General features: G+C 48.9%; 3 protein-coding genes across 10 annotated transcripts; 1 reads left to right on the forward strand and 2 right to left on the reverse strand.

Moving 5' to 3' along the window:
* Positions 1–12,552: 12,552 nt before the first annotated feature.
* HIVEP3 (HIVEP zinc finger 3) lies at positions 12,553–469,343 on the reverse strand. Of its 7 annotated transcripts, none has more exons than XM_082687130.1 (10): positions 469,169–469,343; positions 375,049–375,160; positions 169,462–169,542; positions 103,464–103,660; positions 68,137–73,748; positions 63,899–64,044; positions 30,188–30,363; positions 23,802–23,888; positions 18,443–19,356; positions 12,553–17,422 (listed from the first exon to the last, which is right to left on the reverse strand). In XM_082687130.1, exons 5-10 carry the CDS (start codon positions 73,213–73,215, stop codon positions 16,613–16,615), a joined length of 7,212 nt encoding a protein of 2,403 aa, XP_082543256.1. In that variant the 5' UTR covers positions 73,216–73,748; positions 103,464–103,660; positions 169,462–169,542; positions 375,049–375,160; positions 469,169–469,343; the 3' UTR covers positions 12,553–16,612. The 7 variants fall into 7 exon arrangements, with proteins under 7 accessions (XP_082543256.1, XP_082543254.1, XP_082543250.1 ...); XM_082687128.1 differs by having other exon boundaries at positions 12,553–17,425; positions 68,137–73,745; positions 469,169–469,342; XM_082687124.1 differs by having other exon boundaries at positions 12,553–17,425; positions 469,169–469,342.
* A 69,175-nt stretch (positions 469,344–538,518) lies between these two features.
* Positions 538,519–541,665, forward strand: GUCA2B (guanylate cyclase activator 2B). Its single transcript, XM_082688039.1, has 3 exons — positions 538,519–538,638; positions 539,700–539,898; positions 540,637–541,665. Exons 1-3 carry the CDS (start codon positions 538,528–538,530, stop codon positions 540,696–540,698), a joined length of 372 nt encoding a protein of 123 aa, XP_082544165.1. The 5' UTR covers positions 538,519–538,527; the 3' UTR covers positions 540,699–541,665.
* Positions 541,666–544,323: 2,658 nt separating this feature from the next.
* On the reverse strand, positions 544,324–548,522 carry GUCA2A (guanylate cyclase activator 2A). 2 transcript variants are annotated; one of them, XM_082687145.1, is made up of 6 exons: positions 548,477–548,522; positions 547,348–547,428; positions 545,969–546,193; positions 545,609–545,691; positions 544,942–545,128; positions 544,324–544,568 (listed from the first exon to the last, which is right to left on the reverse strand). In XM_082687145.1, the coding sequence occupies exons 4-6, from the start codon at positions 545,681–545,683 to the stop codon at positions 544,504–544,506; spliced, it is 327 nt and encodes a 108-aa protein (XP_082543271.1). In that variant the 5' UTR covers positions 545,684–545,691; positions 545,969–546,193; positions 547,348–547,428; positions 548,477–548,522; the 3' UTR covers positions 544,324–544,503. The 2 variants fall into 2 exon arrangements, with proteins under 2 accessions (XP_082543271.1, XP_082543272.1); XM_082687146.1 differs by lacking the exon at positions 548,477–548,522 and having other exon boundaries at positions 547,348–547,503.
* Between the last annotated feature and the right edge of the window lie 6,474 nt (positions 548,523–554,996).

Genomic DNA, 554,996 nt, shown 5'->3' on the forward strand with positions numbered 1-554,996 from the left:
TGGGAGGTGGCTGGGAAGAGGGGCATGGAGTGGTAGGCTCGGGTTCAACTTTCAGCTGGGCGGCTGCAGGCAGGCCCCTCCTTTGGTTTAAGGAGGTCTAAGGTCCTCCAGGAAATGAAGTGTTTTGTGGTTACCCCAGAAGCTGCAGAGTGTGAGGTCACCTGTGGCCTCTTCACATAGCCTTCTGGAACCACCTAGGGAAGTATGGTGCCCAGCCTGCAAAGGGAAGTCTTGAAGCTTCAGTGTCCACAGAATCTTTCCCTGGAGTGGCTTCAAAAACTGTGTACTGTCTCCCCACCAGCCACCGAAACCCTCCTGGGCTTATTAAGCAGCTGGCACTTGAAGAATGAACCCTAGGCTCTGCTCAACCACTTTCCAGATGGGGAAATTGAGGTGTCTTGTCCAAGGTCACCCATTCTGATGGCGGAAGAGCTGAGATTTGAATCCAGGTCAGTCTGAGGCCTTGATCTGAGCTCTTTACCTCAATTCCAGTTTTTGCTGTCAGGGCCAGAGAGGCCTCAGAAGCGGGTTCTGGGGGTCATCCTCGGGGCCCGAGTCTAAGGACAGTAGGAAAAGTCCCCCCATCCCTCAGCCTGACTGGTGGGCCTTTAGCAGTGGGAACTCTGGGAGCTTGGGTGAGAGGAGTAGGCTGTTTCTGCTGTGAGCCACGTGCTGGGTGGTGAGGTGAGCGGTGACTCAGGGTGGGAGGCCCCGAGCAGGCAGGCAGGGAGTGGGGGCAGCCCAGGCCATGGCTGGGGTCCCCTGAAGGAGGAGGTCTGGGTATGGCAGGGCTGAGTCACAGCAGCGAGATGGGACAGGGAGCTGGGATGGCCAATGACCTCACGCTTTCATGTGAGTCTGGCAAGGAGCCTCGGGCCCAGGCAGGCCTGGTGGGCCCACCCTGGCAGGATGGGCACACGCCCTCTTTGGCCACCCATAGCCATGGGGTGTCTGTGAGACCGCAGGGTCCCCCTGCAGGCTCCCCGAGGCCTGGTATTGGCAGAGCCCTGAAGCCCTGACCGACTGGGGACCAAATCTCTGCCTCTTTTGTCGTGTGATCTGGGCCAAGCAATACCGGCTCTCTGAGCTCTGATGACCTCTTCTGTCCCAGGGATTCATGTGAGGATTCATAAGTAGATTCTTGTCCAAGCCCTGGCACACAGCTGGTGTCCTGGCGGGTGGAGAGGGAAGGAGGCAGCCAGCACCGGCCAGGAGCCCACAGAAAATGGAGGGCTACAGCGTATGGGCTCTGACTAGGCTGACAGACCCACAATGCCACCGGCCCAGCTGTTGGCTGCGTGGCTTGGGGTAAAGGCTTTCCCATCTCTGCACCTCAGTTTCCCTAAGTGGCATGTAAAAATAACCACCCCAGGCTCTCAGAAGGATGATGTCATGGGGTTGTTGGAAACTCCTACCCACCACCTTGGGCCAGACACTGAGGAGCAAGAGAGCAGGACCTCTTCCTCAGGGGCCCAGAAGCCGTGAGGGAGCCCCTCTCGCCCCAACCCTGCCTGCCTGGAAGGCATGCCCACGAGCTTTGTGAAGCCACTGCCTGGCCCCAGTCAGGACTTCCCCAGGCTGGCCCGGAGAGGGTGAGGGGTGCCAAGGTCACACGGAAGCCAGCTGAATAGCTCTGTCCTCCAGGGGGAGGGGACCTTTATCTCCCCCGATAAGAGGACCAGAATGGCCTCGGATTTGGGCAAATCCTGGGGTGGGGAGTAGAGGGCCAGGGCTGGGTTGGCTCAGGCTGACCAGAAAGCAGTGCTTCTCCCGGGGCCTTCTCAGCCTGAGTCAGCCAGGGGCTGGGGCTGCTGCTGAGTTCATCAGCCGCCTGCCGCCCAGCCTCAGCACCCAAGCCTCCGGCACAAGGCAGGTCCGTCATAATGACCCGGTGATAATGACAGCTGTGTGGGGTGCTGTGCCCACGTGCCAAGGATTCTCTCTGCTTTCCTTCAAACAATCTTGCAAACAGGCCTAGGAAGCAGGCAGGGCAGGGCCTACCTCAGCCGCCCAAGGTCCCACAGCCAGAGGACAGGGGTCCCCAGGCCCCAGGGGCTGTGCCTTCTACTGTCGCGCAGCGAGCGTGCTGAGCCAGTTTTGCATCAGATGCGGGCTGGGTCACCTGAGATCCTGGGAAAGAGACCCAGTACCTGCCTGGGATAGGGTCTTAGGAGCCTGGAGGACCGGGGATCAAGGCTCTGGGCCCAAGGACCACTGAGCTCTGTGTCACGCTCTGGGCTGGTCGAAAGGGAGGGAGAGAGATGGAGCCCCAGGAACACCAAGGAGTGAGTGCCTGCCTCTATCTACAGGGTCAGGAGGGCTTCCTGGCAGAAGAGACATTGGAGCAAGGCTCTGAAGGCAGAGAAAGCATTCCGGGTAGTAGAGGAAGCGGCATGGGTGCCAGCTGGTGGGCCTGAAAAGGCGTGGCTTGTCCTAGGAGCTGCAGTGAACGGTGAGAGAGACTCAGTGATGGGAGAGGAGCTTGGAGGCCAGCCCAGAGGCCTTGTGTGTCCGGCTGGGAGTGGACCTTCCCCTGAGCTCAAAGTCGAGTCTCAGCTGTGCTGGCTGGGGTTCCTTGGGATTTCCTTCCAGGGCCTTCCCTGACTTTCAGATGAACCCCAGGTGGGTGACACCACAGCCTAGGGAGAGCAAGGCCACCTGCTGGCCATTTTGCTCCTGTCAACTCGGGACAGGCCTCTGGCCCAGACACTCCAGGGTTGCACAGAGCTCCACCTTCTCTGAAATCAGGCTGCAATAGGTAAAGCTGCCAGGCTGGAAGAGGGACCAGGGCGAAGACCCTCCCCCCGTCTCAAATATTCTCCCACGGGGCACAGGCAGCTTCAGTGCTCTCTAGCCTCCTGGCTGCCCTTTGGAGGCCACCCCAGTGTGTCCGTGCCTGACAGGTGTCCCCAGGCTTAGCATGGCTCCTCTCCGTACTCTGCTGTTTGCCCAGCCCACCGCCTGGCCCCGCGGAGGAACACTGGTAGAATCTTCCTCCCACCAACCCCACTTGGATCCTCACTTGTAATTCCCCAGACCGCCCCTGGAGGGCGCCCTTCCACAGGCACTCACTTAATAGGCTAGGGAATGGAGGTTTATTGAAGTGAGGGGCCTGGCGGCAACACCAAGAAGGGCAGCAGCCAGGGACGACACCCCTCGCGCTGCGCCAGATGCTTCGCTGCATCCTTCAGCCTCAGGGGGGTGGGGGTGTACATGAAGATTCCGGAAGCTTACAACCGGGGTTCGAACCCTAGCTCTGCCACTCACTCGTACGGGACCTTAAGCTAATCAGTGCCCTGGCCTCCGCTTCCCTCTTCGTAAAACGGCGATAATAATACACGTTTCTCCTGAGGTTGGTGTAAGAACTAGTTGAGGCGGCTCATTCCAAGTGCTTACGACCGTGCCCTACGCATCCCCATTCGGCAGATGCGGAAACAGAGGCTCCAAGACAGGTGCTCCTGGCCCTCCGCCGGAGCCTTGCTCACCCTCCCACCTCGCGGTGGCCCCCTGCCTGACCCTCCCGGGCCGTCGCTGGCACCGCGGGCGTCCCCGCCGCCGCTCCCTCTCTTGCCTGTTTTGGGAAATCCTCGGCTGGGCGGGCGGGGTGGGGGGTGGCGGCCCGCGCACCGCTCGCTCCCCGCCCCGCGCTCCCAGCCGCCGCGCCGCGCTCGGCCCGCCCTCGCTCGCGACCAATTTTGGGCAAAGCGGCGGCGGCGGCGGCGCGCTACGTGCGGGCGGTGAGTCAGAGCGCAGGAATGCGCAGGACGCTTTGTTCCCCGCTTGGCGGCGGAACGTGCTGGGACCGGGGCGCGGCGGGGTCTGACATCACCGCGGTGCAGCGCCTCCACGTGTCACCCCCCCCCCCCCAAGCCAACCGCGGCTCCCCCCGCGGGACTGTAGGACACACCGTGGAGGCTGCCCCTTCCTCCTGCCTCTGGGACTCTGGCTCTGCGTGGTCCCTGCGTGGGGCACAGGGAAACAGCAACTGGGGGAACGGGGAGGGAAGGGTTGCCCAGAAGGAGGAAGGCCTGTGCCCTGGAAGGGCCAGAGGGTGGCACCGAGAGCTCGAGAAGCCACAGCAAGACCCCAGGGCTATGGCCTCTGAAAAACAATCTGAGGGGTTTGAAGTGGCAGGGGGGTGGGAGGTTGGGGTACCAGGTGGTGGGTATTATAGAGGACACGGATTGCATGGAGGACTGGGTGTGGTGAAAAAATAATGAATACTGTTATGCTGAAAATAAATAAATTAAAAAAAAAAAAAAAAAGACCCCAGGGCTACCCCGAGGACACTGCCGGGAGCCCGTGGTCTCCTCTCCTCTTGAGGCTGCCGTGGGAGAGAAAGCTGGCCGTGAGTCCTGTGGGTCCTGCCTGTTTGTTTCCCCGAATCACTCCCCCTCTCTGAGCCTGGGTCTGGGAAGCTGAGAAGTGGGGTGGCACTGGCTGTCTTGCTCTGCTCCAGAGTCCTGTGCTGGGTAGCGTCTCTAGCTTAGGAGTGCTTTGGAAAGGAGTGCAGGGGCCTTGAGAAGTCTGGAAACTGCAGATGGCCCCGGTGAGAGCTTTTGTGTAGGAGGCTGTGCCTGGCTCTTTCAGAATGGGAAGGCAGCTAAGGGTCAGAACAACCCTGAGTGGTGGGCAGTGCTGCTGTTCAGGGAGACTGGGACCCAGAGAAGCGGAGTCACCTGTCTCCTCTACTCCTGGTGCTGGCAGAGCAGGTGGGAGCCTGGGGCAGTGAGACTGCCCCCCACTTTTTGAAAAGGGCTGGACAGGCAGGCTGGGGACCCCAGGCTGCTGCTGCTGACCTGACCAGCCCGGAGGCTCCACTTCAGGCTCTCCTCAAGGAGCCGTGGCTGCTGGAACTACAGTCCTTCCGACCCTGGATGGCTTTGGCATGTCACTAGCTTGCTGGGTCCTCCCTTGACTCCACTGTCATCTTCCCCAGGAATAAGACAGCCCAGCCTGTGGGGGGAGCCTGCCAGGGGCACGCAGGGGTACCCATCCAGCTGGGGTTCTCTGGATGGGATTTTGGTTATTCACTCTCTCCTTCCCCCTCCCTTCCTCCACAGGGTCCTAGACACCACCGCATAATGCCCCTTGTCCCATGGGGCTGGAACATGGGGGACCCAGTTGACTTGGGGACCTTTCACAGGGGCCTATGAGCATCAGGTCTGGTCTCAGGGACTCTGACATCAGGTGGGTCCTCACTGGGGTCCTCACCAGTCCCTCCCCCTGCTCAGTCTATTCTGGAACTCATCGGCTCCTGTTCCTCGGAAGCCATATGTTCTTTATGGGGGGAGATAGGGGGTGGCCTCCCCCACCCTGGGGCTGATGATACAGAAGACTTGTTCCCATCTCAGGGCCTGCTCTCTCTTGGACCACCAGCATGGCCCCCATGCAGCCTCAGCTGGTCCCCCGTGCTGGGTGCTCGCAGAAGAGCCTGATGCCCCCAAGTGGCTCTCAGCCTCCCCCCCACCCCTCCCCCCCCACACCCCCCCCACACCCCCATGTGGTCCCACCTGTGGGTAGCACAGCTGTGATCTGCCGAGGGTAGATGTGGCAAGGTGCCACCTGGGACCAGGGATCCTTGCCTCTGGGAAACGTGCTTTTCATGCTGCCTGCCATGTGCAGGCCTCACCTGCAGACCCCTTCACCTGCTGTATGCAACGTGCCCAGTGGCAGAGGCCGCACACACGCGCCCTGAGTGGAGACTGGGCTCGGGAGTCGGTCAGCTCTGGGACCCAGGAAGGTCACAGACTCAGACTCCATGTCTGTAAATGAGAGTAGGGTCTGTTTTGTGAGCATCCAGGGAGCTGGTAAATGCAAGTGCCTTAGCACACAGTGGCTGTTGGATCAGCATGAGCCCTACCCAAGGAGTTCTAGAGACTTCCACATCCTGTCCGTCCCTTGAGTTGAGTCAATGACTGCAGTCCTCCTGTAGATCTTTGTGGTCCTAGGTTCTCTTGGTTCCCCCATGAAGAAGACCAGCTGGTGTGGCCCCTCACAGCTCAGACCAGCCACTGCTGGCCAGAGAGAGACAGGGCCCTGCCACACAGCAGGGCTGGGCAGTCAGAACCTGCTCGCTCCCTCCGGGGGAGGACGATGGTCTGTGAGACCCTTTGGCCTTGAAGTCCCAGAGGCTCCGAGGACACTGGGTGATGGGAGAGACGAGAGTACGAAAGTATCTGCACATGTCCCCCCTCCCAGCACAATTTCTGGCACCCGAGGGCCCCGCCTCAGCCTGGCATGCCTGCCTGGATGCCTGCCTGTGTGGTTTCCCCGGGGCCTTTCCCTCACGTCCGCTGGCAGAGTGTCCCCAGCTGTCTGCATTCCTCTGCTGTGAAGACGGTCACCTCAGGGCCGGGCCCGGCCGGGACACCCCTGAGTCTGAGAGCGTGCGTGCTGGTGAGGGTGTATGGGGACACACCTGCAGGCACCCGCCTCTCTGTGCCCATACATGGGTGTACATTTGTGTGCACGGCCGTGCCCTGGGTGCCCGTTTGTTCATGGACGTGTGTGTGTGCAGGTACTCATGCGGGGGTCACAGACATCCGGGTGGACATTCACAAGCACGAGGGGTGCAGGGGGGCTGCTGCAGAGGCCACAGCACAGCAGGGACCTGAACGTGGCGCGGCCCAGGGCCAGGCTGTTCCCTTGGCGGGCAAGAGCCTCAGAGCTGCCCTCCCAGGCTCCAGCCTCACAGCCCCCATCTGCTGGGCTAGGTGATCGCAATAAACATGCACGAGCTGTTGCTCTGTGCCAAGCCCGGGTGTCAATGCTTGGCATGTAGTAACTCATCTAAACCTCCCTGGCACTCTTGGAGGCTGGCGCCCTTATGGGCTCTTGTTATTGTATGTATGCAATATATATTACATGTAATATTTATATTATATCATAGCATGTAATAAGAACTACCATTGTTATTCTCATTTTAGAGATGAGGAAACTGAGGCACAAATATATCCAGTAACTTGCCTGAAGTCCCACAGCTGACAAAGGGACAGCTGGGATTTGAGCCCATGCGATCTGGTTCCAGAGTCCGAGTGCCAGAGTGGAGCTGTACACATCCTGCTTGGGCCAGCGTCTCCTCGCGCACAAGGTCCCAGCCTCATCCCCTTTCTGCTGGGAGGTCTCCAGTTCCATGGTACCTGCAGCAGGCCCAAGGCAATGGAGGGCTAGTTGCGCCAGGCCCCCGTCTCCCAGATGGGGAAACTGAGTCCAGATGGATGGAGGGCCTGGGCCTGAGAAGGTGATCTGTAAGGCCAGGTGCAACCCTGGCTTTGTCCGCACCTGACCTGCTGGAGGACTTGAGGCAAGCGCCCTCCTCCCTCTTGGGCCTTGGTTTCTGTCCCGCCCCCAGAGAGCAGGTAGGAAGGGCTGTCCCAGAGTTCCCAGGTGGGGAGTCCTGGGAGGAGGCGGGGCGGGCCTGGCAGCGGGCACAGAGTGGGCAGGCAGGTAAAGGTGAGACTGGTCCGGGGCTGAAGTCAAGGCGTGGAGCCGGTTTTCCCAGGCTGTGTCTGAGTAATCCTGGGTCTATATTTATCTCCTTTCTTGGGTGAGCCAGCAGGGCCCAGTGGCAGCCTGGCCCACCACCCCCCATGCCGGCACGTTTCCCTCACCTCCAGGTGGCCCCGGAGAGTACCGCAATCTTGGCTCCAAGCTCAGCTCGGTCCACGTAGAACCCATAATGATACTCAAACCCGGTGGCTTCCATGATGAATCTGATAGTCAGGGAAGCTCCATGTGGGCCTCTGAACATGGGGGCAGCCATGGCCGTGGCCTGGGCAATGGCACTCAGGGGTCTGGGAAAGCCCACCCCACACAGGAGCAAGGTCCTCTCATCTCGGGCAGCCATTTTCCTTCCTGCATATGCACTTAGGTCCAAGTGGCCGCCCCTGTCCCTTCAAGATCTAAAATTCCCAGAGGAGGAAGTCTGCATGCACGGTGGTCCAGAGTCAGACTGCTCTGGGTTTGAATCCTGGCACCCTGACCTTGAGCAAATAATCTGTGACTCAGTCTCCTTGCTTGTCAAATGGGGCCAAACCTTCCTATCTCCCAGGGATCTTGTGAGCATTAGTTTGAGGGCACTCGGAGCTGACAGGGGGGATGAGCTGTCTGTCTGTCCTTACCCGCTCCCACCCTTCCAGGCCCAGGCCCTCAGCAGTGAGCAGGAACCCCACAAATTCCATCAGGGGACATATATGTCTATGACTTTCACTACATGCACACACTCACAGACACCCCTAATTCTGAAAGGCGCATAGAGCTTACACTCAGGATGGATTAGCTGAGTTAAGGATTGGACCCTGGGAAGACCCCGGAAAGAACCAGATACTAACTCTGCCGAGACCCTTCCCAGAGAGGACAGGACAGGTGGCCAGTGAGGCCAAAGGGGTGATGGGAACAGAAGGGCATCTTCTGCCGTCAAGAGACGACTCAGCCTGGACCGGCCCCGGCTCTATCTGGCTGGGATCCCTATGGCTAGCTAGGCCCCTGTCCCAGTTCTGGCCTCTGCCCTCGTGGTGCCACCCTCCTGACCCTGGGGAGCCCTGGGCCTGGTGCACGTGCACCACGGCCCTGCCCACTCCCGGGCTGGATTAGGCAGAGTCCGAGGACGTGCTGGGCCGGCAGGCTCCCAGGCGGGGCGGGTGCCTGCGCTAGGGCTGCCCTGTGCTGGCTTGAGACTGGGCCGCAGCAAGGCCTTGTATGGCTCTGGCAGGGTAGCTCAGCCGGCAGCACCCATTGGCTGGGCGGGCACTCCCAGCCGGGGCCGCCGGGGCCTCAAACCACGGTAACCAGAGCTGCCGGGAGCTGGTGGATTAGGATGGCCGCCTGCCCACTAGCTTGCCTGCCACCAGGGCTGCTCTTTTCCTTTCCTAAAAAGGCAGAGCTGGGCAGGATAGCCAGGCAGGTGAACTTGGGCTTGGGGTGGGCAGAGGAGGGGTGGGCAGGTGTGCAGGGGGAGTGTGCTGAGGGTTCAGGAATCCTAGCCCTGGCCTTGGGGCAAGCCCGTCTCTACTCTGGACGTCCATTTTCTCATCTATAAAAGGGGGTGCTTGGCAGCTCGGTCTCCCTAAAGTGGCTGAGGCCTTGATAGGACCAGGGAAAAGGTTTGCTGGGGTCCCCCAAGCCCACCCCAGATTCCGGGGCTGCTCAGTAGCAAAGAGGCAGATTCTCTTTCCATAGGAAGCCAACCACGTCCCAAATATCAGGGCCTGGTTTGAAATCCCAGCTCTGCCACTTAGCACGACGACCTTGGGAGGCAGCAGCATCTGTCTGAGCCCCAGTCCTCCTCCTCTATAAACAGCATGGGGCCACAAGCCCCCTGCCCTGGTGATGGGCCCCTGCCGTCAGCCCCAGGCCGCTCTTTCTCAGCTGCACTGTCCTCCCTCGGCCCTTACTTCTTCCCATTTTCCCTCCATTCACACCCATCTCAGGCTGGTCTGCCTGCAGCCGCCTGGCCCCAGGTGTCTCCAGGTCCCGAGCCCAGAGAGCGTCCAGGCCTTGGGGTGAGGGCAGGGTCACCCCAGCCCTGGATGAGGAGCCAGGCAAAGCCTGACTCAGGCCCCCATGGTCATAGACAGCAGTTTAAACCCTCTTGAGGCTCTGGGTCAGGTCTTATTTAGGTCACTGGCCTTGCCATTGGCTAGGGTGTGATTGGGAACTTGACTCTTCCTGTGAAAAATGGGGGCATGTGCCCCATCCTGTCTTACATAAAAAGGGAAAGTGCTCATGACCTCTAGAGGGCAGCCATGGGAGGCCTGTCCGCGGTGTAAATGAGTGGGAGGACTTGGGCCCTGAGGTAGGTGTCCCAGGGCAGGTGGTGAGTCCCGAAGCGTTCACGCACAGTCTTCACACTCTCGAGTCGGGGAAGCCAAACCTCGGCACCTGCCAGTTGATCCCGGGGCCTGTGGCCTCATCGTGAGGAAGCCACGTGACTACCAGATGGCATTGCAGAGAAAGCAGGCAGCTGCTGGGGAGAAGCCTCAGTCCGGGTGGGCCTCGCCCCACTGCTTCCCGGGGCAGAGGAGGGGAGCTGCCTGAGACCCAAGGCTTCCCCTCGGGCCAGAGTTCCGGTTGGAGAGAAGGAAGGAACGTGGGCTTCCATGAGGAGCTGCCCTGGCGTCAGGTCCGTCTTCATGCTGCTCCCGACTCGCTACGCACGTGCGACTGGTGGCGCGACTGGTCCTTTCTCCTCTAAAGATGGGGGCCATAGCTCTCCCCTTCCTGGGTTGTCGTAAAGACTGCAAATCAGGTTTGTAAAATGCTAGGCATGGGGCATGGCATCTACGAAATTTCTTTTTTCTGTGGGGCTGTTGGGGACTTTTCCTACTGACCTGGACTGAGACCCAGGGGTGGCGAGGAAGCCACTTCCTTGGTGTCTCGTCACCATTGCGCACCCCACGATTCTAATGCCAGAGGCCATCTTCCCTCTCTGGGCCCCTTCCAGACCTTTGTTTCTTTCATTGCCTGGAAAAATCCAACACCTCTGAGGCTGATGTCATCAGGCCTGCGCTGCTCCCCTGCCACCGCGGACCTCTGCCCCTCTCCCGGGCACTTTTGATTTCGGGAAGTCCTAGCATTGAGTGACTATCTTGAGGGCTGCTTGGAGGGACTCTGGGTCTCTTCCCTGAGGCCTGGCTGTGTGATATGCATTGGCCCCTGAAATGTGAGCGAAGGGAGGTTTATTTCCAGCTGGAAGCATTTATCTGTCCGGCCAAGGGAGCACAGCACTCTTTTCATCTTCTTCTGAGGTTACGGGAGCACGGAGATGCAGCCTCCATTAATCTGGGTCTCTAAGTGTCTGGGATCCATGGGGCTATCCTGCTGACCCACATTGAAAGTGTGGCCAAGGGGGGAAGTAGGCTTCTGCCGAGTCAGGCCCGGAGTTTTGGGGGTGCTTGGCTCTGCGGGGGGCAGCCTTTCTCCTGACTGCTACTTACCCCTTCGCTCAGAGCCCCAGTTCCCCCCAAGGCCCTGCAGTCACCAGAGGTGATCTCCATGGCCACTCGTTCCCCCAGCCTGTCCCTAGGTGGCTGCCTCCTCTCTCCCTGCACCCCAGCAGCCTCACTGGAGGCCAGCCATCCTCTGCCACACCTGGCTTGCCTCTGAAATTACGAGCTAAGACAGCTCATAGTCACTTCTATTCTCATCCAAATCCTCCCAACCAGCAGCACAGCAAGTCTTTCTTTCCTGGGCTGCATGCCCCTTCCAAAGGCTGCCCCACTCTCCCCTGGGAAGGTGTCTGGATCTGTTGTCCCCGCTTCCCACCCTTTATCTGACACCCAGCAGTACCTGGGAAAGGCCTGCTATGCACCAGGCATCATGCTAGGCCCGACTTTCCCGAAGTCAGCAGCGATCCCTCATAGCTGAAACAGAACTTCTTGGGTTCTCAGGGCTGAACTTCCCAGCTGCTCCTTCTCACGGCTTCCCCTTCCTTCTTAGGTGCCCCTTAGGTGTCTCCCAAGAAAGGGCTTTAGGACGACTCAGACCCAGTCTGGACTATAGCTTTTGTTCTCTCCTGCCACAGCTATTATGGTGATTGGGTCATTAATGACGTCATCAGGAGGTAATATACATGCAATGCCGTGTTAGAGTGGGACTGTTTTGCTCACTGTTGTGTCCAGCCACCGGCCCCTCACTGGTACTCAACAAATCATTACAGAATTCAAAAGGTGGGGGGGGGGTCTATGCCAGCCTTTTCTCCCTGGCATCCCCAGGCCCCCATGTCAGAGCTGCTCAGAGAAGATTTCTGGAGGCTTTCTCCATTCAAGGCTGCATTAACCTCCCTGTGTAGACTATCTCATTGACTTCCCACCACCACCCTCCGTGTTACAGCTGGGCAGCGGGGGCCCAGAGAGGTTGTGTGATTTGCGCAAGGTCACACAGGCAGTAAGGGGCTGGGTCACGGTCTGACTCCCCGTCTTACTCTGCAGGGAGCTGGGTGATGGCCTTCCAAAGTGGAACCCATGCTCCTGTCCCCAGAACCTGCGAGTGTGACCTTAATGTAGAAAACCGGTTTTTGTAGATATATTCAGTTAGGGATCTGGAGATGAGATCATTTTGGTTTAGGGTAGGCCCCAAATCCCATGACCAGTGTCTTTAGAAGAGAAGGGGAGGGGGAGGGAACCTACAGAGAAGGCAGGAGGAAGGCAGGGCTATAAATCAGGGCCCACCAAGTCTCAGCGCAAGGCCACAGAAGGCAGGAGAGGTGTGGATTGGACCCTCCCTCAGAGCCCCCAGAAGGAGCCCACCCTGCCATCACCCAGACTTCAGACTTCTGGTCCCCAAAACTCTGAGGGAATAGATTCCTGTTGTTTTTAGCCACGGCAACCCCAGGAAACACAGACCCCCAGATCACAAAGGTGATGTATCCAGTGCTTGCCAGGCCTGGAAGCCAGGGGCCCCACAAGGCCCAGGCTGTGTGTCTGGGGCCTGCTCACCTCCTCCTCGGGGCCTGATTGCTGTCCTGTAAAGCAGCGCTCAAGACAGCAAGCGTCCCTCCAACTCTGACCTTCTTCAACCCTCACGAGAAACCAGGAGCCAGGCGAGCAGGGCTATGTTGGGATTTTCAAATTTATTCCAACGTGCTGTGTGTGTTTTTTTTTTAAAAAATATCCTCAGGCTGAACACTCAGCCGGAGCTGTAATAAAGGCAATTATTATACTTGTAAAAACCTCTCATTCACAGTACAGATGTAATTTACAACAAAGGTCACACACATCAATACTGAGCATTTTTTTCCTTTTGTACATCAGACTCTGTGCTTTAGACCTGCATGGGTTTTTTTGTTGAGTTTTTTTTTTTTCTCTTTTGCACTGATAGATACCATACCAACATTGCAAGTTGCAGGTGTAGAAACTGGAGTTTAAATAAAATTACAGGCAAAACTACCCCATCCCCATGTTGCTGCTGTACATATCTACAAGACAATTTTTGGAATGTATTGCCATTTAAGAACATAGAAACTCTCTACAGACAATTCACATACAGAATACATACACCTTTTAGAAAAAAAAAAAAGGCAAATATTTATCTTACAGAGCACATGTATCTTACATTTGCCTACACATTTCCTTTTTCGGTTTCTTTTCTTCTTCTTCTTCTTCTTTTTAAACGCTAGGTTTAGTAAAGTGATCATAAGTGCCGAAGCGGTTTTCTAATGGAAAGCAGGCCGGAGCCACACCACAGAAGCAGAATTTGCGGGACTGGCCTTCGGGAACTTTCTCTCCCTACTCAGGGCTGCAGATCTGTCTCTGAGGCAGGGCTTTTGCTTTAAGGAGGATTTTTTCCTGGAGAAAGGACTGGAGAGCAGTTCAGCTCAGATATATTGCTGGTTCCTATTCAGAAGGGCAGGGTGGAGAATGGAATGGGGTGCCAGGGATCTGGAAGGTAATTCTTTCAGACTTTTTCCCCCCAGAGGGAGGCAGGGGGACTTCTGGGCCTGGAAGCTGGAGGTGATGGAAAAGGGGGAGTAGCCAGTTTGCTGCTCTCAGTGTCCTGGAGGGGCTCTGCGGCTGGGCCAGAATGCAAACCATGGGCAGGGGAGCGGGGGGGGGGGGGGGTGGTGGGTGGGGGGTGGGGTGGGGGGTGGAGGGTCCTGGGCGTGGTGCCTCGGAGGATACCCAGAATGGCCCTGAACTTGCTGAGGGTGGGGGGCATCCTGGAGGGTAGGCCTGGGGGCTGAGTGTCTTGGAATTCCTAACAGAGGGTGAGGGCTGGCTGGGAGACCTCGGCAGCTTGGTTCCAGCCACTTGGCCAAGAGCCAAGGAGCAGCCAACACGCTTCCACAGAGCACCAACAGGTGTCTGTGGCAGCCAATCAGCACTACTCTTGGTGCTGCCCCTGCTTAACAGGAACAGGGGCATGACATGAAAACTGCAAATGTAGGAGGGGTTGGGAGTGGGACAGGGTACCCTCGGGGAGGGCATGGAGTGAGCATCCTTTTCCGAACTATGGAGGTGTGTGTGTGTGTGCGCCGGGGCCTCTGTGCTTGGAGGAGCACGGGCAGAGGGTGATAGGAGGGGTTAGCCCTTGCCCAGCGACATCTGTCCCAGGCTGGTGGCACTGATGCCATCCCTCTGAGGATCGGTGTGGGGCAACAGCCCTTCAGCCAGATTCTGTTTGTGCATTATGTCTCCGTCATTGAGAAATGGATCTCTGGTGACTCCCGGTCCCTGTCCCCTCTGCTTATGCCTGTGGGCCTGAGTGGCTGCGAGGACTTGGCCGCATTGCCCATGACTGGGTCTCCCAGGGAGGAAATCTCAGTTGGCGGGCTATCCCAGAACAGGGGAATGATGTCCAGGAGAGCAGGGGTGTGTGCCTGGGGGGAGAGGCCTGGCTACCCCCAAGGTCAGGGGCTCGGCTAGCAAAAACCCCCATCTGCTACTTTGTAGGTCTGGGCTAGAAGATCTTGCCCAGAAAGGTTTCAAACCTGGGCTGAAGTGATGCCCTTTATCTAGCTCCCAGGCCCCAAGGCTAGAAGTGTCCACTGGTAGGGCTGAGAGGTGAGGGTGAGGGAAAGTCAGGGAAGCCTGGGCTGTAACCAGGGCCGGGCACCTTCCCATTTCCTGTGAGGCCAATACAGGGCCAGTAGAGTCAAGGCTGGGCTTGCTGGTCTTCTCCCAGGGTGGCAGGAGCCCCGGACTCTGGGGCAGGCAGCTGAGCACGGACAGCTGACCTCACCCGCCCGCGCCTCAGAGCCCAGCAGACCCCCAGGGAGGCCCTTCCCCATTGTCTGGTTTCTGTCTTAACGGAACTTGGGGCTGGCCTGTCTACTCAGCAGAGGCCAGGCAGGGAAAGGCCCTGAACTGGCAGAGAAGGGAATTAGAGCCTCAACCTGTATCCTGTCTGTACAACTTCAGTCGTTCAGGAGGCCCCAGGCACAGGGTTCGCACAGCCTGACTGAGGCCTGGGGACTGGCCCGGGACTTGGCTGCTCTGTAAGGCAGCTTCAGCACCTAGCCCAAGTGGGCCAGGGCCATCGTCCCTGTGGTTTCTTCCTCTCTGTAGAAATGAAAGAAAAGAAATTCTGGAAGGTTGTGAGAGAACCCGCCTCTCCCAGGGCAGGGTAAACATGAGTTCTCTATTTCAACTTGGGATTTTCATTTCTGGTCTTATTATTTCTCTTACAAAGCAGGTTTTTGCCCCCAGGAAATACAGGGCAGTTTCTTGAGGGAGGAGACAAGGCCGAGGGAGGAGACGGCTGCCTAGTCCTGATTGCTTTGGAGAAGAATTCAGTTGATTTAGGACAATTCTTCTAGGTCAAGAGAATCTGAGGAGGCTGGGAGAGGTACCAAATACCATCCTGTGTGAGTGAGTGTGTGTGTGTGTGTGTGTGTGTGTGTGTAACTTTTCAAAGAGATTTAAACCAACAAACAGGCCTGGGCAGTTCCCAGCAGTCATGGTTTTGGGTGCTTCCTGGGGGGTAGTGGAGGCTTGACAGTGTGTGGGGTGGGGATGAGGGGAGAAACCCAGTCCTGCTTTTGAAAAGAGATCCAGAAACGGGTCCCTATACACTTACATTTCCAGTTCTGAGCACTAGAAAAGCTCAGCCATGGAAGAAATAGGGCCCTTTGAGCCCTAGGGACCAAACATGCAAGGAAACCCAAGCCCTGGCCTTGGTAATGCAAGGCAATACACCTTGGATCTTGACCCCTAGGGTCTGGGCCCTGTCACTTTGGCCTTGTGGGTAGTTTCTAGAACAAGGGAGGCAGTCTGTAGCTGGGGGCCCGAAGCAAGGCCCCATTTGGGTCCTCAGGAACCAGGATATGAATAGTCAGGGCTCTTTTTGCAGCTTAGGAGCTAGGGGTGGGGATAGAGGGGAAGGTTTGAGGGTGGGGGGCCAGGGGAATTTGTAAGGGTGCCAGGATGGGTACACAGTTCAGGACACCTAGGTATCAGGGAGCCCTGGGGGAACCAGCAAGCTCCTACCTTCTGTCTGCTCCTCTCATCTGTGTTGAAATCCTAAGAAAGGTAGCATTTTCTTTTCCTCGGGAAAAAGAAAACTGGAGTTTTCTGAGAGGCTGAGTGGGGTCCCCCTGCCTTGGGCCACTGACCTTCTGCTGGCAATGAGGGTGGCCACTAGCTGGGGTGGAATGAAGTGGGAATAAATAGGAACCATGAACATCTGTACATAGGATGCTTGCTTTTACATTTAATTATATATTTTTAAAGGTTTTTTGTTCTTTTTTTTCCTTTCTCCTTTAGTGCATCCCCCTCTCCCTCAGCACGTGGCCACCTCTTGCCAGCCCTGGGGGGGGTGGCTGCAGACCACAGTGGCCCAGGCTGAGGCCACACCTACACCCTTGCTCAAAAAAAGCACAGAATATTCACAGCCTCAAACTCCTCGTGGGTTTTTTTTGTTTGTTTGTTTGTTTTTGTGTGTGTGTGTGTGCGTGTGTTTTGTTTGTTTCTTTTCAAGCAACAAAAGGTACAGAAAAAGGCACAGGAAACTGCATACGTGGGAAGATAGAACAGTTGGGTGCTGAGCAGAAGCTGTTTGGACAGACGGACAGGTGGGAGAAGGAGCCCGTGAGAGCAAGATGATTCGAGGAAGTTGGCTGGAAATGTCTGTTGCTGAACACCGGAAGCCAGATGCTGAAGCAGTCAGAGAGAGGCTAAGTGCTTGGGGGGCCCCTGTCCTTGGGCTGGTGTGGAAGTGCCTCAGGCCCCCCACTTCCTGAGGGCTCGGGGGAGCCCTGACTGGTCCTGGGTTCCCCAGAGAGGTTCCTCCTCCGGGCTGGGAAGCGAGTGGAGGCCTCTGCCAGGCAGCCCACGGAACTGCTGCGGTCCAGGGGCGAGGCGGTGGAGGCCACGGGGTTGGCCAACGTGCGTGGTGACTCCAAGCGGGGGCTCCAGGACTCTGGCCTGCGGCCTTGGGATAGCCGGGGCGAGGCCTCGGGCGGGGTGTCGGGGCTGTGGGTGGGTACGGGCTCTGCGGGCACCTCAGCCACTCGGGGCTCCCAGTCAGGAGGTCTGCCCAGGCCCCCACTCGTCCTCTCCCTCTCCTTGGGGTAGTCCCTGCCCTCCAGCTCCGATGAGAGTGTGAATTTGGATACCTTAGCCACAGGGGACACGGAGGCTGACGAGCTCTCGGTGGGACTCCAGCGGCCTCGCTCCTGGGCCTCCCGGGCTCCTGTCAGGTCACTGCCACCTCCTGAGAAGCCACTGACCCAGGCAGCGGTGGGCCCCGGCAGCAGGGTGGGGTGGGCCCCCGGCCGGGCCTGCACCATCTGGATCCCGCCGATGGGAATCAGGGGGCACGGGGCACGGGTCAAGTGCTGGGAGTGCAGAGGGAGATGGCTGAAGATGTTCTCCTCTGTCCGGGCAGGGGTGTGGCCATGGAAGTCATGGGGGGCTGAGAAGGGTCGGGAAGAGGGAAGATGAGCAGGGCCTGGTGAGCAGGAGGGACTCCGGGATGCGGTCTTCTGCTGGGGTCAGAAAAGAAGACAGGGTAAGGCAAGGGCTAGGTGCTGGCACATGGAGACCCCCGCCTAAAGATGAGGGGCGGGGGACTCACCCAAGATGACAGACAAATCTTGGCTGAGCTAGGGCAGGAGCTGAGCTCCGACCCCTGGCCCATGGTGCCGCCCTGTCCCCAGCCCTGCAGTGATCGTGAGCACGCGGGTCCCCATGGTCTTCATGCCTCAGGCCAGCACACCTGACCCTCTGGCTCCATCCTGCTGTCTCTCCTGTTCCTGGCGTGGTCTTGACCCAACTCTACCCTTGGAAATGAGCTCCCACTCCAGGTTCTTTACACTCTCCCACCATCAGCAATAATAATGTGACGCCAAGAGGAAGGATTCCCAGCCCGTGCTCCTCCAGGATACTAAGCCTCTGAGCAATGGTGTCAATGCTGCTGGTAGAGGAGGGTGGCAGTGGGTTATGACAATAGGGCGCCAGAAGAGGCCCTGGGAGGTAAAGGTAAGCTGACAGGGATGGAGTTGGTGGTGACGGGAGGGTGCTGGGCTGCCGACGTGGGAATGCAGACGGAGCTGACCTGGTGGTGGCCGGCGCTTATTAACTTAGTAATGGTGGAGATGGCGCTGGGGGCGGGGACAGGGAGGGTGCTGATGGACAATGATGGTCCGGCAAGGATGGCATTGGTTGTGGTGTCCCTGAGGCTGCTGGTGACAGGGCTGTTGGGGAGGTGGGGTTGGGGGGCTGTGAGGGGAGTGGCACAAGCCTTTCTGCCTGCATTCAAGACCAGCCCCAGTGTCCACGCTCTGCTGCTTCCAAGGCTACACTGGCTGGCTCTGGGGGCCCCCGTGAGGTGCCTCTCATAGGAGGCACCGCACAAACTTCTGCTCTGTTAGCAATCACCCAGCTGGCCAGGCTGTGTAGCTGCAGGTCTGATGCCTCAAGGAGGAGTGCACTGTGCCCCCCCCCACCCATCCCCCCTACCCCTCAGGGATGAGCAGCCCAGTCACTCGGGGGCAGGAACTCACCCACGTGGAGGCGTAGGTCTCGGGGCTTCTGCCAAGAAGCTTGTGAGGTAGAGGCACGGGCGGGTAGAGAGCCCGCGGGGCCAGCCCCGAGCCTGGGCCGCGTTCGCCTCCTGAGGGGCTGCCCGGCCCAGCCAAGGCCCACTTCCCTGGCAGTGCCGACCGTGGCGGTGACTCGGCCTGGCCCGGGGACCTTCTCCTGGTGGGTGAGTGTCTGGGGGGGCCCGGGTCCGGGGCCCCCTTGCGTTCGGGGGGCGGATGCGCTCGAGAGGACAGTTCCCTTCCCAGGGGGCGGGGGGTGAGAGGAGATTGCTCGAGTCTTGGAGACCCACAAGGGAGAGGGCCCGTCTGGGGGCCAGGCGGGCTTGGGGTGGAGGCCTGTGGCTCTCGGGCCGGTGAGTGTCGCTGGGGAGACGAGTCGCTTTTGGTTAGTGAGTGTTTGTGGGTCAGTGGTGGACGGCTGCCTGCATCTTTGCTTGGGGACCACGGCCTTCTTGGGGACACAGTCTTGGAGCTCAGGGCTGAGCCTGTGTCCTTCTCCACTGGGCCTGGAGGGGCCGGTCCCAGCCGGGGGAGGCACGGGGTGCTGAGGCAGGACGTGGAGCCACTGCCGGCTGCCAAGAGCTCCGCTTCCGACCCAGAGCTGCCCCGCGTGGCCTGGCTGCCCGAGGTGGCATCGGGGTGCTGAGGGCCCGGACCGGGAGAGGAGTCTGCCGGCAGCGGGGCCAGCGGGCCAGGCGGAGGTGCCTCCGAGGCCGGTCCCGATGGCTCGTCCTGGCTCTCCTCTTCGTCCTCATCCTCGTCTTCGTCCAGGTCTGAGTCCGAGTCTGAGTCCTCCAGGTCTGAAAACTGGTGCTCCGCCACGGCCTCTGAGCCCTCTCGCCCTTCTGAGTCCTGGAACGGGTCATCACTGGTTCCTGAGGGGTAGACACAGGAGGCCTCGTGGTCACAGCTGGCCCCCCGTGCCGCCGCCCTCTAGGCCCCTGTCCTTGTCTGCAAACCGGGCCTGATAGCTGTGGCCATGGTCCAAGCTTGGGGAGAGAATGGGGGCCGCAACACCTATGGGAACACTATGTAAAGAATCCCAGCGAACAACAGTTACTTTGTAACTACCCTGGGCCAGGTTCCTTCTAAGACCTTCACGTGTGTTAATTCATCTAATTCTCAAATGCTGCGAGAGGTCCCACTGGTCTTACCTTCATGTTACAGATGAGGGAACACCAAGGTAAGATTAAGAAGCTTGCTCAAGTAAGTGAAGTCCCAGGGCTGGGACTGAACCGTAGCAAACGAGACAAACCTTTCTGTTGGTTTGTCTCTTCACTAGGATTTCAGGATGGGATCCCCTCTGAGCCCGTGCAGTCACCTTGCTGTATTGTCATCTCCCCTTTTGTCAAACGAATGTGATACTCTCACCTCCTTCACAGGCTTGACCAAGAGGAATAACCACACGGGGCACAGAGAAATGGCTCAAATAATTATGGCCACTCAATACGTTCATGAAGAAATCTAGTATTCTGGGACCCGGCAGCCAGGCTGGCTGGTCCAGCAGCACCAGCCATGGTCAATCTAAACACACACCTGCCACACGGGCCAGGCTGCTGCTGGCTGGCCCAGTAGCATCGGGCAGGTGGCAGGTCCTGGCCTCTGGGAGGGGGAGGGGTTGCTAAGCTGGCCTCAGACAGCACAGCAGGGTCCCCTCCCAGTCGCTCTTGTCCAGAGGACGTGTTGTCCTTGGAGAACTCCGGCTGCTCCCAGTGAGGAGGGAACGGACTTCTGGAATACTTTCAGGTCTGGCTGCTGGTGGGGCAGCCCCAACCAGCCAGGTCACTTCTAACATGACACCAGTCAAGGGTGGGCATCCCTGAGATGGGGACCAGTCAGGACTCTGGGGAGAGCTCTGCTGACATCTGGCCCACCTGTCAGGCTCCTGAGGGTTTGGGTCATGCCAGCCCCTCTCTGGGTTCATCGTCAGCACCCATTCTACCACCAACCAAGAGAGCTGGACATACAAGCAGACTTGACCATGGCCGGGCTTCCAAACTCCACCACACCCCAGCAGCCCTGGGGCTGGAAAGCCTGGTGTTCCTGCTTCTGAAGAGCTCAGCATGCAGTGGTAAGAAGACTGAAGCGGATGCTGGTGGGTCAAAAACCATGGGGTGGAACTGGGGTTGGTAGATGAAGGGCAGGTCAAAGGACCAAGGGCAGGGTCTCCTGACCACCAGGAGCAAAGGGGAAGGCAGGAGGGATGTGATGGTGGTGGTGGGGTGGTATGCAAAACACAGAGTTGCAGTGCCCCAGGCCCTGCCTCAGACCTGATTTCAGACCCAGCAGTTCACCTCGCCTCACCCCTCATTTACATATGGGGAAATCCAGGCCCAGAGGGGCCAAGGGCTTCCTCCCCAAGATTAGCCAGGGAGCACTCGCTGAGTCAGGACTAAGGTTTACAACCCTTGCATTATTACTCTGCCAGTATAAAATGATATTTATGCGCTGGAAATGGTCTGGGTTTGGATCCCAGCTTTACCCTTCCTAGCTGTGTGGTGTGCAATTGACTCTCTCCGTGTTCAGTTTCCTCATCTGTAAAATGGGGGTAAGAGCAGTAAAAGTCACCTGATGAAGCTGGTAGGAGGATCATGAGGGTCTGACCCATAGTAAGTACCCAATACAACTTAGCAAATACCTCAAGTACCCCAAAATGCCAAGCGGATGGTCAGCCTTGCAAGCATCTCACAGTTGATGGTCAGAAGGGTAGTTCTACTTGTGAGGGAGAGTCAAGACCAGTGTCGCCTGATATCCAGCAGGGATATCTTGACGAATGAGGAAGTGGAGGCCCAGAGTGGCCTGCCCTAGGCACGTAGGGCAGGAATGATGGAAGCCAAGGGTCCCCTGTCTAGAACGGGGTTCTCCAGACCCTCTGCATCTGGGCTCTTGCAGGACTGTGTAAGATGCCCTTGCCTGGGGGGCCCATCCCCAGTGCCCCTCATGGAGCTGCCAGTCCACTGCTGGCATCACCGGCAAGCCTCCATCCACAAAGCCCAGCCCGCTTCAGGCCAGGGGACCAAGGAGGAGATGCAGAGTGAAACCTGCGAGGGTGCTGAGGGAGTCTGGGTGCCGAGGGAGTCTGGCCACACGGTGGCACTGGTGCCCAACCTCCTCACTGTCAGGGGCGGGGCTTTGTTGGGGGGAACCTGGCCACAGGGAAGCAGTGGTTCCTAGGCTGTGTTCCCAAGCTCCACTTGGCGTCTAGCAGACAGGCTCCTCTCAGAACCTTCCTCATCATCACGGGAAGGGGAGACTCCGTCCTTCCAGTTTCTTAAGCCATAAACCTCGGATTCATTCCTTTTCTCTCATGCCACCACCATCCCCCCTCATGGTAGCAAAACCTGTCGGCTCCACCTGTGGAATGTTTCCAGAACCCTACCACTTCTCCCAACCTCCACCTAGTCCAAGCCAATGTGTGCTCAGCCTGACAGCTTCCTCCAGCCACTCCCTGTCTTGACCGTCCTCTGCACACAGAGTCACCGAGAGTTGGGGGACATTACTCCACCGCACGGCCCAGCCCATCCCTTGACCTTCATGGCCCTGTTCTCTAAGTTCATTCTTCGCCCCCCCCACCCCACCCCCCGCTCGGGTCCTCAGGAGCTCTGTACCTTCTGTCCCTTTTGGGGAAGAGCCCTTCCCCAGACCCCCACCCCTGCCCCGCCTCCTGACCACTCCCCTCACGTTCTCTGCTCACACCTGCCAGAGCGAACCCTTCCCACATCTCCCAGCCCCTCATGCGCACCTGTGCTTCCTACTCATTGACCCTGTCCTATTCTGCATTTGTTCGCCGCCCTGCTCCCTTCGAGAATGTAAGCTTTCAGAATAAAACATACAGTTTTATTCACTGTGGGATCTCCAACAGCTTGAATAGGGCCTGGAATAGAGCCGGTGTTCAGTAATTACTTCTAGAATAAATGTGCTGATTTTATCCTCAAACGGGGTGGGTATGGTTATCCTTTTTTGCCTCATTGGGAAACTGAGATTGGGAGAGGGGCAGGGGCCAGCCCTGGGTCCCTCAGTGGACCCTCGGTGCGTGCCTGTCGCAACCTCTTGACTCTCCCTGGGCGGGCTCTGTGCTCAGGCTGTGGCTCCGCCAGGTCCAGCCCAGCAGGCACTGGGCTGGTGTACAGCCAGCATTTTTGTGTGACCTTGAGTAGCTGCCTCTACCTATCTGAGCTTTAATTTCCTCAACTGAAAACGGGGTCACACAAGTTCCTACCACACGCTATGAGGACTCAGTGAGACAACAGGTGTAAACGGCCTAATGTACATTCTAGATAAGCACAGTGCCCCCCTCATTTCTCATTTTGGTGGAAACAGCCCCAAGTTCACCGTGTTTAGTGCAGTAAAGGTGATGTAGTATGCCTAAAAGGAAATGTGCTTTACCTTTCTGAAAGACTGTAAATGGATCTTGAAATTGGAAAAACAAAGACATGCATGCACACACACACACACACACACACACACACCCTCTTTGTCACACTCTAAATCCTGATACTGATTTTAGGGAATCTGGTCAAAGGGTTGCTGCATACAGGGGAATGTCCCTGGCTTCCCTGACTCCCTTTGCCGGGGTGGGGAGGGGGAGACACTGCTGTCCACCTGCCAAAGTCCTTCTGGCCTCCTCCCTGGATGCCGTGGCTGCCCAGGGCCTTTGACCCCCACGCCCTCCTCTGTTGGTTTTCTTTCTTTTTTTTTTTTTCAGAAGTAGGTGCCTCTTGCTGATGGAGGACTTTGGCCAGGGTGCGGGTCTGGGGCTGTGGGATTTGATGGGGAGGTGAAAAGGGGCTATTAGGTCTAGCTTTGGCTCTCTCTCGATAACTTCCCAAGTTCTAAAAGACCCAGGTGTCAGGCTCAGGCCCAGAGTGTGGAGGTGGGGGACGGATGTGGAGCGTAGGTACCCCCACCCCCTGCATCACCGTGAGGATTTATGAGATAATCCCCAGCAAGGGTTTACAACCCACCAGACACATAGTCAATGTTGACTGCAATTACTCATGTGCTAGTGTTTACACCACACGTCGGCTGAGCACCTGCGAGGCGTCAGGCACGCCGCCTCCTTGCTAGACCACGATGCACGCTCGGTGTGACACAGCACGTGGACTCATATGGAGAGAAGGGGGCAGTCCTCTGAATTTGACATTTATCTCCCGGTAGGTGGGAACCCTGGCTGTCGGGGAGGGCCCCAAAGTGGGAGAGGAGACAGCAGGGAGAGGACAGAAGAAGAGGAGGGCAGGGGGACAGGGGAGGAGCAGGCAGAGGAAGGAGGGGAGACGGTGAGGAGGGCAGAGGCGGGAGGACGGAGTTGGCAGTCCGGTACCTTCTTCGGCTTCCAGCTCCTCAAGCACCCCTGTCTCTTGGCACTTTTTGCTGTGGGCCTTCGACTTCATGTGCTTAGTCAGATTCCCTGGAAAGAAATGAGAATGGACTCAGGCTCTTGGCCGCAGGGCAGGGGGACAGCGAAGGCCGGGGGCTCGCTGATGCAGTGCCCGGCCGGGAAGGCCGTGGCTTCGAAGATCCGCCAGGGCCCCGCCGGCTGCAGGGGCTGGTCAGGGGAGCCAGGACACCCCTGCGCCTGGGTGCTCAGGCTGGGATGTGTCCCACAGCCCTAGTTCAGGACCGTGCTCAGGAGCTGGGGGAGGGAGGGAAGGAGGGGGGCGGGCTGGGAGACGGAAGTGGGCGTAATGAGGAAGTGAGATGCTCGTTAACAAACACACAGAAATTAAAAAGACAACTCATGTGGAATAGGTTTTTCCTGCTTTGGGTTTAACTCTGGGCCCAGGAGCTAGTGGCCCTCATGGAGCAGGATTTCTGGGCTTCTCAGATGCTGGGATGCCGGGAGGGGCCCTGTAAACCGATGTGCTGGGTGGGTACTAAGGATGCCCTTCTGACTGAGGCCATGAGTGGGGCAGCCCACAGGGTTTGGGAAAAGAACCAGGACAAAGTTACTGTTAGAAATGGAGAAAGAGCAGAAGATATAGGAAAGTCTGCTGGACAGGGACCTTGAGCCACAAAGCCGTCCTTAGAGAAGTCATGGCCTGGGTCTCTCTTTCTCCCAGGTCACTGTGCCATGCAGACAAAGGCAGGGAGGGCTGGGCAAAGCTTCTGCTCACTCCATCCCTGCCTCTGCCCTAAGCGGTCCATCCAGCCCCGCAGCTGTGGGCAGGGGCAGCAGTTCTGTGGGATCGGGGAAAAGGTAGAGATACCTCTGTTCTCCTCCAGGCGTGCACAGCACATCACAGACCATAAACTTCTGAGGGCAGGAGCATCGGGGAAGGGGAGGCAGAGCACCCCAGTCTGCCCCAGAAGGATGCAGGCCAGAAGCCTCAGGATGCTCCTCTGAGCTCAGCAGCCACCTCTAAATGGTGATGGTCTCACCGTAGCTGGCAGATTGCTACATTCCCCCGTGATTGTTCATATAACAATGGTCAGTGCCCCGAGTCAGGTGCTCTGTCCCACCGAGCTTATTAATTGGCAAGTTTAAATAGATGGTTGGAAGAGAACAGAATGGACACTTGAACAGATGCAGAGAGACCGGTGGGCGGATGGATGGATGGACAGATGGACGGGTTAGTGGGTAAGATGAAAAATGGGGTGAAGGAAGAAGGGGAAGAATGCAGACAGACGGACAGGACACTGGATGATTAGATGAGCAGATGGAGAGACAGACGGGGAATAGATAGTTAGATAAAAAAAATTAATGGAAGGGTAGTTGGAAAATGGGCTCATAAACAGGTAGGAGGATGGAGAGCTGGAGAGGAGAGAGAGGCAAGGGTGAGCGGGAGAGTGGCTGGTTGGTTTGCAAGGGTGAGGGGTTATGTGCAGGAGGGGCAGACAGGAGGGAAAAAGACTGGGCAGGTGGATGGAAGGATGGACTGGTGGGATGACAGATGTGAGAACGGGAGGCACAGACAGAATGAGAGAAGAAATGGAAAGCTATATGGTCAAGAAGAGAAACTAGGAGATGGCAGAAATGGATAGACAGGAGGATGGACGAATGGGTGGGTGGGTAGGCGAAACAGAAGAGAGTCTGTGGGTGAGCCAAACGGTGCTTCTTAATCATTCGAGAATGTTAAGGAATCTGTAGGGTTTTGCTGAGAAGGCAATGGGAACCTCAACCCGGGATTCCCTAGGGTACGCAGGTCAAGGGAAGTGGGGATGGAAGGGGACTTCTTTCCTCTTTCTTCCCTTACTCCGAGTCTGTGACTGCACCCTTCCCCACTCAGAGTCTCCTCCTATAACCAGACAGAAACCTGGATCTTTTACTCCTGGCCAAAGGGAAAGCAGAGTCATAACTTCAAGAGGCGTGTTGGAGCCAGAGGGTCCCCAGAGGTCCCTATCTAACAGGGGGCCTCTGCCCTCCCTTTCATGAGCGAGTAAGCCCTGAGTTGGATGTCGAGGGCTAGTGAAGGCAGCTGGGGTCTTCCAGGGGCCCAAGATATCCATGGTCTCCTGAGGTTCTGGGACTGGCCCACTGTCCCCAGACCACAGAGGACTGTGCACACTGCCATCCTGGCTAGGACACTATTTATCATGCATGTTTCATCGGGAAGGTTTAGGTCTATTTTCAACCAAGGTAGGTACCGAGCACACAACAGGTGCACGGTCACCACACGGGGGCAATGCTCTCCTCACCACAGAAGCGAAGGGTTGGAAGGAACCTCCCAGACCTTGTAACCCGAGTGCCACCCGGCCCCGGGCAGGGGAGGATTCCTTCTTGTTTCTGCTCTAACTTGGGGCCGTGATGCTGTTGGACAGGATTACTGACTGTCTCAGCAGCTGGGATGCCACGGGAGGGCTCCCACGGACCAGCACCGTGACCCCCCCAAGCAGGTGGGTTAGTACAGCTAACCCCATCTAGAAGCAGGTTCCAGGGCTCCAGGGGTCTCGCTTGCCGCACGCTGGCAGAATCAACCCAGGCTGGCCCAGAAGCCTGCCAGCCTCGGTTCTGAGTTTGGGCCCCGGCGCTGGCTAGCTGTGTGCTCTCGGGCAGGCTTCTTAACCTTCTGAGTTCCCCACTGCGGCAACTCTGAAGTCACACCTACCTCTTGGGGGTGCTGGGAGGAGCTGACGCTCACCTTGTGGGACCCCCTTCCCTCCCGAGCCAGGAACCCACCTCCGCCCGCATGACCACCCCTCCAGACTGGGTGCCAGGGATTCTGCCACAGGCCATGCTGGTCATGGGGGACAGGAGGCAAATGGCTTCACCCTCTGGTCTGGGCTCGGGGGCTCCCAGGAGAAGGTGCTGGTGGCTCCTGGAGGCTGCAGGGAGGAGTCGGGGAGTCTGAGGGGACTCTGCCGGGACAGGCCGTGCGGTGTGGGTGACAGTAGATGAGGCTGACTGAGCAGCCCCTGTGTCACCCGGTGCCCTCCCTGACCTCCCCTCCCTGGGGCTCGTCTGTGAATGCAGGGAGGTGTACCCCATGGCGGCAGGCATCTTTTCTCGGCTCAGACACCCCTTCTCTGTCGAGGAGCAGAGCCTCAGCTTGCCAGGCCGAGTCCACAGCTTCTCACGGTCATCCCAGCCCCCACCCAAAGACCCCCCCAGTCCTGGAATGAAGGAGGAAAGGCAAGCGGATGGAAAATGATGCATGTCTGGAAGAGGTGGGACCCCTGCCGAGGGCACCGGCCAACGGCTCTGCCTCCTTCAGTGTTGACCCCTCGCCCTCCTTTGGCCCCCGCGGGCCTGACAGACTGACGCCTGCCCATAGCTCTCATCGCTGTCCCCTGCGGCGACCGGCACAAGGGCCTGTACGTGGCACAGCCACCCCGCTGGTGTCTGGGAACCATCTGAGAAGAGGAAAGGGGACGCCCACACCTCCACAGGGACATCGTGGCAGCCTTTCCCACATGACCCCCTGAGACGCCTCTGCTCCCGCCCAGGAGTCCAAGCTGCCACCGCAATGTCTGACACGGAGACAGAGACACAGACAGGCAGACAGAGACAGACAGGAAAGGCTCCCCGGGCCTGGGCGCAGCCAGGAGGCGGGTGGGGGCGTCCCGAGGACCACCGGGCCCAGCCGGAGCCCAAGGGTAAGAGGGGAGGGAGGGTACGGCAGCCTGAAGGAAGCCGAGAGCCTTAGAGGAGGTGCCGGAGGTTCCTGAGTGATGGCTGAAGGCCCACCCCTCCGGGAAGACACAAGGCCCTGGAAGAACAGGAGCATCAGCGTCCCGCTGCTTCTCTCAGTCCCCGCGCACAGAGACAGCCAAGAGCAAGCTTCCTCTGCTGCAGCTGCCCGCCACCCACCCCCGACCGGCCCCTCTCTGCAGTCACAGTTAGAGAAGCCTCCATTTCAGATCCGCTTCCTGCGTTGGCTCTGAAGCTGTGGTCTTCCAGAAGCCTCTATGAGCATTTGAAGAGAGCTCACAACGCTCCCTGATCACTGGCTGGGAACCGACCCTCCTGGGCCTGGCCTGCAGGCAGTGTGGGCGAGCCTGCACACCCAGGGTGCCACGGCCCGGGGCGTGCGGAGTGTCTGCTGCCTCTCTGCTCAGGTTATGCCCTCCGGCCCCTCCGGGGCTCCATGCCAGTCCAGAGGGACCCAGGAAGGGACTGCGGATAGGCTTGGCATGGCCTCCAGTGGAAAGAGCTCTGGAAAAGAGATGTTCGTGCCAGGGACCAGACCTTTTCTCTCCAAAAAGCAGGGGAAGCTGGAAGGGACCGTCTTTGGAGAGAATGCTCTGGGTGGGAACCTAGATTAAGTTTTTCTAGTCTCACATGGCAGGGGGAAGGCTCCTCAAGATGGTCCTCTGGGTGCTGGGCCCAGGTGAGCTCTGGGTAACCCTGTGCTGGGATGTACTCTCAGGACCGGGGTCCTCGCGCTGAGAGCAGAACGGGCTGGTCCCTGAACAGCCTGGAAACAGGGGCAGCCGTGGTGACCCATTCTGGAGGCCACCCGAGAGGCCGCCCGAGTTTGCCACTCCTTCCAGAGAAAGAGGATCTGCTCACTGAGAGGTAGATGATGGGGGTGATGCCCTGAGGTGGGGGTCCTGGGTTCGCATTACAGCTCTAGTGTTAATAGTCACTTGGTTTGCAGGGACCGGCTTTCTTTACCTTCAAGGGTGTTTTGGACAAGTGGCTTTTTATTCTGTTACTAAATTATCAGTCAACTATTTCTATCTCTCTTCCTCCATAAAGTTTCACTGGCCGCCTAAGGCCAAAGGGAGTGGGGCTGTAGGGGACACAGTGGGGACAGAGCCTACATCCAGGGCCAAGGCACGCTGGGTTGTACTGCCTTCGACATAGCAGGACTCTGGAGCTAGACGCACCCATGATGTGGGGGGGGGCAGGTACCAGGCCTACCTGTCCTCTCTGGGGATCCTTTGGAACATTGTTTATGAGATGTCAAGGGAGAAGAAGATCAGAGAAAGAAAGTGGGAGAGAGGGCACCTCCATGCCACCCAAAATGTAGATGGGAAAGTTTGAGGGCCCCTGAGAAGGACAGCCAGAGGACAGAAGAGGGCAGGGGTTGGTGAACGGGGTTAGGCGAGCAGAGATAGAGCTCTGGCAGAGAGGGTCTGGGAGCCAGGAGATGTGGAAAGCTGCCCCTGGACCTAGTCCAGAGAGAGCCAAGGGAACCAGCAAGAGGAAGAGGAAGGGAGAAAGGCTGGTGAACTCTGCAGGGCTTGGTCTGGCCTCTCTGGCTGGGAGCAGCTTGACCAACAGAAGAAAGAACAGCCAGGGCACAGCTGAATCTGCTCTCGGGTTCTGTCTGCAGAAACACCACACAGCTCCAGTGGGGGCCAGCATGGAGGCCCCCCGCCAATTGCTCAAAGGAGGAGGCAGGGCCCTCATGCCCAAATCCCTACCCAAGAATCTGCAAAGCACAAGAGGCTGAAGCCATCAGGGGGGTCAAGAGCCCCAGCCCTTCCTTGGCTTCACCTCTGTCCCTCTGCTCAGCTACCAGGAAGTGATGCATAAGCCACCGCATCTTCCCTGCCTGGCCTGCAGGAACCGCGCAGGTAGGAGCCTGGTCCAAGTCCCAGGGACTCGGCCCCTCTTGTTCACCCGAGGGTCCAGGCAGCTGCAGCGGGACGCTTCTTCCTTTCTCAGGTGACAGCCAGAGCCTGTGCTGAGCCTGCCTTGGGGCATGGCTGGGGCCCCAGGTTGGGGTCACCAGCCGGGGCAGGGGGGATGTGAGTGGGTCTGGGCTGAGAGCTGCAGAGGGGCTGGGTGGGTGGTCGTGAACATGGTCTGAGGGGTGAGGCAGGTGGAGGCAGGGGTGAGCTCTGCCATGAGAAGTGACCATGCGAGTGTTCTACGTGGCTCGGAGTGGAATGGAGTTCCGAACGCAAGAGTGGTGGTGACAAGTGTGGATGCTGGAGCTCGCCGGGTCGGTGGATGGAGGGCGAAGGACACATGCAGCAGAACAGGGGTGAGGAGAGAAAATCAAAACCAGGAACCGTGTGCAAGAGCGCCACCTGGCGGCCGGGGAAGCAGGAAGGCGGAGGGGCTGTGTGGGATCCAAGAGGACAGGCTGGGGCAGCTGAGGGGGGTGCGGGGTCCGGGGGTGGGGGGGTGGGGTGTCACGCCCCGTCTGGAGCGGGCTGCACAGCTGGCCGCTGGGGAGTGGGGGCAGTGGGGGGACAGGGAGGGGCCCAGGCCCCAGGCGGAACGGGTCCGGGCCTCTGAGCTCTGAGCTAGGGCTCCCAGAGGGGAGCTCCCTACAGTGGGCCGGGGCAGTGCTCCAGCTGACTGTCTCTTACCTTTGGTTTTAAAAGCAAAGTGACAGTGCTTGCACACATAGGGCCGGACGTCAGTGTGGGTGCGGATGTGTTTCTTCAGCATGCTGGGCTTCTTGCAGCGAATTCCACACTCCTCACAAACATATTTCCCTCGGCCGCGGCCTCGCACATATACATACTCTTCGTTTGATTTGTACCTATGAGCAACAGGCGTCATGGTAAAGGAGAAAAAAAAAAGGAGGAGAAGAGGCTGGTTCCCACCTCAGAAGACGCACACGCTTCCTAGGTATACCTCCAGCCCTTCACAGATACTGGGTGCGAAGGACGTGGACCAGAGAGAACCGCATGGGGGCAGGGGGCAGGGAGTCGCCCTGGGGATCCGCCGCGGACCCCTTGCACCTGCCATGCCCTCGGCCGCATATGGCTGCGCCCTCTCTTCCCTCCAGAGGCAGCAGGCCCCGTGCTTCCCGCCAGAAAGGGAAGCCACAGGTTCACAGAGTGCCTCTGTCCCAGAGCCGGCCTTGGCCCCAGGCTCTGCCTGCAAAGGACGGCCCCCTGGGCCAGCAGAATCACAACGCGAGTGAGGGAAGGTGACAACCACGCTCCAGCAGCTCCAGCGGCTACCATTTGCTGAGGGCTCCCTCTGGGCCCACACTTCACACAAATTAAATCACAACCGTGAGCACGAGCTGTTAAGAGCCTAAGGCACAAAGTCTTGCAGCCAGAAAGGTATGGACCTAGGATCTGAACCTGCCTGCCCATCTCCCGGGAGCGGCAACAAGTGCTAAAACAGCCCGTTCGGAAGCCGCCTGGACACCAGGGTGACAGGAGGTATGTGGAACCGCTGTCGCCTCCCTGTTTGGAGAGTCAGAAACCAAGAGTCCTGTGCACTCTCCCGACCACATCTCCTGATGAGCTGTAAAGCTCTCAGGACCCAGATTCCAACACCTTGCTCCCAGGCACCCTCCGGGGTCACCGCATCAGGGCCCAAAGCTTTCCTAGGGCAGCTCCTGGGGCAGCCATCCCACCTGCCAGGCCTCAGAGCCACCAGGGCTCTTGGACCTGAACCAGAATGGTCTTATTTCCACCGAGAAGGAAGCCCAGGAGGCTCACACACTACGATCCTTATCAGAACGCCTCGTTGTCCCTGATGCTACAGCCGCGCCCTTCTCCCTTCGGAAGCAGGAAAGGCTCTGCTGGGACCGGGAGGGTGGTTCCTGGTGGGATTCCAGGACAAGAGCGTTCTGATGCATGAGGCCGGTGTGTGTGGGTGGGGGGGGGGTGTCTGACATCATGGGCGCCTTAGGGGAGGTGCGGCCTCTCAGCCCACTGAGCATGCCCCCCAGCACCCAGCAAGAGGCCTGCCAGTGCCCCACACTCAGGCTACACAATAGGTCCCGGCCCAGTGGTCTTCGCTCTCAAACTCAGGGCAGGCACAGGGGGCAGGGAGGTGGCCGGGAGAAGGCGAGGCAGTGGGCACAGCAGCTGGGACTCAGTCCTGCTCTGCAGGGACCATCAGCTTCTGGCTGAGAGGATGTCACAGGATGACCTATGGGGACTCTATGGGAGGGAGCCAGCAGGTGGCGACGGAGTGATCACACACACACACACACACACACCCATATGCACACACACACACACTCACACCTACCGCCTCCCCACACTCACACACACACTCTCACACATGCACTGCTCTCCACGAGTCCCTGAGGGCCCTGGTATTTGTCAGCTCCCTTTGGCCAACCAGTGCCTCTCCTGTTGTCTGAAACCACCTTCCCTCCTTAGAGGCCCTGACCGGCTGGTGGTGGGACCCTGTTCTCTGGGGAGGGGCCAACTTTCACCTGATCCAGGGCGAAGTGACATCTGGTGTTCAAGGGGAAGAAGGGAGGGCTGTGGGGGTAGCGGGGAGGATGATTCTTATCACTCTTATGAAGAACCCCAACCCCCTATGGGCAAGCCCGGGAGACCCGTCTCTGAGGGACAACGGTTCATCCTCACGAAGCAGGATGCCTCAGGGCTACCAGGGCCCCGAACCACACCCTGATCTTAACTCCTGTGTCCCTCTATGGCCCCCTGGAAACCAGTCTAAGATGGAGTGGGCACCCTTTTCCCAGCCGGAGAAGAAAGAAGTGAGAATGGCTTGGTTTCTTCTTGGCACTGGAGGCTGTGCCAACTGGATCCTAACCTCCACTCGGCCCTGCCCGGCGGGTCCATGAAACCCCCTCCCCTCCAACATCCAATGACAAAGGTCCCTCGGTGCTCCCTGGCCCTCCCCGCAACTGCTGTGCTGGGCATTGTGAGCTAGGCCCACCGCCACTCTGACTCTCCTGTATCTGGCCCCTGCCCTGTACTTGAGCCAACTCAGCCACAGTGACCTGTGGATGCTCTCAGACCCCCCCAGTTCTTCCCCCACAGCAAGCTTAGACCACAAGTGGTCTTCCCTGGCTCACGCTTGCATGTGTGCAGAAAGGCACACATGTGCATGCACATACACATAGAAAAAACTCTGAACTCTCGAGGGTTGTGCCTTGACTTGGGTGCCTTGGCCATGGAAGGTGTGTATAACCTGCTGGGGAGCAGAAGGGGGCTTGGAGGGGCCAGAGAGGATGGTGAGAGAAGGAGGCAGGAAGGGACCAGGAACAAAGGCAAGAGGGATTAAAAGGCCTGATGGACTTGGTGGGGAGAGCAGATGAGGTGGGATGGGCAGGACGGACAGGATCCCCATCCCCATCAGCCCTGAACGCCACGCTAAGAAGTTTAGACTTGATCAAAGATAAAGGCTCAGAGAAAAGATGCTTCCCTGGCACCAAGAGGAATGGTCTGGAGGGGGAAGAGACCTCTAGTCCCCACAAGAAGCGCATGTTTTAGGACAGGGGGCCATCGGATGGGGGAAGGGTCACAATGAGGCAGAAACCAAGATCAAAGTATTCAATGTAGCTGGCTTAAGTGATACCACCCATGGACGTGGAGGGGAGCGATGCAGGACCCCAGGCCTTTGCTGAGAGTGAGATGCCCGTGAGGAAGATGTGAAGAGATGCCCAGGGCATGGCTGGGAATCCTCGGGACTCACGACGGGACGTGCGGATTCGTAGGGAGGGAGACGACAGTGCAGGAGAGGATTGAAAAAGAGAAGAGGGTAGTGTGAGGGTCTAGGAGGCTCCCCAATGTTGGGGGGCAGAAACACAGTCCCAACACACCTACCCCCCAAGCAGCTACTTCCTGGGAGCTCAGGAGGTTTGGAAGCCAAGAGAATGGGACTGAAACGACAGCAGCCACCTGCTCCAATGTCCTGGAGAAGGATGGTTCCCTAGGAGGAAGGGCCCCAGGAGGAGGACGAAGGGCCCCAGGACTTGAAGAGCATGGTCCTGTCTGAATGGCCCAGAGCCCATGACTTCTCTACTCTTTGAAGGCTGAGACCGGGATTCGTACAGCTCAAGACTCTGTGGTTCTCAAAGGGGCCAGCCCAAGGGCAGGCATGGGGCCACCATCCAGTGTGGGCTGGATCCTCTCCACCAGCTCAGGACCAGCCTCTTTTTCACCAGCAGCTCTGCAGCCTCTGCCTTCTGGCACATTCTGCCATCACGGACCACACGCTCACCAGTCAACCCACCAACCCCCCAACCAACCTCAAAGCCTTGCTGGACCTCAGCCCACTCCAGTTACTGCTCCCTCTGCTCCCTTTCTCAGCCCAAGCCAGGGAAGGGCAGCCCAGGTCTGCTCTCCCTGCCTCCGCCCCATGCCCGTTCCTGAGCCGTCATGATCCCGCTTCCCTGGCCAGCTGTCCCTGCCAAGGTCACACATTGCTAAATCCAAAGGACAGCTGCCGTTTCCTATCTGCCCTTTTGCCTGCTTTCTAGAGGCTCCTGCCTGGCTTCGCGATGCTTCTCTGTAGGCTCCTTCCTTACCCCTTTCCCTTGCTGCCACTCCTCAGGCTCCAGCCCGCACTCTTCTCCCCTCGCCCTTCCCAGGTTACGCCCCCTGCGCACGCCTGACTTTCCACCTGGACTCCGATGGATTCCCTGTGCTCTCCAGGTCTGACGCCCTGCCGTGCATCCAGATGTCCCCTCAGTCTCTCGCCTGGTGGTGGTCAGGCCCCTCCCACCCTGCACGCCCAGAAGCACGTTTCCACATCCCCTCTGCAGCACCCTCTCCTCCTGGGCACCCGTCTCCACAAGCAGGACACACACGTGTATGGCTAGTGAAGCCGGTGGCCAGGCCTTCCTCTCTCCCACACGAGAGCAGTGGCCCTGACATGCTCTGTCATGCTCCTCCCAGCCTGGGGAGATGCTCCTCCACCTCCGTCAGGACAAGGCCCTGTCCCTGCACGGGCACGCCCCCAGGCCGTCCACCTCTCCAGAGCCCTGACCCCTGCACCTTCCCACCAACCATGCCAAACATCACTGGGGGCCACAGAGGCCCTTTCCTCCAGCCTTCTGCCCTCCCCAGCACCACCCCCCTACACCTGTCTGGCTCCTCGTCTCCTTCAGGGCTTTGCCAAAAGGTCTCTTCCTCCGGAGCCCTCTCTAAAACCTCTGAGCCTGGGGGTCCCCCCTGCTCCTCCTTCATGGCACGGTCAAGCTGTGTGCACTGAGACTGCCTTCTCAACGTGTGTAGCCCCCATTATCCCAGCTGTTGGTACATCCCCAGGACTCAGCACAGCGCCCGACCCCCACAAGGGCTTAGCACTCCTCGGCTGCCCATAAGAAAGCCAGACCAAGGCCTTCTTTCCAGGTCTGCTCTAATCAGACTCTCAGCCATGACATCCCCTCTCTATGAGGCTAGAACACAGGCTCAACACAATGCAGTGGCCTCTCCACAGGCATGGCACCTAGCCACAATAGACAGGCCGAACTCTCTCCAGTCCCTGGTAGGAACTATTCTGCTCACGGGTCAGCACGAGACCTGGGTCCGAGTTCCGGCTGCTGTTCAAACTTGTTGGGTGACCTTGAGTCAGTAAGTCCCATTCCTTGGTCAATCTTCATTGTCCTAAGATACGCCAAGCCCAGTCACACGCCTGACCTCAACTGGTCCTCGCATTGGCCTTTTACCATTGTCTTCATTTTACAGAAAAGGGAACCAAGGCCTCTGGAGTTTCAGTGACGTGGCCGACGCAGCCAGTCAGCAATCTACCCCGCCAGCTCCCCAGCCACGCACAGACGTGCCGCACAAATACCTTTCGGTGGTGTTGATGTTTCCTTAGCACTTTCCTTCTCCAGGATTCCCAGGGGCCCACCACACAGCAGACAAAGAAGCACAGCATCGTTCTCTACCCAGCCCTTCCTGAAAGTGCCGCCAGCTCTGGGTAGGACCCGCAGCTGTTGACAACTACAGAAAAATGCTTTGCAGAAAGCCAGGGCAGGAAACCAGAAAGCCATGGTGGGGCCCTGAGGGAAACAGTTCTGCCTCTCAGGTCTGCTGGCTCCTTCCCATGGTCCCAAGGCTGCCCTTGACTCAGGGGGGGAAGTGACACCCCCCCCACCCGACCCCCACCAATTCGGAGGCCACAGATAGTCCCCGCTGGCAAGCGTGGTTGCAGCAGATTCATGGCTCCCGGGATAGGGAGTCATTTCTCTGAGCCCTACCACCTGCCTGTCTTCTGCTCCCCTGACAAGCCAGAGGTGTTAGCCAGTGTCAGAAATGTTTTGTCCTAGACGAATAGCTATTTCTGTGGATTCCAGAATGCTTTGGTTAGAGGGACCTCGAGACCAGAGGCCCAGAGTCAGGCTGGCCACGCAGCAAAGGAGCTGGGCAGAGCAGGGCTGGTTGGGCCATGGCCGTAGCACCAAGTGGGCGGGGGTGTGGGGGGGGGTCCCAGACCCTTGCCTCCTGGATGTAGATGTTTGGTTCTGCTGCCTTAGGTCGAGCAAAGAGTAAGATTTCCAGGAGGGGCGTGGAGCTGCCAGATTCCGCCAGGTCTGGTTTTGTTCTTACGCTGCTGCAGTCAGACTCACGGACTCAAGGGAAAGAGCGAGAATCTCAAGCAACCCCTGATCCAGGGGATCTTATTATAGTCCTCTGATAGAGAAGGAAACAGAACCAGACAGGTCAAGTGTGTTGCCACAGCTACAAGGCAACTACAGAGTGGTGAGGCAGAGCTTGGACCCCAGGTCTGACCCCAGAGGACAAAGGGCACAGCACCACCTGCCTTCTCTTCTAGTCCTGCTGCCAGGGATGCTTAGCCGTCCGACTGGGAACGCTTGTGGCTCTAGACTTTTCAGCGGCACTTCTGGAGCCCACAGCTTGCGCCAAGCTCCCCTGAGCTCCAGACCCCGGAGACGGAGGGGGTGGAAAATAAATGTCATCTCAGTCACGGTGACAGGGGAGCCGTGCTTGGCTCTGCTGATGACAAAGACTCAGGAAGGAAGCTGCTCCGTGCGGGAGTGAGCTCCCCGTCACTAGCACTGTTCACCCAGAGGCCAGAGGGAGCCTGGAGCAGGTGGAAGTTCAAGGTTACTGCATACCCACACTGCGTCCAGCACCGTGAAGCCTGCTTACTCCTATGATGGTGCTATAAGATGGACATAGTTATCCATTAAGTATTTCATATTTATTCCAATAAATATGTATATATTTATTCTTGACCAAAGGGAGACTCAGGGCACTAGGTGAGGGGCTGGCAGCATGACTGAGTGGGCAGAGGAGGCATGCGGGGGAGGGCTGAGGTGGGCTGGAAGGCAGGACACGGTCCCTCTCTAAAGGGACAGGGGTTATACCTTTCTGGCCAAGGGTTGCAGGATGCTGTCGGATCTTCCAGGTTTTCAAGAAAACCACAAATACAGATTTTTAATAATATGGGTCTACTCGTATATAGCTTTTCCTAGGTACCCAACACTATTCTAGATGCTTCATATGCATTACTTCATTTAAACCCCATAAGACAGGGGCTCTAGTCATCCTCATTTACACAGGAGAAACTGGAGTTGCAGAAAGGTTAAGTAACCTGCCCAAGGCCACACAGCCAGTAAGTTAACAGAGCGAGAATATGATCCCAGATCACACGTTACAAAGTTCAGGTGCTTAACTGCTAGGCAATGCTGACTAACACTTGAAATCACCTGTTTCAAAAGACAATTCAAGGCACATAAAATAGAAGAAGAGGCAGATCCAGAGCTAAACTTCTGGCTCTAAGTAATGTCCCCAAGGTCACGAAGCTAGCAGGGGGTCCGTCTGACCTTCAAGTCCACAACTTTTTTCTCCACCAAGCTGCATTTTTCTTCTAAATGAGGGTGTGAACTCTGTGGCTTCAAGTTACCAGCTCTCTGAGGCTGGTCTACAGCTATGTTACTGACTTTTCCATAGATTATTAATATTTTATCATTAAACCCTCACTAATCCTCCAAATTCACAGATAATCATGCCAAGCAAGAGGAAGAGGTGATGTGAGGTGTACGTGTCGTTGCTCTGAGTCCCACTTTTGCAGGGAGCCTGTGTCCCCCGAAGTGAGATTAGAGTCGGTTCCCAGAGGTCACTGTGTCCCTGAAGGTCCTGCCACAGCGGGCCCGTCGGTGTGTCCGCAGAGACACGCTGCTCTCGTGGTGCAGCCCGAAAGGAAGGGATGTGGGAAGAGGAACAAGGGGCAGGTGGTCCAGCCCACTGAGCTGCCTATCTGTTACAAATACTCAGCTGCTAAGAGGTAGGGAACACATCCCTCCACGAGAAGTAAACCAGAGAGGCCAAGCTCTGGGCCATGGAGGGACATGCCCACCGGGTTCTTGGTGCATCCTGGATTCTCCTTCTGCGGGGTTCTGCAGAGATGACATTCCGTCACAACATCTGGGGCTGGGGTGGCCCTTAAGGCATGGTCCAGGGACAGGCCTGCTGGGCCAGGAATTCCACAGCCGGTCTATAACTGGAACGCAGGCTCAGAGCCCACCTGTGGGCTATTTTAAGCCAGTGTTCTGTGTATTTACTCAACGGTACTGACCAAGGCCCGGTCTGAGCCTGAGGCTGGACCAGGGCCAGGAAAACAAAGCTAAATAAAACTTGGACCTTGGTCTCCAGTGCGACGAACAGATACTTCAAGATCACGAAACAAAGAGGAACAGTAACTCCGATCATGTACGAGGTGCTTTGGATGATCAGGGTGAGTCTTAGGTGGTTTTCTCGGAAGAGATGCTTTTCCTCTGGTAACTGCGGGGAGTCCGAGCCAGGGCAGAGGCGGGAGGACAGAGGATGCAGGTTGGAGGTCGGCTGGCATAACAGATGCAGGAGAGAAGCGGGTCAAAGAGCCTTGGTTTCCATCTTGCAGAAGGACTTCCACCACGGGAGCAAGTCCTTGTCCATTTCACAGGCTTGCATTTGTGCCTCTGGGCCATTTCCTTGGTTTGACCGTAATGAGTTTCCATTCTTGGGGGCACATCAGCAGGCAGCATCAGCTTTCCGGGAGAGAGCAGCAGTTCTGGGGACTGACCAGGCCCAGAGCTAAGACCAGGAGGCGTCTTTGATTCTAAAGACATTGGTACAATTCGTGGAGATGTTGTGGAGTGAACGACCAAGGGCAGACACCCAGAGCCACCAAGCGGGCACCGCGCCTGGGCCCATGCCAGCTGGGGTCAAAAGAATGCAGCCAAAGGTCCTGTTTCCGAGCAGACAGGGAGATTAGGGAGAGAGTGGCAGGAAGCCAGAAGCTGGGCCTCTCATGTTCAGAGAAGTGAAACTGCCCAAGAGGCACGCACTCCCTAGATGTGCACAGATACGGAGCTGCTCCAGCTTTCGGCAGGCCCTGGCCTGCAGGGTTCTAGAACAATGACTTTCATACCGTGCTCGGGGCTCCTGGAGGCCTCCCCCTCCACACTGAGCTGTTTTCCAGAGGAGGCACCTAGGCAAACTGAACCTGGTAGCAAAAAGCTTTGTGTGTTTAAAAACATCGAAAATTTCTGTTAAAGAACATCCATGCTTGGAAGGACCTTAAAACCTCCGACTTCAGGGTGGCGGAGGGGGCTCGTGCAGCCTCTGATGCGGTCATGGTCAGGAGGGTCCCATTCCACCTTCTCCCAGGGCTGCATACGCCTGGGCACCTGGGGGTCTCCCGGTTTCTGGGCAGCTCTTCTCCTACTAAAGCTAAAGAGGTCAGCCTGTGCTCCCACCTGCAGCCTGAGCTCCGAGCTCCGGCTAGTGCCCCTCTTCTACATGATAATCTCTGAAGGGGGCCAGTTCACCCAAGACTGCTCTCCTGCAGGCCTGTCATTTCCATAGCCCCAGGCTACGCCACTCAGGATGGATGCTGGAGGCCTCCGCAGACTCCCCCAGGCCCCTCTGGGTTGTCCGGGTTGTCCTTCCTAAGACGGAAGGGCCACTACCCCCCAGGGCCCTTGGGTGGGGCTGGACCAGCCCAGCTGAAGCAGGACTCTGGTCTCAGTTCTTCCCGCCTCCTTTCCTTGTTCCCCAGACAGGAAGCCGGCCCAGAATGGGGACAGGACCAGATGCTGGAGACTGAATGCCTGCCTTACTCTTGAAGAAAAAGCAGTGACAAGAAAGTCTGCCAGGGTTCGAGCAGTCAGCTCTTATCACGGGAGAGGGCTGTTGTCTGTTGAGTGCTCACTCCGTGATAGGCACTTTTTCCAGGAATTCTATAGTGGAAGCCACGGCACAATTCTGTAGGACCCAAGGCAGGAACTGAGGCTGGAGGGTCATGTTGAGGCTGGCTTGAAAAGTCTCAGATACCAGCACAAAGGCTGGGCCCGTGTGTCCCAGGCGGCGGGGCTTGGGAAGGGCTGTTCAGTGAGGGCTGTGTTCTGGAAGCACATGCTGGGGCCGCGGCTAGAAGGGGCGCTGACCAAGGCCGTCTTCTAGCCGCGGCTGCTGAACTGTTTGTATACACGAAGTGCCTGATTAATGCTTGTAAGCCAATGGCCAAGACTCCTGGGCCAGCTTGCTTGTGATCTGTGAAGCATCAGTGTTTCCAGAGCAGACATATATATGCACTGAGATGCAAATAAGGTGAGAAAAGGCTGCGATGTATATTCCAATCTCGCCCTCAATGCAAGTTCTCAGCCTGGTCCTCTCCCCCTAGTAACAGCTTTCCCAGGGGCAGAAAACAGCAGCAGTAAAGAGAATCAGGCCTAGGAGCCAGAACTGCCAAGGCTGAAGCTAGGCTCTGCCCCCTCATTAGCTGCATGACCTTGGGCAGGTTACATAGCCTCTCTGTGCCTCAGTTTCTTCATCTGTGAAATGGCGATGATGTCCTATATCTTGAGCTGGGATTAACAGAGCATAGTGACGGCATATTCACTGCAAAACAGCTCATGGACTATATATACTTAGGACTTGGATCGCTTTTTATACGGATGATACATTTCCTTTTAAAAATCACTGAAAAATAATAGTACACACTCACAGGGTCCTTGTGAGGTTAACTTCGTTAATCCAAGTCACACGGAACAGCACCCAGCACATACAGAGGGCTCTGTCAGTACTTGCCCTCTCCCTCTAGCACTTGGCCGTGATAGCCCTCATGAGAGTTAAATTTATTCTCCAACAATGTAAGGAAAACCAAATGGCCCAGTTGTCCATCGACTGAGAAGCTTGGAGATGTCCCCTTCCCTTATGATCTGAAAGGAGGCCAATGATTCAGTACTGTGATGCCAGGCAATCCGTCCATCTGTGGACCGGCTGATGGAATAGCAGGCAGTGACGATGGAGGTTCCGCTATCTCCTCCTCCCTTGCCATGGCCAGGTTTGCAAAGCAATCCCAGACATGCTGATGGGGATGCCTGTGCCCTGGAAAGCCAGTCACGACCACAGCCAAGGTGATGGTGGTGAGGAACAAGAAGGAGCTGCTGACTTGGGACGTGAAGCATTCCAGCATCCAAACTTGGATGGTGATCACGCTTCCGAAGCAGCTTCAGTTTCCCCGATGAACATGATCCATGCCACAGCGAGCTCGACCAGTCTTAGCCTCCGGCCGTCCACCCACGTGAGACTACTTGTGAAATGGAAATTGGGAGGACCCAAGGACCAAGGTGCAGAGAAAGAACATGCAGAAGAGGAAGAAGCCTCAGTGGGAGGAAGAAGCCTCCGTGAAGTCCACCAAAGCTTTCTAAACCTGATCAGGATAATACAGGCGCAAAGTGGGCAACAGCGTTCAAGGGAATTCCAAGTTTAAGAGTAAAGGGATTTGGTTATTTGCATTTCAAAGCCACAAACCAGGACTCTGCCAGCTGGAGGGACCTTGCTGGCTTTGACTGGACACAGAGTTTTTCTCCAACCCATCTCCTTCACCCCAAGGCCATCATGGTGGCCCAGTTAGTGTCCTGGCCAGAGGAGTGAGGGGAGAAGGGGTCACAGCACAGCTGCAAGCAGGCGTGGCCTGGTGGTGGACCGTCTGACCTCCTGCCTGACGACCACATGGCATCTGGCCTTCAGTTAAAAAGTTCAACGCTCTGGACAGTTCTTAGCATGACAGATGGAACAGACACTCTGCAGAGAGGTAGGCAGGGTGGGAACCCTGGCGATCCGAGCTCATTGTGAAGATCCCACTGAGCACTGCTGCCCTAGCTTAGCCGGCCTCCAGAAATGCCATTTCTACGAAACCTTGTCAGAGGTGATAAGGTGTGCGGGGCAGTGGGCAAAGAACACTTCGTGTGTCCCCAGCATGGTGAAGCTGACCGTGGCCAGGGTCTGGACGGGAGAGAGCAGACCCAGGGCACATGAAACGAGGTGGAGGCTCCTAGGGACCTGGTTCTTTTGAAATCCTCCAGTGCAAATGAAGGGAATGGAGAAGTTTCTTAACTCCCTGGAGAAGTTCCTCACTGGCTGTGCACCGTCCCTTAGACAAGGCAGTTGCCTCGCTCCCTTGCCCTTAGACGCCTCACAGCCTTCCTCTCCGGGAGCCAGGTAACCCTGTGTGTGGGACCCCCAGTCTTGCCCTCAAAAGATCACAGCTTCGGAAGACTCTTCCTTATCTTCCGGTGGGGTAGGAAGCCGCACCTTTGCCGATGGGAGCCTTAGATCACCTTTACGGTCAAGGTGAAGTGGAAAGTCTCCAGTCTGATGGGGCTGCTGAGGACGGCTTTGCCTGTGGCTACTGGACTCAACACAACTACTGAGCCATTTCCTGCTCCAGAGGGACAATGGCAGCATCTACAGTAACAACTGAACAACTGTGACCCTTTAGCACGATAGAGCCGCCTTCCTCATTATGGGGCTCGTCTATCCCTCACTGGAAATTAGCGAGGTGCGTAATGTCATGGCTCTTTTCAGATAAGGCAGTAGAGGATCAGAGAGGTAAGGTAACTTGCTCAAGGTCACACAGCCAGTGGGTCGCAGAGGAAGGGCACCCAATCCCCAAAGCTCCCCTCTGGCCCCCACACCCTTCTAGCTCTCAGGGCTGGAGAAGATGCCACTGATGGGGATGACTGTTCTCCAGAGCATGGAAGAAGAGAGGGAAAGGGGAGAGATGTCCAGCTCTCACCATGGGCCCCAGGGGAAGCACCACGATCGGCAGCATCTCCATGCACAAGCATTTTGGGGGGGGGGGGTCCATTCAGGGCCTGGCCTTGGGCACATGCGGGAGCTTGCCACGCAGGTGGCCGAGAGTCAGGCACCCTAGTGTGTAGGGCTGTGGAAGAAAGAACACAGATTTGGAGCTGGTAGGGCTGGCTTTGAATCCCAGCTCTGCTCCTCAGGACCTGAGCTGAGTTAGAAGTCCCTTTGCTCCTCTGAGCCTCTCGTCTGCAGATTGGACATGTGTGTGTATGTGTCTACATAGGTAACTGTGACTTAGCAGGTGGTGAGGAGGGTCAGGAATGACAGTTTTGGAGAGCTTAGTGCTCCATTCTGCACTGTGGCACGGCAGGCCCTCAGCAAACTTGGGCTGTTGTTACTGCAAGTGGTGATGGTGAAGGGTGGGCCCCAGGCGGGTGACTGCGGTTGGGACAGGGCTCAGCCCAGGGGACCTTGTGTCGCACCTCAGCAGGTATTTCCCGGAGTTGAAGTCAGCCACCTGGGGTCCCCCTGAGAGCGTGCACAGGGAGGGCTGCCGGGGAGAAGGCAGAAGTGCCAACTGGCCGTGGGAGAACGAGGCTCCCCGCGGGGCCGGAGAATGCTCAGTCCCAGGTGCAGAAGAGCAAGGAACGTTCTCAGCAGGCTGAGAGCTGACCGAGAAGAGTTCCAGAGGCAGAAGAGGAGCCCTCAAGAGGGTCTAGATACACTCTGAGAACAGACCCCTCAGAAAGGTTTTAAGTAAGTTGACCCCAGGTGTATGAGGGCCTGTGGCTTCCCCAAGGGCGCTTGCACAGACATCAACAGCAGAGCCAGGACCCACGGCAGGGCTGATGTGACCGGGCGTGTCCTCATTACAGGCGACCCGACGCTCCCTACACACTTCCCTGCACTAGGCCCGGTGCCCAGTAGAGAACTGAGTCAACACACAGTGTCTCCAGAAAGCCCTGGGCACCTGTCCAGCAGCCCTGGCCCAGCCTGGACCAAGTGTCACTTACGACTGCTATTTACAGCCCGCAGGGCCTTTCTGAGTGACCCTGTGGCCTGAACTAAGCCCAGAGGGGATGCAGAATCAGCTCCAAACGGCTGAGAGAGAACAGATCCCGCTAACATCTCCTACAGGCCCACGGGGTACTTGCTGGGTGTGCTGGCAGAGCCTGAAGCAGCCTCCGGGTTTCCCAACGGCCTGTGAAAGACCAGGTAGCTATCCCTATCGCAGAGATGGAGAGACTGAGCTCAGAGAGGCACAGGGACGTGCTCTCAGCCACACAGCTCCTAAGTGGCACTGGGTCCCCCCAAAGATCATTCTTATCGTGCTCCCTGCTTACATTTTTCAACTTAACATGTTTAAACCACACATGGGTTTTATGGAACGGATTGTCCCTGCCTGTGGGCTTCAAGGCTGTCCACCAGGGGCAACCTCTGTCTGTCCAAAGCAAACCAAAAGTAAAAATGTCAAGCTAAAGTAAGAGAACACACACTGGGGTTTGGAAGGAGATATGGGGTCTGGCAGGGCGTGGCAGGGTGGGGGAAGGTCAGGGAGGCGACTGGAATGGGGGTATTTGACCTGGGCTGGGAGGACAGCTCAGCTGTGAGGATTAGAAGATGAAGACAGGGAGAGGGCCCTCCAAGCGGAGGGAACAGCATGAGCAAAGGCACAGAGGCAGAGAAGCATGGGCAGCACAGTGGCTGGGCCCAGGGGGAAGGGACTGAGGACGTGGTGCTTGGGAGGGAACTGGGGTGCCAGCAAAGACTCTGAGCCAGGCTTTAGGGCCAACTGTGTGGTAGAGGCACAGAAATACCAAGCTAATTTAAAAATACTTCGAGCGGGTGATGTGTTTACAACTTACAGTAATTCCCATTTGCTCATCCCCACTCTCCCCTGCAAGAATGGGATGAATGAAAAGGGACAGAGGATCTTCCCCACCCACGGCTGACACCTGTGACAGGATCCACGGCCCCTCCCCACCCATCCTGTCCTCTCTGGTCACCAGCCCCCTCCCTGCGGCCTCCTCCTGGCCTCCCTCCCGCCTCACCGGCCCCCTGTTCAGGTTGCTTCATCTGGAACAGCTCTCCCTCTCCTGCCTCTCCCCATGCCTTTGTCAACTGCGTCCGGCCCTCAGAGGCACTTCCAGAGCGCAGCCCAGTCCTCCTGTTCAATGGCCACCCATGCTGAGCCATCCTGGAGGTGCCCTGCGGGGACAGGGGCCCGCAAGCGGACATTCAGTGCGCCACTAGGACTCTCCCCACTTTGCCGGGGACAAAGGGAGGAACAGAGAGGTTACACGCCAGCAGGGGAAGAGCAGGAACTCAAACCCAGCTGCGCCAGCTCCAGGCCGAGCTCCCAGACCCCCCAATCCTGCCTTTGTCCTGCTCTGTCCCCTTCCCCCCAAGCAGGCTCTGTTCCACCAGGCAACAGGCCGCTTCCAAGCTTGGGGGAGGGGCGGGGGTGTTTCTTTATTTAATCTCATTGTCTGTGTATTTAATCCTCACCTCAGCCCAGGACACAGCCTGTCACCCTCCAGATCACCTCAGCCCAGGACACAGCCTGTCACCCTCCAGATCGCGAGGCACAGATGGGCTCACAGCTTGCCCCAAATCACGCGGCCCCTCCAGACGCAGTGATTTTCCCTGGCACTCGTAGAAGAGGACCCAGAGCAGAGGGCCCACCCTCCAGTCCCTTGCTGCCTCCCTCTGATTTACTGCCATGCCCTGACGCAGTGGAAGTGACCTTGACGTTGAGTGTGGTAAACACCCACCTTGATGCTCCTGGGGGCTGGTCCCATGGCCCCACAGCTGGGGCTCTCCAGCCTCTGAGCAGAGAGACAGACCTCCCGAGCACCGCCTGCAGGGCCCATCCGGCCACGGCTTCACCCTAAGGACTCCCAGTCATGGAACGGTGGGTGGTCTCTCTAACACACATTAAAATAAAACGTGGCCGATGAAATAAGGAGCATTTGTCTCGATATGGCCGAAAATCCCCATGATGGTTTGCATCACAGCCAGAGGGAGGCTCTCGCCCAGAGAGCTGTGAACACCGAGAACTAGCTATGAGGCAGGCCGATGCTGGCAGGAGCCACATGCCCAGGAGTCCAGGGAGGGGACATGGCCTGGGAGGAATTCCTGGAGGGATAGAAGCAGTGTTTCGAGCGTGGTGTGCCCACACCATGATTCTTCAGGAGGACAGCGATGGTGTCCTCTAGGTCCAGCCAGTCGCTGGGGTGTGGAGAGCAGCCTGGGTCCCGGGGGACAGCCAGGCCTGTCTACAGAACCTGTGGGCTCCAGCTGCCACCTTGGGCCTCCCTGCAGAGACCAGCACTTGACCCCCATCTCATCCCTGTACTAGAGAGAAAGGCTCTGCCCCTGCCAGGGCCAGGGGTGCCAGGGAGCATGGGGGAGCCTGGCTGCTTTCAGTGTGCTGTTCTGTCTGAGAGCAAGGGCACCCCCTTTGATGAGACTTGAGCAGCCTTCATGCCTTGTCCTGCTAGACCCCAGAGAGAGCCTTCCTGCAGTTACAGCAGCCTCTCCCAGCCCCAGTTGAGGGCTGACCTTCAGAAGCCCTTTAGAAGACTAGGGGGGCCGATGAAGGCCCCTAAAAAGGGGGAGGGAGGGAGCCTAGAACAATGTGGGGACATCTGCGGGGAACTGCTCTGTTCTTCCTGCTGTAGCCAGACCCCGAGACATCTGCTGGAGCCTGGGCAGGGGCTGCCCTGCCCTCAGGGGCCTGAGTCCCACCTAGGCTGTCTCCTTCCATCCCCCGCGGTGGGGTGGGGGACTCCTGGGTCACCACCCCTCCTGCAGCTGGCTTTCTAGGGGACACTGGGTTTCCTGGTTCCAGACCCATTCCAGCCAGGGTCTCCTGCTTGCCCCAAGGGGCTCCTCCCTCCTCATGGCTGATTATAGAGGGGGGAGGCGAGGCCCCAGCTGCCTTCCTCATGGCGAGGGCTCCCCACTCACTGTCGTGGTGGAAACCCATTGTCCACGGAGTGCCACCGCCGGTGGGTTACAACCTTCAGGGAAATCATGGTTCCAGAATCTGCTCCTGAGCTCGCAAGCTAAGCAGTCCCAGAAACTTCCGAGAGACGGATCGGAGGTGCCCCAGCTGCTGGATCTGCTGATGTTTTCAAAGTCTACAGGAACCGGCCTCCTCCTCTTTGCGGAGGGGGGGGGATGGCTCTCCTTCCCCCTGAACCAGCCTGCGTCCAACCTGGCCCCCACCACACAAACATACTTTCCTACCTGACCCCTTGGCATCCTAACAGCACAGCCTGTGGACAACCCTCCCCCCACCTCCCTGCCCCGGTCCTCTGGACCCTGCCAGCTGCCTCCACTTCTTGCCACCGTCCCTGGGGAGATGCCCTCCCTGTTCCTGGCTCCTGTCCCCGGAAGCCCTGCCTGGCCCCAGTCTGCCAGTCGTACTTGCCAATGGGTCATAAGGCCTCGATCACAGCCTGGCTTCTCCCTGGCTGCCTCAGGCTCGTTTTGGCTCCTGTGGCCTGCCCCGTCTGTTGCCACCATGTTCCTGGGAGCCTGCCTGCCTGGCATACCCACCCCCAGCTGCCCCGCTCTGGCCCGATCTGTCTTCCGCTGGCTGCTGTGCCCCAGGACACACCGCCCTCCACCTTCCTGCCAGCTGGGCTGTCCCTCTTTGGTCTGCAGGCCACCCATGGTGACAGAAGACACCTGTCCATAGCATGGGCCCAAACTTCTGCCTGGAGTTCAGGTTCCCCCTTGTGCTTTGGTCTGATGCCCTTGGCTTGTCCGGGAATCTGCCAGACAGCCCCTGAAAGCCTGCGTCCCCTTTCAACCCTTTCCTTGATTCCCGGCTTCCTCAGTCTCCTTTCTTCTGAGCCAAACTAGTTCTCTTTTTTCATTTTACATTTTTATTTTGAAACTATGACAAACATACAAAAAAGTTAAAAGTAAAATGAAAAAAAAAAAAAAACTACCCCAAAAAAACAACAAAAAAAAACCCCCAAAACCCCCTTCTCCCTGAATCAGTGGAGGGCAAGTTGCCCTATCCCATCCTCCCAGAATTCTTCCATTCATATTTCCTCCATCCAAGGCCATGCCAGCCCACCCTGCCAGGTCAGGCTCTGCCTCTCCAGCCTTGGCCCAGACCCTGGAGGGAAGTGCCCTCCTCCACCTGTGGGGGTCCTGGCCCTCCCAACCGGCCACCCTGTGTTAACTCTAGAACCAAAGGCTCCCTCTGGGGGTCGATCATCTCTCTTCATGGAAGCTGAAGGCATTGAGAGGTTTTCCAACTCAGTAGCACACCAGAGCTGTCTCCTTACTGTTACCAAGATGACACGTGTGCCTCCTGCACTCCTACACACGTACCACACCATCCTTCCTCCTTTCCTCCCACTGGGATGTTTTGAATGGGGGTCAGCAAGAGGGTTTCTGTTATTAACACGCCCTGGGCCATCGCTTCCTCATTGGCAAAGTGAGGAATTTGGGTGAAATGATTTCTGGGGACCCTTTTGTAATACTAGTAATACTAGACTTTCACTGAGTACTTATTATGCACTGAGCACTGGACATTCTTCACATGGAGTGTCTTAGTTAATCCACGTAAATCCTTTGAGATGGAATTACTGTGACCATTTCCACCTTACAGACAGGGAAACTGAGGCACAGTGGCGTGAGCTAGCTTGTTTCACATCAGAAAGGCACTTGATAGATCCAGGATTCCCAAGCGGGCCATTTGGCTTCTGTCCTCTTTACCGCAGAGTGCTTGTAAAAGGCAGGAGACACCAGGAATTGACCCTTTACTTGAAGAGGCCATCATATAAGTAAATATTGATAATTCATGACGGAACAAGAGGGCAACTTTCTGCGTGCCAGGCACTGTGCCAGGTATTTACAAGCATTGTTTCCTTTTATTCTCAACAACTTTGATAAATCGGGACCATTAGGATTCTCACTTTCCAGCTGAGAGGGCTGAGCCACGGGAGAGGGGAAGCCTTTCTAATCAGCAGCAGAGCCAGGATTTGAACCCAGGTCTGGCTGGTGCCAAAGTCATGCTCTTGTCACTGTGGTCTACTGCTGGAATGAGACGGGTGCTCAGCGCGACATGCAGGGAGTGAAGGACGCCCCCTACCCCGTCTGCTTGGCAATGGGCTGGGGTGGAGGGTTTCATGTGTCTGATTCTATCGGATGCCCACGACAGCCCTGAGAGGGGTCTCCACCTCCAGAGTGGAGAAAGACACCCCAGGAGCCCCAGAGAGTGAGGCGGGCAGACGCACGGCAGCAAGGTATGGTGGGAGGCATCGGTGTCTCCTGGGGCTGGACCTCCACCCTGGAGACGGCAAGGAGGGGGAGACACGTAACTGGGACCCCACCTTCAAGAGACCCCGCTCCATGAAGAAAGAGCAGCTCCCTTCTCATTTTTCTAAGCTGTGGGGCCAGAGAACCCTAGAGACCGAGCCTCCCCATTCTGTCCTTGTCCCTTTACCTATGTGTGCTCAGGCAAGCGATCCACAGAGCCCGGCTGTGGGCTCTGAAAGAAATTCTCCCCGACAGATGTCTCATCTCAGGCTGGGGCATTCGGCCAGAGGCTCCTGCCCAAGAAGGGGCACCCTGCGGATGAGCATGGCTTCGATTCTCTGACAGCTAGAAAAGGCCAGCTTCTCCTGAGGGAGGGACAAGCGCTCACAATAGCCTGCGGCGCTCCCCCGCCCAGGCTTTTCCCTGAAGACTGTATCTGAGCAACAGCTCTTCCCAGGCTCCAGTACAGAGCCGAATGAGCTCATCCTCTGACAAGAGCTGGAAAGTTCCTGCGTGTCACATCATGATCGCCAGAGATCCTTCACCCAGGCCGAGCGGCAAGCACTCGTTCTACGGATACAAGCATTGTTTCCTTTTTTCTCAACAACTTTGATAAATCGGGACCATTAGGATTCTCACTTTCCAGCTGAGAGGGCTGAGCCACGGGAGAGGGGAAGCCTTTCTAATCAGCAGCAGAGCCAGGATTTGAACCCAGGTCTAGCTGGTGCCAAAGTCATGCTCTTGTCACTGTGGTCTACTGCTGGAATGAGACGGGTGCTCAGCGCAACATGCAGGGAGTAAAGGACGCCCCCTACCCCATCTGCTTGGCAATGGGCTGGGGTTCTACGGATACAAACCGGGGTTCATGGAGAGCACAGGCACCGTCTGGGATCTCAGAGCCAGCGGCAGCTATCAGCTCTCGGACCCCAGCCCTAACTGCAAGACTCAAGTCCTCTCCTACACCCTCCCATTACCAAGGAGGGAGCTGAGATCCAGAGAGGGGACACACTTACTCAAACTTGCCATGGCTGGGCTCCCACCATGTTACCTCCTTCCCTGTCGGGGCCTCGTTTCCAACAACACCTAAGGTGGAAAAGGCCAGCGTTTCCTGTGATTTGCAGCTAATGAAATCCAGCCTGCTCCACAGCCCAGGTGTCGTTTTCACTGTCCCAGGATCTACCAGTCACAGACCTGGAGCTGACCTCCAACTCTCCCCCTTGTCACGCGGGGTCCTCACGCGGCCGGGCCCACAGAGACACCCTGACTTAGAGCCCTCAGCGGCTTCCCTGACCAGGCAGAAAGAACACCTCAGCCGGGAGAAGAACAGAGTTGTACCGGGGAAGGGAAGGCGGGAAGAAAGAGAGGAAGATGGGAGGAAGGAAAGAACAAGGAAGAAGGAAGGAAGCAAGGAAGGAAGTGGCGCCTTTGTGAGCACTTCCTGTATGCCAGGCCAGCCGTACGGGGCCCCCGCACTATCTCGCCATTCATTCCTCACAAGCAGCCTGGGAAGTAGATACTTCTGACCCTATTTTTAGGGACTGGCCAGTAATTGCTGGAGGTGGGGCTGGAATCCGATTCCGTCTCAGTCCAGAGCCCAAATACTTTCTAGACTTTCTGGAACGGGCACTTTGCCCTGTGCTCCTCTGACTCCTATAGGGAGGCGCCATAGGGGGAGCTCCCAGGGCCTATGGAGGAGCTTGGCAGGGTGTGGCTTTCCCTGGGGTTCTTCAGAAGGCAGGACACTGGCAATGAGCTCACGGACGGTGGGAAGAAATGAATGAGTGGAAAAGACTTTTCGCAGACTCAGGAACATGGAATCCTGCACTGACAGTAGGGAAATACAGGAACCGTCCCCCCCTTACACCGCAGACGCTCTCAAGGACTCTAGAGACGAGAGTGGGGGGAACCAAGAGAAGGAGGCTGATTTTATTTACTTATTTACTTCTTTTATTTTTTAGAGCGGGGACAAGGATGAAGGGTGACAGAAGCTGATGACTGACTGACTGATTTTTAAGTAAACTCTACCCCAAACATAGGACTCACACTCACAAACCTGAGATCAAGAGCCAGGCACCCCAGGGTAACTGCTTTTATTTTTATTTATTTTTAATTTTTAAAAAGATTTTATTTATTTGAGAGAGAGAGAGAGAGAGAGAGAGAGAGCAAATGCACAAGCAGGGGTGAGAGGCAGAGGGAGAGGGAGAAGAGCCTCCACTGAGCAGGGAGCCCAAGATCATGATCTGAGCTGAAGCCAGATTCTTTTTTTTTTTTTTTTTTTTTTTTTTAAAGATTTTATTTATTTATTTGACAGAGAGAGATCACAAGTAGAGAGAGAGGCAGGCAGAGAGAGAGAGGGAAGCAGGATCCCTGCTGAGCAGAGAGCCCAATGTGGGACTCGATCCCAGGACCCTGAGATCATGACCTGAGCCGAAGGCAGCGGCTTAACCCACTGAGCCACCCAGGTGCCCTGAAGCCAGATTCTTAACTGACTGAGCCACCCAAGCACCCTTATTTTTAAAAGTTTTTAAGGTAATCTCTACACCCAATGTGGATGGAACTTAACATCCTGAGATCAAGAGTCACAAGTTCCACCACGTGAGCCAGCCAAGTGCCCCTCAGGATGACTGCTTTTAGACCCTTATCCCTTTCTCAACTTCGGTAGCCAGGAGACCACCTCTCCTCCACCCCAGAGAAAGTCTGGAAGTTTCTCTACAATGGAAGAAATGGGAGGCCTTTGAGGAGGGCATCAGGCGAGCTGGGGACAGGCAAGGGCACCATGAATAAATGAGGGGCTGAAAGGCGTCTCTCCCCTCTACCTCCCACCTTTTTCCATTTTGTGGCCCACAAAATAGAAACTCTATACCTTCATTCAGGAAATTGGAATCTTCGTGGGGGTTCTGTCTAAGCAGAAAGCCCTAAAGGTGCTGTCACTGCAGCGACAGGGCCCGGATGGGCAGCGACCAGGATGCGCGCCATTGATGAGCCCCCCCTCAGACCCAGAGCTGCTGCCCACCGGCTTGTGTGGGCCTCCTTCTTACACAAGCAAAAACGCCGGAGGTCACCGGACACCTGAGAAAAGGGACAAACACACGGACCAAAGGGAACCTGAAGGGAACAGAAACCAGGTAGAAAAGAAAACCAAAATCCAAAACGAGGAACGTTAACAGCCTCTGAGAGATAAGAGAAGGTATGGGGATCTATAAGGATACTATTAAGAAGAGACCTCCAGGGGGTAAAAGGAACTTTTGATAATTAAAGATGCAACGACAGAAAAGGACAAAATGGCTGGAAGACAAAATGGAGAGAAGTACCCAGAAAGTAGTGCGAAAATACGAAAAGATGGGAAATCTGACAGAGAAGTATGAAAATCGGAGAAACAAGCCAGGAGGTCCCAGCCCTGACTCCCAGCCCATCCAGAGAGAACGGAGGAGTCATCCAGGAAACAGCACAGGACTCTTTTGTTAAGCCCAAGTCCTTGAGTTGTCAGACTGAAGAGTCACCGCCTAGGAGGGACGGCCCCACGCTGAGAGCCACACCTGCGATGCTTCCCAGCTCTGAGCCTGAAGGGAAGATCCAGAGACAGTCACAGAGAAGGCTTCAAGGCACAGGAACCAGAACGGATATGAACTCTTGCCAGCAACCGGAGCCTCAAGGACAGGGCAGCAATGCCTTTAGTACTCGGAAGGAACGTTATTTCCAACCTGAAATTCTACCCTTCGAGCAACCGAGAAACAGAATAAAAACTTTCTAATACCTTGAGTCACATTAAGTGCCAAAACCCCCCCACTCATCAGAGACCCTTTTCTCTAGAAGACCCTGCTGAAGGATGGGCTCTGTGAAAATCAGGAAGCAGAGGAGGAAAAGTAAAAGGTAAGTTTGTGGAGAGAGGAGATCTAATACAGGAGGAAGAGACTCTCCGGGCATGGGGGGTGAAGGGAGACCCCGGGGTGGCGGCTGGTACTGTGCAGAGGGAGCCACTGGGTGACACGGGAGGGGCCCGCGTGGGTACTGTGGAGTTTTCACAGTAGCCCGTGCAGCCGAATGTCTGGAAGGGGTTTCAGAGGTGAGAATTTGAGGGCTGAATTAGTAATAAATATATGGAAAAATAAGTGAATACACGCACCCACTTTTATCCAAAGAGAAAATAGAAAAGTGCAGGAAGGAAAAAGGAGCCACGGGTCATTACGTGACTTGGCTGTGAATGATGTGTGTGGTACTCCCGTGAGAGGCTGGAGAAACGGGGGGCGTGGGGGGCATGTGGAGAGGCTCTCGGCTCTCTAGTTAATGCCGAAATGCTACTGTGGTAGCAACTTGGGCCTGTTTGTTAGAGATAGAAGGGTGAACAAAGACGAAGGGTACTGCTGTTTTCCATAACGCAATTTATGGAAATAATTCGTTCTTTAAACTCTATGCCTGTGCAACTTCGATAAAATTAAAACCAGAAAAAATGAAAGATTGTGCACAGGTCACTGTATCCCTGAGAGGCCACTGCTCCCGCAGGAGAGACAGGAAGAAGCTGGCCTCTTCCTAGGTGCTGGGCCGGATTCCCCGGGATGCGAGAGTCCAGGACTCAGACACACACCGTCCAGACCCAGGCGGATGGAGTCCTCAGCGCTCAGGGGCCACAGTGGGTTGGGGTGAGCACCCCACTTCCTGCACTCTAACCCCCACGCTCGGGCTGAGCCCCATGCCTCCTTAGATCCCCTACTGGAACCCAGGGGGCAGCGTCTGCTTGAGAAATGGATTCTCCTTTAAATTTTAATAGGATGCATTTAGGTCTTCTCCGACCGTGCTCAGGGCTCCGGGGACTCTGGTCCCAGCCCACACAGACACTCAGTCTGCCCCGTGATCAATATGTCTTTTCTCATTTCCATTTTGCTTTCACGCTGTTTTTTTTTTTTTTTTTTTTTTTTTTTTACTGTCCGAGACTTGGGTTTTGTAGTGACATAATCCGCTCTCTCTGATGCCTGGAGTTGAGTGTTTCCTGGGAAGTCCTTCGAGTCCTCGGGAGAAGAGTGTCAGGCCAGTACTGAAAGCCGACCTCACTAGACTGAGATCTGATCCAGTGATCCAGGCCCACCTCGGATGGACATACCACGAGTTCACTTCCAGACCTCAAAATGAAGCAAGACAGATGGATTTTTTTTTGTTTTTTTTTTTGGTTTCCCAGTGAATACAAGAGTCGCATTCATCTGATGCTCTATGTAGGCTAATAAGTATATAACAGCATTATGTCTAAACGGTGCACATGCCTTAACTTAAAAATATTTTATTGCTAAAGAAATGCTAACCCTCATCTGAGCTTTCAGTGAGTCATGATCTTTTCGCCAGTGGAGGGTCTGGCCCCAGTGCTGGTGGCTGCTGACTCATCAGGGCGGTGGGTCCTGGGGTGGCTGAGGCGACTTCTTAAAATAAGACAAGAATGAAGTCGGCGGCATCAGTTGACTCTGCCTTTCATGAATGATCTCCCTGCAGCACGTGTGATGCCGTTGGATAGCATTTTGCCCACCGGAGAGCCTCTTTCCAAACTGGAATCGATCCTCTCAGACTCTGCCGCTGCTTTGTCCCTGTAGCGTATGGAGTGTCCTAAATCCGTTGTCATTTCCGCACTCTGCACAGCATCTTCACCGGCAGGAGATTTAGGTCTCAAGGAGCCACTCTCTCGGTTCACCCAATGCAGTAACTTCCTCATCCGTTTGGTTTGATAATGAGATGGCAACGATCCAGGCTCCACCTGGAAGTCCGGTTCCCCTGCTCTTCCCACCACATCTGTGGCTACTTCCTCCGCTAAAGTCTCGAACCTCTCTTTGATCTAAAGGCACTGATCTGCAAAGCCCACTAGAGTGAAACCCGGTAAAACGAGGTATCCTTGTATTCTTATTTGAGGGGATAATCTTCCCAAAGGGATATCCTCCCCAAGAATCTTAAGTGGTTTCCTGGGAACAGAAATGTCCTGCCCTAGTTTTCAAAATAGCCATTTGCAAATCTACCGTTGGCCAAGACCCAGAACCCGGTCTGGGTCTGAGAGAACCCTCCTGGCTTCCCAGTCCAAACCATCAACCTGCTCGCCTGGCAGCCAGCATCTTCCCTCCTGCCGCCCCAGAGGAAGTACTCTCTTCTTAACTCTGCTTTGGCCCCCATCCCTCAAATCTTCTCCAGAGTCCTGCTCCTGCATTCTGTGCCTTGGTAGAAGTCACGCCTAGCAGCCCCAGGATTCCTCAGTTTAAACACCCACGTGCTCCACTTTTCATCTCTCCAGTCCCCACTGCCTTCATTTCTCTGCTTTCCTCGGCAGCCAGCCTCTTGGATGGAGGTTTACCGTCCCCTGATGCCTCCACTCCTCATCTCAGCGCATGCCATTGGGATTTTGCCTTGACCCAAACAGCTCCCATCCAGGCCACCAGTGACCCCCTCATGGCCACATCTCCTGGACACTGCCTGTCCCCACGTTCCCGGGCCTCTGGGCAGCACTCAGCACAGATGACCATTCCCTCCCTGAACACCCTCTGCCCTTGGCTTCTAGGACTTCTCACTCTGCTGGGTGTCCTCCTACTCCTCTGGCTTTTCCTTCTCAAACTCTTTGCAGCTTTGTCTCTACCAGCCTCTAACTGCTGGTGGATCCTGGCCTGGGTCCTGATATCCTTTCCTTTTCTCTCATTCTGTCTCCCCAGGTGACCCTTTCCAGACCCATCCCCTAAGTAGCATTGACAAACCCATATCCCAGTGTGTATTTCCAGCTCAGACCTGACCTCTGAATGCCAGGCTCACCTGTGACCTGTCATGACCCAGCATCTCAAAATCAACATGTCCACCAAGTTGGGATTTCCCCTTCCCCAAAACTCCTTCTCGCTCTCTTCTCCCCTCCCTGTGTAGCTCAGTGAATGACACCACCACCCACCCACTGTCACCTGAGCCTGAAGTGGGGCAGTCATTCTTGATTCCAACCTTCCCTTTCTCACCCTCCACACTCGGTTCACCGGGAGTCCGACAGTTACATTCCTGTCTCGGCCACTGGATACTGCATGTGGACTCTGCTGCATCCTGCCCTTCCATGCCCTACCCCTAACCCTTCCTGAAGTCCAGGTCATCATCTTTAGGAGAGTTGGAGAAATAGGATTTGGGGAGGAGGAGAAAGAGAACAAAACTCAGTGTGGGCACGTGTGATGGGGCTGAACTATTCACTCCCTACTCCACTGGGACCATACTCAGAGTGGCACATCCACACTTCCAGGGAGAGGTCTGAGATTTAAGGAGAGATCAGGGTACCAGGATCCTCTCAGGAAGAAGACAGGGCCCTGGCAGCCTGGTCTCTTTCGGGCTCTATATCCAGAGCAGGGCACCTGGGACCACTTCTCTCTGGCCCCTAGGACACAAGGGGTTGGTTCAGTCTGGGAGCTGGTAGCCCACAAGCCAGCCCTTTTCAGCATCACATGTTTCATTTTGACCATGAACACTTGCAGGGCAGGTCAGCATGCAAATGACCTTGGCTGCCAACCCCAGATGCCGGCCCCATCACTGAGACCATCTGACTTTACCCTCCCCAGATCAAGCCTGACTCCAAGTGCCCAGCCTGGTTCAGTCCTGGCTCTTGTCCTCGTTCCTTGTGAGACCCAGAGCCTTGATCCTACTCACAGGTTCTAGAGCTGCTGAGTCCAGGGACCTGCCCCTCACCTACAGTCTCCTGACCATGCTGGAGGGATGGTCATTTAATAAGCACTCTTTAGCACTGCCTATGTGCCAGATAATTTGCTCAGCATCAGGGATACCACAATGACCAAAAGATAATTCCTGCCTTCACGCAGAACTTACATTCTGGTGGAGGAAATAGAAGCAAACTAGTAGATACACTAAAAAAAAAAAAAAACAGGGAAGGGGAATAAGAAATGTCAGAAAAGGGCACAGGAAAGTAGGTAGTCTGAGAATGCTTTACTGAAGGATAACTAAAAGAAGTGAGAGAACCATGGGACTCCTGGAGAAAGTGCTCCAGGCATAGGGCATAGCAAGTGCAAAGGCCCTGAGGCAGAAGCTTGTCTGACAAAGAACAGAGGTCACTGGCCAGAGCACAGGGGCATGGGTAGAGGGGCAGCTAGTGGCTAGGGAGGAGCTGAAGTCTGCACACAAAGGTCTCTTGAGGGCTGTGGAGGGTGCAGGACAGCCGTGACAAGGTCCGTTGATGTGAAACAGGATCCCCGTGGTGGCCAGGTTGAGAATACACTGTGGTGGGAAAGGTGGGGGGGATGCAGGTGATTATAGGAGGACACTGTAAGAGATGGCGATGGCTTGCCCCAGGAAGTGAGAAACAAATAGGCAGTTTCTGGGCATGGTTTCAAGGGTTGAGCTGACAAGATCTGCTGATGGACATGAGACAGAGCAGTCTGGGCCCTGAACACCTGGAAAAATAAAGTTGCCCGTGCAGAGTGTGAACAAGCGCTTTGTTTTTCTCTTGCAAAAGATGCTCTTTTCCCCTCTGGCCACTTACAAGACATTCAAAAGGACATTGAGCAAGTGAACGGTGAGGCACCCAGTTTCTCCACCCCTGTGACACGGCACACCCTGTACGTTACCAGCTCCTGGGCAGGGGCTTTTTTGTTGTTGTTGTTCTGGTGTGGATTTTCAGAGCGGTAGGCCTGATGAGTTTATCGCTTACATCTATCCCCAGAACTCCAAATTAACACCACGTGATTCAAAATTTTATCAATGTGCTCCTCGAAACATATTACAGAGAAAACAAATATTACTAAAGACAAAATCCAACTTCGTCCTTCATCAGGAGTTCCCAGGGAGGAAGGGCTAAGCAAAGCAGAAATTCGGAAATTTGGGATGAAAAATGATACACTAGTAAGCCTCAAAGTCCAAGAAGAAATGAGTTTCTGAAAAATTACTGAGAAAGAGAATAACCTTTAAATTAAAAAAAAAAAAAAGAAAACTATTCTCTTCAAGCGACTATTGTATAAACACACACACACATACACTTTAAAAATATGGAAATATAGGTGCACCATAATACTGCATGAGCTCTTAGGCTTGAATAAAATAAATTCAGCTAGGAGAAATGGAAAGACATGAGCTAGAACAGCATGTCTCTTAAAAATCTATCTCCCTCCAATGGAGCAATATTGAATTAAGTCAACTTTTAAAATAAATTCTTGAACAACTGTCCCAAGAACCTGATGAGTCACCGTGGTTCTTAACATGTGTGTGTGTTGCTCTGAGGATGTGTCCACTGAACACCCCAGTGGACATTACACAGATGGCTGGAGACCCAACACGAAACCCTGGGGAGAAGTCCAACTGGACGTACATGTCTGGGAGCTATCAGCCAGCAGAGGCATAGCGAGTCACCTTGGGATTTTAGACAATGGAAAGGAGGATGATGGAGACTGAGCCCGAGGAACCCTAATATTTAGAAATCAGGAGATGATGGAAAATCACCAAAGAGGAGGAGAAAGTGCCACTGGCAAAGAAAGAGCATCAAGAAAGATGGCGCCATGGAAACCAACGGACGAAGGGTTTCAAGGAAGGGAGAAGAAGGAGGGATCAATGGTGTCAAATGCTGCTGGCAGGTCGGGGAAGAACAGAAGTGAGAATGGACCACAGAATTCTACAGGGTAGAGGGTGCTGTTGACCTTCATGAGAGTAGTTCTGAGGGGGTGATGAGCCCAAAGGTGCACCTGGAATGGGCTGAGAGAGAACTGGAGGAAAGACACGGAGGGGAGCAAGTATGGTTCACTCGTCCTGGGCATCAGAAAAATCTGGTGATACAGGCCGTTCAATCAAAGGTGTGCTTTTAAGGTGGGAAACTTCAAGTTTGGACACACTGAACCGAATGGGCCAGGAGAGAGGCAATGAATGGCCGCAGTGACATATCGGGGAAGACGGGAAGAGATGGGACCCAGCACCCTCTGACGGGGGACCCGGGTGCTCTTCTTTCAGCTGGGCTTCTGGGTGATGCGGTCAGCAGGGTCTGGGATGGAGTCCTGCTAAAGGCCTGAAGGGCTCAGGGGCAGCCCCGGGGCAACCCCGTCTCCCTGAGTCACCTTACCCACCCTCCCTGGCCCAACCACAGCAGCGCTTCCATTCCTTGCCCTAGATTCCAGTTCCGAGTTGAGGCTGGGCTGCCCCTCTAAATACCAGTCTCTCCTCAATCCCTTACTCCCTAGCTGTGGTCACCTTTCTGAACATCCCCACCCTTGCTGGGCCTGGCCTTTCTGGCTCTTATGTCTGATTCATCGTTCCCTTCGGACCGAAGCCCCAAGCTCCCCATCCCTCAAAGCTCGGATGACCACCTCCAGCAGCCAGGTAGTGTTACTGATCCCAGGTTCTCCTTCTTTCACACCAGTCCTCGGGGCTAAGCTCCCAGCTTTCCTTGCAACAAGTGAACTTGAGTTAGGACAATATAAGCATTGCCCTCAATGAACAATATAACTTTGTATGAGTGAAAACAACATTCCCTAACAAAGGAGGCCTTCTAAAACAACCCAGGCAAATGCATAGGTGCTGGGTGAGAGAGCCAACACATTCCTGATGGGCACTCCCAGAGGCCGTCTGGAAAATGCAAGCTTTGTTCGGGTGTGGAAGTGATGCAGAGCGAAAGGAGGGGGCTGTGTGCCAGGAAAATCAAGGCAACAAATAGGAACCGATGCATAGTATGTACAAAGCAAGGCCCTAGGACCCAAGTCAAGAGAGGTCCTGGAATGAATTTCAGTGCCATGGTTATTCTAGAAGTAACACAAAGAACCACGGAGTTTTCTCCATGGTGGGACCCGAGAGGTTAGTTAAAAGAGATGGTTGAGGCTGGATAGGACTTGGTAGTGGGAAGAACTCAGCAGGCCCAGAGGGGGATCTGCAACAGGGACGGGTCAGACTGGGGGTCCATTCTGTAGATAAGGCAGCCATAGAAGGCCCTGGGGCCCAAGTGTGACATAGGTAGAACTCTGATCAGACACTCAATGGCACCAACATGGGTATCTGGAGGGAGGGGGGCCAGAGACCCCAGCTGAGTTATGAACCACTTCATGTGGACAACAGAATTTGGGGACTAATAAGAAGTATGGGGGGGTGGTCAGGAGAAAAGGTGCCCAAGATGATACTAAGGTTTTGAGTGTCGAGGTGTGGGTACATCATCTCAGATCTGGATGCAGAAGATTCTCTTGGTGGTTTGGTTGGCACATGCTGAAGTTGAGGGGCCCAGGAGGCATCAGTTCAGGAGTGAGGTTCTATCTGGAGACCCAGATTTAGTGTTGCTCACACAGTGACAAGGTTAGAAGAAGAGCGAGATAATGCTGACAAGGGAGAACACTCAAGGTCAAAAGAAATCAGTCCGACTGACCAGGTACAAGAGTCACCGTTACACCCAGACTGCTGACCCAGCTACCTTCCCTCTCCACCCGCCTCCTCCACCTTACCAGGCCTAGCTCCACCCTGTCCAGGAAGCCCCTTCTGGCTGTCCAGCCCCAGAAGTCCCCGCCTGCTGGGAGCATCTCGACATTAGCAGTCCACACATCAGCACCCAGCCCTTGCTGCCACCCGAACCAGTCTCCCAGCATCTGGAGCACAGAGCCATGGTTGACCCCCTTGGCTCTTGGTTTCTTCGGGCACAGGCACCCAGAAGGCATTGAATAAATGGGTCCTCCTGGATGGACTGATGAATTGATTGATTGCTGGGCTGGAGGTCAAGTCGAAGGGTAAGGAGACCAGCGAGTAGTTTGACTAGTGATAAAAAGACTCATGAGCATGGGACTCGCGGCATCTCCTCTTTGTGTCTGGCTTCTCGACTTTTGGCTACGAATTCAATCTATGTCAATCAACAAGGATACATTTCAACAATGCTACTGAGGAAAAACAAGGTGCAGACAGATGTGAGACCTACTGAAGTAATTATTAGCACTGTCGACTGAATATCTCTGGGGTCCCCCACGTGCACGGGAGCACTCTCCCCCATTCTCTCCCCAAAGCAGGTGAGGTCACAGGGGGCTTGCCCTGGCCATTCACAGGAATAGAAGCTTCTTGGTGCAAGCTGTAAGGGCCAGTGCACAGCTGACTATTTCTCACCTTTCTTTCTCAGTCTCCATCACCCTAGGTCTCTGAGTGACCCCTAACGACAGAAGCCCATCACAGACCCTTATCAAACAGGTCCTTGAGGGATAGCAATGCTTGCCGTGTTAAAAAAAAAAAAAAAGAAAGAAAGGAAAGAAGTAGAAAAAGAAAGGAAAAAGGGAGAAACTAGTCAAAGACAAAACTGTGGTGACCTCAGATGGGGGTGCTTGAAGGATACAGTCAGTTTCTGGGTGGGGGGACACCCTCAGCAATTTGAAGGGGACAAGGGGTTTTGTGGCTGGTTGAATGGATGGTCACATCCTTGGCCCCAACCATGAAATGCTGGAGGTGCCCCCTGTTATACAGCAATCCAGAATATGCCCCTCAAATTTCCAAACATTCCTGGGGAGTAGAGAGCAGCCCTCAGAGAACCATGAATGGAGAGGGATTGCCAGAAGCCGGGGGTGGGAGGCACAGTGGGGGCCTTGATGGGACAGCTGGGTGATAGGAGAAAAGAATCTGACGGGTGACACCATGTGGCCCCAAACTGCCCCAGCTGGACATGGCGAGCTGAGCATGAAGAAGCCATGTCTCACAGTCTGCAGAACCGAGCCATGTCATCCCGGAGGGAGGGGGGACACACGAGGTGGCTCCGGCAGTGACAACATGCCCTGATGCCCATTTGTCAGCATCCTGAACCACGACCCTTAATGTGGGGGAACAAAGGACCTCCTTGCTCAACCCATAAAGCATGTCCTTTCCCCTCTTACGGATGAAAAAACAGAGCTGGAGACTCGACAGCTAGTCTGAGCAGGAGAGAGCTAAGCGAGAGAGGTAGGGAGGGTGAGCCTGGAAAGGGAGGGAGATCCTGGAACAGAGCAGGTGGGACTAAGTGGCAACCTGGATGGGACAGTGAGGGGAGGGGGGTCCCAAGGCCCAGGCTGTAGGAAGAGAAGGGGACTCAGGGGGTAACCTCTCATGTTTCAGCTGAAGGCGGAGACTCCAGGCTCCTACCAGCTGCCCTTCCTGAGCTCGGGCTTCCCAGGAAAACGAGGGCAGCAGGGGGCCTCCTTGGGGCCCCCATCTCCAGTCTGGGGGCTGCTGCTTCTCAGGGAAGAAGCAAACCTTTTGGTGCACACCAGCTACCCCTCAGCAGCCCCTCAGCGTCTCACAGACGGTTCTTGAAGCCAGAGGTGAGAAGGCCAGTCATTGTGACCAGACGCATCAGTCTTAGGATGAATGAAGTCTTAGGGGGCCTCTTCGGTACCCAGTGATATGAGACCCAGAGACACAAGAGGGCGCTCTATTCAAATAGCAGGGACAAAGCCGTTCTGCCCTCAGCGGGAAAGAGGCTTAGTATTTTGAAAAACCTTTGAGATTTGAGACAAACTATGAGAGACTGGACTCTGAGAAACAAACTGAGGGTTTTGGAGGGGAGGGGAAGTGGGGGGTTGGGTGAGCCTGGTGGTGGGTATTAAGGAAGGCATGTATTGCATGGAGCACTGGGTGTGGTGCATAAACAGTGAATCTTGGAACACTGAAAAAATTTAAAAATATATACAAATCCTTTTGAAACCTCCTTCTTCTTTATCTCCCTCAACTTCCAAGTATGTAATCAGCCACAAACAAACAGCCTCACAAACCCGGGGCAGCTGCTCTTTCTGCTCACAGGTCCTGTCCCCGGGCTTTAATATGACCACCATTTGCACCAAGACCGCCCCCCAAAACCAAGACAAACAAACAAAAAAACCCCCACACCTTTGGGCTACTATTTCTCATGAAGCTGCTACTGGAACTCTGGACAGGATGTTTCTCTCCCTAGAGAGAAACCTCGACCACTGCATTATTTATTTATTTATTTATTTATTTATTTATTTATTTTTTTGGGGGGGCCATCCTTGACCCCCTCCATTGACCCTTAGTTGCAACAACCCAACTCTTCCAATTTTGTTTCCAAACATCCCCCTCTCCCGACAGCCCCTGTTCCTCACTGCCACCAGAAGATGCCCTCCAGTGGCCTTGGGGAGCTTGGCCATCTCTGCTCTCCCCAACCAACAGAGGAATCCGGCACCTCCCACTTTGATTTGCTGAGTTAGGCACCCGCAGGTGCTGGAGATTGGCAGGTCCCCAGTGACACCCCCGTTTGCAGGTGCTCACGTTCGGTGATGACTCTGCCTTGGCAGGTAGTGCTATCGTCCCTTGGGACTGCGTGGGACGAAGGCTGCATTGATCACACTGGGAACACAGACACAGGACCCTGAGACAGACACCACAGCCCCGGGAGCAAACACGTGGTCACACAGAACACAGCTGGCACAAAACTTCCACAAAGCAAGTCCACAACAAGGCACCCTTCCGAAGCCCAGAGGGCCCCACAGTGTGAGTTGTGAGATGCTTAGATCATTGGGTTTTCAAAGATAAGCACCAAGGGTAAAAAAACCAGCGACGATATTCCAAATATTTACCAACCAATGAGTCCCGGGCCCCAACCAGTCAGAATGGAGACCGGTGTAGACAGTTGGAGTGAGCAGCGCCTTTGTGATCAGCCCGGTGAACAGCGTGTGGGCAGAGCCCGAGTCCCCTGTAGGACAGTGCACATGCCGAGGTGGCTGTTTGCACAGGACAGAGTGATCTGGGGGACCATGCACTAGGTAGATGGCAGTCGGGACACGGGACCTAGTCGGCGCGCTGTCAGCCCCAGTGCCGCGACTAGAAACGCAGTCGACATCTGAAGAAAGAAGGGGCTGGAGGAAGACCCAGACTGCTCCAGTCCTCGGCACACAGCCGGCTCCCATCCCCCGCCAGAGAGCCCGGCGTTGGGGACCAGAGACGGCCAGCGAGTCCCGTGAAGGTGGCGGCTGCTGGAAAGCGCCCATGGACGCAGCGTAGCCGGGGGAGACACTCACCGCCTCTCACCACGGGCGGTACCGCCTCTGCCTCTGCAGGAAGCAGAACCAAACGCTGCCAACCAGACAGGATTCTTACCCTCCTTCGAAGATTTTGATCCTCGCTGGCTCCCCTCGTTTGGAGGCGGGAGCGTCCTCCTCCGGCTTCCCTCGCTTCTCTTCTTCCTTCTGCACTCTAGCTAGATCTTTCTGGCCTTCCGGGGAAACCAGCGAAGGGAGGTGAACCTGGCCCACCACAGGAATGACAAAATCACAAAGTCAATGACACAAGCACTGCGTGGAGCGGGAGTCGTGGAGCGGGGCCTTCGGGGGCCCTGCGTGCGCCGCACTCGCTCTTCCCTCCACCCCGTAAAGACATGCTAGAAGCTCCAGTGGGCAGAAAGAAGGAGCTGGCTCCCCAGAGAGCTGAAGTCCCTTCTCCCAAGGCCACCTGGTTAGTTGGGTGTCCAAACTGGGACTCTCATCAGGACTTTGTCCTGGAAAGACCAGGCCTTCCCACGAGAGCCGTGTTTGCTTTTTCTTTTCACACTAGTCTAGAATCTTCTGGGAACAGGCCCTTATCTTGGTCCTTGGTCACACCCGCACCCGAAACAAGGCCTGCCTCAGAGAAGAGTGTGAGGAAGGAGGAGCAAATAAATGAAGCCTCCATGCCGAGATTAATTGCTCCAATTCTCCTTTACAAATCAGAAAATGAAGGTCACCCTGCAAGTTAAGGGCATTGCGGGGAGCAGAGTGCAGGTCTTCTGAGGGCCCTGACCAAAACTTTGCGTGCACACTGATGGGCATGCACCTGGAGGGGTGTGTGCAGGCTCTGGCCGGTAGTCTAAGGGAACCCATTCTGTTCACAGAGCTATGGGTCTCAGTGGTGGGAGCTGGCTCAGGAGGGAAACAGGTCCTCTAGACCCTCTGCCAGCTGTGCCTGGAGTGATACTCTCTTCCTACTTCACGCCACTGTCAGTTAAGGTCATGGTTACAGCCCGTGGGAGAAGCACCCATGTCTCTTGATGCCAGGACAGTCTAAACCACAGGCTCCCAGGCCAGCTGTGCTGTTTGTCCTTATATGGGGTGCTTGGGCTGAGCAGAAAGAGAGCTGGTTGGGAGTCAGGGGACCTGGGTGTTAACCCCACACAGACTCCATTGCATGCTGAGCCACGCTTGGGTAGCTCTAAGCCCTCCTCTTTCTGGGCTTAGTTCGCCTCTGAGGAGATTTAGATCATCTTGAAGATCTATCCCAGGGCCAATGTCTATGACTCAGTGATCCCCCCAAACTGTCTCATCAGCACTGGAGATGAGGAGTGGAAACCGAGGGAGGCTACGGACTGCTGCTCTGCCAGAAGGCAGCAGATACTGCGCCGTGCCCGTGGAGTTCCAGAACACGCTCTTTTCACTCCTATCTTGGCCTGCCATCTGAGCCATCCATGGAATGACCAAGGGGGACTTCCACAGGCTGACGGAGGACTTCTTTCTCACAACCAGCTGTGATGTCTGGACAGAGCTGGAGGAGACTGGTTGGGTGGCAAAGTGCCATTCTATCAGGAAACACTGTTGGAACTGAGAGGGGGACCAGGAGTCTGCATTGGCTTTTAAAGACAATAATACGATTGTCTTTAAATCGTAAAAATGATTGTTGAGTGCTGGTGTGCCAAGCACTGTTCTGAACACACTTTGTATATTTTAACTCACTTACCTCCACAGCCCTAAGAGCTGAGTATTTTTTGCACCTCTAGTTTATAGATGAGGAAACCAAGGCACAGACAGAAGAGGTAACTGGCCCAAGGTCACACAGCTAGTATGGGAGGTAGTGGGAAATGTGGCACTGAGTCCTTGTTTTCAATCTGTTTGCAATATGTGGTTGTCAAAGTGACCCCCAAAGGGGAAAAAAAAAGCAGGAGAAACTGAGAAATGGGACATGGCTGCAAAGTGACTTTTGTCTAAGCTGGGGTTTCTCCAGGGCTTAGATATGGGGGGAGAAAAATACCTGTGACCCAACTGAAATTTGATAGTGTGGCCTAGACCTACATGAGGATAGTTTGGAAGATCTTTACAATGCTAAAATAGCCCAAAGGGCTCTTCAGAGCTACTAATAGAGAGTGGAAACTATAAGACAAAAGACTGCTCAGGAAAGAAATCTCTTAAAGTACTGTCCAAAGACTGTTTGGGTTGTACCAAGAGATGATGAGCTCCCCATCACTGGAGCCATGCAAAGAGAGAGAGGTGTGTAATTGTAGGAAGGCATGAAGTGGTGGGCCATGCAGCTATATGAATACACCATACGGGTGCACTTGTGGTAGGAAACATGCCAGTGGATCTAGCGTTTTATTTTAAGAAAAAGTTTGCAGGTTTCAGCTCATTTGATGAAAGCTGCCTTTTAAACCAAAGATGGCCTAACTCAATTAAGTTAACTCTTCCTTTCTCTTACACGGACTTTTAGTATATAGTCATTCAAACAGAGGAAGTCCAGATCGTTGGAAAGGGCTTTGGAGTGAGGTCTGGTTTTGAATCGTGGTGCTGACATTTACTGTGTAGCCCTCTTCAGGTTACCTAACTTCTCTGAACTGGCCATTTCATTTATAAAATGGTGATACAGTACCCGAACTTTCAAGGTGCTTGTGAGGACGAAAGCAAAGTTCTACACAACGTGGCCCACAGCAGGGGCATGAGAAGTTGTAAGTATGAATACAATTACAACAGCATCTTGGGGGGAGCCGTGGCCAGGAAGACATGCTGGAGAGAAATCAGTCACAATGTTTATGGCAAACATGGAGATCTCATCTAGGGATGTCTGTAAACTGACAAGGATATTCAGAGACTAGATCTGGGAAACAATCCTGTGAAGACTATCCAGCTGAGCTAGGGACGAATTTGGTGCACAAAATTCACTGGGTGATCAAAGAGGTGGAGACGAATATAGGAGGAGCTCCAGAACACAGTTTTGTTCGTGTGTCTGTGATACAAATTTAGTTTGGTGGATTTAGGCCTGATTTGATCAAAGCGTCTGATCTGAAGACACTTTGATGAACATTTTAAAATCTGCAGTCACGGGATGCCTGGGTGGCTCAGTTGGTTGGACGACTGCCTTTGGCTCAGGTCATGATCCTGGAGTCCCGGAATCGAGTCCCGCATCGGGCTCCCAGCTCCATGGAGAGTCTTCTTCACTCTCTGACCTTCTCCTCGCTCATGCTCTCTCTCACTGTCTCTCTCTCAAATAAATAAATAAATAAAATCTTTTAAAAAATCTGCAGTCACTTTTATGGTTTTGTTTCCTCCAATAATAGAAAGAAAAAAAATTGATTCTCTGGAGTCAGAGAGGTCTAAGTTCAAATTGAGTGTGCCAAAGACCTGCCATGTGACCTTGACCTCTCTCACCCTCTGACCCTGGGGTACCTCATTCATAGCTGAGCTGGGAGGTGGTCTGGCTGCCTCCTGGGTAGAGACAGCTCTGACTGGGTTTAGCACAGCATCTGGCACACCAAGGTGACTCAATCAACAAGACCAACTCTTATTCCACACACACCAAGTTGGCGTGGTTTCGCATGGCCTGGGTGCTCAGGCGGGCCCTACTGGGGTATGCGGGTGTCATGTATCTGAGGCAAAGAGGGAATTATCAAACGTCAACCTCCCTGGACTGGCAGGGGTCTGTTCATTGTATGGTTCCTGAAGCAGGCTCAGGTCAGAGGCACTGGAGGAGAACCTGCGACCTTGGTCAGGGCTGGGTGCTGACACACAGCATAGATGGGTCAGGCTGTGAGTGGTCTTGCCCCCTAGTGGCAACGAGGAACACTGCAGCCAAGCTCTGTTGGCTATCCTGCTCACAGGAGAGAAAGCCGCAGTATTTCAGGAGCTGCTGGTGTCACATCCTAGAAACTTGAGGAGTGGGAAGATTCTGAGTGCTACCAGAGAATGGAAATAGCAGGTGTGGAGAATAAGAAAATCAGGAGAAGGCTAACAGGACCATGGAAGAACACGTGGAGTGGCATAAAGTTTTGAAAATGAAGTAGGCTTTCCCACCAGCCAAGTTTTCCAAGTTGGTCTCTTGGAGAACATTTTCCACGCTGGCTCCGACTGTGTCTTTGATTTGACAATAGTGGCTAATGGGAAAACAGGACGACTTTAAAGCTCATTTCATTGGAATGTATCTAGCCTGGTGATGGGAGAGACACACTGACAAAGAAACCCAATAAATATGTTTCCTTATAAGATACCCAGTCACAGCTGACAGGGGGCAAACCCACACACTCACCCGGCTCTAGTTACGCAAATAGAACTTGAGGGGAACGTGCCTTTAAAAGCTCAGCAGGACCTCTAAAGCTGACTTACCTCTGTCATGCGGGGCTTGCGGGAGCTGGATGGCACAAGCCTTCCTGTCTCAGGATGCGGAGCTGTGGCCATGGTGTATGTTTCTTTGCTCACCTTCTGCTTAGACCTCAGGAGGGACAAAGCAGCTTTAGTGGAAACCCCCGGAAGGTTGGGGTTGTACAAACTTATGCACCAACCAGCGTAAACAGAGGACCTCCTATCTGCATGCTGGATGTGATTTGGCTTAATGTAGTTTAAATAGCACCAACTGACATTAGTGGTCGTGTGGAGGCTGGGGGACTGCAGTACCTTCTTTGAGTCCGTACCTTCTTGCGACTTGGCTGGCCTGGGGGACGTTTCTGACAGAGGCAGCGAGCTGGAAGGTGCCAGTGGAGGGAGGTCAGGTTGTTCCTTGGAATCTTCTTTCTTCACACTCAGTGGGGGCAGCCCTCTTCGGTGAGGCTTACTGGATGGCTGGGTGTATTCCTTCAATGCCTCTGAGCCTGGGGCCGTTGCATGGGGCAATGAGGAGTGCGGAAGGGGAGTCATTTCCTTTGGGTCAGAAGGATCTGAGGATAGGCTGGATGCTGTTTCTAGCTCCCTCCTGCCCTGGCTCTGGCTGCCCAGGTGGGATTTCTCTGGCCTTTTGCTGTCCTCTGTGCTGGTGAGCACCACGCTGCACGGTTTTACCAGCTCGAGTGTTTCATCTGCCTTGGAAACCTCCTCTTCCTTCACCCTTTTTTGCTGCTGGGTTTCCATGGTAAGTTCCAGGCTGCCAGCCGGTGAAAGGACGCGTTTGCTCCCCCCAACTGTGGAAGAACTCCCCTCCAAGCTCACAACAGTCTCTGATGACAGGGAAGTGCCTTTTCTTTCTGGTAACGTCACAGGCACTCTCAAGTATGGAGTCGGGAAGCCTCTGCTCTGCTCTTCACTTCCCCCAGCCGAGCCAGGTCTGACCTCATACACGTCTGTCCCACACACCGTCGTCCCTTTGCACGGGGGCTCCTCACACTTGGGAAGAGTTGCAGTTGCTGAGCTGCCTTGGGACTGGGTGACGAGGAGCTGGGAGAGGGTGGTGTACATGACACTCCCATAGGACGGCATGTTGGTCTGAATGCGGACTGGCACAACCAGGGACACCGTGGCGTCGGGACAGGCCGGCAGGGTAGGCAGAGGGGCTGATGTGGGTGCTGAGCAGCTGGCTGGGGGATCCCTGGGGGGCAGCTGGACATCATTGCCGTACTCTGTGCTGGGGGAAAGGCCCGTGCTTCCTGTTGCCAGCGGGGCAGGGCTGGTTTTGATCTGGGGCAGATGGCTTTCCACATCCCCAGGGAGTGGAAGCGAGAACTGGGATTGCAGAGGCAGGAAGAATCCAGAAGAGAGTGCTGACGAGGCTGGGTAGGGCACAGGGAGAAATGAAGGGGGCTGCCTGAAGGGGATGCTGGCTGGGTGAGGCAGGAGCTGGGGGAGGGGGAGCTGGCCGGGGTGCAGAACGGTAGGCTGGAGAGGAAGTGGTGGGGCTTGAAATAAGGAGGGAGGAAGAGGGGGCATAGAGTATGGTGCAGAGAGGAGGCTGGACATGGCCTGGGTGGAGAAGAACTCTGAAGACTGTCCCGGCTCATGCTGTAAGAGGTGCTGGAAGGAGAAAAGGGAGACGGGTGGGGGCAGGTACGGCTTCTCATGCAGGGGCAGCTGGGCAATGGGGTGGTGAAACACCTGCAGGGCTTCTGTGTAGGGTGGAGTGGACCCCAGTGGGGGTCTGTCCTGCACCTGGCTCTTGCCTCCCGGGTGCCCGCTGTGTGAGGTGGCCGCTGAGGAACTCTGGAGCAATGAGATTTTGGTGGAAGGTTTACTGCATGAGGGCTTTGGTTCCTCGCTCTCCTGTCTCCCCTTGGGGGTGGTCTCTAGCTCGGTGTCTGGAGGCCTGCTCAGAGAGGCCTGTCTCACCAAAAAGCATTTCCTTCTCTCTGGCGGGGCCGGCGGGACCACAGGGGTCGCGGGGGCTGCAGGGGCCAGCACAGAGGGGCCTGTCAAGGACAAGCTGCCGTAGTCGAATGATTTGCTGCGTGTCTCAGTCATATGGGCAGAATGGGAGATGTTGGGGCTCTGCTCTGAGGCTGACCTCCGCATCTCTCGGGCGTGCGGGTGGTGGCTGGGGACAGTCAGCATGTGGGTGCCCAAGGGTTTGGGGCGTGGGTCGGATGAGAGCCCAGGGGCCTCGGCTTTTCCGTGGTCATCCCTCTCGAAGGAGGCAGAGCGGCTGGACCCGCTCAGGGAGACACTGCTTTCCTGGCTGGGACTGCGAGACAGGGGTGCAGACGACTCAAAGCTGGACTCCCCCGACGACTGCGCCATCTCTGCCAGGCGCAGCCTCTTCTTCTTGGGTGGCAGCTTCTCAGCTGGGAGCTGGGCAAGCGTCTGGCTGCGCTGGGGCCACTGGAATTCCTCTGTCTTCTCAGGTTCCTTAGGGGGCGGCTCAGGCTCCGTGTCTGGCCGGTCGGGCTCCTCAGTCACCAGGATCTCGGGGACCTGAATGTTGGGCTGGCGGACCAGCCTGGGCTGCAGGGAGTGGGCTGAGCGTCCGTGCGGGGTGGGGGGAGGGGAGGAGAATGGGACCGGGGGCTTGTCTTCCCCTTCCAAGCCGCTGGGCTGCTCCAGAGAGTCGGACTTCTCGAAGGAGCTGGTGTGCTGGATGACAGAGATTTCTTTGGATGTTGTTCTCCTCTCCTTCCCTGACTCTAGCCCAGACCCTGGCTTGGGAGTCCTTGGCTGGAAGCCCGTGGGTCCCTCCAGGGAGGGCACTGACTTACTCGGCTCTGCTGGTGACTTGGTGGACTCCAGGGGAAGGTTCCGAGAAGCATCCGACGGGCCAGAGCAGCTGCCAAACTGACTTTTTGCCGACTCGAAGGCGGGTGGCTCTTCCTCATCCCCAAGGCTCTTCTCTTTCCTCCTCTTCCTCAGTGGGGTGAGTTCCAAGGTGGTCCCCAGTTTGTAATGCATCATCTGGGACCAGGGCTCGTGCTCGGCCTGGCTCTTTTCCGCCTCCGGGGACGCGTGAGCACCACCTGCAGAGACGGGCTTCGAGATCTGAAGCTCTGAGCAGTAGTACTTTCGATGGGCTTCGTAGTTGTCCCTCTTCTTGTACCGAGCACCACATATGTTACATTCATAAATCACCCCTTTCGTTTTCAAACCCTTCTTTGTCTTTTTGGTGAGTTCGCTTTCCTTGGTTTCTGGCTCATCTGCGGGCTTGGAGGCCGTGTCTTTGCTACTGGGCCCCGCCTCCTCCGAACTGTACTCCCCTCCCAAAGGTAGTTCGATGGCCGGCTGACGCTTGAGCATCCGGGGGTGGGAGGTAAACACGTGACTGCTGCGGCTCAGGGCTTCCGAGTCGGCGACGTGGTCGTCGAAGGAGTAGCTACCTCGGAAGGTGTGATGGGGGGTGCTGAGGGTGCAGGTGGTAGAAGGCATTGAATGGCTTCTCAGCAGAGGCACAGGGGGGGTGGTGCTGGGCGGGTGCTGGAGGCTCAGCAGTGATTGTTCAGGCTTGGTGGCTTTCTCACCGTGGGACGACAGGGGCTCCCGGTAGAGGCTGGATTTGGGTGACTCCATGCTGCTGCGCCTGGACAGCGAGCTCCTCCTTGGCTTCACACTGTCGATCTCGCTGGTGTCCACCACGGCCTCGTTGATGGTGATGAGCTTGGTGATGTGCTCGATGACCTGCGTCCGGGGCACAGACAAAGGCACCAGGCTGGGCTTGTCTTCAGTGGCCAGGGGCAGGAGGGGCTGGGTGGAGGTGGCCGTCAGCATGGCAGTCCGCTGCCCGATCCGCCCGCACTTGCCCAAGATGATCTCGGCGTAGGACCTGGCGTTGGTGTTTGGGGGGCTGACCTGCTGCTCGGCGCTCTCAGAGCGGGAGAAATACCCAGATTCTGTACTCCCTTTGCTGCCTGGGCTCAGAAACGCCTGCTCGTCCATTACCTTCTTCCTCTCACTCAAGCGGAGGGCCAGCTTCTGCTTTATGGTGTGGGTGTCTTCGGGTTTCTGGCTCAGGGGGTGTTCTGACGAGGGCTCCGTGAATGGAGTGGTGTCCTCCAGCGATGGGGCTGAGCTGGACTGGGACAGGGAACAGCGCTCGTGGCTGGAGCCCTGGCTCCCGGAGCTATACAGACCGCTGGACAGAAGGGGGTGCTTAGGCCTGGGGGAGAGCTCTGCAGGGTGGGCAGATGCGCTGCCCGTTTCCTCCTCCGAATCTGTGCTTTCCCCCTCAGTGGGCTCCTCGAACTCCTCCCCGGGGACCCTCTCCATCTCCAGCCCCGGAGGGTACATCTCGCCACCCACTCCTGAGGCCAGGCCAGCTTTGATGCGGTGGGCATGGGACTTCCTGTGCTTGTATAGGTTACTCTTGGTCTTGAACGAGAAGCCGCAGGGGCCACAGGGGTAGGGTCTCTCGCCGGTGTGCGAGCGGATATGTTTCTGGAGCACACTGGGCTTGGCGCAGGGCCGGCTGCAGTACTGACATATGTACTTGCCTGGCTTCTGGGGTTTCCTCTCCTTCTTGTGTGCCTCTTCTGGGGGCTTCAAGGACACCTGGGAAGGACGGGGCACAAAGACTTTGGGGAGGCCAGGCAGGTCCTCAGGAGGGATGATAGAAGCGTGGGAAGGGAGGAGCTGGCCTGACGGATGAAGCCCAGGGGTCACGAAAGAGCTTGAGGGTCCAGGTCTCATGGGGTCAACCAGCTGCCACGTGGACCCCTCTAGGAGATGCTCCGGTTTGCCAGGCGACATGAATGCTGGTGTCAGAGGGTGCTGCGGAAGCTGTGAGATGGGGATGGAGGTATCAATGGAGGACCTCTTGGGGGGCTTCTGCTGCTGGCCTGTTTTCTCCTGAGAGCCTTCCCTAAGAACTGATGGAGGGCCCGAGAAGGGCTGCGGGGCTAGGAGCTCCTGGAGGGGGCCCTCTTGGGGGACAGCTGTGCTGCTGCCTGGGTACGGGGCACCGGATGAAACACTGGCCTGCACGGCCTCTCCTTTGGTCAGCCGCTTCCGGGGACTTCCCTCAGCCTTCTTGGTGCCCTTGACACTTTGTTCAGGATCCATGACCTCCCCTAGAGACTTCAGATGCTATTCAGGGAGGGCTGGGGTAGGCTGCATTTATGAATAATCCAAGTGTCCCAAGGAGGCGTCTGGCTTTGGCCACATTGGTCAAGAGCTGCGGAAGCCAAACCCAAGATGGGCTTTGGGAATTTTTTGCAAGTGTCACTGGCTGTGAGTGGACTCAGAGCAGGTCATTGGGGCCCAAACTATTCACATGGGTGAGGCATGGCCCTCTACTTTGAAGACAGAAAATGCGCCAGCACTTTCTGCTTGAATGTCTGTTGTGGAAACGTCATGAAGGATGTCAATGTTGCCATCATACTGTTTCAGTTGGCAGTGGTGAGTGGCCACCCACAAGTCCCCTGTGTGCTATGCAAGTGGTCAGAGGCTAGACACATCTGCAGGAACGTCCCACTCATCCCTCGTCCTGGCGCTGGAGAAGCCACGCTGGCTGCCTCAGGCAGCTTGGTCCAGTCCCTTCTCCCCTGGGGTCCCGTGTTGGAGATCCGCAGCCACAGAGGGGAAGTCACGCTCTTCTAGTGATGAAAGCACACACACAGAAATACACATACACACAAGAGAAGGGAGAGTTACTGCAACGTGTCCACAACCTGTGCAGCATGGACTCTGTGAGACACAGTGATATCCCTAGAAGTTTAACCAGAGAGACTAGACCAGAAGTCACAGCCCTGCCTCCATGCACCTGAGCACAGCCCAAACCTCCCTCACCTGCATTCACAGAGGCGTTGGGTGACCTGAATGCCTTGGCAGTTCTGAGGACAGTGGCTATGTGGGGTGGTAGGAACGGGAGATGGGGGAGGGCAGGCTCTGGGAATGGCAGGGAAGTCAGGGATGGGAGGCCTAGGCTCTGCTCTGAGGCAGGTTCAGCTCCCAAAGCCTCCATTGCCCAATCTTTATAATGGGATAACATCAAATCCTGCCTCAGTTGCATCTCGGGGCTGCAGTGGAGTTCAACATGATAACGGATATGGACGCCACTGGGAAAATGTGGGCTGATCCTACAGCTGGGGTGTGATTCAGGGATGAGCTCTCCCATATAATTCCAATAATCTGAGAATGGATTATTCTCAGGTTAGTATTATTCCTTCTCTGGCCCTGGGCTCTGAAGGTATCTACAAGGGGCACCATTCCTGATCTTATTGCCCTTGCTAACCCAAGCCCGTGTTTCATGGAAAAGCTAAAACCCACTGCCTCAGCCCATGCAAACCCACAGTCTAACACAGCCATGGCTAGTTTGTCAAACAACAGCTGGGAGGGTCATTCTGGCAGGTTCTTCCAGCTTTTCCTGCCAGCCAAAGAGGAGAGGGGGCAAGGGGTCCATCACCAGGCTCTGGCAGCCAGAAAGGGAGACATAGCTGAGTTCTTTGCATGAAGCTAAGTTTTGCTTGCAAAAAACTTTTTCCCGTGCTACTTTAGACAGGGGCAATGACGGGTGCAAGAGGTCACCTACATCTTTAAATGACAGCCCTCCAGCAAAGGCAGTGACTGACTTTTGTCAACAGAAGGTCATAACTCAGCAAAGGCTCTTCTTTGAGCAATTCAAAGGCCTCCTCTAACTCAGAGAAGGCATCCTCACGACGCAGGCTGAGTGTACGGAAGGCCGAGGAATCTCATTTCTCATATTACTCTCAGTAGGATGGTCACATAAAATGGCATCATCCAAAGTGGGGCACTTTTGAGAGTGAAAGAGGCATGACTAGTAATTATGGAGGAACAACAGGACAAAATCAGCGCTGTTCCAGGCAAGCTGGAACGAAATGTCCCCTTATAATCCATAGTTACCTTGTGACCCCAGGCAGGCCCAAGTGCTGTCTCTGGGTATCTGGTACAAATTTTCATCTCTGCTCTGGGGACTGAAATTACACCAGGGCCTCCTAATGGAATCATAGAGATTGGGTGTCTAGTCTAACCACCTCACTCGACCGATGAGGAGGCTGAGGCTAGAAAGATGTCGTGATTTTCCCTAAAACTTGCACAGTGATGGTGGTGGGATCAGAACCCCCTATGTCTCCTGATACCCAGCCAGGGCCTGTCCCCTGCCTCAATGAATAAATGTCCTCTATGACTTCTAGAGGAGTTAGTGGGCACCCATCTATGGCTCCATGTATTATGAAAGCATTGGCTTGGCCCCAAGGGGCATGGGCTGTATCCTGGAGAGCTTCTGAAGGTGTCTAGGAGCTTAAAGCCAAAGAGGCCTTTCAACCCATATTCTACACTTGTTGCAACTACTGGTCAGGAGAAATGGGGGGCACAGCTTAGGTTGAGGAGGTCATGATGATGGCATTACCCCAGGCCTAGCTTATCTAAGCGAAGGTAGGACAAAGCAGAGGCAGTGCAGGAACAGAACTATTCTCTGGGGTGGTCTGGAACGCCTGGTGGGGCCCTCGGGTGCTGTGCATGGATAGTAAATGTTTTTCTATACTTACTATTTCCACTGACCCTTTGAAGCAAGGATCTCAGAGCACCCTCAGAATACTAGCTAGTGGTAAGCTTTGCTTCTTCTGATGGATGGATGGAACCCTGCAGCATGACTGATCTCAGTGGGGCTCTGTTGGCCAAGAAGGACCCTATATTGTTGAGTACTGTCGCTGTCCCTTCACCCAGCCATGGGCTCTCCAGGGGCCAGGCAGGAGGGGTGGGTGGGTGAGGAAGACAGTCAGGTAACTGTTGGGTCATCACATGACTCGCTGGGCCAGCACTATGTGCCAAGGGTCAGCCTCTGGCCTCCACCTGCAAGCGGAGCCCTCCTGGCTCAACCCCCTGAAGGAGGAGCAACCAGGACACATCCATACTGTGGAGTTAACGAGGCCTGTGAGCCAGAAGGTCTGCTCCTTTGTTCCGCAGGGAAGGCTCCTGAGCCATGGTGAGCCATGACCAGCCCAGGACCACATTCGTCCTCAGACTCCTGGGACAGGGCTCTCTGATGTACTGTCTATGCCTCATGATGGGTCTGAGGTTCTTAATACAAGAGGCAGTCAGAACTGGGGGTGCAGACACAGGGAAAACCTATGAGAACTCAAAGGCCTTTCAGCCTTGGAGTGGATTGCAATTCAGACCGGCATTAATGCTTTCTTACTTTTTAGCTCCTTTAGAAGGATGATTTCTAATCACCGTGACCAAGTGACTCCAAGAAAATAGTTTTTTTTCCTACTGTCTGTGCTTCTGAGGGCATGTGTAAAATGTTTATAAACTTGATATAACAGAGGAAAAAGCTGCTTCTCCAGAGAATTGGTAAGGGCACCTGTAAAAGTCACCAGTGACATGAGGTCAGAGGTAGAGGGTTCCCCTGACAGAGCCTGGGAGCCAGGCCAACAGGGATGGACAGAGGGAGGATGGACATTGTCTGCTGATGGTGGCAGAAGGGCCCTGGGGCCCATGTTGTCTGGCACCCAGACCACAGCCCTCAGAGAGCTCTGGCTTAGAAACCAGCTTAGAGGGACGCCTGGGTGGCTCAGTTGGTTAAGCAGCTGCCTTCGGCTCAGGTCATGATCCCGGCGTCCTGGGATCGAGTCCCACATCGGGCTCCTTGCTGAGCAAGGAGCCTGCTTCTCCCTCTGCCTCTGCCTGCCATTCTGTCTGCCTGTGCTCGCTCTCTGCCCCTCTCTCTCTCTGATAAATAAATAAAATCATAAACAAAACAAAACAAAACAAAACAAAAAAACCAGCTTAGAACTGCAAGGAGAACCTGAGCTTCAAGAGCCGGGTTAACATATCAAACCACCTGGCTTCTACTTCTGGAAGCTTTGTAGGTCTAGCTGTCGGGACAACCCAACAGGGAAGAGGATAGGGTGCTGGGGCTGGAGACCCACAAAGCATGCTCATGTGAGCATAACCACAGGATCAGTTCCTAGAAGGGGAACTACTTGGCTAAAGGGAATGTACCTTGAAGCTTTTGATAGGCCCTGACGAATCGCTCTCCAAAAAGCACAAGTTCACGCACCCACCAGTTGCATTCGAGGACTGTTTCTCCGAACACCTTCACACCTTCCTATCTAGAATATAACCAATCTCTTAATATTTACTAATAGAAGAGATAAAATGGCTGTATTAGTTTCCTCCTGCTACTGCCACAAACTGTCACAGACAGTGGCTTCAAACAACACAACTTCTCATGGGACAGTTCTAGAGGTCAGGAGTCCAAAATGGGTCTCACGAGAGCTAAAATCAAGGTAGGGCTAGGTTCCCAACCTTCTTCTTTCTGGAGACTCAAGGGAACAATATATTTTCTTGTCGTTTCTCACTTCTGGAGGCTGCCTGCTTCCTTGACACGTGGCCCCTTCCATCTTCAAAACCAGCCGGTAATGGCCAGCCATATCCTTCTCATGTTGAATCATGAACCCTGACTGCCCTGCCCCCTTTCCACTTGTAAGTTCTCTTGTAATGACACTGGGCCCAGGTGGATAATCCAGGATCATCTCCTACCTGCAGATTCTTAATCACATATGCACAATTCATTTTGCCACAAAAGGCAACATATTCACAGGCTCCAGGGTTTAAGATGCGTGACTTCTTGGGGGATCATTATTCTGCCTACCACAGTGATATTTTGTTTGTCTTGAATCAGTGTTTCTTAATCTCCAGTGAGGCTTAGAACTCTGCACAAACTTATTAACCCATTATTTCATCCAGCGAGTTATTTTTCATATCCTTTGTTTGTGTTCCTAATAATTTATGTTTTTCTTATTGTTTTACAAAAACTCTTTTGATATTGGGCATATTAATCCTTTTTATATGAACTGCAAGTATTTTTATTTATTGGTAGTCTTTTTAAAAATTATTATTTTTTTATTATGTTAGTCACCGTTAGTCACCTCATTAATTTTTGATGCAATGTTCCAAGATTCATTGCTTATATATACACCCAGGGCTCCATGCAATACGTGCCCTCCTTAATATACCCAGGAGTCTTTAATTTTTCTGAATAAGAAAATTTTGTTTTTACGTGGTCAAATGTATCATCGATCTTTCCTTTTTGGACTTTTAGACTTCATGTCCAAGTTTATTTTCTAGAATGTCACCCAATTTCTTTTACTTCCTCTATGAATTAATTTTTTTCCTCCCTCCCTCTGCTCCTCGACCTCTTTGTTCCTCCATTCTTCCCTCCCTCCATCCTCCCCTCTCCTACTTCTTTCCTTTCCATTGAGTCTTTGGCTCCATTTGACATTTGTTTTTGTGTAAGGAATGAAGTAGAGATAAAGCTTAATTTTTCCCCATACAGATATCCAGTGTCCTGACATCATTACTGAAGAGTCCATCCCATGCTCCCCAAACGCCCTGGGACATTTTCTGAAAGCACAGGTTCTAGCCCCATTTCAGATCCACCAAAAAAGAATCTCTTGGGAAAGGACCCCCAAATGCATATTTTTACAAATTTCTCCACGTAAATCTAACATATACACTTCTGTTCTAGAGCCTGGTATTTGGGAAAAACTGATGAAACTCCTCTAAGTGCCTCCTATAACGAATCACCTTGCCTCTAGGTTCCCAACCTTCTCCACCCCACCCCACCATTCACTGTGGAAAGAATAATCTCTTCAATTGTCAAAGCACCCAGCTTCTCCCTCTGCCAAGAATGTCCAATAGCTCCCCACTGCAGGGAGATGCAGCCAATGGCATTTCAGTTCCCATAAGGGCCCCACCTAGCCTTCCCAGCTTCCTCTCTCCACCCTGCACTTTCCCTGTGCATACCTCCTAACTGGCATGCTCTTGACCTCTCTGTGTTTACACACTGCTGTTGCCAAGGGAACAAGCAGAGAAAGGAATCTGAACACTAATCCCACAGAGGAGTTAGGGAATGCATGCAGAAGCTGTGTTTGAGCTGGGCCTTGAGAGATGGGGAAAATGCTGATGGTTAGATTTGGAAGGAAGGGATTCTAGTCTAGGTGGGAGGTACAACACATGCAGAGCACAGGAGGCTGGAATATGGCTACTGGGAATGTTGAGTTTGTGGCCTCTACCCTAGCCAAGACTTTGGGGCTCCTGAGCCCAGAGCCTGGGCAAGGATCCTACACTGTGCTGGGGTGAGTTCAGGGCACAGACAGGAGCTTCCACACGTTCCCTCCTAGGCCCTAGAATAACAAAACAAAACAAATGCCCCAAACTGTGACAGCCCAGTTGTGCCACACATCTAACTGAGCTGGGGTTAGCATTGGCCATTGGAAAGCAGGTGGAAGGCACAGTCTGTCCCATGGGGTGGCCCGAGGCAGACTGCTGGCTAGATAAAGTTTTCAGGGCAACCAGACCCACACAGGCTCTGGCCTAGACTCACTCATGGAAAATAGGCACTCCCAGGCTCTGATGGATTACCTATGTTGGGATGAAGTTTTCCACTAATCCAACCAGATCCAATAAGGGTGCTTCCTTAAGAAGCCTAAGATGTTGGACCTGTGGCTTAACCAGTTCATTAGCATCTTTCCAACAAACCTGTGTCTCCCCGGACTGGACAGGGACTGGGCTTTATTTATCTTCATTTTCCAGTGCCTGGCACTGGATCCAGTATAGAGGAAAATATTGAACATATTTTCAAAATACTTAAAGAAGCATCCACCATGTCCCCTAAACTGTACTAAAGATTAACATATCGATCCCCACTTTCAGCAGATGAGAGGACCAAGACTCAGTGAAGTGACGCCAATTGCTTCAGATGACACAAGAAAGGGCAGAGGTAGGACTGAACCCCAAGAGCAGGTTGCCCCCTAGCAAAACCCTCAAGAACGCTGACCTTGATCACGAAGGCTCAGATAGATCTTCTCTTCCTTTTTGGTACCCCAGATCCTCTAGGAAGTCTTCTTGATTAATCATAGTCACCCTCATTTGCATCAAATTCTCCTCCCCATGTGTAAAATCACTCTTCATGACTCTGCTAAACTCAGGGCTGAGTTTCTTGATAAATGCTTCCCTAACCACAGTGAGTAGTCGATTATTCACTGTCTGAAAGGTTCCCAAATCATTTCCCTTGGATGACTGTGGTCTCTGCATTTCTAGTTTTCCTTCTCCTCCTCCCTAACCCCAAGACCCAGACAGGACTTGGAATTTCTGCACACTGGTCAAAAAGTAAAGCCTCTTCATAACAAAGTAAAGTCTCTTAATAACAAACAAATAGGGAGTCTGTTTCTCCTTCTCCCTCAGGCCCTTCTCCTCGCTTGTGCTCTCTTTCTCGGTCTCAAATAAATAAAAAAATAATCTTTAAAAAAGAAAGAAAGAAAGAAAGAAAGAAAGAAAGAAAGAAAGAAAGAAAGAAAGAAAGAAAGAAAGAAAGAAAAGGCAGTAGAATCCTGGCAGATAGAACTCAGACTGGAGTCACAGTCCTAACATTTGGGTAACTAAACCCTGTTCCTAGCAGGTGGGCTGGCCTTGTTAAGAGTTTTGTTTCCCCCTTCCACCTAGAAAAGTGCAATGTTTAAGTCTTGCTCCTGTTGAGACTGAAAATGAGCCATGGTCAGGGACTGTAGTCTCGTCTCAGCAAGGGCTCAGTGGAACCCAGATGCTTGTAGCTAAATAATCTACTAAGTTCTCTGTTGTTATATCTTTAGTTATCTATCCACCTACCTATCTCATCATTTATGCATATCTGACTTGTTTGGTAAAGATTAAAAGAGGCTTCTGGTCGCCCATGGGAACTGGTGAGCTTCTGAATGTAACTCGACCAGCTTATCTAAATGGTCCAGGAAGGACTTGTAGGCCAAAGGGTTTAGGGAAGAACAAAGCCTAAAGTGAGAGCTGGGCCAGGTTGGGCAGACTTGTCAGCCATTTTCATTCTTCCAGTCTCTCATCATTACTGCCCAAGAAAGACCCACACTTCACATTTGTTGTCACGGCCTGTTCTCTCATTTTTCCAGCAGGTCTCTAGCTGTCCCTTCGATGGCCTTTTGTTTCTACACAAATGACAGTGGTATAAAAGGCACATCTATTTACAAACCTTCTGGGAGTTAAGGATCTTTAGTCTACTGTGAAGAGCAATATATAGAATACTCTCTCTTTCTCTCTCTCTCTCTCTCTCTCTCTCTCTCTCTCACACACACACACACACACATTATAGAATAAACCACATAAAGAAAAATGACCAGGAATACAAGGTGACATATATAGTGTATTCCAAAGTTGGACAATGACAAAAATAGAGAACTGTGGTCTCTACCATTCTTGCCCACGTGGCAGGATGAATGTCAGAGTACAAGTAATGATACAGAACTCATAAAGATTACTTGACAACTCATTTGTTCATTTGTTCACTCAGTCTGCAAGCATCACAGGGTCCTTCTCAATGCCGGTCCAGTAATATGAAAACAGACATAAATCATAGACCTTACTATAAAGCTACAGTAATCAAGGCAGTGTGGTATCAACACAGGAGAGACAAAACACAACACAACACAGCAAAACCATTAACTGAAACAACAGAGTAATGAAACAGACCCTCTAATATACAATTACCTGATTTGTAACTAAGGTGCTATTGTATTTGGTGAGGGAAATGATAGTCTTTTCAAAAAATGGTGCTGAAGCAATTGAATATCCATGTGGGGGAAAAAAATGAACCTTGGTCTCTACCCTTACCACATACATAAATTAAGGTGAAAAGGCTGATTAGCTTGGATACAAAAGATTAAATAATAAAGCTTATGGAAGAAAACACAAGAACATATTTTCATGAACTTGGGGCCAGCAAAGATTTCTTAAAGTTTACAAAATGCATAATCATATCACCATAAAGGAGAGGACTGATAAATTTGGCTTCATTAAAATGAAAAACTTCTGAAGAAAACTTTCTAAAGATTGGCAAAGTCTTTAAAGCCAAACACACAACTTCTGTTCATCAAAAGATACAATAATAGAATAAAAATACAAACCACAGACTGGGAGAAGATATTTGCAATACATATTCAAAAAGTACTCACCAAGAATATAGAAAAGTCCTAAAAATGAATGTAAAAAGGCAGACAATCCAATTAAAAATGGCCAAAATTAACTCAAAATGGATCAAAGTCCTAAACATAAGAGTTAAAACTATAAAACTCTTAGAAGGAAACATAGAGGGAAAACTTCACAATATTGGATTTAGCAATGATTTCTTGGATATGCCACGAAAAGCATAGACAATCAAAGTAAAAATAGATAAACTGGACTTAATCAAAATTGAAAACTTTGTGTACCACAGAACATAATCAGCAGAGTAAAAAGGCAACCTACAGAATGGGAGAAAATATATGCAAATCATATATGTGAAAATGGTTAATATCCAGAATATCTGAAGAACTCCTTCAACTCAGAAACAAAAACAAAACAACCAGATTAAAAAAATAAGCAAAGGACTTGAACAGATATATCTCCAAAGAAGACACACCAATGGCCAACAAGCACATGAAAAGATGCTCAATATCACTAATCATTAGGGAAAGGCAAATCAGACCATGAAATATCACCACACACACATTGGGATGGCCATTATTAAAAAAAAAAAAAAAAAGAAAAGAACGAGTGTCGGTGAAGATGTAGAAAAACTGGAACCATTGTGCACCACTGATGGGAATGCAAAATGGTATAGCTTCTCTAAAACAGTATGGTGCTTCCTCAAAAAAATTAAAAATTGAATTACAATATGATCTAGAAATTCTACTTCTGGGTATAAACTCCAAAAACTTGAAATCAGAGTCTCAGAGAGATGTCTGTCCACTTATGTTCACAGCAGCATTATTTACAAGAGTTAAAAGCTGGAAGAACCCAACTGTTCATCTACAGATGAATGGATAAACAAAATGTGGTATATACATGCAATGGATTATTATCCTGTCTGCCTTAAAATGGAAGGAAGTTCTGACACATTCTACAACGTAGATGAACCTGAGGATATTGTACTAAGTGAAATAAGCCAGTCACAAAAAAATACCCCCAATACTATATGATTCCACTTCCATGAGATACCTACAATAGTCAAGTTCAGACTTGACTGAAAGAATGGTGGTTGACAGGGGCTTATGGGCTGGAAGGGTTGGAAGACTGTTAATGAGTAAACAGTTTCAGTTGTATAAGATGAAAAGAATTCTGGAGATTTATTCACATTGCACAAGAATGTGAAAATTGTGAACTTCAGAACAGTTAAGATGGTAAATTTTATGTTATTCTTATTTTACCACAATTTTTAAAAATGGCAGAAGATTTGAACAGGTATTTTAAGAAGCAGGTTGTCTAAATGGTCAATAAGCATATGAAAAGGTGTCAGCACCATTACCCATTAGGGAAATATAAATTAAATCTACCACTCACTCACCAGAATGACTACCATGAAACAAATGAAATGATGCCAAATGTTGGCAAGGATGTGGAGCAACTGGAACCCTCTTGCACATTGCTGGTGGGAAGGTAAATAGACACAACCATCTGGACAACTGACTGGCAAAATCTTCCAAGCCAAACACACACCCACCCAATGACCCCCAAATTCCAATCCTAAGAAGATATTTCACATAAGTGCATACATCTGTTTGCCATAAAACATAAACAAGAATGTTCACAGTAGTTTTACCCATTAATAGCAAAAACAGAAAGAAACCTAAATGCCAGCAATGAATAGAACAGATAAATTACAGTATATTCATGCAGGAATTATTACATAGTAATAAACAAGAACAAAGTACTGCTATAGGAAAAATATGAATGGATCTCACAGATATAATAATAAGGCATTCAGACACAATAGATGATATACTGTATAATCCCACTTAACTGAAGTTTAAGAACAGGCAAGTCTAATTTTATGGCATTAGAAACTAGAATAGAGGTTAGCTCTGGTGGGGCAGGTGAATATTAACTAGGAAGGGAAATGCAGGAGATTTCTGGGGTGATAGAAATGCTCTATATATTGATCTGCTTACAAATATATTACAGAGATGTATGTATACAAAAACTCTTTGTGTTGTATATTTATGATATATGCACATAACTGTTTGTGTGTCATGCCTCAACTTAAAAAAAAGACATGGACTTTGCAGTTGAAAGATACAAAGCCTTTTAAGAGACACAAACAAAACCAGGTGATAAGATGTGGTAGATGCCGTGATGGTAACAGGTTCTGAGTACAGGTTAGTGGGAAAGAGAGGGATCATGATGGTAGGCTATAGAGAAAGTACACTGGGCTCTGAAGGATAAAGAGGTTTCAACAAGCACAAAAGGAGACTAGTGTGAGCAAAGGCAGGATGATGCTAGGTAAACCCGGTGTGTGTGAGGTGGTGGGCAGTCTAGCATTAGAGGACCAGGTATGCAGTGCACAGTGGTGAAAGAAGCAGCCAGGAACATGAATCAAATCAGACTTCTGACATGTTTTATATCAAGTGTTCCCCACCAATGTTTGTTGAATGAATGAATGAACCTTTCCACAGTCATTACACATCTTGAGTCGCAGAACAGGTGTGTTTGCATGGCAGCAAGTACTGATGAGATGCAGTGCTAGTGTGGTCGTGGAGTCCATTTCTTTTAAGATTATTAATTTCCCCGAAGTATGATGTCTCCCAGGCCCCAGAATTCAAAACCAGCCTCACTCAGTTATGGGACTGAGTCTCTGCTATGAAACCTGAGTAACTTTCTATATGTACTCTCTCCCCAGATTCCTCCAACCATCTCACCATTTTTTATATTTACATATTGGTTGCCCCAGCAGTTGCCTTTAACATCTTCAAATAATAGACTTAAATTGATGCTTCCTTGTCCGTCAACTTTAGACAGTATCTATCCACTTTCTGTTACAAACAATGAAGAAATGTGTGTACACACTCTTCTTTCCACCTCCTTTTCTCCAACCATCTTTGAATTTTTGGTAGTTATATGCTCTTACATTTCCAAGTTGTGTAACACTTAAATTTCTTCTATATTATAATTAAGTCTAGTCTATAGACTTAGGCCAGTTCTAAAAAATTGAAGTTAATCAACAATATGATTGTAAAGATCTCACTCCCTGGGGGACCACTTAGTATGAAAGGACTTGAGAAAAAAAAAAACAACAAAACCTAATTCCACATAAGTGAAACCTCATCACAAGAGAAGTCTACCATAAGTAAAGATCCAATGCATCTACCTCTAAAGAATTTATGGCTTCCTTCACTTCTTAAATCCCATGTCATCACCTTTTGGGATTCCAATTCTGATTGAGAGAAATAATCCTGGGAGGTTTTCATTATTGTTGCTGGGTTTTTTCCCTAGCGAAATGTAGATGATTGAGTAATAAACTCTCTGAGCTCTTACACATAAAAAAATCTTTATTTTGATTTCAAAGTTTGAAAGGATAGAATTTTAATTCAAAATCAACGTCCTCCACAGTTTTGAGAGCACTGCTCCACTGTCCTTAGGCATTTTGTTTTACTGATGAGAAATGCTGATGTAAGATTTTATTCTTTCTGGAAGCTTTTTGTTTTTCACCGTTGATATTCTGACATTTCAGCAAGATGGGTCTAAATGTTCTTTTTCACTAATTCCTATCATGAATTCAGTATGCTGTTTGAATTTTAAAATCTCTGTTTCTTCAACTAAGGAAATTTCTCTTGTTACTTCTTTGACTATTCTAACCCTCCTTCTGCCATTGTCTGTGGTCTCTGCTTCTAGATCTTCTACTTGGTGGATTCTGAACCTCCCAGATCTGACCTCTATGGATCTGAAATTTTTCTCCTCGTTTTGCTCTACCTTCTTGGATATCAGTTCTAACTTCTAGATCACCAACTTGGTCTTCATCCATACCAATTACATCATTCATTTCACCCACTGAATTTTTTTCAGGAGTTATATTTTAAGTTTTCAGTAATTATTTCCTTTACTCTGATTACTCCATCTTTATAGCAACGGAATCCTTTCTAGTAAATGAAATAATCTCAATTATTGCCAAGGATACTAATGATTATTGTCTTTAGAGTTCTTTTATAATTGAACTATCCATTTCCTTTGGAGTGAGCTCTTCTTTTTTCTTTTTCCCCCATTTTAGGCCTTCTCTTTCTGCTATTGGTTTTCTTCTAATGTTCACTGATCCTAGTTGTGAATGTAAGACTACATTGTGAATTAGTATATGTACTAGGATACAGGTTCCAGCTCCTACGATAAGGACACAACTGTAAGAGGAGCTTAGACAAGAAAGGGATTTGCTTCTGTCCTATGTAAGTCTGAGTGTAAGTGGCCATGGGCTGGTATGGTGACTTAACAGTGTGGGTATCTTCCATCTCACTCTTCTGCCATCCACAACATTTGGCTTCCATCTTCCAGCATTGTGTCCACACTCTGGTCAGCAGGAAAGGGAAAAGGGATGGCAAGACTGGAAATCATACATGTTATTTCAGGTCACACTAGCCATAGGGCCACACCTCACTGCTAGAGAGCCTTGGCAACATGGTCTCTAGCTGGATGGCCATGTGCCCTGATCAAATGCCTATCACTACAGAAGAAGAGGAAGAGGATATTGATGAAATAATTAACTGGATAGGGCTTCCTGTGAAGTTTCTGGTCTCTTTTTCTGACAGGTTTGTCCTTAAATGCGAAGGTGAAATCATGAACCCATCCTACTGGGGGAAAGGGTTCTATGTAAGAGGGTGGAGGATTATGATGGCAAGTCTTCCTGGAAGGACTGTGAGGAGGAAGCCAGCCAGGGAGCTCCAGCAGTCACTGAAAGAAGGGCTTTCCTCTGCAGTGGGCATGGTGGTAGACATCACTGGAGGCAGGCTGCCCAAGTGCCCTGCATGATCCCTGCCCTTCACACTGGTTTAACAGGGAGTCTGGATAGTCTCAGCTGGTTCTCAGACCTTGAGCCCATCACTTTCCTTAGGGAATATTTCTTAGGCTTGGCCTGGCACTGGTCTCCATATGTAGAATGTGAGAGGGGTTCGGTTGTACCTACTCTTCTTTAAGGAACACTGCAACCAAGGCAGCCATTCCTATTCTTTGTTTGGTTGGCTTTTGGCTTGAACAGTGCTTGGGTTTTCTGGAGTAAAAAATCTCTGAGGCCTCTGGGGTCCTGTCTGTAGTATTTTCTGCTCTGATTTCCCTGCCTATGCAATCTTAAGGGTTTCCTATCTTCCTAAGACCTATCAACATTTTGGTCCATAGGTGGCATTCTGTCTCGTTTTCTAATATTACGATGTCATCTTTTCAAAAAAGGTTTTATCTTTTGACAATTCTAGGATATGGAGCTGGACACTTGTGTGCCAGTGATTAGGAAATCATGCATTGTGGTTCACTGGCAGAGAGGCCGATGCCCTTTCCAGGATCCTGATGCATCAGAAGGAAGACGAGTCCTTTCAGCTGAGGGCCATAGCTTAGAACCCCATGGAGTCCACCTCCATGGAGAGTGCCCTTGATGGTCCCAACACTGAGGCAGCAAGCCCATACAGTTCCATGAAGGGCAGGAACAGCTTGTCCTGCTTGCCTGGGCAGCCTGTGGTTCAGGCAATAGTCAGTGGCTGGACTGCCCAAGAGGTCTGCAAGCCACTGTATGGTCACATGACATGCTGCTTCTGTTCTCTTTCAGTTTCTGGAAAGAGCCTGAGCAGGAAGGAATTCTGCCAGCAGATGGACAGCCTTTGGACTAGAACTGTGACTCCCCTGGGTCTGCAACCTGCTAGCCCACCCTGCAGATTTTGGATTTCCCAAGCTTCCATAATTGAGTGAGCCAATTCCTTAAAATAAATCTCTTTCTGTCTCTCTAAATATATGTACTGACATCCTGTTGGTTCTGCTTCTCTGGAGAGCCCCGACTGCACACCACCACAGACATCAAGCTTTGGGTGTCCCTTTAACATTCAGTCAAATACCCTGTGCATCTCACACTGTATTGTAGCTTGTTTCTAGACTTTTCTCCTCCAAAGACACAGGCTTCTTTTAGACCAAAGAGCCTCTCTCATTCTCCTCTCTCATTCACCTGAGCACCCAGCAAAGTGGCAGACACACTAATAAATGGTGTCCACAGGTAGGTGAACGACTGAGAATGAGAGAGGACTAAAGCAGGTGGCCTAGGGGAATCCCACTGGGTAGAGGGGATCAGGTCAAACTCTTGAAAGGGACCTTGTAAGACGGACCAGAGGACAAGGTAACTAGCTCCTGAAAACCAGGTTCATAGAACCCATCAGAAATATAGGTCATCAAAGGGCTGATCAATCTAGGAGAAGACCCCAAGGGTCAGCCTATAACCAGTCCCAGCCCAGGTGCCTGGTCGAATCCAGTATCTCCTGAATCCTGACCACAGTTTCTTTTCAGGAATTCTCACTTTGGGTCTTCCTTTCTTGATGACACCTAAGCGCCAGAAACACTTGGGGAATGCGCTGTTTGTGACCTCCAAGAGAGAAGATCTCTACATTTTCTGACTTGTTGCCTGTTCCCCAAATCTCTCTAGTCTTCATCAAGCAAGAAGATGTTGCTCAGTCTAATTTTTCTGAGGCTGAATTTAAAAAAAAAAAAAAAAAGCTGATCGCAATTCACACATCCTTTTCCTCATCCAAACCAAAAGCAGAACAGGTGATTTTTAAAAATTCTACCCTGGCAGAAGGCATGACTTGGGGGCACAGGGCAGGAGGTGGACCTTCCCAGAGCTCCAAGCACAGGTCTCTGGTTGCCCAAGGCACTGTGAACAAATAAGGGAGCGAACAGACCAGTGTTAAATAGAAAGGGTTATAACACACAGGTTCCTCCTTGCAGAACGAACTAGGACCAAGTGCCTTTAATTCAGGAAAAGGGAAAAGAGCCATAAGAAAAGATAAGCTATAGACTTACAAAGGGACTGGCACTGTGAGAAAGAGGAATCACATCTTGTGACAAGAGGACAAACTGAGAATCAGTTCTGGATAATTACAAGGAGGGGGGTGGGGCTGACATTACTGAGCTCCAGAACCAGGTGGGGTCTAGGGACGTGAAAAATGAATTCACCAGGGCCTAGAATCACCCACCTAAGTACCTCTCTCCAGAACCTGATGATGCCAGCCCCTGTCCCTGCCCTTCACCTTTGCATCTGAGAAGATGGGCAGAGACCAGGGAACCCTGGTGTCTTTTCCTTGGCCCAGAACCTCAGAAGACCCAATAGTGTTTCTTGTTTATCCTGCAGAAATGGGGCAGCCTCTGCCAGTTGCTGGCCAGCACCCATCTGGCAGGGTTCACGAAGCCTGGAGGTTCTGGGGTATCTAGAAGGGGATGCCGGGGTGGCCTGGGAAGGGAGAGGTGGAAGGCAGCCAGGAGTGCTGGGTGCTGAATCATGTTCCCTGAGCCCCAGCCCTGCTCACTCACCTGCAGGGACAGTGTGCTCCCTTCCAAGAACTCCCAGCCCCTCTGACATAGGGCAATCCTCTTCAAACGGATTTCCCAATAAGTTTGGCCCAGATGAGTGATATCTCTTTCCCAAACAGGATCACACCTCTGCTCTTCCCCGCTCAGGGCATACACAACCCCTCTCTCCTGTGGTAACAACCGTGGCCCATTCTCGATTGCTTACCACCTGGCATGGGGCTGGGCTTGAGCCAGTTTATACTGTGTCCCCTCACCAAGATAATGGTTTCACATGTCATGTCTTTAGCTACAGATTTTGGAAGCACAGGCTCTGTTTTCATCACCTGTATGTTCGCCATGCCCGCCCCATGGGAACTCGTGGGTGTTTGTGAATGAACAAATGAATGAATGAACAAGTGAGTGAAGTTATAATTGTGGGAAACCTTGATTAAGGAGCAGTTTACACAAGTTATTTTAATTCCTTTTTGGGGAAGGGGGGTATTTTCATCAATTTGTTAATGAATCAGATTTTCTAAAAGTTGAGTGTCGCTCTCGTAAACATAGCTTCTGCAACCTGCTCTATTAGATGGTGTCTAATAGAATTCACACACCATAAATGTCACCCTTTTAAATGTACAATAAAGTGGTTTTTAGTGTATTCAGAAGATTGTGCAACCATCATCACTATCTAATTCCAGAACATTTTCATCACTCCAAAAAGAAACCCCATACCCACTAGCAGTCAGTCACTTCACATTCCCTCCCCCCACCTCCTCCCCACCACTACACAGTCTCTGGCAACCATTAATTTATCTTTCTATCTCTATGAATTTGCCTATTCTGGACATTTTATATAAATGGAATCATACAATCTTTGGTCTTTTGTGTCTGACTTCTTTCACTTAGCATAAAGTTTTTAGTAATTTGCTTTAAAAATATCAGTATTTCATGGTGTTTCTCATAGCCTCCTGGGCCCTGGGGGGTTCTAAGGCCATAATGCCTGGGGGACATGCAGGTAGAAGCCAGCGGGCATGAGCCATCAGGACAGCATGGGGCCTGGCAACAGATGAATGGGACCAGGAGGTGTGGGAATCAGATGGTAGTCACAGCAGGGGAAGTCTGGGGCAGGCAAAGAACAAGTGGTTAGGAACCAGTTGGGTATGGGGACCATACTCAGAATGTTCCTTGCAGGGGTTGAGGTAGGACTCCTGGAGGGCCCAAGGGAACGGCTTCCTGCAAACCTCATTCTCCAGTGGGGAAAGAACTGTGTCAAGCCACCAGTCCTGGGCCTGCTGTTCCAAGTTTGAAGGGAGAGCCCCATTTCTAAGATGGCCTCCAAGCTCAACAGGAGGTGTGGGCCCTCAGCACTTGCTGGTTCCAATTTTGGGGTGCGGAATGGACAGTGGTCCTCCTAACTGTATTATCACACTCTGTAACCTAGGCATCCTTTTAGCCAGGAGGACAACTCCTGGCAGGAAATCCCAGGAGGTAGAGTGGAGCCAAGAACGCTTTGGTCTTAAGTAGTTCGTCCATGAATTGATTAATTAGCTAATAGTTAATTCCCTTTCTGTGTGTTTGTTTACAGTTTTAACTTGCTTTATTCTGCAGAGCATCTGATGAGGTTTAAAAAAACAAAATAGGAGCACAAATTAAAAATCATATATCAGGGCACCTGGGTGGCTCAGTGGGTTAAGCCGCTGCCTTCGGCTCAGGTCATGATCTCAGAGTCCTGGGATCGAGTCCCACATTGGGCTCTATGCTCAGCAGGGAGTCTGCTTCCCTCTCTCTCTCTCTCTGCCTGCCTCTTTGTCTACTTGTGATCTCTCTCTGTCAAATAAATAAATAAAATCTTTAAAAAAAATCATATATCAACCCAGGGGAAAGGGAAGACACAAGGTCTAGACGAGCGATAAGTAGAAAAGGTCCCACACAGTGGCTGTGTCTGGGCCCCAGGTTTGGGGTATAGCTTCTTGGAAGGAAGAGGCAAGAACAACACAGCTGCATATTCTCCATGTCCTGATGATAAACACACCAGGGCCTCTGAAAAAGCATAGCTCTTCTTGGCGTTAAGATCGGAAGGGAATTTGTCTCATGCTGTTTTCAACAGGGAGCCCTCCATGGAGTCATTCCTCTACTACGGCTTGGGCTCCCATGGGCCAGGACTTAGATGCCAGCGGGCCCCACCCTTTCCATCATTAGATTTGTTTGGGAAACACCATGTTATTTGGTGACCAGCATTTCAAGTTTTGCCTGAAACACATACCATCTGTTTGATTATTTATGTGATATTTTCATTTACACTGATGAATTTAATTTGTTAAAATATAGGCTCCACTGAGCAATAGGGATCAGAGGTATAACTCTAGGATTTTATTGAATTAAATAAATGACTATTAACGTAGGGAATTTTACCCATGTTCCCCTAAAATCACCTCATGTCCTACTAGTAGTTTGTGTCCTGCACTTGCAAAATAAGCCCCCGCCCCTAACTCTCGATGCATTGGGGCACACTTTATGGACAGCAAAGCTCCCCCTCCCACCCTCCGCCTGCCAGAGTGATGGGGATGGTCCATGCGCCAGCCCTGGGTTGGGGTCTCTCATCACACTCCACCAAGGGAAGGCCCTTGAATGGCACCCAAGTTAAAGCCTACAGCCTACATGTGATAGACAAAGATGCCATGGCTCAGGGAGCAGAAGGGACTTGTCCCAAATCATGAGGCCAGTGACAATGTCCATGTCAGAAGCCTCCCAGTCTCACCGTTGCCACTGCTCCACATGGATCGGTGAACATTTATATAACTGAAGACTGGAACTCACTGAAGGAGGCTGGCTGTTGGACAGATGGGGTCTCAGCCAACTCCACAGCAAGCCCCATGAGGGCAGGAACCATGTCTCTTTTTTTTCAGTAGGGTAACTCCCACATGTGGCCCTCTGCCTGGCACATAGCAGGTGCTCAGAAAACATGAGGGAGCTGTTACTGCCAGGTTCAGGGTGATGACTACTTCTTGGAGGGAGGGAGGGCCCTGGGATGGTGCAGTGGCTTCCATCTGTATTTGCTGTTGTCTTTTTCAAGTGGGCTGCTAGATTTTCTGCTGTTGGTTGTATTATTTCCTATTTTATTGTCACTATTTGGTTGAAATTTTTTAAATTTAAATATATTTGTTAAATATAGGAATATATCTTTTTAAAAATTGTGTTAGTCACCATAAAGTACTTCATTAGGTTTTGATGTTGTGTTCCAGATTCATTGTTTGTGTATAACACCCCACGCTCATTGTGCTAATACCATTTTAACAAGTACGACTTGAACTGAAGAAGAAGAAATGACACCCCACCTGGGGATCTCCTTGGTTTGTCATCTCTCCCTCCACTTCCAAAGCCTGGGGCACTTGGGGGTGAATCTGAGCATGACTGAGGTCAACCAAGGCAAAGGGTACATCTCAAACCTGGTCATGGTACACATTTCTCTGCATCTAGCTTTTCTCATGGACGATCTTTCTAGGTCAAAGGCCAACATTTTTGAGCAGTTAGTATATACCACGCACAGTTATAAGCACCTCACATGCATCAAGCCTATAGGGCAAGCACCATTATAATCCCTATTTTACCAAAAAGGAGACTGATGGTCACAGAGATCTCATGCCGGTTTGTAAGTAGTGGGATCCAGATTTGAACCCTGGCAATCTGTCTCTAGACCCTGTGTTTTTCTAATTTTTCTTTGCCACTGGAATTTTGTAATAAACATCTTCCGTACACATATCTTTAAAGACTGGTGCTATTGTTCTGTAGGCCAGGTTCCCAGAAACAGGACCATGGGTCAAAGGGTATGTGTGTTTTGCATGGGAACATCTAGGGGGTCTATTGTTTGCAACATCTTCCTAAGAAATAAGCCATGTGATTTTTACTCACTGGTTTTAATTCTGTCCTGAAGACACACCACCTCTGACCACCCCCTCCCGTCTCCAGGACAATCCCTTGGATGACTGAGGACAATCTTCTCTTCTCTAGTTTCCTCAAATGGTCCTCTGATAATGGGGTTACATGTGCCCTGGGGCTGATCCCTCTGGGGTGAGCTCCTCCCCAGTGAAAGACACAAGAGAGAGGGACAGAATCTTTTCTGATGTCAATGGCACAGTAGGAGGGATCCAAGCAGGTAGTGTTCTCAGTCCTCCTCTTCAGCTCCCCCCAAACCACTCACAGGCCTTCCTGAGAAAAAGACCCACCAACCAAATTCTACTCCCACATAAGAAAAATGGAGCTCATTCTTCAATTAGGGAAAATGCCAATGACTTTGGAGCTGGACAGACCTTCAAGTGTCTTCAAGCTCAATGCCTTATTTTACAAACGAGCTATGGAGGGCAATGACCAGCCCAGGTTCATGCGTGGGGTGCGGGAGCCGGGAGCCGGGTCACTGGGGGGTGCTTGGCTCTAGCTCCCTTTGCCTGCTGGTCCCTAGGAACCGTTTTACTAGAAAGGCACAGTGTAAATATTTTGCTAAGGAGCCAAGAGAGGAAACTTACCCAGGCTGAGCAGCCCTGTGCTGGGCGCTGGCCATGGACACAATGCTCAATGAGGGCCATTATCTAGGAAGGGAGGGCTGTTTGTTCCGCTTCGGGACAGTGCCAGAGCCCGGAGCCACCAGGCTTGCCACTCTGGCTGCCACACAGAAGAGTCCCCTTGCACTCAGCAGACTCTGTGGTTATGCAATGCTGGGCCAGAAGGTTAACTCTCCCCAGACGGGAGCCAAGGCTTGCTCCTTCCTGCCGGAGCGTGTCCATCTAAAAACGCTCAAAATTCAGGGCCTCCATCTTGGCAAAAAAAAAAAAAAAGAAGAAGAAGAACAACAAAAAAAAAGCTCAGGCCCTGAAATGGCTGGTTTATTCCAAAGGGTGTAGTGAGTCCATCCAGCACCTTTCTACCAAGGCCCTGGGCCACAGCCACGGTGACTGCCCACCAGGGCCTAGGCATCGTGCGTGGGCCTCTCAGCCCTTCTTCCCAGGAGTCAGTGCTCCTGCCATTCTCAGATTCTCAGACCTGGTGTGCTTTTCTTGCCCCTCCCCTGCCTCTGTCAGTGGTGCTGGTCAAGCACCCCTCTTAGTTAAGCACAAGTGCTACCCCAAGTTCAAAAACTTGCACCCCAAGCACCCCAGCCCTCAGTCCTGGAGCTCAAGGAGGGAGTTTCCCAAACTAAAGATATCTTGGATGTTATCTCTACAACTGCTCCATTTTCTAGACGAGCAAACTGAGGCTGGGGGTGGGTGGGTGGTGGTTAACTAGCCTGTGACCATCATCAGGGCTCTTGTCCCCTGGACTCTCTAACACCTCACATCCCAGACACTTCCCAGAATCCGACCACTTCCCACCGCCTCCACAGCCGCCAGCCTGGTCGGTGACACAGTCACCTCCTGGTGACGACATCAGCCTCCCAGTTGGTCTGCCTCCGTCCTACCCCGTCTCCTGCAGCACAGCTTCCACACACAGCCAGGGTGGGCCTTTTAGAACATTCAACAGACCTCCAAGGGCTTCTCAATTACCTGCCCCAACACCTTCCATCCCAGTTCCAGCCTCCTCTCCTCCTAGGCCTCCTCCCCCACCCCTCCAGCTCCACTGGCCCCCTGGGGGTCCCCCCCAACATGATCTCACCATGGTCTCTACACTCTTCCCCAAAGAGCACAGCACTCACTCCCTTACCCCTGAGGTCTTTGCTCCAATGCCACCCTCCGAGGCCAACTATGACCACCTGGTTCCTTTTCTTTTCTGGCTCGCCTTGCCACACATTAGGTACTTTACATAAGTATAAGATAACACTGTCTATTTATTTTACAGATAATATGAAATATACAGTATGTGATAAGGGGCAAAATGGCCATCTATTTCCCCGACTACTGTGGAACTCCAAGAGGTAGGAATCTGCATCTTGGTGCCTAGAACAGTATGTGGCAACTTCTGTTTAGGCTTGGCTGATTTTAAGGAGGCTCCATCTCTGAAGATGGGTGACGGTGATGGCGGTCCTCATGTCACCGCACCAGAGCCCATGTGAGTTCAGAGTTGGGGGAGGAGACGAGCTTGGTGGCACAGGCAGATTACTGAAAGGAGAGGCTCTGAAGGCTCCAGGGAGGCTAGCTGAGAAGCTCTATGTTTAAGACCTGATGGGGGGACGCAAGACCCGGGCATCAGTGCCTCCTCAGCCCTGTCCAGCCGATTCCCAGAGGCACCCACAGAGAGATGCCCCTGAGGGGCATCTCAGGTACCCCACTCTCAGGTACCCTGAATCTCCAAGCCCCAAAACCTCTCTGTCACTTTAAAAGCCCTCAAGTGGGAGACTCCTAGTCCCCACTGGGTCTGGGGGCCTCTGCTGAGCCCCTCTGCACAGAGTTCTATTCCCCGGGAGGGGTGGCGGGGAAGAGCCACTGAGTGGATAAAGAGAAAGACCAAAAGGAAGGGGGAGGAGCTAAGACAGACCCAGGAGAGGAGACGAAGGCTTGGAGCCTCAGAAGGATCCCAAGGAAGCCTGCCAGCCAGAACCCCAGCAGAGACAGAATGGCTTGTCCTGACAGGTGGGACAGGCGGTTCCAGTTCCTACTTGCTCTCCCACACCTGCAGCTATGCTGGTCAGAAGCGCAAATCTCTGGCAAACAAACTCGTGATTTCGGTTTTATTTTGATTGACATTTTTATTTACCCACGGCACCATTTCTTTGAGGTTAGTTGGTTTTATTCTAAAGAGGGGCCCAGACCATGTTCCCAGGGGACTGGCTGGGGACACCTCTCTGCTCAGCGCCCCCCCCCCCCCCGCCGCCCATCCTGTCTCTGCTCTCTGCACACCTGTCGGGCTCTCTCACTGGAAGAGTGCCTCCCTCTGCCTCTGGTCCTTAATCCCTGTGTGTCTCTCTTGCATTTTTCATCCTGGCTGATTAGTAGCTTCCCCAGCTGCACACATCACCTGGCCTGCCTTGGAGTGCCTCAGGCCTGTGTCTCCAGTGGCAATAGCTCGGCTTGGACAACTCGCTGACCTCTCCCTCTGGGAGAGCCATTCTCTTCCACTTCCAGGTTTGCAGGCTCAGAAGCACCCCACAACCCCACTCTCCTGCCCCCCACCGCGGATTCATCCATCTGACCCACTCATTCCCTCCCTGGTTCAACACTCACTAACCAAGCGCCCTGAAGGCTGTGCTGGGGTCTGGGGACATTCACCATACCTGTCCTTCCTCCCACTGTGGACCCTCTTGGACCACCCCAGGCCCTGAAATCGTGAGAGGAAGCCTAGTCCGAGTTGGCCAGTCCCATGTCTGCAAGTAAGTCACAGAGTGATTTTGGGGAAGTCACTTGCCATGGCTGAGCCTTGGTGTCCTTCTCTACTCTTGGGAAAGATGATTCTTTCCTGCTTCTCCTCTTCCCGGCCTGGCGGGGACACCCACAGGGGATGTCCATCTAAAGAATGCTTCTGATCATTGTCTTCAAGCATACTGCAGCTTTGCTCCTCCTACAGACCGTGGCTTTGACCCCCTTCAACCTCCCAGCTTCCTGAGATTGGACCATAGAATCTGCATTTTAGAGAAACACCCCTGGTGATACCATTGTAGGGGGATGGTTTGTGAACCGCACTTGGAGAAATTCTGGCTCATGAGATAAAGTTCAAATTCCCCCTCCATCTCCCCAGTCCCGGAGCAGACCCCACCCTGCTTTCCAGGCACCGGTCCCAGTCTCTCGCAGGAAGGCCCTCTGTGGTCACCGGGCCAAGTCATCCGCTCACCAGCCTGAACCCAAAACTCTTCTCTTGCCACTTCCCCAGCATGGAAAGACTTCCTGAACTCTCTCTCTGAAAGTCCCTTTCCCACCCTGCGAGGCCCAACTTAAAATGACTTCTTCTTCCTCCATAAAGGTCAGAAACACCTTATTGTGGGTACCCCAGCGGGCACATTCCCTGCCACTTCCCTCCTGGGTTGCTGATGGGCTTCTCAGCAGCTCCCATCTGAGCTTTCTGTCCAGATTGTAGGCTCCCTGAGGGCAGCTGTCCATCTTACAAGATCTTTGAGTTCAACAGCAATGCTTACCGAGCATCTCTGAACACGTAAACACACCCCAGGGGCACACAAAGGAGGAGGGGTGAAATTCCTGCACGAGGGGTGCCCCCTGTAAAGCAAAGATAGAGGGTACTTGCATACTTGCCCGGAGTAGAAATACAGAGCGGGTCCCACAGGGTCCCACAGGGTCCCTGAGCAAAGGTTCCTAATGTCACAGGGGAGGTGACGAGGGGGAAGAGAAAGAGAATCCAGAAGGAAGGAACTCGGGGTAAAGGATTAAAGTGTGAGAAGTCCCTTCTGCACTGCCATGGGGGAGGAGGAGGAGGGAGAGAGAGATGGAGGACGGGAATGGGTTGGGAGCCCCAGAGCCCCGAGGAGAGGAGCGGAGCCTGGCTCATCCTGTAGGTCAGGGGTAGGCGGATCCAGCCTGCTGCTAGTTCCTGAACATCAAGTTTCACGGCCACGCCCATCCCTCTACACACTGCCCATGGCTGCTTGCACGCAGCGCAGCGCAGTAGAGAGAAGCAGGTGCAAGAGAGATTGCCCGGTTCGCAGAGCTTAAAATAGTTACTATCTGGCCATTTCGAAAAAAAGTGTTGCTGCTCCCTGCCACGCATGAGGGAAGGGACCGCTGGATTTTAAGCATGGTCAGATTTTTATCTTCCTATGCCTCTGGGACAATGTAAGGATGGGCTAGAGTAGACAAGCTGGCAGGAAAGGAAGGCGGTTGAGAGGTTAGTGTAACTCTCCAGGTGGGGGGCAGCTATGACACCACTGCTGTTGTTTATCAAGAGATTGATTAAGAGTCGCATGTATCTGCACTGGGCTAAGCCCTTTATACATATTCCCTCGTCCTCCCTGCATAGCAACTGCCGGTAGCGCTGTTCTCATCTCACAGATAAGGCACAGAGAAGTGGAACAACTTGCCCAAGGTCACACAGCTGGTAGGCAGCAGAGCCAGAAAGCAAACCCAGTGCCAAGCTCAAGGGGGCTGTCAGTTCCAAGCTCAAGGTCTTCAGGGTCAAGCATGTTTTGCTGGCTGACAGATCCCTTCGAGTTTCCCTGAGAATTCACAGAACACAAGCTGTCTATGGGAGAAAATCTTCCCTGAGTCGAGTCAGGCAGGAAGTGGGAGGCAGGAGTGTGGCTATTTTGGAAAAGCGACACGAAAAACCACGAAACTTCCTACCTGTCCCGTTTTGCTCCCATCTGTCCTCGGAAACAAGGCTGCCCCTCTCTCAGATAAAAAGGTGTTTCTCCCCACACGGTGGCTCTGCCACTGGCGGTGGGAAAGAGCCCTAAGCTTAGCACACGTTCGCTATTTTTAAAGGACTATATAAACAAACAGGGCTATGTAAATAAGAAAAAAAATGAGGTCATCCTTTTAAAATCTAAAAATGTTCTTTTTCGATGGGGTGAGCAGCAAAACCTCAGAAAGAACTGGTGGTTTTTTATCCCTGAAAGGCCTTCTCTAGCCCACAGTCTCCCAAAGACACCAGGCCGGCCCCTCCCTTCCCGGCACCCACCAGGGAAGGCAGGCGGCCTGGGAGCAGGGACTCCTGGGTTATATTCCTAACTCTGCCGGCTTTGCCTCGAATGCCCAAAGCTACGGCCCAACTGGAGCTACCACCTCCCTGGGCCACTGGTCCCCATCCAGGTCATGCACAAGACCCTCCTACAAACGTGCTTGGCATTGCTGCCCGCTCTGCTGTCCCACTCCCTCTCCCCCGGCCCACACCTGGATCAGGTGGCTGCAGGGGTCTCTGCCTGCTCCTTAGAAGCCATTCGTGTCCTCCCTCCATATCCCCTAGCCTTACGCCTTGGCTTTCTCTGCACATAATCTACTCTCCCCACCTTCCTCCAGACCTCTTCTCCCAAGCCAAAGGCTGGAAGTCATGAGGGCAGCCTTGGGCTTGTGTTTAGGTCATCAACAATCATTAGGAGACACCCCCGTTTCAGCAGGAGCCCAGGAGGCTTCACTGTTTCCCAGGAACTTCTTCCAGCACTGAGTTGTGCCCCTCACCTGCCCCATGACCCTCTCCCACCATCCACAGCATGACCCCACCCCCACCTTTCATGCCTTCCTCCTCTGCCTCTCAGTCCCAGCACCCTTGGCTCTGAGAGCACAGAAATGAGAACCACCAGTATTTGAAGAAGGGGTGCCTTTCAAATTGTGTTCCACGAGCTGTTTCAGAAGTTCTTCAAATGTCACTCAAGAATTTTATTCCAGAACTACAGCATGACTCTTCCTACCTAAAACTGTCATGAAAAATGGACCGGCACAGTCAGATGTGTTCTATAGCCCATCGCAGGAACACACCAAGAACAAACAGGGGTGGCCGGCTGAACTTGGTTTGTGCAGAACTCAGACAAAAGCCTGGGTAGGTCTTGAACTTTGGTGTTAAAACATGTCTTCAACTAAAGACTGGAGCTCTTTTCTGGGCATCTTTATGTGGCTGTTTCTTAAATTCGGGACTAAACAGGCTTACATAAAACCACACAAACAAGTACACTCTAAAACTTTCCATGATATGAGATTACGGTATGTGGATGATCACAGAAACGTCATCACTGATTGTGGGCTTCCTGTCTGAGTGTTGTAATAAGGAAGGATTCAAGCAGTTTGCTTGATATGGTCAGTGATGCAAACCAGAATTCCCTCTTGCTCCTTCCCCAATGTCCATATGGCATGGAACTGACGATCATCTCGAGCTTAAGCTAAGCTGTTAGAAGTCTGGAAACCTTCATATCACCATATAGATAGGATCGAGAATTTTCTTTATGCTGCGCAACCAAGCCAAACAAAACAAAAGTAAAAAAGCAATGTTAGATGTTACAGTTGGAAAGGGATTGAATGATTATCTAGAATAGAGGCCAGAAAAATTCTATAGAGTACCAAATAGTAAATATCTTTGACTTTGTGGGAGATGGAGTCTGTCGCAATTACTTAGCTCTGCTATTAGAGCAAAAGAGCAGCCATAAACAATGTGGAAATAAATGGCATGACTGTGTCCCAATACAATTTTATTTACAAAACTCAGGCAACAGCTAGGATTAAGGCCACGGGCAGGAGTTTGCCAATTCCTGCTCTAGACCCCGAGCTGTCAGTGCATTTACTGACCGTTTTCATTATAAATAGATGCCAAAATTTTGAATTTAAATGATATATGTACATTAATAAACAACTACCTGCATCTGTTTTATTATTGGCATTCTGTGGAGGATTTGACTTTGAACAATGGCTTCTAAGACCCTAGGAGTTGGCAAACTACTAGCAGAGAGCTTAGCTGCTGAGAACATGCTTTACTGCCTGTCAGATCAGGTTCATGGTGACTGATTCAGAAATCAGGTGTAGTCTGGAGAGAGCCCCTGGCCAGCTCCCTCCACATCTCCCTGCCCTCGGATAATCTCAAGCATAGCCATTCCCAAGCTCACATGTGTGAATGGGCCTCCCCTGCACAGGGGGGGGGGGTCCGCAATGCCCCCGGAGGCTCCTACCGGGCCAGGCCTGAGCCCTCCACCAGCCTCAGACGGCAGCTGTTCCAACCCCCTCTGTGGTGGCTGGGGGAGGCTGGGCCAGCCATGGGGCCATGAGGACCTGAACGCTCTGGAAGCCCCCAGTCAGCATCCCCATTAATCCCGGAGGCTTTTATTCCACAGGGAGAGCACAGGAAGGGGCGGGGCCCAGATTTCTTGCTGGAACTGACAGCTTATTTCCCTCTAGACCAGTCCCATCTTTTAGCCATTCTTCTACACAGCTGGCACAGCCCACATGGACAAAAAAAGAATTTAACAGTGAAGTAGGGGAGGGCAAATACCAGGTTTGGGGAGGATCACCCCCCACACCCTCCCCTTCCCCTGTACTACCCTAGATGGTCTTCCCATATCTCTTTTTGCATCCTCAGAGGTTTCGGCCTCCAGCCAGGTTCAACTGTTTCCTGCACACCTAGCTAAATAAACCCAGTGCCCGGAGACCCACAACGGCTGTGACATATGCACAAGGAAACAACTGCTAAGCTGAGGCATGAGACGTCCCAAGGAAGGGGACCCATTCCTTATGGTGTTACTGGTTCCTATTAAAATGTAGCTATCCTGGAGAAGGGTCATTCTTGAAGCTGTTACTGCTTCTCTTCAGGAAGCGTCTTGGTGGAGAAGACAGTGCTGAGTCTTCTGCAGCCTGAGGCTCTGATCCTTCTCTAGGTGTGACTATCTTTAAACTACTGAACCTCTCCGTGCTCGGTTTCCTTATCTCTACGAAAAGGGTGGCAGAACCAAGACTCACTTGGGTCTGAGTGGTACTCGGGATCATCTATAAAATGCCGGACCTCATGTACAGTGCTGGTGGCTGTTCTTTGCTCTGACTCTTGAGGACCAGATGGCAGAGCTTGGCGGATCTGTCACAGAGCAGCCGCCACAAGGACAGAGAGGTGGCCGACCCGCCTGCCTGAGTCAAAAAGGGCTGCCTCCCATCTGGGGAGCCCTTGCTATGTGTCCAGCTGCATTCTATGGCCTCCCCTCTATCTGCACCACAACGTGGTGGGTAATGGACATCACTTTCTCATTTTACAAGCAAGAAAGTTGAGGCCAGGTGACCAAGAAACTTGCCCTCTAAATAGTAAATCCTCACAAAACCAGTAAGTGTCAGAGTTGGGATTTGAACTCAGGAAGATCCAGAGCCTCCACTAACAGGTACCACATTAAACCTCTCCTCTCAGAGGGAGGTACAGATGCTCCATCCTTCTTCCTCAGAGACCAGGGGGGTGATTCCTCCATCTCCACTGAAAAGCCCTGGTCGCAGCCCAGGTCTAGGGGACCCACATGGTACATCTGAGCTGTGGGCAGAGCTCTGGGCCCACAGGTTGGCTGAGTTACAGTGATGCTATCTTTGAGGGCTGCCTGAGGCTCTGTCCTCTCTGCAAGCGAGAGAGCACTTGGAGGAAGGAGATGATGCAGTGTTCACTGCACCCAGCCTGCTAAGTCCCCCTGGGACTCCTAGCTCAGCCCAAAGACCCAAATACAGGGTGAGCATCACCAGAGTTCCAAGAAGGAGGCCCCAGAGCCCCTAAACATTGGCTGTATCTGAATCCACATACTGATTTTGTAGCCCTAAGCCCAAGAGTCTGATTCAGAGAAGATGGGTAGGCCAGGGAGTCTACCTTTTTTTTTTTTTTTTTTTTTTAAAGCCAGGCACCCCCTTCAACCTACTTAAGTGATTCCAATATACTCCAAAGCCAGACAAAACATCCAAAGACATAGTCCCAGCCCAAAGACCTCGAACCCTACACACCTAACCTGAACCACCACCCGAACCTAACTTGGGACCACAACACAGAGCTGAAGAGCTAACCACATAGTCACAAGGTCCCCTCCCCAGGCGAATTCAGTCAGCATCTCTGAAGGTGGGGCCCCACTACTGGAATTTTTAAAAACTTTCTGGAACATTCTAACATGTAGCCAGGGCTGAGAACCCGACATTGTTTCAATTCCTCACCACAGGGAGGGGCCTGAAGAGATGCAGCATAGGTTCAACACCCACTGTGCTCTTCTGAGGAGGGAGGGAGTGGCCGGGCGCTCCTCAGGCCAGAGCCATCATAGGGTGGAGAGGGGAGCAGAGAAGACAGTGGAGCTCTGGTGTGGAGGCTCATATGTGGGGAGGCTGTGGTACCTTTAAAAGAGGTGTTGCCAGGGACAGAAGGGAAACTGAGGAACTAGGAATACAACTGGGGAGACGAGGTGAAGGTAGGGAAAGAGTGCTGGCCCTCAAGATCTCTGCTCCTCACCAAGGAAGTCCTATGCACTTCTGATTTCCACAGAGACACAAGGAAGGCAACAGTAATAAATAATAATAATAATAATAATAATAACTCTAATAATAATAATTTGAAAGAGGAATACACTCGAAAGAGGAAGAATATTAGCAAGCTCATGCAGGAAAGACGAAAATGGTGTCCCCAGCAAGCAAACTTAATGACAGCCCGTTTCTTACCTGTGCTGAAGGCACCACTTTCGATGACCAAAACTAAAACACTGTTCTCTTTGGAAACCAGCGTTCATGTCCACTTCCGCTGCGTGGCCTTTCTCTCACGCTCTGCTCTGCCCTCTGGAAGGGAGAGTTGGCCTGGCCAGTATCTCTTGAGGCTCCGCCATGAAATAGTTAGAGGCTGCCAGGTTGTGCCTCAAATCCTGCAGGGGATGGTCGAAAAGTATGGTCAAAGAGTTTGCTTGGTCAACTTCTTCAGATATTGAACAATTTCTGGCTGGTTCCAGGAGGCCCAGGCCCCCACAGTGCTTCCCATGCTTCTTGTCTTGGGCTAGATCCCCATGTCCCCTGGCGAGACAAGTGTGAGAGGCAGCCCTGGCACCCTCTTGTAGCTCGCACATACCACCTAACTTCTGAGAGCCCCTATTTCTCCACAGAAAAGAAGGCAGAATTCCAAGATGGCCGCCAGGGTCTCCCAGTGCACACAGGCTGTGTAATCCCCAGGACGGCGAATATGGTGCCCTTCACTCTCGTGATCAGGTTATGTTATAGGGCAAGGTTGATCTCAAAATAGATTGTTCCATGGGCTTGACCTAACCAAGAAAGCCCTTTAAAAGCAGAATTTTCTCTGGTTAGTGGCCCAAGAGAAAGTCATGGAGATTAGAATCAGGAGGATTTGACTTGCAAGTTTGCTGCCTTGAAGACAGAGGGGTCATGTGAAAGAGACTGGGGTCCACCTTTAGGGGTGAGAGCAGCACCCCACTGACAACCAGCAAGAAAACAGGACCTGAGTCCTACAACCACTGGATTGTACCTGGACTCCCACAACAAGTGAATAAGCCTGGAAAAGCAGAACCTTCCCCAGAGCCTCAGGATGAGAGCTCAGCCCACAGGCACTTTGATTTCATCCCTGAACAAAGAATCCAGCCTCTCTGCACCAGGCTTCCCATCTAGAGAATTGTGAACTAAGAAACAAGTGCCACTCGGTTTGAGACACTTTGTTAGACAGTGAGGGAACACAACTACCACTGGCACAAGTGATTAATATTCAGGACTGGTCCTGAATATTAAATCCAACAGTTAGACCCAAGAGCACACTGGACTCCCCAAATCACTAAACAGAACAGAGCATTTAAGGCCAAAGGAGATCTGGCTCTGGGAAGGGCCTCAATCATGATTACTGGTGGGGTGCCTGGGTGGCTCAGCCACTAAGCGTCTGCCTTTGGCTCAGGTCATGATCCAGGAGTCCTGGGATCGAGCCCTGCATGGGGCTCCCTGCTCCACGGGAAACCTGCTTCTCCCTCTCCCACTCTCCCTGCCTGTGTTCCTCTCTCACTATGTCTCTCTCTGTCAAATAAATAAAACCTTAAAAACAAACAAGCAAACATGATTACTGGTTAGAGGATGAATGACGGAGCACTAGTTCTTACAAATCAGCTTGCTAAGAATAGCAGTTACCTCCCGGGTCTCTCATGATCTGGCATTGCTTGTCCCACAACATGCCCAGTGATCTAGGTCTGGAGTAACCTGTACACGGGCCTGGGGCACTGCCCCCTTTCTTTTCTGGGACACCGTGCATTTTACTGGCACAGCCTTGGAAGTATTAGTGTTCCGGCAACTATATCCCACTGTGGGTTCCTCCAGGGCATGCAGGTAGCCAAAGCCACCAGGCTGTCCCCTTGTCACCGCACCTGCTGCTCTAGAATCCATCCAGCCCTGCTCCCCATCCCAGGGCAGCATCACACCACAACATAAGGACCTCCGTCTATCATCTCCCAATTCTGTCTTCCACAACATCCCAACTTCTCACGATTCTTTGGTGTTCATCAGCCTCTGATCTCACCCCGTCCTCTCTGATCTCCATTATTAATACAAACATCGTACGCCATCCCCCCCAGTGTGGAAACATTGATTTCTTAGACTATGCTATCCTCTGAACCCAGTCCACGATTCCCCACCTTTGGGCCTTGACTCAATGCTACTGACCTCCCCTCACAACCATGCCTACCTGGCCAAATCCTGCCTATCTTTCCTCAAAAGACTCCGCCAGCCCCTCGAAAACCAGATGTAAGTCCTGCCTCCCCAGAATACCCAGAGTGCATTTGTGGCGCCTCAAGATAAACAGCAGGGCCTGATGTGCACAGAGACTCTGAGAGTCCTGCAGTCCTGCACACACCTTGGTGTGTCAGTGCAACCCCTTCCCCACCCTTAGAGAGCAGGACAGGGTCTCACACACAGTCGGTGTAGAGCAATTCTCTTTAGAACCTGCCTGGATGACTCATTCACTGAACAGAGACACATGCAGCACCTATTTGGGGTCAAGTTCAATGGTAAGTGCTGAGCATGAAAGAGTTAAGATTCAGCCCCTGCTTTCAAGGGAATGACAATTGTGGGGGGAGGGGCCAGGAATGAAGGAACACACAGGGTTACCTGTGCAAATCTTAACTGCATCTTGAAGCCATAAAGAAAAGAATGGTCAATTCTGACAGTGTCCGAATGCATGAGAAAGAGAGAGCATTTCAAACAGTAAGAAGGGTAGGCAGACAGGAGACCCCAAACTGGCCGAATGTTCAACAAGTTGCATGGTGTCCTTATGGTTGGCAGTGAGGGGCAGTGAGAGCTCAGGAAGCAAGGGCTGGTGGGTGGGGAGAACTTGATGCATGGAATAGTCTGGATTTGATCTCGCAGTGGAGTGAGGTCACTGCTTACTTGTAATCAGTGAGGTAATGTGGTTGGGACCAGAGATGTGGCTGGTAGGGCAGGAGCAGATCGGGTGCAGGAAGCAAGCCACTGCTCTCCCCCTGCCCGGTCCCCAACCAGTGGGGTCAGCACCACTGGAGTACCACTCCTGGCCTCCAGCAGCAGCAGGTAAGAAAGCCGGGCGGACACACCTGCCTCCCGGTCACCAGGAAACATTACACACACCTGAGCCTCTCCAGACAAACAGAGCCCATATGTTTACCTCTTCTCCCCTCGACACCAGGGAAATAAAAAGAGAAGTGTTCAAGAAAGAACAGCTCTAGGGAAGCACCAGCTGGCCAGCAAGTCTGAGAAAAAGCAGATAAGGAGAAATGACAGAAAATCAAATCAAAGCTAAGCCAGTTTCACCCACCAGGGGCAAGCAAAGGCCCACCTGCCAAATCCCCAGGGAATCCTGCTCAGCGGCAGTGGGAGCTGGAGCAGGCCGGCTGGCTGGAATTATTGAAATCCAAGGATAATGAGTGAATCTTCTGGGTTTCCAAAGAGACCAAAGTAGGAAGGAGAGGAGGACAGAAACCACCTACCCCACGCCTTACTGTCTTCATTAGCAGCACTCTACTTCCAGGAGACTCGAGCCCTGACAGATGGCTTGATTGCTCAGGACAGAAACTTCCGGAAGGATCCATCAGCTTGTCAGTCAACAGTTTGTAATCTAAGATTCTTTGAGTCCCTTGCCTTGCCTCAAAAATTCCCCCTCACTGTTTCCCTCAGTCCTAGTCTGTTGGATTGTATTCCTAGCATGATCCTGAGGAAGCCCCACATTGACATATCCATTTTAAAGGAGGCTATCAATCCTCAGCAAATCCTGACCTTGCCTGCCTTCTCTGGAGATGCAAAAGCTCCAAGGAGGTGATGTTTCACCCCTTACCCAGACGAGCAGCTCTGTCCCGAAATTTTGAGAATCAAACTGACATGGGACTTGATATCCCCTTCATTACCTGCCAGAAGGCAACAAAGACTCCAGAGCTCTGAGGAAAAAGGGTTAAAAGATCCGTTACTCTGCCCCTTCTTAAAGCCAAAGAGAGAAGTACTAAAAATAGTATGCCACCCACTTATCTTCTCTTAAAACAGTTACTCAAGGAATTACTACAATAAAACAAAAACTGTATCAGAATAAGTGATTCGGGGGAGGGCAAGATAGGATACACAGGGAACAGTGATGAGCAATAAATGAGAAAAAGGTACAGTCAGATCTAAGCCAATGTTGATAATAATGGTCTCATCTCTTTGGGAATTAGATACCATTTAATTCTTGACATTAATCCAGAAGCAAGGGTTTTCTTAATTTAAGGGTAACCATTTCTAGAAAACATAGTAAGATACAGACCTTTTAACCACTGTGTGTGACGGGGAGGGGGAAACAAAAAAATTCAATTAATTAATTCAATTAAACATTAGGAAAGGGACAGCTAGATAGGAAAGGAAATAGTATTTTAACCAAAAGACATATAATAAGCCCAAAAATATCAATAAATATAAGAGTGTGCCTAAATTAAATTACTCTATTTTAAGATAAGAGATTAGATTGAGTGGGGGAAAAAAATCCAGCCATATGCGGTTTGGAAGTGATACACTTAAAACAAATGGACAAAGGTTGAACTCAAGAAATGGCAAGGAGACATAACAAGCAAAATAGTAATGAAAACAATGTAGAAAAGTTAGTATTAATAGCCAATAAAATGCCAAAATGTTAAATAGAATAAAATGGGGGCATTTTAGATGGCTAATGGGTCTGTTTTTCCAAAAAAGACACAAAAATCATAAACCTTACCTTCACCCTGAATCATGGAACTGTAAAATATATGAGGTAACATAGTTTTAGGACCACAAGGAGGGGACACACAGAACAACACAGCTCTTGAATGCAGTACTCTAAGTCTGATGGTACAAGTAACTGCCAAAGAAAAGTAAGGAGGATTTGAAGACACAGTTCTTATGCTTAACTTCATCTAGATGCAAGAAGCAGAGAAAACATCTTTTTCTTGAATGTCCTTGTAGCAGACTGTAAGAAAATCTCAAATTCCAACATGTATACCGCAGTCTCCATTCCCAATGCAACAGAACTAGAAATTAACAAGCAGCAAAAAATGAAAAAGTACACGGCGCACACAACAATTTATAAATGCTTTTCTAAACAAGTAGTGTCAAAGAGGTACAAAGCTAGGATGGTAAGATATTTATCAGTGTGTGACATTGAGAACCCTGCTTTCAAAAAATCTGGGGAATGTAGCCCAATTGCACTTGGAGGGAGATTCAGACCTTAAATGCTTTCATGATAAAAGAAGAAAGACGTTAAACCAAACCAACTAAGCATCTAACCCGAGAGGCTGAGAAAAGGGGAGAATAAACGAAATCGTCTATCAGAAAGAGAATGAAAAAACACAGCAACCACCTCAAAAGACTGCAGGCGGGTTCGCTGAGACCAGCAATGGGGACAAACCTCTGGTTAATCTGAGTGGCAGCCAAGAGCCAAATCATAAACAGCTGTTAAGAAGGACGACGTAAACATGTATGTGCACAATTTTAAAAATTGAGAGAAATTAATACATCACTTGATGTCCATGAATTTGAAAACAGATCATTTTCTAGAAGATTATAAACTGTAGAAGTGAAGAAGAGGGAGAAAACCTGATCCAGCAATGATGTTAGAAGAGACAGAAGAGGCTGTCGAAGATGGAATGATAGTGGAGGAAGAATGGATTCTTTAAATAAGAGAGCTGTGACAACCAACTGTCTATCCCTTCAACGAGCATTTATTAAGTGCCTACTGTGTTTCAGGCACTGTTCTGGGTGCTGGAGCTTCACCAGTGAATAAAAGAGAAAACAACATTCTTGCCTTTCTGGATTTGTGATTCTAGCAAGAGAGGATGAGCCATTAACTTACAACAGGTAAAATACATGGTTTGCAACAACAAAATGGGATACAGAGTGAAGGAAGCTGGAGAAATCTATTTTAAAAAGGGTCTGTGCACCATACGTCCATAAATTAATTTGCATTAAAGAAACGAACAAACCTCAGAAGCAAATCTACCAAATACCGGAAGTATTACAATATTGGTGTAACTTAGTGTTAGAAAATAACTTTCCAACCTGAACTGAGCCTCAGTATTCTTTTTTTTTTTTTTTAAAGATTTTATTTATTTATTTGGCAGAGAGATAGAGGTCACAAGTGGGCAGAGAGGTAGGCAGAGGGAGAAGGGGAAGCAGGCTCCCTGCTGAGCAGAGAGCCTCATGTGGGGCTTGATCCCAGGACCCTGAGATCATGACCTGAGTGGAAGGCAGAGGCTTAAGCCACTGAGCCACCCAGGTGCCCCAAGCCTCAGTATTCTTAAAGGAAGAGAGAAGTTGAGTGCAACTGCACAAGAATATTAAGCACTACATATAAAAAAGGCCTCAACAGGACGCCTGGGTGGCTCAGTTGGTTGGGCAGCTGCCTTCAGCTCAGGTCATGATCCCGGCGTCCTGGGATCGAGTCCCACATCCGCTCCTTGCTCGGCGGGGAGCCTGCTTCTCCCTCTGCCTCTGCCTGCCATTCTGTCTGCCTGTGCTTGCTCTCTCTCTCTCTCTGACAAATAAATAAATAAAATCTTTAAAAAAAAAAAAAGGCCTCAGCAACAGTTACAAGACAAATGGCAGGCTACATATAAATTATTTGCAACATATATAAAAAAGGGTCAATATCCATGATCTCTGATAAGTACCCATAAAACAATAGTAGAAGCTAATAAAAAAAAATACTAAAGCACTGGGCATGAAGGCTGCTTAAGATTCTCTCTCTCCCTCTCCTTCTGCCCCTACCCCTCCCCTACCTTCATTAGACATGAAAATGTCTAATAAAGATATGCAAAGATGCTTGGCCTCACTAATAATTAAAGGGATATAAGTTAAAGTCAATATCAACTCTCCCCCATTTGACTGGCAAAGAGGAAATTGACTGCCATCATTAGTGCTGCAGAGAAGGGGCCAAAATTTATGTCAACCCAGCAGCTTCCCAAGTGCACACACAAATACACATCATCTTACACATACATAGACACAGATGCATGCACACATGTGATCACTGCAGTAACAGTTCTAACACTGAACATGGACACAATCCTAACACCCATCAGCAGGGAAGCAGTTTGATAAGTAAGTGATGACAAATCCACCCAATGGAATAGTAGTAATAGGACAATAACTTTTCTTAATTAAAAATAATTATGCACTCCTCCCAATAATAGAGATTCTTTGTGGCTTCATGTATGCGTTGACCATGGGGTTCAGCGCTTCTCCCTGGCGATCTCCCTCCCTCCCCCCACAGCCTGCAGGATGGAAGACAGGACTGGGACCCCATTTTACACACGAGGCTTAGTCAAGGCTAAGAGACCTGACAAGTGGTGAACTTCAGGGTGTCTGACCCAGGAACCCCCATTCTTAGCTACTACGTACACTTCCTGTCAATGGAATGGTGTGAGAAACCAGGAAAGGCAGCCTCACAGACCCACACCTGTCCACGTAGCTGTGGCTCTGTGGACATAGAGGATCAACTCCAAGCTGTCAGCTCCTCTGACAGGTGGGACTGTGAAGGAATGGGGTTGGAGCATGCATGTTCTTCTTTATACATTTCTAAACTGTTCTTTTTCTTTCTTTCTTTCTTTCTTTCTTTCTTTTTTTTTTTTTACAATCAGCACATTTATCACTTTTATAAATTAAGGACTATAATTTTTAAATGATATTAAAATGTCTTCTTTTTAGAGCACAGCTGAACAGGGAAGCCCTATTAGGGCAAGAGGGACCCATCTGCAAGGTGGTGCCCACCCAGGGCAGGAAGGACTCTTCAGCCACTGCTCTACAGGCCCCACCCAAAACCTCAGGGAGGTTGGGGGAAGGGCTGTCCTCTCCACTCCCCATCCTCCCTGTGGAACTGAAGCAGCGCGGCACGGTCTCTACTGGCAGGTGGAAGGCACCCCACATCCGGTGTGGGCACTGGGGTTGGCATCCCCGTAGGGGAAGTTTAGCGGGGAAGGAGTTACAGAAAACCCCCCGGATACCTGCAGGGGCCAGCCTCATCCCAGGGCTGGTGAGGCAGCCAGGGGGGCTGGGGCTCCAGCCCTGGACCTCACACCCTGGTCCCGGGAAAGCCCTGGCTGCCCTCCTGACATACAGCCTATCCCTCCACTATGAACGGGACATCTGTAGATGGGGCTGGCATGTGGTCCAGCTGAGTTTGATCTGCTTGGGGCAGGGAATTGAGGACGAGTCTCTCCATCTGTATTTTCATTTCTGCTATCATGGTCTGTGGGTCGATAAGAAAACATGCACATCTAAGACAGAATCACACGGAATAATCTTGGTGGGTCATGCTGGGCAATTGGGAGTGGACACGGGGAGAATTGCCGGTATGCCTCATTGACCCAAGGTCACACAGCATGGATAGTACAGAGCGTTGGCCCAGACACCATCAGGACTTGGGTTCAGACCCTGGTTCTACCCATTAATATCTGTGTGACCTCCGCTGAATTACTCAACTTCTCTGAGCCTCACTTTCTTCATGAGTAAAAAGTGATAAACATCCCCTTTGTCTGGGTTTGTGGTGTAGATCAGATGAGACGATGCTGTGTGAGATGTGGCACAGACTCAGCGTGCTTGAGACACTTGACAAATGCCTGTGCCCTTCTCCAGTTAGAAAACATCCACACTGCCCTTCTTCTGTCCATCTCTCTGCCTATAGATCCTGTTTCGGGGACTGGCCCTGCGAAGTTTCCTGCCCTTTTCCCTGTGGCCAAGCTTGGGGCTCTCACTTTCCTGGGGTGCTCACCTTTGCCTCAAATGCCTGCCCTTCTTGCTGAGAATGCTGCCAATACACTGGCAAGTTCAGAGGTCGCTTCTGGATCCTTCCTGGCTCCTGGCTACATTCTCCAGACCAGAGGCTTCTTCCTCCCGTGGAGCAGTGAGGTGTCCCAGACATGGAAAGTGAGCAGGGAGAAAAGCGGTGGAGCTCAGAGCCTTTGATAGGGACAAGATGTGCTTTGAGAATATCCAGAATGTTTTCCAAAAAAAGGAGGGATTTTTAAAATAGAGGATGGCGATACGTTCCCATTTGTACTGACGACAGAAAAAGAGGAATGCCAAGTACAGGATAATGGATTCTGTTTCGTGATCAGAAGGAATATCCGGGCCCATAAACTCAATTGGCATTAGGCAGAAGAAATACTCAGTTTTCAGGCACCGCAGGGAAGGGAGACACTGAGGCACATGGAGGGCACCCAGCCCAGGAGTCCCAGAGGCTAGACAGTAGCAGGAAGAGAAGGTACAGATGAAGTCCTGGGGCAGCACGGGAGGCTGAGGTTCTGAGCCGCCAGGGCCCAAAGCAGGGTAGAGGAGTGTTTCCTGGCATACCGGGCCGCGCCTATGGGGGCCCTCTCGTACCGGAAGTGTCCTCTCACTGGTACAGTAGAAAGCTCACTGGACTGGCCCACACGTGGGGTGCTGCTGCATCCAGCTGAGTGACCTTCCACAAGGTTGCTGTCCCTGGGCTAGACCACAAGGAGCCAAGGTGAAGATACCCGGCCCCTGTCTCGGGTGTCATAGATCTAGTAGGGAAGATGGGCCAGAAAGTCGGGGCTTAGACCCCTTCTCCCAAGGAGCCCCAAGCTTGAGCTGCTTCCTCCCCCAAAAGGCTCCTAACACCTTCCCCAGTTTGCAGAGAAAGAAGGGAGGGGTAGGGATGGAAATCAACATTTGCAAAGAGCCTACCATATGCTCAAACTGTCCCTGTATCGTCTCTCTGCGGCACTGATGCTACGGAGAGGCTCCCCACCCCCCACCACGTGACAGCCACGGGAGCGGAGGTCCAGAAACCAGAGAGATATGGGTGGGCAGCCTTGCGGAGCAGGTCAGCCCCAGGCTAAGGTCGCAGATAAAACTGGGCACCTCTAGTCTCTGCCGCCGTGTAGCCTTGGATGCCACTTAGTACTTTGGTCTTAGTTTCCCCATCTCTAAAATGGGCCATGTAAGAATTTCATACAGAGTCAACTTTCCAAAGCATGACCTTCTTGCTGTTCCTCTTTTGGTTACTTCCGATCATCTCACTTTACTGATACTCACAAGGATTTTGTCTTCTAAAAGAAGAAGATTCCAGATCCCATAACAAGAGGACAAAGAAGAAGAACAGATGGAGATCCCGGGAGACCTCAACTGCTGGCCCACCTTAGGGAGGGAGGTTAGTAATGAAGGGTCACTGGGAAGAAGCAAGCCAGATGTGTGTATCTGGAGGGACAGTTGACTTGTGTCCCCACCGTGACTGCCTCCTTAGCGAATGGGGGAAGCCTGGTCACCCAGGACCCGCCAGGGACCCAGCCAAGCTTCTGGCTCCAACCTGCCCCCACACCTGCCCAGGGCTGCCCCTCCTCCACTCCCTAGTTCAAGGGCTCAGTCAGGCAGAAGGCGCTGTGCCAAAGGAAATTGTTTGCTACAGAGCCCTCTGGGTCTGCTCTGCTCTTCTTCCTTTTTTTGACTCTGTGGCTGTTTGAGTGGGTACCTTTTTCCATAGAGAGTTTCCACTCCATCCGTTATTTATACTGTCTCCAGCTAGACATAGGCTGTTAGAGCCGGTGAACCGGATCAGGCCTGTGGGGCCCTTCTCAGTTTATCGGGGATGTGGAGGGCCTGGGTCAGCCGCTATTCCGGGGAGACTGGTGGGTGGGAGGAACGGCCTCGACCCCCTACAGGGCTCCTGTAGGCCGTTCCTCCCACCCATTTCCACAGTGGGATTTAAGTGCACCACCTCGTGGGTTTGAATCCTTCCTCCTCTGCTTCCCAGCTGTGTGACCAGGGTCAGGTTATTTACCTAATATTTCTGGGCCTCCGTGAGCTAGTCTGTAAATTGGGAGTAAAATTGGCACCTACCGGACTTGATGCTGGGGAGACTCCATCAGTTAACGCACATAAAATGCTTAGAATGGTGCTCGGCCTGAAGCCTCAGTAAATGTTAGTAATTGTGGATGAAGTTCTTTTTTCTGTCAATCTCGCTAAGATCCAGTGCCTGTCCCCTCCTCTGGGCCAATACATAGCAGGGTCTGAACTGTCCTCCTGAGCTCGCCCTCTCTGTAAGGCCAGCTACACTACCCTGATACCCAGCTCTCTCCTTGCCCTTTCCTGTCCCCAAGGCTTCAGCGGTTCCTCCTGGAGAGTACGGTCTACATGTGGGATTGCCTTCACAAATACGCCAGGAGGCCCCCTGACTTCAACGTCCCCATACAAAACCCCTGCTCCTGGCCAAATGCCTGCCCAGAGGGTTCATGTTCCCTTCCATGCAAATCTCATCTGGAACTCTTTTCTCCATTCCACTGCGGCCTAATCCAACCACACCTGTCCGTGTGAGCCCAGCGCACATGCCGCCTCCTCCATGAAGCCCTCCATGACCTACTCTCCCTGGCCAGAGATGACCTCTTATTTACAGCATTTGGTCTCTTTATTGTGGCATTTACCTCCTCTCCCCTGGGTGTCTAATAAAACATATACAAATTCTTTTCGGCATCACAGAAAAACCACACGAGCTTTGAGGACAGGACTGGGATGTGTCTGATTCATCTCCGTATCACTCACAAAGCCTTGAACATAATTGGTGACAATAAATGAGTGAATAAACACTGAGTTCTCTCAATTTACTACCCCTGGGTAACAGGGGAAAATATCTGTAGGTGGGGTGGATGAGTCAACATCCCGACAGCATCCACACACTCTTCCTGGTTCCTCCTGAGGGAACCAGCAGACGGGGGTGCCAGCCAGGGACTGGGGACCGCAAGGGGCTCACAGCCCCCCGCCCCCCACAACCCGGTCTCTACTGCTGAGGCCCGGGCGAGCAGCCCAAAGCCCAGGGTCAGATTCTGAATCTCAGCACATGGGTCCTGAAAGTCACCCAGGCATCCTAAGAAGTCCAGGAGCCATCGCCGACCTCTCCCTCTCCCTCTACGTCCTGTATGCTGCCAGGTTCTTAAGGAATTGGCTCAAGTATGTGCAGCCTTCTAGCTCCCCACTGACCCCAGTCACTGGGTCCTCTCTCTTCACAGGACAGAGTGGCATCTCCGCATCACGGATGAGGCTCACGGCCCAGTGCTCTGTGACCACTTCTGATGCCCACCGACTGGTGTCAGAAATCTGGATTCCACCAGAAGGAGCCTCTTCCCCACAGGGCCACCATGACCGTCCAGCCACCACCCGCTTCTCCTGACACTCTCCCTTACCTTCTTGCCTTTCAACTACCTGATAATACCTGAGCACATCGTCTTCTTGCCGCGCTTCAAACCCTTGTGGACACTGTCCTCATCCTCAGGAGAGGACTCCCTCCCCTTATCTGCCAGGCCAACTCCCACCCAACTTTGGAAAGTTCAGCTCTGGCAAAACTTCCTTCTGCCCCAGACCCGCCACTGTCCAGGGAGCCGGCTAAGACTCCCCTCTCTCCTGCTCCTGACCTTCCATCCAGACCTTTGTTGTGACCCCAACCATGCCACCGTGTGCTCCTTGTCCTTCCCGCTGGTCTGTCTTCTCCAACAGCCAGTGCCTCAAGGGCAGGGACAACGTGGACAAGCCTGTCCCCCAGAGCTTGGCTCAGTGCTTGGCGTATGCAGTAAGCACCTCTGACATCACTATGTCTGGAAGCTCACTTTCCAGGACAAGCAACAGCTGATTTTTGCCAAACTGGCAGGTCCACAGTCCGCCTAAACCAAATGGTTCTCCCAGGGAACCGGCTGTCTCCCTCTGCACCATGGTCTCAGGCCCCAGAAGAGCCTGCTGCTAGCCCTTGTGTCCCTCAGGGACTCTATGGCCCCGTCTGCCCAACCAAAGACCAGACAAGCCCATCTCTAAAGAAGCCCTTCTGTTCTAAATCCCTGCTGAGGAGCTGATATTCTTTACCAGCCGCAATAATTCTTCCCCATTAAAGAAAAACAAACAGAGAGAACCAGGCCTCTTTCTCTGCTCCTCCGGAAAGCCCAGATGGGTCTCCAAGTATGCAAAGAAGCGAGGTGTCCTACTGATCCCTGAAGGAGTGCTCTCATTTGGTGGCAACTACGATGACCTTATGAGCCAAGGATTTCAAACCCCCTGGCAGTATCTGTTCTTTTTTTTTTTTTTTTCTCCTCCAATTTTCATAATTGGGTGAGATTGGTCTTTCTCGCTTTTCATTTTACATAAAGTGAGGGTGAGGGAGGGGAGCAGCTCATGGAGGGCTGGGGCCCTCTAGCCAGGGTGTAGGAGAGGTGAAACCAGCCCCCAGGTCATCACCCCACACCCGCCTGGGGCCTCACCCAACAGACAGGACGCTTCGACAGAACAACAGCACACGCCTGTCTCTGTGCTGTTCTGTGAGCTTTCTTCACGCAAACAGAAACACCCAGAGAGGTGAGGGCACAAAGCCCCACAGTGAGCTGGTGGGAGGGAGACGCCTAGTTCCTAGAATATAGGCTCCTTCCAGGCCCAACATTCCAGACAATAGGCAATGCTGTGAGCCGGACTTTGTCCAGGCAGAGAAGCCTCGATTCCAGAGCCTTCTGCCATCACAGGCATCTAATCCAGGACAATAGAAACTCTACACCCCCAAGACAGGGCAATGCCCTGTTCCTCCTGTTGGTCTCCCGTGCCCTTCTGGCTGGGTGGTGGGGGGGGGTCCTCCTCTAGGACCCCCAGTGAACACTGACTGCATGTGAGAAAGAGAAGGTAAGGAGCTAGGGCTGTGATTCCGGGACCTTCCTCTGGCCTAGCTCTCCTGCTTGTTACTCATGGTCCTGTGCTATACCTTTGAGGATATGTAGGTCCTGTCTTCCAAATTCTACTATAAACTCTTAAACAGAGGCTCACTCTGCATGGACTTACTCAGCACACAACGTGGACAACTGTACACAGCCCATGACTTCTGACCATCCCCGGCATCACAGTCATCACCCCAGTAATTAAGGAGCTAATGCACAATTACTCACTCTCTCCTTCAAGAGTATAAGTTCTCAGGGAAGAGCCAGGCTGTTTGTCTTGTTCCCAAGCTGTAGCCCAGCCCCTAGCAGAGTATTTACACAGACAAGACACTCAAGAAATACACGTTGGAGTAACAAACTCACTCAGACTCTCATTCATGCATTGAATTGGAGGAAGAGGGGACTTGCCAGAGCTGAAGGTGACAGACAGGGTGTTCTGGTTCCAGCTCTGCCACGAGCTCCCCCTGGGCCCTTGAGCAAAGCATTTCCACACTCGAGTCCTCTTCCCTCATCTAGAAAATGGAGTGTGGGGTTAGACCTTCCGTGTCACATTCGTGTGACACTGAGGGGTATACCGCCTTGGACTCGGGGTCCCGGGCACCTCACTGGCCTCACCCATGTTCTGTGTTTTCTCTTGGTTTTGCCCAGGTCCAGGTATACGGGAGGGGTCCAGGAAAGAAAGGGGAGAAGGGATCGAGGCAGGGGGTGGCATAAGCCCCAGTTGGGAGAGCTGTTGTCACTCTTGGGCCACATGTTGGGGAGAGGAAGGTAACACTGACAGTGAGCCATCCCATGACCACAGTGTGCCCAAGGCCTCTCACATTAGCTTGCTCACCTCCAGCCTGGGCACCAGGAAGGAGGGAAGTGATCTGCCCGAGGTCAGAGTGAGCAGCCAGGACTGACCCTAGATGTCCTGCGGGCAAGTCTAGACCGTTGAACACATTTGGTGGCAACTTCTATGTCTTTATGAGCCAAGGATTTCCAACCCCCAGGCGATATCTGTTGTGGGTTTTTTGGTTTGTTTGTTTGTTTTTCATAATTGGGTGAGATTGGTCTTTCTCACTTTTCATTTTATATAAAGTGAGGCTGAGGGAGGGGAGCAGCTCATGGAGGGCCGGGGCCCTCTAGCCAGGGTGTGGGAGAGGTGGAACCGGCCCCCAGGCCATCACCCCACAGCTGCACAGCCCATGTGGCTCCTAGGAGCCTGGGCACAACTGGTTTCCACCAGCAGAATCCACTTAGCCTTCTAGGTTCTGGGGGAGGGGCAGCAGCATACCGGTGGCTAAAACGGAGACAACACAAGTCACCAGAGCGACAGGTCCCCCGGGGGTGGCACCAGGTGTTATGAGAAGTTACTTCAAGGAGACGGGACAAGGGACCTTGAGGAATCCGAGGGCTGATGGGGTGCCTGGGGTGGTGTTCAGGCTGAGGAGACAGCATCTGCCGTGTGCCTGCAGGAGACCCTGCGCTGGGGGGTCTACAGAGCGGCACAGTCCCTGAGGGGAAGCCACTTTCCCACCTGGACAGCAGGCTGGCCAGCAGGCCCCTGTGATCAGACCCTGGGAAAACAGAAGAACCCACCTGTGACTCTCCCCTCTGAGGAACTCCCACCATGGCAGACCAGCCTCTGTGGCTCACTACCTGCTGTCTTGGTAACAAATTACCATCAAACTCAGTGGCTTCAAAGCAACACACACTTACTACCTCAGCGTTCTGGAGGTCAGAAATCCATGAGTTCCCCCGGGCTACAATCAAGTGGCTCACAGGGCCCCATTCCTTCTGGAGGATCTGGGGAGAATCCTTTTTTTGTTGCCTTTCCCGGCCTCTGGAAGCTGCCTGAATTCCTTGGTTCATGGCCCCTTCCATCTTCAAGGCCAGCAAAGGCAGGCGGAGCCTTTCTCACGTCTGACCTGGCTTCTCCTGCTTCTTCTCCCATATTTAAAGGGCCTTGAGATAGCAGCAGGCTCCAGCGGATCATCCAGGATAATCTCCCTATTGTAAAGTCCCGCTGCTTAGCGGCCACAATTCTATCTGCTGCCTTAATTCCGCTTTGTCATGTAAAGTCACTTAGTGACAGGTTCTGGGAATCAGGACTTGGACACGTTTTGGAGGCCGTTATTCAGCCTATCACGCACGCTGCACGGAACACAGCTCCCCCAAACACAGCGTCAGGAGACAGGCAGCGCAGCGCAGGCAGAGGGAGGGAGGGAGGGAGAGAGGAGGCGAGGCTGGCGGTCTGGGGGCGAGCGGGGCAGCAGACACACACTCACGTCCCACCGGCAACCGCCATGGCAGCTCCCCGGGTGCCTGCTTGGCGCACGTTGCCCTGAGAAAACTCGTCATGTCTCCACACTGAACCAGGCACGTGCAGTTTCCACAGAGACTGCCGGAGCAGGAGCTGAGCCAGAAATAACCTCGCTGAGGTGGAGACCGTCTCTTCCTTGGTGCTCCACGGGCTCTCACACCCTCACGCTCCCCTGTCGACAGGCCCTGCAGGCACGAGGGGACCTTCCAGGGATTGGTGACCGCTGGGGGTGGGGGAGGGCGGGTGTGGACTCCCCCTACCCCCCACCCAGGGATCTGACTGCAGGGCTGGGCTGGTACCCTTGCCTCCTCAGCCCTGTGGAAAGCTGTCCCCCCTTTTCCCTGACCTCACCACCCCTGAGCTGTAGCGCCCTCCAGCACCCCAGCCTTTCCTTCTCTGACCTCTTGCCACCAAACACTGGGATCCCCGGGACACGCCCTCGGTCCTGTCACACGTGCTGCTCTGTCCTTGCCCCTCCTCCGACTTCCAGGATGTGCTCGGCCCTGCCCAGAAGGGGGCCCCAAACAGAGAAGTATGAGCCCTGGGGTCCCCTGCCCTGCCTTGACTGGGGGCGAGCCCTCCCAGCCTTCTGCATGTGTGCCCTGGGTGTCCCCTGTGGGAAGCTGGGCCCAAACCCTGCCTCCTCCCAGAGCTCCCCTCAGCTCCCTGGGAGGTTTCCTCTAAGAATAAGATCTCATCCCCTGTAAGGGCTATAAGATGTGCTAAAAGTATAGAGACCAACAAATATTTGGGCCTTACTGTCCACGCTACTCCGATGACAGGGTATCCTTAAGACCCTGGGAAATATGGCCACGACTTAAATTTCTCATGTTTTCTCTCTCAAAGGCAAACAAGAGTTAACACAACTTCTACATGCTAGGCCCTGTGCTGAGTGTTTCGCATGCCCTTAAGTTCATTTACTCCTCACCTGGACTCAACTACAATCATCCCCATTTTACAGAGAAGCTGAGACTCAGAGAAAGCAAACAACTTCTTCAAGGTTGCACAGCGAGACAGTAGTAGAGCCCAGACTGGACCGCCATGTCCCATGTGCCAGACTCCAAAGCTGAGACTATAGCCACCATATGTCATTTTGGGGGGAGGCAGAGTGGAGGCTGGGGGCGGAGGCCCATAGGTGACCCATGGTGAATGCTAAATGGGATGCTTCCAGATTGCCTCCTAGAAAGCCCAGAGCTGTGCAAATGTCTTCAGCTTTGTCTCTTGGTATATACTGTGGTTCCATGCAAGATGTTATTTGGGCTAAAGAGAAGTGAGGAGAGGGGGAGGGGTGTCACTATTTTAAAAGTTTGGACATCACCAACTCCATCCTTGCACCGAGGACAAGCCCAACACTCAGGAACAGACGTGACTTGCTGAAAGGCACGGCCTTTGCCGCCGAAGCCAGGGAGCTTTGCTCGCTTCTCCTGCTCCTTGAAGGAACATTTGCTTATTCTCCATGCAGCCCTCTGCACGGCTTGGCACAGAATTTTAGAATCAGATGTGGTGTGGGTCCTGGCTCCTGCTTTTACAGCCACTGCATGCCTGGCGGCTTGGCAGGGAAAACAGCCGAGTCCCCATTTCCTCGCCTGGAAAGTAGGGCCTGTGCGGGGGACGAGAGCAGGCACAGACAGGCTGCGAGTCTGTCCTGAGCGGAGCATCGTGACCATGGGTCCTGAGCCACTGTGATGGGGAGAGGGAAAAGAGCCCTACGCTTAGAATCCAAAGACTCTAGCAGCATCCCAGCTTTGCTACTCACCACCACGTGCCTTGAGCCACCCACTGGACTCCTTTGAGCCCTACTCTTGGAGATAAAAATGTCTCTGTCAGGGACGGTATGAATCTGAAATGAAGTAATGCAGGGAAATGCTGGAGGCATGAGTGGCCTCTGGGTGACAGAATCCCAGCCTCCACCCTTACCCTGTCTGATTCAGTTGGCGAGGGGCAGGGCCCAGGGATCGTGCCACGCCGTGATTCTGTTGCAGGTAGGCAACAGACCACACTGAGAAATCATTCTAGAAAGCACTCAATGTGTGTTTGTTCAACAGAATAGACGAATCCTTGAACATCTGTTGAGCTGCACATGGCTGCTGGAAGACATGGGCCGGAGGAAATAAGCAATTTTCTCCAAATACATTTCCTGTGAAGTCCAAATGATGGGAATTGGGTTGGGGCTTCTAGGACGGGGAGGATGATGCAAGAACTCCCTTCCCCGAGGAGAGGAACATGAGCTCTTCCTGTCGGACGGGGAGACACCTGGTGGGAGGGTCAGTGCCCAGTGGCGTGGGGTCCAACCCAGGGACGGATATCCCAGGGAGACCCCTGGGGACCAGTTCCAAACCCTGTTCTCTTCAGCATCTTCATGCAGACAGGAAAGAAAGAACTGAAAATATGCTCATTAAATCTGCATCTGGCACCCAGTTTGGCAGGGTTGCCAAAATTCTGTAAGACTAGAATTAAATTAGCAAATTGGAAGTAAAGTGATTTTAAGCAGACATGATGGAATTCATTAGAGCCAGGTGGAAGCCAGTGGGGGAAGGGACCCAGGAAAGCCCACATGCCCTGGGGGTGGGAAAGCCCAGCCCTGAACAGAAACAGAAGAGAACCAAGCCGGTGAGCGGACCTGACCCAAATGATAGGATTCACCCCTCAGAATGTGCTGGTGACAAAGACAGCCCCTCACTGCAAGGCAAGGAGAAGCACCTTCTGGGGGACAGGAGATGGGGAGACCAAGAAGAGAGGCCCCAGAGAGTTGCTAGAAAATAAGATGGGGGTCTCCCCAAACTGGGGTCTCCTTGAGGGGGCACTCAGTGTATGGACAGGGTTGGAATCCCTATATGTTTATGAGCTTGTGGTCTAGAGAAAACACAGAGATGCACGGGGTGGGGGTGGTGGGGGGGATAGGGTGGGGCACAGAGTCTAGGCAGGAAGGGAGAAGGACACTTACGAAGCTCAGGTACTGTGTGACACATTTGTAAAGGATCACCTCTCAGACATTAGCTCTTTGGATTTTTTTTCAGGCTTCTTTTTTTTTGTTTTCTTTGTTTAACAATTTTTTTTCAAACACCTAAGTATTTCATGTACAATGTGGACAAGTGTCTCCTTCCCCCCCCCGCCCCGCCCAACATTCTACTCCCAACATGAAACCACCACTCACAGTTCCCTGGTATGTTCCCATTCTTGTTTCCATGAGCACAGAAACAGATTTCAATGTGCAGACACGTACAGAATTGTTTAACTTTCCCTGTATAAAAATGGGATTGTATTAAACATAGCACACAGAAACCTTTCTCCAGTTAAGAAAATGCTGGAAATGTCTCCCTGGGTTGGGGCTTCTCGAATCACTTCTTTTTAAATGGCCACAAAGTAGTCCATGGAACAAAGGCACCATCACCTTTGTAAGTATGGCCACTGTTGGACGCTGAGGTCATTTGCAGCTTCTTCCTGCTGCAAGCAATGCTGAAAGGCACACCCTTGAACGAACACCTCTTTGTGCGTGTGTATTTCCCTGGGGCTGGGGAATTGCTGGATGGAAGTAGGCGTGGGCAAGTATCATTTTCAGTGACAGCAGTTAAGACTCACAAGTTCTCTTTGACCCTCGCCAGCACTGAATCTCATTTGTTTTCACATTGTTGCCATCTGTAAGCATTCTAACTTATAATCTTTCGGGTTTGGGTAGCTAGAGTATTAGTCCTAGGTTTTCGGACCATCACTGTGAACTACCTGTTTACATCTTTTGCACACTTAAAAACATGCCCATTTTTTCAGTTGATGTCATCGTAAGTAGTGATGACAATGAAAAGGTAGTTTTCTGTGGGTTGAGAACAGTTCTAGGTGCCCCACAAGCTCACAGCTTGGAATCAAAACCTTAAGAGGGAGGTGGTAGCATCAGCCCATGTTGACAGTCAAAGACAGTCAACATGTTTAAAGGAGTTTAAAGACTCCTTATGATGTCTAAGGTCACACGTTTCAGATGGAGGACAAGCCAGTGTCTGAAGGATGAGCTGAACCAACCAAGTCATCCTCAAGTGAGACGTTTGCAAAGCTTCCTCCCTCCCTCCAGCTAAATCATAGAGAAAGAACCCCTCCCCCCTGAAATTCTCCCTCTTTCTGTTATTTCTCCTTTACTTTATCTGGGGAGGCTTTCAGAGCATGTTGTGCTCGTAATACCAGGTTAGGAAACTGAAGTTCAATCTGACAGAGGTGATCACAAAACAGACCTGGGCCCTGCATGTTCGACAGGACGCGGCCCATGCTCGAGGAGGAGTCTGGGGTGCGGGGGGAGAAGCAGGGTTTGGCTGGGGGCAGGATTTACTTGTGGGGCTAGAAGTCAGGGAACAAGGAGGTTGAGGCAGGGGCCCAGCTGCAAAGGATTGACAAGCATTGTCAAGCTTGGGGGCAACATGGGAATGGGTTAAGGCTGGGATGCAGGAGTGCTGTGAGTATCAGCCTTGCTCAAAATCATCATCGAATCAAAGGGTGTTCTCACCGTCCCCGGACACGCCCACCGACGGGCATGTGGACCAGTAACATGCTCTCCTTTTGGTGTGAGAAACACACCTGCGTATATGGAAGTACAGATCGCACACGCAAATAACCATACTTGACAAAGATCAGATTTTGGCCTTTAGTGGGATTTTTAAAATGTGGTTCTTTTTTAGCTCCCCAAACACCAATGTCACAAGTGGGTTTCTGGGTTAGAGACCCACCACTGAGTTGTCACACAGGCTTGGCTACCCTCATCTCAATGACATTACTTCTATCTCCCATGAACGCAGCACGGAGGGGAGGACAAAGGATCATTTGCATGCCATTTGCCACTTTGCTTCTGAGAAAAAAGAAATTAACAAAATTGGAAAAATGTGTGAAACTGACATGCTGAAACTAATATGCAGAACCAAGTTTTAGAGGCACAGTTCAGCATTCGTGTTGTTTTTTTCAGCTTTGACCTCAGATAACTTCAGTGTTTCCCCACATATTTTCATATGGAATTCTAGCCCAGTCACTCCTTTGATACATACACACATTCCTGATGCATATATTCATATGTGTATATCCTATATCTTACGTGTACATCTATTGGAGATGCATAGGAGTTCTCTGATCAGTCAAGCTTGGAAAACTGCACATATACCTACCTCTACACATGCACACACACATTTCCCCACACATGCTTTTTTGGAGATTTCCATTGCACATCTTTCCTATTAAAGACCCGGGTGTCCTGCAGGATACAGCCCTTAAGGTACGTGGCTGTAGCACTTTTATTTCCTCCCTGTAACACCCTTCCTCCTTCCCATCCCTCTGCACCTGTGTTCTCCACACCTTGGAAAGTGCTGGACTTCTTTATTTCACAAGATTAGAGCCTAGTGAAATAAACAGCCCATCTTGGAGGTTCATCCTACTCCTATAAAAATTAAATGCTTTCTAATAGACTCATGATGACGGTTTCCTGTCTATCTGGTCGTCTTTGACTCTCGTATTTTAGGGCAACACCAAATGTCCACAGGCCAAGGCAATGTGTGGAGTGACATGAGTCTCCTAGAAACCCCTAGGAGACCAAGGCAGGCGAAGTTATGTCGCTCTGCAGTTGTGCGGTGAGCCTGGGCCAATCACCTGCTCTGGGCTTAGAGGTTGGCAGCTGGAGGGCCCCCAGAGACTCACCTAAACCAGCTCACTTGTTGTGTGAATGGGGAATCCCAGCGAGAAGGGACCAAATCTGAGAATACCTTGACCCCAGGCTCTTTTCCTTCAATCTAAGAGACAGCCTTCCCTGGCTGTAAATGTTTTCTACCCTAAAAGAAAACCAGATTCGCATTAATAGGCCCTTCCAGCTCCTGGACTCAGTTCTCACTACCTGGCACCCCTCCTTCCCAGCCGTTACTCACTACGATTCCTACAGTCACGTCATACAGCTCTACAGATAAAACTAGGTTTCCATCTGTCTGCTGCAGCATCAAGCGAAAACGCGTCGGTGAACTTTCATCACATGGAAAGGGCATACTTGCTCTAGCCTAAAATATAGGTCATACAATATACTAGAAACTCATTTAGGGGCAGTCTCCGGGGGAGACCGTTCCTCCTCCAACATGATACCATCCTCAGTTTATCCTTTTGCTTCTTTTCACCCACGCAACTCTAGGTAACAGCGTGGGGTATTAATAACAGCAGGGACTCAATGACTTCATGACCTTTTATGACTTTTCCTCCATAACCTTGAGGAGGCCAGCTAGTCGGAGCATATGTGGATTTAGTCATTTATTTTTAAATCAACTATTCGCTACGGAATAATCTCATATGGACTGAAAAGTTGCAGGGACAGTTCCCATAAACCCTTCACCCCATTTTCTTTATTTTTTATTTTTTTAAAGATTTTTATTTATTTATTTGACAGAGAGATCACAAGCAGGCAGACAGGCAGGCAGAGAGAGAGGAGGAAGCAGGCTCTCCGCTGAGCAGAGAGCCCGATACAGGGCTCAATCCCAGGACCCTGAGATCATGACCCGAGCTGAAGGCAGAGGCTTAAACCACTGAGCCACCCAGGCGCCCCGCACCCCATTTTCTTTAATGTTAACACCTTACATATCTCAGGTCCATCATTCAAAGCTCAGAAACTGATGGTGGCATGTCACTATTAACTTAAACTCCAGATGTCATCAGTTTTTCCACTAATGTCCATTTTCTGCTCCAGGATCCAATCCGGGATCCCACCTCGCATTTAGCCATCAGAGCTTCTTAGTCTCTGGGTTGATTTTGTTTTCAAGAAAGAACATCCCCGGGGTGCCTGGGTGGCTCAGTGGGTTTTAACACCTCTGCCTTCGGCTCAGGTCATGATCCCGGGGTCCTGGGATTGAGCCCTGTATCGGGCTCTCTGCTCAGCGGAGAGCCTGCTTCCTCCTCTCTCTCTGCCTGCCTCTCTGCCTGCTTGTGATCTCTCTGTCAAATAAATAAATAAAAATCTTTAAAAAAAAAAAAAAAGAAAGAAAGAACATCCCCTCCTGCATGCAAGGTGGTGTGCTTGGTGCCAACCTGCCCTATGAGGAGACCCAAGGCGTCTGATGGGCAGTCGAGTACGGCTTTGGGTGTCCACTCCACCCATCCCCTGGAATGCGGTCCTGGGCTTGTCACTCCACATACGGAGTTTCCAGAGGCCACATCTGCAAGATGGAAGTGATTGCTTCTACCTTGTTAGGATGAGACAGTCTATGCAGACAGGCATTTTGAAGGCCTAAATCCCAATTCACTTAGAGCCCTATCCAGCTCGCTGTTAGCTATAACAGCAATCAGGAATTAGATACAGTATCCTGTATCTAAAGCAGGATAGCTCAGAGTCTGGGCTGCCTGGCTGAGCTGACCATTTTAGTCTCACATAGGATCTACCTATAGACACCCATGTACAAACATGGGTGTTTCTCCATGGTGTACATGGGTGTCTATAGGTAGATCCTATGTGAGGCTAAAGTCATTCTTAAATTCATTTGTTCTACATTTCCTGCATGGCTTTGCTCAAGTGTCACCTTATCGAGGATAACTTTCCTGACCATCCTACAGACAGGAGCCCCCTGAGTCCCTCCCTCTGGCTTTCTCTAGCTTCTTCCCCTACTTGATTTTCTCCCACAGCACTCAGCCCATTTGGCGTATTGTACATTTCTGTGCTCCTTTGTTCACTGTATGCCTCCCTCTGCTGCTTTATAAGCTCCAGGACACCACCACTGCTCTCTGTTTTGGACACTGCTGCACCTCTGAGCCTAGAACAGTGCCTGATGCTTGGTACGTGTTCAACAGATCTTTGATACATGAAGAACTAACTGGATGCTCACTTTCGCTCTGCCATCTCTCGCATCCATCCCGATAACCTGAAAACCAACCCTTCCCATCCAAACATACTGTTTAATTCAAATAAGAGAAAAGCTACTTGGGAAGCAGATGGCTTTGAGGCTTCTGGGCCTTCTTTAAGAAAAAAAAAAAAAGGAGTAATGCCTTTCTTTTAATTTAATTGCATGCCATTAATGTCCCTACCTGCCTCCTCTCCCATGAGCAGCTCTGTCAGTTAGAAACCACAGTCTCCTCCTCATCCAGAGTCTGTCTGCTGGCCTCTCGGCACAATCAATTCCAGCAGAGCCCAGGCTGGAAGAAGTGGGTGAAACCCCCTCACCCAGCTGAGCTGCTTCATTATTGTGGTCACTCAGCTCTTGTACATCAAAGGCCTGTAGGCCTCTCAGAGCAGGAAGAAAGCCAGGGGATCCTGCAGACTGGCCTTGGGGAGGACACTGAGGTTCAGAGAGGGGAGGGAACTGGCAAATGACACACAGCGACCTAGCAGCAGGACAGAACCCAGGACTCCCAGCTCTGCACCCTGGTCATGACTCCTCTAGGGCCAGACCTACTCTCCCATGCCCACTACCCCCAAGGGGCATTTGCTTGTTTCCTTGAGTTCCAATCTGGCTGTCTCCCTACCCATGCCCATTCCTGGGGACCTGACGAGTGTGGGCAGCACTGGTGGGGGGACTCTCCAAAAGTACCCACACATGGGACAGTAGAGCCCAGAGCCAAAGAGAAAGGAAATGGGGGTCACATTTGGTGAGAGCCAGATACCTTCTTACCAGCTCACCTAACACTCATAGTGCCCTGCAACAAAGGTGTCATAACCACATTACACACCAAGGAAAAGGAAACAGAGAAGTTTTAAAATGCAGCAAATCACACAGCCAGTATGTGGCCAAGCCAGCAGCAGCGTGGAGTTCCTTCTGGTTCTGAAGCCCTTGTGCTCTGCCCGACCATGCTCGTGGAGACCCCAGCACTGAGCGCTCTAGAGACAGGTCCTAAAAACAACAGAACGTTCCTCTGGAAAAGGAGCCAGAATCATCCCATTCTAGAGATGAGGAAACTGATATCTGGAAAGAAAATGCCACTTGTCTGGGGCCACGTGGCTAGCGAGTGGCTGGATTGGCCAGCAACCGAGCTTCTCGGGAGGCAGCCTCTCTCCAAGTGCTTAGCCCTGAGCCGAGCCCGTGGAAGGATGCAACCCATGGCTGGTGAAACAACGAATGCATGACAGAGGAGGTGAGAAGCACAGCTCCTGTATCTCCCATAAGCCATGGCTTTCCCCCCAGCTGCCCTCGGGGAGGGGAGAGCAGGCTGATGTGGGGGAGCCCGGGCCTGTACATCAACATGGACCTCCAAACCTCAGACCCCCTCTCCCGGCCAGTGGATGTGTCGGAGGCCTGGAAAGTGACACAGGCCCTGGTTCCCACTTGGCCCTCAGCTCTCCACCAGAGCTGGAGCTACGTGATGAAGAGGAGTGGGAAGATGGCAGGGCTCACTCTTTAGCCCAGTGACTGACGTTAATGACCTGGAGTGCACCTTCTTTTCAAATGTCTGCTGTCTGGAGCCAAGTGGTCCATTTTTATTGAACCCTTTAGGACCCAATTCACAAATACTGTCATTGCTTTTATTATCATGCATGTTTTATACCAACAACCAAAACAACCGTTGGCTGTTCACCTACTACATGCCAGGCACAGACATCTCATAAGATGCCTGACACACATGGTTTCCTACACCCCGTGCGGCCGCCTCATAGGTCAGTGTTCGTGTTTTTTTATTACAGACAAAAAAGCTGGGGCTTAGGAGCGGTAAAGGGACTTGGCCCAGGAATATGCCATAAAGGAGGAGACACAGACTTGGGCCTGCGGGTCTCCACAGCTCATGCTCCCACCGTGAAGCTGGTGTGGGCCTGGGACACAGGGGTGAGAGCCATAGCTAAGGACGCATGGAGACTAGAGGCACAGCCTGCCAGCCTTCCGGGGCAGTCAGCTGGCTGGGCTTCTCATCCCCAGGGTGACCTTCTAGCACTAGGGTGCTTCTCCACATGTGCACCCATGCACCCATGCCATCCTGACAGGCTTTGAATCTTTTGTGGTGGGACTTGGAACTCTTCAGTTAAAAACCCTCAGGTGAGGGCACCTGGGTGGCTCAGTAGGTTAAGCTTCTGCCTTCAGCTCAGGTCATGATCTCAGGGTCCTGGGATCGAGCCCCACATCGGTCTCTCTGCTCAGCAGGGAGCCTGCTTCCCCCACTCTCTCTGCCTGCCTCTCTGCCTACTTGTGATCTCTCTCTCTCTCTCTGTCAAATAAATACATAAAATTAAAAAAAAAAAAACCCTCAGGTGACAGCAAAGGATGCCCTTGGTTCTCAGCCATCAGGAGGGATTTTCTCACATCCATACCTTCATCCGGAGGGTTCTAAAATGTTTCTTATGAAATCCAAAGAATTTCACAATTTACAAAGAATACCTTGGAAGCTGAGGCCTAACGACCCTAGGATTCTCAAGAGAGCAAAACTAATTCTGACTGCCACAAATGGTGTGTTTTTATTCACCATGATGACAATTCCCAAACAGGGTGGTGTTTATGAAAAGGACTTCGGAGCCCAGAGTCCTGAGTTGGGGTCCTAGGTCTACCTTTTACTATCCATGCAACCTTAAGCAAACTCATTCCACAAAATAGTTCCTCAAAGCTTGCTATGCATGCATCAGCCCCAGGACTAGGAAGAGGGAAGATGGAGAAGTGGCCCACAAAAGCCACAGTCTCTCTTAACTCAGCATTCCTCATCTACAAGGTGGGAGCCAACAGGTACCAAATGCCTATGACAGCGTCTCAGGCCCTGGACGTGCTGGCTCTCTCTTCACCACCCCCCCTCCAAAAAGCACCTCAGGAGGCAGGTTCCTCCTGTATCATGCTTTGCAGCAGAGGACACAGGGATCCAAGGACTGCATCAGCAGCTTGCAGGAACCTGCAGTGGCCGCATGGAAAGGACTGAGCTCTCTCCCACTTCAACATTCCCCCCTTCGTGGGCCCTCCCCCCTTGGCAGATGAGCCCACAGAGTGAGCGGGATAATAGGAGAGAGTGCTCTGCAGCCGATCAGGAACTGCACAGATGTATGACATCATGGTTATTAATAATGGAAGTGGCGCAACTAATTCACGATCCCTCCAGATGGACCACCTGAAATGTTGTGAACCTCCTGCAGATAGCATCAGATTTTATCACGGTGGCACTGTAAGGGGGCTTATGAGTCCAGGCTTTGGCTCATTCATAGGGGTGGGGGTAGACAAGAGGGGAGGGCAGCCCTCTGAGACCACAGGGGCTGCCCCACCCCCAAAGCCCAGGTCACACAAAGTTGGGCTTTATCGACTGAACCACCGAGATCAGGCACCAGCCACTGGCCCCTCCAAGGGGACGCAGCAGGGAGTGGCCAGTGTGGCCTCTCCACGGGCCCTGAGCCCAGCTCCTTGATGTCACAGGGCCTTTGTACCTGCTGTTCTGCTCAGAATACTCCTTCCCCAAAAGTCAGTGTGGCTGTCACTGTTTCAGCATTCAGATTTTGGGATAAATGCCAATGCCTCACGAGAAGACTCCCTGGGCTCCATCTTAAGCTTCGCCTATTCCTTTCTAACAGTCATCCTTCTGTTGTATCACTATTTAGCCTTATTTTAGTCCATTACTAGTCATTCTCTCTCTCCCCACTGGAACGCAGACTCCACGAACAGAGAATTAAATGATTTTCGGTGCTGTCATCCCTAGAAAGATGCCCAGGACGCAGCAGGCACTTAGCAAACATGTTCAGCGAGTCCCCCGGATGTTGGCTTGGGTCGCAGCCCCCCTAGCAGCCCGCCGTCCCTTGCCTATTCACTCACTCACTCACTCATTCAATAAATGTTTACTGAACCCTTTCTCGGTGCCAGGCGTACTGCTAGGAGCTGGGGATTCCAATCAAACAAATGACACAGAGTCCTTACCCTAACAGAGCTGTGATGGTTGATTAAAACAAACAACACAGAAGCCAGAGCTGTCAGTCACATCATGTGTGACCACATGATAGCTGACCCCCCCAAAAGGTGGAGGGATCAGTATGGCAGAAGATACGATAAGTGGCACAACTCTGGGAAAATGCAAACATCAGATAGACCTTGCAAGGGCTTCCTAAGGGCTCAGTCCTCAATTGGGCGAGATGGTTCCAGGCACCCCCACCAGCTCTGGGGAGGTGGGGACAAGGGGACATGCCCATTGCTATGGGTGCCTCCTGGCTGAAGCCTGGAGCACAACAGGATGGATACACATGAGTGACCCTGTGTCTAGCAGTGTGTGTGTGTGTGTGTGTGTGTGTGCGAGTGTGTGTAGAAGCAGGTGACTGAGAGGTAGGAGGGTATGTGTAGGTGTGGGATCTAAGTGTGAATGAGTACACAGGATGGAGTGTGCAAGTATGTGTGTGCTCAGGGGGAGAGGGATTTGTGCTTAGAAATTGATGTGTGAGTGTGTAGAAGTCAGTGTGTGTGCATGTGTGTGTGTGTGAGGACACTTCTTCCCCTACTCTTCATCAGAGGTCCTAACCCTTATCATGCTAAAGTCCCCAAAACAAATGACACATAGTAGCTACCCAATCATCATTTGATTCATTCACCAACAAATCATTTCAATCTTTGGGCTTGTTAAATATATTCTGCAGAGTGTCCACACAAAGCAACAAAACTGGTTCGAGAAGAGAATGACGAACCTCTGGATATAATTGAATGGGGTGAGAGCACTGGATGAGGAGTCCGGGTTCTGGTCCCTGTTTTACCACTATCTTGGGCTGCTGTTTAGTTGTGTGACCTCAGAGCAGCCAGTGAACAACTCTGAGCTTCTGCCTACTCTTCATTCAAGAAGGTAACAAGAACTTCGCTCCCAGAGTTTGGTTGCAAATCCACACCACCACACCATCACTGCTGGTAGCCTCAGAAGCACTGTTTCCTAGGAGAGCAAGCACGTGGAACTTGAAAAGGTCTATAGGGTCCCCTGGGAAAATGCTGGGCTTGACAACATTAAACAGGTTCTTTTATTGCAGTACTTCTCAGAACCTTTAATTTGCCAATATGGATTGAAACTGGCCAGCAGGATGATAAAGAGCTGGCAGGATTTGCCAGACTTACTAGAACAGGGAAACCTTTACTCATGGCACGGCTTTTGGATCTAATGTTTCCCAGAACACGCTTTGGGGCCTCTGCTAGCAGGCACACAGGACACTTATCAGTGTCCCCTTTCTTGCAGCTGACTGAACAGAAAGAGCACTGCATCTCCCTAAATCACAGAGCAGAGCCATGGCAAATACCAGCCCAGAACCATCCAAACCACAGTAAGCGGCACGTGCACAGGGCTTTCTACTTACACAACGTTTTCACTTGAATGATCTCAATTCTTCCTGACAACATTCATCTGCGGACCCTCAGCCCCATTTTGCAGATGATAAAATGCGGCTGAACGAAATTGAAGACTCTACCCAGAGCCACTGAGTGACAGACTTCTAACTTGACTTTATCAGTTTGCATTGGGTCCTTGACCAAACCATCAATGAATACATGATCTATTCTATAGATAAGCAATTGCAGCCACAGAGCAGAGGCCCCTGCAAGATGCAGTGGCTGACACCACCTGCACCTGCTCAGCAGCGGCCCCCACTCCTGGCCCCCTGCATTGGTTGAGGAGAGGGCAGAGGAGGGTGCTCCCAAAATGCCCATGGAGTAGAAGCTGCTCTGGAAACACCCAGGCGGCTAGACGGGGAGTAGCTCCCTGCCAGGCACCACACCCTCCGGATTATGCCAGGGACAGCCTCCCCCCTCCACCTCCGAGGCTGTACCCTCTGCGCCAGGTGCCATTCTGCAAGGAGGGCGGGAAGAGCCAGAGCTATGTTTCACTCACTCCCAGTAAGCCGGAGGAGCACCAGGCTGGTCGGCGGTGACAGTCTGAAACTGCCACCGCCTCCAGGGGGAAGGGCGGCCAGGGCTGCCCAAGCGCTTCAGCGGTCCCCACCGGTGTGCTGGGTCCCACCCGGTAGGGAGCACCGGGCCAGAGAGGCGTGCCGGGGTGAGGGTCTGCCCGGGGCCCCGGGGGCTGCGCCTGCCAGCGTTGAGCGGGGCTGTGCCAGGCGCGAGTGTGCGAGAGAGAAGTGTGAACGCGGGAACGCCTGTGTCACCCCAGGGCGGTGACAGAAGTAGCGTCTGGGAAACACAGGCAGCGAGCGCGTGCACCAGGCAACCCCAGGCTACGGAGGAGTCCCAGAGGTCCCCGGGAGTTGGCACCGGCGCGCTCCTGCACACGCGCCCGCGCCCAGCCCGCTCCCACCGGCGCGGCGCCCGCCAGTCCGTCCGCTGCCCGCCGGCGCGGGGCTGCTCGCCGCTCCGCGGCGGTGAGGGGCCCCGGGGCTGCCAGGCCGCGGTGGGGCGCGGCGCGCGGAGCGCTCGCTGCTTACCTGCCGGGCGGCTGCGGCTCCGCTGCTCCCGGCTGGGCTGCGCCGGGCTGCACTGGGCTGCGCTGGGCTGCGCGCCCGGCCTCCGCGCGGCTCGGCAGCGCCCGCTTACTCGGCTCCGCCCGGCTCGGCTCCGCCCGGCGGTGCCCCGGGCGCTCGCAGGCGGCCCACGCGGCGCGGGGTGGGCGCGGGGCGGGCTGGCGGGCGGGCGCCGGCGGCGGGCGCGGCTCTGGGCCGCCCCGCGGCCGCTTGGAAGCTCCTTATTTGGGCAGTGATGTCAGGGGAAGTCGCAGGGGCCGGACCACCCACTTCTTTCCATTCACTCCCCAGAGTTTCCTGTCGCCCTGCCCGGGAGACCCCGGCACCCGCCCCGGGCGCCTCTCTGGCCCGCTCGGCCTCTGCGCGCCCTGCCCCGCTGCCCGCCGCTCTGGAATCCCTCCCCTCCCCGCCCCGAGGCCCGGGTCCCGCTGGGCCGGGGCGCGGCGGGCGGGCGGCGGCCGCGGAGGGTCTGTGCCTGGGGAATCCCCTGCTCACGGCGGCCGCGGGAGGGTCTGCGTGGCGGCCTCCTCGGTGACAGGCCGTGTCACTCCGGGCGCCGCCCCTCCCTCCGCGCCCGCCCCGGCTCCCGCGCTGTCATTTCCTCCCGGGCCCTCCGGGGAGGGCAGTCAGGGAAGCCCCGGTCGCCGCCGCCCGGGCCCTGCCGCTTGGCGCCCCGCCTCGGCCGCACGGGGCCCCGCGGGTGTCCATCGTCGTCCCCAAGGTGCACGCTCCCCGCCTCGCTCCCCGCCTGGCTCCCCGGGTGCCAGCCCCGCTCCTGGAAGCCCGCGCCTCCTAAAGCGGGAAGGCACCGTGCAAAGCGCTGGGCGGGGCGGGCCTGGCGGGGGGCCTCCCTGGGCTCCAGCCTGGGGTGGGGGTGGGGGGACACCCCGGGGCTTCCCAATGGCCTGACTTTACCAGAAGCTGCCGGATTCGGGACCTGAATCACACTGATCCAGGCTTTGGCCAGTCCGCAGCAAGCTTGGGCCAGTCCCCACTCAGCACCCCCCTGCCCCCCGCCCCCCGGCCTGCTTCCCAAGGGAGCAGAAAGGCAGGGGGCCTGGAGACCTCACCGGCATAGGATTTTACCGATTCTCGAACCCTGAGGCTCAGACAAGTCAGGTGATTTGCCAGGTTCCGACTCTGAGCCGCCAGCGCGGGCCTGGGGTTTGGCTGACTGTAGCCTAGCTTCTCCTGGCCCGGAACAGCCTTAGGAGGTTAGAGGAACCAGGGCCAAAGTCAGGACTACGGTGGGGCCACCTCAGTGCCCAGGGTGCCAACTGAGGGAGACATCCTTGTAGCTCAAGGGCCCACGAGGTGACTGACCATTATTCTGACCAGGGACGGCTTCCAAGAAGGCCCCAGGTTTCCTCTGGCTCCAAAGCCATGCCCTCAAATTCAAGGCCCTGTCTATCAAAGGGCATGGGTTCCCTCTGACCTGAGGCCACACGGGGCCAGGGGACATAGAGGCCCTGGGGCTTTCTGTGCCTTCCCCATACAACAGCTTCTAGCAGAGGTTCCAGTTCCTCCCCCTCCAAGTTCGCTCAGAGCGAGCAATCCCCTTCCAGATCACCAGCTTGAATGGAGGGAGCCCCAACTTCCAAAGGGGCCCCACACTCCTAGGTGTCAGCGGGGGTGGGGGACTTGGGGGCAGGGAGGAAGCCATAGCTCCCAGGCTGCAGGGAGTGAAGGGAGGTGGGATGTCAGCCGGACACGGGGCCTGCACACTCACAGGCACAATTACACACCTGCTGGCCAGTCGCCAGGCCTCCTAGCTGTTCTGCTGTTCGTCACCACCCCAGGGTCCCCATCTTCCATCAGTGCCCAGAGCCCCATCTCAGCTGTAATTGGGTCATGCCCACGTGTAAGGCCCCGGAGCCCAACCCTCTGTGACTTTTGCCCAGTGCACCCTGCTCCCCAACCCTGTGCCAGTTTTCACTCCTTGGGGTCTGTGCACTGACTCTTCTTCTGTCTGAAATACGGTCTCCACTCCTCCTGCGGTCCTGCACACCCTGAATCAAGCCTGCCCTGGACACAGGTCTTTCCCCTGATTAGGGCAACAGGAATAGGGTGCCCCCGGGGTCGGGCCCCTGTCCCTCACTCCACTCCTGCCTTGCCCCCACTGCCCTGCTTACCATTTCTGGTGGGACTAGTTCCAGGTGGGAGAAAGTGGATGTCTTGTCATAATTCCTATGCCCTGAGGAGGGAATTTTTGTCATTTATGCAAAGGCTCAGATGACAGCCTTGCTCCTGCGTCAGGATGAGTTCCTCCCCCAGCTCTGAGGAGTGGCCCTGCTCCACTGGTCCCTCCTGGTGGATTCAGTCATCTTCCTAGGCTGCCACAGGGAGCTCAAGGCTTCCTGCCTCTAGAGACGTGTCCCCCCCACCCCCTGCAGTCAGCTGGGAGTCATCTCCCCTCTCTCCAGCTTGGGAGCTATGAGGAACTTCCATTGTAGTTCTTCTCTCCCATCGCGACTGACGAGGTTACAAATGTTCGTTAAGTGAATGAATGATCTTGGGGGCAAACTGAGAGACAAAAATAAACAGAGGGGCAGAATGATCTGACAAAGAGTGGTGGCTGAGGCTCCAGGGGTCCAGACTGGGGGCTGGGGAAAAGGAGGGGGTTCTTAGCTAGACTGGATCTGCTGGTCACTCAGGAAGCTGGGCCAGTGTGGACATCGCTGGGCTGGCCCCTCTGCTGGAGCGCTTTCCTGGAACTGCTCCTTCGTTCCAACTCTCTGTGGCTTGGGATGTGTCTTCCCGCTCCAGAGTCATCCCAGGCAGCCTGGGATGTCCCCATCCCAGTCCCCCAACCCCACACCATCCTGAGCTGGCCTTAGCTGGATGAGGAGGGAGGGAGGAAGGTGTGCTGGGAGAAGCACTTTCACAGTCCCACTGGACTCCCCCAAACCACCAAAGGCCTTGCTCTTTACCCCACGAGCCCCTCGGGCCGCATGCCTCTGTGGCCACCCTCCAGGCCAGGCAATGCCGGCCTGAAAGTCGTCATCCAGCTTCTCCCACAACCAAAGCTACCTGTGCCCACCTGGAAATCCAGCTGCCACCCCAGTTCTGGTGCAAATTCTCACCAGAGTCTGGAAGGGCTTCAGGACTCCAGCTGCAGGGCTCAGGACACAGGTTGGGGGCAGGCAGCCCTGCTTTAAGGCTAGCCACGGAGCTTGGCTCCTCTCTTTGAGCCACAACACCTGCCTGAGGCCCGCTTCCCAGCCCACAGCTGGCTGGATCTCATGTTAGAAGACAGGGGGTGCCAGGTGCCAATTCCTTCCTATCAGCCCATCCCCAGCAAATAACTGGGCCAGGTCTTAAGAAATTCCCAGAGTCTGGCCCTGGGGGCCTTCCCACATGCCTTCATTCCTCACACATGAATCAGGCCCGTTCCCTGTTATGGGAACATACAACTCACCAACCTGTATTCTGGACGTTCCATCTGAGGATGGAGACTGGCAGGTCATCCCTGTGCCACTTGCTCAAGGCTACACGGCTATTTACCAAGCCGGGGTGGGGGGGCGTGGGGGGCAGTGCAGGGGTGGGGGGAGCACAGGAGGTAGGAGATAAGCCTCATTCTACGGCTGGGGCTACAATTCAGGGAGGACACAGCCCAGGTGTCCCAGGTTAGATTGCTGATGGCTTGTTTCCATGGAAATGCTAGACACACACACACACACACACACACACACACACACACAGGGCTTGGTTCTGCATCACACTGTAGAGACTTCACAGGCTAGAAGAGATTATAGCAGAGGGCAGGGCTGGCATCTGCTCTGTCATCTAGGAGGCTGTTTCTCTGTGAAATTTTGTTTCCAGCTCCTAACAACCAAATTACAGACACAGTTTGAGAACGCACTGTCATTCCTAAGGAGCAGGGGCCTGCCACAGTGTTCTGGGGAATGCTTTCCGGGTGGGGTTGAGCAACCTACCCTGGGGGCCCTCCAGGTTATTTATGTTGAGGCCTTGTACTTATTACCAGCCGTCCTCCCATCACCACCTTGGCCGCCGTGCCTGTGATTTTCCGGACTTGGATGCTTTGTGTCATTTTACTATTTGTGCGTGCAGAGTGTGTATACACATGTGTGCATGTGTGGTAGGTGATCTCTCCGCAGATCAGCTCTACACCTAAAACTTCAGTCCTCACTTCTCCCAGAGGGAGCCACCTCTGTGCACAGAGACCTAGGGTCTCTTACAGGTTACGAAGATCGCCTCCTGGGGTCCCAGAATACTCAGCTCCAGCTCTCTCTCCCCAGCCCGAGGGGGCTGTGTTTCCAGCTTCCTGACTCAGTGGGATATTCACTTCACCCCTGACCTGATGCTGTGGGTAACAGAGGGACCACGAGCCACACAGACCCGGGTTCAGATCTTGACCCTATGTTTCCTGTGTGACCTCAGACCTAGTAAGTGATGTCATTGATCTTGACTTCATCTCAAAGGGCGGCGGTAAAGCTACTGCAGAAGAGCCCTTGATGGAGTGTATTCAGTAGGTGCTCAGTAAACAACAGCAATAGTTACATTGTTCCCACCTTGTGACCTAGAATCCTGTTCCTTCCATACTGTTTTCCTTCCCTACCTTCCCAAGACTGAAGCCAGAGTCCCTTCTCCACGCCTACTGTCCGGGTCCAGGTCACTACCATCTCCCAGTTAGGGCAGCCTTCTCCCTGGTGCCCTGGCCACCTCTCCCACCAATCCATTCTTTACACAGGTGCAACTCTCTAGAACAAAGTCAGGTGAGTCCCTGCCCAGCTAAACTACCCTGTGTTCTAATGCCATTTATAAGCATACCTCGCTTTACCTGTCCAAGCCTCCCTCCCTCTGCGCCATCCCTATCCGCCCTTTGCTCCCACCATATAGAATCATTCATTGCTTCTGAACCTGCCAAGTGCATCTTGCATATGGAGTTCCCTGTACTGGTCCCCTCACTTGAATCCACTTGGCCGGCTCCCATTCAGCCTTCCAGGTCAGCTCAGAGGCCACTTCCCTTACAAAGCCCTCCCTGTTCCCCTGGGTGGCATCAGCTGCTTCCTTCTCAGTGACCCTCCAGCACTTGCCATGGACTGCATGGCATGTGCCCCATGAAACTCTGTCATCTTATTTCTCTAGTTGTCACCCCTTTTACAGTCCGCAGCCCTGTGCACAACCACAGGTGCTTGGAATGTCACAGGTGTCCACAGCATGCTAAGGACAGACTTTGGCCCCTCTGGCCATCCTATCCAATGAACAACCCGGCTAGTTTTCCCCAAATGACGAAAGCATCCTCTTTTCCCACACTCCTTGACTGGCCTAGCTTGAGTCCTGTGTCTGCCTCATTCTGGCTTTTCAAGAGCATTTTGGGGGGACTCCCGCGGGCCCCAGGTGGGGAGGGTGGGACCTTTGGTTCCACGAAATCAGAAGATTAGTCAATCCACACACTCTCGTGGCTGCTGAGAACAGGTTTTCCCCAAGCCAAGAAACTGACTTGCAAGGTCCTCAGTGACAATAAATATGTACCCTGCATTTGGCTTTGCACTTGCCAACGGGAGGTGCAGCAGGAGCGCATCGACTTCTAAGGCTTGGGTTAAGGCACTCTGGGTGCAGGTCCCCACTCTGATACTAACAACCGCTGAACTTCGCCGAGCCTCAGTTTTCACAGCTATGAAATGGGAGGAAAACATATCTCAGGGAAGGACTGCAGAGATTAGAGAACTGATGAAATTAGAAAAGGAAATGCATTTTAAGCCTCAAGAGCAGAAGCTGGCATATAGTAGATGCTCATTAAAGGAAGCCCCCCACCCACCCACTCAGGCTCTTTGGGGGATACTCTGATACATAAGTCTTAGTCTTTGACAATAGCTTGTAAAGTTGGGGGGAGACAACTTCATCATGCCCCATAAACATGAAGACAAGGCAAACAGTAACAGGTAAAAAACAAGAGAAGGATTTTCAGGAGCAGCAAGGGGGAGAGGGGAATTCTGGGATGGCCTGAAAGTCCCCTCACCTTTCATGACTTGTACCCAACAGTGATTGCTGCTGCCCTTGTGGCTGGCCTGGGGCCAGGGGTGGGGGAGGGGTTAGTCTGGAAGAGGTCCCAAAGCAATGGGAGACTGTGCATCTCATAGCCTGGTTCCAGAGATGATCCACACCCTTAGAAAATAATTACAACAGTGAACAGCACCACAACCAACCCAGAACATGCCAGAAGGAGATGTGAATGTGGGATGGGGTGGAAGACCTTTTAAAGCCTCCATCTAACAACAACGAAGAAATCTGGAACAGGTCTTGCTCCAGCCCTGTTCAGGCTCACTCCCCTTGCAGCCTTTCTCACCTCTTAGGGCTGGTGGTGAGATCTCCAATCTCCACCCTTCAACCTCGAAGCCCTCCTGCAGGGCGGGCCTGGCCTGAGTGGATCACTCCCAGCTTTCCTGAACACAGTATGAATTTTCATGTTCCGTGCCTTTGCTCATGCTGCGCCTTCTACCTTCTCCTATGCCCTTCCGTCTCCTCTCTCCCACACCCTTCCCTTCAGTTCCCCTATTAATTCTCCTTGCCTAGTTCGTGACCTCATCCTGTTCGGACTCCTCAACTGTCTCGTTCTTCTTAATTTTTCCCAACCAACTCACCCCGTCAGGAGAACTGAAAGGCCCCTTCTCAATGTTCCTGTGACTTGTGTGGCACAAGTCACCAGAACATTTAGCATATCATAGTCAGGTATCTGTGTCTGATGTCCCCTTGAGGGTGGGAGAGCGTGGAGGCTCTGTGCCTGGCACCTACTGTTTGCTTAACATCCAGAGAGCCTGGCAGGCCTTCTTCCATGCTTCCCACCACTGGGCAGTATAGCAGCACCTGTCACTCTGCTGGGATTGCAGATGAAGTCCCCACTGATCCCCTAGGAGCTCCAGGCACTTAACACAGTCATGCTCTCTCCATCCTGGAAACCTGTCCTCTGAGGGTCATCTCCCCCAGGCTTCCTGCTGATTTCCTGCAACGCCCTCCTCTCAAACCCTGAGCGTCCCAGCTAGGTCCTGGACCTGGTAGACTCCACTGAGAGAGAGGGCTGGGTAAAGGGAGCTGGGGAGATGAGGCGATGTCCCCAAGAATGGCAAGCTGAAAGAGCCAGGGACCTGGAGACGGAAAGGTTTGGGGGCACATGGGTTTGGTAGTGGGGTCTGAGCTCGGAGGGGAAGGATTGACAGCCATTTGGGGGTGGGGAGGAGGGTGTGATGGTTAGTTTTATTTGTCACAATGACTGGGGCATAGTAGGCTCAGCTGTTTGGCACCATTTTTTCTGGGTGTGTCTATGAGGGTATTTCTGGATGAGATTAACGTTCAGATTTGTAGACTGAGTCAAGCCGCGGGGTGGTGGGGCGGCGCCTCATCCAGTCCACTGAAGACTTGAACAGAACAAAAAGGCAAGGTAAGAGCCCGAGTGACTATGCTGGGACCTTGGGTTTTTCCCAGCCTTTGGTCTCGGACTGAAACACCAACTGTTTCTGAGTCGCAAGCCTGATTGGTTTCCAGTCTGGCACTTGTACTATTGGGCCCTACTGGTTCTCCATCATTTTCCTCATTGGTTCTGTCTCTCCAGAGAACCCTGCCTTCTACAGACAGCTAACACGCGAATTCCCTGCACCTCAGGAGGGGCCCGCATTCCTTGCTTGAGGTTCTCATTTGCGCAACAACTCTCCAGAATGAGTAGGCATTTCCCATCTCCTGGCTTCTAGAGTTGGCCACACTCACCTTGAAAGCCCCACTGCAGATGGACACTGTCACCCCTCTGCAGACCCCCAGCACCCCAGAGGTGCTCATTAATGCTGACTGAACAAACAAATACCACACACCCAACTGGGTAGCCCCTTAGAGTAGGGGGCACAATCTCATCCTCACCCTGTCATTTCCAAGGCTCTGGGGCAGGCAGGATAGGGAGCTTCGGTCCCAGTGCCAGATGAGCAAATGAAGGCTCAAAGAGGACCTAGAGCCAGACCTGGCAGCAGGGACCCACCTCTGGAAGGGTTGAGGAAGGATGCGGCCCTAGGTGCAGGGGCCTCGCCCTTGCCCCAGCACTCACATTCTCCAACAAATGTTCAGTGAGCACCTACTACAGACCACGTCCTAGGCTGGGGTCTTAGAGTAAGTACATTAGTGAACAACATGGACAGAAATTCCCGTTCCCATGGACCTTACATTCTAGAAGGAGGAGACACACAATAAACACAACACAGAACAAATAAGAGAATTCTATAACACGCTAGCCGGCAGTATATGCTGCAGAAAGTACAGGAAGGGCGGAGTAAGGGGACCAGAGCACAGGGATGGGAGGCGGGTCACAAATTTAAGTGGGGCAGTTAGAGTGAGCTTTGTTGAGGAGGCAGCATTTGAGCAAGGGCTAGAAACAGATGAAGAATTGAGCCATGCAGATATTGGGGGAAGACCTTCACAGGCAAAGACAACAGCCAGAGCAAAGGCCCTGTGGTGAGGAGATGTCAGGCATATCACTTGGGGCCTTGTAGGCCATTGGGAGAAGTATAGCTCAGAGAAATAAATGAAGGTGACGGCCATGGGCCTGCCCCCCTCCCCCAGCAGGCCTCCGACGCATACCCTCTTCTCAGAGGGCAGGACCGAGCTTGAACCAGCAATGAGAGATTCAGGGGACCCCTGGGTGGAGGAGGGGACAGCAGACAGAGAAGAGGCAGGAAGAGATGCTCCTGGATTAGTCTCCTCTTCAGCCCCTGCCATTCACCCCCTCACTCCCATCTGTATCATTCTTGGGGGTCCGCCGTCTTGCTGCTTGAGTTTGGAGTTGGGCTCCAGACCTGCCTAGACTCTCCATGGTGGGGACAATACCAGACAGGTTTCCTAACCTTCCAGGGGAAGCCTGCGATGCCAAAGCCGGATGGACCCAGCTCTTGAGGGCTGGGTGGAGGTGGGGGTGGGAGCTCGCAGGGGATTTGTAGATATGAACAGGAGAGAGGGCAGGAAAGGCCATGCAGAGCTGGGGCCCCGCCCTGGCTGGCTGTCACACCACCCCAGGCCTGTGCGGGAGGCAGGGGCCCCACTCTGCCTCTGCTACACAACGGCAGGTGTAAGAAACAGATCAGTTCCCGCAGCCTGGAGGAAGCTGCAGTCAGCTGCCTAATTTTAGCCTGGGCATCTGCTCTTCCGTCCCAGAGACTCCGCGCTGTCTGGGATTCACTCCGTCTGCATTTGCCAGAGAAACAAATCCTGTTCTAGGGGTACAGACCCTGGTGCTGTCTAGAATAGAGCTGGCCGTGGATCCTTGCCACGGGGAGACCCCCAGGAGCGGGGCTATCCCAGGACATCCATGTCCTCTTACTGGTCTCCTGTCTCACCTCCAACAGCCACGCGTTCCTGGGGGTGCCAGGTTTCCATTCCGCCTTCCCACAAAGCTGTTGGATCACATGTGGGTCTCCTCCACCAGAACGTGAGGGCCTCTTGGCTGGGGATGCCTCTCAGCCATCCCCACACCCCCTGCTCTCAGCACAGGTCCTGAGAGGGCATCCCAGAGAAGTACAGCCCAGGAAGACAGGGCTTAGCAAAGCGCACAGGAAGGGTCCGCTGTTGCAAGTCTTCCTGGAATGTCTTCTCAGGGCAGGTGCAGGTTGAGCTGGACTTTGAAGATTGGGTGGGTGGTTAGTGGAAACAGCCACTGAGGCCCAGGAAACATGAAGAAACAAAGCCTGAAAGAGTGCTGAATGTTTGGAAATGGCCCGGAGGGAGGGAGGGTGGGAGAGAGGAGAAAGGGGGCTTTCCCTGTGTGCATCAGGGTTGTTGGGCCCTAACTCTGGGCTAAAGAGTTGGGCTTAAGCTGGCAGGTGGGAAAACCTGTGAGCGGCTTTGGAGCACGTGTTTCAATGGGTAAGTATGGATGGCTTCCAGATGCCAAAGCCAGGTCCCTCAAATCTAGGAGAGCTACTTTCCTTGTCCCCGCCCCTCCATGTCCCGTCTGGTCCTGTGGGGCAGGAAGCAAACACAGGCTGTACGGGGCATGCCACCCCCTCCCAGACCCCCACTTGAGCGCTGGGCCATGTGTCTCCTGACACCACTCTCTTGGCCACGAAGGTCACTGCTCCATCCTTGCTTCAGTTCCCAGTCCCACGGGCAGGAGCCCTTTTTACCTCTCAGGGCTCGGCTTCTCCACCTGGTGCTCCCATCACAAGATTCCTCAGGAAGGACCCCGAAGCCCAGCGTGGCCTCCCCCTACCTCGGCACTGCCGGGTGCTGACCAGGGTGGTTCTGTTTGTGGAAGGCAAGTCCTCTGGTCTGCGGGCTTTCTACATCCCCTTGCTTAATTCCTCCAACACCCCTCTGAGATGTTCATCATCTGTCCCTTTCTACAGGTGAGGAATCAAGAGTTTGCTGAGGTTCCCTGGAGGCTGGTCGCACAGCCAGGAAGTGGTGGAGGTCGGGGATGGATCCCAGTCTGTCTGTCTGTTTCTCTCATGAGGCTCCCCCCAGTGCTGAGGGCGAGGCCTGAGAAGCTGCTGTCCAGAGCAGAGGCGGTCAAGACCTCTGGCCACTTTGGTTGGGGAGGGGAGACCTGGAGGGGGAGGGAGCCTTCACCCAGGATCCCTACATCGATGCCCTCGAGAAAGAAGGAGTTAAAAGCTTATGTAAAGAGATTTGCAAATAGATCCTACAAAACAACATTTGGATGATTTAAGTGTTAAGGAATCAGAACCATATGGATTAAATGTCCCTGACGTTACGTATGGTTTTAAAAATTAGAAGGAAATGTACTGGGAACACATACACATATAAAATATGTAAGGCCAAACCGCATTTCTAGCTTTGTGGACATGGAGTTATTTGAAAAACACGACACAGTATTCGCCCAACATCTCCCAGGCTGGCCCTCCCCAACCCCCCCTCCCCAGCCCCTGTCTTCTCCCCACACCAAAAGGGCTCAGCTCCCTCCCCAGGGACCCAGCCTGGGAAAGAGACTTCCCAGAACAGCAGGCCTGATGGTCTCACCACACGACCACTGGGAGCCAAACAGCTGGGGCAGGCATGGCCGGGGTCTCCCAGAGGCCAGACGGGTGGTTGCAGGTGGAAGGAGACGGTGGGAATACCAGCTTCCCCAGAGACCTGACCGTACTCTAAGAGAAGATGCCGAGACGCTTTTCTGGGGAGGCAGACATTCCAGGTATAATTGCTTCCTGTTCCTAATTGTTTCTGTACCTCTCTCAACCCTTCCAGCAACCGTGGGAGGAAAGAGTTATCACCCCCACTTCACAGGTGGGGAAACTGAGGCGCGGGAGGGCTGGGTGCTCTGGATAGCCAGGCCCTAGACTATGGCCTGGGCTCTGCCACACACTCACCCAGGGCTGCTCACACTCTCTCTCACTGCTCGGAGCACAACCAGAACCCCGAGCCTATGCCCAGTTTAACTGGGCATCAAAAAAAAAAGAAAAGCTGGGTTCGGGAAAAGTTTTACTCTCAGGACCTGACTGGTCAGATCCTAGTGGGGAGGAGAGGGGCTCATGCGACATTCTCAGGGACCCACGGCTGCGTTCTGAACCAGGTCCCTCGGACACAGGGTCCCTCTGACCCTCCCCCAAAGTGGTCCATCAGGAGGACTGAAGACCACCCAGACAGAAGCCCAGCCCAGCGTCAAGAGGGCTGGCACTGAGTGTGTCCCCTCTGTCCAGTCCAGAGCCTGATGTTTGTTAAATCATCATCAGACAAATCAATGGGCGGAGAAAGGAGGCATTTGTTCCTCTTTGCTTCGCTCCATTCCTCCCCAGGACATTGTATCCTGGACACAAGGGAAGGCCTCCCTTGTGATGCTGGTGATGCTCTCCTGTCTGATGGAACGTGTGCTTATAGCCTGTGAAGGCTCTCAGGATGCTGAGTTTGAGGCTGGGGTATCCCAAGGACATGGAATGCCCAGGGCAGGAACCAGAGAGAAAAGGAAAAAAGGTATCAGACCGGGGACAGAGAGGGCAGGAGCTTCCTCCCTGTCCTGTACCCACACCTGCTCCAAAAAGTCTGCAATAGATACCATCTTGATGGGTTTCTTATAACACCCTCTTAACTTCTGCATAGTCTCCCTATGCCGACCTAGCCACAGGCACTGGGAGAGAGGCTTTCTGCTGGGATCAGGTCCAGTTACTTTGCAAGCACCCCTGAGGAGGGCCTTTGCCCATGGCCTTTCTCAGGGTCAAATATGTTGGGAAAGCACTGATAATTAGACCTCCTGGAGATTCCCAGCAGACGCCCACAGATGAAAAGCCCTAAGAGGCTGGTAAATAAAGCAGTTCATCTTGGAGCACCTGGGTGGCTCAGTGGGTTAAGCCTCTGCCTTAGGCTCAGGTCATGATCTCAGGGTCCTGGGATCGAGCACCGCATCAGGCTCTCTGCTCAGCGGGGAGCCTGCTTCCCCCCCCCTCTCTCTGCCTCCCTCTCTACCTCTCTGCCTACTTGCGATCTCTCTTTCTGTCAAATAAATAAACAAAATCTTAAAAAAAAAAAAAAAAACCAGTTCACCTTTAACCCACACTACTGGAACAGAACAGGAACCCCAGCTCCCCCACCCCACCACTGGTCCCAGCCTTTGCTCAAGGCTCACAGAATTCTTGCAGTTCTGGGCATGAGTAGCCTACAAGACCCCTTTGAGAATTCTGTTGGCTTCTCACTGACAGAACCCATCCTCCATGGGCATCCCTGGTCCCTCATGAGCACCCTAAATGATTCTACTCTAGACTTTGATCCAGGTGCCCACAGCCCTTAGGCTATCCCACTAAAATCTTCGCAATGACTTTCTTCTGCTCTTGAGACAAAGACCAAATCTCTTTGAGTGGTCCCCATGGCCTCCTTCAGTGGTTCCACCGTCTCATCTCCCCATCACTCCACCTGAGGCGCAGGGGTATTCTTTTATTCTCCTATGCCTCAGTGCCTTTGCATGTGCTGTATGCTTGCTGGGAATGTTTTTCCTATACAAGCCCTTCCTACCTAGTTAACGCTTCTCCAAACGTTCAATTTCACTTTGCACGTTACCTCCTCAAAAAAGCTCTCCCCAGCCCCTGACTAAACCTGTATCAACACTTGTAACTTCTTTCTATTTGTGTGCTTTTTTTGGTCTGACGACTAGCTTCCTCACTGAAATATAAACTCCACGAGTAGGGCGACCCATATGTTTTCCTCACCATTGGTTCCCCAGATCCTGCCACTGTAGCTGTTGGGCCCCAGGCTTTTCCCAGCACTCCCTGGAAGACTTGGAGTAAGACAGAAGGTGGCTAGGAGGGTCATGATTACCTCAACCTTCTCCCCCAGCAGGGTGGGATAGAAGAACAGGGGACTCAGACTCCAGCCTTGGGTGTCTCAGGAATTCACTGTGAGAGCATGACAAGGTCACATCATGCTTCTGAGCCTCAGTTTCCGAATCTGTAAGACTGAAAGGCTGTGCCAGTATAGAATGACTTACATTTTGATTTATTAACTCAGCTCTTTCTTCCAGTCCTAGAGTAATGAGCAGTATTGCTTTCTCTTTGTCCAGTATCCTCTCTTCCCTTTCTTCTGTTAAGTGTTCCTGGGGGAACTGTCTTCCCCAACTCCAGTCATGATTCTGGCTGGGTTTTCCATCATCAGACCCTATCATCCTGCTTATGGCCACCTGTTTGGCCAAACACCATAGTCCATGGTTTCATCACAGCACCTCCCTGGGATTCTCTTCATTTTAACAGCTGGAAGGAAACATTGCTTTTCTATCTGATGTTACTAGCTGGGATGGTGAAGACCAGGAGCCATCAGGGGCCCAAAGTCCTTCTCCAGTCCCTACAGCTACTGTGTCATGTTGTAGGGCCAAAGAAGCCCAAAGGCAGCAGATGAGACCCAGGTCAACACAAAAAAGCATTAAAAATAAAACATGTAGGGAAAATAAGAGTCTGATGACTTGATGACATCATATCACTTCCTGGATTTAGCCATGCCTGAAGTCCACCCACTCACCCATCCCAGTAAAATGAGGCCCTAGGACAAAGTTCAACCTCTCTCCTCCCCTCCTTTACTCTCTTTTTTCTCAAGCCAGACAGACTCCAGCTTCTGTCCCTCGCATTTGAAAGAATGCTGCCTACTACAACCAGGTCTAAAGTCATCCCATAGTACTAAATAAACAATCTCTTGGAAGGATAGTAGTAACCAAAATAAGCAAGCGTAGGAATCCCTGATTGACCCAAACATGCCTCACAGGGCCATTCTGTATAATCCTCATGCCAAGAATAGCTAATGATGAGGAAAAACAATGAGTGGTGAAAGATAAGGAACACTAGACAAGGGTGTTAAAGACCTGATCTCTGATCTAGGCTCTGCCACACAATCGCTGTGTGACACTGAGCTGGTTTCCTAGCTTCTCTGAGTTTAATTCTCCTCCTCCATGAAATGGGGAGGTGATGTCTACCTTAAAGGCTGCCTTGAGGAATCAATCAGGAGACAAAACAAGCAAAAGAGCCTAGACTGCTGTTCCTGGCTAGGAAACCCCTGATAAACATGCACTGACCCTGTTAAACCTAGAAGTCCTTTCTAGAAAGATAAACTCAAGGTCTCATTTCTAAGAATGCAAGTTGGCCACAGGTCCAAAAGGAGAGGAATGTGTTTGAGCCTCCCAGCTAGGGTTCAGTATCCGGGTGACACGCGACATTGGCTGCCGGCTGCCAGTTCTGCGGTGACACGAAGTTGACTGATGGGTTTGCTTCCCCACGTGTTGGGCACCCAGGTGTGTTCACAGGGATGGCAGCTCCAGCCGAGAGGTGACAGGTCACCAAGGCAAGGAGCCTGTTGATGGCTTCCAGATGGGCCTATGACAATTCCACTCTCCCCTGGACCATGTTGAAAGGATGGGCCAGGACGCCGCCTAGGCTGAACTTGACCCGAGTCCCTGTCTGATGGGTTCTTGGCTCTAGTGGGGTGAGTGCAGGGTGTGCCCCTCTGCACTGGGCTGCCTGGGAAGTCGGACAGACTGTGTTGCCTTCCAAAGAGCAATTCTGAAAACTGCTACTCAGAATAAATATTTTGGTTGCATTTTGCGATGTGGCTGTGGGGGAGATTTCCATCGAGTGTGGTTTGCAAGGCGATTCTCCTCTGCTGTTTACTCCCTGCGATCCCCACAGCCTGTTCCTGGCAGGCATCGGCGTCTGCCGCACTCCGGGGCCGCTGGGACCCGGATGCTCTGCTCCAGAGAGGCTGGGGCCCGGCAGCCCTTCACGGGGGCCTCATTGTGACGCCGCATCAGGCAGCTGGCCACCAGAGCCCTCACTCCCCAGCTCAACCTTGCCCTCCCTCACCAGGCCTGGCCAAGCCTGGCACTCTCTTAGGAACCTCATTCCCACCAACCAGGGGAAACTGTAATTAGCTGAGCTGCTCTAGGCCAGGAGCTTGGCATTCCTGTGGCCCTAGAGATGTGGCCTTGTCCATTTCCTCTTCCCAGGGTGGCCCCTGCTCCTGCTCCTCTCTCCACCCACTTATCTCTTCCTTGGAGCCACAACCGCACAACAGGCCCTGTGCCATGGGAGCCAGACCACTGTCTCCCACCCATCCCCCACCCATCTGAGCACCCTCTAGAGAGAAACCCTAGCCCCAGGGGCCTGAGCACGGCATGTCTCTTGGATACGGTGGCTGTGACTACAGCCCCACCCCCTTGAGGCCAGGTTCTGAGGGCTGCTGGGCTCTGGATGCCCAGGCTTTGGGCTTGCTCGGATTGTGACAGCCCTCCAGCCAAGAGCCCAACACTAATCTCAGAGACGAGGCACGTAAAGGTGGGAAAATGGGGCTTCTGAGACAGCTCATCCCAGAGACTGCTCCCCGCTCCCGGCTCCCTACCACCCTGGCCAGATTTCCAGGGAGAGATGGATTCATGAGATTGGGGTCTGGTGATCAAGACAGAGAAATGACAACAATGAGGGGGAGGGGTATTTCCAGGCATGGGGTTCGGTGTTTGCAGCGTGGGATCCAGGGCCCAGGGAGAAGGTGCTTGGCCAGGGATGGACTGCCAGGATCCCGGTTAGGGGGTGCTCACATCACGACTGGGCATTTGGAATGTTAAAGACCCTGGTCATGAAGGCAGCCTGGAGGCTGTGTGAATATTGTTCTTTCTTCTGTTTTGTCACCTCCCCAAAGCCACTCCCCCACTCCCTTGACATGCTTCCCATTCTGATGGGTCCTAGCGTTACCATGATAAGAGCCTTCTGGGACCCACCCCATTTTGTGGATCCAGGAGCAGACTTCCAGAAGCTAAGGTCCATGCCCAGCATCACAGAGCAGGGTGAAGCAGAGCCTGATATGGACTCCTCTGTCAGGACCCCAGTCCCACACTCATTCCACAGCACCATGGTGGCTGTCGAACACAGGAAGTTCAGAGTCCGTTTCCGGAACTGGGTGCCCCGGGGCTCTTTGGCCCTATACCCGCAGTGGAAGCAGCCTGTCTCCCCGCACCGCCCCGCGGCCCCGCGCTCCCTGCACCCTAGTGGTCTAGAGACAAGCTGCATGCAATTGGGAAGGGGCTGGGAAGATAGTCTGCACCCCTGGAAGGGAAGGGAGCTGAGCAGCCCACAGGCAGTGATGGGCAGCTGGGGCTTCACTGATACTAGGCAGAGCAGGGGAGCCACCCCCACCCCCAGCTCCACTCAGCTCCGCTCAGCTCAACACTTGAAGGTTCAGCCCTGCTCATCACTGAGCTCAGCCTGCCCAGGCCTGGGAGGATGTGGGAAACCCATCTAGGGCTGGAATCGATTTTCTTACCATAAACCACAGGTACTGTGGGTGCCCTGGGCTTACCTAGGCTCATCTACCCCAGTCTTACTGCAGTGCCCTCGGAGGGCAGGGCATCTCTTTGGGGGTGTGACCTGAGGCCGGTCTTGTTGTCTCCATTAGAACTCCAGGCCCATCTCACTCCTCTGAGAGCCTGGCCTGTGCCAGCCCCTCTCCCCATGGGCTGGGACCTATGCCTCATACCCGTGGCAACCATGCCTGGACTGTGCCATAAAAGAATTTGGGCCGGGACCACCGAGCCCCCTTCTAAGAGACTCAGGCTGTCACATGCAGAGGTTCAGATGGCCACAGCCAGGACACCGTCATTTCTCTGTGGGTCAGCTTGGGGGACAGGCAGAAGGCTGGGCCACTCCTCTCAGGCCAAGCTGCTGAGACCCCCAGGTCCCCTGAGCATGGAACATGTCCACAGTGACAAAGGGGTCACTCTGGCCTTGGCCTCCTACTCAAATTCCTTTCTGCCAAACTCCGACCCCAGCGGGGTGTCCCTCGCCGCTCGAGAACAGTGGGAAGGGCTGGTGGCACTCAGCGACATTCAGGCACGAGATTTCCAGATTCTCAACCTAGTCACAGAGCCTGGCTTGGCCTGGCTCCACGGACAGAGCCAAGGTCATATTCCACCTGCTTCTCCTTGGGCTAACTCCCGGCCTGTCTCTGTCCCAACCCGGGGCAAGGGGTGTCACCCCTTCGGTATTCACCCCTTCGGTTGGTGCTGAAGCCGCAAATCTGCCCAGAAATGGCTTTGTGGGCCCCACCCCGTCCTCATGTTGGCTACTTATCCCTGGCAGGGCACCCCAACCCTTTTAAAACAGCACGTGGAGTTTATACCAAAAAGGACAAATCCTCGTGGAAGTTTACCTTTTATAGAAGTCATCACAGCTACCAATTAGCAAGCGTTTACTATGCGCCCAGCCCCAGGCTACCCTGATTTCAGGTGTACGTCATCCTCACAACAAGGTCTGAGGTGTGGAACCACTAATTACCCCCGTTTCCCAGATGAGGAGAATGAGGCGCAGTGTCCGGCATACTCAGAAGCCCTTCTCATCCCCCAGCAGCTGAGAGCAGATGTGTGATCAATGGGCTTCAGGGGCTGTTTCTTGGGGGGCCCCGGGGCATCTCACAGTGGAACTAAAATGTGATACCCAGTCTCTCCAGAGTGCCCGGGGTCCCCGCCCGTCTGACCCTGGCCTTAGTTGAAGAGCCACGGGAGACAAAGCACCCCGTGTCACCCTCTTTCCAGACAGAGCTCGCCCCCCACAAACATCCTCTTTGCCGGCGCCATGCTGAAGCTGGCCCGTCCCTGCCCACCCCTCCCCAGAGCCCACCCTAATGGCTGGGGGGACCTAAGGGAGGGAAGAGCCAGGAGACCTTGGGTCCCACGGTGTGCCAATCCCATCGCTGTGGCTGGCTCCTCCTGGTCCCGTCCCCTGAGGGTGACACTTGGGGCTCCTGGAGAAGCTCATCAGGTTGCGGGAATGCAAGGGTGTTTCTCCGGCTTGGGTGTCCGTTCTGACTATCTGCAAATTGGTTCACTTACAAACCTGCTCCCAGCTCACCTCTGGGAATGGAGCGTGGCTCAGACACATCTGTCCTCCCTCTAAGGCTCTCCCAGATGACATTTCCTGGCTATTACATAATCAAGGAAGCCCAGCCCCCACCAGCCAGAACTTTAACTGGAGAGCTCTCTCCCAACGGCCTTGGGGATAGAGGTCTGTCTGCCAGGCCCTCTTACCTTGCAGCCCCTCTGTGGTCTCTCTCCTTCCCCCGTACGGACATGTAGGCACACGTATTTACACACCCCAGCACAGTGGGGCAGCTGAGGCCACATCTTCTGTTCCTGCCGTCGGGCACATCCCGTGGCTTACACGCTTTGTGTTCACTGAATTATGCTGTCCCTGGGTCCCTCAGGTGGTCCCTTCTGACACCTCCTCCAGGCTCCCTTTGCACTGCATGTTCAGCATCGTGCTGTGAATATGTCTGTCTTCCTAACTGGCCTAGGGCCTCTCTAGCGAAGGGGCAGAATCTGATTGTTCCCTGCGCTGTCAGGACCCAAATCGTCCTGGTCCTGAGCGGACACTGCGGGTGCTGATGAATCCTAACGAAAGCCTGGGGTCGGTGACCTGGGGAGTTCTGCACAAGCAGCCTCACATACGGATTTCCCACAAACACCACAAAATCTCTGCTTTTGAAAGACCCGAGACATGAGTCCATTGTTCAGAGGGGAAACCGAAGCCCAGCTGGAGACAGGCGGCACTGAAGAAAGCATGACCTGTCTGTGGCAAAGCCAGGGACCCCGCCAAGCTTGCCCAGGCCTCTCTCCACTCCCCCACGGCCTCTGAACCTTGGCAACAGGCTCTGGGGGTATTCTTCTCCTTGGAAACAAATCCACCACCTTCTGAGCCTTGTGCCCAGCCTGAGACAGATGTCACCAAGACACAGTCCTGGCGCTCAGGGAGCTATGCAGACAATGTACCCAAAGAGCTATAAAGTGGGGTGCCATGAAATAACAGAAATGTGTAAGAGACGGGACACTTGGTGAGACGGGAGAGGAAAGGGAGGCATCTTGGGGGAAGTGACATCGAATGGGGTCTCCAAGGAGAGCTGGTAAGGACTAAGTTGGAGGTGGGAGGGGAGAGGAGAGGAAGGGGTGGTCCTGTTAAAGACACAGAGACATGAAATGATCCAGCAGGATGGGGAACTGCACAAGCCAGGCAGTAAGGCTGAAACCCAAAGGACAAGAGGGACTTGAGCTTTGAGGCTGGCATGGCGGGGTGGGGTGTGGGTGGGAGGGGGCTGTGGGGGGAGGTCAAGTCCATATCACGACGAGCTTGAAAACCATGCTGATCTAATGGGACTCCAGCTCATGGGCAAAGAACCTCATATTTGAGGTCCATGTGCCCTATCCTGCCCCTTCCTTTGGACTCCCACCATCCCCGGAGTGGCACGAAGCACAGACAGGTGCTATCTGTCTCTCTCATTTACCCCGGCAACCCCTGGGCCTGGGAATAAGCTCTTCTCGGCTCCCTGGATGTCCTCCTAGCCACAGATGTCCTTACATTATAGAGCTGGACTGTGATATGTTAGGAACTGACACTTGCAGAAGGGAGATCATGTTGACGTCAGAACACGCTGTCCCGAGGGAGACGTCTTGTAAACAGCCCTGGAACTTTGGATGGCCAAAGCAGCTTCTCCTGGGTCTGGTGAACGAAAGGGCTAATGGGTGGCCCAGGGCTCCAAGTGGGCCCCATGGGGGGCTGAGAGAGGCCCACATTGGCTGTGGGTCTTCCCACAAGACTGTACATGCACTGAGAATTGTGGAGCATCTGCTCAGACCCTTTGCCAGGGCCCAGGAGTTGGTACCAAGTCAGAAACAGGAATCACAGGAGGCTGACAGAGGACAGGGCCACGCTGGAAGAGCCAGAGGGCCTGGAGGCAGGCTTTCTGTGACCATCACCATTCCAGCCCCTGAACCCCCGTGCTACCCTCCAGGTCCCATCCCCTGAGGGTGACACTTGGGGCTCGTGGAGAAGCCCAACAAGTTGTGGGAATGCAAGGTAAATCTTAAACTGGTGACCAGCTGAGTGGTCCTTTGTCTTCGACTATCTTCCAAGAGGTGCATCCCTCCAAAAAAGCCTTCAGCCTGACCTTGGAGATCTAGTCAGGCCTCTGGGGTGACAGATGTGGAAACTGAGCCCCAGCAAGGGGAAGTGGTTGACAGAGGGTCACGCGGTGAGGCGAGGGTGAGGCGAGGGAGGACCCAGGGCTCCTCACTCCCCACCTCCCCACCCCCACTTCCTGGAGGTGACTCAGCGAGACAGTCGGCACAGGAAGGAAGTGGGAAAGGGAAGCCCAGCCCGCTGGATTCCAGGTCACCACTTTGCTCGTCCAAAGCCACCAACCACCTTGGCCATGAGGCTCGGCCTCATGCCTGTGACCTTTCAGCCCTTCCTTCCCAAGGCCCCAGCTGCTGACCGTTTCCTCCAGGGTCAAGCTCCCTCGGCCTGTCTAGTGTCTCCAGGGACTCCCTGCCACACAGTCCTCTGGTGCTTCCCTCCTGCTAGGTCAGGGGGTCACCCCCACAAGCTTGGTGAGTGGCCAAGCCTGTGCGGGCCAAAGGTTCACAAGAGAAACAAGACGCGGCACGTAACGGCAGCGTTATTTTTAGTGGCTGAGGCCCTAGAGCTAGTATTCGGCTTTCCTCATAGGCTGCCAGAGGAGCTTTGGTGAACTCAGTTTCTCTGTAAGTCTGTAAAAGGAGGTGATGGGACCCACTCTACGTGGCATGGAGAACAAGATGAAATAATTCGTGAAAAGCCCACCACAAACTGAGCCGTACGAGGCGCTAGCCAGGGCTTACTTTGCCACGTAGATATGCACACAGCATCTCATTTGGTTCTTATGACAAACCTGCAAAGGTTTTTCATTTAACTTGCGAGACACCCTAAGCGCAGGGAGGTGAGGGCACACAGCTTGCAGCTGGTAGAGGCAGGATTTGAACCTGGTCCAATCTGATGGCAGAGTCCCAGCCTCCACCCACCAGCTACGCCACCTTTCTCTGGCTGGTGGGTGGTCCTCCGCCCGTGTTTGCCCTACCAGCTGCATGCATGGATGTGGGCGGGGCCTCTGTCCCTTCCACCTGGGTTCCAGAACTGTCTCTGCCACTTCTGGGAGTGAGACTTGGCATCTCCACGCCCCTCTGGCCCCGTGCACACACTGGAAAATTGGCCCTCGCCAGCCTTCTTGGGGTGGGGGGTGGGGTGCAAAGGGGGTGAGGGGTGCAGTGGAGCTCTACAAACAGTACCATGCTATTTGAATGCCAGGACCAGCCAAGTATTACTCCTGTGACCGGAACGACAAGGGACCCTGATCCGTGCAGCCTGAACTTGGGGTCCAGGAGGACCAAGCCTAGAGCAGCATCTGCCTCAGCCACCACAGGAAATGTCACAGGCCCCGTTAGCCTGGGGCTTTCCATATGCTGAGAACAGGCTTCTGAGAGTGAGGAAGGAGGGACTGTAGGTACGAGTCTGTGCGTCACTGGACTAGAAGTTCCTCAAGAAACAGGACCGGCTCATAGCACCTATTAGGTATGGATGGTTTCATGCCCCCGACTCCAAACACAGGGCCTCCTGCTGGGTCACCAAGTGGGCCAGCTGCCTCCCCCACTCCCAGCTCCTGCACCACCCCCTCGGAGACCCCTGACCACCCAGGAAGAAGAGACTCTTCTTCCTTTGGGAGCCTGCGTCTCCCTCCCCTCAGCTGTAGGCTAGTACCAACTATATTGCCCAGATCTCTCTTGAATCCTTGTTGGACAAGAGTGAGGGTTTGGATAAATAAATATGTTTAAATTTAATTGTTTTCCATCTGTTTTGTTTGCTGGACTATAAGCTCCCTAAAGCTACACTCTATGTGTACTCATCTTTGTGGTGCTCAGTACCTGGAGCACCTGTCGGCGGTAGGAAGGGGGTTGCGGCATGGTTTCTCTCCCCATCCATTTAGCCTGTGTCCTGTCTCACCACCTTCCCACCACCCCTATTCCCACAGGCTGGGCGTGTGTCAGAATTGTGCTTAATAATGAAGGACACGGGCGGGGGACCACCCCATGGATTCTACTACCAGCAAACAAACTGGCTTATGTCCACTGTGGCTCTCTGAGGCCTTCTGGGTTTCCTTTTGGGTCCCGGCCTTTATTTTCAAAGAGCAAAGTCCTCATTGCAGGAATCGCTTCCAGAAAAAAATGAGCTGCTACTTAAAATACAGTATGGGGTGGCAACGAGGAGTGGGAATCCATCAAAAGCCCCCTAAGATTGTATTCTTTGTGCTACTTTGCTTCTGATGAGCGTACGTGGCTAGCGCCTCCAGCATATATCAAACACCATCAGACCCGGACATGGCCGGATCACGTGCAAACCCAGCCTGTTGTCTAACTCAAGGAGCCTTGGTGAAGGCAGTATCAAAGCCTTGCAGGACAGGGGTGTGGAAACAAAAAGACAGCAGGAACATCTGAGACCCCAGAACCCAGGAAGTGGTTCTAGCTGCTGAGTCTCTGGTTCTCATCTGAGAAGGAGAATAAAACTCGCCCTGCCGAATTATTACAGGATAGGCAGATTATAGTATGTTTAAACAGTTAGCTCAGAGCATGAAAAGAGAGAGTCGATCCATTGATTCCACAAATATTAATTTAGCATCAACTATGGGCCACGCATGGTCTTAGGCACTGGGAATAGCAATACACAATGTCATGTTAGATGGTAATCAAGAGAGCATTGCAGAAGATGGGGTAGTGGCAATAGGAGGTTTTGCCATTTTAATTAAGGGCTAGACAGGGCTTCATGGAGAAGAAGGGGACATTTAAGTAAAGACCTAAGGGAAGTGAGAGAGTCAGCCACATGTATATTTTTCCTAGTAGAGGAAACAGCATGTGCAAAGGCCCTGAGGCCAGAGTCTGAGGGACAGTATGGAGGCCAAAGGACATAGAATATGTAAGAAGTCACTGATGGTCACATCACTGGGACTGTGAAGGCATTTATAAGATCTCTGGCTTTTACTCCAAGGCAGAGAGCCACTGGAGGCTTTCCAGATGAGGTCTGACACAACCTGACTTTTATAACTGATCAATAAGCCTTAGCTTCGCCTTCCCTTCAAAGTCTTATTCCATACCCAGACCTCAGCAACTCCAACTCATATGTTTTTTCGTTTCTCAGATTTCTTCCAGCTTTCTAAATCTATCCAAACCAGAAGGGCCTCCTCATTTTCTGCCAAGCACAGGCTGGAAAGGGGCCTTGCAGAGAGACCGTGGTTGGGAAGAGAGAGAAATGAAGAGGAGTCTTAGGGAGAGGATCCCGCCCTTCCTCGATGCTCAGAGGGCCTCTGCACCCAGCTCAGCTGCAGTGTGCCCACACGCTAGGTGTGCAGCAAAACTGGGGACCCTGGGAGAGTCCCCAGTGACACTTCGTCATCTAAAACAGCTCGGCACAGAATTCGGGATTTCCCTCAGCGCTCCTTCACCCTGCTCATCTACCAAAAGGTAAAATCGTTTGTTTTAAAATAAAACAATTCCTATCTCTCTCAGGGGTTCTTAACCTTCTTTGGGTCCCCTGCTCCTTTGAGAATCTGCTGGAAGCTATGTACTCTCTCTTCAGAAGATGAACACAGGCTATGCGCTTGTTTCCTTAGAATTTCAGGGGTAGCACAGATCCCTGAAAATTCAGCGAGGAAACAGGTCTCTGTGCCAATGACAGCCCAGTCTATAGTTCCAACTGAAGGAATGAAGGAGCGAAAGAACGAAGGAACGAATGGAGAATAAAAAAGCCACATGCGGATGAAGCAACAACAGGGGATGGGCAGGACAGACGGACTCAGCCACCTCTGGGCACCAGGCTGCCTGCTGATTGGCTCCTGAAACCTACACGGGAGAAGTAACGTTCGCCAGGTGTCCTGTACGCACACTTTGCTGTCTCAGGGTGCCCTGAACAAAATAAAACAGAGCCTTCCCTGGGTGACTATGGGTCAACAGTATGGCTATCAATCCAGACTTGTAAAAGCAAGTCGTCTCTTCCACTCGACACACAGCTGAGCAGGCTGCTCCCATGTTGGACCTTCCCCATCACAGCCTTCCCGCCAGGACCCAGGCTTCCAGCCTCCCCAGTCATATCCTTGTCCTGAGGCATCACCTGGGATACTGAAGTGAACGTCTCGCTCATCTCAGAGTCACACCTCTCACTGGGAAGCTTTTTACACAGTCTCCTTTTCTTCTAAGCATCGTTCAATGTCGTGACACAGGGAGACCTACCGAGGCGACCGGGTGGGGTGGGGGTGGTCTCTGACCCCTGGGATGTAGCCCCAGAGAGCTTTTCTGATGGAGGGAGCCTCCAGAGCCCCAGGGATGTGGCTGCTTGGCCTCTCCCTCCTCTTCCCAATTATCACCTCCTCCTTGGCACCTCCTGGGCTGCCCCCTCCCTCCTCAAGCCAACCTGCTCTTTCCCAACTCTGTTCCTCTATGTGTGTTGAGCCTGCCGCCAGAGACAGAGGCCACCACCTCCTTTTCTCATCATGAAGCTGATGGGCTCTGCCCACACCTCACCTCCCTGCCTCTCAGACTGGCTTCCATCCTTCGCGAATCCCCATGTCCTCAACCTCAACCGTGGCACTTACGACATTGTATTTCCAGCTTCTCTTTTGAATCTTGGTGGGGGGGGGGGACAGTGGGAAACAAAGTTAAAGCCTAGATAAAGACACTTACCATCATTCATTTACATGTCCATTTCATGCCTGTGTCTTGTTTATCTTTCTTTCCCCAGCAAACAGTACAGGGTACACTGATGTCCTGGCACATATTTGCTAATAAATATTGTCTTTGTGGGGTTGTTCTCTCTTCACCCCTACGCCTGGATTAGGTGTTATAACCCCATTCCCCTGCGGTCAGGTCCCACCTCTCCCTGTCCTTCCTAGCCTCCACTTCCAGTCCACCCCAGTCTGTTAGAATTGTGCGTAAAACAGGAGGAGATGGGCAGCGAGGAGCTCTCTACGAGTCCACGAACTGGCTTCTGTTTCGGACCTCTCCTATTGCGTGCCCCAAGTTATCGCTGCCCCCCGTGCAATTGTGCCTTCTGGGATCTGGGCGGGTGAGGTCACTGGATGGGAAAACTCCTCTAGGGAGTTGTCATAGTAACCATGACTCTTCCAATTTCATGCAAGAGAGTCCCTGAGAAGAAAACACATTAAGGGCTGGGGGAGGAGGGGTAGGAATCCATCAAAAGCCTCCTAACACTGTCCTCCCGTACCCTTTTCTTTGCTCCTTGCTGGTTTACATGCTCAAGGTAGATGCCATTATGTGTGGGCATCTGAGTAGAACCTGCTTAAAATAGCCACTCGACTATTTCAGGGAGAAGTTGAATATGCATGAAGCTATTTTAGAAAAGATGTCCCTGGCCCAGCCAATCCGAACCCCATCCTTTCCCTTGGAAATGCCAAGAGAAGCTGAATGGGACCTTTCTTAGTCTTTCCCACTGGGGTGGGGGTTTTTCAGAAGCCACAGAAACAACACCGTGGCTAATGTGGGCCTTGCAGTCCTGGCAGCTCTGCCTCCTTATTCTGTGGTCACAGAGGCTCCTGGCCCGACAGCTCAGCCTTCCAGAACCCTCCAGAGCTTTAACGGCCTTCAACGACAACCATGTTACAAGCCAGCTTGCCTAGATCTTTGGGGGTCTCAGAATCTTAGGTATTTCCATCTGTTCATTTACCTGTCCATCCAACACACTTGTACTGATAGATCAAATGAGTGAGGAACATACTGGGTGCTGGGAATCCAAGGATCTCTGAGACAAGTTCATTAGAGGCTGGTCGATGGATGGGTGAGTAGGGGGTCATAGCGATATAGTTCAAAAGTAGAATGGGCAAGCTGGAGAAGGAGCCCTCACTTCTTGCTGATGGCCTGAGAGAGAAGATGGCTTTTGAGCTGAGCCCTGGGGGATGGGCAGAAGGCCCACAAGTGTAAGAAGGCACAACAGGCTCAGGGATGGGGCCAGCTGGGTGTGGCTGCTGGTGGAATGCTCTAGTGGAAGGCGGGAGTGCCTGGAAGGAGCTGAGAAAGGAAGGGGAGCCAGACTGTGGAGTGCTGGCTAATGTTACCTTCTCTAAGCTCTCAGGCTACGCTGGGGAGGCCTCCTGCGGCATGAACCCACAATGCCTGGTGTGCCCCTCTCACTGCCTGCAATCTGGACTGGAAGTCCTTGTCAGACGCTCCTGGGCATGTGAATTCTAGGCAACTAGAATTCCGGTTGAAAATACGGCTTCTGGAGCCAGACAGCCTGCGTTCCAATCTAGATTCTGCCTCTTCTTAACCAGGATCTTAGACCAGTTACCTGACCTCTCTTTGCCTCCATTTTCACACCTGTAAAGTGAAGCTATTAATAGCCCCTATCCTTTTGGGTGAAAAGTACACAAGCTTATTTATGTAAAGGGCTTAGATGTGTGTGTGCCCCATCATAAGCACTAGATAAAAGTCATAGCTGTTTTCATTATCCTAACAAGTTTGGCTTTTATCTTGACAATGGAATACCACTGATGACAAGTTTTTGTCCGCCCCCCCACAAAAAAAGAAAACTTACTGCTTTGATTGATACTCATGCTTGTCCAAGACAAGGAAAAAGGGAGAAAACGCTGACCCTCAGATAACAGTGACACTTCTAGGTACAGTCGAACCTCATTATTCAGAGAGCGTGTATTTGCAAATTCACCTACTTGCTAAAATTTCTTTGTCACCCCCCAAATCAATACTCATGGCATTTTACAGTCATTTGCAGACATGAGAAGAGCGGTGAAAAGTATGAGCTGCCCTACATGCGTCTTTCCAGCTGAGGCCAAGAAACGATGCTGCCTTCTCATTTCAGCCCTCATATGTCAACAAGCATCCCCTTAGTGCTTTTTAAAATTTTTTTGCACTTTTATGCTTTTAATTGATGGTTTTGCTGTGATGTGCCTTACAGAGAAAGTACATGTGTTAGGTGAGCTGCCTTCAGGTAGGGGTGACTTTACTCTTGGCCGTGAGTCTAGTGTTAATGAATCAACGCTCTCTACATAAGGTGTTTTAGACAGAAACACGCGTAAAGTAACATTAGGCACTGATCAGTTGACAAGGATGTTGCGACCAGAGGCTCTCAGGAACCAAATGCTGTATTCCCTGTGGGGGCAACTCACTCATTCAGGGTTTGTGGGAACTTTGTAGAACATTAACTACCGTGAATGACCCTTTTCTAGACACACAGGTGTATACTTTGATGTCTTTGGGAACATCCTTTCCATACGCTTTTGATACCATTTTTTAAAACGAACATCATGCATGAACATGTCAAAGGGACCGTTCCATGTCCCTAAATACAGGTCCCCAGATGGCCGCCTCTCTTTGAGCATTTCTTCAATTATTAACCGTCAGTTCCCACTGATGGCCAGTTTGGTGGTTTCCTATCATCACTATTATAAACAATACTGTGATGAACATCCTCGTTGGCAATTATAAAATGTTGGCAACATGTTCTTAATATGCCCACTTTCCAGATGAGGGCTCTGAGGCTCAGAGGGTTTAAGTAACTTCTCCAGGGTCACACAGCTAAAAGCCAGGTCTCTTGGACCTCTGATTCCTCACTCTTAACCAACATATTATGGCTGTCTTCTTCCATACACAGTTCCAGGCATCTTTGTTTGTTTGTTTGTTTGTTTGTTTCCTTAGCACTCCTGTTCAAAAGTGGACCACCGAGTGGAACGTATGTACATTTACAAATTAAATCCACCACCCACCCTAGATAATGAGTATCAATTCCCAACCCATGACGAGTGCTCAAATATCCTTGGGGTCCCATTTCCCCATCTCTCAAAGTATTCTCATTTTTTGAAACAGGCCCCCAGAAGTACATCTTGATTCTTTAATGTGCCTCCTTTGACTCCTGGAGACCACACTTTTCTTACACTTATGACAACCACCCTTTTTGTCTTGTGCATATTGCCTGTTCATAAGCTGCCTGCCTGTTTCTCTATTGAATATCTGTCTTCACTTCATTTGTGAGCTCTTTCTCTACTGGTGCTAGTAACCTTCTATCCGTCATACAAATGTTGAGACACTTTCCTTCATTTGTCATCATGCTCTGACCTTGATTATTGTGGTTTTGGTCCACGAGGTCTTTACTTACTTTCTTCCATGATTTCTGGATTTGTTTTACACTGAAGGACACGTTCTCTGTCTCAATACGATAGAAACATTCCCTCATTGTTTTTCTTCTAATAGCTTAATGGCTTCTTGTTTTTCTTTCTTCTTTTTTTTTTAATCACCCAGAAATTTATTTTGGCACCAGGACTGAGGTATGGACCCAGTTTTGTTTTGTTTTGTTTTCCATCTGCAAATAGCTAGCCAGTTGTCTTGAGAGCATGTTAGGAATCTTCTGGCTTTTTGTCTCTGATTCTGAGCGCTGCGCTCACTCACGGCTACTTCTGGGTGCTCTGTTCTGTCCATTGAACCTTATTCCTTTACCAACATGGACTTTTTTCTAAGCTATTCACCCATGTTTATTTTTGCAGAGGCACCTTCTAATAATTTTATGAAAGAAAATTGATGGGATTTTATTTAAATGATAGACCAATTCACAATACCTCCTTAAGTTTATTCTTGGGTATTTTATGCTTCTATTTCTTTGGAGACTGGGGTCTTCTACCTCTATGCTTCCTAACTGGCAGTTTTGGTGCCATCATCTTCATGGAAACATTTCCAACCAGCCCTACAGAAATGACCACTCCCTCACCAACACTGTGCTTTTCCTGTGTCACTTTTCACCCCAGATTACAATGACTGTTGCATGCGCGGCCGTCTAAAGGCAGAGTCCCTGTGCCGCCTACTAGTGCAACTCCTGCCACATCTGGCAGGTGGTCAAGGCCATGGAGAGGTTTGTAGGATGAATGAATAAATGAATGGACAAATCAGTGACAGACATCTTTCTAGAAAGCTAAAAGGAAAATGAAAGGATTCTATTACAGACACTCGCTTTTCCACGGACTTCCATCAGAAAACAAGGGTAGTTTTTTTCTTCCTCCGTCTTATCTTTGGCTAAACCTCCAAGACCACGTCAGAATCAAAGAAATGGTCATGGCTGGCCCGATGTGCCACCTCCACCTCTCTCAGAACCTCTCCCTGAGGCCACCACCCTCACCGAGCAGCCTGGGTGCTTTTCAGGGAGGCTCTCGAGCTCTTGACAGCCCTCCAGAAGGAGAAACGCAGGCCTTCATGCTGCGTCCGCTGCTATGCTTTACCTTCTGAAAAGCACTTTCCCGTAAGATACAACAGCCCTGAAAGGCTGCTAGCATGAGTCCCACTTTGCAAAGAAGACATTGACGTCCTGCAAGAAGGGGCCCGCAGCCCCTGAGTGCAGGACTGGCTGGAGCCGAGGCCGTGGGACTCTCAAGGCCCTGCTTCTCCCATAACAACATCTAGAACACCCCAATCTGGGAGGCTGAGGGGCCATGGCCCAGAGAGGAGTCCCATCTGGAGTCAGAGAACAAGGGTCCTGCCCTGACGAAATCAGCACAGTCCCTAGAGTATTTCTCTTCCCCCAGAGCAGTGTGTGATGCCCATGGATTGTTCCTGAAGAGCATCAGACTTGGTCAAAGAGCCACTGTCCATGCTGGGGAACCTACGACACAGGCTGTATTGTCACCAGGGGATGGGGGAGTGGAGGAGTGGGGGAGGGGAAAGGTTTGCCACGGGGCAGGGGTTGGGCTCCAGCACGCATCTGGGGACGCCCTTCCGTTTTCGTCTACCCGGCCTGCACAGGGTCGGGGGTTCTCCACTTGGCCCTGCAGGCCCCTCCTGGGAGCCCAGCCAAGCAGCCACTTCCTTACTGGGCTGGCAGCTGCTGGGCAGGCCTCAGTTCATTTCTAAGCCTGGACGAAAGATCCGGTTTCTCATGAAAGACTGTGGGTTGGGGGCCAAGACATTTACTGGGCTTGACACTTGGGCCCACGGCAGACTCCAGGGACATTCAGATGAGCAGCTCGTGGGTCTCCCATTCGGGGAGCTCCATTCTGGTCAGGAGGCAGATCATAAGGGAAATTTCCCAACTCGATCTAGGTGCCACACGCGAGGGATCTAAGTGCTGCAGGAGCCCAGACTTGAGGGGTCCAGAAGGGAGCACGTGGGGGAGGCTGAAGGGCAGGCCAAGGCACGTGGGCTTCTTGCTGTGGCCAAAGGGGGACTTCTTGCATTTTGAAGCAAGAGTCTTCCATGATAGGATCCGTGCTGTAGAAACAGACCAGGAAGGTATATGGACTTTTAATAAACAGGTATGACTTTTAAGGTGAAAAGGAAAGGACCTCATCTGGGAAAAACAAGACCAAATATAGGCACAGAGAGAGAGAGAGAGAGCGGAACGTTTCTCTTAGGCGGTGCCGATAGAAGGGAAGAGTCCTGGGCTTGGAACGGGAGGGACCCACGCTCATGCTCAAGTCTCTGCCACAGACTTGCGGGGTGACTTTGAGCAAATTACTTCCTGGTCTCCACCTCAGGTCCCTTGCCTGTCACAGGGGAGTACTGTCACTCAAGACACACATCATTGGGATAAAATGGAATGTCAGAGGACACTGTACATCTGTATGTACTGGACAAAGGTAAAGCATCAAGACGAGGCTCCAGAAGGCTCTATGTACACACCCGGGGACGTTTCAGACACCCTGCGGCCCTGCTGCAAACACACCACCCAGCAATTTCTCAGGAAGTCTCTCAGCTGTTCCAGCTCAAATCAAAGCCCGTCCTGTAAAAACACGGCCCTGTCCACAGAAGCAATCCCCCGTGTGTTTGGTGGGCCACCTGCCCGCCAGGTCCAGCCTGCCGGGCCATGAACGTCAACAACGGCCCCTTCCTGGTGGGAGAAGGAACAGGGAGCCGGCTTGTTCTCCCTGAGCAGAGGACTGGCCGGTGATGGGGAATGTTTTAAGGTGGGACACTCTTCTTGCACTGTCGGCAGCTGTCTACATAAGGCGTCCATTATGTGAGGGCCCCAAGGCCAGCAGGCCTAAGAGGCTAAGCTAAAATTAGTGCAGAATGTGCCCCCGCCAGAGACACAGAACATCCGAGGGTCAGATGCCTCCAGCCAACCACCCAGGGCCAAGTGGGGGGTGCCGGGGCCGGCAGGGACAGCTGTGGCAGCTGTCCCCTTCCTCTCCTTTCCTCTCGGCCCTGGGGCGGCGGCCTGTTCCAGCAGCTCAGCTCAGGTTAAAAAAGAGAATGCGGAGTAGAATCCCAAAGAGATTTTTAAGGAATCTGTGCAAAGAAAAAATTGGGGGGGAGGGGAGGAATTCGCTAGATCCCTAAGGGGCTGTATGTCAGCCTCCAATGTGAAATAGTGGGAGAGCTTTTTTTCCTCTTCGTGGCCCTTCCAAAATGTTCTCAATAAATGATGTATTACTTCTGTAACCAGAAGAAAACACAAGAAAAGACCGCTTTAAGTTGTATATTTAGGCTAACGATCACTTAATACACATTTTAAATTTATAAAAATAATGACATCCCATACCCCGAAGGCATATAGTGTGTTTGTGTGTGTAAATATGTTTATGTATCTAGTCGGTTGATGCTGGCAATTTTGAATCCCAGGATGTCAAAGCTAGCTGGTGTCCAGACTGATGTCTTCCAACCTTCATTTTATGGAAGACACCAAGGACCCGGAAGCAAAGCAGGAAGCCGAGAAACCCCAGTTCCCTGAGTCCAGTCCTACACAGGAGTCTCCCCCACACCTTACCCCCTTTAATCTTGCAGCTGCTGTCCTTCCCACTTTATGGAGCTGGAAATTAAAGTACAGAGAAGCTAATTCATCACACAAAGGTGCCCAGCTAGGAAGCCACAGAGCCAGGTCTCAAGCCTGGTTTTCCATTCATAGCCCACAGAGCTCGAAGAAAGTCTTTGAAAATCACCTGCTCCTTGAAGTCTCAGTCAGAAAGCAAATTCTTACAAGGACAAATTTTGAACTGCCTTTCCTGGGCCCCTCTTGGGCGGTGCATGCCTTCCGTGTCTCTAGAGGGAGATGGGGGGCTTAGGGTCTTGCTGCCAGATCAGTCCCCGGAGGCTTGGCGGCAACGGGTGACAGAGAGTGTACAGGGACATGAATAGCATTGTGCCTGCCCTTTCCCCACGTTGGATGGGGTGGATGGGGAGGGCTGCAGGGGAAGGTGCCAGGTCTTCGGGGCAGGGAGGTTTGGCAGGGAGGCTGGCACTTAAACTCTCTTCTGTCTGTGCTCCTGTGCTCTGGACCTGGCAGTTCCTGGAGGCAACCCCAGCTGGAGCCCAAGCCTTTGCTCGAGCTGCAGCCTTTGTCTGCACAGCCTGTCCCCATCCTCATTTTCAGCACCACCTCTTCCAGGGCCCTTTGATCCATGCATCTGTGTGTTCTCACTAGCAAACACATTTTTATGGCGTACCTACTATGTGTTAGAGCAAAGCTTAATTTAGTCCCAACTCTGCCAAGTGCCTGTAGTTCTCAGAGAGGGCTTAGTGGTCAGGGTGTCCTGAACCATTCAAGCACGGACTCTGAGGCCAGACCGCCTGGGTTGGGCCTGGCGAGGCTACTTTCCAGCTGTTCGTGCTTGGGACAATGACTCAGTCTCTCTGTGCATCAGTTATCCTCACTTGCACAAGAGGATGGTCTTGCGGGCTTGTGCAAGTCAAGTGCAAACCCTTCCAAAGCTCTTAGAACAGTGCCCGGCAGGTAGTAAGTGCTAAGTAATCATTAGTTATAAGAACAATTTTTATTACTACCATCTAGCTGAGATTCCCTCCTGAGGATGTCACTGGCTCCTGCCCTCAGCTCCCCCTCCTCTAGTAGCACAGCTCTTTGAATGTCCCCCATGGGAGCATCACTAGTTGTGCCGAGTGGGTATGGGGCAGCCTATCTACCCCCCTCTCTCTTCACTTGGGGCAGGGACCCAGTGTCCCTCATCTCTATCCCTGCTCCGAGCATGGACACAGCAGTGTCCCCAGGACCATTCCAAAGCTGTGGGCCACGTACGCCCTCAACACCAACCAAGGAGAGCCTTGAAGCTCCTTGCCGCCCGGCACTAGAGGTTGCCTCTCTGGCCTTCACATGGAGCTCACTGATGCTCTTCTTCTTAAATTGTGAAGACTGGCCCGGAAGGCGACCCTCCCGAGCTGACCAGTGGGCAGGGTGCTTGGCTTCCCCGAACGCTTCCTCACAACGGGGACCTCTACAGGGCCGGTCATCATAAACACCAACACGGATGCCCCACTACACTAAGATGTCTCCTAAGGGCTCTGCATGGCACACGCTGGACCCTCGGCCTGGAAGCCCTCCCTCCTTCCCTCCTGAGCCAACAGACTCCTCGTGGTCCCTCCACGGCGGGCTCACACACCCCTCCTCCACACGCTTTTCTTTTCTTACAATGCATTGCAATTTACTTGTTTACATGTCCCTTCTCCAGAATCCTTGTTTGGATTCCTGGTGTCCACTAGTGCCTGGAATGGAAGAGGCATCAGGAAAGTTCTGCTGTGTGAACTTTTTAAAGGAGCATCATAGCCACTGGCCTGCCTGTTAAGGCTGAGGTGCTCACTGCTCAGGCCACCTTTTGAGGCCAAAACTCCCAGGTCTCCCTGCCTGTCTGTCGACCTGCCCCATCACAGGGATGGGAGCTGGTGGAGAAGCATGGGCTGTAACTGCCACCTGTCCTGTGGACAGGAAGCCAGACTTCCCCCTGCTCGGGCAGTAGGTTCTGGAACCACCTGAGGAGGTAGGTGTTTTTAAAGACGGAGACCTGAGGCTCTGACTGGTCACCCCGCTCCCCAAGGGAGTGACAAGGCAGGGCTGGAATCCAGCACCGCTGGGCCCCAGAGCCCACTCTTCCTACTCTCCCTTGAGATGATGGATGTGAGAACATTTTTGAGCTCTGCCAAGAGAGGAAACTGTAAAAGGATGAAATTGTGCAGCATTACCTACTACATAGGAAATGATTCTAGGACAAGGGCCACCTTGTTATTCGTGGACAGGAGAGGGCTGAAAAGGGCCTTACTGACAGCATTGAGTCCTTAAAGGGGTGCATGTCGTGGGGGATGGCCTGGTCTTCAGGGATGGGGGGACAGGGAGAGCCAGGGGGACAAGGGGGTTCTGATGGCAAGTCCCACAGTCCCCTCCTGGAGAGGCCTCCACCACAGGACAGGCGGCCCAGAGTGCCTGTGGATGCTCTGCATGGGGAGACCTGAAGGACCCCAGAGGGACCACAGATGCTTCCACAAGGGGTATCCTGCCCTGGGCCCTATTGTTCAGGTTTAGCGAGTTCTGACGGAGCACTTCTTAGCTCGCAGCCTCTCCCTGGAGCCCAGAGGCCTCTCCTGGCCCCACGGAGCTGACTACTGCCCTTCCTTGATCACACAGGGCCCAGCCTGAGCCCCTCGACATAGCATCTGAGAGCCTGCCCACTTCTCCTGGTCTCACTTCTATCCCCTCCTGCCCCCACCTCAGCCACTGCTCCTTTGCACTTGAGTCTCCTCAGCCTAGAACGCTCTTCTTCATTTTTTTTTTTTTTTTTTAGCCTGGTGAATTTCTATTCATCCTCAAAGCCCGGTTCAAGTCAAGTTAGGTCACCTGGTGTTCTGTAAACCACCCCTACCACCAAACCTAGACAGAATGGAACCCTCCTGCTTTCCCAGTTTCCCATACTGTAGCGCTTTGCACGGCCTCTCCTCCTTTGGATGGGACACCTTCTGAGGCTGGCGACAGGACTTACTCATCTCTGGCTCTCAGTACCCCACCAGCCCCATTTCCCAGGCAGCTGTCCCAGCCTGCCCTGCAGCTCTGCCCAAGAGCTTGGGCCCTGTACTCACTCCATTCTGATGAGTGCCTCCCACCTTGTGTTGCCCCTCGTCCAGCTTGATCTTCACACCCACATCCTGCTGCGGGCCTGCCCATGCTCTCAGCATGTAGATAGCCTCTGCCCTGCCCATCTGGGCCCTGCACCTTCTAGTGACTGTGGTGTTCTACCCAGCCATGAGAGGGCAGGCAGGGGGTTAGTGATCATCCAGGTCTGAGTTTGAGGGACGCAGGTCCTGCGCCCAAACACATCCATGCACATGCACAGTACCCACACAGCCTGGCCCAGGCTCTCTGTGGCTGTGAGGTCTGGAGAGCAAATGGACAGGAAGAGGCAGGGAGCTGCCATAGATCTGTGCCCTTCTCCACCATTCCATGGCCTTGGCTGGAGCCTGGAATGGCCCGCTCATGGGCTGCCCAGTTCACCGTGTTTCATTCTCTCATTTTCAGACAGGGAAACAGAGACCCAGAAAGGGAGGTTCTTGCTATCTGAGCAGTAAACGCAGACCAGGGGTCAGAACCAGTTCCCTGGCTTTCATCCCAGGATACGTTTCCACCACCATATGCCGCCATTTGCAGAAATGCCAGCTGCAGGACTCTGGACATTTGGTAGCTTTTTCCTTAAGTCTCCTCAGAGAGGGGGCTCCATTCTCCTGCCAAGGCTGAAGTTATTCCCACCTACTGCCTGGCTGCAAGCACAGCCCAGTGGCCTTGAATTTCAGTGCCCTGAAATTGCTCTGTGTCCTGGGGTGCATGGGGAGAGATAGAGGGAGCTTACCTGCCAAAAGCCAGCCGTGGTCTCATGGTTGGGATGTGTCAGAGATTTCTAAGAGCTTGGAGGACGGTGTTGGAGGGAGGCCTGTGGGAAGTAGAGAAAGTGAGAATATTATTCCAGCACCATCTGTCAGCTTACACTTGAGTTGGAAAAATGCATCCAAAAACGGTGAGCACAGCCCTGCTGAGAATGGCCTCATAGCCAAGCTCCAGTCACCGCCACTCCTCCAGCATGGTCATCCCCGGGGCAAGATCACAACCCCCCCCCCCCCCCCCAGGGATACAACCCCAGCCTTGTAACACCACTCACAGAGCCGTAAGTCCAGCCACCAGCCCTGCATCCTGGTTCTGCTCTCGGCTGAGAAACTCTCCCTTTTAAGCACTCCTTGGGGAAAACAACCCCTCATGGGCTCCCTGAGCACCGTGTCGTAACTCACTCATTCTTGCTTTTATTATGCATTCATTCATGTGAGCGTTTGAGAGCCATTTGAGAAAGCTAATAGATGCTGGTTTCAGCTCTTACAGAGAGAGAGAGAGCCACTGAAAGTGACAGCTCAGGTCTTACACACGCAGGCTCCCAATCCCCACCCCAGTGGCTTCCCTCCATCCTCTGAGCGATCTCTGTGCCAGACGCCCCGCAAAGCATTTTCCGTGTGCCATGCGGGATGACATGATGCTTCCCACCATTTTCAGCACCAAGACTCTTTTTTCTATGCACACATTTTTCAAAACTCCTCCTAACTATGCACTTAGCATCTTTTCACTGGGCAAATGAAGAATAGCACAAAAGCGACATTGAACGTCATGCTTTACAATTAACTCATATTTCAGTAATCACAGCACTACCACGTATATTTAAATAGTGGTTACACATACTCATTTGAGACATGATATTTATGCCTTCTGGACTAAAGATGTTGGCCCCTTTGGAATCCATTCAGTCAATATTCGTTTAATAGATATTTACAGAGCATCTCTGAGATGACTGGGCCCATGGCCCATGAGTTAGGGACCCTGGTACACAGGGGAGCATGGTGGCTCTGCAGTGAGGCGTGCCTAAGCTCCAGGACAGTTCAGAGTGGATATATGCCCTTGGGCAGCCCACTGAGCCTTTCTCCAGCTCGGGGTCCTCGTGAGAAAAACAGAGATGATGGTCCTGATGTTGGGAAGTTGTTATGAAGATAAAATGAAATAGTAGAAAGTAATCAGGTCAAGGCCTGGCACAAAGCAGTTCAACAACTGGGTACCAGAGGACTATCATCATCATCACCATCATTCTCGTCCCCATGATTCCCATCACGACCACCAACCACCATCATCATAAATATCACCACCACTAACATCAACAGCAGCAGGGGCACCATCACCACCACTGCCACCATTATCATAAATACCATCATTACCATCAACAGCACCATCACCAACAACACCACCATCATCATAACTATCATTACCATTACCATCAACAGCACCGGCACCGTCATCGTCCCCACCATCAACACAAATATCATCATTACCATCAATAGCATCATCACCATTACCATCAACAGCACCGGCACCATCACCGTCACCTTCATCATCATCATAAATGTCATTGTTACCATCCAAAGCAGCAGCACCATCGTCATTATCACCATCACCACCAACACCATCACCCTTCTTCCTTCTCTTTCGGAGCCCTAAGAGACTTGTCCTTTCCCCTTTAATAGGTTACACAGTAGTTTCTATCTTATAATAGAATTACTATTATTCCCATCTTTCTCAGGTTCATGTCCAGCTCTATAACTTCAGATTTGTGTGAACTTGAGTAAGTTACTGACTCATTTTCTTTACCTGTAAAATAGGGCAGTAGTTTTAGTAAATTCATGAAACTGTTGTCATGATTAAATGAAATAACATATATAAATACTTAACACAATATCTAGTAAGTGATAAATGCTTGATAATTGCTGGTCATCATTGTTTGTGGCAATGATTAGTAGTGGCAGTTAATCGTATTATCATTTCTCTTCCTAGCCTGTGAGTGCCTGAGGACAGAGACCCTTCCAGATTCATTTTGGTCTCCCCAGAGACTCTAGTACAGGCCTTATCTCCCAACAGCTATTAAAAAATGTTTGCTAAAACAGTCTTAGAGGCTCACCAAAAAATCAGATGCAAAAGAACTCAAGGGACAGGAACCTGGGACATAGCCAAGGACAGAGGCCCGATGGGATCCTGAACATTTTCAAAATATCTCCTGAAAAGAGCCATTGGTTACCCAAGCCAATCTGGAGGCCTGCTAGAAACATTCATTCATCTATCCATCCATCCATTTGTTCATTCATTCATTCATCAAACTGACCAAATTTTCATTCTGGTCCAATAACAAATTCTTGCCCAGTGCTTCCCCCCCCCCCTTTTTTTTTCTGTTGTGAAATCTTGTTTCCATTTGCCATGTCACCTAGACTTCACAAAAGTGCTTGGGGGCAGGTAGAATAGGTACTAACAATAAAGAAATGGAAGCTCAGAGAGGTGATAAGACTTGCCAAAGGGCACATAGCAGTCCAGGCCATGGTGGGGAGTGGGACAAGGCCCCTTTCATGACCTTGACTTCTCTCCACTGGCCCTTGGATGTCAAGCACTTCACACATCCAGGATCATTTTTTCTCACTGCCAGTTCACTTCTCAACAAACAAAACTGAATGAAATTATTTTAGTGCTACTTGAACACTCCAGTTAGAAAAGAATGCCTCTGATTTTTTTCAAGGCAGGAAGTATGAGAGTCACAACAATATGGGAGCAGTTACATGTTTTTGTTTTTTTTTTTTTAAGATTTTGTTTATTTATTTGACAGACAGAGATCACAAGTAGGCAGAGAGGCAGACAGAGAGAGAGGGGGAAGCAGGCTCCCCACTGAGCAGAGAGCCCGATACGGGGCTCGATCCCAGGACCCTGAGATCATGACCTGAGCGAAAGGCAGAGGCTTTAACCCACTGAGCCACCCAGGTGCCCCATCAGCAGTTACATGTTTTGATGCTGACCCCAGACTGCCTTGGTTCAAATCTTGGCTCTGACATTCATTAGCTGTGGGATCTTGGACAAATTACTTAACCTCTCTATGGGGTTGTTGTGAGTATTAAATGAGCTAATCCAGGTACAGTGTGTAGAGTATATTTGTACACAGTAAGGGTTAGTTCTAATTATTATGTACAATGCATCTCTGTACCTAGAGCAAGGCCTGGCACATGGAAGATCAAAAAAAAAAAATTTAATGGATCACTAAATGGACGAAATACTCCCTAGAAAGAGGTCAAGTGTGGATAAGCATGTCCAAAAAGGAGCCGGGGCTCTGGTCCCAAGGAATCTAGGGTCCCCCAGTTCCTGGGTCATAGCCAAATCCAGTAGGAAAGAGATCGGTTATTCTAAGACTCAAAGGCCCTTCTACTTTTCCAAGAGGTTTTATGCCCTGTGAAAGGCAATAAATATGAGTGGTGATTAAGAACATGGGCCCTCGGGTCAGACGATTCAAGTCCCCACTTGTCACTCTGTCACTCACCGGTTACGAGCCTATGCCCCAGTTTCCTTATCTATAAAATGGGCATACTCACACCTATCCTCAAGGGATGCTGGGTGGATGAAATGTCATCTGGAGGAGGTAAAGCCTCCTGTACCTGGCTCCATTCCCTAGTGACAGCGATAATGAGCCTGACAAGGTCGACCACAACTGACTGTGACGAAGCTCATCTTCTGGACCGACCTATGCCAGGTGTTGCTTCCAGAACACTCTCCCTCATGTGGGCTTTGGATGCCTCTTCCAGGGGCAGGGCTTGTCAGAGCAGCCTGGGCTCCACTCTCGAGGCCAAAAAGCTGCTGTGAAAAGGCGCATTCTCTACTTGGCCCCAGAGCAGATGGGCCCCATGGAGGCGAGACAGGTGCTTGGGAAGCAGCCCCCTGGGGAGGGTGGTCTCCAGAGGACCCCCTCTCCCTCCCCAGAGAGTCCCTCCTAAGCAGTAGTGCCAGCAACTCACAGCAGGCATACAGTTGCCTCCAAGGCAGTCCCCGTTCCCATGGGGGCTGCACACCCCGGTGCTCGGTTTCCACAGCCAAGACCTGAAGCTGGCAGTATGTCCTGCTTCTGGAAAGGAACAAACATTCACTGAGTCAGAGACTTTCCGTTCCTCGTCTCATTCACACTCCCGGCAGCCTGTGGGAGGGTGCCCTGGTCTCTCTGTGCAGCCACTGTGTGACCCTGAGCAGATGAGCCACCCCACAGCTCAGTTTCCTCATCGGTGCACACGACGTCAATATCCTCATTCATGAAACCCATCCTGCAGCCAAGCAGGCAGAGGCCCCGGGAGGGAGGTGCATTGCCCAGGACTGCGCAACTAACAAGGAACAAAGCTGGGGCTGTTTGGCTGAGAACCCTAACATTCAAGTCAATTCCACTTAACCGAGACACATGCAGTCCTTCCCCTGTGCCAGTTCCTGTGTGAGGTTCTGCTATTAAGGATCAGGTGGAGTCTTCAGGAGCCTCCTGGGCACTTGGCTGTCTGGTTCCCTTTACAGAGGACAACATGAGCCAATCAGAGGCACAGAACCTGCCCACACTCACAGACATGGAACCTGATGGGATCCCGATTCGTCGGACCCACAAAGCCACTCTCTTCCCTTCCTACCGTGTTACTCCTCTCTCTCCCAACTCCTACCTGGCTCACAGGCTCTGGAAGTCCCTCACCTGGGACAGAAGGGCAGCTGTCAGCCCCAGCAGCCAGTGCCCCCCACCCTGGACCTTCAGGACTCTGAGGCTCCCTGGGTGCCCCTCTGGTTGCTTATATCCTGCCCACTTCCAAAAACAGAACATGAGGAAGATTCAAGAATCAAAGCATCAACTAAGGCTCAAACATCAGACAAAAGCAGAGTCCGTTTGTGAAGGGACAGGGCAGGGTGGAAGGTAGTGTCTCGAGGGACAATGCCCGGTGCACACGGGCTTTAGGAAAATGGGTGCTTTCACATCACTGCTGGTAGTGGAAGTTGGCAGAGTGTTCTGGAAAGCAATTTCACAGCTTTTGCCAAGAGCTCTGCCTCACAGGCATCCATACTTTGGGGCAGAGTCATCCCCGTCTTCAGGAATATAGTCTAAGGAAAAAAATTCTATGCGAACTCCACGTAGCCTCATTTATGATACTGGAAGCAAATCTAAGCGCTAACATGTGAAAATGGCTAACAGGTCTATGAAAACAAGAGTACATCTATATCACGGGGGGGGGGGTTGCACAGTATAGTCCGCAGGCAAATCCACTGACAGACTGTTTTGTTATAAATAAAGTTTTGTTGGAACACGACCACACCCACTCATGTACATGACATCTATGGCTGCCTTTGTGCTATAGCAGCAGAATGCAACAGTGGGGGGAACCTGGGTGGCTCAGTGGGTTAAGCCGCTGCCTTCGGCTCAGGTCATGATCTCAGGGTCCTGGGATCGAGTCCCGCATCGGGCTCTCTGCTCGGCAGGGAGCCTGCTTCCTCCTCTCTATCTCTGCCTCCTCTGCCTACTTGTGATCTCTGTCAAATAAATAAAATCTTTAAAAAAAAAAAAAAAGAATGCAACAGTGGGGACAAAAATAGTATGGCTCAAAGCCCTAAAATATTCACTCTCTGGCCCCTTACAGACAAGTTGGCTGACCTCTGATCCCCTTGGTGGAATATTACGCATCCTTTAAGAAGGTGATGTGAGGCGGAGAAAAGCAAGCTACACAGCTTCATAGACTGGATGATTCCATTTATGTAAAAAGAAAAAAAACCTTGCAAACAAAATCACATGAAACTGTACATAAACAGAACAGAAAGCATAAAAATAATGAAAAGAAATAGATGAAAATATTAACTTTTTTTTTTAAGTAGAAACATGAGTACTTTTTTTTTTAATATTTTATTTATTGACAGAGAGAGAGAGAGATCACAAGTAGGCAGAGAGGCAAGCAGAGAGAGAGGAAGAAGCAGGCTCTCTGCTGAGAAGAGAGCCTGATGCGGGGCTTGATCCCAGGACCCTGAGATCATGACCTGAGCCGAAGGCAGAGGCCTAACCCACTGAGCCACCCAGGCGCCCCATGAGTACATTTTTTTTAAGATTTTATTTATTTATTTGACAGACAGAGATCACAAGTAGGCAGAGAGGCAGGCAAAGAGAGAGGAGGAAGCAGGCTCTCCGCAGAGCAGAGAGCCTGATGCGGGGCTCGATCCCAGGACACTGGGATCATGACCTGAACTGAAGGCAGAGGCTTTAACCCACTGAGCCACGCAGGCGCCCCACATGAGTACTTTTTTTTGCATTCTTATACTTGTTTTTATTTTCTGATTCTTAAGAAATATGCAAATATTGTATAATGAAACAATACACATGTTTTAAAAAGAGAGCTGCCTGGTTGTCTATCTTAGCTCTGGGCATCCTAGTAGCCAAGCAAAGAGTAAAATAAGGGGGATACTATTGTCGGTCGTAGGACGGTGCCAGGGAACAAGGAAGGTCAGGCTCTCTTGGACTAGATATCTGAGAGGGCTTGGTGACCAGGATTCAAGAGAACCAAGCAAAACCAGGGACAACTTTCTCTGTTTTTTAATAAATATGCTTAACTATTTCCTGCCTCCATGGCTATTCCTGGTTCTTGGCCCCCCAAATGATGCCCAAGAGAGAAGACTAAGCTATGGTTCTATAGAGGCAACTGTCCTGGGGGCCATAGTGATAGGATTTTTCATCCATCCTTTCATCAGGAGTTTTCCAGAAGTGAAAACTTCTGGAAGAAAAGCATCCACGCCTCCAATGGACCCATGCATTCTTGGCAGAGAGTCTGAAAGAATAAAACTTACATTGAGGACCAGAATGAGAAACAGAGAAAGATGGGGTGCTCTGGGAGTTGCTGTCCCTGATTGGGATTCTGCTGACCCTCTGGGGCTTTTTGGAGCCCAGCTGGCAAACTGTTCCTTCGGACCCACCCACCCCCCACCCCCCGGGGACCGGTACAGTCCCTGGTCTTTTGCCAGGTTGAGGGCACTGACAAGGGCTGCAGAAAGGATGCTGTGCTCCTACAGAAGACAGAGCCGTGTCCTCTAGAGAAAACTATGAGGGCAAAAATAAGGTTTCATCGTGAAGGTTAAAAAGTGGAACTCATGATTGTGCTTCTGTGATCTTCCACGGCCCTGGGTGAGGTAAGGAAAGGTTTGACCTCTCCAATAGCAGTTCCAGCGTAGTCCAAAGCCTCTGACAGGTGGTAGGTGGTAGGCTGAAGCCCAAGGTGAAGAGGGTCTCTGGCAGGGACAAATGTGTAAACTAAAGTCCCATTCCATTCCTAGTCCAAGCAGGAAGAAAAGAGGCCTGCTAGCCATGGGGTGTGGAGCAGTACAAGGAAGTGACTGAAACAAGGGTTCTGGATCAGATTTGAATCCTGCTATGTTACTGATTGGCTGTGCCCAAGGGAAAGTCGTTGATTCTTTCCAAGCCTCAGTTTCCTCCATCTGTGGAAAAGGAAAATGACAGCCATCTGTGGGTTAAACGAGATAGTGCATGCCAAGTGCTTAGTGCCCGATCTATCCCACAGCAGGAGCTCGGTCACGGTTTTGCTATTTGCAGCGATAGACCTGGCAAGCCTGAAACCCACCATGCCAAGGGGATGGTAAGACTACGACTTGATCTTCTATTCGTGCAGTCTTAAAGAAAGACTCGGGAATGTTCTGGGGCTGTCACTAGTTTCCTGTCCTGACAGTTTCCTGTCATTGGTGAATAGAAGACGCACTGATAGAATTTCTAGAAGAGCTGGGAGAAGCCAGGAGGGGCCATGGCCCAGGTGAGTGGCTCAGGAAGCCTCTAGAAGGATTTGACAGGATGGTCTACCTGTCAGGGTAATACCACAGGGAGAACACCTCTGTGAGGACCTGTGGTCAAGGGTCTTCTCCTCCAAGCAGTTGTCCCTATCCACATGAGGGACATGTGCCACACCATCTCTGTTGTGTCTTTGGGCCAGGCATCGTGAGTCCTGTGGTGGACACTTGCTGGGTATTGGCCACTCTGCATCCCTTCTCCCTGCTTCTGTAATAGCACCCCGATTTCATCCGGGGTCCTGGTCTTGGGAGACAGTAAACCAAAGCTCCCTTGTAGCCCATGGGCGGGCACGAGACTAAGCTAGGTACTTGAATGCTCTCTTTCAGATCCTGGAATCTTCTGTTGGCCATAGCAAGATTGCCACCAATTAGTTTATGGGTTTTTTGCTCCCCAGAGGAGCCCTGGCTCCTTTCTGAGCCTAGTCCCCTAGTCCCCTAGCCTTCCCATCAGTTCTTGGAGTTTCTTCTGACTTCAATCCTTTTGCTTATGTTGTTTTAAATTGTTATGTTGTTTTAAATTGATTGCCACCAATTAGTTTATGGGTTTTTTGCTCCCCAGAGGAGCCCTGGCTCCTTTCTGAGCCTAGTCCCCTAGCCTTCCCATCAGTTCTTGGAGTTCCTTCTGACTTCAATCCTTTTGCTGATGTTGTTTTAAAAGTCAGCTTGCATTGCTTACACCAAAGAACCCTAATGGGTACAAAGGGGAAGAAGTCAAAATGGCACCAAATGCAAACAGGAAAAGTTCAAGTTAAATAGTGGGAACTACCCAATAGCTATTACCCTCATTTCTTCTCTGTTGCTGGAGGCCTGCTTTTATTGGGGCCAGCTGTTCCCCAGGCCTGGGCGGGGGGACCATGATCAGTCCAATGCAGTGGTTGGATTCCACTTTCTTTTTTTTTTAAGATTTTATTTATTTATTTGACAGAGAGAGACACATTGAGAGAGGGAACACAAGCAGGGGGAGTAAGAGAGGGAGCATTGGGCTCCCTGCTCAGGCTTCCCGCTGAGCAGGGAGCCCGATGCAGAGCTCAGTCCCAGGACCCTGGGATCATGACCTGAGTCAAAGGCAGACGCTTAATGATTGAGCCACCCAGGTGCCCCTGGATTCCGCTTTCAAGTGACTGGTTCGGGCATGGACAGGTGACTGAATTCTCGCTAGTGGGACCTATGGCTCCCATTTTACAGCTAAGGCAAGTCTTTCTCAGCATTTCTGGGAAAGTGGTTCCTTGCTAAAAAAAAAAAAAAAAAAAAAAAAAAAAAAGAGAGAGAGAGAGAGAGAGATTTGGGGGAAGATGCTCCTCTTCTGCACATCCACCCCCATGTCTGCAAATGGCCCCTGGAATTGTCCTATGACCCTGGGTGAGATGATGCAGATTCAGTGGTGAGGATGCAGACGGGCGGAAGTGGGAAAATACGCATACCCTTGACCTTACGGGACTGCCAGGTTATTCAGCTGGGAACTGCCTCTATCTACAAGCTTCCTGAGTTAATAAATCCTTGTTGTTTAGCCCACTTGTTATTTTCTGTTACATGCCCAAAGCATCCTAATACCCAGCCAGAGTTGCAGAACTGGGAACGTGTGCCCCAATAGCACGCTGGGACCGCAGCATCAAGGACCAGTGGCAGAAAGAAACCCGGAGACGGGAGCATCCAGAGGTTGGGGCACCCACCCCATGGGGCCAAGCAGGGCCCTTCACGGGTGGGACACAGGCAGCTCCTCGCAGCGGCAATCTCTACAGCTCGAAGAATGGCCAAGGAATTTGTTTAAGGCAAGAACCCAGCCAGCAGCTTGAGGGTCCCAGGAAACAGAATTTAGCCCAAAGTGATGTCTGGGTGAAATGGTAACAGCCACTCAGGGTCTCAGGGCCTGGAGTTCACGCACAGCTCTGACCCTTGTAGAGATTTGGAGTCGAAGGCAGAGAAACAGCCAGAAAGAGGCAAACTCAGTTCTGCAGAGTCACCAACACAGCAGGGCTTAAGGGAAGATGCTGCTTGGCAGGCAGCCCCTCCCCCACCACCCCCATTGATGGGCACCAGCCATGGGAATGCCAGATGTACAATTCAAGGCAACCAGGCCAATTCCAGGGCCCAGGCCCAGGCCCAGGCCCAGATGAGCTTCTGACCACAGTGGCTCAGATGGTGGGCAGATGTATTGGAGGGACGGTGTCCAGAGCTGAGCGAGGCAGCCAGGGGCTAGCAGGCTTAGGTCAGGAAGCAATCTCCATCAGGAGTTGGAAGAGCCCCAGCAAGATTACCAGCAGACTTCAGTCCCGTGGTGTGCAAGTGACCCCAGTGTCTCAGAGAGACAGCCCTGTTTGAGACTAACAGGACAGCAGCTAGACCAACGCCCCCTCCCTCCATCCCATCCTTGTGCATCAGCCAAGGGGATCAGTTTCCTCCTGCTACATTCACACCTCCAAACTGCCTGTTCAGCGTGCCCATATCCCTTTTTCTGACACTGAACAAGCCCCAGAAATAATCCCTAGGGGTCACTTTCGGAGCTGGAAAGATCCTAAATGGTCATCGAAGTTACCACTCTCATGGGATCAAAAGGGAAACAGAGGCACGGAAAAGAGCAGGGGCATGCTCTTACCCAGCTCTGGCCCGGGGCAGTCATCCCCATCTCTAAGATCACACCGGCTCTGACCTTCCCGGGTTCAGTTTCAACAGGATGAACATGAAAAATTGTAAATGAATGTTTCTGAGTCACATGAAATGGTGCTAATCTTAAGCCTGCAGTGAGGGTCTGGCTCACCCTTCCCTTGTGTCTCCTGTTCCAACAGCTGGGTCCCCTGCAAGCTCAATCCTACCACGTGTTCTTGAACCAACCCTTCTTCCCCTTATAATCATCATAATCATCTACAGAACCCCTGGCTCGAACTGGCCTGCTCTAATATTGTGCCTGTTTCTGGAAACTGTGTCACTATCCCATTCCCAAGGCCCGGGATCCGCCTTATTGCTCAGTCCTGGTTCCGTGCCCAGCTGTAACTCCACACCCCACGCCCCAGCCCCCAGTGCTGTGACTGGGCCGCACGGTGGGGATATGACAGTGGCCAGTGAGGCAAGTGCTTCCTGCTGGGTGAGAATTTTGCATGAATTCCTTGATCAAATCCCGAAAGAGGGCTATGTCACGCAGTGACTATCATTGCTCCCATTTTACAGATAAGGGAGCTCAAGGACAGCTCGCCAAAGGTCACCAGGCTAATAAGTGGCAGTGCCAGAATGTCCCCTTAAATCCTACGTCAGCTGGTTGTCTGGCCTGGACTGGATTCCTCCCACTGCCACCCTCTGGGTTGGTCTGGTAGACCCACTCTGTTCTGGGGGCATGGTCCGTTCAACTCCCCTCTGCCCCTACTCTGGAATCTCTCCGAGCTTCTCCCACGTCCTTCAAGGAGGATGTGAGATTGAACGGCCCTGGAAGAACAGGTGGGGGTGGGGAGGGAGGACAAGAAGAAGCCGGAAATCAAGCTCGTTATTTGCAAACGTAGAGCCTGTAATAGTATCCACGAGGCTGGCTCCCTCTCCCACTCGCTCAGTGGGAGTCACTGGGCGACATACAGCTTCAGGGGCCGATGGCAGCCGGCTATCACACCCACCATCCAGGGGAAGCTGAGAAAGTTTGACAGTCCTGTGTTCAGATCCCAGCTCTGTCCCTTATAAATTCCACAAACTTGAGGCAATTCCAGGTGAAAGGGGGCCTCTTCGGTCTCCAACCCCCAGGCTGTGACATGGGGCTAATGACACTAATCTTGTGTGGCCCTCACAAGGACAACACCCATGTCCTGTGCCTGGGGCTCAGTGAAGACTGGTTCCCTTCCATGCCTTTCCCTCGTTTGGCTCCCACTCCCGTGGCGGCTGGTTGCCTCCTGCACCATATCCAGAGAGATGGCCTCTCGGGGCCGAGAAGCCTGAGCCATCCCAACGATGCCCACCACGTACGTGGCTGGCAGGGACTCGAGCACACTCAGCATGCTGGAGATAAATACAGGGTCCAGGCACCTGATTCTAAACAATGGACTATTCTGAGGGTTTAATTGCTCATCCAGGGGAAGGCAGGCTCTGGGCAGTGACCAACCCTGGAGAGTCAGGACAAGCACTGGGGCAGCAAACCCACCAAGGGACAGGTGCAGAAAGGCCAGCCAACAGGTGACAGATCCCAGAATGGTACACAGGGAGGGTGCTTAAAAAGCCTCAAGGGTGACCACACTCACAGTGTATAAGGGGGGAAACTGAGGCTCAGGGTGGCAAGCACTTTGATTCGTGGCTGTGACAAATGCTCTTCAAGCACCTTCTTCCATGCTCGGCCTCAGGGATTTTGCAGTATGTGGGGACACAGAGGGCACACATGCAATCACGTGCCTGGAGACAACTGCCAGGAGGCAGGGACGGGGCTGCAGGAGCACAAAGGCATGCCACACTAATCACATGGGTCTTGAGTCCACGCATGCATTCATTCATGCGCTCTGTGCTTGTATGCGCCAGGCACTGTTCAGGTGCCGTAGACACAGCCCCCAGTAAATTCCAGTTCCAGCCTTTGCAGCGTTTCCAGTGTCATGGCGGAGAGGGGTGGTCACAGATAAAAGAAGGGCTACGGGACAGAACAGTAGGGCATCTAATGCTGTGAAGACAAATACAGCAGCAGAGGGGGAGAGCGGGTACCTGTCCTTGAGTGATGCTTTATGTAGATAGTCTGGTTGATGCTAACGATGGCAAATGAACATTAGCACATGCGGTTGGCAGTACGACGAATGTTCTAGCTTTGAGTAAAGAGGAGAACCAAGGCCCCAAAGGTGACCTGCCTTGGGGGTCACAAAGCACCAGCAACAGAGTCAGGAACTGCCCCTGGTCTCCTGTCTCACAGGCTGAAGGTGATTGCCTGCCCAGCTGGACAGCCCCTCTGCCCCACCACCCTCCCCCACCCCCACTGCCACCACCTTCCCCACTTCTTTCCCAGCGGGAAGGCACCAGGCCTCTCTGCTGGGTGGGGGCCCAAGCCAGGCCCTGCAACTCACCAGTGGTCCACACCAGCCTTGGGCGCTGGACACCGCCAGCCAGAGCCCTGGCCAGGCACGCACAGCAGGCGGGTGCCTCCCCTCTGCCACCTCCTGTGGAAATCAGTGGTGCTCTCGTGTCAGATACATGTGGTCCCGCCACTTCTGAGCTGTGTGACCTGGACATGTTCAGTGGAGCACCTGTCAGGGCTGGGGCTGGCACTGCTGTCACAGAGCTGGGCGAGGAAGATTAGACAGTGACGTGTGGGATGGCCACTCATGTCTGTGAGCACCCTCTCTCCTTGCGCCTTCCTCTGGACTTCCTCCGGCCATGCCTGGCAGGCAGCCCAGAGGCTCGCTCCCTCCTCTGGGCTCCCACGGCTCTGAGGACACTCGTGTCCTCTTGCCGTGTCTGCCACTGGGCCCTCAACAGATGGCCTGCCCCCAGGGAGCCGCCTGGGCCCCTTGTACCTCCCAGCAGCCGCCTGCCTGGCCACCGCTCCATTAATGGCCCCCTTACTGCGGTGGGCCGGGAAAGCAGAGCCTGAAGAAAAAGGGGGCAGGCAGAACTGTGGGCTTCTTTAAGAGACTAATGACCCTGGACAAGTTAACTTTTTTTTTTTTTGGTAAATGAGGATAATAACCAGTACCTAAGGTTCTGCAAAATTATATGGTGATTTTAATATGATTGTTTCCGTGAAAGAATCATAGGTTGAGACCAGAATAGTCAATCTGTCACCTGGTTTAAAATCATTGGCACAGTGTCCTGCCCCTCGGTGTTCTCCTCCCGTTGAACTCGCCAATGACTGGGAACTCACTACCTGCTGAGCAGCCATACCATGTTTGGACTGCTTCTGAGCAGTTAGAAACTTTCTGTCTGTGCTTGAAGACCCGCTATGGTGAGCACAGGAATGCAGAGAGTGGGTGGTGAGCCAGCCAGGAGAGGGTCTAGGGAGAATTGCGGGAGGGCCAAAGGAGGGTGCGGGAGCTGAGAGGAGCACCAGGGAGCACTCCCAATGGAGCCCCTCCCACGTTGTCAGCAGCCCTTCCCAGATAAACTCCCACTCAAGGGGTCTGCTCTGCTCTGGCCCAGCCCTTCCAGAAGACATCCTGCCTGGGCAGCCTCCTTCCCCGGGGCTGCTCAGTGGTGGGACCACAGGGGCCTGGGTTCTCAAACCCTGATGTATGATTAATGACTCTGATGAGCTCACCAGCCCAGGGAGGGAGGGCGATCCGAGGGGAGGCCAGAGGAAGGCTGGTTATGGATTTTAACCCTCTGATGTTACTGGCTGGGAATTTAACATCAATAATTCAAGGCAGTGGGGAGGAGGGGTTGAGAAAAATGTGAAAGAGAGAGGGAGGTAAGGAAGAAGGGAGAGAGGTCAGGAAGGAGGGGGGAGGGGCAGAGGCACAGATGCATTTGTGCAATGTTCCCCCATGTGCCCCTTCTGCCTCCTTCAACTCCTTCAAGCCCCACTGCAGTCTGTGAAGGCTCACACACACACACACACACACACACACACACACACACACACTTAGCTGCCACCCCATCACCCGGTTCAGAAATGGTGTCTCAGAGAGGAAAAGCAAGGGTTTTAGGAGGGGTAAGGGAAGAGACCCAGGTCCACGGATCCCAGAACCCAGGTTCTTTCTGCAACAGCTTGACTCTGGAGGGTAGCCAGGTCGGGTAATATAGACGGTCCCTGCCAGCGTCAGGATGCCCAGTCCAGCTCCCACGCTGGGGCTGACACGTGGTCAGATGAGTTTGCAGGGCTGTGCCCCAGGAGAGAAACCAGCCATTGGCCTTCTGGACAGCACCAGAACTTTGTTGCTGGAGCTGAAAAAATTAACTGCTATATTTAAAAGCATTGTTCCGTTGCTAAGGCAACAGAGGGGCTAAGAATAATATAAAAAGATGCTATCCCAGGTTGTCATTGGCAACCCAATTTTAAGGGTGTGTGTATGTGTTTTAAAAGAAGTGTGGGGGGGTGAGGTTCAGACTGTCTTCCCCACTCCCTCTGGCACCATCTGCCCCAGGGACATATCCAAGATGTAGCCAAGCCTGGGATCTCACCGGTCTGCCCAAGTAGGGGAAGGGCTGGCACATCCTGGCCCCGAGCCTAAAGATAAAGGTGGCTCCCTTTCCCGGATTGCTATCCACTCTGGAGAGCCCCCCCACTGCCTGGGCCGCTTCCCCCCACCCCGCTGTGGAACCCCAGCCAGAGGCACCTCTCAAACAGATGGCCCCAAAATAACTTCTTCTCCCCGACCTGGGAGCTCGCAGCCAGCCTGGCAGACTCCCCGGGGACCACCAAGGAACACAGATGGTGGGGAGAGAAGAACAGGAGGCAGATTCATCGATCTCCAGCCTGGATGTCAGGGCTGAGAGGTGGCTTGGGGCAGACACAGGCACAGGGCAGCCCCGGCTCTCTGAGGGGTCCTAGAGTGAAGCGCCAGGTCTGACCTTGGTCCGGAGCCAGGGTCCCGGACAGCAGGCCTGATGAGGGACAACAAGAAGGCAGACGGGGACTGCGGCTCCTTGCACACCAGCCAGCTGCTTGTCGGGGCTGGGATGGAGAGGCTCCTGGGAGACACAGAACTGGATGGCAAAACGAACGAAGAGAAACCCCAGGGCGGTTCACCAGCAGTCGAGTTTCGGAAAAAGATTGTTATCTTTACCTTTGTCACAGTCAAGCCATGTGGAGGAAAGCTGTGAAATCAGCCGAACAGGGGACCCTAGCCCAACTTGGCCACATATTGCTGTGTGACCTCAAGCGAGGCCCTTAGCCTCTCTGGGCCTTGGTCTGATCACAAGTAGAAAAGACAATGAATTTTTTTAAGGCATGTGGCTTGGCTTTGATGAACTGATGGGTATAGGGCGCCAGGCTTAGCCCACAGAATGCCCTCCAGAGGTAGCATGATCCGTCAGGAGAAATCTTTGCCTTAGTGTTTCCCTGTGTTGAGCCAACCCTGAAGGCCACAAAAGCACCTGGGGAACTTGGGTGGGAGGAGGGACAGTGGGTGGAAGTAGTCTGGGAAGCCTTCTCTAAGGAGGTGAAATTCTAAGAGGATGACATTTCTGAACAAATAAGTAAGGAATCACACCTGGCTGGGGACGTTCCAGGCAGAAGGAATGATTAGAGCCACGGCCGGGAGGAGGGAGAGGACAAGGAGGGTCTGAGGGCAGCGGACAGGCTCCCTGGGCCAGTACCTGCAAGAAAGGCTTGCTGGGGAAGAGAAATGACCAGATCTGTGTTTCAGAAAGACCTCTGTGGGGAAGCTAGTCGAGCGGAGGGAGGCCCATGGGGATGCTGGTGTAAGAGTCCAGACCTGATAAAGGAACCGGGGCTAACGCAGAACAAGCTTTTATAGGTTATAAGGTATATCCACATCCATGACCTCATGGGATCAAGCCAGGATGGACAGATGGTACTGCCCAACCCTAGCGCTCTCCCAATCTTTGTCAGGGCCTCCCATAGGCAGGAGGTACCCACCATGTATAGAGTTGCTACCTATCGATTTCCCTCCTGAAGTGGGCAAGTCCCGGAGAGCTGAGGGGCCCAGTGAGAGAGACATCTCATGGTGGCTGTGGTCAGGGAGGGCCTCCTAGAAGAGAGGCAGGGCTTGGTCACAGAGAGCCACGAGCTCCAGGTTGAAGGGCTGCAGCTCTTGGGGGCAGTGAAGACCTGTGGGGAGCCAGGAGGGGTCAAGGGAGTGGGAGATGTGAACAAAGCAGTTTTAGGAAGCCAAGCTGGGTCAGACATCGAACAGCCTAGCTCCTCTCCCTGCCTCTCAGACATGGGACCCTCGTTCTCCAGTTGTCTGAGTGTTAGCAAGAGACACGAGACCTCCAGAAGCACGTCATGGAGAATGGGTATGTTTACTCAACAACGACTCTTATTTCAACAGAAGACACTAGTCCCCCGCCATACCTCAGCCTTCCTATCTCCCCTTGCAAGGGCAGGATGCACTTCTGGGCTTCTTTCCCTATGAGGGAGGTGTCCCAAATGTGTCTGGGACAGTGTCTGGGCCTCAGGGAGTTCAGGTGGGGTCAGCACGGAGGCAGAGAGCAGTTCCAAGTGGCTCAGCATCTGGGAGACCGGAACCTGGGTAGAAGTTTCTGGGCCAGGCCAGCCCCAGGAAGCCTGGTCCTTGCCTTTTCTCCCTCTTCAACAAATATATACTGGGATCTCTTATGTGTCAGGCACTGTTCTAGGCATTGAATCAAACAAAATTCCTGCCTTCTTGGGGCTTCAATTCTATTAGGGAGACAGTCAACTGTCAACAGATAAATATCCTCGGTGGTAATGAAGACTAGGAGAGAAATCAACAACTCGGGGGAGGGAAAGGGACCAGAGGTTTGAGTGAAGGTAGTCAGGGAAGGTTTCCTGAAGGAGGTGAGATGCTAAAGGGCTGACATTTCAGCAGAGGCCTGAACAAAGCAAGGGGGCAGCGGAAAGAGTATTTTGGGGGAAGAGTATTTTAGGCAGAAGGAATGGTACACGCAAAGGACTTGGAGCAGGGACGAGTTTGGTGTGTTTCTCTGCTCCCTCATCTAGAGATCTTGGGGAAAAAAGAGGTGTAGAGACAGCAGGTGTCTTGCTGAGAGTCATCGTGTTGATTAGAGGCCAAGCAGGGTGAGAGGACAGTGTGCTGCCTGTCTGTCCACGGTCCGTGTGCCACTTAATGGGTGACTGGCCACATTTCAGGGCATGGGCTCCGGCCAGAGTACAGCTGCTGACTGGGAGTGGGGGAGAGGGCTCTGAGGGTAAGACAGTCATCCGGTCAACAGGTATTAACTGAGTACCGACCACACGCCAAGTGCTGGCTGTGTAGGGCCCAGACACAGAGCACGACACACATGGACAGAAGCACTTGCCATCATGGAGCCTACGTTCCAACACAGGCTGCAGAATCCCCCAGAATCTGGGAATCTCAGAACGAACATGACTGCATCTTAGCCTCAGAGAATTCTGCATGACTTCAACCACAGGCTTTTGGCACAGGACAATAAGAAGGGACCTTTGGCAGCACTTGGTCCATTTTCAAGAGGGAGGGACTGAGGCCTGGAGCCTGGAAATGTCCCACACGTGGCAGCTGGGGGGAAGCTGGGACCTTATGTCCCCAAGTCCAGGTTCCCGGCCCACTGGGCTGTGTTGGGTAACAGAGAGGAGCGTGGGCTTGGGAGCCAGACAGACTGGCTGTGTGTCTGTCCCTCATGCTGGCTAAGGTGCAGAGTCCTTGTGAACCTCAGCTTCCCCATCTGAAAGATGGGACGAATATGGCATCTGTCTCAGACAGTCCTTGTGAAAATGACGGTAACATATGTAAAGGGCTTGGTGAGGTCAATGCCCCACATGCTTGCTGTTGTTTTTGTAATCATTTGTGAAACTTCAAGGACACTGGTGTCTCTTCTTGAAGGTGACAGAGATCGGACTCTGCTGTGTGCTGAACAGCTGGCCTGCCCCAGCTAGCCAGCTTAGTATCCCGCAGAGGGTCTGCCCCAGCATGCTAGCTGATGGAGGGGAAGGGTTGTTTCACTCCCACCTCGAAACAGAAACATCATGTGTGTGGCCTGGCCTGAGTCCTCCTCCTTCGTCCCTCCCCTTCTCTCCATTCCTTCCTGCGTCTCTGTCTCTGTCTCTGTCTCTCTCACACACACACAGAGGCATGTGCTGCAGTTAAGGCCATCAGACTTTAGCCAACCCCAGGCAGTGGGAGCCAAAGAGAAGCAGAGAAGTTTCCAGAAGATTCTAGCTTGGAGTGGGGGTACATGTTTTAACCCTCCTCCTAGGCTAGGCTAAAAGGAAACTTGAAGGACGTAGGGCCTGTCCAGAGGTCAGGAGGGCAAGAGCCCATGGCCAGGCGGGGTTGATGAGAAACACACCACTAAGACAAGAGACCAGGCCCAAGAGCCAGAGTGGAGGGCTCAGAGCGTGCAGCAGAAGCCATGGTAGCTGCGCAAAAGGCACCCCAGAGGACATCCTGGAAGAGGAGGGGTGGGGGAAGGAAGCTTCCCATTCAAGCTTCCAAGGATGGAGAGGATCTGGCCAAACAGATTCCATTGCTCAGTATGGAGCCAGCATTAAAGGCAGAAAAATAACAAAGTACAGAAGCACAGAGGTTGGAACTTTTGGGGTACAGAACAACAGTGAGGCTCAGCGAGGATTTGGGCTTTTTTCTAAGCGGGAAGTAAGAAGTGAGCAAACAGGAATTCTTTCATTCACGTGAATAACTCACCCTTCTAAAAAAAGCCGAGGCAGACTGGGCAGGCTGTCTTTCCTTCCTGCACCTGAATTGTTCCATCTCCTAAATGTGTGTGTCCATGACGTGGGAGGGAGAGAGCCCCAGAACAGATATTCCTGACCGACAGGTGGTCATTGGCTGCCCCCGCCCCCACTCAACAGACCTGGGGCCAATGTCTCTGTGCCCATTGAGAAGTCCCAGGCACATCCGAAAGCCTTGGGTATCCTGGGACAGCCATGTGTGTCGTGCTCTGTGTCTGGGCTCTACACAGCCAGCACTTGGCATGTGGTTAGTACTCAGTTAATACCTGTTGACCGGATGACTGTCTTACCCCCAGACTGTCTCTATCCTGGGACAGCCTGGGACAGAGCCCTTCCTCAGCCTCTCTTCCACCATGTGGCACCCCAGGTGGGATGACTGTTCATGTCCACACTGGATAACTGACCCTCAAAGGGGCGAGGTGTTTGGCCTAAGTCTTGCACCTGGTTAAGCAGCAGAGCTGTGGTTCGAAACCAGGAGCATGGAGCTCCCAGACCCCAAGTCCCTTCCATCAGGGTAGGCTGTCTCTTGCCCTTAAGTTTGCACAGGCCAAGAAGGGAAGCCAAGATGGTCTCACAAGGCTCATACTAGAGGGTCACCGAGGCCTGGCCACATCTGCCGTTCCAGAGGCCCAGCCTTTCTGAGATAGCAGATCCCAGCTTTGGTTTCAACCAAGCGCCCCTCCCAAGCCACCTTGGCCTTTCCTACGCCTCCCCTGCCCACCATCCAACATCCACCCAGGCCTCCATCTGGGTCGCAAATATTGAAACCTCCTCAGAGCAGCCAGGGAATCCCATGATCAGTACACTGACCCAGAGGTGTCCAGAACACCACCTCCAAGCAGACCCCCGGGGCTGCTCCCAGGCCCCAGGTGCAACTCTTGAAGAGACTAAGGGAGAAAAATACTGCTGTTTTCTCCACTGGCACACCCGACAAATGGAACAGTTCATTCACAGGTTGATTCCATTCAGACACGCTTGGTATCGCTTTGGGTCCATCCAGAGAGACATGCTTATCAGATCCTGGCTCGCCCACTTCGAGGACTAAGGAGCCCACACCACGATTCCACCTCTTCAAAGCCTAGTACGTACCATTCCTATGTAAGGGCTTGAGAGAGCTACAGGTCAAATGGGCAGAACCGGAGCCAGGCTCTGATTCAAGAAGCTCCTTGATCCAGGAGAACACAGAATCCTGGATCACTGTTGGTGGGAACGGAAAATAGCGTGGCCACCACGGAAAAGAGTATGGCTGGTCATCGAAAAATTAAAGATAGAATTAGCACATGATCCAACAACTTCACTTCTGGGTATTTCTCAAAAAAAAAGAAAGAAAGAAAGAAAGAAAGAAAGAAAGAAAGAAAGAAAGAAAGAAAGAAAGAAAGAAAGAAAGAAAGGAATTAGAATCCTGAAGAGCTAGCTAGCTGCCTTCCCATATTCCTGCAGCATTATTTACAATCGCCAAGATAGGCCTACAACCTAGGTGTCCATTGACGGACGCATGGAGAGAGAAAATGTGCCAGATACCCACAAGGGTATTATTCAGCCTTAAAAAGAAGAAATCCTGTAATATACAGCAAGGCGGATGAACCCAGAAGACAATTTGCCAAGGGAAAAAGCCGGTCACAGAAGGGCAAATCTTTTTGATTCCACTTATATAAGATAGGAAAATAGTCAATGTCACAGAAATAGAGAGTAGGAACTGGTTGCCAAGGGGCTGGGGGAAAAGAGAATTGGGGAGGTGCCGTTCAAAGGGTATAAAGTTTCAGTTACATGAGATGGTCAAGTTCTAGAGCTCTGCTGCCCATCACACCTGTAGTTAATAGATACTATATGGTCCACTTACAACTTTGTTAAAAGAGTAGATTTCAGCGGCACCTGGCAGGGGCTCCATTGGTTAAGCATCTGCCTTTGGCTCAGGTTGTGATCTCAGGGTCCTGGGATTGAGCTCTGTGTTGTCAGCCTCCCTGCTCAGTGGGGAGCTTGCTTCTCCCTCTCCCTGCCCTCTCCCCAGCTCTTGTGCTCTGTCTCTTTCTTGCAAATAAATAAATACAATCTTTTTTAAAAAGTAGATTTCATGCTTAATATTATAATTTTAAAAAGCTCATAAGCTAGAAGAAGAAATATAGATAGGTCACAGGTTCATTAATAGTGCTAATAGCAAATATCTATATAACTCATTTCCTGTGCCAGACACATGTCTGAGGTTTTACCTATATCAATTCATTTAACGCTGGCAACAATACTATGAAGGATGTTCCACGATCATCTCCACTAGACAGAAGAGTAAACCGAGGCACAGAGAGGTTGCGTGATTCACCCAGGACTGCAATCACACTGCTCCCAGGCGCAGAGCCGGGACTGGAACCCAGGCAGCGGCTGCAAGTCTGTGTTCTAGCCTCACACTTGTGCTGTGTCGTGGTGCACACAGGTATATTCCTAACAGGTGACACACTGGGCAGTATGGGGTGGGGGTGTGATTGACTCCACCAGGAGGAGGGGGTGTGGAAATTTTCCAAAAGGAGAGGTACTTGAACTGCACTTTCATCAATGAAGAAACGCCATCACCCCTGAAGCCAGCGGTGAACACAGCCCCAGAAACCCCTACCATCCCCATCCCCCTCCCCTCTCTGGTGCAGCTGCCTCTAGTCCTCCCTGCTACAAGCTCCCAGGGATCTCCGTGAGCATCTCCTTTGTAGTGGGGACACAGTCTGCTTTGCCCCAGCTCCAGACTTGTCTCACCTCCCTCCAGAGCAGAGCCCTTGTCACACCACCCGCTTCTGACTGGCCTGGGAGGTAGCTGGCGCTTGCGGAATATTTGTGGAATTGACATGGATTTCTCTTACATGCTGGGGAGAGCCCTCACAGAACCGGGAGACTGGCCAAATTTTTGGCCTGCTCTTTTCCCCTCTTCCCTTCTCTCCTTCCTCCTTCCCCCTTCCTTTCACTTTCAACAGTTATTATTGCAAACGCATTGTATGTAGCTGCTGGGATACAACAGGACGGCCACTATTCCGCAGTCCTCACAGTGCGGTAGGGGCAACAGACCAGCAAAAAAACTAAGGCAGAGTGACAAGTCCTGGTGGGGGGTGAGTCCACAGGTGCAGAAGCACATTGGACAGATGGCCTTGGGTGTGGAGGGGGCAGTCAAGGAAGGCTTCCCAGAAGTGGCATCTAAACTGCAACCCATGTATTGAGGTAGGAATTAGTCTCAGTGTGTGTGTGTGTGTGTGTGTGTGTGTGTGTACACACATACATGCATTTTTTTGCACTTATGGGGAGGGAGGTTAACCCCAGAGCTTTCTAGGAAGAGGGAAGCATGTTTGCAAAGACCCAGAGGCACAGGACTGCACCACAGTCCTGAAGGTTCTAGCACAAAAGGGCAAAGGGAGAAGAGAAAGAGCAGTCCTTCAAGTGACTCTAAAGGAATTTGGCATTTAACATTGGAGACCACAGGCAGCTAATAAAGGATTTTATGCAAAGGCTGATGTGACCTGATTTGTGTTTTTAAAAGAACCCCTGGTACGCTATGGGGAGGAGCCTAGAGGTGTGCGGTGGGGGGGGGGGGGGTGGCAGCTACAGGATCCAGGTAAGAGAGTGGTAAGCAGTGGTTAGCAGAGGAAGAGGACACACCTGACAGATCTTGAGTCAACAGGACTCCCTTGCCTTGGGTGGGGTGGGGGACCTTTTGGAGATGAATCTCGAGTCTGGGGGATCCCAGCCTTTCCCAGGCCCCTCTTCTCTCTACCACCATCTTCATCCTCATCCCACTGGCACAGCTGGAAGCCAGGGAACTTGGGGGAGGGAGGCGACTCCATCAAACACTATACTTCCAGCTCCATCCCGTTAACTGGGAGCAATCCTACCAGCAGACAGTGTGCCCACACCATAAAAATCATAACCCACACCCAGGTATATCCACCCCCCAAAAAAGATGCTGTGACGCATCAGCAGAATTGGCTGATTCTGATAATTCCTGTGAATATTTGCTACTTGCACATCTCACTTTATTGTCTGCGAGCCCTCAGCAGCAGTCAACCCGTGCCAGGTGCCAGTAGCTGGAAAAGCCAATGGGAGAAAAGCGTGAAAATGAGATCAATCCTAAGTAATAATTTTGTTCTTTACTACAAATTGGGGAGAGAGAGGTATCAATTTAGTTCAGCCGTGGAAACCAAAACAGCACAACTTTCGGACAAGGGGGGGAAGTGCTCCTCAAGCTTTCTCCTGGTCGAGCCTGGACAGCAATCTGATTAAGTCGCAAACGCATGAGGGTGAATGACCACCGAGGACCCCGACCCCTCCCAGAGCTGCGAGGGGCTTGGCTCTAGAAACAGAGAGCAAACAGCTTTCCCCACAGCCTTTGAACATCAGCATCTGCCTATGTACCCAGAGAACGCAGCATTTGGTGTCTCCGGGAATCACAGCAGCCTCAGGGCTGCCTCGACGTGCCAACTTCCGCAAGTTGGCAGGGGTGGCATCCAGGTGTGTTCCCTTCTACCGCCATTCATGTCACCTTCCAAAGAAGCAAACCGTTCAGATGGCTCTAACAGAAATCCATAGACAAAGGGGCTTATAAACCACCAAAAGTGATTTCTCACAGTTCTGGAGGCTGGGAAGCCCAAGGTTAAGGCATCCACTGTTTCAGAGTCTGGTGAGGACCTGCTTCCTCATTCAGAGACGGCCATCTTCTTGCTCTGTCCTCATGTGGTGGGAGGGACCGGGACCTCTCTGGATTTTTTCCAGGGGAGCTGATTTCATTCCTGAGGACTTCACCCTCACCACCTCATTGTCTCCCAAAGGCCCTACCTCCCAACACCAATCACATTTGTTAAGTTCCAATGTACGCATCTGGGGGGAGACAGACAGTCAGTCTCTAAACCAAGCATAAAACTTAGGTAAAAAGTGTGCTTACTCTGCAAATGCAGCTTTAAGATAAGTCTCCTGTGTGCTCATTCCCACTGAGAGCAGCCAGTGAAGCCAGATACCCTGGAGAGGAGACCCCGTCGCATGTAACGCCTACCACTGAGCCAGGGCTGGATGAACTTTTCTTTGCGAGGCACTACTGCTGCCAAAGAAAGTGAACAGAACTGTTTATGGAAGAATTCCATTCCGCAGATGGGATAACTGAGGACCAGCGAAAAGACCTGGCTCAGATCACACACCCAAGAGCTTCTTGGAAAAAAGTCTGGCCACACCTGCACTCCCCGATCCTTTGAGACAGACAATGGAGACCGGAGGCATCCAGCTCTGAGCTGTCAGCAGGGTCTGGGAGCTGGTATTTGCGAGGGGGTATGGAGTCTAGGCAGTGAATTGTGCCACTAAGGTGCGTCTGGTGCCCTGTAAAGAACTGGAGGTCTGAACTCCAGCCCCAGCTCTCACAAACACCCTGCACAATCCCAGGCAAGTCACTCAACATCTCTGGTTTCAGTCAGCAAATCTCAGTCAGCAAATCGACACTGGCACCAAAGGCTGGGTGACAAGGGATCACTTCAAAGTCCTTCTCCAGTTTAACAAATCCCTGTCTGTCTTTGATTATGGGTATGACCAATGGGTGACAAGGGAAAAGCAGAAATGACTATTTTTATCGGATCTGCAATATATATATATATATATATATTTTATCCCTGGTGATTATTTGATTTTGTTTTATTCTACTTCTAAAGACACAGCTGCTGCAGGGACAAGGGGGTGGTGCTGGATTGGTGAGTCATTGGTCTGCATTGAGGTCACCCATTGGGTCTTGTCTGAGGCCACCAGCCCCATCTCAGCTGGGACAGTGTGGCCCCCAGGCCTGGGCAGGGCTGGGGCAGGAGTCAGGCTGAGGCCAGCAGAAGATACTGAAGACTCCAGGGGGACCCTCAGGCTGGGACAAAGGAGAGGATGGTCATCTCCCACCTGTAGCTTCAAAATGACAGTCTTCAAGCCTTTCCCACAAACAATCCCACATCAACCCAGGGAAATGGTGGGCCGGCTACTTGTTGCCCCAATTCACAGAGGAAGAAACTGAGGTTCAGAGCCATCAAATGACTTGTCCAAAGTCCCACAGCAAGTGGATGACAAAGACTGAAACAAAACCCAGGACTCAGTGTTTTCCAGCCTTTGTAGGAAATAGCCAGCGCTAGGCAGGATGGGCCCATATAAGGGCATCTCCAGGCTATGAATAACATCCCTGGACTAAGAAAGCTTCAAGAGGGGCAGAAATGCAGCTGGGCCTCAAAACTGGCCCCACCTATCCAGTCGGCATCTCCCCACCTCTGCCATCAGCCTCTTCCAGTTACAGAACAAAGGGATGATGGTTCCTTACAAAGAAAATCTATTGAGAGGTGAGAGAGCAGAGACAGGTCTTCCTGATGAATTCTGCTACAGCTGGGGAGGGATGCTGCTCTTGCAGGGTTCTTGTGGGGCTACCTGACCTAGCAGCAATAGGGGTCACTGAGAATCTTCCAGAGCCCCCAGAGCCCAAACTATTATCTGTTGCTGATGGTACTGCTTCCTTCCAAACAGGATGGGTAGCAGCCTGGACCAAAGAACCATAGGACCCATAAATATAGCTAGTAAGCCAGCATCTGTATGGAAACTGCATAAGAAGCCAGGGTCACCAGTCCTCTGTCCTTTCTCCCAATGGTCCTCAAAAGACACTAGCAGAGATCAGCAACTCCCAGAAACAGGCCTATTGTCCCCATGTTGCCCGTAAGGAGTGAAGGACTGAGAGACACAGCAAACCTGTCCCAGGGCTTTTTTTTTTTTTTAAGATTTTATTTATTTGACAGACAGAGATCACGAGCAGGCAGAGAGGCCAGCAGAGAGAGGGGGAAGCAGGCTCCCTGCTGAGCAGAGATCCTGATGTGGGGCTCGATCCCAGGACTCTGGGATCATGACCTGAGCCGAAGGTAGAGGCTTTAACCCACTGAGCCACCCAGGTGACCCTCCCAGGGCCATTTGAAGATGCAGGTGCTGTTGCTTGTGGAGGCCTAGCCTATATTATATAAAACACATGTTGTTCTGAATGTTTTCTTTGGCTAAAAAAAAAAAAAAACCCTGACATTTTAAAATAATTTTGCTTTTGAAATTATTTGCAGTGAGTAACTCATAAGATTAACGATCAGCTCTGCCTTCTCAGCAAAATCATCGTCTCTAATCAGAAACCTTGGCAAGACGCGGCACCATAGCCCTCCAGAGAGAGGACCGTTTTTATAAGTACGAAAGCAAACAATTAATCATGTTTGAATATATTAACTAAACATTCATTCTGATCAGCCGTTATCATATTTTGGAACCCAAACTTTTTTTTTTTTTTCAAGTCTCCAACATTTTTGTAGGCCCCATAATGTCGATGTCGTCTGGGGAAATCAGGCCCCGGGGGGAGGGGAGAAGCTGGGATAGGAGCACAGGTGTTATTTCCAAAACCAGGCTCCTTCTTGACCTGGGGCTGCCCCTAGGGGTCCAGGCTCCTCCTCCAGGTTAGAGGAGGGAGACTGCTAAGAGGAGGCCAGCGGACTACCGGGCTTGGAAGGGGGCTAGAAATGACATCGTTTGAGTGCCTACTAAGAATGGGGGTGGGGTGGGCAGTGGGCAGCATGGGTGAAATGAGTCAAAAGGTACAAACTCCCAGTGGAAAAAGTAAAGAAGTCCTAAAATAAACACATAAATAAATAAGTCCGTCCTGGGGTTATAAATGTACAGCCCGGTGACTCTAGTTAATAACACCGTATTGTACATTTGAAAGCCACTGAGCGATGAGATCTTAAAAGTTCTCACCCCGCACACAAAAATCTTTTTGAACGATGGGCGGTGACAGATGTTAACTAGACTTACTGCCGTGATCATTTCACTATATATATAAACAATGAATCATGACGTTGTACACCTGAAACTCATACAGGGTTATAGGCCGCTTATAAAAATGGTTTTAATTAACATTTTAGTTTATTTTTAAATAAAATTTCAAATCCATAGTCATGATTTATTTTAATCATTATTCATTTAGATTTAAAATTTTAATTAAAAAGACTCGTGGCTCTTTGGTCCCGAACAGGAATAGCGTTCATCACCGGCCCATGACGCACCTGCCCGTGGGAGTCCCACGGTTATCCTCTTCGGGGTACAGAGGGCACAATGGGACATGTGGACGTGAAGTGGGGGAACTGAGCTCTAGAGTCCGAGTCTGAACCACTGTGGTGTACTGCATCTCAGGCAGGGGTGAGGGAGGCGGGCAAGTCTGTTGGGACCTGGGGGCCGGTGGCAACATCTGGAACAAGGGGGAAGAAGAGCGTGGTCTCTCCGCAGATGGCCAAAGGAGGAGGGTGACAGGCAGGCAGATCTTCGCCAGCCAAAAGGAAGAAGCTGCCAGCACGCAGAATGGTCAGACAGCGGAGGGGCTGCCCTGGGAAGTCCCGAGCTGCTCACTGCTGGCTGTCTGCAGGGCGGGAGGCCAGGGTGCTGGGCCTGGTGGTGGGGATTCCCGCCCTGGCTGGAGAGCCTTACCAACGTAGAGGGCGCAAGCGGTCATGCTCTCTTCCTCTCTCAGACTTCTCCTGACCAGGCCGGGGTGCCTCTGGCCAGACATGGGTTCCAGTGAAGACGGACTGGGGCGGGGGGAGGGGGGGATGACCACAGATGGAGGAGACTGTACTCAGAGGCATTTCCTGGAGACAGCGAACTGGTATTTATTGAATTTTCCTAAATACTAGTTATTTGAGCCTTACATGTGTCATCTCATTTTCCCCTCACATCCTCTGAGGTCGGTATTCTTACTCTCATTTCACAGATGAGGAGCCTGAGGCCCAGAGACGTTACGCTGAGAGCCTGGGGACGGGTAACCTCTGCCTGGTCTCCTCAGGGGGATGTGAGAAGCACCTTCCCTCTCCCTCTGTGGAGGGAGGGACAGGCAGTGGGGGTCGGGGATGGCCTCTCCCCATCCCCGACCCCCACCCCAGCTGGGAGCCTGAGGCCTAGGCAGGCCGGGTCGCTGGGGATCCCAAGGTTGTTGGAGGGAAATGGGGGCATGGAAAAGATGGGTGGGGTGGTGTGGGGGAGACACTGAGAGACGGAAATGAAAGTGACCTTGAAAAAAAGGAACGAGGGAAGAAAAGCAGAAACTAAAACAAGTGACAAAGAAAACGAGAGTGTCCAGAGGAAGTGGCCCAGGGGCGCGGCGCCGCCGGAGGAATCCCCCACAGTCTGGTATTTCCTCTCTTCTCAGAGACTGGGGGTGGGGGACCAGCTGACCATCTGCGCCACTCGTCACCTCGGGCCAGAGGCAGCCTGGTGGCTTTGGTAAGGAAGGCTTCCTCCTGCCAGCCCAGGGAAGGAGCATGACACAGAGCCCAGAGCTGGGCTGGAGCCCTGGGCTGGAGGCTGGCTCCACAGGGACACTAATGAGACCTCCCTGGGCCTCAGTTTCCAGTGGCCTCTCTATAAGTTGGTTAAAACCATCCCAAGCCCATAATACTGCTGGGGGGACTTCCTGGGAGGCCCTTGCCTGTGCCTGGGGGAGCATGCAGGAAGTGAAGCAGGGTAGGGCCCAGAGCTGCAGGACACACACTGGACATTCCTGGGGGCACACACCCAGGGGGAGCATCCAGTCTCATTACCCAAACATTAATCTGACGCTTACTGGTCCTCAATCATTGTGCTCTGTTGGCCCTGGGAATAAAAGGCTGAAGAAGGGGCAGTCTTAGGTTTAATTACAGGCTTTGCAGACAGATTCCCAGCTCCTTATCCACCTCTCCCCCTTGGCTGGCTGTGTTACCTCGGTCAAGTGACTTGACCTCTCTGAGCACCTTCTTCATCTATAAAGCAACAATGAGAATCATGCCTGCCCTCTAGGTTGTGAGGTTTCAGTGAGAGTGTGTGCATAAAACACCCAAATCCAGTGCCTACACACCCATCATCCTCAGCCCAGACAGTAGCCAGCCGAGGGAGCTGGACATTCTGCAGGGGTCTGAGCAGCACAGCACTGGCAGGTAGCACCAGGAGCTGGGGCACTCGGTGCAGGGCAGGGATGTGGGACTGGCTCTGCCAAGGTGTCCAAACAGGTGGAGAGGACCAGGAATGAAGGGTAGTCCAAAGGAAACAGCAGGTGCAAAGGCACAGTGGCAGGGCTGAGGGGGAAGTGTTCGGGCACTGGGGATGGAGGAGGTCAGACTTGTCCTTATAGGGTGAGGAGCCCTCTGACCCAAGGTGCCACTGACAGTGGTCAGATGAGCCCTGAAGTGACAGCAGGCCTGACACTGGGGATGCTTCTGTCAGCCTCTGACTGCAAGGCTGGTGCTTTCAGCTGACCTTTGCTTGGGCGGGGGCTGCCTCCAGATGGACCTGGGGAAACTCCCCTAGGGCAAGGGCATGGCTCTAGTGAACTGGTCTAGCCTGGGACCCACAGCTGGGGTGAGGGCAGCTGCAGTGAGGAAGTGTCCCCAAGCACAGGCTGGAGGCACAGGGAAGGCAAGGAGGAGGTCTCACTACCATGGGTTTGCTTGGAACTGAGCCTCGTTTGCATAGAGGGCAGCAGCCATTCTGGTACCTCCCCTGTCTCCATGTGGCTGCAGACCCAGACCGTCCCAGCCCTCCACGCTGACCGGGGTTACCCAGGTGGCCTCAGCCACACGGCCCCCACTCGGCCCATCACCCTCGGGGCTCCTGCTCACTTGCCCAAGCCTCAGTGCGTCCCTCTGTAAAATGGAGACCCTAACCTACAGCCACGTCTCAGGAGGTTGTGGGATGAAATGAGATCCCAGAGGGGATGCACTTGGCAGAAAATCCACGAGGTGATCGATTACTGGCAGCCCCATTTCCTTTCCTTGCTACTTCCTCCATGACAGGGGACTGGACAGACCCGGGCCCATTTTATCCCATACTCTGGCTCTGTGGCTTGAGACAACTCACTCCATTCTCTGTACATCAGCTTACTCATCTGTAAAATGGGGAAGAAACCAAGTGAGCACTGGCCCTTTGGGGAAAAAAGGCAGCTGGCAAAACTCATCCTTAATACCCTCATTGGCCCACTTCTATCTCCAGTTATCAAGTGCTTCCCAGGACTCTCAATCCTCTGCCCAAACTTGCTGTTAGAAAAGGACTTGAAATCAGTCATTTACCCTTTAGCCTGAATGAGCCACCAATGACTTTGGAGCTGGAATATTCTCCAAGGAGTTCTAATCACTTCCCTCCAGACTCCTTACCCATATTACAGAAGGAGAAAGTGAGAAGAAGAGAGGGGAGAAGGGTCCTAACTGAGGCCATTAGCTCATAAGTAGCAGAGCTGGGGTGACACCAGGGTCTCCCGAATGATATGGTCATTGGAGCATCACAGCTACTGTCCCATTCCTCTCATGATTTCAATTTAATCGACATCAGCCAGCCCAATATTTGATTCTGCATTGAAAGGGGCAACATTCTAGAGATGAAGAAAGAGAAGATATGTTCTTGCATTTCACATGTAATTTTATGTTCCCTGAACTTTCGGTCTCCCTCTCTCATCCACTACCTCTCTTGAGCCTCACCAGCCTGGGGAGGGAGGCAGGGAAGCAGACAGGCAGAGATTCATGCGCCTGTTTTCCAGATGAGGACACTAAGGCCAAGAGAGGAAAAGTGACTGGGCCAAGGTCCTACAGCCAATCAGAGCTGAGAATTTTTAACATTAGGCAATGCAACTACAGCATCGGGAGCTTTCATCTTACTTTCTCACGGGGCCCCTTAGGAGACTAGGAAGGCACTCTTCTGCCCAGAATTCCCCTGTCCACTTGGGGGCGGGGAGCCTGTCTAAAGCTTCAGAAGAGGCCTTAGGGAGACTCAGTGGGGAGCAGGGTGGGGAGTACAGGGGCCCGGGCCTGTGCCCCACCTCGCTGTGACCTTGAACAGGCTGCTTCCCTCCTCAAGCCTCGGCCCCCTTCTCAGTAGAGGTGAGATGAACCGACCCTTCAACCCTCTCCCCTCCCCAGGCTGAATGTGCCAGGCCTGCCTAGCCCAGTGTCCCTGGTGTCAGGGCCGCCAGCTGCCCTCTATTGTGGGTGCCCAGGACCCGGAGAGCCAGCCCCCACCCCCGCCCCTTGTCAGCACGAACTCCCCACGCAGATCTGGGAGGGGGGCATCACTGAGCCACAGAGGGATACTCGCAATGCTGCAAACGAATGCATGGGGGACGCCAGGGCGGAACACATCCCAGTGCTTCTCTCCTGCTCTCTGTGTGTTAATAATGCATGGGCAGCCGGCGCAGGGCCCATCACAGGCCTGAGGTCAGGTGGCATTAGGAGCCCTCTAATGGTCCTGATGATCCGGGGAAGGCTCCCAAGTGGGCTGTGGGCAGCATGGGCGGGAAGCCAGGATTCCGGGCACTTAGACCCCACAGGTGGGAGGTTGTGGGGGGTGGGAGGAAGCGGATGGCAAGAAGACAGCTTCCTTAGACCAGAGCTCCATTCAGGGGATCCTATGGGCTCAGCGGAGGCCTCTGGCAGGGGGCTGGTGAGTCTGTGACAAGGAGCAAGGGCCTGGCCCCTGCAGACAAGTTACAAAGAAAGTGGGGAGTCTTAGAACTCGGGGCAGAGGGGAGGCCTCTCAGAATCTCGCCTCCGTGGCACTTCTGTCCAGGGTGCCCACACATATAGGGGACCGGGGCACTCATTACCTCTCAGAATGACCCACAACCCGTCTTTAAACAGGTATGACTGGGGAAAACAGACGCAGTTGTACAAAGCAGACAGGAAGTGCCACTGAGTGCTGGGTGAGGAAGCCGGAGGAAGGAGCCGATGTGGGGGACAAGGGTCCTGAGTCCTCCTGCTGAGGGTCCACTTTGTCCTTGAGCAGCTCCCAGCCACCCACCTGGCCAGCTTTCCAATCTACCACAGGGACCAAACCCCCACCAGAAGCCCTGAGCCCCCCCAGAGCCCCCGGAGCCCCTGTGAGTGAACGTTACAGCTCTGCCCTCAGCTATCAGGACAAAGATCAGCCCACTGCATGGTCACTGCTGATGGCAGCCAGACTCCACACACTCCTCCAGGGTTCTGGTCTGCAGGTGTCCACACCCTGGCTGCTCCTCCTGCTGTCCCGTCTACCCAATTCAATGTCGTGCAATGGTGGCGTGCCTTCCGAGGCTCAGGCAGAGAAAGACACGGGTTCCCCCTTCCTCTCTCTTGGACCCCTCTCTCCCAGGGGGCCCAAATGCCCAAGGACACTCAGGCAGCCTGAGCAGATACCCACGCCAGGAGGAACTGGGGTCCCGGCCAACAGCCCCCACTGGCATGGCAGGCATGGGAGGAGCAGAAGTGAGGCCTGGGCCCAGGGGCATAGAAGAGCAGGGCAAAGCTGCCTCGGGCAGGGTAGGTACGGAAAGGCACCACACCAGCAACTGAAGACTGCATGGCTTGGAAATGAACTGGCAGAGCAAAGGTCCATCCTGCAAACACAAAGCAGCTGGGAGCATTCTGGGAAATCACAGGGAGGAAACGGGGCAATGAATCTTCATGTTGGTCCCGGGTACTCCCAAGTCTTTTCTGCCATCGCCCCCAGGGACTACGCATATTTTCCTGGCCTCCCTGGGCAATGGGCCACACAGAGCGGTGCTGAGACGAAGTGACGGGGGTGGGGGGTGAGGATGAGAACACAAGCTGAAGGAGAGCCAAGCGCTGGGATGTCCTTGGATTCTGAAACCCCAGTGTTGACAACGGCCCGACGCCCGAGGACTAAGCGGTAATTACTATAAAAAGCAAAGTGCTTGACAGTCAGAGCGGGGATTCTGCCTCCGACCTTCCTCTGGGTCCCCCTCTGTCGCAGTCATATCACAGGCCCCGGTGTTTGTGGACAGGGCCCTCAGTGGCCATCTAGCCCTCCCTGTACCCACAAGGAAACTGAGGCCCAGACAGGGCAGAGGCTCCCAGAGGTCAAGGAGACTTGGTGTGCTGTGAGCACCAGAAGCCTGAGCTCCCCTCTGCTCCTCATCTCTAGGCAAACAGGGATCAGGCCAGGACCTGGGGACGCAGGATGACTCGGCTTCAGCCCCCTGCTTCAGCCCCTGCCCCAGGCTGGTGCCCAGAGAGGCCGGGTGCCCCGGGACAGTACTCAGGGTGCCCTAGGTGTGCCTGCGGAGAGGGGCCGGGAAGGCCGCACGAGGGGCGAGCCTGCACTGTCCGTGCAAGGAGCAGCGGAGTGCCACCAACCATGGAGGGGGGGGTAGGGGTGCTTCACAGACAACAGGGGTGGCAGAGGATGGAGGCAGGCCTCCCTAGCTCCTCGCTTTGTCTCTCTATTGTCCTCTCAACATGTCACACCAGCCACCGGGTAGTGCCCTCTGTAGGTCTCTCCCCAGTTCCCCAGGCTCACCCTACCCCTGATCTCCTCCGGGTGCCCCCTTGCATCTGGACCCCAGCCCCTCTCCCTCACTGTAGTAGGGCACATGGGTCTCCACAGCTGCTGGACTCACCCCACGCCACCCCCAGTTCACACTCCATCCCTGGCCTCCGCGCCTCCGGGCCTCGCAGCTGGCCGAGATAGAGTTTTGCTCCTGCCACCTGCTGAGCTCCCTTCTTCGTGTCACAGCCCTGCCACAGCTACCACGCCACCCCTCGCTCATTTCCTTTGCAGGCAAGGAGTAAGGCTGTGCCCGCCAGGCCCCTGTGTGACCTGGGGGGGATGGGGACAGCGCCTTCAGCCACAGAGACTGTGGTATCAGAACTGAGGCTTGTCAGCCGCATGGCCTTGGCCACCCAGTGAACCTCTCTGGGCTTCAGTTTCTTGTTACAAAATGGAGCGATGACACCTCCCTCATAGGTGGGATTCATGAGCTGGCTGGCACGTGCAGGGCACAGCCTTAGGCTCAGAGAAGGCAAAGGATAAACATTCGTTCCACGAATGTACCGAGCGAGCTGTTGGCAGATGCTGCCAGCCATCGCCTCCTGCGCTCGGGGCTAGGGCCGGTGTGGGACACAGCCAGTGGACCCTGACCACTCTGACCAGTGACCACCTCTTGCCACTGAAGGGTGCTCAGGAGGGGGTTATGGGCCGTGTCTGGGACTCAGAAAGCCTCCGTGGGCGAGCACAGGGAGGGCAGCCTGAGAAGGAGGAGGCAGAAAGCAAGGGGCCAGGAGGAGGCAGGAGAAGAGAACGGGCCGGAGGGTGGTGGGCAGGGGGTGGGATGAGCAGCAGGGAGCCTAATGAGAGACACTTAGGAGCAGAAGCCATGGTGTCTGGTCTCCCTGGACTGGGAGAGGGATGGAGAGTGGGGGGAAGAATAGAGGCTAATATGCCCTGACCAGGGGCATGCTGATGTCACTGGCGGAGACGGAGAGGAAAAGCCACTCGAGGGCTGTGGCCAGTAACAGCGATGAAATGATGCAACTGGTTTTTGGAGTGTTAAGAGGGTGTTTATAGGGCATTAGGGGCAAGTTATTATGAGGACGATGTCTCTGACACCAAATACATCCCTTTTGCATCCTTTCCCAGGGTACAGCCCCACCACCCTGTTCCAACAGCCCTCGGAAATCACTGGCCAGCACCAGGACATCTTCCGAGTGGCCTAGGTACCCAACACCCTTAAACCTCTGCGAGCCCTTTGCGGAAAGTGCTACTGTTATCTCCATGCGACAGATAGGAAACCTGAGGCCCAGAGGGCGACGCCATCTTGCCCCCGAAGTTATTGACAAAGCGGAAATTGAGTTAGCCTCCAATCATTTCTATCGAACAGCCACTGCATGGGAGATGCTCCCCTCTTTTCAGGCACTTAGTGTGTGATGTGTAAATGCTGTGATGGTGGCCAGGATGCCGATGATGATGATGGTGGGGAAGAAGACAGAGCTGGCGGGGATGGGGCTGAGAATTCGGATCTCAAATGTGTTGAATCCATCTGGCCACGTGGGGAGGAGGGGGTGGGAGTCCCCTCAGTGAGGAAGCGGAGCGGCGACAAGGAGGGAGCTGATGGCCTCGTGAGATGCTGAGCCCAGGTTCCACGGGCCGGCCTCCTCTGGCTCATGGGCCACTGGAAAGCAGGACCTCCCAGCCCGACTCACGCCCCTTCCCCCAAAGAGCAAGCGGCCACCACTCTGCCCTTCTGGCTTCAGGAGGAGGGAGGTGGGCCCATGGCTCACCCAACTCCTTTTCCACCAGGGGCTAGTGGGCTGGGGCTCTCTTTCTAACCCCATAATTTAGGACCCAGACATGGCCGGAGGACTGAACCCATCACTCCTCCTCCAACGCTAGGAGAGCTCCGTGACAGGCGGATGGAGGAAGTCTGTGTGCTCCCTGCCACCCACCTGCCATCCAAATTCACCGCCAGACAAAGCCTTCTCTTTGTCTGGGCGCCTCCCTCCCTCCCTGCCATTCAAGCGCTGAGAGATTTCATTTCCAGTAAGTGGAGGCTAGAGAGAGAAGCAAGCAAGCAGGAGAGGGGGGAAAAAAAACCATAGAAGGGAGGGGGGAGGTGGGTAGAAGGGCAACAGCCCTGAATCAGGGCCAAGACTTAGCCCCATTGTCCAAGTGACAACTCATTAAAACAATGATTTGTCGGCTGTGCGGGGGAGACAGCTGCCTCTGAAGAGCCACCTTTCCTGTTCAATGAGGCAGCAGCGGCAGCCAGCCCCCGCCCAGCGTGTCTGGGAGGTCCCAGTTTTCACAACAGCCCTTGCGGCTCCCACTTAGGGGGCAATCTGGGCGTTCCAAAGCTCTGATGCCACCAGGGTTAGAAGCAAGCGGTGCCCAGGCTTCAGGTCTCCACAGCAGCCGTTTCGTGGAAACGGACAAGAGTCTGCTCTCCATCCCCCGCTGGGTCCCTACCCCCTGCCACTGTGGGGTCCCCAGAGCCCCTCCCTCCTGTAAAACCTCAAAGGGTACATCTCCTGCAGATGAGATGAGGGGCCAAGCTCTGTTGGCAAACAGCCAAGGCTCGGAACCCCCTGGAAGGGGTGGATGGGCCAAGCGAGGGTGGGGTCCTGGGGATGGCAAGGCTCCCTGGCTTCAGGAGGAGGGAGGTGGGCCCACGGCTCACCCAACTCCTTCTCCGCCAGAGAAACAGGGCTACCCAGGGGAGCCCGTTTCTCTGGACCCCGGCTCTCTCAACTCTGAAAGATGCAAGCTGAACGGCATCCTACCCTTCTAGGCCCCAGACACCCTGTGAGTGCTTCCTATGGGCAGAAGCTGTATTAGGAACAGGGGCATGGATTTTTAGCTTCCTCCCAGCAAACATTCCTTGACTCTGAGACCCTGTGCTGGGTGCCCAGAGGGTAAGACGCAGGATTGGGGTGTCATATGGGTCTGTCAGAAAGGTGAGACCAGGAAGGAAGTGCTGAAGGACCAGAGGAAGTCTGGCTCTCTCAACAATACGCCCTGCAGAGAGGCTGGTGTGGAGGCTGAGGCCCTCTGTTCCCAGGGCTGACTCCCCCAGGCTCCGGCCACGAAGGGAGGCCTTCTCTATCTTTTCCTTTATCCAGTGGGAAACATGGCCCCTGGTTCCCACTCACCAGTTGGGAAGGACGGAGGCCACTTAGGGGCACAGACTCTGGGCTCTGACTGGCCTGGGTTTGAAGCCTGGCTGAGCCACTTCCAAGCCAGGTAGCCTCACACAAGCTGCTTAATGGGTTCTGCCCGCTTTCCTCACCTGCAAAGTGGCGTGAGCAGCAACTACGGGTAGGGTTCTCTGGAGAACAGAGATATCGTCTATATGCAGCGTCGGGGCCTAGGATGGCGCCTTGGCCTACCCTCCAGCCATTTCCACTGCCTCCAAGGTGCCCTGTATCCCCATTTTTCTTGGGTGATCCTAGTATCTTTCATACCTCAGATGAGCCCCCAGTCCCTGCCATGAAGGGTCCTTGACTCTCCAAGCCTGGTACCTCGGTGTCCCCAGATAGCCTGTGACATAGCCCGTGTTGGACTTCATGTCCCAGGCTACAACAGGCCCACTGAGTCATCTGTTGTCTCACTAGCCTCCCAGCACCTTAAAAATATCTTGTTTACAGCAGCTCACTTGCTTGGGCATCTCTGGTTTACAGACGAAGAAAGGGAGGCTCTGAGGAGAGAAATGGCTTGCCAAGGTCACATGGCCAATTAAACAGAAGGTGGGGTGGGAGCTTAGCCCAGCCTTTCTGTGGAACAAATGCATTCTAATAAAGGGCTGGCCATGCCTTAACCCAAAGCCTCAGTGACCAGGAGACTCTCAGGCTGCAAACAGTACTGAGGAGGGAGATATTTTTGGAAAAGGAGCTTTTTAAGGGGAAGTGGCTTACAGATTTTTGGAGTTCTGTGGTCCTAAGATATAGCAGGGATCTTTCACCTGTCCTGGCATGTCCCTCATGTCAGACCCCTTGCTGGGATCTCTCCCACCCCTGCTTTTTTCCGCGTCACCGTAATCCTATGATGAAGGATCCAGGTCTGCACCCATGTCTGCAAAGGACTGGGAATCTCGAGTGTGTGATTTACCCACGGCCACAGCTGATAATACAGAGACAAATTTAGCATGGCAAGGGTCCTCTTCTGTCCTGCTCTGATCCTGGCCTGGGTCACCTGCTGCCAATGGAAGGATGACAAATTTGGAGCAGGCCTTCCCCAGGCCTTTGGCCCAGGAAGGAGTAACCAGGAAGAGTACGCACTGCAGGCAGGTGTGGGACAGGAGAAGGGCCTTGCAACACTGTTACGGTGTCCTCAGAGACCCACAAATGCACTGCACGGCCTCGCAAACCTCAGCCAAGCATCAGGGACATGGAAATCACAGCCCTCAGGAATCACTCATGCCCCAGGTTCTCAGCCCAGGTGGGGATCTTGGCATTGTACCAGGGGTACATGGCACATCTCAGAGCATCAAGTTTACTGGGAGACTTAGGGAAGGAAAAAAAAATAACGCAATTTTAAAACAAACACTGATAAAATCATGGAGAAGAATATAAACTGTCATGAGAATGTTGAAGGATAAACACAAAACTCCCCCCAAATTCATGTAGCCCTCTCTGTGGAAAGGCTTGAGAAACACTGAGCTAGTCTAGTCTTCCCACAAAACAGAGACAGAAACTGGAGCCTGCGACATCAGGTGACCGGCTCAAGGTCACGCAGCTGGGCAGCTCCTGGCACTTGGGTGAGGACCTCAATAAGAAGCACCAAAAAGCCCAGGCTGAGACCGGCGGCTTTGTGGTCAGAGGATCCTGGGTTCCGGTGAAGGTCTGCTACCCACACACTGCTCCGCCAGGGATGGTCCACTCACTTCCCTGTGCCTTGGTTTCCTGACCAATAAAATGGGCCAACCATCTTGGCAGAATGTGAGCCAGTGCTGGAAGCATTCATGGGCACATCGCCCTGCCCCCTGTCCCTAGGCACAGTGTCAAGAGACCCGTGAGCAGAAAACTCCCACATCAGCACTCACACTCCCAAGAGGGTGGATTCCAACATCATTTCTCCGTTTGCAGCGGACCTCGGTGCCATTCAACCACAACATTTCACACGGTTCCCCAAATACACTGTCCGTATGGCGATATTGTGCTTGGAATCATCTCCTCACCACCGGAAGCCCAAATTCCCTCAGCCGCCCACTGCTCCTTATAGGGAACGGGTTTGTCTGCAAACAGAACCCAAATAGCGGCCCCATGGGGCAATACCCAAGGAGCCCTCCCTGCCCCTGCCCCTGCCCAGCCGCCGCCAGCCGGGGCTTTCCGGGCAGCCTGGAGAGGGATTGCGACATCTGGAGCAGGAGATCACATGCACAGAGCGGCCAGCGGCAACTGGGAGCTCCAGGAAGCCAGGCCGTTTCAGAGAAGCCCTTGGAGCCGGGGAAGCACCTTGGCAGGAGCCAAGTGAGGTCAGAGAGCTCTGTTGTTCTAGGGTGGTAGTGGCCCAGAGAAGGAGGCCCGGTCCCCGTGGGCCATTTGGAAGCAAGCGTGTGACAGTGTGATCCTAGTGACCGCCCACAGAGCACTGGGCACAGGAACTCTTCAGATGAGAACACCGAGGCCCAGGAGGGTGAGTAACGTGCCCTCAGTAGTCACCCAGCCCACAAGAGGGTTGGGGTTCCCCCCACCCCCATCTGCCTCCTCTTGGAAGGAAGTCTGAGCTTCTTTATACCTCCCCCCACAACTGTACCCAAATCCGCCGGAGAGTTACAAAGCACTTCTCAACCACAGACTTGCAATATTACCTCAGATGCTCACAGATGACCCTGGAAGGCAGACAGGCCGATCATGCCCACTCTCCAGATGAGAAAAACTGAGGAGGTTCTCAGAGACCACGGGACATGCTTAAGGCCAAGGTCAAGTCCAGGTTCTCAAGTCCACCTCCCTAGGTTGCTTCAGACAAGGGAGCACTGGCAATGACACAGGGGCAGCAACAAAGCATTCCCACACAACCGCAGCTCAAATGCTTCCAGAGTGTTCTCACAACCACCCCAGCCTCCAGCCGTCGACAGTCCTTCCCCTCCCAAACCACGGGGTAAGCCCATCCTCATTCTAGAGATGACAAAAGGGGACCAGGGAGTTAACATAACTCACCTAAGGTCATACAGCTAAGAAGTGGCAGGTCCATGACTCAAAACTAGGTCCTCCACTTACCCTGGGCTCTGTCCATCGACTCACACAGCCATCCAGTAGACAGGATGAAGACAGGGGCCCCCCGGATGGTGCAGCCCCATGGCCCTCAGCCTCTGCCTCCAAGGCCACCCAGAAAGCAGTGACTGCAAGAGCTATAGGGGTGGGTGGCCAGAAAGCTGAGGGGTGTACTCGGTGGGGCAGAACTTGGGGAGCTCAGCAAAGTTCTGGAATGACACTGCCTATTTCTCTCTCCAGTCCTGGTAGGATGAGCCCAAGACAGCATGTTTGGGTGCACACTGTGGTGGAGAAGAGGGGGAAAACAAACATGTACAGAGAGCCTGGTCCTGAGGGAAGCGTTCTTTTTATTTGTTTATTGATTCTACAAAGATTAATAAACACGCCCTCGTCTCACAGGTCTGGGCCAGGAGCACCTGAATTTCCTCCTTCATTGATTCCTACACCCAACACCTGGGAAGCCCATACTCTGTGCCCAATGCCACGCAGATGCTGAGCAGGCAGACGGGCAGAAGGAACTGGGACCTGAGCACTGCACGAGGAGTCCACAGTCCTGGGCATCAGCCCTGGCTAGTCCATTTGTTCCCAGTTGTATGACCAGGTAAACTTTCATGAGGTCCTGGTCTCTGCATCTCTGAGGCTTCTGGTGGGTCCACTTTCAGAGGCCACTTGTCACAACTGTGGTGTGACTCAAAGAAGTACCCTTGCTGAGGCAGCCAGGTCCACGGGAAAGCAAAAGGGAGTAGGAGAAGCTGGCGAAGGCTCAGTTCCCCTGCACCTGCCTGGCTGGAGGCTGGCTCTTTGCTCTGCTCTCATCAGACTCACTCAACCAGGGAGGGGAGGGAAGGGAAGACAGGAGCCAATTCCTGGACACCTACCCCGTGCCAGCCTTGACCAAGAATATCACATACAGTTTCTTGTCTAATTTCTAAGATAACCCTGTGAGACAAAAACAGAGGCTTGGAGAGGCAAAGTGACGTGCTCCAGATCACACAGCTAGGACAGGGAGGAGCTGCAGTAGGGAGCAGCCTATTAAAAAAAAAAAAAAAAAAAAAGCCTGTAATGAAAGTGAGCGAGCCATCTCTTCTCTTTCCCTCTTCCTTGTCCCCCTGAGGATCCTCCCCCTCCTCCCCACAGCTAAGATGTGGTAGACAGACGGGGAGGAGAATGGAAGAACTAGAGGCAAAAGAGAAGGGGAACCCACCTGTTTCCCCACCCCTGCATTCTCCAGCACATTCTGGGTCCTGGGCTATCTTTCCACGGAGGTTGCTCATTCCACACCCTTAACCCCCCTCACTCATGTTCCTATCCACCCTCGCCTCAGTGACTAACTGGCCCCGCTGCTGACCAAGCCACCCTCCCTGGGCTTTCCAGCAGAAACGAACCCGGGCTCCTTCCTCTGTAATCCTCGCTCCTATCTCCTTGACCTGGGGTCTCTTGTCAAGCCCTTCATCACACCTCGAGAGAACCCACAACATAAGTGAGTCACACTGAGACTATAGCCTCTCAGAACTACTTTCCTGTGTGTGCTGGGGGAGGAGACGGGGTTGTAGAAATGACAGCCCTGGTTTTGATTTCCAGCTCAGCCACTGACTCCATTGTTCTGCCTTCCTGACTTGTCAAATGAAAACTAAAAGCCATAATGTCTGTTGATATGCCGGACACATCATAGGTGCTCAACTAGCTAAAATATACCATGAGGACTGAGGATCCAGGCATTTGTTTACAGTAGTGAGCCAAAAAAATGAAAGAAAATCCCATCCTTATTCTTGACTTAATCTGAGTAAAGATAAACAAACAAACAAACAAACAAAGAATTGATCTTGACTGGTAATTTAGCCCTTAATTCTATACCTTCTTAATTTGGTCCCTGAATATATCTGGCCTCTGCAACCAGAAGTTCCATATGGGGCACCAAACTTCATCTGTCCAGTCAGCCAGCCAGCCATCCAACCATCCATCCATCCATCCATCCATCCACCTAGCCATCCATTCATCCATCTATCCATCCCTCCCTCCCTCCCTCCCTCCCTCCCTCCATCCATCCATCCATCCACCTAGCGATCCATCCAACCATCCATCCATCCATTCATCCATCCATCCATCCATCCACCTATCCATCCAACCATCCATCCATCCAGCCAGCCATCCAACCTTCCATCCCTCCATCCGTTTGAATACCTACTATAGACCAAACAAGAAGTCTTTAAACATCAATGTCAAAGTTCCACATACCCACTTCTGTCAGCTTGGACCTACATCACAGGCAACCAACAGTTACTTTTCCACTGGTTGAATATGCAGAGAGAAAGAGGTCTGCCCTCCATGAAAGAGTGGTTTTCATGACATCATGGCAGAGGGTTTCACTAAAGGCTGTATCACTTATGTGTGCACACACATACTGCCCTCCCCATTTTAATGGTGTGTCCACACTGCTTGTGTGCAAAGCACTGGGGTGGGGGTAGGGGCCCTGCAGTTGATTCTTGTTATGCTCTCTGTTCTCTTTGTTGGGACAGTAGGATGTTTTACACAGAGGAAACATTTCCTCTTTCTATCATATCATCTTGATTTATTTTCAGCACAGAATCTCTAGCTGCCTAGAGTTCCTAGTTACTGTATTTGCTTGAGAGACTACAGGGTAGAAGAGTGAAGAGCCAGGCTCATCAGAGTCCCTGAAGCCAAGCTCCTGGGGTTCAAATCCATCACTCCAACTGTGTGACCTTGAAGAAGTTGCCGAACATCTCTGTGGCTCAACTTCACTACTGTAAAATGGGGATTTGTAGCAGAACCAATTTCATGAGTTGTTGTGAGGATTAAATGACATAATGGCAGGTTTCTAATGGGTTAGACTGTACCACATCCTGATGGGGCATTTTTAACTGTGAGTGGATATTTGGGGGCATGCCAGTGACTGGGAAAGGCCACAGGGATGGGTCCCACTGATAGTAGGGTACAGAAACCAGAGATACTAAGTCTTGCAACATGCTATACATCCTGACTCTCAGAATGTATCCCTACACAAGAACTCTGCATGAGAAGGGCCTCATCAGGGCCTGGCACATGGTGGTGTCTCCCATATATGAGCTGTGACTTGTTTACTGTCCCTGACCTTGTGGGCTGCATAAGAGCAGGGAAGGACTTTGCCTGCATTGCTCAGTGCTGCCAAATATCCAGCACCTAGGACAGGGCCCAACATATGGCAGGCACTGGCTGAATGGACCAATGAATGAATCAATGGTATGTGTTGAATCCATGATTGGTGAGTAGGCGTTTGGTGAAACACATCAATTTGTATTATAACCAGTGTTTTCTGAGCAGCTCTATACACAGGATAAAGTAAGAGGCTATGGGAACAGCTACCCCTCTCTGCATGTCCAGTTCCATCCTTCCTGAGCCTGCTGGAGATCACCTCTGGGGGCTCATAGCTGTCCTTAACTGGTAAATACTATCTACTCATAAAGGTTTTTCTCTTCTCCCCTTCCAGAATGTGAGGCTCTCTTTGCTCCTGGAAACAGGGAGCTCTGGCCCTGCTGAGGGCAGGGCTTGGCAGATACCCGAAGGGTGGCATTCCCCCACCCTTCTTTGCATGTATGCAATCAGGCACCTTCACATGAATGGGGACATAGCTGATCAAGCTGAGAGTTTGGGAAATGAAAGGGAAAGAGGTGAAGGGAGGGACTTCTTGAATGCTCCAAGCAAGAATGGATTAACCAGAAAACTCCATTCCGACTCTTGTCAAACATTTTTCTACCCTTGGTCTCCTCTCCTCCTTGGTAACACATAGAATCCTTCTGGACTTTTGAAATTAGGTCACTGAACATTTGCTAAGTGCCTACTGCATGCAGGGGGAAGAATGAATCAGACCTGGTCCCTGATACTGGGGGCTCCAGTCTTTGGGGAGATAGCCATGTACCAAGTAAGACCATGATCTTGGTATGCTGGCCAGAAGGCAGGATACAGAATCTTTAGGAGACCATGTCATATGTAGCCGAGTTCTTGACACTCTCTAGAAGCTATATTTTGAGGGTTAAATACCCCAAAGGAGTTTATGTTCCTGAATTTAGTTGGGTTTTCCTGTTTGTTTGATTTTGTTTGTTTGTTTGCCTGCAAATTCTGTTTCATAGACAGTATTGGTCAGTAATATTCTGGTTAAGCCTGGTTTCATAGAGTGTGTTCCTTCAAAGAGTGAAGAGAAGTGGACTTTACATTCTAACACATACATAGCTAACCCGTCAGGTGCAGCTAAGCACGAAAGCAAGCCAAGCTTTGGAGGATGATGGGGTGAAAGGCGGGGGGGGGTGCGGGCGGGATAGGTCTCTCTGATCAGGCGCCATGAGAAAAGCAAAGGAACGAGCAATGTCGGTCTCAGAAGAGCTTCAACATCAGCCAGAATCTCATGAATCATGGTTCTGAAAGGTGGTGAGTACTTGACAAAAGCTGAGGCCCCAGCACTACCAAAAGAGGAAGATGCTCTCTTTTCATTAGTTTCTCCTCTCCATGGACTTCCAGCCCAAATGACCCAGAGACAGAGGTTTCCTTTGATCCTCTCAGAACGTCATGGGTTAAAAAACTCTTCCGTGAGTCTCACAAGACAATTCATCCTATCTCCATCCTTCCCTCAACCGAGGAAGTGAAGCACAGGGGGAGGTCATCTTCTGGATATCACCGTGGTGAAGTTCTCGAATTTTTCCACTAAAGCAACCACAAGGGGGGAGGACTTTGAAAGGTTTCCCTCAGGGAGGTCCAGGGACATCACCCAAAGCAGTCCCCACAAGCCCAAATGCCTTAGTCTCCTGTTTTATCTTGAAAATCTATGCCCACATAAAATTCTATTCTGCCATCTATACATGCATCTATCCACAGGATAAAATACACCTCTTTTCCCTTCTTCAGTTGGAAGACGAGTCAGACCTATGCTGTGGGGCCCCAACTCTTTTGGCACTCTGCACGGACATGGACATACATTCGAGAAGCAGAGAGCAGAAGAAACCCCTGGCCTGGGGTTCCAACCATAGCTAGTCGTGGACACGCTAGGTGTCTTTCCTCAAACACAGGGAGGGGCCGCTGTGGCCCTTGGTCCCACCGTGCTGGGCAGCTCAGGTCTCGGGAGACCCCAATGAAGGGCAGGACAATACAGGAAGCCAAAAGCCTGAACTGGACTGGGTGTGCAGGCCCGGGGATATGGGAAGAATGTTCTGGCCAGAGACTCTCCCCTCTTCACTGGAAGGAATGCAACAAACTCCCAGATGTGGCAACTGCCACAGGCCTCCTAGCCAGGGCTTTAACAAGTGCCAGTAGCTTCTAGGGTCTTGGGTGCCTAGCAAAGTGCGTGGCACATAATAATTCTCCATCACTAATATCTCCATCACAGTATGTTGCCCTAATAATTCTCATCACTTATGTTGGATGCATAGAAGAATGAACGGTAATGAAGTGGTTGGAGAAGTCACCGAGAACTAGGGAATACCCCCCACCTAGATGATTGTAAGGCCCTTTCTGGCCCTCAATAGCATATTTGAGGTGACTACACCACCCATTCTGTTCCCATTCTAAAGAAATAACTTGCTGCAGTGACTGCTGGCTCCATGGTTTCTCTCTGTGGCGAGTGCAGTAAAAAGAGCCATAGATTATAAACCACTAATTGCATTTAGACAAAAATTATCTCCCATAAAAACAACAGTAATAATGAGTACCAAATGCCTAAGCCTCTGCTAATCACCTCGCATCCATTATCCATTTACTTCTCACGCCAACTTTCCATCAACCCTGTACTCAGATTAGAAACCAAGGACCTCGCATGGTGACATATTTGCTGAGGAAATGGCCCCGGGACAGTGGCTTTTAAGTCTTCACTCTGTTCTCTGCTGGGCTGTGGGAGGTGAGGGCAATGGGACTCACTCCCCTTCCCATACCGACCTCCCTGTCCCCCTCCTCCCAATAAAAAGAGTCAGAAGGACTTAGTGTTATGTCTGTATACATGGTGGTAGGTCCCACCAGGTCTGCGGGGGTTCCTGACTCAGGGCATCTGTCCCTAGGATGCTGTGACTCACGAATGTTCTGCGGTGGGGAGCCACCTCCCTTGGGGGTGATGGCACTTAGCTAAGGCAACTCAGCCAGATCTGCAGCAGACGCTGTCTGTGCCCTGCCCATGCCAGCCCGACCCTCAGAGCCAGCACTGCGTCTCAAAGCCTGGCACTCATGGTCTGAGTGCAGAGAGGGCTGGATGTGTCCCCATCCAGGGGCCAGGCCCCACTAACAGCTGATGGATGCAGGGAATTTATACACAGACCCTCAGACCAGGGAATGAGAAAGTCAGGCAGGGCCAGCATACAAGGGCCAGGGGAGCCAGGGGTCAAGGAGCACACTAAACACTAAATTATGCCTCGACTCTACAAAATGGGCACTATGACCCCCATTTTACAGATGGAGAAACTGAGGACTGCAGCCTGTTAGTGGGAGCTCAGGTCTGCCGGATTTAAAGGCCCACTGCTTGAGGAAGAGAAGGGAAGGGAATACAGAAGTAGTGAGACTGGTTTGCAGACTGCAGGTTAGAAAGAGGAGATGGGAGGAGAGGAAGGACGAGGACGCTCTTCTCCCACTCCTGAGAGGCCAGCCCTGCTCATGAGAACCAGAGCCAAAGAAGGCACAGGGGGACCAGGCCAGCAAGACTTCTGATCCGGAGCATGTGCTGGGCCAATCAGAGCTGAGAGGCACTGAGGCAGGACACCCCCACCCCTGGACCTGGGGGCTACCGCCAGCCTTCACCGTGCACCAGGTTGCCTCCGGGTGCCCAGGATGCGATCTGACAGCTGCCCAGTTCCAAGGCTAGTGGCAATCCCCCCACATTTCTGGCAGAGGAGTGAGGAAGGCATGGATGTTTTTTCTGATTATAAAGATAGTGCCTATTGTGAATATTTCAGAAAGCATAAAAAGAAAATTTCCATTGCTCACACGTGTTGTCCTCCCTCAAAGACCCTTTTCTATACACATATGCAATTTGGTTTTATATTACATGTCTATTAGATGTGCAACATTTTTCATTTATATTATCAGTGTCTTTTCGAGTCATTGAATGTCCACATGTGTCACCCCGTTTCATAGCCCCATTGCACTGCATGGTGTAAACTGACCACATTTTGTACACACCATCCTTACTGATAGACCAGTTGGGGAAACAGGAAACAATGCTGGAGTGAACATCTTTAAGATGGTACCTTTTTTTCTTAAGATTTATTTATTTATTTCAGAGATCAAAAATGTGAGTGCGGACAGGGGCAGAGAGAGAGAGGATCCTCCAAGCAGACTCCCCACCAAATGTGGAGCCTGATGTGGGGCTTGATCCCAGGACCCCAAGATCATGACCTGAGCTGAAATCAAGGGCCAACTACTTCACCAACTGAGCCACCTAGGTACCCCTAAGATGGTATCTTTCTAAGGGCCAACTAAGAACATGGACCAAAAGTCTTAACAAGGTACCATTTCCTCTGTTCCAGTGATTCCACCCAGAAGCATTTGCTCATCGTAAGGAAGTAATCAGATGAAAGAAGGCCACTGGTGAGGAGGACACAGAGGAGGCGGAGGACCCAGAAGACCAGGCATGTTATCAACACAGAGACTAAGGCAATGATGGAAGGATGTTCCATGGTTGAGGTTGGGGCCAGGGCAGGAGCATGGCCTCTATCATATATTATTTATCTTTTTGTCCTGAGTGCCTGGCATGGGGTTGGCTAAATGCAGAAGGAAGGGAGAGAGTGGTCTCAAACACAAGGTGGGAATCAAGTTAGAAGTCAGAATCTTTGCAAAAGCTGGCTGGAAGCTATGACCCCAGCCTTACATTCCCCTGGGGATGCCAAGTGGTTCTCAGTTTCAGGGAGAGCAAATGAAAAAACCAGGGGCCAGGCAGGAGACCAGAAGTCCTGGCTTTATCGAAAAACAACACGCCAAAACTGAATGCATCTCTGCTTTGTCCCTGATCATGACCATTCCTCTTCTCTCTGCCTCACTTCCTGCAGCTGTTTAATGGGAAACCACCCCCTGCCCCCTGGCAAAAAAAAAAAACAAAACAAAACAAAAAAAACCCACAATAAGGAAGGTAACATTTGAATATAGACTTTAACACCAGCAGGAGCAGCTGCCCCACAGCAACCGTGATAAAGATAGTTAACATTTACCGAGCATTTGTTACCTGCCAGGTCCTATCCTAAGTGCTTCAGTTATGTTAATCTTCATACTAGCTCTGTGACATGGATGCTGTCATAATTGCCACCATATGACAGAGACACGAAGCAGAGAGGTGGTCATACAGCTGGTCCCATGGCTGGCCTGCTACATCGTTGGGATCCAGTAGCTTCCTATGTAGCTGGGGTTCCTAATCCAAATGCTGCTGGTTTAGCTTCTCTGAGACTTGCATTTCCATATCTGTAAAATGGGGATCCTGCCAGCCAAGGACCCTCTGGAGCCTGACGCACACAGGGGCATCCGAGAGCCTACCGCCCAGCCCCCAGCCCCCAGCCCCCAGCCCAGCTCAGAGCATGTTGGTTCTTCCCTTCACAGAGAACCCAAGACAGGAGCAATCCACAAGGGCTGATGCTGTCTACAAGGTGATGTGCCCTTCTCTTCCCTACTGAGGCCACAGGCAGAAGGAGGAGTCTCTCTTTTCAGCCACAACATGGACGCCTCCCTACCTCCCATCAAGTTCTAGACAGTGAATGTCACCCACTGGAAAATGTGGGTGTAAAATGAGGTTTGTTGAAATGTGTGACTTCCCATTCAGCCCTCCCAGGCATGCTGGGTCACCTCCGTCATCCACAGATAGCAATGGACCCAACCCCTATCTGAGCACTTCCCTCTTCCACCTGGCATGTTGCAGCAAAGGTGAAAACTCAGAGAAGGATCCTGATCTGAAGGTTTCAGGTTTCTTCTGGGCTCTGGTGCCTTTTTGAACTCTATGCAACCATGTGACACAGCGTGTGTGTCTGTCTGTGTGTGTGAGAGAGAGAGAGAGACAGAGACATAGAGACAGAGACAAATAAGAATGATTTTTGGAAAGAATGCCTGTAGCTGTCAATGCAATGCAATGATGCAGTGACTTCCCCATAGAATGTCATTACAGAAGTCAGTAGAGGGGTGCCTGGGTGGCTCAGTCAGTTAGGCGTCTGCCTTTGGCTCAGGTCATGATCCCAGGGTCCTGGGGATCAAGTCACACATCAGGCTGCCTGCTCAGTGGGAAGACTGCTTCTACCTCTATCTCTCCGCCCCGCTCATGATACCTCTTTTTCTCAGATAAATACATGTTTTTTAAAAATCTTGAAAAAAAATTGATAGATAGAAGTTAGTCACATGCTCTCAGGGATGGAATGGCCCCAAAGGGGGAACAGAGCTCACCTTTGGCCTATGCAGCCCTAACCCGTTTTGTCTTCATTAGCTACGTGGTCTTGGACAAGGCATCTCATCTCTCTGGCTCCTGTTCCCCAGCTACAAAGTAAAGAAGTTGTGAGTGGCTTTCAGCCTGTGCCTATAGGGCTCCAGAGGGCACAGGGAAGTGTGGTGACTGGGGATGGGGCAAGGGTGACATTTCCATCCAACCAGAGCAGCTCTGGCTCTCTTAGAACCTACAAGAGGTCTTCTTTGAGTCAATGTCTCTGCAGCTTAACGCCAGAATTAAAGCAAAACCCTGGCACATCTGATTGCTCAAGTCCTTTCTAGTGTAGAGTCTGGGCTCTGGCCCTCACCAAGGTGCTCTGGTTTTGTCTTTAATCCTTGGAGGTGGCTGAGCCTTCTGGTTGAGAGCCAGTGTCTGGGCGGATACTGGCTCTGCCACTTACAAAGCACCATAACCTTAAGTACATTGCCTAAAGCCTCCTGCTCCCAGATCTATAAACTACAAATACCTACCCCATGGGACCACTGCAATCATTAGACAAACCAACACAAGAAATAACAAGTGCTGATGAGGTTATAGAAAAAAGGGAACCCTTCTGCACTGTTGGTGGGAATGTAAGCTGGTGCAACCATTATGGAAAATAGTATGGCGGTCCCTCAAAAAATTAAAAATGGAACTACCCTATGATCTAGCGATTCTATTCTTGGGTATTTATCTGCAAAAAGTGAAAACACTAAATCAAAAAGATCTATGCACCCTGATGCTTGGTGCAGTCTTATTTACAATAACCAAGACATGGGAGCCACCATCCCTCAGTGGATGAATGGATAAAGATGTGGGCTATATTTATATGGTGAAATATTATTTAGCCATTTAAAAAGAAGGAAATGTTGCTATTCAATGATACGGTTGGACCTTGAGGGCATTGTGGGAAGTGAAATAAGTCAGAGAGAGAAAGACAAATACTGTATAATCTCACTTATATGTGAAATCTACAAAAAATAAAACACAAACACTGAACTCATAGATAACAGAGAACAAACTGGTGGTTACCAGAGGCAGGAGCTGGATAAACTGGATGAAGGTGGTCAAAAAGTACTAGTTATAACACAAATAAGTCCTAGGTATGTAATGTACAGCATAGTGACAATGGTTAATAATACCATGTTGCGGGGGTGGGGTGCCTGGGTGGCTCAGTGGGTGAAGCCTCTGCCTTTGGCTCGGGTCATGATCCCAGGGTCCTGGGATCAAGCCCCACATTGGACTCTCTGCTCAGCAGGGAGCCTGCTTCCCCCTCTCTCTCTGCCTGCCTCTCTGCCTACTTGCAATCTCTACATGTTGGATAAATAAATAAAATCTTTTAAAAAGATAAAAAAAAGAAAGTTGCTAAGAGGATAGATCTTAAGATCTCATAGATCTCAACAGATCTCATTACAAGAAAAAAATGTGGTAGCCACGTGCAGTAGTGAAAGCTAACTAGACTTACTGTGCAATCGTTTCACAATACACACCAGTGTTGTACACCTGTAACTAATGTAACGCTATAGGTCACTTGTATCTCAATAACAAACCAAGAAGTCTAAGCCATCTTGCTAGACACACAAGTGTTTATCAATGTGAGACCCATTTTCTGTCTCAGAATTGAGCACGAGGCCTCAATTGCAGAAGTCAATCCATAAATGCCAGTTGAATAAATGAGGGAGTAAAAGAACAAATGTCTGGAGTCCAAAATTCCATGAATTGACTAAGTGAGCACTGCTCTCCATATTAGCCCAGTGCTTTGCAAGCTTAAATTTGCACACGAGTCACCGGGGAACCTTATTAAAATATGGAATCTGATTCAGCAGGTTTCAGACGATGCTGGGTCTCCTCATTCCTGGGTTCCCAGATGAGGCCAGGGCTACTAGGCTGTGGCCACCCTTTGAGTTTCAAGCCTTGGGTTCCTCGTGGGTCACAGTCTTTTGGGTGCAGGCTTTCTATCTTCAGTTCACGATCTGCTCAGGACTCTGGGTACTCTGACCGCTATTTATTGGCCACGGGGCTACCAAGCCCTGAGCACTGTTGTGCTAGGTTCTCAGGAACTGATAGGGGAGTCAGTGTGAAACCCTGAGCTTATGTCTGGGCCCTAGCCCCAGATGATGCTGGGCAAGTCCCTCAGCCTCTCTGGGGCTCAGCGTCTTCATTTGTAAAGTGAGTTCAGCAACACCCTCCATGCCAGCTCTCAGATCAGCTTCAGGGGTAAAAAGTGACAACCGATGGGACCTTCCAGGGGTGAGGGACTGTGATGAACTGGGGGGCTTCACATCCAAGTTCTCCTCTCCCCCTCCCAAGTCTTCCTCGGAGGGAAACTGACAAGCACTGCTGTTTGCATAATGGCCCATAAGGGGCCAGGAGAGGAAGTAAGGTCGCTAAATTTAGCAGGTGCATACGCCCCCTCACCCAAGGCTCAGCCCACGCATTTCACCATGAGTAGGTGCCTTTCTATATTTAACTTCAGCCTGCACCTTCCACTCCAGCTCTGACTCTGAAAACCCCAGGAGGATGTGGTGAGGAGGGAAGGGAAGTTCACAAAATGTGATCAGGGGCTGACATCACGTGAAGTGCCATCTGCACCTTCAGGTGTGTGTCCTTCCTGGAAGAACCAGAAAGGTTCTTCAGCTTCTCCCCCTTCCTCCCTCTGGGAGTGTAAGACTCATCTAGCCAAAGGGTGGCCAGAGACCACACTGCCCTTTGGAACAACAGCACTGAGTAGGGGGTCAGGGGACTGCTCGGAAGACCAGCAGGAGTCACAAAAAGCAGGGGATGTCAGACACCCTTCACGCGCCAGGCACAGTGCTAGGCCCATTCCCATGGGGGATCTAGTTCAACCCACATAGCAGCATGGCTCCACGACTTCATACATAGGCTATGGGCAAAGGGAGGTGCTAGAAGCCTAAGAGAGTAGAGCACCCAGGCCACTTGCCAGGTCCCTGTCCTGAGTCCACATGATACCCGTCTTGTCCCTCTGTCTCCCGTACAGGAGGCTGTTAGGGGCCCAGGGATTCAAGTCTCACCCTCATCATCGGTCAGGAGAGTGATCTCAAGTTAGTCACTCCTCTTCTTGGGGTCTCAATTCCTTGACTGTAAAACAAACCTCCTGGCCTGTCTCATTACTGAATGTCTTCTTAATGACCTCAGACTCTGATGGTCAGAGGAAGTGATAGTTAGTCCTGGGATAAGCCTCCGACTTTCAAGCCATGGGGTGACCTCTGCCCTTTGCTTATGTGCTAGTCAGTACACATGAGTCTGACACAGGGCCCGGGGGAGACCACTCACCTCTCCTCTTCCTTCTGGGGAACTTTCATGGAAGTCCTCTATGATGAGCAGTCCAACACACCCTAAAGGGACTGAGATGAAATGCGGTCCCCATACTGGAGTCCACCTCCAAATCGGGGTGAAAGCCACAGGAAAAGATTGCAGTGTCACAATGTGGCCAGTGCCATCATAGAGCCCACATGGGGCATGGAGGCTAGGGCCTAACCCAGGCTTAAGGGGTTGGGGAAAAGAACCAATGGGAAGAAGACAAAATAAACACCCATTGTCTAGGCCAGCAGTGCTCAAAGTGTGGTTCCCTCCTCGGCATCATCTGAGAACTTGTTAAAAATGCAGACCTGGGGTCCCCACCATCCCTGACCTACTGGCACATAGGTGTGTATGTGTTAATAAGCCTTGCGGGTGATCTGGGGACTCTCTGAGTTTGAGAGCCATTGGTTTGAGGGGCACAAGGGGGTTTGGAAGATAGCAAAAGCTTGAACTGTTGGCTCTCTAGGTCCTATTCAGAGCTTGGCTGGGAAAAGTACCAGTTCCGGGAAGTGATATAAAACATACATCCTCCATTCTCTCCACTAGACAACCTAAATGCCCCCTTTACGGGTGCGGGTGGGGCTGTATTAGACTTCTGGAAAGCTCTGTGTCTGGACATCTAGCCTCCTCACTGGTGCTTACGTATCTGGCCTCTGCCCTGGGCTCTGATCGAGGATGGTGAGAAGAAACACGCATAGGAAGGCCATGTCTGGACTGCTCTAGGAGGGTTGGTTTTGATCCAATTACATCAATCTCCTTCCATAAAACTCACATTGAGAAGATAGTGGCAAGTAACAATTTGGCAAAGACTTTCTAAAAATGGCAACACCTGGTGTTGGTGAGTGTGTTCGGAAAAGACGCACATATTTCTGGTAAGCATGGAAATTGATACTGCCTTTCTGGAGGGCTAACTGCCAGAAACTTTGAAAGATGTACATCCCCCTGACCCAGCCACTCAAATGTAGAAATTAATCCTAAGGAGACAATCATATCTGTGCTTGAGCGTTTCACTTCAAGAACATTCATGTTAGTATTGTTTGTTATGAAAACTGGAAACAACCTAAGTGTTTAAAATAAGCAGTTGATTGTGAGGTGGCCATTCATTCATTCATTCATTCACTCACTCACTCATCGGATATTTACTGAGTACTCATTATATACCAGGCAGTGTATTAATCCTAGTGATAGAGTAGTAGGTAAGTAAAGGAACAAAATCTTTGTTCTTCTAAGAGGGAAGTTAACAAATGAACTTTGTTAAATTCTTCTTCTTTGTTAATTTCTTCTAGGAGGGAAGTTAACAATTAACAAGCAAGTACAACATACACAGTGTATCCGCCTATGGGTACCATGAGGAAACAGGGCCATGAAGGCAATGCTGGGTGGATGTTCCAATTTGGAACAGGTGGAGGAGAGGGAACTAGCTGGGTGGATGTCTGGGGACCCACAGCAGGCAGAGGGAACTGTCTTTCAAACAGATGAAAACAGCAAAAGAGACCAAGGTCATGGTGCTTTCTGGGTGTGTTTGAGGAAGGGCAGGGATGCCACAGGGCTAAGGCAGAGACTGAGCAGACACTATGGGGATGTGGGCATGGGGGCCATGCAAGCCACTCAGAACTGTGGCTTTGACTCTGGGTGAGAAGGGAGGATATGGAGCGTAAAAGAGACTCTGACTTGTGCATCAGACAACGCTGTGGCTTCTGGCTCGAGAACAGATCTCAGGAAATCAGCAGAGAAGCTGGGACACTGTTAGAAGGCTATGGAGATAATCCACACAGGAGACAGCATCACTCAAATGAGCGTTAGTGACAATGGTGACACGTGGTCAGCTTCTGAATGTGTTTTGAAGGTCCATCCGGGCTTTTCTTTGGAGGGATGTCTGTTGCCTGGAGATGACGTGTGGCGGGCTGAACAGATGATTTCATCTCCAGGAGCCAAGAACAAGAACAAGTGAGGAAGAGGAGTTATCACTGGATGCACACAAGCCTGTCTGCTCTCTCTGTTGGGCATTTCTGAAACCTGAGATGCGAAGCTTCATGCCATGAGGCTACCAAACTTTTATACCTAACATCTGAGAGCCCTGGCTTCCTGCCTAGATTTTTAAAGACAGCTAAAGAAACTCAATTTACAATCAGGATGTGATATAATTCTTCAGTTAACAGATAGGCAAAGATAGAACAAGAATGATAAGAGCCGGGGCTGGTGTGGGTGTGTGGAAACAGCGCCCCTCCTTCCCTGCTAGCGGAAGCTGACATTAGTGCCTCCTTTGGGGGATACATGGGTACCATAGCATCAAAGGTCTCTCAAAAGTTCATGCTAAAGGAACTGGAATGGCTAAGATGATTTTGAAAAAGGAAAATAAAGTGAGAGGAGTCACGCTACCTGATTTGGAGGCTGATCATATAATTAGAGTAATCAAGGCTCGGAGTATTGGCTGAATGATGTACCCATACAGCAGACTGAACAGCCAATCCAGAAGTGACTGCACAACAATAGATTTGACAAAGGAGAAGGAAAGCCAGTCTTTTCAACAAGCGGTGCTGGAACAACTTGATTAGCCACAGGCAAAACCAGCAAGGCTCAACCCAAACCATATACAGTCCTTCATACAGGATTTAACTCAAAATGGGTCAGAGATTGAAACATAAAATGCAAAACTACAAAATTTAGACATAACAGAAGAATATATTCCAGACCCAGAGCTCAGTGAAAAGTTCTAGACATGACATCAAAAGTGTCACCCAGAAAAGAAAAAAAAAAAATCAGTAAAGTGGATGGACCTCATCACAACAAAAACCTTTTGATCTGCAAAAGACCCTAGGAAGGGGATGAAAAGACTAGCTACAGACTGGGAGGAAATATTTGCAAACTACATTATCTGACAAACACCTAGTAGAAAGAACATACAAAGAACTCTCAAAACCCAATGGAGAAAATAATAACCCAATTAGAAAACGGGCAAAAGACATGAACAAATATGCAATATCATTTGCCACTAGCCAAATGCAAAGGAAAACCACACACACAAAAATCATGACACAGGGGGCACCTGGGTGGCTCAGTGGGTTAAAGCCTCTGCCTTCGGCTCAGGTCATGATCTTAGGGTCCTGGGATCGAGCCCCGCATCAGGCTCTCTACTCAGGAGGGAGCCTGCTTCCCTTCCTCTCTCTCTGCCTGCCTCTCTGCCTACTTGTGATCTCTCTCTGTAAAATAAATAATAAAAATCTTAAAAAAAAAAATCATGACACAGGCATTGAAACAGCTAAAGTTAAAAGTAGTGACAAAACCAAATGCTGGCAAGGATGTAGAGAAACTGGTCTTTCATACATTGCTGGTGGGAATGTGAAATGGGTCATCCACTCTGAAAGAGAGTTTGGCATTCTCTTAAAAAATGGAATGTACACTTAGCATACGATCCAACAATAGATACAAACTTTTACCCACACAACCTGTACACAAGTATTCACAGTAGCCTAACTGATAAAAAGCCAACCCTGCACTTCAAAAGGTGAATAAACTGTGGTTACATAAAATACTATTAAGCAATTTTTTTAAAAAGGAATAGACTATTGATATATGCAAACATCCAGATAAATCTCAAGGACAATATGCTGAGTTTAAAAAAAAAAAAAAGACTCACAAAGGTCAGATAATGTATGATTCAGTTTACATAACATTCTCAAAATGACTGAATTGTAGATATGGAGAATAGATTAGTGGTTTCCAGCAGCTGGAAATGATTGGAGGGAGAGGGGTGGCTATGACTAGGAAGAGTTAGAACGGGGGAGAACTTTGGGGTGGAGGAATAGTTCTGTATCTTGATTTGGGCAGCAATTCCATGAGTGATGAATGTGTGATAAAATGACGCAGAGCCACAGACACACATTACAATAATGTCAATTCCTGGTTTCACTGTTGTACTATAGTCATACAAGATGTAACCATGGGGGAAAACCGGATGCAAGGTATGTGGGACCTTTGGGACCCATCTTTGCAACTTCCTGTGAATCCGTATTTACATTTCAAAAAAAAAATTGTTCTTGAAAAAAAGAAACAGGAACTATCCCCAAAACAGTAAAAGGAAGCATATGCCTTTTAACCTCAAACTCCACTTCTATGGATTTATCCTAAGCTAATAGCAAAAAGGCATCAAAAACCAGTGGATAAAGCTGATCATGTCAACCTTGTTTATAATAGTGAAAAATTACACTAAATCACTTTATGCCAGAGTTGGCCGAACAGATTACTATAAACATACCCAGTGGAAAAGTACACAGCTTTTAAAATGATGATGTAGATCTACATTCATTGATATAGAGAGACATTCACAATATACTATTAAGGGGAAAAAGAATGCTTGAAAAAAGTACACAGTTTTGAGGGTTTGTTTTTTTTTTTTTTTTTCAAAGTTTATGCAAATACATCAGTTGCAATCCCATAAAGGCAGGGATGCACTATTAACTCCAGGATTCCTAGCTCCCAGGAAAGCACATAACACAGAGTAGGCATTCAATAAATACTTGTCAAATAAACACATAAGACACACATATTTGCACAGGAAAAAGTCCAGAAAGTTCTACAACATGTTGTTTGTAACAGTTACCTCAGAGGAGAGGGATTTGGGTTAATTAGTTATATTCCCTCCAGCTGATTAGTATTTTCTACTCTTTAGTGATGATAAGAGTGATATTATTCATGAAATATATATATATATATATATATATATGATTTTATTTATTTATTTGACAGACAGAGATCACAAGTAGGCAGAGAGGCAGGCAGAGAGGGTGGGGGAGAAGCAGGGTCCCTGCCGAGCAGGGAGCCCGACACAGGGCTCGATCTCAGGACCCCGAGATCATGACCTGAGCCAAAGGCAGAGGCTTTAACCCACTAAGACACCCAGGCACCCCATAGAATATATTTTTTAAAAGCCAACGATCACAAAGTATAAAATGTTCTGTGGTGTCCTCCAGTCTGAACTGGACAAATCTGGGGTGGATAGGGTTGGGCCACACTTGACCAAGGCTACCTACCCCAGAATGGACAGGTTTTGTGAGGTCCCCCTGCCCATCCACAAGGACTCGGTTTCTAGGACTTTGGTTTGAAAAACAACATGTTGGAAATGAGAAGTCTTGTAAGAGATTTGGACAACAGTGAGAAACCCCCAAGAGCCAGAGAGTTGACGGGCTGACATTTAGAGCAGAAGCAGTGCTGGGTGTGGGGTCCATGGGAACAGGTGGTAAAGTGTCAGCCATGGGGCAGATCTTCTCTAGGCACAAGCTGAGGGCAGGTTCAGGATGGAAATTTGCAAATGTGTCTATGCACCAGAGTCTCATGCATGGCCTTCAACACTGCAGTGGGCCAGGCCGTGGTTCCCAAAGACTCATCTGAAGAGAGGCCACATCACAACTTCCAGGAAACTTTGCAACCTCAGCTGAACCCGAGTCTCTGGCAACAAGGCCCAGGAATGTGTCATTTCACAAAACTTTCTGAGGAGCTGTGACGTACGGAAGAGTGGGGAGACTCCCAGCTAGAGGCAGAAATCCAAAACAGTATCATTCTGGACGGAAAGACTAGTTGCTGCTTTGCTGCTTTTGCCGAAGTGACATAGACTTGATGATTATTGCTTTGTAGGAAGCCTCTTCTCTGAAGAGTTCATGGCATTTTAGGGACATTCCTGGACTCCTAGACACCTCCCCTTTAAAAGAACCAGGGATACGGTCCCCCAGTACTTCCCATTAGAGTACTGTGACCCTCTGCTTTCCCCAAAAGAAGTCACTTCCCCAAGGACCCTCACTCCCTCTGTGTCTGCTGTGGTACAATACACATGACATAAAAGTTTAAACCATTTTAAGGGGAAAACTCGGTGCTATTAAGTACACACACAGAATCATGCAACCATCCTTATGATGTGGTTCCAGAACTTCTTCATTACCCCAAATGGAAACGCTATAATTGTTAACAGTAACTCTCAACCTTCCCTCTTCCCCCTGCCCCTGGCAACCACCCAGTCTGCCTTATGTCTCTAAGGATTTGCCCATCCTGGGTATTCTGTGTAACAGGAATCATACAACATGGGATCTCGTGTCTGGCTTCTTCCTATTAGCATGTCTTCAAGGTTCATCTGTGTGGTAGCTTGTGAAGAATCTCACCCCTTTTATGGCTGACGACTCTTCCATTGGATGAATACACCATACTTTGTTTATCTGCTCATCTGCTGATGGATATTTGGGGTTTTCCCACCTTTCGGCTACTGTAAATAGCTCTGCTATGAACATCAATGCACAAGTTTTGTCTTGAACACCTGTTTTCCAATCTTTGGGGTACATACCCAGGAAACAATTTGCCAGGTCACATGGTAGGTTTAACTTACTCAGGAACCTCCAAACTGTTTGCTACCCTCTCTTACTCTTACAAGGCACCCAGCATCCCAGCCTGTGCACTGGCATCTCGGGAGATAATCTGGGGGTCAAGAGACTAGGTTATAGGTGTGACCATGACCCCTACAAGCTGTGAAGCCACATGCTGGCTATTCACAGCTTTGTGCCTTGGTTTCCCTGTAAGGATCTCATGGGATGTCCTGACTCTTGAGCTGGACATCAACTGAGATTAAGGTTGAGAACAGCAGAGCAGTGGGGGCAAGGGTTCTGCCCTGCCCCATCACTCAGGGATCATAATCCCTGGGCAGTTGCAAAGCTCCTTGTAGCCTCAATCTTATCATCTATGCAATGGGGTGAATAAGGGGGCCTGACCCTTGGGAGCACCATATTGCATTAGCCAATTCATATAAAACAGTAGCTGCAAAGCCATCCCAACCTAGCTACTGCTCTGAAATGGCGTCACCTATTAGCAGTCCTGGTGGCAAGGGGCACATGCTTACTTTCTCAGTTTCCAGCCTATTCATGCCAGCCTCACTTTCTCTGCTTCTCTCTCTAGGCTTCTCTGATGGGACCCTTCTCTCTCATGTGGGCAGGCTGATACATGACTGACCTCTGGGTTAGTCCTCCCTCTGTGTTCCATGTCCCCTTGTACAAACTTTATTACCTTCGACTTGAGGGTAGACTCTAGCTTGTTCTTTCTTGTGTGCATCTTCTTCAGGGCCTATTTATACAGTAGGTACTCAATAAGTGCTCATTGGCTGAGTCAATGAGAGAAGGAATTTCTTTTCCACTGGGGCATTAGGCCTGGAGCTGGCCGTGGCATAGGGACCTTGGGCCTTTGGGGTTCTCTCCCCTCACTGGAGCAAGAAAGTGCTGGAATCCTCCCACAATGCTTCTCCCCAGCCCAGCCATCTAGCAAGAAGTACAGTCAGAGGTCATGCCAGGATCCAGGAGAGAGCAGAGCAGAGCTGTGACAAGGCCCAGCCAGCGGGTCCCTCCAACCTTCCTCCACTCTCTTGTGTCCCAAAAGGAAATGAAGAGCAAAAACAGGCCCTCCTGCCCTGGCCTTCAACCCTGACCCATCTGGTCCCCACTCATCTCAAGGGCAGGCCATGCTCTTCATTGAAAATCAAAGATTCTCCAGGAGAAAGTGTGTGTGGCCAGACATGGAGGCACTGAATTGGCTACTCTGGTGGGGCAGGTGACAGGGACACTTGGGAGAAGACATTGCTGGTGAAGGCATCCTAACAGAGAGAGGTCCTGCCTGGTGTGTGTATATGCACGTGTGTGTGTGTGTGTGTATTTAGGGGAAGCTCCCTCTCCTTCCCAGATCCCAGCCAGCTCAGTCTTGCAGAGCAGCCTAGTCTGGGCAACAGGGGCTACACGCCCGCCAGTGGTGACAGTATGCCGGAGAACGTGAACTCGAACACGCTAACTAGAGGTCAAGTTCAAGGGCAGCTCACACATCAGGAGTGCCACAGTCACCATGGGCACCTTCCCTTGGGCTTTAGTTTCCTGTTTGTCAGTCTCCTGGGAGTCAGGGGCCTTCTCTTTCACACTGCTTTCTCATCTCTGCTCTGAGTTGCCACTGTCTGCTGAGACGCACGCTCAGAGGACACACCGCTGACAGCCTGACCCGTCCTGATGCCTGTGTTCCCAAGGACATGACCTGAACACTGGGGCAGGCGTCCTGCCCAGCTGCTGCCCCTTCTGCTTGGGGATCCTGAGAATCTTTCCTCTAACCGCCACACTCAGTCCACCTTGCTGGGCCCCTCTCTGGGAGCGCTCCTCCTCTCCCACACCTGCTTGGTCCTGCCACCTGCTTGCATTTCCATCTGCATGCCCCACCCCCCACGAGCAGCCCCAGCTCTGTGGCCCCTCCAGCCTGAGCATCCTTCACTCTTTGGACCCGTGGTCTCCAAGTGTGGCGTACAAAACCATTCTTGTGGGCACGGGAAGAAAACGCCAGGCCGGCCGTTCCATTGTTTTCATCACATCCTTCTGTAATTCCTAGTTTTTACGTGTTTCAGTAGGGATAAAATGTATTAGCGCAGTAGTTCATTTTATAAATAAATAACAAACGTAAATGCTGGTGTGTGGTCTCAAAAAAACACTTTTCTGGAGGAGTATGAAATCAATCAAGTTTGGAGACCGTTCTAGGGGAGGTAAGACACATTCAGTGATAACTACAGATCCGTTTGGTGACAAATGCCAGGATAAGGGTGAAGGTTCAGTGAGGCAAGTCCAGAAAGCATGTGATTGTCCCCAACAGAAGGTAGGAGGAGAATCAGAGCCATCTTCCCAGAAGGGGTGGCTTAGGGGCTGAGTGCTGAAGGACAGGATGTGGCTCATGGCCATGGGAGGGAAGGGCTTGCCCCCCGCGCCCCCCCCCTCCAGCGGAAGATCCTACAGGAGCAAAGGCGCCGGGGCTGGGAATGGGAAGCCCATGGCAGGCACCGGGCCTGGGGTCCTCAGTGTCAGGCTTACTGCCTGCAGGAAAAGCAGGAAGGGAGGGGATAGGAAGGGCACGTTGGGAGCAGATGAATATGCAGAATTCCAGAAGGAGCTCTGAAGAGGCAAGGGGTGTTCAGGGAATACACAGGAGAAAGGGAGAACAAGGGCCAGACAGCTCTGAGAGGGAAGGAGATGCAACCCAACGGGGTTTGGGAATCTGAACGTGGGAGGGATGTATGGGACTGGTTGGGGGGACAACATGGCCAGCTGGAAGATGGAAGGTGATGATCACACCCAGCCCAGAGACCCCGAATTTTGAACCGAAGAAGGGAAAAAGGAAAGGAGGAGGCAGGTGTGGGGAAGACCAGAGAACGATATTATAACTTCTGGAAAGGCAGGGGTAAGCTGAGGACAGGAGGGGCAAGGCAGGATCACCCTTCAATGCCCAGCCACCTGAAGGATGGCAGCAAGTGGGGTCCGGGAAAGGGAATACTGTTGTCTAGAACAACAATCTGAAGGTTAGAGGGTCTAGGTTGCTGGGTGGGTGGTTTGTATTTTAAAAAAAAGAATTTTCCAAGGGCTAAAGCTTTTTTTTTTTTTTTTTAAGATTTATTCATTTATTAGAGAGAGAGAGAGAGATATCACAAGTAGGCAGAGAGGCAGGCAGGAGGGCAGAGTAGGCTCCCTCCTGAGCAGAGAGCCTGATGCGGGGCTCGATCTGATCATGACCTGACCTGAAGGCATAGGCTTTAACCCACTGAGCCACCCAGGTGCCCCAAGGGTTAAAGCTTTTGGTCAGAACCTTTTTGATGAAAATAGGTCTCCATCTTCATCCTACAAATATTTTTGCATCCTTTCCATGGGAAAAACATCACACCAGATCCTGGAGACCTAGGGAGGGAGCAGAAATTCTGCCTCTGTCCTCAGGGGTCCCACATCTAATAGAGAGATGGCCCCACGGACAAGATTCTGACAATGCCAGCTGATGGCTCCGACAGGAGTCCAAAAAAGGCTTCACAGAGGTGACATTTTACACTTGTCCCTGGCTCAGTCAACAGAACTGTGTCCCGAGGGCAAAGCCAACCTTTCTTCATGACTCAAGGTCATGGTAAAAATCAGCTCTTAGGCCATCATCACAGCGTGGGTGGCATGGAACAGTGACCAAATTGGCACGGGTGCTGGGTGCCTGTGGCCTCACATTTTCAGGAAAACCAGGGCACTAACTGTGTTGCCCTCTGCCAAGCAAGCCAACCTCAGATTGTGGCAACTGCTCCCACTCTTGTCTCTCAGGCTACTTGCATGTCCATCCACGAATTTCTGGATTTGGGACACTCCCAGAAATTTGTGGGGAGAAGAGATCCAGCCTTCTGAGCGCTCGAAAAGCCCAACTGAGCAGTCTGACTTATTTGAATTGATTTTCCCCCTCCCTGGTCCCATCAGCCTTGTTCCTTTTTCTGTCTTTCTCATCCCCCCAACTATTTATAAACCCTCTTCCCTCAGTCTACAACCCTGTTCCTTTCTCGCTCTTTGAGTTCTTCTTTGTAAGGTCTCCCCAGAGAGGGAGGTCCCCACCATCCAGCCCCAGACTCATCTCCTGTTGCTTAACCATGACATATTCAGAAACTTAGCCCAGTGAAAATGGCACAAGCTTTCCAGTCAGCCAGCTGTCAGTCTCAGCAGTTGGCTCCTACATTCACTAGCTGGGTATCTTTGGGAAGATCTCTGAGCCTTATACCCTTAAGACCACTATGGTTTGCCACCATATTCTTTGTTTACAAGTTAACCTTTATGTTTCATTCATTTTATAATCTATGTCAAAATAATATGTTGGTAAAATTAAGGCAAGAAGCAAACTGAAATTAGACTTTTAGCTCTAGACCTAACTAAGCAAGGCTCTTGCTGGACACCCTGTGTACAATCATGATCCCACACCTTCCCAGTCCCCTTTTCCACCTTCCCCATGGCACTTACCATGTATGACAAGCTATACATTGATTTCATTGTCTCCCATGTACCATCAGTCTATACCCCTAGAATGTAAGCTCCATGAGGGCAGGGATTTTTCTGTTTTGTTCCCTGCTATAGTCTCAGAACCTTGGACGGTTCTTTATGCATAAGAAACATTCAGAAAGCATTTACTGGTGACTGACTAAATGAACAACCATCATGGGGCTTGTAAGTGCCTGGTACAAAGCCTGGCATCCTGTGGGTACTCAGTAATGCCAATCCCTTCCACCTTCCCATCTCTTTGCTTTTCTCCCCCTGTTTGGCCATAAGGACTTCAGGCACTGGCATCTCCTTTGGGGAAGCACCCTTGCCTAGACAATGCCTGCTCCTTCTATCTTCCCAAGTGTCCCTCTAAGCCTGCCCAGACCCATGCTGGCTGAGATACTCCTCCTGGACTGGTGACAGTTTGCACCTTCCTTCATCTCTCACTGGGCTTAGTCTGGTGTATTTTAGGAACCCAAAAATAACCAGGAGTATGGACTTGGAGTTGGCAGCACTTTTGGTCACCTGGCCTCAACTTTTCCATCCTTGGTGGCATCTCCTTCCATTAGATTACATTAGTCAGGAGATGAACAGGAAGCTTCAGGATGAGTTTGCTCAGGATTCATGATTACCTTATTTTTCTTAGCTCTGTTTATCCTGTCATCTCATGAAGGTATTTGGAGAAGAAAATAGCAAGCATCATTCACTGTCACTTTACAGATGGAGAAACCGAGGTCAAAAGACTAAAAAATTTGCCTCCCAGGCCTGGCTCTGAGCCATGCTGCTCTCTGTTCCCTCAGGCGAACTTGTAAACTCTGATGTAAACTTCCCATGGAAACCAGTCGGGCACTTCTACCAATCTGCAAATTTGCAGAATTAGAAAACACTGGTGCTGGAATTGATCTTAACAGGCAAGGCAGCCAGCTCCTTGGATGTACAGACCCATGCTAATCAGCCTCCTTCTTGCAAAGCAAAAGCTGCCTTCTTGGGGATGAGAGGAACTCCTTTTGTGAGCCAGGAGGAAACCCACTGGTCCAGAAGAATGAATTGCCTTTGTCTCACCTACACTGAGAGCTGCTGCTTCTGGGAGTTGCAGAGGGGAAGCTGAGGGGTTTTGACCTAGGCTATTCCAAATGTAATTTCAATAGTTGACTAGAAGTCTGAAACCTGCCCTGTTGGCTTTTCTGAGGCCAACTAGAAAGGTTCCAGTGAAATCTGATCTCTGAGCTCAGGGCTTTTCCTCGGGGCCCCGGGCCAGCGTTGTGCTTAGGCATCCAGCTGGTCTCCCCACAGAGTCCCCATTGCACCGTTACAGGAAAGAACAGCCTTGTGACGGTAGGAAGTCCCTTTGACCTCATGTCCTTTCTGCTGCAGAAGCACTTGGCCAAGGTGTCGCAATGCAAGTCCTTTCTAACCAGTCTCTCTCACCATCACAGCCCCAGGAGGCTGAAAATAACCTACTAAATTGTTCTTTTTTGCAGTAAGAACGATTTCTTCCACTCTTTAACTTTCAGAGACCTCAGGCCCTGAAACAACAGAGTATCCAAAGTGGGCCACAGCGATCAGCCCTTGCACGAAAGCATGTCCACTTTCTAAAGCATTTCATGTGCCTCAGCCCATCTGGCCAACTCTCTGAAGGGGCGGTGACTTGAGGCTACTATCAAATTGAACAAGGGGCCACATCACAGACAATTAAAAAACAACTTCATTTTTGCCTGCTCCTGGCCCATTAAGCCTGTGCTGAAGAGTTGGTTCTCCTTTGCCCTTTGGAAGAAGTCTAGTGCATGTCCCATGACTTTCCTGGTCACTCTTGGGTAATTAAAAGTTTCTAAGAATCTTGGAGAAATGGCTGATTCTAACACTGGGGCACAGAGAATTACAAGTTGAGCTTGGAGCATCTTATAGTGTCAGAAAGTAAGAAAGTGTTTTAAAAAGAAGGGAGGGAAGGACAGAGCAAGGGAGGGAGGAAGAACAAAATGGAGGCGCGTCAGGACGACACAGGAGCCAACCAGAAAAAGCTTCCCATGACCAAAAGTGGAACAATTTGGGGAACAAAACAAATAACAGAGGCGCCTGGGTGGCTCAGTGGGTTAAAGCCTCTGCCTTCAGCTCAAGTCACGGTCCCAGGGTCCTGGGATCGAGCCCCGCATCGGGCTCTCTGCTCAGCAGGGAGCCTGCTTCCCTCCTCTCTCTCTCTGCCTGCCTCTCCGCCTACTTGTGATCTGTCTGTCAAATAAATAAATAAAATCTTAAAAAAAATAACAGTAGTATTATATTATAATATAATAAAATAAAGAATAAAGAATAAAATAAATTTTTTTAGAGAGAATAAAATAAATAAAGAATAAAATAAATATCCACAAGTCTATAATAACTTACTGAATAAAGAAATAAATGGAGAGAGGAGATAACTCTTTCTTAGAGAAGAATTCCAAATAGTACCTAGGCAGCTGAAAATACAAAATTACTATTAGACACCATAGTAACAATGGTTATAAGCAATATCCATGGATGCATGCTGAATTTGGGGGGTAAAACTTAAAGGAGAAACAGGATATTTGCATAGCCTCAAAGTATCTCTCCCCAAATTCTTTGTAATTACTGTGATGAGTTGTGTGGTTTTTTTTTTTAAGATTTTATTTATTATTTATTTGAGAGAGAGAGTGAGCAAGAGAGAGAAAGAGCACAGGAGCAGGGGCAGAGGGAGAGGGAGAAGCAGGCTCTCCACTGAACAGGTAGCCCGACATGGGACTCAATCCCAAGGACCTGGGATCCTGACCTGAGCTGAAGGCAGATGCTCAACTGACTGAGCCACCCAGGTGCCCCTACTGTGGTGACTTTAACAGGGGTCCACAAATTCCTTGTTATTTCTCTCTCCTGGAGGTGAGGTTTAGTGTCCCCTACGTCATGCATGGGCTGGATGTGACTGGCTTCTAACTCACAAGAGTATGGAAAGGGGAACAGCAAAACTGCACCGTGGGGACAGCTGGTAGACACCACCTGACCGAGGGATCAAAGCAGTAAATTATGTCAAGGCGGTGCACCCCTGAGTTGACACCATCAGAAGGGGACAGCACCTCTATGGTATTTTCCACTAAAATTCAGATTCTCAGTCTAGTCACGAGAAGGCTTTGGACAACCCCAAAATGAGAAACGTTCTACAACAGACCAGACTGGCATGCTTCAAAAGCATCAGGGTCATGAAGAACAAGAAAAGCCTGAGAAACTGTCACAGAAAGAAGGCACCTAAGAAGCATGACAAATAAATGCCATGGGGGACCCTGGTGGGACCCTGGCATGGGAAAAGGACACTGGTGGGAAAACTGGAGACGTCAGAACACATGGTCTGTAGTTTAGCTCATGGTTTCATGCCGATGTTCACTTCTCTGGTTTGACAAACATGCCACAGCCACGCGAGATGCTAACGTCAGGGGAGGCTGGGCCCAGGGTGTTCCAGAACTCTCTAGAGCACGCATAGTCGACGAGGTGTTACCTTACCACCAAGGGGCAAATGTTGGTAGTCGGGTGGAAAAAAAAAAAATCTTAGTTATGACAATGGTTCACAGCCACAGGACATAAGTACATATAAAGCATATCTGTGGTATTAAAATTTCACGGGGGATGCTCAACTGACTGAAATGAGCATTGAAAAAGGCTCCCAAGGTGGGGGTGGGGCAGTAAGGAGAAAGGAGGTTGAAACTTGCGGTTCTAGAGGGAGAGCAGCCCTGCATGGCTCTTCTGTGAAGGTAAGAGTATGCGAATAAATAAATAAAATGCTCTGGCTGCTTCTCATAAAACAGTTCCACTTAAGTCATGAATAAGGCCAACCTGGAATAATAATAATAGGGGGGCAGGGCGTGAAACTTTAACAAATTAGAGCTTCTCTCCTTGGCAACTCGGGCTGGCCCAGGCCCTGGGAGAGCAGGGTGGCTGTCATCTTGTCTCCCCGCTGGCCGTGTGTCCATCTGTCCTTTGGGGCTGCCCCTGGCTCCTTTAAGGTTCTGGTGGGGGTGACTGGACAAGGGAAGGGGCAGGAAAGGTGGTGTCTGTCTGATGCTCTTGGGATTGGTCTTTCGCTGGGCTTGGCAGCTCTTTAAGTTGACTCTTCCTGTCTTGGGCCGGTGTGGTTTCTTCAGAGACTCCCGCCGGTCACAAGGGGACCCTTCCTGATGCCCCCCTGAATGAGTGATGCCATCTCAGGCAGGTCAAGTGTGACCTCACGGTCCTCAGGGCCCGCGCCTCCAGACTGCGCTCTTGGGGGAAGCTATTGAAACTGACTCGGGCGTGTGCTTTCTCTCTCTGCCAGTATCTATCCAGGCCTCAGCATGAGCAAGAAAACATTTAGCCCCAGCGGCTAAAGGGCATCCTCTCACTTCTAATTACAAGGGCAATCCTGCCAACGGGAGGGGTGGGGGGATGGAACTGCTCCCTACTTCCTGCTGGGTGGCGGTCCTTGTGTCTGGACCAGTGACTAAGGTGGATCATGGGGGGTGAGGGGGGGTCTCTGCTACTTGCAGTTAAATGCATCCTGGCTCTCCGAGCCGATCCCCTGAAGTGCAGGAGAGGTTGAAAAGAAGGAAGCAAATAAAGAACAGAAAATGAAGGAAATAAAGAAGAGCCAAGAAGATGACGGCCGTCGGAAGTGACAGAGAAGGAGGGCAGAGGCAACAGTGGGCTGGTCTCAGCAAAGCAGTGCAGAGATGAGTGGCAACAAAGGGTCCAGGGAAATTGTCATTGTGTCCGCACCACATACCGGCACCGCTCGGACCACCACATACGAATCACGTACTTGTCCCGGAGAGCAACCCATCTTACGAAGTTTCTAGAAAACGTGTTCATGGAATTAGAGTGTGATAGAATAGAGGAGCCGAATTCGGGTCAAGATACAATCAGGTTCAGGGCGCCTGGGTGGCTCAGTGGGTTAAGCCACTGCCTTCGGCTCAGGTCATCATCTCAGGGTCCTGGGATCGAGTCCCGCATCGGGCTCTCTGCTCGGCAGGGAGCCTGCTTCCCTCTCTCTCTCTCTCTCTCTGCCTGCCTCTCCATCTACTTGTGATTTCCCTCTGTCAAGTAAATAAATAAAATCTTTAAAAAAAAAAAAGATACAATCAGGTTCAGACACAGATTCAGGAAATAGCTGCTGGCAAGCCAGACGCGGTGCAGGGGGCTTTGCTCTCAACACCCCGTTTTCTCCCGATGCCAGCTCTGTAAGGCAGAGGGGGCTTCCTGCATCCCATGGGGAGAAGAATGGGGCACAGAAAGATGAAGTGACTGGCCAAGTGACCAGGAGCACTGAGCCTAGAACTCATGTCTTGGGATTTCTAGCTAAATAATCTTCCTGCTTGGCAACTCTGCCTTTTTCATCTGAAAGAATAATAAAAACAAACAAACAAACAAACAAAAAACAAAAACAAAAAGCCAACAACACACAGGGCCAAGGCATAGCTGAGAACACTGAAATGCTGCATGGGTCAGTAAACCACTAACTCCCAACCCCGTACCGGTTGGTACCCAGCCACGGCTCAAAGCACCCTCAAATGCCACTCGGCCTCATCCCGTCCAGACACCTGCAGCAAGCCAGCATCTAAAGAGGGACCCGGGCCTCCAGGATGCGGCTCTGGCGCCACAGCCTCCATCAGCCTTGGTTAATTGTTCAACCCTTGCCACGCAGTCTCTAGCCAACATATATGTCTTTGGTGCCTCCTCTTTCCTAAATACTCGTGTGCACATTACCTCCGACACACACAGATGAGAACACTGAGGCCCCCAGAAGACTGCATGGCTAGTTAAGATCTGGGCCAAGCCTGAGCCTAAGTCCTCAGACTTAGAGTCATGTTCTTTCTGCTTTATATGCCTTTCATCACTCAAATAGAAAATGTTATATTATGTAGAACAAAGAGCTTTGAAACAGATCAAATTCGAGAATACTGCAGAGCAGGGATGAGTCTTTATGAAAGACGACTGCTAGTTAGAAACAAATTCAGTGCTATTCACAAAGATTCAGTAGGCCTGAGATTTAACCAAAACACCAAGAATGTATTAAACATGTGGTGGATTGAATTAATATTGCTTGCTATTTACTCCCTCTTTGCGGTTGGGTTCAACATCCCTACTCCCTGGCATGTCACCTGCCTGAGTGTCCTAGGATCACAGGTTTCTGCCCTGCTGGTTTTAGGCTTGGTCCTGTGACATGCTTTCTTAATGAGATGCTTGGGGATCATGTTTGCCAGGTCTGAGCAGAAGCTCCGTAGTTGATTGTCAAGTTCACCTTGGCCTTTCTTGAGCGTAGCCCCCCAAACTAAAACAGCGTGTCTTAGTTTGCACTGCTCCTTCAGCTTGGGTTGCAGAATAGAAAACACATGAAAGCCTTCAAGGCCCAGGGATGCCACTGTTCTCATGTAAAGTGAGCATGAAATAAATGTTTATTCTCATAAATCATTAATACATTGGGTTGTTTGTCCCTGCAGCGTAAGTGGACTGAAAGACTGGGAGCAAAGGATGCTTTGAAATTTTTAAGAATAAAAATGAATTGAGCATTAGATTTTAAAAGTCTGCTCCTTCTAAATAAGTATCTTTTTTGAGACAGAACCCAGGTAGCTAATGAACATGTGCTTAGTAGGCATTTGGATTTTCCAAAAATAATTTTACACAACCTTTTCAAAAGGGTTTGTAATCAACAAACAATGGACGGTATGTATTATGGAACTCCCAGGGTTTCTAGATAGATTATTCAGAAACAGAAAAAAAATCACATCTTGCCCAATACAAGGAACTGACTCAGAAGATGATTAAATAATACATTTAGAGCATGGATGCTTAGGAGCATCATATTCAACTCAGACCATGTGTGGATTTTCACTTAAGTTTCACAACTACTATTTTTGGTAATAAAATATCTAAATTAAAATCTGTTTGGGGGTTGAAGCATGAAATATTTGAAACAAACTCATTCATTCACTCATTCTGTTTCCCTCTTTCTATCCATCCACCCTTCCAACCATCTACCTAGCCAACCACTCATCTATCCATCCATCCTTCTACTCATCCAACCACCCATCCATGCATCCATCCAACTAAACATCCATCCATCTATCTATCCATCCATCCACCCATCCAACCAAACATCCATCCATCCATCCACCTACCCACACATCCATCCATCCTTCATGCTCTTGATAAAAGACAAACACCAAAGGCCTCCCTTTGAGTAGTCATTATGGGAGAGGAAATTTCTGTGGAGCATATAAAGTTGAATCAAAATAGATTCCTTTAAGAGAAGCTTCAGACCTTACACTGCTCTTTCTGGTAGTAGTTGTCTTCATAATCGAAAATGAAAGCCTCAACTTACCCAAACAAGTATGGTATTCTTTCAGATCACCTCAAGGCTCTAGGAGGGTGGCAGGAGTGGTTTTAAATACTTGAGCTTCCAACATGGAGATTTCATGATTTTTATGGATTCATGGTGTGGCAAAATAAGCCACATTGCTCCTGATATCAAACCACCAGAAGGATCAGCAGGTTGCTCTGTGGATCATCTGATGCCCCATGGTTCTGCTTGCTCAGCTATGGAGAGTTCCTGGAACTGTCCCAGAAGTTAAATGTGGACACAGTCATATGCCCCTGCACCCAATTTCTATGTCTTCACTGTCAGTGATGAATAGATCACAGAAGATCTAGCACAAGGGGAAATCTACAAATGTTTGGGCTTCCTGCCACTGAAATAACAATAATGATCAAAGAATGAGCTCCTTGGCATTTAAACAAAGCCCTCAGTCAGATTGTGGACCCAAGGAAAGAGGCTGCCTTATCGGGCTCTGCCCATGTAGTCCACAAAAGAAAATCTAATGGACTCCAGAGTTTTACAAAGGCAAGAAACCTGTTCTTGTCATTGAGGCCAGAAGCCCAGAACTTAAACACCTGCTACATATCCATGGAGAAAACTGAGAGAGGCTTTTCTTGAAGGAAGTGGTGAGCTCAGCAACAAAGACATCTCCTGAGCATGACTTTTGTACCAGAGGCCACTGGGCCATGTCTGCGCCTGAGCCAGTGTTTAGATCAGTAGCATGCAGGTGTGGGAGTGTGAGCGTGCTCAGGGGGACAGAGTCAGGCAGACCTGGCACCTGAGAGAGCCTCCTTCCACTGCTGGCCCTGGGGAACCCGGGACTGTTTGTGGATCCGTCCACCAGTCTGCTGATGAAAGGGAGCCCTGTCCTTAAGCCAGTGAAGACGAGCTCATAGATGAGTCTGTGATGCCTTTCGAGGAGGCTGGCTTTCAGGTATGCCCTTCCCATTACCCACACCTCATTGTTTGCTGACAGTTTTCAGGGTTGGGGCATGAGGTCGTGGCTACCATCTGCTTCCAGGAAAGAAGGTAGGAGATACCTGCTGTTTCCCACCCCCCTCCTTTCTGGCACTGTCTTCACCGTATGTGGCAAATACACTAGGTGGCAGACAGAGAACGAAGTTCTTCCTCTGAGCTCCGTGGCAGTTTTGTGAGGGGACAGAGATGGCAGGAGGAAGGTGACACGCTCAAGGCCGCACAGCCATTGAGCAGCAGCATGGGGTCCAGCCAGGGGCTCGGGCTCCCAGTTTGGGTTCGGTTAACCCAGGGCAGTCCTGGAGTGAGCAGGAGGGCTGCAGGGACGGAGAGGCCCCAGCGCGGGCTGGCAGCCCATGCTGGTGGCCTGCCAGCATCAGTGCCAAGCCCCATCCAGGGCTCTCCCAGCGGCTCTCCTTGGCCAGCAAGCAGGAAGCTCTGAATCCTGGGCTGTGGCCCAAAGGGAAAGGAAAGGGGCTTCTCTGTGTTTCTGACTGACCCCATGACCATCCAGGAACAAAGCAGGGCCTCATGCTACCTCCTGCCACCAGCCTCCACCCAGCTGTTCTGGCCGCGTGGCCCCATCTCCCTGGCCTGTCTGTGGGAACACTGGGCATCTGTCAGCTTTCAGAATCGCGGCTGTGTGCCGAGGGCTCCAGGCCCAGTGGGGAGGGCCCACAGAGCCACAGGCCCTCCTGCAGATCTCCAACCCATCAGCCAGGGAAGCCAAATCCATGGTCCCCAATATTTAACCATGATGTGGCCTAACACCCCACTAGGGGCGGTCGCCGCCTTCCTCAATCTGATGGACCGAGTTCAAGTGACAGATTACAGTTCAAATGCAGATGCTTACTAGGTGTGCGGAGGAAACAGCTCCAGGCTAAAGGGCAAGGTAGGTCATTTGCTAGACCTCACCATGGCTCAGTTTCGTCATGTGCCCAAGAGGACCAGGAGCAAGACATTGGAAGAGCTAATATCTGCTGTGGGCTGCTCTGGGTCAGGCACACAAGGCTGGTGTCATCCTCACAACAGACCCCCGTGGGGCTGGCCCCTGCCCTCTGTGAAGACCCTGGGGGACGATGGGCATGGGATCACCGGGAAGGATATAATGTGGCCCCATGACAGCCGTGGGCACACACCTTCAACAAGCCCATCATCCCATGAGTGGCTCGGGAGCTGCCACATGTGCCAGTCACTGTGCACAGCTGACAAAATCCCGTCTGCCTGGAGCTTACATTCTAGCACATTCGGCAAAGGTGCAAAGACAGCAGATGATGCTGTTAGTCCTGCACTGAAACAAAGTCAACTTTTCCCCTAGTCAGTAACTAGGGCAAGTGGAGGAGACACACCAAGGAAGGTGCTTGTCATTCCCTGGGGTTCAAGTGTGGCCTGGGTCTGCTCTGGCCTGTCCCTCCCCTCACCCCAGGCCCCTGGAGCAGCCCTTCTTGGCCCTGCAGGGCAGGGGGACTCGTTTCTCTGTCCCAGTGGTGCAGGTACTCAGTGTGTACAGGGGACCAACAGGCCCTAGACACAGAGTTCCAGACATCTGCCACCCCACCCCATCAGCCCACCCTGAGCTGGCCCAGCACAGTCCTGTGGCTACGGGGGTCCCTGATGAGTGTTGGTGAAATGACAAGGAACCTCTGAAAATGCATTGGGACCATGTGGTTCCCAGCTAGAGGCTTGGCCTTGCCCCAGGCAGGTATCCAATCACATTGCTGGGTGTGATGGCTGGGCCTGTTCTGACACTGGATTTCCGTTCTAGGGAATGGGCTCTTGCGTCATTCATTCATTCATTCATTCACTTGTACAAGCAAGGTTGATCGGGCAGGACTATGAGGCAAGCACTGTCCTGGCACCGTTTCACCCTGGAGAGTAAAATAGGCCAAGTCCCTGATCTTATAGAGCTATGTTCTAGCGGAGGAGACATATTACTACACATGTCAGCTGGTGGTAAGTGGTCAGAAGAGAAGTAAAACAGGGCAAGGGGAACATGGGACAAATAGGGTGGTAAGGAAGAGCTCTCAGAGAAGGAGACACCTGAGCAGACGTGGGAAGGGTGAGAGAGAGCAAGCCAGGTGTACATCTGGGGGAAAAGCATCACAGGGAGAGGGAACAGCCCAGGCATACAGCCATGCGGCAGGAGGATGCTGGACAGTGTATGAGGGATAGTGAGGAGAGCATCCCTATCAGACATTTGTGCTGCCTGGGCGTCTGCCCCCTGCTTTGGACGCTCCAGCCCCAGATGATGGCCACCTGCATGAAGGGCTCAGGGTGCCCAGGGACATCTGTGTGTTGTGCACGTCCCCGTGCTCTCCTAGCATCAATAGAAGGGGGTGGCTGCATAGCAGGGTCTGATGGCCTGGATTTCAATCTCAGCCTGCCATTCTCTACTTGGGGACCCTGGGCAGACTGCCCTTTGTGACTTAGTTTCTTCAACTGGAAAATGGACATTCAGGGGCTGTAGTAAGAGCAGAGGCATGACATGATGCATAGGACGTGCCTTGGGAGCAGCGCTCAGCAAATATTAGTGGGGAAATATGAAGGCGACAGAAGTCCTTTCTCTTCTCCTTCTCACCGGGCAAAGGCGGTCAGTGGGGTGGGGGCGTGCCCCATGGGGAGGAAGAAAAGGGGCACAGGCTTCGGGGTCAGACAGTTGTGGAATTGAGCCTCAGCGGCATGCTCTCGCACAAATGACTTAACCTTTCTAAACCTCATTCTCCTCACTTGAATACGGGGATGGTGTCCGTCTCTCACGGGGTGGGGGAAAGAGTCGGTGAAGTGACCTAATGGGGCGCAGAATGGGCATGGGATCAGCTGCTGCCCTGATGGGTGGGAGCAACCCTTCCATGGAGCCAGGGAGGGGGTTTGAGGTGGGGAACCAGGACCATAAGGAGCACACTGGAGAAAAAAGACCTGGAGTGTTGGACGAGGGGCGGGTGGGCGGCAGGCAGCCGGCCCTGTGCGGAGAGGCCCACCACACCACAGAGAGAGCTGGGGCCGTCCCAGGACCAGAGAGGCGCTGAGGTGGATGGGGCCTGGCCAGGTTACTGGCTGCTAAGTGGGGGTATGTGCCAAAGAGGGCACCAGGAGCCGGCACCAAGAGAAAAGGGCCGGCCACTGAAAATGCCAGGAAGGAGAGTCGGGGTTACCTACAGCGGAATCCCAATAAAGCCGGACCTGAGCCAGGTGAAAACCAGAGCAGAGAGGCCAAGCAGGCGCAGGAAGGGACTGGAGGTTCCGCCTGACCCCAGGGAGCTTGACCTGATTGTGTCTGGGGCCTGGGAGTGTGAGCAGCCCAGATCGGCAACCAGGTCAGTTCCAGAAACATGCCTGGAGGGCTCTCTCGTGAGCGGGAAGGAGCTCTGCAGTGAGCCAGGCAAGGAAGGCAGCAAAGGGCAGATTCATGAGGCAGGAGCAGCCACACTCTCCCCAGAGACGCCCAAGACAAGCGTCTGAGAAAGGAAAGTCTGCCGGCTGGCCTGGCTCCACCAACACCTGAATGAAGAGCAAGAAGAACAAAAACTGAGAATTTTAATTAAAAGTTCCTGCTTCCCCATTGTTTGTGATTTTGCTATTGTCTCTGGTTCTCCCAGTGGTGACTGAGAATAAAAATCTCCTAAAATGCAGGGTTATGTAGTGGGTAGAGAAATTTGCTTTGGCTTTACAGCCAACCTAAGGGAGTACAGGAGCAGGCTGTGTGCCTTTGAGGAGATCACGCACCTCTCTGAGCTTCTCTTCCCTTTTCTGTTAAAATCAGAGCTTGGAGCAGACCATGTAAGGGCCCTGATAACTGATGAGTCTACACCATTGGGCAGGGAAAAATTATTGTCAGGGAAGTTACTGCGTGATGCTGTCCAAGTTAGAAACCTCAGGGTCACTTCTAAGTCCTTCCTCCTGATCACCACACGAAAGCTTAAATGCCCTTTTTAAAAAGACTTATTTGTTTATTTTAGAGAGAGTGCACGTGCGCGCGCGTGTGCACACACACACACACACACACACACACGAGTGGTGGGGTGGGGAGGGCAGAGGGAGAGGGACCCTTGAGCTGACTCCCCACAGAATACAGAACCCAGGGCTCAATCCCAGGACCCCCAAATCACAACCTGAGCCAAAATCAAGAGTGAAATCAAGAGTCGGCCACTTAACTGACTGGCCCAGGCACCCCTCCTTTTTTTTTTTTTTTTTTTTTTTTAAATAAGTGCCATTTCTTCATGATCTCCTTACCCAGCTCAATAAATGGTCATTAACGTGAAAGAAACCAACCAAATCCAAATGGTTCCTCATTCCGTCTACTCTACCGTCCTAAAGAGCTCTGGAAGCTGCTGCCTCTTTTCCACACAATTGTCTCCGTTCAACTCTGTGTCCACTAGGACCACGGTGACAATTTCCACTGTCTTGCCTCCAGCTTGCTGGTGTCCTTCTCACCCTGAGACCATCCCCCAAACAGCCCCGGGATGAGTTCTTCCACCTTGCAAGGGCTCTTGAAAACCCTTCCGTGGTTTCTCAGGGTCAGTGAGACAGAGAAAGGTGTGTGGCCCTAATGATGGGCCCCTGCTTCCACCCTCTCCTCATCTCCACTGTCCTCCAACACGCCTCCTTGCCTGAAGCCAAGCCCCACCCCTGGCAGGTCTGGAGGGAACCGAGGCTTCTTGCCTCTGAGTACTGCATGTTCTGTTCCTTTTGCTGCAACGTGCTTTTGTCACTTGTCACCCCTCACGTCTCAGGTCTGTTGTCGCTTCCTGCTGTTTCCTGCCTTCCTGCTCTAGCATCTCAGGGCAGAGAGAAGCACCAGCTCTGGTCCGCTGGAACCTGTATGGCAGACTCTTCCTGAGCCACAGTTTTCACACCTAGACCTTCCATTCTATGCTGAATCTTTGGGGCTATAGCTGGCTCTGAACCAGTGTTTGCCCGCAGGCATCCTGCCCTTTTTTCCTGGGAACCAGGTAAAGAATCAGGCCATGGACAGAATCACAGGGATAAAGGTGAAGCCCTCTGGCCGAGGAGGCTGCTGTCAGGCGTGGGTGTTGGGGTCAGGAAGAGCGATGAGCAGCCGGGGGGAGGAGGAGGGTGGCACTGGGCAGGGTGGGGGGGGCAGGGGAACAGGCTGGCAGAAAGGACTCACATTCCATGCCCATTCCCCGAGTGAGCCACACTTCGGAAGTATCACATTAAAGAGATGAATCACACACTGACTCAACGAGAGGAGGTTGCAGGGTTGTAAATCATTGGAATGGTTTTTATTTGTCAGAATGCTACAATAAATAATATCTCCATGTGCCTCTTAACAATAGGAGAGTGGGAAGGAGGGAAACTGGGTGATACAGGCTGGAGGGGCTCAAAGAGCCATTTGTGATGGGACAGTGACACTCTCCTGTCACTGGGGTACTCTCTTCCTCAATGGAAAAAAAAAAAAAAATCATCCCCCACCCAACCTCCTGAAAGCGCTGAGTCATGAGAATAACAGCATGAGGCTAGTGAGAGATGCAGAAGGGCTTCAAGGTCACCCACCGGGTCACCCCCCTTTTTGATAGGAGTAGTAGGCTGCTTTGGGGGAGAGGACATACACGGTTTTCAGAATAAAGGGGCCAGAAAATCACCCAGAGCCCACAGAGGGCAGAGTCCCTCAGAAAGGGAAAAGATAAGGCCACCCAGAATTGATGAAAGTCACTATCCTCACAATGCTAAATCCCGGCAAGGGCATGGCCAGAATCATGAAAGGAAGTCCTTCCGGGAAGAGGTGTGGGGCTGGGCAAGTTGCCCAGGATCTGGGGAAGGATATAGAACCTGATCCTTTGGGCTTCCAAGGCTTCAAAGGAAAGCTGCCTGGCTCTGCAGGGACCATGTGTAAGAAGGAGGGGGATTCTGGGTCCGTAGAGGGGCAGAGACACGTGACCAAATCCTGCGGAGCTACTGCAGGCAAACTGCCGCCTCTAGAGGCCGCTGTGCTTTCGGAGAGCGTCTTTCCCTGGGGAAGCCCCAGCCCCGCCTCCCCTGCCCTCCCACCCCTGGGGAGGCTATGCCGGCAGGGGGGCTCCTGGGCTGTGCCCCCAGAAATGGAAGGCACCAGCCACCTGTGGCCATTGAAATGTGGCTAGTCCACCTTGAGCCACTTGAGACGTGCTGTAAGGGTAAAATTCACCCTGGATTTTGAAGACATAACATGAAAAAAAAAAGGTCACATTCGCTATTAATTTTTTTATATTGATTACATGTTGAAAATATAACATTTTGGATATGTTGTATTAAAGAAGACGTATCATTACTATTCATCTCAACTGTCTCTTCTTACCTTTTTTTAAATGTGACTCTGGGAAAATGTAGAAGATACATGTGATCACATTTGTGGTTTGCATCATATTTCTACAGGAGGCAAAGCTCGGGAGAAGCCCCTGGACTCGGAACAGGGAAAGCCTTTGCTCCTGACTTATGAGTCCTTACGTCTCTGGGGGCTGGAGGGAAGCTTCCACTTTGCACTCCAGGATGTTCCCGAGATACAGCAGCAACAAACCCCAAACTGAGCAGGGATAGGGCGGGGGAGGGGCAGCTGGTTACACAAGCAATGGGACGGAGACCCGAGTGTTTCCATGACTTGCTCAAGCAAATGAACAAGATCTTGGCTTGGGATCAAGCCTCATAAATTCAAGACTAATCTTCCCAGCATCACATCCTAGTTCACAGAGAAAGCACTCTTTTGAAACCATTAGCTGTTTTATTGAGGGAGCCACAAAACAGGGTCCTGGTTAGAGTGAAAGTTTTTTTTACAATTTCTTTTTCTAGCAGGCAATTTAATAATCTTTATCAAAATCCTGTAGCCCAAACAAAACTGGGTGTTAATGCCTGTCCCAGTGCTGTGACACAGCCAAAAGAAACACAAATTGAGTTTCCCGAGTTTTGAAAAACGCTATGAATTCTTGACTGAGGTCTCCCAAGAAGGTAGCAAAGGGAGTTACCTGACACATGTCAGGTAAGCTTCCTTCGTCACCTTGGCCATGACTCTCTCTCCTACAAGTGTCACTCCGAGCAGCTGTTCCCATCTCTCCTCTCCCCTTCCTTAACCCTCCCTGCCCTCCTTCTTCACACCCCTCTCCACCTGGGCTACGATTTCCTCCGCCCATCTCCCTCTGGCAGCTTTCCCTGCCTGCCAGCCTTCCAGAACCTTCTGATTAGACCGGTTCAGCTTCTTTCTCTGCCTTCAGTTCTCCTGTCTACCTGCCCATTTGATCAGCCTAAGAGGCCCTAAAACTGACTGGAATGGGGGGGGGGACCAAGGGTCCACACCCAGAATTTCACGTCCTTTGACCATGTAAGTCCACTGGTAGAAAAGAGAGCTTGCCTGGGAGGCAGGTGACCTGGGCTGAAGGGCAGGCTGGGGCAGAGGATGTGGGCTCAGGCAAGCTCCTGTCCCTGCTAAGCCCCAGGTGTCCCTCTGGGAAATTAGGTTACTAACACCTACCTCATTCGAGCGGGGGAGAGGCTGTGAGAAAAGCAGGCAGCAGGGAGAAGCAGCAGAGCGTACAGGCTCTGGGGCACCCTGCCTGGGTGTGAATCCTGGCTCCTCATCTAGAAACCAGGGTGAATAATGGCACTTGTCTCTTTTCTACAAGTTTCTGAGAGGGTTCAAGGAGTCAGTACAAGTCAATATGCGGAAGATGCCCCGCACAACCGAGGCACTCAGGAAATGGGAATCTCCTCTCTCCCAGCTACCTTTCTGGAGAACCTTTCTCACTCCCTCATCTGTTCAGGGCCTGCCCTAGCCTCGGGGCTGCTCATTTCATCCTCATCTGTCCCTGCATCACACTTCCAGTTGCCTGCTGCCCCTCTAGACCAGGACTCTGCACCTGAGAGCTCACAGGTCAAATCTCACATGCCACCTGCCTTTATAAGTAAAGTTTTATTGGGCCACGGATCCACTCCATTTCTGCACCATTTGTGGCTGCTTCAGCATTTCAGGGCTGAGTAGCTGGGACGGAGACCCGTCTGAGCCCCACAGCCTTAAAATATCTACTATCTGACCCCTTACAGGAAAAGGTCTCTGACTTCTGCCCTAGACCAACATGGTCTCATGAAGCAGCATTCGAGTGTTATTTGTAATGTTCTAGTTGCCCCGTTACAAAAAAAAAAAAAAAAAAAAAAGGAAAACACAGTGAAGTTAATTTTCTTAAAGTATCTCATTTTACTCAATATATCCAAAATACCATTTCACTGAGTCGCAAGTGTTTAAAAAATGGACACAGTGCTGGCCACTGCCACATGTGCTTTGATGCTACGGGGGTTTCTTCGGGGCGCAGAGGTGAAAGTGAACTGCAGTATTTCCTAAACAATAAAGTGGGAAGTTTATGGGGAAAGGGGACAAGGTTCTACAGTGCTTTCATTTTTAAATTCAGTGGGTTAAGCCTCTGCCTTTGGCTCAGGTCGTGCCCTAGGGGTCCTGGGATCGAGTCCTGAGTAGGGCTCTCTGCTCAGCGGGGAGCCTGCTTCCCTTCCTCTCTCTCTGCCTGCCTCTTTGCCTACTTGTGATCTCTGTCTGTCAAATAAGTAAATAAAATCTTTAAAAAATAAATAAATGAATGAAAATTACAAATCCAGTTTCTCAGCGGCACCGGTTACATCTCAAGTGACCTCCATGTTGGACCGCGCAGAGCTGGGCCATCTCCCCCGCCCTGCATGTACTACCCCCTTCCACACACACACAGCACAGCGCTTTGTATGTGGCTCCTGTGACACGCAAGGTGATTTTCAAGCTGGGAGAGAAGAATTTTTGGCGAGGAGTAGGGCAGAGATCGTGAGAGAAATAAGGAAAGAGTGGGGGGTAGATGTTCTTAGAGCACTGACTGGTTCTGAGGCTCTGCAAAGAGAGAGATCAGACACAGAAGCTGAGGGTACTACTCAAAAAGGGCTTCCTGTGACTTTTGGGCCCAGGCAAAGCTGATCTGGGGCTCCAGCGACAAAGGGCCACCTATCTCTGTTCTGAGTCCAGACCACGCTGTGTGTGAGTCCTAGAGGCCTGGGACCACCCAGATCCAGTCCCCTGGACAGGCATGGCCACCACCTGAGTGGGGGGAGGCAGGAATAAAGCTTCTCCAAGCGGCTTGTAGGACAGCAGAGGGGCGTAAGCAGAGCCACAGCAGGAAGGGAGGAAGGTGACCATGGCTGTTTTATGGGGGTGCAGGTCTCTTGGAGGACTCCTCAAAATCACTAGGAGACAGTTTGGGCTGCAACCAGATGATCCCAGACCCAGAGAGGGACCCAGATGGGCAAAGTGGCCCCGAGCTGAGGCGGCCTAGCCAGTAGGCCCTAACAGAAGGTCGGGAGCCTGGGTCCTACGGGGGAGGAGGAGAGAGAGGCCTGAACAGAAGGATGGGTCAGGGCTGTTCCCCTTCCCAGGCAGGAACACAGCACTGTGGATCCTGCTGTCCTGATGTGCTCCAGGCCCTGCCAAGTACATCTGTTACAGGGAAGCACAGGTGAGTCAGCCGGCATCCTGCTAGCACCGGCATCCTGGGATGCGGTCCAGGTCCTTAGCGCCCCAGGCACAAGTGTTTCTGGATATCATTTCCTGTCTACAGGAGTGAAATTAGCAGAAAGCCAGGAATAGTGTCAATCATCCCGCTAGAAATGAATACCTAATGGAGTAAGGAAAGCTCCCTACAACTCTCTCTAAACTCGCCTGCAGAAAGGAGTGCACGCCAGCCAGCGGCTGAGGCCGCTGAGCCCAGCCAAGCCCAGCCTTTTTCCCATGGAAGCAGAGCCCCGCATCTCCTCCCAACCCCCAAGTCCTTGCTCGCCGTCCCCGGAGTGGGACCAATGGGTCAGCCCCAGGCCTCGCCTGCTCCAGCTGGTCCCTGCAGGCGCCCTTCCCCAGGGTACCCTTGACTTCGCTGGCCCTGAGGTGGTGGCTGGCCAGCCCACTTTCACGGCCCAGGGTGTCACACCTGCAGCCAGGAAACCAGTCGTGGAACTGTGGCACTGCCGCGGAACAGGGTCTCGCCCTGTGCTTCTCAAAGCTGGCGGATGGTAAGATTACTTCCGGAGGATCTAGCTGTGTGATGTGGGGCCCGTGACCGCACTTCTCTGTGCTTTGGTTTCCTCATCAGCAAAAGGGGGACAATAACCGACCTACCTTACTGAGTTAGTGGGAAGGTGGAAAGAGAGCTTGAGACCTTATTGTTTCTGTCAAAGCTGAGTTTTAAAAAAAAAATCCATGTGAATATATTTAAAGAAGAATGTAAATAGGCTTGAGGGGTTGGCCCTGTGAAGGTGTTGCCCAGAGACTATTTGGAAACACGATCAGCCTGAACCCTCCGGCTCACTGAGGAGGAAACCCTAAACAGTAAGTGAAGGGCTGGGCCACCAGCTTCTCCTCCAGCCTCCGGCTCACATTCTCACCTCCAGTCCTGAAGCCTCACAAGAGGCTCATTTGAATAAGTACATTTTAAAGCTCTTAGGAATACTTGGCTTGTCAGTTTGACACATGATACATGGGTCTAATCCCACGTAATGTAAAACACAATAATCTCTTGGAACAAAAACCACCAGTCTATGCTACAGGGTCAGGTGTTGTTTTTCAGACTCCTGCATCAGAGGTGACTGGTGGAACTGGCTTCTCTGGTTCTGCCACTTCCTAGCTGTGTGACTATAGACTTGTTGCTTAACCTCTCTGTGCTTCTGCTTTCAGATCTGCGAAAGGAAATAGGAAGCACTAAATGCAGTACATGGAAGTCCTCGGTAAAAGCGAATTTCCTTTTTCTTCCTTCTCCAACAAACAAGACCAAGTACCCTTGCCAAAGACAGGCACCCACGGGCCATGGAGGAAGCCATACTTAGGAAACCCTTCTACAAAAGCTTTGTGATATCCTGTTTCTTACACAGTGATCTCCAGACCCCAACCATGTGGCCCCTTCCCAACAAGCCAGCTTCATTTTCCTGATCCCAACACCCCTCCTAGAGTGTCTGGTGCTCCCATACGACCCCACGAACAAGATGCACCCACTCTGACACCAGCGCTCCCATCCCACGTTCTCTCTCCAACATCAGCATTCAGACTCAGCTTCCAAAAACCCATACCTGATTAACTGACTCCCTGAAAGTCTGCGTGACCCACTCTTCCCTGTAGAATCAAGTCCAAACTGCTTGTGTTCACAGTCCCTCAGAGTCTAGCCCTATTCTCTCTCTCTCAGAGCTCATCTTAATCCAGTCCTCATCACACATATATGTGCACACATGTACACACACACAAGCACCCACCCACACACACAGTCTACACTCGAGCCATCAGATCTACTCACTATTCTTTCAGTAGCCCATGGTCCTTCGTACCTGCTCACCTTTGCACCTGCTGCTTTTCCCTGGAATAGCCTACTCCCTTTCTGTGATAGGAAAATTCCTTCTGACCTTTTAACACCTTGCTGAAATGAAGCATTTTGTGTTGTGAACTCTCACCTCTCCTCATTTCTTGCAGCTAGCTGACTATGCCTTGATCAATAAGATGCAGGTGCAAATCACTGGGTGGAACTGCCAAGAAGGCGTTTGAAAGGAGCACAGATGCCCACATGCCCTTCCGCTTTTCTCTCGTTCCTTTATGTAAAATGGATGTGATGGCTGGCACCCCAGCAGCCACCTTGGAACATGAGGTGACTTCGAGGATGGAAGCCATGCTCTGTGGATGGAGGTACTGAAAGAGAGGAATTTGGGATATTGCTTATATGGTGGGAATCACCATATACCAAGTCTAGGCTGTCTAAATTTGGTTGTCTATGAGGAAAGAAAATAAATCCTTATTTGTCTAAGGCACTGTTATTTTATTTTATTTATTTTTAAGCCACTGTTATTTTAGTTTGTTGTTACATGCAGAAAATCTAATCCTGTCCAATACAGCAGACATACAAGCCATTTCCTGATTTGCCTCCTGCTCATTTCTCCACACGCACGTCCCTTCCCCACTCCCAAACCCTACTTCCAAACCTACTTATTTATTTTTAATTTCCTCAAGCATCATGCTTTTCTCAGGTATCACAGGCTTTCCCCCCTCCTCAACTCCTCAGACTGCCTGGGAATTCCTCTTGGCTTTCCAGATCCTCTTCTATGAAGCCCTTCCAGACACACTTCCCATGCCCTCCTCACCAGGAGGCAGTGCCACTCTTCCGTCCTATGTGCTCCCAACTGCCAACGATGACACTTCAATCATGTCGTCATTCTCTTGTCCACCTGTACCTCCCAGGTCCTGTGTTGCTTGAGGAAGGGCCACGTCATTCACCTCTGTCTCTGGCATCCAGGCATAAAAGGAGTTGTTCAGGGAACCTCCCCCGAGACAGCTTCCTTTCCCATGTCCTTGGGAGAGGATGGGGGCTCTCACAGAGCCACAGGGCCTGCTCTTGGGCACACTAACCCCTAAAGACCCCAGGGAATGTCTGCTGAGAGCATGAATGAATCTGCAATTTAACCTCCCTTCCAGCTTCCCTAGTGCTTTCAGAAACCTCCTCTGGGGCTCTAACTTCCACCCACCATGGCCCTGCCTGTGTCCACCTGCCCCTCCCCAGTTCCCTTCCCAGTTCAAGTAGCAGGTGCTCCTGTCCCAGGGCAGGAAGCTCACGAAGTGACAGGGAACACACGCAGCCACCGAGATCCCAAGACCTGTCCTCCTGATGGCCACCAAGGGCCGAGAGCCCAGAAACAGCTGTCACTGGGAGACTACGGAGCAGGGGGAGGTGGGCAGGCCTGCAGAAACCATCCCAGTTGAGTCTTCCCTACCGTAACTTTGATGTAGAGAAAGGGACAACTGCCATGCATTTCAATCTACACCAGACAGTTCAACTCAAACTTAGTGCATGTGCTGAAGACAGCTGGACAAAGAAGCGGGGGCGGGGGGGGGGGGGCTCACAGAGCCATAGCAGGAAACGCGAAACAGCGGAGAGTACCTGTGTTTGGATGCATTTATTGTTACCCCCAGTACCCGGCAGAGACAGAAGTGTATCCTTGAAGGACAGGGAGATGAACAAGCAGGAGAGGAGAAGGTCCAGGGAAACTGCATTCTGTTCTTCCAGATGTGGAGGGCCGCCGTGTATGGCAGGATGGTTGGACTACCTCCCTGGAAGGCTGATGATCAATGGGGATTAGAGGGAGAATTTTGGTTCCACATAAGGAAGAACTTCCTAAGCATTAGTACTGGCCCACAGAGGAGTGGGCGGCCCGGAGGCTGCTGCCCTGTGTGCCACGAAGCCAGCAGGCATACCCAGAATCAGGCGCCACCAAGGAGAGCCGGGGTTCTGGGAACTTAGGACCGGTTACCCTCCAGGCCTTCTTAGGACATCCGTACAGTCTCTTCCCAGCAATGCTAATCTCTCCTGATACCTTGGCCAGTTTTCTAGATCCCTCTGCCTTACCTGGGAGGCTCCCTATTTGCACAGTAACCTCACTAATGGCTTGAGCCTGGTGCTCTGACTGTTCTAAAGGTCCTTTCCTTAATCTGACCACTCCTCTGACCTTTAACTTCTTTGCCCACTGTTTGGTTTCAGTGTCCCATGTCTGGTCTCTGTGGGTCAGGCACAGAGAGACAGAGAAGCTGCCCCCTGGAGAGGCCACTAGTAACAGGTGGGAGCACATCGAGCTGTCGGGGGAGCACCGAGACTGCGCATTTCCCACCAGCGATAACCATGTAGTCAGTCATTCATAGTGAACACCAACTAGCTGCTAGGCACAATTCTGGAATTAAAGACATGGGAAAATTAATGTGATCCAATAAATCCACAGAAGATTGAGTTGACAAGTAGAAAGATTCTTATCCTGCAGGACTCTGAACCTTTCCTATGTTAGCAGGCACTGTGACGCCCCCCAGAAGGGGCCCAGCCTATAGGCCCCGTGACCAAAGAATAAGAGTGCAGGAAACTGAAAACACGGAAAATCGGAAAGGAGAAAACAGAAACCACTGGCAGTCCCAACACTCAGAAATTGGTATTTATCCTTTAAATATTTGTGCATACATGTAACATACTTTCCCCCTAAATTTCTATCATTATGTGTATGCCTTCTTTTCTCACTTAGGACATCGTAACTATCTTTCTGTTTGTTAAACAGCGTTCTAGGATACGATTTTTATTTGCTACCTTGGCAGATCGCTGTGGATATGCACTAGAACTCAGGGGACCAATTCCCACATTATTTTATGTTTGGATTGTTCCATTATTTCAAACCATGGTGTGAAAGGCATATTGCTAGGCACTCCTATCCAGATCAGTGATTATTTCATTAGTGTACCTTCCTGAGAGGGGAGCCTAACAGGTAAAAATGCACAATCATGATCTATAAACCACCACACCGCCTCCAGGATATTTGTAGCCATTTTTATTATTATAACTGCTTGTTTATAGAGTGTTCTGGACCCCAAACCCTGCACAACACTATGAGTGTTAGGATTTATAACCCAAAGCTTTGCCAAGCTGTTGAATAAAAATTAACTCATTGTTGTAACTTGCACCCCCCCCCCTCTTTTTTAATTAGGCAAGCTGAACTTTTTCCGTGTTCATTGGGCATTTGTATCTTTGGTGCATTGCCTCTTTACAAAATCTTACTTGGGAATAATTTTACATCCACAGGAAAATTGCAAAGAGAGCCCAGAGAGTTCCCATAGACCCCTCGCCCAGCTTCCTTTCAGGTTAACGTCTCCCCTAACCACGGTGTGTTTGTCAAAATGAAAACAATCAACACGAATACGATACTCTTCACTAACCTCTCAGCTTCATTTGGCTTTCACTGGTTTTTCCACTAAAAGGAACAGTCCTTTTTCTGTTCCAGGATCCAATCCAGGATCCTACATTGCATGGGGTTGTCACATCTCCCTACTAATGTCTCATGTGGCACAGTTTCCAGTCACCCCTTGTTTCTCATGCCCATGATATCTTTGGAGAGTACGGGTCCCATCCGTGGTAAGATGTCTCTCCATTTGAGTGTGTCGGCTGTTTTCTCATGATTAGTCTTGGGTGATAGGTTTTTGGCAAGAACACCACAGGGGTAACGTGCTCCTCTCCTTGCACTATTTTTGGGATAATCTGCGAGCACCAGGCGTCAGAACCGGTGGTGTTAACCTGGATCACTTCGTTCAGGTGATTTCTGCCAAGTTGACCAACTATGAAGTTTCTATTCTCCCTGTCATCCTCTCTTCTTTTGAAATGAGTCACTGAGTCCAGCCTTCCCCTCAAGGGAAGGAGAATTAAGTTCCATCTGCTGGGAGGAGCACGCATGAGATGGTATCCTGTAAAGGAAGGAGATGTGAGCCTTCTTCTATATTCATTCCTTCACTCAATTATTTACTCATCATAACTGTCCTCATGGATTCTCTGGATTATAATTCTGCTTTCATGGTTCCAAGCTTCAGCCAATGAGTCGGCCCTGCGGTCTGGAGTCCTTTAGGCAACGCTTTATCTTTTGTTTTTGTTTTGTTTCTGACCTTAACGCACTTGCTTACTTTCTGGAACTACAAGATGGGTCAGGCTCATTTGGTATGTTTTGTATATTGCCCAGCCCCAGAACCAGCCATTTCTCCAAGGAGTTCTGGTTTCTTTTACGGGAAAATGGTGTTTGGAAATGAAGATCTGGCCCTGGGTGTGCTCATTTCTACTGGAGTGTCATTGCTAGTGGATACAGCTAGGAAATGCACATGTGTGTATCCCAACCCACGTGTAAACACACAGCTATAGCTACTTCCGCACCTGTCTACACATACACCGGAAATCCATCCGGTCCTGCCACCAACCTTGCCTCTAACAGATTCTTCTCCTGGAAAATCAAATCAGCTGCCGTGTTCTATGATGTGCAGAAAGGTCTCCCTCAGTGCTGGGCGAGGGAATGAGTGCTGGCTGAAGGTGAGGGAATAGCCCATGCCGGGGCCCCTCTCCAGCTCAAATAGACACACCACAACCTACTAGCTTGGGCCCTTACCAGGTCTTTAAAATTTTCCCCTTAATACTTTTCTATGTATTCTAAATTTTCTAAAATCAACATGTTATTTTATAATTAACAAAATAAAACAATGGGTTTTTCAAACAACAGTATATACTATAGACACTTTTCCCTAAAATTAATAAGGACTTCCTAGGCTTGCACTAAGGCCCAATGTGGATCAAAACCCATGCAAGCTGCAAGTTCCTGGCATAAAGTCGGTACTTAATAGGTGTTGGCTTCCATCCTCATTCTTGTCTCTCTCTCTCTCTCTATGATCCTTCCAGAAGCTATGTTATGGAACTGATGAGAAAAAAGGTCTTCTACTCCCTTTCTCCCCCACTGTGAACCAGGATGGCCGTGGAAAAAAAAAAAAAAAAAAAGTCATCATCAAATGAGCCTTTTCTTTGTCACCCAGAGTCCTCCCTCCACAGGCTCCTCCCATAATGAAAGTGTCTTTGCTGGAACATTCTTGAGGAACACGGAGCACCCACTACCAAAGCCCACATCTGGGGAAGGGTCTCCCTGTCAGCAGGAGGCCCCAGCTGAGGCTCCAGGCTCCTCTGCTCATTTTAAATCAGGGCCCGGCTGCAGTCCCTCCCTGGAACTTTTGTGACTGGCACTGGAAGCCCACAGATGACGGGCTTCGCAGCTTGGCCACTGAAGCCACACACCCACTCTCTAGCCCCAAGTCTCCATCTCGGCAGTCCTGGCTTTAATTCTGTGTTTCTACCCAAGATGAATTCCTCTGGGAGACTTCCCCCTTCCCTTCTTCTCAGAGGCAGAAAGAAAGAGAAGTTTTTATTTAAATACCTCATTTCACTTTAAAGAATTAAAGAGAGCCAGTAAGGAGGAGGGGAAATATTTTGCACTTCTAGAACCAAGAACGCAGAGATGTCCAACCATGGCAATAAAAGTCGCAGTCTGGGAAAACTGATTATTTTCAGCAAAAACCAATGGGAACTAAGGGCTCTAGAAATCCTGAGTCTATTTTTTAAAAATTAGTATTTTGTCAGAGAGCTTACTTTCTACATGAACTGCATTCCTTTCTAGTGGGTTTACAACCAAGCCCTTCTTCTGAGTATGCCCTTTTCAAAAGTATTAAAGTGCTTTACTCTTGTAATATCCTGTAGAGGTGGCTGGGTTCGGTCTGCTCTGGGGTTGGTGTGGAGAAAAGTCCTCCCTTTCTAGCCCATGGACAGACAGCACTGGGCATCTCTCACCTAGGGCATCACTTCAACTTCCTAATAGTCTACTCCTTTGTTTTCTCTACTGCGGGACATCTCAGAGCCTTCAATATCCTGATAATCTTCCAAGAGAGAAATACATAGTAATTATACATCTATATGTATGTGTATGTATATATCTGACATATAAATATGTATGTTAATAATTATATGTGTATATATATTATACAATATATATACAATTATACAATATATATATATATTATACAAACTTGTGGGTCTTGGAATCCTTTATTCAAGAGACTTCTATTAACATCTCCCACAGCACAGGGTTCCAGGAACCCAATTTGGAAAACGCAGATCTATAAGCTATAATCCCAGTTCCTCGAATGCCCTCAAGGCCTTCCTTCGTCTGGTATACGGCTCCCTTTCTAGGCTCCCTTTCTGCTTCCTTCCTTTCTTCTCCTGCCACTCACATCTGAACTTCCTGCAGGCCACTAAACAAAACTGTTTTATTTCCCCTTTAATACACTTCTTAAAAAAAAAAAAAAGAGCAAGGATTAATTGCTATGGTTTATGATAAAAAAAAAATCCTAATTTCTACACCCAAGAAAAGGAGTTTTAAAACATTTTTAATTCAAGAAACACAGGCTCAAAACGAAGAAGAAAGTCAGCTCTGTTTTCACAGGGGGGGGGGGTGAATGCTCAGGAAACTCCAGGAAAAAAATTCAGCAAGATCTGAATGGTGTCCAAGACACTGCACAGACACATCGCGACTTGGTTGCTAAGAAAGACCTTTGTGACATTCAGGGACTGTGTGCCCGTAAGATGTTGTGAATCCAGAAGGTGGGTGTCCCCATGCCTTGGAAGCTGCCATCGCCATCCCCACTCTGCAAACGGCCTCTTCCAGAGCTCCGTACCTGGTAAGGACCGGAGCATCAATTCCCATGTTCATGTTCACCACGTGAACCATGGTCAGAATGCATCCTTAGAAACCGCTTCACCAAGGCCTCCAAAAGGAGTATTTTATCTTTCAAAGCCAATAAAGAAGGGTGTAGTGGTTCACTTCTAAATAGTCCTAAAGCCTTAGCAGTATGACTTGGTCATTCCTTTTATCAAGTGGTGGAGTCTATCTCCCCTCCCTTTGAACCTGGCTGGCTTTGATTTGTGCGTTAGCCGGAAGAATGTGGCAAAAGTGAGGCTGGGCCCATTGTAGCCCAGGCTTTAAGAGACCTGGCAGCTTCACTTTCACACTCTTGGAACCCAGAGAACACTATGTTGCGAAGAAGCTGGGTCCTGCCCTACTGGAGGTTGGAAAGGCCATGTGGAGGAGAACCAACCAAGACCTGAGGTCCTGAGGTTCTGCTGGATCCCTTGGTTCAGTGCAGACAGAGCTGAAATAGCTATGGGAGTGAGCCCAGCCACACCCAGCAGAGAACTGCCCAGACTGAATTATGAGAAATCGCAGTGCCTCGGTGGTTCAGTCTGTTAAGTGTCTGCCTTTGGCTCAGGTTATGATCCCAGGGTCCTGGGATCAAATCCCACATTGGGCTAGAACAGGGGGTCTGCTTCTCCCTCTTCCTGTGCCCCTCTGCTCCCCTACTTCTGCTTTCCCTCTCAAATAAATAAATAAATAAATTGTTAAAAACTTTTTTTAAAAAAGAAAAACATCATTGATTTAAGCTACCAACTTTTGAGTTAGTTTATTATGTGGCAATAGGTAGCAAAAACAAGAGGGAGCTCAAACAGAGCCAGTGATGGGGGAGAAGATGCAAAAGCAGGGCAGGAGCTCCCTTCACAAAATCTGCCAAAGTTATCGAGGAACCAGGAATCCAAGGGACAAGAAGCCTCCTATCCAGAGAGCTGACGGGCACAGGGGTGAGAACCGGTGGGCCTGAGCGGGGACAGGCCTTCCCTGTCCCTCCTGCCATCTTCCAGCCAGGACCCATCTGGAGACAAAGGAAGGAATCAGCCACCTACCTAAGCTTTCTTCAAGCCCTGGCCCCTGAAGAAGACTGGAAGGATTGCTATCATGACATACAAGGAGGTACAAGGGCCAGGTTGAGTACAATAAAGTCCAAGTAGTAAGATGAAGGCGGGTCAGAAGAGAAGCAGTATGAGCAAAGGCTTAGTTGAGTTTGGAGGGGGGAGGAGGTCTTGGCAGAGGGCCATCTGACCTAAAGGAGGGAGACCTTAGCAGGAAGAGGTGGGGAGAAGAAATGGGAAGGAGGTAGCAGAGTTCAGGACCCGCAGAGAGCAAAATCCCACCCCCTCTTCCCTCCCATTCAGGTAATCCTCCCTCTCCCTCCAACCCACCACCCCTTCTCCCCTCTCCAGGTCCCTCAAGTCATGCCGTCTAGGCTCATGGGTTTAGTATCCCTCTCCCCGCCCTGTGCCCAGCCCTGGGCTGGGTTAATCTGAAAAATTAATCATTTGAGAAGATCTACTACTAAGACCCGAGGGTGCCCCCAGGTCGTGGTTCTGGCCTTGGGAATTTAAGGACTCCTGCAAGACATTAGCAACAACTTTTCATATCTGTTGATTGAGAAAATACACATGTGAAAAATACATTTCTGTCCTCCTTACAATAATGGCCCCAGGTGTCCTGGAGCAGGTTGAAAGGGAATAACCCCCACTAAATCAGCCCTGCACGCCTTCACTGTCTTGACCCTGAAAGACATCGGCGATGGAGGGTGTGGGGAGTTGCGGGGAAGGGGTTGAGAGAGGCAGAATGCTGTGAGCCGGAGGTCATCACCGGGCAGCTGAGAGCGGCAGTGTTCGTCAGCGCACACCCCCATGGCAGGCTGGGCTGGCTTTGTCCGGCCAGGGGCTCCACGTCTGTCCCTCACGGACGTCAGTGCCTGCCCGTTTAGAAAGCACTCAAGGCAGGGAAACCAGGAGACTAGAAACCTACCTACTACAAACTACAAACTACCTTTCTGGTTCAGCTACTAACTAGCTATGTTTCTGCCAGCTCTTTTGCCTCTAGAAGCTTCAGCAGAGAGCTAGTGGCGGGGGTGGGGGGGGGTGGGAAGGGGAAGGGGGGGAGGTGCCAGATGGCGGCAGAGGAGAGCGATGGTGACCTTGTTAACTTGCTCTGGGAGGCATCATCTGAGCGCCAAGGTCCGGGGTCAGTGACTCTAGTCGACTGAAATTTTCTGAGCCTCAGGCTCCTCCTCTGTGAAATGGGAGAACCATGTAACAAATGAGGAAAGACTCCTGGAAAGGCCACCATGTAGCAAGTACCAATTACCCTCAGTTTTTCTCCCTTCTCACCCTGGCAATGACAGGTGGCTCTTTCCTTCCAAGCCCCGCCTTCTTCCCTGAGCCTCTAATTTGACCCTTGGGTATGAAAGTGTCCCCTCTTGGTGACAGCGAGCCGGACTTCCCGCCGCGGCAGAACTGAGTGTGGCGACCTCGAATGCGCAGGGCACCCTGGGAGGCGGCTGGCAGGGTGCCCCGTGCCTTGCCCGGCACTGCTGGGTTCCTCTTTGGCCCCCCGCACACAAGAGAACCGGCCCGAAGCAGAATGACAGGCCTCCGCTGGGGAGGCCACCTCCCTTCGGGCCAGGCACAGACAGCGACAACCACCCATTTTGCAACAAACAGGAAACCAGTTTACCAGCCTCAAAAATAGAACAGACAAAAACCCCAAAATACGAGGCTCTGCCAGTGGGGCAGCTCGGGTTTCTTCACACTGCTTCCTGACAGCCTGCGGAGTGGGGGTGGGGGTGGGGGGGTTTGTTTTTGTTTTTTCTCAATTTCATCCGAGAAAACGTCCTGCCATGTGTTTACCTAGGTGACCGGCCTCTGGGGGCCAGGGCCAGTGAAGCTTCTGGCACTCCTGCCGACCTGCCTTCTCAGTCTCCAACCCAGCTGCAAATGCTCCAACCACAAGGGCCCCAGAAGCCCTGACCTCTGTCTCGCCTCAACTCTAAACAGGTCTCCCACACCCCCCAGCACTGCCCTTCTTATGATCCCCACCTCAGGCAGCACCATCCCCACCCCCTTCCCCGACTGCTTCCACAGACACCCAGAAACCTCCCCAGGGTCATCCTCATCCAAGAACCTCGCTGTAGACATTTCCTGCACTGAACCCCTGATAAAGACTGGGAGCTGGCCTCATGCTGTTCCCTCTGCCAAGAACACTGTTCCCTGCCTGACACACTCCCTCTCAGAGGCACTCACACTGGAATGACAGGGTTATTTCAGTGAGGTCCCTAGGGACTACGTCACACAGAGCCCCCTTGTTTGAGGGGTCATGGAGAGAATGTGTCTCGGTTCTTAGCACCGGGGAAAATTGTACCTATCTTGGGCACCAGGTTTGTTTTTATCCTATGGGCACGATGAGTAAGATCAGCCAACCTGATCATGTTTTCCCTTTCTGTTTTCATTGCTAAGAAGCTTCATGGCAAACACATTAATCACCTCCATCAGTTTTACGCCCTAACCTGTCCTGTGGCTTTATTTCAGTGTCTTCCCCTTACTCTCCTTAGGCCGTATTTCTTCATTTACTTTATCTTACCTCCATGCAGAATTTGTAAACTGTTTCAAATCCTGATTTGGAATAAAGTATGGCATGCCTGAATAGTAGAGCAAAGGATTGTCACTTACTCTGTAAAACTCACGTTCAACATCCCACCTCTCATCTCTCCCTATGCCTCCGAGAAGGTGGGGTTCCTCTCGCTGGTGTTCCCACAACCCTGGTGTGTACCTCCTGGATTAGCACTTACCCACTGTAAGCTGGACTTCCTATGCTTCCATGGCTCTCTCCCCCATCAGATGAGAAGGCTTTCAGGCAAAACCTAAGTCAAGGTTTGTATCCAATGCTCCACACACATCAGCTTGTTTGACCCTCAAGACAGACAAGCCTGCCAGATAAGGACGACTCTACCCATTTTACATCTGAAGAAACTGAGGATCAGCAACAGTAGATGCTGATACAAGGTCATATACCATTAAGTAGCCAAACCCTGGGGTCCTACCCTCGTCTCGGGCCCACTTCCTTAAGACGACCCAACATAGGAAAAAGAGTCTTTATGGGAAAGAAACAGAGACAGGGAGAAAAGGAGAAAAAGGAAAGAAAATTAGATTTCCTTAGATTATTAAATAATTTAGCATGGACGTCAAACTCATCCACACCACTTGAAGCACTTAAAATATGGTTTGATTTGTAAAAATCCATTCTCTACTTCGGTCTAAAAAAGTTTACATGCATTTAACTGTGGTTCTCTTATGCTTACCCTCCCCTTGGAGAATTTAATCACTTGACTGTTTGAGAGCATTCCCATTCTTACCTCCCTCCCCACAATACACACACATTTTTAAATCCCAGGAAGTGGTTACAGCATAAAATGTGACAGAGGATGAGAGCTCATTCTGTGAGAAATTTCCAGAACAAAGTGAGCCCAACTTTCCAATTTCCTGGTGAGCAAGTGCACATGAACCATGAGGCCATTCATTTCCAAGCCCTATAGTGTCCAGACAATTAAACTACATGAGAGGATTTTAAATATTTAATGTTCCAATTGGGAACCTAATTGGTCTGATGCCTTTAAATTGCAATACCTCTAAACATACACCAGTGCACTTCCATTCAACGAGGGAGGCAGAAGGACAGAGGGCTGCTTGGGCCCAAATGATCTCGGGCAAGTCTGGGGCCCTCCCACTGAGCCTCAGTTTACCCTTTGTGTAACTGGGGGATGACTATAGGATTGTAATGAGGACAAGCTGGTCCAGGGAGAACGCCCATTAAATCACTGCATTCCAAGCAAGAGGGTATGCAAGCAAGAGCCATGATCCCCTTTCCAGACCTTGTGTTCCCTCACTTTAAAATGAGAGTAAAAGCTGGAAAGATAAGGAAACAGGGCGTAAGATGTAAGTAGAAGCTAAGGAAAAGGGTTTCTGAGCCATCTTTTCCACAGAGCATCTCCAGTGTTCCAATAGAGATCATCCGGTTTGCTTCTCCTTGGCTGTGTTCTGCTTGTGTGTGCTCTTCCCCTGGAGGGCTGTGAGTTCCCTGCACCCCAACTGCTATGCCTAATTCATCCCAGAGTTCTCCCAGGGTCTGGTATGTGTGGTGGAGATTAGTGTTTGTTGATAGCAGAGGCAGCAGCTATCCCAGAGCTGGTGAAAACAGAGAGCCTGTGGGAGCCCGAAGATTCTGCCACACCATACCCCTGCTCTGTGGGGAGACCCATGGTGGAATACCAGCTGAGTCGTGCCCCAGCCATGTGACCCAGGTCCCTTGCTTACGGTCTCTGAGCTCCCATTTTTCCACCTTAAAGTTTGAACACAAGACACGTGCCTGGAAGGCACAGCACCCTGCCAAGTGTCCGGCACAAATCTGTCACTCGAGGAGTTCAGTCTCGCCTGTGTCTCATGGTCCGCGTCTCCATCTGCAGGACCCTGGGCCATGTTGCTTCCCTTTCCTCTGGTCACCACCCAGGGAGGGAGAATCCGGGGTGGCTGGGGCCACCTGCTGCGTTCTAGATCCCCAGAACTGATGTGGTAGCTGGGGTTCAGGTACAGCCGTTAACAGGATTCTCCATCCCTCTCCCTGCTGACTCAAGCTCCCAGCCTCCCTATCGGCCTCACCCCTTCCCTACCTTGTCCGTCTTCCACACTGGCTGCAAGAGTCACTTCTCTAAATACTCCTCCCAGTGCTCCCGGAGCCAGAGTGAACCCCATAGAGTTTCTCTCCTGGACCCTGCCTATCCCTCCAGCTGCTCCTTCCAGAGGTCCCGCCCATCTGTCCTCTGACCTCCAGCTCCCGGCTTTGGCACCTGGAGCTGACCTCCTTCCCTGGCGTGTTTCTCCACACCGCCTCCCTCTGGCTGCCTGGTGAACAACTGCTCCCCACTCAAGATACAGCACAAATGGGCATCCTTCTCCTAACCAGCCCCACATCCTCTTGAATCCAGAGCCACCCCGGGGTCCACCAGGGCATCGCATGCACATTTACCTCCAGGAGCAAGACTTCATTATACAGCCAATGCGGATCTGTTTGTCTGCTCCCCCACGGCCCTGGGCTTCCTCCAGGCAGAAGTTCAGACTTGCTCTTACCTGGGTCCCCTAGTGCCTAACATATAAGGCTTGGCATATGTGAGGTATTCCTAAGACACCAGTCCTCTCTGTCCTTCCTGCCTGTTAAGGCCTCTGGAGTCTGCCCTCTGCCTCTATTCCTGAAGGTTCTAGGGCCTCTGCTCTCTGGGCCAACACCTTTACTGTCCCGCCAGGGCCCATCTCAGCCTAGACCAGCTGCCATCCCTCCGAGCGGCCCCCTCACGTCTCCCCTCTCCATGTTGACAGCCTTGGGTTCCATAACCTCAGGAAACCCAGCCAAGGTGACTAAAGGGACACCAAAGAGGGGACAGATGATCCAAAGATACTGCCATTGTCTTTTGCTCTGCTCCTCACATCCCCCGTCACTCCCCGGGAGAATGTCACAGTGACTGACTGCTTTAGAGCCCCCCCAACACACACCTGGGAGGGAGTCCCTCCTCTGCCACTCCCATTCTTTCAGACCTTAGGCAAATAGGCGCACCTCCGTGAACCTTGTTCCTTGTATGTGAAATGGGGTAAGAGCAGCGCGTGCCCATGAGGGTCGCAGTGAGAAGGTGAAGTGTCCATCGCACACCTGCCCAGAGCCAGGGGCCAGCGAGAGTTGGCTTCTGCCACAGCAGCGTATGACCAAGTGCTGAGCTGGAAGGGCCACTTTTGGGCCCTTGTTCTGGAACACTTGAGTGGGGGAGGTAGCTTGGCAGGGGAAGAGACTCACTGAGACCCCCGGGCATGGAGAGGGCATCTCGGGAGAACTTCAGTGGGCTGGGGGATTCCCATCTCAATGCCTTCCCACTTTTCCAAAGAAAGGTCAACCCAGTAGGACCCAGATGTGACGTGCACACCACCCCCACATGCCCACACACACCCTACAGCCCTCCGGAGGGTGGAGTGACTCATCCCCAGGTCATTCAGTCTTTGAGCCAGCAGCGAGGACTGCCGGGGCGGGGGGAGGGGGGACAGCTAACTTCCTCTCTTCCTCTAGACATATCCCACCCCCAGCACCCCTCCCACTCTCTACCCCTGCACCTTTCCTGTGCTCTGATGTGGGAGGGAGAGTGCCATTGATATGTTTCCAAATGAAAAGTGGAGCGCCTTTAGTTTCTCCTGTGGTAGAGCAAGGCTGAGCCAAGCAGCGGACCCCGGGCCCAGCCCCAGAAACTTCTCCCATGCGGCTTCGAGCCCAGTTCACTCCCACTCTGCACCTTCATGCTAACGGCCCCTCCCCAAGACTAGTCAGCACTGTGCTGGAGCACGGAGACTGTAATGAGGAGGGGAGATGGGAGGAAGGGAGATGCACACAGACGTCGACTCCCACCATGCATTAGCCCTCGTGGTCGATCCAAAGACCCCAAAGGACAGGAGAGGAAGGGCACTCAGAACCTAGCATGAGTGGCCTCTCTGGAGTGCCAGGTCTCACGGCAGGTCAGGGAGATGGAGGAGAGAGGAGAGGGAGGAAGGGAACAGGGTGACCTGCTGGGGGACCCAATGAGGGCTCCAGATATACAGTCTCTATACAACCCTGCCAGATGGTAGTGACCCTTTGGGAGATCAAGAAGTAAGGGCAAGTGATTACCCCCGTGCTTCCCCTCTAGAGAGCCGGGAGCCAGAACGCACATCGGGATCCGCCTGCTTCCATCACGGCATTTGATGGACACACACAAGAAACCAAATCGATGGGGCACAGTGTGAAAAGGGCCGGTATTGCCAGGACAAAGATGGTCTGGGAGGTCAAGAGACAGGCTAACCTCGGGGAGCTGAGGACCAGGAAGGATTTCATGACAGTCATGACATTTGGCCTGTATGTCTAATGGTGAGTGTGTGGGACTAGGTGAGGAAGTCAAGAGGGCAAAGAACAGGAGGAAAGGCCCTAGTAGTGGGGAGCATAGGGGTCAAGAGTCAGGAGGCTCCAGCCAAGACTAGAATTGTGGGGGAGGCACCCAAAGGTTCCTGCTGTCTTTCCTGATAACTTAGACCTTCGAAGTCATTGCGTTTCCAGAAAATTAGAGTCATAACCCCCAAAATAACATCAAACACCTACAGACCGTCCTAAACTTTCAATAAATGTTAACCTGTTGAATCCTCACAGCAACCCTAGGAGGTCAGTACTTTGATTATCCCCATTTTATACATAAGGAAACTGGCCCAAAGAGGCTAAGTAACTTGTCCAAGGCCCACACCAGTGTAAGGTCAGGGGCTGGATCCGCACCTGGCGGAGAGGCTCCACTCACCACTCCGCTCTGCCATCTCTGCCGACCTGCCTTCCTCCTCCTAACCGCTCCCATCTTGGCTGGTCTCCCCAACCAGACTGCCACATACCTCTAAGCAGGCGCTGTGCCTTGTCCTCCCCCTGGGTGTCCCCTGCCACACCTCACCAAGGAAAGGATCTGACTGGTGCATGAAGACCTGAAGGGGAAAAGTCCGTGGCGCTATCCAGTTTGGGCTGGGAACCAACAATTTGTTGACTTAATCAGGCCAGTGCAGAAAGGTGTTGTCATGGTGGTGAGGTTTCTATTCCAGGCGGCCAGGCTATAATTAAATGTCCTCACCTGCACACCTCCAATTACTGCCCAAGAGCTGGTTTCCCGGGCCTGTTAACCAGCAATTACAGAACCTTCCACTGAAATTCCAAATCACTTAGTAAAGGTCACTTCCTTTATTTATTTTTCGGATTTGGGAGTAGAAGTGGGGTGGGCTATTGCCCGAAGTACAAGTGACATCCACTATTTAAAATAGGTTTGTTCAAATAGCCAATCCAAAGCAAGCACCACCATCCTCAGTCCTTAGAAGTTGTTATAAGGGCCCCCTTTTATGAAACACCTACCTATGTGCCAGGCAACAATATGGGCGCTTTCAACGTGTTATACAATTTGATCCTTACAATAATAAATGTGAGAAGTAGGTATTGTTATTTCCATTTTATAAAAGAAGAAACTGAGAGCCAGAGTAGTTAAGTGATATTCCCAGGGTCATACAGTGTACCTAGAGTATTCAGGATTTATTGCCCCCTCCGTCTGCCTCTGAACCCTGGGTTCTTGCTGTCTAACTAGGTGGTATCAAGCTAAGAAACCTAGTTTGAGATTTAGAACAGGGCTTTTAGGTACTGTGAAAGGAGTGCTGAAAAGTCCCAAATATTCCTTTTTCCTGGCCTATCCCTGAAGGGCTAGTAGAGGCATGAGTCTCTGACGGTCTCTGGGATGATCACCACAATAGAGTAATAATCCTTCACCACTGATGACTGAAGCAGCTTTTTATATTGACAAGCGAGACATGGAACAACTTGAGGACAGCAGGAACAGCAATGGCTGGTGCCAAAGGAACACCACACGCCACCACTGGCCATATGATGTTCATGGCAGGCATAACTAATCACCCAGGACCTTCTCTCCTCTGGAACCCAGCACAGCCTCACGCTCCTTCTCAACACAGCTGATTCCTTCAATGGATTGAACTGGCCCAGGAGTTGGAAATTATTTCCTCTCTCAGTCTTTGACATACAATATATTTCCTACCTGCAAATCAAATCACACCAAAGTCCACACTTGGCTAGGGACTTTCCCAAAACTATCAATTATTATTTTTTTAAAATGCCTTGTTCCAGAAGAGAAATAACCAAACTATATGCCCATGGGATGGGAAAGAACAGTGTCCATGCACACACCAGATGCATGTGGGTGCATTTCCCTGAACTGCAGTTGGTCAGGTTTTATACCAAACTTAATCAGGCTCTGCTTTTCAGGGCCAAAAGCCTACCACAACCATTTCAAAGCCTGGTCTTACCCTGTGTCTCCTAGACAGTCCCCTGGCATCCCACAAGCACAGGACAGGTTGGGTAACTGGAGAAATCCACACATTCATGGGGCCCAAACAGCACGACTACCATCGAGCTTGTCCCAGTTCTTAGGTTCTGCCTTCGTGCAGCAACAACACTTTCAGTTTCTTGTCTCAAGTCACTAAGTCACCTCTGCTAGAAGAGAAATGGTACCAATTACCTTAAAGACAGCAAAACTCCACAACCCCCTAGTTGCGGCACCTCGCTGATCCAGGAACAGCACAGTGATAATTCCTGAGCACTGGGAAGACTGCGTCCAGGCAGAGGGCAGATTCACCATCTCCATCCCCCGCTCTGGCTCCCCATGTGCCATCACCCCGTCTCTGGGGCCTCCAGCTCAAAGCTGCACCAGTCCTAGCAAGGAGTCCTGCAGAGATGGGGGCTGACACCTTGCTGGTCCTGCAGCAGGCTTCTGTCCCACCATGAGCAAAGTTGCCTGCCTCAGCTACTTGGAACCCCCTTGGAGCTCTCCAAGGTACTGACCCTCATTCCAGGCTGGGCCCCTAAAAACAATGTGGTGGTGAACTGTGATTATTCAGAGTTTATATATATTATTACATTCCTGAAAAAAGGAATCAAGTCAGAATGAATGTACCTTCATTGTTGTACTATTTGTATCTCATAGAAATGCATCTATATCTATACTGTTATCCCTTAGGGAAATCGCTTTCTAATTACTTACCCCCCCTCCATTTATAATGTGGATGCTTTTGAGAAGCCAGGAGACCCAGGTGGCACCTGGGCTATGGGTTTGCCTACAGTGGCCCTGAAACTTGATTTCACCAGGCTCTCACTTGCTTGGATCTCTCACTTGCTGTATCTTGACCTTGGGTACTTCCCAACCCCTCCCCAGCAGCTCCAGACCCCTAGGACGCTCCCCTTTAGTTTCTATAGGGAATTATGACTGTTTATTGACCTGTCTATCTCTCGAACTTAGCTGTGTCTTCTAAAGACTGGATCCTTTTCATACCTGCTGCAGCATCTGGCCCTCATGGTCCTTAGTTAGTGTTTACTGCATAATGAATAACCTCCTGGATGTAATCCTATCTCTTAAACCCTTGGCCTGATCTGTTCTCTGTGGCCCATTCTACTGGCCCGCAAGCTGGGGTTTCCTCCTGATCCTGGGGTGGGAGGCAGCGACTGGTGGCCTATGCCGGCCTCAGAACAGACATCACTGTTCTGATGTCCTGAAACGTCAGGATTCATGTCTCCTGTTCGTTTGCTCACTTGTTTGCTGCATTTCCTAGTGGAAAAGAGTCTGGTGGTGACTCCGGGTTGCATCTGCCACCTCACCCTGTCAAAATGCAACAGTGACAATGAATGGTTCTTTCAGAGACCCATTTGCACTATTCTCAGCACTTTATGTTCATCTGTCTGTAACACGGGGGCTGGCATTCTCCCCTTTTTACCGACGATGGAGCAGACATGAAGCGGTCATGTGACTCACTCAAGGTCACCTGTCTGGGCTCATCAGCAATAATCCCAGACCACATACCCAAGCTGGGACCCTCCAGAGACACTGCCCTTCACTGTTAGATATCACTGCTTCCCACTGAATTCAGGGTGTCTTCAGGGGGCGAGGAACAGTACAACATCAGGAAAAGGTAAGAAACAGGAAGGTGAGGCATAAAACTAGGAAAAGGGTGAGTTCTTTCATTTAGGGTCACAAAAGATTCTACAAAGAGGGGAAATATCACAAAAATAGCAGCTATTCCACCTGTTCTTGTAAAGACAGGTCCTGCCTCCCTAAGAGTGCTTTCATTAGAGATAGAAAAATGGACTTATTTTAAAGGATGAGCCAGCAGAGGCCCAGAGAAGCCCCCAAGTGCTCAAGTTATGAGGAAGGAGCCCAGAGGCATCTGCTTAAAAAGACAGATAGTACTCGGTCAAATATTTTTTTACAAGGGTATAAAGAACCCCCAAGATGATATTTCAATAAATGACATAATCCTGGTCATTAAACTGTCTGCTGCCTGGAGACAGAGGCAGTGGCACCCAGCCACCTGCCTGATCGCAACAAGCCGTCCTCAAGGGGGAGCCAGAGTCAGTCCGTGGCTCTCTTCACAGGCACAGACACAAGACACACGCGTACAACTCTATCTCGGCTTGAAATGCACAGATGTCTAACAGGATGCCATGGATTTGGAATAAATAGAGGATAAGGCCAGCTGGGGAAATGTCTGAATTCTGGAGACTGCTCAGCAGCTTTCAAGCACACCCCCCCTTCCCCGCTCAATAAGCTGGGTCCCATCTGTATTGTACTCCCCAAAGCACACACCATTTTACAAGGGACAGCAACAAGTTTGTCCAGGGAAGGGACAATAAGCAAATACGAAGACTGCTGGGAGGACCTGAGGCTCCAGGACCCAGAGAAGGCAGACCCCCCAGGCTGAGGACCCCACAAATCAGTTTCTCCCTCTGTACAATGAGAAGCATCTCCTCTCGAGGACAGATGGGACAGAGCAGCACAGGTTCTCTGCTCTTAGGATGACGCCTTGCTCAGAGCACAGCAGTCTTTTGGACCTCGGTAAACCTAGCCATGCCCCATGAGCCTGTGCTCATTGGGCCTCAGAGGCGCGTAGAGCAAGCAAGAGTCAGTCTCTAGGTCCTGGTGCGATGCCTTTATTGCTGACATGAGGATGCTGCTCTCTCAGATCCCCTGGCTATAATAGAAGGGGAACTCACCCGTCATCCAGACCCCCATCTAGCCCTCTTTCTGTTTGTCCTGCGACTTCCACCAGCAGACGGCACCACTGCTGTCAAACACATCATGTCTTTCTGGTGACCCAGAGGCAGCACTGGCCTGACAGCCCACAAACAGTGACACACACACATCTGCCAAGCAATTATCACCAGCTGTTCTTCCTCCCAAACACACTGGGTAAGACCCAGTGACATAAGGGAGCCTGAGAGACTGTGAGACCACATGTTGTCTTCCGGTTGTCTCTTCCTAGTTCTTTCACTCCTCGGAACCACAGTGAGTAGAAATGGCTGTGGAAATTTCTCTGTCACTGGCCATCAGGAATATATATTTTAGCCTAAAAGGAGAAGTTGTGGAGTCACAGAGCCATCAAATAGGAAGGGCTACCAGAAGTCATGACGTGCCCTCTGACGCTGTATATGATGTTGAATTTGTCAATAAGTAATTCTAACACACAAGGGATTGTTAAAATAGGAGAGCTGAGGAACCACACGTCAGGCACAGAACACCTTTCTTTTAATTCCAGGTCAGAGCAGCGGGGGCCTGAATGCTGGCTCCTTCCTAGACAGTCCCTCCCACAAAAAGCACATATGGAAAGGCCGTTGACAGTCTGTGTCTCACAGACTCAGCACACTTTGTAACAGAGGCCGTCCGTTCTTCCCCAACCATTCAGCACGGTGGCCCGGGCCGCCCCATTTCAGGGATGCCTTCCTGCAGCTCCCCACGGCAGCCCCCGGCTGACCCCTGCACAGCCCATCCTCTAAGAAAGAAGCTTGACATTCTTGACCTTGGGCGCTGTTAGCTCTGCTGTCTGAAGGAAATCACCAGAAGACACTGGATAGTAAGAGCCAAGAAGACGAGGCCTTTTTTTTTTGGCCACGGATGAAATTCAAGCCCCAGTACGTCATGTCTGTGAGGCTTGTGGAAAGCTGGCTTCTGACCACAGAGGTTGGAGAAGAGTGTACGTCCCTCGGCCAGCACTCGGCAGACATTTATCTGGCATGACCTCTGAGCTCGCACTGCCAGGGTTGGAGCTGCCTAGAGAGCAGTAGGGTCACAGGATGGACATTCCTGTTCCCTCCCCTTCCTGGGTCAAACCGGTGTTTGCTTCATGGGTACCACAGCCCACACCTCAGCTAGTCCTCCTAGCTATGAGGGCAGTTGGTACTCTTTTATTTCACAGATGAAGAAACATAGGCCCAAAAAAGTCAAGGGAGGTGCCCAAAGTCATACAGCCGAGAAGATGCAGAACCAGAACTTGAATGCAGGCCTTGCTCCTCCAAGGCCTGTGCCTCCCCTCCACCCTGTATTAAAGCCATGGAGCTTATATAACCTGGGTAGGGACTTTTTCAAACTCTATTTCAGAAGCAAGAGTTGGCCTAAAATATGCTAGGCTCAATCCCTGGTGCCTCCCACAGCATGCTAATCTTGTAATTATTAGTCACTTGTGATCACTCTCCATGGTGCTCTCAACCAAAAGCTTTATTATGCATTAATATGTTTTAGTCCCACAAATGTTTATGTTTCAGTTCCACAGGGATTTATAGGAACCCCAAAAGTTAGTTTCCCTCCTTTAAATGGACAATTGCTTTTTCTTTCAGTAAATCCATTTATTCAATTGCTCACCGCCTAACACAGCACTGTTGTGGGGTCTGGAGATACAACAGTGATCACAACAGATCAGGCCCCTGCTAAGACAGAACTTACATTTTAGCAGAGGAGACAGACGGCAAGCAAGTAAATAAATAAGATAATTTCAGATGATAAGCGTTATAAAAAAATTAGAACAGGTGACTACCTTTTGGAAGCACCAAGAGACAACAGGTGAATTGACACCTGATCAGTGAGAAAAAAGCCAGCCATGTGAGAAGAGACAGAAAAAACAGCAGATGCAAAGGCCCTGAGGTGGCAATGATCTTGGCCAGTGTTAACTAGACTTTGAGAGCTCCATGAAAACAGTGGAAGTTGAGATAGGGCTGATTCACACAAGACCTCCCAAGCCAAGAAGAGAGATTTGGATTTTATTCAAGTTACATGGAGAATGTGCCCCCAGGACTTAGGACTCAAACCGCCTCCAGAATTAAGCCACCAAAACCCACACACTGTTGATATAACTCGGCACCTGTTGGTTCCTGGAGGTGGGTACCCAACAGCCATGAAGCACACCAAACTAACCAAGGTGGTCTTGGAGGCAGAGCCAGAATTTGTGAGTAGAAAGTGGCAGAGCCAGCGTTTGATCTGAGGTCAGCCTGATTCCACAATCCTGAGTCTTTCTCCACCCCAGCCTCCCAGGAGCACCCACATAAAGCTCGGGTAAAGATAACAAGGAGGAAAGATGAATCCCAACATTTAACAAAAAGCATAGTCTGATGCAGCACTTTCCTCATGTGCAAATGGAATGGGTACATGGAGAGCAGTCCCAGGAGTAGACAGCTCAAACCTAGTGAGACAGGAAGCCCAGCACTTCTCTCATTTCAGAACAAATCCAGAAGGCAACTTTTAATCCACTACAAGCACCCATCTGTGTAGCACCTGTTGGCAATTCTCCATGGGCTTTCACATGGTGTTCTCACGGCCCCATGAGAAAGATGGGATAGAAAGCTGAATTCCTTTTTTAACGATTTCATTTCTTTATTTATGAGAGAGAGAGAGAGACAACATGAGCAGAGGGGAGGGGCAGAGGGAGCCCGAGAAGCAGACTCCCTGCTGAGCAACGAGTCAGATGCGGGACTCAATCCCAGGACCCTGGGATCTTGACCTGAGCAGAAGGCAGACCCACCACCAACCGAGCCTCCCATGTGCCCGAATTGAATTCCTCACAATGCCAGTTTGCCTCACTTTGAGGTGCTTTTGCCCTCCTCCAGCCCTGCCCACCTGGAAGGTTCATCCCCAGGCTTTGGCTCACATGCCAGCTCCTCCAACAGGTCTGTGCTGATTGTCTCTAGCTTCTTTCAGGCCAGATTAATCATCGCACTCAACACACCATATGTATCCGATGGCTTCTATGTCCACCCCCTCCAAACTGTGAGCAAACCGAGGCCAAGGATTATGTCATCTGCTGTCAAACGGCTGGTGCCCATCACAGCCCTAAACACAGAGCAGACATTTGTTGAATGCTTGTTGATGAACCCGTGACTGGCTGGGGAAGGATTTCTTGCCAGTGCTGACGAATGGCAAAACTGAGACCCACGTCCAGGTCGCAGACCACATTAGAGCCATGAGGAATACCCATGTACTAGGAGGTCAGGACAGGGGCTATGGAGACATGAAAGGGACCACGGAGGAAGTGATGCTGGGGAGAGGAGGCTGGATCAGAGGAATAAAGAAGCTCGGCACCATGTGGAGGCAAGGATGGGCAGGATTTGGAGAAAACAGGGCGAAGCGAGTCAGAGGTGAATTACCAAAGGTTCCACATGGGGGACGCTGGGGAAAGGAGGACACGGCCTGCTGGGATGTGAGGCTTAGCAGGGGACACGGGAGTCAGGGGAAGCTTTGCACATTCAGCTTGGCTTGTCAGTGCGATCCCAGATCACTGAGAGGACCTGTGGTCTGAGGCTACATTTAGACATATGCTTAGTACTTGATAATTACAACCAGGAAGGTGATGGTTATGCCAAGGCAGGCAAAGAAAATGAAGAACTCCCAGCAACTGCTGAGGGACCTTTTTAAAACCATGCAACCTCATCTTTTAAACATCAACAGGGTAGCTGTGGCTTTCTGGGATGCACTAACACCTTCCTTTCTAAATATCCAAATGCTGCTTTGGTAGCCACGTGTAGAACTACCCTCTTTGGAGAAAACAGTGCGGGGGAGAGGGATCCAGAAAGCATGGGCTCTGGAGGGAGACTGACCTGGGTTCCAAACCTGACTCTGCCCTCTTCAGCTGAAAGGCTGTAGGCTAGCTCTACGGTCCAAGGAAGGGTTCCATGGCAAAGTTACACATGTGGAGCCCAGGTAACGATACCTATGAGGTCTAAATTCTACACAAGGTAAATTCCTAGAATATACAGGAACTCCTGAGAACCAACTAGAAAAAGGACAGGAAATACAACAGAAAAATGGCCAAGCATACAAGACCCAAGGGGAAATGCACGGAGACAGAAATCCAAATGGATAACAGTGTTTTAAGAGACCTCCAAGCTTATTAATAAGAAAAATGTCAAAAGAAATGCAATGAGAGACTATTAAACTCTTCTGTTGTAAATATTGATAATACCTGTGTTGGTAAGTATATAGGGAAAAGGGAAACTTTCTGCCTTACTGGAAGGAGTGTAAACAGGTGCAGCCATGCAGGAAAACAACCTGGCAGGACTTAGTTTAAACAAATGTTTATCTTCCTTGTGACCCAGAAAGTTTATTCCCAGCTATAAATCCCAGAGAGATGTTCACAGGGTCCTGTAAGGCATCACTTATGAATAAATTCTTAAGCCTCGTTTCTTGTGACAAGGGGTTGAAGCCAATGTTAGTGCCTGAGACTAGAGGAAAGACTGAGGGCAAGTTATGGCTAGATTTGGTACACCACTGAATACCATATGTCACAAACAAGATATACCCACAGCATGGAGATATCTTGAAGTAACACTGAATGAAAACAGTCCGTGGCAGATAACATGCTTATTACCTTTCCTAGGAGGAAATAGGTGTTCACATCTAGGGCACTAGGTGGTGCACTATGGGGAGCTAAGAAATAAATTGGTTCTTTTTCTTGTACATTTCCAACCCCCCACCCCCTACCTTTCCCTAACTATCCCACGGTGGCATTTCGAGCACCCAATGTGTTTCCCAAGGTCTCCAGGGTAGTTTAAATATTCCTGTCTAAACGTGATGGAAATGTGTTACATGGTTCTGGGGCAAGCTTAAGTCTGGAGAAAGTTTTTTACGTTTTTTTGTTGTTGTTGTTTTGTTTTTTTGTTTTTTGTTTTTTGTTTTTTTTGACAGACAGAGATCACAAGTAGGCTGAGAGAGAGGAGGAAGCAGGCTCTCCACTGAGCAGAGAGCTCAATGTGGGGCTCGATCCGAGGACCCTGCGATCATGACCTCAGCCAAAGGCAGAGCCTTAAGCCACTGAGCCACCCAGGTGCCCCTGAATAAAACGTTTTAAATATCAGTGTCAATGAAACCTTGGCTTGAAATCCCAGTGTCTGGTGAAGGAGGGAATGTGGAGCCAACCAGCCGGATGTTCTTATTATTTCCATTTTACCGACAGGGACCAGAATCACAGAGACAATCTAAGACACTTGTCCCGAGGCATTCACTAATCAATTATTAAACTGGTTTTAAAGCTCAGGCAGTTTGAATCCAGAGCCCACACTCTTCTGTTTTTGTTTGTTTGCACATTTTATTGCAAGTGCATGTGTGTGTGTGTGCGATGCAATCTTTCAAACATACAGAAATGTACACAGACTAATAAAAAGAATACATTGTGCCCATCACCCCACTCTATGCAGTCCTTTGCCATTTAACCACAAAGCAGTTCCATTGTCAATAATGTTTACTTGTTCCCTTTGTCTTTTTTTTTCTTGATCTGTCTTGCCAAATGATTCTCTGTATCTTCTGTTTTCCAGATTAGTTGGTCTTTTCTATTGATTGTTTATTTCCTATTTCATTAAGTAAGTCAGTCTTTAGCATTCCCTTTCTTCTACTTTTACATTTTGGTTCTTCTTACTTCTGACCTGCATTCTTCTTTTCCAGTGTAAGTATTTGCAGCTCTACATCTTCTTCTCGGAGTTGTTCTAGTCATTAAGATTTCTTCTTTGAGTCAGTAATTATGAAAAAGATTTTTTTTCCTTATATATGTCTTATGGCTGGATTGGTAGGTTATCTTTCAATTACTGATTTCTGATTTAGTTGCTTTGTGTTCAGAAATATACAAGATACTGTTTTTCTTTCTGTGGTTAGAGATTGATATTAGTTACTTTTATTACTTGAGATTTCCTGCATTATCAATTTTTAAATGTTCATGTGATTGTTAGAGGCAGGGCTTTGCATAAATGCTTTAGCTCAACGGCCAACAAAGGGTATATTAAGGCCAGATGATAGATTTTTGCACCTTCACAGATACTGTCTCTCACAGCCATTTAATGCTGTCTTTGTAGCACAAAAGCAGCAATAGATGCTACTAAATGAATTAATATGTCTGTGTTCCAATAAAACTTTATCTACAGGAAGAGGCGGGAGGCTAGAAATAGCCCATGGCTCATAATATGCCAATTTATGCTTCAGATTCACAGTTAAGCTTGTTAAATGTGCTTTTAAAATATTCTGTATCTTTAATACTTTTTTGCTTACCAGTCGTTGAGAGAGTTATGTTTCTCCCTTTATGATAATAGGTCTGTCCATTTCTCCTTGTCATTTTGCCAGTTTTTGCTTTATGTATTTTGGAGTTATGTTATTAGGTAAAAACTAGTTCCAAAGTGTTACAGCTTCATGAATCCTTTTTAAAATCCTTAATGTTCCTTGTTAACAGGCTGTTCTCCAATGATAATATAGTTATGTCAACTTTCTTTTGTTAGTATTTTCCTGGCAAATAGCCATCTATTAAAATTCAAGTGTTTTAAGTATTTATTTTGTATTTATGTATCCCCTCAATTTTCTACATTTTTTGAGTAACAGACAGCCCTGTGGTCACTTAAGACACACCATAAGATATCAATTTAAAAACATCTAGTTCTAGAGATTAATCCATTAAAATATTAGCTCCACAAAGGAAGATAGTCTTAGGTATTTTGTTCACTGCTAAGTCCCCAGTGTGGCGAATTGCCTAGCACAAAACATGTACTCAATACATCTTTATTACATGAATGAACATTGGACTCTTCATTTCAAGGTAAGACATCTTCTGTTCCTAAAGAGGCCGGCTGCAGGCGGTGTCTCCCCTCCCTAGCTAGAGCCTGTAGCAGGTGGAAATTGGGGTGAGGGAAGGGAGGTATGGTGAGCTGCTTTTTTCTTTCCACCCTTTTGGCCCTAGTTTACTTGGCAGGGCTTCAGGCTCTTCTGAGAGGTTGGAGTACAGAAGGGAGGAGAAGCAAGGGCAGTAAAGTTCTTACTAGGCTACTGGCTAATCTTACCAGCTTTGCATTCTCCAGACTAAGCAGATATTACAATTGATTCTAGCCTCAGAGAGTTCCCTAGCGGACTCCTCTGGCTGCAAGTCCCCTAAGGTGAAGACAGCATCCCATTCCTCTAGCTGCCCCACTCTTCAGCGCCAGTCCTCCAGAGGTCCATATAACAGAGAATCACCCCGTCTCCCCATGCAAGTCTAAAATATTAAGGCTCCCAGGTGACTCTGCCTGCATGAGCCACATCTTGTCCATGGAAACCAGTCATGCATTCTTTGCCCTGCTGCAGGGGGAAGGTTGGCACTTCCCAAATGCAATCCTGTCCTCTCTCTTCCCTGCTAAAGTCCACTTTAGCATCTTGGTCCTAGGTCAAACATCAGGGCAGATGCTGGAGACAAAATCAGGCTCTCCAAGCAGTTCAGCTGAAGAGTTTCCCCCACACGCCCCAGCACCGTTCATGCTTAGAGTGAATTGAGAGATTAGGCACCCTCGTGTCTCCATCCCAAGGAAACCAGACTTCAATGACTCTTCCAAAGTCCTCCCCACAAAATCCTTTCTTCAAAATCCTCACCCGGATCCCCTTTAACATACTGCATATTGCTGACGGGTCCCAGAACTATGGAAGAAAACAGAGTCATGGTCAAATATTTCCTTTGGAAATTCTGCATTTTGATCTCCCGCTTCATTTTGAAAGCAGCATATAATTAATTACCTCTTGGTGCCCCTGTCAAAACTTCCATTTAACATCCTGTTTTAGTTGTACATCCTAATGCTTCCCTTTGTGGTTTACACTTAAAATTTTTAAAGGCACACGAAGTCTCAAGTTAGCTCTATTCTTCTGCTGAATCTCACAGAAATTTAGAATGTTTAAATGTCCTCAAAAAGCTTTTCACCTTAAAATTATTATTGTTCAATATTTTAGTTCTAGCTGGCTTTTACACCTTCAAATTTGTGGTTATTGTTGTTTTAAAAAGCGAATGTTCATTTCTACCTATTCACGGTTACCGTTTCTGTGCCCAACATTATTCTCTCTTCCTCCCACCCAGGTTCAACTTCTATCTCCCCAAAGTTTATTCTGTAGCAGATCTTATTTCAGCCTATTCTCGAATGATAGATTAGCAAGGTATAATATTCTACACTAGTTCTTTTCTCTCAGAAATTGAAGTGTAATTCCATGGCAGTGGTGGCATGGGGCTCCCATTGTTGTTGTGGTATCTAAATCAAATCATTTCTCTTTTGTAGATGATGTATTCTTCTCCAGTTATTTTGCAATCTCTTTATGTGACTGGTATTCTGCAGTTCCCCCACAATGGCAAAGCATAGTGTTAGTTTCATTTATCCTGCCATTTATTATTCCTTTAGCTACAGACTTGTGTCTTCAATTACTAATAGCTCTCAACTTCATTCATTAGTTTATCACTTCTTCTCCATTCTCACTCATCTCTCCTTTTGGAGTTCTTCTTAGACCTACATAGAACTTTCTTCTCTCTTTCCTATTTTTTTTATACTTTCACCTCTCTCTCTTACCTAATGTCGTCATTTCCTGGGTTCCGCCTTCTAGTTTCCTAATACATTGTTCTTTTGTGTCCTACCAGATGTCTAACTCATCTACTGATTTTTAAAATCAACTATATCCAGATGTAAAAGCACTCACTGAGCTTCTGGGATAGCTGAGTAAGACCCTATTGGACTGATCCTCCTTCACAATAGCAATTATATATTCAAAACAACAACAAGCAATAACCCAAAGGTATTGGAGAGTGAAAACCCAAAAAACAAGGAGGGTCCAAAGGGAAGACAACACTGGCATGGGGTAAGTTTCACACTTTTGCAGGTTTTAGACTAATGGCAGTCCATACGGCCTTGGGGGTGGCTTAAACTCCTACAGTGGCAATAAGAAGAAGTGAGTGGGGAATCCCAGGAAAGAGAGATCCAGAAACGTACTCCCAAATGAAAATTTCTGCCCAAATCTCTGGGTCCACTAGCCATGCATGTGCATATTAGACTTTGAGAAGCATTGGTAAGGACTAACAAAGAGATCGACTTTTAAATTGTTACCCAAGAAAGTGAGTTTTCAGCTTGGATCCAACCAAGTTAATTGCCTGCCAAAATACGCGAACAGACAAACAAACAAAATCAACAGGCTCTTTGGAAGAATATATAAGAATCCAGAGTCTCCACCACAAAACATTAGCAATGTCCAGGATTGTTCACAGAGTTGTCCAAAATTGTTTGATACATGAAGAAAGGTAAACATGATGTATTTTCAAGAAAAAAGATAATCAACAGAGATCAACATCAAGATAACCCAGATACTAAACTTAGCAGACAAGAATTTTAAAGCGACTATCATAACTACAGTGAATGAAAAGATAGGAAGCATCACCAGAGAAACATGAATTATAAAAGAAAAACCAAGAGGAAATTCTAATATTATAAAATACAATGTTGGTAATAAAAATTCACTAGACAAGTTTGAAAGCATAATGGAGATGACAAAAGTAAGAGACAGTGAACTCAAGGCAGAGCAACAGAAATTATCCAGTCTCAAGATCAGAGAGAAAAAAAGAGACAAAGGTTGGGGGGGTGCAAAGGGAGAAAGAGAAAATCTCAAGCAGACAATGCACTGAGCAGGGAGTCCAACAAGGGGCTCGATTCTAGGACCCTGAGGTCATGACCTTAGCTGAAACATTCCAGTGAAAAGAGCCAGATTCTCAACCAACTGAGCCACCCCAGGTGCCATGGTAAAAAAGATTTTTAAGAATGAACAGAGACTCAACAATTGAAGGACAATACAAAAAGATTTAGCATACACAGTTGGAGTCCAAGAAGGAGAGGAGAGAGAAAATGGGGGTAGAAAAAAATATTTGAAGAAATCATGGCTGAAATTTTCCCAAAATTTGTAAAGAAACAAACGAAAACATAAATTATAGATTCAGGAATTTCAGTGAGCTTCAGGCAGATAAGATATGTGGAAAATTATGCCTAGATCCCTCACTGCAGGAAACCAAAGATAGAGAGAAAATCTTGAAAATAGCCCAAGGACAATGACACATCACATACAGAGCATCAAATTTCAAGTAACTGCTCATTAGAAAAAATGTAATGGCAGCCAGAGGACAGGAGAACAACATCCTTAAAGTGCTGAAAGATACAAATACATAAATAAACTCCGAACTCCATATTGAGTGAAAATATTCGTCAAGAATGAAGATGACCCAGGAGCCTGGGTGGCTCAGTGGTTTAAAGCTTCTGCCTTCGGCTCGGGTCATGATCCCAGGGTCCTGGGATCAAGCCCCAAATCGGGCTCTTTGCTCCACAGGGAGCCTGCTTCCTCCTCTCTCTGCCTGCCTCTCCGCCTACTTGTAATCTCTGTCTCTCAAATAAATAAATAAAATCTTAAAATTAAAAAAAAAAAAAGAATGAAAATGACCCAAAAACATTGTGCTAAGTAGAAGAAATCAGACATGAAACCACAAATTGTATGGAGGCATTGAAGTAAAATATCCAGAAAAGATAAGTTTATGGAGGCTGAAAGTAGATTAGTGGTTGCCTTGGGCTGCGGGCAAGAACAGAGATTAACTGCAAAGGGACAAGGGGGTTGTTACGAAGGTATGGAGATGAAATGTCCTCTGCCATGGAGATGTGGCTAGTGGCCCCCAGATCCCTCCCTACAACGGGTTCCCAGAGCATACTTTTCATCCCCCCATAGTAACAGTCAGTGGCTATAATAATTATGTGCTTACTATCAGCCTTCTCCAGGAATTGTGAACTTCATGAAGACAGGCTCTATTTCCAAATTGTTCTTCTTGGTATCCCTAATCCCCCAGCACCGGGCCTGAAAATGAAATTAGGGCTCAATAGAAGTCTGTTGAATGCATTTGAACTTCTCATTCCCTGTTGGTGAGCCCTTTCTGCAAAGTGATGATTCTTTCATTTCAGATACATTTTCCTATAACGCATTTTAGTAATTTTTGTCTTTCATTTGTTCCATTGTCTACATGGAAATCATAAACTACGGTGCTTCGTGTTTTGTCTCTTCTCTATAACTATTACATTTGTTCACACATTTTGCCCTTTGCCCTTTCCTCTGTATTTTATGTAATTCTGCCATACCATGTCACTAATTTTTTGCCATGATGGTTCTACTCCCTGCTATTTCCAAAGCACTCCGAGTTCTGCAATGTACTATTATCATCAATTTTGTCTTAATTGTGCTGGTTCCTTATTCATGTCACTGTTTACTGTCTCTTATTTATCCTCTTGTTTCATAAAGTCCATTTTCTCGTGATTTCCTTCATACTACAAAAACAGTTGAGTTAGACAATCACTTTCTGTATCTTGGAATAAATGTTCCTCCAAAATGAGCTCTTCTTTCACTTTTTTTTTTTTTTTTTTTTTACCCCCTGCCATGTTCCATTTCCTCTTTTTGGAGAAGGCAAAGAAGAGGAAGCAGAATTTTTGCCTAGGTCTCATTTTTACCCCTTGTTCCTTATCTTTGGTTCATCTCCATTCTCTTTGGGGCCCTGATAGTCCCCGAATGATATGGGTAGGTTTTCCTTAGGCTCCACTTCCCAATTTCCCGGGCACAGTTTGATTACTCTCCTTAGAACTGGAGAGATGAGTGTCCATGATTTGCTCAGTCTTTTCGTTGCCTGAACAAGATGGAGAGGAGGGTGAGGCTGGGCTTTGGGCAGTCTCAGGCCACACCACTGTCTCTGGGCACTCACTCACTCTAACTTTTTCTCAGTTCCAGACCAGGGCATTTCCTTGGGTCTGATATACATCTGGCCTCTGTGAAGAGCGGGCTTCACACGCCATTTTGATGGGAAAGTCCACCTTCCTCTACCTATTGCTACCTAACAAGTGACTCTAAAATGCAGTGCCTTCAAATACCCAGAATTACTGCTCCCAGTTCTGTTGGTCAGGGATCTGTACAGGGCTCAGTGATGGGCAGCTTGACTGGGGATGAAGGGTCTGTTGGTTGGGCACCTAGGCTCTCCTCCATGTGGCCTCTCTCTCTCTTCATGCGGTCTTTTGTCCTCCATGGCTTCTCCCTCTGGAAAGATTGCCTGGATTTCTTTACATTGCAGTTGGGTTCGGAGGGAATAAACATGGAAGCTGCCCTGTCTCCAAAGGTCTAGGGCTAGAGTTGATGGGTGTCACTTTCACCACTTTTTGAGCAAAGCAAGTCACAAGTCATAAGACCAGTCAGATTCAAGGGACCCGCTCCTGGGTGGGCAGACCAGTGGGTGTATAGAGGGATGGAAGGAATTGTTGACAGCCTTCTAGAAGAACTACCACCGTCCCTCTTTGTTCTGCTCATCTTCTATGTTAATTTCGGAGAGACAAAGAAAGAATAGCTGAGTGGTTAGGAGTTCGTCTGGCCTCCATCTTTGGACACTCGTACTTACCAGGAGAGAGAGGAGAGGAGCTCCAAGAAGGCTGTTCTGCATTTTTCCCAGTCCAACCATACCCCTGAAGTCTCCAGACTGGGGGTGGGGGTGGGGTATCAGTGTGGTTTCTCAAAATGTACTACACTCTCTTTTCCTCATATAATGCATCTTTAACCAGAAAAAGGGAGCTTTCTCTCCACCCCAAACATCTTCCTTGGTTTACGTTGCACTGAATCTGGAAGAAACATGTTAATGTCTGTAGGATGTGGCTGAGACCAGTCCCTAACTTAAGCATTCATGTCCTATTCTTTGCTATTTTTACTTCCTTTTGATGATTTTATACAGTCCCACTCTCCCTAACCCTAAGGACTGGATTGTGTCTCCTAAAATTCATCTGTTGAAACCCTAACTGGTCTGGGTCTGAGTAACTCGACCAAGGTCACAGAATAAGTGACAGATTGGAACTCAGTCAGCCTGGCTGTAAGGCGCACGCTCTGCGTTTCATGCTGGGAGGCCTCTGGTACTTTCCCTTTTGACTTGAAGTTCCAGAGAGGACGCAGCATCCCGGACTTCCTCCCAGCTGGTGGCTCGTTGCTCCTGGCTCTGCCCTCGACCTCATTCTACACTCTCTTTAGGCACCAGCCACCCCAGAGCAGTGACCTCGGTTGGGGTTGGGGGGGGTGGTATAGACAGAAGAGGAATTCTGCCTCAGCTGCACATTCCTTCCCAGCCTTTGGGGAGGGCAACAAAGAAATGCAATTAACACCCAGTGTGTAGGTGGGTGGGGAAAGAGAGGCTTTTGTCTGTCCTTCTGGTATCCTGGGAGTACTGTTTCTAGGCCCTGGTCATTCCACGAGGGCGCTAGGACACCAGCAAACTCCTGCCAGTAGCTCTCTCTTGGCACAGAAAAGTCTGGTTACTTGCTATTTCAAAGGAGGCAACAGAAGCAAAGAAGCTGGTTTGTGGACTCAAGTAACAGATTTAATCTGCACGGGGCTTTTCAGTGTTCCCAGCACGTTTATACAACGTAGCTTTATCTTCATGTCAGGCCTAAGCAAGTAGAAAGATATTTTTGGTATCTGGCCTATGTTGTTTGTGACAAGCTAGTCCTTCCCACGAACACTAGGAACATTAACTCACATGAATAAGAACAAGAGTTAACATTTATCAGTGATCACTGATTCTAAGCCCTGCTCTAAATGTTCTTTATATGCAGTAACTCATTGACTCCTCATTACTTTTAACCTTAACCTCCAGAGACCCTTGGCCCCATAAGCAGCTCCAACTTCTTGCAGCCCTGAGTGATAAGCCATCCTGTGAACGAGGCACCCAAAATTGTGCAGTGCGTGACTTGTACAGTCAGACATGGCTACCCTGCTGGGCTGTGCCAACATTAACTTCTTATGCCAGTATGGGACTTACTTGAAGTCTCCTCTCTCACAAGTGGGGCCGCCCCTTTCTTTTCCAGAATCTGTGAGCTCTCCGCATATTTTATCACTCATTAATCCACATTTTGTAAAAAGGTTTATTCCTCTTTTCCACATGGCTTCCCCAGGTCACTGTCACAGAGGCAAGGGACTGAGAACACTGTCCTGCCACTGGGAGAGGCTGTGTGAAGAATGGAGGCATTCTAGGAGCCAGGAGATTCTAAACAGGGTGCATGGGCTGGGACTGGTAGTGGCAGTTATTCAGGGTTTTCAATACAGGTGTATGGGTGTGAGGTGCCCAAGGCAGTGACAATGTGATTTATCTCCTAAAACAATTAGGCTGAACAAGAGAGAAAATAAAGGAAGAAGGGCACCAGATACCGAGGTCAAGAGCTTTACTCTTCCCGTACACAACCCCATTCAGCACTAAGAAAACTGTCAAGTTTGAACTACTATCTACATTTTACAGGAGAGGAACTGTAACCTCAGACAGCAACCCTCCTTCCAAACCCAGCTCAGAGGTGTAAACTGATACAGCCTTACCGTTGCAATAAAGAGCCTCATATTCCCTTGGATCCAGTAACATATTCCCAGGAATTTAATTCAACCAAATAATCAGGGATGATCCCAAAGAATATGGAGAGGGATATTCACTGCAACACTGATCATTGATATTACTTACTATAATTAAGACTAGCAAAAACTAGAAACATCTTAAATGATCACTGGGGACAGGGATGGAATATGTAAATTATGGTGGATCCAAATGATAGAATATCATGCAGGCACTGATAAGCCGGTTTTCAAAATAATTGCCAATTATTCAATAGGAATATGTTTGTGAGAGGCTAAGAGAAAAGTAAACAACAACAACAACAAAAAACCCCAAAATTACATATAGAGTAAAAGTCATTTCTAAGAATATGTGTATAAACACATAGAAAAAAGACGAAGGAAATACATCAAAACATTACCAGAATATTAATTTAATACATGTTACATTAGATACATGAAAGCATTAAAGTCACCAGGTGGTAGGATAATGGGTGATTTCCTTTTCCTCTAGATACATACGTGTCTTTTGCAAATATTCTACAACAAACACATATTACTTTAATGGGAAGAAGAGGCAACCACTGTGAAATCTGTTCAGGCGGTAGCCTTGACTACCGGTGACCCTGGGCCTCCACGCTCTTGGCACCAGCAGGCCACGTCACCCTGTTCCTTCTTTGGCGGAGAACCTGAAACCTCTGTACCACAGCTGGAGAAAGTAAAGCTCGGAGAGGTGTGGTTTCTTCCCCAGGTCTCCCAGATCCACATCTGTCTGCCTCCAAGGTCCCCGCTCTTTCCTCTCCCCAAAGCAATTCTCTGCCCCTACTACACCTGGCCTGGAGAAACAGTTGTCCAGAGAAGGCAGTGACCAGAATTCCCCCCAAGCTCCAGGCACCACTGACATAAAGATCAGGGCATTCTTCCAGAATAGTCAAGGGACCTGAACCCGGTCGGAGGGAGAGGTACCTTCTGGTCACATCCATACTACGTTGGCTTCTTCCACCAGGAGTGTGCTGCTCATTGTCCCAATGGCAACCCCTAATACCTCAAAACACCTCATTTTTTGTTCCTGCATCAGTTTCCACCCCTCGCCCTACTGGCTGACTTTGTGACCACCCCCCTGCTGCCACTTGCCAACTTCGCCCAGTCACCATCACCTGCCAACTACCACCCCTCTTATGCCTCCTTCTGGATAAGCTTATTTTTACGTCATTTTGGGATACTACAGAGGCTGCAGGTAAGACACCCAAGGCACTGCCAGTGACAGGTGGGCTGGGGACAGTGAGTCACGGGCCAGCCAGGCTTGCTCTCCCTGCCCCTCACTCATTCCAACCAGAGCAGCTCTTTCTATCTTTGGGTTAACTCCGGGCTCTGTTTCAAGAAGAGACCCGAGCGATTGGAGGCCCCAGATCTGGATCATTAATAAATACACAAAACACTCTTGTAATTACATTATCCCTGTAGACCTGAGTCACAGTGCCGAACAGGAGGATGGCTCTTTTCAAGGCTACTTATACCCTATTGATGCTAATTCGCTGGGCCATTTCAGCAGGGCCTGCCTTTTCTAAAGGCTTATTGGGAGATAGTGGAGGGGGACAGCTAGGGAGACAGAGCTGCTGGAGGGGAAGGGACAGGAGTGAAAGAGGAGAGGAAAGGAGGGAGAAGGTGGGCAGGGGAGGCACAGGCCCGGGACCCCTAGGACAACTCTTTGGCTTCTTCAAACACTGGCACCAGAGAACACCCCTGAGAAGCATCTGTGATTTCACTTCTAGTTTCCCAACAAGTCATGACTCTGGTCTCCCCGCCTTGCAAGGGCTCTTTCCTCAGATTTAAAAGCCCTTCCTGCACTTGCTCAACCAGTAAACTCCCCCAAGGTCATGGGGAACCCCTCTAGGAGCCCCAGGCCATATAGGGGCTCCTAGGATGATGTCCAGCTCCCCGAGAAAATAGTTCTGAGTTAGCTGGAGACTGCTCCACTTGTCCTTTCCCCTTGCCAGGCTGAACGCAACCTGAGGACATGAGACCACCTTATCACCTCTACACTCTAGTCCCTATCCTGGCCGCAAGTCCTGCACACGGAGTCAGGCAACCCTGAGTTTGAGCCTGGGCTCCAACACTCAAGAGTTGCAGGACCTTGGAAAGGTACTTAACTCCCCCAAGAGTCTCAGTTCCATCACATGAAATGGGTATGCTACCACCCCTCCAAGGGCGGTTGAGGAAACCAACCATTCTCCCTCCTCACCTTCATCTCCACAGATGTCATCAACATCTGAAAAATTGTACATTAACTTGTTTCTTTATTGTCTGTCTTCCCTCCCAAGAATGTAAGCTCCCGTAACACAAGAAGTCATGGGACAAGTTTGGGTACCTGGTAACTTTTCCATAAATATGGCAGCATGAATGAACTGCCTGACCCAAGCGGCTACATTCACAAAGGACAGAGACTTCTAGCCAGGGGCCCTGGGTCTCCCCACACAGAGACTGTCATCAGAAGACTGAGGAGGACATCAGTAGAACACTTAAAAGTGACCCGCGTGAAATTGGAACCCTTGCACACCGTTGGTAGGGCTGTAAATTGGTACAACCTCCATGCAGGCAAGTTCCTCCAAAATTAAAAATACAACTACCGTCTGATCCAATAATTCCACATCTGGATATTTGACCAAAAGAATTGAAAAAAAAGGACTTTGAAGAGACATTTCACTCTGTGCTTACTACAGTATCATTCTCAATAGCCAAGAGGTGGAAACCAATTAAGTGTCTATCAGTAGATGAACGAATAAAAACAATCTGGAATATACAGACAATGGACGATTATTTGACTATAAAAAAGGGAAATCTTGCCAAACATGACAACATGGATGAACACTTGAGAAGATTCTGCTAAGGGAAATAAACAGTCACGGAAAGGCGATTGCTGCAGGATCCCACCACATGAAAGTAGTAGTTAAAGTAGTCAAAAATAGTCAAAGTCACAGAGTTGGAGATTCACCATCAAAGAATGGTGGTTTCCAGGGGCTGAGCAGGAGGAGGGGAAATGGGGAGCTGCTGTTCCATGGGCATAAATCTTCCATTCAGGAAGATGAATAAGCCCAGAGACATACTATACATCCTGCCTATAGTTAACGATACGTGTTGTACAATGAAAATTTTATTAAAAGGAGAGATCTAAGGATGCCTTGGTTCAGCATCCAACTCCTGGTTTCGGCTCAGGTTGTGATCTCAGGGTTGTGAGACAGAGCTCCATACAGCTCTGTACAAAGTGTGGAGTTCGCTTGACATTCTCTCTCCCTCTGCCCCTCCTGCTCATGCTCTCTCTCTCTCTCAAATAAGTAATTTTTTTTAAAAAAAGGGCCGATCTCATCTCATGTTCTTACTAAATTAAAATAAAATAAGAAGTCACCCTCATGAGTAGCATTTTCCAGACTCACAATTTCCTCAACCACTATCAGCTGGCCCATCCCTGTGTCTCGGAAGCACTACTGAGCTGTTTGTGCCCTCATGGCAGTTGTGCTAACTAGAGGAGAAGGGGAAGATGGGCAGCCCTTACCAACAGATGGGTCTGGCACATTCCAAGCACCTGGAGAGACAAAAGTCCAGGGCTATAAAGCTGGTGAAGGGGGTGGATGAATGCAGAGGGGGCAAGACCTACCCAAAACTCATGCTGTCCACACAATGTACTCCTTGAGATCACAGATCCTTTTTTCATAAAGTTCTCTGTGTGTGTGTGTGTGTGTGTGTGTGAGTAAAATGACAGAATCTTATTAAGTGAAGATCTAGAAAAAGCTCTCAAGAGAGGGGTCACAGCAGGGTTGCCAAGGAAGGCCTTTAGGGTTAGTCTTTTATAGAAAGCTAACCAGTGAACAGAAATCCTTTTCACATTTCTACTGATACCGCCATTGAGCAAGGACTAGTGATAAAGTTCTTTCCACATCACAGAATTTGTCTATATCCAGACCTCACAGTTGTGCATTATAGGAAATAATGATTTATTATTTATTATTTTATTTATATAAATTTATTTATTTATATATAATACAGAATATACATATTTATATATAATATATATAATATATAATAATTTTATTATTATATAATAATATAATAATTATAATTATTATTATTTTATTGTATATATAATATATAATAATATATATTATATGTTTATTATATATTATATATATAATAATATATATTGTATAATATATATACATAGATACATGTATACATATATACATGTATCTATTGTATATATTATATATACATAATATATATATATATGTATATATAATATATAATATATAGTTTTATTTTTTATTTTTATAATTTTTATTTTTAATTTTATTTTTATTAAATTTATTTATTTATATAAATTTATATAAATACTTTATATTTAAAAATATATTTTTTATTTATTATTATTTATTATGAGTCTGGTAAAGGCAGCTGGCATGTTTTGGAGCTCAGAGCGTCCACTGAAGGTCATGACCCTGGGTGGTCATCATCAGCCTCTCCGCGGGACCTCGAGACTCCCTGATGCCCGGCCTACCGCACTGTCACCCATGTTCATGACAGTCTTCGAAAGGAGTCGCCTTTGTCCAACCCTGCTCCTAACCACACCATGGATTTAATCTCCTTATTTAGAAGAGATCACTTTTTGAAACAGTCCAAAATTCATTGCTGATTTGATCTGATGGACTTTTGTTTTTCAACTATTTCCAAAGTGTGACTCCCTCCTTAAATGATGAAGAATGACCTTCCCTGGGGAACTCCAGGAATGGACAAAATGTCTCTCTGAAGACATTTCTGAGAGATGCATTAAGGCCATGGCTCTCCACCTTGGCCAGCACTGGAACCAGCTGGGAAGACTGAAAACAAAATACAGGCTCAGATCTCACTCTCAGAGTCTCTGGTGTGAGAAATCTGATATGCAGCCTGGTGGGAATATTTCTGCTTCCCAGGGGATCTGAATGTACCACCATCGTGGAGAAGCCCTGCTAAATATTGGTGGAATCACCGGGACCAAATATGCATGGAGTGGGCCCCCTACTCTGGCAGTGGTAGGTGCCTACATGAACATGGTGAATTTCGTAAATTTGCAAAACTTCCTTGTACAGTTGGAGAACATAAAGCTGATCAAGAACACATGGCTTGGGACGCCCGAGTGTCTCAGCCGGTTAAGTGTCTGCCTTCAGCTTAGGTCATGATCCCACGATTCTGGAATCCAGTCCCTCATCGGGCTCCCTGCTCAGCGGGGAACCTTCTTCTCTCTCTGCCTGCCACACTCCCTGCTTGTGCTCTCTCCCTCTCACTCTCTCTGACAAATAAATAGATCAAATCTATAAAAAAATAATAATAATAACATATGGCTTTCCCAAAATCTTAGAGCTCAAAGCACCAACTCAAGTTCCCTCAGTGAGATTTATCAAGCATCCTGTGGCCTGGCCGGCCTCCTAATTACCCACCCAGAATCTCTCCCATTGTGTCAGATCCCACATCCAGTGCAGCCCCTCAATCTGGTATGCGGACATGTTTTCGCTGCCATACACAACACACAGTCTTTGGTAAAATTCTGAATTAGTTGGCTAAGAATCGGAAGATTTTACATGAAAGACATGTATTTCTCACTAACACTGCACAACACTCCCATGGGCAGGGCTCACCTGGAGCTGGCGTGGCCCATGCCCTCCCTTGGACCCCCAGGCTTCCCAACCCATGCAAGATTGGAAAGGGGTGACCCCCAAGCTCCCCAGGGGTCACCCCTTTCCAATCTTGCATGGGTTGTTCATTTGACCTGCCTAACCACGTCTTGTCCATTTTTGTGATCCCCGCATTACACCATGAATAGAGATGAAGCTTTATCAAACGGGAACACCATCCACAGATCATGCTTATTGGAAATACCAGTCTTGGCTTTTATCTAAAGAAACTGGAGTCAGACCTGATAATTATAAATATCCAAATGATAATGACGCATTGACAGTGTTTTCTCATTCTCAAATGTTTTCATGGACATTCATCCAAAGGCTTTCTTCTCTGTTTCTAATCTGACCCTGCTGCTTGTCCCAGGTCCTGAAAATGGCCTGGATGGAAGTCCAGATCAGTGGCCACAGGCCAATCCAAACAGAAACCTTTGAGCACAGGAAGCCATTTTTCCCTATTGCTTTCCAAAATGATCCTCATAGATGAGCATTAAGGGGAAAAATATGATCCCGACATGTCATACAACTACAAAGGGACAATGCCATCTAATACATCTGGATTGATAGAAATTATGAAATATATTCATATAAATTCAACAAAGGTCAAAATTAAATTTTGGGGCCCACATAATTTTAGATTTATTAATTAGCTTCATTTGTTAAATGCTGCCTTTATATACCATTTTGTAAAAATGACTCAAGAATTCTTAAATTTCAGGGCGCCTGGGTGACTCGGTGGGTTCAGTCTCTGCCTTTGGCTCAGGTCTTGATTTCAGGGTCCTGTTATCGAGCCTTGCATCAGGCTCTCTGCTCTGCAGGGAGCCTGCTTCCTCCTCTCTCTCTCTCTGCCTACCTCTTGCCTACTGTGATCTCTGTCAAAAAAATAAATAAAATCTTAAAAAAAAAAAGAATTGTTAAATTTCTTGTGATTTCCTCATCATTATAAAATGTAATGTTACATTGTCATTGTAAAATGAAATGACAATACTGTGTCTTACAGAGAAATTGGGAGGACCAAGAGAGCCAGTTCATTACGTAGGGCTCGGAACAACACCAGACACAGTGTAAGGGACTCAGCAAATATTTGCTCTATTTATTATTATTCAGTTGTACAGGGTAATTTATCTCTCCCGTCCCTCCTTCCTCTTCCCAAAAGAAGCTAACCAAATGGGTTTATGAGATCCCCGTGACCTCTGCCCATTAAATAAGGATGAATTTATTCAGATGTAAAGCTCTCATTGACGGATATGAATGTTTAAGTGACTGCAGTGTCTATTACAGAAGAAATTTTTTTTTTAATCCACTGATTGGAAGAGCTACATGGTGATATTTAACTGTCTCCCTTGTTGGCTTTTCCCTCTCCACCCAGAGGCCTGTAAAGTTCAGGATGGGAAATGTACCCAGCTCATTACTGTCCCATTGGCCCAATAGTTGGAAGGCAGTAAAACATCAACAATGAATGTGAGAAATAAACAAATATTCAGACAATGCAAAACTAAATCAAGATAAAGTTGTCCTATTTCAGTCCTAACAGCAAAAATTCTTTGGTGTCCTAGTGACAGGCTGTGGTCGATGTTAACGTGCTGCCCAGAATGAGGCCGCCGTTGTCCCAGCTGCTGGGAACATTGCTGGCTCACAGTTGAATCCTCCCTAGCACTGTTTTCAACAAAAGGCACTGCGTTACCCAAAATGCATCATCAAAAGGAGCCACACATGCTCCCTAAAAGCAGCCTGTACCAATGATTGATCAGTTGTATGGGGACAAAGGCCTGGCCCCTTTGGCTCCATGTGGGACAACTCTGAAGAACCATCTCAGCTCCAAAACCCTATAGAATTGAGCCTTGTTGCGAATGCACCACAGTCCAACTTTCCCTCTGCCCAATCCAGTCCCCTCACTCCCAGTAATCCCCCTGCACACAGGCCTCTACTCCGGGGTCACCTAGAGGAACCTGACCTATGACCATTCATATCAGGATCAAGAACCAAGTGGGAAGACGTTGGCTCTTCCTGGAGGTTTCTTATCCCCATCCCCACCCCTGCACTACTCACTCCTCGTTTTATTCATAGCTCATCTCAAATGCATCTCAGAGAGGACTTCTCTGACCATCCTAGTGCCTCCCTGCCCAAATCAATTGCTAGCAGGTTATGCCATTGGACCTCCTTCTCTGCAAATTTCAACATCTGAAATTGTCTCATTCTTTGCTTTCTTGCTCTTTCTGCCCTCTCCCATCAGGATGTAAGCTCCAAGGAATAGATACATGCTAATTTGCTCACTTCCTATATGCCCATCTTCTAAGCATCGCCCTGTATGACACAAGTCTTTAAGAAATACTCTTGAGGCAAAAGCACGGGACTAAGGGTGGGGAGCTCTCCTCTTGCTCTGTTTCTGCTATTAACCATCTGTGTGACCTCAGGCAGGCCCCTGGACCTTTCTGAGTCTCACTTTTCACATTTGCAGAATGAGGTGGCCAAATGTGGTGACCAGTAGGGTTCTGACATCTCTGGGATGCTATCATTTTAAATGGTTAGGCAGCTCAGAATTACCCTATCAAGCACATGGATATCACAGAATTTTTGAGCTGGAAAGGAGCTTCTCAGAGCATTCTGAAAAATCTGATGAGTCTGAGCATTCAGAGGCCAAGTTCATGACTATGTGAGTACTAGAAAAACTTTGTATCTAGGGATACGTTTAACGTGGGAGATCATCAAAGCCTTAGGGCACTATGAGATAACCATTCTCCTCTTTCCATAAATACTGTGAAATGTGTTAAGTCCCACTCTCCAGTCCTAGGAGGTCATGATGAAAGCAAACACTGGTTGAGGTTGCCCAAGTGGCCAGTGGGACTCTGCTCCTATGAAGCACTGACTGCAGTGCCCAACCCAAGCAATCCCTCAAGGAATGTTGCCTCTTACCAGCTACCACTTCCAAAGCAAACAAAAGTCATCTTGAGGCAGGTACTCTTATGATGCACCTTGGGGCGGTAGAGACGGAGCCTGGAGAGATCACACAAAGCACCATGGAGACAAAGACCTGAGAAGTGGTAGAGGCCAAATTTGAAAGTCCAAATCAAAGGCTGTGCCATGTAGCTACCCACCCTATGCTGCCACCCGACCGAGTTACATTCTTTTGTTTAAAGATAGGAATCCTGGCTTGCCAGCAAGTCATCGTTTGACCTCAACTAGAAGTAACATGACTGGTTTACAGCCAAGTTTCTCAAAATTGCTTGTGTGCACACCTGAACGGTCTTCTTAAAATGCAGGTTCTGATTCAGAAGATCCAGGGTCAGGCCTGAGACCTGCATTTCTGACGGGTCCAAGTGCACTGATGTTGCTGGTCTGTTGATCAGGCTTTGGGAGGCAAAGGTACGGAAGAAGGACCTCCACCTAAAAGTCAGATACCAGCCTCTGGTCCAGCCCTGGCAAACTCTGGTGACTAAACCACAGCCACATTCCTTCTTACTCCTCCAGGACTTAGTGTCTGTCCATAATGTGGAGATGGGTCCATCTTTATACCTACGCCTAGGATGGTTATTGTGATGAAATCACAGGGTATGTGTGGAAGCCTCTCATAAACCAGAAAACTCATAGGGAGGGGGCAGGAATTTGCTTGTCCACTGCTCTGTGACCTTTGAGGATAGGGGTCAGGTTCTCCAAGAGGTCACTTGTGAATTGTCTAGCCCATAGTAGGGAATTAGTTAAGTGTTCACTCCAAGTGCAATGCATTTCAAATACTATTTACTTTCGTCTTCAAAACAATCTCTGCTTCCCATTTTATAGGTAAGGAAACTGAGGCATTACCTACCACACCCCAAACCACCCAAGCCATAAAAGTCTGGGGTCTGGATTCAAACCATGATCTGTCTGGTTTGTACCCTTTATTCCTGGTATTTCTCCAGCTGAGAGGCCTAGGCCCAGACTTTGCTTCTGCACCTGTCACATGGAGACTGGGAGTCCAACCCCTCCTTTGAATAAAGGGGGTCCCTAAACTGTGGGCTCCAGTCTAAGGACGGATCCTACGAGTGCAAGTTGAGACTTGTCATCTCAGAGGCAGGAGAAAAGTGCAGGAAAAATAACCCAGTTCAAATAAACTTTTCCAGTATTCTGCAATGAGAGCCAAAGTCAAGGGTGTCCTACTTTCAGGGCCCCCAAAACCCATGTCTAGACTGTGTTAGGAGGAGTCAATGCTTAGAACACCCGAAACTAACAGAACACTGTATTTAACAACACTGGAATTAAAATGAAAAAAAAAAACATAAAAAATAAATAAAGTTTGGGGCGCCTGGGTAGATCAGTCAGTTAAGCAGCTGCCTTCAGCTCAGGTCATGATCCCAAGGTCGATCAAATCCTACATTGGGCTCCCTGCTCGGCGGAGAGCCTGCTTCTTCCTCTCCCTCTGCCTGCTGCTCTGCCTACTTGTGCTCTATCTCTCCGTCAAATAAATAAAATCTTTTATAAATAAATAAATAAATAAAGTTAGTCGATTTTCTCCAAAAAGAAGGGGAAGAAAGAAACTAAAACAGAACGACGGTTCTCCAGGTGGGGTCCATCGGGGTCTCCAGAGGGCCCTGCGGACCCCGATGTTTTGTTCTTGACCCTGCTCTACAGCTCCAGCGGCCAGGCTTCCCACACGAGGCTGTCCCTCACGGGGAGGCTGGCATGGGAGGACTTTTGTCCACAGACCAACTCTGAGGCTCAGAGGGCTCGAGAAAAGAAGAGGAAGGACAGAGACTGAATGGAGAGCATGGCGCTATCTATAGCTGAGACCTGGAGACACAGCCCAGAGGGGCACTAAGGTGCGAATGGCAGAGGTGAGGTGGGAACTCGGGGTCTCCTGACTCCGAAGTCTGCGCACCTCCCTCCCCCCCCCGTGTTGGTAATCACCAGGAATGGCCAGAGCGCCAAGACCCCACGGCCCAGGAGAAAGCACAGCGGTGCCCCAGAGCCTCACCTGATACCCGGGCGGACACAGCGCCTCACCGGAGGCCACAGGGAAAGGGGGTTTCCCCTTTGTGAGCCCAGCTCATCCAGACACTGACTGAACACAAGCCGGCCATGCAGGGAAATCCAAGCGTGATGGACCCTCAGAGGAAGCTGCTCCCAAGAGGACACTGCCCAGCCCACCCAGCCTGGGAGCCTCCGGGCCTGTGGACCAGCTGGACCACAGGCCCCGAATGCAGAAGCCCCAACAGGAGAAGAGAGCGGTGCTGTGGCCCCAGGAAGGAGCCCCCTTCCCAGGTTCTGCTTTCCTGTCTGTCAGAGCATAGCCAGGAAGCCCCAGAACCATCACAGAACAAGAACGGCCAAGATGCTCGAAAGGCCTCCTGACATCAGCTGCTCCCTCTGGGCCTATGGCTGGACCTTGTGTCACACACCCTCTAACCCTCCTCACAGTCAGACTGGAGAAGCACGAAGCCACTAGGAACAGGCTGAGTGGTGGCTATGCAGGCACCCCCATCAGATTTTTAGATACTATCAGAACCTCTCATTTCACCCAGAGCCAATTTCTCCTTGATCCACTCTCTACAGAGACAAGGACCCCTTTGCTGACAGCCTTCCTCCCCCCGCCCCACCCACCCTGCTCTGAGGAGACAGCTTCCTGTCCATCTGGCACTTGTCTTTCTGGAGGACATGACTTTTGTATACAGGACAGACCCTGAAACCAGTGAGTCCACAAACCCTGGTACCTGCCATGTCCATGGGGGCCACAGCCAGCCCTTGGTACCTCAGCTTCCACAATCTTCTAGCCCTGACAAGGTCAAGAATATATGCACAAGCCAAAGACCTTCGGGACAGATGTCAAGGACTCCCACTTGCCTGAGCCTGGGACTGGCCTGGGCCCTTGACCCCACAGACACCCCAGCCAGTCTGAGCCAAGTGTCCTTGCTGGAAGCTGGACGTGGGAGATCCACAGAGTGAAACTCGAGGCCAGTGTGGCTCCAGGTGAACAAAGAGAGCTGGGTCAGGCCCATGGACAAGTCACCGGTGTCCAGAGATGTCCTGGCCTCGGGAGCAGCCAATGGCCTCAGACGGTGAGAGACACATGGCAGTTCTCCTTGGGGCACATGGGGCAGCTGCCAGGATGGTTTCTGGAACTTCCACCCCATCCTGATATGCTGATACCAACAGGACAATGTGATCATGTCCTCTGTTTCCCAAAGCCAGAAGGAGCCTCAGAACCCCGATCAGCGAACCTGGCAGGAAAGATTCCCACACCACCCCAGACACTGGGTTGCAGCCAGTCCTCATGTATTGCTAGTGCTGGCCATGAAGGAAATACACAAGGGCCCAAAACAATATGATCTGTCCCTTGGACTTAGGTGTGGTAAGATGTGACTAACACACATAAGGGTCATCCTGGCTTTTCTTCTTCCCACCAACCTATGTTCTAACTAGCACTGGCTCTACGCCCAGAGTCTCCCCAAGTGCAACATTTCCATTTCCACCGCCAAACCCCAGCCATGCCACCATGTTGTCTGGACTGCTGCAATAGCCAAACCCCAGCCATGCCACCATGTTGCCTGGACTGCTGCAATAGCACAGCATGTCCCTCCACTTTTCCACCCTTGCCCCCTCTAAAATCCATCCCCCACACAAAAGATTATGCCCCTCCCCTACTTAGAATCTTCCAGGGGCTTCTCAATACCAGCTCCTTAGCAAAGCCTCCAAGAGTCTATAGGATCTGGACCTTGTCTGTCTCTCCTGTCTCCCCTCCTCCCATCCACCCCACCCCTCACGCACAATGGCTTTCATGTCACCTCAAACACAAGAAGTATATTCTGTCTCCAAGACTTTGTATCTGCTCCTCCTGGACAGCTGTCTCCTTCTTATCATTCTGGACTTCCTCAAATGTCACCTCCTCAGAGAAGCCCTCCCTGACCACTCCAGCAAAAGCAGCCCCACCTCGGTCCCTCTGTCACGCTTTGTGCTTCTATCTTCTCCATAGCTCCTATCAGCTCCTATCTGACACACTGTCTTCCCTTTCTTGTGTATTGTCTGGCCTGCCTTCTACAACACAAGAATTACAGCTAGGCATGCTGGTTTTCTGACCCCTGAGTCCCCAGCCCTGGGAGAATGCCTGGTACCCAGCTAATGTTCAGAGATTATGGCCTGCCTGACCAGCATCTGTCCCTCTGGGGATTCTGACTGGCCTCTGTCCCTCTCTCTCCTATTGCCTCACACCACAGTGGCTCCCAGGGGGGGCGTGGCCTTGTTGCCTCTGCCTAGATGCCCCTGAAGCAGACATGTGGTACACCTGGGCTGCAGAAGAATGTTTGAGCACTGCTTTCAGAGTGTGAAAGGAATCAAATTCTGCCCCGTTGACTCAAATGACTCCAAACTCCTCCTTTCTTCTTTTTCTCCCCATGGTTCATATATATACGCATGTATATATATATATATTTTTGAAGATTTTTATTTATTTATTTGATAGAGAAAGAGAGATCACAAGTAGGCAGAGAGGCAGGCAGAGGGAGAGGAGGAAGCAGGCTTCCTGCTGAGCAGAGAGTCTGATGCAGCTCGATCTCAGGACCCTGGGATCATAACGTGAGCCAAAGGCAGAGGCTTAACCCAGGCGCCCCATATGTATTTTTTTTAATTAAATGTGTTGAGATCATTATAGATTGACATGAAGTTATAAGAAATTATATAGAGAGATTCCATATGCCTTTCACTGTCTTTCCCAGTGATAACATGCCATGAAACTATATTATAATGCCACAGTGTCAAACTCAGATATTGGCATCAATACAGGAAGGATACAGAACACTTCCATGCTTAAGGATCCCTCACGCTGTCTTTGATCGGCCACCCCTGCCATCCCTAACACTAACCACCATAAGCTCTTCTCCCTTTCCAAATTCTGTCGGCTTGTCCTTGCTTTCTTTCTACACTTTCAGACACCACAGCATGGTTGTTGGGTGCTTGGTTCCCTCCCATCTGCTTGTGCTCAGCCTCAGTTCTGGCCTCCCCTTCCCTGCAGAAGATTGTATCATCTGATCTTCGCCCAGAAGTGACACTTTTGGGGGTGCCTGGGTGGCTCAGTGGGTTAAAGCCTCTCCTTTGGCTCAGGTCATGATCTCAGAGTCCTGGGATTGAGCCCCGCATCGGGCTCTCTGCTCAGAAGGGAGCCTGCCCCTCCCTCTCTCTGTGCCTGCCTCTCTGCCTACTTGTGATTTCTGTCTGTCAAAATCTTAAAAAAAGAAAAAAAAAAAAAGAAGAAGAAGAAGAAGAAGAATTGACACTCTGATGTTTTTAGGACTTTCTAATTAATGCAGGGTGTTAACATTGATCCCCTACTTCCTAAGGGGGCAGCATCTTCCGATGCAAAGAGCACAGGCTTGGAATCCTCTCTCCACTTCTTTGAGCCTCAGTTTTCTCATCTCTACAATGGGTCAGTAATACTCAGCCAAGTCAAGGAGATTAAGTGACATAGGGAGGTGACTTTGCCTGTAACCTGGCATGTTGGGGGTATTTGATTCATGGCAGCAAGGAGGGGTAACCATGCATAACTTAGGGCCACCTATAAATCTCAGTCAGTCTGCAAAATAAAAATAGCAATGAAAGAAAACACCATTTCCTAATGGGATTAAAGTCAGAAAGGGCATCTGATCCTGGAACATATCTCCCACCATTTGCTCATAAGAGCTGATAATTGAACTAAGTTATTGTCTGTCAAAAGAGGGGTCAAGGATTTTGGGAGGGCTCAGGACCATACCATCAGAAATCTGTCAATCAATAACATTCATCACACAACTTCCTGTGTGCCCTCGTCAAACTTCTCTACTCTTCTGGACCTCTACTTCTTGGTCTGTCAGTAGGGAGACAGTTTTGACCTGTGGTTTCCTCCCTCTGGGCTTCAGGGTCCACAGGGAAGACAAGGTAGAGCCCTACAAGGTCTCTGGCCTTCTCCCCCTCCCTCGCCAATCCAAAGCAGCCTCTGTTAGAGTCCAAATGGCTTTTCCCTTGATGCGGCTCTGGTGGTTTAAGAACTTTTGAGACCACTGTGCTGATAATTGCTAAGATTCCTCTGACTCTGCAAGCCCTCCTGACTCACAGGGCTCTCTGCAACAGAAACAGATCTCAGTTTCATCAATGCCTCCTCTAGGAAGCCTTCTCCGACCCTGGAGATGAAGGTAGGCCACCTGTGGGCATCTGCCTGGAACCCCCTTCCTAACTTGCCCATAGGAGCCTTCTAGGGGATGACACCAAAGACTCACAGGACCCAGAGTGTAAGCGCCAGCACCCTGCCCCCGACCGCAGGCAGTGAGAATGTTCTGTTTGTGCCCATACTGTGAGTGAGGGTGCCGACTCAGCCCTAACTAATGGGCACCGCCTCGGGGTGTGAGGACCCCAAGTAAGTTGCAGCTTGGCTTACTCTGTGACATACAGTCACAGCAGAGGGCTTCATGGGACATCCTTCTCCTGGTCAAATGAGGGAAATGAGCCACCTTCGACCTTGCTCAGCTCTGTAAACACTGGTAACCACCTGGACGCATATGAAAGGGCCCAAACTTTGAAAACACTTACACCTTCCTTCACCTAATTCAGTCTCCGGAGGGTCTAGAACTTCACTGGCCAATATGGCAGCCACTTGTCATGCGTGACTATTTAAATTAATTTAAATGCAATCCAACTTCAAATCTAGTTCCACAGTTGGACTAGCTGCTTTCAAGTGGCTATTATAGCCACACTTTAAGCAGCATAGCTATAGGACATTTCCAGCATCACAGGAAGTTCACTGGACCGTGCCAGCTAGAACTGTCTGGAACACCTGAGCCCAGCCCTCCCCACACCTCCTTCTGACAATCAGTTCACTATGCTCCCCAAACCTTCTTTACTTGTTCCTAAAGGGCCAGGACAGGGGTGAATCATGACCCCCGCCAAGTTTGTGTCCATCCAGACCTCAGACGATGACCTTATTTGGAAACAGGGTCATTGCACATGTAACTAATTAAGATGGGGTCATCCCGGATTAGGTTGGGCCCCAAATCCAACATGACTGGTATTCTTGAAAGATAAGAAGACATAAATACTCACACAAGGAGAATGCCATAGAATGACACAGCCAGAGACTGGAGTGACACATCTATGTGCCAGGGAACACTAGGCATTGCCAGCAACCACCAGAAGCTAGGAAGAGGTAAGGTTGGGTTCTTCCCTAGTGCCTTTGGTAGTAGCATGGCCCGACTGACACCCTGAAACCTTGGGCTTTTGGCCTCCAAAGCTGGGGCAGAATAAATTTGTCATATTAAGCCACCCAGTTCGTGGCAATTTGTTCCAGCCATCCTCAGAGACAAATATAGGGCCCTACCTGGAAATCCGCTCCCCCCCCACCCAATTTTCATACAATGCCCTCCCTCCCTCTGACACATCTCGGAGAGTAACCTCTAGGTATGATACCCAAGAGCCAATCAGATGCCCAGCCATGCCAGCCAGCCAGTCAGCAGACGAGGTAGCGTGAGGACGCCTGGCAGGGGAGGGGTGCTTGCAGGCTGGGCCTGGGAGGGGGGCCAGGGGGACTGCCCAGGAAGGAGTGGAAGGCGTACAGACAGCTTGCAAATCACACTTTCCCTTTTCAATTCTAAAACAAGATCAGAAGCTTCCCAGAAAGCATCAAGCCCCAGGCGATCCAGTCAGTCAGTAGTTAAACAGTGGCCTGATAGCTTACTTTATTAACTAGCTAAATCAAAGGGCTGTTACAGTCTCTGTCCGGTAATAAAATGCAGGAAGGAGCTGAATCACCCACCTATTAGCGTGCCGTTGGTGCAGTTCATGGTTATACGGGACCAGGCTGGACCACAACAAAGCCAGCCGGCATCTCCACCTACAAACCCTACCACCTCTTCCGCCCATCCTGCTCCACACAGTGCCCCTGCCCACAGCCACCTGCCCGTGGATGAGGACGGCATCAGAATCTGTTCGTGGTGGCTCGCTTTTTACATACACCCAGAACGATCCCTCGCCATGCATTCCCACTCAACTCCAAGATCCCGCCACAAGCTCAGACAAAAACAAAGAAGCCAAACCAGTCAGAAAGCCAAGGTTTATTAAATCAAGTCCTTAAGGAAGCAGCCAGCACCGACTTTTCACAATGGACCCTAAACAGGGGCAAAGCCCCAGAGCCGATCGCTGAACAGCACGGATGAGCCCGGTCCAGAGCCAGCATCTTCCTCCGACCACACAGAGCCAGGGAACACCCTATCTTTTTGACATTCACCCCACTTGTTCCTTGGGGTACTGTTTCTCCTGCTGCTTTACAGTGGGAAAGAGGAACACCACTGTGGAAAGACAGGCCTAAAACTGTTTCCTTCCCTCATGCGGCTTCCCAGCAGGGCCACTTACAACAGCTTAGCTAACACTCTGAGCCTCAGTTTCTTCCCACGTAAATTAGGAGTCCAGTGGGAGCTTCCTCCTCCACCTGTGACATGAGTTTCTAAAGTGCTTTAAAGACTTTGATGCATCGTAAACTCCCCATTAATGCTCCTTGTTAATGTAACCTGTTGATGAATGAGGCACCTAGCATATAGCAAGTACTCAATAAATAATAATTACTGTTATCATTTCTAGAGGGGCATCTAGTCAACCAGGATCCAGATGCAATAAAAACTCTTTATAAAAAAAAAAAAAAAAAAGCTCATTATAACACGGTCAACTCTGCAGCGGCCCAAAGTACCTCCCTCAGAACACTCCAATGATACCCAGAAAAGACTGAGCCCGAATCCCCCGCCAGCATTAATAGTAGGACCCACAGAGATCCACAAGGTTCCATGGAGCCAGGGTTGGCAGGTCCTTCCCAGCTGAGCCGTTGCTAGCCTCCTTTACAGGCCATGTGGTTTAGTACTGCACCAGTACTGAGCTGTTGGACCAGGAGGTCGGCTCCATCCCTGCTCTATTCTTCTTGCCCTCATTGGCTGGCGGCCTCTTGGGCTCCGCCCACTTCCATCCAGAAGCCCCAGGTGGAAGAGTTCCTAGGGCCCCTGTGATGAGGTAATCCCACACTCCCCAGGCTCAGACCCACTGAGCATCCCGAAGAGGGAACCCAGCATGAGTTCATTCTCCTTCCCAGGAGAAAAGAGAGCAGGAAGAAAGAAATGGGCTTTCTTTCTTGTCCCCTCGGGAGACAGGAGATGCTGAAGATCCTTTGCATTTGCTTCTCAGATCTGCCCATCCCAGGGCAACTTGAGCCGCACTCTTCTTGCCTGCATCAGGAAGGCACTAAGGCCAGCGTCCTCTTCTTCGCCTCTGATTAGATCTGTCTGGAATCTCTCCACCTGGCGCAGGCCAGGGGTGACCTCAGATCCCATCTCTGTAGCTTTCCAGAATGGGGCTTCGCTGTGCGGACCGATTTTGTTTCACATGAAGGGTTTTCTTACACTCAAAAGCGGTTGAGCCTGGAAATTGTTGCTACGAGGACAGGACTGAGGGATGCCTGCGTTCGGCTACAAGGTCAGTCCTCCATTCTCCCTTACAGAGTACCTCCACTTCCTCCAGGAGCAAAGATCTAGTGAAACACTAAGAGTGGGCACACACAGTACACAGCAAATCCCAAATTTCGTGGCATATGTGCCTTTCCAGATGACTGCATGGATACACTCCATAACACATTGTTAAAGTGATAATTAGCGATAGACTTGTTATGAATATTCCAAATAAAATTTCTCTCCACAACAGTTGATGGAGACAAAGGGCATCACATGAAATGTAAAAAGTAATAGAGGGATTTTTATATACAGTACGTATTTTAAAAGGGATTGGGAAAATCACGTAGCTCGGAAGTTGATTTCAGTAAATTAAGCCTCTCAGAATCCATTCTCAGCTGCAGGTGTGCGAGCATGCATGCCCCACCCCACCCCACCCCATTGCACCGAGGGAACATGATGCCCCCATCAGAAGAACAAAACAAGAGAACTGCAGGAAGGGAAGAAGCAGCTCTTCAGTTGCCCTGTTGGACAGGAGCCAAAGACGCAGAAGACGGGCAGTGGAAGAAAAACCAGGGGCAACAGAGAAATGGACGAGCAAGTAACTACAACCAAGGTGCCTCACACTTTAAGAGTGAAAGAGAAAAGTCTTTTATTGTGTTTAGGATTGTCCTCCTACAGGAACTCGCTAAAGGCTCCAGCTCTGCCCCCACAGCCTCTTACGTGCATCCCGATTTTTAAATTCACAGTGATCTTGCTCCACATGGAGCACCGGCGATGCCAGTGGCACACTCCCTCTCCTCCCCGCTGCCTAACTCACCAGGGCAGCTGAAAGCCTCCAGCCACACGAACTGATGATAGCAAAGAGGGGAGGGAAGCTCTAAAGCCAAAAGAAAACAAAAGGAGGAGCCCCAGATCCCACCACGGCCCTGTCCACGCCAGCAGATTATCAGTGCGGCTCTGGGGCATGGAGGAAATCAACCCTTTCCAGGCTTAAAGGAGACAGGGAGAAGAATGCAATTAGCAGTGTGGCCGTGTCTCCTCTGTTACCATCAGGGATTGGGGTCTGACTCAGATGGAATATTCTATTTTAAGGGCGAAGCTGAGCTTGTCTAGCCCAAGAGGGAAATCGGGTGGCGGCACGTATTAGCATGCGCACAGAGTCCTCTGCGGGCAGCATCTTCCCTGCCTCCCTTTGCAGAACTGCTAGACATCATCCAATACCACTTCTTACCTCAGTGGCTGACACAGTCTGAGAACAGCCCTAAAGGCATCTAAGTACACCCCCTTCAACTTCAAACAAGGAAACCAAAGACCAGAGAGGATGGATAATGTGCCCAATACAAAAGGCTAGAAAACAAGGGGCAGGATCGGTTTCAGGAGGAGGACCCCTGAGCACCTCAATCTCGCTTTCCTATTACAACAATACTACTTCTCCCCACCCCCAACTTTTCCTTAGTTGGACTAAATTAACATCCAGACCACAGAACTATCCTTAGAAAAAGTAAAATAAAACATTTGGATCAAAATTCAGAGGAAGGAAAAACTAATGTTAGTGTATCTCAGCTCTGTAGATAGAACACACTAGGCTGACCCTGGCTTCTTCAGGACCTGAGGAAAGCCAGCCTTAGTGAAGAGGCCACCAAGAATAGACTTGGCAGGGGTGAGAAGCAGAAGGGTGACTGCTGACCGCCTCCAAGCCTCACACTTCTGCCACAGGGCCTTTGCACTGCCTACTCTGCTGTGGATGCTCCTTCCCCAAATATCCACAGGCTTCACTCTCTTACCTCCTTCAAGCCTTCACGCATATGCCCCCTCCTCAAAGAAGCCTACCCTGACCACTCACTTCAAAATTATTTCCTGAAACTCCCTATCCCCTACATCCTAGTTATTTTTTTTCCATATACTTACCACATTCTAACAGACTATAATTTACTTAGTTATAATGTTTATGATCTACTACCTTCCATTTTCAAGCAATATCTACAGGGATACGGAATACTGGTTCCCTCCTGATTCTCCAGGGTCTAGAATAGTATCCTGGCACATAATAGCTGCTCAATAAATACTGGTTGGATAAATGAATGACTGGTCAGTTGCTCTTTCCTTTTGCTTCTCATCCTCTGCACTATCTCCCTTAGCAACAACCACCTACTCTCATTCACGCATGTGTGCTCTCTCATGCTCTCTCTCTCTCTCTTTCTCTCTCTCTCTCTCTCTCACACACACACACACACACACACCCTTTTGCCCTTTTCTCTCTTCTTCTCCACCTGTGTCCCAGGCCTGCCACTAACATCAAGGATAGTTTAGGCTAAACCTAGAACATTCAGTACTAATATTGCCAAGCCCTCCATTAAAAACTCATATTTTATATACATACATTGTTTTATATGCATGAAAAATCTAGGAGGAGTCACAAGAAACTGATGGCACTGGGTATCTCCAGGAATCTAGATGGCTGAGCCATAAAGCTTTTCGGTCTCTATGTTTTTGTACTATTTACATTTTGAACAAAGTGAATATAATCAATGATTAAACATGTTTAATTAAAAATACAAATTGGGAAAAAAAACCCTCAAAAACTCCCATATGCCTCTGTTCTTGTCCTCCACACCATCTTAATACAAATTTTTCTGGGCGAAGACCAAAAATGCTACCAGCCCTGGGGTAGGATGCTGAAAAAAGGAAAGACCGTTTTCCTTTTCTCTAGTTCCCATATTTTCTTAAATGAGATTGTTACTTTCATAATGAAATATTTGAAAACGTTTCCATCAAGCAGAAGGACATGAATTAATGCAAGTGTTCCTACATACATAAAACATGGAGACTTTGTTTAAGTCATGAATCCCTTTACCTTTCATTTTGTTTCCTCCCCTTTGGATTTCAGACTTAACAGATTTCAGAATACATTGGATAAGCTGGTGCCAGGGTCTTTGGAGGCACAGAGACAATGCCTTTGAGGACGTGCCACCCAGGGAGGGTGATCACAAGCACATTTCCCAGCCTGAAGGACACCCCCAAACATGACAGGTGTCATGAATGAGCCAGTGGCTTATGCGTGGTGTCCTGGTTTTCCTTTGAGACTTTTGCATTGTTCCCAATTGTTCCCTATGCAGTGTACAAACAAATGTACATCTTTCCTCTTGCTGTGCTATGGCGTGTGTGTGTGTTCTCAGTCATTGGCCTTCTCTAGGCTGTGGATCTCCCCAAGGATGCTCGAGAACCTGTTTAATTCACCCCTGCCTTCTCAGCCTCCAGATCACTGCCTTACAACAGGGACTGCTCACATAAATGGGTAATGAATGAATGACTACTTCACAGCATCCAATGAAGAACCACGAGAAAGACCCCAATACCAAACCCAGAGAGACACCACTCCCTCATTCGCCATCTGCTTTACTTAGCTGTCATTCATGGGTATGCTCTGTTCTGGGCAAGGGAAAGGAGGCCAGGGCTCCCCAAGTGTGGATATATAAAGTCATCAAAGAAAGGGCACAGGCAGCTTTCCCAGTGGCCCAGGCTCTAATGCACTTGGGTGTGCCAAGCAATTAGTGCAGGCTCCAAACTCCAAGGTCTTTGCAACCTTCACTAATTGTCCTTTGATCTCCTTCTGGAGATTTACCTTAAGGAAATAATCATATGAAGATTAACTAGAACCATGTTCATTATTATCAATTCTGCCAAAAACAGAGAAAAATTGGAAACAACCTGAACATCAAGGAACATGAAATTAGGTAAAATAAAGGATGGTCCATACTCCATAATTGAGTATTCTTACACTACAATTGCTATAGACCCATGAAACTCATGGCAAAAAAAAAAAAAAAAAAGAAGGGGAGGATGTGTATTCTTTGAGTTGTAGTCACTTGGCTTTGTTCCCTTACACTAAATCACTTAGTGCCCTCATTTTTTGAAAATTGCTTTATATTTCTGATCTCAGTTGTCTCTTCTGTAATTAAAGGCATTACTTAATCATTAAAAAAAGCTGATATAGAAAGCTAATGATCATGAAAAGGCATTCAATGACAAGGTGTGTTATCAAAGAATATATGTGGCACTGTGACACTGTGGCTACATTTATACATATGTGCATACATATATTTATATATGTGTGAGCAGGTCGGTATGTATAGCATCACATATATATGAAAGGCTCTTTAACAGAAAATCAATGGTTGTCTTTGTGGTAAGTAGGATTTGGGGCTGGTTTTTTTCTTTTTTCTTTTCTTTCTTTCTTTCTTTCTTTCTTTTTTTTTTTTTTTTGTCTGTATGTCTGATGCTTTTATAATAACCATGTGCCACTTTTCAATAAGGAAAAAAACAACCAATGTTACTTTTCACTGAATCAAGAAAGAAACACCATCCTGGAGCAGGTGAGAGGAAGTGGGGGTGACGGTGGAACCAGGGGAATGGCTGACGTGAGGGCGGGCTTCTGAGAAAGTACCTGGGATGGAGTCACGTTTCCATTGCCCCCCACCCCCCCATCTTACAAAGACCCCGGTTCCACCGGACCAGACTTTCTCTCACACACCCAGCCACAGTGCATCCACTACGGTCCTCCCCAGGAGAGTCCTCACCAAGAAGCTGCTCTACCTAAACCAGGGTCCCCACCATTGCGTGAGTCTCACCTGGGGCAGGGCGATGGGGGCGGGGAGGGGAAGGGAAGCACCGAGGACCCTACCAGGAAACACACTGACCGGGCCAGGTAGCAGCTGTCAGAAGTGGACCCCCGTTCACACAGGAAACACGTGGGCCACGAACTGGCCAACTCCTGAGAAAAAACAATGTTTCGAAGTGCTTCTAGCCTAAAATGACCCAGTTTCAGGTAAGACAGTTTAATCCAGGACTCAGAGATGAAAAAAGTTAACATTTTCTCATCGAGAAGGTTAAGCAGAGCTACCAGAGCCGAAACGGGAACGACCTGCTCAGAAAGGCAGAGGTGAGATCTTCAAAGTCCACGAGGAATGGCATCCAGGTGGGGTGGGAGCCAGCGGGGGCCTCTTCTCACAATATCTGTTGGCAAAACTGGTTGTAGTTCAGTAGGCGATTTTCTCAGGGTTATCCTGAAAGCTTCCGGAACCCTGCCGCTTCTTCAGCCTCTGTGGCCTTTGTTCCTGCTTTTGCAGTTGCCAAGCGAGGGAGATCCGCTGTGCGTCCTCCGTTCCATGGTCCTGGGCGGACGGCTCGGGGACGGCGGTGGGTGGCTCGAGGTCATTGCTGGCATCTGTGAACAGGGAGAGCACTTATCACAATTGGACTCTATCCTTCTCCTGTCATCATCATGTCAGCAATGGACAGAAACGAGGCGAATGGACTGGAGCGGACAGTCGGCGGGACACAGCAGGAGCTTGGAGTGGGAAGCCGCGCAAGGGGCTAACAAGGGAGGCAGGGCCAAGAGAAGGATAGGATGGGCCGGGCATGCACAGAGATGAAAGAATTTGGAAAGGGGGCAGAAGGCATGAGCAGAGAGGCCAGGCCAGCTTGGGCTGAAGCACTCATGTTCCTCGCCCGTGCCCTTGTCACCTCCTGCGTGGCCCATCTGCCTCCCAATCTTTGCCTTCTGGCCCAGGAGGGGCCATCCCAGCCCCGCCTCCCAAACGCTACTTAGTACTAACCCTCCTCTAAGCCCTACCAGAGAAATGGACTTACTTCTCCCCTTCTCGGGCCCGCACGCCTTCGGCGCCTGCTGTCCTCGGGGCTCCTGTGGATGCGGGAGCACTCCCTTCTGGCGTCCGCTTCCTCAGCCTCTGTCACGGCGGTTCAATCTGTGCTTCCAGAATCTCCTTTCTTCCCATTCTTCAGGAAGGTATCAAGACGTTTTTGTCCCTCGACTGGACAAGATCCAGCAGGAGTGAGCAACGCAGGGCCAAATCCGAGACACCAGACTGAGAGGGACAGGAAGGGGAAACACGGGACAGTCCTGGGTGATTTGGACCATCTGGTCACCTCATTCCAGATTTATAAGGGGACATTTAGGCAAGAGACCAAACAGGGTCAGAAGTCCAAATTCGCTGTACAGCACGGTCACCAGATTACTTTTTACTTGGGACCCAAGACCTTCCGACACCATCGATCTTCACAAGACAGGTGCAAGCAGATCTTTCTGCCAAACATGTACAAAGCCAGGACAGTTCCATACTTTAAAAAAAAAAAAAAAAGTGAATGCTAACCATAATTAAGAACCTGCTCTACATAAACCAGCCTCCACAGAAGCATACCCAGGGTGCCCTCCCTTGAGACTTCCTCTAGGATGAGCACTCCCCCTTGCTAATGCTCTCTTCCCAGTTGCTCCCCTGGGGTAGTAAACAGGGACATGATGAGCCAGGACCCAGTCCCACCATGGCCCAGGAGATTTCTTTCTGCTCCATGGCCACAGGACTGCTCACCGAGCCAAGTAGGATAAACATCTTATAAATATAACCATTTCTTACGACAAGCATGACTGAAATACAAGAGGCCATCACTAGCCGTCCCCAGATCTTAAAATACATCCTCGACCCAAGTGGTTTGCAAACTTCAGTGTGCCAAGAGTCCTGGAGGCCTTGCCGAAATGTGGATTTTTTGGTGACATTTCCAAGGTTTCTAGGGGAGAGGCTAAGAATTTGCATTTCTAGCAAGTTCTAGGGGCTGCTGTTGGTGTCAATCTGGAGACTATACTTCGGGAACACTGGTCTATGCCAAGAGAGGTTCTTAGTAGTGCCTACCACGTTAAGGAGCCGCTACCATGCCAAATGCCTCACTTTCACTTAGCACTCAAAACTCACCCGAAGCAGAGGCACAAGGAAGACTACAACACAAAGAAAACTCACTGTTGATGAATGCAGGCATTTGAAGGTCTGAACAGCAAAAGAATAAGAAGCTCCTTAGAATCCATTTGCTCTAACTGGTTCACTTAATATAACAGTAGCAAGTTGAGGGAGGTTAGGTGACTTGTTGCAAGAAAAAAATGAAACACAGATAACCAATAGCAAAACCCAGACTAGAAAACCACAGCAGTATTCAAAATCATGCCCATGGAATCTCAGAAAACCTCCTGACGTTTGCCATTAAAACAGTCTCCAGGCTCAAGAGTTTCTGCAATCGGCGAATGTAGGCTTTTTCTTCCTGTCCATTCATCATACCAAAGCACTCACTTGAGGCCATCATCAGTTCTTGGGAAGCCCGTGATGGAAGTAGTTCCTGATTCTCCAAGGTCAACTGTGAATCTACTGCCTAGAACTCGAAACTGGTTTTCTCCCAGAAATCCCATTACACGTGTGTAGGGTTCCAGGATAAGTCCTCCCACCAAGCACAGGGTTGCTGAACCACAGTAAGGACAGTGCATGTCATCAAAAGCCATCATGAATATTATTTTCTTAAAATCTTTGCCCCTTTGCTCTTCCTGGCCCCTCTTCCTAGAAAGCGGTTGTCCCCGGTTTTCTCATGTCAGGCTCCTTCTGTCACCCACACCCTATGGTGTATGCTTCCCTCAAGAGACTCTTGTGAGCACCAACCCAAACAGATCTCTCCCTGCATCTGCCAGTTACTTCCCATCCCATCACCCTTCTGCATTTTCTGTACAGCCCTTAGTACCACCAGAAACATTTTGTTCATCATTTACTTGCTTATAACCACCTGGCATCAGAACGTGAGCTCCAAGAGGACAGGACTTAGCCTGTCTTGTTCACCACTGTAACTCCAGCATCTAGATCAGTACTTGGCACAGAGCAGGCTCTCTACACACATCTGGTAGATAAATAAATGAATGCACTGAGGAATGAAATGGAGTATCTTCTTCCAACATAGCTTCCAAAGTTGGAATTTGAGACTTTCCTTCCAATTTCTCACCCTTTCAACAGTAGGAGTTGGATTCCTTGTGCTTCAATGCGATATGGAAAGAAAAAATGAACCCTTGGGTTGGCAATCTCAATGACAGAAGAGAGCAGACAGGAAGTTCCAGGGGATGGGGATGGTGCTGAATGTCTCCCCAGCTCTGTGCCCTTTCACACAGAAAGGATGCTGGTGGGTCATGTCCAACTGGTTATAGGATGTGGGAAACAAATCCTACAGTGGAATGATGAAATGTTTTAGAGTCAAGAGATTCAGTTTCAAACCCTAGACAAGTCATTTAAATCTGTGCCTCGGTTTCCTCATCTGTAAAATGGGTATGGTGAAATACTCAAGGCTTAGGGTACTTGTGGGGAGCAAGGAAGTTAGCACTATGAAAACTCTCTAAAGAGTAAAAGACTATCACTTGTTATTGGATTAATGATAATAAGACCATGTTGTTTCCAGATGGGTGAAATTTTCTAGAAAGTGTGTCCTGCTCTGCTGCCAGTCCTGCTCTGCTGCCCCTCAGTCCTACCCACTCTATCTAGCTGTGTGGAAGCCCCCAGGCCAGTGACAGCAGCTCCAGGGCGCTGACACTGGCTACTCAGAGCCACCCCCAGTGTCACGGCCAGAGCTACAGCCACAGATGGCATGGGCAGAAGGAAGACCAGGAGAAGACCACTGTGGGAAGCCACAGAAGAGCATGGGGAAAACCATCAGTGGAATTCAACCAGGGCAAGTGGTAGAAAACTGGCCCAAGTCCCTCCACCTTTGGCCAAAATTCTCTGGATAACCCAGAGTCCCAGAGATGGGGACTTCAGAGAAGCCCCAGTTCTGTCTTATCACCAGGCTCTGGCTTCTGAACATCCCCAAAGGAGGTGGTGGGTGTGGGGCTATACTCCTTCCTTCCCCAGCAGGTCTCCTGACCAACCCTGCATTCACCAGGTTCCCATTCAAATTTTTAATGCTCCAGGCAAAGAGGCTCTTGACCCAAAGCTGCCTTGACATTACAGATGTCCCCTCCTCTGACCCAGTCATCCGGGCTCCACTGCACCCTGTCTCCGCTCTTCGGTAAGTGATACCCTTATGACAGGTCTGCAAAGAGTCACTTCTCATCCCTTCTACGGAGAGTTCGATTCAGCCGGGTGACTGGCTACTAACCACACACACACTGGGCACAGAGTTTACACAGCAGCGCCCCACATTTGGGGGAAGACAAGCCCAGCAAGACAGTCCCTGCCCTTGAGCAGTATCCGCCCCAGCTGGGGACACAGAATTCATCACAGCCACTATGAATGGCTCTGTTCACTGCCAGAAAAAGCAGGACACAGGCTGGGGTCCATGGGGACCAAGGTGAGGGGCTGCATTAGGTCATCTTCAGTAGCTGATTTCTCTTCCGGCTCATAAATGCTGCCCTGATTGGGGCGTTTGGATCACGGGCAAGTTCTTTCATTTCTGACAACGGTATGAGGTGATGGGTGCTGGTAGTTGCTTGAATCTGAAAAGCTTCAGGGACACATCATCACCTACCAAGGCGATTAATGAACGGAAGGATTTCAACGTGGAGGAAGGGCAGGAAAGGGGGTTCTGGTATGAAAAGGATGAAAGGTGTTTGAGGGACCTAAGCCTCTCCAAGGGGATTCGATAAGATGCTACAGGTCTCCCCCTGCACCCCCCTCTCCAACTCTGGGTTGGTTGGCGATGCCAGCTGGGGATATACCAGCCTATAAATGGTAATGAAAGTGTGAGCATGCCAGGGAGAGGACCAGGGGAATTCACGTGTTGAGGACTGCTGGCTTTCAAGGGATGCAGAGAGGAAGATGCTAGGGAGGGAGGAGACTGTGGAGACGTATTCAGCCGGTCCACTCACTGGGCTGGTGCTCGGAGTCACCCATTGCCCTCCGAGGGTGAAGACAGACCTGCTTTATCTTCTCCCTCTCCTCTGTCCTCCTGTGTCCCCTGGGCTCTGGGCTAGGGTGGGGAGGACAGCAGGACTCTGCTCGTCGGTACTAGCTGGGTCTGGGACTTGCTCACGGGACCAGCCTGCTGTCTGGCACTGGAGGAGGAGCTCCGCTAGCTGGATGTGGGTGTGAAGGGCCCCAGGGTCTCTGGTTTGGGGCGGGGCAGAGCCGACCACTCAGCACTCCACCAAAGAGAGAACAGCCTCTCTCCCACCTCTGCTCAGGGTCGCTCAACCCATCACACTGGATTTTCCTGCTTGTTCCCTGCTCTGAGCGTCTATACAGACTGAACTCTTCATCCGGGTTGCCCTTTACAGCTTCATCTTGGCACGTTCTCACTGCCTTTCCAACACCTGCTTCCAAACTCACCGTCTCCGTGAAGAAAGACCTGACTCCTTTCATCAGTATCAATCTCTTCCTCGCCATGCTCTCGTGGCACTCTTCAGGGACAAAAATCACCCGTCTGTCTCTTCCACTGGACCATAAAATCCTCAGATTAGGATCTGCACCAGGGGTCACAGACTCAAATGGCACATGGGGCCACGCAGGTCACATGGTGAGTGAAACAGTTCGTGTCTGGGCCCTCGATGGTAGCTGTCTCGGTGGCGACCAGACACTTGGGAGTCTCAGGACCTGAATCAGAGGGACCAGTCTGACCTAAAAGAGGCGGCTGCCCTTATGGAAAATACTACCACATGGAGACGTGAGCCGACTCTGCCAGAACTTCAGATTCTGGGGGAGAAGCCCGGGATCAGCATTCTTCTGTGAAATTGCCCCATCGTTATGTGTCAGCAGCAAATTCAAATTTAAGACACCACGTCGTGAGCCAAATAAAATGCATCTGCAGGCCATACTGGCCCAAGTACCACCCGATCGCAGTCTCGGGGTTTATTTCTGCCTTGTCGATACTCGGTAAACGCTTGCTGATTGAAAAGCAACCGAAAGAACGAATGAATGAAGAGAGAAGGAGGAACAGATGGGCGGGAGAGGGGAACCAGGACGGACGCCCACGCGTCAAGATGCCAAGTGACGGGTCGGGCGGCTCACAGTGACCTCGCTGCCAAGCTGTCAGCATGAACAGCATGGTGGTCTTGCTTGCCACCTGATGGGGGGTGAAACACCGGGGGCCTTGTGAACTCGGAGTCGCCAACCAGCTCCCCGGAAGGCACCACACTAAGAAGCTCCGGCTGCAGCCAAAACACAGACGCCGAACGCAAGCCGGTGTGCATACACTCACGTGACCACGGCGTGCCAGAGTGGAGGCTCCACGTGCCTCCGAGTCCACAGTCCCAGCAAGGCCCACCTTCTGCTGCATGTTACAGACGTGCTGAGGGAGGAAAGAAGGGATGCTTTTGCCATAAGGGGGTGCAGGGGGGAAGTAAGGAGCCTTCCAGCCTGAATTCTTTGTTTCTAGCCAGAAACTAACTAACTCTCTCTCTCTCCTCTCTCTCTCTCTCTCCCTGCTGCCTTGTGGAGTGCTCTGAAGCTTCGGGGAGGGCACGGGCAAGCCTGGCGTGGACCCTCGGACTCCAGGAATACTACGAGGCGGGAGTGGTGTGCGAGCAACCCGTGTGGAATGCCTGGGGTTGCAAAAGAAAAGTTATTTCAGGTTCAACTGAATTATAATTTATTTTTCCTAACTGATCATTACTGCTGCCGGCTCTATAAATAACCACCTAGGGAGTCTGCTTTTCTGCTCCCAAATCCTCAAAAAGCATTGCCAGGTTCTCTGCGGTTTCTGGCCTGCCAAGCACACAGCACATTTCTTTTCTGTGCAGCCCTTCAGGGAATCCTTCTGCAGTGCATGCCAAGGAGTCTGCTGCGTTCCGCCTTCCCCGTCCAATTCCTCCCCCACTCCCCCAGACAGGCCACCCACCCCTCCTCCCCGACTCTGCAAGAGGCCTCACTCCTGGGACGCAAGAGGTTCCCAGGCCAAGGTCCCGGCGTCTCTCTGTTTACTCTGCTTCTACACGACTGCGAGCCTCGGTGCTCCAAAGCCAGGAGTTACTCGGACTCCAGAAATGCAGCTGCAGCGTCGTTCAAGCCTGAGCCCAGAAAGGAAAGGAGGGTTCGAGCCTGAGAGTATCGCCGGCAAAATGTCAAGCGTCAATACAGCCCAGAAAGGATGGCTGTGGTCTATGGGAAATCAATGGAAACGACTGAAAGAAGGATCTGTTCGAGCATGACTCCATGTAATCAAGTACAAAAAAAGAAGCAGCATGTTCTTGATGGTATTCTGAAGGATGGATGCTTACGTGCTCTCTAACCACATGGGGTTTTCTCTCTAAACAGAGGACCTCGGGAGGGACTGATGTTCAGCAAGACCCACCAGGCGCTGAGAGCTGGGCCTTTCATGCTGCCTGTTTTGTTTCATCTTTCCAACATGATGGCCCCGAGGCAGGTGTTCCTTTGTCCATTTTGCAGAGGACAGAGCCAAGGAAAAGGGGCTTGCTCAAATTCCAGCAGAAAGAAAGAAGCAAGAGTGAGCTTCAAGTCTAAGTTCACCAGACTCCCAAGCCCAAGTTCTTCCACTGCTACGCCCCAGGGCCTCCCTAGCTGGAAGACCAAGGTTAAAGACATGTTTATTTTTCTATTTCTCAGATTAATTTTGCAGTTCAGAAAGCAAGGACAAGTTGGATATTTAACCACAGGTCATTAACAGCCATATTTGAACTCTTCGAAATTAACCTCTCTAACTAGTCAACTGTGAAATCTAAAGTGTCCTCTTTTTCACTGTTTATTAGGAAAATTACCATAAGGGCTATGGTCACTTACGTTGCTTTAATGGTCTAAAAATAAAGCTTGTGTATTTTTGGATGGTTTTAAAAACAATAATTACTAATATTAACAACACAATAAGAAATGAATGTAAGTTTTCACAATTATTCAGCCCCCAAAGCAGGTTAGGTGACCCACTACACGTTTTGATGGCCTTCTGGGCTCACTCTGTTCAAGAGCATTTGTGACACCACACTGGAATGGCTTGTTTTCTCAGATGTCTCTCCTTCTAGGCCAGTGATTCCCCAAGGTTTTTTGGTAATGTGCCCTAGAAGCAAACATTTGAGTATACCTGCATAGGGGTATATTCCTCTATAAATTGTATTTTTACTCTGTTATTCATAGAAATAGAAAGGATGAAATAGGCATATGTGCCCACCTGTGTATCTACATGTCCGTCTGTCTGTCTTCCTTTCCCCCCTCCACCTCCCATGCATCGTCTCACCTTCCACAGCCTCCCACACGCGTGTTTCACTTTGGATACCACTATTCTAGGCGATGTGCTCATCAGACCTTCATTGACTCATTTCCCCCATCTGCAGCAGCATCCATCATGTCCTGAGGACTGTGTTAGGTACTGGGGAAAACCAAACGAACGAAAGGACAAGGAATACATTTTCCATGGAGCTTACAATCCAGCAGGTGAAACAAGGTCAGATAAAGTCAGATAGTGATCAGGGCCACAAAGGAAATCAAACAAGATGATGTGATAGAAGTGATGAAGAAGGACCATGGACATGACAGGACAAGTCACTCTAGAGTGGGACTTAGTGAAGGCCTCTGTGAGCTGCATGATGAGGAGGCCACCATGCAAAGATCTAAGGGGAGAGTGAGTGTTCTGGGCAGATAGGATGTCAAATGCAAAGGTCCTGAGGCAAGAAAGGCCTATGTGGCTGGACTATAATGAGTTAGTAGGAGAAAATGGAGAAGTAAGAAGCTTAGACTGGGGAGCCCCTGCCAGAGATGAATCCTAGCCCCACTGCCTACTGACTGGGTGACCTTGAGGATGGATGTCACATGCACACAGTTGGTGCCAATAAATGGCAGCCCTTGACATCTGTTAACTTGTTTCTCACTGAACTCCCCCCACTGGACACAGAAGTTCTATAACAGCTAAGCCTGGCCAGTTTTCAACCCCGCTGATCTAGAATAGCTGTCACCATGCCTGGCTTATTGGAAGAGCTCAATGAAAATTTAGTAAATGCACAAGTTTTAAAATCGGTAAAAGCTATAGAAAATCAGAATTCGGCTGAATATAAAAAATATGGATTTTTTTTAAAGTAAACGTTTTCCAGTTATAGAAGTCATGTCATGTACATTCGGGAAGCCTTTGATATTTTAAACAGAAATTGGATAGCGTTCTGCATTCCCCTTAATACATATTTTCGACTGCACATATCTGTTACGAGAGGCAATGGAGTGTATAGGTTAAGAATGTGTGGGCTCTGGAGAGATCCACCGGGCAGGTGGACATCCCACCTCCACTATTAGCCATCTAGACCATCTTGCTAAAGTTACCTGTCTTCTTCAGGACTCGGTTATTTGATCTCCAAAATTGCCAAAATACCAGGTCTACTTCAGAGTAGTATTGCGACGGTTAAGTGAGCCAATGAATACAAAATGTCTCAGAAATGTTGAGGATGTGGCGCTCCCGACATAACCAAGCTCCAGTTTTAGACTTGGCTACTTCTCAGGATTTATTAGAAGCATCACTGCTAGGAGTATCCTTACACTTAACCCCCGCCACACAAACGGGATCATTTCCTTAAGAGAAAGCACTGGAAACAGCATTGCCAAATCGCAGGAGATATGGATTTTAAGGGTTTTTAGCACATTACAAGTGTTGGCCCATTTCCTCAAATCTTCATCTCCACTGAGTACAAACCTTGGAGAAAATCTTCGCCAATCTGTTAGGGGAAAGAACTTCTCATTGTTTTAATTTGCCTTTCTTTAATTACCAGGGATATTGAACCGTTTTTCATTTGTATTGCCTCTCTTGTGAACTGCCCGTTCATGTTTAAAAAAGGAAGTCCATTTTAATAATTAGAGACAGCAGAATAGGCAGCTTGAAGTGAAACCCCCACTGCTGCAGGGGGCCAAACAGGGCTAGACAGTCACACGTTATGGAACTGGGCATCTATTTCCTTGTGGAAAGTTGAACTATGTGAGTTCTGAAGTCCTTTCTAACACTGGGATTATTTAGGGACGCCTCGGTGGCTCAGTCAGTTAAGCATCTGCCCTTGGCTCATGTCATGACCCCAGAGTCCTGGGATCGAGTCCCGCATCGGGCTCCCTGCTCAGTGGGAAGCCTAGTTCTCCCTTTGCCTGCCACTCCCCCTGCTTGTACTCTCTCTCTCCAACAAATAAACAAATAAATCTTTAAAAAAAAAAAAAAGGAAAGAAAGAAAGAAAAGAAAAGAAAATCAACAGCTGGACTCTGGGGATCCAGCAATATCAGTGGCCTCCATGTTTTCCCAAGATGAAATTGATTATCTCAGTATTTCCCATGAGCCTCTGCATGAAGGCACCTGAGTTCCAGCAGAAAGAGAAGTAAACTGACATGGCTAGGCCTCTAGTAGATCATTCTAGTACATTAGAGCAGAGAATTCCTTAAGTTTCCCCCTTGACAAGATGAAAAACCTCAGGCGGGGGGGGCGGTGGTTGCACACAGAGCAAATCCTGTTACGGTCACCTTCACACTCAAGGTCAATGTAGCGTGAAGGCTTCCAAGGCATGGCCAGCAACCTGTTGACCTCAGCCGTATCTGTAAAACTCTCTTCCTTGCTTCGCATTCGGCTTAGGTACCATCGTCGGTCTTAGAACACCCTCCTCCCTCCATTCCCCTGCAAGTGTTTACACTGCAGTTTTCTCCTGAGCCAAAAGCCTGTGCAGACTTGGAAAATGCCACTGTATTTGTAGTAAGTGCATACCCGGACTCAGATTTGCTAGTTGTCCACTCTCGCTGAGCTGTTCTTGGACCAGAAGTGGGTCTGAATGTATTGGAATCCTTTAGCCAGAATCTTACAGCGTTTTTCAGAGGACCTTCTACATTTTCACTAAGGGATTTTTGTTCCCCTCCCTAAAATCTCCCCCATCTTGGCCGTCACAGTTGAAATTTCTGGCTGGGTTTGGCCCCACAGGCATCACGACAGTTGGAAACCGAACGCTCCCATCTCTCCAGTGACTACTCTGAGGAAGAAGTCACAGGTAGGGTGAGAACCCAGCAGGTCTTCCCGCAGGCACACCTGCAGCACACAGACCTGAAGCAGCAGCACAAGTAAAACCGGCAGCCGGAATCCAGCTTCCAGCAGGGAGGTAGAATCAGACTGAAGCAAAGCCAGGACTCTGGTTCTTGGCAACATGAGTGAAACTCCACACTAAGAGAGAAGGGCGTCCGTACTGCCAGCCCCTTAGCACGCCCCTCAGATGGGTGGTGAGTGAGGGGAGAGCTGAGCTCCGCACGCTACCCCTGGTCACAGGCAGGTTGGCTAATGACCCCCAATAAAACTCTTACTCCATCCCCCCGTCTGGAGGTCATGTGACAGCTGAGCGTACCAAGTCAATCCCTCTAAAAGAATTTGTGCAGGTCCATGAGCGTGCTGCACTGGGCCAAGAGCAGGGGCAGATAAATGCCAAACCTTGGGGCTCTCCGCTGAGGGCTTGTGGTTCGGCTGAGGAACTGAGGGTCCCAGGGGCAGCTGGCAGCAGGGTACATCTGGAGTCAAAAAGAGGACCCTGCAGGGAAGGCTACTAGAGGCCCCAGAGGTCTAGAGGTCAGGGGAAGGCCAGCCAGCCTGATAGGAGAAGGGGTTGTGTTCCACGCTGGAGTGTGGGGGAAGTTTGGGCAGGTGGATGAGAAGGAAGGGGGCATCTAGGGGAAAAGGGAGACTGTGAGGACAGCCTGGGAGGCCCTGCGGGCAGCCCACGTGGCCTGCACTCTTGGCCCCAGAGTGGGGTCTGTGTAAGGGAGGCAGAGAGAAGAGAATGTGACAGGGAGGCGGGAGGCCGGATTTCAGAGAGGTCTGAACCCCACACAGAGAAGTCTGGGCTTTATCCAGTAAGCGGTAGGGAGCAGTTGGAGACCTGTGAACAGCAGATTAGCATAATTAAAGGAGAATCTTAAACACTTGGGCTTTCTGTGGGGACCCCTTGTAAGCTAGGGGTGATGAGAAATGTCCGGCAGCTTTGACAATGGCCCAGGCTGCCAGTGGCCAGGGCTGGACCATGGTGTTGGCCACGGGAGGGGAAGAAAGCTACCCGGAAGATACCAGGAAGCAAACATCTAAGGGGCTCGGGGAAGGATTCGGTAAGAGGGCTTAAGGATGAGTCCGGCAATCCACAGCTTGGTGGCCATGAGGTCAGGGTGACATTGTCAACGGTAAAGAAACAGGTTGGAGCTGAGGAGGCAAGAAGTGATGGGTTCAGACTGGCACAGGAAGGGCAGTTCTGTGAGAACTTGAAAGGGCCCAAAGATCCCGAAGGCAGGCGGCCACGAGGAACAGGAGTCTGCAGCTGATGCTTTGTAATTCCACTAAAGGGAATGAAGACGCAGCTGAAGTTCTAGCCCGCGCCACGGAGACAGCTGTCTGTCCGAACCGCCAGTTAGTATGGGTTCCCCACACCCCTACCGCCTCTTCCGCTCTTGATTCTCCCCTCCCAGTTTATCAGACCCCAGAATGAGATCAGCCACAGAGAACAGGAAGAGGGACACTGAGAAGCCCAGATTTGTCATCCTTGCTTCTGCAAGCGCGGTCGGACTCAGTGATTCTCCCACTGAAGCACATGCTCACAGCTCAGCCCTTAAGTATTGAGTCATTTCTTTCCCCTTCCCCTCCCTCGTCCCTCGTCCCCTCCTATCAGCTCTTCCACCTCCTCCTCCACCCCACCCCATCCCAACCCCTGCCAACAGCCTGGCACGCATTTTCTCCATCAGATTACTGCGCGACTCTCCACATTTCCTCTTCCCTCCAAGCCTGCCTCCTACCTCTTTAGAAACGCTGGGAGTCCGGGAGGTGAGCCACAGATGCACAGGGACAGAGGACCACAGATGTCAACAAAGACAGGCAGCTAGTTGTGAAAGGAGCATTGAAGGCAGGTCAGGAGTCTTGGATTTTCAGAGTCAGGCAAGGGAATCAGATAGAGATCCTTAGAGACAAGGGGTCTCATGATCTCCCCAGCTTTGCTGACGTCGACACAAGTGTTCTCACTGCACAGATACAGATGGCCGATAAGCAGTTCCCTTTCAGAGAGGTAACCCCAAGTGCATGCTGGCAGCTGTAGTTACTCTGAATGACAGTGGGAGGGAAGGAAACAATGAGTGCAAAAAAAAAAAAAAAAAAAAGGCTAATGCTTAAGGTGGAATGGACGTGAGCAGTGTGAAATGCACACCTCCTCCAGTTCCTGGAAGACAAAGATGAGTCAAACAGAAGCTTCATTTCAGAGGCGTTCCTCCTCCGCTTGACACACACATTCCCAGACACAGAATCATCCGTCCCCGTGTCACCCAGCATCTGCAGCTACCAGCCACCGCCTCCTTGTAAGTTAAGCTGGAGAGTCAGATCTGCTTCTGCTGGGGAGCTGAGAGCAAACTGGGCCCTGCAGGGATGCTTCCAGGGACAGGAGGGCAGGAGGGTGTGGTGGAAAAGGCGAGAAGGTCAGGATTAAGCTGCAGTTATTTCTGGTTTCCTAGACAACCCCGTCTACATCAGGTAGAAATCTGAAGTCCATCTCAAAGAATGGCACAGGCCCTGGGAATGGGACCAGAGAGGAAAGGCAAGCAGTCGGTGCCGTGTGCCAGTTCAGGGAAGGGGGACAGCAGGGGATACAAAAGGCTTCTTCGTGGGATGTGAAATCCCATCAGATTCTTCACTTTCCATAATCTTGCATTTGTGGCCAAAAGAATGACTCTAATTCTGGTTCACTGGATGGGGATGTGGGCTCTACAGGTGCATGAATTCGTCAAAACTGATCTGGGCATTTCCCTGTATATAAATTAGACCCAAATTCTGGCTCTACCAAGCCACTGACTGTGCGATTTTGGACGCGTCACCGGACATTCTGTGGTCCAGGGTTCCCTGCCTGCTAAACTGAAACTAAAATTTACAATCATAAGAGCTGGCTGGGGCTGGAAATGGGCCATACATGCAGGTGAAGAAGGGCCATGATCAAAGCAAAGAATTTCTGAATAGGATTAGCTGCCTGCAAAAAATTCCCCCCAAATCATCCATCCGGGAACAAAAAAAAAAAAAAAAAAAAAAAACTGGGGAGAGAAGTGAAGATGCCTTTCTCTACATCAGAGTGGCCATCAGCTGTTTGCTTTGTGTACTTCGGGCCCTGCAGGGCCTCCAAGCTCTTCTGCTGGAGATCTCCCAGTGGCCTCAAGATCGGGTCATGCAGACTTCTTCCCTTCTTTCCAAACTCCCTTTGCATCTTTGGCACCCTGGTCAGGTAGCAGGAGCAGGACTCTTCATGGAAGGGAGGGTACAGGGAGAAAGGGTTCACACAGAGGGCACACCATGTGCAGAGAGAGCTGGATGGCCGCAACGACTCCGAGGCTATGAGAGCCAGCCAGGCATCACCCCCAGTCCATCTCTTACAGATAGGAAAGTAAAAATCCAGAAAAGCGGTGGAAATTCTCACCATTCCTTAAGCCCCTTCCCAGCCCCCTAAAGAACAACAAAGTGGCCCGTGGCTATCTTTAGGCTGGTCCTCTCACATGGAAGCAAGCGTGCCTGTTTGTTCCCCAAACAGGTCTCTGGTTGGGTGACTTTTAGACAGGCACTACCCTAAACAGGCATGGAAGCGTATCTGGTGAATGGTCTGGCTCACCTGCCTCTCCTCCCAGAGCGGCTCTGGGACATGGGGAGGACCTCTGGATATGCAAACTGCAACTGCAGGGGCACCTGGGTGGCTCTGTGGGTTGAAGCCTCTGCCTTAGGCTCAGGTCATGATCCCAGGGTCCTGGGATCGAGACCCGCATCGGGCTCTCTGCTCAGCAGGGAACCTGCTTCCCTTCCTCTCTCTCTGCCTGTCTCTCTGCTTACTTGTGATCTCTGTCTGTCAAGTAATAAATAAAAAAAAGAAAAAAGAAGAATAGAGTGACTACAGCTCCTAGGATAAGAAGGAATTCACAGAAGATGCCTTGATGGCAGCTAAACAGTGACACAGTAGAGGGGTGGCATGCCCAGGGAAAAACTCCGGGTAAGGAAGACCATCAAAAGAGCATCAGATCCAGATTGCAAATTGCTTTAGCAGCTAACACAGGCAGAAAGATGGAGTGACTTGCTCTAATCCAAGAGGTTTATGCTTCAGCCTTGGCTGCCCCGGACTCTCACCCTTGACCCAGCCTATTCATCAGTATTTTGATAAGCAGATTCCCTTCACAGAGCTACTTAATCTGGGTTTCCAGAGAAGTCTCCCAGCGATGAATGAGTGTTTCCTGCCAGTTTCAGAGGCTGGGCGGATCAAGTGCAAAGCGTGAAGGGACTTGTCATGAGGTGTACAAACTTCCCCATCATTGGACTTGACCCCACTAGGGGTTAACTCAGGCATCTTTTCAATTTTGACACTTGGATCTATTTTTTTCTAAATCCACTTTCTCCAGGAAATTTAAAGCCCTTGCTTATATCCTCCTTGATGCCAGGTTTTAGTCAGAGCCCGAACAGCATCTGGGGCTAAACAGAGATTAGGGGTGGGGGCAGGGGGGTCAGTAGGAGTGACAGGCACAGGCAGGAGACCTGCCTCTACGAAGGGGCACCACCAGCAAGCCGGCCTTGTGTGCAGCCCTCTGGCTACATGCCATCTGCCTATAAGCCCTTAGGTGGTGGTGGTGGGAGGGGGAGCTAGGGCTGGGACCCCAAATCTTGAGGCCCCCAGAGGCACAACTCGCCATCCGGCCTATGCCCTCAGAGGATGCTCTAAGAGTTGCCACATCCCTAATGGCAGGGACGAGCTCTGGTCTCCACCTTGTCATCTCTTCCAACTGTCATTAAAGAAGGGCAGCTCTGCGGGCTGTGTCTCCTGTTAGAAATGAGCTGGGGAGGGGCACCTGGGTGGCTCAGTGGGTTAAAGCCTCTGCCTTCAGCTCAGGTCATGATCCCAGGGTCCTGGGATCGAGCCCCGCATCGGGCTCTCTGCTCGTCAGGGAGCCTGCTTCCCCTCCTCTCTCTCTGCCTGCCTCTCTGCCTACTTGTGATCTCTGTCTGTCAAATAAATAAATAAAATCCTAAAAAAAAATAATAATAATAATTTTTAAAAAAAGAAAGAAATGACCTGGGGAAACTGTCTGCATTATACTCTGGAGAGATGGGAATTGCCTTCAAGCAACGAAAGACGTGACCAGGGAACTTTGATTTGAATTCAGTTTATAAATTATGTGTTACAAATAAAACTGGGTTTAATTAGTTTGTGGGACCCTTATATTTGCTGTAAGAAAAAGTGACAAAAACTGAAATTTACAGGTGTGGAAGGAAGAAGGAGGCTGAGCAGGGGCAGCGTCAACCATGACTAGCACCCAAGTTAACACCATTTGTCTCTTACAGGTAGTTCAGGATTGGAGAAAAACAAAACAAAACAGAAAAACAAAAGACGAAATGAAAAACAAGCTAAAAATGGAAAAACATAACACAGAGCTTTGAGTTCACAAACAGGCCCAAAGGAGTTGACAAGTCAACTGACAAGGGTTTTAGGATGGAAAAGAATGCCAAAATGTGAGCCCCTGTGTGCCTTCCCTCCCTTACTGGTGTCCCAGCCCCGCTGCCTGGGAAGAAAGATGGCTAACTCCCCAGCCCAGGTGAAGTTCACTGCTGGAGACTGATCCAGGCCAACATTCTGGGACCCTTCAGTCCCCCTTGACACAGGCAGTTCTTGAAGTATGGGGGGGCAGATGGGGCCTGTGGGCTGAGAGGCCTGTGGGGAAGGACATGTCTGCAGGGCGTGGGCCAGGCCCCAATCCCCCTGCCCAGGCCACTGCTCCCAGAGCCGGGGTCTTCACTTAGCCCCAGAGATGGGGACGTGGTGGAAACCATCCATGCCACCACATCGGCACAACTAGGAACCTAGGCCCTCTCTCCCTTAGTCAGAGCTGGAAGCCAGAAAGGTCAGGCCGACCCGCAGCTCAGAGGCAACCCCAGGCTGGCCACTGCCCGGCCTGCCTCCTGGCCTCTGTCGTTAGCACCGCTTGCTGTCCATGGCAGACTACTTGCCAAGGACCCACAGTGAACTTGGCTGCTCCCTGTGGGATTTGCTGCGTCTGGACCTAGAACCGGCTTGGCCTGCCAGGCGCAGAAGGTCAACTATGTTTGACAAGGTGACCCCTACCCGCTACCTCTTTCTTTTCTCCCTCCTCCCTGGCTACCTGCCCTTCTCCAAATCAGTCTTGTCTTGGATCAGTTTCTCCCTGACCTTGGCTGATCTCTGGCATACTGGGTGTTTTTCCAAGGAGCACAGCTGGCCCATCAGGCGCTCAGAAGTATGAGGCTGGTCGTTCCCCCAAAGCACACCTCCCCGTACCATCGGCAGTGTCAGAGCACAGTCCCTGTGGGGCTCACAGCCGTTCACAGGTCACCCGAAGAGCCAGACAAGACTCTCAATGTCCCAACTCACTATACACGTCCTGCCTTAAACCCAGACTCTGTCTCAGGGGTGCTCAATGCCAAGATACCCGTAACAGAAAGGGCAACCCTCAGAGTACGTCAGACACATCAGGCAAAACTGTCATCTTTAAAGTCCATAAAATCTAAGACTCTGTCATCCCCCAGAATCTTCACTGCCACCACGATGGGGAGCCAGGGCAGACTCTTCTGATCACTCAGACTTTAACTGGCTGTGGAGGACCTTCCCTCCTAGAAAGGAGTACTGGGCAGGGACTGACTACAGGGAGTGTGCTGGTCTGCGTTCCAGGACCAGGGGTCCACCCGAGCACCATCTTCCAGGGGGTGGTGCAAAGTGGGGTAGATGGGGCAACCTTGTCTCAGTCTTAGTGTCTCTAAGCCATTCTCTGCCTATGGTGAGCCTTCTCTATTAAGGGCCAGATAAGAAATAGTTTAGGCTTTGGAGGGTCACATATGCCTCAGTTGTATATTCAATTTTTCTTTGACTTTTTTTTTTTTTTTAACAAACATATTTGGAAACATAAGAACCATTCTTAACTTGAGGGCCTCTCGATAAAATCAGGTGGCAGGCAGATCTGGCTCCCACGCTGGTCACAGTTTCAGACCCCTGGCATAAAGAAAGAAACTGCAACATTTCTTAGTGGCCCCCACCAAGCAGGCCCTTGCCACCTTCCTTCCCTGCCCTGACTCCAGCTGGCCCATGGACTGCCCCTGACATGTTCCAGCTGCACTTGGCCCAAGTCAGGCCCCTGCTCAGGCCCCAGGATGATCTGTCTACACCATGCATTTCACTTCATTCAGCATGTTGGGGGCACATGGGAGCCTTTCTGTCTTCCTTGCGCTCAACCTGGGATGCCCAAGGTGCAGATGGCCCCCCCCTGCACTATGAGGTCCCTTCGGACCGCACTCATGAGCCAAACCCAACCACCTCCCTGCCACGGCGGTACAAATTGCTGAATGGCCTAACTTGGGTTCTTCTTATTCCATTACCTTTCCATACAGGGCAGGCAGACCAAGGGCATGGCAAACCCCATCAGTTCCATCCTGAAGCACAGCCAGGACCCAGGACCCACCCCTCCATTGCTGTCCCCCAGGCCACGCTTCTCTGTGGACGACTGTCACAGCCTCTCCTCAAGGCTCCCTGCCTCCTGTCTCCCTCTCCTGTGCTCAAAAGCCCCAGAGGCTTCCCAGCCCATGCCAAGTAAAAGCCGATGTCTCTAAACAGTAAAACAAATCCAGCCTCAAGATCCTTCCACTGGCCCACTAAAAAGTCCCCTCGGTCTGCCCAGGCCACATACCAGGCCTCACCTCCCGCCGCTCTGTCCTGCTAAAGCTAACTCCAGCCACACTGGCGTCCTTCCCTCCTTCCTTACCCAGCTCTCTTTGTCTTCTTAGCCCCGATCACCAATAGTTTATGTAATTTTTCACAGGTTTTTTTTTTTTTTTTTGTCTTGGTTTTTGTTTTTCTCACTAGAATATGAACTGCATCAGATAGAGGTTCAATTTCTTCAATGTTCAGCACAGAGTACGTGTCCAGCAAATGCACGGATATCTAGAATGCACAGGGACAGGGTCCCCCGCTGACGGGTGAGAGATGGCAGCATGGTGGGGACAGGGTATCCATCGGCACTGTGATACCTTTACGCAAATAAACATCTTGCTCTTAAGCCCCCTCGGGCGGCCAGAGGGACTAACAAACAATGAAAACAGATACAGCCCTGGAGCCTACAGTCTCCAGTTGTTTATATTCGATCCTAAAGCAACCTCAGATTTCAGCCAAACTAACCAATTATCTACGGGAAAAAACAACAAGCGATCGCTCTAAGGCTTGGAGCATTCCTGCTCATGGCCCTTTGGTGCTCACCACACCACCCCGAAGCAGCAGAAGAAGGAAAGGGAAAGCATGGTCTTTGGCAGCAGGTCTGGGTTTCAAATCCTAGTGCTACCTCGACAAGCAGACTGATTCTGGGCATGGTACCAAGGGCTCTAAGCCTTGCCTTCCTCATCTGCTAAATGGACATTCTAATACATATAAGATTGATGAAAGGTTGATATAAATACTTTTTAAAAATCAGACAGCTCTCAGCACAATGTCTCAATAAACACCAATATCTCCCCTTTTGTAAGTGAGGAAACAAAAATTCAGGATGTCAGATGACTTGCCTGAGGTCAGAGTGCTGGTTCTGCAGCAAGGCTGGGGCTCAAGCCAACCGTGTCCATCTTTCCTAACATCCAGCTCCCATCTGTTTACATTCCACACGCTCCACGCTGCTTGTGTCAGTCGGATAAAAGCAAGAGTTGGTTCTCCATCACCCCGGTTTGTGGAAGACTGTGGAACAGAGACTTCTGGCTTCACTCCCTGACACCACACGGCAGGGGTCACATTTTATTATTGAGAAATCTGACAGTCACAAGTAAGGGTTCAAAAAGCTAAAAGAATTCAACTGCCCAGTTGCTAACTGTCCCTAGGATATGCACATGGAAGAGGACGGCTTCCCTTTCACCAACAGATGGATAGACACCACACTCAGTATAAGCAGGGTGCACTAGGGACCCCCCACACCAGCACCTCCCAGGCAAACAGCAGAACCCTACCCAGCCACCCCCGAGATCCAATGCCAAAGCACAAAAGCCACAGTCAACCAGAAAGCTTCCACAGAAGGGATCAGTCTTTCCAGGCACAAGTAATATTCTTTATGGAGCCCATGGATTCAGTAATCCTATCTATAAAGTAACTTTTTTGTACGATCGAAGTGCTTTCTATAGCTTTCACCATGAAGTTGAAAATGTGTTCCTTCTGGAGAAAAAAAAAATAGACTTCAGACATCATAAAAATGTAAATTATTAAGGAGCAAACCTTTTAGGTGACACATTTGGAGGACAAACAATGAGGAGACAGCCCAAACAATGTCTAAGCGGACTGGGAAAGAAACAGAACGCAAATGTGTGTGGCTCCAAGACGAGAAAGCTTTTCTCAGGATGTGAGTCCTGAGTCAAGGACCTGAGGTCGCTGATGGCGCAAAGTCAGGGCCCCTGTTACCCTGAGGTGCAGGGGTGCTGCAGTCCTGACAATCAGTGGCCATCCCACCACCCCCACCTGGGTGACCCTGCTTTCACCTCGGACCTCAGCCAAAATGTCCCTTCTTCAAAGAATGACTGGCGGGACTGACTTCCTCCTTCTTTCCTTCCTTCCTTCCTTCCTCTCTCTCCCCCTCCCTTCCTTGACTCATTCACTCAACAATGATTAGTGAGCTCCCACAATGGGCCAAAGTCTCCTTATTACTGTCTATTTTCACTTTATAACTAAATATTTACATGTACAATACTCTGAGTTACTTTCCATCTCCATCGTGAGTTCCCTAAACACAGAGATCACATCTGATTCATGCGTTATTTCATCGCCAGCACCTGACACAGTCCCCGGAACACAGTAGGTATTCTGTAAGTATCTGCTGAACAATGCGTCAGCCAAAGCATTCAAAAGCTCCACTCCTATTCCAAAATTCCAAAATGTACTCTGTCTACCCCACACAGCTATAATTGATGTCACAACCAACAGGACTTCTAAATTTAATAAAGGAGACAGATTAATTCATGTATAAATTTATTAATAATGGAAAACAATAAGACATCCAGCAAAAGGCCCACAGTTCCTTTCCCCAGGGGCGGAAATCAATGGTATAGATCAGAGGACAGGCCTGTGGCTGTTATCCTGGGGTCGCCAGAAGTGGTGGAGAGTACTAGTTAAGAGCTAGGTAGATGAAGACAGGCTGCCTGGCTCAGGGTCCTAAGCCCACCAAGAGTCAGGACTCGCTGTGCGACTCTGGGTGACATACTTAACCTCTCTGTCCTCCAGTTTTCAAATCAGCAAACTGGGAATGATAAGGATATTAAGTAGGGGAGGTGGGGGGATGGGGGAAATAGGTGATGGGGATTAAGGAGTGCACTTGTAATAAGCACCGGGTGTCGTATGGAAGTGTTGAATTGCTATCTTGTACACCTGAAAATAATATTACACTGTATGTTAACCAAGTGGAATTTAAATAAAAACTTTAAAAAAAGAATATTAACTTCAGATGATCACATTACTAATTAAATGAGTTAGTACATATGAGCTCCTCAGCACAGTGCCTTGCACCTGCTAAGGACTCACCAAATATGGATTTTACTTTCTGAAAGAAGGAGAACCCAGCTAGGCCCAAACCAAGAAGCTGGATGTGCTTTCACGAAGTTCACAAACCACCCAGACCGAATCTCCAAGGTTTCCTATAACTCAAAGGCAGGTAGATGATTCGCCCACGTCAACCGTCCAGCCTCGGGTGCCGTACATGCGTGCCAGCACCGCCGTAACCAAATACCACAGACCGGGGGGCTTTAACAACACACACTGACTTTCTCCCTTGGTCCTGGAAGCAGGCAGTCTGGAATCGAGGTGCGGGCGCGTGTGCTTTCTCCTAAGACTCTCTCCTTGGCTTGCAGATAGCCACCTCTCACCATGTCTGTCCTCACGCAGCCCTTCCCCTGAGCAGGCATCCCTCCTGTCGCTTCCCTTTCTCACGGAGACGCCAGCCCTCTGGGACCTCACTGGACGCCGGCTACACCTTTCAAGGCCCTATCTCTATATACAGCCGCACTGGAGGAGGGCACCGACATACGCACTGGGAGTGGAGCAGGGACAGGGATGTCTGCCCATGGAGCGGGGACAGTCACCTTGCCCATTTGAAATGAAGAGCTGGACCAGAGGACCCCGTGAGGCTTCCCCAGGACTGAGTCTAAGATCAGATTTCTCACATCCCACAGTGCCCGGCGCGGTGACAGGCACGCACTGAACGCTTAGAAAATGCTCACTGGATGCCTCTCTAACAGATACTATTTAAGGCTGAGCTAATGGTGTACGTTCCAAAGTCCATACATCTTACTGTCCAGTCTATGTCCCGAGCCCCAGGAGAACAGATTGCAAAAGTGAGGACGGGCCGCCTGCTGACACTGAAATTAACTGTAACGATTATCTCCGAGACCTTCTCACATTAAGTGGACAATGAAAAAGTGGACGCAGAATCCTCCCGATAATGAATCAGAGGATGAACACGCTTCCATGGAGGCCAGGGTCAGGCTGATCTGCTGAAATACCCAGAGGGCGGAATGATCTCACTATCTCTGTGAAACATTGTTCCAGAATCTGGGCTGCATTTGACAGTGAAATCAATAAAATCACGGTCTTAGCAACAATTTCACAGAGAGCCTTCACGGAGTCCACGAGTAGAACCCCCTGTCACAGACAAAGCGACTGCTTCGAGAAGCTCGGAATCCTCCACAGCTAGGAAGGGGAAAACTCTGGCAAATTGAGGAGATCAGACTGTCAACAAGCAACTCCCTCAATACTAACTTTTTAAGGAAAACTTTTATATTACATTTATTACATTCTTTCATAAAAACCAGTTTTCCTGGGGTATCACATATATATACTAACACCCACACATTTCAGATCGATGTATATACCCACATAACCATTACCCCCAAAGCAAGATATTGAAATTTCCATAACATCAGACCATTCCCTGAAACTCCTTCCTGGTGAACCGCTGGTCCCACCTCCCTCAACCCCATCACAGGGCAATGGAGGAGTTCTGACTACTCTAGGGTTTTTTATAAGCATACAATATATACTCTTTTATAACTGGCTTCAGCGTAACACCTAGAACATTCACACCCACCACGGCCGGTATCAGCAGTGTGTTCCTTTTTAGTACTGAGTTGGGCTCCAGAATACGAGCAGACTGCAAGTTGTTGACCCATGCCCCAGTCAAAGGGTGTTTGGGTTTGCATTAATTCCAATTTGGGACTGTTACAAATTAAGCTGTTAGGAATATCCACTTATCAGTCTTCTACCCACGTAAATGTTTGTTTCTCTTGGTAAATATTGAGGAGTAAATCTGCTGGGACATGTGCATATATGTTTAACTTTGTAAGAAAATGCCAAACTCATCTTACTAGAAACCACCAATAGACTCACTCTTGAAGTGTTTAGTAGACAGATTTTTAAAATAAGAGAGGAAACCAAAGTTGGGAGGGCGGCAAGGGCATCCGGAAACCTGTTGGGGTTGCTTTGCTGAAGGAACCAGCAGGCGCTCCCTGGCCCAGGGTCCTGTCAGGACAGCTCCTGCTGGCTACTTACCCTATGCCCACTTCACCCCAGGAAAAGTCACCTTTGTCCCACCTCAGAGGCCATATGTCCCCCAACCACCCCCCACCCCCCGCCAGTGGCCCTCTGCTCCCTCTGTCTTCAGGGGCAGTTCTGACAGGCCCATCACCCGCAGACTTCTCCAGGAGAGTCTGGACTTGGAGGGGCTGTCAGATCCAGGGGACACATTCCCAGCTGCCTAGGAACTCCGGTTACCAGGCTCCAGTGTTGTGGGAGCATCGGGCCACAGAGCCCCTCACTAGGTGTAAGGCCTAAGGAGGGGGCATCTCTGTCTTTCCCCCTCAAGAGGTTCTAGGCCAAGCTCATTGTGGGGACTCCAGCGCACCCCTCTGCCTGTCAGGAACAAGGGCAGGCCATGTGTTAGCCAGCCCTGCCCAGAACCCAGCACCTCTCTTCAGAACACGGGTATCTTCACATCCTGTCCTCAGCCAGGCCAGGAAACATCTTCTGAGGTGTCGTGTTACAGAAATAATAACAGAATGACAAAAACCTGTATGTTGACAACCCCCCCCCCCACCTACATTATTTCAGGGTTGTTCATTCTTTTATTCAAGGCGACTTCCCGAGACACCAAACTGAAATTTTATAAATTTTGAGTTTCTGCATTCTCACAGACATATTTTTCACATGGGCCTTATCTCATTTTCTGAAAGGTAATAAGCTCCCCTTAAAATCCTTCCAGAACTCCCATCACCCTCAGAAAGGAAGGAGGGAGAAGGAGAGGACAAAGTGCAGAAGGGGGATTGTGATTTCTTAAAAGCAGGGAATCTCAGGACTTGGAAGCCTTAACGGAAGTTTGGGAGTCAGAAACTGAGCGACGAGAGATCCGACAATAAGATCCATGGGAAACAAGGAATCCCTGGAACATGGGGAAGCCCCCCAGACCTTCTGGCCCCAAGCCTCTGATAGGCCTCACTCTGGGGTCAGGAACATCCTTCCCCTCCCGCCCCTGCCCCCTCTACTCCTGCCCCCGACTCTGCCCCAGACAGTGGTCATGATAGGACCCCAGCGTCGCCGGCCTGAGCTTGTGATGACTTGGGGTATGGCAGACTTTCCTTGGCTTCACTGAAACCACCCTTTCTTTCCTTAAGCAGTGATCGAGAATATCGTTAATAGGCCTTAAATTTCCCTTATCACAGATAGGAGCAGATCACAGAAGCCCATTTGCATTTTTTTTTCTTACTCACTGGGTTTTTTAAGGGGAGCCAAGAGAGGGAAGATGGAACACATTTACTCGCTGGGATTTTACTTGGGATGTTCATCTGAAAGGCAGAATAAAAGCCTGAAAATTGCCCACTGATTCCCTTGCACTTAGAGGATTCTGCCGGTTTGGGGCTTGGCCGGCTAGAACACCCATCTGTAAAGAGAGGAATGTTCCTCTCCCTCCCCGGGTGGACCCAGCTGTGGGGCCTCTGTCTCCCGGGGCCATGACCACACACGCAGCAATGCACACACACTCTCGCTCCTTCCAAGGGCCAGCTGAGCGCCCCCCCCCCCATCGCTGCCCACCATGGCCTTTCTGGCTTAGCGTGCGGGCAGGAGTGAGGAGGACAGGATTCTAGAAGACTCAGAGACAGCCCTCCAGAGGATCCTCCAGGAAAACAGCTTCAAGGAATTGCAGAGGCCATTCGGTCCCACAGCTGATTTCACAGACACAAACTCCGAGCCCCAAGGGATTCAGTCAGTGGATCCCAAATGTGGGTCCGCGGAGACAGGAAACTCCTGACTCCTCTCCCAGCCACCTTTTCCTCTCCCCGCCTTTCCCCCTCCACCAGGCTGCTCACACCCAGATCTGGGGATCGTCGTGGTGCGGCCGACTGTGCCCTGTGTCCCGCCACATCTGCCCCCCACCCTCTTTACTCTGCTCTCTTTGCAGGGGCTGACCGAGAAGGACCCCAACAATGGGCACCCTTGTGTGCTGGCTCCCAGCCAACAGGGCAGCAGGCACCAGATCACAAGAGCGAGGAGGGAAGTGGAGAGGTCAGTGAATTCATGCCCCAGCTCCCTGCCTGCAGGGGAGAGAGAGAGCCCGAATACCAGCCTGGCTTGACCCTCACTGAAGGTTCCTGCTCGCTTCATGGGTTTCAGGAACACCCCCCTCTTCTCAGCCCTTCAGGCCTCCAGCAGCAGCCCCACCCCCAAGGGTCCCTCCAGAGTTGTCCTAACAGGCCATGGCTCTTTCCTGTTCTGCCCACGATGGGGTAAGCACTCACTCGAGCCACCACCGCGACTCCAAGTCTCTGTGTCCCCACATCCTTCCCACAGCCTCTCTGGCCTCGACAGGGGCAAAAGCATCCTGACCGGGCCCTGGCTCCTCATTGGGACACTGAGTTTTTTTAAGGCATTGAAGGGTGTTGAATTTTTTAAGTTCTTTATATATTTTGGAAACTCACCCTTTATCAGCCATGTCATCTGCAAGTATCTTCTCCCATTCCCTAGGCTGCCTTTTGGTTTTGCTGATTGTTGCTTTCGCTGTGCAAAAGCTTTTAATTTTGATGAAATCCCAATAGTTCATTTTTGCTTTTGTTCCCTTTGCTGCAGGAGACAGATCTAGAAAGAAGTTGCTACTACCGTCAATGTCAAGAAGTGACCACCGGTGTCTTCTTCTAGGATTTTTAGGGTTTCAGGTCTCACATTTAGGTCTTTAATCCATTTTGAATTTATAGCTATGTGTGGGGTAAAAAAGGGGTCCAACTTCATTGTTTTGCACATTGCTGTCTAGTTTTCCCACGTGTTGAATCACTCCATTATACACCTGAAACTAATATTACACCGTATATAAACTAACTGGAATTTAAATGAAAACTTGAAAAAAACACATAAGCTCCTAACTTGGCTCTTGAGAGGGCTCCAGACCCGGGCAGCTGTTTGTAACCTCCTCTCAGGCCCTGAGCTAGCGATGGCAGCCCCAGGGTCCCCTCTGCCGTCCTCCTGTGCCGCCCTCCCCCCTTCCCTGTCCTGGACTGACCTCACACGTGTTGGTCCCTTTGATCCCCCCTGCACACTGCTGTCTCCTCAGCCCCTGGGAGTGGCCTGCCTTAGCAGCACACCTGCTCCCTCCCATTTTTATTCTCTATCCCTGAGCCGCACTCATAGCCTTCGGGAACACTTAACAAATTTGTAATTATACAATTTTTTTGTTTACTTTTTTAAATCACTGTCTCCCCTGCTGGAATGCCGCCTGCACATAAGTAGCAACTCTGTCTACTTTGTAAACCCGTCCCTAACCATCGTAGGGACTCAAAGCACACCTGCCGAATGAGTGACTAGGTTTTTGTTCAGACCTAGTAGACAACTTCCTTTCTCAGGAAGGATTGTTCTTCAACCTGAAATTGTGTCCTCCTTCCTTTGTTGGAGGGGGTATTCAGATCCTCCTTTCTTTCACGAGATTGTGCTAAGAGTAAATGGTAGTTGTCAAAATTTTTGAACAGCCACCTTCGGGAGCTCTCAAAAATATTGTTGAAATGTTGAGACGATGACAGCTATCCCTTGATGAAGAAACATTCCAAGAGTCCCAGTGTGGAGCCCAGAAGAGGAGAATCGAGTAACAGAGCAGCAGTGGGCTCTGGCCGGACCGAGTTCAAGTCCCAGCTCTGCGACTTGGTAGCTGGAAAACTCTGAGCAAGTGACTCAACCCCAGTGCCTCCATTTCCTTGTCTACAAAATGAGGATAATCAGAGATTCTACCTCAGGGGATTTTAGGGAGAACTAAATGGATCAAGCCTTGTGAAGTTCTTAGAACGATGTCTGCCATGTGTCTAATGCTAAGCAAATGTCAGGGCTCTTACTACTGCTAGTCCTACCCAAACCCAGGTCTCCTAAATTCCCACCCAGGACCCATTCATTTTTAAATTAGAGATCTGCCAGGGCACCTGGGTGGCTCAGCTATTGGGCATCTGTCTTCAGCTCAGGTCGTGATCGCGGGGTTCTAGGATCAAGCCCCGCATCCGGCTCCCTGCTCAGAGGGGAGTCTGCTTCCCCCTTCTCCCATTCCCCCTACTTGTGTTCTTTCTCTCACTGTGTCTCTCTCTGTCAAATAAATAAATAAAATCTTTTATAAATAAATAAATACAAAATAAAATGGGATCTCCTGACATCATCTCCGTGTTACCCGGCCACCCCTGCATGTCAGGCTGAAATTCAACTTTCTGAAAACCATCCTCCTCCAGCCAGCCCCATTCTGTCATAATGAGGCACCACCCCTGCTAAAATGGACTCATTTTGAATAAAAATGTTTTGAAAATATGTTCTTTCCTACTTCTTAACCAGCTCTGATGACAGCGGGGTCATTATCAGGTAATGCTGCGGACCCGCCAAATTCTGCAGATCTAAGGCTCTGCCACCTGAGGCACTTAACACCCCAACCCCACCTTTGTTTTCTTCATCCGCAAAATGGGATGGTCTGATGCACAAAGGGGTTGATTTGGTCCTAATGAGCCAAGTGCACACACAGAACTAGTTCCTGAAGCTTTTCTTTCTTTCCCGGTTAATAATATTATAATTCACTCAGGAGTCTGCCCTCACTTAGGTTTCCACGCAGAATTTCCCCTTCCTCAAGCCTGCCAAACACCCAAGCCCCTGACCTGAAGAGGGTGGGGGTTAAAGCCTCAGGCACTCTGTGGGAGGGAACGCCTTCCTGGGGGCAGTCAGGGGACCCAAGGGCAGGTCACCCTTTAGGCTGCTCCTGAAGCAGGATGGGCTTCTGAAGTTGGGATATTTCTGTGGGGCCTTGGACAAAGACACCATTCATCTTCACAGCAGTTCACACCCTGCTTCAAGCCATTTTAACTGAACCCTCTTTTCCTCCAACAGAAGGCTGTCTGAAGATGAAAAGTTGTATTTGTGGGAGAATTCTAGCATTTTTGTTTTGTTTTATTTTGTTTTTAAAGATTTTATTTATTTGACAGACAGATCACAAGTAGGTAGAGAAGCAGGCAGAGAGAGAGGAGGAAGCAGGCTCCCTGCCGAGCAGAGATCCAGATGTGGGGTTCCATCCCAAAACCCTGGGATCATGACCTGAGCCAAAGGCAGAGGCTTTAACCCACTAAGCCACCTAGGTGCCCCGAATTCTAGCGTTTTATTTGCAAAGCCGATTCCACCAAATTTTGCGCTCTATCCCAAGCACATGTGGCCGTTCTGAGGCTAGACCCATTCTCCCCACACCAGCAATATCATACATCCTCATACACCATCCCCCCTCCACGTGACAGGGGATGCATATTAAATAGCAGTATTAAGTAGATGTTAATAAGGCTAAGAATAAAAGATGGTGACATGTTCGAAGAAATTCCTTTTATCTTTCTGATGTTGTTCATTCTCTAGAACCTAGAAACCCAATCAATGCATTTTCTGACCACAGAGTCAAGAAAATTATCTGATGCCTAAACTAGTCCTGGAGTATATTTACAAATAAATAGTCCCTGCTATAGAGGAAGGATGGAGGCATATCTTAAACACAGGAAACAAAATTGGATTTGGAAATATTCTTGCATTTGGGATTTAAAGAACTATACATACATATATGATTTTACAATTCCCACAAAGCCTAATTTCATTTGTAAAATGCACTGGGGAATCCTAGCAAGTTTCTGTGGACCATCCAGCTAAGAGTGTTTTTAATTAATGGCACATCTAACAGTCCACAAATATGAACTATGCACCATGAGTCGGCCGGTACAGTGAAGGACTTGGGTCTCTGCATCCTACAGCAGACAATTTGTAAAACTTCCTCTAAGACACAGGTAGACGATGACCCCACCTACCGATTTTAAGGACGTTCTATTCTGCAGGGGTTCGTCTTCAATCTCTCCAAAAAGTATGTCAGGGTCCTGCTGTGTTTCAATGGAACCAAACCCCTAAGGCTCAGAAAGAAATAATTTCACCGGAAAAAAGGGGAGAGAATATCTCTGAACAATGGCTTCATTAACATAATTTTCTGGATGTGTGATCTTTGGTCATCTTATTTTAGTTTACAACCACTTTCGCAAGCGATAAAATTTAAATTGATGTTGGGGAAAGGGTAGGAAAGGCCAACACCACTCCCCCCACCACACACACACACACACACTCACCACAGGATCCAAATTCACCAAACAGAGGCAAAAGCAAAACTGGGCTAAGCTGGATACAAAGACCCCCTCCTCCTCATCCTTCCTCCCTTCCTCCCTCTTTTCCTTCCTCCTTTCTTTCCACCTGCCTTCATCCTTACCCTCCCTTCCTATCCCATCAACAAAGCCAAGTGCCAGTAAGAACACCTCACCCTCACCTCGCCCCAAAGACCAAGGGCGTACTTTGTGAGAGAAAGCAAGGACGTGGCCCTCCTGAGCTTGGGAACGTCTCTAGCAGCACCTGCCCAATTTTAAAATTTTACTTCCGAGGTGGCCCCAGATCTATAATCGATGCATAACACGGGCACCTAAGCATTACTTGAGCCCGTCCTGGAAATCCAGAGATGCAGAAGCCCCAGCCCCTCTCTCTGCCCTCAAGTCCTCAAGAAAAGGGCAGCCCAGTAGGAGAGAAAGCGTTCCCGGGATCGTGTGGGAATGGAGCTGGCCCTGGTGACCTGTGCCATGTGTCTGGAGTCATCCGCAGGAGGTCTCCCTTCTAGCACAGTTACCCCTATGTGAAGGGCTGTGTCTCCTAAGAGAACAGGATATGTGACTGGCCACAGGAATCCTGGCCATCCCTTTGGATCACTGGGGAAGAGCTCAAGGAAGATACTCAAGTCCTTCAAGGCTTGGTTTCCCCTCCGTGCATCTCACACACAGATGCCAACTTCCCACTGCGTGTGTCACCTTGGGCTGCTGGCTTCACACTACCTTCTCCTCCCCTCTTCCTGAAAATACCATGGGCTTCTTTTTCTTTTTTTCTTAACGATTTTATCTATTTATTTGACAGAAAAAGAGATCACAAGTAGGCAGAGAGGCAGGCAGAGAGAGAGTGGGAAGCCGGCTCCCCACTGAGCAGAGAGCCCGATACGGCGCTCGATCCCAAGACCCTGAGATGATGACCTGAGCTAAAGGCAGAGGCTTAACCGACAGAGCCACCCAGGCACCCCTACCATGGGCTTCTTAACTGAAGTAAAACAAAACCCATTTGGCTTTGCTATGTTCTGGAGCACTCCAGAGCACGTCCAAGTCTCAGGATCACGGCAACTCAGGCGAACTTCCCCTCATTCCTGGGACTCCGGAGCACAGCCCCCTGCTCAGTCTCCCCAGCCTGCCTCCACCTGTCCTGATTCTGGTTTCCGCCATCTGGAAAAGTACATTAGACCGACTTTACCTATTTCAGACCTGGGGGACTGCGCCATAAAACCCCTGCTTCTATTTCTTTTTCTACAGCTTGTATTTTAAGAACATCTGAACTTCTTATTCATTTTCCAGAAAAATTCGGGACCTTCGTGGCCCAAGCAAGCAGTTACTCAATCAAGGTAAAAGGCAAAGCAAACTCCAGTGATAAACTGTCATGTGGCCCTGATTTTGTGCCAGGTAGGGTTTCAAATGCTTTACATCAAACCCCACCAAAGCTCTACGAGGTAGGTATGATTATTACACCCATTTTACGGATAAGAATAGTGAGGCCCAGAGAGCCTAGTTAAACTTGCCTGGGGTCATTGCATGAATAAGTGGTAGGGCTGGGGTAGGACCTCAGTGCTCAGACTCAGTGGAGCTGCTCCCCAGGAAGGGAATGCTCTCAGCATGACCAGAGAGGCTCTTCCGTGCCCCCGTCCCCACAGCACTCACTCTGTGGACCCCCGGCAGGCCCTGCCCATAGCCCACGTGTGTATACACACTGACTGAGTCCATATTTACCTGTCACCTTCAGGAAGAGCAAGGCTTGCGGGGACGAGGAGAAGAGGGAGAGAGGAGACTTCTGCCCTTGAGAGATTCTATTTTAATTTCTAAAAAAAAAAAAAAAAAGAAAAAGAAAACAAGGAAGAGACCAAGCCCTGGATTTCAAGATCAGCTTTCAAGGTCTCCAGACATGAGGAAGTCATCTGAATGGGGAGGCATGACAGGAGTCTGACCTCTGCGCGGCCTTCCCACTCTCATGGCGCTGCTGCTCTCAGGCTTGATAGCCAACAGGAGCCCAAATCTTCCCCATCTTGGATCAGGTAGCAGCGCCAACAGGCTTCAGAGGGATGTGAGAGCAGATGTCACATTCTCTAGTCCTAACACAGTAGCATTAATCTTGTTTTATTCACAACCAAACTAAAGCATAAAGGGTCATTATTTCCAGAAGTTCTAACATAAAACACAAGAACCCACTTTGTTATCCTAGCCTAACTTCCTGGAAACACCGAATCACCACACCCCACGATTTCAGTTCCTCAAACTCAAGCCCCTTTGCAGGAAGGGGCCCCCCTGGCAGGGAGAGGCTGGTCCCTATGATGGCAACGCCGGAGCTGATGGAGAGGGCAATGGCAGCTCGTGCAACGTCTACTATGGGTCAGGGCCCCGGGCGGAACTGCAGGGAGAGGTGGGGTCCATCTCAACACCCACTTCAGTGAAGAGGAATCTAGTGAGAGAAGCCAAGTACCCGGGCCGAGGCATCCTGGTTGGGGTCACCGATATGAACCCGGCCAATCTGATTCCACAATTTCACATTCTTATCCAGTGCTTGACAGTCCCCTCCTACAAATCTCACAGAAAGTTCTGGAAACCGGCTGTGCTGATTACTCAGAATTTTTCTAGTAAATACATATGCAGTCATTTCCAAATCCTCACTTGAAAATTTTCCAAATGTTCACAATCCTCTTTCCCATCCTAGTAAGTACAGTAAGCTAAATCTAAATCGAATTTGATTTTTTTTAATACATTCAGAACTATCTCCTAGCTGTTTGCCATGACCATGAGGTCTGATCGTACAGTATTTCAGATATACATACAGGAATTGAAGATGATCATATTAATATACATGCCCAATGTGTGTGTGTCTGGATACCTATCATATATAAGATATATGTAATATATATAAGATAGATAATACATGTCCTTTCATAACTGATATATGATTTACATATTTTACATATTTTTATAATTTAGAATTTATATTATAAATATTTATATCTTTTACATTTATTTTTTGTAACTTATATCTTATTTTTTAATACACGACTTTCAGAACCCATCCTTGTTAGGGGTATTTAAAAATAAGTGGGGAATCTAAAAATAAGAGCCAAGAAAATTTATTATCTGTCTTTTCCTTGCAGAGCTTCAGTTAAATTATTTTGGTTGACAGGTAGACATTTTACTATAGGCACACTATACCAGTGATGGCCCACCCACGATGTATGTACAGAGATGTATAAGAGATGTGCTAAGAAACAGGAAGAAGTGCAAATGGAAACTTAAAAAGCAATAAAACCGAGCACAGACACTAAAATGACTAGTGCCCTAACCCTAAGGAAAGTCCAATTTCCCATAAGGGGCATTCAATATATTTTTACCTTGTGGCTCAATGTTTTTGCAGACACATTAAATCATAAAAATCCAAGAAACCCTATCTCCCCCCCAAACCACACAATATATTTTAAGGAATATGTCCCTTTTCTAAGAAACTGCTTGACTTGCAGGAAGTGGCAAAGTGGCAGGTGTGTTCCCACGATCAGCCAAAGAAACCAAATAAACGTCCCACTGGGCAAACCTGTTTCTCTCAGATAAACAGCTGCCTGCTGCATTAAAGAGGAAAAAGGAACCCAAGGACTGTCCCTCTGCTTGGCTGGCACCTCTGTTTTTCTGGTTCATTTGGAAAGGAAGATGGCAACCCACACCTATACAGACACCGCTCTACAGCCTGGCCAACCCCAGGCCCTGATGTGGGCTGGAGATTTTGAAACCCCAGCTCTGGACAGAGGCCTCGGCCAGTCTTCTGTCTTCTGGATAGGCATGGGAAAGGATGGCTGAACCGAGAGCTGTAGGAGAAGCAGATTTCACATGAGAAAGAGATCATTATGCAACTGGCTGTATTATGCAACAGCTAGGCTCTGGAGTGGGGGGTGGGGTGTCCATCTTTACTGGCTCCCAAGGGGGCCCATGCCTTCCCTCTCACATCGCTCCTCACACAATTAATATAGCAGCCTGCCTGTCTGTATCCCCAGAGGACTGGGAGCCCCTGAAGTCCAGGACTAGCCAGCCTGGACACCTAATGAGCACCCGACACGGGAGAGTTGTTGTTGCTATGGTTTGTGCTCAAGGAATACCTGTTGAATGAATGGCGTAGTGAGGGAATGAAAGCATATGACTTTCACTTAGCAAGTCTCTTGCTAAATGCTTGGCATTGGAGTTTGGTGGCTGGGATAGGACCCACTCAGTATGGTACAGCTTTGGTTTGTTGTGTTGTAAGCTGGGTTCAAAAGGCAAATATTTTAAAAATATCAGAGAGGAGCAAGACTGCAATTGCCTACTGGACATTCCAGATTAAAATGAGGGACCATCTAGGAGAAGAGAGGCAGCTGGCTGCTTAGGAAGCATGAAGGTTAAAGCAAAGTCCTAATGGACAGAGTCTGAGGGATACCATCCAAGGGGTCACTGGAGGTCTGAGGGCTCACAGACACAGACTGGCTACAGTGGGGCTGGACGGAAGCAGCGGGTCAGGCGGGGCCAGCTCCTTGGACGTCTGGGCAGTAAATATCCCCCAGGGAAACTGCCTTGCAGAGAAGGAGCTGTTGTGAAAGTGACTGAGGCAGCAATCAGACCGCAGCACTGGGAGCCAGACTGCCCTCCCCCTCCTGCAACCAGCTAAGGGGTCTCTCGTGCCACCTTTCTCCCAAGTGGCCAAGGAGTGACAAAGAACAGGCAACGAGTGTTCAGACCTCCTGCTATGGACCACTTCATTCTGCCACGAAACGTGTATGAGGTTGGTGACACAAAACTGCAACTGAGGGGCGCCTGGGTGGCTCAGTCAGTTTAAGCATCTGCCCTCAGTTCAGGTCATGATCCTGGAGTCCTGGGATCAAGTCCCGCATCGGGCTCCCTGCTCAATGGGGAGCCTGCTTCTCCTTCTCCCTTTGCCTGCTGTTCCCTGTGCTTGTGCTCACCTCTCTCCCTCTGTCAAATAAATAAATAAAAATCTTAAAAAAAAAAAAACTGCAGCTGGAACTCACCTACAATCACACAACTGGGAAGGAGAACCAGAACTTGTACTAGGGTCAGAAGACCCAGAACTCCAGCCCCACGGGACCCAGCCTGCCCTCCTGTGCCTGTCCAAGGCAGCCTGGTGGGGCAGAGACTCTGACAGCAAGTTGCCGTTGGCACAGCTCGACCTTCTGAGAGCTTTGCGGGTTATTTCCCACACTCACCACCTGCTGGCTTCCCCCTGTCTGTCCCCAACCTCTGTCCTGGAGCCACCTCCATCTGGAGACACCTTGTCAGAGTCTCACCTTGCCCTGCTGGATGTTCATCTTTCCTGCCTACTTCAAGCTAGATCTCGCCTGACACTTCTGTTAGCTGAGCTCCAAACTAAGGGTCCCCACACTGGTGTTGCCCAGAGGGTGGTCCCTGAGATGTCTGGCAGATTATGGGCCCCTCCTCAGCTCCACAAGGTCAGAATCACTGGAGTGGGGCCCAGAAGCCTGCAGTTGAAACAAGTCCCCTCCATGATCATTATTGGCAGCTAGTGCGGGACCTCCCAGGGAGACAGGGGCTCCCAAACTCCTCCCCGTGAACACCTGCCATCCCTCCCCCAGCTCCAAAATTGCAACAGTCCATACTAAAGATAGAAAATTTGGAAGGCAGGGTCCTTTAAAGAATTGAGAAAAGAATTAAGTGACCTATGATTTTACCAAGTACAGAGAAACAATGTTCACAGTTTGGCTTCATTCCTTCTGGTATTTTTCTGGGAACATAGACATGGTTTTTGGTTTTAAAAAATGGCATTATACCAGATTGTTCAGAGGCCTGCTTTTCTCGCTTCGCGGAGCACGAGCACATGCCACCCGGCCATCTGGAAGGACGCACGGGCGTGCCTGCAGCACCATCGACGGCCCGCTCCCCGCAGCCATACTGACCGCCGAGCAACCACGGACGAGGGGTGCTGATGCAGAAGGGTGGGGAACTGAAATCGGGACACCAGCCATTGGAAATCCAGTGTCTCTGCTGATCCTACCCATGCCCCAGTCTCCGAAGTTTACTCCCTAGAGGAGGTCAATTCCAACCTGGTCAAATTTTTTTAAATCCTAAAAGGTTAGGAACGGAAGAAACTATAAAAGCCATCAGGACCCGTGTCCTTACTTGTAAATGAGGAAACCAGAGTGGAGACAGATTTAGCCTCTGCTGGAGTCTCGTGGTGTTTCCGCGCCAGGCCCAGGGCCCTCCGGGTTTGCAGTCTGTGCCGAGACTCTGCTCACCAGCCCGTCCCCAAGCGACCCCATGTTCGACAGAAGGCAGCAGCCACATCAGGCAAGCCCAGGAGGGGCCCGGGGGCTCAGGACACAAGCTCCAAATTCCAGGGATCTCTCATTATCATCACCACCCCAGCTCCCAGCACAACCAGTTTTCAGATGTAGGGTATTTCAGTCTGCCTGTGGGATTTTCCTAGGGAGTGTCCTGGTCCCAGCCATCCAGTTACAAAGGCATCACCCTCCCCAAGACTCGCCACAGAGCAGTCCCATTTATGGGGGAGGCTGTGAAGCAGCTGAGAACCGTGTTCCAGTCTCATATCACTCAAGAATCCACTCTGGCCTTCACATTGTTCAGACACAGCCTTCCCTGAATCATAGCTTGGGGGAAAGTCATGAGCAGCACCTTGGCTGAAGAAAGCTTACGAATTCTGCCCCCTTCAAAATTCCCTGGAGTGTTCCCACTCCTGTGAGCTGAGTTTCAGTTCCTGGCTCTCCCCTCCCCTTTCTGGCCTGGGGAGGGGACCTCCCCTGGGGCTCCTCAGCAGTTTGGGACACACTGCAAGTTCAAAGTGGGTCACTGGATTCGAGCAGATGGCTAGCAAACAGGAATTCTGACACTGATTTGTTCATTCATTCATCTGTTCTTAAAAAAAAGAAAAAAAAAAAAGATTTATTATCTTAGAGGCAGAGAGAGCAGGGGGAGGGGCAAAGGAGGAGGAGAGAGAATCTCCACCAAACTCTGTGCTGAGCGTGGACCCTGACTCAAGCTCGATCCCAGGACTCTGGGATCATGACCTGAGCTGAAACCAAGAGTCAGATGCTTAACTGACTGAGCCACCCAGGGGTCCCTTATTCTTTCCATTTTTAAAGATGAAGATCCTGAGGTTCAGAGTGATGAACTGATGCACACTGGCCATGAAACGAATGAAGGATGTTTCAAGGCCTTTTGCATGGGTCCCTTTCAAGGCCCTAGCAATGTATTTACAGAATCATATAATTTTTTTTTGAAAAGTACAAAATCAAGCTATTTTAGTTGCAATGGGTTAGGAGCGCTATCTCCTTCCACTCTTCCACTCTTGTTGCATCTGCCTTCGGGTCGAAAGGACTTACAGTGGCTACAGGCATTTTGGGAGCCAGCTAAGAGGAAGCTGACTTGCAGATAAATTTAGTTTAGGTGTAATGGCATCTCTGCATGTGGCTCACACTCCCAAGACATGTTGCTGGCTGCCCACCCACCTCCACCCCCAGCTATCCCCACGGCTTCCAGGAACAGCTGATCACTCACTGGGCCAACTCACTGTCATTGAGACTCACAAGTGTAACACCTGGACCCTCAGATATGTGGGCAAGGGAGGAAAAACAAGGACCAAAATACCCAGAGCCAAGGGGCACCTGGGTGGCTCAGTCGGTTAAGCATCTGCCTTCAGCTCAGGTCATGATTTCGGGGTCCTAGGATGGAACCCTGGTCCTGTGTCAGGCTCCTTGCTCAGTAGGGAGCCAGCTTCTCTATCTCTTTCTGCCCCTCCCCCTACTAGTATACACACACTCTCTCTCTCTCCCTCTTGCTTTTCCTCACTCTCAAATAAATAAAATCTTAAAAAAAAGAAAGAAAGAAAGAAAGAGAAAAAGAAATACCCAGAGCCAGAAGCTAGTCTGTGAACATTTCTTCCAGTCTTGAGACATGGAATGTAGGAAGAGCATTTAGTTCACCTACTCAAAAAGGGAAGTTTTCTCCTGTCGGAAATATATCTGATGAAACATTGAACACAGTCACACAAACATTTTTCCCCTTTGTGATGGGAATTATGCAAAATAGATTTTTACAACATTCCTGCACGGCAGGACCGAAACCTGTGGCCATACAGCAAAAAGTGGATGACTGTTTCTGAAGTCATGTTTTATGCATCAGGACTATCAATAATAAAAAACAAATTCCGTCAACCACACGAAGAGCAAAACGAAATGATCTTTTCTGTCTCCCTTTACAAAAATTAAGAAGTCATTATCATATGAAGAGGTGATCAAAGAGTATTCAGCCAAAAGATGTTAAAGGAAAGAAGTACAGGGGTTTGGTAGACAAATCATTCATAAAAACATTTGGGTGTGTTTTTGGATTTTATAAAGTTTGTGATACATGTCATGGGCTTTTCAAACGTAGGTTAGATGGAATTTCTTTTCTCATTCTAAGTAAATTTTCACAATTGGACCTCATTTTGTATTTGTGATTTTATATATATAATTTTTTCTCTGAAAGAGGTACCCCAAATTTGCATAAGCTTCAAGCCCTACAAAAATCTCCCTCTGTCCCTGAAGGCGAAATAATTGTCCAGCCTGGAAGTAGCAGACCCCAGCCTGGAGGAATTGGTACCCTGAGTCTGGGATTCTCTGCAATTCAGTCCATTGTGCACCGGGACACTGGGCACTCCCGGCTGGAGTGGCGAAGGGTAGAGGACAGTAAATCAATCCCAGGTTCTATCACCACAGCGGAAGCGTTTGACTTCTATCTCACCTGGGTTGGCAGGTAGGAGGCATTCTGAGGACCTTGACTCTGGGACAACAAAGTGCCCAGATTAAGGACAGATATTCCCACATTGCCACACAACATAACTGAGCCTGATTTGATCCTTCCAGGTGCCACATTCCCTAGACTTGTCCTGTCTAAAATGGCAGGTGCTCATCCCACGTGGCTATTTGTATTTAATTTAAATGAAAGAGAATTAAAAATGCGGTTCCTGATTTGCACTAGCAACATTTCAAGTATGCAACAGCCTCCTGTGGCTGGTGGTTATGGTACTGGAAAGCGCAAATCTAGAATGTTTCCATCATTCATTCCAGAAGTTCCGTTGTTCAATTCCATTGGTTTAAATATTCACTGTTAAGACATCTCTAAGCTCTTCTTCTCAAGCAGAGGGCATTTTCAGGTGAGTCTGACAGACATATGAGAGAAGAGAATCAGCAGAAAGGAAGGCCTGTCCAGAAAGAAAAGCAAAGTGGAGCATCCTGGTTACAGAGAAGGGCCGAGGGAACGCCAGAGAGGAAGGAGAACCTAGGCTAACTGGCGTGGGGAGCCTTACAGGGAAAAAGGGCATTGTGAGACACATGAGCCAAGGAAATGATTCAAATCACACCTGCGTGGGGCACCTGGGTGTCTCAGGTGGTTAGGTGTCCAACTCTTGATTTCAGCTCAGGTCGTGATCTCAGGGTCCTGGGATCAAGCCCCACATTGGGCTCTGCACTCAGCCTGGAGTCGGCTTGAAGGTTTTCCCTCCCTCTGCCCCCCCTCAAATAAAAAAATAAATCTTTTTAAAAAATCACATCTGAGAGAGAGTAAGGAGTAGAAATATTAGCTCCAGAACCACAATTGTCTCTTTATATACACACACTCAAACACACACATGCACACACATACACACGCACACGCACACGCGCACACACACACTGAAGAGCACTTTGCCGGGAAGCCTCACCTCAGTCCCAGCTGTGCCCAGCAAGAATGTCTCCAGACACCAGGTACAGAGTCCCTGGCTGCATCCTGCCTCTCCCTCCACTGCCACCCCATTCCCCAAAGTGCCATTGCTAAGTCCAAACCCTGCAGAGATGCCAAGGGCAGCACCCACTGTCTCCTGGAGCTGAAGGGACACCCGGCTTCACCACTTCTGCTAGGTCTGACCTCGGGAATAATGCATGCACCAAGCCTCCCCTGTTCTGATACTCAAGGGCAGAAGGGACGCCTTTAGCTCCTTCCAGGGGAAGCCAAGGGCACCTGTTCAGTGAATTCTAGAGCAAGAAGGCCTGGCAGAGCGAGGGACCCACATTTCTCCTACATCCGGGTGCCTGGGAGTGGGAACGGGGGGAAGCCCTGGAGAAAGGAGGGCAACGAAGTACCCAGCTTGCAGCAGCTCCAGCACGGAGCTCCCAGGAGGAAGAAAGGACTTGTGACTATGGGGACCCTGCTGACCCAGCAGCTCCCACCGTGCTCATCACCCCCACATCACCCTCGTAAGAACCCTGACCTGCACTCACTAACGACGTAACCATCCTAGAAGAGATAAGTGACTTGCCCAGAGTTAAATGCTAATAACAACATTGCCCTATCCATTCACCACCCCTTGAACAACTCCTAGGAGACAGCCTGTAAGGCGGGTAAGAGCCCAGATTCCAGGGAAGCCTTCCTGGCTCTGAATCCTGGCTCTGCCCATTACTAACTGTGGGCTGCTTCAGTCTCCTTGTCTGTAAAATGGGGATAATCCTAGTACACCTACCCATGGGTCCCCGTGTGCATTAAATAAATTTATACGCCTGAAGTACTCAGAAATGAGGGGGCCATGTGGCAAGCGTTCCATGTTAGCTGCCTTGTTCCAGGTACCAGGTCCATAAAGAAAGCTAAACACAGCCCCTGCCCTCAAGAACCCTCCAGCTAATGGGAGAAGAGACAAGTAAACAAGTTGTAGGGTGGAGAAGGTGCCTGGGGTGCACAGGAGGGACCCTAAAGCCAGAAATGGCCTCCCTCCGGGACAAAGGGACAACTTTTCTTAAGTTTCGAAGAACCATAGGACAGGCACTATTCTGGGCCCTGCCCCCATTTTTTGGTGGGTTGGGTTTTTTTGTTTTTGTTTCTAAGATTTATTTCTTTTTAGAGAGAGAGAGCAGATGGAGGGGCAGAGGGAAAGAATCTCCAACAGGCTCCCTGCGAGCACAGAGCCCGACACGGGGCTCAATCTCATGACCCTGAGAACATGACCTGAGCCGAAACCAAGAATCAAATGCTTAACTGATTAAGCCAACCAGGTGCACCATTATGGGCCTTTTTACTAGAATTTCTCATTTAGTCCTTGGTCGTTTCACAAACGGGGAGCTTGAGGCTCAGAGAATTGAAGGAACGCCCCCCCCACCCCATACCCATCACCTGACTGGCAAGTGACAGCCAGGGTTCAGGCCCTCATGTGCCTGATTCCAGAATCCTGACTCCAACTCTGACCAAGGTATGGGCTGGCCAGGCAACTAGGGGGGACAATCTCCTATGACTCTCTAGGGCAGCTCGGGCTCATGAGAATTGTGGGGTAGTTAACTCTGGTCTCTATACATGGTTCTTTCCATAACCTAAAAAATATCAGCAGGGCTGGGCCCCAGAAGATAGTGCCCTCATCTGGAAATAAATACTTGGCTCAGGCACCATCATATTCCTCACCATATAATTATCAGATAATCTACAAAGAAGAGGTCTGAATCATTAGCCTGTCTGGGAGGCCTACTGTTTCCCTACAGTCCTGCTCTCCCCACGGGGCAGCCCTGGAATGAGCAGGCCAGCCGGAGACATGGACTGACCTGTACACTTCCTTGACCCAGGGGTTCCAGGGTCCCCAGACTACCATTGCCATCTGATTACACTGTAGCCCTCAGCTGGAAGGACCACCTCGGCTTTCGACACAACCCGGTCCTTTGCCAGAGAATCGTCTGCTGTCTGATCTGTGTGTCCAGACTCACTGGTCTTCCTGAACGTCAGCCCGGGGCTGACAGGGACAATCATTCCAGCAAAGGTGCAGGACCACAGAGAAAGCCAAGAAGACAGCAGGCAGACTGTAGACTCAAAGCCCCAAACATAACTCCCAATCTTGGGTTTCACTTTTATTTTTACTCTCAAAAGACAGTTTGTATCCACATGGAGGGATTCAGAGATTTAATCTAACTTTGCCAAAACACACACTCATTTCCCCTCACTGTGCTTCCCAACCAGAAAGCGGTGGCATCGGGGGAACGGGAGGGATGACGGTGTGCATTACTGCGCTGAAGGCCAAGCTCACAGAGGGGTTGCCCTCTCCAGCTCTGGTTAGCAATTCTACTTGGGTCACCTGGACCAGGAGCTCCTGGAAACTGCTGTTGCTGAGTCCCCAGCGCAGTGCCTGGCTAGGATCCACATGTATTAGCTGAACAAATGAGGCACACCCCTGTTGGGGTTGGGTGGGGGGGGAGACTCCCGCTCACTGCACTCTCCAGAAGTCCTTCTTCTCTCTGTTCTCAGCATTCATTTGGGCTGTTTTAGAGCAGAAGCTCAGTTAGGAGGCCACCCTCCAGAGAAGATCAGGGGTTAACTGTGTTTACTGAGGACCCGTGTTCCACAACATACCCTATCAACCTGTCTTCCCAAGTCTCGATTTTATGGTTTGTAAAAAGCCACGGCTTTCCAACGGAAAGGGGGAGAGTCGAACTCACCAAAGAGAAGTGTCTGTGAGGGACTGTGACATAAATGGTACCTCCTGACCGGTCAGCGCCGGAGACTTGCCTGTTTCCCAGCCTCGATGTGACACAAGGGCAAATATCAGCTTTTCGCTGGGCAGGAATAGAGCATGTTGGAAAAAGAGGTTGTGCCAACATAAAGGAAGAGCGAGATCTGGACCAGACCAAATATTTGGGACACCCAACCTATGAGTACTGATTTAAAACCGTTAATCTACAAAAACGATCATTTGAATAGGACCCAACATAACTCTTTACATTGGACCAAACACTAAAGCTTTAGCTAAACAAAACAAAACAATCCCTGCCCCCCTCCCACCTTACCTCCTACTTCTCCCCAACCCCCGCCCAGAGCAACAGGTGCTGCTAACTCAGTTTTCTGATAACCTGGTCAGACACGGAGTGGCCAGCAGCGCATATTTCTTGCAAAGGGAACTTAGCTTAGCTCCGCTGGGTGATCTGCTCACATCCCATGTCCGGCCTGACACTGAACCACAGCCCAACACTGGCCACAAGCTAGACTGTGCCACCGAAAGCATGGAAAAGGCCACAAAGTGAACACAAGACCAGGAAAAGGCAAATGAAGGTAGGTGCTTAGTGGGGTGGCATCATGACGCAGCCGCCGTGGGTGTTAGTCCCCCTCACATCAGCTGATGCTTCTGCTCTGGGACCCTTCACATTCTGTCTCCAGTGAAACCCACCAGCCGTGCTTCCAAGGGACACACACAGACACCAGCACTGCCGGCCACAGACAGAACTCAAACCAGCCCCAGGCGAGGCCTCTCTTCTGGGCTCCGTTCCGGACTGCTGAAATCCTGCCTCGCCATAGGAAGAAAGGAAAACATCTCACAACGGCGGCTGAGAGGCCGCTGGCCTGGGCCCAGATGCAGAGGCTTCTTGGCTGCTATGTGCGGGGACACCGGCCACCGGAGGCCCTGCTTTCTATAACCACTGGTCTATCAGAAAAAAGGTGATATATAGAAACCGGGCAGCTTTTCACCTTAAAACTGAGAAATGAACCTGTTGTCACACCCTCCGGGGGACATGTGGTAGTATCTGGAGACATTTGGGTTGTCACCCCGGAGCTGGGCTGTTGTTACTGGCACCTGGTGAGCACAGGCCTGAGACGCTGCCACACACCCTACAAAGCACAGGACAGCCCCCGCAATGAAGAATTATCTGACGCAAAATGTTAAGAGCGCCGAGGCTGAAAAACCTTGCTCTGTGGAACACGGTTCAAATCCCAGCCCACTACCTACTAGCTCAGCGGCCTCATACAAGTGACTTCACTTCTCAGAGCCACAAAACTCACACAGTGGCTTCTAAGTGCTGGGCACTATTTAAAGCACTGTGCACCTATGAACTCACTTAACCTTCCTAACCATGCTCTGTCCTAGTACTTTCCCCATCCCCATTTTATAGATGAGGAGACTGAGGTGTGGAAAAGCTAAGTAAATTGCCCAAGATCACCCAGCTAGTAAGCAGACGAACCAGGATTCATACACAGTGAGAGGGAGACACACCAGCCCTCCGACATTAACCCATTCTTAGGGTTGTCTTGTAAGTTAAAATGTGCATTTATTAAATACCTTAGTTCCTGATATAAAGGTGTGCAGCAAATGTGGCTTCTCATCCTTCGTTTGGCATGAACCCTTTGTTGTTTGCATTAACCTTGAACATGGAGGAGAAGGATCAAGTCACTCGATTTTTCTCTTTCCTTTCTGACACACAGGAAATGGCAAACAATCAAACACTTCCATTCTCAAAACACACAACAATACCAAAATGTTCAGAAATCTAATATGAGCCCTGGAGAGGCTTGCATTAATCCACACCAACACAGTGCTCCTCAATGTCATGGCTCAGCGAGGATGGCCACCACAGGGTCACTGAGAGCGACCTCCTAGATCTGACACTGGTCTCTGTCCTAGTCCCACTCCAGGCCCCACATCCTTGCCCCCCCCCCACACCCCGGTCCTCTGGAAGGTCTGAGGTGTGTCTATTTGGAAATAAATGGTAAATGTTGTCTATATTTAATAGATCGGCAGACCTTCCTAAGCCATCTGAAAAACACTCTCAGAAGCACACTGTAAAAGCATCCTGGCTGGGCATTTTGCAGAAGCAGAAACCAACACAGCACCACCAACTCAGTACAAAAAGGAAAACCCACAACAGACTTTAGCGTGGTCAGGTCTGGAAGCACCGCAAGCAAGTAATTACCAAGCCAAACTTCAGAAAATTGGAAAACTCGATACCGTTGCTCAGGAAGACCACATGATAGGTGTAGGGACCACGACACTGGGGGTGCACAGTGGGGGAGAGAGACTGGGCCCAACTCTGAAGACAACAAGGAAGAGGGGGACTGATGGCCTAGGAGCCAGGTGTGGGTCAGTGGGTGGGAGATTACCGGGAGGAAACCTCAGGGGCAGGGGAAGATTCTGGCTAACCAGAGCTAGCAGGCCTCTTGATGAAGGCAGGCCAGGGTGAGCAGCCCTCTCCTGGGGAAGGTGGAAGGTGAGGAACCCAACCAGATATCAAGGGCTACAGAGCTACAGAGCCCAGGGGATTCGGGCTAAACCAACTTAGCAGGGTTCTTGCCAAAACTGGACAAAGCAGAAAAGAACACAGAGGCTTAAAATTCGAGGCCTCGTAGAAAAATAGCTTGGAAGAGCCTCACTAGAGTTTGGTCTTGGAGAGACTCTTTGTCGGGCCCAAACTCTGGGACAGCACGTTGGTGGGTAAGGCTCAAACTCTTCAGGTGAGGTGATCCCTGAATGATCTACTTCTGTGCTGGGGGAGGACCTGGGGGGCTCAAATGGGGCAGAAAGAGAGAGGGAGGGAGGTACAGGGAGAAGGACAGAAGCCAAAGTGCTCAACATCAGCAACGACATCTTTGTCTTAGAGCCCCGGCCCCTCCATGTGATAAAGCGGCCATGTAGTCATTCCTGGGGGGCAGGAAACATGGGTTCCACCTGTTCTCTTTATTTGTTTCTCAACGTATGGGCTTAAAGCTTGGGATCAACATTCTCACTGTATCAATACAAAACTAAGTCAGGCTCTTTCTATCCACCTAAGAAAGGAAAACTTTGTTTCCAGTAAATAACTATTGATGGGCACAAAGCCACCAAGACAGAAGGAAGGGCCTTTCCTTCCCAGACATTATTTTTTTCTTTTATTTTTAATATTTTATTCATCTATTTGGCAGAGAGAGACATACAGCGAAAGAGGGAACACTAGCAGGGGGAGTGGAAGAGGGAGAAGCAGGGGGAGTGGGAGAGGGAGAAGCAGGCTTCCCACCAAGCAGGGAGCCCGATGCGGGACTCGATCCAGAGACCCTGGGATCATGACCTGAGCCAAAGGCAGACGCTTAATGATTGAGCCACCAGGTGCCCCTTTCCCAGACATTCTTTCTCTGAGGTGGGATGGGGTGAGGGAGTCGTCTGGAGTCTAACCCCAGAAGAAGTGCCCACAGAGTGAAAAAAAGCACTGTGAGATAGTGGTCTCGACTTCGCGCTTTCCCACGGCCCTGGAAAAAAGTCTCAGAAATCCCGTCTGCAGGGTTTCTGCTGTTCTGCCCTCCATCCCTGTCCAGTCTCAGGGGCAGGACCCTCAGAGCCTCAAGGCTGAGCTGTGTCTCAGGTCAGCCTGCCCGCAGGTGATAAGGCCACACATGCACCTGTGTACACATACATGCACACACACGCACACACACCCCTGCAAGCTGGAGAGACACAGGAGACAGAAAGGATTCCTCTCTAAGAGCTCATGATGGCAGGGGAGCCCAGAGCCACAGCCAGGTGGGCCTTTGACAGCCACGGCGTCTCTACAGGTAGGAAGAGAGACAAACGTAGCTTTCTTCCAGCTGAAGCAAACAGAGGCTTGATTTTCTCACTGGAGTGTTGTAAGAATCGATTGTTTGGGGGGAAATAACATAAAATCTAAGAGCTCTGGTTCCCAGGCTAGAAGACAGAGCAGATCTATTCATTCCGCAGGCATTAAAAACCCACTGCTTAATTAATATACCAACCACTCCACCGGCTCTTTGCAAAGAGCGAGCTCGGTGCACACGTTCCCAGGGACTGGCGTCCTTGCCACGGAGGCTCCGACCCGGTGCTGGAGGCCAACACACGACTGCTGCCACTGTGGGTGTTCCCTTCAAAGAAGCACTGCTACGAAAACCGTTAAAAATCAGACATCTGCTGTGATGTCTCCAATTATATCAATACGGTCCTTTTTTAACAAGGCGTTATGTCCAGGGAAAATAACCATTTACTGATTGTTCAAAAAAAAAAAAAAAAATGGCCCTCTCTCTACCAGGAAACTGCTTCCACCAGAAAGCTGGTTTCCCATCTGATGTGGTTTCCATATAGGTCAGGAGTATTTAGCTCCCTCTTGTCTGTTTCGTGGACCCCAGTGAAGAGTGGGGTTGTTCCCTAAAAGAATCAATGTTGACACCGCTCACAAGGACCTTCATGTGGAAGGAAACGTTTGTCACATGCCTATTACATACCATTTCCTCTGCCACGAGCTCCACATACACTGTAGAGTCTGATGCCAATGCAAAGGAGACTGGTGATGACAGCGTTGCAGCCCTGGAATCAGTAAGCGCTCCCGAAGGCATTCTCAAGTCTGTTTCTACTATCATCCCATTTTTACAATGAGGAGACAGCTCTGACAAAAAGCTTCCCAAGGTCACTTAAGCGGTGGGTCTAGGATTCAAATCCAGCCCCATTTTTCTCCAAATCTCTGTCCTTGCCCCTGCACTGAATGTTTGCAGGCCTCGGTCTTCTCCCCTATCAGTGGGGCCTTGGCATTCTGGTGAGGCCAGACCTTGTTAGGAACATTTGTGGGTTTGGTATGAATTCCAAAGCCCTTTCCTAAAGCAAATTTTTTGGACACACAAGCCTCGTGAGGGCCACAAGGAAAAACAGAATCAGATCAGGAAGCCTGCTTTGCACCAGGCCCAACAGAGCCAGCCATCTGCTTCTGGACCAGCCGTCCACGTGCAAGGCTTCCCCACCAGCAGCTCCAGATGTGCCTGGGCCGACTTGTCTTCTCCAGTCTCCTCTAAATTTTCTAGCCTTTAAAAGGGGTACAATAATGCCCGTCCTTCAGGACTGCTATGAGGAGTTCACATGCTAAGAATCCTAGCAAATCTAGCAAGTGCCTGGCACATGTAGGTCTGTAAGCCACAGTCCTGCTACTACTTCTCCATGGACTTCAGGAGTTATGCCTAGGCCCAGGGAAGAGAAGGGGAACAGTCCGCTCCTGTGGGAAAAAGTATCTCATCATCAGTATTTTTTAAATTTCTCATGCATGATGAGAATAAAAAGCAGACAGACTTGATCGGTTTTATTACTGCTTTTAAATTGACTACAGACGATGGCCCCTCCTTGCCTGCACCCGTGTTAGACACCACCCACTCCCTCCTCCCCACTCTGTGCCCCTTCCCCACCCCCTGCATGCCACAGCCTAGATCTCTGCCAAATTTCTCAATAGAGGGGGGAATAGAGACACAGGAGGGGTATCTCACACCAGGCCACCCCACCCCCATCCCTGTCTGCAAGGCAATCACAACACTTCAGAGAAAAAAGAAAACAGCTGCTTCACAAACAAGGTGGGCCTGTCCACAGAGGGCCTCGCTGAAGTGCTTTCCAGGGCAAAGGAGATGCAGGTGCAAAGCTCATAACTGGGAAAGTCTGTGCTGTTCAGGAAGGCTGGAGGAGGGGGTGCAGGCCTGGGGAGGGAGTGGCAGAGAAGAGGGTGGGGAAGTGAACTGGCCGTATTAAGAAGTTTCAGTTCATTCATCAAGAAGCCTCCAACAGGATCAACGTGATCGGGGCCAGTGCAAAGAACAGCCCGGAAGGGCCAAGGCAGGTGTAGGGGAGCAGCACCTGGACCAGAGGAGTGGAAATCAGAATGGTCAAGTGGGAGCGCCCAAACCATTGGCTTTGGAAGAGGAATTGATGACCCTTGGTGATTGACAGCTTGGGCGAGACAGGTGGTGGGAAGGAGAGAGGGTAAAGACTATTTCCTGGCTTAAACACCTGGTGGGACAGAAGTACCGCTTACTAAGGCAGGGGATGCCTGAAGAGGAGAGACTCAAAGGCAAAAGGCCAGGGGCGGGGCATGCATGAGCAGATACGGGGGCAAGCTGTACCCGTGCTGAGTCACCCCAGTGGAGATGCTGAGATGGCTTTACTGAATGTCGGGTGTTCGAAAGGTGGTCCAGACAGGAGGCGTGGAAACAGAAACCTGTGGCATGTTCCCTGGGAGAGTGGCCACAGGAAGAAGAGAGTTCTACTCTCACCGGCCAAGCAGGGGGGAAGGGGCAAAGGTGACAGGCAGGAGAGCCAGAAGAAGAAGAACATCAGCTGAGGGTGGTGCCTCTGAGCCCAAGGGAAGAAGAGGGGATCTAGAGTTTTAATTAAACTTAATAAAATGCTGCTCGGAGGGCAAGAAAAAAGCAGTCGGAATGACGTCGTCGATGACAGATATGCAGGTCACAGGGGTTCTCGCTAGGAGCAAGTGCAGTTGGGGACCAGCATATGAGGCCTGGCGAGCGAGCAGGAGGCAAGATGCCCTTAGAGCCCACCGGCTGTCCCCAAGCCCGTCCTCTGTCCTGTCACCTAGCATATCTCCTGCACAGCCTGCAGCTCAAGTAGGGTCACCCTGCTTACTCCTTTGTTTACTTATTTCCTGTCTTCTTCCCTCCCTGGAAAGGTAAGGTCTGTCAGAGCTGGCGCACCGTACAGCCCATACTTAGCAGAATGCTTGGCACAGAGTAGGGACTCAAGAAATACCTGTTGGATATTGAACAGATGAAACAGAATCAGAGCGTAGACATGCGTTTGGTTAATAAGCAGGGGGAGAGGGGGCCGGAAAGTGGGTGGGCAGCCAGCAGAAGCCATTGATGGGGATGTCACAGTGGTGAGAGGAACAGAGGTGCGTGGGGCCCCAGGAAGGTGGAGAGTAGGGCAGGTGTGGGACACTGACATGAAAGCTTAAGAGAGAGACTGAGGGATATTTTCTGGTTTCAATAATCCAACCCATCCAGGACTTAGGGCATGAGCCCCCAAAGCAAGGCCTGAGGTAAGGTTCCCTTATCTCCTTTCATCGAAGAAATGTCCCCAGGAAGTGGGTAAGGGAGCAGGGAGAGCCCTCAGAGAAGGGGAGGAGCCAGGCTGGGGTCTGACCTCAGGGGACGTGCCAGCCTCAGCCTGACCCCAGGAGACATCTGGAGTCTCAGCTGTAACACCCCCCCCCCCACGGAGTTTGGCATCTCCCCACCCCCACAGCAAACCAGCCGAGCTTTCATCTTCCCGCACCAGTTCGTGAATAGCGGACACCGATACTCTGGCTCACTCGGCAAGAGGACAATACTCTGAAGCAGAGGACAGGGGCAAAAGCCACAGAAGCCGCAGGGGATGGCAAGATGTGCAGAACCTGTCAAAGCCAGCCAAGGGCATCTGGGCAGAGCGCCGACCATGTGTGCCACTCAGTCGGGACAGAGTTTTGTGTGGATTACCCTGGAGGAACAGCTCCATTCCCAGGCTGGGATGGTTACAGGGATGGTCACCATTTAGAATCATTTTGGTTCCAGAAAAGAATCCTTCAAAGGCAGATCGGCTCTGAAGTACCGAGAAGTGCTCCTCTTGGAAAACTCTGAGGGCGGGAATTTCGTGCGGCTGCCAAGGCCAAGTGTGACGTGCAGCTCTGGAAAAGGGCTTTGAACATTCAGAAATACTTCCAAGTCAAGAAGTAGAAAATGGAGTAACCTGTACGAGCTTACAGTTTTGATACATGAGGACTCATGCAAAGCAGGGTAGGAGGGTCTCAGAGTGTGGGAGGAGCCTTTCCAGCTTACAGGAACAGTCACGTTCCTGGAACACCCTTACGATGATCACAGCCTTGTGATACGGCAGACTCCTCAGAAATAAAATCAATGGAAATAAAATAGAATCCATCAACCTGCTCATATTTCCTGAAGACCTGCTACGAATCCAGCTCGGGGCCAAGAAATGGTGAGATGGAGAGATGCCCGCGCGCTCGAAGTGAATCTATCACCAGACGACAGTCCTGAAAGAATTAAAACCCAAGGCCAAACAGTTTGGTTTGATGGGTGAGGAGTGAGCCCCAGGCTCCAACCACCTGGGACGGCGCCCATTTCTAGCCACTGAACTCTCTGAGCTTCACTTTCCCTGTCTGGAAAATGGGAGTAATCGTAGCACGTACTGCCCAGGAGGCCTGGGAGGATAAAAGAAGATCACTTATGTCAGGCCCTTAGAGCGGGGCCTCGTGCATGAAGCACTTGGTTCCTGGGAGTCCCATTGCCACAGTTGTTATTGGAGCAAAGGATGAGAAAGATCACTCCTTACTTGACTTGTCTCCCATCCTGCTCTGCTCAGGAAAGACCAAGACCCCATGCCTGGCCATGGGGTCACACTAGAAAAGAAAATCAAGAAAATCCACCCTTGTTTTCTTGGACCCAGATGTGACCAACCTAGGCCCGGACCAAGAGCTGCGGGTGGATGGCGTACTCCCCTTCTGAGTGAGCCAGGGCCAGTGACTTTCTGTCCTGGAAGCCTTTCAGCCTCAGAGCACACATGTACTGAGTCCCTAAAGAGTGTTGGGTCAGCCCGGAAACACTAAGAAAGCCATCAGCATCTCTGTGTCCCTACTGACTATTTCCTGCCTGGCACCAGGAGCACCTTTCTGATCAACACACAGAATGGAGCACCCGGTCCCAAGCAATGCAGTCACACGGGCCCGCACTCCTATCCTGCACCTCCCCTCACAGTGACTGAGCCAACGACTTTGACCTCCGAAGGCTCAATGCCCTTATCTCTAAAATGATTCCTAGCCTTGGCTATCCATTAAAACCCCTGGGGGAGTGTTCAAAGGTTCAGGACTCACCCCAGACCTATAAAATCAGAACACCCCAAGATGGGAATCACTGCTCTAAGGGTAGATGGCCAGTCATCTTCCAACTCAACAGTGCTGACTGAGATTAACACCGTGCTTGACCTCGAGCACCCCGTAAAAGGTGCTTACCAAAATGCATGGCTCAGAGCTCCCAGACTCCAGACACACTCCCCACAGACCCACAGAAGGCTGTGCTTTGGAAGCATTATTCTCACCTTGGCAAATACCAAAAATCAATCCCACATTCTGATTTCTCTAGTTCTTCTGATCACCCTGGCCCATACTCATCTTATTCTTGGAGAGAAAAAGGATAGACCTACAAAGTATTTCCTGGAAAGCAGGGCTGTTAGGCTGAGTCCTCATTTCCAATCATGTACTCAGTGGGCCTCATAGCCCTCACCACAATGAGAGAGTCATCACTCAATACAGGTTCAGTTCCTGGCTTGTAGAGGTGACAGGGTCAAGGAGGGGCACCTACAACCCGGGCTATTATCGAGGTCCTAACAGTTACATACTTGATAGAGCTGTAGGAAAATATATCTGGGCCTGTTCCCGCCTTGCCATATCTCTAATCAATATAAAGCCTTCAGGCCTTTGATACATGAGGATTCACACCAAGCAGGGTATGAGGTTCTCAGAGTGTGGGAGGGGCCTTTCCAGGCCTTGCTTCCCAAGGGGTTGATGGGCACAGACCCAGAACTGGGGGCAGTAACGGGGACAAAGCAAACAAGTGGGATTCCCTTGCAACTTATAGTTACGATTCTCAAAGCATAATAAACACTCAAGAGAACCAAAACAGAACTTTAATTCAAGAATTGAAAGGAAGCAGCTAGAGCCCCAGCTAGAAGAGCTGATAGATAACAAGGGGGAAGAGAGTGCTGTCCACCCAGTATGAAGGCAGTGCTTGTCACCCAGTGGGAACTCAGATGCTGGGATGCAGCTGATGGAACTGCTCGGTCCCATCATGAGCTGCTAAGACGAGATCCCACCATGTGTTTTCCAGACCCTGATATTCCTATTTGTCACGTTATTCAACAGAATAGTATTTATTATGGCTCAAGTGTTTATCTCTCTATCTATCTATATTTCAAAATGCCATTCAGGAGGTATTCTTTTTTTTTTTTGACAGAGAGAGAGATCACAAGTAGGCAGAGAGGAAGGCAGAGAGAGAGGAGGGAAGCAGGCTCCCTGCTGAGCAGAGAGCCCAACACGGGGCTTGATCCCAGGACCCTGAGATCATGACCTGGGTTGAAGGCAGAGGCTTAACCCACTGAGAGACCCAGGCAGCCCAGGAGGTATTCTTAATATACCCATCTTGCAGATAAAAAACTGAGTTAAGGAGCTTGTCCATAGTCCCACAGTTAGAATGTGACGGAGTTAGAATGTGAACTCTGGCAGTCTGGCTCCAAGGCTTGTGCCCTCCATCCTGTGCCATATTGTTTCTAATCTAGTAAGGGTATCAAATAGGTAGACAATCAGAACACGATGTTTGAGGGATACATGAGGGGCTAGCAGAGGGGGAGGTGTCCAGATCTCTTTATTATTTCTAGCTCGTTCATAAAGAGGGAAATAGAAGTGGCCACCTGGCGACAGGCTGATAGGCCCACGGATGGATAGAACGGGCATTCCAATTGCTGGAGAGGCAAGTAAGAAACTTGACTAAGTATTTACCCAAGAGAAATGAAAAGGTATGTACACACAGAAGCCTGTCTGTGAATGTTACGGAGTTTTATTTACAGTCGCCTCAAAGCAGAAAACAGCCCAAATGTCTATCAGCGGGCGAGTGAGTGGAGAAATGGTGGCCTCCCCGTGGGGGAGCATCGCACGGCCGTGCGAGAACGAGCTGATGGTGCACAGGACAGGCATGAGTCTCAGAAGCACTGTCCAGAGTGAAAGAAGTCAGGAGCCATAACAGCACCTGTTGTGAGATTCCATCTGTACGGAGTTCTAGAAAACGCAGAACTCTAGTTTCAGAACCCCAAGTGGTGGTTGCAAAGGGATAGGGGGTGGGAAGAAAGAATGGACAGGAAATAGGCACCAAGGAACTTGTAGGGCATGACGGAGATCGTCGTCTGTGGTGCGGCTGCGTGGCTGGAGATGTTTGTCAAAACTCTTTGAATTGTATACGCAAAAGGGTGGCTTTTGTTATATGTATATTACGCTCAATTTCAAAAAGAGACTTGACGTCATCCAGTCCCCCCGAGATGCTGTGGGTTCCAGAACGAGAGTTATGTATGTTCTGCTTCTTTTACTTATTTCTTTTTTTTCTTTTCTTTCTCTCTCTCTTTCTTTCCTCCCCTCCTTCCCTCCTTGTGTGCTTGTCTTTTCCCTTCCTTTCTCCCTCCCTCCTTTCCTCTCTCTCTCCTGAAAGCCTACTCTCTCTCTGTCCATGCCAAGCTAGTGGCAGGCCCCTGAGCCCCAAGCATTTCCAGCACTGCCATTACAAATTAGTGGAAATGATCAGACATCCAGGGAGACTGATCCTCAGCCTACTTCAGAGGGGCAGCTGTTCAGCAAAACTGGCCAGTGACCCACAGAGAAGGCTGGCAAGCCCACGGGGCTCTCTCATTGGGCTCCTCTGTGGCTTCTGCCTCCCAGATAGAAAGTATGCATATATTAGATGAAAAAGAGGAAACACCTTTCCAAGAATTACTTGGCCTTGGGAGGAAGGGCGGTCAAGTGTCTCTGTCCAAGAAAAATATCATTCATCCTTGAATTGTTCTCTCCAAAACCTTTGGCAATAGGGTTGGGGTGAGGGGCTACAGCAGGGGAGAAAAGGAGGTAGAGAGAACAGGGAAAGCAAATGCTACACTGCTCTGGGGTAGCGGCAAGAGGAGACCCTACTATCTTAAACCCCAGAAAGGATGGAGGGAAAGAAGAAAGCCTTCACCCAGCCAGTTTCAGCTGGGTTCCCTAATGCCAGGGGCAGCCCAGCCTCAGCCGGATGAGAGGTGAACACAGAAGTTAACAGGGCAAGGCAGGCATCAGGAATGGGGACAGAAGAAGAGACTGGCACGGTTCCCTCCGGTGGGCCTGCAGGGGGCCCGTGGCAGCCGGAACGTCCATCTGCTATGCCCCACTATTAGTAGGCTCGCAGGAAGGGAAGGGGACAATGACAATCCAACAGCCCCTCACTCAGAAATACACCAGGAAGTGAGCAGCTGGGCCCACCTGCCCAGGAGTAAACCACATGGGAGTAACCAGTCAGTGCTCTTTTGGACAAACTCCTCCTAGCAACAGAGAGTTATAAAGTCCCTCAGCCAAAAAGAATGCAAGTTCAGTTCAGCCAAGCGCAACCCAGCCACATGGGCGGTAGGTGGGTCTGGGGATGCCAGCTGTCTCCAAGTCCTGCTTGCTGGAAGTTGAGAAAACCACTCTTAGAGAACTGGATGCTTGCACTTTTTTTCTCCCCCCCAAAAAGAGTTGGTCCTGAGGTGGGAAGACCTATCATTCAATAACAAAACTAAGAATGAGGAGGTAAGGGTAGCATGAGGTGGGACTCTGGCTCAACATGGGGAAAAATCAACAACAAATGCCCAGCGATCCAGAAGTTCTAGAAAAGGTAGCAGTTCTGAGCATTTAGCCCTTGGAAAGCAAGGAGACCCTCTCTAAGCCTAATTAACTTATTCCAGGCTTGGAAAAGAAGCTGCATCCAGAAGAAATGCCCTGTGAAACAGGACAGTTCAGGTGTGAAACTGAAAATCAGCTAAAAATCCATCAGTTCTCCTAAGTAACCAAGAAAGAAGAACTAATCCCCTAGCTGTGGATGAACGCCTCCATTTAAAGGCTAAACTGTTAACTATTCAGTGTCACTCATTTCCATTCTGGTAAGACTCTTCTTGACACATTTAAAACATCCATACTCCATCCATTAGCACCAGTAAGTTGTCTGTCTTAGCCTGGAAGGAACCTGTGCAAGGTACGTTACAAGAACAAACCAGCATATCTAATGAATGAATCACAGAATAGACTACCCATTGAAATAAATATATATAAATACTTACATCCTGTTAATAGACTCAGCATGGTCTTTCATGTTTAGCAAGTGTTAAGGTTTATTATGGTGTTAAAACTGTACACTTTGACTTATAAACCCTGTGGACCAGATATGTACACAACTCTACTGAAAACAACAAAAGAAAACTGGAGAGTATAGAGAAATACCTTTTTGAATGACTAATGAGCTACAAAGTTTGTAAGATGTATTCAGCAAATGAAGAGTAAGTAAAAGCCGAAACCCAGAACAGAAGCCAAGCCCTGAAGCCAGTTTGAGGATCTCTGCCAAACAAGGGGACCTTGACGTTCATCTTTTGTGGCCTGAGGAGATAGGCTGAGAATTTCCCATAACTGATAAATGATTCTCTCCCATGGATCATGGAAGTCTAATGAGTACCAGGTTTAAGAAAGTAAAAGAAATATGCACTCAGGTACATCTTTGAGAAGATGTAGAACACCAAAGACAAAAAAACAAACATTCAAAGGTAGTCAGAGAAAAAAGAAAGATTATTCTCAAAGGAAACATAAGACTGACAGTAGATTTCGAAGATTTTGGTGGAAAACAGAAGATGTTTAAGTAATAATTTCATTGTATTGGAGAGAAAATAACTGTCAACCTAGAATTCTACCCTGAGAAGCTAGCTCTCAAAAACAAGGGTAAAGTTACTGTATTTTCAAGTGAAGAAAAACAGAAAACTTGTCACCAGCAGACACTGAAATAAGAAAATTCTAAAAAATGTACTTCAGACTTCCTCAGATAATAGTAAACAAAGCAAAATTAATAGTACTTTATTAATATCAGTTAGAATAGACTTTAAAGTCTTACGGAATCACTAGAGAAACAGACACTACTCCGTTATTAAAGATCCAATTCACCAGAAAGATAAAACAATTCTAAATATGTAGGTACATATTAACAAAGGCATAAAATATATAAAACAAAAAACTGGCAGACCCATAAGGAGAAAGAAAAATCCACAATCATAGTGGGAGATTGTAATGCACTTCTCTCAGTGACTAATTGATCAGGCAGAAGAAAACCAGATATTGACAGAAAAGATTTGAACAACATAGTTAAGATGTTTTATCCAATAGAGTTATACAGAACACTATATCGAACAATGACAGAATCTATGCAACATTACGAAAACTGACCACGTACTAAGTCTCACACAATAAGATTCAACAAATGTAAATACAAAAGGTGGAATAAAATTTACAAATAACATTTACCATCCATGAAACAATTAAGTTAGAAATCAGTATCAAAACGGTAAAAGCAGGGCACCTAGATGGCTCAGTCAGTTAGGCATCTGCCTTCAGCTCTGGTCATGATCCCATGGTCCCAGGATGAAGGCTCATATTGGGCTCCCTGTTCAGCAGGAAGTCTGCTTCTCCCTCTGACCCTCACCCTACTCTCATGCTCTCTCTCTCTCTCTTTCTCTCTCTCTCAAATAAATAAATGGAAATAAATAACCTATAATGTTCATAACAGGAAAAAAATCAAACATTCAACTTAAGAAGTTCAGAAAGAACAACAGATCCAACCTAAAGAAGTTAGAATGGAGAAATTAATAAAACTCAGTGTAGAAATTAATGAACTAGAAAACAAATGATAGAAAGGATCACAAAGTCAACAACTGATTATTTAAAAGATTAATAAGATAGACAAAATTCTGCAAAAGGTATTCAACCAAAAAATACAGATGGCCCAACAGTAATATAAATGAAAAGGCGATGTATCACCATTGACGCTACAGAGCTTAAAAGGATAAAAAGCATATTATAAATAACTTTATGGTAAAAATTTTGAAAACTCTGACAAATGGATAAATTCCTTAAAAATAAATAAATAAATTCCAGGGAAAAAAATTAAAACCTGAAAATAAATCAATAACTATTGAAGAAACCGAATTAAAGATTATAAATCCCCAAGGAAGAAAGCATCCCATCCCTACATAACTCTTAGAGAAGAGATAAAGAGAAAACATTCTTCAGCTCACTTCACAAGTCTAGCAGAACTGGATACAAAAATCCTGACAAGGATAATACAAGAAATGAAAATCACAGTCTAACACACTCATGAATGAACACAGATATACAGCTTCTCAACAAAATAATAGCAAAACAAATCTAGCAACATATAACAAAATGAATCCACCATGACCAAGTCAGGTTTATTCTAGGAAAACAAGATTAATTTTACACTGAAAAATAGTTGACCAGATATTAACAAATTAAAGGAAGAAAAAAATTAAATAAATTTTCCCCAAACATAGAGGGAAAATATTTTATAAAGATCTATTTATGATTTAAAAAAAAAACACTTTGCTAACTACTGAAGAATGGTAGTTCCTTATCCTGATAAAGAGTATCAAATCCATAGAGAACATCATTCTCAAGGGAATATAGTAACCATGAGAGTCAAAACTAAAAGTTTTAAAAGACAATACAAGAGGGGTCCCTAGGTGGCTCAGTGGGTTGGGCTGCTGCCTTTGGCTCAGATCATGATTTCAGGGTCCTGGGATTGAGCCTTGCATTGGGCTCTCTGCTCAGCAGGGAGCCTGCTTCCTCCTCTCTCTCTGCCTGCCTCTCTGCCTGCTTGTGATCTCTGTCTGTCAAATAAATAAATGGAATCTTTAAAAAAAAATAAAAAAGAAGACAATACAAGAGACTATTTTGTGACTTTGCCATTGGGAAAGATGTCATTAAAAAGACACAAAAAGTTCACTGATAAAAGAAAGATAAAATTTTATTACATTAAAAATCAGAATTTCTGCCACTCTAAAAATACTAAAATAGAAAATACTAAAAATATAAATACTAAAAATAAAAATATTTTAAAATACTAAAAAAAAATCCAGAAACAGCCCACAAATGAGGAGAAGGTATTTCCAACACTAATAGTTTCCAACATACATAAATAACTTCCACAAATAAATGAGAAAAAGATGAACTACCGAATTTTTAAATAAATGGAGAAGAGACTTGAAAAGGCACTTCACACACACACACACACACACACTCACAACCAAAAAAGTCAAAAAGCATATGAAGAAATGCTGAAATCCTTGAGTAATCAAATGTATACAATTAAAAGCAGATATGATACTATTGTACACGCACAAGACTGGCAAAAATTTCTGACAGGCACCTGGGTGGCCCAGTAGGTTAAAGCCTCTGCCTTTGGCTCAGGTCATGATCCCCGGGTCCTGGGATCGAGCCCCGAGTCAGGCTCTCTGCTCTGTGGGGACCCTGCTTCCTCCTCTCTCTTTCTGCCAGCCTCTCTGCCTACTTGTGATCTCTGTCAAATAAATAAAAAATAATAATAATAATTTTAAAATTTTCTGACAATGTCCAACAAAACATAAAGTGCTAGCAAGGATACACAGCAAAAGCAACAATTATATACTGTAGCTGGGTATAGAAACTGGTCAACCACAACAGAAATTAGTTTTTTTACTGAGGTGAAATTCACATAACATAATGGAAATTAATTTTGAACTTGTCTAGTAGCATGGAAGAGGCCCACAGTCTATGACCAGTAATTGTACTCCTCTGTATCTTCCCCCAAGTAAACTCATATACATGTTCTCCTGCTGGAGGGGGTGGGGCTTGAACAAGAATATTCACAGCAGCTTTATTTAAAATAGAAAAAGAAAGTGGAGGTAGCTTCAGCGTTTATTCCTAATAGGATATGTGAGCCACAATATATTCATTCAGTGGACTATTACAGTTCAGCAAAGCGAAAAAATTCCTGCTACACTCAAAAACATGAACAAATCCAGGAATGATACTTTTAGCCATTGGTCACCAGTCAGTCAGAGGGGATCCCAGAAGCAGTGTGGGAGCTGGGGTCCCAAGACCCCCTGCTGGGCCAGGTGTGATTTCCTTCAGGAAGGGGAAGGGACTTGAAGAGGTCTCATGATGGCACCCACTTAGGGTGGGGGGCAGGTTGCAAACGGGTCATCAGGTAATCAGCAATTTACCACCAAAAGATACAGGAATATTTCACTTGTGTCCCAACCAGTGCCGCAGAGGTGGTCCGTACAGGCTATGAACATAAGAACACAGAGGTACGAACAGAACAATTCCATTTATATAAAATTCAGACATACACAACTGGAGATACTGTTTAGAGACACAAAACAGAAGAGGGTAAGACAATAAAGAAAAAGCATAGGGAAGAGAAACAGAAATTTCCAGAAAATGGTTATCCCAAAAGGAAAGAGATGGGACAGGACGGATGGGAGTACAGCTCTTCGAGGAGTGGTATGAGAGTAACATTTCTTCTAAGTGGACTGGTAAGTCCCTTTCCACCTTTATATAGTTTATAAGTGTTCTTTTCAATCTAGTAGCTATTTTATCAACGCTGTTTAAAAAGAAGTTCATAGAGAAAAATGGAGTAAGACACTCCTGTAACAAATGGCTGCGGTTCCCGCCCCATCTTTCCTAGTTGCTTGGCAAAGATGTTCTCCTCAGTGATAACTCATGGAGCTCTTAAACTCACTTCAAATTCTAAGAGCTTCCACCCAAATCACTCCAGAAAGATCCTTGCAGGAACTCTCCAGTAAGGTACAGTGAGGCCCAGCCTCCAGAGAACATTCGCTCTGACGCTTCTATTTAATGTAATCATAATCACAATACTGGCTTTTTGGTTTTGTTTTCAATCTCCTGGAATCTTCCCAAATTCTGAAATCTTTCAAATGAGGACATGGAGCAAAGGGCTCTGTCCTGTCTCTCTTGCCTAGATTTCAGGGGTGATGCTCTCATTTTAAGTCCTTTATCACATGCCTCAACTGTGTGGTGCCCCAATTCTTTGCTTCAAGATTTGCTGACAGTCAGGGGAAGTCGCTAAGAGTGTATTAAGTACACCTTGAGGGCCAATGAACGCAAGGAGTTTGGGAGGTTGCCTATGTGGGTTTTTTTTTGTTTTTTTTTTTTTTTTTTAGCAACTTCCGCCATGGCTGGAGTTTGTAGCTTCAACGTCCAATTTTTCAGCGACTTGGGAACAACCCCTCGGAGCAATTTTCCTTCTCCTGAAGCCAAGTGTTAAGGCTGCTTCGCAAAGCTACAGGGCGAGAGCGTTCCTCTCTCGGTTAGAGAGGGAGCCCTGTGAAAGCTCCCCGCCAGGAAAACAGAAACTCTCTGAAAGTGAGAGAAACTTTATTTCTTTGAGTACATGTTGAAAAGGCAAGGAAGGGACACCCGGGTGGCTCAGTCAGATAAGCATCTGCCTTCAGCTCAGGTCATGATCCCAGGGTCCTGGGTTCGAGTCCCGCATCAGCTCCTTGCATGGTGGGGAGCCTGCTTCTCCCTCTGCCTGACACTCCCCCTGCTTGTTCTCTCTCTCTCTCTCTCTCTCTGACAAATAAATAAATAAAATCTTAAAAAAAAGAAGAAGAAGAAAGAAAGAAAAGAAAAGAAAGAAAGAAAGAAAAGAAAAGAAAAGAAAAGAAAAGAAAAGAAAAGAAAAGAAAAGAAAAGAAAAGAAAAGAAAAGAAAAGAAAAGACAAGACAAGACAAGACAAGACAAGACAAGACAAGACAAGGAATCCGGTGGCCTGGGAAGAATCCTGGGACTCGCTCCTCTCTGGCCAGAAACGTGATTCAGAAGGAAGCTGAGGGCCTATGCAAATATTCTGCTGTTTGCAAACTTGGGGATCTGCCGAAGGGTTGAGATGGAGCCATCCAAAACATCAAGGGTCTGCTGTATTGACTCTTGATTGAGATGGTTTTCAGAATTCTTCTCCTTTCAAAATTCAATCAGTGCCTTTTTATCAGAGCTCCTCAGATCTTTAAGATAGCTTCAGCCTCTCACTGCCAAGCCTGAGAGTCCCATGAATGGCTGAACAGACTCACCTTGATGACAGGGGGTCAGCAGAGCATGTTCTGTACTTATAACACTACTTTTATTTTTCTTCATTGCTATTATTTGCTTATTCGCCATGCACGCGTTACTCGTTTTTTCAAAAAGTTGGCCCTGAGCCCCAATTCGAGGACCCATGTGTGTTCGGAGAGTGTCCAAGATTCCTGAGATTAACTTCCCTGTGCTTCTGCCTGGCATCACTGTCCTAATCTAAGGGGCATTCTCAGTTCATCTCCACTGCACATCTTTGTAGATGGAAAACCCCATTCTTGTCCTTTTTCTTGCAAGAATGCCCGCCACGCCTGGTACTTTGTAACACTTGGTAATGAGCGGAAGAATCACTGTGCATGTGTGTATGATTTTCATCAACAAGCTGGATCCACGGCCCAGGCACATAATCCCAAGTGGGAGCTCCCAAATGGGCAGCCCTTTGGGGAATGGGGTTCAGTCACATCCTACCATGACCTCCTCTGTCTTCCAAGCCCCCTGACTTTGGAGAAGACCCTTTTCTCTACCTTAGTACATAAGTAATCCTTTGCTTATGTAGATGGAACTTCTGGATAGTTTTGAGCATTTCTGATCATATTCAATGGCCTGTCGTCAACAGGTTTTGTGGGTTTTTTGCTTGTTTGTTTGTTGGCGGGGGGTGGTTTTGGCAAGTTCAAAATGTCTACAAATGATTTCCCAAAATGATGAATTTATGTGCATCTAGAAACTGAACCACTACTCTTCTGCTACTTTAAGCTAGAGTCTTCACATTTTTGACATATACATCAGATTCAGAAATATTCTTTAAAAGTGTCAGCCTTCAATTCACTGACCTCTGCCTTTGTTTTTCCTCCTGAATTTGTTTTTGGAGAAAACTGTTAACTCGGGAAATGGGCATTGGGTTAGGCAAAGCTTAGCCCTGCTGGTGTAACTCAGATATCCTTCCAGTTTTGAGCACGGTGTCTGAATGGCATATTAACACCACAGTGTAGAATGAGAGAGTTGCTGTGACATCCTGAACTCACTTTTCTGTCTAGTTTTTCAACAGCACATTGGTAGTGGGGAGTGCACAGTGTCTACCCTGACATAAGAGACACATGCCACTAGGGGTGACCTTTCCTGCTCCGTCTTTTCTATCATCGGGTCTCTTCCAATCAATTCCAGCACTCAAGTCCCCAAGTAGGAAGACTCTAAGTGTGTCTCCAGTCACAAGAAGGCCTGTTGGGTCTCCCGTGTTTCCCTCTCAGTATTTTCTGTAGATCAAATGTTACAACGTAAGCACTGCTAATACCAGCATAATAGTTCCCTGCTAAATTTCACCAAAAGGTCATAAAGTTCTCAATTAATTTCAACAGGAGTGCCGCATAGTTATAATTTTGATCAGAAAGCCCGTGGCTATCCAGAAACCTCAAGGGTTCTATTATCCTTCATAAATGCATTTTTCCTTTAAGCATTATTGGGGGAAAAAAAAAGCATTTGGGGTATACTATAAAATCTCATGCCTCCTTAAATTGGACACACATTCACACTGTTCTTGACACCTAAAGGTCATGATGAGCATCAGTTACTGGGCTACAACTCAGAGTTTGGAAGACCTATCAAAATACATAAAATTTCACTGTATTGTTTATTTTTATTTTTTTTTTTTAGATTTTATTTATTTATTTATTTGACAGAGAGAGATCACAAGTAGGCAGAGAGGCAGGCAGAGAGAGAGAGGAGAAAGCAGGCTCCCTGTGGAGCAGAGAGCCCGATGCGGGACTCGATCCCAGGACCCTGAGATCATGACCTGAGCCGAAGGCAGCGGCTTAACCCACTGAGCCACCCAGGAGCCCGACTGTATTGTTTATACTAAATACTTAGATTAGATAGCCCTACATTTCTATGCTTTTAATTCCTGTGCCTTTTAAATTTTATTTCCTTTTTTAAATTTTTTCTCTTTCTTACATCACTAGTACTTCTTACTGGCATTTATCCAAAAGAACACTAACAACCCGTATATCATACTGTGTCAATCTCTTCCAATTTGTTAGGGGTACTTGGCAAATTAAAACAAAGCCCCTCAGAACTTTACACAAACGAAGACTCCAGAAAGAAAGTATGAAACGATCTGCAGTGGTCAAAATCTATGAACTGTAGCTCATGGACCTTATGACATCTCTCTTGGTTTACCACTAGGAACCCAACTGGGTAAGTGAAATTGTACAAATGTGAATTTCAGATTGCTGCAGTATTATTCTGACCCTGGCTAGCCTCAGACCACGTGTTACTTTTTAACCCAGGCATTTTCTGCTCAAGATACTTCAGTGGGCTTGGTAAGGCTATAATGAGGATACCCATGTTACAGATGAAACACAGTAACATGCACCCGAGCCTGACCAGAAACACCAGCCCTCCCAGTTCATGAAACCAGTGTTCCCTGCCCCACCTTTTCTGGGCTTCTGCGGATTTGCAAACGTGGTCCCATTCGCCCAGAAATGGGACGAAGGACAGCATGTCAGGACCTCCCTGGTGGACAGTATGGAGACAGAAAAGAACCAGAAAGGCACCAGGAACTCCCAGAGCAGGAAGTGGGAGACAAGTTCGAAGCTATCCAGCTGTTACTCTAGGCTATCTCTCATCAAGCTGGGGCCTAGAATCTGCCAGGACTTCAGACTAAATGCATCTTCTTCCTCTTGCCTGGACCTCTCACACAGTCAACGTCTCAAAAGCCCACTTGGCTGGGGCCCCCAAAAGTAGCAAACCCTTCTCCACTGCAAGGAGGGTGGCAGCCTCAGCAATACAATGGGCAGAGACGAGTCAAGCACAGTGCCAGCTAAACACAGCCTGATCTGCTGCCATGTGTACACATTAGTAGCTATCTCTTACAGCAGAAACATGGGGGTGCTGGGGGGAAATAAACCAGGTGAACCTGAAGAGGCCAGAATTTCCCATCAAATTAACAAGTCTACCCAACAGCCCTCGGCGGAGGTGCTAAGGGGTGTGATAAAGGAGCCCCATGTGACAATCCTGTGTCTTCTGGGTGCCTTCACTAAACAGAACGGGGGAGAACAGAGAGCAAAGTGTCATACACACCTTCCCCTCCTGCCTGCAGATCTCCATATCTCGTTGGGACAGCTGTTCTCCTATCTCCCCAAAAAACCCCGCAACGTTTTAGTGCCAGAATACAAAGGGTCTCTGGCCTCTGCCAAAGTCATCACAGTTTTAAAAAGCCAAGGCCAGGGGCACCTGGGTGGCTCAGTGGGTTAAAGCCTCTGCCTTAGGCTCAGGTCATGATCCCAGGGTCCTGGGATGGAGCCCCACATCCGGCTCTCTGCTCAGCAGGGAGCCTGCTTCCTCCTCTCTCTCTCTCTCTCTGCCTGCCTCTCTGCTTACCTGTGATCTCTGTCTTTCAAATAAACAAATAAACAAATAAATAAATAAATAAATAAAAAGCCAAGGCCAAGCAGCTCAGCAGGCCTGGGGTTTTCTCAAGCCTCACAGGGCGGCCCAACCCCAGAGCAAAACTGAAACCCTTGCCTTCCCAGAGGCATGAAGAACAGCTGGGACCTAAAGCAAGAAGCCTGGGCCAGGTGCCCTGGATTCAGGATTGTGTTCCTTCAGTGAGAAAGCTAGGGGCCTTGCAGGGGCAATTCCAACCTTCTGGGTAGGGGAGGGGGGGTGACCAGAGGAAAATTCAGACAAGCAATAACTAGCTGAAAGGGTTATGGGAGGGTCTTCAGATCAATACCAATCCCAAGCCAATGCCACCCTGTCCCCAATAAACACGTGGTCTTGGCCCCTGTGTGTTTCACAGAAGTTGCTCAAATTGTTCCACCTTTCCCCACATTCCCCCTGCTCCCCCCCACCCCCACCGGCGTACACATGGTTACATAAAAACATCTTAAACGTGGGACCCAAATCCTTCAGTCCGGGGGAGGACCGGGAAACGATAGGGAGCTGCTCGGGCACACGGTCTGATCATTAGTTGGGGTTACATAATCATACAGACAAGGGCTGGAGAAGGTTCGGTGGAGCTCAGTTCAGCGCACACCCCATTCTCCACCACCACCCACACCCAGAGCCCAGAAAGCAAGCCAGTTTTAACACAACCGAAGCACACGATGTGGCTTGGGGGCTTGGGGGGCGGGGGCACCTGGATGCTGCTGCTGTGAAAATGCCAAGGGCTGCCAGAAACAGACCCTCCGGCCTGCAAACCACTGTCCCCAAAGTTCAAGGGAGGGCAGAGCCACAGAAGTTGTCCTGACTTGCAACGTAAACCGATGCAGCCACGCTCACCGAAACCAACGCCTGGCCTCCCCGCTCCTCTACACCACTTGGGTCCCAGCCTATGCGGGTTCAGACTGTCTGCCACGTTCAGCAGTCCCCAGGCAGCCCCTGCAATCTCAGCCGGGGCCATTCAGCACCACCCGTGTTTCTAATTTTGAAAGATGGTAAAATGTGGGGCACAGCTTGGAGAGGGGGGCACCCGCTTTGCTAGCCGTACGGCAAGAATCCCCAACAGAGCAGGAGTTTGGTTTCTGTTTGGTTTTGTTTGCAGGGGAGGCAGCTGGTGGTTCTGCTTTAGGAACATGGAGTGGCGGGGGGAGGAGGGGAGTTAAAGGGGAGAAGGGAAAGCTCTTCCACTGCCTTGGCACCCAGCAACCCCCACCACCACCACGAATCTCCTTTTAGGCAGCAGAGACCCGCTTGGGTCGCCCTGCACCCTCCCAGGGCGGCAGCCAAGGCAGCAGCAGGCAGCGCAGGTGCGGCGGCGGCGAGGCGATCGCCGGGCCGCGGAGGCTCCCGAGCGAGCCGGTGGCCCGGGCGCGGGTGCGGGGCGGCGGCGGGCGAGCGGGGAGCGCGCGGCGCGCACAGGGTTACAGCGGCGGCCGCCCGGATTGACGCGCGGGGGTCACTTGAGGCTCGCGCCGCTCCCCCGGCACCAGGCCGAGCAGCCGCTCAGCCTACCGAGGGCACCGCACGCCGCGCGGGCCGCCCACCGGCCACCTAGCCCAAGAAAGGCAACGACAAGACGGAATCGCAGCCCGCTATTCCACTTCCCCGTGGCGGCCGCAGGCAAAAGCACAATAAATAAAATCCAGCGCAAGGAATCCATCCGCCGAATAAAAATCCAGAGTCCCCTACCTTCGGCCTTGGGATGGCAAACTGGTCCTGTGTTCTCTGACCCACGGATCCAGCCCCTTCTTCATGAATTATTCCGGTCAGTCGGGATTTTGTGCATTTTTTTCATGAACACCTGTTTCAAGTGAGGGGTAAAGACCTTATTGGAAGAATTGTCCTTAAAAAATAACGCGTGCGTGCATACGTCCATCCAGGCATGCACGCGTGTTTGTATACACACATGTGCACACGGCGTGTACATGTACATTGAAGCACCAAACTAGGCAGTTGGATAATGGGAGAGTCGGCGGGTTGTGAGCATGCTCGTGCCGGGAACAGATCCACCCTCTGTTATTCCTCTGAATAAATATAAATCACGATCAGAAACCCAAACAGTAGCATCCCTCTTGAATTCCTGCTGCTGAAAAACACGGAATAAATTCAGCCTGCAGACACAGAATCTAATCAGCAGCTGTTTGCTGAATCCAGAGCCAACCCATGCCTTGCCTGTCTTTTCCACTATGAGTCCAGACCTTTTTTTTTTTTTTTTTTTTGAAAGGGGTTTTAACCTTTTAAAGATACAGTACACCAATTACCACTTCTGAATAGCTCTTCCTCCAAGTACAGGCGGCTAGTCCCATGCCTACAGCCACAGGGCAGGCTTGCACAAAGTGATGATGATTTCATTTATCTGTGCCTTTTTAACAAAATACAGAGAAAGAGAGAGGGAGAAGACAAATGCAAGGTATAAAACTAGAGACACATTTATTGCAGTGATGGGCTTCTCGGTGACTGATTGGTGTGTTACGTAAACACCATGATCCTTCACTTCTAAACACACATTGACGGGGTCAGGCAATGCGGGGGACGCCTGTCACCCCTCGCAAGCCCCTAACTGCTGTCCGAGGACCAGGGAGCTTGCGAAAGAGGCTGAAGGAAGTGGGGACTTGTGCCCCCTCAAGAGTTGGCACAATTTTTAAAGTATAATGTAATCTAGGACCAGATCTTATTCCAAGACTTTTTTTTTTTTCTCCAACCAGAATCTGGAATCAAAACTACTGCCCCAACCTTTAGAGTCTCTAGATTCAGACTTAGGCCTTTCTTTGAGATTTTGTTAACAACACTTTTTTTCCCCCAGGCCTAGGTTGAGCACATGAGGTAGAAACATGCAGTGGGGGAGGGGGAAGATAATCCCCAACCCCCATTTTTTTAAATTATTCATTAAGTATTTCAGCCACCCAGATGGTATTTATTCCAATTTTGTTTTGGTTTTTAAAGAGGTAGCACCAAGAAGGAACCAAAACTCCTAACCTCACTTATGTCTGAAAGGAGAGAAAATGCCCTTTCTGGTTTCTTTTTTCATCCAGGAGCCCCTGAGCTCCAGAATGGCACTGGCTGCTTCTCCTCTGGTCCCACCCAGCAGCAGCAGCAGCAGCAGCAGCAGCAGCAGCAGCAGCAGCAGCAGGAGCAGCTTACCTAAAGAGCAACCCTGGTGTTCCTACAGCCACTCCCTGGGGCATGTCCCTCTAGCATGTCCCCCTAGCATCAGAGCCCATTCCTTCCCTTGGCAAACCACTAAAACCAATGTGCTGTCCCCCTCCCACCTCGTGGCAGGCACTGCCTATGCTGAGCCCTCCCAGCCACACACACAGTCCCTTCTCTCCTCTCTTCCAGGGCTCTTTAGCAGAAAATTATCATATTTCATGTGTCATCACCCTAGCTAGCTGGGCCGGGCCCCGATTGGCTAGACACTGGCAGCCGGAAATGTCACCAGCCACACAGGTTGGAACTGGCTCTCCCGCGCCTTTGGCCACCAGGGACCTGAGCCCAGGAGGCAATGTGACAAGGCTCAGACCTACCACAGGGAGCCCTGCACTCCTTTCCCTGGTCTGGCCCCATGCCCTCTCCCAGCTTCTCTCTGTACCCAGCCCTGGGGGAGGGGACTGCTAAGGGATGTGGACAGAGTCTCTAGCCAGGCTGGGAGCCAGAGCTGCCTCCAGCAGCAGGGAGAGAGGGAGCCGCTGAAATTCCTCTTCTTCCCAGCATGTTGGGGAAGAAACTAAAGATATCTCCGTTGGGTTTTAAAGATTTGGAGAAAGTGTTCCTGACAAAAACAGTCTCTCACGTGTTAAAAAATAAAATTGTCAGTAAGGCTGGGTGAAGACAAGATTTTTTCACCCTTGGAAGTTTATCCGCTGCCGTTCTTTCCTGCCCATCCAACGTCCCCTGAACCGAGGTGTCACAATCATAATATCCCAAGGCTGTCAGGGAACCCAGCAGGCAGGTCAGTCCATCCTCTTCCCTTAAACAGAGCAGCCCTGACCCACCAGAAAACTACTAGAGAAGGAAGGAAGCTTCTTCACTTGGTGTTACAATGCCTCATGATATCACACGACTTTTCAAGAGTTGGGTGGCCTTTGCAGTGATCAATCCGAGTCACCGTGGCTCTGACTTAAGCTTCGTCCCTCTTGCCCTCTCTTCGGCACATTTAATGTGACCCGCCATTTGTCTCACCTCATTCTGTTCTCCTGACCAACAGAGAGAACATTTTGGGAACATTTTTGTGAAAGCTGATTCTAAAACCTTTTCATTATGCTGCTTTAATCTTTAGACCTGGAAGAAAAGCCTCCCAGAGCCAGAGGAGGCTGAAAGGTCATTTGGTCCAGAATCCATATGATGCTTCATTCTCCTCTATTTCCACTTTGGAGCTTTGGGTCTCTGGGATGGTTAGGTGGACACATACATTTACTTCCACTCCTCCAAAGGAAAAATTTATACAACCAAAATCCGAGTGGCAGTGCTGGGAACCAGAGAAAGATGCCATCAATAAAGTCAGCATTTTGGAAAATATGAAGAAGATGTGAAGTAGATGGAATGTGGGTGAGGACGTGCTGAAAAACCCCATGTCCTGCACAGACTTCCTAAGAAGAAAGTGCATAAGCTTCCAGAAAAGGGTCCTGGAAAATCCCAAGCTCAGAGGATCAGAGAGTGAACAAAAGGTCATGGGCATCAGTTCAGAAGCAAATTAAAGGACATTAGGAACAAGCTGGTTGTTTCCATATGGAATGACAATCATTCCACAGCACCTTTGGAAAGTGGAAAATTTGTCCCTAATAAGGGTAGAAGTCAAAGGCTGAATTGGGGCAAGCCCCCAGCTCATTTGGGAATGAGAAGAAGGAGGAGGAGGAGATGAGGAGGAAACGATTGTTTAAGGAATCAGAGGAGACACAAAATATAACAGAGAGATCCAGAATATCCAAAATTAGCCTGACAGGAGTTCCAGAAAGAGACAACATTGTTCATGAATGCAATAATCAAAGAAGAAAAAGAAGATCATTTCCCTGAGTTGAAGAAAGACTTTAGGCCTTAGATCATAAAAGTCTAAGTGCTAGGCAGCAGTGTGACTGAAAGAATTTTCAATTCTAGATGTAGCTGGTACTCTAAGAACAAAGAGAAATAACTACAAGCTTCCTGATAGGGGAGAAAAATCAGGCTGCTTAAAAGAAAAGAAAATCAGACTGCATATCATACTTCTCATCTTCAATGCTCTGCAAAGGCAGTGGCACAATTTTTATAGAATTCTAAGAGAATATTATTGTAACTCAAGAATTCTACCAGCTGCCAAACTATAATTTCTCTCATATGTGATGACAAAAGAAAGGCATGTTCAAAGACAGAAATTATATCACCCCAATACTCCTTTATTAAATTTTTTAAAAAATTACTTGAAGATCTACTCTGAAAAAAAAAAAAAAAAGCCAGAATAATGAACTCAAGAAAGGAGAAGATATGTTATATAAGAAAATATAATGCGAAATAAAGCCAATAAAAGGTGTGGTTAAGTATAAAAATAATTGATAATGTGGTTGTAAAGCTTAATTGTGAGAAGTTTTGAAATATTAGACAGACAGAGATATCAGGAATTAAAGTTTCATATGATTGCAACAACAGAAAAATGAAAATCTCAATAGAATGAGTAAGTAAAATCACTAGAATAAAAAATTGGATGAGAGGATCATTATGGAAGGCAGACAATTAGAATTCCATCTATCTCCTCTCTTCCCACAACCACATTAAAATGATAATAAGGAAGTTTTTAAAGTTGAAATACAGAATGACAAAGAAAACTGTAGAAGAGCAATTAGCCAAGAAAGTTAAAAAAGAAGGTTGGGGGGGGACTGAATTGATCAACTATATACTTTAATACTATCATAAATAAAACAGTATATAGCATAGATATGGAAACCTACAAAATGGATGAACAGAAATGAATAAAGTCAAGTAACAGATTCAAGTGCAGCATTTGCTGAAAACTGAATTTTCAATCAATAGGGAAAAGAATGTATAATGTCAGACTGAGACTACTTTTTAAAAATATCACTTCTAGGGCACCTGGGTGGCTCAGTGGGTTAAGCCGCTGCCTTTGGCTCAGGTCATGATCTCAGGGTCCTGGGATCGAGTCCCGCATTGGGCTCTCTGCTCAGCAGGGAGCCTGTTTCCTCCTCTCTCTCTCTGCCTGCCTCTCTGCCTTCTTGTGATCTCTCTCTGTCAAATAAATAAATAAAATCTTTAAAAAATATATATATATTACTTCTAAATCATATCTTATACAAAATATATTCTATCTTCATGAAAAAAAAACACAAGAAAAAGTAAATGTTATGATTTTGATCAGTAAATCATAGAATATTAGAAAGTTGTGATTTTTTTTTTCCCCTAATAGTGTTAAGAAGGTAATGTGGTTACCCCATCTCTGCTTAAGCCCCCAAAGAGATCCACCTCCTAGTCTCTGGAAACGCTGACTATTACCTTATATGGCAAAAAGTATGACTAACTGAAGGATCTTGAGATAGGGAGATTATCCTGAATTATCTGGGAGGGCCCTAAATGTAATCAAAGTATCCTTTTAAGAGGCAGGTGGAGGGCATAGAGGAGGAGGCAGTGTGACCATAGAGGCTGAGACTGGAGTGATATGGCCACAAACTGGAAAGCCACCAAAATCTTGGAAGAGACAAGGGCCAGAGTCATTCCCTAGAGGCTCTGGAAGGAGCACAGCCCTGATGACCCCTTAATTTCAGCCCAGTGAAACTGATTTCAGATTTCTGTTCTCCAGAACTTTAAGCAAACAAATACCTGGTTTTAAGCCACCTAGTTTGTGGTCATCTGCTACAGTAGCCATTAGAAACCAATACAGGCACCATGATGAGAGAGAGTACTTCCTAGAGGGTATAATAATGATTATCGCCTGCAACAACACTTGCTCTGTGCCTGGTGCTGCTAAACTACATTCATATCTAATTTCATTTAATTTGCATGGGAGTAGGGAGTAGAGAGTTGTGGTTAGTATAACTCTAGTACTTAGTAGTATGTATGCCTGAGCATGTTAGATAAACTTCTAATGCTGCTTTACCTCACCTGGAAAGTAGAGGTAAGAATGGCACTTATCTGATGGGACTTATTAAGAACAAAGCAAGACCATCTATGTAAAGAGCTTAGAATAGTGCCCAGTGATAAGGGCTCCATAAATGAGAAAGTCCTTCCTTATGCTGGGCTGCAGTCAGTCTCTCGTGGGTCCTCTCAGTGATTCTAGTTCTGCCCTTCGGATACACACTATTTAACTGTGGTTCAAATCTCCAAAGACAATGCCATCAGGAATCTTAGCTTCTCCAAACTAAAAATAAACAACGCCTTCAATAATTGCTCTTGCAAATTCATCCAGAGTCCTTTTCCAACCTGACACTAACTCTGAACACATTCTTACACATCTTAAGGTTTGGTCCCAGACTTATCACCATCATTGCTCTGGAATAGGAGTTGGCAAACTCCTTTGGTGCAGGATTTTTTTTTTTTTAATAATCCATGGTTTTTGCATGTTTAATGGATTGTAAAAAACAAAAGCAAGGTGTCTGGTTGGCTCAGTGAGTTAAGTGTCAGCCTTCAGCTCAGGTCATGATCCCAAGCTCCTGGGATCACTGGGGGATGGGCTCCCTGCTCAGTGGGGAGTCTGCTTCTCCTTTTCCCTCTGACCCTCCCCCTACTCATGCTTGCTTTCTCTCTCTCTCTCTCTCAAATAAATAAAATTAAAAAAAAAAAAGGCAGAAAATAATTTGCAACCATTCATGGACTGCAAATTCTGAAATATTTACTGTTTGGCTCTTTTTAGAAAAAGTTTGCTAACCCCAGTTCTACAAGATACTACACTTTTATCAACACAATGTAATATTACCCAAGACCCTTTTTTTGTTGTTGTTGCAAACAAATTGTGCTATTATATCATATATATATATATAAAATATTATATTATATTGACTTAATTGTAAGACTCTTACTGATTCAATCAGTATCCATTCTCCTCTCCTTATATACCAGTACTTTTTTAAGGCTAGGAACAAGGCTACTAGTTAAAGACTACATTTCCCAGCCTGCCTTGTAGGAAGATGTGGCCAGGAGGTTAGGTTCTAGCCAATGGCATATAAGCAGATGAGAATTGTAGCATTTCCTACTCCTGCTCTTAAAAGGAAGGATCATGCCCTCCCTTCCCTCTAGACTTTCCCAGTGACTGGAAATGGGAACCTGACAGCCTTGTGTATGAAGGGTAGTGGAGCAACAAGATAGAAGGATCCTGGGTTTCTGGTGCTGTTGTTACACCCTGTACTGCTTATTCTCAGTTTGTGAAAGAGAGAGACACATTTCATTTACTTATACCATTGCAGTTTTAGGTATAGGACAGAAAATGAATATGTGCCCTAACCAATACAAATATCGATTTCATCTCCTAAGTATCTTTCACGCTTGCTAAGCCACACATCTCCCCCATTCTGCACTTATGCAATTAATTTTCTGGGCCCCATAACAAGACCTTACATTTAGCTCCATTATATTTCATAGTGTGAGAATCAGTCCATCATTTTACCCTGACATCTGGGACCCAATTCTGCCATCCAAAGTATCTTCCATCCTTTCTAGTCTCACATCACTCTTCAAAAGGCACTTTAGTCATAGCACCCTAAAACTAGTATTCACCAATACCTGATTGAGATTAAGAATAATGTAATGGAAAGGATAGTGACCTCAGTTTATGGGGAAGAAATAACAGATTAAGCTAAATTCAAACAGAGGAGGAGGAGGAGAGGATGGAGATGAGCAGTTATGAAGAGCTTACTATGTTCCAGGCACCCTGTTGGGAATTCCCCCATTGTTATGGCATTTAGTAAATATTTAGTTCATTCATTCATTCATTCATTCATTTTTAAAGTAGTAATTTTAATTTTTAACTATAAACACCTCCTATTGGGCCAGAAAACCAAAGCCCATCCAAATCCCTCTTTGCCGATGGCCATGTGCATGCCCACCTTCTCTTTGGTCACCTGCAGAGTGCACTGCCAGCATTCCTTACCAGGCTCACAGCCAAAGTGAAAATATCCCAAGCACCTAACTCAAGAATTGTTCCAATGTAGGACACTAGACAGTATTTTTATAAACCTCTACACTGGGTCATCTTGAGACAGATAAGAAGTTCATATTGGCTCTCTGTAGAGCTGCATGGCAGAAGGACTGAGCAGATAGGTTCTGAGTGGGGTCATACCATCTGGGTTCAAACTCTGTAGACCTTGAGTTAATTGCTTAATCTTTTCTTGCCTTGATTTCCTTTTTTGTAAACTTTGGATCCTTACTACAACCATCAAAGCCAGATTTCTGCCCTAGCTTACAGATAATGAAGGTGAGGCTTCTATTTTTTGTCCAAAGGCAGATAAAATAATCATCAAATGAGGAGATGAGGATTAAACTCTAGGTTCATTTGATTCCCATCTCATGGTCTTTCCTCTTCCAAAGATAAAGAAGGAAGATATGATAAAGGCAGAAAATAAGTTACCAAATCACGCCAAAAAGGGTGACCTGCCCACCAGAGGTATGGCCATAAGACCTTCTGTGATGCCTAAGAAGACAATGAAATGAAGTTAATGATGGTTTTCTTCCAAATCCCTTGGAGAAGATGTCACTGGTTAGAGCTGAACAATATCCTAGGATGGCTCAAGTCCTTCTTCTTTTTAAATCATTCAGCTTGTCTGGGGGACTTCATGGGATAGTTTACAAAAGAGAAAAAAAAAAAAACAGCCAAGGCCAAGGTGTGTCCCCCTTCTTGCTTCTGCTTACCTAAAAGTAAATAATTTGGGATCTAAAGTCACACATCCACACACATATGCACATTACACACAAGTATGCATGCACACACATACACACACACACACACACAACAACAACAACAACAACAAAACCTTAGAACATTTAAACCTTAAGATGTGAGGAGACCCCTCAGGGACCTCATGGATCTATGGCAGATGCTGAATGTCACCAGGAAGTTCACAGACTCTCCAGCAGAAGTGTTTCTACAACAGGAAAAAAAATCTCTGACCCTGTCTAGAATCAATGCCCTAATGGAATAGTCATCAACTTACGAACAAGAAAAAAAGATATATTAAGATAAATTAGGAAAATATGTGAGCTAAAGTCCCTGGAAGCCTGAGGATCCTGTTTAAGATTGCATATCAAAATTCCTACAGAGTTTTAGAAAAATATAGGTTCTCCCAAGTTTCTACAGGAGGACCTTGGTATATACACCTCTTTAAATTTCCATAGGTACTTCTGAAAATCCTAGTGAAAAATTACTGCTGGCTTCAGCTGGAGAAAACTGTGGTCTCATCAAATTTTGCCAGGTCCAGATACCAACAGAAGAAATGTGATATAGAGATATTCTAACAGATGAAGGAGTCTAAAAATTATGTCCATAGATTCAGTCTATTAACAGTATAACATAAATACCATTGGTTAAAGTCAGAACAAGAAAGGAGTTGGAAGGTACGGGAACAGGGGCTTTCTAATATGTCAGAAAGCTGGAGGCAGAGACTGCTCAGCTGACCAATTCCTGGAGTCTGTCTGATTCTCCTTTTACTCCCAGATGATGATATGGCCTTACCAGACTGAGTTTGAGTTCAAAAGCTGGGAGAGCCCAATGTTGGTAAGAATTCTCTCCAAAGGAAGCATTAAGCCAAGTGATTAGATAAGTCCCTCCTATGTTGGAAACTTCTAGTGCAAAAGGAATATGATATAGCAAAAAAAAAAAAAAAAAAAAAAAAAAACAAGCTCCTCAGACCTCATAAAATTCTACATGGGGCAGCCAGTGACATGGCAGTCATGTGCCCCAAATGGGTACTCCAGGTCCTACACTGAGACAGGCCACCTGACTCCCTTTTCCATGTGACCACCCGGCTTCTGGGCAGTTTGCATATCTTGGCTAAATAAAGTCTATGTGTCTATGAGGTAAAGGAAGGGGGAAGTTTCTTTTCTGGCAGCCCACAGCCCACCCAAAAATGCTGCAAGAACAAACATAGGGAAATCATAAAATGCAGATATGAGGCCACAACTGCAAAGAGGAATCTAAACAATCCATAGGAACAGGATTAGAAATTGCAGTCAGATGGGAAAAGAGCTCTGACTAGAAAAGATCATGAACAACTACCACAAATTACATGTAACTTATTACATTCACCTGGGATCCAAAACTCAGATGGCCTTCGGGGGCCATACAAATAACATAAGAGTCTGAAACAGTGTAGTGTAAGCAAAGGAGAGCTATAGCAATCATGCTCCCCTGCAAATCTAATAAACAAACAATCAGACAAAAGCTGTGTTGGCTAGAAAGTGTTTGAATTAGAAGAGGAACTGCCAATTTGTACCCCTGGGCCCCAATGATCACAGTCAGTAATCTTTCTTAGAAAGATAAATATAATTGGTTTGTTTTTTTTTTTTTAAAGAATTTTAAAGTCATCATCACTTCCAAGACCTAGTTGAGACAGGATACAAAACCAAAGTATGATCTAGAAAAAGCTAAAAAATGTCTCTAAAAAACAGAATGTCTTCAAATAAGTTGGTCAGATGGTCCCATCAGTAATTCTCAGGTTGGAGTCCCAAGAGTGCAGTGAATCACATGGGGGGGGTGAGGTAGTATGCAAGACACTTTTCTAAACAACTCTCATATACAGGCTTAAGGTGTCCATTATACTCCCTAATAGTACAAAAGAGCTTCTGTTTCTTTCCTTGGAGATAGGTCATCAAAAGCTCTCCCAATTTTTTTTCTTTTTATTTTGAAATACTTTCAGACTTACAGAAGAATAGTAAAGATTGTACAAAGAATTCCCACATACCCTTCACCCAGCTTTCCCTGATGTTAATTAACATCTCACGTAACCACAGTACAATGATCAAAACCAGGAAACTGATACTGGTACCATGCTATTAACTATACATTTTCCTCTAATTCTGCTGGTTTTCCACTAATGTTCTTTTTCTGTTCCAGGTTTCAATCCAGGATTGCACGTTGCATTTGGTTCTTTCTCCTGGGTCTCCTGTGGTCTATGGCTGTTTCTCAGGCTTTTCTTGACTTTTCTGCCTTTGACACTTTTACAGAGCACTGGTCAGGTATTTTGTAGACTGTCCCTCAATTTGAGTTTATCTGATGTTTTCTCATGATGAGATTGGAGTTATGGTTTTCAGCAAGAATACCACCAAAGTGATGTGCCTTCTCAGTACATCAAATCAATGAAGGGGTCACAATGTCAGTATGTCTGGTGTCTGGTAATGTTAACCTTGATCCCTTGGTTAAGGAAGTGGCATCCAGGTTTCTCCACTAAAAAGTTACTATTTTTCCCTTGGTAGTTGGCAAATATTGGGGGAGGGTACTATAAACCATTGCAAATGTCTGTTTCTCTTTAGACTTTCACTCACTAATTTTAGGATTCCTCGTGCAACTGTCAGCAATTATGGCTGTGGTGTTCCAATGGTGATTTTATATCTCCCACAATTCCTCTATATATATTAATTGCAATTCTTCTATAAGAAGAGTTGTCCTTTCTCCTCATTAAATAACCATATTATTCTACTTTTCTTTTTATCAATGTGAACTCATGGATATTTATTTATTATTGGTTATGACCTATTATATCCTTTGGGGGAGGTCTGAAATTGTTCCAACTTGGACCATTGAGACATCCATCATGATAGCTCTTGTATTTCACATAACTCTGTTGTTTTGTTGTTGTTGCTGATTAGCACTTCTTTATTTCATGGCACCACAGATGCTCCAGGATCATCTTATTTTTTCCCTCCTCAGTCTCAAAATCTACATAATTGGAGTTCCCATAATTGGCATTTAGAAACTCATATCTGGGCACTGAGTGTGCTCATTACTATAGAGATGCAGTTTCTAGGCCATCTCAGTGGTTTGTCAGTCTGGCTAGCTGGAGGTTTATTAATTTCATTGATCTTTTCAAAGAACCAACTTTTGGTTTGATTGATACTTCTGAATTGCTTTTCTATTTCTAATTCATTTGCTCTTATCTTTATTATTACTGCCCTTCTGTTTGCTTTAGTTTTAATTTGCTCTTCTTTCTCTATTTTTAAGATAAATGCTTCTATTAGTGGCTGGAGGCCTTTCTTCTTTCCTAATATAAATCATTTAGGCTATAATTTCCCCCCTAAGCACTGCTGTGGCTGCACCTCACAAATTTGATATGTGTGTTTCCTTTTTATTCAGTTAAAAATATCTTCAAATTCTTCCTGTTTGATATATAGGTTATTTAGATGTATGTGGTATATTTTCCATATATTTTGGAGTATTCTGGGTATATTTCTGTTACTGACTTCTGGTTTACTTCCATTATAGTTCATAAACATACTTTATATAATTTCATTCTTTTAAAGTTGTTAAGGTTTGTTTTATGGTCCAGAATATAGTATCTTGTGGTGATGTTCCCTGTGCACTACAGAAATATGTGTAGAGTATTCTGTAAATATCAATTAGGTAAAGTTGGTTGACAACACTGTTCCAGTCATTATATTCTTAACATTCCTCCTACTTCTATCATTTACAGAGAAAAGAACATTGATGTTTTCAATTCTAATTATGAAGTTGTCTATTTCATTTTTCAATTCTCTCAGCTTTTGCATTATGTATTTCAGAACTTTGTTGTTAAGTACATACCTACTTAGGATTGTTACTTCTTGGTGAATTGAACCTTTTATAATTATCTAATCACTCTTTATCCTTGAGAACACTCTGTGCTCTAAACTCGATTTTGTCTGATATTAATATGAAAACTCCAGCTTTATTTTGGTTAGTATTTCCATGGCGTATCTTTTTTTATCCTTTTACTTTTAACCCACCTGTCTTTATATTTGAAGTGTGTTTTGTATTGTTTGGTCTTGCTTTTTTTAATCCAATCTGACAATCTCTATCTTTTAACTGGTATATTTAGACCATTCACATTTAATGTGATTATTGAGATGACTGAATTAAAATCTACTATCTTGCTAGCTGCTTTTTTATTTGTTCTATCTTTTCTTTCTTTTTTAATTTTATTTTTCTATCTTTTTGTTGTTGGCTGTTAACCTGATTTGGGAATGGAGAGAAGAAGGAAGTGTTCTCTGTTGTTCTGATTAAACTTCAGTCTTAGACAAACACTGTATCATTGAGTCTTGGAGATGTAGCCTTCTCAGTGATCTTACCCCTCCTCTGGGTTACTTCTGAATCTAGTATATGTACTTTCATTTTCCCCAGAAGTTAAGAGTTTTTTCCTGTTCCCTTTAACCAGATATAGTAGGATTTCACCAGTACCCTAAGGATAATGGTGCTCATCCTTACACACATACCACACAAATTAAGGCTTTTATTCCTAAAAAGAAAAAAAAAAAGAAGAAGAAGAATCCTGGTGGAGTTTCTTATCCCTCCCACAGCAACTTCTGTTCCTCTTCTTCAGCAATGTACTACAAAGGAGACTTTCTGCAGCCTCTCCCAACCATTTCTGTGAGTTCATGGTGGGATTATGCAGAAATGCCTGCCAAAGGGCATGGATCTCCTTTATTTGTGACCCTTAGCTTTACCCTCTTTTGCTAGTGTGCACTCAGCCAGACTCCACCTATTTATCAATCACCCTGGATGAATTATTACAAGAGTGTGGCTGTGTCCTGCCCAGGTAATTAAGCGTTTATGTCTCATTTCTCCCTGAAGATCCTGTCTCTTCCTAAATTCTGACACTGCTGGTTTCCCAGAAAGCTCAGTACTCCAGTACACTCAAGAAAGGCTGTGATTTTTCTGTTTGTCAAGACTTTTTTCACTGTAAGTTTGGGACTAATTCTCTTTCGAGCTCACTACATCTGTGAGTAGAAACCAGAACCCTACTTCTTTTAATGTAGCACTGAAGCATCTTTTGCCATAGCAATCAGAAGAAGGTATGGCAGGTGGTCAGAATAATCATTGCCTTCTTGGAAACTTCCCTAAGGGGACTTACAATGACAGATATCCCAGAAACACCTCTATCTGTTATTTTTTTTTTTTTTAGAAATATAAGATATGCAGGAACATCCCATAGGAGTTTAAGTAAAATATACATGATGTACACCAATTTTCACAAAGTGGAAGGTGGAACCTATATAAATTGGATATCAGTCAGCTGTAATCCAGGACAATTGTCTGGCTGAAAGCACCTACCAGTCTGCAATTGCCTGGCAAAGAATATGATGTTATAGAGCAAACAGTATGGTTAGCTAAGAATAAATTAACTCTAGAGAATTTCATTTCATTTCATTTCATTTAAGTCAATTTCAGAATTTTCATACATGTCACTATTTCGTGAGAAATATGACAGGTGACTGATTACTCAAAATTAGGCCAACGACAAAAATATCATACTTATGTTTTATTATTTATGGTAATTTGCCCAAAGGTAAGCCTTGTCATTAACCATTAACTACTGCATATATTATTATTATTTATCAGTAATGACAATGCAACAATACCATGTAGTGATCGCTTACTACAAGTCAGAGACAATACAAATATTTTCTCATTTCATCACATAAAAATTCAGTGAGAAAACTGGGATTCAGAGGGATTATGAAACTTGTCCAATACACAGAGCTAGTATGTGCTAGAACCAGAATTCAATCCCAGGATAGACTCCTAAGATCTTGCTTTTAACTTCTGACCTAGACTGCCCCAGAATAATGTTAATTAAGATTTTATGTGGCCCATTCACTATTTCCCTCTGTCATTTACAATGCTGGAAGAGGTCCACTCTTGCATAAGAACACAAAAGCATCTGAAATGCCTTACTGGATAACACCAGTTGTCTGACCAGAAGGACATTTGGTTTCAGAATGGTAACAAGAGACCATTTGTTGAGAGAGCATAACAACTGACCTTTACGAGGTTGGTTTGAAAAAAGGCTATAACTGTCCTCCATATTTTCTAAATTTCTCCTTCTTTCTCTGTATACATATGTGCATATATACCAAATATTCTTTTCTTCCTTATAACACTACACTATGATGCTATCATCCAGTAATTTATTTGTAGTTTCCTTGAAATTATATATATGTTATAATATATATAATGTATCCATAAACCACACTAACTCTTAAGAATAGGGAGCTCAAATTCAAATACAAATAAAAGATGTAAAATTTTTTTCAAGTGAGAACTACTTAAAAAATAAAAATAAAGAATAAAGAGCTCTATAACACACCTACTATCACTAATAAAGAGACATAATGTGACCTTTCTAAGCTTATCTTAACTACATGGTGGATAGACACTACTAAATCTGCTGGTGGGAGAGACAAGCTACACTCAAGCATAGTTCACCTTACCTAATCAAGCTGTGTAAGATAAGATAGCAAAGTCAAGATGAAGCAATGGCAATTGCTAGCAAATAAAGAAGAAGAGTGCTACAAAGAGCAAAGGGCAATAGTCCTCTGGAGAGATTCAGTTCAAAGGTAAATGTAAAACACCCTCAACCACCCCAAGATGGAAGACCACATGAGGTGGCCCTGCCAGGATCTTTGAATTTTAACACAAAGCAGTAACTATTGCTTCACTACCTTTTCCAAGTCAAGATGCACACAGAAAATTAATCCATTCAGATGACACACGCTGGAGAAGAGAGCCAGAGGCAACTGTTCTAGGGGCCTCCAGCCCCCCCAGCCCCATCTGGCTTCCATAAGAGGTAGATCATATTTCCACACACCTGAAATTCATTCACAACACACCAGTGAGTGGTTGCCCACCAAGTGGAAAACTCTGCAGTAACTTGTGTCAAAAAGTAGTTCAATTATGTTTGATTTACTCTACTTAAGAAGTTGGGAAAATATGTAATACATCAGAGCAATATTTTCATCAGAAGTGATTAAGGTTAAAACACTTGATGCTTAAAGGACAAGCTTCAGGTATTAGAAAAATTAACTCTTGGAATGCCTTGCTTCCTAAGGATATAGAAATACAAAATGCGAATACTCTGCAAGTTATTGGGCTTCATGGTATTTCTATCAAATCATCCTATTAATCTCAAGAAACTGTTTTAAACTCTGAATTAAAGTTTTCAATATCCATAATGCTTTAAGTCCAGGACTATTCCTAATCCAAACCAAAATATTTGGTCACCCTAGTATTATACTATTCTCCCATTTGGTCCTAACCACTTTTATTTAAAAGATTTTTGTTTACTTATTTGAGAGAGAGAGCACAAGCGAGGAGGGGAGGAAAGGCAGAGGGAGCAGACTCCATGTTGAGCAGGGTGCCAGATACATGGCTTGATCCCAGGATCCCACCTGAGCCAAAGGCAGATGCTTATCCAACTGAGCTACCCAGGCACCCTAGTCCTGACCATTTTAGAATAAGGAAACCTTGTTTCCCTATCCTCTTCTTTAAAAACAAAAATAAAAATAAAATAGCACATGCTAATATCAAGAAACTAAAACATGAAATACATAAACCAAACCAAAAAAGTGGTACCATTTACAACCCCCAGAATCTCATTCCTAGAGATAATCTCCATTAACAGTCTGCTTTCCAGTCCTCCATGTGGGGAGGACAGACTTCCCAAACACTACTACCCAAAGCCAGATAACTGAATACCAAGTGACCAAAATAACAAATGCCTATTCCATATGTGGAGGTCAGGTGGGGTCTACCCCTTTCCTGCACTCCTTAGGTAGAGCTTATGATTTGGGCCTAAATCATAGGGTCAACCACATTCTTTGTGGTCACAGTGTTAGTTCAACATCATCACATGACCTTTTTTTTTTTTTTTGTACCAATGAGATAAAAAGAAGCTTTTGCTCAGTATTCCAGAAGACAAATTAGTTCATTCTCACATGTATTGAAATTGAGAGGGTCTAAGGCTTGGACCTTCATTGTCCCAGATGGTAGCCACTAACCACACATAGCTATTGAGTATTTGAAATGTACAAATTGAGGGGGACCTGGGTGGCTCAGTTGGTTAAGCGGCTGCCATGGTTAAGCTCAGGTCATGATCCCAGGGTTCTGGGATCAAGCCCCACACTGGGCTCCCTGCTCAGCAGGGAGTTTGTTTTTCCCTCTCCCTCTCCTGCTGCTCTGCCTACTTGTGCTCTCTCTCTCACTCTCTCTGTCAAATACATAGAGTCTTAAAAAAAAAAAAAGAAATGTGACTAGTACCAATTGAGACATAATGTAAAAGTAAAAGACACACTGGATTCCAAAACTTAGTAAGAAAAGGGAATGTAAAATATCTCACTTGTGATTTTTGTATTGATTTCATGTTGGAGCAATGATGCATGGGCCACATATTCTATCTCTGTTAGACAGTACTGGTCTAGAGCATTTGAACCCTTGATGAAGCCAGACCTGATAGTAGCCCTACCCATGGACTTTTCAGATACATGAACTAATATAGCAAAGATGAGCTATATTAGTTTATCATTAGTTCATCATTAGTTCATTCAGCTATATTCTATGAGAGGCAATAACAGGAAGACCTACTGTAAACTGGGTAGTAAGGGAACTCAGCTTTGAGGATGTGCCATTTAAGTTGTGACCTGAGGGAGGAGACAGGTGAGAAGAGAGGACAAAATCCCAGCAGAAACTAAGTGTACATAAAGGCCTGAGACAAAAAGAGTGTTGACACCAGAGGACCTGAAAAAAATCTGGTGCCATATACTAAACACAGTAGTATAAAGGAAAAAAGAAATAGGTGATTTGTCCACATATGGAATTCTTTTTTTTTTTTAATTTCTTTTCAGCATAATAGAATTCATTGTTTTTGCACCACACCCAGTGCTCCATGTAATACGTGCCCTTCTTAATACCCACCACCTGGCTCCCCCAACCTCGACCCCCCACCCCTTCAAAACCCTCAGATTGTTTTTCAGAGTCCATAGTCTCTCATGGTTCACCTCCCCTTCCAATTTCCCTCAACTCCCATCTCTCCATCTCCCTATGTCCTCCATGTTATTTGTTATGCTCCACAAATAAGTGAAACCATATGATACTTGACTCTCTCTGCTTGACTTATTTCACTCAGCATAATCTCTTCCAATCCCATCCATGTTGCTACAAAAGTTGGGTATTCATCCTTTCTAATGGAGGCATAATACTCCATAGTGTATATGGACCACATCTTCCTTATCCATTCGTCCGTTGAAGGGCATCTTGGTTCTTTCCACAGTTTGGCGACTGTGGCCATTGCTGCTATAAACATTGGGGTACAGATGGCCCTTCTTTTCACAACATCTGTATCTTTGGGGTAAATACCCAGTAGTGCAATTGCAGGGTCATAGGGAAACTAATTTTAATTTCTTTTAATCTCCACACTGTTTTCCAAAGTGGCTGCACCAACTTGCATTCCCACCAACAGCGTAAGAGGGTTCCCCTTTCTCCACATCCTCTCCAACACATATTGTTTCCTGTCTTGCTAATTTTGACCATTATAACTGGTGTAAGGTGGTATCTCAATGTGGTTTTAATTTGAATCTCCCTGATGGCTAGTGATGATGCACATTTTTTCATGCGTCTGATAGCCATTTATATGTCTTCAGTGGAGAAGTGTCTGTTCATATCCTCTGCCCATTTTTGATATGATTATCTGTTTTGTGTGTGTTGAGTTTGAGAAGTTCTGTACTGTCTGTACTGTCATTTGCAAATATCTTCTCCCATTCCATGAGTTGCCTCTTTGTTTTGTTATTTTGTTGACTGTTTCCATATGGATGCTAAGATTCTCAACAAGATCCTAGCAAACAGGATCCAACAGCACATTAAAAAGATTATCCACTATGACCAGGTGGGATTCATCCCTGGGTTACAAGGATGGTTCAACATTCACAAATCAATGTGATAGAATACATCAATAAGAGAAGAGAGAAGAACCACATGGTCCTCTCAAACAATGCAGAAAAAGCATTTGACAAAATCCAGCATCCATTGCTGATTAAAATGCTTCAAAGTATAGGGATAGAGGGAACATTCCTGAACTTCATAAAATCTATCTATGAAAGACCCATAGCAAATATCATCTTCAATGGGAAAAAGCTCACAGCCTTCCCATTGAGATCAGGAACATGACAAGGATGCCCACTCTCACCACTCTTGTTCAACATAGTATTACAAGTCCTAGCAACAGCAATCAGACAACAAAGAGAAATAAAAGGTATCCAAATTGGCAATGAAGAAGTCAAACTCTCTCTCTTCGCAGATGACATTATTCTTTATATGGAAAACCCAAAAGACTCCACCCCCAAACTACTAGAACTCATACAGCAATTCAGCAACGTGGCAGGATACAAAGTCAGTGTACAGAAATCAGTGGCTTTCTTATACACTAACAATGAAAATACAGAAAGGGAAGTTAGAGAATCGATTCCATTTACTACACCACCAAGAACCATAAGATACCTGGGAATAAACCTAACCAAAGAGGTAAAGGATCTGTACTCAAGGAACTACAGAACACTCATGAAAGAAATTGAAGAAGACACAAAAAGATGGAAGACCATTCCATGCTCTTGGATCAGAAGAATAAACATTGTTAAAATGTCTATACTGCCTAGAGCAATCTATACTTTTAATGCCATTCTGATCAAAATTCTACCGGTATTCTTCAAAGAGCTGGAGCAAATAATCCTAAAATTTGTATGGAATCAGAAGAGACCCCGAATTGCTAAGGAAATGTTGAAAAACAAAAATAAAACTGGTGGCATCATGTTACCTGACTTCAAGCTTTACTACAAAGCTGTGATCACCAAGACAGCATGGTACTGGCATAAAAGCAGACACATAGACCAGTGGAACAGAGGAGAGAGCCCAGATATGGACCCTCAACTCTATGGTCAAATAATCTTCAACAAAGCAGGTAAAAATATACAATGGAAAAAAGACAGTCTCTTCAATAAATGGTGCTGGGAAAATTGGACAGCTATATGTAGAAGAATGAAACTCGACCATTCTCTTATACCGTACACAAAGATAAACTCGAAATGGATAAAAGACCTCAACGTGAGACAGGAATCCATCAGAATCCTAGAGGAGAACATAGGCAGTAACCTCTTCGATATCAGCCACAGCAACTTCTTTCAAGATATGTCTCCAAAGGCAAAGGAAACAAAAGTGAAAATGAACTTTTGGGACTTCATCAAGATCAAAAGCTTCTGCACAGCAATAGAATTTTTTTTTGCCCACTCTTTGCACTTGTCTGCTCCATCAGGTCACAACTTAAATGCCACATCCTCAAAGCTGAGTTCCTTTACTACTCAATTTACAGTAGGTCTTCCTGTTATTGCCTCTCAGAGCACCTCATCTTTGCTATATGTGGAAATCGAAATGTATCATTGCTCCTCAAACACATGAGGCTATGGGCACCAACCCTCTGAGCAGCTGAAAATCTGTGTATAACTTTTGACTCCCCAGAAACTTAACTACTAATAGCCCGCTGTTGCCTGGAAGCTTTACCAATAACATAAATAGTTGATTTGCACATATTTCATGTATGTTTTACATACTGTATTCTTATAATAAAGTAAGCTAAAGAAAAGAAAATCATAAGAAACAGAAAATAAATTCACAGTACTATGCTATATTTATTTTAAAAAATCCACATGCACACGCGCAAAAAATCCATGTGTAAGTAGACCTACACAGTTCAAATCCATGTTCTTCAAGGGTCAACAGTATATCAATTTCTTTAGATGTCTGTTTAATGTCTATTTTACTCCTCCCCACTATACCATAAACAGCATTAGTGTAGATCATGGATATGTGGTTCACCCTTTCATTTCCAGCACGTGGCATAGTATCCAACACATAGTAAGTGCTAAATAAACATCTGCTGAAAGCCAGGAATTAATGTTATAGGGAACAGGAGAAAGAGGAAGACCAAGGGAAGGTGTGGTGTGGGAGGGGAACCCAGATAACCCAATGTAACCAAGCCACAAAAAGGGGTTGGCTAATGCTGTTTATCAGAACTATAAAGAAACTGAGGCTGAGAACTGACAAATGAACAGGAGGTCTGAAAGGACTTGAACATTAGTGGCTCCCTGGTCTTTCCCCCAGGGACAAAAATAAATGATCAGAGACACAAATGGTGGAGTCTGCAGTCCAAGCATTCCTGAACTTCACACAATAAAAATTTTGCCTGAGGTTTTGTTTTCTGTTAGTGACAACATGATTCTTAGAATCATTCTTGTAACCTTAATAAAAAGTATGGGAGGATCTGGGCTCTACTCAGAATTCTTACTCTGCTCTAAGAGAAGATCCCACTCTTGACCTCTGCTTTGTGGAACTTCTCATGGACCTGGTTGGAATGCTCCCCTGGTCATACCTCAGCCAGCATTTCTGGACTCCTCAAAAGTGAAGAGTATTTGCTATTTTCTTGTTTATATTGTTCTCATATGGGATCTAACTTGCTGGCTTTATTCATTTTATATTATACCTTAAGAAAGAAGGGAATTATATGACTGAAACTCTTTAGGATTGATATATAATAGTCTCTTAATTATTCCTCTGAACATAAAGCCTCACCTTAAATGAGAATGTCTCTTTGTTTTGTTTAAATGTGACATGTATGGGACACCTGGATGGTTCAGCTGGCTAAGTGTCTGACTTTAGCTCAGGTCATGTCCCAGGATCCTGGGATGGAGCCCAACGTCAGGCTGCCTGCTCAGCAGGGGAGTCTGCTTGTCCCTCTCCCTCTGCTGTTCCCCACGCTTGTACTCTTTCAGCCATTCTCTCTCTCAAATAAATAAAATCTTAAAAAAAAAAATAAATGTAAAAAAAAATAATAATAAATAAATAAATAAATAAATGTGGTACACATTTTTAACTCAGTTGTGTCATGGAAAAGTTGATATAAAAGAATTCATGTTTGTTATAAAGAACAAAATTAAAATGACATCCTTAAACTAAGCATTCAATTTAAGATCTAGAATATTATCCTTGAAACCCTCTGTGTGGCCCTCTCTGGTTTCACGGTTTGTTTGTTTTTTAAAGAAGGCAAACCACCCGAAACCCGATTATTGAACTCCAGCAACCTGGGCTTAGAGGAAATGTGGTGCTGTCCACCATGCAGGTGCTGACAAGCCTTGAGAAAGATAGGAAGGCCATCCTCTCTCTCTCTCTCTCTCTCTCAGTGCTTGGCTCTTTCTCCCCCCCCCCCCCCTTTGACCACACACACACACGCACACTTCCTCTCTTTCTCTTAGAAGGACTAGAGAATATTACATATAGAGGAAGCAGGTAGAGAACCCTGCAATTCTGTCTCCTTCCTTTTCTAACAGATGGTTTCTATTAGGGCTTACCACGTATTTTTCCTTAACAGAATTGGGAATGCACTCGAAAAGCAAACATTGGGACCATAGAACTGGCAATCACTGATGTATTATAGAAATACAGAAATATGATAGCTGGAAAATTCCTCAGAGATAATTAAATCTAATCTTCTTGTCTTAGAGCTGAGAAAACCATGGCATAGGACTTACCAAAGGTCATTCACAAAAATACATGTCTTCAGTCTCCACATCATTATTTTTGTTTCTTATTATTCAATTCTCATTATTGATAATTTTTCACTTTGATAATTAAATCACCTTAGTGATCATATTTTACTTTAGTCTGAGGCACCTGGCCTGACCTACAGTATTAATTAGTATTTTTATTTAGCAATATTAACAAAACTGATTTTTGAGCCACATGTAAAAAGAGAATATATATTCATCTCAATGCAAAACACAATTTTATTCATAACAGAATTTTTTATTTTAATCAAGTCATTAAGGGGCGCCTGGGTGGCTCGGTGGGTTAAACCGCTGCCTTCGGCTCAGGTCATGATCCCAGGGTCCTGGGATCGAGCCCCACATCGGGCTCTCTGCTCGGCAGGGAGCCTGCTTCCTCTCTTTCTCTCTGCCTGCCTCTCTGCCTGCTTGTCATCTCTCTCTGTCAAATAAATTTTTAAAAAAATCTTAATCAGGTCATTAAATATTCACTTTCCTGATATCCTGACATTCTTTGCCCCTTATTTCTACTTCTAATAAATATAATTGAGCAGAATCTTTAAAAATATAAAAACTTAAGCATACTTTTATTTTTTTTAAGATTTCATTTATTTGTTTGACAGAGAGTACAAGTAATGGGAGCAGCAGGCAGAGGGAGAGCTGAGCAGGGAGCCCCAGTATGCAGCTTGATCCCAGGACCCTGGGATCATGATCCCAGTGGAAAGCAGATGCTTAACTGATTAAGCCACCCAGACACGCCTTCAGCATACTTATAAATGGTGGAAATGATAAGCATCATGTTCTCTGTCATATCAGGAACCCTGAGGTTGCTACTACACAGCTGGCTAACCAAAAACCCTGAATGCCCATTAGGTGACCAGTACTGTTCCAAAGACGTATCTTATTCAAGACAAAAAAAAAAAAAAAATGTTTTCAATTTTAGATTTTCAAGAAATACTTTGTATTTATTTGTTTGCTTATTTATTTTATTCAATTGATTATATTTCTATTATTCTCAAGGCACTCCACTAGGCACTGTTGAGAATAAAACAGATGCAGAACCAATTCTGCATTGGTTCTGGTTCTCAATTCTCAACAGCATACGCAATGAAGAAACAGAGGAAAATGTTTCTGTAAACAACTACAATATATGACCTAAGAGAATGAACACAAATTCAAATGACCACAGAATCCAGGCAGATGATATCATGCATAAGACAAGGTAAGTGTAAAGCAACAGGGAATGCAGAGCTATAAAACAAATGGTCCCTCTAAAAGAATTTTATTCTTTGTTTAATGGAAATAATGGAGAACGAGAAGTTAAAGGATGTGAGAAGAGGGGGAAGAAAAAAGTAAGAAAGAGAGAACACAAGGGAGAAGAACATGAAGAAAGGGGAGAAGAGAGGGATAAAGACAGAGTAGAGAGAAAGGGAATAAGAGGGGATGGTGAAAAGAAAGAGAAATGAAGGTAAAAAAGAAGGCTGGAGGAGAGGAAAAGGAGAGAGGAGGAGAAAGAGGGAGAAAGGTGGGAGGGGGAGTGAAGGAGAAAGATGAGGAAGGGGAGAGTACAAAGGGAGGGAAGAGGAAGAAGAGGAAGAGGAAGGTAGGGAAGAGAAGAGGGAAATACCAGGACTGAGCCTTGAGGAATTCCAGAACTTTCAAACTGAGAGGTCAGGTAGAGAATGTAGATAGATAGAGACCAGGTGATAAGAGAAAACCCTGGAGAGCATGTGCCCGAAACCCACAGGGAGTAAATGTTTCAAGACAGAAAAGATGGTCAATGGTGTCAAATTGTGCTGAAACTATCTATTGAATTTGTCAAAATTGAGGTCACTGGTACCCTTGACAAGAGCAGTTTCAGCAGTGTTGGAGTTGGCGGCCAGGTTGGAGTATATCGAAAAATAGATGGAAGACAGAGAAAGAGACAGTGCATGAAGACAACACTTTCAATAAGTTTTACTCGGAAGGAAACAAAGAAATTGGGCAGAGGTTAGAGTGGGACAAGCACTCATGGAAGAGGTGTGTTTTTTTAAAAGGCAGTTGATTATCAACAAACGCCAATAAGCACATAAAAAGATGTTCCACATCACTAATAATAAGGGAAATTCAAATCAAAACTACACTGAGATACCACCTGGAAGATAGCTACTATTTAAAAAAAAAAAACAGAAAAGCAAATTTTGGCAAATATGTGGAGAAACTGAAACTCCTGTGCACTGTTAGTGGGAATATAAAATGGTGTAGCAATTGTAGAAAACAGTATGGTGGTTGCTCAAAAAATTAAAAATATAATTATCATCTGATCTAGCAAGTATACTTCTGGGGATATAACCAAAAAATTGAAAGCAGGGTCTCAAAGAGCTATCTGTACATTCACGTTCATTGCAGCATTATTCACAATAGTGAAAACATAGAAACAACTCAAGTGCCCACTAATGAATGAATAAGCAAAATGTGGTGTAGACGTACAATAAAATACCATTCATCCTTAAAAAGGAAGGAAAGATGCTGACATCTGCCATAACACGGATGAACCTTGAACACTTTGTGTTAAGTGAAATAAGACAGTGACAGTGTATGATTCCATTTACATGAGATACTACTTAAAGTAGTCAACACATAGAGATGTAAAGTAGAATGGTGGTTGCCAGGGACTGGAGGGAGGGGGGAATGTGAGTTATTGTTTAATGGGTATGGAGTTTCAGTTTTACCAAATGAAAAGACTTATGGAGATGGACACTGGTGATGGTTGCACAAGATTACAAATGTTTTCAATACAATTGAGCTGTCTACTTAAAAGTAGTTAAGATGATAAATTTCATGTTATGTATATATCATGCATATTTTATCACAAACTTAAAAATTGGGGGAAAAATACCATTGATATCAGATCCGATTTGCCTACTAAGGGGAATGATGCAGGAAAGACAGAGACACTGATGGTATTAAAGGAAGATGGCCAAAGGAGCCAAATACTAGAGAAGGGGAATGGAATCCAGGCACACATGAGAAGAGTAGTCTCTGAATGAAAGAGGGACACTTCTATCACACTACAGAGAAGGAAAAGGATGTAGATACCAGCATGGTGATAAATTTGGTGATGAGAGTATGAGGGAATTCTCATCAGCTGACTTCTATTTTCTACATATAGTATAGGGGAGGACATCACCTGAGAATAAACAGGGTGGGTGAGAGATTTGCAGAGAAGAAGGTATGAAACAAACCCTTCGGGAGTATGAAAACAACCCTACTAGAGAAACATTGTAAGAAGTGTGGAGTATTCTATTATGATTTGGGATCATAAATTTAAAGCATAACAAGTCAACTCTGTTTTTATTATTTTCCTAGCAAGATCAGCAGCTCAAGGGTCTATGGAGAAACCATGAATCACCTGTACATCTTCAGATTCAGGGCCAAAGATCTGGGGTGGGGGTGCCTGGGTGACTCAGTGGGTTAAGCGTCTGCCTTCAGCTTGGGTCATGATCTCAGGGTCCTCGGATTGAGCTCTGTATCAGGCTCCCAGCTCAGTGGGAAGTCTGCTCCTCCTTCTTCCTCTCCCTCTGTATATGCTCACTCTCTCTCAAATAAATAAATAAATAAATAAATCTTAAAAAAAAAAAAAAAGATCTGGGGTGGAGCCTTAGCTTCTGTTGTCTCTACCCAGCTCACAGGTGATGCCCATGCTATGGGATTGCTAAGCCACACTTTGAGTGACAAGGGGCTATACATTCTCTTTTCAAGTCCTTTAGTAGGTGAGATAATGCATCTATCATCTCTAAGTCTAAAAGTAGTAATAATTTTAGTAAAAAAAAATCAAGGGGCACTTGGGTGGCTCAGTGGGTTAAGCCTCTGCCTTCGGCTCAGGTCACGATCCCAGAGTCCTGGGATCGAGCCCCGCATCGGGCTCTCTGCTCAGCAGGGAGCCTGCTTCCTCCTCTCTCTCTGCCTGCCTCTCTGCCTGCTTGTGATCTCTGTCTGTCAAATAAATAAACAAAATCTTAAAAAAAAATCAAAACCTCAATAATAATTTAAAAAGTAGGGGAGCATGGAGAAGGCAGATGATGTGGTTTATCCAATTGTGGCTGTATCGGAAATACATTTTTTTTTTGCTCCTCTTCTCATCTACATATCTTGCCTTAGCAACCCCATACAATCTCAGAGCTTAAATCACTGTCTTTATGTAGATATCATGACCCCTATCGTGGCTCCAATGGCCTGATGGACACATCTAAATGGATGTCCCATGAACAAATCCAAAAATAAGTTACCTCCTGTATTTGCTTCTCCTTGGTCTTTCAATCCTTTGACTCTTTTACTTTCTGACTCATCTCCACATTTGATAAGCCATTAAGGTTAATTGATTCATCCCTAAAATATTAGTAACTTCCATGAATGCAAATTAGAACTAAATCAAAATACCAGACACCAGAATTCAAAAGTTTGACAACATACTCTGCTGACATGCCTGTAAAGAAACAGAGATTTACATACATTGCTAGTGAAAATACAAGATGGTATAGCCCCTCTGGAGTGATGTTCGTTCTGTTTTGGCTTTTGCAATATATAGCAAATTACCCATGCCTTAACCTTTTGACCTACGAATCTATTGCAAAGACACACTGGCAACATATAAAATGATATCTGTACATACCTATTCACTGAAGCACAATTTATAATAGCAAATGACTGAAAACAGCTACCAAATACCCATCAAGAGGAGACTGGTTGACTAAAAAATGGAATATTATGCAGACATAAAAAGGAATGATAAAAATCTCTATATACTGATATAAAGGAATTTAAGTGAAAATGCCAGATTCGGAAGAGTGTATACAGTATTCTACTTTTTTAATAAATAGGAAAAAGATTAACATATACACATATTTGCTTATGTTTTCAAAAAGAAGAAATGGAAAAACAAATCAAAACCTAACAAAAATGTGTTACCTGTAAGATAAAGGAAAGAACAGTGGGGATGGGAGTGGAATGAGAGCTAGACCTCCCTGCAGGTACTGTCCTGTATGGTTTTAACTTTGAAAGCACATAAATGTTGTAAATAATTAGAAAATTAAACTAAATAGAAAGGACACACATACACAAAAGAATCAAAAACAATATTAAATCTTCAGTGACTTACCACTACTAGCCACTGAGTCCAAACTCCTCAGTCTGACGTTAATGCCTGCCCTAGCTAGACATTCCCATCTTACTCTCCAATGTCCTCCCCACAACACCTACTATATTCACATACAAATTAAACATTCTTTAAGTTCCCAGTCAATTTTACCGGCTAGACCACACAACTCTTAAAAATGAAACCCACCTTGCATCCATTTTGGAGACATACAATGCTCAATCTCTAGTTACCATAACCTATCCTGGTAACAATTCTGACACCTGAAAGTTATTGGCTGGAAATTTTCCATTTATTCTGAAGAATTCAAAGACTGAGTTCTAGATAACCTATAAAATATCTGGCTAAAGAGTAACATTCTAGTTACAAAACAAAGACAATAAAGGAAGCAACCTAAGTGTCCATCCAAGGAAAAATAGATAAACAATGTGGCATAGACATAGAATGGAATATTATTCAATCTTAAAGAGGAAGGAAATTCTAACACATGCCAAACATAGATATATAAATTGGAAGACATCAGATAAAATACGTCAGTCTAAAAAGGAAAAATACCATATGATTCTACTTAAATCAGGTTCCCAAAATGGTAGTTGCCAGTGGTCAAGGGTAGGAAGGAGTAGGGATTTATTGTTTAATGGGTACAGAGTTACAGTTTTCCAAGATGAAAAGGGTCTGGAGAGGGATGGTAATGATGGTTGTATAACAATGTGAATGAACTTAATGTCACTGAAAAGTAGTCTTAAAAATAGTTAAAGTGGGGCACCTGGGTGGCTCAGTCAGTTAAGCATCCAACTCTTGGTTTCAGCTCAGGTCACGATCTCATGGGTTATAGGATCGAGCCCCACATTGGGCTGTACACTCAGCAGGGAGTCTGCTTGATGATTCTCTTCCTTCTTCCCCACTTCCCTCCCTCCCTCTCTCTCAAAGAAATCTTTTAAAAATGGTTAAAATGATAAAATGTTATGTCTATTTTACTACAATTTTTTTAAATTAAAGCAAAAAAAAAATCAGCCATGGGATTACCTTTTAATACTGGACCTTTTAATACCTTTTATTAATATGAACTCAGTTTTAACCAAGGCTATCTTCTCTAGGGCCATTAAGGATCACTTAAGAAAGAGAGATTTGACTTTTTGCTTAAAATATGGTACCACACTCTCCCTAAAAGAGTATCCAACAGGAAGAGTCTACCCTGAGACTACTTTGTCCCCTGGGGTTTGCATAACCAGGAGTTACACAGAGCAGATTAATTTATAATATTTTTCTAAGATTCTGATGGCTGTGCCTAATCACGTTTGGCATTGACCCATAATATCTCCTTTTACTCCTCTGACCAAAATGCTCCTGAGTGGAAAGCTCTATCCTTCCCCTCCATTCCCACAGGAAAAATTGCTGCACTGTGAGCTACTACTGGTGTTGAGAAAACACCTGGGAAGAACTGGCCATCTCAAGGTAAAATTCTGCCTCTTGTACAACATTAATACAAGATATAAATAATGGGGAAACCTATGCAGGAAGGAGAGGAGAGGGAGAATATAGGAATTCTCTGTACCCCCAAATGATCTGTTGTAAACCTAAAACTGCTAAAGATAAATAAATACAAAAGGTCTACCAGTTAAAAAAATAAAATTCTGCAGCTTAAATTCTTTGAGTTGTTGGTAGAGCAATCACTCTTATTAGTCCATTTGTATTGATTTATTTTAAGTATAAATGATGCTTTCTTAATGAGGAAATACAGTCTCACTTAAACACACAATAAATCTGGGTAGAAATTGAAGAATATTTTGCTAGCTAGTCACCATTCCAACCATACTTGAATACTGGGTGAGGAAAAAAGTCAACATCATTAGATATAAGCCACAAATTATAATTGCCTAGTTTCTGCTCCTGACTTCATTGGAAACCCCAAATTTCTAACACATGGCTTTGCTTCTCTTGTGCCACTTAGAGGATACAGATAGATACACTGAGGTCCTTGACCACAAAGGCAATTAAACACTGGAAAAAAGAGGAGATTTGCCAAAATGCCCTTTAAACATTACTTAAAATGGAAATAATAAGCTTATACTTCCAGCTATGATGAAGTAGCTGGTATCAAACTAATTCTCCTGCTAAAAACATCTATGAAAGCTGACCAAAATAACACACACACACACACACACACACACTCTGCTTGGAGACATTGGAGAACAACCAAACAGCCAACACTTGGGGAACTAAGATCCCAAAGAGCATACGTGTCTCCTGAAGGGAACCCTCTGACATGACCACATTTTTCCCTGGGGACATTTATTAATATACAATGTAGGGCCAAATAGTAATCAGCAGGCTCAGTGGGTTGGAGATACAAAAGCTGATTCATGGACCACTGAGGAGGAGGGGCTTATGACACCAGATCAAATGATCTCCCCTTGCTCTATCCGGGAAAATTAAATGCTCTGAAAAGATATATCATCCAGAGGCTCTACAATTTTTCAGACATAATTTTCAGCATTCGATGAAAAATACCAAACATTCCAAAAAACAGAACCAAATAGTAGAAAACCAAGAGAAAAAACAGACCATAGACGAAGATACACAGGTGATCTGGAATTAACAGGCATGGACTTTCAACTCAACTGCTGACAAAATATTTAAACCAACACTTCACAAGAAAAGAAGAATAACTAAGTGGACAATAAGTATCTGAAAAGAAACTAAAAGTCACTAGTCATCAGGAATGCAAATGAAGGCCACAATAAGATAATACTATAAATATTCCAGAATGGTTAACAAAATAAAAATACTAAATGTTGGTGAAGACATGAAACAATTTGTACTGTATAAATTGCTGGTATAAATGTAAGTTGGTGTGGAAAATCATTTTGCATAAATTAAAAAAACTAAACATATATATACCTTATGACTCCATAGTTCCACTCCAGGGCATATACATTACAAAACGAGCATTTATGTCAGCCCAAAGATAGTAGCCAGAAATATTCATAGAAGTCTCATTTATAATAGTCCAAATTACAAGCAGCCCAAATACCCATTAACAGTGGTATATTCCAGAGTAGCATATTCATCAGTAATATGAGAGTAGCATATTTATTCAGTAATATGAGACAATGAACAAGAAATAAACTTCATCTGTGTGATCCATGATAATAAAGTTCATAATCATAACATTGTAAAAAAAAAAGGAAGAAAAAAGGAGCATGCTGCATGACTCTGCTTATGTAAAGATTAAAACAAAATGAAATTAACCTATGGTGATATAAGCCAGAATAGTAGTTATATTTAATGGGAGCATATAATGACTGAGAGGCACACGTCAGACTTCTGGTGTGTTGGTAATTTTCTCTTCTAGTTCTGAGTGGAAATTAGAAAAGTGGGTTCATTTTGTGAAAATTCTACAAACTATATATTCAAGATTTTTGAACTTTGGTGTATATGTGATACACTAAAATAAAAAGTAACCAAAACATGTAGTTAGAAATAAATTATTTAGGCAACTAAACGTTCCCTAACAATGGAGGCAGAGGGAACTTAAACTGGAAGGTTCTGAAGACAGCTTTCGCCTGTGATCCACGGGTCCTTTCAGAGAGCAGCAGCTCTCCTTCAAGGCTATCTTCCCACTCTCTCTCTCTCTCTCTCTAGCCCATCTATCTGCCATAACTAATTTGGATTTTATAGCAAGTGGTTAAATTTGTTTTACTTAACTTCCTGCTGCAGAAGGTAGAGACCTCACCCCCATGTCACCACCGTGTAATTAATTTCTGGAGGTTCCCCCTCAGAACTCTTTGTGAAGTCCATGCCCACTTCTCCACTCATGTTGCTTTCACTTGTCCTCTTTTATTTATTCATTCATTCATTCTTGCATTGACCTAATGTGTATTTGTGCAGTGTGTTGTGACTGCTAGCTGCTATAAGAGGAGCTGAGGACTGTGGAGATGGCCTCTGACAAAGCTTTTGACTTTCACCTCAAGTGCTTCCTACACAGATGAGACTTTCTACACAGTCTCACCAACAAGAAATTTCCTTCCCCACTTTGCTCCACCCCCCCCTGCCCAGCCACCACCTCACAACTCTCTTCTCCTACACACAAGCCCTTTATATTCTATTTAAGTAAGCAAGACAAGCTCTTTAAAGGAAACTCTGGAAAATATGTAAAACAATAAAAAGGAAAAAGACCCTCTCACTCATATTCTTAACACTCAAAAGATTTTTCATAACATGACTACCTTGTCATTTTTAAATGATGGCTGTCTTTTTAGTATAGAAGTCTGATCGCTGCCCTAGAAGGGATCGAATTAGTCTACTGCCTGTGGGACAGTGGTCATGGGCTGTGGATGCCAGGTGTTCTGTACCACCTTGTCTCTGCTTACACCACGCCCTATGCCTACAGTGCTCTTCCCTCACATCTCCAGCCTTAAAAACTTTCACTCACCTGCCACAGCCAGGTACAAACTTCACTTCTGCTAGATCTGCTGTGACATCTGTCACAAGGTGCTGTGATTGCAGGGAAGGCAGAGGAACTCTCAATCATGCTGACCCTGGAAGTCAACTGCCTAGGTTCAAGTCAGATCCGTGACTTCCTAGCGGTGTGACATGGGTCACTGATTTAAACTGTCTTTGCCTCCATCTCATAATAGGAAAAAATGCTAGAATGCCCTATGTAGTATTTCTGTGAGGATTAAATAAGATGACCCTGTCAAATGGTAACTTAGCACAATGGCAGGCCTGTAGTACGTTCTGGGAAATGTTCTTTATTATACTTGTCAGATGTCTGTCTCCTTCCCCTGGACTTTGCCTATCCCCCAGGACAGATTTCTTCTTTATTTCTGTACCCCTTATCCCATGCTCACTGGTTTGTTTTGTTTTGTTTTTTAAGATTTTATTTATTCATTTGACAGAGAGAGAGCATGCACGCAATAGAGGGAGAGAGAGAGAGAAGCCGACTCCCCACTGAGCGGGGAGCCTGATGCAGGACTTGATCCCAGGACCCCAGGATCATGACCTGAGCGGACGGCAGACATCTGACCAACTGAACCACCCAGGAGTCCCATGTTCAGTTTTATAAATGTTTGAGGGATGAACGAATGATCTACCAAGTCTTGACATGTTCTCTTGCTATACATACCTTCATAGGGAGAAATCAAAAAAAGGAGAAGGAAGATGGGAAAAGAGAGGAAGAATAAAAGAGACAGATGTAAGAGAAGAAGGAAGGCAGGGGAAGCAGAGGAGGGGGAAGAAGAGAAGAGTAATGAATTGCCATTATCGATACCAGTATCTGACACTCATGTGCCCAGAAAACAGGCATCAGTCACAGTACCCCAGACTGCGATGACCTCTCCTGCTGATAACTCTTTGGAGTCCAGGAAAATGTTGGTCCTTACACTTGATGCAAAGCTCAACATTACATTCTGGCCCCTGGGATAAATGAGTTATGTGACAGAGTCACTGCCCAGAGACAGTCTCTGACAGGTCCCTGAGAGAGGACCCTCAGGTAGACCCCCGGAGATGACCCTAGGAGACAAGGACTGTACAGGGCCTACCCAGGATGTTCCAGGTCATCCGAAGTAGTTCCCCAGAAGAGATTTAGCACTGGGTGTGTAGAATATTTAAAGTCTCCCTTGTAGCCCATGCATCTTGGCAAAACTTATTTCTACTGACTCCAGATACATTGGCTTCTACTTCTATTCTAGAGTCAGTGATAAATCCCAAAGAACTCATTAGTGGTTTCTAGCACACATAAAAAGTACAGAAAGCCTTTGTTTTGCTGATTAGGGCAGCTACATACATTTTTAACTGATTATTAAGAAATAAATGCCTACCTTTGCAGAAAAATACATTTTTCTCTGTCTCTGAATACCAAGGAGGCCTTTGGGGCCTTCACCTAGGGACCTGGAGGTTTCACCCCAACCATGGGGCCCAGCTCCACCTCCACAGCTCTTTCCACAAGCAGTTCACTCATCAGCAAAGGCCCCAAGTCTCTGAGTGGGGGGTCGTGGCCCTCATGAGTCAAATCCCACACAGAGAACACGTGCCTTCCTAGTGGCTGGCAGAACCACTGGCTCCCAGATTTTTGCAAGGTGATTAAACCATGAACTTGGAAATCAGTCAGGCCTGAGTTGGAATTCCAGCTGCCGCACTTCCTAGCTACGTGGCCTAGGGCAAGTTGCTCCTCCCCCAACTCTGACTTTCCTCCTCTGTGAAATGGGGATAATAATAGCATCTCCCCGCTCCGGCTGTGGTGAGGATTAAATATGCAAAAGGGGGGAAATAATGGAAAATGTGCAGATAATGCCCAAAAAGGAGTCAGGATAGTACTTGGTACACAAGTCATGCTCAGTATATGATAGCTATTATTACTGTCATTTAGGGATCACTTTCTCAGCTTCCAGATTTTGTTCTATAGCATTTCCACTGAGACAGAAAGTCAAAGCTGGGGCTGGGGATGCTGAACTGAGAATGATACCAAAAGCTAACCTTCAGGAGCATTTACAGTGTTCCAGGCATTATATAGGTGGTATTTACGTATTTTATCCAGTTAATCCTTACAACATATGGGCCTCGTGCTACCAGAAACCTCATTTTAGAGAGGGGTGTACAAGGCCCAAAGACATAAAATAACTTGCCTTGGGGAGGGAGTGAGAAAGGAATGAAATAGCTTGGTGGCCTGGGGAGCAGAGGACTGGGAGAGGGGAGCACGGGGCTGGGGCAGGGAGGAGGTGGTTTTGGAAGAATGGCGGAAGAAGAAAAGGAAATAGTAGGTATCTCTCTGGGTTATGCATTGGTTCCCTTTAATGTTCTTTCACAGACAACATTTACAGTTGGAACTCCTTTTTAATTAGCAGCTCCACTGTTGTCAGGAGACCACCGAAATTCACAGGGCACAGTTAAGGAGGAGGGAAGCGTTTTCCCCAGAATTGTAAGCCGGTCTCCTGCAAGAGCAGAGACTCCTATTAAAACCCGCCCCAGCAAATAACCTCACTGCAGTAAGCGCGGCGGTCTGCACCGCAGGGTAGGTCCCTAGTCCAGGAGAGGAGCTCAGGGAGGCCTCCAGAGATCACACTACACTTAACCACAGTGATCCACCCCCAGGTTCCTCCCGGGGCGCAGCTCCTTTTCTGTTCTCTCCCTCCCCCCCCCCTCTTTAATAATGAACGTGTGACTCAGAGGTTGAATGAGTTACGAGGAAAGTTAACCAGAAGGGAAGCCCATTGAGTAAAAGTGTAATTAAAATTGTGAATGGACAGAGGAATACCATCATTGCGGGAGATGGGAGCACACGGGAATGACTCAGGGGTTAGGTGCTTAGATAGGGGCCTCTGGGACTCAAATTATTTCTGGAGATGATCTGGAAATGGATGGAAAATTCTGGAACCCTTCCGCAGTCAGAAGTGATAGGCTGGGGGCGCCTGGGTGGCTCAGTGGGTTAAGCCGCTGCCTTCGGCTCAGGTCATGATCTCAGGGTCCTGGGATCGAGTCCCGCATTGGGCTTTCTGCTCAGCAGGGAGCCTGCTTCCCTCTCTCTCTCTCTGCCTGCCTCTCCATCTACTTGTGATTTCTCTCTGTCAAATAAAAAAAAAAAAAAAAAAGAAGTGATAGGCTGCCTGGGCCTCTCCTTTCCCTCCCCTGAATGACCTAGACTGGAAGCCAGGACTCACTTCCAGCAGAAGCTGAATGGCAGCTACGGCTGAATTCGTCAACGGACTCATTACCCTTTTGGTGCTAACACCACCAGGCTTTAATGTCAATGACTTCCCTGGTGTAGATACGTTTCCCGCAGGAAATTTTAACAGGAGAAGGTGAAAAGCAAAGGCAGCCTCACATTGGATTTTCACTCTTTAGCTCAAACCCAGAAATATTCTGCTTGGCGGGCAAGAGACGGTAAGGAGGACAAGCATGCACCGCCTTTAGGGGAGGGAGGCTGGGCTGTTAGGGTTCACAGACGTCTACACGCCAGCCTGCAGCTGATTACCCATTTGTGTACAGTCAGAATTAGAAATTAAACAGTACGGCGGGCTGTGAGTTCTTAGGAGAAATGCAGGCTGATCCTAATCAAGAAATACAACATTGGGACGCCTGGGTGGCTCAGTTGGTTAAGCGGCTGCCTTCGGCTCAGGTCATGATCCCGGCGTCCTGGGATCAAGTCCCACATCGGGCTCCTTGCTTGGCAGGGAGCCTGCTTCTCCCTCTGCCTCTGCCTGCCACTCTGTCTGCCTGTGCTTGCTCTCGTTTCTCTCTCTATGACAAATAAATAAAATAAAATCTTAAAAAAAAAAAAAAAGAAATACAACATTCCCTGGGTCAGGATCTCTGTAAAACAACAGTCAAAGAAAGGACACTCTGCCAGGGAGTCCATTCCGGGAGTTTCCATAACCGTAGCCGCGCCAGGTCAGCCGTGCTAATGGACCAGCAGTACAAATTCATGCCAAATATCCACTGTCGTGTTTCATACAAGTGTGTTTCCTGCTTGAAGAGGGCCCAGGCTATCTTATCTCTCCCCCTAGAATACAGAGGCAATTGCTTTGGCAACGTGGAGGGACATGAACAACTCCAGGGTATTTCTGCTAATGGAAACAGAAAGAGGTATGGGCCCAAATGCTATGGATGGAGTTTGAAATTCATTTTTAATTTTTGTTGAATATAAGTGTATGCAGGTTTTGAACACCCCTGGAAACAAATTATGGAAGCGACACTATGAACCATGAAGGAGAGGGAACTGGAAGGTGCTTCTGCTTTGGGTCTTATTCATATACATAAATTCTCCAAACTCCTTTCTCTGCACTCCAGGCCGATGAGGAGTGAAACACCTGGGTGTTCTAAAAAGCTTTACAAGCACTGGAGAAGGACCCTAAAATTTTCTTTTAGTCAAAATGGTATATATATATACATATATATGTATGTATAAAATATATATAAATATATATTATATATATATATATATAAAATATATTTGACAGACAGGGATCACAAGCAGGCAGAGAGGCAGGTAGAGAGAGAGGAAGGGAAGCAGGCTCCCTGCCCAGCAGAGAGCCCGATGCAGGGCTCTATCCCAGGACCCTGGGATCATGACCTGAGCCAAAGGCAGAGGCTTTAACCCACTGAGCCACCCAGGCCCCCCCAAAATGGTATATTTTATAACAGAAATACATACAGGCAAAATTTAAAAGGAAAATTAATATGTGAAATTAATTTTAGTAGCATAAAAGGGATTCAGTGACTTATTTTTCATCTTTGATTAATAAAAAAAAATTGTGGATGTTTTGACTACACTTTCTAAAAATCTACCTCCCATTAATCTGTAAGCCACTATAAACAAAAGTTAACTGCCCTGCATCCTAAGAAAACGTAAACTTTTGCCAAATTAATTTCTATGCAAATAAGTAGAAACACATTTTGTCAAAGTGCAATCAATCTGAAATTATTATATTAATTCTGCTCCAATCCCCAAACAGCTTTTGATTCCCTAAGACACCGCTAAACATGTAGGTATGACTCATCAATAATTGTCAATAAATATAAAGAAATTCAGCCCAGCCTTAGGCTGAGACAGTCGAACAGACTGAGGGCTCTGAAGCCAGGCCACTTGGGGTCAGGTCCTGGCTCCCCCAGGTACAGCTTAGGCAAGTGAATTAACTTCTCTGAACTAATCACATCCTTAATGTTCCACTCAATGCAAGGGCACCTGGGAGAACTCCATCATCCAAGGACAAACTGGGCAGAAGAGAGGAAAAGTTCAAAATACAATGATCCCTATTGTCCAGATTGGACACAGAATGAAAACTCAGAACTCCAGTGGAGGAGAAGGATTTTGGAAGGGTTTGTTCATGGTCCAGATCTATTCTTAGCTAAGGAATAAGATGAATACCTAAAAGGTTATAATGCGATGCAAAAGCCTCCCAGGTTTTTGCCAGCTCAGTGTGAATCACTCCCTGAGTCAGGACAGGACAGGGCAGCTGCTCCTGCCCTTGAACAGTACAGTTACCTGAGTCAGAGCCTATTTTGAAAAGCTAAAACTGATCCACATCTGGCATTTCAAGGACAAGCTAAGTCACCCACATGCAATTGACCACAGGTGAGTTCTTCTTCTATTCATAGATAGCCTAGAAATAGGTCTGAAAACACAGAAGAGGCACCGTGGTGTTGCAGGAATGGCATGCAGAAACTCCAGAACCACACATATTAGCTCTGAGCCCCTGAAAAATATGGTAAGCCCTCTGAACTTATCATTTCTCATCTGTAGAATGGGTGACATAGACAAAAGCTGGTTTTGAGGGGGGCCCAGAGCAAGAATGGACTGCTGTTGGTTCATAAATGGAGCAGCCAAAAGGGCAGGACAGAGCCACACCTAGGCGCAACTCCACAGGCTCTCACACTCCATTGGCTACTCCAGTTTCTATGGTGCTGGCCAGACCAGCTGCCAGCTGCAAAGGCCACTACAGAGCCCCCAATATGGTAAAGCCGTAGAGGAGAGTGGTGCGCTAGCTGGCGTTGAGCTGACCCCCTTCTACCCTATAAAGAGCAATATTTCATCCTGATTAGGAGTGACAAATATTTGGGGTGTGGAAGCATCTTTCTTGCCCATGGGCCTCAGCCCCCAGGGACTCACAAAGTCTTCGCTTGATTGCACCTGCTGAAATTCTAATTCTGCATAAATTCACTTTGGGCAAAGAAATCCATTTTGCAGCAAAGGAGGAGCCCACGGGCACATGATCTTGCAAGCCACTGGCCCAACAACTTAGCACACCACTCAGACGCCGCTGGCTTGACAGAACACTGGAAGGATCTCTTGAAAGCATGGCTAAGGTGTGAACATAGACGGAATACCCTGCTGTTCTCTGGGAAGTGGCATATGCCCCTGATATAAAATCAAGAGCCTTTATATGAGGCTCATTCCCAATAAACAGAATACATAGGTCTGGAGGCCTGGGAGTGGCCTCACTCCCTATTTCTCCCAGTGTCACTGGAGAAATTTGTGTTTCCTACACCTGATACTTAAGGCTCTAGACATGCTTCCATCCTAGGACATGATTTTTTTCTAAAATTAAAGCTAGAGCTACTGCTTGCCTAGTTACCATAAGCTTTGCACCCCCATAGCAGGCAAAAAAGTAGAGCTGTCTTACTGGTAAGTGGGTTTGACCATGATCATCATGAGGAAGTAGGGATACAGCCATATAGTGGGGCAGGGAAGAACATGGATGACATGTGATGGATATGACAAGTGATCCTCTGGGGTGTGTCTTGGTATTTCAATGGCTGGTTTTAACCATAAATTGGCAAATGCAGCAACCACAGCCTGCTAAGGACATGGGAACCAGGGGACCTAGACCCCTCACGCACACAAGTCTGGCTCACTCCAACTGAGGAGCCACCTGGATGAGCAGAGGTGCGAGCCAAGGAAGGAGACTCTAGAAAGAGCAGCCGACAAGGGAGAGGATGAGTATCAGTTATGACCTCAGGACTGGTTGCAACAATGGCACTGTAGTTTGTCCCATTAACCCCAAAATTCTGACCAAGAAGAATCCTAGAGAAGTTGTGGGAGGATGAAATAAGTATAGGGAGAAATCAGTGGATGTGAATGGCATGGGGGGTGGAGGCTGTAGCAGATGCTACTGGCATCCCAATCAGATCCCCATTTATCTACCAGGCAGGTGTCCCCATCCTCCTCCCTCCTGCTGCTACGGTGGGTGTTGGCTGCTATGGCTCACACCCGCTCTCCTCTCTGGAGGCTTTCTCTTAGCTAACGGGAGCTGCCCTATCTAGGGATGCCTCTCCCCCCTCCCCCCAGGGATACCTGTAGCCCGCTGATGCCGGGGAATAAAAGTTCACCCCCCACCACCGCCTCAAGGCAGGAAAACCTTGGTGGTACACCTCACACTCTTGATATCCTTATGGGATTAAGTGGTCTTCATCTGCTCAGGCTGCTACAACACCTCTTAAGACTGCATAGCCTGTAAACAACAGAAGTATGTTTCTCCCGGTTCTGAAGTCTGAGGTCTGAGGAGAGCTCTCTTCAGAGTCGCAGACTGCTGCCATCTTCTTGGATCCCTGCGGGATCTCTCCTGGGCCTCTTTTATAAACCCATTCTCATTCATGAGGGCTCCACCCTGATGACTTAATTATCTCCCAAAGGCCCCACCTCCTAATAGAATCACAGGAAGGGTGAGAATGTCAACATATGGATTTTAAGGGGGACACAAACATTCAGTGCATAACACTGGCTGAAGCCAGGCTTCTAAGACCACATCTTTACCTAGTTTCTCCCTGGCGTGTACTGTTTCTCTTACTCCATTGGGGTTTTCCATAAAAGCAATGCCTCGATCAACGAATATTTTGCACCTTCTCCCATCTGGGCCATGTTTCTAAGTACCCAACTTAATCCACTTATCCAGAATACATTTTTATGCATCTACTGTGTTGACAACCCCACACAGCATGATCAAAGCATGAGAGCTTGAGTTTTGTCTAGCAAATACCACTCTCCTCCCCTTCCACTATGGGCAGAAAATCCTCCCATGCCCCCCGGCCTCGGATTGCATTTTTCAAAGATGGCCGCCACATCATCTCAGATCTCTCAGGCACTTCTCACTATGTGACCTGAACACCCCTCTTATAGAGTGTTGGGATCTGCGTCTCCTCTCCTTGGAAGTGGCTTGTGCAATTGTTTCAACTGAAAGAGTGGCAGAAGTGACGCTATGTGATTTCCAAAGCTGATCCTAAAAGACAATGTAGCTTTCACTGGGCTCTCTGAAAGGACTATGCTAGAGTTCTAAACCACCTTGTATGCAGTCTGACAACCCTACAACCAGCTTGCTGAGTGAAAGCCCAAACCAGCCCACACGGAGCAACCACTGGAGAAGTGAGAGAAGAGCGGAGAAGCCCCTGGAAACATCGGTCAACCTCCTGCTACGCCGACTCCAGTCATCACCCGACTGCAATGTCACAAGAGACTCTGAGGCAAGCCTGCCCATCTGAGCCCTTCCTGAACACCTGACCCAGAGACACCGTGAGAGACAATAGAATAACTATTATTGTTTTAAGCCACGAAGTTTCAGGGAAACTTTTTTCTATACCAGTGGTAACCAGGATGTCTACTGTGATACTGAGCTCTCCCAGTGGAATTTGTATCTTGTACCTCTGCCATCACCATGAGAAGAGCATGTCTTGGGTACAAGCAGGCCACTCATGCAGGAAAAGTGAAAGATGTGTATAGGAAGAAAACCTGCAACCAGCCCAGATCAGCAAACCTTCACCAAATTGACTAGCAAGATACACGAATGAGAAATTAATCCTTATAGCTGCATGTCACCGAGATTTTGTAGGATTTCTATTGTCGTTGTCATGTAGCATTATGGCAATAACTGACCCAAGAGGAAAGATGAAAGCATTCCCTGCTCCCCAGGATAGGGTACTTCATAATTTGTAATTAAGGAGGCTTTATGATTATTATCAATAAAAGTAACGAAACAGCCGCATTATCCAATAACATCTTTATCCTGAAATTTTAATATTCTTCTCTTTTCTTTCTTAAGCCCAATTAGTGATATTTTTCCTTTTTCTGAGGCCCTAAAGACATATGACAAATGACCTCATGGGCTTTAATTAATCAGCCTCTACAGAATGAAATGTTGTCACGTGCCTTGCATGACTAAAAAAAAAAAAAAAAAGACAATGGATAGATAGAAAATCTTCCCAGCAACCATCAGCTACAATGAGAAGCACCAGAAGCCAAGAGTTAGTTTCTAAGTCGCTTGAGATAAGAGACCAAGAATCACATCAAAAAGGAAGTGGGTAGTAATCCATCCAAGCAGTGTATTAAGGTTAAAAGTAAAAAAGGCATCAAGAGATTCATTTAAAGCAGGAATATAGAAAATAAACTTCAATCCAAAAGAATAAAGACAATAGGTATTTACCCACAGACTACGACCACAGCAAGAAGTCATGAAAAAGACTGAAGGAGCCAGGGCCCAGTTCTCCAGATCCAACCAAACCTCAAGCCAGGCCTTATTCAGGGTTGGTCTTAGCCAAGAAGGCTGGGCTTCTCTGGGTCCAGTGATCCAAATGAATGTTTGAAAATAACATAGTATACAAGGAATAATTATTACCTCCTGCCTTTTGTAAATTGATTGGGGAAAGGAAATTTCATGCCAAATTACTCAATAAATCATATTTTGATTTTAATGTTAATGTCACAAAACATTTGTTGCTTTATGAAAACTGTATTTACTAAGTACCCCCTGGGCTTCACTAGATACTGAGTATATGAAAGTTATACATCTTTCTCAGGACCATAAGTAGGACTAAATGGGATCCTGGAATTCTTACTTGTCCTCGAATGGTGTTAGGGAGACTGATGAGTCCATATTCAAACTTATTTCATTACACTAACCAGAGTGGCAAAGGTATTAAGAATATCAAAGCCTCTTAGAAAGACAACCTTGAAAATCTTCTATGATAAAGATGCACTTGAGTCTGGCCTAACTCAAACCAGGCATTTTATTCTACCATCCTAGGCACTGAAGCACACAAAACCCACTGTTGCGGGATTTCTCAACAACAACACAGCATGCTGAGCCAGACAACTTTTCATTGTAGGGACCTGTCCCCAGCACTGCAAGATACTTAAGTAGCAGCATCCCTGGCCAGAGCCATCGAGATGCCAGGAGCACCCTGCCACCACCGTCTCCGTCGTCACAACCAAAAACATCTCCAAAAACATTGCCAATGTTCCCTAGTGGCAAAGTCACTCTCAGTTGATAACCAATGCATTCATGTGGTCTAGTCTTAAAGGGCCAGATCCTAAAGGATGAATGAGAAGCAAACAAACAAAACAAACTCTTTGAGACACAAAAGCCAGTGTGACAAGGTTATATGACATCAGTGGTTCTCAGATGTTTTCTCTCTACCTGATAGGTTCAAGTTCACAAGCACGGCACTGCCATGGACATATTCAAATTCTGACATAATAGGACTCAGGTTAAATGCAAAACTCTACCAGAGTATTCTGACCCAAGAAAGAATATTAAAGTGCATGTGAGTGAAAATGATGGATTATTGTTATGGACTGAATGGTGGTCCCCTCCTCCCCCCCACCTCCAAAAAAGAAAGATATGGTGAAGTCCTGACCTCTACTACCTCATATTGCAACCTTATTTGGAAATAAAGTCTTTGGAGTGTAGTCAAGTTAAGATAAGGTCATCAGGGTAGAGTTTAATCCAATATGGCTGACATCTTTATAAAAAGGAGACATTTGGGGGCACCTGGGTGACTCAGTCAGGTAAATGTCTGACTCTTTATTTTGGTTTAGGTCATGGTCTCAGGGTCCTGAAATAGAGCCCTATGTCAGGCTCTACACTGGACATAGAGCTCCCCCCTCCCCACTCACTTGCTCTCTCTTTTAAAAAAAAAAAGAAAGAAAGAAAGAAAGAAACACTTGAATATATACACAGACATGCACAGAGGGAAGGCTGTGTGAAGAGTAGGGCAATGTTGCCATCAGGCAAGTAACATCTGGAGCTACCAGAAGCTGTTAAAGGCAAGAAGTGTCCTCTTCTACAGACTTTAGAGGGACCACAGACCTCTGGACACTTTGATTTGGGGCTCTTAGCCTCCAGAACTATGAGACCATAAATTTCTGTTCTAGGTTCTGATCTGTGGTACTTTACTACAGCAGCTCTAGGAAACTAGTATAAATATAGACTTGATCTAGGAAAAATTACTAAATGTATTCTTTATTTATAACCAGTGAGTTCCGAGGTGCCTGTGTGACTCAGTCAGTTAAGCGTCTAACTCTGGGTTTTGGCTCAGGTCATGATCTCAGGGTCGTGAGACGGAGCCCTGCATAGGCACCTGCACCTGCTTAAGATTCTCCCTCTCCCCTTCCTCTGCCTCTCTTCTCACTTCCCCACTCACACTCTCTCTCTAAAAAACAACAACAAAAAACCCACCAAACGAGTGAGTTCCATATCAAAACCTGCATACAGATGTTTATAGCAACTTTATTCATAATGGCCAAAACCTAGAAATAATTGAAATGTCCTTCAGTAAGTAAATGGATAAACTGTGGGACATCCAGACCACAGAATCCTATGCAATATTAAAAAGAATTGAAATAAAAAAGAAATGTTACAAAAAGACATGGAAGAACATTAAATGCATATTACTAAAGGAAAGAAGTCAATCTATAAAGGCTGTATACTGGATGATTCCAACATTCTGGAAAAGGCAAAACTATGGAGACAGTGGGAAGATCAGTGGTCACCTAGAGTGGAGGGAGGGAAGGTGAATAGGTAGAGCCCACTGGATTTTCAGAGCAGTGAAAATACTCTTTGGTATTAGAACGATGGATACATGTCATTATACATTTGTGCAAACCCACAGAATGTACAACCCCAAGGGCAAACACTAAGGTAACTACTGTAATTCAGGCGATTATAATGTGTGAATGTACGTTCATCCTTGGTAACAAATGTACCACTTTGGTGAGGGATATTGACAAGGGGGACAGGGATATATGGGAAATTTCTGTACCTTCCTTTCAATTTTGATGTAAACTTAAAACTGTTCTTAAAAAATTTTCTTTAAAAAAATTAGTAATCTGAAAGCATCCGCGTTTTACTGACTGCAGTACATTACTTGTAATGTAATCACAACCGATCACACCAGTGTGTCATAACACAACGGTGAGAATTGCCACCGCACAGGTGGTCTGTATTGTGCCTCCGAAAAATCAGAGGTAGAACTTATAAAAGTTACTCATTTGGACCACATTAGTTGGAATCAATAAAAATGTATGCCAGGTAGTCCAACTTCAAAGGGCTCATCATTTCCTATGGGACAACATCCAAACTCCTTAAGCAGAGCATGGAAGCCCTTTACAACCTGGTCCCAGTCCTTCTCCCAGACTCATCTTTGCTCAATCCTATCACACCTGTCCTGTTCCATGTGGAGCTGATCCAATGCCTCCCGCACTTTTTCTCGTCCAGGCATACACAGGAAATGATCATGTTTGAGGGCACGTCAGGCTAAAAAGACAAAGATCAACAAATTGGCAAACCTGCTCCTATTCAAGGCACCCCGGAATACCGCAGCACCCCACGCTATTGGGAACCTCTGCTCTAATTCACCATGATCCTTCTTGCCTTTGTTTTCACACAAGAAAGCCCTTCTCCTCAAGTTCACTGCTCCTCTACCTCCCAAGGTGCTATGTATTCTTCCAAGCCCAGCTCACTTACCACGTCGTCCCCACCTCTCCTCTGCCATACTCACACTGCAGCCAGTACCAAGACCCATGTCATGGCCCTTGCTGTCATACTAGATTGCTATTACATCAGCTCCACCTAGAATGTGATCTTCTGGGGAGTCCAGAGACTACTGGGGACAAAATAAATCTACATTGACTCAACAGATATTGGTTGGTCTCCTATTAGAGACAAAGCATTGGACCAGTTGTAAGGATTCAAGGGGGAGCAAGGACAGAGAGAGTGTCTGGCCTCCTGGAGTTCACTGGATGGTGGGATTGACAGACATGAAACCACCACTCATCCAGTTCATTATTTAATTACAATGGTGGGGCACGTCTCAAAGGAAAGTACAGGCATTAATGCATATAGCAAGTGAACCTGATCTATTTTGAGAATCAGGGAAAGCTGCCTTCAAGGGATGGCATGTAACAGATAAGCTCTGAAAAGATAAATAGGAATCAATGAGGTGAAGTGTTGAAAATGTGTGTGAAAGGAACATTCTGTATTCCAAACCAAGCGTTCTGGTTTGACATCACACCCATAGGATGTGACTCAGGCAGATCCTAAGTAAATATTTACTGAATTAAATTTTTTTAAAATTTTTGAGGGGAGCCTGGATGGTTCAGTGGGTTAAGCCTCTGCCTTCAGTTCAGGTCATGATCTCAGGGTTCTGGGATCAAGCCCTATTTCAGGCTCTCTGCTCAGCTGGGAGCCTGCTTCCCCCTTACCCCGCCTGCCTCTCTGCCTACTTATGATCTCTCTCTCTCTTTCTCTCTGTCAAATAAATAAATAAAATCTTAAAAACAATTTTTTGAGTAGCTTTTAACCAGTTTTTGCCTAAATTAGTTCCTCCAAATAACTATTATTATCTTAGAAATCCCTTTCAATAATTCAAGTGTACAAATATTTATTAAAACATCATTATAGGCAAGTGTCTAAGCACTCAAGGCAAAAAGACAACTAAGACTTTTGCAGGTGAAGGAGACAGAAGAAAATGTTTTAAGCAAAGCAGAGACCACAGGAAAATCATAGAGGCAAGTGTGGTCTGGAAAGAGTGTGGAATTTAGTTCAAAAGAAATATGAGGCCTTAGTAAGGGATAAAGAGATGGGGGTATTTGTTATTAATTGCTGAATAAGAAATTAATTAGCCAGAATGTAAAGGAAGAGTCTGATAATACTTGGAAACTCTCAAGCAGGGTTGGAGGTGTACAAGGGGAAGAAGAAAAAGAAGGAATTGTCAAAGTTTCAAGTTTTCCAATAAGGATGAATAGGAAGAATGTTGTTCACAAAAATCAAAAGGCAGGAAGAAGCATTTGGTATGGATGTAGGGCAAAGGATAATGGAACTTGGAAGTTGTGGCACTGAGGATACTACCAGGTAGACAAATCAGCGTCTCTTGGAAATGCCAATCTGGAGTTGGAGAGGCAGGGGGTTGGGGAAATGTCCCCATGGGAATGCCATTTGAAGCCATGGGAATGCACAGAATTTCTAGAAAAGAGAGAAGGAAGAGAGGGCAAGGGTCAAAATCATGGGACCTACCACTTCTAGAGAAGTCAGAGTAGGAAGGACAGGAGGCAAAAGTGGGGACATTAAGAAGAGAACCAAGAGGTCCCAGTTTTAGGAAACCCTGAAAAAAGAACACTCTGAGAGAAAAGGGGAACACCAGAACCAAATGCTGTGGCCAGTCTAGAAGGTCACTGAAAAAGGTTATCCATGCCACCTGAAGGTATTTCCATGGAAGGAGGTAGAAACTAGATTATGTAGGAATGAGGGCATGTGAGCTGTGGGGATACACCAAAAATGAGTATCTTCAAGGGCAGAAGGCAAGAGTGGCCTAGAGTAGCAACTTGAGAAGGGGACAGAGGACTGCCCTGGGCAAGAAGAGAACTGAACAGCAGGGGATATAGGGAATTGGAAGAAAACCCAACTGCAAGAGAAAAGAAAGTATAATGCCTGTTGTGTGAGAGTCCCACAGGCTCAGGCAAACATAAACACAATGATGAGATTTCGAACTAGGAGAGAAGTCATTGGGATCTCCTCCTATTCCTGACTCCTCAATTACTGCCACCTGCTCTTATATATCCAACCCATGAGCTCTGCTTTCCCCTCCCCTCCTTTCCTTCTCTCTCTTCTCCTTTCCTTCTCTTCCCTTCCCTTTCCTTCCTTTCCCTTCCTAGTCTGAACTCCCTCTCAGCCGGGTTGTCCGCTTGATGGTTTCAGGGTGCTATCACACCTGGCCCTAGCTCACCCCTCCAGCCATAACCCTACCCTGCCCCCCCCACTTCCACAGATACTGTATCCTCTGGCCATTCTGAACCTTGTTCATTCTTCCAAGATGTGATGCCCCCACTCTGGCCCTTGGGGTGTCCGGCATGTTGTGTTCTCTCCTTGGAATACTCTTCTCACACCCCTCTTAACATGACCAGCTCCTTATTCTTCAGATTTCAGCTGAGATGCAATTTCCTCCAGGAAGGCTTCCTGGTGCCCATATAATCCCAGAGGACAGCAAACTCTGTATTGTGATTGCCTATTTACTCATAGGCCTTCTATGGGACCAGAAGCTCTACAAGAGGAGAGGACATGCCTATGTTATTTACCACAGCCTCAGGACTAGATACTCAGCGTTACTTTACTGAAGGGAGAGTGGACTCTCTGGGCCATTTGTCATTTTCTGCACTCACCTGCCCTTCAGGACTGAGGCCCACATTGTCACCACTGTTGATGACTCAGCTGACTCCACTTCTAGGCACTGCTCTGGATGGCATGGACTGCCTCCACCACTTTCCATGGGGCAGTCCTTGTATCCAGTGGCTTCTGGATACAGGGCTATAAAGACTGGTCCCTTGTCTCTATTCTAAGAGCCCATCCCAGTTCTCAGGCCTCCCATGGGATCAGCTGAAGCCTTCATTATGACTACGTCACAGCTCAGATTCCCCCTCAACCCAACCCTGCCTCCTGCATCCCCCCATAGCTGTTGATCCAGAGACCATTCCAAAATAAGCCTCCTGCTGCAAATCTCCCTGAGACAAGTGGATAAACAGAAATGAATTTTGCTTAAATCACTGCCCAACACAAGGATGCCCACTACGATATTTCTAGGTCAACCTCCAGAATGGTGGCACCTACGGGCCACAGGGAGACATTGGTCGAATGGATCAGTGTGGTCATTTGTTCCTTGAATTCTTCTGTGATTCTCACCCCACACTTGGTGAGTGATCGAAATGACTATATTTCTTTGGAAGTAAGAAAAACCGATTTAAAGAATTTTCATAGTTCCTTCAGCTGGTCCTTTAGAACACATCCAAGCCGAGCATTAAGTGAATTCCGCTGCTAGCTATTGCTAGAAGGGAAAGCGGATTGCCAGAGCCTGTTTTCAGAGAATGTGTCTTTAGACCGAGATTCTCCAAGCAGTGACCGTGCCGACAAGGAGCCCAGTGCCACACGTCTTGCTGGAAAGCACACACAGGCTCTGGGATGGCAGATGTCCAGTGAGAATCATGCTTCTGAAAGAGCTGATCCATTGGAAGCCGATGAGCCCACAAGGCTGTGTTCAGAGATTAAGGGCCCTATTGCAGGCTTACAAAGTGGCAAAGGGTACAGAGGACAGTTGACCCACCGAGGCACACTTGGCAAGCCCTCACAAAAGGGTGAACGTTCCTCCTGCTGGAATGTGAACTCCAGGTACCTCACTCGGAATTTCATGCCAAGATCAGTGAATTCAGCCACCTGATTGATTTTCTCTTTGATCTGCCTTCTAGGTCAACCATGTTCACCTCTCCTGTCAACAAGGCTCTCACCTCTACCCAAGTGATTGCAGCTATGACTCATGGAGATAAATGGAAAAGGAAGGCCAAGCAGTGACTGAAAGGGTACTTTTCACCTAACGATCTCCTAAACACATTTCAGCGTAAGTCACTCACTACCCCCAAGCTCCTGTAAGGCGCTATTGTTCACCTTCCTGAGATGTAGTGACCTAAGAGACTTGCCAAAGAAGGCAAGTCCCTGGTTTCAGAGAAGCCACTGAATGCCAGAAACCCAACTCAGAAATCCCAACTCTTAGCCTGACTCACAGGGATGCTACACTAACCCCAAAACAGGCAGCTAAAGGCCCACTAAACCTCTGGACTGTTCTCATTCTGTTTCCAAGAATCCACATCTGGGCATGTTACAGCCCCTTTCTTTGCTTCCTCATATAAATAAGATGTCATTTCCACCTCTTGCTCTCTTGAAAGTAGGCAAGTTATCGAAATGCATAGTACAGTATTTATTTACAAGCATTTCTTAGGAACCCCAATTCAGGCTATATCTAATGCTATTTCTCATAGTAATTCAAAACCACTGTTCTGGACAGAGGGTTATTGAGGATGTAATTAGTGAAATTAAAATGAGATTATCCCAGCCCAGAGTGGGCCCCTGATCCAACATGACTGGTGTCCTTCCTTACAAAAGGGGGAAATTTGAGCACAGACATGCACACAGGGAGAACGCCATGTGAAGACAGGGGCTTTGTTGCCACAGGCCGAGGAACTGCCAGAAGTAGGAAGGAGGCCTGGAATTGATCCTTCCCTAGTGCTTTTAGAGGGAGTGTGACCCTACCACATCTCGGTTTTGAACTTCAACTTCCAGAACTGAGAAACAAGAAAGTCTCATCGTTCTAAGCGAAGGCACCCATTCTGGAGCACTTTGTTACAGCAGCCCTAGCAAAGCAACACGGCCATAGTACTCAGCATAACTCCAAAGCCTATGGCTTCTAAACCCTTACAGCGCTCACACCCTGTTTACAACTACGGGGCAAGGGAAGAGGTGAGCTGAGTAATGGGAAGAAGAAGAAGCTGGGCATACGGAGTGTGTTAAAGTAGGCTGAGTGGGGAGAGAGAAGAGAGAGGGAGAGAACACAAAAACTCTGACAGGGAGCTTGGGACAGGACCGGCAGGGACAGGATGAGAATGATGACTTTCTGTGGCTCCTGCAATCCACAGCACAGAGGCCACAGCTGGGTCTTCCTTTGTGTGAGTTGCCACCTGCTGTTACCACCAAGTGAGGGAACACAGCCACCCCAGGAGAGGGATGTGACCCCCACATTCCCCCATGGCCCAGCTGCCTTCCTTCCTTCCTCTCTCAGCCTCGGGTGGTCCTGGCCTGCCAGCCGGGGGAGGAAGCAGGTGCAGGCAAGGAGGTGAGCCCATCCCTCCTGCAGCCCCCAGGCTCACTGATGCTCTTGCCTGAGCATGAACACAGGAGGGAGACCAGGCAATTCTGGAAATACAAGTGACATCGCGCTCATTAATCATAACATTTGCAAATGAAACGCAGGTCTCTGGGGTTGTGTATTTGTTGAGAACCTACATTGTGGAGAGACCACGTCATGGGGCGACTACAGGCTGTAAGACTCAAAGCACAAGTGACAAATTCCATAAATCCTCCCACCACCCATGGCAAAATCGCTGACTCCCCGCTGTGTCCGTCCTATTGTCTGATTCCTCCAGCTATCCAGCTTTCCCCGACCCTGACCCTGTTTGGGGCAGTACACCCTATGTGGCTGCTTAGGCTCTAAAGTCAATTTTAGAAGCATGGGAAGATTTGGGGCTATGAACAACATGTGACTGAGGAACAGTCACATGGTTTCACACCAAAGACTCAAGGGAAAGACCTCATCATACCATCAATAGGAATGGCTCTGGTATAAAGGAGATAAAGAGCTCCTTCTCAAAACCGTGTCTATCCGTTTTTTAATTCCTTCCTTTTTTCCATTAAGACCCAAGCCTATGTCTTAACTCAGCCTTTCAGTAAGGCACAAAGGAGTCTACTAGATTCACGGGGTTCTCAACCTTTCTAGGGCCCCCAACTGAGAAACAGGAACCCCCTGGCCAGTAGCCGGAGTTCACCCCAGTGGTGTTATAGACTAAACGGTATCCCCTTCAAAACTCACATGCTGACGTCCTCACCTGTAAAGTGACTGTATTTGAAGATAGGGCCTGGAAAGAGAGAACTAAGATTAAATGAACTTGTAGGGAATGGGACCCTAATCCCAGAGGAGCAGTGCCCCTAGAAGAAGAAGAACAGATCCCAGGGAGACAAGCGAGCAGAGGGAAGGCTGGGTGAGGACACAGTGTAGAAGGGGGCTGCCTGCAAGCCAAGGAGAGAGCCCTCAAGAGAGACCGAACTTCCTAGCGCCTCGATTTTGCCCTCCAGCCACGAGAGCTGTAAGAAAATACATTTGTTGTTTATTATGCCACTCAGTCCATGACCCTGGGCTGTGGCAGCCCTAGCAAACGAATATGGATGGTAAAGTCTCAGCTTTCGGTCAGGCCATCCGCAAATATTTATTGAGCATCTCCTCTATGCACTCTGCTGGTTACCCAGGATAGAGCAGTAAACAAATGCCACAGAACCATGGGGGGTCTGGGGGTTGGCCTCACAGAATTTGAGAAGCATGGGACACTGCTTCCTGTGCCCTGGCTCTCCAGCACTTCCTCCTTCCCACACTGCGGCTCTCCAAGTGGCACTGGGAACTTTTAGAAATGCACATTCTCGGGCCTCACCCCGACCTCCCGGTTCATCGATTTGGGAACGCAGACAGCCGAGCCTGCAAGGGAGTCTCAGGCCAAGGAAAGCGTGACAACCCCTGGGCTACCATCCAGCATCCACCCTGATGCAGAAGCAGCTTGCACGGCCTCTTCCCTGTCTGTCCCCATCACCCTCCCCGCACCCCGCTTCCGAGCTGTGCCAGGCGCTCCGGCCACTGGCTCCAGGCGCTTGGCACCCACCAGGTCCACACAGTTATCCCCAAGTTCCTGAGGAGGAAACTGAGATTCAAGGCAGCTTCCTGCCTTCCCAGAGACACACAGCAGCCAGTCACAGGATCCAGACACTGAAGGCCAAGCAGCATGCTTCCTCCTCAGGCTCTCACTAGCTCGTTCTCTCTTCCAATCACCCTCACTCTCTTTTTGTTTTCCTTTTCCTTTTTTTTTTTTAAGGCCCTTCCAATGCACAACAGTCAGATCCCACCTGGCCTAACAGGGCTCAGCTCGCCTCTCCACAGCTTAGCAATGTCTGCATGTTGACAGTAACACTTACTGATTCCTACAGGATGCCCATTCAGAATTTAACACAATTACCTCCTCCCCAGGGCACAGTATTCTACCAAATGCACAATATACCTCTGGGGGAAATGGGGTATTCTTCCCTTCTTTATAGGCAGAAAGTATCTACTGGAAAGAAAAAAAAATGTCTTTAAAAAATCCAGTATTAGTTAGGGAAGCAGGAGTCCGAGTGTTGTCAAATATTTTCTATAGTCATTTTAGACTTGCATGTGGAAGCAGAAACACCAGAATAAACGGAGTTTAGGCCAGCGAAGGCACAATGCCTGGGAAAGGAGAAGGCAGCAGGGTGGGGCTTTTGGAAAGCACCCGCTCTAAGCCCACCGTTAACAAAAAAGGGGACGTATTGGTGAGGACATGAAGAAACAGGAACCCTCATACACCACGTTACTCCAGTAACGTCACACGGAGCTACCACCTGGCGAGAGGGTCCAGGAAAACAAATGAATATCAATGGGGAAAACAACTGGGTGGTTTACTGAAGAGCGAAAAATAACCTTATCCTGCAATTCTCCCTAAGTATCTACTCAAGAGGAATGAAAACATTTGTCCACACAAAGACTTATACATGAATGTCCACAGCAGCATTATTCATAAGCGCCCGAAGGTAGACACAGCCCAAATGTCCATCAACATGTGAATGGATAAAACAATGCATAAACATGTAAATGTTCCACACCCTGGAACACTATTCAGCAATGAACAGGAACCAACCACTGATCGATCACCTGCTACACAATACGGATGGATTTCGAAAACATGCTGGACAAAAGAAGCCAGATGCAGAAGGTCATGTATGGTAGTGTATGTACATGAACGCCAAGAAAACCCAGCTCTGTAGAGACAGAAAGTAGATGCATGGTTCCCTGGGGCTGGGGGCACCAGAGCTCTTTCTGGGGGATGGGAAGATTCTACAACTGGTTGCGGGGATAGCTGCACAGCTCTGAGGTCCTTATGGTGCACATTTAAACTTGGTGACTTGTATGATACGCTGATTACCCTTCAGTGAAGTTGTGCTTCAGCATGGGAGTGCTGCGAGGGAAAGCACTTGGGTGCGCAGGCCTGAGCAGCTTGATTTGGTGCAACGAAGGCTTACAGACCCCAACACACAGGTGGGCCCCAGAGAATGCCTACATCATTTTCTTCCTGGATGAATGCCCTGAAAGACAACCCTGGGGGACAGTTCCTCTGGAGCAGAAGTTCTCCTGCTGAGCAAATACTCCCCAAAGAATGCAAGGCAGAGGGAGGCCCACCGTGGCCCAGCCAGGGGCAGAGAACTTGATGCATGCACCAGGGCGAGGCGTGGATACACCAGGGCGAGGGTAGGGGTACGTGGCTGAGCGAGTCTGCGGGACACCTGGGGAAAAGCACACTCAGGGGCCACTGTCCCCCAAGAGACAGGTGTGGGGGATTCACAAGGTGTGGGTGGGCTCTTATGAGGCTGCCCCAGAAGGACCCTGAAAGGGGTCTGCTGCCTAAAACAGGAGGAGGGACCAGCAGGGATTTCTGACATGAGTCATCAAAAATAAAGAAACGCTTTCTTCTTAAAAATGAGAAGCTGAGGGCAAGAAATGATGAGGAGATAGGGGTACTGACCCCACTTAGAAGCACCCCATACGTACATTGAAGGTCATGCTACTGTCAAAGAGGATTTCTCCATGGTGGAATTTCGTCGGCTTCCCTGGTTTGCCTGTTCTTCATTAACCACAAACATACAGTATGGAAACTGCTGCCCTATCTGTCATTCATGGCAAAGGGACTGGAAAGATCAGGATCTACTTGAATGACAACTACTGCTAAAGTTTCAGCAATGGAAATACAAAAAGGAACTCCAAGATAACAAGATTCTTCTTACACTTTGCTTTCCTTCTACCTTATACACAAAACAGCTAAAGGCATTGATGGGAAGAAGTCCTTCACCCACTGTAGCACTCAAAAGTCTCCAGAAAACACGAAAGCCACCCCTAGCTTATTTTAATAAACAGCTACAGCTAGGGTAAAAATCAACATGGTATTGAAAATAAATAAATGATTCTCCTCCTTTAAGGAGAGCAATTTATTTAACACTGCAGGTTTTATCTTGCATGACCTCCCCATCATGATCCCGGGGAAACTCTCATTTTTGTATCCAGTAAATGCAACATTGATTAATAGGTCAGTGTAAATGTCAGTTTGGGGCATTTGATAAATGTAGTTCCACAAGGGTCTTTTTTTGCCCAGTACTATTTAACACTGTTATTAATTACTTGATGACAGAACAGGTGAGAGAATTAGAAGTGTATCATTAAAACTGCCAATTCAGAAAAAAAAAAAAACAGTTAAAATACATACAAATCTTGACAAGCTGGAAGACAGAGAGAAACCACTTGGTATTCTCAGGGCTCTGCTTGGATCAAAACAGGTGCTCAAAAAATGTTGGCTAAAAAAAAAAAAAAAAAAAATGTTGGCTAGACCAAAAAATGGCAACAAAACAGAAGACCAGCATACGTGATTCCCTGAAGAAGGAAAAGATACCTATTCGTAGGTTTGCACTGATACCAATTATGCATTTTAAATCCAAAGTAAAATTCCTTATAATGATATAACCATAACTCACCAAAAGCAAGATCAACATACCAATAATGTGCATCAGTCAGATAAGAGCCAATATTATAGAGAACATGCACAATAGTTCAAAGCATAGTGCACACTTTATTATCCTTTTCCTTAAGTACGGAGAGAGAGAGAAAGGTTATTGGTGAATATCTCCCCCCACACACACCTGAGCTGTGAATGAGAAGGCAGGAAAAGTATAAGAGAATGACTACCAAACAGTAGCAGTCTTGGCAGAAAACAGCAACAGCAAACAAAGGTACAGCTGGGTGGAGAAAAAGATAGTCACACCTAAGCCAACCCCTGGAACCACAAGTTCTATACTTGAAAGTGGCTGGCTCGCCCCCAAGCAGGAAGGGACAGGACACCAAAGCCACAAGGACTCACTAGGATCCCAGACCCCCTTCCCTCTGAGCAGCTGAGTGGCTCCTGCAGGTTTTGTTTTTTGTTTGGCTGCATTTTTAATTAGAAAGAAAAGAAGAAAGTTTTCCCACTGATGGCTATCCTACTGAAAGTCTCAGCCCATGGCCCACCTTCTAGAAGGACTTAACAAAAGTACACAATCTCAAAAAAGAAAAAAAAAAAAAATACAGACTCTTGTGCACAAAGGGGAAGATTCAAGGGTAGCCAGATAAGGAAGTAGAGGAATCAAGAAATATTTTCTAATGCTCTTTTTACCAAATAATAGTCCTGGATGAGAACTGTCCTTGGTTAAAAAAAAAAGAAAGAAAGAAAGAAAGAAAGCAAACAGACAACAAATAAGGACTCTTCAACAACAAGAAGGAAAAAAAAAAAAAGCAGGGAAGATTCAAACAGTTCTGTTCTCTTAAGGAACCTTAGAAAGAATATCACCTGTATAGAAAAGAAAGAGATCAAAGCTGTGTGATCATAATCCATATGGCAGAACCAAGCGAGAAATGAGGAGAAAAGCAATACCAACTCAGCACTGGAAACTACCCGAGAAATTTCGCGAAGCAGAATTAACATTCCAGAAAACATAAACTATGGTGAGGAGTCCTGGCTTAAGGGGAGGGGAAAAATCATCAGAAGGCAAAGGAAAAGAAGAAGGAAAAGGAAAAAGAGAAATCAGTGCAGAGAAGCTTTGTTTAATGCAAACAAGCACATTCACTTCTAACAGAAAGACCCAGTTTTGCTAATAGGTAGATAGTAGGGGGAAGGTCCACTGCTAGCCACAGGACAGAGAACTCAAGGTAATAGAGATCCTATGCTCCTGGCAGAAGAAAAAAAAGTCCTCTCTGGAACACAGCATGTTCATCTTGGGCCTCAAAGAATTCCCACAAATTATGAGAAAAAAATACCCACATGCCCTAAGAAACAACAGGAGCAGAAGCAGATAAGACAAGATTTGCAATATTAAAATTACAAAATGCAAATAATAAAATAATCATGCTGACTTTGTTTAAAGAAATAAAGAAATAAAATAAACATTTGCCAGGAACAAGGATCTGAAAATGACATCAAAGTTCTGAAAAATAACCAAAGGATATCTCCAGAATTTTTTTAAAAAGCACAAAATAAATACCAATGGCTAAGTTTAACAACAGATTAGACACCATTGAAGAGAGAATTAGTGAAAAGGTCCAAAGACATTACCCAAAATATGGCAAGGAGACAATACCAGAAAAAAATATATAAAAGAGAAATGATACAGAGGGGATAAAATATTTATTTATTCAGAGTCCCAGAACAAGAAGAAAGAGAATGGGATAGAAGGATATTTTGTGTGTGTGTGTGTGTGTCTGTGAATGATAATATTTTTTAAAGATTTTATTTATTTATTTGTCAGAGAAAGAGAGAGAGAGCACAAGCAGGGGGAGAGGCAGAGTGGCAGGCAGAAGCAGAGAGAGAAGCAGGCTCCCCGCTGAGCAAGGAGCCCAATGTGGGACTTGACCCCAGGACCCCAAGATCATGACCCGAGCCGAAGGCAGTGGCTTAACCGAATGAGCCACCCAGGCATCCCTGTGTGTGATAATTTTTTAAGCTTTTATTCTAATTCCAGTAATTAACACAGTGTTACTTTAGTTTCAGGTGTACAATATAGTGATTCAACAATTACGCACATCACCCGGTGATCATCACGACAAGTACATCCCTTACTCCCCATCACTGAGAGCTTTCCATATGCCAATCACAGATTCAGAAAGCCCAATGAAACCCAATCACACAAGAAAAGAAACCCACCTCCCAACACATTGTGCAGTAAAACTTCATAAAACTAAGACAAAGAAAATATCTTAAAAAGCAGCCATTGGGGGAGATTCAGCAGGGCATTGGGACAAGGGGGGTGGGTAGGATACAGATTACCTTCAGAGACTGGCAGCTGTCTTCCCAATAACAACAGTGGAGGCCAAAGGCAATGGAATGATATCTTCACTGTATTAAGAGAAAACAATTGCTAATCTAGAATTATAGTCTCAGTGAAAACATCTTTTTCAAACCAAAACAGAGGATTTGCTATCAGGAGATACTCATTAAAAGAAATTCAAGGGTCACCTGGGTGGCTCAGTGGGTTAAAGCCTCTGCTTTCAGCTCAGGTCATGATCCCAGGGTCCTGGGATTGAGCCCCGCATCAAGCTCTCTGATCAGTGGGGAGCCTGCCTACCCCCCCCCTCCTCTGCCTGCCTCTCTGCCTATTTGTGATCTCTCTGTCAAATAAATAAATAAAATCTTAAAAAAAAAAAAAAGAAGTTCTAAAGAATATTCTTCAGGTGTAAGAAAGGTAATCCCAGATGAAAAAAAAGCAGAAAAAGTAACCAAGAGGTAGATAGAACTAAATTAACACTCTTCGTACAAAACAGCAAAAATGCCTTGTGAGTTATTTTCTTAAGAAGCAATTAAATGCCGGACAACAATAATTTATCATCAGGAGAGAAGTAAACAGAGTGAAAAGTGTTCTGAGGTCACTGTGCCATTCAGAAGGAGGGTAAAAATATTTATTAATTTTAGACTTGGAGAAGTAAACTATGCATGTTATAACTTCCAGAGTAACGACTAAAAGAATATAAAAAGAGTACATACATTCAGAACCAGGAAAGGAGAAATGATAGAATGATACAACTGAAACAAGGCAAAAAGGGAAAAAAATAAATAAAACATAGACATAAGCAGAACAAATAGCAAGCCCTAACAGGAGATGTAACCCCAAATCTGAAAATGACATCAGAGGTTACCATGAACCATGAAGTAAATATTCCAGCTAAAAGTCTGATGTCAGGCTGAATAGAAAACACTGTATGCATGCCATTCGCAAAAGACCCATGTGAACTATAAAACTATAGGGAGATGGAAATGGTACATAATTGTTCATAAAGCAAATACCAAAAGAAAGTTGATACAGATATCAGATATATACACAAATATATAATACACATACTATATATGCATACGCAATATTTTCATTCTCATTAAGGCACCATCCTGAGCAAAAGGAAGACTGGACGTAGGCTTAAAGAAAGATGGAGAGAGGCTAGAGTGGGAGAGAGTAGGGCATGTTTGTAGGCCCAGAAGAATAACCCAGCAGAAGAGGCACAATGGGAGACACAAAAGGAAAGGACCTGGTGTCCTGAGCAGGCGAGCAGGGCTAGGATCTGGTGCACGAGCAGAGGGGCTGGCCATGAAAAAAATCCCAGCCAGGAGCTGTCTGCAGTCGGGCAGGAAGGTGTGGCTGGGCACTGTGGGAGCAGGTGCTGTAAGATGTTTCTTTTCTTTTCTTTTTTTTTTTTTTAAGATTTTATTTATTTATTTGACAGAGAGAGAGGCAGAGAGAGGGGAAGGGAAGCAGGCTCCCTGCCTAGCAGAGAGCCCAATGTGGGGCTTGATCCCAGGACCCTGGGATCATGACCTGAGCCGAAGGCAGAGGCTTTAACCCACTGCGCCACCCAGGTGCCCCTGTAAGACGTTTCTTAAGGGGAGGGGTTTCTCTTCTGATTGCCTGTGCACTCTCAGAAAAATAGGAACCAAGGTCATCATCAAGAATGACGGCAGAAGGGTTCTGCTCAAAGTGTCTGGAGAGAGAGAACGTGAGAAGTGAGCACCTGATGGGCGCTCCATCACCGCCTGCCCTGTGAATGAGTGAATGGCAAGGACACAGCGCAGAAGCCTCGGGCAGTGCAAGGGTCCTGAGCTGCGTGGTTATACATTTAAAGTGGGTGCATGTTTTTCTCTAGCCTTGTCCTTTGGGGCTTATGGCCACATAGAGACAAGCCTAGGGACAAACCAACAAGCTGAGGATGACAGAGTAGAAGAATCTTGTTAAGCCACAGAACAACCCCACACCCCACCTTGGCTTCCTCTCCCTCTTGGCTTCTTGTGCATGAATGGTAAAACCTATTTTCATCCACTGCTGTCCAGAGAGTGTGCAGCTTGCTGCCAGGCTCATCCTAACCGATGTGTGACCGTCCCACCCCTGAATGTCTCAGCAAATGGGGCTTGCATTCATTTGGTTCTCCAGGACACAAGGTCCACACCAAATCATGCAACGATTCACACTTCTTGGATCTGTCTCTTTTCCCTTTGGCCCCATCGCAGCCTTGGGGCCAGCCAGCAAGTAACACTCACCTCTGAGCACAGGACAACCCACGCAGGCGTCCGCGTGATAACGGAGATATTTTACCTTGGTCCCCGTGCCCGGATCTCCTCCTTCACCCCCAACAAGTCACCCCAAACTTACTGGTATCAGTGACAGACATTTTACTAAACTCGTGGATTCTGTGGCTCAGGAACTTGGGCAGAGGGGGGCAGAGACAGCCGGAAAGACTCAAACCACTGGGGGGAGCCCGAATGGCTGGAGACAGGACCACACGGAGATATCTTCACTTAAAATCAGACACCCGGGCTGCGATGACCCGAGGAGTGGCCCCTCTCAGCTGCTGACCAGAGCACACGCTTCGTGTGCCCTGGGTTGCCTGGACTGCCAGGTCCTGGGGGAGCAGCAGGGCAGGGGACGTGCCAGGAGAACCAGGCCCTTCTAGCCTTATGGATTAGATTCCCCTCGCTGCTTACCACCAACGTAAAGCTTCCAAGGCATACAAACTCAGTATTTCTCAGTTTGGAGGTCAGAAGCCCCAGATGGGTTTCTCTAGGTTAAAACTGAGGTGTGGTAGGGTCACATTTCTTCTGGAGACTTGAGGAGAGAAATTGTCCCTTTACCTCATCCAATTTCTAGAGGCCACTCACATTCCTTGGGCTATAGCCCCTCCTTCCATCCTCAAAACCAGCCACACCGCATCTCCAAATCTCTCCTGGCCTCTAACATTCTTGTCCACCTCCTATGGGGACCCTTGTGGTTACATGGGGCCGACAGGATAAATCTTTCCACCATAAGATCCTTGACTTTATCACATTAGCAAAGCCCATTTTGCCCGGGAAGGTCACATATTCCCAGGTTCTGGAGCTGAGGATGTAAGCATAGATGGGCAAAGGGAGAATGCTATCCCCCCTGCTACACTTGAAGGTCATACCTCACTTCCCCTACACACTATTGGTCAAAATCGTGACAGCCAGTCCTGAGTTCAGAGGAAGGGGCACAGACTAACCTCTCCATGGAAGGAGTGCCCACGAATCTGCAGCCATGTTGTGAAAACTGTCCCACCACCGTTGTGGCTGCGGCTGTGCCGTGCCTAGCATTCACGAAGAGGCTCCACTCCCACTCTTGACTCAGCAGCACAAACACACAAAGAGACAGCCTAATGATGCCATGGGCATGACTGAAGGCAAAAGATACAGAATGCAATCCTATTTCATGCCGATTTTAAATAACATCATATAGGGTGCCCGGGGGCTCAGTCAGTTAAGCATCTGACTCTTGATGTTGGCTCAGGTCATGATCTCAAGGTCATGAGATGGAGCCCCACCTTGGGCTCCCCACTTAGCATGGAGTCTGCTTAACAGTCTTCCTCTCCCTTACCCCTCCCCGACTCTCTACAATAAATAATAAAGCCGTATCAAACAATTAATACATCCTGCTGAATGCACAACTGAGTCAGGCAAACGCTATCTCACATTTATTCCTCGGTGAAAATGAGATGTGAATTGTATAAGTTTTGAACCATGTGAGTATTTTGGGAACACTTCCCTTGCCTAACCCGCGACCACTGTGTACTTGATTGAACTCGCTAAGTACCCAACATATAACACAACACGAGCAAAGAGAGCAGGAGAGATAGGAAAATCACATCCAACTTTTAGCATAAGGATGAAAGAATCACCAGATGATTAACTTCCTTCAAAATACGAGTTTCCCATGCTGTTGGCATTGAAGGAATGTTTCTTCTGTTGAAATCAAGCATTATTAGTAAACAGCAGTTGTAAGACCTCGAAGTGGCTAAATTGTAGGCTTTGTTGGAAACAGGCCTGAATGGAACATATTAGCATAAATTGTATTTTTTATGGTTAAGCTGCAGTGTTAAATATCAAACTGTGCTAAACAATCGGTCTCCATACGGCGGGTAATTGAACTACCTGTTAGATCAGTTTAGTAAGTTGTCAAAACTGGAGAAGTCAGCAATTTCAGTGGATGTGTTTGTAAAATATCCCAAGGTCCTCTGGCTTCACGTCAATCAACAGAACAGCCCTGGAGCATTAAAAGCCTGTCTGTTAAAAATAAGGATTAGCAAGAGGGTAAATATAAGATGAATATCAAAAAGTAAAGCTGACCTATTGTAAAAATGAACACAATATACTCAGTAAAAGTTTGTAGGGGCTCCTGGGTGGCTCAGTTGGTTGGGCGACTGCCTTCGGCTTAGGTCATGATCTTGGAGTCCTGGGATCGAGTCCCTCATCGGGCTCCCAGCTCCATGGGGAGTCTGCTTCTCCCTCTGACCTTCTCCCCTCTCATCCTCTCTCTGACTGTCTCTCTCTCTCAAATAAATAAAATCTTAAAAAAGAAAAAAGGTTTGTATTCTGTCTTGATTTGCTCTGAATTAAGCTTTACATCCAACAGTTTTTGTCCTACTATTGTGCACTCAGGCAACTGGACATTGAATTTTGCCCAGTCAAAATAACTGTCATTATTTGTGTCCATCCACCTTAGATCCCAGATATCTGGAATTTCTGGAATACTTTAGTACATGTGGAGGAGCAGTGGGGGGCTTAAACAAAAGTATACCCTCATGATTTCATGATTTTTGCTCAATTTTACATATTCTTTGAGAATATGGAGCATTTCAGACAGGCCTCTGCCTTCTCTCTTAAATGAATGTTTGTATACCATCCAGCATATTTTTTTTATTTATTTTCAGCATAACAGTATTCATTATTTTTTCACCACACCCAGTGCTCCATGCAATCGGTGCCCTCTATAATACCCACCACCTGGTACCCTAGCCTCCCACCCCCCTGACACTTCAAACCCCTCAGACTGTTTTTCAGAGTCCATGCATATATTTAAATATCCTCAGAGTAAATAGTTTTGGTATGGCTTAGTCCTGTCAAATGTAAAGTTAAACATGTATATTAGAGAGTGATGGGTGCCCAAGGAAATTGGAGAAAATCTGATCATGAAACCTTAGTTGAGGTGTGAGCATTCCAAACTTATCATGTGAAACTATGTGAAATGGTCAAGCATTAATTACCAAATGGTTTGTGTCTTGGTTAGTAGAAGACTGCTGGGAAACAAAACTAGTTGGCCTTATCACTTCCCTCCTGTTGTCTTGCCACTCCTATTTTGAGCCCACCTACACACTTGGGAATCATTTTGTTGTTTTTAATACTTTTTCTTCTAATTACAAAAAGAACACAGGCTCATTGTGGAAAATTTACCAACTAAATAAAAAAACCAAAGTCCTCCATACCAATTTACTTTAAACCCCCTGAACTGGATCCCATTCTCACTCCTTAAATCAAAAGAAATTCAAATTGGCACAAAGAGGTAAAAATAAAAATTAACACATACAAGTGTTGGGGGAAATACAGGTGAATTTTTTATAAGTAGCTCCCAACAATTCCACTCTCAAGATGTGATCAGGAGAAGGCCAGGTTTGCCCCTACATCAGCCCTACATCAGTGGGTATTCAAGCGAGCACCATTAGAAACTCCAAGCCAGGATGACCCCAAAGGACAGATGGGTGATGCAGACCATTAATTATAATGTAATGCACGTTGAGATAAATAGAGAAAAAATGAAGTGCTAAGGGAATGCAAAGAAGGAAGAGACAGGCTCTGGCCAGCAGGATCAGAGATGGCCTCAGAAGAGAAATGTTTGAGTGGACGTTGGAATGATGAATCAGCTATCAAGAAGCTACCAAGTCTGAATTCTGGAACACTGAAAAAAAATTTTAAATAAATAAAAAATTTTTAAAAATAAATAAAAGCTTAGAAAATAAATTAATTAAAATAATATATATATATATTTTTTTAAAAAGAAGCTACCAAGTCAAGGGAGCGACATTCCAAAGAGAAAGAACGCAAAGGAAAGCAAAGAGTTAGTTGGGAGGTCCAACAAGGACAGTGATAAAGAAGCATCTTGGTGACCCACTCTTAAATCAAGAGTCAAATTGATCCATTCTTTTTTTTTTTTTTCCTCAGCTTTTTCTTATGAGGCCATATCAGGGCATTCTAGAAAACTGAGTATCATAAAACATTTCCAGATTCTACCAGTCAGGACTGTTTTAACTGCAGTTGATAAAAACTAGCAAAGCATGAGAATTCATGAACTCACATAACTGAGAAGCTTAGTGTCTATAGACCAATTCAGGTAAAGCTGGATCTGGGTGCTAGAATGATGTGCTTGTTTCTGTGTGTCTGCTTCTCTTTCTCCAGTCTGCTTGTATCTACTTCTTCTCAAATGTTAACTTCATTCTTTCCTACTGTAGACAGATTCTTTTCAAATCATGAGAAGACATCTTCTGGCAGTCCCAGGCCAACATCCTTACAGCTTGCCAACAAAGATGAAGAATGCAGTCGTCCCCACGAGATCTAGTAGAAAACCCTCAGGAGAGCATTTTGTGGTGTAGATGGGGCAAATGCCCATCTTCAAACCAATCAATGTGACTGGAAGGATGTAGCACTAGGATTGGCCCAGCACTGGTCACATGCCCCCTTGAGGACACAAGGTGGTACAAGTCACCATATTAGATGGACAGGACCACCAGGACCACATGAGGTAGGAAAACAGCTTCCTGGAAGAAGAAGGGGGGATGAAAGAATACACTTGGCATCTAACAGTTTTGGGGGCATTTCTTCCATCCTAACAATGGGAATCCATCATCACAGTCCTCCAGTCACCTGGGAAGGCCCACAAGCAGATAACAATTCTCCTACAATATGTACTGATGAGAAGTATCCGAACAACACATGTAAGTCAGCACCTAAAAGATTCTCTTGATTTTCACCAAATTCTATTTTGAATTCCAAAACAGAGAATCAGAAAATCCGATCACTCCCCAACTCCACCCCACCCACAGTATAAAAGCCACCTCTTTCAGCTCTTGGATCTTATGTTAGCATATTTGAAATCTGGTCATTTAACTCAAATCATATACAGAGCCAAAATTCACACAGCAGATAGAGTTTGCCAGACACTGTTCTAAGTGTGTTACATACAGTACTACTTGCAACAACCCCATGCGGCAGGACCTATTATTATTTCTTTTATGGATGAGAAAGCCAAAGCACAGAGGGATCACACTGCACACAGTTGGATCTGAACCCAGGTGTTCCAGCTCCAGAGCCACGCTCCTAGCCCAAAAGTCAGTCTCAGAGCCTCCACTCAAGATAGATCATAGTAAAAATGGAGAACAAAGAAACAGGAAAAAAAAAAGTGACAATGATGAACACCACACTGAAACAAAGTAATCGACAACGGAACAACAAAAAAAGCAGATGTGATGCCATAATTTATCAGCTCAGAAGCGTGCACCTGTCAGTGCAGCCCCAGCACCGGATGGGACACCAGAGCACACTGGCTGATGAAGCTGTGAGTGATCTGGTTTCACTAATCCCAGTGAAGGGCTCCTCCCATGCTAGGAGTAGTGAAACCTTCTCTCCGTCCTGCAGATGCTGTGCCCAGAGGCAGCCTGTGTCTGGGTATGACCCTTCTAGCTAGGACCCAACACAGTGTCAGCACGTTGCCCTGCTCAAAGGTGTTTTATCCGTTTTCAGGCAACTCTGGCTCCCTGCTCTTAGGAGAATCACAAGGGTTGAAAGACTAGGTGATCAAGCATTTATTGAGCACCTTCTATGTGCTCAGTCCTGGGCTTGGCCCTGAGGACATACATAGCAATAACCAGACAGACACAACTATGCTCTCATGGTATTTTCCACGTAGCCCTGGCTTCTCCCATACTCCAGCTGAAGCCAACCTGAATTTTTAGCAGCTTATACCAGCAGGTCTGATGTCTAAACAGTATTCACTCCTACAGGGGTACTGGTTGATAAAAACGTGTTTGGTAAATAGCCTCTGCCTAAGTCTCTTGACTGACCCACCACGCCCCCTCCTTGCTCTAGCCCCTCTCCAAGGACCCCTGGAACATCCCCACATCCATCAACTGAAGGGATGATCCTGGGCCCAGTAGGGGTTTCCAGGACTCCACTCCCGCACATGGCCTACATCTGCTCTGATCAGTGGGTGCCTGCACCCTTGTTCTTATGCACTAAAAGTAGCCAAATTACAGAAAGTGTCTTCCTTCTCTAAACCAGCTTTAAACTCACACTTTTCTGGTTGATTGCCAGTTCTCTTTAGAAACAGCGGGTCTTTATTTTATAAAAAAGGGAAAGCATCAGACACACAATGTGACAATCAGCAACTGTCTGAGCACTAACCGTTGACGCAGAGGACATCTTGCCAAGACGGGACCAAATTACCTTCTCCTCCCCCACCACCCACTGCAGTGCCTATCCACAGACACCTTCAGAACCGAGGTCTCGGTGAGACAGACCCAGATGGCCCAGCAGCCACGGGAACCAGAGGGACCTGCTGTAGGCCCAGACGCCCGCTGGCGGTGTCATTCAGGAAGGAGTGGCAAACAACACGCATCAGAGTTTGACCCACCCATGCACAGGACAGCCTCGCTCCCTGGGAAACTCCTCGACCGGCGCAGGTACCAGAAAAGATTAGGACGGACTCGGACCCAGGCTCAGAAACAGCCGGGTTCCCTGGGAACCTGTGTTCTGTGTTCTCAACCCCTTAGAATCACCCAGGGTGCTTTTTGATACAGAGGCTGGGCCCTACCCAGGCACTGCCAGCATGGACCACTGATCTGGTGGGGCCCACCACGGTGGAGGGGGACTCCAGATCTGTGAATGGCCTCCACAGACCAGTCAGACTGGAGGGTTCCACCTTCCTGTGTCTAGTCTGCAGCCCAGAAGGACAATGTCTGGATGTCATTCTGGCTCTGGGCTCCCCCACCCACTCTGCTGTGTGCTTTTCCAGCAGACTGAGCCCTGAGTGGTGCCTTGCGTCTGCCTGGGGCGAGGTCTAGAGGGGGTAAACTGTGCTAGCATTTTGCCCATACACGGTGGCTGTACAGTGAGAGCAAGAAAGACAGTTAGGACATTTATTCAAATCCTAATATGAGGTTACAAATTGTACTAGTATCATTCATTATTACCTTCCAGGGATTTCTGGGGTATTTTCTCACTGCTAACTAATTTTTTAAAAAATATTTGAGACCTATCTAAAAAAGATGTCAAAGCTGGCTTTTCAAAGATAATACACAAAAGAAAAAAAAACATAATAAAAATGAATCCTTGTTGACTTCTGGGCCCCTCTGCAAAGGACCCTGTCCTTAATTCAGCAAACGGCTCCTTGCCCATGCTTTCTAATGTCAGTGGGGCCATAGGGAGGGCAGGGATGACCAAAGACAAATTGCTTTAGGAAGCAAGTCCTTCAGGCACTCCTTCCTGGCACAGATCCTAAAATCTTGTACCTCCCAGGTGGCTGCGCAGACTGGCAGGGAACCAAGCCTTCAAGCATCAGAACCTCTAAAGGCCCCCTTTCCAAAGAAGGATCACATTTCCTGCTTTGCTGACAAGGAAACTAAGGTTTAAGGAGGTGAAGGGACCAATTTGATGGGCAAGTGTCTTTTTAGGGTAAAAAATGTCACCTTCATCATCTCAAGGGTACAGTAAAAAGAAAAACCTCAGACCTGCCTTTGGGGAGACATAAACTTGAGATTTCAGTGAAATTAAGCTGCCTGCTGTTAAATGTGTGGCTTTTCTCATCTCACACATCTTGCCACCAAAAAAGGAATCAAGTCAATACAAATGTCCCAGGCTGGGTACTAACCCCAGGTGGAATGATGAGACATCTAGTGTTGGAGGGCCCCTGCACACTGCCTTGCCCCCCAACATCTTGCAAGCCACCCTCACCCTCACAGAGAAGAGGGCCACCAGGTGAGGGGCAGGATCGGGCATAACCTAGAAGGAAGGAGGAGAGGAAAGAAAACGCATCAGAGGCGTGAGGAAGAAATCAGAAGGATGCTAGTTCAAAACAGGCAGAGCCCCACATGCATTCCAGGCCTAAAAATGTGGCAAAGATATAGCAAAGTCTTGGAAGCTCTGATTCTCCTTTAAAACCAAAATGTAACCCTCTCCAATTAAAAAGCAAAATTTTAAGTGCGTTTGCACAACCAGTGGTTTGGAAACAAGGAAGAAGGGGAAGCTTTGATTTCCTTACTTTTGCATAACCAGCATCTTTTTGAAAACTTATGTGACTTGGGCACGCCACAGCTGCTTTGGGTGTCCATTCCTCGTTAGTAAAAATGGGGCTAAAATGGTAAAAATTATTGCCCAAAAGGCTAAGGATTGGCCCAAAGGCCACTGGGGCCTCACAACATGTGACTATATAAACTTCTGAGAAACATAAGTTATTTATGTAAAAGATAGAGTCCTAAACATGTTGCCACTAAGTTATACCTAAAATGTACCCCTGACTTCCCATTAGAGAAATCCCATTGTCTACGGAGCTGCAATTCTCCGAAAAATTGAACCAAAGGAGCAGTAACAGCATTGCCTGGGAACTTGTTAAGAAGGCAAAATTCTCGAGCCCCAACTCTGATCGAGTGACTCAGAAACTCTGGGGGTGGGCACCAGCAATGTGGGTTTCTTGATGCGCTGCTACAGTGACTCATTTCATAAACAAAAGAGCTCCTAATGTATTCGTTCCAAACATTAGATGTCTCTGCAGGCATGTCTGTCACATGGTTCTAGAGCCTTGACTTCAAACAGTCAATATCCATATCAGAGACAAAGTCAGTATCTGTATCAGAGACAAAGGGAAAACTCCAAACACAGAGACAGGTCTCCTTGCTGTCCTGGACACTCTCACTTTAGGCCCTGTGCCCTGGCCATTTCTCTGTCTGGAACACTGCCCCTTCCGTTCCCATCTCATTTAGGACTTAGCTCCAATATTACCTTCTGAAGAGGGCCTACACTTCGCCCATGATTCCTCTTGCCCTGCTCTATTTTTCCTAAAGTTCTCTCCTTCTAAAGAACATATAATTTCCCTATTAATATATAAGGTTTTCTGTGTGTCACCCTCTAGTAGGAAGGAAGTTGGAGGACAGTAATCTGTTTTATCTGTTCAGAGAGCCTGGAATAGTGCCCAGCACAGAGTAAGGACTCCTATATAGTTGGTGAACGGATAAAGGAATCACCACAAATGTTTGGGAGTGCAGGGCACAGCCTTCCTTTACTTCGTAAAGACTCCAGTGGGGACTTATCTTTATGAACTCAAGAAGCTTCCTTCTCCCATGGAAGGCTAGAGAACTGGTGTTCAAGCACCTCACCTCAAGGCCCAGTGTTGGGGCCCACAGCACATGCTTCTGAAGATACCTGAATGGCTGATAATCTTGTTCTGGAGCCAACACTAAGGAAAGAGAAAGTTGTTAGAACCACGCTATGAACCAGCAGTGAAAGCGTTGGGTTTAGAAATCTTAGCCACTAAATGAATCCACCGCTCATCTGACAATACTTTCTCTCAAATAAAGCCTTCTCCAGTGTTTAAAAGTTAAGACTAGTAATTAAATTGCACAACCATCAGAGTCAACTCAAATTCAAGACTTCTGCTTCTAGCTTACAGTGAGAAATGTAAAACTGTGCCAAATGCCCATGATCTCTCCCTGGCTGGTTCAACACGAGTGGTCTGGGAGTAAGATGTCCAGTCTTTCATAACTAGGTTTGTTTTATGATGATCCTGGGAATTTCCAGTTCTAAATATTTTTTTTTTCTATAAAATGGTTCTACACAGAGAGCTTTAAGGTCACTACAAGGTATGTGAAACCTCATCACTAGAAAAGATCATGTGCACAATAGTTTCTGCCTAATCTGAGTTTTTCTGAGTTAAGAGGCACAGTTATAAAATAGAGTGGAGTTGAGTCAATCAAGTATCCAACTTACATGGACATAAATTCAGGCACCCTGCCCCTCACCACCCCTACCACAGCACAGAGAGAAGACAGATTTTTAGAGCCGAAGGCAGATGCTTAACAACTGAACCACCCTGGTGCCCCCAAGAAGACAGATTTTTAGAGCCTGAACCATGGCATTCTCCATTTCATTCCAAAAGTGCACGCTCTTAAGGGATCATGAGGTAGCGCTATGAATCCCTGTTCTTTCTCCCAGCTTAGGTAGTGCAGTTCTCTCCAAGTATAAGTATTTTGTCACAATGAATGGGATTCTGGAGATTAAGATACTTTGGTTTGGTGTAACGTGGTATGGTACAGAGTGTGGTGAGGTGTGGCGTAATGTGTGGTGTAGTGTGGTATGGTGTGTGGTGAAGGTGTCATATGTGGAGAGGTGGTATGTGGTGTGGTGTACAGTGTGGTGTGTGGTGTAAGGCATGGTGTGATGTACACTTCAATATGGTGTAATGTGTGGTGTGGTGCAGTCAGTGTGGTGTGGTGTGGTATGGCATGTTGCAGGGTGTGATGTGATGTGTGGTGTGGTATTGTGCATGGAGAGGTGGTGTGTAATGTAGTATGTGGTGTGGTATGTGGTGTAGTATGGTATGGCATGTAGTGTGGTGTGGTACAGTGTGTGGTGAAGTGTAATGTGATGTGTGGTATGGTGTGGTGTTGTGTGCGGAGAGGTCGTGCACAGTGTGGTGTGGTGTGTGGTGAGGTGTCATGTGGAGAGGTGGTATGTGGTGTGGTATACAGTGTGGTGTGATGCATGGTATGATATATAGTATGGTAAGGTGTGGTATGTGGTATGGTGTAGGGTGTGGGGTGGGGTGGGGTGTATATGGTATGATATGTAGTGAAATGTGATGTGTGGTGTGGTGTGGTATTGTGCATGGAGAAGTGTTGTGTTGTGTGGTATGGCATGGCATGGATTATAGTGTGGTATAGTGTGTGGTGAGGTGTGATTGATGTGTGGTATGGTGTGGTGTGTGTGGAGAGGTGGTGTGTGGTGTGGTGTGGTATGGTATGATGTGTATGTGATATGGTGTGTGATGAGATGTGGTATGGTGTGATCTGTGTGAGGTATGGTGTGATCTGTGTGAGGTATGGTGTGTGGTATGGTGTAATTTGTGGTGTGGTGTGGTATAATGTGTGGTGTGATATGGTATGGTGAGTGGTGAGGTATGGTATAAGGTGTGGTGTGGTAGAGTGTGGCTTATAAATACAATCCAAAAATGTCACTGGCTTGTAAATACAATCCAAGAATGTCACTAAGTGCCTAGTCAGAGAACAGCAACCAAGTGGAGAAAAACCAGCTTTATTGAGTTTATTGAGAGAAAGCACAGTGTCCAACACTGCAGGTAAACACAATATTTGATGGGCAATTTGAGGACTTTCTAGGTAATACTGACCTTCCACTATCTGTGAAACTTCACACTCACATAGTGGCAAGTCTACTTACAGAGAAGCGTCTGGCTTAGGAAGCCACATCGTAGTGACCAAGATGCGCCCTCTAACAGCAGAGGTCCAGGAGGTGCCAGGAGAGCAAGGGGCGATGCGGCAGCCAGTGGGCATTGCTTACTGGACACAACACAGCACTTCCAGACATTTCAGGGTTCTCAGCTTTTCTACTGCTGATGCCTACTGGAAAGCAGTCTATTCCATGATATGCCAATATCCGTACTGTACTAAAACTTTTATTGTAAAATAATACATGCACCTAAAAAAAGGTAGCACAGAAGTGTAGAAAATGCAAAGCAGAAAAGTATTTTTTCCATTCCAGCCTCCATTGCAGCCCAAAGTTTCTAAGAAGAAAGGGAAAACCACACATCAGCATGAGCCCTTAGAAGTTCTTAACTACACAGTGTATGCAATGGAATCCACTTTCCTCTTGAAGACATTCTTGACTTCGATCATTACCAGTTACCAGTTGCTTTCTAGATCTGCTTCCAGTTGTTATACCGGGATTTATTCTTGTTGCCCTACTGAGTTATTACCATGTTTTCTGGGGTTTAATATTGTCATCATTTCTTGATCATTTACTGTTTGGCTAGAAAATACACTCCAGGGATTGTTCTCTTTTGGAAAGGCTAAGTGGAAAGCAAATTTCCTGAGTCCCTACACGTCTGAAAATGTTTCTTTTACTCCCATATTTAATTATTCATGTTTAATTATTCATGTAGCTGGTACAGCAGACACTACTATGTGTCACAACGTTTGTCTGGTCCCACCTTTGTGCTTCTCATTACAGGATCTGCTTTGGTACAGGTATTCTCCTCTTCATGAGTCCACACAGGCTAATTCCTGACCTGTGCAGGTCAATACGGTTATCCTATTATCTTTCCAATGACTGGCTGAGGAATAAGCACGTGATCAAATTTTAGTGAGCAAAACATGAAGAAAAGCACATCAGAGCATCTGAATAAGAGAGATTCCTGTCTTCTTCTGGAGACTGTGGTTTCTGGGTGTGGTACCTGGAACTACTGGGGACATCTTGCCACTAGAGAAGAACCAGCCTGAGAACAAAGCCAAAAAGTTGAGGATGACAGCAGAATGGCAGAAGAATCAGGAAAGCTTTTGTCACTTATCATTATTAAGCTGATGGATTTACCAGGCTTTCTGATGTCCTATCTCTGATTCACATAATCTGTTCCTTATAGTCAAAAGCACCCTAATTAATACAGCAGGGCGTAGAATTCTTAGTTTACTTTCCTTTCGAAAATTGAAAGCATTATTCCATTGTCTACTAGCATCTAATGTTGACTACTGAAGTGATATGTGAATCTATGCCCCAATGTCTTGTGGGTAATCTGATTTTTCCTCTTGCTGAGGGGCTTCATAGCATTTGTCTTCATTTTCAGAGTATTGAAATTCCATCAGAGTGTGTCTTACTTTGGGTCTTTTCTCATTTATTCTGCTTAGCACTTGGTGGGCTCCTTTTAATCCAAGAATGTGATTCTTTAGCTCAAAGAAAGTTTATTCTACTATTTCTTTGATGATTTCCTTTATATCTATTATACAGATATTAGACCTTCTCAAATCATATTTATTGTCTTTTTACATATCTCTTATCTTATATACTTACTATCTTTTTGTACTAGGTCCAGAAAATATTTTTTCACCCATCTTCCCATTTACTCATTTGTAATTTATCAGTGTACTCTCTGATCTTCAGATATTTTACTACATTTTTAAATGTCAACCATCATATTTTTAATTTCTGAAAATTATTTTCTTCTAATTACATCTCTTTCATAGCAATGTGTCATTATTTTGTATGTGTAAGTGTCTTTGAATTCCTTCTACTATTTCCATAACCTCTCAGGTAACTTCTTGCTTGTTCACCTTGGTCTTTTTGTTTTTTATGGTATTGATTTCCCTCAGAATTCAGGTTGTCCTTAGTGGACCATTTATATTTATTGGTGAAGGACTTTATAGATAGCATTCATTGCAAGTTTCCCTTGTGTTTATGAAGGTCTGTTTGCTCTGAATATGAATGCGGGCTATAGCTTTTGTGTGGAGAGATCCTTCTCTTTGAATTACCTGGTGGGGAGCAGGCAGGTGGATTTGGAACTTTCACCACTGTCAAGCAAAAGTGGGTACTTAAAAATATTTTCCTGGGTGGCTGGGTGGCTCAGTGGGTTAAGCCGCTGCCTTTGGCCCCGGTCATGATCTCAGGGTCCTGGGATCGAGTCCCGCATCGGGCTTTCTGCTCAGCAGGGAGCCTGCTTCCCTCTCTCTCTCTTTCTATGCCTGCCTCTCTGTCTACTTGTGATATCTCTCTCTGTCAAATAAATAAATAAAATATTTTTAAAAAAATGATTTTCCTCCTAGCTGAGATGGCTTTCCTTTTTACCCTCTGGCTCAACCCCCAGGATTTCCATTTTACCCCCCAAGTCTGCTTCAAATATTATTCTGCCTTGCTCCCTTGCTCCAACCTCATACCTTGAGCTTTCCTTTAGCAAACCTTTCAGAAGTTCATAAAAACAATTCTTAGAATTCAAACCACTCTATACACATCTAAGAAAGGAAGGAGTTACTTAAGCCAAAATGTTCTGAGGACATCTTGCTACCTCAGAGTTCACTTTGACCTTCTATATGTACCAATCGCAAGCTTAGAGCCTCTCTGAAGAAAGTCTCCCCCTTGTGTTTCCCCCTATTTAAGTTCTAGGCCATGGTTTCCTGTTATATGTTCAACCTTAGAAATAATAAAATGCAAGCTCATCTAATTCCCATCTTCCAGAAACTTGGTGAAATTTCTTATCTACCCATAACACTCCTTCCTGTTTTCAGAGCTGTCATGGATTCATTTCTTTCTACATATTTAACTGTCGTTTCATAGTTTCTAGGAAGGCAGGGGAGGCAAATGAATTTACCCAAGTCTGTTATCTTGAACGAGGATTCCTAATACATTTCTATTAACACAAATCAGTGGTTTATTTCCCCCCCCCTTTTTTTTAACAATGTGAGGGGTTTTGGAGTGTCTGGGAATTCCCTAAAATTGCATGCCAAATTCAATATGTATGTGCATATCCATGCGTATTTCTACAGAAACAGTCATAGTTTTCACCACATGCTCAAGTGGTCTGTAACCCAAGCCGGTTAGGAAACTAAAGGGAAATGGATAAGACAAACAATTGAATGTTCTTCATTCATTTCAAGTGAAATCCATACAGTCTAGGGGGAGGGTAGTGGACAATGGCTTAGAAGTAAAGATTGGTGTACCAAGTTTTTAAAAAATTAAATCTAAAGAAGTGTATAAAATCAAATATATTTTGTCAGATTTTAACCATAATTAATTTCTGTCCTGACTCCCCATTCCCTCCAAAGTCAGAAATTCAATCTGGGTTATTCCCAGGTAAACCCAGTCACTTCTGAGCAACAGCAATCATTTCAAGCTAAAACTTGGTGAATTGAAAATATCACACCACTATCATCCTTCTTGCCAAGATTCTATCAAACATGGCTCAGGCATTCGGGCACCTGATGCCTATCCTGGCTTCTACTGCACTGCCTTCCTCCCACCCAGTCTTTAGTCATTGGTCTCCAACCCCACAAAATCTTTCACTGATGTCCTTGGTTCTCAAGTTGACCTTCAAGCATCAAATCTAGAAATGTCATTTGTATCCTTTTAATCTCAACCACATGCTCCTTTGGGTTCACTGGCTCACTCACTCTCAATGTCTTCCCTCACTTTTCTCTTTGCTACTTGAAAACTATCTTAAAGACCAGGAGTTTTAGACACTATTCTGTGCTACTCTCTAATCTCAATCTTAGACATGTCACCCTGCCCTTCTGCACTTTTGTTGGTATAGTACCATGCTGACACAAAGAACTTCTTTACAAGTCTTCATCCTGGGAAACAGCAAGAATGACAATGAGGTAATGATGTCCCTTCTCTTGGATTCACCTCACTCTCCCCTTCAGGAATCAGCCCATCACATTAAGATAGGACACTGGATCTCTTTCCATGAACCCATGGCAATATAAGCGGTAGCACATCTCCTCTGGCTCTTCCCCCATCCTATTTTAGGCCACGTGTAATTAGTTTATAGAACAAGGTACTTTTGTTCCTTGTCTACACTGCCATATTTATTGATTCTAAGATGTACATTTCTTTACACATAGACATCTCTTAAATTGGGGTGTATCTTACAACTCATAACATCTTAGATTTAAAGAAACATGATATTTCCGATCAATGATGGCATAACCTTATCCCTTGTGTATTAGTTTGCTAGGACTGCCATAAACTGCAGAGCTTAAAACAAAAACAAAAACAGAAATTTACAGTCTATAGTTCCAGAGGCCGAAGTTCAAGATCAAAGTATTGACAAAATATTAGTTCCTTCCAAGGGCTTCCAAGGTTCTGTTCCAGGCCTCTCTCCTTGGTTTATAGATGACCATCTTCTCCCTATGCATCTTCACACAATCTTCCCTTTATACATATCTCTGTGTCCAGATTTCTTCTCCTCTTTTTTTTTGTTTTTTTTTAAAGATTTTATTTATTTATTTGACAGAGAGAGATCACAAGTAGGCAGAGAGGCAGGCAGAGAGAGAGAGAGAGAGAGAGAGGGAAGCAGGCTCCCCGCTGAGCAGAGAGCCCGATGCGGGACTCGATCTCAGAACCCTGAGATCATGACCTAAGCCGAAGGCAGTGGCTTAACCCACTGAGCCACCCAGGCGCCCTCTTCTCTTCTGTAAGGACACCAGTCATGCTGAACTGGAGCCCTTCCTAAAGACCTCATCTTAAGTCAGTTACCTCTGTAACTCCCTATCTCCAAATGAGGTCACATTCTCTGATACTGGGAGTTAGTGTTTCAACATATAAAGTATGGGAGTTTCAACATATAAATTGTGTGTGTGTGGGAAACACACTTCAATGCAGACACCTTGATTCCTTAAAAGAAATTCACTTTTGATGTTCATTATCCAACTCTCACAAATCAAAAGGCTTGGTGGTCTCTGCTAGGAACACTAAGACTTTTGATTATATGTATATAATCTCAATATATATATTATATCTACATAATCTTGGTAGAATATAAAATATCGATAGAAAACCTGTTTCATTATCTTTATATTTCTGCTGTAACAATCCAACTGCTCCCTAGGCAATGAATTAATAACAGAACAAGTAGGGGTGTTGGGTAACTTTAAGGGATGGAGAGGAAAGAAATCTCTATGAACATTTCAAAGTTTTTTTTCCAACTTCATTAAATCAGCCCACGGTGCTGAATTCACTGGGTCAACCCTGTAGCGACTGCCTCTGCCACAGAATGCTTTATGTGCTTCTCAAAATTCTCCCCTGAAGTACTTCCTGACAGCACGGCAGTAGAAAGACACCCCAGGAATTCTGAAGACATAACCCAAAGCAGCTTACTGGAAGCATGAAATTTTTATATCTCCTGTTTAATCTTTAAATGCCATGTGAATTTTATTCTTCCACCATGTGGCAGTCGTTTTAATGAGGAAGAAAAATTCAAAATGATTTTCCCCCAAAGTTCCAAGTAACATCCAGGAAGACGTGCCCAGTTTATCCTATGATTTCATGCGCCCCTGGCGTGACGCCCCATGTTTGAGAAGCACGGCTTTCACTGGAGGAAACAGGAAGTTCCCCAGATAAAGGGGTTTTGTCTGTTTCCAGCAGAGAAGGATCTTCACTCTGGCACTGCCAGGAAACCAGTCCTTTTCCACCCAAAGGACAGCATTTCCTGAAGAGCAGATACATGTTCCTTTCCAGCTGGTGGAGAGTCCGCGAGGTGAAAAGAAAAAGGCCTGCCACAGAGTGCACAATGGAGCTGTAGGCAAGCAACGATGCACCCATCACAAGGAAAGAAAGAGGCCAGGGGCAAGTGGGGCCAGTTTGGGGAGAAGAAGAAAAACCAATAGCGAAGAGGTAAGCCGAGGATGCAAAGCACCAGCAGGAAGGTGGAAGACAAAGCGGTCAGAGGAGAGGACTGCAACAGGGTTTGCGCAAAGATCAGCAGAGTCTGAAATAATGGGGAGACAGCAGAGCACAGATAAACCCGGGCCACCAAAAGGACCTACATCCCCAGCTTCCTAGAGTCCCTAGCGCTGCTCCAAAGAAAGTTCCTCTCAAATAGCTCAGTGCCGCCACTCTGTCCTGTCATGGCCATTAGCCCATTGTGTTGTGTTGTGATGTCCACAGAAGTGAAGTTTCTGGGCACCCATGAAGCTCAAGTTGCCAGGTGGTTTCCAGAATTAACTCTAAATTCTATGAACCACAGATAAACATAGGCCTGAAAATCACTTAACCAACCCTTGAATTAATGCAAGTCAGTGACAAGCATCTTCTCCCAAATTTAATGAGCTGAAAAACAAATCCTGGGGATGCCTGGCTAGCTGAGTCAGTAGAGCACGTAGCTCTTGATCTCCAAGTTATGCGTTCGAGCCCCACATTGGGCGTGGAGATTACTTTAGGAAGAAAAAAAAAACAAAACCCACATTTCCTTGTTGGTTTTCAGTTATATCTCTTGGATTGTTCGGTATCAACTCCGAGTATGTTATGGGCTGGGTACCTGGATAGGCTCGTCCACAAAGGTCCCACTCTTTGGGTTTCATCCCTCCCCACTCTGCTCCCATACAGGTGCAGGGACTCCCACACCTGGGGCTGCCAGACTTGCGTTGCTCTCCAAAGGCCCACCCCACCCCACCCCCAGGAACAACCAAGCAGGGGAGAAAGTGAGACAGCTCCTACAGATCATTCTTCAGGAAATCCCTGGGCTCCTGGCCAGTCACACCAAAGCCCAAGGGCACCACAATCAGGCAAAGAAATCAAAGCGAAGCTCTTCTCTTCCGATTATAATAGACACAATTCTCAGTTTTCAAACTCAGGTGTGCAAGGAATGCAACTTTACTATTCTCTAATCATCTAATTTATATTTAAGTCCTCCATCTGGTAATTGCACAAAATTCAAAGTCTCTCCTCCAGCCTCACCTCCACGGAGTTACCTCTAAGTTCCCAGGCCTTACTCAGGGAGAGCCACGGTGCCAGAGGCAAAGGGTCCCCTGGTCCTCTGAGATGACCCTATCCCCCAGCCTCTGCCCACACCTCCTCTCTCCCCTTCAGCCTTGGATCTCTGGTCAGAGTCCCACAGAGACCTCCCAAGCACAGACCTCCTCAGCCTTCTCTAAGCCAACCTCCGAGCCCCTCTGCCCCTCTCCAAAGCACTTTCCCTGCCCTTTGCTGTGCAAGGACTCTGGGGAATGCTTGGGCAGGAATTCTCTGCCTCTAGAGGACAAGAAGCCACCTCTGCTGCTTGGACACTCCAGGCATTGGGAATCGGAATCACACCACTGTCCTGGGCTTTACTAAATACAGGAGCACAGGCTTCCTCCCACACCTGGAGCTGCAGACTTGTGGGGGGCTCATGTAGTCAGCACCCTTCAGGAATCAGTCTAGACAGGCAGCCAGTCTCCTGAGGGGCATACACATGGGCCTCTCTTCCTTCCCCTCTAACTTCCCCTCCCCCTCAAGGGCACCATGACCACAGTATGAATGGGTGGGAGGAGGATTTCTAGCACAGAAAAGCCTTCTCTTGTCCATCAGGCACCCTTCTAAATCTACTGTCTATGCGCTAAGTCCTTTGGTCCTCCCATGAGGACCAGGCTTTGGAAAATCAAAAATCAAGCACTGATTTCTGGATTCTGCTCTGTCACTTGCCCCCCCCACACACACACCCCACCCCGGAGCAATGAACGTGGAATGTCCTAACTGCCCAGGCAGGAGGATGTGCTGTAAGTACAAGGAACCACAGGGACAGAAACCTCAGTGAGTAACGACAACTGGTGTGTGACCGCACTGCCCCCGTGTCCTTCGGCTGCCTGCATGGCTATGGCAGGGTCTGCCTCCCTGTCATGCCTTGTCCCTTTTGAGCTTCCCCCTTCCAAAGTCCTTAGCAAAAACATCAAATAATTGCATGCTGTAATTGCTGGTTACGCAGGCATGGGAGGAAAGGGCAAAGGGGCTTTTGGCAAGTCACATCGGGGTGAAACAACATGAGAGTCCACGTTCCTGAGCAGCATGTGATTAAGAAGTAGAGGGCAAGTGTCCCATTTAATGTTTTAAAAAAGACTGCATCGCTGGATGTACATACATGAGCAAATGTACAGAAAAGAATCATGGGAGAGCCGTGAAACTGGGAAGGGGACGTCCACATTTTTCCCCCTATGCTGTACATCATTTGAATTCTTTCCAAGGAGAACATATCTGTGTTCTGTAGAAAAATGGAAGGTAAGATGCCCCGTGGAACAGAAGCAGCAGATAAAGGTAAATAGACAGGCGAGAAGGATGGAGAAAGAATGCCTTTGTTAGGAGTTCCATCCTTGTCATGAAGCTGGTAAAATACAGATAGAACTTAATCATCCTGATTACTATCTTTCAACTGGTAAAGCAACACAAACTTGTAGGAAATTTGGAAAATGCAAAGAAATAGAAAAATGAAAATCATCAGTAATCCTACCCCCAAAAGATAGTCATGGTTGACACTTTGGTCTACTTTCTACCAATCTTGATACATGTCTCATGAATATTTTTACTTATGTGGGTTCATTCTCTGTAAGAAACTTCATTATGCTTTTTTGTAACTTTTGTCACTGCTTTTCTACCTACAAAAGTAATATGTTCATTATTGTAAAAAAAATTCAGACAACTTATGAAGAGATATTTCTCATAATCTCCATGGATAATAGCTTGGTATATATTTTCCCAGTATTTTCCAATAAAACACATATTTCTTTAAATGAGATAATGAATGTTCATGAACTTAATCTTTCCATCAGCCATCAGTCTCTCCTGGCCATCTGACTTTTTCAGTTGCTACAGAACAATATCATTCTTTCTACCAGACATAGTATATTTTATTATACAAAGTTTACTTTATTCACCCAGTGCTATATTAATAGACACTTAAAATATTTCCAATTTTAAGTATAATCAAAAAATGCTGTATTGAATATTTGATCCTGATATGTATATAATTTCACACACTTACACAAATATTTTCTGAGATAAAATTCCTGGAAATTGATTGTTAGGTCAAATAGGGTGCACATTTTCAATTTTAAAGCATGTTGCCAAACACCTCTAAAAATGCTGTAAAGGGGCTCCTGGGTGGATCAGTCAGTTAAGTGTCTGCCTTCAGCTCAGGACATGACTTCAGGGTCCTGGGATCGAGTCCCACACTGGGACAGGCAGCCTGCTTCTCCCTCTCCCTTTCCCCCCTTCATGCTCTCTCTCATTCTCACTCTCTCAAATAAGTAAATAAAATCTTTAAAAAAAATAAAAAATTAGAATAAAAATAAAAAATACAATACAAAAAATACAAAACACACACACACACACGCACACACACACACACACACACACACACACCAAAAAATACAAACGCTATAGAAATAGTTCCAACAACAGGATATGACAGTACTCTTCTGAAAAACCTCAGCAACACCTGGTATTATCGATCTTTTAATATTTGATGACATGACTGGAAACACATACTATATTATGACTATTTTACAAATATTTTTCCTTAGCTTGACATTTACCTTATATTTAATTACAATTTTAATTGTGCTTTGTGAAAGAACTTTTTAATTTTACGCAGTGCAATTTATGGTACCAAGATTTTCAAAATGTGGACCCATATTTAATTGTGGAATTTTCATCTTATATTTAAATATTGAATCTAGCTGTAGCTTACTTTGGCTTGAGAACCAAAGTGAAGATCCAAGTTTTTTTTAAATAAAAAATTTAATGAAGAATTAATTACGTACAGAGAGGTACACAAAGTGTAAGTGCACAAGTTAATGAATTTTCACAAAGTAAATTTCATGCACCCCATGTGCCACACCCCCATTTGCCACACGAGCCATAACATCTGGTGCAGAAAACAGACACGACCCACACCCAAGGAGCCCCTTTAAGGTAATCCCCTTCCAGTGGTTACCTCTCCTAGGCAACCACTCTCCTGATTTACATCACCAAAGATTAGTTCTGCCTGTTTGGGTATCTGGCTTCTTTCTCCCTGCATCATGCTTGAGAAACTCATCCACGTCTCTGTATGTTAGTTATAGATTACTTACTCTTATTCCTGTGTACAGTCCATTGTATGATTATACTATGATTTATTTATCCATTCTACAGCTGTTGGACATTTGGGTGACTTCTGGTTTGAGGCTCCTAATAATATGAGTCCCACGAACATTCTCATGTAACTGTTTATAACCATACATACACATCTGCTGGGTATCTACCTAGGTGTGGAATTTGGAGTATGGAGTAAGTGCGTTCAGTTTTAATAGACTATCAGTTTTTCAACGTAGTTGTATACTCCCACCAATAATATAGAAGAATCCAATTGTTCATATCCTTGCCAACACCTGCTATTATCTGACTTTTTAATTTTGTCCATTCTAGTGAATATATAGAGACACTAACTGTAGCTTTAATTTGCATTTCCCTGAGAACAAATGAAGTTGAGGACTTTCTAATATACTTATTGACCATTCGAACATCCTCTGTGTGTACTATTTATTTTTGGTTTTGTCCTTTTTTTGTCTATTTTCCTACTGGTCTACTTGCCTTTCCCTTACTGGTTTTTGTTCTTTACAATATTTTCTACTCTATGGTTTGACCTTTGTTTTTTAAGATTTTATTGATTTGACAGAGAGAGAGATCACAAGTAAACAGAGAGGCAGGCAGAGAGAGAGGGGGAAGCAGGGTTCCCGCTGAGCAGAGAGCCCGATGTGGGGCTCGATCCCAGGACCCTGAGATCAGGACCTGAGCCCAAGACAGAGACTTAACCCACTGAGCCACCCAGGTGCCCCTAGCTTGACCTTTATGGTGTCTTTCGATGATCTGAAGTTCTTGATTTCAATTTAATCTACTTTATCAATATTTTTCTCTATAGTTAGTGCTTTTGTGTCTTCTTTAAGAGATGTTTGCTATCCCAGGATTACACAAACATTCTCTTTCCTCCTAACACCTCTATTGCCTTAGCTCTCATAGATCTACAATGCAGCTGAAGTTAATTTTTGTGAAATGATTTGAGGAAGAGGTCAAGATTCATTTTTTCTACATGGATATTAAATTGAACCAGCACTGTTTATTGGAAAGACATCCTTTCTCTTTTACATTTCAGAGTCACCTTTGCTGTAAATCAGGTGAACTTATAATGGTCTCTTCCTAAATTTCCTAATAAAATTGTTCCATTGGGCCCTTTGTATATTCTGGCACAAATACCACAAGCTCAATTACTATAGCTTTATAATAAGTCTCTATGTCTGGTAGTGGAAGTTCTCTCAGCTTTGTTCTTATTCTTCACAACTGTCTAAGCTAATTTGGGCCTTTTTCCTTTCCCTATCAATTTCATAGTCAGTTAATGTCTATTTTAAAAACCTGTTGAAATTCTGAATAGTTTGCATAATTTACAGATAAATTTGGGAGAATTAACATCCTTACAACATTGAGTCACCCAGTCTATGAACATAGTATATCTCTCCATCTACTAAAGTCTTTTTTAATTTCTCTCAATACATATTCTTGTTTTCAGTGTAGAGCTCTTATACATCTCTATTACATTTATTCCGATGAATTTAGTGTTTTTGAGGCTATTGCAAATGCTATCACTTTTTAGATTTCATTTTCTATTCTTTGTTACTAGTATACAGAAGTACCATTGATTTTTATATATTTACCTTGTATCCAACAGCCTGCTAAATTTTCCTATTAATTCCAAGAGCTTATCTAAAGATTCTTTTGGATTTTCTGAATATACAACCATTTTGCCTCCTAAAAGTGACAGTTTTATTACTTTCTCTGCCCTCGCTGCAATGGCTAGAAGTTCTAATGCAATATTAAATAGAAGTTGTGAGAGCAGCCATGCCAGAGAGAAAGCTTTCAACTCCACTATCAAGTATGATGTTTGCTTTATTTGTAGGTACTTACTATCATATTAAGGAATTTCTTTTGCTAAGACTTACTTTTTTTTATGATGAATCAATGTTGAATTTTATCAAATCTTTTTTCCACATCTATTGAAATGATTATATATATTTTCTCTTTATTCTGTTATTTTGGGGGATCATTTTGACTTATTTTCAAATGTTAAGCTACCTGTGAATTCCTGAAACCTGTTCCATTGGTTACAGGATAAAAAGTTATTAACCTTTTATTGAATTCACTTTGACTATATTTTGATTAGGATTTTGTATCAATGTCCATGAGAGGGCTCAGTCTTTAATTTTCTTTTCTTATGATGTCCTCATTAGGTTTTGGTATAAAGGCTTTTCTTAAGAATAAGCGAGAACATATTACATCTTTTTCTGTTCTCTGGGAAAATGTGTAAGATTGATCTTATTACTTCATTTTAAACATTGGGAAGACTTTATCAGAAAGACTATATGGGCCTACAGAGCCTCTTTGTTTGTTTGTTTATCTGTTTGGTAGGAAGGTCTTTAATAATTAATTCAATTCTTTAATTCTTTAATCCATTCAGATTTTTTATTTCTTCTTGTGTTAGTTTTGATGTCAGGCTTTAAAGAAATTTGTTTATTTTGTCCAAATTGTCAAAATGTGTTGACATAAAATTGTTCATAACACCCGCTTATTAATAATCTATTTTAGGGGTATCTGCCTGGCTCAGTTGGTAGAGCATGCCACTTTCAATCTTGAGGTCGTGAGTTCCAACCCCATGTTGGGCATAGAGCCTACTTAAAAAAAAAATAATAATAGCAATCTGTTTTATACTTAAATGCCTGACCACTTTCTCAGAACCACTTGTTAAATAATATGTCTCTTAGAAATTGTGATATGCTATCTCTATCATTCTAATTTCATTTAATAAGCCATTCAAAAATATGTGTTGGCTCAAACCATGACCCAGACATCATTCCAGTGCTATGAATAAGCATTAAATAAGGCAACATTCCTCTTTTCAAAGCTTAAACTTAATGAAGAATACATACAATAAACGAAATTGTGACAAGTATTCTGAGGAATACAGCAGGGTAAGGGTGTGAAGAGGGGGAAGGCAAGGGCTATTTTACATGCAAGAATCAGAGATCACCACTTTGAAGAGGCTATATCTGACCATAGACTGGAATGATGTCACAGAATAAGCCATAACAAGATCAGAAAGAAGAACTGCAAAGGCCCTGAGGTAGTAATAGTACTTGGGACAGTCTAGAAAGAGCAAAGAGGCCTGTTTAACTGTAGCATAGTAAGTAAGAGAGAAAGAAACAGAAGATAAATTTAGAAACCTAGTGGGGGCCAGATTGTACACAGTCCTATAGAGTGTGGCAATGATTGGGGATATTCTAAATGGAAAAACACTTGTTTGGAGCATGCAAGCAACATGATATTATTTATGTTTTAAAAGATCCTCTAGGGGAGCCTGGGTGGCATAGTTGGTTAAGGGCTCAACTCTTAATTTCAGCTCAGGTCATGATCTCAGAGTTGTGAGATGGAGCCCCACATTGGGTTCTGGTGCTGGGTGTGGAGCCTGCTTAAGATTCTCTTTCTCCCCCTCCCTCTGCCCATCTTCCCCCTCTCCCTCTCAAAAAAAAAAAAAAAAAAAAAAAAAAAAAAGAGTGGGGACTCCTCTAACTATGTGTATAGAATAGACTAGGGGAGGCTATTGCAATAATCCAAGCAAAGGATGGTTATAGCTTGGATGATGGTGGGAACAGTAGAGGCCAGGGTAAGTGCTCAGATCCAGTGTATGTTTTGAAGGCAGAGTCAACAGGACTTGTTGACCTAAAGTCAACAACTTGTTGACCTAAATGTGGGGGTTATTAGAAAGAGAAGACTCAAGGATAATTTCTCGGATTTTGGTCTGAACAACTAGATAGGTGGTAGTACCCTTTTATGAGCCTGAGAATAAAGGGAAAGGAGCAGGTTTGGGGTAGGGAAGTTGAAAATCATAAGTTTGGGATAAGACATGTTAAGTTTCAGATCTTATTAGATACTACAGCATAGAATCAAAGTGAGCAAATGAATATATGGGTCAGAAGAATGATGAGAACTGGAGATATAAACTTAGGAGTCATGTATAAATAGATATTTAATACCATCAAACAGGAAAAAATCATCTAGGAATGGAGAAGAGGTCCAAGACCTGAGCCCTTCCATCTCCAACTTAAAAACTGGGAAGAGAGAATCCATAGCAAAGATGACTGAGGAGTATCCAATCCAGTCAGGTGAAATTCCCATACATGTGTGTTTCTGAATTCAATTCTCTTCTTTCCTGATCTTTCTGTCGATTCTTGGGTCAGTCTTGATTCCTTCAACTCCAAATAACAAATAGTCCAACTCAAATAAGCTCAAGCAATGAGAGAAAAACCAGATATGGCTCTAACAATGTCAACTGCCATCCTCATTAGTAGAGTGGTGAATATCCCGCCTGTCTAACAACGTCACTTGGATGCAGTTTCTCTCCTATGCTTTCCAACATGGTGACTTCATTGCTGGTTTCATGTAATAAGGACAAGGCTGGGGTCCCACAAAAAGGAGGGGGACAGCACTCATGACCATAAGAAGCTTATAGTCAAACCAAATTCATGGCAGCAGTTCTATAAAATCAAGGTGATATAAGACAATCCTCAAAATCTATGAAAAGGCTGGCCAGTGATTACAACCTATGTTTTCCTTTTCATCTTGCCCCTCTCAGTACCTGGGCAACCTTCTCTGCTGTCTCTAGTGGGGGAAAGAGAGACGGTTTTACTTCTGGTTCACCTTTACCCTGAGTAGTTCCAGTTTTATGTGGAAATGGCCCCCAAGAGACTCTCTACCTTGGGCAAGCTACAGACTTTGACTTCTAACCTCCTTGTCCTGCAAGGCTGCCAAAACCAAAGCCCTGTTTTACTAGAATCAACAAATGTTCTCAGGGCAGAAGCAACTTAACCCTTCCAACGATCGACCTTCCCTCTAGGTTCCCACTAGACCTTAGTTTTCCACCTGCAAGTGCCCTTGTCTCTCTTCTCAGTTCTTTAGTGCTTTTAAGGAAATTTAATTTTTTAACTTAAAAAATATACTAAACTTCTTAATTTTTTTCAGTAGAAACTTTGGTCCACATAACGTTGCTTACCATTATCAGAAACAGAAGGCTACCTTTTCCTTCTTCACTGCCATTGGATGAATGTTTTCCTTGGCAGTTAAAGTATTTGCATGAGGTTCCTCTGGCCAGGAGAGGGGAGGACAGCCACCATACTCTTTCAGATGATCTATTCTTTTGCAATCCAAAGGCCCTTCCTTCCTGCTCCCACAGAGACAGAACACCTCCCATAAACATGGCAGCTTGCCAGTGTGGTTTTTCAGGTAACCCCACTTCTTTTGCTTCTTTGAGCCAACCTACCTACATCCAGGAGCCGCATGCCCAGTTCCTATAACACTTACTACAAGCAAGGGACAGAGCTTTTTTACACCGGGTTGCACTTTTTACCTCAAAGAGCATGATTTTCTAGAACTTTCTAAGATCTGTAGTTCCTGGGCTCTCTCACCATTTCCATGCTGCTTCTCTTCATTTCCTCCCACAAGCCTTCCACCTGATCTCATCTATTCAGGACTCTCTCTTCACACACATTTTGAAGCTTATGGATTACATTTCTCTCCTAATTTTGTGAAAAAATAGAAGTTTGCAAGGTTTTCATTATTATTTTTTCACCTCCCTTGTTGCTTTTGAATGTTTTTCAGGAAAAGAAGGGGAAATGCCAACAAATACAGCAATGTTTTTATTCAAAGGTTGGAATTGTCTTGATTCCTCTTTCTTTCACATCTAATACCAAATACATCCTCAAGTCCTTCAAAATATATTCAGAACCTTCAAAATATATTCAGAACTTGTCTACTTCTCACTACCTCTGCCTCCACCCTAATCTAAGCCACCATTGTATTTTATCTGGACTATCACAGTGCCTCCTAATCACTTGTCCTGGATTCACCTTAGCTGCATTACTCTCTATTCTCCATACAGCATTTACATTTTTTAAGACAGAAGCCAGATCGTGCAACCCGTCCTCAAAATCTTCCAATGGCTCACTATCTCAGTAGAATAAAATCAGTCTTTAATATAGATATGACACCCTACGTTCCCTCCAACTTCCCCTCTCCCCTTATTCATTGCATTCCAGTCACAATACCCTTCTAGCTATTCTTCAAACAAGTCAAGTGTACTCCTACCTCAGGGCCTTTGCACTTGCTGAACCCTCTGCAGGGAATGCAGCACCCCTCGGTCTCCTCATGGCTCACTCCCCACTTCACTCACATCTCTGCTCAAATAGCACTAAATCAAGAGGCCTTCCTTGAACCACCTCTCTAAAATAATAGCATAACCCCCAGCATCCTGTTTCCTTACTCAGTTTCTATTTCTTCTTTGCCCTTATCACCACCTTACATATTTTATGTTTATTTGCTTTTTTGTTCAGAGTTGTTTGTTCGCCCCCCCCAACCCAAATATAAGCTCTACGAGAATAAAACCTTTGTCTGTTTTTATTCCCTGATCTATCACAAGAATCTGGAACACTGCAATAAATACCACAGAGTGAAGGCAATGGCTACAGAGCAACCCCACTGCAGGAAGTCCAGTGAAAGCAGAGACCAGACAGTTCCACCCTCTCCACCACTGAGCACCCTCTCACCTCCCTGTCATCTCCCACCATCCAGGTTTTTTGCTCACTCATCTACCTTTCTAATGTCAGCCTGAATCCAGAAGTCCTTCCTGCCTGAGGTTCCCCAGTTCAACTATTTCAGTGTCCGAATCCCAAATATCTAACTGGTCCACCTTCGTCCAAGAACCCATCCAGAGTCCAATTAGCCATTGCTGGGGGGCACAGAAGGAGGGTGTGGCTGTATCTGTTCATATGCCCAGTAGAGTCACCCTCTCTACATGCTCTGCAGTGAGGAAAACTGCTGGGGACTGTTCATTTAAATACAGAACAAGCCTCCCGTAATGCATCCCTGACACTAGCAGAGAGAATGTGCCTAACTCCCATAAGGGTGCCTCTAACTCAAGCGCCATCCGAGTCCTGGCGAGTAATACAAACGAATGAAGACGGCAGCGTGGCAAGACGGCAAACAAGAAGCAGCCGCTTTTACTAACTACTGCCAAGGAGGAATGTGGGCCTGGTGTTGCCAGATCTTCTGAGGGCTCAAGAGAAGCCAAGAAATTAGAAATTTCAGGGTGAAATCTCCCACTGTTTAAACGCTGACAACTAATCCAATTTTTAAAAAATAAAACACCATACAGACCAAATAAAACACATCTGGTGACCAAATTTGGCTCAGGGCTATCAGGGCGTGGTTCTGTTTTACACAGTCAGCTCAAAAATAGGACACAAGTAATTTATCACGCTCAAAAGCAATGTGTCCCAGGGGTTCCGGGTGAGGATTTCATTAGCTGGAGTAACCAGGCCTCCTAGCCCCGTTCACAGCACCTGCCCCATCCTCTCTACCAACCTTCCTACAAACTCCTGCTGAGTTTTCACCAAGAGACAAGGTGGAAAGCATTCAGGCTTTAGAATCAAACAAACCTGGGTTAAAACCCACGGTTACCTCCTAGCATTCCTTAACCTCTCTAAGCCTCAGTTTCTTTATCTGTAAAATGGGAATACTAAGTCCTACCTAGAAGGGTCTTCAGGAATAGAGGAAATGTGAGCAAAGTGCTGGCCCCCAGTAAAGGCCGTGAGTAAACAACTACGGTTCACTGATTAGGAGCTGCTGTCCCCGTAGGAAGGTGTGACACCTGAAAACCCACGATGGCAGATACAGGATGTTCAGAATCGGCTGATGCCACCTAAGCCTCGATGCGGAATAAAGAAAGGCTAAAATACGTATTTTGTAAGTAAAATAAGGATGGGAAATCCAGCCCTTCAGGGCTCCAGAACTGCACACTAAAGGAGCTGCTTGTGAACTGAGTCCAGAACGTTCATGTATAGAAACCAGCACTAATTAAAATTTGCAGACATCAATTATCTGATTATTCAAGAACTCTCTCAACTTCTAAAGTCATTTTTTGTCTGCATATTTCAACATAACACCGAAGTCAAGTCAATGCATGCTAATTCTCCAATGGCCTACAAAAGAAAAAAGAAATTAATCTTGTAGCTCCCGGAGACATGACTTTAAAAAGAAAGCCCTATTTGCCAAGTGCAAACCTTGATGGCGTTCCCATCTGGCGTGGACTGCCAGTGGCAACAACAGGACAGCCCTACATCCACCAACAAATACAGGGGAGCCACAGCTGCAAACAAGGATCTAAAACCCCTGGAGGAAAAATAAGTAAATAAATAAAACCCCTAGAGGGGCGCCTGGGTGGCTCAGTGGGTTGAGACTCTTCCCTCAGCTCAGGTCATGATCTCGGGGTCCTGGGACCCAGTCCTGCATCAAACTTTCTGCTCAGCAGGGAGCCTGCTTCCCGACCCCCCAACCCCCGCCTTCCTCTCTGCCTATTTGTGATCTCTGTCAAATAAATAAAATCTTTAAAAATTAACTAATTAATTAAAATAAAATAAAAAATAAAACCCCTGGAAATAATGCCTCCCTTGCCCACCCCTAGCCTGCCCTGTGCTCTCCAGGGAGGCGTCAGGCAATGAAGACCCCTCAAGCCAGAGCCAGAGGACCACACAGAACGCTTGGCTTCATACCATACAGTGTACATCTCAGGAGTCATGCAACAGGAAGGGGGTCTTCCTACAAGGAAACAGGCAGATGATGTGCCCTCCAGGAACCAAGAGGACCCTCAGCCGCAAAACCCAGGAACACATTTCTACCAGCAGAGACTCGAGGTGTGCTTGTCCACCAGGAGGCTTCAAAAGAATGAAACTTGTCCCATCGGCTGCACTTTCCCCTCCCTGCAAGAAGAGCCCAGTGCCCCCAGCCCAGATGTGCCTGGGACCTAGTCCTATCTCCCGGGCTCTCGGGGCTCTCTGAATCATCCATGTCCATTACCAGCTTTCCTCTGGGGAGACCCAAGCACCGAAATATCACTTCCCTCCTTCCCTCCCAAGCCTCTCCTAGGAGGCAGGTGATCAGGAATTATGTAAGCAGTTTTCTAGATTAAAAAAAAAGAAAAAAAAAAAAAGAAAAAAGAGTGGGGAGGGAGTCTACAAGGGGTGGAATAAAATTCAAGATTGGCCAGGAGCTGACAATCCTTGAAGCTTGGCATCCAGTGAACAGGGGTCTGTCATACACTTTTCTCCATTTGCGTCTACTTAAAATGTATCATTGAAAAAAAAAAAAAAAAAAAAAAGCTTTTAAAGTGGTGTGGTGTGGGGAGAGGACACAGATTCAACCTGAACACAAAACCAAGGGTCCTTCCCTCTCCGCCCTGTGTTTGAACCCAGCAACATCCGGGAAGTCCTCAGATTCATAACCCAGAGGGGTCATGCACTCCTAGGGAAGAGACAGCATCTTCTACAGCCCCACACTCACTGTCCTCAACAAAATCACCTTTGAAAAACTCCCTAGAACTTTTCAAAATTACTCTGGCATGACCCAGCTTCCCTTCTTGGCCTGCAAAGCTTCTGCCTCCAGAAATCACCCCTCCAGCCTCATCCCACTACCAGGGCCTCTACTTCTGTTCCAAATGAGTGTGTTGAGCAATCCGGCTATTGAAATAGCTCCTGGGTGGCAGACGGATGCCCGTACTCCAGCGGCCAGTGCAGCTGGTTCTCCCTCCTGGAGGTCCAAAGCGAGGAGACGATGGTCACTTTCCGGGAGTCAAGGAACCCCTTATATGACCTTCTTCTTCCTCTTCCCCTTAGCTTCAACTTGGCCCTCATAAGAAAAAAAAAATTCTTTGGTTTTTTTGTTTTGTTTTTAATCTAAAGTGGATTTCGTCAATCTCAACACTGTTGGCATTTGGGGCTGAACAATTCCTGGTTGTGGGGACTGTTTTGTGGATTGTAGGATGTCCAGCAGCCTCCCTAGTCTCCACCCACTAAATGACAGGGGAACACACCCCATTAGTGACAACCCCAAATGTCCCAGACGTTGCCACACACTCACTAGGGGGCAAAACTTAAGAATTGTTGGTCTAGGGGCGCCTGGGTGGCTCAGTGGGTTAAGCCGCTGCCTTCGGCTCAGGTCATGATCTCAGGGTCCTGGGATCGAGTCCCGCATCGGGCTCTCTGCTCAGCAGGGGCCTGCTTCCTTCCCTTCCCCTCTCTCTGCCTGCCTCTCTGCCTGCTGTGATCTCTCTCTGTCAAATAAATAAATAAAATCTTAAAAAAAAAAAAAAAAAGAATTGTTGGTCTAAAAGATATTGAAAAACCTAGACCAATATTCTCCTGGCCAAAAAAAAAAATTATTGAGATTATACAGTTTATTTCCACATCCACTATTAGACGACATATTTCAGCATATAAATTTGTGAGTATGAATATTCAAGACATGCTGCATCCGCAGCCAGAAACACATAAATTAACAAGAGAAAAATAAACTTATAATACTCCCAACTATTTTTCCTGTCTTTGCGGTTTCCTGTGTAAATCTTACTTGGTTCTTCCAGACGATCTTGTTTGCCAGTCCATGTGGCAATCGTCTCACCCCCGCCTTCTTTGAAGTGCCCCATAATCTGCACTAGAAGGAAAAGCTCTTTTTTTAAAAATTTTATTTATTTTTTTATTGTGTTATGTTAATCACCGTGAAATACATCATTAGTTTTTGATGCAGTGTTCCAAGATTCACTGAAGGAACAACTCTTGTAATGATTCTGAGCACTCCCCAAGGTGTGCTGGCTTTCCCGCACTTATCTAACAGGTGTCCCTGGAAAACAGCATCCCCCAAAGAAGGCTTCCTGACGAAAGCACAGAAAAGCATGGCCAACATGTCTGATACAACTTCAGACAACACCAGATTCCCGACGTGACCAGGAAGCACCGCAAGGAGCTAAAGGACCCCGAGTGAGAGCTTGCAACCCCCACAGGGAAATAAATAGCATTACAAGTCTTCAGTAAGCACAGGGAGTTTCCCGCTGTATTTAAATGGGACACTCCCTTCTTGAGAAGAAAGAAAATGTGTTCTCAGTCTGCAGGGGACTTGCATTGGCCACAGTCTATTATCAAGCTTTAGGGAATAGACATACACAGCTGTCTCTCATCCCCACCCCATCAGACTCCCCAGCTCCATGCAGGGGTTCTCCAATGCCGCCCTCACCCCAGGGAGAAACTAACTTGTTCTTCCCTCTGATGCTTTTGGACAGGCAAATATAGGGGAGTGTGGAGTGTCTTTTGGGGTCCATTCCTCCCTCTGTTACCCCATGCCACCGCCTGTCTCCGTCTGGATCACCCCAATCTTAGATTCTGGCCAAGGCCTCCTAACTGTCCTCCTGGTTTCATATTCCCCCTCTAATCCAGGTTTTATGTCAATGATGGTCTTTCAAGAGCACAAGCCAGAAGGGCCCAGAATCCTTCTGCGGTTTCCTACTCCCTATCACTGGACACCGCCCCAGCTTCTTTGGTGCACTAGTGAAGCTGACCCAACGTTTGACCCAAGAGGCATCCCACAAGGAGCGGGACAAGCGGTGAGTAGAAAGGGGCACACATGTGAAGGCTTATCCCCTGGAGAGATGGAGGGAGAAAGGACAGGAGGGTGTTAAACCCCATGACAGAGCTTCCTATCAACCCTGACTTCTTGTGATTCTGAGAACTCCTAGGTTTGCACTCTGAGCCTGCCATCATCCGACCCCAAGCCTCCTGCAGAGTCACGCCAAACTGTCCTCCCACCAATGTCCCTCACATGTGCTACCGGATGACTTCTCTCCTGGTCCTCTTTCATTTTTTTAATTACAAAAGGGACGACGCTGGTGACAACAGCATAAAATAATATCGAGGTATTTAAGAGGCAGCCTCTCAACCTACCATTTCTCCAGCACCCCACCAGGTGAAGTGGAGTTAGTTCAACTGCTTCAGCTGCTGCTGTTCCCTCAAGGAGGGAATGCAAAACAGGGAGAGGGCCTGTCTTGCCCAAACATCACAGGTTAGCAGGCGGCAGAGTGAAGACCACAGGAGCCCCAACCCCAGTGTTTGTCATTTCACTATACTCTTCACCCATACTACAGAATGCAATGATGTACAGACAGAAGGTAGAAATAATTACCTGTTAAAAGAATAACCTGTGGAAGCAGGACAGCACAGTAGCTGGTTAAGTACTTGAACTCTGAACTCTGGTTCCCTGGGTTAGAAGCTGGCTAACCTAACCGTGCAAACTGAGTCAATCACCTGGGCCTTGATTTCCTTGTCTGAAATGGGATGATGACAGTACCTCCCTTACAAGGTCATTGTGAGAATGAGATAACTTAGTATCTATAAAGCATCCAAACCAGTATCCAGTACATATGTTAATAAAATCACCACTGCAACTCTAATAGAAGTCCCCGAACACAATAGATTTTCTTAAATTCTTCTTCAAATGGAGGCTGGTGGGGTGCCTGGGTGGTTCAGTGGGTTAAAGCCTCTGCCTTCAGCTCAGGTCATGATCCCAGGGTCCTGGGATCGAGCCCCACATCCGGCTCCCTGCTCAGCGGGAAGCCTGCTTCTCGTCCTCTCTCTCCCTCTGCCTGCCTTTCTGCCTACTTCTGATCTCTGTCTGTCAAATAAATAAATAAAACCTTTAAAAAAAAAAAAAAAAAGGAGGCTGGCAAATCACAACCGCATCTTGTTAGCTCCACACCTTGTCCCAAAAGAAATCAGCGTGGGGGTGAAACTCAGAGGATATAACCAGAAAAAATAGCTAAGTGACCCAGTGACTGAAACCATTATTCCGGGGAGGAATGACCTCATAGATCAGTAACACCTACTGCATCCAAGACTAAAAAACCTTAACAGCCTCTGGCAGTCATTACCTAAGTAAAGTGGGCTGCAAATCTGTTGGAGAATTGTTTTTGCCATGATAATATTTCTAGTAAATTGCTGTGTCTATACTAAATGTACTGGTGTTGCAGAACTGGCATACTAATAGAAAGATTATTATAGGAACACTATTAACATGAATTAGATATTATTAAAGATTCAACACTACAACAGTGCCTGATTACAAGAGATCTCAGGCCGTATTGCTTAATGGGCAGATAAAAGTGCTAATTAAGCCCACTGGTAAAGGATGTCCCTAGGCAGGTCTGCAAACCACAGGTAGCAAGAGGTCTGCGTACTAAAGGAGGAGCTGTATTACCAACCCAGCTGCATACAGTCCTTCTGGGAAGATGGGGAAAGCACAGGAAGAGCCAAGGTTTTCTGCACCAGGCGGGTAACCTGGTATAACAGGCAAGTACCCAAACTTAATCTGGATCTCAGGTTGGTTGGTTGGTTTTCCTTAGCTACCTCCTCAGCAATACCAAAACCTCCTTTGCTTGAGAAGATCAAATAACTCACCACAGGTGGCGACCCTTAATAAACAGCATAAGCAAAGAGAGGCAGAGAAAGCCTTGCCATTCTTACCAAAACCTTCCCAGGCAACCAGTAGACACAAGCTAGCTAGCTCTCCCGGCAGCACCTTGGCCCAAAGCATCTCACCGCAAAAACAGCCTAAAGCTCTCAGTGGCTCTTAAAGAGTTGCTAGACTAAAGACATTAGCCATGCAGTTTCAGGATTTATTTTGCTTTCCCACCTTGTTTAATTAACTAATCAAGGACGGCAAGCACCTCACAAATATAAACTGTCAGGGAAACGCTACGTAAATTCGCCTACCTGGTCTAAAATGTCAATACTAAATTAGGAAAGGGAGAAGAGCTGAGCGGGGGGCTGAGCTGTCCCCAGTTGCTGCAATCCTGGGGCCAGGGCTCGCTAACGCAAGGCGGACCGACCCGTGTGCCCTGCAGCAGCCTCTGGCCCCGGGGCAGGGCTCTCGGCAGGACTTCTGGAAGGGAAACCTGGACTGGAGCCACCCCGGGGCAAAGGGAACGCTGCGCGCCAGGCGCATCCTCGCGGCTCAGCCTCCATCTCCCCGCATCTCCGGGATGTCAACAAACGCCGACCACAAAGTGAAACTTTCCGGGCCCCCACTGTCGCGCTGGGTCTCTGCCCTCCGCCCGGGAGCGCGTCGCGGGCACAGGTGTGGAGCCGGGCCTCGGGAGGGGACCCCCGCCCCCCAGCCCCTGCGATTGTGTAATCGGCCCGGGAGGGGGTGCTCGGCTCCAGCCCCACGCCCGGCCGCGGAGGCGCGGCCCGGGGACCCCGCTGCAGGCGCGGCGCCCGGGGCTGCGGGGGGTTGGGGAGGACTGTCGTCCCGCCCCCCGGGACCGCCCCCGGGCGGCCAGGGGAGCCGTGGCGCTGACACAGCCCGGAGGGGGCGCCCGCGCGGCGGACCGAAGCCGAGGAGGGGGCGCGAGAGCTCGGCAACGCGGCGGGCCTTACCTGCGCACCGGGCCGGCACGGCGGGAGGCGGCTCGGGATGCCGGGACGGCGGGAGGCGAGCGGCAGCGCTGGCAGCCACCCGGTCACCGCATGTAAGGAACCGCGGCGGCGGCGGCGGCGGCGGCGGCGGCCGCGGGACTGACAGCCCCAGGCCCCGCCTCCAGGCACCGGGCCCCGCCCCCTCCGCGGCCGCGCGGCTGGCCCCGCCTCCTCCGCCCACCGCCGGGGTCAAGCTCGGTCCACCAGCGGGGAGGGCGGGGGCGCTCGCTTCCGATTGGCCTGAGAGATGCCCGCCCCGCCCACTCCCCGCCTCCTCCTTGGCAGGGAGCGGCGCATGCGCGGTGGGGGCGACGGGCAACGCACCAAGTCTGAGCGCTGCGGTTCTAGGTCTCCGGCCGTGCGTACCGCTCGTCCTTCCTAATCCGGGATGGCTGGGAGCCCTCTATGGCCGGAGGAACTAGGAATCAGACGCAGACTACATGGTGGATTGTCCTTATTCAGCCGTGGACACATCTATGGGAGAAAACCAAACCAGAATGGGCCAGGCTCTGTAGGGGTCTCAGAGGAGACCCCAAAATTGTGATCTGCAACAGAAAAGGAGCCACCAACCCGGATGCATCTGCGACGGATCCCAGGGTGCTTCATCCACGCGCTGGATTCGCTCCCTGGTTAGCAAGAGTGATGTGTGTGCAGAGAGTCTAGTAGTTGAGAAGCGAGGTTAGGGCGTTAGGGTTGTTCCAACAGAGAAAATGAGGAATGCTGAACTAAGTGGCCCTTCTCCTCCAGCACTTACCTCTCCACACCCTCCCTCTGTATCTCCTACCTCTCCTTCTACGCTGGTGCCAGTACCCTCAGCCTGTAAACAAAGATCAAGTCTCTCCCAGCATGGATAAACTGAGACCCAGCAATTTCACTCCTAAGTATGTACTCTGGGAAATTGAAAACATACCTATGCAAAAACTTGTACACAGATGTTCACAGCCTGTTCATAATGGCCAAAACTTGGAACAGTTAGAAGGCCCATCATTCGATGAAAGGGTGAATTATGGCTTATCCATACAATGGAACATGACCAGACCATAAAAAAAGAATGAAGTAATATGGATGAACATTGAAAACTAAGAAAGCCAGACATGAATAACCACACAGCGTATGAGTCCATTTTTATGAAATGTCTGGAATAGGCAAATCTACAGAAAGTAGATGAATGGCCACCAGGGCCTGGGAGTGAGAGAAAATAGGGAGTGACTGCTAATGGACATGGGGCTTCTTGGGGTGTGATGAAAATGTTCTGAAACTAGATGGAAGTAATGACTGTACAACTTTTGTGAATACACTAAAAAACCACTGAATAATACAGTTTAAAAGAATAAATTGTGTGGTCTTTGAATTCTATCTCGTTTTTTAAAAAATCAACCTATAAACAAATGAAAACAAAAACCAGCCAACTCCCTTGAGGCTGTACCCTTTCCAGCTACTTTGCATTTTGCTACCCTTTCTCATCCAAGATTTTTGCAATGGTGGCCTACATGTTTTTCCCCTTCCTTCCTCATCTCCTGTTTATATATTAGTTCCCTAGAATGTGGCTTCTGCTGGTACTAGAGCTGAAATCCCCTCTCTCCTTGAATCCTGAAGCTTTCTATGACCCTGAACATTCCTGGCATTCCTCTTCCTCTCCAATCTTTCTGTCTTTTGACCTTCCCTTGGCAAGCCTATTTTAAATATTGGCGTTTTCTGTGACTTCTCCCAAATTCCTTCCCAGGTTCTGTTGTCCATGTCTATGAGTTCAGTTACTGGTTCAGATTCTAACATCCACCTGATGCCCCCACAGGTTTCTCACATTGTGTCCTAAGTCTCATAGTGTGTCCTAAGCAATTTGTCATCTTCCATCTCCCTGCTCTCTACCTTCTCTCCAGTAGGGACATCTACTGCTGCCTACTAAGACCTGGGAACTATCTTTGATTCTTCCTTTTTCCTCTTTCTAGAGTCAACCATCAATTTTTATCCCATAACAGTTCTTAAATACCACAATCCTTCTCCATTGGTACTACTGCAGCCCTAATTCACACCCTGATCATCTTTTGCCTTCTGATTCCCTTTATCTTTTGTTCTCTTCAAATCTAGCTTCCAAACAGCTGTGGACGTGGACACCCATTGCTTTAGCTGATACAGCCGGCATTCCTCTTTCTCATGTTAACAACACCTGATCTTGCTTTAGGAACCCACTGTCCGCCCCCCCCCCTCCCCGTGAAATACAGGCTTGATGAGACTGTCAATCAAGATGCTGACCTTAACTAACCCAGACTAGGTGTGCCCTCAAGCTGAGGCAATATGACTGTCTTCATCCGGAAATTGAATCCCTGGCAGAGCCACATAAAAACTGAAAGTGGCTGGACCTGATTGTTCCCAACCAAGGAGACTCCCAGGTAATTCCTGCTATCTCTGCCTTCAGAACTCCATTCAGAGCCTGGGTGTTGCAGCTTTTCCTTCAGTTTTCTGAATGATCCTATCTCTTTCCAGAGTACTCCTTCTTTGGAAATTAACCAGAGTTGCCTGCAACCATAGAATCTAATCAATAAAGAATTATGTCTAAGACACAGACCTTGTCTTTACCTACCTACCTTTACAGCTGTTTAGAATCATCCCATCACACACACACACAGAGCCCCCAAGGTCTGTGTCCCACCTCCTACCTGCCTGCCCTCCCACACACTTTCTCCCCACTCTCTACCTTGCCCTTGTACTTCTGCCCTTCTGAATTCCTGGGACATTCATGGCAATACCCTGTAAGATTTCATGCCTCCGTGTTCATGAGTCCCCTCTGTGTAGAATACCCTTCCCTGTTCTCCCCAGCTAACTTCAACCATCCCTAAGGAGTTCTCCTCCAGAAAACTTTTCCTGGCTCTCCCTACTCCCAACATTCTGTCCTCCCCTGTGTTCTTAAAGCACCTTATTCTTCCACCTATTACTGCACTTCCTGCTGTGGCATCTTACTTACCCATTTAATTATCTGCCTCTCCCACTAAACCTGGAGTTCCTTGGGGTCTGTAGTCTTCCTTTCTGTATCCTTAGAGCTTAACACAGTGCCTGGCCCATGGTGAGTGCTCAGAACTCTTCTTTGCTTATATAATCCCCGAAGAAGAGGAAGAGATCTCATTGAGAGACATTAACAAGCATTTTTTCCCAGAAGGATGAGAAGCAAAAATTCAGGCCTAAGGCATCTCATACAGGTTATCCAAAAACTGTATTCCAATACCAAAAAAATGTTCCATAAGATGGTTAAACCCTGAGTAAGACTGAAAGACACTTATTTAAATGATACGGCTCTCATCTCTGAAATCTACTCAATTTCTCCTGAAAACCTTCATGGCTTAATGAGATGCAAAATTAAGTAACTCAGACAATTGTACTCATTATTGCAACTAACTAAATCATAGCCAAAGAATAAACTGAATATAACAAGAAAACCCATAGTTTCATTTAGATGTCTGTTGTGTAAAATGTACTACCTCAAGTGGGATTACATAACCATCCATGTGCAAATGCTGAGAAGGAGAGCTGGGTTCTAGTCCCACTTTGGCCAAAACCAAGTGCTTGACCCTGGGTGAGTCCCTGCCCTTGGATACTTGCAGTCAGCCTCCCCAGTACTCACTCCTTTATTGCACCACCATCAGCACCACATTTCTTTGGAAATGCAGTTTATCTGCTTTCTAACCCAAGTAGTCCTGCTTAACCTGACTCCAAACTCCAGGAGTTAAGCCTAGTTGGCTTAAAGCAATCATTCTATCCCATCTCTTTGCTTACGGAAATCAATTCCATGGAAGACATGAAGCCCAGTCAAGACAATGGGGCTTGAAACGACATTTTCTAGGACTTCCTGACAAAAAGAAGATTGCTGTCCCTGCTGTAGCTCCTGTCAATGATAGAAGGTCTAGAATTAGTACAGCCACATGTGATCACAGGGATAGAGACTAGATTGCCAGAGAGTACGTGAATCCTGAGGAAGGCCAAATGGGAAGGACAAAAATAAGAACCTCAATTACATTGTTGAGCAGTGAGTAGCCACATCAAGCCACACCTGAAACTATTACCTCATAATTTCCAGTTATATTGGGACTACTCATGTAGTCCTAGTAACAGCACTTCACAATCTCTCTAGGCCTCTATTTTCTCATAAATGAAATAAAGATAATATGAATAATCTTTAAGAATTCTGCCAGCTTTCACATCCTATAACTCTCTGAAGAGTAAATAGACTCATAAAAATGTAAGTGCATGGGGCACCTGGGTGGCTCAGTCATTAAGTGTCTGCCTTCAGCTCAGGTCATGATCCCAGGGTCCTGGGATCAAGCCCCACATTGGACTCCCTGCTCCATGGGAGGCCTGCTTCTCCCTTTCCCACTCCCCCTACTTGTGTTCTCTCTCTTACTGTCTCTCTCTCTCTGTCAAATAAATAAAGTCTTTTTTAAAAAAAAATATATAAGTGCATTATCATTTACTAGTAAGCACTAAGGAAAATAAGACTCTCCAATATATCCCAACAATAGATAACTGAAACTAGAAATATAAACAGAAATCCTTAATCTTTGCCTATATCAGGAGTTACCCAGATCTCTACCCTCCCCCCATGCTTCAGCCACTTGTTTCTACACTCTGAAAATAGGAAGGGAGGGATGGTCTGGGGAGGAAGCATTTCTAGTAGGACTGCTTTAGAAAACTGGATTCTTGGGTGCCTGGGTGGCTCAGTTGGTTAAGCGACTTCAGCTTAGGTCATGATCCTAGAGTCCCAAGTCTCTCATTGGGCTCCCTGCTCAGTGGGGAGTCTGCTTCTCCCTCTGACCCTTCCCCTCTCATGCTCTCTCTCCCTCTCTCTAATAAATAAATAAAATCTTTAAAAAAGAAGAAGAAGAAGAAGACTGAACTCTTATGATGGTACCACACCTAAGATGATTTATTCGGGTGCTGACCTCTTCCACCTGAACTCTTTGACCTGAGCATGCCCCTGTGCCTTCTCTATCTCCTCAGATATGATCTCTGAAAGCTACATTTAACTTATCAGCATCCCCCCGGCCCCCGATGTCTGCATTCCCAGCACTGACCACCTTCAATCAGTTGGAAGAGATGATGTATTAGTCAACAACTCCAGAGCACAGATTCGTTTATCTGTAGCAACAAGGCCTAGAGGAAGGAGACCAGGATGGTTATTTAGTGGAGGAGAGTCACTTAATAAAAGAGATTAAGCACCTTCAGAAGCCTGAAGGGTCGAAAAAACTGATACACTGCACTAGCAATTACGTGCAAAAGCTTCACACAGGGATATGTGGCCCATTTAGAATAACATATCTGGATGTACAATTGTAATCAACATCCTGATTTGGAAAGCCATTGCCTGGGTCCCTGCCCAGTACTGCATTGGGATGCCGGGGCGGGCACTGGGAACATCAGGAAGAGGTGATGTGGAAAGAACAGGGGTTGCTTTCCTGGAAAGAGAAATTAAGAACCTGCTGCTGATTAAGTTTGTTCTTTGTTCTAGCTTTGCAAAATTCATAGGAAAAGACAGATCTCCAGCACAGCTTTGATTGATTCATTTAACATTTTATGACCAGATAACCTTTGCATACAGAGATGACTAAGACAATGTTCCTATTCTTCAAGGGCTCAGGAGCTGGGGGGAGGAAACGGACACTAGATCAGTCAGGTCGCAGCAGGAAACAGAGCTTGCCCCATATGGCTCAAGCGAAGACTTCAATGAAAGGACCGTTTGTGGGGTGGGAGAAGGCACCCACATTCCAACAACAGCGGGAAACCATTACCACCCCTGAGAATGAAGAAGCAGCATAGGAAACAGGAGAGGGGGGATGTGGAGGAGAGAATGTCTAGCAGGAGCTATAGTCAGGCAGAGACCCTGCCAGAGGAATGGCTTCAAAGCAGAGCCAGAAGGGAAAAAGCATCTTGAACTCTTGCTTTCCTCCCATTCTCTAATCAGCAAGTACCTATCATCGGCTGACCTGGACAGAAAACCCTCTAGGCAAGGGAGTCCGGATGATGTAGTCCATAGGGCTCAGCCTCCCAGGGAAAGAATAAAGCAGAAAAGGGTGGAGAATAGAGCTGGCAGAATTAACAAAGAAGAATCAGTCCACCCCGCTGGCCATCCGGCGGCCCCTAGGTTTTCTCTTCATTTGAGTGACGAAAGTCTCATCTCAAACATAGCGGGGGAAACAAGTGTCATCAGGCACTGTAGTATTCCTGGTGATGTCATTGCAAGTGCCCTCCCTGGTGGGAGGTTAGCTACCCCAGTATTCTTCATACAGAGTAGTAGGAAAAGGGGGCAGGGTGGGAGAGGGGAATGAACTAGGAGAAAAAAAGAATCAAAGAAGTACAGCTGCTATCTTCCCCTTGCGGCCTACCATGAGGCCAGAGCTGATAACCACGGCTTCCTTCTTTCACGATCCCTTTTATGTTTACCTTACCCTCTACAACATCTCAGCAGATGGGGAGCTCCAAATATTCATCTCAAAATAAATGAGTCTTTCCTCATCCTCTCGGGGTTGTGTTGCAGTGTCCACTGAACTTTATGATTGGAAAGGAGGTTCTGAATGGTTCCATGAATCCCCTGGTTCTGAACACAGTCTTCTCGGCTCTATTGCATTGCAATAACCCCATTTCTCTCTGACACCCAGGACAGTGGGACAGTGACCCCCCCACCCCTTCTCTTCCTGGGAGCCAGTGGCATGAGAAGTCCCCAAATGGCCAGGGACAAGCTCGGCTTCCTGTTCCTCAGCACCATCACTGTGTTTCCTGGTGAGAACATTCTTCCCTCAGGAATCAACACCCCAAGTTTGTCAAGCCCAAGATCAGAGATGGAAACAAAACTGCAGGAAGCAGAGTATTAATTGTAATAATTAATTACAAGGACCACTCCTGAGCTTACTCGTGGTTCCTACCCTTGTGTGCTCAAGCCTTGTGTGGTGGTGTAACCCCGCTGGCCTACGGAACCCTCCTTGTAGACATCTCAGAAGCCCCGTGTTGAAGATGACAGAGACGTTATCAGTCTTTAGCCCTGGATGACAACACAGAGCAGAGGTGCCAGCGGGTTTCAGAATTGTCATATAGGAGAGAAATGCACATGTGGATTCTTTAAGCCATTTCCCTAAGGCTGCAATTGCTGCTTGTGGACCATAAGTGACGCTCTATCTGACTCGGTTGCTGCGAGGAGGGTTGGGGTGGAGAATGGAGAGAGAGGAGAGCCTCAGCCCTGTAACTTGGGCTCCAAGATACCCATGGACTGCACATTCCCCACCGGGCAGCGCTGTGCCTCCAAAACCCACCCTGTCTTTCAGCTCTTGCTCAGGGGTTCGCCCTCAGCGGTGGAGCAGAGAGCGGGGGAAGAAGGAGCCCTCGGAGTCCGGTAGGGCTGCCTGCCCCGTCGGGTGCATCGCCGCCCTGCCATCCGTCACCATCTCAGCCAGCGCTAATGTGGCCCTGCTCTTTCTTTGCCTTAAAGAGATGAAGGAGCAGGCAGTGACCCACCTAGAGAAAGAGAAAGAATTCGACTCAACTAAGCAGCTTTGGCCTGGCCGAACCCCGCCCACCTCTTACCCAGCCGCCATCTGTTCTGTGTCCTTGCTCATCGTGTGGAGACACCCATCTATGGTCTGTCTCCCCAAGGGATTCTCATCGTCTTTGTAATGGTTCCTCAGATGCATCGATGTCCCTCTCCTGTCTGTGGCTTTGTCAGGGAAGGGTTGAGTGGCGGTGCTGGTTCCCCGTCGTGCGCTGGGATGTGGTTTCAGAGGTAGGGAGGAGACAAGTCTTAGAGAACCTGTAGCAGGAGGAGTGAAGGATGAATAGGAAAGTGGTTACCTAGCATAGGGTTCCATTTACATGACATTTCCAGAATAAGCCAGTCTGTAGAGACAGAACACAAATTCATGGTTTCCAGGGGCTCAGGGGAAGCAGGATGAGGAATGACTGCTTGATGAGTATGAGGCTTCCTTTTGGGGTGATGAAAGTGTCCTGGAACTAGACAGTGACAATCACTGTGCACACTGTGAACGTACCCAATGTGACTGCATTGTGTAGTTCAAAAATGGCTAAAATGGTGACTTTTATGTTATGAGAATTTTATCACAATAAAAAAAAAATTAGTCAGGCAGTTGGATTTTATGTTAATGGGAGGCTGAAGATGCTCAAGTTTTCCAGCGTGAATCTGGCGGTGACTGAAATAAACGGAGCTGTAGGAGAGTCGTTTGACCTTGAACTCCTTCTTGGAGCATCTGTCTCGTTCAGCATGGGGAAATGATGGGGATGAGGAAGAGCAGGCGGAGAACAGGCTAAGTGGAGGATGCTGGCTCCGGAAAGGGAGAAGGGCAAGCGTCTGGGCCATACACCTTTTTTTCCTGGATCTTTTTTTAAATTCTTTTATTAATTATTTTTTTTAATTTTTTATTTTTTATAAACATATATTTTTATCCCCAGGGGTACAGGTCTGTGAATCGCCAGGTTTACAACACTTCACAGCACTCACCATAGCACATACCCTCCCCAATGTCCATAACCCCACCCCCCTTCTCCCAACCCTCCTCCCCCCAGCAACCCTCAGTTTGTTTTGTGAGATTAAGAGTCACTTATGGTTTGTCTTCTTTTTTTTATTTTGATGTTATGTATTTTCTATTGTTTTTGTTCATTTCTTTGTGATTATTCAGCTTTCTATCACCTTCTTATTAGGGAGAATTCCAAGGAGGAGGGTGTCCTCCTTTGTAAATCTTGGTTATGGAGAGGGACCATTCTTCCCAGTACCCACATTGAGAAGTCCAGAGACTCTCCCTCTGGCTCCCCACCTCCACCTGGCAGCCACACCAGATCTCCAACATCTGGCTCAGCTAGCAGAGTACTCCTTCTGGGACTTCAAATCACAGACAGTGAGGCAAAGACAGAGGAAGTGAGAGACTGCTTATGACAGTCGAGCCCAAGGAGGAGTGTCCACTGGCGGCAGCAGAGGGTGGAGTGTGGGGCCTTGACCTTGGGGTCCAGGAGCAGCTACACCTGGTAGCATCTTCACCCCTTCATCATCATTGACCCCAAGGGGTGACCTTGGCTGTGGTAGCCTCTGCCTGGCCTCTTGTTCTGGTTATCTTCTAAGCCTGATTTGCCAGCCTCCCTTCAATTTACAAGCTACCTGATATCCTTCCAATAAATTCATTGAGTGTCCAAGTTAGCCAGAGCTTATTTCTGTTACTTATAACTAGGGACCCTGGTACATTGCTGCAGCCTTCTCCCTTCCCTTCAAAACAGACAGCATGGTGCATTCCAATTAAATACCAATGGCTCCTTGCAAAACACCTTGATTCATGTGTGTGTGTTTCACTTTAAACATTACAGATGTGAAAATAAGCTGCATTTCCATGGACTGGGTTATTGTAACTATGGTGATGGGCAGAAAGAGCACTCTTCTAGCAATTAGAAGACCAGGCCACGCTGGTTGTGCAACCTTAGGCCAGTCAGTTTCCTCTCTATTCAGGATAAGATGAACTGTGAGCCCTTTTCCACTACTTAAGATTCTGGGATTCGGAAAATGCAAAGGAAATAATTTATATTAGCACTGTGCTTGGGAAAACAAACTATTCTCCCTCACAATGAGGTTCCATCTGATTCACTGTCATACAACTAAGACAACTTCAATTGTCAGTTTTTACTCCATCTATTAAATAATGCACAGCCTTGTAGACAAACAACAAAAGTTAATATCAGCCTCATCTCCCCATGGGAATGCCATCTGCAATAATACTAATGAAAGTTCACACTTGGATAACACTTACTGCATTCCAGACACTGTTCTAAGAGTTTTACACATATCCGTTCATTTAATCCCAAAAAATAACCCCATGAAGTAAGTGCTATTATAATATCCTTTGACAGATGACAGAGCAGAAGCAACAGAGAGGTTAGGTAACTTACCTAAGGTCACACAGTTAGTAGGTGCCAGAGCCAGTATTTAATGGAGCCCTCATATCTCTCCCCTATTCCCTCAGGTCACACAGTAGCAATGGAATTTCCCAGAGAGGATGATGGAGCTGTGGTGTGATTCGTGCTATTAAATAGCCTCTAGTCTAGTCTTTACCTCCACAAAGGCTGCCTTTAATCTTTTTCAGTCTAGAAAGGGAAGTGCCTATCACATTTTAACACTTTAGAGGAGGATCTAGCAAGGGAATCCCACTCTTCCCCTGAGGGCTGGACCCACTGTTTAACGGCCTCCCATTTCTCCAGAAAGTCCTGATATACGTCCTCTTTCACACATGAGAGCTTTCAACTTCAGGCCAAATTGGGGGGGGGGGGCAGTAGGGAAGATGTTGAAAAAATACAGTCAACATTTCTTCTGTGATGATGCCTTGTGTTGAGCGCCTGGACCGCCAAGACTTGACTATATGTGGCCTTGGGCAAATTATTAGTGCCCCTGAGTAGTCCCCCCATGACATTCATTTGCTCAGAAACTACTGGCGACATCTGTTCTGTGGGAAGCACAGAGCTGAGTCCTGGAAACAGGGAGGGTTGGAGAGGTGGTTGGGTGGGTAGGTGTTGGCTGGTGGTTCTCAGCCTGGTTGGGTGAGGGGTCACCTAATGGAGCTTTTCAAAACAAAGTTCATGTCCACTGGATCTTGATATCCATGTGGAGGCGGGAGTGGCAGGTGGATCTGGGCAGGCGCGTGCTTCAAAAAAGTCACTCCCGTATATATTCATCTTCCTTAATCTCACCTCCCACCCGCCACTGCCCAACCCCTCATCCCAAGAGCACGTAGTCTTTCAGAGCCATTGAAACTGGGGATTTCTGAGAATCCTTTGAGTTCAAATTAAATCCTGTGGTTCAGGGCACCTGGGTGGCTCAGTCGGGTAAGCATTTGCCTTCGGCTCAGGTCATGATCCCAGGGTCCTGGGATGGAGTCCAACATGGGGCTCCCTACACAGTGGGGAGCCTGCTTCTCCCTCTGCCTGCTGCTCTCTTCTACTTGTGCTCTCTCACTCTGTCAAATAAATAAATAAAATCTTTTTTTTTAATTCTGTCGTTCATTCATTAAGATATTTCTCAATTTGTCATCTATTAAATGCCTACTCTGTGCCAGGCACTGGAGATCCAGAGTGAATAAGACTTAGGTAGACATTCTCTGCGCCCTAGGAGCTCTCAATTATCTTGGGGCCGACCAAGAAGCAAACCCCCAGTATCTATATTAACATGAAGGGCCTGGGATGCCAGGGAGCATTTTATAAAACTGAATGTCCCTTGGTGACAGTTCAACCTTCTCTTCTCCAGAAAAAAAGTGATTCCTTTGCTTTTTTTTTCCCCCCAAAGTTCCTATTTCCTAATGATCAAATACAGCCATGTAAAAAACACCTGGCAAGTTCCAAACCCAAGGCATCTACCTTCCTGCTGGTTTCAGAAGCAAAGCACATTCTCCATGGGACCTGACACCAGCCCCAGGCTCTGCATACTAACACTCCTCTACCAAAAGGCTGTTCTAATGAAGAACTTGGTTCAGGCATCAGCCATAGAACATTAATATTCATGGTTAATATTTGTAAAAAAAAAAAAAAACCAACTCCATTTCAATCTTTTGTTTCTGTTGAGGGGGAGTCTTAAAATGGCCAGAAATTCCCAAATCCTATTTTATTCTATCGAGGCCTTTCTTTTTGGCTTCCATTATTTCATCAGGGTTGGCAAGGAAAGTTGGTTCTGCTCCCGTCCAAGTGTTAAATGGATACTCATGTGTCTCTTTGCCACACTGCTATAATTAATTTTATTGCAAATAGGATTTTTCTTTCTTCCCCTTTGCATGCAAATGTGCTCCCCTTTCTGTGTTTGCATAATAGCAGTAATTCTTTCATTTGTACAAAAGGACATGCATTATTTTGGCAGAGAGATGAAGCTTTGATGGAGAGATTATTGCATTTCCAAAAGCAAAGAGAATAAATCAGAATTTAGCCAGACGCTGACTAAACACCCCCTTCCCCCAATTGCATTGATCACGGGCCAAGTGGCTAACACAACTGTGCTTTCGTCCCAGAGAACAGACCTTACAGAACAGTAGGACCTTGCTGGCTACTCTCTATTCTTTGACCTTCTCTGCCCTGTTCTGTGCACTCTCTCACCTGGGCTCCCTCGCTCTCTGGCTTCTGCTTGGATTTGGGCAACAGGAGGCAGTGGCGTGAGAATAAAGGTGAAGGCGGACTGGGGTATTGACTTCTCTGCCCCTCCCAGTTTGCCATGGCTCTGAGAGTATCTGTGCTGATCCGAGGCCATGGCTCCTCTGTGGTCACCTGCTTCTGCAACTCCAGCTCCCACTGGATTCTGGGAATCCCCTTCCCTCTTTTTGCTACTCCAGGCTAGATCCTGCAAGCTTCACTACCTGCTGTGGGCTAATCCTGCCCATATCTATCTAAATAGTCCTTATGTCCAAGCCCCTTGAGTATGTCCCTTCCTTCCAACACACCGAGAGAACCACCATATTCTTAGGATGTCACTTAGCGCACTAGAAATTCACACACACACACACACACACACACACATTCCATCACACTGGGGAAGTATTAAGGAAAGCCCCAAGCCACAGAAGTACAGAGGCATCTATATGTCCAGACAGAGTTTTTAGAAATTCCACCAAACAGGAGAAGCTTTCTCCCTAGGTATGTTTAATCTCATGGAAGTCATATAAACATTTTGCTTGCCTGTCACTTAGTCACCTTCTTCTGGTCACAGCCCCCTGATTCTCCTTGAGAAGCCAACTCTTCCCTTCTCTTGGTGCTTGTGGATGAGGGAGGGCTATTCTCTCCCTCAGCTGTGAGGGAATGTGAGACCCAACGCTGCCCCTCAGGGCACCACATCCCCAACTACAGTGTTGGCTCAGAGATGGCCAGGTGGATAAAAACCACCTGGATGAAACTCTCAGACTTGGGCTGGACAGCTAGGGAAAAAGTGCTTTTCTTCCTCTGATGTTACTGGGGACAGAAATGGGAACTTTGGTGGCCATCTCCCATGAGGTACAGAGCCTGCCTGGGAAGTAAGCAATCACAGAGGGAGGCATGCTAAGAAGTGAAGGGAGGCAACCTGGGTTCCCATCATATTGTTTGAGCTTCAGATCAAGCCTTGCTTTGCCTTTGCAGTCACATAAGCAAATGTTCATTTCTGGCATTTACTTACGCTGGGTTTCTGCCACTTGGTACTGAAAAGATCTCAAGTGCGGCCCTGAGGAAGGAAGCTCCTTATAAACTAGGAACTGTCGTGCACTGGGTAGGGGGCAGACAGAGAAGAAAAAAGAATTTACTATTTCTGGAGCATCTGTTGTGTGCTCTAGAATAGAGCACATATGAATGTAGGTTAATTTATTTAATCCTCAAAATAACTTTGCTGGGCTATGTTGAGGAACTTGCCAAGTGCTACCCAATTAGCAAATGGCAGGGTTAAGTTCAAACCAAGGACAGTCGGCTTGCAGACTTATATTTGTTCTACTCTAGTGTGCTGTGATGATCTTCTTTGTCCTCCTCCTCATGATCATCTGCAGTGGCATCGACATCATTATCATCTTTAAGAAGTTCAGCGAGGATCTGGACCATGAGATCAAAAGGCTGAGATTCTCGGTCCCCAGAACACACAGATCCTGAAACGTACGTGCCCATCTGTACGAATCGCTATGACATGAAGGAGAGAGTGATCAATGCCAATGAGGAAGAGCAGACATCACGTTGAGAGTGATTGCTTCCATTTGAGGCACTGGAAGAGTTCAGACCCAGATGGTGGAAGGGAATCCAAACATAAGGTAGGAGTCTGAGCAAAGACATCAAAATTAGGAATGCCAGACCATCGAAAGATTCAGTTTGCACATTTATAAACTTCTGTCATGCTCTGAGGTTCTTTGCTTGGCTGTTTCCTCAATTTTCTCTTTCCTTTCATTTTAATGTAGTATGTTTGGAACATTTAATGTGAGATCTACCCTCCTAACAAGTTTTTAAGTGCACGATCAGAACTGCTGACTATGGTACAATGTTGTATAGTAGGTCTCTAGGGCTGATTCACCTTGCTTAACCGAAACTTTACCATCATTGATTAACAACTCCCTATATCCCCCTCCCCGAACCCTGGCAACCCCACTCCACTCTTTGATTCTATGACGGAATGAATCTGACTATTTTAGATGCGTCATGGAAGTGGAATCATGCAGCAGTTGTCTTTCTGTGACTGGTTAATTTCACTTGGCACGCCATCCTCAAGTTTTGTCCATGTTGTTACATAGTGCAGAATTTCCTGCTTTTTTAAGGCTGGATGGTATTTCATTGAATGCATGTGTGTATGCATATATACATAGATAACACATTTTCTTTAAGCGTTCATCTGTCACTGCACATTCAGGTTCTTTCCACATCTTGGCTATTGTGAATAGTGCGGGAAGGGCCTTAGGAGTGCTGATTTGTTTGGATAAATATCCAGAAGCAGTATTGCTGGATCACAGAATGGTTCTATGTTTAATTTTTTGAGGAATTTCCCTACTGTTTTCCATAGCAGCTGCACTGTCTTACAATCCCACCAGTAGGACAAAAGGGGACCAGCTTCTCTCAACATCCTCACCAAGACAACCACTTGTTGTCTTTTTCTAATACAATAGCCATTCTGACATGTGCGAGGGGATATCTCATTGTGGTTTTGATTTCCCTGATGATTGGTGATGTGCATTTTTTTCATAAAAGAAATAATCAGCAGCGTGAAGAGGTAACCTACAGAACAAGAGAAAATATTTGAAAATCATATTCAATAAGGGGTTAATTTCCAAAATATATAAAGAACTCCTACAATTAACGAGGATGTGGAGAAAAGGGAACCCTCTTACACTGCGGGTGGGAATGCAAGCTGGTATAGTCACTCTGGAAAATAGTATGGAGGTTCCTCAAGAAGTTAAAAATAGAGTTACCCTACAACCCAACAATTGCACTACTGGGTATTTACCCCAAAGATACAGATGCAGTGAAATCAAGGGGTACCTGCACCCCAATGTAGATAGAAGCAATGTTTACAATAGCCAAACCATGGAAGGAGCCAAGATGTCCTTCAACAGACGAATGGATAAAGGAGACGTGGTTCATATGTACAATGGAATATTACTCGGCCATTAGAAAGGATGAATACCTACAATTAACATCAGCATGAATGGAACTGAAGGGGATTATGAAAAATGAAATAAGTCAATCAGAGAAAGACAATTATATGGTTTCACTCATATATAGAATATAAGAGAGCACAGAGGAACATAGGGGAAGGGAGGGAAAATTGAATGGGCAGAAATCAGAGAGGAGGACAAACCACGAGAGACTCTTGACTCTAGGAAACAAACCGAGGGCTGCAGAAGGGAGGTGGATGGGGGGATGTGGTAACTGGGTGATGGGCATTAAGGAGGGAATGTGATGTGATGAGCACTGGGTGTTATATGCAACTAATGAATCACTGAAACACTACACCAAAAACTAATGACCACAATAATAAAATAAAATTTTGTAAAAAGCTCCTATCATTAGGTAACAAGAACAACTAGTAACTTGATTTTTTTTTTAATGGGACCAGGACTTGGATAGACATTTCTTCAAAAACAATGTACAAATGCCAAAAGGCATTTGAAAAAATATTCCAAGTCTCTATTTTTCTTTTCACGCTCTTCCTTGGCAATAACAAGATGAGAAAGCGGATAATTCCAGTCTCCCACTTACCAAGGCACCCAGCACAGTCCTCCTGCACTCACAGCAGGACGGGGAGAGCTCTTCAGTTCTCCCATATAAATAACCCTACTCTTCAATGGAGTTCACCTTGAAGACATGAGCAGTCGCCAGCAGATAACCATGCTGGCTGGTGTGAAAGGTGAATCTACAAAACTTTCACTGTGTCCTTGAAGTCCTAGCATGCTAAGGCTCCTATCCAGCTCCCAAAGAAAGAGGTGTCATGTGTTCCAACATTGACACTTGTTCTAAATATGGTGTGAATTCAGCCCTGGAGACATGGTCCTCTTTAGCAGAAATCCTGCTTTTGACCTCTCCTTTCTCTTACAATTGTCTCATTACTCTGTGAACAAGTGACAAGCTTTCGCACATGCATCAATGCCCTGTTTTAGCACCCTTATGTCCCACATCCATTCACAAAGGGTGTTGCATTGATGTTAAACCAGGCAGACAGATCAACCCCCCACCAACCTGCCATCAGTATGTCCACTAAGTAAAACACACCAACAGACAGTGCACTATTTTTAAAAGCAAGTTAAATAAGGAGCCTTTAAAGTAGAGTCCCCTGGGATTGTATTGAGTCCCTAAGTTCTTGGTTTTGTGAGCCCAAAGGACCAAGCAGGTTAGCTTTAATCGTTTAACTAGGCCACTTAAGCCACTGAGCCCTTGTCTAATAGGACAATATTTATAGGCATTGCATCATTGCAGAGATGAACTGTTCTTCTCAGACTGAGATCATCCTTCAGTTTGTTGAGATTTTTTTTTTTTTAAACTCAAGAGGGAAGAAGTGAACTGTGATTTCATTAATAGAAACTACTGATAAAAACGTAAGAGTAGAAAAATGTCAAGATGCTAACTTCTTAGTGGTGAGAAAGGCAGATTCTGTCCTGACAAGGTTTTGGTTCATAGCTATGGAAAACTTTGAAGGTGATATTTTGACCATGGAAGTCTGGGGAAATTTTACTAAAAATTACTAGTCTGGAAAATTCAATTTAGCCAAATTTTCTTCATTGCTGTGGTTTAAAGATTTTATTTATTTATTTGACAGAGATAGATCACAAGTAGGCAGAGAGGCAGGCAGAGAGAGAGAGGGAGAAGCAGGCTCGCTGCTGAGCAGAGAGCCCAATGCAGGGCTCGATCCCAGGACCCTGAGATCATGACCTGAGCCGAAGGCAGAGGCTTAACCCACTGAGCCACCCAGGCACACCGTTATTTTTTTTATTTTTTCAATTAAGCTTTCTATCTATGTCCGAACCTCTTGGTTTGGTTGTTTTATCTACCAAGGCTAAATGAAACATATACTCAATGTTGAATCATAACGATAACAACACTTAACATTTATTGGATCCTTATCATGTGCCAGGCGCTTCATGTAAATATGTCAGATGTATTATATCTTTCGATCCTCAAGCAATCCTATTCATTTGTATTATTACCAACACACTGAAGATGAGGAAAATGACATGTAAGAGTTGTATGAGTTCCCCAGAGGCATACAACTAGTAATCAGTGACTCTGGGACTTAAAGCCAAGACTGAAGGATTCCCAGGGAGTCCCAATCCTCTTAGCCACCACACTACACTGACTTCTATCAACAAATCGGTTGTGCACTTTTTTCAATCAGTCGCTACAGTTGAATCACAGAATTTTCGAGTTGGTTTGGTTGAGAATGGCGCCACACTTAGAAGAAGAGCCCAAAACTCCTTATTAAAAGCAAGACTTTTAAGTTGCTTTATTTTCTCTGGAACAATAAAAATGCTTATAAATTTGGGGAATTTTTTACAATAAATAAAAGTTAAATTTTTTAATAAAAATATTCTTTTCAGTGTGGAGTGATAGGGCTATAACGTGTAGCTTTCAGAAACTACAATTAAATGGATTTTCAGACAAAATGAAAAACTTTACAAGGAAGATTGGACTGCCAATCGAGAGGAAGCACCAAAGACGAAGGCTTTGATCCACCCCACTTTGCTCCAAACACACTGTAATGATTGATAAGATATCGGAAGAGCAGGAAAAAAGATAAACATCTCCATTGACCAGAGCTGGCAATGAATTACAAAGTGGCGAGTGGGTCTGAAGCCACAAGTCTGTTGTGTTCCAAGTCCACAAACACATAATGGCAGCTCAAATTTTGGCTCCCACCACGTAATGGGAACTAACAGTGCTTCGTGCATAATAGAGGGACAAAGCTAGGTTCACTGCTTGAAGCCAGAGGCTGGATTGGGCTCCTCCCTCTCCAGGAAGGAGTCTACTAAGAAAAAGCAATTATCAGCTTACTTCCTGAGACTATAGTTGTACAGGGGATTCTTGGCTTAGAAAGCAGGCTGTAGATACAACTTCCTGGCCAGGAACAGAGCCAGCCACCTGCTGCCCCATGACCGCATCTGTGATAGCCCCAACATCCCTGCAGAGTGAATTCCGCCTGGTTGCTGTACTGGGGACGTGGAGGAGAGTCAGATGGTGGCGACTACAAATCCCCAAAGTGCTGGACAAACAGGATGAGAGAAATACACACACACACACACTCTCTCTCTCTCTCTCACACACACACACACACACATTCAAAATGTCAGGGTCATAACAAATGAAGAAATCTAATACCAAAGAAGAAAGCCTGCAGAACCATCAAAATCATCCACTGAAACATGAAATGCCTAGAGATAAAATTGATTTTATGAAACAGCCTAACAAAAACTTTAAAATAAGTATGTCTGAAATGTTCAAATGCATAAGCCAAGGTGAAACATCCATTAATAATGAGTAAGAAACCTGAAACACAAAAGAGACATAAAGAAAACCAAGTAGGTATTAAGATAACACAAATATATATTTGTGGAACTAAAAGAATGTGGTTACCAAAATAAAAAACTCAAAAGACAAGATAAATGCTAGGGTAGCTCCAGAGAGTGCGGGGTTGGGAAATAGTTGCGAAACACACACACGGAACTTAGTGCTGAGCCATGACAAGCTGATTTTTATTGTAGTAGTAAGCAGATGTGAAAGGTACCTTAAGAGGCTCCAATCTATATCGGAGAGATGTTCCAAGAGGAGAGGATGGAGAGAATGAGGGAAAAGTGTATCTGAAGAGATGAGACCTGAAGATATTCTTAATTGCAAAAGACATGAGTCCTTTGATGGGAAGGACACTCTGTGGACAGAGCATGACAGATGACAGTGAAAGTGCAGATCACTAGTGATAAGAAGAAAACCCTAAAAGCTACCAGAGAGAAAAACAAAACAAAACAAAAACAAACAAACAAATAAAAATACCCATAAGAAACCAGTAGGCTGACAGCAATTTATTTTCAGCAGCAACTGTGGTCACAAGACAATGTAGTAACATCCTTCATGTGCTAAAGGAAAATAGTTGTCAGCCTAAAATTTTCTATGCAGGTAAATTATTATTTAAGAGTGGGGACAAAAAAAGATGTTGCAGAAGGCACAGAGATTAAATGAGTCCTCCCACATACAACTTCACATTTACATACTTAGTAAAGGATGCATTTCAGTCAAAAGAACCATGAAACTACAGCAGAGGTTGGAGATAGAAGAAACAATGAAATAACAGTGAGAAAGAATTCACAAAATATGCTCTTATGCTTAATTAAATATTGACCATGCATATGCTACGGTTAAGGAGAAAAATGCTAAAGAACAATGTGTTAGAATATTTTTTATTCAAATGGGATATGTAGGAAAATTCAAAGAAGGGATTAACTATCAACAGAAGAAAAAAATAAAGGAAATATTTAAAAATTAACTTGCCAGCCAAATAAGTAATCAAAAAAGGACTGGAGGTGGGTAAGGAGGAACACAAGGAAAATGCCAATAAAGAGAAAATACAAAATAAGTTGAAGTATATCAGAAATCACCATAAGTACAATTGTACTAAATGCATTTATTACAAAACAGAGATTAACATATAGGATTGGATGGATTGAAAGTAAAGAAATGGAAAATTTTATGTATGTCTATCTCCAAATAAAGCTGGTGAGATGATGTTAATTTTCTGCAAAAGTTTAATGGGAATTAAGGGGAGGGGTATTACATAACAATAACAGTGTACCAGGAAGATAGAGAAATTGTGAATTTATATGCATCTAAAACATAGCTTCCAAATAGGTAAAGCAAAATAGAATTAGAGGGAAATGGACAGATCCATAAACAGAGTCCAAAATTTTTGAAACACTTCTATTAAACACAGATAGATCAAGCAGGCAAAAATTTAGTAAGATGATGGTAAATATGAAGAATAAAATTTAAAAAAATTTTTCCAAATATTTTTTAACGTGGTCCTTTTAAGAAATATAAAATATATTATTTTATACCAAACCCTATAAAATGCACACAAGTACATGCAACTGCACACATATACAGATAAATAGGTGATACATAGATAGATGGTAGATAAATTCTACAAACAATATTCACCTTTAATACAAGTGATACATTCTGATACAATTTGTTTCATTCTGTTCTATTTCATTTGTTTAAAAAATGTGAGTGGCAGCCAACTAAATGATTTCACAACCCAAGAATGGATTGTGGTCTACAATGTACAAAACACAGATCTTATAAACATACAGAGTTGTGCCTCCAACAAATAACAATTACACCTTCATTTCAACCTGAAGTAAATAGTGTATACAATCGTGAAACCACAAAGCACACAAATTGGAACAAGCGAGGATGTTTGTATAAAGACTTCTATTCCAGATCGTACCAGAGATCAAAGTCAATTCACAAGAAGGGAAAAAGAATCAAGAGGTATATGAGTTTGAAAGGCTAACTAAAACCAATTGCAACTGATTTGTTATCTGAATAGAAAATACAAGAGGGTCTACAAACTTTAGTAGTAATAAGATAGGCCAGAAAAGTTCTAAACACAAGGATAACAAACATTACTAATTTTCCTAGGGGCACGTGGGTGGCTCTGTAGGTTAAGCATCCAACTTGATTTTGACTTGGGTCATGACCTCAGGGTCGTGAGATGGAGCCCCACATAGGGCTCTGCCCTCAGCAGGAAGTCTGCTTAAGATTCTTTTCCTCTCCTTCTCCCTCTCCCTTTCCCCTCCCTGTACTCTCTCTCTCTCTCTAAAATAAATAAACAAATCTTTTTTAAAAATTCCTAAATACCAGTAATAATCAATTAGAAAATGTAACAGACAAAAGTCACCATTCATAATACCAACAAAAACATAAATCACCTAGGAACAAATCTAGTGAAAGATGTGCATAGCCTTATAAAGAATACTAGAAAACATTGTAAAAGATACAAAGGAAGACCAAAATCAATGGAGAGGCATAACATGTTTAAGGATGATAAAGATCTGATATGGTGAAGGTGGTAGTTTTCTCTAAAATACTCTGATATTGAATACAATTCCAATCAAAATCCCAACAGAAAAATATTGATCCTGAAATTCATCTGGAGGACCTGAATAACTGGGATAATTTTGAAAAAGAAGAAGGCTGGGGAGCTTGCCTACCAGAAAGCTACGTTTATCTGAAGCCATAACGACCAAGACAAGGTGGAATTGGCCCAAAATGTACAACTCCATCAATGGAGTGAGACAGTGTGTAGAAACAGACTAACACACATGTGAAAACCACCTATGGCAGAGGCAGCATTGTAACCAATGCAGAAAGGAAGGTCTGTTTAATAATTTATGCTGTGACATGCCCAAAAGAAAAAAATTAAAATTTAATTATTAACTCCAATTATATCAGATAAGTTCCAGGTAAAGACTTAAAATTAAAACTTTAAAATTTCAAAAAAATATATGAAATACATTTAAGGTTGTGAAGAAAGAAGTATTTAAAAAAAGATTTCTTAAGTGAGAAGCAAAAAGGACCAACCACAAAGTGACTGATATATTTGTCATTGAAAATTAACTGTTAGGTCCAACAAAAGTTATCATGAACAAAATTAAAGATGTCAAATGAAAGGAAATGTTTGTGATGTATATAATTGACAAAGGATTCTTTCCCAAAATTCATGCAGAAACTCTACAGTTTGATAACAAAATGACAAACAATACAATGAGAAAGTGAGAAAAGGACCTCAAAGACAATTCATAGAAGAGCAAACCTAAATTGACAATAATCCATGAAAAAATGAGTGAGGGCACTGGAAATCAGAAAGTTGCAAGGTATGTAACATTTTACAACACCAGATTGTGAAAATTAAAAATTCTATTGGTGAAGTAGGTGAAGGGGGTTACGAGTCTCAAACTTCCAATTATAAAATAACTAAGTCATACAAACCATAAGAGACTCATAATCTCACAAAACAAACTGAGGGTTGCCAGGAGGCCGTGGGTAGGGAGAGGGTGGTGGGGTTATGGACATTGGGGAAGGTATGTGCTATGAAGTGTGTAAACCTGGCAATTCACAGACCTTACCCCTGGGGCTAATAATACATGATATGTTTAAAAAAAAAAAAAAACTCATGGATTTGAGAATGTTTCACACACAAAAAAAAAAACCCAAAAAACTAAGTCATAGAGATGAGAAGTACAGCATAGGGAATATAGTCAATTTTACTGTAATAATGTGGTCTGATGACAGGTGGTGCCGCCATTATCGTGGTGGAGCATGGAGTAATGCATACAACTGTGAAATCCTTATGTTGTACACCTGAAACTAACATAACATGGTAAGTCAAGATTCTTCAGTTTGAAAAAAGTGTTAACACAGAGCAGTGGGGACTATTTATAGCTAGCTACAAGAATGGAACTCCCACATACTGTTTATGGAAGGATAAACTGATACAACCCACTTTGGAGAATAACCCAACCTTATCTTGTTGAAGCTACTCTGCAACTGAGACATTTCACTCTTAGGTGTATACTGCAGAGCACCTCACACGTGTGTGGAAGCAGACAAGGATGTCAATTACAGATAAAGAAGATGTGAGATTTAGGGACGCCTGGGTGGCTCAGTTGGTTAAGCAGCTGCCTTCGGCTCAGGTCATGATCCTAGCGTCATCGGATCGAGTCCAGCGTCGGGCTCCTTGCTCAGCGGGGAGCCTGCTTCTCCCTCTGCCTCTGCCTGCCACTCTGTCTGCCTGTGCTCACTCTCTCTGACAAATAAATAAAATAAAATAAAATAAAAAAGATGTGAGATTTATACACATATATAATATTATATATCTAATGTATAATATATATGTTATATAATATACAGAATGTACCTAGCCATAAAAATTAATGAAATCTTGCCATTTGCAACAACATGCATGGATCTAGGGGGGTATAATGCTAAGCGAAATAAGTCAGTCAGACAAAGACAAATACCATATGATTTCACACATATGCAGACTTTAAGAAACAAAACTAATTAATGAAGAAAAAAGGAGACAAACCGAAAACAGACTCTTAACTATAGAGAACAAAGTGATGGTGACCAAAGGGGAGAAGGGGAGACAGATGGGTGAGATGGGTGAAGGGGATTGAGTACACTTCTCACGATGAGCACTGGGTGTCGTATGGAAATGCTGAGTCACTATGTTGTACACCTGAAACTAAGAGAACACTGTGTGTTAATTATTCTGGAATTAAAATAATAATAATAACTACCCCAATGTAAAAAAAGAATGTTCCCTGCAACATTGTAATGGAAGTATACAATGGAAAGAACCTAAATGTCCATAAACAGAAGAAAGAATAAATAATAATGACACATTTTTTAAATTTTTTATTAACATATGATGTATTATTAGCCACATCATGACACACTTCTTCAGTGCACTACTCTACAACAGGCAAACAGATAAACTAAAGCGACATATGTCCATAAATGTTAAGACAAAGCAAGTTGCATAATGGCGTGCTTGGGAACAATAACATTGGCAATGAGTTTGAAAATCAGGCTATCTATAATTCAGATATGCACAAATGGAGTGATTACATTAAAATATGCATGGGAATGATAAAACCTAAAATTGTTGATTCTCTATGGGCCAGGAAAAGGGGAAATGGGATAAAGAGGAAGTTCTCAGGGGCTCCAACTCAATCTTTAAATTTTTTTGTCATAAGCGAATAAAAAGAAATACAAGGTCTTGCCAGAGCTGGGTGGAAGGTGCACAGGTCCTTGCTGTCACACTCCATGTTTTTCTGCATTTCATCATAATTTTTTCAGCACAGGGTGCCTGGATGGCTCACTCAGTTAAGCATCTTCCTTCAGCTTAGCTCATGATTTCAGGGTCCCAGGATCGAGACCTGCATAGGGCTCCCTGCTCAGATGGGAGTCTGCTTCTCCCTCGCTCTCTGCCTGCTGCTCCTCCTGCTTATCCTCTTTTTCTCTCTCTCAAATAAATAAATAAAATCTTCAACAGAAAAAAAAATAATTTCTTCAGCACAGTTAATCTCCATCCTCTCTCACCTTCTCTTTGTAGATTGTGATAGTGTAGGATTGAATTAATTCTGAGTTAATAAACTGAAAAACCCAAACAAAAAAGTCAAAATCCTTCTTGTACTGTCTGTTCTCAAATACTGTCTTCAAAAGACACTGTTGCTACGAAAACCTGTATTGTCGCCTCATTATGTCACTTCAAATCGAAAGATTTCTCACTGGTTCATAAGGGTGAATTTGTAATCTCATCAGAAATCTATTTTCTTAATTGGTTCTCCTTTCTTAAAAAAAAAAAAAGTATAGGGGCACCTGGGTGGCTCAGTCAGTTCAGCAACCGACTCCTGATTTCATGGTCTCAGGGTCATGGGATCGAGCCCTATGTCAAGCTCCACGCTCAGTACAGAGTCTGTTTGTCCCTCTCCCTCTGCTCTCCTCCCTCACATACTCTTTCTCTCTCAAATAAATAAATAAAATCTTTTTGAAAGAGGTATAGAAGTAAGAGACTTCCGGGGAAGACAGCAGAGTAGGAGGACCCTGGGCTTACCTCATCCTTTGGAAACAACTAGACAACACTCACATCAGTGTAAATAACCCAGAAAATGACGGGAAGCCCGGCAGAATAAACCTCCTTGACTAGAAGAGGCTAGATTGAAGGGGGTCTTACTACTTAGTGGGCTCTTAGGGCGCTCTTTCTTCATAGATACTGATTAATTGGTTGGAAAAACAAACTATAGAAGTACTATAACACAATTATAGAAAATTTGGGAAATAGTCATCACTGAAAATTCTCCTCTCCCCAAAATGCCATACACTCACCTTCTCTCTCACTAGCCCCTTATGCGTGTATATGTTTTCATGTGGTTGTAACCAATTTGCAATGTAACTCTGCAGTCTGCATTCTTCTGCTAAGTCAGTATCACTATGCGGTCCTTCTTCTCTGTCTGTGGAATAGTCTGTCCCATCTTTCCACCATCATTTCACCTTTCTCCTATTATTGGACATTTAGGATTCTGTCAAGTGATATACATAAAAATCTGTAATGAGGGTGCCTGGGTGGCTCAGTGGTTTAAGCCACTGCCTTCGGCTCAGGTCATGATCTCGGGGTCCTGGGATCGAGTCCCACATCGGGCTCTCTGCTCAGCGGGGAGCCTGCTCCCTCCTCTCTCTCTCTGCCTACTTGTGATCTCTCTCTGTGTCAAATAAATAAATAAAATCTTTAAAAAAAAATCTGTAATGAAAACTGAAAAAAATGTTTTGGGGTTTTTTGTTTTGTTTTGTTTTTTTGTTTTTTGTATTTTGAATGATTTTAAAACTGGGATTTCCTGTTTGGGAGCAGGACCCTTTCCATGAATTACTTCCCCAAACCGACCTTGCTGTTTCTGTCACCTATGGCGCCTCAGGACTTCAGCTGGAATCCTGCAGCAGTAGCCACTGAATCCTACTTTTCCCCTGAAAGGTTATCCTTAATTATAACCTTTGTGACTGTTGTAAGAATCCCATTGACAGGTGCCTGTTCCGCACGGTTTATAAAATTTTCTAAAAGATGATCTGAGATTCAAGCCAAGCATAGGGAATATAGTCAATGGTATTGTAACAGTGTTGTATGGTGACAGACGGTGGTCACACTTATCGTGATGAGCACGGAGCAATGCGTAGAACTGTTCTAGCAATACGTCACACACCTGAAACGAATATAATGCTGTACGCCAAGTGTCCTTGAATAAAAATAATAAAATAAAATAATTATCTGAGACAACAGTCTATCAAATGCCATATAATTAGATATATAATTAGAAACAACTCACGTCATAGTCATACCCTTGAAATGTGCACATCTTAAAACGATGTTCCAAATCGGGGGGGACAGGGGGAAACATTTTATTTTTTAAATCTAAATTATTATAAGCTTCTTGAAAATTGAGTTTTTAATAACATCATGCGGGGGGCTCCTGTAGCTTTCATTAAGTCCAGGAGGAACATATTGAGAGATGCCAAAATATGGGAAATTAAATATAAATAAAGATATTGAAAGCCCAATCTGTTCTCAGGAGGATTCATTAAATGGTATTTTATTAAAAATGACAGCACATTTTGTTTTTTCTACCAAAGCAGGTTAGTTGGAGCATATTTTGGAAGTAATTAAGTGGTCGTAAAACTTGCAGGGTCATATGTACAAGGATGTACTTTGCAGCACTGCGGAGGCCAAAAAAAAAAAAATTCAAAATAGAGCGCAAGGTTGTCACTGGGAACTGGTTGAAGAAGTGTTGTCACATGCACATGTTGGTGTGTAATGCAGCAAATAAAACATAGGCTTCATCTCTGCCCACGTCTTTGGAGAGATTTCCAGGCAGCACTACTAAGTAGGGGAAGCAAGATCTAGAGATTATATAATAAAAACCATAAAGACAAAAATATTATGTGCGTATGTATAACTGTATACGATCATGACAGGAACATGGGTTATCTATGCATAGGAGGGAGGCGGAGAGAGGTAAGAAGGAGCAAGAAGAAAAAAACCTCCATTCTTAAGGACAATGTGGACAAGTGTTTAAGTGAAGCTATGAATGGGCAGTAAGAGAAGCAAAAAGAAGATACGCCAAACAGTGTGAGCAGCTCAGTTCAAAACTTCCCCAGAGCAACTCCCCGCGTTACAGCCCTGAGAGGTCACGACTGTTGGAGACTGACTTCAAATTCCGCTTTCTGGCCTCTTTCTCTAGTTGTAGATAAGATAGTACAGTGGACAGCATGGAGGTCTTCTTTAGGACATGTAAATAAAACTAAAACCTTGCAGGATACAAGTAGACACACTATATGAGTCAAGAGCTCTCTAAAGAACCAGAACTAATTGGATAGAGACTGATTTTAAGGAACTGGAGACTGACACAAGTCCAAACTCTGCAGGGTAAGCCAACAGGCTGGAGGCCAAAGGGAGAGCTGGTGATGTAGCTTCAGTCTGAAAGCTCTCTGGAAATGAGATTGTTTCCTCCTTGGGGGAACCTCGGTCTTTTTCTCTAAAGGCCTTCAACTGATTGGATAAGGCCCACCCGCATCACGGAAGGATAATCTGCTTCACTCAAAGTCTACCTTACTTAGATGTTAATCTCACCAAGAAAATGGTCATAGCACATCCACTCTGGTATTTGACCAAATATCCATATATCATGGGTATCTAGGCAAGCTGACATATAAAATTAACCATCACACAAACCAAACCATAGTCTTTCAAAAATATCAAGCCCATTTTTACTTAAAATTTTAAGATGAACTGGATGAAATGACCACATTTTCTCTCAAGTCACATTAGAAAATATAATCAGAGCACAAATAGAATTCAAGGTTCTTAAGGTCTGGCCTTGACTCTAATTTCCTTCACCCACTTGGTTAAGTGTGTGTGTGTGTGTGTGTACACACCTGACAGTGTGTCTATCAGCAAATTTCCTGAGCATAAAGGATGGACTTACCTATACTAAAAGCTACCTGCGTGTGCCTTTTTGTGGGGTTAGTCCTATTTCTCTGACTTACTCTCAAAGCCATTCTCTTTCCTCTCCTCATTGACCCGGAAATCCTCTGTGTCCTTCAAGACTCAGCTCAGATACCCTCGCTTCCCGGAAACTGCCCCATAACCACCGCCCTCCTCCTTCTCTCCAAGTCATGCCCCTCAGCCCAAGTCTGATGATGATGAACACCTCCGCGGTGTTCCCCCAGGCCCCACATACCCGCTTCTGTCCTCGCACCTGCCATGCTGTATGTTAATTACCTGCTTGTGCATCTGTTTTACCCCCACTAGACTGCTTTCTTTGATGGCAGGGTGATATCTTATCCCTTATTGCATCCCCATGCCTCAGCAGTATTTATTAGGAGAATTAATAATTAAATTCTGCTTTCTTACGAAGTTTTTCAAAGAATCTTGCCCAGCCTCTCCAGGCTACTATTGCTGAAGGCAGTTAGGGTCAAAGCACTTTAAGGAACCAAGACCACCTCCCTTTTCTTGGAACTGCCTCCAACCCCCGAGGGCAGGCTGCTGGCAGCCATGTTGGGACCCTGTGATGGTATGGGAGGGGACCGGGGAGAGCACCTGTCCCTGCGGTGATCAGATTCTCTTGCACTGGCACAGAGAAACCCAGTGAGTTAGTCCCCACCTGTCGCTAAAAGTGAGAAGCCAGGCTCTCTTCCATGAATGGAAGAGATAGAAAATGTGTGTCCCCAGCAATAAAGACCAAAACAGAGGTGAAGGATGGAGGGAAAGAACGTCCAGACCCCTTCCAGCTCCCCGGTTCACTTCCTCCCAAGGTGCCTATGTTCCCACGCTGGATGTCCGTGAGACACCCTTAAGCATCTTCTAGCAAAGCCCCCCCTTTTCCAGGTCCACCCTTAAGCATCTTCTAGCAAAGCCCCCCCTTTTCCAGGTCATGCTTACTCACCTGGATGTCTGTTCTTCACAGCCTAGAGAGTGCCATGGACTTTTCTAGCCCACAAAGAGCTTGCGCAGAAGGTGGCAGGTAGCTTGACTGAACTAGACAAAGGATCTGCTTCCGCAACCATCCCCACACTTTCTCTCCTGAGCAACTGAACAGGGAAGGGAGAAGAGGGCGTGACTGCCAGGAGCCTCCCTGAGAGCCCAGCTTCGCTCTACAAGCCTGATGTATCGCCCTCCAAACCTCATCACGCTTCGGTTTTTCCCACCTGTGCACCCAAGATAATGTTTGCTGAACCTTCTCCGCAGAAGTGATACGACGCTTAAGTAATAACTGTTTGCTCGACATGTTGAATTTCTCAGATTAAAAAAAAAAAAAAAAAAATGGGAGGCGCCTGGGTGGCTCAGTGGGTTAAGCCGCTGCCTTCCACTCAAGTCATGATCTCAGGGTCCTGGGATAGTGTCCCGCATAGGGCTCTCTGCTCAGCAGGGAACCTGCTTCCTCCTCTCTCTCTCTCTGCCTGTCTCTCTGCCTACTTGTGATCTCTCTCTGTCAAATAAATAAATAAAATCTTTTAAAAACAAATAAATAAATAAATAAATAAAATTTTTTTAAAATGGCACATGATACTCAGTATTACTTAGAAATCTATCATCCAGGGAAATAGATTTTCTAGTGACACCTTCCCTGAGCACCAGGAAAGCTAAGCTCCATATTTCACCTAAATATTGGGAAAAAAAAAAATCTGGTCCTATCTGTGTGACCCCTTGATCTACAATTTCCTCACTTGAGAAATCAAGATTTGACAATTGGAATAAGTTCTGAATTGCCAAGCATAATATCAGAGAGGAGGAAAAAAGGAAGTAATACAATTTACCTAGTTTGCACAGCCTTTGTTTTGGACAGAACTGTAGACCTCCTCGTTAGCAAATCCTAGTTTCAGCTTCCCTCCTTCTTACAGGAAGAGCAGGAAAGAAATAAAAGCCACCGCTTTAAGAGAAGGAAACAGCTTGAGGGCTGTGCGGCCCACAGGCAGGATAAGCCTCCAAGAATTCAGTCCCCGCTGTCCTGAGCTTCATTACTAACAAGTTAACCAGGAGAATGCTTGAAAGGGCTTGCAGTGAGAAAGACCCGTCGAAGCAGAGTTCCCATGAAGCTACTCAGAGTGGTATTTCAGGGCCCCTCAGGTGGGTAAATCCCTGTGTGAACTGGAGGTGGTGGGAGTGATGGAAGGTTCCAGAAGGAGAGCGGAAGCCAGGTGGCAATCAGAAACAATATACATGCGGTTCTGGTCAGCGGCTGAAAGAACTCCCAGAAGAAAGGGTCCTAGAGCTCCTGGACCCAGCAATTCACCGTGATTTCTTTTTTTATCCTTCTAAGAAAACACTTCAGTACTTAACTTTATATTCATGAATCATTTTTCTGAAAGAGGGCGCCCTAGATTGTATAAACTCAGGACCCACAAATTCTGGACTTGCACTGTTAGGACAGTTGTTAACGAAGGTGGAAAGTCCTTCTCCCACTGCCCCTTTCTACCCCACTGTCCCGGCTTCAAACTCCCATTCCTTGCCAAGGTCAAGCTCAGGCCTGCTCCCTCAGCCATACCCCACCGTCCTTCCAATTCCCTCCTGAAAACCAATCCAGGGGTGCCTGGCTGGCTCCATCAGTGGAGTGAGTGACCCCTGATCTCAGGGCTGTGAGTTCCAGCCCCACACTGGATATAGAGATTACCTAAAAATAAAAAATACATACATACATACATATATACATACCAACCATGGGTACCTGGTGGCTCAGTCATTGAGTGACTGACTCTTGACTTTGGCCTCAGGGTCCTGAGACTAAGTCTCGCATGGGGCTCCACGCCCAGTGGAAGTCTGCTTGAGATTCTCTCTCTCCCTCTTCCTCTCCCCCTTCTAAACAAACAAACAAACAAACAAACAAACAGAAAACAACTACCACATCTTGGCCTGTCCAGTTCTCTCGGGACCAGGCTGCCCTATGCTGCCCCACTCGCATCTTTCCAAGGTGACAACTAGTTATCTAACAGACTACAGCTCTACCAAGCAGAGGGATCACAGCCCGAAAATTGGCTGGAATCATGGGTTACACTGAAGATACAGAACCTTAACCCCAATGAATGAACTTCAGTTGAAATCAATTTAAAAACAAAATTTTATCATTTATTTCATAGGACAAAAGTGGCATATTTAACTGAGAAATTTTAGAAAATACAGAGAAACCCAAAGAAGATTATAAATATCACCCTGTTAAAAACAAACAAACAAACAAACAAACAACAGCAAAACAAAAAACCACCAGTGATCCCACCACCCCTTGCTAATCTCCCTGAACATAGTCTTCTGGGCTGTTTGTTTCTAAGCATATATACATATATACTGTGTATGTTCTACAAACCTGGAATCAGATGTAATAATATTTTGAAACCTAATTTTTTCACTTAACAGTACACTGTGAACATTTTTCCCTATCATTACATACTTGTTCATGGGGTCATTTTAAATGACCGAATAACACGGCACGCATCAAGGATTGGCTAAATTTCAGGACAAACCAGACGAAATGGGCAAATTCCTAGAAAAATACAAACTTCCAAAACTGACTCTGTTTTTGTTCAGAAACAAAAATATCTGAATAAACCTGTAACAAGTAAAGATATTAAATTAGTAATAAACACTTTAAAAAAAAAAAAAAGACGACTTCCCACAGAGAAAAGCACAGGCCCAAATTAATTTACTGGTGAACTCCACCAAACGTATAAAGAATTAATGCCCATCCTCCTCAAACTCTTCCAAAAATTCAAGAGGGAACTCTTTCTAATTCATTCTTTGAGGCCAGCATGACCTTGATACCAAAGCCAAGGCATCCAAAAAAAAAAAAAAAAGGAAGCTACAGACTAATGCCACTATGACTATAGACGCAAAATCTTTAACACAAATTAGCAAATCCAATCCAAAAGCATTAAAAGGATTATTTCCCATGACCGAGAGGGATTTATCCAAGGAATGCAAGGATGGTGCAACATTAAGAAAATTACTCAATGTAATATCATCACATTAATAAAACAAAGAGGAAAAAACCCAAACAATCATCTCAATTGACATGGAAAGGGCATTTGACAAAATCCAACCTTCTGTATGGTATGAACTCGAACTCTTGAACTCTGGAGCTCTCGGAACACAATTACCCCAAGCAGTCTTCTTTCCCCTCTCCCCTCCCCCACCGGTGCTAGCTGCTAGTATTGACTCCTCCTCCCTACCAAGGTTGGCTGTGAGCAGGAAGAGAGGAAGTTAGGAAGAGACAGAAAAGGTCTTATTTGGTGGGCTCGGTGCTTGCGGCTTTGGGGCTGTCTGGGGCAGCCAGGTATTTAAAGTTGATCCTTCCTTTGATGAGTGTTTCTGCAGTTTCTTCGGGATGACCCCCAACCCATCACGGAGGGTCTCTTACCTGCCATTCTCTCCCTCGGTCGGTCGAGCATCCCCGGTGTGTTTGCTCCTCCAGCAGACCTGTCAGACGGGACCTCTCGTGACTCCGTCTGCAGCCACATGGGCACGTGCCCCAGTCGGTGTATACAAAACCCTCCAATGTCCTTCACTTGTACATACTTCTCCCTCTGGGGCAGACGACTCCCCATACACCTCCAAGTACGCCACCACCTGCACTTCTCCCCTCTCGTGCTGGGGGGCTCCTTACAGCCCACCTACAGCTCTCTCTCTGGAAGCCCTCTCCACCAGGGGTTGCAGTCTGGCGTTTCAGGACACCGGACACGGGCGAGGGCACTAAGAGTCATCCAGCCGGGTTAACCATATCCCCACTGAAAGGCAACATCTGGGACTGGCCCCTCACTGTGAAATGTATCTTGGTGCATCACTTTAAACTTCCAATTTACCAGGCTGTCACCCTCATGTCAAGCTCCAGTCCCCCTTCCTGAATCTCCTACTCCCATCCGGGAGAGAATAACCTCGGGGGCAGGAGTATTTCGAGGGAGTTAAGAAGCAAAGCACCAGGCTGGGAGTTTGGTACTTGGCGGGTCCCTCCCCCACCCTGCACCCAGCACCCTGCACCTGCTCCCAAGAACTCAGGGGAATGCGGGCAGAAGGGTGTCTTTCTCACCTGTGCTCTGGCGTCCCCCAGGCAGTGTCACCAGTTCCCCTTCAAGGCTTCTCCACCTGGAGGCTACTTCACCTCGACCACACCTGTTTTCAGTGAAGCCTTTAATTGAATCATTCAACCCCACCCGATCATTAGGAAACCAGGACCAGAGACTAGGGCACTTCCCAGAGCTGCACAGCCCGTGGAATGGGGCACGACAGAGCTCTCCTCTGCGCACTGTCTCATGTCCTTCTGCCACCACCAGATAAACATGCCTATAGCTCCTCAGCAGAGAAAACGGGGACGTCTGCCTTCTGCCTCTGCACACCCTGAAACATTCACATACTTTGGTGGAATGATCTACAGTGAAATCTACAGGTTCTACGAGGGCAGCCATTCATCTATCACACATTTCCAGTCCGGCTGACTTTACAGCGCACGCCTCCGCAGACTGAAGAATGCTTGCTAAGAATACAATCTAATGAAGAATGGACCGTGGGCAAATGAAGGTGATAACACTGTGTGGCACGTGTGGAAGTGACTTTGGATGTCAAGGAGAAAAACTTCCTGAAATCAGATGCACCGGTAGTGAGCTGGTAAACATCTAACAGTTGGAGGGTGAGAGCAGCTGAGGAGATCTGGCTCGTAGCATTGGCTGATTTCTGTGGTATAAATACTGCCACAAGGCCTGATTCTGTGGCCGTCATGACATCTGGGGATGTGCAGCTGGGGACAGACATGCACGGACAGCTCTGCCACTAGGCCTGAGCCAGATCCAGCGCACCCCTGGGTATAGCACAGGCGAAGTTTGTGACTGTTCTCATTCATTTATTCTTTCTTATATGGAGAATACACCAGGCATTGTGCTAAATAAATACTGGGGATCCATCGGAAGGGAAAAGAGACTTGGTCCTCATCCTCTTGCGGTTCAGTCTAGTGGTGAGACAGACATTTAATCACAAAACCATGAAAGCAAATGCCAGATTGTAACTCTGATAAATGTTAAGGAAGGGGAGTTTATGGTGCTAGGAGGTCATGGAACCAGAGGATAGGCAGAGTCAGCTTGCCTGAGGCAGTGATCACTGCACTGAGATCTGGAGGAAGCTTTGGAGCCTCATCATGCAAAGGGAGAAGAAAATTATTCAAGCCAGAGGCCAGAGTATGTGCAAAGGCCCTGTGGTAAGACAAAAGTTGCCTGTCACATGATAATGTATAGACATAATCACTCTTGTCCTTTTCTTTTCCATATTTCCTTACCTGTAAAGGTTTCAGAATCCCATCAGAAGCATCCTGGTTGCTGCAAAAATAATTAGAATTTTTATATCAAGAACACAAAAACAAATATTTAATGCTCTGGTTTTCAACTTCTTAAAATAGGTTTCTGTGTTGAATCCCAGGTCAGAAACCAGAGTTTTGCAAGCCAAAGTTTTTTATTTGCAAAAATTGGGGTTTTACTAGGAGAAACAAGAGTCCCTCTTGAGACTTCAAAAGGAAAGAATGCAGAACTCAAACCTTAGCTGTGGATTGGAGAGAGGAGAGAAAAGATCAATCACACCTTTCCCGGGCACCGAGTGGGGAAGAGGAGATGAACCAGAAGCCATCCTCCATGGAGGATGCTGGTGGGTCCTGGACCAAGGGCAAGGGAGCGTGGAAGCCAAGTCAAGGCTCAGAGACCATCATCGAGCCCTGGACCACATAAACAGTGCCATCACCAATGACAGTTTCCTGCAGGTGACCTGTGATCGTATAGAAGTATCTGGACCCCAAAGTTGTGCTGAGTGTCACTGGAGCTGGCCCTTGGTCAAGAAGCCAGGTCATACATAATCTCCAAACATAGGGTAGTGTTTCTGACTCACAAAGGGACCTGGGGTCAGATAGAAGGCAGAACTCTTACCCGCACTGGCATGGGACTGGGAAGTAGTAACACCTGCCCAGTGCACCCACTGGAGAAATGGAACTGTGGAACATGGGACGGAACTCTGGTGCAAAGTAAGGATGGAGGGATAGAGGCCACACTAGTGGGCCTTGTAGACCCTGCAAAGGAAGGTCTTTAGATAAAGCAATGGGCCACTAGAGGATTTTAAGCAGGGGAGAGCCGTGAGTTACCATGTGAAAAGAATCTAGAACTGGTGGTGTTTCCATCATCCTCACACTCTTTCTTCAGTGCTCGACCCATTGTGTCCTGGCCTTCCTGCTAAGTCACGTGAGCTCCTTGACCCTCCTGACCCCAGGCTGATCCTGGGTCCTGATTCTCTTCCCACTGGAAGAAAAGATGTCAAAACACATTACTAGGGGAGGGCTGAGGAACTGGGCTCAGTCTACATGTTGGTGAAAACAAAAAATTGAAAGCACACTTCAAGGACAGTCTATAGAAATGTATCCCAAAGAAACAACCTACATATTCATTAGGAGGGGATTCGTTCAATAAAGCATGGCACATGGTACCTTCCTATGTGGAATCATGTGCCACAGTTAGAATAAAGTTGTACCGTTTATTGACATGAAAAGATTCTCAGAAGATACCAGAAAGAGCAAATAGGAGGTCAGCAAATGATGCATATGGTGTGACTCGTGTCAGTGTGGGTCTGTGTGTAACTAGAGCAAACACACAGAGAGGGTGATTTCAAGCGGATGTCGGTGGCTTTCTTTAGAAGGGACATTATGGGGAACTATCACTTTGGATGGAACCTATTTCTGAATTATTTGGGAATGCATTCTTGCATTTGAAGCTACAAAAAGCAATAAAAAGTTAAGGCCATTTTGGAAGTTGGAAGACAGACCAGCTCTGCCAGATAGCGGAGAAATTCTTGAGGAAGGTGACCGTGGAGATGGGATCACCAGGATCTCTCTTCCTTCAGACTCTGGACAGAGCTTCCCTCCTCTCTGCCTGTCAGTTCCCTGACAATGTCTGCAAATGTCTGTACAAGGCTGGACACCAGTTTGAGACTTCTGGGAAAAGCTCAGACCTGCATCCAAATCCCGACTCTTCCATTTACTAGAGAATGACTTTAGGAGTGACCCTCTTTGAACTTCGTTTTTCCCCAAGTGAAAGGGGGAGCCCCCACCCCAATCACCTACCTCTAAGGTTCAGTGATGCCCCCCACCCAGTGGTCTTGCCTGAAAATATGACCTCAGTCAAGCCATTTTTCCGCTGTAAGAGAGCTTGAACCTATCTCAACGTACTCAAGCTACAATGATTTTTGTGTGCCACTGTGTGTCTGGCTGTAGGAGTTCAAAAAAAAATGTTAATTTTTTTATTCTCCTCTTAAAACAATTTGTGATCTATACAGGACTTGGAGGAGAGAGGAAAGAGTCTTATTTCATCCACTTAAAATTAAAAGCGTTTCTTTTCAGTCTTTTTTTTTTAATCTCACAAAAATGTGATCTCTTCTATTATATAAGCCCTTGTCAAAAAGAAACACTAATTATACCAAACACTAAAAACGGCTTTTAAAACTCTGGTTTTAACCAATTAACTGAAAATAATTGTATTTCAAAGAATTCCTGCCTGTCACAAAAACTAAGCTCAGTTAACTTCATTCATTCTTTATTCACTGAGTATTTTGAGTGCCTGCTCTGCCTTGGTTTTAGAGATGATTATTTTTAAAACATACAGGGATTTGGAAAATCTTGACCCTCATGGAGCTTATCTTCCAACAGGGATGGGAGTTGAGAAAAATGGATAAACAAGTAATGCAGTAAAAGACAACAGCAAGTATCAGGAGATAAGAGTTCTAATTTTAGAGTTTTGTTTTTTTGTTTTTTAATTTATTTATTTGACAGACAGAGATCACAAGTAGGCAGAGAGGCAGGCAGAGAGAGAGAGAGGAGGAAGCAGGCTCCCTGCTGAGCAGAGAGCCCAATGTGGGGCTCGATCCCAGGACACTGGGATCATGACCAAGCCAAAGGCAGAGGCTTTAACCCACTGAGCCACCCAGGCACCCCAAGAGTTCTAATTTTAAAGACAGCGGTCAAGTAACCAAAATCTGGTCAAGTGACCAAAAATCTGCAAAGGTACAGGAGCAAGATGTGTGGGATGGCAAGTGCAAAGGCCCTGAGGTGGGAGTGAGATTGGCATGTTAAAGAAACAGCCAAGAAGCAAGCCAATGCACACAGAGCAGAGGCGCAGAGAAGGGGGTTGGAGTGATGAGTCAGAGAGCCAAGTCCCAAGAGGGAGCATCTCCTACACAGTCTAGAGCAGCAGGGAGACCCGGGGCAGTTCCAGAGTGTTTTCCCCTGGGCCTCCCCTACCAAGAAAGATGGCTGGAAGCCAGCCCCCAGTGCCCTCTCCTGGGGTGACAGAAAGAGGGGTGATCGTATTTATGGTAATCACAGATGGAAGTTGGAGCTGGGCTTGGTCATCGGGAATGGTCAGAATAAAGACACATTCCCTGGTCTTGGAGGCATCTCTCAAGCCTCAGAGTGTGCTCTAGAGGGATCCCAGCCAACTGAGACCCCCTATCTAAGGACCTACATTAGAGGTATCCCCAGGGACCTATTCTGTCACTGTGGATGCAAGTGACAATGGAGAAGACTTCCGTGGCGGCCAACAATGCAGGACAAAGTGTGGATTTGGTCCTCCCCATATGATGTTAACTACCCAAACCATCAGCACATCACCTTTTCTATGTATTCTAAGAAGAATAAAGATACCATAAGATTCTCTTATTTAAAAAAAATAATAAAATAAGGCAGAGGGGTTTGGGGAGAGATAGCAGATGGGGTCAGAGAGCAGCAGGTCCTAGCCATGCAGAGCTACAGAGGCCACTGCCTGGACTTTGGCTGTCACTCCACGTGAGACAGGAGCCATGGAGGACTCTAAATGGGAATGATGAGGTCTGGATTAGGTCCTAACTAGCCCCCCTTCCGGCCTCTATGCTAGGGAGCAAGCGTGGAAAGAGGCTCACGCAGGACCACGCCCGACAGACAGTGCAGGGAGATCAGCAGGCTGGGGGGCCAGGGGGGTCCCTGGAGAACGGTGGTCACATCTGGGTATGTTTGAAGGTAGAGACCAGGGAATTGACTCAAGCACTGGATGTGAGGTGAGAGAAAGCCAGAGACAGCTGAGGCTCCACAGGAATGGGCCTGAGCACTCGAAAGCCTTCACTCAGATGAGAAAGAGGGGGCTTCAGGGGCCAGATCCAGAGTTCACTTGGGACATTCTACATTTGAGATGCTAACCTTGTCGAATCTTCCTAAGGCAGAAGCTGGGCCCTAAGGCAGAGTCTAGGAGAGAGGCCTGAGTGGGAGGCAAGTCTTGGGAGTGGTCCCTGTGCCCAGGGCATTTGAAACCTTCTTGGATGCAACCACCAAGCAAGTGGAGAAGAAAGAGGAGCTCCAAGCCTGAGCCCTGGACCCCCATGGCGTTTAGAGGCTGGGAGATGCCGAGGACCAGAGAGGGAGACTGAGAATGGGAGGCCTGTGGGAGACGGGGAGACCATGGTGTCCTGGAAGGCAAGGAAAGGAACACTTCTGGAGAAGGGAGAGATCGGCTGCGCCAACACCCCCTAAAGGGTCAAGTATGACAAGAGTGAGGTCTGGCCTTGGGCTGTGGCAGTGGGGAGGTCACTGATGACCTTGGTGAGAGTCATGCCCATGGGGGCAAAAACCTGATTAGAGAAAGTTCGAGAGCTCAGGGGAGAAGAGGAAGTGGAGACAACATCTTACTCTTTAAGGAGCTCTGCGGTAATGGGGAGCAGAGAAGGGACACATTTCCACACATGCTGGCCACTGGGAATGATGAAGCGGGAACATGGGATGGATGCCAGAGGGAGGGGAGATAAGCTAAGGAACCAGAAGTGTTTGCATGGGTTGCCAGAGGCTGCCTCCACAGAATGGGGGGCAGGGTGGGGGGGCGGAGAGCAGAGGCCAGGACCACAGATGCTGGAAGGTGCCCATGGTGGCAAGGGATGTCTGCAGAAGTTTCTTCTGGTGGTTTGTATTCTCTGATAGTGGATTCACCTACTAGGGCTAGGGCTTAAGGGCAGAGAAGTCACAGCCTGGGGAGGAATCTCATTAACTGAACATGGGGACAGTAGGCTTAGTACACAGTCCGCATTTGCAATTTCCAATTTGCAAAAAGAAGGCAGAGTTGGACACTCTCAGTCGGAGTGAAAAGTGGTGTGTGATTTGGGGTCAGTCAGACAATAGGGGCCATAAGGGTGATTCTTGTGGGTGGAGATAGGATCTGAGCTGATTTATGGAGTACACAGAGTTCAGATATGTATTAAGAAATCAATAATCATGCCAAGCGCTTTACATTAACTAGGTCATTTAATCCCAACAAAACCCATTAAGAAGTAGCTATTTTTATCATTATCACCAAGCTCAGAATCATTTGCCGTAGGTCACATAGACTGAAGGGGAAAGCTGGGATTCAACCTTCCGTCTGTCTGGCTCCAGAGTTCCCGTTCTGGAGCGAGCCTCCAGCCTGTAAGTGGGGAAATGCCTATGGGGTGGTGATGGAATCTTCAGCAGAACTTCCTGGTAGGGTGAGCTCCAGGTGGACAAAGCCGAGACACTTACCAAGGCTAAGCAGAAGGAATTGAGGGATACTCTCTTCTTAAAAACACTGGACCTTCCTGAAAACATTTATAATTCTGGGAGGGAAAGGTCAAGGTGGGAAGTCACGGAGCCCCATCCTGAGTTTTCCCCAAGCTAAGCGCATCTATATTTAGAAACACAAAAGGTAAGGGTTGGCATAGGAAAATCCAAAGGAAGAAACGTGTCCAGGAACTTTTAGAGGAACACTCACTACTCCCTGAACTTTGCTTAATATCCAGCTTATTGATCTTCTAATTCTGCAAAGCACTTAGCATCTTTTAATACATTGAAACCAGTGGCATTCCTCTCAATCACACATGACTTGCACAAAACACAAATCACAATGGATGGATTTATCAAAATGAGGTTTCCACAAACAAGAAAAAACTAATTACTGACTCATTTAATCTTTCTTCTAAGTGTTTCTTCTAAGCTCTCCTATCAGATTTTCTGAACAATCTGAAACATCCCCAAATTATCATGTGCGTGCACAATCTGATTTTTACTGGTATATTGAAACACATTTTAAAAATACTAATACCACTGATTTAAATTTTAATAATGTGCCCCTTTCCTGCAGTCACAGCCTATGACTGTAATAATTTTGCAGGATATAATATCTTTACCTGCTTTGTCCAATATAGTAGCCAGTAACCATATGGCTGTTAACTTTAATTTAATTTTAATTTAATTTAAAATTCAGTTCTCATTAGCCACATGTCAGGTGCTCAGTAGCTACATGGAGCTGGTGGCTAGTACGTGGGGAGCATTGATACAGAATATTTCCACCACTTTAGATGTTTCTTTTGGATACAACTGGTCTATACTTTCTTTGGGTTATAGTCCTCTTTTATTGGACTCAAAGAAATGAATACTGCCTCAGAGAAGCTAAATTTGCACAGTTTGGGGTGTGCAAATCAACCTGTATTAGCTCTTGGTTAAAACATGGAACCTGGCTGCATGGTCCAAATCTAGGGTCCCTAGTCATTGGCCTGGGCTTCTTTCAGAATAAAATTTCACTCCCTACATCAATGGGAATTGATTTCAAGAAAAATTCAGACTTCTGACATTTCCTCTCTTTCCCAGATATGATACACTCCTTAAGTTTCACAAGTTCAGAGTTACCTAATTAAATGATTATCATTGTGATCTAATGAACTACTCTGTTGGGATTATTGATATATTTAAGTGGGCCTTGTCAGATTCCCCTTATAATTAGCAAGAACACCTAAATAAGAGCATCTGTCTGTATAATCATTTCTCCTCCTGGGGAAACTTGGCCAATTTACCAGCCTGAAGATCTTGTCGGTTCTACTGGAAATGACCACTAATGTGGAAAAATTGCTGAGCCCTTATCAACTTGGTTCTTTTGATTGGCCCCATGATTTCAAACATTCCTTCTTGATCTTGGTTCCCTTCTGATTTTTTTTCCAGGATTCTTGGTTCATTTGCATGTTTCTGTTCATTCTTTCTTACTTACATTGATGAAAACACTAAATGTACTTGCTTAATAACCCAACATGTAGTTAAAAAGCACCCAAAACTCTAAACATTAAGATTCTCATGCTCCTGTAAAGAAATGAAAATAAAGTGTATTTGATTACACCCATCCTTTCTTTTGTACTATGACTACTTTCTTGTACATTTTATATTAACTTTCATCTTTTGAGTGTCGTGAAGAACTTGTGGACTTCCATGTATGGAATTTTTTCCCAACAAATTCAGTCATAGTGATTTCTATTCTTTATGCTCAGATTGTCACAACTTCTTGAGAAAGAGCCTCTTTAAGTCCTTTAGACCTAAACGTATCAGAAATTATCTTTGCTTCTGGAATCTTCCAGAATCATTCTGATCTTTCCCACTTCTTCAAGCAGAGAATGATGCTCATTTACCAAAATCTGGATGCTAGGTTGAGATTTCTCTTGGTTGTCTGTTGGTTTTCTTGAGGTATAATAGACATATAACAGCATGTCAGCTTCAGGTGTGCAATATAAGGACTGGATATTTGTATATATGGTGAGATGATCACAATAAATCTAGTTCATACCTGTCACCACACATACCTACCATTTTCTTTTTTGTGATGAGAATTTTTAAAAATCTACTCCCTTAGCAGGTTTCAAATATGCAAAACCGTATTTCATGGCCCTGTGCTTCTGCTACTGTTGGGTCACTTTTAGTAAGAGAGCTTGAGAGATATTTCTTTAAGGTCATAAATTCAGATTGATTTTTTTTTTAACATTCATTCACTGTGCACCCCTCTCCTAATGACAGTGTGTTTCATTCACCATTAAGACTTACTAACATAACTGAATGAAACAAATTTGAATGGCCTAATGGGTCACTGTTTCCATAAAGGCTACTGGATGTAATTTTTAGAAGAATAAAATTCTTTCATCCAACACTTCTGTTTTCATTATAGCAGGATAGGTTATTTGCACTGTGCTCCGGCTACAAACAACCAAAAGTAATAAGTAAAAGTTTTCTAAAAACTTCCTTAAAGGACTATAGAGCCAGCGAGAAGACTAAGGAATTATCAGGCCAAAATGAGAGTGAATGCAGGCACCCAGGGAAGTAATTAAGTTTCCCAGACTATTTCAAATCCATGCAAACTTGAACTTTGGTTATGACAGCTTTGAGGGCAAGAGGTCAGAAACCAAAGCACACCTGAGGATGGGTGTCTGATCAGAGATCCTTTACATACCTGGCAGGACTCTCAAAGGACTACATCCTCAAGGTAAGGCTGAACCAAAGGAAACTTCCCATGAGGATGTAAATAGACATTTTTCCAAAGAAGACCTACAGATGCCCAACAGACACATGAAAAGATGTTCACCATCACTCATCATCAGGGAAATGCAAATCAAAACTATGATGAGATACCACCTCACACCTGTCAGAATGGCTAAAATCAAAAACAAAGAAACAAGTGTTGGTGAGGGTGTGGAGAAAAAGGAATGCTCATGCACTAGTGGTTGGAATGTAAATTGGTGCCACCAGTATGGAAAACATATGGACGTTCCTCACAAAATTAAAAATAGAACGACCATAGGATTCAATAATTCTACTATTGGGTGTCTGCTCGAAGAAAATAAAAACACTAACTCAAAAAAGTATATGCACCCCTATGTTTATTACAGCATTATACAGCCAATATAGGGAAGTAACCTGTATCCATCCATAGATGAATGGATAAAGATGTGGTATAGAACGGAATACTACTCAGCCATTAAAAAAAGAATGAGATATTGTCATTTGCCACAGTATGGAGGGACCTAGAAGGTAGAATGCTAAGTAAAATAGACAGAGAAAGAAAAATACCAAATGATTTCACCCATATGTGGAATTTAAGAAACAAAATGAATGGGCGCCTGGGTGGCTCAGTGGGTTAAGCCTCTACCTTCAGCTCAGGTCATGATCTCAGGGTCCTGGGATCGAGTCCCGCATAGGGCTCTCTGCTCAGCAGGGAGTCTGCCCCACCCCCGACTCTGCTTGCCCCTCTGCCTACTTGTGGTCTCTCTCTCTATGTCAAATAAATAAATAAAATTTTTTAAAAAGAAAATGAACAACAATATAAAAAGACAATAAAACAGATTCTTAAACACAGAGAACAGAATGCCTGGGAGGCTCAGTGGGTTCAGCCTCTGCCTTTGGCTCAGATCATGATCTCAAGGTCCTGGGATCAAGTCCCACATCGGGCTCTCTGCTCCGCAGGGAGTGTGCCTCCAGCTCTCTCTCTCTCTGCCTTCCTCTCTGCCTATTTGTGATCTCACTCTCTCTGTCAAATAAATAAATTTTTTAAAAACACTTTAAAAAAAATACAGAGAACAAAATGATGGTTACCAGAGGAGACGTAGGAGGATGGGTGAATTAGATGAAGGGGATTAAGAATACACTTATTCTAATAATACATTATATGTTTATTTAAAAAAAATTTTAAAAAGAGTACACTTATCATGGGGCACCTGGGTGGATCAGTTGATCAAACATTCAACTCATGGTTTCAGCTCAGGTCATGATCTCAGGGTCCTGAGATTGAGGCCCACATTGGGCTCCATGCTCAGTGCAGAGTCTACTGGGGACTTTCTCCTTCCCCCTCTGCTCCTCCTCCCGCTCATGATGTTTCTCTTTAAAATTAATAAATAAAATCTTTTTTAAAAAAAGTACATGTATCATGATGAGCACTGAGTAATGTACAGAACTGTTGAATCACTATATTGTACAACTAAAGCTAATATAACACTGTACATTAACTATACTAGGGTTAAAAAAAAAAAGAAAGTAAACTGCCCTCATGTACTTGAAGATCTTATTCACATCACCTAAGTGGTCTAATAAAAAAAGAAAGCTATAAATTTAATTAAAGTAGTTCCAGACTGATAATGCCCCTACACACTTGAAAGAAACACAAAACTCTGTGGAGAAAGATATCCTAGGCCACACATTTGCAAACTATAGCCTTTAGGCCAATCTGCCAATCTGGGCTGCAGCTTGTTTTTGTAAGACTCACAAACTAAAATAGTTTTCATATATTCAATAGTTGTTACATGGAGGAGGAGGAGGAGGAGAAAGAGAAAGAAAAGAAGTGACAGAGACAGTATACTATCTCCTGCAAAGCCTAAACTATTTATACAGTTCTTTAGGGAAGCAGTTTGCCAATCTTTGCCCGTGCCTTAGGACATTGAGCAGCACATAATGGTAGAAAAACAAGAGCATAAACAAAAATCAGTGAGTCTAACCAGCAGATACCACAGACAACAGAACAAAACCCACAATACTTCTGGAACTGAAATGATCAGAAAACTCTATGAACTTTGGCCTCATTCTATTGCTGAAGCAAATGCATTGCTAACTCAGAATGGAGCAAGGGGAAATCCTTTCCCTCTTGGGAGGGCTGCAGACTCATATCACAAAGGGCGTGGAGGCAGGAAGAGTGGGATGGGTCCATTGTCTTTTTTTCTTTTTTACTGTGTTAAAACACACTTAATATATGGGATGCCTGGCTGGCTCAGTCCGTTAAGTGTCTGCCTTCAGCTCAGGTCATGATCCCAAGGTCCTGGGATCGAGCCTGATTGGGTTGGGAGGGGAGACTGCTCAGCAGGGAGTCTGCTTCTCTCCCCCCACCTCTCTTTCTTTCAAATAAATAAAATCTTTTAAAAATAGACACCTAACATAAAATTTACCATCTTAACCATTATTAAGAGTACAGCTCAGGGATATTAATTATATTACTATTTTTGTGCAACCATCACTACCATTTGTCTCCAGAACTCACTTCATCTCGTAAAGTGGAAACTCTACACCTATTAAACGACACCTCTCCATTCTTCCCTCCCACTGCCCCGGCCAAACACCCTTCTCCTTTCTGTCTGTGTCATTTAGGTGACTCTATGTACCTCATGCAAGTGGAATCATATGGTATTTATCTTTTTGTCACTGCCTTATTTCAAGTAGCAAAATGTCTTCAAGGTTCATCCATGTTATAGCATGTTAGAGTTTCCTCCCTTTTTAAGGTTGAATAATATTCCACTTTGCGTGTCTATCCCATTTTTTTGTATTCGTTCACCTGCCAATGGACAATTGGATTGCTTCCAATTTTAGCTATTGAGAGTAAAGCCACTAGAACATGGGTGTAGAAATATTTCTTTGATAGCCTGCTTTCCATTATTTGGGGTATATGCCCAGAAATGGAATGGCTGGGTAATACAGTGATTCTACTTTTAATTTTTTGAGGAACTTCCATACGGTTTTCCACAGTAACCACAGTCACCACTGTACATTCAGAACTGGACCCAGCTTTGCAATCAATCTACCAGAGGCTGATTTATTTGGTCAATGTCTGTCTCCCTGAGGAGACCATGAAGCACGGCAAGAATTGTGTTTTGTTTGCTCCCTATTTTATCCTCAATATCTAACATGAAAACTTCACATACAATAGTTACTCAAAAACTATTTTATTCTATTTTTTTAAGATTGATTTTTATTTGGAGGGGAGGGGCAGAGGAAGAGGGAGGGAGAGAGTCTTAAGCAGACTCCACATTGAGCGTGGAGCCCAGTGACTCTAAGATCAAGACCTGAGCTGAAACCAAGAGTCAGATGCCTAACCGCCCACCCAGGTGCCCCCTCAAAAACCATTTTAGATTTGTTTCTGATCATTTTTATATCTGAACTTCTGTATTGCTCTTGTCTTTCTTTCTGATGGATGTCGGCCAAATTACCATGTTTACTCCACGATATGCCTGGTTTACTTTGATTTGAATGTTGGATGCCATATTTGAAAAATTGTCTGGGGTGCCCAGAGTCCTGGGATCGAGTCCCGCATCGGGCTCCCAGCTCTGCCGGGAGTCAGGTTCTCCCTCTGAGCTTCTCCCCTCTCATGCTCTCTCTCGCTGTCTCTCTCTCAAATAAATAAATATAATCTTAAAAAAAAAATACCATCTGTATGCACAACTTGAGGCTTCAGAGGATGACCCCCTCCCACCAGAGAAGATTTATGTTGGTTGTTGCCGTTGCTCAGGGCGTGGAGGCGAAGGGCGGGGCACTAGCAATCCAGAACCATCTCAATCCAGTTGCAGGAAGTGAGATTTCTCTGGGGCACCCACGTGGTCGGGAGCTGGGCTGCAGCCTGGACAAGAGCTGGCCGAGCTCTCAATACAACAGACCTTTTTCTGGTTTGTCCAGCATTTCTCACCGTCTTTAGCAAGAAGATTGCCTCTCTATGACTAGAGGTAGAAATTCTCCCTCGGTAAGTGTTTGTTCGCTGAGACACTCCATCAATCAGATGGTCTCTGTCCTCGGCTTTTTTGTAATATTTAATATTAGGGGAGGAATGAAAACATCGCCATTTTCAGAGATGCCTATGGCTGTTTTTACATTCTAGGGGAGGCCGCGAAATCCGTCTTTGGGAGAGATCCGCTTTCTTGTTTGGGAAATGCTTTAATGTGCCTCTTGGGTATGCAGAGGTGAGGCTAAGGAATTAGTCTGGAAGGAGATGTCAAAACAGCGAAGAGACACCTGTGTTGCCAGAAAATGCTGCGTGTTCCTGAGGTGCTGAAGTTAGAATGATGCCAACTGTATTTTTGCTTTCTTGGGTGGGAGGAAGTGGGGATTTGGGACCCAAGACTTGGGGTCGGGGAGAGAGGATCTGGGTTTAGCAGATTCTGCAGTGGGAAGAGCTTCAGACCCCCTGAGAGGACACAGCTTATCCTGGGTTCTGATTCGTCCATGTGACACGCAGGTCTCTGCTCCTTTGTTTCTAGCTAAAGGGAGCTAACTGGTCCACACTGGGACAGTCTGGGGCGGGGTGGGGGGGGGCAGCATGTCAATGGCAGAACGGAATCCCCACATGGCCACAGCCCAGAGAAGCGGCTCAGAGCGGGCAGTTGAAAATGGCTCCCGAGCTTTAAGCCTCAGCCTCGGACACCTCCTGTCCCCTCTCTGTATCCAGTTATTCCCCTAAGCCTGGACATTTTACTCCTCAAAAAGCTCTTGCCCTTCAGGTGTCACTGGTCTGACCCTGCCCAGCTGCCTCAAGCCAGTCTGCAGGCTCCTCGGCTCTTGGTCACCATCCCAGCCGCCAAGGTGACTGGTCCCCAGCACAGCTCCGGTTGTAAGCTCTCCCACGCTGACGCCTTCTCTGCTACAGAGCAAAGTCTCAGCTCTGGCAGACGGCAGACAACGCTCGCCACCATCCAGCCCTGACGTACGTGCCGATCTCACCTCCACGGCTTCCCTCTGCCCCCGTGTCACGGGCTTCGGGCCCGTGGTGACAGAGCATGGTGGAGAAGAGCACAGACTCCAGAGCCAGCCTTCCAGGGTCTGAGTCCCAAGTCCGACACTAATAAACTCTGTGATCACAGGCACGTGGCTCAGTCCCATCTGGGCGTGAGGACTGAGGGGCAATATCCCTGAAAACTAAGGTGCCTGGTGTTGACGATCCATAAATGTCGGCTAGTATTTTCATCATTACTCTTATTCCTGAACATTCCCACTCACTACTTCCTCATGCTTTTCCCTCCCGCCGTCTTCTGTCTACCTCCAATGCCCTTCCTATCTCATGTTCCTGGCAAATTCCTTTTCATCTGTCAAAGTTTCTGTCACCTCTTCTGTTACCTCCTCCAACCTCTGGTCCTTCATGCCCCCATCCGTTCTCCCAAGAGCCCTTGGTTTTCACTTCCCATTTGGGGTCACAGATCTCTGTTTACATTTCTGTCTCCATCCAAGTTATGGGCTACAAGCATGTGGGCCCCCATCTTATCTCTGTCTCCTCAGTCCTTGGCACATTGTAGATATGCCATAAACATTTCCTCAATGAATCTCCATCTCCCATCCTAGACCATAGGGTCCCCAAATGGGACCACATGTCAACCATCTTTGTGGTGAACGCAACGTGTTGAATTTTCTCCACGCTCCACAGCCAGCACTCTTCAGCCAACTATAAGAGTCCATGCTCTCTAGCCAGTCTCTGAATAATTCTTATCTCAGACATTGATTGGTTCTTGCCTGGCGAATGCTGGAATAGGTCAGCACTTGACCTGTTGCCCACTCTTGCTATGTGCCAACCCTCACGCTCTTTTGTTAACAGCTTATAGCTATGGGCAGAGAATTTAGAGTGTTTGAAGGATTGACACAAGAATAAAATGGGCAGCTTTTTTTGTGACCCCAGTTCCCATAGAATGCCAATATGCTTGTGATTTATTTAAAAAGATTCTGGGTTAGCAAGAGTCTGGAGAACTTGAGGGGGGCGGGCATGGAAACAGAGCCAAAAGGTCTTTGGCAACAAAATGTTTCATTGCAAAGGAAAACATTCACTTAAATTAAAGAGAAAACAAAACAGCATGCCAACTTTATGACCTTGAATATCTATTTCATTGTATGCTGGAGTTAAAATACTAGGCATGATCTCAAAAGGATGGTCAAGAAATATCTAATTCTAATATATTCTTGGTCCTTTTGAAGCTGAGGGAAGAGATACATTCAGCAGACGTTGGAAATAATGATCTTGACCTGCCAAATGGCTGGACCATCACACTAAGTCAGCCCCCGGTAGTGAGCTTGTGGAAGGCACACTGGCCCACTCATCTCCAGAACATGGCCTACTGCTGGTGACCAGAGTCGATCTGCTTCTTCTCACCGAAGATTCAGACAACTAATCACTCTGCCTGTTCTTAAAACCGATAGCTCAATGTTTCAAATGTCTCTTACCTGCACAGGAACTGGATAGGAGAGAACTAGGGTATTTTGAAAAGTCATTGAAAACGCCATTAGAGGGATGCTTGGGTGGCTCAGTCAGTTGGGCATCTGCCTTCAGCTCAGGTCATGACCCCAGGGTCCTGAGATCGAGTCCCACTTTGGGCTCCTTGCTCAGTGGGGAGTCTGCCTACTGATCCTCCTGCTCATGCTCTCTCTCTCTCTCTCTGACAAATAAATAAATAAATAATCTTTTGAAGAAAAATTCATTAGAGAGAAACAGGCACGAAGCGTGAGGAGAACTCACAGGAGCTGAGGGAACATAGTGCTTGTCTCGTGCCTTCCAGCGACACCCTTGTCTCAGCACCAGCCCCACAGTGGGCTTTCAGGAAACCAAATCACAAGACCCAAGAACTTGACCCAGAACATCAATGTACTTGTCTCCTCAGGGGACTATTTCCCATCACTGGCCTGGCTTCTCCAAGGTTCTGGAATGAAGGCCTCATGGCACAGAAGGTGACTCACAGAAAGGTGGCCTCAGTCTGATTGGGCAAGTACACATCACACTTGAGCAGCACAATGTTGGAGGCTCAGGCTAAGCCCCGCCATCTTTCTTTGTCTACGAATCAGGCCTCCACTTCCTCTGTCTTTGAGTGTTTTCCATCTGTGTACACGAAGAACAAGGATCTCCGGGAAAGAAAGCTGGGTGCCGAGGGGAGGGGTGGGGAGGGTACATTTCCACTGTAGCCTTTTCCTTTTTTACCTTGAATTTTATGCCATATGACTATATAACATATTCAAAGAACAAATAAAATTATAAAAAGGATATTCATACCCTTGGTCTTATGAGTAGTTCATTCTAGGCAAGGTACATGCCCCAAGCCAGACAATGTCCTGATTTGTGCCAGAGCCGAGGAGAGACACATGCCAGCACTAGGGGTCATGCAAGCTTGGTGCTGGCATCAAGGATAGCAGGGCCCAGAGGGGCATCCTCATAACAATGTCAGAGTCCCTCGATCCACCCACCCTCACACTCTGCCATGACACGAAACTTTACTGCTTTAAAAATAAATGAAAAGAATCTGTCCGTCTTACAATAGCCGGAAGAACTCCTGAGCGGGTCTAGAGAGTTGTCTGCACAACTCTTGGGGAGAATCCACACAAAGGAAGAAGCACGTCCCAGCGGTTAGGAGTTTTGGAGTCAGAGACTTCTGGAAATGAATCCTGTCCTGATCGATGACCAGAAACAGGACTGACACAGAACCTCTGTGTTTTGTTTTGTTTTGTTTTGTTTTGTTTTGTTTTGTTTTGTTTTAACTACAGTTTGGGGCTGATATGGGTGCCTATCCACTGGAGTGTGAGCTGCCTGGGGACAGACCCTTGTGTCCCTTGCTTGCTGCTCTGTCTCAGGGCCTGGGCAATGCTTCCTACAAGCGGTGTTCATCACCTAGTTTTCCAATCAGGGATCAATATCTCACAGGGCTGTTCTCAAGATTCAACAAGAAAACGCAGGCCAAGCATTTGGCTGAGCACCAGCCCTCATGGAACACGAAACAAGTGCTGTTGTTTACTATTATTCCCTGATTTGAGTAAAAACTTGTCAAGATTATTGTCTTTTCCTTTTTGTATATTTTAGCCTGTCCTACCTTCCTTCCTTCCTTCCTTCGCACACCATGTCGGGTATCACTGAGTTACAGGAAAAGGATAAAACCACAAACAAGTCACACTGCCTGCCTCATAGGACTGAAGGTCTGCTTGGCCAAAGGGAGAGTGAATAATTACAGGTGTAACGGGCGTCATGAAGGCAGGAGCCCAGAGCTCTTTGTAAGTCCGTAACAGGGAGCTAGCTTCGTGGAATGAAAGAAGGCGGATCAGGCAAGGGTTTCCTGAAATGTGGAAATTGTCCAGAGACCAGAGTGTGTGGGATTAGGTGAGGCTGCTTGGAGGCCCGCCTTTCCAAGGAGTCTCCCCCTTGGGGAGAAACAGCACTTGTTTCGTGTTCCATGAGGGCTGGTGCTCAGCCAAATGCTTGGCCTGCGTTTTCTTGTTGAATCTTGAGAACAGCCCTGTGAGATATTGATCCCTGATTGGAAACCTAGGTGATGAACACCGCTTGTAGGAAGCATTGCCCAGGCCCTGAGACAGAGCAGCAAGCAAGGGACACAAGGGTCTGTCCCCAGCCACTTACTTCTGCCACCTCTGAGCCCCACCAAGCTGCACCATGAACATGCAAATGGATGCCTTGAGGTTTCCACAGATACGTGCCCTGGTGACTCCAGGGAAGTCAGGACATTCATGTCTAAAGCCCATCCTGCCTTGCCTGCCTCAGCACCAGAGGAACATTCCCCAATCTTGTGCGGCCAGACTTCCCGCAAAATAGATCCCTGTGGGAGACACCTGGGTGGCTCACTTGGCTAAGCGTCTGCCTTCAGCTCAGGTCATGATCCCAGGGTCCTGGGATCTAGAGTCCCACACTGGGCTCCTTGCTCAGCCCGGAACCTGCTTCTCCCTCTGCCTGCCGCTCCCTCTGCTTGTCCTCTGTGTGTATGTGTCTCTCTCTCAAATTAATTAATTAAAAAGAAAAAAATATAGATCCTTGTTCCTCCTGCTCTGTGGTAAGTCTGCCAAGCTGTGGCTCTTGATATCAAAAAGTCAGCTTTAGATGTTCCAAGAAAATGCCTCCTCTCTCCAAAGTCTGCCTTTCTAGACAAGGACGACAAAAGTATTTCCATAAAAGGCCAGACGGTAAATCTTTTAGGATTTGACCTTCACGCCACAGTTTGCTGAAGTTCAGGACCCAGGGTCACAGACCTAGCACCCATGTCTCTCGGGAAATTACAACTATTTGAAGAACTCTGGTACAGGAGCAGAGACAAAGGTAAATCTATTTCTTATTCTATCACAGCACGCAGAGAGGTTTGTCCACAGCCCTTTCCCCTCTGCTTGGGAAACGGTCATATAGGGAGCGGGTGCCCAGAGGTGCCCCGGCACACCCAGCCTGATCCAGAATCCCTCAGGACCCCAAAGGATTAAGCTCCCAAGGTCCATCCCAGGGTGAGCGAAATTCCTCAGCAAGCTAGACCAAATTTAGTTCTTGGTTGTATAGGGAGTGAGAAGATAAATGGACAAGTCCGGGTCTCCCTGGGTCAGCGCTGACAGGAGCCTCTCTTCCCCCGCCACTGGCACACACAGCATGAACTTTATCCTCCCAGGGGATGGGCACAAAGGAGAGTTGCCCAGAGCTCTCCACTCGTGGCAAGTCAGGCTAAGACACAGCTAAGAAGCTTCTGCTCGAATTAGCATGCGGAGCTCTGGAGGTCCCCAGCTCAGTGCCCAGATGGATTTTCAAGATTTTGAACTCTTACGTATACATGTCATGCTGCCAAAGTTGCTGTAAAGCCTTGGGCAATTCTCAACGTATCCTAGACCGGTCTTGGCTCCCAGGGGTCCCCGTCTGAGGAGGTACTGCTGGGTTCTTGAATGTGGTCCAAGAACTTACCAATCAAAGACTTTTCTAAATACGTGCATGAAGTTGTGAAAGCTGTGCCTGCTCCCCGCCTTGGCCTGGCAGCTTAGGGCACTTTCGGGGCGAGGGCGGGCAGAGCCAAGAGAAGCTCATTTTTCTTCTCCTTCCTCCTCTTTATTCAGACTGGCTTTAAAAGGAAGCAGTGCCAGGAGGAACTGTAAGGAATTCTGCCATGGGAGAGAACTTGGGATCACGGTTTTGATAGAGTTCTCTCCCCCTGTGTGCTCAGAACAAGGAAAGCCAAGGCTCCTGAGGTTGAGGGTTTCCCCATTAGAAATCTAGTATCAAATAACACCAAGTGGTTATGGTGCCCAGCCCTGCTCTACATGTTCTCCGTGTAAGAATTCATTTAAACATCGCAACCTCATGAAGTAAATGCTGTTACCATTGTCAGCCTCATTTTACAGATGTGGAAATGAGGCACTGGGAGTTTAAGTTACTTACCCACGATTACAGAGGCAGCAAGTGACGGAACTCAGATTTGGACCCAGCGGCCTGTTCCAGAACCTTCTGTGACCTCTTAGGAGAGGAGGTAAACCGGCAAAGATAGAGTGTGTATTTAAAATGCAAATCAGATCAGGTCAGCCCACTCTTTAAAATCCCTTTGGCAGTTTCCCACTGTTTTCAGGTTGGAGACCAGCTCCTCACCAGCCCAGGAAGCCCTGCATGGTCCTCCCTGCTCTCCGCCATGCTGTGCCAGCTGTGCTGTGTTCCGACCCAGCTGGGCGCTTTGGGGTTAGCAGTCCATCTGCACCAGCTGCTTTTCCTTCTCCTCCTCCCTCAGAGCTCCTCTGTGGCCTCAGTTCCTCAGAGGAGCCTTCCCTGAGCCCAGACCCCTGACCCTTGGCATCCCCCAGTCCGCGCTCCCTTCTGCTCCACGCATTCCTTGTCCGTGTCTTCCACCACTCGCAGCACGGCGTCCTCCCCACCCTTATGAGCAACACGTCCTCTTGGCAACGCTCCCTGGGTCTCCTTGATTCACATGTGTCTTTCCTCTACACCAACACTGCCTGATAGAAGTGTGGTGGGAGACACGTAAGTCATCATAGATTTCCTTGGGGCCACATTTTAAAAAGTAAAAAAGGAACTGGTGAAATTCATTTTAATATATTTTAGTTTATTATACATCCAAAATACCATTTCAGCATGGAAGCCATGTGAACATTATGAATGAGATCTTTTGCATGATTTTCATCATACCCAGTCTTCCAAATGCAGCCTGTGTTTTACCCACGTAGGACATCTCTGCCACACGAGCTGCGTTTCAAGAGTGCAGGAGCCCCCTGGGACTCGTGGCTGCCATATTGGACAGTGCAGGTCTAGCCCAACCTTCTGCCCTCAAGGAGATTCAGTGTGGCCATTTCACAGGCGATGCAGCTGAGGTCCAAACTGGTTAGTCCAGTGGCTCTCTACCAAGATGATCCCTCCCCCAGGGGACATTTGGCAATGCCTAGGGACAGTTTTGGTTGTCCTGACTTTGGTGGGGGCAGCGGAGTGGTCAATGCTGCTGGCGTCCATTTTGGTGGAGGCCAAAAAAGGCCAAAACACACATGCTCATTTCGTCAGTCCCTCTTTTCCTCCTGCCTTCAGAGCCCTTTCCTTCTACTGTCTACACTGTCAGCTGGTCCGGCTGGAGACTCACAACTCAGCTCCTGCTGAGCCCGCCTTTGTCCATCCGTCCGGCAGGAACTTCGAAGGACTGGCGAGCCAGAAGAGGGGAACTTACCCAGCTGCCCTTAGAGGAGGGTTGGGAGCCAAGTGGCATCTGCCTTGGGTTTGTATCCTACACACACACACACACACACACACACACACACACACACACCCAAGAAGCTGGGGGTGGGATCCGGTGGTGATTTCCATTTCAAACCATGTCTGAGCATCATTAAAAATCCTCACTTGAGTTGGTGCAGGGAGGGCAGGAGCACCAGACCGTGAACAGACGCATTGTCTCCGCCGAGCCCTGTCTGCCTGCCGACTCTGCCTTCACCGGAGACAGGCTGAGATATGCATGAGACAGCCCCACGTCCCCAGGGAGCTGGGCGATGACGAACACACAGAGCAAACACCCAGGGACCTGCCTCCCGAGACCCCGATCCCCAGCTTAGCTCTCAGCCGGGGAGGCTGGCACAGCCAGCTGCTGGCCTCCCACAAACACACTGATCTTCACCGCCCCCCACCCCCAGCATCTAGAAGGAGGTCTAGGGAAATGCTCCACCGAACTCGATTTCTAAAAGGGCCAGGACAACACACCTGTAAAGCTGAACGCTGAATGGAGATGGGAAGGGGTTTTCCAAAGCCCTGCCTCACCCCATGCTCTTTCGGGTGACACCAGCTTACCCACACTCCTTCCAGGTCCCAAGAAGATGAAATGCAAGTGCTTAGAACGGGGAGGGCCTGGCCTCTATTGGAGATTTCATTTTTATTTATTTTATTTTTTTAAAGATTTTATTTGTCTATAAATAGTTTTTTTTATTAAGCAATAACCTAGAGAGAGCCAGAGTTGAACCACTCAGGGCCTCCGACGGCTCTCACAAACCCCGCCTTCATTTATGAATCTCATTTTCCTTGGTTCTATTGAGGAATAACTGACAGATAAAAACTGAAGATCTCTAAAGCCTGCAACGGGTAAGTCTGGGGGAATGTATGCCCCTGTGAAGCCACCGCCACCCCGGAGAGTAAACTTCTCCATCCCTCCTAAAATTTCCTTTGAAGTCTGCCCCCTTCACTCCTCATCCCTCGTGCCCAGGCAACCACCGATCTGCTTTCTGCCGATAGGGATGTGTCTGCATTTCCTCTAATTTCATCTATTTTAAATCCCCAAAGTTGCTTATCCATGCATTGGATAGGCTCTTACAAATAAAGCTCCTCTGAACATTCACGTTCCAGTTTTCCCACGGAGATGCGCTTGCATCTCTCTCAGATAAATACCGAGGAGGATTTACCTGGCAATAGCTGGGATCCTAAGATATGTGTAAATCTGGCGTTTTCCAAAACTGCCAAGTTGTCTTCCAAAATGGTTTCATGGCTTCGTGTTCCCGCCGGCAGTGGAGGAGGGCTCCGATTCCTCCCCATCCTTGCTAACACGTGGGAGCCCCATCTCCTACACGGTCACTCCTCTGATCCGTGCCAAGGAGCTCCACATGGACGGAATCTGCCTCAAACCATGACAGATGAGCACGTTTTCACTTATTTGCCATCCGTTGAACTTCTTGGTTGAAGTGTCTGTTTAACACTTTTGCCCTTTTTTTTTTTTTCGGAGTATAGTTCCATTTGTATTGTAACATTTTCTTTTTTAGCAGCTCAGAGAACTTGGCCACATCGTCCTTCTTTTACGGATAACAAGCTTAAGAATAATCACTCATCTAGTTTACCTTAGAGCCAAGCCCTATATGTTGGCTAACTGAATGTATTAAGAAAGAGAGAGAGAGAGAGAAAGGAAGGAAGGAAGGAAGGAAGGAAGAAAAAAGGGAGAGGGGGAGAGAGGAAGAAAGGAAAGGGAGAAAGAGAACGAAAGAAAGAAAGAAAGAAAAAGAGAAGAGAAGAAAAAAGAAAAGAAAAGAGGGCGCCTGGGTGGCTCAGTGGGTTAAGCCGCTGCCTTCGGCTCAGGTCATGATCTCAGGGTCCTGGGATCGAGTCCCGCATCGGGCTCTCTGCTCGGCAGGGAGCCTGTTTCCTCCTCTCTCTCTCTCTCTGCCTGCTTCTCTGACTACTTGTGATCTCTCTCTGTCAAATAAATAAATAAAATCTTTAAGAAAAGAAAGGAAGGAAGAAGAGAGAGGGAGGAAGGAATCTGGGCGTCAAACTTTGCCCATTTTTAGAAATTGGGTTATTTGGGAAAAAATCGAGTGGTTTATTTTCTTGTTATTGCTTTTTGAGAGTTTTTTATATCATCTGGTTTCAAACCTTCTATAGATATGTGATTTGCAAATATTTTCTCCCAGGCCACTGCTCGCCTTTTCACTCTCTTAATGGTGTCTTTTGAAGGACAAGAGTTCTTAATTTTAATTTAAAAAAAAAAAAAAAAAAGGACTCACCTGATTGTGAAGATGTTTCATGGATGCTGGAGGATCCGTCAGGGCTCCTTCACGGAGCGTGTAGAATACGCTCCATCTGAAACCAAAGCCGCCTCTTGGGAGCAGCCTGCAGCCGTCTGGAGCCCTGAGAGATTTCTGGGGGAGACCTCACCGTGCGTCCATTTTCTCATCTGCACCATAGAGACGATCATTAATTCATCATAAGGTTGATGTCGGCATTAAACTGGCTCACACCTGCCAAGCTTTTACAACCGCGCCCTGCACTTAGTAAGTGCTACCGACGTGTCACCTGCCGTCACGACCTCCTGCTAGGGACATCCACGTGGGCCAAATACACCCTCACGGGGCAAAACACCTGCACAATTGTTTTTGAAGGAATGGGCTGTCATGCAGGTCCCCCGGGGCACTTTTGCCAAGCCAAGACACCTGTGGCACCCTGGGAGGTCCCACACCTGTCCCGGGTGTGTTCTCCAGTCAGGGATCCTGGCTCTGCCAGCCTGGGCGCATCATCCCTCAGAGCCTCCATTTTTGTGTCTCTGACATGGGGCAGAACCACCTCACGGAGGTGCTGTGAGGAGGTGTGAGGAGTCAGTGAGTGAATGCAGGTAAAATACAGACCGCTGGGCAGAAACGAAGCAATCCGCCGCTGCTGAGTGTTGATATGATGGTGACAATTTCCAGAAGGTCACAACCTCCCAAATTGCTGCCAAGTCTTTTCCCACATCATGGGAGAAAGAAGAGCGACAGTGGGAGATGTTGGTATCAATTACACCGTGGAGGGGCACCTGGGCAGCTCAGTCGTTAAGCAACTGCCTTCGGCTCAGGTCATGATCCCAGCGTCCCGGGATCAAGCCCCATGTCGGGCCTCTGGCTCAGCAGAGAACCTGCTTCTCCCTCTGCCTGCCTCTTCCCCTGCTTGTGCTCTCTCTCACTCGCTCTCTCTCTGACAAATAAACAAAATAGTTTAAAAAAATAATGACGGATTTTTGATTGAACGGGTCAGAACGTACAGTAATGAACGCTGCCTTTCACATGCACCACTCTGGGTGTTCAGCGAAGCTCAGAGAATTCCAATCACTGACGATTCCTGTGCCATTTCTTCAGGAGCCCCGGGAATAGAAAGTGACAAGGGAAGGAGGTTGGGGACCAAGCTGGGTACCATGTGGGATCCAAAGAAGGTGCAAAAGGAACACCATAAAATTCATTTTCTCTGATGATTGTTTCCAGCCCAGACTGAGCAAGGGAAACACGGCGGTAACCACGGGACAGGAGCCGGGTCTGGAGTTGAATGGCTGTTTCAAGGTCTACATTCTGATCTTTTCTTCTCCATGCTATTTCCACGACTTTTTCTGATTCTCTCACTCAAAAGGCGTTTACTGCCTTTCGCTGGGAACCACCGCCTCCTGGTAATTTGCCAAAATGATAAACACCAAGGGGACGAGGGGAGGCAGGCCTCCTGGAAAACACAGAGTTGTTCTATACAAATCTGCAAAGAAGGTATGTCGAGGAACGCAGGCAGTGGGGCACTGTGCACACAGGGAAAGAATGTCCTGTCGACGTCACTACAGCAAAATCAGAAGAGTCCGTGTTGCCTGGTATGCTGCTGCTGGCATTGTCATAAACGAGTCAAAGGCAAGGCTGTTGCCAAGAGGACTCGTGTATATATCGACGGTACCGAGCACTCTCTCTAAGGACCGAGTTGGCTTCCTAAAAGGCCTGGAGGAAAACGATCAGAAAAAGACCATTCAACTGACACCAGCCTCTCCACCCAGAGAAGCACGCTTGCAAGACCCAGTGGAAAGGAGCCCAGGTTCAGGGCATAACGGGGACAAAAAAAAAAAAAAAGAAAAGAAGGAGGAGGAGGAGCAGGACAGGGAAGGGACTTTGTGTGACATTAAAATGATGGATCTGCATCATTCTACAACTTTGTCCAAACCCACGGAATATTCCGCACCAAGAGTGAACACTAAGATAAACTATAAACTTTAACTTTGGATGGTTATGATGTGCCATTATGAGATGGTCCTTGGTTAATAAAAAAAACATTATGCCGTGTGGTGAGCAGTGTTGGAGAGACATGGAGAAGTTGTGTTGTAAACCTAAAAGGGCTCTTAAAGAAAGAAGTGAGTGTGTGTGTGTGTGTGTGTGTGTGTGTGTTTAAAGACCTCTGGGATTTTTTTTAAGGCATTTATTGAGCACATTCTTTCCGCCAGCATAAGGGAGATACAAAAATGATAAAAGACATCATAGCGTACGCTTTTATAACTTGAACCTAATGTGTTGGTATATTCCTCAGAGAAGGGTATGAGATCCTATGAGAAGGGTATTCTCACGATTCTCACTTTACAGATGAGGAAACTGAGGCAGGCAGGTATTAAGAAGCTTGCTGGAGATGTCACAGTCACTAAGGAGTAGAGCCAGGCCTTGGACCCAGGCAGATTGGCAGCAGAGCCCATCTGCCCCACTGAACAGCCACTGGAAAGCTGGGGAACAAGATTCAGAAGGAAATGAACATCCAACTGGGCAACAGGCGCAGAAGGGGGTTCCTAATATGTTCTCCCAGGCTAGAGGTGTCTGTTAGAAAAGCTGGGTAACCCTAGTCTAGAGAATGTCACCTACACCACTTGTGTCACACATATATTCAAGAAATACTCAGTAAGGAGGTGCAATGCATCAGGTACATGTCCATGGGAGGCACACCACATAGGAGATGGAGAAGAGATGGAGAAGATGGAGAAGTTCGAGAAGACACACCCAGGTGAGAGTCACCAAGGCACTGAGTGCCCATGAGGAAGTACTGAGAGATTTGGGACCATCTTAACGGGGACCAACCTCCTCTGAGAAAAAGGACAAGCTCTGTCCACCACAGAAGGAGACCCGTTTTAGCTGAGCGTTACGCTAAGTCGGGAGGAGGGGTGTTCCAAGCAGAGGGAAAAACACAAGATAAGGTCATAATGTTGGGGGTTGTCTGCAGCATCTGGGCTCTCGGGGGAAAGCCAGTGCAGCTAGTGTGTAGAAAGGGAGGGGAGAGATGTGCTCGGTGGAACTGGAGAGGCATTCAGCAGCCAGATTTTTCTGGACCCTTCATCCTGAAGTGATGGGGGGTGTGCAGAGAAGTAGTGGGGATTTTTAATCAGGGTAAGCCAAACAGATAGTACAGGTCAACCCCAAAATGGAGGACAGAAATTCCTCTCTCCCATCACAGTCTGAGGTAGAGTCCTTCCCGGTTAGTAGACCACTGTGTCTGTTACCTGTCGTCCTAATGCTGCATGACAAGCAACCCCAAAACTCCAGCAGCAGACGAGCCAGGAATGCTCAGGTGCAGACGGCAGAGAGACAAACACAGAGAAACATGCAGGGCCTTGTGACATTTTGACTTGGGACTTTTGCCCCATTTTACTGCTCCCTCATTCCACCAATGGGAGCAGTACACTCCACCTTTGTGGGGGGAATTGTGAGTTCACATCACAGTAAGATGCTCGGAGGGACAAGAAGTGGAACTCTTCGGGGCACTCTGTCCACCACAGCCCTTATCCTGAAGGTGTCCGTGGATGAACCCTCACCCCTTCCATTTGGGGACTCTGCCATCTTGGAGAGCCTTGTCATCATTGGCAACTAATCAGCAAAAGAGGAAAACAAGACGGGAGGAGGCACGTTGCCTCTCCAGAGCCTTGAACCACAAGTGGCCCACGTCGCTTCCTCACACATTCCAGTGATGGAAGCTAGTTACCTGACAAAGCCTGGCTGCCTGTCCCCTGCTCCACAGCGGCTTTCCAGCCATGACTATACGGTTTGGGAGGGGAGCGTGAACTTCCGTGCGCAACCAGCCGTCTCCGACACAGGCAGGGAATGACTCGCCGCTGTGCTACCGTAACTTCCTGCGGGAATGACAGTGAAAGGGATCATGTCCTGCATCACAGCACTGCTCCAAATAGAGGAGACAACAAACCCTCATCACCCAGCCGGATGTTTGAGATGGGCACAGGGAGCAGCGTATGTACTGGGCCATCAGGTGGGCCAGGACACGAGTCTTTGCAGACCCTAACGCAGCTGACAGAGAGACAGGGACCAGACACATGCCACTGTCCCTGACCCCACCCACCCTCCTGAAGTTCACCCAAGCTCCCAGGGGGGCTTCTGTGAGGAGGTCCCCCTCCCTCCACGCAGATGTCCTTCCTCACAAAGAGGATGCCGCGTGAGTACTTGGGACGCCCAGCCAACCCCAAGCTTGACAGTCTCAACCACAAGGCCCGGAGGAATCCCGGCGCTCCCTGCCGGCTGCCTGTCAGCGCGATGCCCCAGAAGCACGTGCCTCTGGAAAGCAGTGGGTTGGCTCGTCAAGCCTCTCTCCAGAAAGCCGAGACATGCCCTGAATGCCAATGATCCCCCACGCCCGACAGGAGGGGGATGCAATTACGGCGAATTCTGCTTACAGTTCAGATTCAATATTTGGAAGGGATGATCGTGAAATAAGAGATTGCCTGATTTCTCTCCCAAGCCCGTGAATGGTTCATTAGCTCCTATTTGACATTTGATGGTTGAGTCTGATTGGCTTCATTGTGGAGTTGGACTTCAAGAAGTCCCCAAGACAGAGCAATCAAGTTTCACAATGATCCCCAACTGCAAATTTTTGGAACCTACATGGCAGCTGCGCCTTGGACATCGATCCCATGAATGCTGCGGGGAGTCTGTGTCCTGTCCCCATTTAATGAGACGCCATCCTGCTTGCCAAGGCTGGGCCCTGACTCAGCACTTAGGATTTCCTCTGCGGTGGAGAGGAGGGAGGGGGTAGGGATGGGGGTGGGGTCGGGGCGCAGACAAAAGACCCCCCACACACAGCTTAAGCATCAGTAAAGATGAGTGTGTCCCAACCTAGGCCGCGGGTGTCTGAGGAATGTGAAATTGAGCCTGTGCCCTGAAGGAGACACAGTCTGACGGTGGAGTCCCTTGCACTAGAAACCCAGGGATAAAGCCCGCAGACGCTCGGTTCCATGGCGGGGAAGACAAGGGCTGCAGGAGTCCCTCAGAAGAGGAGAGGAGGGAGGGCCGGGGTCTGGGCTGGTGACCTAGCAGGGTAGGAGAGGGCAGAGGGGCACCCTGGGCATGAATGGGAGCAAAGGGCTGGTGAAGCCTGACCGCTTCCCCCACTTTCTCCCTGGAGGCAGGGGTGCCCCCCTCCCCCTGAGCCTCCCTGCTCCCTGCATCTGACACAGGGCACTGTCCTCCTCTGTTCTTACTGACTGTGGGCCCTTTGCAGACACCGGCTGTCTTAGCCATTTCCAGGCCCTGTTTGGTGCCTAATAAATGTTTGTTGGTCAGACGAAGACTCTCACCCGACTATGCCGTACACTCACCCTATGTCGTTGCTGTCTCGCTACCAACGATGCTGGTACGTGAACCGACATCCGTGTCTGTTCTTTGAGTGACCAGAATTCCAGGATCCCAAGAATTTCTGCCACGAGGTAGTGCTCCCCAGGGACATGACAAAGATGCCTTCTCTCCCTGTGTCATTCCCTTGAACCTCTGGAAGGGACAGAGGGTGGAGGGGACACAGAGTGGAGGGGACGAGGCACGGCCCAGCGTGGGGAGGCGTGCTCTAGAACCCCGTGCCGCCCCCGCGGGCTGAGTGCACGGTGCTAGGTCAGCTCGGGGGCTCTGCCCCTTAAAAGGTGGGTGCAGGGTTATGTGAGGAAGCCACGTGTTTGCTGGTGCAAGGCCCTTCACTGGGGGCCTGGGCCCTCTTTGGCTCCCTGGAGCGCTCCAGGCACTGCAGCTCTCCTTCGCTCTCCCGGCCCCTACCCACACGTGCACACTTACAGCACTCCCACCCGAGGGTGCTGGTCCTGCCTCCCAGCTGAGGGCAGAACCTCAGAGACATGGGTGAGCCCCGGACCTCGCTCTGCCTGACCACAGCAGAGCCACAGCATTCTGCTGGCTGCTGGCGGGAGCGGGGAGTGGAATAGGAGAGAACGTTCTGCAATGGTTGCCGAGAGCTGGACCACTTCCCGGCTCCTCCATTCACTCCCCAGCTTTGAGGCAGCTGCTCTCGACCGCCTCCCCTGGCTCCAGCCCGCCCCCTCGCCTCGCCTGGAGCCCTCCGCACCTGCTGGCTCCTCAGGGCCCATCTGCATCAGACAGAACCTTCCAGCCACTCTCCTGAGCCAAACACCAGGCCTCCCTTCCAACACCCAACACACACTCACACACACACCCTGCACACACTCACACAGATTCATGCTCCATTATTGCACTCACACGCACATCTGCTCACACTCATGCTCACAGGCACATGCCTGCTCACACTTGGACACACATGCTCATATACACACACAGCCACACTCACAACTGCCGACACACACACACATAAAGCACCCACCTACCAATACGCTACTCTCACACATGCACGCACATGCACAAACACACTCACACGTGCACACTTACAACACTCTCACCCATCCACGCATAGATGCACAAAACACACGTGTGTGCGCATTTGCACACATGCACATACAAGGGTGTGGATGTGCACGTGTACACACACACCCCTTGCTGTGCCTGCCTTTGACTGCAAGGGCAGAAGTCAGGGTCAGAGGGCTCCTGGGAGGCTCAGTCGGTTCAGCGTCTGCCTTTGGCTCAGGTCATGATCCCAGGGTCCCGGGCATCAGGCTCTCTGCTCAGCAGGAAGTCTGTTTCCCCGTCTCCTACTCCCCCTGCTTGTGTTCCCTCTCTTGCTGTGTCTCTTTCTGTCAAATAAATAAATAAAATCTTCAGGAGAAAAAAAGAAGTCAGGGCCAGAGGCACACATTGTGTCCTCCTCCCAGAGCAGCCCAGCTCAGGCCGTGCCGGTCTCTGGAAGCCACGTCTCATCCTCCATTTCTCTTGCTGCCTCAGCTGCCCCTTGGCAGCCCTCAAGACCTGATTTCAGTGCCACCTCCTCCACCCCCATGGCCTGAACTTCTCCTGCCTCTCCCCTTCATTTCAGCCTCTTTGTTCACCTCAGCCTCTACTGTCTGGAGACCACAGGACTCAGGCAACAGCTGGCAAGCAGGGACTTTTCCAGAACAACCTCACACATTTTCCTTTCTGGCATCTCCAAGGAGCATCACTGACGGTGACCATCCTGATCACACTGATAGGATTCTCCCCACCCCAGGCGTGGACATGGGGACAGAGGCTTCCCACTGCCCCTCAAATCAGAGAGTATAAATTTTCACCTATTTGCTCTCTCATTAACGGTCGAGGAGTAATGGCCATTCGGCTTTCTCTGCCTGCAATGTCAGCTGCCCATCACCAGGGGGCAACCCTGATTCACTTATTTGTGTTTTAACACTTAACCCAACCCCCAGTCCACAAAAACAATGAAGCTGGCCAGACTATAAACAAACCAGACAGCGGTGAGGCGGGCTTGTGCGGAGGGGGGGTTGGGGGGGTTGATATGGGTGCATGGGTGTGTGTGCGGGTTGGGGTGTGTGGGTGTGGATGGGGTGGGGGTGGGCATGTAGGTGTGTGTGGGAGGGTGGGGGGGTGTGCACGGGTCAGTGGGGGTATTGTGTGTGGGTGTGGGTGTGCAGAGCAATCAGTACCATATGATGGGAAAAGAGCCAAAGGAGAAGACGTAGATTGAATGAGATTCGGTTGGTTACTAATATTGGGGTACACGTTTGGTTCTAGGTTTCCTGTTGGCTATAGCAAAAATAAAACCACTTGCTAGGTCACCCACTTTTCCAGGGACAAGACAAAATTTCATTTGGGCCCTGCTGGGAAATCCACTCTGGTTTAATGAGCTCCCCATTCAGGGCCTTCCAGATCAACTCTGCTCATGTGTTGGACCCATTATGCTGATCCTTCTTTAAATCTGTCATCTTTCCATTTTAGCCCTTAATTGAAAGTGACAGCTAAAAACTCTAGCCCTAGAGCCATACTGTACCCCCACTAGGTCCACTCCCTGTCTTCCTTTCTCCATCCTACCCCACTCAGCTTTATAGCCACTACTTCCCCAAAGTTGGTCCTCTCAAGGTCACCAGCCACTTCCAAGCTGCCAAACCCAGAGGGCAGTTCTCGGTCTTCATCCTACCAGAGCTCACTACAGCATCTGACCCAGGGGATTATGCACTGGTGTCTGAAACACTTTCTTCATTTGGCTTTGAAGACACCACTCTCGTGCTGGTCTCTATCTACTACTGTTCCTTCTCCTTCTGCTGCGCTGGTTCCTGCCTCTCTGCCCTACCTCCAAATGTCGCAGTGCCCTCTTAGGGTTTGTCTTGGGACCTCTCCTCTCCTCCATCCAGTCAGTCCCTTAATCCAGTGTCACATGCAACGAATCAATCATATACTCCCTCATGACCACAACTTGTAAGTCTATGGTCTCATCCTTACAAATGTCAAACAGGCATCTCGAAGTTAACAAGTCCAATCAGAACTCTCGATACCGTCACTCAACCTGCTCCTTTGTTTCCCATCTCAACAGAGGGCAGCACTGCTTGACTTGGGACAAACTTAGAGTTGACTTTGACTCCTCTCTTCATTCATGCTTGACCTCCAAGATAACAGAAAATAATCCTGTGGTTCCCACTTCAAAGAATCTCTAGGGTCCAACACCTGCTCACATCTCGATTCTGACACCCTGTGCAAGCCACCAGCACGGCATGGTAGGCAGTGACTTCGCTCATTATGTTGGCTGTTTTATCTCTTGTGCCTAGAACGGTGCTCGTCACATGGTAGGCCATCAGCAAATAGTGGTTACATGATTGAATGCCTTAGAGTTTGCTATACACCTAAGACACAGAAAGATTGTTTCTTGATAAATAATTTTACAACTATGAAAAAAATAATAACCAGCATTTTTTATGAACACACAGCATGGGCCAGGCCCTTCCGTGTGTCGGGAAGGTGCTAGATGTGATGGATGAGGCTCAGAGAGTAGGAAACCATCCACACCAAACATCTGGTGCTTCCTGCAGTTGGTATTTCCAACACATTCATTCAGTCAACTCATCAGCTATTGGTTGGGCACAGCCATGTGCCAGATATTTTGGGGGGAGAACAAACCAGACAAATCCTGTACTCAAATAGAGCTTACCATCTAGTAGAGAGGGAAATGCAAGAAATGAAATGTAGACATAGGACCGGTGCTATAAGAAAGCAAAGAAACAAGCTAGGACGGGCAGAAAAGAGCTCTCTGGGGAAGTGGCATTTGAGCAGATACCCGGGTAAAGTGACAGGTAAGCCTTGTTAATGTGTGGGAGAAGAGCAAAGACCCTGAAGCAAGCAGCCTTTGGTGAGTTTGGGTGACAGTAAGGAAGCTAGTATGGCTAGAACTCACAGAGTGAAGCGCAGACTCTTTGGAGATAAGGTCAAAATCTTTGGAGGGGTGCCAAAGGGACTTTGTAGAACAGTGGAAGACTTTGGGTGTCCCCTGAGTAAAATGGGAAGCTGTTAGCAGATGAGAGCCAAGGAGAGACCTAGTCTGACTTAGATTGTGAAAGAATCACTCTGGCTGCCGTGTGGAGAAGGCTCCCGACGAGGGGCAAGGTTGGATACAGAGAGATCTGGTTGAAGGCCTCTCTTGGCCAGGCTGTGGTGCACAGCTGTTTGGTCAAACAACAGTCTGGATGTTGCTGTGAAGATAATTTTTCAGATGTGATTAACATTTACAGTCAGCAAACCTGGAGTGGATAATGGGAATGGGCTTCTCCCAAGGAGCTGAAGGCCTTAAGAGCGAAGACTGAGATTTCCTGAAGATGAGGGGATTCTGCCCCAAGACTGCAGCATAAAGGCCCAAACTGCCTTTGGCACTTGCTTGCCTGCCTCATTGGTCTCAGATTCAAGACTGCAGCATCAACTCTCAGACCTGAATTTCCAGCCCACCGGTCTGCACTCTGCCCTAAAGATTTCAGACTTGCCAGCCCCACCATTAAATAAGCCAGTTTCTTAAAATAAATCTAGATTAGATAGTCAGGCATAGAGGAGATGACTGATAGATGATAGGTAGGTAGATAGGTAGGTAGATAGAAGAAAGAGAGGAATGATGAGATAAATTATATATATATATATATATATAAATACATATTTTTATATATATATGTAAAATCATGAGGGAGTATATGATTCATTGCATGTGACACTGGATTGGGGCAGTGACTGGATGGAGGAGAGGAGAGGTCCCAAGATGGAACCCTGAGAAGGCACTGCGACATTTGGAAGTAAGGCAGAGAGGCAGGAACCAGCACAGCAGAAGGAGAAGGAGCAGTAGTAGATAGAGACTAGATAAAGCACTATCTAGTAGTAGATAGAGCACTAGAGTGGTGTCTTCAAAGCCAAATGAAGAAAGTGTTTCAGACACCAGTGCATAATCCCCTGGGTCAGATGCTGTAGTGAGCTCTGGTAGGATGAAAACTGAGAACTGCCCTCTGGGTTTGGCAGCATGGAAGTGGCTGGTGACCTTGAGAGGATCAACTTTGGGGAAGTAGCCGATGTTATATATATATTCTACATTGGTTCTATTTCTCTGGAAATTTCTGACTAATAAAAGGCTGTTGTAATAATCCATGAGATCAATGATCAACTCTTGGACCTTGATCAATAGCTTGGGCCAATGATCAATAGCTTGGACCTTAAATAACAGTGGAGACAGTGAGTCATGGTTAGTGTCTAGAAATATTTTAAAGGTAGAGCCAACTGGATTTGCTGATGAATTGAATTGTGGGGGAAAAAAAAGAAGGGGAGGAAGGAAGGAAGGGAGGAAGAAAAAGAAAAAGAAAGAAAGAAAGAAAGAAAGAAAGAAAGAAAGAAAGAAAGAAAGAAAGAAAGAAAGAAAAGGAAAGGAAATAAAAAAGCAGCATCAAGAATGACTCTCAGATTATCGGCCTGAGGAACTGGGGAACTGGCAGTATCATGGACTGTTATGGGAGAGGCTGAGCCAGTAAACAAAGGAGTTTGGAACTGAGGAGAGAGGTCAGGTTAGGGGGAGAATCGGGAACCTGTGGCTGAAGTTCCTGAGACAAGATAAGATCACTGGTGATCAGACCCAGAAGAGTGGTCCCAGGACTGAGTGCTGGAGCCCCTGGAGCATTCTGAGGTCCAGAGGTCAAAAAGAGAAGGGACCACCAACAAAGAAGCCCGAGTAGATAGGCCCATGAGATTGGAGAATGTGTGTCCCAGAAGGCAAGTGGAGAAAATGCTTTATTCTAAGAGAAACAGAGTGGTCGGTGGTGGTAAGTGCTGCTCAGGAAGTGGTCCCTTTAGGGGCAGGGCGGGTCACAGGTGCCAGGGCTCCGCAGAGGTGGGCCCTGGGCAGGAAACCCAGTTTGGAGAGAGGAGAGCCTGAACATACACACACACAAACACACACACACACACACACACACACACACACACACACACAGGCAAACCGTCACTCACTCTGCCATGGCGGTCTGAAGCTTCCACACAGAGACCAGAGTCCAGGCTGGTATGATGGTCAGAGGAAGGTCAGAGCACCCTGGGAAATATCAGAACACCCCGGCTGATCGTGGGTGGCAGCGTGGGTTTGCACCTGTGACTCAGTTACTTTTGATGGATGGGGGGTCATTTGTGACGTGATTAGGAGGACCTGGGCCAAGATGGAAATTTGAGTCATGGTAGGCAATAGGGAAGTCACAGCTTATTCCCAGGAAAAGAGTAACGCACGATGGGCCGTGGCTGGAGAAGCCAGAAGGCAGGGAAGAGAAAGAGGGGCCTCCACAGACTGCATGGCCGCTAGCTGGGAAACAGTCAGCTTGGGGACAGGGAGAGAGTCCTGGACTCCTCTGGGGTAGGCCTACTCTGTGTTTGCTCATGATAGCCACCATGAAATTATTCATGATTTCCTCCACTCATTGATGAAGAAACAGAGGCTCAGAGAAGCTAAGTAAGGTACCCAAAGTCACACGGTTGAGAAGCAGAGAGATCTTCTTGCCTCCAACGCCCATGCTCCTTTTTCTAGAACAGTCAGCTGAACAGACCGAAGGCCGGCTGTCCCTTTTTACCCACACAGCCCTTGACCTTGTTGGGCCTTGGGTTACTCATCTGGAAAATGGAGACCACCATTACACCTCTCCTACAGGATCGGATGGAATCACTCTCATAAACCAGCACTGTGCTTAGCTCGCTCACAGTGCACGTTCAAGAAACGAAAGCTATGGTTACGGGTGATTATTCTCCGTTTTCAGCTGAAAAAGCATGTCAGAGTCCATTAACTCCTTCACACTCTGAAGAGTAAAGGCTGAAGTCTGGATTCAAAGCCAGACATAGGAAATGCCAGAGCTCACCCAAGCCCTTTCCCATTCCATCCAAAGATAAGGAAAGGGGGGAGACGCGCATTTCAGGCAGGTGGGACTCATCAGCAAAGCTGTGGGCCAGCAGGGTCTTAGGGCCTGATGAGGTCAAATTTTAGCTACAGGTTGGAGAGTGAGCCTCGCTGGGCCACCTGGGCCTCAACTGAGTGTCGTGAGTGAGGTGCCGTCCCGTGCCGGGCTCCCTGCCCAGCAGAGGTGAGCCTTGGCTCGAGCACTGTTAACAGCTGCTGGGTGGAAGCGGTGATGACACCCTTGGGGACTTTGCCCTCTTATGACCAACGATCAGCCCTTGGGCTGGTGGGTTAGGCACTGCCTGTCCCCTGTTCCCCGGGGACTCAAGAGGGCCTGGCCCTGTCATCTCCACAGGGACCTCAGGCAGCAGATTTTGTCACTATGCCCACTTGATGGGAGAGCGAAATGGGCTCGTTGGAGTTGGTGTGACTTGTCCAAACTCCCACAGCGGCAGCAGGACCAGGATTTGAGCCCAAGTCCTGTCTCCAAGGCTGTGAAGAAAGGACCATGGGCTGACCTGAGTCAAAGACACTTGAGTCCCTGCTCTTGCCATCGACTGGCTTGGTGACCTGGGGCAAGTTATGTCACCTCTTGAGCCTCACTTTCTCAGTCTGTAGAATGGTCTCTCCAGGGGCAGCTGGGTGGCTCAGTTGGTTGAGCGACTGCCTTCGGCTCAGGTCATGATCCCAGCATCCTCAGATTCCTTGCTCGGCGGGGAGCCTGCTTCTCCCTCTGCCTCTGCCTACCACTCTATCTGCCTGAGCTTGCTCTCTCTCTCTCTCTCTCTCTCACAAATAAATAAGAATGGTCTCTCCATCATTCTACCTAACTAGGTGTCTTCTGGAGCTAAGGTAAGGGGTGTGTCCAAGGCCCTGCCACAGAGCTTCCCTCCCCCCACCCCAGGTGCCTCCTCCTAGGAGCTCTGGGCCTCCCTGCCCTTATCACCCCTAGCCCCCTTCCTGGGAATGGGCTCAGGCTTGTCAGAGAGCCAGCCAGCTGTCAGCCCCACCCCAGCTGGCCAGTTAATGAGTGACCAGGGCACTGAAGTCCGGCCTATAAAGAGCTCCTCGCTGGGGAAGCAGATGGGAGTCGGGGGACAGGGGCAATGGGATACAGACGCAGTGAGATGAGTGGCAGGATGGTGTCAGGGCTCCTGCCCGGGGTGGCTGTGGTCTTCCTCCTGCTGCTGCAGGACACACACTCAGTCTCCATTCAGGTGAGTCCCTCTGGCCACTGTGCCCTTCGCCTGAAGGTCCCCAAGGGGAGGGGCTGGGATGATGAGGGGACGCTAGGAAATTCATGGGATACGGGAAAGCAAGTGCCCAGGGCTCACCCCAACCCTTAATCACAACCCAGGGACCGAGACAGCAGGTGGGTGGGGGCAGCCGGAGCGCGGATGGCAATGACAGTGGTGATGACAGCAATAATAAACCACCGCTAGTCACCACTGCTCTCTCAGAAGGCACATCCTGGTCAGAGGTCAGAAGCTGGAACAAGATGTGGTCCCCACCCTTAAGGAGCCCCGCAGTGGAGAGGAGTCTCTCTGGTCGCCCATGTATGGGTGGGTGGGAGAGAGGCACCAGAAAAAGGTTCCCTGGCAGGTGACAGCTGACCTTGCAGGCTGAGCAGGAGGCAGCCGGGCACAGAGGATGTGGACCGCTCGGGGCAGAGGGCCCAGTATACACAAAGGCTCAGAGTGAAGTCAGCAGGGGGCCCAGGGCTCCTTCCAGGGCCTGCCCGTGGGGTGCCAGGATGCCAGGGGCCAGCAAGGAGGGGGACGTCTGTGGCCCTGGGAGTCCGCCACATTCTTGACTCCCGGTGGGACCTCCTTGTGGGGGCGCAGGGGAGGCAGCTTCCCCCTGCATCTCTGGCCTTGCAACTGGCCAGCTGGGGGTGTCACTGTACCATGTTTGTTCAGGGGAGATCACCCCGTTACTGAGTGTGGCCCAGGTGCCAGGCACTAGGGAGGTGCAAGCATCTGATGAGGCCCCAAGTACCGGAGAGACAGGAGGCCAGTTGTGAAGAACCGGGATTTGAACTGGGGTTCTCCAAAGCCCATACCTTGAATCACTTGCTCCCCAGCCGCGCTGTGACCTCATACACAGTAATGGGGGGCCTGTGGCATGGTGGGGTGTGACGAGCTCCCCACCTCCCCAGCAGTCTCTGTTCCCAGGACCCCCCATGAGAACAGGGAAGGCTCTGCGGGGTCTGAGGAGTTCTGGTGTCCTGGCCCGGGTTTTGATACGCTCTCACCTCCTGTCCCCTCCGGCCCTCCAGCACCAAGGCTTCCAGGTCCAGCTGGAATCAGTGAAGAAGCTGAGGGACCTGGAGGAGCAGAGGGGGCCCAACCCCGCCAGAGTCTCCAGACTCCAGGCCCAGAGCCTCGTGCCTTCCGTGTGTCACCACCCGGCCCTGCCGCCGGACCTCCAGCCTGTCTGCACATCCAAGGAAGCTGCCAGCGTCCTCCAGGCCTTGAGTGAGTACCCTCACCCCTGCGGAGCTTCCTGCCAACCGCACCCCCCTCCCCACCCACACAGCTCCACCACTTCATGTTCTTTCTAGTAAGCACCCCGTGCCTGGGACAGGGAGAGTCAAAAAGCTCAGCCTCTGGCCTTCCCTGTCTGGGCACCACAAGTCAGATATGCCAGGAACCCTTCGGTCCCCAGCACCCCGGACCGCTGATGGTCCTAGCGGACTTCACAGGTTCCCATCTCTGAACAGGGAAGGGAGGCCTGGGCCAGAGCCCTGTAAGCAACGACCACAATAGGGGTGGGAGATGCTGGGGGGGCAATGGGGGAAGCACAGGGGATCGAGGGGAAATGGCTCACATCTGGGCCCCATAAGGGGTCTGACAGGCTTCCAAGGGGAGGTGACATCTAAGCCAAAATGTGAGGGAGCAGAGCTGGCCAGTGAGTGTGACACCCATGAAGTGTCAGGCCCGTGCCCGGCCCTGTGCCCGGCCCCCTCTCCTCCCGAGAGAGCCAACAGGGATATCCCCAGCCCCAAGGGTGTAAGGGGCTGGCCCAGGCACCGGGAGGCAGGGGAGGCCTGGGACTCGGCCCCGGGCCACTCTCAGCTGTTGAAACTTGAGGCTCCAGACCCTTGAGAGAGATGCTGGTAACACAGTCAGGCCCTCTCCAGAGCCGGCCTTCTCTGGCTGCCCTGGCCCCCATGTCTCGTGGGCAGCTGATGACTGGTCTTGTCCCCTGCCCAGAGAGCATTGCTAACGACGACTGCGAGCTGTGTGTGAACGTCGCCTGCACCGGCTGCCTCTGACGGGGCTAGCTGCCCTGAGTCCGCGCGCACTCTGCCTCCAGCCTGCTGCCTTCCCAGCCCACACCCCCGGTTCGAGGCACCCGCACGCATCACCATCACCGGTCCGAGGCCCGAGCGGCTGGACGTGGCACAAGGCGGTTGGACACATGGTTGGAGGGGAGTCTGGCCCAAGGCAACTTTGCTGCCTAATTAAAGATGCCCAACTACCTACACCCGGAGTCTGGAGTCCATGTGTCCATTCCTGGGAGCCCCCAGCAGAGCTGCTTGGGAAGCTGAGTGTGACAGCAGAAAGGCTGATCTCAGGACACAAGCAGGGGGTTCCCAGTTTCCAGTGCCTGAGGAGTTGGATCAGCGAGCCCTGTTTCACACAGGAGCTGGGAGGCCGGCGGGGCTGGGGCGTGGAATGAGTCCCCCAAAATCACAGAGCTTAGACGCTGCAGAGCGCCTGGACCGATCTGACCCCACAAGTCAAGCTCCAGGCCCGGCCCAGCTGCAGAGCCCAAACTGTACTCCAGCCCAGGATGCAGGGGGAGTTGGGGGGCAGAGAGTTTCCCCTGGAGGTGGGGCTGCACCGATTGGGGGGAGGGTACAGGGAAAAACCACATGGTGCCCCCTCCCCAGGCCAGGTGTCTGGGCTGCCTCTGCCCTGGGGCTCCTGAGGAGATGGGCCTTGACCTTCACCCTTACCATCCTGAGCTCCCTTCCTTCTCAGGTTTGCTAGTACGGTCTGGCCAGCTCCAGAAGGGAGACCTTTCCTCCTTCCCTCCAACCTGGCGACCCTGAGGAATAATAATAATAATAACAACAACAACAACAACCAATGTCACGGTGCCTAGGTGGCCTGGTGGCTCAGTAGTTAACCATTCCCCTCTGGCTCAGGTCACGATCCCGAGGTCCTGGGATTGAGCCCCACATCAGGCTCCCTGATCCGCAGGAAGCCTGCTTCTCCCTCTCCTTCTCCCTCTGCTTGTGTGTTCCTTCTCGCTATCTCTCCCTTTCTCAAATAAATAAAATTTTTTAAAAAATGAACAGTCTATGAGCATTTGCTGTACCCTAGACCCTACTCTAAACTCACGGAGTCCTGGAAACAGTCTAATGAAGCAGGTACTGTTCAATAACCGCTCCGCTTTACAAGTAAAGAGACCCACGTGCAGAGAGAGACCCGACTAGTCCAGGGTGACAGGCTCATCCAGGATGGCGGCTCAGCGAAGTGGCAGAACGGCAGGCCGGGCCAGACCCTGTGCTCTCAACCACCACATTAGTGGCTCCCCATGGCCCAGGGCCACACCGACGCTGCCTCACAGAGGGGCCCCTGTGTTCTCACAGCGGCCGCCAGCTCCCGAGCCTTTCCACAGGCTGGGCGCCTCCACAGCCCCCGTCCTGTGCAGCCAGAGAGGAGAGCCAGACACAAAGTGGGCCGTGGTCTCTGAGCTCGTTCACCCAGAGCCAAGGCCATGGTGAACTCCCCCCAGACCAGCTGCCTTTCCCGATGGCCCAGTTCTGCTCATGAGCCCTGCAGTTTCCCACTCCACCAGGCCACAAAACCCAGAGCTCTAGTTCTTTCCTCTCCCTCACCCCATAGGCAAGGCTGGCTGGGCCCTTTGAAGTGCCTACTGTGCCAGAGGAACTGCTCTGATGGGGTCCCTTATCTTTCTATGGCTCCCTAGTACCCCCTCTCAAATCTAAACTGAGCCCAAGCACCGTCTGGTCTCGGCTCCCACTGCTCCCCTCAGCTCTGCTGAGTCCCCACCTGCCTGGGGAGGTGGTGGTGAAGGGAACGGCCACTCACCGAGCTTCTACGATGTGCCAGGCTCAGGCTGAGCCACCCACACAGACAAGAATGGCAGCACCAGCACAGCACCCGCTATGGGCTCAGCGGGGATATAAGAGCTTTTCCTGGGTCACCTCATTTAATCTTCGCTCAACCTCACAAAGCAGGGATTCTTGTCATCCCTATTTTACAGATGAGGAGCCTGAGCGGAGAAGAGGCTGAGTCCTGGCCACAGTCACGTAGCTGCTAACAGCAGAGCCAGGATCCACCCCCCGAGTCCAGGTCCAGAGTAGGAGCATTAAATGACCCTGCCCCACCCTGCGTCTCCTCAAATCCCCCTGCAGCCCTGGGCGCTGGGGTCTGCTAGCATTCCCATTTTCGGATGAAGAAACCAAGTCTCAGAGAAGGCTTCACAACATGTAAGTGACACCCGCAGGTTCAAACCCAGCCCTGTGTGCCTCCCAGGACCCACCCTGTCCCTACCGGACCCTTCCAGTGCCTCGGACCTTCCCCCATGCTGTGCCCGCACCTACTCCACCTTCTAGAATGCCCTCTGCCTTCCTACCTCCAGATTGGTTTTCAATGTCCATCCACCCCAGTGCATATCCCAAGCGCTAATGCGAATGCCTGCCTCCCCACCCCCTTCATAAAGCCTCTTCTGACCTGAAGATACCGCACCCTGCGAATTCCAATTCTGCAGCCCGGGGAATTCTGCCTGAATCACCCCATGTCCCTTCCCCTCCAACCAACTCCCCAGGAAATGCCCTAGTCATTCCTCTTTCCCCCTTCCCTCTAACTTTGCTAACAAGAGGCCCTCTGTGCCTCACCTTCTCGCCCTTGTCTGAACCTGTCTCAGCCTGGCCCTGGTTCCCCATTTTCTGGTTTGTTTGTTTTTACCATTTATTGGTTCTCTGTTTGCACATGGCCTGAACTTTACCTGCATGACATACACATTTACAGTATTTCACCCACCTGGGGGGCAGGTACTATCACAGTCCCAGTTTTACAGGGTAGGACACTGAGGCACAGAGAGGGAAAACGACTTTCCTAGCATCACACAGTATGTGCAAGACCGGAGGCCAGCCTGTGTAGCTCTGGCTTTCCCCCCTGCCCTCCGTTGTGTCCTCCCACAGTCATCAGTGTGGTGGGTTTCACCTGCCCTGGGGGTCAGAGAGACCTTCCCAGGCACAGAAGCCACTCTAGCACAGCGGGCCAGAGCCCTGCAAGGGGTATAGCTGATCAAAGTGCCCACAGGGCACCAGGGACAGAGTGGGAACACAAAGCCCCTCCTGGGAGGGGCATCTGAGGAAAAGAGGCCACAGGAGCACAGCCTTGGGGCCTCAGGGAGGACTTTATCTGGCTAGGAGTGTGGGAAGAGGAGCCGAGCACAGATGAGGGGAGCAGAGAAGAAGGGGTGAGGGCTGGGCTTGAGGTGTGGTCCCCGCGGAGAAGGCTACACTGCTGTGGTCCATGGGGCCCGAGGCCTGCGGGACCTTGAACACTCCAGAGCCTGGGGCCAGTCTCATCACCCCTCAAGCTGTGTGGGGGACATCCACGCCGGCAGAGTCCTGCACTCACTCAGGGCCCAGCGACTCCAGCGTCCCAGGAGAGGAGGAAGAAAAGCACAAATTCCACCTGCACCATGGCTGGTCAGGGGGTTGAGGTCCCCTCAGTGCCTGTGTGTGGTGACAACGCCTGGGCGGCGGGGGGGGGGGGGGGGGCCGGGGGGGGGCAGCTTCATCGTGGGGGAGGCGCACACTAAACCCCGAGCTTGCCGGGCAGGGTAGACACCCTTAGAAAGCTGGCTTCCAAGTCCACTGGCAAATGAAGGCAGGAAGGAAATGACACCAGGACGACTCTGGGAACGGGTTTATTAGCGGAGGGTTGCAGTGGATCTTGGGAAGCACCAGCAACTGGGATGGGTCAGGGGCTGGGCCTTCCCAGGCCTTCCCAGGCCACCCACTCTTCACTCTTCCCCTGGAGGCTGCTGCTGCTGCAGGAGTGGGAACATCCTGCGGGGGAGGACCAGCTGTCCTAGCACCCCGCACAGGCTGCGAAGGCACAGATCTCACACGAACTCGGGTCCTCCGCGATGGCCTCTGCGCAGGAGAGGTGAGGTGCCAAAGGGTCAGGGCCTCCAACTTCCCTTGCGCCCCTTTTTGAGTCCCCAGGAGAAGCCCAGGCCTGTCCCCGCCCACCCGCGGGTCTTTCCTCCCCAAACCCGTACCGTTCAAGCTATCCAGTCAGAGTGGGGATTCCGCCCAGGAGGAGCAATAGCGAAGGCCAGAGGGCCCGGGACCCAGAACCATTAACCAATCACCGGCCAGAGCGAGGATCTTTCAAAAGTAAGCTTCGCCAATTACAACTTAGAACGGGTTCAGCGGACTCACCAATCAGAGCACATCTCCCTCTCCGGGGCCACCAATCAGGGGCTTCCCGGGCTCCACCCACCGGAGAGGAAGCTATACTCACCCAGCCTATGAAGGATCTCCCTGGCATTGGTCTCCTTGCAGACGGGTTTGAGTTCTTCTGGAAACTTCTGGTGGCTGCAGACTTGGGGAACCGCGGGCCCACCACTCTTCCTGGTGTGGGGCTCCTGGAGCTCCTGGAGGTCCTTGAGCTTCTTCACTGACTCCAAAGGAAAAGAGAACTTTCCATCCTGAGAGGGACATGCGCAGAGTGTGAGGTCAGCCTGCAGATCCCTCCAGGATGTCCGCAGGACTCCCAAGACCCAGGCCAGGGCTCTGGCTACAGACCAGACTGAGGTGGAAGGTCTAGAATTGAATCGAGCACCTTCATTTCCCAGCCACGTGCCTAGGGCCAGTTAAAAACTTCTCTGAGGCTGTTTTCCTCCTCTGAGAATGGGCCGAATAATCCCATTTTCGCAGGGCGCTGGTAGGAGGAACCTGACTCGGGGCAGGCACTCAGTAAACTGGTTCATCACCTCCCTTTCCCTAATGGTGATTTCTCTTCCCTCCGCAAGTTTGAAGGGGAAAAGGTAGGAGGCAGGGCTGAGACCCGCTCCTGAGAAAGAGCCACACCCGAGACGCACCCTCTGCTTCAGGCCCAAGGAGAGTGCGTCTCAGAGAACAGGCCCTGGGCACTGGGGGCAGAGAGCCACCTGGACCAAAGGATTTACCTGCACGGTGACTCCCCCTGCCAGGACAGCCCAGGTCGCAAGGAGGCACAGTGCAGAGAGAAGGAAGGTGTCCATGACAGCAGCTGCCAAGAGGGAGGAGTGGTTGGTTCTGGATGCCCGAGGGAAACAGTGGGACTTTTAACGAGGGCATGGTTACTGAGTAACTAGGGAGCCTTATCAGCATCTCATCGGCTTGCCTGTCAACTCAGGGCTAATCAGATAAGGCACCTGACAGCCCTGGCAGTAAGAGAAAGATCAGTCTCAGAGCAGCTCTGAAGAACTCTGACCCCTCCCTGGGCTCCCACTTTAAACCCTCCCCCCTGCCCGCTCCCTGCCAGGCTGGGTCCTGCATTCATTCACCTGGCACACATACTCCCTGACACCTGGTCTCCCCGCCAGGTGGGGTGATGAGGTGGGGCTGCAGACCCAGCCCAGCCCTGACGGAGGCAGGTGCAAACAGTAGTAATGCAGGTTGATTAGGGGAGTCGGCGTTGCGGGGTGGGTGGATGGAGCAGCCGTCCCATCCAGCACAGGGGTGGGGAGTTCAGGAACATTTCCCAAAGAAGGTTGTGTCAGCAGTGAGTTCTGGAGAGAGTAGAATTTTCTTAGAAAAGGGGCCAGAGGGGCGCCTGAGGGGCTCAGTGGGTTAAAGCCTCTGCCTTCGGCTCAGGTCATGATCCCAGGCTCTTGGGATCAAGCCCCGGACCTGGGCTCTTTGCTCAGCAGGGAACCTGCTCCTCTTTTCTCTCTGCTTGCTTCTCTGCCTACTTGTGATCTATGTCTGTCAAATAAATAATTAAAATCTTAAAAAAAAAAAAGAAAGAAAGAAAGAAAGGAAGAAAAGGGGCCACGGGTAGGCCATTTCTTGCAGAGGATGCTACCTGTGGAACAACGGGAGGTAAACAGGTCTGGAATATTCAGGGAAGGGTGAGTAGTTCAGCCTGGGGGGCGAGGGGGTTTACAAGGGAGCTTCAAAGGATAAGAGATGAGTTGTAGACCAAGGTAGGTACTAGGTTTGGCCACTGACTTTGAGGAAGGACTCAGCTCTGCTGTCCCATGGGCATGGGCTCAAGGTGCTACCTACCGCACGATTTTAATGTGTATGAACTTGAGCAAATTGTTTCTCCTCTCTGAGCCTCAGCACCCCTTGTGGATCAATGCCACTACTAACACCTACCTTGTACACTTATCCTGAGGATTAGATGATGTAAAAATGCTTACTTAGCTCAGCACCTGGCACACAGAAATCACTTAGTGAAAGGTTCATCCCATTATTATTATTTTCATCAATAGCAGCAGCTTCTGGTCCCTCTTGACCCCTCTGGTGACCACCTGAGCCACAGCCTGTCCTCATTCGGCACTGACGTGCCTGCCCTTCAACCTCAGAGTGTCCCAGAATGAACTCCTCCCTACACCCTTGCCTGTGCTCCCCTAACCTGTTCTGCTGTTTCTGCCTTCCAACTACCAAGCCCACCACGTGTTCCCTCCTCTTCTCCCCTTCTTCCCAAACTAGACCAACCTAATCTCCCCAACCTGACTTTTCTCAACCGGTTCACTTCCCCCAACCTTCCTGAACATGCTTCCCTGCCTTTGAACATGCTGTTTTATCTGTCTGGAAGGCCTTTCCATCCTTGTCACTAGGTGAGCTCCTGCTCAGACTTGAAGGCCCAGACCAACTATCCCCCCACTGCATCCCCAGCTAAATAACCCCTCCCGGGGATCTTGTTGGGTAGGATTACCTGGGTGCGTGTTTCTGCCCCTCTAGGCTTGGACCCTCCAGCTCAGTGCATGGTCCTTCCGTTCTGTTGTGAGCAAGGCCCCTAGGACACAGAAGATGGAAAGCCCTGGGCACTCCATCTTTCTAATCTACAAACAAACCAGGCCAGAAGCCAGGACAGCTTTCAGGTAGGGAACAGAGGCCAGAATCCCTGGGTGGAGGGAGTCAGTACTGAAGAGGGAACTGGAGGAGCAGAGCCTGGCAGAGAGGGAACTGCAAAGGGTTCCTGCCTAAGGGAGGAGGAAACACTTGCCCTACCTGCTCTCCAGGCCAGTCCTCACAGCTCCACTGGACTTCCCTCCCCTCTCCTGTGTGTGTGTGTGTGTGTGTGTGTGTGTGTGTGTGCGCGCACGCATGCACACACACACACACATGCCCATGCACAAGCCCACACCGGGGTCTGTCCGTCCAGTCTGGCTGCATGGTGGTCTCCATTTGCTGACCGCTGGGTGGGAGTGTGCATCCTAGAGGGGGAGGGGCAGGACAGGCTCTGGGGGGTGGTTATGGAGTCCAGGCTGAAGGGCAGAGTTTGCTGTGATGGGGATGGAGGTGAACATCCAGGTACAAATCTGGAGTACAGCTGAGGCTGGACCTAGGACCGAACTGGGGTGGGTGCAATGGAGCTGGGTTAGGGTGAAAGCTGGTTAGGGTCAGCCTGAGGTTCTGGATTGGGGTTGGGGCTAAGCTGGGGGCAAGATGGAGGAGAAGTTAGTGGCAGGAGGTCAAATCGGGACTCGAAGTGGGGTTTGAGTCCCAGGCAGGGTTAGAATGGAGCTGAGGGCTGGATGCGATGTCAGAGTTGGGTCTGGAATTGGGGAGCCGCTGCGAACGGGTTGATGCTGGGATTGCAAATGATGTGGAGGCTGGTTAGGGTCAGGGTTAGGATCAAGGCTGGTCAGTGTGGGGGTCAAGCGAAATGAAATAGAGTTGAACATTAAGGATGGGGCTTGGGCAGGGCTGCTGTGGGCTGGAAGAGCCCTGTATCTGGCTGACTTTGGTCTTCAGTCTTTCCCCTTCCCAGCTACAGAGGGATGGGGGTGGGTAGGGGGCTTTGCTTCCTAAAGTCTCTTTCTCCCCGAGCCCGGGCCTACCTGGTGTGAGGCAGAACTGGAACAGGTTGGGGGTTGTGGTTCATGCTGTGGGAAAGAGGAAATGGCTCCTAGGCTTCAGATCTTTGGGCCCTGCCCTACTAACCGCCTCTGACGTCTGCCCTGGGAAATGGGAACCAACTCCCCTTCCCTACCCTCACAGTTCCCAGCCCAGCCCCAGCCCAGGTGTGAGTGCAGGCCCCCTCTGTGTGCTCCTGTGTTGAAGAAGCTGGGGCCCTTCCAGAACCACAGGTCCCCACCTGAATCCTGGGGCATTGGTCCCCAGGACTCCCATAGTCCTCTTTATTCCTTATCGGCAGCAGGTGGGGCTGGGGTTGCTGGGCTGCCCACATCCAAGGCCACCCTTCTGGCAAACTCTGACTCCTCTGTAGCCTTCCAAGCCATGCCACCTCTACGACCTGCCACCCCACCTGAAACCCCCCCATCGGCTGCCCTAGACCTTCAGAAGAAAGCCCAGACTCCTTGGCTTGACATTCAAGGCCCTTCGTGGTCAGCCTCTGCTCACCCTTCCACAGGATCCCAAAAGTGCTCCTAGAAGTGAATTGGGAAGAAGGGCCCAGACCTGCTAAGGTGACAGAGCTCCAGCTTTGAGGTGAGGCAGCCCTGGGTCAGAGTCCCAGCTCCTTCAGGGAACAGCTGCATGGCCTTTCCCTGAATCTGTTTCCACATCTGAAAGATGGAGACAAGAGCTACTTTGTGAATTTCATATTGTCTAGAAAAGTTGCCTCCCTGATGCCCAGCTCCAGCAAGTCTGGCTTAAGACCATCTCCACCTCCTCTGGGTTCCACCCACCTTTAACATTTTTACTATTTACGTCAGAAATAACTATAGAAGCCCATTTTATCGATGGCTAAACTGAAGTTCAGAAGCCCAGAGAGGGTGAGAGGCCATGAATTTCCCAAGGGTGCGTAATACACAGGAGCCAGGTACAGTTGTATTGGTAGTGCACTGCACAGGGCACCCAGCCAACAGAGGATCAGTGTGGACACAAGCCATGTGGCTACCTAGGCCTAGGGGAAGGCACAACTTTTCACATTCATTGCCAGGTGCACTTGGCAGCAGCTAGAATCACAAAGCCCCAAGTCCCCCAGGGCACCATCACCCTTTCCTTTTAAATGAAGCCCTCTCATGTTGCAACCCCAATGCCGGCAGCCTTGCCATCACCCATGGCCTTTCTGACACCTCAGGGGGCATGCATTGCATACGTCCACATTCCCTCCTTAGAGTGGACCTGCATGAGGTGTGGGCCTGTCTTGAAGGATGCCCAATCTTTTGAGCCTTGCTGGGTTGGGCTGGAGGGTGCCCTCCCCTCCCCCAGGCCCTGGGAGGCAGGCTCTTTCCTCCAGGCTCCAGGGGGGCGTTGGCTTTTCAGGTCACATCCCTGTGGCCTGGCCAGAATGAGGCCATGGTGGCACCCCATTCACCGGCAGCTGCCTCCTGTCCCCCCAAGCCCTCAGTCTACTCTGGGTGTTGGCCACAGAAACACCCCATCTCCCTGAAGACTGTCAGGAAGGAAAGAGGCACAGCTGGAGCTCTGGCCACATTCCCCAGAGGCCCCAGGCTAGAGGGAGGACAGGACCTGTGGGAAGCAGACTGAGAGCCATGAGAGAAGTTCCTGTGGGGCCAGGTATGAGAATGCTTGCCAGCCGAGGTGGCGTTTGAACCGAGCCTTGATCAATGGGCAGATTTGGACCCACAGAGATGGGGGCTGTGGGGCAAAGGGAGGACAGCGGGAAGCACGGTGGGGAAGGGAGTTGGGGGAGGGGGTTGTGAAGCAGAAAATGTGTCAAGAGGTGCTGTGGGTGACAGCCAGAGAAGAAGGCTTTAAATAGCAGGCTGAGACATTTGCCCTTCACCTTGAGACCGTGGGAAGCCTATCAGAGCAGGGTAAGACCACAGGAAGAGCATCAATTTCAAAAGACTGTCGCGGCACTAAGGGTGGGAGCGGGCTGCCTAGGTATGGTGCTGTACCAGTCCCGCAAAGGGATGCGTTCCACTCCTGCCAGTGCTCCGGGAGGGTGAGGACATGTGCCGGAGCCGCAGTCGGTCCGGGCAGTGCAGCGAGAGACTGCATGTGGGAGAGGAAGGAGGCAGACCTGGCAGAGTGGTCTTGGGGACTGTGGTGTGCCAGGGCCCGCGCTGGCTGCCTCCCACCTGACTTCTCCTCAACACTTTGAGGTAAGACATTCCATCTCCATTTTACAAATAAGGAAACGGAGGCTCAGAAAGGATGTCTTGCCCAGATGGAATTCTAGCTTCTTCTGATTGCAGAATCCGTGTTCTTTCCATTGACTCCTGTATGTTTGTGGCCTTTGGGGCCTACAGGGAACATGCTCAGCCACAGGCCTGCAGCTCGGGAGGAACCAGGTTCTGGCCTGGCCTGGTAGCTCTGGGTGGGGTAGGGGCAGGTAGAGCTAGATTGGAAATCCAGCTCAGATCAGTAGGGAGGAGCCGCCACAAGGGCAAGGTATAGATGAGGGAAGGGGAAGAATTCACCAGCATTGCACCCACACACCCCAAACCTGACAGTGCCTGGGAACCCAGCTCTCTCCCAGGCAAGTGTCCCCTGGGGCCTGGGTTCCTGGGGGGACTCTAGTGGCTAAGAAGGCTCAGAAGGGAGGAGGGAGGCAGAATTTGAGCAAGGAGTTATCTCCCCGCCCACAGCATGCTTTCTCTGTCTGCCCTTGCCAAGCACGCAGATACACAGAGCCCACAGTCACACAAGCACACACGAGCACACACGCAAGGAGGGACTTGCTCCTGAGTAGTCTCACACACACATAAGGCCCCGTGGGCACCATCTGTCACATGGCCATCTGGTCACCTTAGTCACCCAGGTATGGACTTACAAGGAGCCCAGAGTCACACAGTGTGTGTGCTTTCACTCACACGGAACCAGAGGACTGTTGCCAGGGCAGCCTCTGCCTGTGAACGTCATCAAGCCTGGGAAGGGTGGGAAATGTCCTCAGATGTCTTTATTGCCATTGTCCAGGACAGGAAGTTGCCTCTCTGATCTTTTGGGGCCTGCGTTGAGAGAGGGGCATCTTCACCCTCCATGACGTCAGCTTGGATCCCATGCTGGGGTTGGGTGGAGCGGGATGGGTGTGGTGACTAGCCTTGAGAGAGGTCAAGGGCACCCGCGGAGTTTTGTGGAAGAGGCAGCATACCTCAGTGAGAAGAACAGACTGGAAGGAGGAGGAGCTGGCTTCCTGTTCTCTCACCGGCCTGTCTCACTGGGCTGTGACCTTGGGCAGATGACTTCATGTCTCTCAACAGCACCATCCTGTCGTAAAAGGGAGACAGACTCGGCCTCCAAAGCCGCAAGGTTGTTAACTCAGATAATGGCTCAAATACAGGGTATGGGGCCTGGCAAATGGCAGCGATACCCACAATGTTTGTGCCGGCCGCAGGACAGCGTGAGTGTGTGGGGTCACCAAAGCCAGCTTAGGCTGAGGCAGGGCTGGGAGGGCAAGGTATGTGGTTGGCCAGGCCACAGCCCTCTCTGCACCAGCCAAAACAATGCCAGCCTCCAGCATCGGGTGGCTCCCAGAAAGGCAGAGCCTCAGGACACTCTGAGTTTGGGGTTGGAGGTGGGGTGACCTCTTCCACTCTGCCCTGAGGGCCTGGAGGAGGGCAGCAGGCTCAGAGACAGCTCGGCAGCTCAGCTCAGCTCTGCAGTGGGCCCCACCAGTATGTTTGGTGATGAGAACTATAGGGGCTCCTTGGCTCCCTCTACCAACCTCTGATGTGGGAAAAGATTCTGGGGGCTCGCCACTGGGCTCCCTACCTGTCTTTGGGGGGCCCCGGCCATGGGGGTTGTGGAGAAAGGAAGCAGGGCCCCCGGTGGGAAAGGCGACCTTCAGAAACAGGAAAGGCACACAGCTGGCAGCCTTGCGCCCTCTGGTGGCCTCTGTGCTCACTGCAGCCTCACTGCTTTGTTTTAAAGCTCTCTTGCTCTGCCCCACAGCGGCGGGCACAGCGGGGAAGCACAGCACAGCCCCGAATTGACAACACATTGTGGTGAAGAGGGTGGCTGGGAGCCCCAGGTATGAAATCCCAGCTCTGTCACTGCTGCTGCTACTACTACTACTGCTATTATTATTATTACCACCATCATTTCTACTACTTACCAGCTGGATGACTCTGGCCAAAGGGACTTACTCACTTTACGGCTCAGATTTGTTTACAACGTGAGGGTGAGAATACTAGCTACTACACAGCTGTTTCAGAGAGTAGATACCATCTCCATGGGGCTTGGGAGAAATGATATTAACTAACAAGTAGAGGTAGCTGTCCTATTCTGTACTACTGGGTCAGTATTACTTAGGGGCCACTGCTTGTGAGTGGGAGGCTGGAGAAGGCCCTGACTCGGGGCTGCATTCTGGCTCTGCCACAGCTGCCCACCACATCTGCGCTGCGCTCTGCATGTGCTGACCAGTTACACGACATACACGGAGGGAAACCCAAAGGGAGGTAAGTTCAAAATCGCTCTAGAAAATGCCCTCGGCAGTTTGGAGATGAAGATGCCAAGTCTGAATAAGGCCAACATGGCCAGTTTTTCTAATTCTTGGTTAGAGTCTGCCTTTGAGGTGGCTGACTTGCATCCAAAGGCCCGGTCACACGGGCGTCACTCTTGGTGTGGACGCAGGTGCTCACGCAGGCAGGACAGGGAAGCAGCTACCGGTTACAGTCTCAGGTTCAGCTGCCACCTCACATCTACAGAGGGCCCACACGCATTGCAGGTGGATAGCATTTTCTAGAGACTGTTCTCAGTCTCTCTTGTTGGCCAGGTGTGCACAACTGCCTTGGAGAGCTTCAAATGAATGCTCGCAGGAGGCAGCGGTGCTGCCCGCCTCTCTTCTGTAAAATGGGGCAGTAACAGTACCGTGTCAGATTCCTGCATAGGTCAAGTAAGGCGACATGTGTAGGAATTTTAAATTCCTGCCAAGTAGGTGACACTCCCCACTCCTCTCTTTCCCGAATTTTCCTCTGGATACGTGACTTTGAGCAAGCCACTTCCCTCTCTGGGTCTGTGTTCTCAACAGTAAAATGCAGGGACTGTCTTAGATGATTTCAAAGGCTGCTTCTAGCTTGAGGCCTTCAAGATACTTATGACTCTAGGGGGTTTAGATGCAGTCAAGCCTTACGTGAATGCTAACTATGCTTACGTGGCTTCATCCAGCTGGTAAGGACACATCTATAAATAGCAGCCCTTTGCACACTGGAACATGTCAAAGCCTTGAGAATTAAACATGCATCTTAATGATCTTGTTTACTTTTTTCATTTGATTAGCCCAAAGTTGCACTTCAGCTGTGCCTGAATCAGCACAAAGTGACTGGATTTAACCGAGCCCCTACTACAGCAGCCTTTCGGAGACACTGCTAATGACCACGATTTACCTATAATGGGAGGCAAACAGAGCCCCTCCCTCCCAGAGACACACAGACACTGGTGGGTAGACATTACCTCTGGCTTTGGGAAAATTCCCTTTTGGAAGGCAGTGAGGTAAAAAGAAATGAGCCTTGGCCCAGCTCCACGGAGAGTCTGCTTCTCCCTCTGACCTTCCCCCCTCTCATGCTCTCACTGTCCCTCTCTCAAATAAATAAATAAAAATGAAAGAAAAGAAAAGAGCCTTGGAGTCAGACTGAATTATCCCAAGTCCTCTATTGGCTATGAGAACTTAAGCAAGTTAAACTTTCTGAGCCTCAGTTTCCCCAGTGGTAAAATTGCAATAAATAACTTTTCCTGGCAATGATAATATGGGTTCAGTTAGAAGCAGGAAGAGGCCCTGAGCAGGATTATGGGATTGGAAGGAAGCCCTCCCATTCTTGAATTAGGCAGACTGCAGCTTCACGTTCTAACTTCAGCAGTATTGTTGGTCTGTTCAGTGCTTAGCCTCTGAACCTGTATCCCTATCAGTCAAGTTGGAACCCCACCACTTATCACAGGATTGCTGTGCTTGGGTCTTTACCAGCAAAACCATCATTTCCGCTGTGATCCCCACCCCTATGCTAATCTAGCTTCCGTGCCTGGCTCAGAGCAGTGGTGTAAATGGAAAAACCTCCTGTCTGTCCAGGACCCTTTCAGCACTCAACTTAAGTAGCACATGCCAGGCTGAGGCCCTCCTGCGACCACTACCTCAGCCTTCAGCATAACCCGACTCCTCACCACCAGAACCTTGCCTTGCCAGGGTACACCTTCAGAGCGGCTCCCCTGGGCTGTCCGCCTGAGCTGGTGTCTGTTGGCTGTCCTGGGTAAGTCTGCACTCAACTAAAGGGGCAGGAGTTGTGGCTGGGAAAGCTGATGTGGGGGCAAGAATGGGGTCAAGGATACGGGTAGGGCAGGGGAATTTCTTGAAACTAACAGAGGCTGGTGTAAAAGAACATGGCACTGGAATCAAACAACCTGTTTCAAACTCAGTTCTGTCAATACCAATAAAGGATCTGGGTAAGCCACTGTACCTCTGAGTTGTAACCACACTGTAAAATGAGGATAACAGTA

Source organism: Mustela nivalis, assembly GCF_964662115.1.
Source record: "Mustela nivalis genome assembly, chromosome: 10".
Taxonomy (NCBI): domain Eukaryota; kingdom Metazoa; phylum Chordata; class Mammalia; order Carnivora; family Mustelidae; genus Mustela; species Mustela nivalis.

Bases quoted from the DNA above. Each gene is read 5' to 3' on its own strand.
- HIVEP3 (XM_082687126.1), bottom strand. From the start codon at position 73,215: ATGGATCCTGAACAAAGTGTCAAGGGCACCAAGAAGGCTGAGGGAAGT. The intron at 30,364-63,898 runs GTAAGAATCCTG...TGTTGCTCATAG, and splicing joins ATCAAAATCTTCGAAGGAGG to GTACAAATCAAACGAAGAGT. The intron at 19,357-23,801 runs GTACCGGACTGC...TCTACCCCTCAG, and splicing joins GGAGCTGGAAGCCGAAGAAG to GAACCAGTGATGACCCGTTC.
- GUCA2A (XM_082687145.1), bottom strand. From the start codon at position 545,683: ATGGACACCTTCCTTCTCTCTGCACTGTGCCTCCTTGCGACCTGGGCT. The intron at 545,129-545,608 runs GTAAATCCTTTG...TGTCCCTCTCAG, and splicing joins CAGGGGGAGTCACCGTGCAG to GATGGAAAGTTCTCTTTTCC. The intron at 544,569-544,941 runs GTGAGTATAGCT...TCTCCTGCGCAG, and splicing joins GGAGATCCTTCATAGGCTGG to AGGCCATCGCGGAGGACCCG.
- GUCA2B (XM_082688039.1), top strand. From the start codon at position 538,528: ATGGGATACAGACGCAGTGAGATGAGTGGCAGGATGGTGTCAGGGCTC. The intron at 538,639-539,699 runs GTGAGTCCCTCT...CCGGCCCTCCAG, and splicing joins CACACTCAGTCTCCATTCAG to CACCAAGGCTTCCAGGTCCA. The intron at 539,899-540,636 runs GTGAGTACCCTC...TCCCCTGCCCAG, and splicing joins CAGCGTCCTCCAGGCCTTGA to AGAGCATTGCTAACGACGAC.